Consider the following 576,716-nt stretch of genomic DNA (forward strand, 5'->3'; position numbering starts at 1 on the left):
GCAAATGTCTGTGTCGAGCCAATCTTAGCCGCCGGCCTTCCCTAATTTCATCTCCTTGGCTGCCCGTGCGCTCTCTCTCTCTCTCTCTCTCTCTCTCTCTCTCTCTCTCTCTCTCTCTCTCTCTCTCTCTCTCTCTCTCACTCATCCTTTATTTAGACCTCTGTCAGACACACACTCGATTAGCTGTGATTGGTTTCAGCGCACAGCCATGAAATGAACATACACAAATCGGAACAATTCACATTAACTGCAAAGTAAACCCCGCAAATCTGCAAATGCAAGCACAGGGTTGAGAAAAACAATTTTAAAACAGTTTTAGAAATAATATGCGTACAAGTAATGTGGTTTCAAGAATTATCCGCACAATCTCAAACCTGTCAGTCCCACTGCAAATAATAAACGTCATTGTGGATTATGTACGGTAATGCTTTTTTTAAAACTGCAAAATCTTTCTGTGTGGTCTGTTTGAGCAATTTGCGGTTTGTTTAGACTTATTTAATAGGAAAATGAACAGTGCAGATCATATTTGCTTAAATTTGTGCTTGGCTGAAACTGACACAAGTCTAACCTCAGTTGAGGCAATCAGACTAGAGAATGCCGGATTCCAAATAAATCTTCACCCTGCCAACTTTTCAGCGATATAAAAATATTATTAGAAGACAAAGTGATATTCAGCATATTTGACTGACTCGTGTGTGCTTTTGTGAAAGATTTGGACTTTTTGCAAAAGGAACTTTGCACATCAAAATGCATTTACTCCTGTAGCCTGTGTTTAAAATGAAAAAGCTACCAGGCATAAACAAATCACAATTTACCAGAAGTCTGCGATGACAAATATGTCGGAGAAAGGGATTCCGTAAATTTTCCACTGCCATCGTTATTTTGTCCTGCACCTCTCAGACTACTTTGCAGTTTGGTTTGCTGCTGTTTAACACCTGTAATAATCTGTCACTAGGCTAAATGACTTAACTGTAAGTGTTAGTTTTTACATGTTTTGCACTCTTATCTTAACTCATTCACTGCCATTGACGGCTATAAACGTCAAAAATTAATTTGAACTATTTCTATTAGTTTAACATTCCCCCCCCCCCCCACTTTTGTTAACAAGAGTATGAAAACCTAGATTTTTTTTATTGTACATTTAGAACAGATATGAAATTTGTGATTAATCGTGAGTTAACTCGTGAAATCATGCGATTAATTGCAATTAAAAAATCAATCGCCTCTTGACCCAAATTTTTAATAATCTTTAAATGAATTTATGGCAGTGAATGAGTTAACAGCTGCATTTTTTCAACTCAATTTTATGACAACTGTAACGAGAAAAAATAAATCATGGCCATGAATGGAAGCCCAGCGCCTTTGAAAGTTTTATTATATGCTGTCACAAGCTAATATTTAAACTAATGACACTGAATATTACAACTGAATGCTCTTCTGTTCTTGAAAAACGTCATATCCCAACTGCAACCCTAAACATCAGACTGAACTGTTTGCTTTCATACGACCGCCTTTTTACATAAGACTTCTGACCAAACTCTAATGTGTGTCAAGAGGAGAGGGGTCTGGCGCCATCAGCCTCCTCAACATGCCATTACCGAAACCACAACATCAGAATGACACATCATCTGGTTTTCAAGTACAGATCAACTGCCGCCATATAAAAGAGCATAAAAAAGGAAAAAGTCCAGAGCGCGGTTCCGTGCAATGCATTTGATAAAATGAGAGAGCGTATAAAATGAATATTACACTCGTAAATAAAAATATTTTAGAATGTTAAAGAGATTTCAGATTTTGTCTTTTTTTTTTTTTTCTTGTACACTATAGATGATAGATGGATGAAAAAAGTGGCACACATGAACCGGACTCACAACGGATGACTAGTTGTTGTTGTTGTGATGTTTAGCAGGGTGATTGAACCTCAGTTTTATGTGATTGTAAGAGCAGAGAGAAAAAGGTAGCAGCCCGCTATGAAGCTCAGTGCTGAAATGCTTAGCGGGCTCTGTGGTCTGGAAATCCCTGGAGTCTCATTGGGGCTTATTACCTCTCCTCGCTCCCCCTGTCCCCTTCACTATTTAACCTCTACTCCCACGCTTACACTGTCCGCTCTGACAGATTGGAGGAAATGAACGTCTGCAAATTGGCCCTCAGTGGTGAGGCCAGATCGCTCACGTAAGATCCGCTTTCAAACTAAAGTCTGGCGGTCCCCCATTCAATCTCCTCTGTCTTTTTTTAATGTTTTGAATTAGCATAAGAAAGCTTTTTTTTTTTTTTTTCATACAAAAGATACATTAAGTGCGGACTCCATTTGTGTTGAGCTTCAATGTATTTTACATCTTGAGCAAGGGGCTCCGTGGGATTGTTTGCGTCGCAGGGTGTACATTGGTCTTTAATTAGGTTTAGTAAGGGTTGAGGGTTATAATGCACTCTGAAGTGTGTAGGCAGTTTGTTGTGTAAATAAGGCACTCAAAGATTGAGCATTTAGCAAAACGCAAGTGTTGGAATCACTTTTATGCAAGTGTTCATTCATCTTTGATGAGCTCAGTTTTATTTGCAGGAAGCTCATTAAAGTCTGCTTCTGCATAATCATTTCCATAATGATAGACATTGTAGACTGCGCATAAAGATACGGAAAAATGCTACAAATAATAATGATGCTTTTTTTTTTTTTACTGCGTTCTCATTGTGCCTGTGTATTCATTTATAGAACTGTTTTGATTGCCCTGCGGAACGACACATACATTGTCTTAGCCAATAGCCCTTTAAACAGTATTACATTACATTGACTCTGTTATATAATCTCATCTGATATGGGCCAAGGTTTGGTTTGATGCTGGCATGAAATGATTCACAAAGAGCTTGGTTTGGCTCTGCAGACTGAATGTTATGCTATGTTGTTTTATTGAAGGGAGAAATTGTTTTCATCCTTTCGAGAAACCACCAACGGACAGAGCAAACCCTCTTTTAAATTCATTCTCAATCATTAAAACAGCTGTTTTTGTCATCTTTTAACAACATTGATATGCGTTTGCATGACAAATTTGTCGGATTGAGCATGTTATTTTTTATTTAATTTTTTTATAAAAGCTCAGTATTGTTCATTCGGTAATGTCATCATCATTGCTCTTTTTTAATTTTATTTTTATTTTTTTAATTTTAATTTTATTTTTTTAATTTTAATTTTATTTTTTAATTTTTTTTTGTTTTGTTGATCAATCTTATACCGAATGTATGAAAAGTACAGTTGTCTGTCATTTGCTTATCTTGTTCACCATTCTGTTCCACAAAATGCCAGTGATGATGGTAAGCTAGCTAGCTAGCTAGTGTTAGAGTAGACAATATTAAGTATTGTACTCTTTGCGTGTTCAATTAACTGAATGGTGAGATTCTGTTGAAGAAGTTCCTTTGCAAAGGTGTTAATTACCAGAAGCTTCTGATTCACATAAGACAAGTCACCCAAGCAGTGCTCTGTTCAAATGTGATGCTTTCTCTCCAGCCCACATCGTTATTTATTCACAAAGAGGGTTCATAAAAAGGTCAGCCCACAACACACCTGGTTACAACTGAATGAATACAAGAGAATCCGTTCCCATGGGTATAAATCAGATTGAAAAAATACAATAATAATAAGCCTGACTCCCTTCCGACATAGCAGAATTCCCGGGACCTCCCTTTAGATTACGAATGAATAGACAGACCCGTTGCTCTTTCTCATGAAAGTAACACAGATAAGAATATAGGTCTATTCATACAGCCATACTGAGTTAACTAAATCTAAAACGGCTAAAATATCATTTAAAACTGAAAAAACAATGTTAATAACTCATCACTAGCTAGATCGCTAGATAGAAGAGCTAGCTAGCATGAAGCTTTCCTACTACACAGACCTTTATAAAGTGGCAAAAAAACTCAGAAACTTACGAGAAATACACGGAGCGTACTACTAGGATTTTTGTGCCAATACTTTTCGTTTGGGTTTTCAAATAAGGAGATAGTAATTATTGTTGCAGAGATTAACCATATGATGTTTGAAGCGTTGGGTACTGCCAGCGACAAAGACGCCTCGCTTTGCGAAGGTCCACACCCAGAGGATCAAGCATTTAAGTTAACTTGTTAAAATGTATATTTATTTGTACATTCATGTTTCCGGATTTATTATTTACACATTCATACATTTATTTATTTTTTGTACAAGTAGCCAAGTTGATGTGTCAAATCTGCTGCTCTCCGCCATTCACGTGCATTTACCTCAAGTATGCTAGCTTCTGATTGGTTAGTGTTAGTCAGCTGATCAGGAAGTGTTGTCGCTCTAACTGCCGTGTATGACAAGCAAAGTTTAACTTAAGAATGAATCCGTCTCCATCTTGCCTTTTCATTTTATGTTGTGTCCCATTAACCACCAACAAATCCTTACATTAGACTATAGCTACGCTACGTGTATTTGTCGTAAGTTTCTGAGGTTTTTTGTCGCAATATAAATTTGCCTCTGGAATATATATATATATATATAAATAAATATATATATATATATATATATATAAAATATATATATATATATATATATATAAATAAATAAATAAATAAATAAATAAATAAATAATAAAAAAAAATATATATATATATATATATATATATATACGTGGCCCTAATACGCCGTCATAGTATAGAACATATGGTTGTTAAGAATTTTTTTAACTTGACTTCCCCTGTAAGTAGCCATGTAGAATAGCAGTGGTTGAGGAGTTAAAACATAATTACGTTTAAATAACAATATTGTGTAAATCTCTAGGTATCTCAAAACATTGAAATAAAATCCAAATATTCAAAGATGGCAAATAAAATCCAAGCAATTACCTATTCAGGAGAATTATATTTACAGTTTCCTCTCATAGCTGTTTGACTTATTCAATAATCTAAATTGTCTTTGGATTTGAATGTTTGTCCATCCCATCATATCAGTCCGGTGGATGATATCAATCAAGGGCGTGTCTCAAGCCAGCTGGGATAGATCGCAGCCTTTCGTTGAGCCTGCATGATAACAGTAAGTGACATGGACATGTGACAATACAAGCACAGGGAGAAAAAGCACACTTTGAGTGAGCGCCAGCCAGAGCCGAGATTGGAATATCGGGTTCACGTCCCAACGCTAAGCTACTTGTGGTGAGGCAGCTGTGCTACCGCACACACCACCACGCTGCCATCGTGATTCATTCGGTAACCTAAATTAAATGTCCGTGGAAAATGTTCAACGCTTGATCTGCATCGCGGAAAATACTTTATATATTTATTCTTACTCTTACATTTTGCCCTGTGGATGTGTCGGTATGGTGTCAAAATGTTAATAACATTTTTTTTTTTTTTCGTTACTACTTAGCTTTTAAACACTCTTCACTGTACTGTGCATGCACGGTTTGATTAAATAATGTCTCTTGGCAAATAGTGTGTAAATAGTCCCTTTTGATATGTTTTCCCACCTACACTTTGCTCAAGCTTAATGACTCAGATATATGAATGGTTCAAGAACAGGTGCTGTTTGTCACTCAACAGGTACACGCACACACACAATCACAGGTGTATGTTTTTTTTTTTTTTTTACAAAGAAAAAAGTGTAAATAGCCTTGCCTTATAGCCAGATGGCCAACATAAAAGAGAGTTTGCAGGATTTTGAGGCTGCTTTGGGTTTGCGTGGTAGTCTATTGACACAGCTGCAGGCCCTAACTTAGGCCCATATTACTTGGTGAAAAAGAAAAAAGAAAAAGATTCCATAGAAACTTGCAAACATCACAATCTGTTATTTCCAAGGTTAAAAGAAAATCCAAGCACACAAAAAAATTTCATAAGACAAAAACTCAAAAACCGTTTAGAAGCCGCAGAGAATAAGCTTTTCAAAGAGGAAATCGGGCTTCTGTGCACACGTTTCTGCCTTCATATACAATGCGTGATAAAGGTAGGATTTTAGAGGATTAAAAAAAAAAAAAATGCTGTCACACTTCAGCAATTGTAAGGAAAGTGCAGCTGCCGCAAAAACTGGCGGTGCAAAAGTAAATGTTTCACTAAGAAAGACAGCAAATGGATTGATAGATTTTCAATAGAACAGACATTTATTTTTTTGATTTTTTTATTGTAATGGAACATTGGAAGAGCCTACCCGAGCAACCAACATTTTGTAGCTCCTTTGTAAATGGACGGTGACTGGTCCAAGATGCATTTTTAACCTCTGACAATCATGTACAATATATATAAAAATGCAAAAACGTAGTACCTTGACTCACTGCTGAAAAATAAACGTCTTTTTTAGATGCAAGGTAGATTTGAAAACTTCAGCTATACAGAATTTAAAAACCTTTATCATTATAGTCAGACGATGGCCATCCGGTGAAATTGAAAGGGAAATCTAAATACTTGTGTATTAATCTGGTAACAATTTGCTCAACGTGCCCAAATCTTGGCACAAGCAAAATTGAAAATTCAAATCGCAATTCCTTTCGGACAGCAGATAAAAACAATTGTAATCATTTTAGTACTGTTGTTTTTACAGGTAGCATTGATTCCCCCCACAATCTATTTATTGTGTAAGCGTAAGCTGATAGAATGCCCTGTTTGTCTGGCCAGCGTTTATGTTCCATTTGGTTATGCACACTTCAAAGCTTTGGCCCCATTTTTAAATTTTTTTAAACAGAGAAAATTCCGGTCACACTGTTACTCCAGGCTGAAAAAGTCCAAACACTGCAGTCAGTCTGAAGGCAAGCTTTGTGCATTTATAGCATGAAAGTCACACTGTCGTGTTTATTTTAAGCATACAAGCAACATTTTTTCTCGTGAAATTCCTTGTTGGCAAGTTTGGTATGACACCACTGTAGTGAGAAGATGAACTGTGTTGCCGGGTGTCAACCAGCAGACAGGCCTCAACTGACGCAAGACCCTGTGGAGTAAATCACTAAATGACCTACAATAAATATGATGGCGCTCTGAGCACCCCCCCCCCCCAGCAATTTTTGTTGCCATTTCTTGTGGTCAATTGTGTATTGCATTCAGTCTGAGTTAAATTTGTGCTTCAGGCTGTTCTGCCAGACAGCAAAAAAAAAAAAAAAAGCTTTCATTAAGCAAATGTCCGTCCAAATACAAAACCTTCAAACACAAGGTTATGAAAAACGCTCTTGTTGCCTACTGCAACTTTGAAAGTCCCTTTTCACCCCACAACTTTTTCAAATCGGCTATTCAGCTACTAAATGAACTAAATAGAAAAGAATCGTTGCACATTTGTACTCCTAAAAAAGACGGAATTTTTCTTGCTCAGAATAGCATACAGCAAAATTATGAGTTTGATCAAGATACAGAATCCCACATCTTGGTGACATGTTCATGCCGATTCTCTATAAGAATATATACTGTATATATTAACTCATTCACTGCCATTGACGCCTATAGACGTCAAAAATTCATTTGAACTATTTCTATTAGTTTAACATTTTTTTCCCCAATTTTGTTAACAAGGTTATGAAATCCTAGAATTTTTTATTGCACATTTAGAACCGATATAAAATGTGTTATTAATCGTGAGTTAAATAGTGAAGTCATGCAATTAATTACGATTAAAAAATTTAATCACCTGACGGCCCTAATTTTATTAATGTTTTCTTCTTTAAAAAAAAGATTAAAAAAAGAAAAGATTATTAAAAATCAGGCAATTAAAATTGGTCATCGTAATTAATCCCATGACTCCACTAGTTAACTCACGATTTTATATATTTTCTAAATATACAATTAAAAAAATCTAGGTTTTCATACTCTTGTTAACAAAAGTGGAAAAAAATGTTAAACTAATAAAAATAGTTCAAATGAATTTTTGACGTCTATAGCCATCAATGGCAGTGAATATATGAGTTAATATTTAGTTCTTGCCCATTTTCTTTTGCACACAAAGCCATATGAAAGCAGCCTTAACAGACAGAATAAAAGTACTTTGCCCCCACCTAGAATCTCCAGAAATTCCCAACCCCGACCGACCTCTCTGTATGTTCGTTTCAGGTAAGAGCCACACGTAAAGCCTCAAAGATTGCGTCTCTTTGATAGCGGCAGTGCTGAGAGCGCGATACAAAGAATCATGAAAGATCAGATGGTTACCTAATGAGGTTTGAAGAACTGGTGCCAAGAGGCCGAGTTGTATCTCTGCAGATGGGAATTGTGAAGTGTGCAAGTGTATGCTGCGGTGGAATGCATGTGTTTACTTACATGCGAAGGCATTTCATGCTAAGTACACCTGCGGGATCAAGTATGTTTGTTTTTCTTCGGTGCTGAGCAAGTACATTTGGGTCTCCTTTGTGCAAGTTGGTACACTTCATATTGGACAGATGTCAACAGCACTCGCACTCCTTTATTTGTTGTATCTGATGATTTGATCAAAAGGCAACCGCAGGCACGAATAGACGACAAGTTGATCTAAAAGATGAAATGAAAGAGGCACTTTGACCTAATCGTGAGGCATGTTCAAAATGGCAGCACAAGAAATCCATCTGTCGAATTACTAATTTGTTTTATTGAATTTCATAACTTAGCTATTTTGAAGGGTTATGATTTATTATAAGACTGCTAGGTCATCATTTGTTTGTGTCCGATACAAAAAGAAAGAACTGAGTCATTTTATACGTTCATGCACGTGTAAAAAAAAAAAATTGAAATAAAATCCAAAGAAAGCACAGAGAGTTGAGCATCCTCAAAATAAATGTCACACAGAAAAAAAAGCCTTGTACTTAAACAGCCCACAGAACAGCGCATCCAGCTCCAAAGCCTGCACTGACGTGAACCAGAGGTTAGCTGAACACAGCTGTAAACTGAAATGAGCAAGTAATGAATACAAGTGGTAACAGGATGTAGGACAGAAAAAGCACCGGGTTGAGTGTCAGGGGAACATTTGAGCTCATCACTCTTAACTTATCCAATCCTCTAACTCTGCTGTTGTTGACTTAGATGTCAATATTTACATTATTTAACAACAGTATTCATGACCTCAATGGTGTCCCAGCAGCACCCGACTTGAAGGCCACTGGAGGGTGCCAAATGTGACAAATACAAATACTGAACTAGAGAGACCGTTGCTCACTGCGGACACATTAATCATAGATTTTAATTAAACGTCCGCATCTCTCCACTCAGCGACAGGATGGAAGTTGAAAAAAAAAGGCCACAGCTGCTCGTACGGCAGTCGCAGGTTGGACGCTCAAGATAACAGCCATGAGTCCAAATTCTGATCTGTGATCTGTTCCCATTCATTAAAACCAGCATAGCACTGAAAAGGAGTGCATTCAATTCATCCAATTTCTTCACCATGTCATTTAGCCTACTCAAGCTACAAACATGTGGCTTTAACTTTGACCACTCCCACACGTATATGAATATGTATATCGCACCTGCCCTCCTTGGGGTTGTGGAAACCACCAAGTATCAAGTAAAAGAAGTTCCTCCATCATGACCAAAATACACTGCACGGCGTATCAGGCCCAAGTTTTCAGTAAAAATGACCAAAACACACACAAAAGCAATATTTCACTGCAACTCTCAATGTGACATTCGCAAATCTATAAATACGAGTGCAATTGCCGTCATAATCATCCTTGAGAAACATTCTCAAACAATCGGGATAACAAAGGTTGCTGAGGAAATCCAGCCAAAAACAGATGAGAGATTTTTTTTTTTTTTTTTTTTTTTTTTTTTAGAAATGTCATTTATGAAAGCACAAAATTCTCCAGCCTTGGAAGACACACTGCTACCATGGCGACCTGCATTTGATGCAGTCACATCCACCACTTCCTTTCAGGTTGATCAGTGTGTACACACACTCCCCTGGTTCACATCACATATACCAATGTGACCATATTGCCTTGTTGTGAGACATGGTTGCCTGTGCCCTGTGATATACTAATGAGAGGTGAGCAGACCAGGGTGTAGCCTGCTTCTCCCCCAAATTCAACTGGGATTGGCTCCAATCCACCAGTAGTGATTCTGAAAGGGATGAGCGGTAGAAAATAGATGGGTGGGTAGATTCTGCTATGTTGGATTGATTGCAATGGTTACAGTGTAGCCATTATAGTACTTAAAATTAAAGCAGGCTAAAATATGAATACCTGTATGTGTATTGGTATCACCTTTATGACAAGAGCATTTTTTTAAAAAGTTAAATGTAGGTAATTTGACTGTTTATGTAGGCCTCCCGATCTTATTTTAACGTGCATGGTGCAGTGTGACTGTATAATGTCATTTCAGCGGTACCACTGAAGGAGAGCAGTCCATTTTGTATACATTACACATACACACACAGTTTACATATATCTGAAACATTTTTAAACAGGAAGGCACAAATAACTTGCTCGTGTATCATTATTCACTATTATTTAGTTTACATGCCACGGGTGTCGTTTCTTTTGGTTTTGCGATTTAAAATTTAAAAAAATAAAATAAAATAAAAAATCATCACCCGGAGCTCAGCATAGCGGGCCAGTAGGGAATAGTCCACTTCTTTTGGGAAAATGAAGTGAGTGGAGATACGCATATATAAAAACAAGGTACTCTGTATATTTAATTTTAAAAGTCATTTTAAGTATAACATTGTTTTTTATTTTTATTTCACCACATCACCGGCGTTTGAAGATTCAATCTTAAATGTAAAGGAAAGACTCAACCAGTCCCTCCCCCCGGCTCCTTTTTGGTACAGTCCAGAGCGCCCTTATGGTAACTCCAGCCTGAGTGAGTGGAACATAACATGCTAGAGACCGACTGGCTGAGAGGCAGTCATCGAAGTTAACTTTTAAATCCCATTTTTGTCTCGTCCCTGCTCACTAAAGACACAGGATCGGCTGAGAAAAGGAAGGGGGAGGGAGGGGAGGGCGACAACATCAGTCATGCTATAAGATTAATGTGAAATGCCGGAGCGTATTTTTTGTGTCACAAGCCCGCCGATTTGAGTGAAGAGCCAGAAGAAGAAGGCGCAAGAGAGGAAGCCCGGAGAAGAGCGAGACAAGCGGGGGGTTCAAGATGCAGCCGGCCGCCGTGCTGTGGGTTGCACTGACAACTTTGCTGCTCAGCCCGAGTGCAGGTAGGAAAATGCTTGCGTTTTAATCAAAGTGCACGCGAGCGTGTGAAAGATGAGTTGAGATCATTTTCTAGCGACGGTCATGCCGGGACATTGGAGGTCTTCTTCGACTTTATGGATCACATAAAGAGATGGCTCTCACCTGTAGACCACTCCTTAATCTACTAATTCAACTTGAATGATATACAGTAATCATAATCTTTAACTTTCGTCACTTTGGATTTTTTTTTGTGTGTGTAGTTGATGATTTTGTGTACAATTTTTAAATGTGCAGTTGCATTGCGTACCAGTCTATGCAAACATGGGCTCCTTATTTGATTTGACTTTTTTGCCTTCCACTTTAAATGAAGTTTAAGATTGGCTCATCTGAACCTTATGAGATGTGCAAGCATGTGCTTGAGGCAGTCTTAGATGGTGTGGGAATCTAACACTAAATCTTGAGTGACAATGGGATGTGAAATACAAACTGGATGATTTGTATTTTTCCGTATCATTGTTTAAAAATTTCAGGTAGTAAAAAGAAAAAAGAAAAAAAGCTTTTCTGATTTCTAATTTCAGGTGAATTAATTTATTAGCGATGATAACCTACTTGCTACCCCCTCCCCGCCCTCCACTGCTCTCGTAATAGTGATTTCCACCCCCCCCTCCCCCCTTCCTATGTTTTCTTTAACACCTTGTATTTACAACATGTCAGAACAGCCGCTGGAATGCACAGACCCTACGGAAGCCATTTCTAAGCTCCCACATCAGGCTTTGCGTCATGTATTGACACACGGACGCTCGTACGCGCTCGCAGATGCCGTGCCCTCTGACATGACCTTAAAAATATACCAGGCAGGAAGGCGAAAATCACACCTGTAATTGGCTACTTGGACTTCAAATGGAGGCTGCGGTGATTGTTTCTGCTGCTAAATGTCACCATAAGACTCTCTTCAAAATGTCAACCAGTGAGAAACCAATATCCAATTGAAAACAAAAGACCCCCCCGGTTGATCCACATCCTCCATCCTGCGTTGGTGTATTAGTCATCACCTCAGACCTCAGCTATCAATGTTTCCCTGCCTCTGCAACCTTTTTATTATCTGCTTGTTTTGATTATAGAGCTTCTCTGTCACAAAACAATTATCTCCGCTGGACCGTTTGTCTTGTTTTTGTCTGTGGTACATAAATGCACATTTATCAGCTCATGCATTTTCCTTTGTCAAATAACTGTAAATAATATTATTTAAAAAAAAGAAAACAAAAGTGAAAGCACTCAAATAAGTCATCCATTATAATGCGAACAAATATTGACATTTGACATTCCTTCTATTCATTGTCATCTATGAAAAGATAACTATTATTCATTCACAAAGAGGAGTGGAGGGTTTGGCATTATGAAGACGACCGGTTCCATCTTACTGGAAATGAGCCACCAATGTATAACTCAAATGTGCCATTGTTTGAGACTGTGTGTGTGTGTAATCGGTGTGAGGTCAATATGCCTTCCAAGATAAGTCTAGTGGCCTTGCGGTAATTGGCTGAGTTTGACTAATGGCATGTTGGAGAGTGTGGTATACACTTTAATAATGCGCTCTGGGACAGGATGATCATCTCAACCTCTGTAACTCACCGCCCAACCCCTTTTTTTTTTTTTTTTATACTTATCAAGTGTTAATTGGACTCACGGGCTTACCTGAAAGCTGTGTCTTTCTTCCTCTAAAGACTACTTTGCATTAAATCATACAAGTAAACTACAATGGAAAGATATACACACACACACACTTCAAATGTGCATAACCATACAGGCGTGGGTTGAAATGCACAAGATTTTTTTTTCGGGGGGGGGGGGGGGGGGAGCAGATTTTAACAAAGACAGCGCTTCAGTACCAATCTGACAACCAGGCAGCATTCCAACATTTCTCTGCTTGGGTGGATTTTGTTTGTTTTTATCTGCCAAGCAATGAAAAAGAAGAAGAAGAATACAAAGTCAATATGTGACTTGCAACAAAGCGGCCATCCATTTCCACACAAGCATATATTACTATATATAATATTATCTATTTCGATTTTTTTAAACACATTTACATAAAATACATAAAACCATTTCCATCTGTTCTTCTTTTGCGAATATTGAGAGGGGACTCCGCCGCTGTCGGTGGCGTTATGGGGTAGATGCCGCGGACTTTCGACTTCCGGGTTTCACACATCCGCGTTGTTTTCCCGGCCACTGATGGCCGCGTTCCAACTCTCTGAAATGCTTCGGACAACTGAGACAGACACACTCGCTCCTGTCGACGGGAATTGGCAACCGAGGGGGAAGCGCATTAACTGGGATGCCCACATGCCACAAACAGGAAAACGGAAACAAAGCTGATGTGTGAAAACCAGGAAGTCGGAAGTCCCGCCTCCTCCGTGGCATATACGTTATACGCCCAAGAGATGTGATCCACCAGTAATTTAAAAGAAGAAGAACGGGGAGTGGCTCAGCCGTGCAATGATGTCATATGAGTTTGCTTTTGTAATTCTTGTTAAATTGTAGCATTTCTTTGCTGTTTTCCATCTAAAACAGCATTAATATTCGCTTCGTTAATTAATTCCAAAAAGATTTCTGTTTCGTCGTCCCCCCCAAACATACCTTACTTTATTGTCTGCCATTGCTTTGTGACTACAAATGTTCGTGTGACGTAATATCCGGTCAAAACGTGCGACGTGTATCCGGTCTTGTCGGCGTTTATTTGCAAAACCTGTTTCCATACTGATAGCCAAAATTTGCATTTTCCTTTTTTCGATACGCTTCAAAATCCACCCCCTCCAAACGTAAAAAACTTTTTTTGCGAATTATGGGCCCTTTTTCGAATTTCTAGCGTTTCCATTCAGATTTATTTTTGCATTTATTGAAAATTCGAATACAAATTGAATGGAAACCCCACTACTGAATAGAAAAACTGGGAAACACAGATTTTTAGTTTTTTTTTTTCCGAACTGCTGAGACTAAGATGCTTTTTACGTCACCTACGCATGGGGCGTAGGCGGTCCAAGGTCAAGCCGAGCTCGGTGCTACTTATACCACAAAAAGCTATCTGGCAACAAGCTTCACTGGCTAGTAGAATTGCTAAACAAGTTGCGTACTCGCTCCTGAGACAGTAATCATCACCTCCATGGTGGCAAATAAAGCTACACATCTGACAAGTGTCGTTCTCTGGACGGAATGATGAGGAAAGACAAAGAAGCCATGCTAATTGCTAATCTTACCAAAGCATTTATCACCAAAATTATGTGGTTGGAGGGAAGGATTCCACTTTTCACAGCGTTCTGGCTGGAACCGTGTAAAATATCCCAAAAAAAAAAAAAAAAAAAAAAAGCAGTTCTGAACATGAATGAATGAATGACTAATATACAAGTTGTATAAAATATTTTCAAAAAAATGCAGATGGGAAGATTCACTCCCATTAACGTTCAACAACAATTTAATTCTTCATTCATTCATTATTATGATTGGTAAAATTATGTCACTGGCACTTCGACTAGTAGAAAGCGGATTGTGATGATTGGGTGGGATTATGTTTGTCCTCCAATTCTGTTCAGCATTTATCTGCTTGCCAAGTCCTATAATCACATTGATCAGCCCCTCACCATTGACCTCCCATCAGGACCGAGCACCACCACAGCCGCCTCACGAGTGGCGTTTTAAAGAACTTGCAGAGATGTAGCTTTGCCTACCTAGCAAAGCCTTAAATGTAGATTTATGACTTTGTTTTGCAAAATGGCACCGGCAACCCATTAGATTAAGTGCCCCAAAAGTTGTTTGGTTGGCATTAATGGACATTGCAATGTTGATACTATCTACTTATAAAAGACAGACAGATTTATTGCTAGCCACAAGTTGATTTTCGTCCAGATTCCACTCTGCAAGTCATATTTTCTTTGAGCAGGAAAAAAGTTATTTTGCAGGATGTGCCTCTCACTGATGTCTATAAATCACTAGTTCTTTTTCTGGCAGAAAATGCATATGTAAAACATATACCTTCCATTTCCTGACTTTCTCTGGTTGCCGCTTAACCTCTTCAGGGCTCGAGGAGCCGGAGGTGGGTAAATTCTTCATTAGTTTTGCAGCGCGGCAATTACGAAGACTTCGACTTATGCCGCTGAGCTAATAAACACTGAGCCTAAATGAAGACTGTGAAATGCCACCCCTGAGTAGTATATTAGAAATTGTGCTGCTGTGCAACAGAACAGAAGTTTCTCTTGTTGACTCTTCATCTTTTCACAGATCCAGATTTAGCACTGTGATGCTCCCATTTTTCTTTTTTTCTTTTTTTTTACTCACACGTTTGGAGTGGTCGTGGCGCAGCAGTCCTACCTTACTTGAACAAGTACTGCAAAAGAGTGTGTTATATTTTGAGATAATGTGTGTGTGTGTGTTCACCCCTGTGTGGTATTGCTGGTTGAGTTCGTGTCAGGCAGGCTTTTGCATTCACTGTGGGCCGTCAGAGTAAGCCACCTGATACCCCCACTGTGCTTTGTTTGGCCCAGCTCAAGGGATGCGATTGCACCTCCGAGGTAGCAATGGAAGTAACCTATGATTACTTGATCTCAACCACACACACACACACACGTACACTATTTTCTCATATGGATAAATGTCATGTTTCAAACAGCACCCCCCATCTACATTCCTGTGCTCATGTTCCTCCACCTTCCTATAAATCAGTGCTCGCTCACACTAGAAGGCCAAACTCCTTTTTTTGTAAGAGACCTCCGGGCTCTCTTTTTGGGGCCGTGTCTGATTTCAGAACATGATGCCGTAGCCTGGAGGCCAATTTCAATTATGTTCACTGTGATGATGTATGCCACAGACGTCAGATTTAAGAGCACACAAGCAAAAAATCAAAGTAAAGCCCTGGAAACTCACTGTTTCTACAAGTACAAACTGAACATAAGCAATTGTAGGTTTTCGACTGATTTACTTGATAGAAGACTGTTTAGATCAACTTCCTGGTAATGATTGTGCAATTGTGCATATAAAAAAAAAAGAAGCAAAAATAGCTTGGGTTACTATTGTGTGTCGTTGTCAGCTTGCTACGACATTTAACCAACGTTAAAACATTTTAATGCTTAATATAAAGCATAAATTGTTGCTTTGATCCAGGAATTTTACACAAAATTGGGCAAACCAAGTAGGTGGGCACAAAACACCGTGATGTCGTATCCTACGGCGATATTGCGGTTTGTCCTCTTCTAGTTTGGCAGACAACCACAGCAGTGTATGAAAGTTAAGATAGATTTTTTGTTTGTTTGTTGTTGTCCCAAAATAGTGTTCCAAAAAGTGTTCCAGTTTAAACATTGACAACCACATTCAACGGTGTTTTTAAGCAACCATGATGTCTAACACTCACGACTGCGGATATTGCTTTTTGACAAACCTTCCTGGACGCCGCAGTGCATGAAAGCATTAAATTAAAAGGATAAATAGATTCATTAAAAAAAAAAATAGATCCCAGAACTGAAAATGAAATGTATACTTGGATTACAAAGATTTGCCAAATCCGATATTGACATCGCTTCTATGAAGGTCAGGTGGGGATAAACTTACCCATAATGTTGCTCAGCAGCCTTCACTTTTATTTGACACTAATTATGAACACAGATTTTGACAAGACTAAAATACACATGCTGCACAATTATACAGTATTTTCTGATGAAATAACTGGAACATTCAAATTTTGTCTTCACCTATACCTTCATATCGGTGCTTGTAAGAGGACGCATACATCTGAAAGCCCTTTTTTTTTTAAATTGCTGCTCGGCGCTCTGAAGGAGGTTTCACAAGGATGATGCACGTCTGTGAATGGTATTTTAAGCCAGTCATGTTAACATTGTGTACAGAATAACACCATTTTTCAAAACCTGATTAGACCAAGCCGCTTTTTGTCAATTGCGGGAGATAGATTTTTTTTTCTGTGAGAGAATTGAATTGGTCCGTTTACGAGTGGCTAACAGCCAGAATTTTTGAATTATTGAATGGCGTCTAAATACACAACAAACTTCGGGTTCAAACTCGTTGCATTACATCATCAATACAATATGGGGTATTATATTGTTGTAAATGGTAAAGTTTTATTTTCCATTTAATTGTTTTAAGATATTCAGGATATAACATAAGTAGGGCAGATCCGAGTGTTGTTTTTGTATTGGAAGGGGCATTCATGGTGTATCGGCTATGTAGTGTGTAGTTGAGTTCCTAGAGGGGTGGCAGATTATTACAGGCTGTAATAAACTCTGCTTTTCTGTCTCGGCAGGGGGCTGCTGTAGAGGACAGAATGATAAGCAGTGCTGGAGACTCACTGTCTGAGCACAACCAGAGGAGGGGGGGGGCAGGGACGCAAAGGCATTTTGAAGGACACGCGCATGCACAAATCCATAGTAACTTGATTCTTAAAGCTTTGCTGGAAACGCATTTGTTGTGACTTCAGATGATAATTTGAAAGACTTGTTAAAGAGGCATGAAAAAAAAGATTAAACGCTCGGCAGATTGTTGCGTTACGAGAGTCTCGCCCTCCCCAGTGCATGTTCCACCATGCATTATAAAAAAGACATTATGTGGTGTGTCTTTGAGATCACATTGGAGTCTGGTGACAAATGTAGGACAGTTTTCCAATGCTATTTTGTCATTATGTTGGGAGTATCGTGTAGCCATATATATATATTTTTTTATTTCTAGAGTTCAACTACACAGTTGACTTCACACATACAATACATGTGATTTGGAAATGTCTTTGTTTTTTAGTGTAGCAAGTCAAATCAAATGTATTTCCAATTGAAACTTTTTTGGAATTGGTGACAGTTAATAGCATTTGAAGATGATTGTCTTGTGTTCGGCACGGTTTCGCTCAAGGTTCTAACGTTGAGTTAGCGTTCGCCAGACGTTCGTCTAATAATTCCCTTGCGACAAGAAAAAAACATTTTAAAACGGTTGGCAAATGTTAAGCAAACGTTGCGACCTTGAACGAACCCTGACGATAAAACATTTGCTAGCGTCGCAAACATTCGTCCCTCAGTGGGATACGCGCATACGAGTGGGGTTGAAGCTTGCTCAAAGACACATTTTCAGAAATATTCAGATAGCTAAAGAGTCGTTTGGTTGTTTATTTTCACACTTGATCGGTGGGCAGACATTCCAGAGAGTCAACCATTTGCATACAAACATTAAAAAAAACAATTATCCAATTGAATTACCCTTTAAGATCATGTCAAATGAGCACTGTCAAAAAAAACTATCATGAAGTTGTATGTTGTTCTCATGGCAATTCTGAACTTAAAAATAGTGAAACCAAACCAGTTTAATAAACTCACACGTGTATGTGTGAAATGTGACAGAATACAATATACCGTGTATACCCTCCTGCTGCCGTAAATGTTCACCAAATGTTTTTTGAAGCTCAAAATAGTCCCCAAGAAGTGTGCAATGTTGTTGTCCTGTTGTCCACCAGCCAGCTGCTTGAGCTTATTACTTCTCTCCTTTTGTAATGGATATATTTACATTTCCCCTAAGAACAAATGGGATTGTGGCACAGAGAGGGCTTGTCAGTGGGAGCCACAGAAGGCCTGTTACCTTACTGGCTTTTGTCTCTTTATAGGATTTGCAGACCATAGGAAAGTAAGCTGTATTTTTTTTAAAGAAGAGCACTGATTTTACAATCTAACCTAAATACATGTGATGCTAGAACAGTTAGCTTTGTCCTTCTACCTCATTGTAGACACAAATGGATTGGGTGAGAGTTCGGTGTATAAATAAACCTCGGAGACAGACGGGCTTCTTCACATGGCGGACATGCCCTCATTCGTGGACATTTGAAATTGACAAAGGTCCTTGAGCGAAGGCTTTCCCGTTGCCTTCAACTCCAGCATGCGCGTCAAGCATGTTGAGCATGTGTTCGGGTAGGCACACATCAGATCAGACCGGAATGAAATATGGTTTGGATTAGTGGTGGGTACTGTTACCAATCGTTTCAAAATGTATAGCAGGAGGAGCGATAGGAGTGAAGTGGCACAATATTATACTGAAATCAACATTTTGGCATCTTGTCAACACGAGTTTGGACTGATTAGAAATCCTTGGCGTTCTCACTAGAAGTGAACCAATTAGTGGAGATGAGATTAGTTTTTACTACCAAAGTTTGAATTTGTAAGATATTATGAAAGGTACAAGATCATATTATTAATCAATGAAAATCATATATTTAAAGTAAAAGTAGTGGAATTGCTTTTAAGCGAGTTCCAGTGTGTTTTTAAAAGGAAAAGCCCTTATTTCACAAATGATTCAAAGAGCTCGGTTATACTTTTTTGAATGACCAGATGACATTTGGCAAGCGATCATTTAGCTCAATGTTCGAACAGCTGATTGGATTTGCGGACTTTTTTCATCCTGCTTACAGTATGAGCGTGCCATGTGGTAGTATCACCTTTCCCTCCTGTACCTCCCTGAGACAAATGTAGGAAAGCACCTGCTAGATATCTGATGTCCCTCAAAGCTGTTGAAATCAGTAGACGGCTCGCTGAGGCATAAATGTAATCAGAAACGTGTTCAATAAAACTGCCTTTGCTGAAATCACATGAAACATTCTAACAACCTTTGTATGTTTTTAAAGTTTGTTGTTGTATATTAAGTTATTTTAGTGTAATCAATTACATCGGATTTGTTACAGTTTTAGCTGATTTACTACTGTCATATTTCACAAGATTTTGCATGTCCACAACAAACAACATTCCTTCTAAGTGAGAGTTAAAATTACCACAGTATGGTATGGGATTTTTATATATATATATATATATATATATATATATATATATAGTTATATATATATATATATATATTGTTATATATATATATATATATATTGTTATATATATATATATATATATATATATATATAGTTATATATATATATATATATATAGTTATATATATATATATATATATATTGTTATATATATATATATATATATATATATATATATATATATATATATATATATTGTTATATATTGTTATATATATATATATATATATATATTGTTATATATATATATATATATATATATATATATATATATTGTTATATATTGTTATATATATATTGTTATATATATTTATATATATATATATATATATATATATATATATATATATATATATATATATATATTGTTATATATATATATATATATATATATATATTGTTATATATATATATATATTGTTATATTGGGACTACTGAGGCTGCACTTTGTTATGGAATACAATTGGGTTTAAGCCGCCACAGGAAAGCACTGGCCAGCAAGTTTAATTGGGGGGGTCTCACTTTCCGAGCGGAACCTTGTGTGGAATTCGGACGCACATTGCAGCACACTTGCACAGAGGCAGCTCAAACATCCTCAGGGTCTGTATTGTATGTTCTGCGAGAGTGCCTTTGCCCTTCTAGAGTGACATTGTTCACTTTTGTCCCCTAGATACTGCTGCACAATGATGTCACCTGAAAGTGTGAGAGCAGAAACCTGACACTGGACACAACAACAAGCATGCAAACACTTACAAAAAAAAACACGCTTGACATGAAAGACCGCGGTTGTCTCACAGTTCGTAGGTGGTGCTTGCTAACTGGCTGCAGAAACTGTGTTGTACTTTATGGCGTACCTTTTGTGCGTTTTCCTTTCCAATTGAACCATACCTGATCGGCAATAGCTCAGCCAAGCTTGTGATGATGGAAATTGAGCTGCTTGTTGTGAAAGTGGTGGAGGACTTGCTTAAACAAACAGTGTAGGGCTCTGGGGGCCCCATTGAAGCCTAGAAACTGGAATGGGGACACAACTGAAAGCACTGCACTCCCTAATGAACTTGAGTGGCCCATAGAAGTGGGGCTTTTTCACAGAAGCTAAGGGGGACAAAGTGTCAAAACAAGCCCAGGCCCTTGCTGTTCACAGGGGCTAAACGCCGCCTTTTGACTCTTAGGAGTGTGGGTATCTGAAGGGGAGGGCACAAGGAGAAAGGAGAGGGAGGTAGAAAGTACTTGCTAAAACAATGGCCTCTTAAATCAAGCAACCCTTCTTGCCTCTTTCCCCCTCCAGTGCTCCTGGGCTACTGCCTCCCAAACCCCCTCCTTCTATTGCCTCGACTTCCAATTAGGGATACCCTTGCACAAGCGGCTGGAAGCCCCATATATTGCAGGGGCCTCAGAGGAGGAGGCTTAAAAGTTGGGTCTCTGTAGCAGTTCCTCTATCGCAGGCCTTAGTATTCAGAGGAGAGCCTTGTTTGGACGCCTCAAAGCTCTCAAATCTGCCACTGAGGGACACGTGCAATATCATGTCCTCTGTCTTCAGTACCTCGTCCTTTGTTCCTTCTCCTTCTCCACCATGCCATAATTTCATTAGTTGGCAACCCCTTCATTGCTTCTCCACGCTTGGGTGCTTGCATGGCCAGGACTCGGGTCCTTGTTGCCTCATTCCCTTCTCTTATTTATCCTGAGCAATTCCAGCAATTACAACAGCTGATTAAAGAGTTGGCCAGAGGAAGCCATGTATAAGACTACAGCTCCTACTTCTACTTCACAACGGCACATTAAAAATAGAATTTATTTTCAAGATACACTCTAAAAACACTTGGATCAAAAACAATCCAAATTGGGTCAAAAAGGGACTGACCCAACTTTTGGGTTGACCATTTAAATGAATTGGGTTGTATTGTAAAAAAATGACCCAAAATATTGGGTTGTTTTGTGGGTTATTCATTTGACCCAACCTTTTTGGGTTATTTACTTAACCATCATTGGGTAACCCAAAAAGTTGGGTCATATGAATAACCCACAAACAACCCGAGTTTGGGGTTATTTGTTTCACCAATAATAACCCAACAACGGTTAACAAAAAGCTGGGCCTATCCGCATGACAGGATGGCATGTGGATGGTTCATTTTTTTGGAGCAATATTTACATAGTATTTAAAAATGGATTCTGTACAGATGTTATTTTGTTTTGGAAAAGGAAATGTCTTAGATTTGGATATGTGCAACTTCCTCATTATGCAAAACAGGTGGAAGCAAAACATTTGTGGACTTCTTTTCTACAATTTTTCACACAAATTATTGACAGGTGCAGGGGCTCGTAATGCATCATCTATTTTCTATGCATTTGCTTTGTGATTTTCATGTGAGGCCATTTGCAAGACTGTCAAGTCAAGTAGCCCTGTACAATTGTAGCAGTCGGCTCAGAATAAAAAAAGGTTTAGCTGGTGCCACTCAGACACTCTGCCCAGACATGCTTTCTGTGACATTTTTCCTGTTTGCTTCCATGGCCAAAGCTGGCACACTAGGCTTTACTGTCACCCAGTAGGTTCAGGTAGACATTGTCATCAGACTGAGTGGTGCCAGCCTGTTTTATAATTGGATTTAGTGTTAGCACGGTTCCTTCCCCACCCTCAGCTGGATAGCACTGTTTATAAGGGACACCTAGGAAACTATGACCAAGTCCAAAGATCGCGCCACACTGCTGCAAGCTTTGTCATCTTTGCTAGATAGAGGTGCTTCGAATGTCTCGAAATATGAGTGATATCACATCTATTTAGCCAGAGTTCCTTACATTTGGTCTAGTCACATTATGTAGTTGGGAAGGAACACAACCACCATCCGACCCATTATCACACACAATCAAGATTTTTGGGGCTGATAAGCGAGAGTAAAAGAAAAAAGATAACTAATCAATCCGATCAAAAGATGAACATGGCATATATACTGTGTATCTTTGAAGGCAGTGAGAGAGTAATGAAGCGAGGTTGTCACATGAAAGATAAATAAAAAAAAACTCTGAAACTGTATAATTGTGGACAATAGGGAATGTGCATTGTGTCGTCATCATGGCGTTTACCAGGTTATTGTTTACAATGCAAGACTTACTCTGTCACGGTGTTCCGAAACGTGGTTTTTGTAGCGCAATGCAAAACTCAGAAGATCCTGATGACTGTATGGAGGCTTTGCCCAATATAAATTCTGTCTGGTTTTGTTAATTAATAAAATAATATTAATAATCAGGAGTTGGGCTTATTTATTTTCACATAAAATTTTTCGACACCTTGCATGCTAGCATGACTGTGCTGTTTGGTGTGTTTGCATGGATTTGGTGACCGATCTACACCCCATCAACTACATCAAACAGTTTTGGGATGAACTAGAGCAGAATAGAGATTGTGAGCCATGGTGTCGCTTCGAACATCAGTGACCTCTGACCTTGTAAATGTTCTTTGGGAATAATGGACTAAAATATTAACCTACTTAGAAACTTTCCTGAAACCAGAGTCAAGAGGAATCCATTAAAGAAGACCAACCATCTCGGTCCAGTTACTGGTTTAAGATAATGTGTCAGAGGGATCACACTTGTACACAGTGTACTGTCACCAGAGATTTTTGTTAAGGCTATTCTTGGAATTGGGGTGTAGTGGTTTTGAGGCACTCGCCACTCCCTACTGCTTACCCCACATAAGATGACCTTTTGCCCTTAGGGGAGGACGAGGAAAGTGTGTGCCTCCAAGACTCCAAAATGCTGACCTCTTGAGTAGCACTGAAGCAACCCGGAATGCAAACGAATGATCCCCTTACCCTTGAATTGCCTCTGACCTTTGAACTTATTTTTTTCCCCACATTGTTGGGACGTTTACCAGTAAGTAGGGGTTGGAAAAATAGAATCACTGATTTCTAGCGCATTTCATTCACAATAATAATGAATATGCTTCACATTTTGTGATAAAAGTACATTTAAAAGCAGTTAGTGTTAAAGAGATTTTAAAAGCAAAGTAATGACATAAAGCGTAGCTTACTAAAATTCTATAAAAAAGCGTACAGTGCAAGAAGAAGAATTCCCAAAACATGATTTTAAAAATAATTTGAAAGACCTTAATCAAAATCCAGTGGTAATTCACATGATTGGTAAAGCTGGGAAATAAAACAATGTCCAGTGAACATCAAGTGCTGACCTCGTGTTGTTGATCAAGCTTCTCAAGGCTTGCTAGGCTGCAACAGAGCCACCATTCACTGCAACAACTCTTGAACTCATGATGATACTCTGAACCATCCTAATGTATTTAGTGCCATTGCATTATCACACAAAGGCTAGTCACTTCTTCTGTCAATTACGTAATTTCCCATACTTGTCTTTACTTTTGCCTAATTTTGAATTGTGCAAAAACTGTACAATATTATGAGTCTGTCTGTCTCTCTGTCTCTCTCTCTCTCTCTCTCTCTCTCTCTCTCTCTCTCTCTCTCTCTCTCTCTCTCTCTCCCCCCCCGCCCCCTTTATGCTTTATAGTTCTGGTATGCTGCCCAAGATAATAAGCTTTATGAGACTTCTTTTGAAAAGTGTACATTTACTGGGAACAACAGTTACAGTTCTATTTCTCCCTAAACTCAAATCTTAAAGCAAAAATACAACAAATTACTAAAACCGTGACATTTCTTTTTAGCAGCTCAGTGTGAATATGGATGTTTTTAACTTTGTTGTCCTTGCGCAGAAGCAAAAATTCTCATGTGGACGAGTTCCTCTAAAATCCCCATTAAATAATCTATACGGTGTAATTGAAGATTGGTGGTGATTTATTAATTGATTGTGTTTTAAATTTATTGTGAATGCAGTAATCATGCTGATAGTTGAAATTGAGCGAGAAAGAAATTCAGGCTTGGGAGTAACTGGTGAAGAACGTCACAATCAAAGGATGCTAAATATACTCATCCCATATTTGGCTCTGCATGTGCCTCTATCTTGCTGTGTGGCCTACACAGAAACTCAGTTGTTACTCATTCACTGTGCTGTCATAGAGCTGACCACTCACTGAGATGTAACCCCCCCGGAATTGATTCATAATTTTGGGTGAGAAATTCTGAGAATGAAAGCATCAATGAGAATGAGAGATGCATCAATACAAGACCATGTTTCTTATACAGTACTTATTTGTAAGCATGGACAGTTGCTGATAGACATTTGTCTGTCGTTCTTGCCCCTCCCCCTCAGCTGCTAAGACTTGTAATGCTTCTTTTTGTTGAGCTCTCAAATGCAGATTCTTTGACTTCTCCGAAACACTGGGCTGGACTCAAACACAGTTGTGATCATTGTGCTGGTACTTAATAATTCTGCCCCTTCGTTTCCACCCTCAGTCTTCTTCAGTTCCGCTTTCTCTTTTTATAGAGTTTAGAAAATGGATGCCCCAAATGGACCTAACTTCCAGGTCAGTGGACGTGGGATGAGGGGGTCACACATGGGCTTAGCCAATCATCAGTTGGATGACCAGGCAACTGTGTGCTGCTTGATAAATCTACAAAACATCTGTGGTGGTGTTAGCATGTAGAGATGGAAGAGTTTCTGTTCTTCAACTAATCTTGTATGGTATTTGCTCCTCCACCATCTTCACTTCTTTGATCACTTTCTGTTCTTTTATTTGCTCCATTGCTAAGCAACGACTGCCGTGACAGATCTGTACTTTAGCTCAAATTGTGTCACAACTGACTTTCGGCGACCCCCCTCGCACATAAACGCGCATAAACACACGTACACATGCTATACTGCCAAGTATCCTGCTGATTTGCGGTTTAGGATGCTGAACCCCCTCCCCCAGCAGAAGAGCTCTCTGGTCAGCCCCCTTTTTCTGAGGTGACAAGAGGGAAGCGTCCAGCTGGATGGAGCTGTTGTGTTTCTCTCCTATGGGCTTTGATCCTTTGCCCCTTGGTGTCCCAAATCAGCTCCTATGCTTCCAGTCTGAAGAGGGGGGGGTTCATTTGCTTCTTGATTTACTTTGCTTGGCCGTTGGGAATGCAGGCAAGAGGAGAAGATGGATGATGCATTCTGGTGCGACTCCACATGACAGCTGGGGCAAGGTGGCGGCGCCTTCTCTGGATCAGCCACCCATGTGCCCCAACCGCCTTCTCCTGGCCATAACTTCTCCCTCGCCAACACTTGCCTCAAATCCACAACCTTGCGTTTTTTGTCTATAAGCCCCTGCTTGTCCTCAGGGAGTGGAGGAAGAAGGCTTGAGGCGCCCTCCCTCTCCTGTCCCACAGAACCCCCTGATCCTGGCCCCATTTTTTTTTTAGGCTTTAAGACTGACCTGTCAGCCTTGCTCTCTTCCCCAGAGTCAATGTGGGACGGCCCCCTCAAAGAGCAGTCTGCGTCAGCCTTCTGTTAGAACAGGCCCCACCAAAAGCCCTCTTGTGCTGCCCTTTGTGTAGTCACACATAAGATCAGAGTTAAATTCCCTTTCCACTTGCGTCCGTTGATGGGCCCTGTGGGCCAAGGGACCAATACCACTTGACAGTCCTATTGTTTTCATAGTTTCTCCCAGCATGTTTATCATCATTGCAAATACCAAAATGCTTTCATTTTGTTTGATATAATTTTTTTTTAATTTTCTCTAGGATTTAACCTCCAACCATCCATCAATTTTCTTAACTGCTTAGTCCTCACAAGGGTCGCTGGAGCCTATCCCAGCTGGCAGTAGGCGGGGTACACCCTGAACTGGTTGCCAGCCAATCACAGGGCACACAGAGACAAACAACCATCCACACTCACAATCACACCTATGGACAATTTGGAGTGTTCAATTAACCTGCCATGCATGTCTTTGGAATGTGGGAGGAAACCGGAGTACCTGGAGGAAACCCACGCAAGCACGGGGAGAACACGCAAGCCCCACCCAGCAAGGCCGAAGCCCGGACTCGATCTCACGTCCTCTGCACTGGGAGGCGGACGTGCTAGCCAGTCAGCCACCGTGCCGCCGGATTTTTAACCTAAACGAGTTAAATTTTGTTTGTGGAATCGAAATTTTCGTATTTTTTAAGTCATCTTTTCACCACATTGCGTAACAATGCAGTATTAATGATCACATATAACTTGTTCTTTGTCTGCCACAAGTGGTTTGACAGAAAAGTTTTAAGACTGAAAGATTACATTATATTTCAAATCCGAACTACAAACGAGTTTTGCCCTTTGTCGTAATTGGCATGCAGTACCTCAGCCTTTTCTCATGCCTTCATTCACTCCTGGTAAGACTCTTCTGCAATCCTCCGCTTTTCCGTCATCATCTTCAAAACTGGTCCTCTTGATGACCAACTTGAGTTTTGGAAAGAAGAAAAAAAAAAATTACAAAGTCATGTTAGTATTGGATGCTGGTGATTGGCTGCGCATCGTGAGCCGGGTAAAATGAATTAGAAGTAAGAAATATATGGTTCCGATTATAATATTTTAAAGGTCTGCAGGTGTTTGCAGCAAACATAACGAGTGGGAAGTGAACTGCGGTGCAAATAGGTTATCAAGACAAGCTGTTATGACAGGATTAATTGAGGGGAAAAGGTGATAGCAACAGACCAGATTACACAATATCACTGGCAGCTCTGTTAACTCTGTTTAAGTGCTTTAACCATAGTTTTTTTTTGTTGGCATATGTTTTATACTTCTGGAATATGTACAGTAATTGTTCATTTTTGTCATATGTATCTTTTGTTTTTGATATTCTGTTTACATTAGTAGTGGATGATAAAAATTTTTTTTTTTTTTACACTGCATTTCTTTCAGAAAGGTCTTGCTGGCCTCTGCCAGTTGTTTTCCAAGTTAACATAGCACACATTTTAATGTAATAAATGTCATTTTTGCTTTCCAGACATCAAAAGGCAAATGATTTATAGGATAGTGCACAAACATTATGCAGAGCCAATCTGCTATTTATGTTCATGCACATGTAGAGCACAGAAACAGTTGTTCCGCATAACGTCAGGAAGATCAAGCTCCCTGGGGCACGACACTACTGTACATGATCCAAAAGCCTCAGACATGGTGTCCATGTGTCCGGAGCCACTGGTCCACCTGTTGCGATTCCTTCCTCATCAAAAGCACACACATTGGCCTACCCCTGGGTCGGGGTAAGTCGGGATGTGAGGTCATCTTGGCCCGCTACACACGAGTGATGAGGCACAACTTGATTGAACTGTCGCAATGTGTGTTTTTTGTGTGTGGCAATTTTCATTTAACCTTTATTCAGCCAGGTTGGTCCCATTGATATAAAAAAAACATATTTTTTCAAGAGAGACCCTGACCAAGACAAGAACACAAAGTTACAGACATACAGTACAAAGTGAGACAAATAAAAAAATTCGCAAAGCACAACATTTTGGATTAAATGATCAATAAAATAGTTGAAACAGCCAAGCTTAAAAACATCGACATTGTATGGAAGCTGTTTCCATGCCTTTCAATTTAGATTTAAACATTTAAGGACACCAGTTCCTTGAGCTTGAAGTCATTCTGCAGAAGATTCCAGGACGAGGGGACGGAGTACCCCGAGCCAAGCAATATTCAAGTACAAGCATCTACTGCGAACCACCCACTATCAGACACACAATAGGTTTCTGGGTTATTAAGTAGCGGGGGGAAAAATGACGGTATCTTGTCTTTTTTTTATCGGCTAAATATCACGGCACCATACTGGTATACTGGTACCCGTACTTGATGCAGCACCAATATGTAACATATGTTTACACTAATCTTCAACCGTATTGATACTTCCACATGCACCTGTGACTAGGAACTAAGCACAGAGAGACACTGTCGTCTAAATGCACGGGTGCAGTCAGTGATTGGAGCGATCGATCATTGCCAACAAAAAATATACACAGTCTCCTTTTATAATCGCCCGTTTCCTCTCTTTGTGGCAATCCACTTCTTCCTTGACATCACTCCAAGCGAAAAGAAACAAAGAGTTGGGAAGAATGAGACATTGTAGACTGTTGCTCAATTTCATATATTGAAATACAGTATAAGCATGAATTTTGAATCTCATTATTACATTTTCATTGGAGTAGTCCTATTATTTACAAATTATAGTTGGTTCTAACAGTCTGTATTAAGAATTGGCTTGCAAGCATCAAATTGGCTGGATTTGTCCTTTTTCTGTGTGTCTCACAACACTTGTTTCACTCTTTCTGAGAGTGTCTTTAAGTGCAAGATTTACGCTTTTTCTATTTATGTGTGGAGCAAGCGCCTTTTTGGAAAGGGCTCTTTTAATGACTGTGAATAGAGTCATCTGTAACTGCTTCAGTGTTTCATGTGAGACGCCACCATTTTTCCCCTCTTGCCTCTAATCAATCACTGCGCCTCACACTCGCTGCCCTCGCTGTTTTTCTTTCTCCTCTGGTTTGTCTTGAAAAGAAGTCTCTTCTGCTCCCCCCTTCTGTCTCTCTTATGAAGACCGAGGAGGAAGGCGGCGGGGAGAAGTAAAGAACAGAAAATGGGGTTTAAAATCCAAGGCAAAAGTGTTCGTTCCTCCAGTATTTCTTTGACGTGTTACTTTAGCATTTAATCAGGAAAGTGAAACTACCATTTTTACCCGCCATTTTTATATCCTGACTAAATACAAAACATTCTTTATAACATTTCATTGTAGAAACTTGAAAAAAATTAATCGTACACTCTTCGTAACTGATATCATCACCTAGCTAACTTAATACACACAAAATGGCTGTTATGCTAGCAGCCATATTGTTCACAGTTTGTTTTGTGTGTGACTTAGTGTAAGTACAACCACATACAGTATCTTGTTATCAGTCCTGGCACAGGTGTGCTGCAGGTGACGCGGCTGTGCTCAGGCGATCTGATCGGAAGCTGCTGGTTTTGCCTCACTTCACTGCTGCATGTTGGCCTCCCGCACATTTGGAACGCTTTGATAGGAGGAGAAAAAGGGGGGGGGGGAAATGGTGGTACGCTGGGGGGGGGGGGGTGGCTGTTGGACTTGTGATCTATTACTTCCTTACTCGTTGCCTATATCTTTCTGTCACGCGCACATGCACACACTAAGAGACAGGCTCTGTGCAGTTAGCTCAAGTTCATTGCGTTCGAGTTCCGGGAGGTGCTTTTGGTTGCGAGGGTGTTGGGGCAAGAGGAGGAGCAGTAATTAAAGAGCTTTGAGAGGGGGGGGGGGGCCCAACTCTCTGTTAGATGCATTTCATCCCTCCTCCTCCTCCCCGTAATCCCCACAGGAATAAACAAATTGGGGTTTTCAGCTTGCTAGCTGGACTTGGTCGCTCCTGTAATGGTATTGAAAAGAGGTGCGTGCATGTGCATGTGCATGTGCATGTGTGTGTCCATCAGGCAGTTGTGTGTTTGAATAGGTGAATAAGAGGTACTATATGAGAGCGCGAGGCATATACTTTGATTGTGTCGTGCGTGTGCTTAACCACATGTGCAGCGTGTGGCTAATTGCTATCGCCTCCGCACTGAAGTACGCAGATGGACACACAGGCTACAGCCCACAGATTTATTTTATCAGTGGGTTTCATATCAAAACTATATTTCACTGGCAAACACTCAAGTTCATTTTTAAACTCTTAATTAATTACGTCAACATCTATTACCTTAAACAAGTACATTTTACAGCTACTTTTGTGCGATTGGTAGATGGATTTCAGTATATTTCCTATTGTTTTATTTGATGTTTTTTCACTTGTCCGGTTTGGGCACATTTTGTTACAGGCACTTTCCATGTGTTCTTCTGTCACGGGGGAAGTAAAAAATGTTCCAGTGAGAACGAGACAACGCATGATAGATTCAATTGAAGTTTGCCAGTGAGTCTAAGTTCCGTGGCTTGTGATTGGCTCACGTAAGATTTGGACTTGTGCCAGTCAACCAATCATGGTAACGTTTGTTGTTCAAAACTAGCTTTGCAGCTCCATAGCTGTGGCTGGTTTGCTAGCATGGCGGCTAATTAGCAGTCACTCCACTAAAGTCACCAATCATTCGATACAATTGTGACACATCAACACAAAAAGAGATTGACAATAGAAGACATGCTAAGCAACGCTAATTTAGCATGTTTAATTTAACCATTAGTAAATTTGATACATTAAAAAAAAAAACTTATAAAAAAACTTCCCAACTATCCCAATATAGCATTTTTTTTCTTAAAATTCAATAAATTACCGGCAATCTTCTGTTCTTATAATTTGTAGTTGCTGATCATAAAACAGCCACAAAAGGTAACGGCCGCCATCATGAGTAGCAATACCTTGATATAAGGCCTGGTATCGACCGACAAAATATCCAGAATATTCATGAGGTGATGATAGAGTTTGGTATCTCAACATATACTGTACGAGTCTGATCTACAAAAGTATTGGGACACCTGGACCTTGTCTGGGATTGCTGAGGTCAGAGATCACAGTTGTTGCATGAGTAGGCCTAGATTACAATATCTGGTCATTTTCTTAATGAATGTTATACATTTTAGTTCTCATCCTAGTAGTGTCATAAACATTATTTTCTCCATCTGTCACACTTGGAAAATACCTTCTGCTACTAGTGCTGTGCAGGACTGCACACATACTTGGTCCTTCTGCTGAATGAAAAGTAGTCAATGATTTACTAAAAGCACTTTTAATCATTACAGGTTTTAATCCACCTTCTGTCTGGAGGTCGGCAATCGTTTTTCTTCCTTTAGCATATAAACAGCTTTGTTATTCATCAGTTTGTTGACAGCCTAAGGAGGCGGGTGTTGAGAAGTTTCAGCTTGTCTTCCTCAAGCAAGTCTGATGTGGGTCACCAGGTTTTTCATTAAACATCTCTTGAAATCTTAAGGTACGTTCACACCTTAGGTCTTAATGCTCAGATTTTGTTGTGAAATCCGATTTTTTTTTTTTTTTTTTTTTTGTAAGCGTTCACATTACCTATTAATTGCGATCTCAGTCTGTCTGCTGTGGGGATGTAATGTGTCCCCAAAGTGACCCGCATGCGCAGAAGAGGATACAATGTCACTCACAACAACGCTGTGTTTGCGGAAGTAAATACGTATGGTCGAGTGCAGTGGCTCGTAGGACTTAATTTCCCATGATTCTTAGATGCTACAGCAGGAAGTAGTCCTAGTTACGGCCAATGTCTGCTACCAATTAGATGCGGAACGCAAACGTGAATTTGGAAGTAAATAGAAAGGAATTTCACAGTTAAATTCCCTTTTAATGGGTTCATCGTATGAATCGCAACAACTATGTGATTGACTTACACATGGCAAAAAAATAAACGGGACGCAGGGACGAGACCTGCGTTACTATCAGGACAAAACCATGAGGAATCGAAATCCGCCGTGATGTGGTGGCCAAGGCTCAATTTGGGACTGTCCCAGCCAAATCGTGATGTCTGGTCACCCTGAGTCGTGCACTTATAAATGTGGAACCCACATAATTTTCTAAATGTGTTTTTGACATGCAACTCTTAACAAAGCGCCGTCTCAAACGGTGCATTATCCAATAATAACAGTCATCACTAGATAATTGTCCAATGAATGTGGTGCCATGTTCATATGGAGGTAAAGAAGTTGTTTTTCTGCGACCGTGTGTGTGTTTTCGCAGTTGTGTATACAGGCCTAAAGGCATCCGAGCTTGCAGGCAAGCCAGTGCAGGCCCTACGCTCAGACGTCAGACGGCACCTCCACTGTCTTCTCTTTCGCGTCTGGGTCATCTGACACCGCTCTCATGGTTTGTGTGTTGAAGCGCCCTGGAGGGCTCATTGCTTTTAATCAACGCAGGCAGATGATCCTAGAAATAGTTTCAACCAAGGAAAGAGGCGTCAGTTTGGTACTGAAAACAGAGCCAACAAAGACGTAAAGGACAAAGCAGCAGTGGGATAGGTCGCCACATGGAATGCGAGATGAGAGGGCAGAGCAGAACAGATATTTAAGCTGTTTGTGTTTGTAGAGTAAGCAAAATATTGCTGTGTCATTACCTTTTTGTTTTGAGGCAGGTGGTCCCCTCAGCAACACTGTTTCTACAGATGAACCCAAAATACAATTATCTGAAAGAATGTTGCCCTCAGATGGTGAGACATGCTTGCGTATTAATGTCTCATTAAGGAAAATAATGACTTTCCTACCAAATAAAACATTTACAGAATGTGTCTATAGCTACTGCTTGCAGTGACAAGTATTTTTGCCACTAAATCCATCGAATGATGCATCGATTCTGCACCGACATTAGACGGAGAGCACGAAATGTTCTAGTGCTATAAAAACATGGAACCTACCAAAAGAAAGATTAGTCTTTTCTTTCATCAGGAAAAAAAAAAAGAGTATATTTCTGTGTTTAGTGTTAGAATATAGCTAAGTTTCATCATCATTCACAAATCTGTTTAAAACAGTGGGGAAAAGAGCCTTTTTGCAACATGGCCCTGGTTAATCTCTAATACTCTGCTGCCTCCTGCTGGTCATTTTTGTGATAACTACCATTGATTCAAGCGTTCTCTTCAGTTCAGAAGCTGCTTCAAAGCCTTCTGTATGCTCTATAAAAATAAAAACAAAAACGTATAGTTACGTTTTTTGGGACCATGGCAGTATTTAAAATATATATATTTTTATATGTTTTTGGCCGCAAATGAGTTAAGGACAAGCATAGAAATTGAGCTGTACATGTAGTTGCAAGTAGAGAAAAAAAATATTGTCTTCGTATTTCAATATTAATATCTTTATCTAGATTTTCATATAACGATATAGCGTTCAGCCCTTCTCTTATCAACCCCCCATTTGCAACCTCCCTTATGGGAGGTAATTGTTAATTTGGCACAACCTGAACCTTTTATTTGTTCTTCCTATCGCTGTCTTCCCTTAATTATATGGGTGCACTTAGTCTGCAGCTGTCACTTGCTAATCTTGGGTGCGGGCCATCAAAGATTGATGACTTGATATTGCAAAATGCCTTGGGGCACATTAACATTTATTGAAACACAACACACACAAAAGTCCTTTTATTAAAACCACTCCAGGCTTCCCAGGAAGACATTAAATCCCAAATATAATATATGCATAAAAAAAAAAGATCCACACACTCTTATGTAATTGGTGATCAAGATGGGGTACTCGCCCTGAATTATTGGATGATGTAATTGTTTCATTGCTGCAGCATTTTATAAAAATGATTAAAAAAGTAGGAGTTTTATATTCCCACTTTGATGTGACTGTTATCATAGCACTGAATATGACAAGGAGAGGTGCAACGATGAATCAATTCATCGACAAGTAATTCGATTAGATTCGATTAGCAAATGAATCATTATCTTTGATATTTGACTAATCATTTAGAGACCTTGTTTAATTAAAAAATGTCCATATCCTCTGAATTTCATCCTCTCAACAGTAAATATTTTCAGGACTTTGTAGTCCTGCATGAAAGCAGACTAATTATCATTGTATTGAATCAAAATTTTCAAACATCTGCTTTTACTTTTGAAAACAATGGTCAACATTTTGGCCTGTTTTCTGACATGTCACGGACCAAACCACTAACTGAAACATCATCTGTTTGTGCATTTTATTTGCACTGTCAATTTGAAACTGTGTCTTATTTTTTTCAATAAAGGGATGGAAATGATTATTTTTTTCCCAATTAAAATAGTTGCTGCCCTAATGAGTGCTATGTGATGATAGACCCGACAAAGCAAACACAACAAAGTAATTTGTTGTGCACCAGGGAGGTCTATTAAGGCAGGAAAGTGTAAAACATCATATTTAGTCACAACTTTCAATTGTTTCGCCAATATGAACAGAAGTTTCAAAACAACATAAATCCAAGCTTGTATTAGTTGTTTGGTGTTTACTTGAATTAATTTTTTTTTTTAGGAGAGTATATTTAACTTCCCTAATATAGCAAGTAGCAGATTGTGTGCACCATAGCAACAAAACCAGTTGGTGATGACTTATTATTAGACCCGGTGATGCTGTACTTCTCCATCCTACACACAGTGGAACACGGAAGTAGTAGGAGTTACATGGCCTCTTAAAATGAAATAATATTCTATAAATATATCAAGAAAAAAAGGTGATAGCTAATCATTTATTGGTTTTGTGTTGTGTAATAATAGACATTTTCACTTTTTTTGCCAAAGAGCCATGAGCAGTTTCTCTGAAACACTACAAGTTATTTCTTGATGTACGAAGTAACCTTCAAGAGGGCTCATCCTTGCTTAGAATTTGCGTATATCTGTATTAAGGTGAGCTCAGCATCATAATTTATGTCAACCAGGCCATGAAACATGATACAGACACGTCTGTTGCTTATTTCAGCCTACAAAACCGATTTTGTGTTTATCTTCTTTTTCAATGCATCACTCCTCCAAAGAGATTTTGTTTACCTTGTGTAAAGCTCGAGCAAGTAATTTGTCCTCAGAACTGTCTTTCTTCTGCTCAACTATTGGCACATCAACATCAACAGTGAAACGATCAATCAGTCAGACAAAGTTCTAATTCTGCAGGTTCCTCCTAATTTTCTACAATGGATTTCCTGCTCTGCCCTTTCTTTGCTTTTCCCCGTCTCCTTCCTCAAACATACAATTGGTTTTTATTGATTTCCCGAACATCGTTCTGAGATGACTCATTCTCTTGTTCTGGGATTCTAAGCGATAAGATGTCTTTAGGATTCTTGTCTCATTCGAGGTGAAGTTTGTTTTGGTGTAAGGTCTTTTTTGGCCTTTTTCGGCTCAAAACAGTCTCAAAATAGTAGGTGGGAAAAGATTGATAGTGTATTCTTTCTTCAAGAGGAATAATGTATTTAGTGGGGCAGAGGCTGGCAAGAGGTGTGCTGTGGCGCCCCCTGAGCAGCATTTGGCCCTCCTTGGGTGTTTTCCCATGATTCTTAGATGCTACAGCAGGAAGTAGTCCTAGTTACGGCCAATGTCTGCTACCAATTAGATGCGGAACGCAAACGTGAATTTGGAAGTAAATAGAAAGGAATTTCACAGTTAAATTCCCTTTTAATGGGTTCATCGTATGAATCGCGACAACTATGTGATTGACTTACACATGGCAAAAAAATAAACGGGACGCAGGGACGAGACCTGCGTACTATCGGGACAAAACCATGAGGAATCGAAATCCGGCGTGATGTGGTGGCCATGGCTCAATTTGGGACTGTCCCAGCCAAATCGTGCTGTCTGGTCACCCTAAGTCGTGCACTTATAAATGTGGAACCCACATAATTTTCTAAATGTGTTTTTGACATGCAACTCTTAACAAAGCGCCGTCTCAAACGGTGCATTATCCAATAATAATAATACTCATTCTCTTGTTCTGGGATTCTAAGCGATAAGATGTCTTTAGGATTCTTGTCTCATTCGAGGTGAAGTTTGTTTTGGTGTAAGGTCTTTTTGGGCCTTTTTTTCGGCTCAAAACAGTCTCAAAATAGTAGGTGGGAAAAGATTGATAGTGTATTCTTTCTTCAAGAGGAATAATGTATTTAGTGGGGCAGAGGCTGGCAAGAGGTGTGCTGTGGCGCCCCCTGAGCAGCATTTGGCCCTCCTTGGGTGTTTTGTAAGCATTTGACAGGTGAAATAGTGTGGGAACTGTGGGGGGTGTTGCTTTAAAATGCTTTTTGTTGAGCTTGTCGGCATGTGGAGGTGCCTAGTGAATGCTCAATAGCTCTGTAGGAGACGCTGGTGAATGGTTGTGTACTGGGAGTAAAAAACGGCTTCCGTAAGAGCTTGCGCAGATTGTCTCGGAGGCTCGTTCTGCGGGGAAATGCCTCCATAGATTCGTACTGGAGTCACGTACAGATGAGTCGGAGAAGAGCGTTTCAGTCCCTGATTGATCTGATTTTGAAATACTTTTCTGAGCTTGGACAAATGAGAGGTTTGCCGCACAATGTTTTGCTGAAGCACCGACATCATGCATGGAAGTTTTCCGTGAAGGCACAAAGCAATCTTTCTGTCTACTTTTATTTTCATTGTCGTGGTTGTGGTTCATGCATTGTGGAGATCTTGGACGGGGCATGATAAATTCAAGTCAGATGTTATGACTGGTATATCTCTTACAAATATGCTATTAATTTGTTTTTATAAGTTTGGTCCAAATCCCTCAAGGCAGTGCAGATCCAGCAGGGCTTCCTGGAAAAAAAGAGGAAGATGGTGGTTTTTGTTGAACTGGGGTCAGACTGTGAGGTTTTTGGATGTTTTAAGTAAAAGAAGGGTCAAATTGGTTCCTGACAAACCAGAGCAAGATTTCAGATTTGTGCTTTTAGTTTAAGCAAGGAAATATTGAGAAGGAAAATAAAAAATGTTTACGGAAAGGATGCCAGGGTAAGCAGCACATGAATCGGTGTAAACTAAATGAGAAGAAACCAAGCGTTATGATGTGCGGCATTGAACGGATGAAGGAATGCGGATTCTGAAGGAATACCTCATGGTTGCTTTTAGTGATGAAGAAAGTTCGGCCGAGAGCAAAGAAGAACGAGGGATTGTTCAGGGCCGGCGCCTGGCGTGGAGCATTGTTCATCCTTCTCTTTTGAGCTCAACGAGACAGGAGAGTTTCACACGCCACTTGCAGGCATCCTGCTGGGCAGCCCCGGAAGGGGGCCATTGCAGCCGGCAAACAAGGCTTGGCCATAGGGATAAATTACTCTGAATGAAGGGGTCTGTTTGCCGTTTTCTCGACGTATTCTGAAAGGAGCCAGAAAGGGAAAGAATTCAACCCCAACCACAGGTTGTCCGCTTCAGTTCTGGAAAATCTTTGCCTTCCAAGTCACCAATTTAACATCCCGACGCCCTGCAAAACTCTACACTCACCTCTGCCGGCATGCTCCTCGGTTGTTGTCCGTGAAAGACTTGGTGATTTCTTCAACTTGCGATGATTGTTTATTAATGGAGTACTCATTTTTGTATATTCCCATTTAAAACATCCTTGAAGCTCAAACAATTCTTGTGACAAATTGGTAGACTGTGGAAAACCGTGGCCTCCAGCTCCAATTTACAAGTTAAGTCTTTACCCCAAACGCCACAGTTTAACATCATGCAGATATCTGTGCCAACACAGTAGAGGTTAAATCTGCCAAGTGAATCCCCTGATGCTGTGCTCTTTTCTAACTGAATATTGATTGCGGAGCTGGAACCTCGGTTCCTGCTCTTCTCATCCAGGCAAAGCCCATAAAGCCAGTTACCGCTTGCCCACATGGAATAATCTCTTCTTATTACATTTATACCCTCATAGTGAGTTCACATTCACAGGCATGGACCAGAAGGAGACGGTAATACTTATCTGGGCTTCGCAGCTGCTTCGGGGTCTTTTAATGAAGAAAATTGCTCATGTGCAAAATCCATCCGTGCTTTGGAGCCGGCAGAAGAAACAACTTTTCAAATCGATCTCAAATGATTCCAACAGGCTAACCTGTGCGTTGTCACCGTTCAATTTAGGCCTGCAATCAGGCCTGTTTGTGGCAATCCTGACTCTTTTTAAAAATAACTACCATTCAATATAGACATCCAATTTTGGTCCATGTTTAGGTCATTGCAATCATTTGTGCTTGGATGTGAATTTTAAGCGAAATGTTTGCATCAAAGCTATTTCAAATATTTATGGGGAGTAGGCCTCAGCAAAGCCAAAGATATATATGAAAACTTGTGGAAATGAACAAAACTATGGTCAAGTCTGTTTTTCTGTCCCTCCATTCTGTTTGTCTAGTAAGTCTAGATTATTTCTTCACCAGATTGACTTTAATCTTTCATCATGCAGTCACAGAGCAAGAGCTTGATAAATTCCGAGGAGGAGAAGGGAAGACGTATGTTTTGGCACACGTAGCACTTACAGTTTGACTCTCTGGTCTGGATCTGATCCAGCCTACATTACTTACAGACACACAAATAATAAAAAGCCACAAATTAGCAGACCGTGTCCATTGTGGAGAAGTGCTGCTAGAAACAGTAACTCACACTCACAGAGGTTTAAATTCCTTCTGAAAATCTCACTTCTACCTGGACACCGGTTAGCATAGCGATGTTGACACTATTGAGCTAGGGAGGTCTGCTACTTTTGCAAACCAAAAACATGGGACTTTTTTTCTGGTCATTTAGTGTGGGTTTAATTGAGATATTTTTTTTTTTTAGGTTAGAAACTCATGTTGTTGAACTGAATACATTTTTCAATGCCAGTTTAAACTACCGGTAGCTACATGCAAACCTGGAGTGCTTCTTTTTGTTAGTTTTTTTTTTTTACTTAAAATGTGGTTGATTTCAATTAAGTGTTGGCCATATGCATAATAAATTTACTGGAATGTCTTGATTCAGGTCAGACTGTTGTATTGCAATTGCTTTCCTCTACGGTTTATTTATTAGTGGCTACCTAAGTCATTTGTTTGAAAGATTTTTGTTTCAGAGAGTCTTTGTAGACGAGAAAGAAAATATTGGAAAGAAAAGGGAACAACTGCAAGTAATGTGGGAAGTATAGTATGCAACCGCACCATTTGGTTATTGGATTGCCTTTTCACTATTATGTCATGCTAGTTGAGGGCAAAAAGAAAAGCATTTCAAGAAGAGATCGCTACTTGAGTGAACTCTGATGTTCTGGGCACATTGAAGTTCTGATACTTGAGAGAGGCCCCAGTTTGGGGGTAAAGTAGGTGTGTTTGTGTGTGTGTGTGTGTCAGTGGGGGTGTCATCTGTCTGACAATCTGCGGATTAGGGCGCGCTTTGACACCAAGTGCTCTCTCAGCACATTACCCACCAAGTATGGAGTTCACAGCCAGAGGCAAAATGCATTGCACTGCTGTGTTTTTACACTGCCAGGCCTTGCACGTACACACACGCACAAAAAAACATACTTTGGTGACTTATCTAGTAAGAAAATAACAAATATTAAGTATTATCGTCCTAGAACCACTGCAGCCTATAAAAATAGAAATAAATGGATAAGATGGTCAAAAATACAAGAAATCTGAGTACTTCGATATTTGGAGATTCTAAATTATGACATTTTTAACTGCTGTTGACGGTGTTTTTGGCTCAACCGTCATCCAGATGCTCTTTATAGTGCTTGATTAGTCCTTGATTCCATTACTATATTGTACAGTATAGTATGCCGAGCAAAAAAATATTTCCAGTAACTGTAGCGTGTCTACACCAATGCCCGAAAAAGCAAATAAAGGCCATGAAACGGGTAAACTCTAAAAATCCATCTCAAGTCCAAATATACACACGCTATCACACATTTCGTTCAGCTGGCTGATTAAACTAATCTGCATCTGCAACCCAGCATTATCATCTAGAAAGTTTGAATTAATGACAATATTTCACAAGGAATGTCAAAGTGCAAATATGAAGTGACCCCCCCAAAAACAACTGCGTCGCCCATCCCTAGCCACTGATAAACATTGCTTCAATTTCTGTAAAAAAAATAAAAAAAAATAATAATTAAAGGCTTACAACAAAATACAGCATGGCTATGTACTGATAACTACCTACACGTTACCTTATCTTTTTTTTTTTTTAAATACATTTCAGTCTGTGCCAAGTTTATTACATTTTGACACCCAATCTTGTCAAAACTGTCATTCTCTCCTACCAGATAGCCATTTATCTGACCAATATGACAGTCGGGATGCTGCCTCAGCAGGCCTTGAACAAATACACAAAATGTTCTCTCTCTTTCTCACTCTTTACCGTCTCCTCGCCTCCTCTCGGGCTCCATGCAGAGTGCTTGGTTTCTCACCCACACCTCATAAAAACACCACATGAGGCTTTCCTGTTCACGGTTATGACCACCAGACCCGCAGTTCTTTATCTACCCATTTTAGTGTTTGTGCTAGCGCGGCATCCATCTTTTCTAAGGGCTTCAACAGCAGCATCTGCATCTTCATTACCCTGTGTTGTCCCTTAAGCACGTTTGTTGCCATTGCAGCATCCACATCAAGCCGTTACGGTTCTGCTTGTGATATATTTCATGCGTTCTCTCTTTTGAAGTTAATAAAGGTTTTCCTCCACATAAGTGCACACACACACATACGTTAATGCACACACATTGAGTTCCAAAGCCGCATAAGTACTGTGTGCGAAAGCCTGAGTCATGACAAAAGGCTGACAGTCGTGGAAAAGGAAATGTAGTATGACAGGCTCGCTCTCTGTCCTTTAACCCCTTCTTGGTCCAGTGACCAGAACCAGCGCACACGCAAACGGTACAATTTACCTACAGACAGAGACGTCATTCACCATACATTGTTGATGTCACGATGATTCTACATGGATCAACAGACAAAGTAACAAATTGAAACCGTTGAAAATGAATGCCGGATCAAAATTTGCCCATTCGAGTTAGAACGCGTCGTAGCATATTGTCGTCGGAGAGGAATGTTTGGATAAGATGTCCCTTATCCCTTCTACTGTACGAGGGGATTGCACATGCATGGGAGCGACGTACGTGCTACATTTGAGCGCGTACGTAGCCGTCCTAGCAATGGGAATATTAGGCTGCAGCCTCGCTGTTGGCCAGCTGACAAACTAGCTTAGCACTAGCTAAAACGAGGCTACGCGACGGGGTTGGATTTTAAAATGATTTAGGATTTTAAAAATAATTTTTTTGGACTATGAAGTGTTTTTCAGGAAAAGTACAATAAGTAACGGTAACCGATTCGAGTGGGTTTGTGACTCGCTCGTTAACGTGAACAAGAATCGAGATTCTGATTTTTGCCGCGAGACCAGGCATTAATGTTTAGATTGGCATTACTGTGCTAAAATATACAGTTATGTCGTTCAAATTCATGAAGGGCTATGATTGGTGTTGGTTGAATACATTCAAATGTGGAACAAGAAGCTTTTGCTCATGCCACTTCTGGCATGTGACGTGGAATAAATGTGATATTAAATTCGGATAGCACAAAGAAATACACAAATGATGTGTCATCATTCGATATAATATAGAGTATTTGCTGACTATATAACCCATGAATAGAAACGATAACCTCTGCTTGCAACCGTCACACAACAACCCTGTTTGTTTTGAGATCCGGAAAACCATCCCCGTTCTTTCCGTGTTTGAATTACTTTGTAACTTTTTCTTTTCCATATTGGTCTCATTCTGTCTGGCTCTCCCCCTCCTCAACAAAGTGCCAGCCAGAATGACCGGCAGCCGTGCACTCATCCCCAGCCAAGTCAGTGTTCCGTTTGAACTGAATTCAGAGAAGGCTGGCCAGTTATGGATCGTTTGTGTGCGTGCTTTCAGTTGTATGCAGTTCAGTTGAGTAGTTTCCTTATTTCAACCAAACGGAGCGATATATCAGTGATGTTCTCGTTTCTCGAAGAAAGCATGTATCCTCCCGCCTTGCTTCTCACTTGCACTTAGTTAATTGCCACTAGCTTGGCTCAGTATATGTTTGTGTTCTTTCTGCTACGTGCTTGAACGAATCACTGCACATGACTATCGTGGCAGTGTATCTCTATATTTAAGTCCGCCTGGAGATTGTTTGGCATTAAAGGTCGAACCAACAGTAGTCAGAACAAAAACACGCCCTCTTCCTGAGCTGTACGAAAGTGATTGAACGCCACTGTGTGATAAGAGCTTTAATGAAAGCCTGAGATGAGCAGGTGTGAAAAGAAACCCATGTTGTGTGCGAGTGGGCAAGCCAGAAGGATGAGCTTGTGATGACGAGTCTGTCCAGAAAGATTTTTAGTTATGCTTTGAACATTTGGCATCAACTCAAAGCTTGTTTGCCAGTCCCAAGTTCCAAAACCAGATATTTTGGAGTGCATTTGAATTCCAGAACCCCCTGCTGCATCTCTTTCACCCAGCAAGGCCCAACTTTTGTGCTGCTGTGGTTAGCGGCTGGCTGCACTGATGCAGCCTGACCTATGATGGGCAAATTAGTAGGTGCAGATGAGCCAATGGAGCAAGAGGAACTGGCCTGTTTGGCATCTTGCAGTCATGTCAGCGTGGCCGAGCCCACACAACCACAGGGAATGTAGTGAATGTGTTCTTTGTGGGCTGGCGAAAGTTAAAAGTACCCATATGTTGTCATGGAGTGTAATATGGAGTTAGAACAAGAACAAAGACCCTGGGAAAATGGAATGTTTACGTATTTGAGTCAAATGTAATTAATATTATTTAATGTGAAAGGTTTAAGGGAATTGTGTTTGCACAGTTTTCCATACAGTTACAACACTGACAGCTCTGTTAGCATAAGCCCGTTTGTGTTTGCAAACGTAGCCATGAGCGAATGGTGATTTATCGTCAGGATTCGTTCAAGGTGACGACATTCGCCGGAGTTCTCCAACAGTTTTAAGTTTTTTCTTCTTTTTGTTAAAACAACTTGCGACAAGAAAAACCATTTGGCGAACATTGCGACTTTGAACGAACCCTGACGGGAAATCCACATTCGTTACCTTTGCGAACGTTCAGTGGGATACGGGCTTTGGTCCTTTGAGTTTTTACTGTATGAAGCATTTAGTTTTAACCCAGATTTGTCCAGGACCAGCCACAAAATTAGCAACAAGATGCAAGTTGTTTGAAGAGCTGCTCATGTTAGGAGTTCGGTTTTAAACAGATTTAGCTTCTTTCTCTGAGCATCTGTGTTGCATTTTTCAGTTTCATTCACTGAAATCTTAAATCATTTAGTAAATCCTATAGATGGCCAAAGTTGGTCTACAGTCACTTAAGTGAAATTCAAGAAATCAATCTTTTGCATTTGAATTAAAAACGCACCACAGCATTTTTGTAAAGATTCAAGAATAGTGATTAATTAGTTCCATTGCTGCAAAGAAATTCTTTGGCTTGATTCTGTTATTCCTGTGTGGAGATTTAATTTCCATTCCATATTTTTCAACTTTATACTACTAAACTGCGTTTAAAGTCTTGTCTGTCCTCCTTATAAATCATGGCATTAGTTGTTTAGAGGTTCAGTGTGATTATTACACATTGCTGTGTCAGCACTTCTTTGACAAAGCACATGAACACTGTTGGCGAACAGCGAGCTGGGACACCAGTTGGATCCATTGTGTTGGTGCAACACCGTTGGGAGGGACAACGTGGGGTGCAGCTGAATGCATCTACTTGAGGATGGTTCTGGCTCAACAGTTGCCGGGACACGGTTGGTCTGCTGCAGCTACGCCATTACTGCTGCTCTTCAGCAGCGGAAAGGTGACAGAGGATAGACAAAAAGGCATTACGCATTCCCATCTTACGCAGTTACTATGTCTGATGGCTCAAACAGCCCGCTCCTCTAGTTCTTGCTTATCAGTTTTCAAAGCATGGCACTCAAAGAAAGATGTCGTTCCGACCCTCCAGGTAGTCTCCTGGGCGGTCCATGGCTAATTATCTTGCAGCCTTTTTATGTAGCTCAAAGCCCGTGGCCACCTGCACTCCAGCCGGGGTTACTATTGTGTCTTTTGGCCCCACTATTCTCCCCTTCCATTCCTCACACGTCAATTATAACAACTGCAAATTATGTTAGCTCAAAGACTTGCATGCTGCAGCCACCTTTGGTTCACTGGGCTTATGTAGAGCTAGATTTTGAGACAGAGTAACTTTATGTGCGTCCGCAGAGGTGTGGTGTGCGGGTGAGTTTGCGGTATCATTTGTGTTTACTTGAGATGTAGGACCACCTGGGCTGTTCCACAGCAGGCCGGTTAAGACCGTTTGTGGCTGAGGCAGTGGTGGATCCTTGGTGGCCTTTATTTTCTTTTTCGTCTCTGGCCGTTTCCTGTTAAAACACACGGCACAGCTCCTGGCAGCAGCAGGTGAAGGGCGAGTTTAGCCGATGCTTGCCTTACTGTTGCCTGACGACCAAGTTCAACAATTCAGTTAGCAACATTTCTTATTGGATAGATAGAAGAAGCCTTTGTTTCCTCCACTTGTCGAGCTTGTGAAGTGATGGGGCGGCATTTGCAGAAATGAAACTCAAACAAGTCTGTGTGTATGCTGACTGTCCCACAATTCATAAGCTCCAAGGCAGATTTTAATCAAGGTGGGTGGTTGATTAGGAGGTGGAGGAGGGAAAACATGTTCTCTAAACAGTTTCTTAGTTGTTTTTATGTACTTCATTGGCAGGATGACATAGCGGTCTTGTCTTTAGTTGGTGTTGTAATTAGTCGTGTTTCCATCCAATTATTTCAAAAAAATTTAAGCGAATTTACTGAAAATGCACAAAACGGACATGCGACTGATGCCCGTTTCCATCTGTTCTTCTTTTGCGAATATTGAGAGGGGAGTCCGCTGCTGTTGCTGGCGGTATACACCATACAGATGTGATCCACCGGTAATTTAAAAGAAGACCAGGGATCGACTGCGCCATGCGATGACGTCGTATGAGTTTGCTTTTCTAATTCTTGATAATAAACCTTAGCGTTTCTTTGCTGTTTTCCATCTAAAATAGCATTAATATTTGCTTTTTAAATTAATTTCAAAAAGATTTCTGTTTCGGCGTCGCCCCCAAACACACCTTACTTTATTTTTATTTGCTTTGGGACTACAAATGTACGTGTGATGTAATATCTGGTCAAAACGTGTGACGGGTATCCGGTCTTGCGGGTTTCCATAGCCAAAATTCGTGTTTTCCTTTTTTCGATATGCTTCAAAATCCACCCCCTCTAAGCGTAAAAACTTTTTTTGCAAGTTTTGGGCCCTTTTTCGAATTTCTAGCGTTTCCATTCAGTTTTATTTTCGCATTTCTTGAAAATGCAAATAAAAATGGGTGGATGGAAAAACAACTATTGTAATTTGGCTACTCTACTCTACACAATTATTATTTTTTTAATTCTTTAGGAAAGTGTTGAAACAAAAGTTTTTGGTAGCAAAAGTCAAACGTGTACGTAGAAAAGTTTTTAGTTGCTTTAATCAGAATCCTTTAGATAAATGCTCTTAGTTTCAATATCAATTGAAGAAAACATCGGCAATTTAGGTCTTGATATGTCCTGAAATGACAGACAAAAAGCTCAAACACCCTCACTAAGCACTTCATTTTCAACGCTTTCAAAAGATATTAAACTCGATCAAATCTGACATTTCATTGTTTCCATCAACTAGAGAAAACAAAACACATTTTGTCTATAGGATAATTGACAGTATATAATTCCGTTAAAGCAACACAGCCCAAGCCTCTGCTATACGTTCACATATTTATATTCTTGACTGAATGGCAAATGAACAACTATTCACACACACACTTATAGCTCAGTCAGTGTCTCTTGAAAACAGGCCGGCATGTGATTTGCTATCTGTGGGATGCATCGGAGGTTAGTCATGGTCGTCTTCAAAGCGCCACGCTGCCATGGCTGGCAGCTGCATGCTGATTTTGATTACCCGTTCCAAATGTGGTCCTTAAACTAATAATCTGTTGGTCAGAATTCATAAAAATATCTTTTATATGTTTGATTTGATTTTGGACTCATCACATATCTGTGTTTATTGAATGAGTCACAGAATGTAGCTGTTAGTTTCAAATAGAATAAACCAGTAAGTATTTTTTTTTTTTTTCGGGCAGCTATGAGATGTTATTTATACTTTAAAAAAGTAAAACATAAAGCGCTTGTTAACGATGACTCGGGCTTCTATGTATTTTGCAGTTCAGGTATAAAATATGTCTAATTATGACCTTTCAGAACGGGTAAACTACATGCTGAGTGCCAAAGAACTGCAAAAATGACAAATTACTCAACATGGACAAATGATGAACCAGAAAACTCTGGAAATAGGGTGTTCCCGTTTCTCCATCATGCTAGCAGACGCATGGGGTCTGGAAATAAGGGTCAGGCAGAGAGAAGGTGGGGAAGGGGTTGAAAATAAGAGGGACAGCTTTAGGGGGAAGTGTGATGAAGGGATGGTGAAAAGAAAGGAATGAGAAGAAAGAATGGGGGACTAAAAAAGAAAGAGGCCATTAATTTAGTGCAGTGGGAGGGATCTGAAGGTTACTGAGCTCTCTCTGCCAGGCCCTCCTGGGTTGACTGATGCCTTTGTGAAGGGGCCAGAAACCACACACACACACACATGCGCGCGCGCACGCACACACACGCACATGCACGATGACACTGTCCAAAACCATCCATGAATTCTGAAGTATTCCGCTGAGTTTGTTGCAGAACAAGATCGAACAAGGTGGTCATTAATGTGCTTTTAGTAAACAAGAGCTTTATTTATTCCTTTCCCAAATGCCATGTGTATTATGGTATTAATGGAAATCACGTATTCCTTTAAACCTAATTAGGGTTGCATACTATACAGGATGCTTTTCTAGCCTACAGAGCATTTTAGCTAAACCTATGCAGTATATTCAGCTCGGGACCCTCAACTATACGTTATAGTCTGTTGAATTGTTTGAAAACAACATAACCAAAAATAGCTTGAATTGTACAATAAGTGGTGATTTATTTTCTTAACACTACAAGTCAGTATTCATGTCCGTCCCCCAAAATGTTTTCTTGTAAACTTGTAATTTGTTTGAAATATTTTTCCCCTCCAAAGAAAACATTTGCACTAGTGTATTTTCTTTGAACTGAAATGGGGGAAAAGTGAACAAATCAACGGTGTGCTGCTTTAGAAAGATGTGATCTCAAAGGCAATCTGAGTTGACATGACGGTGCTTGTTCAAACTGGCAGGCATATGCGGGATTCGATCTTTCTGAGGACACAAACTACCTGAAGCTGTGTTACACATGGATGTGATATGAAATCATTGCCATGCGTATTATGTTGATCGGTGTTTTTTTTTTATGTAATAATGCAATATGTTTTCAATACATATACTGTACAATACATGCTTTACTCTGAATTTGAATATTGCTTTATATTGTCTTTTTTCTTTTAAAAATGTATTAAAAAAAAAACATTTTTTCAAGCATAAAAGCACACTTACTGAAAAAAATATATAGCACAAAGACACACAGTTGAATTATTTTTAATTATCTTGTAACATTGAAAGCGTCTTGACTGTCATTAAATTAGTCTTGTTGTTTTTGTGCGTTTTTTTTTTTTTTTTTTTTTTATCAGGGGCAGACAAAACAAGTTTTACTTATTTCTGTTCCCTTTCATTCTTTTGCTTTACTTTGAATTTGAATATTGCTTTTTCAATGTCTTTTTTTCTTTTAAAAATGAATTAAATAAATTGATTGATAACACATTTAAAAACTCCTGGCTTAGATTTAAATACATAAAGTATTCAAATGCATCATACAAAGACTTGGATTGCCCACATTTACAGAGACTAAATTTAATCTTAACTCAAACCAAAAAACGTATAAATATGTTTTTAATACTTTGTCCTTCACTCCCCAAAACGTATTTCTGCGGTTTTTTTATGCTAGAGCATACAGAAGGCTTTGATGCAGCTTCTGACATAAGGAGGTCACTTAAAGCAATGGTAGTTATTACAAAAAACGGCCAGCAGTTGGCACCAGAGTATAAGAGATCAACCAGAGCCATGTTGCAACAAACTCTTTTCCCCAGTGTTTTGAACAGATTTGTGAATGATGATGAAACTTAGCTATATTGTAATGCTAATTGCTGCAAAACCGAAACAGTACAAATATCCATTTTTTCCTGATGAAAGAAGAGACTAATCTTTCTTTTGGTAGGTTCCATGTTTTTATAGCAATAGAACACAATATTCTGTGGGCCTTGCAAAATCTGCCAAAATCCAGTAAAACAGCCGGGAAAGATGGCGGTTGTTTCAGTGAAAATGTCTGGGAGGGAATGAGTTAATCACCATTAAATCAAATTTTTTAGTTGGTAAGATTATGAAGAAATGAAATATGATGACTTTTTGTTAATAATACAAGGGTATTTTTTTAAAGTTCTAAAGCAAAACCATATGTAATGTATGAAGTGGGGTTTGATGATTTTTTTTGCTGTTTTTTTCCTCTATGGATATTAATCCCTTTTTTTCTCTCTCTGTGTGTGTAGGAGTAGAGGGCAGTGCTGAGTGTTCCTGTGGGAGGAACCACTTCACGTGTGCGGTCAGTGCGTTTGGCGAGTGCACCTGTATACCGGCTCAGTGGCAGTGCGACGGAGACAACGACTGTGGGGACCACAGTGATGAAGATGGATGCAGTGAGTTTACACTACTGTTTTTTGATTTCTTATCATTTCCATTTTTGTTCCTTGACCATTATTCTCATGTTTCACTCAACGTTTTGTTTGACAAACACTCAGAAATAATTCATGCTCAGTATTAACAATTTCTTGACTTGTTGGGTTGCTCAATGTGCTGTTTGGAAGACGCCGTATTTTTTAAGTGGGTAAACGGAACCATCACTGCGCATTTACGTCAAGATAGCGTGCGCCGACAGAGTGTAGCCTTACAACATTCCGATTCACTGTCTACGTGGCGAAAAAGGACTTCTGATGGGTTTGGCGAAAGGAATGTTCCCTGAAATGACATTGTTTTGGTCCGTGTGTTCTGATTGAGTTGTCTATGTGGAGCATTTTCATTCTATTTGGGCTTCTAACTCAATTCTAATGGAAATACAAGGCTACTGAGTGATGTTAAGGATAAGTTCAACAACAATAATTTGGAGGTGGAAAAAAATGCTTTGCTAAATTGGAAATGTCATTATGGTCAACCCCCGCATACTGGTGGTCCACAAACTTTTGCAAATATTTTCCAATGGACTATATGCCACGGAGGAGGCGGGACTTCCGACTTCCGGGTTTTCAACCATCAACTTTGTTTCCGTTTCCGGTTTGCGACGTGTGGGCCACGTCCTAGTACTTGCGCTTCTGCCTTTGTGCCCCTCGGTTGCGCGTTCCCGTCAACGGGTGCGAGGCTGCGAGTGTGTAGCGTCTGTCTCAGTGTCCGAAGCATTCCAGATAGCCGAGACGCCCTCCCGCTGATGAGCGGGAGCGCGCGTTTTGGGGGCGCAGGGGTGGGGGTGCGAGTGTTGGAACGCGGCCAGCAGTGGCGGGAAACGGCGCTGATGTGTAAAAGTCGGACGTCCGTGGCAACTTCCCCCTGTTTTCGTGTTAAACATAGATTGAAAGTTTAGCATTTTTATTTTTGGAATGTTTTGGGTTTGTATAAAAAATAAATTAATTAATTCTGCAATGCATTTCAATGGGTATCACGGGCCGGCCTGCAATCAACTGTATAAAGGTCACCACTAAGTGGCTGCCGATTGTTTGCCAACCAGCAGAAAATCAAGTCATACACTTTACTGTACAATATATTAATTTCTTTGTGAAATCTGTTATTACTGTTAAGATGCGCAGTTACAAAAACAAAACATATTTTTTGGAATATTAATCTGAAAAAAGTGTATACGCGAATCAGCTAAAAACCCACATAACTGTACAGGATTTTTCCCTTTAAGCACTCAGCTAACATTACAGAAAATGATTATTTAGCACGTATCAACATAACATGTTTATACTTTTTTGCGGACACTTGCATTTTTAACACTGGGCCTCTCACTTCTTGTACATGAAGCAATAACAGAGTGACCTTGACTGATAAGCCTGCTCATCACAAACTTGCTTGCTTTCCTGCCTAGCTGACCCTCCCTTTTCCCTCCCAAAACCTAACCAGGCTACATAAAGAATTTTCCCATGATAATTTACTGTGCAATCTCTCACGGATCACTTCTTCTTGTAGATTGCTCTGTAAGACTTGTGTATTTTTTAAGCTTCAAATATGAAGAAAGCCAAAAGACAAATTGTTTTCCAGACTGCTTTATTGATCTCACCTCACTACTGAAAATTCCACAACACTACTAAAATCTCAAATCAAACTTTGTGATTGGTAGAAGGAATTTTCTTTTAGAAGCAAGAAACCTACAAACAAAGTGGTTCAAACTTCAAATACCCAATGATGTTTGTTATTGTTAACGTTAGCAAATGTGGAATGATAGATTTTGGTTTTCAACTATAAAACCCAATGTGGTTTGTGTTTCCACCACACAATATGTGGTTGGCATGGTAATAGCTACTTCCGCAACATAAATACCATGACATCATACCAGTGGGACGGTACACTGTATAACTGGCCATTGAAGTGAAACAACGCTGACATTATCCATAAACACCAGGTTTGGTTTGTGCTTTTTTCCCCATTCTGTTGTTACATTCCATTATTTACACAAAACGGGCACTTCTAAAACAATACTGAAAAATTTGACTGTTACATATTTTATACCCCTTTGCATTGAAAGCGTCTAAATGCTTACCGTTACCAAAGCATACTACTTGATGGAAATGCGGACTGCAGTTTCATAGTTCACCTTTTTGAGCAATAACGTAAACCTATTGAGCAGACGTTCCAACTTTTACAATTTAATTCATCCCTGCATGCCGCTAATTTATGTAATGACTGGACTTCGGAATGATGCCAAAAAAGGTACGCATGTGCTCGGGCTGCCATTCCCTGCATAAATAAGAAGAAAATAATAAAAAAGAAAGTATAATTGGACCCATATGGATCCCATCATCACCAAGGGAAACAGTGAGCGGTTGACTGGTCCAGGCAGGGTTGTATTTCTTGTGCAGAAGCAGGCAGAGGCGCTTTGCATTGCTCCATATGACCTTGCTTGAGTGACTTTCTGTACCGGGGGAGCTCTTGACTTTAGCGAGGGCTTTGAGACACTGATGGTTCTGAAGAACACGTCGCTATTGTCACTTGGCAGGAACAGGGTGTCTTCTCCACTTCTAAATGTTTGTGTCTGAATGTGAAATGTCAACGTGAGAGCTGAAAGAGAGGCTGCACGACGAGTTACCATTTTGGGAAATCTTTTAAGAGTCATGTTGGATTCTTTGGGTGTGATGATACTCTTTATTTCCATCAATTGTCTGCCACGTCAAACTAGTTAGAACCTGGCAGATAGGATGCTAATCGTTATTGATCAGTGGCCATTTAAATGTCTGATTGCGACGTATTGATCTGTTGTGTGATGCTTATTGAAAGGAGGCGCTTGGGAGCAGTTGACAGATATCAGAGCACAGAGGTGGACCTTTTGTAATCCGTTAGTACAGTTTGAGCTGTACAAATTACAACTGCCCATTTACTTTGCCCTCAGCCAAAGCCCACCGCCATTTAGTTCGAGTGGCCAGGCTTTGAATTGTATGCACTGCTACGGACACTCAGTGGTAAATGAGTAGCTGTAATCGTGTTGATTCCAATAATTCTGCTCACATTGTCCTGTCTTTTGACATGCATTACTTTTAGCTACTTCTTTGATAGTGCTGTGTTTTTGCAGAGGTGGCAATTTCAAGTCCAGAAAGTAAAAACCCTGCCAAAGTTTGGCTTTAGCCCCTGGTGCTAGCAGGCTAGCTAGCTAGCTTCCTAGCAGGTAAACAAGCACCTTAGGAGCTAGCTAGCTAGCTAGCACCTGGGGGCTAAAGCCAAACATTGGCAGGGTTTTTACTTTCTGGACCTGGATTTGCCACCTCTGTCTTTTGGTTCCTGTAATTGAGCTGCTTAGCATTCATTCAATATTGTAAAAAATAGGGTTGGGTATTGCCAGCAACCTTACGATACAATGCGTATCATGATACAATACTAATCGCGATACATGTGTATCAAGGCGATACACATCCTGATATTTTACTTACATTTTTATGGAAACTCTATGTATGTATACCCAAATGATATTGTTATTATTAGTGCTGTCACTATTAAATATTTTTAGAGTTGATTAATGTACTAATCAGATTCATTAAAATTTTTCATTATAGAGCATTTTTTCCCTGATTACTTTTTATCAACCAGTGATTGGTGGTTATTTTGTACTTTGTGTTCGTATAGTAATTAAAAAAAAAGGGGGGGGGGTGTTGATGATATACTATGTTGCCGGTTCAGTTATTGTTTTCCAAAGTAAAAACAGATGTTTGCAAATGTCTTATTTTGCTTAAAACACAGAAGATGATCAGTCGTCTTTCATGAAGGACTACAGAAATCAATGTACAATTACTGTTTGATTTGCTGAAATCAGAGGATTTGGACAATTTTCAATAAAAAAAATGGCACAAAACAATTTCTTTGCTTATTAAAATAGTTGTCGATTAATTTGATAATCGATTACTTGTCGATTAATTGATACATTTTGTTATTGTGTTGTATAGCAAAAATGTCTTCTTTATGTCTTCTTTGTTCTGGTTTACCATCAGCGCCGTGCCTGGTGGAAATGCGTGCACACTGCACAGCAAGGAGCAGCTTTCCGAGATGTGCCTGGAAAACTTTATGAATGAATGTGCAAAATTTATTCTGATGCTTCCGTATCACTACATCTATTGTAAAGAGGCCCGCAATAAAATATCGCCGTATCGATTTTTTTTTTTTAAGCACACTCATAGTAAAAATCTGAATGAACACTGATTTGAAGAAAATCTCAACTGAGAATGTGAATTGCAGAGGAAAAACATATTTTTTTTTTTATGTGTGTGTTAAATTAATGTTTTTTTTTTGTTTTTGTTTTTTACCCAACTCAGCAGGCACAATAGGCATGTATGGCCGTGGGAATGTAGACTCAAAATGACACGAAAAGACACACTCACACACAGACAAATCCTCTCAGCATATTTTGAACAGTGCAATTCTGTGGCTTCTGGACTTTCTTTTGAACTTGCACATTTATGTCAATTAATCAATTTTTTTTAGACAAAGCAGCTATTGTTCGGCATCACACTGGAGGAATGCGGAGAAACGAGACGTCTGTGAAGCTCCTCTTTGTAAACTTTGGATCTAATTACAATGTGGGAATCACATGGAAATTGTCTAGTGCAGATGTGCCTCTGTGTGCAAGTGAGGGTTTATGCGCTTGTTCCTCCAGATAAAGTTTCATCGCTGTACTGAGACCCCAAAGGCGAAAAGGAGAGTTGATGAGGGACTTTGAAGAACATTAAATTTCCTTTTTAGAGGCATGTGAGTCCGTTGAAGTAAAAGAGCGAGCAAATGACACTCAGGGAACACTAATATAGTTGATGGAGTTTCAAGGTGAGTAGAAAATGGGCTTTGCAGCTGGTAGTTTTCTTTCATCACCTTGTATATAGTATGGCGGCACATGACAGTCACAGTCAGTGGAAAGGAAGCATGTCTTGTAAATCTAATCAGCCTTCCTGTTTTAATAGTAATTATTTAGCCTCATATTTAAAAGTTTTAAAAAACTGCTCCAGTACAACGCACCGTCATCCCTGCGCCCTACCCATTGATTAAAAAAAAGAAAGAAGAAGAAGAAGCTAAGTGCAGTGTGAAAAGGCCTTAAGGCATCTATTCGTTATGCTGTAAAGTGCAGTGACTATAAAAATGAACAAAACATGCCCATGCCTAATAATTTGTAGAAAATCGAACTAAATCAGCTTATCACATAACTGTAGTGAAACTGGTCAAATTCACTGTTACGTTACGTTAGCCAACATTTCTGGGCTTTTAATCATACACTCATTTCCGCAAAGGATAATGGACGACCGTAGAAGTTATCGTATGTAAAATAAGACATACCACATCTCAAGGACAAAACAACGCTTCATAGAACGCTAAACACAGATGTTTCATAGGTTTAATAAATCTTCTGTTTTTATTAAACAGCCTAGTGGCATGTGGCCAGAATAACACTTATTGCTGTGTTTCAGAGCCTCTGACATGAATCACCGTTCCATTAGTGATCAATAATGTATGTTAATGCACTTACAGCCAACACGTTCATAAACCTTCAGGAGGTGATATTTAGAGTTGTGCATTTGTTTTGTTTCTAAGACATGAATCTTTGTGTTGTATTGTGTTAAAGGCTATGCAAACAGTATGCTATATTATAGTTTGCATTCGATTTACTTTCCTCTGTTAAAGTTATGTTTCCTGCACTCGCGACACTCAGGGTCCACTTCACAGATCTGTGTTGTCCCTTGCCAACTTTTTAAACCGTTTTAAAACTGCACCAAGATGCATGCATCTCGTGCCAGATTTGCGCAGATCACAGAAATAGAGCCTTCAGTTTTTATTTTTGAATGTTATTCATGGCTGTATTTCTGTGCGCCTCCAAGTGTGTTGTTAGAGCATAATGTATAATAATAAATGAGTAATAGTTCACCCCGGTTGTGTCCCTGTGAACCCTTGACATACCCTCATATTGTAATGGACACAAGCAAAACTAACTGAGGTTGATTAATGCGTCTGCCCCACCATCGCGTATCTGAATTCTCTTTCATGAACTCTTTTGAAAGTTCAAAGTAATAAAACATAACAACCCACCCTGATTCGGGACGTTCAAAACAGAATATGTGACGGAATAAAGATTTATTTATCTTCAGCAATTTTATAATTTGTACCCTGCTGCCAGCACCTCCCTGCGCGTCATTCACATTTATTTGGATTTATTTTGGTTGCGCTGCCCTGATATAAGCAGCAAGACATGAGCTGTGTTTGGATTCCTGCTGAGTTGAAAGTAGTTGAGCATGTTGAAGTGTGAATGCTTTCGGCGAGAGTGACATTAAAGCAAACGAAGATGGATGCCAAATTCAGTATGTAACCTCTTTCACATACAAATTGGGAAGCATCGCTATAAACACGAACGAGTCCACTACGATTGCAGATCTTATGAGCTGCAGCAATATACCACCCAAGTGTGTGCAAATGTACTGATCCAGCATTCTGTAATGCTGGCGTTTTAAATCACCGCTGGAGTAAAATCCCCGGCCTGGAACTCTTTTTATGGGGAGGTGGAGGCTGCGTTTAGTTTATTGTGTTCTGTTAGCACACACTGGTCTGCCAGGTTTGACTTGCAACATCAATTCACAAAGGACCGCTGATCAACTACTGTTGCGGACGACAAAATGGTAACTCATTTTTGGAAAGTCTACTTCATTCCTGACCACACAGTAAATTCTGTAGAGTAAATTTGACTCTATTTAGAGTGGGACTAAATAAACTCAGTTTTAATGTAATATTCACTACGCTTGGAAGTTGGCAAAATAAAGAATTGAAAAAAAATAAAAAATCACTCAAAGGTTGAGGAATGAACTAACGACCTTCAACTTGGGAGACAGACGATCATACTCCCTGAGCCACGCAGCTCGTGTCAGCTGGAATCTTCGTAACTCCAAGAGAGCAAAAATTATGTTTTTTGGTCTCCTCTTGGAGATAAGCAAACAGTAGGAGGGGCTTAGCTCAGGTGGTAGTGTGGCAGTCTTCCAAGCTGAAGGTCGAGAGTTTGTTCCTCAACCCTTGGTGACTTTTTATTTTTATTTATTTATTATTATTTATAAATAAAGTCAAGTTTACTCTCCAGAATTTACTGTGTACTGTTGAGTTTGCGTACCACTTATGACAACTCGTGTGTGTCATCTGTTTTTTTCCTCATCTTTTCAATCAAAACAGATTTTTGGATTCAAATCGTTTTGTTTTTTGTTGCACCTTGTATATTTGTGATTTCTGTCTCATTCAATGACAAACATATTCAAGCCCTCTGATGTTACTGTTTACACTTCAGCGAATAAATGAGTACAAATAATCTGTAACATTTAATAATAAAATGATAGCAGAAGACATTTAAAGATGTTTTTTTATTTATTTTTTTTGTTAGGAGTTTAACTCATTCACTCCCAGCCATTTTCACTGAAGCAACCACCTTCGCTCCCGGCTGTTTTACTGGATTTTGACTGATTTTGCAAGGCCCACAGAATATTGTGTTCCATTGCTATAAAAACATGGAACCTACCAAAAGAAAGATTAGTCTCTTTTTTCATCAGGAAGAAAAAGTATTTTTTATATCTGTTTCTTTTTTGCAGCAATTAGCATTAGAATATAGCAAAGTTTCATCATTATTCACAAATCTGTTTCTGTGGGTAAATGAGCTTGTTTGCAACATGGTCCTGCTTGATCTCTTATACTCTGCTGCCACCTTCTGGCAGTTGTTGTAACTACAACAATTGCTTCAACCATTCTCTTCTGTTTAGAAGCTGCATCAATGCTCTAGCACAAAAGAAACATAACGTATAAATACATTTCTGGGACCATGACTATATTCAAAATAGAACGTTTTTAATATACTGCACAAAAATATAAACCCAACACTTTCAGAAATGCTCACTAACACAGATTTAGACAGATTTGTGAATAATATTTGAGGGAAATGACTTTTTGTGTATGTAGAAAAAGTTTTATATCTTTGAGTCCAGCTGACGAAAAATGGGAGCGCAAAACAAAAGTTTTGCATTTGTTTTTGTCCAGTGTAAAATCCAAACTTGCTCTTTAGAAGTGTCTGCAAATGTCCAAAACTCAAAGTGGTTCTCCTGAAACTATTGCTACATGTACAAAAAAAAAAGACACCCAAGCACTTTTAACCCACCATTGAGCAGTTGTAGCCAATCAGAAAGCAGCTGGGACAGCAGGAACCCAACTGGCCCCAAAGCAGGAATGGAGAAGATTAGGACCCCATTCCCACCTTCTGTCATGTCAATTTCTCACTCCAGACCTCCATCAGGTCATCTCAGCATCCTGTCCGCCATCCCCTTATCATGCTTCTCACCTTATTTTAATCCAAGACTTTCGCATTCCTTCCTCACAAGGTTGAATTTTTCTTGCTTGGCTCAGCATGTTTGCCTTCGAGTCCATCTCCTCTTGCCTTGTATTATTCTTTTTTACGTCTTTCTGTCTCCGGCTTTGATCGAAGCTTTGGAAACATTAGCATAATCCTCCTCCCCCCCCCCCCCCTCCTTCTCCCTCTTCGTCCTCTACATGCCTCCGTTTTGCTCAAACCCTTTTCTCTCCTCCACTTCCTCCTTCAGTATTTACAGCCTCTTCACTAAATGAAGCTGGCACAGAAAATACATGTTTAGAAGCAGATAGGGGCTCAGAAAGGGATAGGTAGAATAAAAGAGCTTCGTTTAAACATCATCTCGACACTTGCTCTTTTACGAGAAAGTTTGAGGGAGTCCCCAATTTCCATGACAATTTTAAAACTATGCAATTTCTATGGATGATAAATGCATTTAAATAGCGCTTTATTTACACCGTACGCTGCCAAAAGCGCTTTCCAAGGCCTCACATTCACCCATTTATGCACACAATCGGACACCAATGAGTGGCTGCTGCCAGGCTCACTGGCAGAGAATTAAGGTTCTGTGTGTTGCCCAAGGACACAGTCAGAGCCGGTATTTGAACCGGCAACCTTTTGGTCGTTCGGCAATCTGCTCTAACAGCCACGTCACAGCTTCCCAAATCAAGGTTGATGATCGGCTCTGCAGAAGCCTGACAATGATCGCAATCGCTTGAACCAGGTGTGTTGGATGAGGGGAACAACAGTTGATTATGTCAGTTAATTTGTCTTTTGTGACAATTGTAGATGCATCATGTCATACATATATTAAATGTTGACACATGAAAATCAAATTTGCTCGTATGGAAACAATTTGATTGATTTAATTGATCTTTCAGGGGTTACAATGTATCCCAAACTACCAGAGGCAATTGTGATACAGCAATCGTTTGCAGTAAATATGATCCGGGTGGAGAAGACTGTTTTATTCTCGGCATCTTACAAGAGTCTTTTTTTTCTTTTCTTTTCTCTTTTTTTTTTTTTGGTACTCCTGCCATCAGCAGGACTAAGTCAGCACTAAGTTTGACAGCTTTGGATTTTTGCTCTCGAAGAGCAAGGCCTGCCGCTCGTTTCTGATGTTGGAGCACCAGCAAAACAAATGTAGGTCATATTCAGACTTCAGCCACAGTTTTTAGGGCTTGTGTTTATTTTGCACTTTCCCGCTCCAAAACTATAAATGATACATTCTCACATCTTTATATTAATCCAACAGTCTGATCATTTGGATTGTTTGCACAGTGTAATGGCATGTAGCTGTATCAAAATTAAAGGACTCATTAGAGTCTATGGATTTACACATTCACAAGTAATTTGTTATAAACTGCTTGGTTTGGAGCGTAGATGTTTTGTGTTTTGTCTCAGGGTTATTTCCATCTTCTCTTGAGCAGTAGTGTAGCAGTGAAGCAGTTTAGAAGCACTCCTGTCCTAATTCAACTACTTTTAGAGTGGAACGTTAGAAACCTTCTTGCCACAAAGTAGCCCTGACCTAAAGTGCACTCTATTGGCTTTAAAATGGAGCATATATAAAAACGATATTGGGTTGTATTCACAGAGACTACTAACTAGCATTTATGAGACCAATAAACTCATCGTCAAAATCTTGATTGAGGTCTGTCCACTTCTGTATAAAACAAGCCAGCTGACTTTCCTTCAATATGAGCTACTGGCAACTTTCGGTCTTTTTCTTCAGCTCTTTTATTTGAATATTGCTGCACTGCAAATTGAACATCACGTTCTTTATACTGCAGCATAAATTGACATTATGCATTCCAGTTTTTTTGAGTTCATGCCAAGAGTGACAGACGTTCAAAATCTTGAATCTTGCAGAAAGTTCTAAAATCCCAATAGTGCTGCTGTAGCTGCAAAGGGGACCAGCTCTCGATGTTGTCTTATAGTTTTTGTTTCTGCAATAGTAATGCTAATACTAATAAATATAGATGAAATCAAGATATGCATATCCGTCTGAGAGTTTCTAAACATATGTGTCTGGATTAATTTATGAATGATGTGTGGTTGGCTAGCACAAAGGTGGAGGATGTCCAATGAAAACCATCACGCAGACCGTTGCTGGATACTCTGCCAAGGAAAACCAAAACTCAGCCGGTAGTTTTACTCTGGCTGCTGGCGAGAGTTGTCTCGAATCAGATAAGCCCTCTGTGTCAAATAAGCCCAAGCACAGGAGAAGATCACATCGACAAAAGGAGAGAGGCATTTTTCAGGCCTCCCTGTCGAGCAGCATACGTTCCCATAGGAACATTTTCAGCCTTAAGTGACCTCAGTGTCATTTTTTCCATTTCAACTGAACTCTCTGTTTTTGTTGTTGTTTTTGCACACACACTATATTTACACCCCCACCAAAGAAAAACAGTGAAATAAAATAAACTATTTATATAGTATTTTGTGCTAAGCTAATATCCTGGAATTGGATAGCAAATATTGACTAGCTCCATGTTCTGAGCTTTGTTAGGGTTAACAATAAAAGTTATGTCAAAATGTTTTGAGGCTTTATTTTCTTTCTACTAAATATTTTTCATTCCACATGAACCAAATTAAGTTCTGTTTTTTATTTGCGAGTCAGTCTCTCCCTTCCAAAATGCCAATCAACAATTCTTGCGAAGATCACTTAAATTATATTTGTCACAATGTTGGATGTGCTTCTCCGTCTGTGTGTGGAATGACATAATTCCACTGTGATGAACTGTTTCCATGGGAGATGACAGTAATCTGGAAAGGAAATGAAATATGTTGGACACAAAAAGAAAACCTTTGACTGAGGATCCTCCTTAGTTGTACGCCTCTATCCTTCTCCGGCGTGCACATCTGTTTTTTTTAGACAGCCTTCTCTTTGTAAAGATGTTCATCCCCTTCATATGTTGAGCCACAGTGATAAGCAGCATTAAGACAGATATATTGGTCCCATTAGAGGCACTTGATTCCGCTGCTCTACAGGAAAGAGCGGGTCATTAACTTGCTGCTCAAGGCCACTTAAAGATGCACGCACATTTACTTGAGGCGCACACACATCTGCACGCAAAAATGCGGTTAGCATTTTATTTGACTTGTGGCAGAAGCCTCACTCGAGAAGCCTTCTTTTATAGAGAGCATTAGTTCGCGTAACTATGTAGAAAACTGTATCGGACTGATCTAAATATCATCCTCACAACACCGACATTTTAATTGTTACTAACTGTATTTTAAAAAGTACGTTTGTGAAGAACGGTCATTTTTGGTAACATGATCAAAGGGGACCGTCTTACTTAAAACTTCCTCCTTAAATAAAAGGTATAAAAGTCACCAACAAAAATCCACTCTGTTGGCGAGATGACAGATGAGAGATACAGTAGATGGATCTCACCCTTGTGTAGTAGTGACAAATAGTCGACGTCGACTCTCGCTATTGTTCTCAGATTTATGTGGCCAAAAGTGGTGAAAATGTCTTGATTTTATTTGGAACAGTGAGGCCAATTTCTTTGTTTTTGGCATTGGCATGAAAACATGAATATTTGAGAAGATATCAACATTTCAGCTTTTATTACCATTTTTTTTTTTTTTTTTTTTTTTTGCATTATCTTTGTTTGTAAGAAATTTCCAGGCTTTAAAATGTTTTGTTTTGGAAAGTACTCCTTTCGAGAGGAAGTCAACCCCAAATTTTCTTTACAATATGTTGTATGCGCCACCACTAGTCTAAACACAGCATTTAGATTAATACTGTATTTGTGGAATATGAATTAAGCAGTAAAATCCAACGGTTTTTATCCTTCTAAGGTGGTGGCCATTTTGCCCGCTTGGTGGCGACTGAAAAAAATGCTCAGAGCTCCGGTAACAGCTAATAACCAATCACGACTCAGCTTCAGAAAACTCTGAGCAACTGTGATGTCATTTTCAGTCGACAACAAGTGGCAAAATGGTCGTCACCCTCAGAAGGATAAAAGTGCTGCTTAACTCATATTTCACAAACACAACTAACTAACTAACTAAGCTATAGAACATATTGTAAATAAGATTTTTGGGTTGACTAATTGCTTCCAGAATGCTAACTAACTAACTAACCTATAGAACATATTGCAAATACGATTTTTGGGTTGACTTCCTCTTTGTGTCCTCTTTCGGAGGTGAAAAACATGTTGATGTTTTAAAAGTCCCCTTTTATCATTTTAATCTTTTGCATTCAATCTGCTTTTGCATCCAATCCACATGCCGCAGAGATGTCACGCTTAAAACCGGTCACAGACTCATTTTGACATATTGTACTACGTTATGCATGATAGAAGAGTAGGACAAAATTGGATTATGATGGAAGGTCACCTTTAAGTGTAGATATGGACTTGGCCGGTCTGAAAGCATCCACTTTTTGTCCCCTGATGATTTTGTTTGTTTTTTTGGCAGTGCGTTTTGGGTCATTATCTTGCAGCAAGATGAAGGATATCCCAATCAGTATGGTTGCAATTTGAACCCCAGAAATTCTCCAATTTAAAGCCCGTGGTGTAGAAGAGTTGTGCGTGGGTCTAACAAAAATGATCTTTTCTTTCTTTTGTCAGTTGCTTGTAGTGGTTTCATATTCATATGGCAGGTAGACAGTCATCTATTGTAGCGCAAAGAGATTTGAGGCAAAAGGTTAAAATACAGCCAGTTGATTCCTGGAATGCGTCAAAGCACCACATGAGGGAAACATTACATGTTATGAGGGTTTTATGAGTATGTGTGCGTGTGTGTGTGTGTTTGTTGGTCTCAGAAGAAGGAATGCATTGGTTGCAAATCTGAGTTAAGCATAATCTGTCTGATAAGCGGGATCAAAGAAGTAAGAGAGCTCATCAAACATCCCAGGATGCCCCTGCGGATCCTCCTAATATTGAGGGGGAAAAATAAATACCATGGAGTGCCTATATGCATTTTTGTACATTTTCACAAGTTAAAGAGAGCGAGAGTGCTAATGCGTTCATAACGTTTTTGTTTTTGCAGTCTCACAAACAAAAGCACCGTAATTTAGCTATTTGTCCAACGTTTGAAAGCTGTGCACATTCAGCCGTGATGTTGACTGATTTTTTAAGTATTTGTTTTTGCTTGACAGTAGGTGGGTTTCCATCGGGTTTTATTCGAATTTTCAAGAAATGCGAAAATAAAACTGGATGGAAACGCTAGAAATACCAAAAGGGGCCCAAAATTCGCAAAATAGTTTTTAACGCTTGGAGAGTGGATTTTGAAGTGTATCTAAAAAAAAGAAAATGCAAATTTTGGCCATAGAAACAGGTTTTGCGAATAAACGCTGACAAGACCGGATAAACTTCGCATGTTTTGACCGGATATTACGTCACGTACGTTTGTAGTCCCAAAGCAATGTCGGACGATAAATTAAGGTATGTTTGGGGGGACGGCGAAACTGAAATCTTTTTGGAATCAATTAAACAAGCAAATATTAATGCTATTTTAGATGGAAAACCGCAAAGAAACGCTACGGTTTATCGAGAATTACAAAAGCAAACTCATACTATGTCATCGCACGGCGCAGTCGCTTCCTCGTCTTCTTCTTCTTTTAAATTACTGGTGGATCACATCTCTATGGTGTATACCGCCACCTACAGCAGCGGAGTCCCCTCTCAATATTCGCAAAAGAAGAACAGATGGAAACGGGCATAAGTTGCATGTCCGTTTAGCTCATTTTCAGTAAATTCCCTTAAAGAATTCGAAACAATTGGATGGAAACCTGACTATTCACGGACAAGGAGTGACAAAGACATTAAATTGCATTCCTCATTTCATTACATGGACATTTTTCAATTGTTTTCGTGTTAGATCGACCACCTGAAGGCTAACTTTTGCAATTGCTGCATATCAGATACTATCTGGATCACATATACTGTTTTCTGATGGCAAATAAAAGTGCACTACTGTTGCCTATCTGCATAATAAATGAGCCAGATGATCACTCCGGTCGCCAAATTATTCCGAAACAGAATTCATCAGACGTGAAGAGAATGTAGAAGCAACTTCTGTATGATTATGTCTCGCTGTCTTTATCTTTGTCTTGAATAATGTAAAATCCAAGCAAGAGTATGTGGGTCAGTGGGGCTTTCCTTTACCCGGGAGACCTGCGCCACGCCCCAACACACACACTTAATTCACTCCCTAAGCCCCGAGTTGTCTGCCTGTCTGCCATAGTGGTTAACTCGCTGTGTGACGTCATGCATTTTTCATAAAGTCTGCAAAGCCCAGTCAATATTTAATATCTGGTATTGACAAGCCAGGCCGGTGGCAAGACGAGCTCCCTTCCTCCCACTTTCATCTATCTCTGGGCCGTAATTAAATTAGCTCTGTCTGCGCATGACAAAGAGCCAGTCATTAGACAGTGAGTGGCTGCACTTATTACGGATATGAAGTTAAGCAGGAATGCGCTGAGTTGAGCTTGGTTTGCATTGTGGCTTTCCGCATCTTGGGACAAGCTGGAACAAAAAGTGGACATCAGGCAAATAAAGACAATACCTATTCAATGTAACTGGATTTTAATCTTTCATTTTATTGATTTGTGGCATATTCCGTTTTCTCCCCCCAATGCATTTTAATGGACGTCAGTTTTACACAGATTTTTACTATTTGTGGGGTGGCTCGGCCCCTTTTCCCTACAAATAGCGGGGGTCAACTGTAAATATATTGTTAAAATAAATATTGTGTGACGTGATCATTTAAGTATCAACATTTAAGAATATTAATACAAATAAACACCGTAACAGGAACATTTGAGGCAACTTTTAACTTTTTTATTTATTATTGTGAGAGCTCAGTATTATTCATTCGTCAGCCTTCCCAAGTCAACATGTCATCATCATCACCACTCTTTTTTTGTGTTTTTTGTGTGTGTGTGGGGGGGGGGGGGGGGGGTTTGTGCTCTTTAATTCACCTGAAACCCAGACCGCCTATAAACCCCAGACCCTTAACCGGATACTTCAGAGTCCTGCCAGAGTCGTGAAGTTGTCAGGAGACCAGAGGAAGGATCAAAGGGAAGAAAGATAATAATAATAATAATAATAATAATGTGTCAGATTTATATAGCGCTAGACACTCAAAGATGCTTTACAATGGATACATTATTCATGCATTCACACTCTGGTGGCGTTAAGCTACTTAAGTAGCCACAGCTGCCCTGGGGCAGGCTGACGGAGCGTGGCTGCCAGTATGCGCTTACGGCCCCTCTGACCACCACCAAACATTCGCACCAGTAGCACTGGAGGCAATGAGTGTGAAGTGCCTTGCCCAAGGACACAACGACGCATGACTTTGGGAGAGCGAGGATCGAACCGCCAACCTTTTGGTTACTGAACGACCGTCTCTACACCCTGAGCCACGGCCACCACAAGATGAAACAAAGTAAAATCCAGTACCAACCAGACACCACCCTACCACCCACAGAGTTACAAAACCAGAATATTTCACTAACCCCAGAAACATCTAAATTCCAACAGGTTAGGGAGACCTCAGTGACCAGAGGAAAGACTAAAGGAAGGAAGGAAGGATAGATGAAGCAGAATGAGATCCACAAACGGCGACCATGATTCAGCGACCATTGGGAGAAGCAAATTCAGTTTGAGTTTCAGTAGATGCTGGTGCGGCTTTTCACTGTTAAAAAAACATGAGCTTTGTAGAGCTTTGGTTGTGTATTTTCTGGTTGGGGAGACCTCAGGTTTTTTTTTTTTCAATATCTTTGTCTGCCTGACACTTAAATAGATTTACGCATAAGTAAATTAAAGAAAAATAAGTTTGGCATGAAAAGGCAACATTGCTGGGGGCATGTGCAGGGTATAGTAGATAGTTTTTGCCTGTGACTCCCCCCCCCCACCCCCCCAAAAAACAACAACACAGACACAGCCCTTCCAGCAATCTGCACACCCTCATTTCCTCTCATTTCCGCTGCGTAAGCGCCTGTTTATCTTTCATGTCTTCACCCTGACAAACTTGTTTGGCCTTGTTTATTTGCAGTGCTTCCCACCTGCTCCCCACTGGACTTCCACTGCGACAATGGCAAATGTATACGACGTTCGTGGGTCTGTGACGGAGACAACGACTGCGAGGATGACTCCGATGAGCAGGACTGTCGTAAGTGCTCTTCGTCACGCTATGGAAGCGAATTACTCACTCAATCAGCAGGCAGGCACATACATAATCACACACTGATTGCAAAAATAATAATATTAAAATTGAGCAGAATTGGAATTATAAGGATGGGTTGGATTCAGAATCAGATTGAGAACATTTTATTTATTGCCATGGAGAAAATGTGTTTCGTGGTCGATGTGCTAACCTCTAATTGTGTGCACATGTGTGAGATTTTCAATCCAAAATATTTATAATCTGCTTGCATTAAAAAACTATGTGTGTGCTTTTTAGTACTTATATGGGCTCTCTTTTTAAATGCTTTTATTGGGATTAATTACAGAAGACTTAAAATAATTTTTTTTTTTTTGAAAACTCATTGCAATTGTCATCAAAATTATATACAGTAATTTTTTCCATCATCAACTATATTGGAAGAGCTTGTAACTTGGGATGGGAAAGATTTATTCACATCAATAAATTCCGTCTAATTTATGTATAAACTTTGTTGAAATATGTCAGCCACATGAATTATGTATCAACAACCCACCCAGAGTTGAAGTTGATTTGGGCCAACTGGTTTGTTGCTGAAGTAGGCTGCTGTAAAATCAAAAAAGACCCCAAAACAGAATTTGGTCCACCACTATTTCAAACGAAATTCTTTTTAATGACCCCTGAGAGTTTAAAGCTACGCAGCATGTACAGAATGGTGAGTCATGATTTTCAAATGAATTGCTTACATTGTTGAGTTCCCTTATTGGCAGAAAGGGTCACTAAGTGCCCTTTAAAAATCCAATTTCATTACATCACATACAGTACAGCACAGATCAATACGGTGTGCCTCACCACGCAGAGACTCCAATTCTATAGGCCCTTAAAGGTGAACTAATAAGTCAATAATTTTAAGAACCCATAATTAATTCAAACATATGAAATGTATTAATTTCAAAATATGAAAAAAAAATTCAATCATATCAACATACTTTTTTTTTTTTTTTTTTTTTTTTTTACTCATTCACTCCCAGACATTTTCACTGAAGCAACCCCGTTCACTCCCGGCTGTTTTACTGGATTTTGTCTGATTTTGCAAGGCCCACAAAATATTGTGTTCTATTGCTATGCAAGCATAACCTACCAAAAGAAAGATTAGTCTCCCCTTTCGTTCCCCATTTTTTTTCTTCTTAAAATCAAGGCATTGTTATTTATTGAACTCAATCGTAATATGCTATGTTGCATGTTTTACGGACTATCACTATTTGTGTGTGTGTGTGTAGAATATAACTGCACCTGCCACTTTGTATTTTCACTTTCTGTTGCACTTTGCAGCTCAATTATTTATTGAATAGAATTTTCAAGGAGGCAGACCATGAAATTTGTAAAGTCAAACGACAAGCCACTCATCAAAAATACTGGCGATGGACTGAGTTGCCTTTTTCTCTTTTTATCTTTTGTTACTCTGCTTTGAATTTTTCATCTGGCAGCATAAATTTTTGTTCTTCCTTCTCGACCCCAAAGTACTTACTATTTAATGCATTGTCCCTGTTTTTTTTTCCACCTTGTTTTTTCACCCTTTGGCACCATGGTTTTATTTAATTATTTAGAGACAGCGACCTAAAGAGTCTGTCACATCCCCACAAAAAAAACGGGATGCTATTGATATTTGTTGCATGGATGTGCGTTTGAGCGGGATATATTAGTGATTCTATGTATAAATTTTTTTTAAAAAAGAACCTCATAGGAAAAAAACCATGAAACCAAGCACACATTCAGGAAGCCTGGTAATGACTCTGAGCACCCTTTGCCCTTTGCCGTTTGGCAGCTGGGTGACTGATAAGGGTCTTGAGGGCTCGTCCACCTTTGACCTTCCTTTGTTTACCTCGCTGATGGCAGCAAATAACACAAGAAAGGGGCAGTGGGGGGGAGTGGCTTTTGTTTTAACACTGGTTCAAATATTTATTATGTACTTGTTAAATTGCGTTGTCTTGGAATTTACTTTAACACGTTTAATGGGTTGAAAAAAAATCTAGAAACACATTCTGGAATGAAGTATGAATGCAATCAGGTTTGTCAATAAATGTATGAGGTAGAATATGTTTATATCATTTCATTCACACTTTATATACACAACTCGGTGTAAGGTTTGGTCTCAAGTCATTCTTATTCATATATATTTCACATATTGTGTAGATGTCTTAAAAATTAATTCAGACTACTTTATTGAGGCTTAAAATGGCAATTCCTTCATTCACAAGCCGTCTGGGGGAGGGGAAAACGAGGCCCCTTTGGGGGGGGGGGCACAGTAATGAACCTGGAAAAAGCTCAGCACAGAATGGGAAGCCGGGCAGTTCACCTTTTAGCAACCCGAGTTTTGAATTTGTTGTTGTACCAAAAATGATGCACCGAAATTAGTGCCTTTTCTAATTTTGTATAGAAGCACATTTTATGGAAAATATCAGAGGTAGGCGCATCAACAAATTCGCGTTCGGCAATCGTCAACAGTCGAGACGCCTTTCCATCATCGTCAATCTGTAAATATTTCCAGCTGAACCAATGTGTTATTTTCAAACCGTCAATGTTATTTTAGTCAAGCTTCCGTCTTATTAAAGTACATTTTGTCATCACAAATTTTCCGCTTGACATTGTTTGTCGGACGGACTCAGTATGTCCCCTTTTTAGGACAACTTAGCTGTTCAATAACCTGCCTGATGTAAAATGGCGCACTGAAGGACACCTTAGCTAACATGTAATAAAAATGAACTGAGCACTAAGCTAATGCTCATAAACATAGCAATAATGAGGAATTTACAACAGGAGGAAAACCTCATCATCGCGGTCAGTCTGTTGTCACCCGAGCTTTACGACACGGCTATCAGCTAGCAGTCGTGGGATAGAGTCCGAAGACAGATGGCTTCGAGAATGGTGTGCGAGCAAGTTAGCATACCGGGTAAGTGTGTGTTTACTTGTTTACTGCAGGAGAAAAAGAGTGGCTCGGTCCGTCAGCGAAATGGCGGTCCGTCAATTGTTTCGAAATTTTTTTAAGTGAATTTACTGGAAATGCGCAAAACGGACATGCGAGTTTCCATCTGTTTTTGTTTTGCGAATATTGAGAGGGACTCCGCCGCTGTAGGTGGCGGTATACACCCTAGAGATGTGATCCACCAGTAATTTAAAAGAAGAAGAAGACCAGGAAGCGCCTGCGCCGTGCGATGGCGTCTATGAGTTTTGTTTTGTTTTGTAATTCTTGATAAGCGTAGCGTTTCTTTGCTGTTTTCCATCTAAAATAGCATTCATATTCGCTTCTTTAATTAATTGCAAAAATATTTCACTTTCGCCCCCCCCCCCCCCCAAACATACCTTACTTTATTGTCCGACATTGCTTTGGGACTACAAATGTACGTGTGACGTAATATCTGGTCAAAACGTGCATATATTCGCAAAACCTGTTTCCATAGCCAAAATTCTTGTTTTCCTTTTTTCGATACGCTTCAAAATCCACCCCCTCCAAGCCTTTTATTTCTGCATTTCTTGAACATTTTAATAAAAATGGGTGGATAGAAATCCAACTATTGACTGGCTGAGAAGGTCCATTGGTACTGATCAGGTTAGTGATGATTACATTTACGGACAAAAACCTACTTTGGGCAATGCGTAGTGCGTCAATTTTTCAAAGTTTCCCATCATTCGTTCATCGTCAACAAAACGGCCATCCGTCATTGACGGTCAATATTGACAGAATGCCCAGTTGCCCACCATTTTGTAGTCGTTCTCATAGAGTCAAGACTCCATATTGTGAATGCTGAAGTGTGCACTGCGTAAGGAGCTCGCATATCCACGGAACGAGTTAAACTGAATCACAGATTCAGAGAATTGTGCCACCTCCACAGGGTATAGCGCATATCATAGATCTGTGATCTATGATTCAGATGCACACATTCCAGAACTGGTCTGTATCATGTCACTCCAGTCCCCAGTTGACTCACACTTTGAAGCAGCAACAACATTGCCTTGAAAGAGTTGAAACATAAAACTGAAATCTCTGCTCCCCCCAACATCTCTGTGTTTTCTGTCTCTCTTTATCTCTTTGTGTTTGTCTCCGTTGTCTATCGCACAAAACACACACAACAATGATAAATTATAGATCGCCGTCTGCCTTGAGCCATCCGTCATTGGTTCCCCTTGACTAACGTGTTTACTCTGCCCCAGGCTAGTGAAGCCGGGATTTGCCATCGATTCAGGGCAGTAACTGTAGACTGTGTTTTTGAAAATCCATTCAGTACTTTAATCAATTGGGGTGTGATTAATTAAAGATGGAGGAATTTGGCTTAGTAAAAAAGGTGGAAAACAGAAACGATGTCAAAGTGGTGGTGCTGAAAATTGACTTGAGTCAGTGACTTCTCTCTAACTACCTCCATGTAGGCAGGGGCCATGGATGACAAATGTCTTTTATGTCCAGTCTCAAGGTTAACTGTCTTGTGAAATAGCATTTCCTTTTATAATGCAGCCAGGGCTCCCAATTAAGGCATAAATCAAGCTGTGGGGGCTTAGCAAGGGGCAGTTGTAAATTTCAACTGGCTTTGCATATAAATCAAATGGAATTTTATTCAGTTTATTGATTTTTCTTTTTTTTCTTTTAATGAATTCTCTGAGCAATACATTTCATCAAATGTCAACGTGGTTATAAACTCGATGGGATGGACTGTGTAGAATTTGCTCTGTAATGCACTTGGATGTGTTTCTAAATCCGTCTGTTATTCTTATTCATTGAGTTTTTTTCTTTTTCGGAGTTGGAAGGTAGAACTCTAACCGAGTTTTACAGAGAGCCTTGTCGTCCGATTAGATCCCAATCTGAACGGACGCACTTGAAAATGACGACTTCCAAATTCCAACCAGAGCTCGTCTTTAAAGGAGCGCTTGTTTTTAATCAGGCTGTTTCTTTAATGAAAGTCTCAACTACTGTGCTAAATACAAGACTGAACTCCATCTTGATAAATCATGCGATGTTTACATCGATCTGTGCTTGTGGCTGTAAAAACGATTGTTCTGATTAATGTAGTCGAGCATGTAAATGGAAGATCGGAATAGATTACGTGACACGTTGACCGAATGGGAATGGGAAAAAAAGTCTGAATGTAAACCTGGCTACCGTAACACACGCAATATAATATATAATGCACGTACTGTAAAATTCTATGTATAATATGCACCCAAGTATACTACGCCCCCCCAATGATCACTCTCAAAAAGGCGTTTCCTTTTTTTTTCAAACACGGTCCCCTGATTGGTGGCCAGCGTCGTTTATTCGCTAGTAAAAGTGAAACAAGCTTGTTTTTTACCGCTAATATTTATTTTATTTTATGAGATTATACTATAACTCATGTGGAAATATCTTTCTCTCCAGCACCTCGAGAATGCGAGGAAGATGAGTTCCAATGCCAAAACGGCTACTGCATCCGCAGCCTCTGGCACTGTGATGGAGACAACGACTGCGGGGACAATAGTGATGAGCAGTGTGGTGAGTGAAAACACACCAGCAAAGCTGCTGGGCTTATTTTAAAAAAAAAAAGAAAGAAAAAAAAGTGGTCTAAGACTTTTGATTTGGGTCCTTCCAGACATGCGCAAATGTTCAGACAAGGAGTTTCGCTGCACAGACGGCAGCTGCATTGCTGAGCACTGGTACTGTGATGGAGACACGGACTGCAAGGACGGGTCGGATGAAGAAAACTGCCGTAAGTTTGTGTGCCCAAGATTATCGTGCGTTCTTCTTGTCTTGTCTAGTCAAAAGCTAATCATCTTTTTTTTTAAATCTTTTTTTTAATTACCGCTAGGGCTGTCATTGTTGAATATTTTTTTTGAAATCGATTATTCCATCGATTAATTAAAGAAAATTGTATATTTCATTCATGTGTATTACAAAATTTAATGTTTAGTGTTTTAAAAATGAACGACAGAGTTTGATGTACTAGCCAAACTTTTGAAAGTGTTCCTCGTTTGGTCATTGTTTTCCAAAGTAAAAGCAGAAGTTTGCAATTTTCTTATTTTGATTCAACGCAAAAGATAATAAATATGCTTTCATGAAGGACTACTGAGATTATAGAAAATTACTGTTAAGAGGATGAAATCAGAGGAATTGGACAATTTTAAGTTAAAGAAGGGCTATTCGATTGTTAAAATGTTTGTTGATTAATTCGATAACCGATTAGTTGTCGATTAATCGATTATTTGTGACACCTCCAGTTACCTTTATAGTAACCCACTTCAGCCATGTAAATTATAAACCTGTCTACCAAGGTAGGAGATATTTATACAAATTAAAGGACACAACCGATACCAGGTATTGGTACCCGCGACCTCTTCTGGCCGTTTTATGATCACAAACTAGAAATTAGAAGAATAGAAAATTGCCTTTCTTGCAATTTCGCGGAAAAATTCTATTTTGGGGTATCTGTCATTTTTTGTGGGACATTTTTAGTATCAAAAGTATTAATGTTATTGGTACTACTGAAGAAATGAGTACTTGTACTGGTATCTGCCTGGGAAAAAAAGTGGTATCAAGGGTCCTTATAATCAAGATTTTAGAGGGAATTGCATTTGTGATTACACAACATCAATTCTGAAGGTAACTTAAACATCACGATAAATGACGGGACGAAAGAGTACATGAGGGGGTAAGGGGATGAAATCATCAGGAAGTGAATGCAGATGCGCATTCTGATCTTCAATCATCCTTCCCTTCATTTCATCTCTAACAGAACTTCAACTTCAAAACGTATTTTTGAACCCTGTCATCTGTTTACCGTATGTGTGCGTGCGTGCAGCCTCCGATGTGATGGCAGCCACCTGCAGCGTTGAGGAGTTCCAGTGCGCATATGGCCGCTGCATCCTGGACATCTACCACTGTGACGGAGACGACGACTGCGGAGACTGGTCCGACGAGTCCGATTGCTGTAAGATGTCCATTACTGGCCAGGGTTACTGTATTATAGTTTTGGATTTTTTATTATAGTTCGTTTTTGGAATTTAAATGTACTGTAAAAGTATGGGAGGCGAGCAATTGGAGCTAAAAGTCAAACACGCAAAATTCATCTTTTCATTCATCTGGTGGCGCTTTTCTATTGGTTGCACTTCTGTGTGACACACTTTCAGACGTCCTTATTCCAGTTAATATTGAAATAAATCCACTTAAGGTCACATTTAAAATCAACCTCACAGGTTATTAAAGTAACTACCAAACACTAAGAACGGACGTAACGGAAGCAAAGTTCCTCAAACAAATCTCGTCCACACAGAAGCATTTCAAGACTTGCGTGTGTCCAAAAGAAGACGCTAAGGACGTTTAATGGCTGTAATTTATATGCCAAGTTTGGAGTGGCGCTGTAGCGCAGCCACAAGGAGTTAACGGAAACCGTAGAAGAAGAATCACTTTTTTTTTTCTTCTTCTAACTTTATTGCAATCTACAGAACAAACATGGCTTCACATGTATCAAAACATGAAAAAGATGAACACAGGAGAAGTGACGATGGCGGGTGATTTAAGTACAACACCGCTTGTTGAACGTGGGAATAAAGGAGCAAAATAGTTTGCTGCAAAAGCATAAGCAAGCTAAGGAGGCTGCGCAAAACGACTATGACACGGCTATCCGATGAGAATTGCCGCATATGTCATCAATCTGCGACAATGCGTCGTCATCGAGCTGCGACCATTACGTCATCGCTGGAGGAGTATCCTGCATAAGGTGTCTAGACGGACGCGTATTGAAATCTTTCCACTCTAGAGCCCGGTTTTAAAAGTGGTCGGTTTCAAGCTCCGAAACAGCGCCGTCATGTGGACGAACGGCTTAAACGGTAAGAAACTTGTGAGGATACATTGAAACTGGCTTTTAAAAAAGCTTTTTTATTTTAATTTTATTTTAAATGTTTTTTGAAAGTTTGTTTTAGTTATTTCGATGGCTTGTTAGGGCCACATATAAAAAAATTTTTTTTTTAGAGGGCAGGGTCAATATTCAGAGGAAAAAAAACTCGCAAATTTGCCACTTTATAAAGTGGCAAATTTAAGAACTTGTAAATGTGCGACTTTATAAAGTGGCAAATTTGCGATATTTATACGTTGCCCTAATATGCCGTCGTAGTTATTTTGGCAGATATGCGAGAAGAAACACGTAAATTTGCGACTTTATGGCAAATTTGTGAGTTGTTTTTTTCTCGAAATATTGCTCCCGCCCCCTAAAAAAAAAAATATATATATATATTTATACGTGGCCCTAATACGCTGTCGTAGTTATTTTGGCAAATTTGCAAGAAGAAACTTGAAAAGAAAATTTGCGACTTTATAAAGTGGCAAATTTCTACATGATCTATAATTAAACTATTTAGAGGGTTGTTTGCAAATTATCTTGACGCATATCAACACTCACTCACTCACGCACACGCGCATACTGATTGGTTTTCCTTTTGAAGTTTTTATCTACCGTGTGATAAGCATGGCTTCAAGCTTTCCTGTCATCGTTCGCGCGTCACCAAGGTCACAGTAGCCTGCGCGGTTCTTTCTGTTCCTCCTTTTCTCCCATGTCCGGAGTTTTCAATGCAGCTTTACACTTTTGACTCGCTCATACAATGTGAATCCGTTTTTGAAACTTTTAACCATTCACTCAGCAGCGCGAGACGAAAAAAGAAGAGTTTGTTTCACACACACACACGAGGCATTCCTCTGACGTCCTCGTACAGCATTCCGTAGGATCTCCAGACACATGAAGGCTGCTTTGTTAGGGGAAAACTGTCTCTCACTCACTATCTTGCCACTTCTCATGTGAACACAATCGGTGGGAATCTTTGACTGTCTCATAATTCGATTCTATTCCGATTTTTGGGTCTGCGATTCGATTCAAAATGATTTGATTGACAATGATTTCTGCTTCAATTTATAGATGTGCAAAGAATCGTCATGATCTACTCCAGTCTGACTCGCTAATGCTAATTAGCGCGCTACTGGTGGCACTTTTATCACTTAAAAGAACGGCTATTAATGCGAAACACTTCAGGAATGTATACAGAGAAGTATCTTAACATTACTCACCGGCATATGCTCTTCCTACGCTGCAAAAAAAACAACTGTTATTGGAATAACTTGATCGTGACTTATTTCTTCTACTCTCTAATGTGGCTACAACTTAATAGTGTATCAGAATGCGCGGAACCACACAGTGGCCAAATTGTGTACAACATGAACAGTGCTCCCAATAAAGGCACTCACAAACAAGCGCAAGATGGTATAAAATAATTGAAATAAAATCGATTTTGGGACATTCAAAATCGATTCTGAATTGTACTAGATGAGAATCGATTTTTTGGGCACACCGCGAGTGAACACGCACACATAAGCACATGCAATAGATTCTAGTAAACACACAGGTTGAGATTCACATGCCTTGCTAGCTAGCGGCTACATGGCAAATTACATGAAAGTGCATTACTGTGTTTGGGATGAAACGGGTTGAATAGCGTACACGAGTACCGTATATGTCTGAAAGTAACTGCACCTCACACATATATTCTTGTTGCCTATACAATTCTCCCTCTTTTGAAAAACACCTGCTGTTTTGATCATCTCTGTCTTCTGTCAGCCAGCTGATAAGCCCGCAGCGGCAGGCTTGAAGCACCAACCGTGTCTCCCTTCTTCTTTTGCCTTCCCTCCCCGTCTTTCCGTTTGCGTTATCTCTGGCCCCCTTCTTCAAGGGGAACAGACGCGTGCTGTCAGGAGAAAACATGTCAGAGAAATGCGCGCACATGATTTAGGAAGCTTGTGTTTGATTCAGCTTTAATCTCCCTTTCCACCTCCGCCCTCATCTGCTGCCAGTTGGAGCCGCTCTTCCATCTTTCATTGCAAGGAGTGATATATGAGCTGTAAAAGTAAGACGGCTAGCTGTTGAGTCAATTACGCAAGATGGAGTCAAGTATTGAGACAGTCCTTAGTTTGCTGAATCTTAGTCCTTCGTTTTTACCAAGAAATTTTGGATTACATAATGATTCTGAGTTGCCTTTTTTTTTTCTTCCTGCATGACTGAGCCTCATTGCACAAAGCAAGAGCTTGGTGTTGGAAGCATTTTAGAGACAACCTTAAATCTATCAATCACCTTTGGGATGATCGAGAATTGGTATGGAACTATATTACATTCTGACGATATGATAACCACGAGCAAAAATATCTCAGTATCACAAGTTTCCGTTAAAAAGCATTCAAAGTTATTCAATGGATGTTGCTGAAATTAAGTCCTTGAATTGCATTAAATACAATGTCCAGTTGATGTAAAATGTTTTTACATCAACTGGACATTGTATTTAATGCAATTTAATTTAATTGTTCATGATTTATTTTACATACAAAATTGTGCAAAGGACTCACTATAACACAATTCAGCAGTAATAAATGTGATTAAATATATTTAAAAAATATATTATTCATTGTAAATAACTAGTCGCCAATCCCTACAAATACATAATTTTTATTTAAAAAAAAAAATTAATTGTAAGAACTGTTGACTACTGTAATTTCTGGACTATAAGGCGCACCTGACTATAAGTCGCGCTAACTAAATTTGGGGAGTACTCGAGTTTGTTACACGTAGAAGCCGCACCAGACTATATGTTGATGATGTTTTAATGTTACCACACCGGGTTTCCACTACTTTCTTTTCCATAATGAGGGTGCAAACTGTCTCGCTCTCGTTCTGTCTCTCGTTCGTACCTTTGTATTAGCTGCAGGGTCGAATGCAAGTGAAAAGAATAGCGGCTTATAGTCCAGAAATTACTGTAGTTGTAATTTACATTGACAATTTTTTTTTTCTATCACCATTGTCCACCATGAAACACAAATGCCATCTAGTGGTAGAGATTTACCTTTAACTATGAGAATCATGCCATTAATTACGATTAAAATTTGTAATTGACTGACAGCCCTAATGCATAATGAGTATCTGCATATAGGTGTGTGCGCGTGTGTGTATATGCAATATGACATGGCAATAATTAGTTTAAAGTTGCATTAAAAAAACATTAAATTAGATTTGCTGATACGTGCCTTTTTGTTTTTTTATATAAATATTTTGGTACATTAAAAACAGCATTGTTTTCCCCATTGAATCAATTTTATTTTAAACAAAATGTAGAATAATTAGTACATAAGATATGGGTTTCATATTATGTATAAAAATAAATAAATACATGTTAACATTCTTCTTGTATTTAATTATTAATAAGTCACAGTGGCCCATTATTGCCAACCTATTTTTTAGAACAGACCCGTGGGCTAACCATGTTGTCGTTGGGGCAAACCAGTACATCCTTTTTTCTTTTTCTTTTAGGACAATGCACAATAATCATAACAAAAAGGCATTTGTGTTTGTGGTATTTCGTCTCGCCCCCTCCCTCCTACTCCTTCCTTGTCTGCCCTGAGAAAGAGACAAACAAAATTTCATTGGAGGCAATAAACTTGAAGAAGACATTTACCGCTACTCAACTTTGCAAATATGCAAAACAGCCACAGAACAAAGACTGTAAAAAGAGTGTTTGCTGTTTTTAGCCGCTAAGGGGGGCATTTTTTTCATTTTCACTACATTTTTAATGGCCATGTGGTTCATAACCATTACCAATCTCTCTCGAGTATGATTAAGCTTGGGGAAGGGAAGGAATGAATTGCAAAGTAGTGAAATCAAATTGAATCGTTTTCCTCCGTGAAGTAAAATGACCTTCTCAGATCAGCTTCAAAGTTTCATAAGGCCCCAAAACGATGTATGTCCTTTGTTATGATCCGAATGGCAATACATGCGGATTTTTGTGTGCAGCGTCCCACCAGCCGTGCAGGTCTGTTGAGTTCATGTGCAGCAGCGGGATGTGCATCAATGCAGGCTGGAGGTGCGACGGCGAGTTCGACTGCGACGATCAGTCCGATGAGATGAATTGCAGTGAGTAGCCACTTTTGTCAGTTTAACCAAGAACGCATACTTGTGCTGTGGGCCGGGCATCTGCTGTATCTATGTCTGTGATTTCCAGTGACGCGTTCCTGTTATTTGAATTGTTCTGCAGCCACGTCCATGTGCACAGCTGACCAATTTCGGTGTGGAACAGGACGCTGCGTCCGGTTGTCATGGAGATGCGACGGCGAAGATGACTGTTCAGACCACAGTGACGAAGAGGGTTGTGAAAAAACTGGTGAGACTGCGCTTGTTATCATCTTTTCAGCAGCTAAATATAGTCCAAATGTAACTTGCAGTCATGGCAACGGGAACTCGCAACAAACTCAACTCTTGTTTTCAGTTGAGCCTCAGTGTCTCTTTTTAAACATTTGGTTTATAATATCACCATTTGTTGGACCGAGACATGCACAAATAAAATAAACTGGTCTGCACGTTGGACAGGCCATGATCATCTAACGAACATAGATGGAGAAAGTTTTGAGAGTTTTCTGCCCTCACTTCTTCCTGAAAATTGAGGCGTAAGAATACAACAGGCACAGAAAGAAAATGTCTCATCGCACTGCATGCATCTCGAACAACGCTGAGGAGTCTTGCTGTATTCAGTGGCGTGTTCTGTCAACACAAAATGAAATGAGCTTCCTGTTGGTGTCCCCGCAGAGACGTCACCTTGTGCTCCAGACCAGTTCCAATGTGGGAACGGGCGCTGTATTGGTCAGAGGAAGGTTTGCAATGAGGTCAACGACTGTGAAGACGGGACTGATGAACTTCCACACCATGAATGTCGTGAGTTTCTGCCGGTGATAAAAAAATAAAAAATAATTTAGAAAACAGCAAAGGCCCTGGAATTGAACCCTGTGGAACACCATGTTCCGTTATACATGTGCAGTCAAGCGGGCCGTATCATCATGAATCATATGAGTCGGGTGAATATCTTGACCACCGCTGAACCCTTGAGCCTGACTCACCCAACATGTGGCTCTTTAGTCCCTCTCCTTTGGATCTCTAGAAAAAAAAATAGTAGCAATTATTTTATTTTTTTTACATATTTGAATGCATTAATGTTTTTAAATTAAATATTTAAAAATTTTTAGTCATAAAGAGACAAAAGGTAGATGAAAACGTTTTTAAAAATACCTAAAAGTCCAAAAAGATCCCAAAAGAAAATTACCATAAAATTTATACAAAATTGCCCAAAATTATAAAAAAAAAAAAAAAGGGAGAACAAAAGTCGCTCAAAAAGTAACAATAAAATGAAGGCAGAAAATTAACATAAAATGTCTTTGGAATTGTCAAAAAGTCAGAAAATTCATTATAATAATAATTTTTTTAAAGTCCAAAAGAAAATGTTCCAAAACAAAAGAAGAAATCCCCCAAATTACCATAAAATGTCCCAAAAATGACAGAAAATTAATAGCAAAAAAGGCGGAAAAAATGTCAACAAAATAGCCATAAAGTGTCCCAAAATAAAGGAAGAAAAGAGGCCAAACATTACCATATGTCTATACTGTTTTGTTTGGTTGCTGACCCCCATTATAGGCACTATTAAATTCAACAACACCATCATAGCAGACTACAAAGAAGTGGGATATCGAAAAAGAACACAAATACTGTTGGGACATTCGTACACACTGAGCACACTAACTAAGTCAGTCTGCAATGTTTGTGATCCTTGAATGTTTCCATCCAGGTCCACGCTCCAGTGACGGCAACTGCAACCAGAATAACGGCGGGTGCTCCCAGAAGTGTCAGATGGTCCGAGGACTGGTCCAGTGCACCTGTCACACTGGATACCGACTGATGGATGACGGCAGATCCTGCCAGGGTATTTGTGTGTGTGTGTGTGTGTGTGTGTGTGTGTGTGTGTGTGTGTGCGCGCGTGTGTGTGTGTACACATTTGACATCGTTGACACACTAATGACTGGTCAGTTGTTTAGTTATGTTGTGTATCATTACACATTCCTGAAACCTGAGACATTGGGTGTTGAACAGCCAGATAAAAATAAATCGTGACTAATATATGTTAGTCAAAATGATAGTATGCACAGTTAAGGATTTAACAAGAAAAGAAAGTATGTCCAGAAACAATATAAGGAGTAATAAAAATAACTGGAGAGAACTATAAACATTGGGTTTAAGTTTTTTTTCTCTGTGTTTGGTCCTAAGATACGAGTTGGAATTAGGGTTGAACAATTACGGGAAAAAATAATAATCACGATTATTTTGGCAATAATGGAAATTATGTTTTGGTTCAAAACAAGAAAATGTTTGAGCATTTAAAAATATTAAGACCAATTTAAAAAAAGAAAAGAAAAAAAAAAAGAAACACTATAATGATGTAAATTCCTTTTGGACCAAACATAATTTAAAACAATATTTATTTGTTTATTTATTTATTTATATGTTGGCAAAAACCTGAAGTTGGAGTGCAGCTTGTGCACTGTGCAGTAGGACGATCATTTATTTTTTGGTACAAAACAAGAAAATGTTTAAACGTAAAAAACAAATAAATATTAATTTAAGACAAATACGATTCTTTGAAACACTAATTATGCAAGTTCCTTTTGGATGAAACAAAATGTATTCAGTTACTGTAGTTATTGAAAAAAATTTATAAAGGTGGCAAATGTATAAATTTAAACAACTCAAAAATTAATTTCAATAATGTCGTTTTTTTTACGATTATGTATATTATGTTTATTAATTGGAGTGTAATCATTGTAATTGTAATTGAATTTCGATAAAATGCACAGCCCTATTATTATATAGAAGTATTAAAAACATTGTTGATGAATGGCTTTTCATCATACTGAGGTATTTCTATTATTTTGTTTTCCTTATTTAGCTACATGTGCAGGACACAATATTTAAAACGCGTTAGTATGATGCCGTTCAGATTTTTTTTAAATTATAAAACTCTACTGCATGAAATCAAATGTTATGAAATGAAACAATGAAGAAAAAAATCCGTCTTTAACCACCGCACTATTCTTTAACATGACCCTTGATGAGAAGTTTTATTGTGACGTCTCATAGGCCCGCCACCTTTTCATTTTTTTTTTCATTTTTATTTATTTTTTTGCCTTTATGCCGTGTTCCAGATGTGGACGAGTGTGCCGAAGACGGCTACTGCAGCCAGGGCTGCACCAACGTAGAGGGCGGCTTCCAGTGCTGGTGCGTTCAGGGCTACGAGCTGCGGCCTGACAAGCGTAGCTGCAAGGCGCTGGGTAAAGATACACTTTACTCTCACTTTGACATGACACTGGCAAGTTTTGACCACAAGTTAAAAACTGTTGCACATTGTGGATATTTTCTTCGGTGGTAGTTATCCATTTGCTGGCTGCAGGGCCTGCAACATATTCCGAAGATTTAGTTTAGATGTTGGGAGGATTGAGCTGTTACGTCAGATGCTGCAGAACAGAGTTAAACCCACACTCTAAAAACAGTTTAGTCAAAAAATAACCCAACTATGGGTCAAAAATTGACCAATTCTCTACTTGGGTCAATTTGAACCAACTTTGAGTCAAGAAATGGGTCTTTAAGTGTAAAAGAACTCATAAATATTGGTCAGATCATTTACTTGGGTCAAAAAATTGTCATTTTGTATAAAACAACCCAGAAAGTTGGGTCAAATTGACCCATAAAGTGGATCGGTCCATTTTTTTATCCATAATTGGGTTACTTTTGACCCAACTGCTTTTAGAGTGCAAATCCTGACTGACTGCCAGTTATAATGAAGCTTCCACTTAAATGACAAAAATGATCAATGCGTTTCGCCCAAAATATTTCCATTCTCATGTATATTTCAGTCTTCTTTTTTTGTTTTGGATTTCCACAGGTCCAGAGCCGGTGCTGTTATTTGCCAATCGAATCGATATCCGTCAGGTTCTGCCACACCGCTCCGAGTACACGCTGCTGCTCAACAACCTTGAGAATGCCATCGCTCTCGACTTCCATCACAGCCAAGAGCTGGTTTTCTGGTCAGACGTGACCCTGGACCGCATCATGAAGGCCAACCTCAACGGGTCCAATGTGGAAGAGGTCGTCTCCACTGGCCTGGAGAGCCCAGGTGGGCGCCGCCGCTAACAAGATGGTGCCTCAGATACACGAGTCAATATCTTCATTTATCAAATATGTTCCGGCTGTCTTCTCCGCTAGTGTGTTTCTCGTTTTCTCTTTCTTTGCCACTTTACTAATACCTAGATATGGAACAAGTACTGTCGTTCGCTACTTGAGTAAAAGTACAATTACTTGTATAAAAAATAACTTTTACTCAACCAAAAGTAAAAAAAAGATGCTTTTTCTTCCAGGTCAAGTATTTTAATTGTTTTCATGCATTTAATTCACTCCCAGCCATTTTCACTGAAGCAACCCCCTTCACTCCCGGCTGTTTTACTAGATGTTGACTGATTTTGCAAGGCCCTCAGAATAATTGCTATAAAACCATGGAACCTACCAAAAGAAAGATTAGTCTCTTCTTTCATCAAGAAAAAAAGTATATTTCTATCTGTTTCAGTTTTGCAGTAATTAGTATTAGAATATAGCTAAGTTTCATCATTATTCACAAATCTGTTTAGAACTGTGGGGAAATGAGCCTTTTTCAACATGGCTCTGGTTGATCTCTTTTGCTCTGTTGCCACCTGCTGGCCGTTTTTGTAATAAACATAATTTCTTCAACCGTTTTTTTTTTTTTGCAGTTGAGAGGCTGCACCAAAGCCTTCTGTATGCTCTAGCATCAAAAAAAAAAAAAAGTATAAATATACGTCTTTGGGACAGAGGGAATGTATTTTTACAATTTTGGGAGCAAATTAGTTAAAAACAAAAGTGACAACCTTATTTTGAACATGTATGGGGTAGAAAGTACAGATAGTCACGTTAAAATGTAACTGAGAAAAGTAAAAAGTAGTCTAAAATACTCAAAAAAACGACTCAAGTAAAGTATTTGTACTTCGTTACTTCCCATCTCTGCCGATACCTGCTTTATACATTCAAACAGACCATTTTCTCTCAAACAGGCGGGCTTGCCATTGATTGGATCCATGACAAATTGTACTGGACAGACTCTGGGACGTCCCGCATTGAGGTGGCCAACCTGGATGGGACTCATCGCAAGGTGCTGCTGTGGCAGAACATGGAGAAGCCCCGGGCCATCGCGCTGCACCCTATAGAGGGGTAGGAGCTCAAACGCACACGCACACGCCAAGTGATTCGCAGCAGATGGTTTCACATGTGCACACTATCCTCTCTGGATGTGTCCCAGTTGTAGTGCAGTTCCAGAGCGAGGATTAAAGTTTGGCAGCACCGCAGTGCCCACAGGCAAGCGCCCTGTGTGGATGGAGAAAATATTTCATACAAGAAGCAGTGGCTAAGACTCCCTCCCTGACTTTGCTGTTTGTCGCAGTGGCAGGAAAAATGCCAAGCTAGAACTCTTGTCAGTCGTTAGGCAGTGATGCAAACATCTGAAAGTCGTCAACCGTCGACCCCGAGCACAGTTTCATTTTTGTCTATAGTGGCACAGAAATAGCATCTCCTCTCCCAGTGGTTTAAACAAGCTGTCTAATGTGGCATTGCTGTTTTTTCTGTTTTTTCATTCCTCAGTAAGATCTACTGGACCGACTGGGGCAACACGCCTCGCATCGAGTATGCCAATATGGATGGCTCGAATCGACGGGTAATTGCAGACACTCATTTGTTCTGGCCAAACGGCCTAACCATCGACTACGCTGGCCACCGCATGTACTGGGTGGACGCCAAGCACCATGTCATCGAAAGAGCCGACTTAGACGGACGCAATCGGAAAGCTGTCATCAACCAAGGTAAACAAATCAAATAGTGTTCCCATATGGGAGGGTCAAATATACTTTCACTGTAAAAAAATTAAAAATAAATTCAGCCGTTATGTGATTGTAGTTTAAGTGCGTAATACGTTTTCACACATCAGTACACGTTTTCAATTGTTAACGTATGTTCAAAGGTGAGTAACTCTGAGTTGTTCAAACAAAAAGATATCATTTGAATATGTGAACTTGACTTAATGTGCTATGTTTAAAAGTAAAATCAATACTTTAATAAACACTATCATCCTACAAGTTAAAAAAAAAAAAGAGGGCTATTGAGGATCCTTTATCTGAAAAAAACTATAAAAATATGGAACCTACAAAAGAAAGATTAGAGTCTCTTCTTTCAGGAAAAAAAGTATATTTGTATCTGATTTTGTTGTGCAGCAATTAGCATTAGAATATAGTTGAATTTCATCATTGTTCACAAACATGTTGAAAACACTGGCAAAAAGAGCTTGTTGCAACATGGCCCTTGTTGATCTCTTATACTCTGCTGCCACCTGCTGGCCGTTTTTTGTAATAAATACCATCGCTTTAAGCCACCTTTTCATGTCAGAAGCTGTATCAAAGCCTTCTGTATGCTCTAGCAAAACATAAAAATATACGTTTTGGGGAGTGAAGGACAAAGTATAAAAAAACGTATTTTCACGTTTTTGGGTTTGAATGAGTTAAGCATACGTTGGTGTATGCAAAGAGCTTAGTATCATGGTGAATGTTAATGGCCTAAAAAAAAATGTTTTTACAGTGTTGAGAAGCACATGCTGCCTGAAATTGCGCTTGAACTTTGAGACTTTTTTTTTTACACATTATACACACTCACACACACTTTATTGTACAACGTTAGACCATGTCATCAGCACAATATTTCCATGAAAATAAATATGAATGAGTCTTTTACTGACGTAAAAACACATGACACAAAGTACATGCACAATTTGTTGGTGACTAATAAATTAGGGATCCGGTAACAACAGATTAAAGGAAGCAGAATATCGATTCCTTGTTCACATGCCAAATTTCAAATTTAGTGCTGTGCAATGAAAGCAGTGTGATGCCAGGCCCCTGTACTTCTTTGCTATTTTGGTGGGGGCGGAAGTTAAGACACCTGAATGTGGACGTGTGGCTTAACACTAAATCTTACCGGAACAAAGATCAACAAACAAAAAAATGGTTGTGATCCAGTCATTCTTTGCAATCTTATCTTAACTCATTCATAAAGTCAAAAAAAAAAACAGTATTAAAAATTTGGGGCGACAGACAATTAAATTTTTTAATCGTAATTAATTGCATGACTTCACTCATGATTAATCACAAATTTTATATCTGTTCTAAATGTAAAATATTTCTTTTCTAGGTTTTCATACTTTTTTTTTTAAATAGAAATAGTTCAAATGAATTTTTGACGTTTATAGCCGTCAATGGCAGTGAATTAATTTGAAAGAAAAGATTATTAAAAATGAGGGGGGACAGGTGATTAAAATTGTAATCGTAATTAATCACATGACTTCACTTCTTAACTCCCGATTAATCACAAATTTTATATCTGTTCTAAAGTCTAGGTTTTCATACTCTTGTTAACAAAAGTGGGAAAAAATGTTAAATAGTAATAGTTCAAATGAATTTTTGACGTTTATAGCCGTCAATGGCAGTGAATGAGATAATTTGTGCCACCTGACAGGCCGAAAATGCATTTATAATTGGTAGTCTTCTTTTTTCTTTTTCAGTTTTTTTAAAGCACATCCATCAAGATTGTTCAAGTGTGTACTGTGAGGGGGTCAGCGTTTGTGTATGCGTGCGCGCGCCATTGTCCGTGTGAGCACTCCTTAATGATGTGTGCTCTGAGGATAAAAGGCTGTAATTGGCCCTGTCCGTTCTCCAGGGCTCCTGTTTGCTCAGACAACACACAGGACAAATGGGACGTGCGCGTGTGTGCGCGTGTCGGCTCATTTCTACTGGCCAGGCTGCAGTGCTAAGGAATGTTAATGAGTATCTACGTACACCTATAGTTGTGTTACATGTGTGTGTGTGTGTGTGTGTGCTTTATCTGGATGTGCACCAAGTTCCTGGAGCTGTACAGTGGGCGTGCGTGGCGGTTTAATCTTTTACCAGCGTACACACCTGTGGACCCCTCAGGTGGGGGCAAAGATGAGGGTTCTGTGGGGGCGTGTCAACTTGATCTCGCCTGAAGATATTCTGCACGGCAAAGACGCCTCTTTTACAATGAGTCGTCTCCGCCATGTGACACAATCTGTCCTCGGGGAAGTAGACAATAGAGAGCCCTCGACGAAAGGTCTTTGCAAAAAAAACAAAAAAGTCTTACTGTAGCCTTTGTGCTTTTACTAGTCAAGACCACACATCCCTTCCGCCTATGATCCAAGCAGATTTATGTCCATCTGGAAGCAATGCTCGCTACTATCAGTGATCAGTGGAGAGAGTGTGACAGATTCGCTCGTGGTGTGAGGTGCCACATGTAGGTTAAAGGGGACATTGCTGTGAAGGCTCGATGCGGCGGCGCTTGATGCCCCGTCGGCTCGCAGCTGCTCGTCCAGCTGTCCCGGGAAAGAACAAGAGCGGAGGGGATGACAAGTATGTGTTGATGACATGGAAGAAGGTGACCATGACAAAACGAGTTGCCTCTTTGGCTTTCAGTCATTACGTGGAGGGTAGAAGGGTGTATTATTCGGCGCCCTCATGTTATTAAGATAAGATCAGAAAAAATACAGGCAGCCACACACCTGGACCTCACAGAGTTGTCAAAAGAAGTTTTTTTTTCTTTCTTCTTCCCCCCCCCCCGGTTTGACACTGCTCATGCCTAAAATAAGATTGCCTACACTCAACATGCCAAAATATAAGAAAATGTTCACTTTACACACTAACTGAACATTCAGTTTGACATACTGAGCAGGAGCAGGGGCCACCATTTTTCATCAGTGCTACAGGGGGCCACATAGGACCACTCACTTCCTAACCAGGTGTATGATGAATATGCCATTTTAGATATGGGCAAAATATGTGCTGTTAATATATTCCCTTTTTCATTATGCATTTCTCAACGCATGTATAAAACAACAAATGGTTAAAAGAAGGTAAAAAAAAAGAAAAGAACTCCCCAGTGCAAAGAGCTCTCATGCATGGAAACAACAGGACGGCAAAAAACTGCTGAACAGCAAACCTTTGTTTGTCCTGCATTCAATATCAAATCTGACAAAAATTGTTAGGCCTACTCACATTGTAGTATAAAGAAACAAGGGCAGTATAATACCTGGTGTAAGTGCAACTAAGCCATGTCTGACATCTAGTGGTGAATGGTGATATTACAACTTAAAACTACAGTATTCTTAGATTGACTTTTTTAGATTTTAGTTTTTTATTTTATATTAATTTGTTTTAATATTTTGTGTTTTTTTCCGGTTATTCCAGGATTTCTTTCCCCATTTCTCCCACCATTTTACGTATAAAACATATGAAATCGTCATCACTGTTTTTTGAAGATTTTTATATATATATATATATAATTTTAAAAACCTAATAAAAAAAAGAAAATTTTCCTTTTTATTTATTTGTATTCTTATTTTTCTTTAATTAATGATCTGACTGCATATGGGCCCGCAGTTGCCCATCCTTGGTCTACAGAACTTGTTTTTGATACTGTCAGGACCAGAAATCCATGGAATACATTTACTTTGTCGCTCTGGCAACAACAGTTCTGATAGAGTACAATAACATCATCAGCAAACTGCAGTCCTTTAATTTTGCGTGTATTTTATGAAAGCGTCCGCTGCCCGTTCTCATTAAGGTCTGCGCTTTTCTGAGTATTCTGTCTTTTCCTCCTTAGGCCTGCCTCACCCGTTTGCCATCACTGTGTTTGAGGACAGCCTCTACTGGACCGACTGGCACACCAAGAGCATTAACAGTGCCAATAAATTTACTGGCAAAAACCAAGAGATTATCCGGAACAAACTGCACTTCCCCATGGATATCCACACCTTGCACCCCCAGAGGCAACCTGAAGGTCAGGACACAACTACTGGATGCTAGATTGAAGTTTGTTCATTATTGTCATCTTTGAGTATTATGAACTAGTTTCTCTATTGTGGGGCTAATTCCTCTAAATTAGCAACTTTTGTTTGTTATGCACAGTAATATTAATGTGTGAAATGTTTTCAGATTGGATTTAGAATATAACATGCGTTTTTCAAATAGGTATTTTTTTTTTTTTTAACTCTTTGTGTTTGATTCCCCTGTAGGAGGCAAGAACCGCTGCGGTGCCAACAATGGAGGTTGCAGCCACCTGTGTCTCCCTGGCAACAAGACATACACCTGTGCTTGTCCAACTGGTTTTAAGAAAGTGGACCACAACAACTGCGCAAACAGTGAGTTCTTCTCTTTGCCTTCCAATTAAATGGCTATTAAAGAGATTGTGTATTATGTATGTATTTAAGTAAATCAACCAGATTTTAAGTATTGTTGTACAGTAAATACAGTGATTTATGAGTTGTGTGCATTTGCAGTGTGTCAGTGTGTTGTTGTTTTTTTTATTGTTGACCCATTGTTAAAAATAGAAGACTGACAGAAGACCTTTGGTCTTTAATCAGGTCTTGACAAGTTCCTGCTTTTTGCCCGAAGGACGGACATCCGACGAATCAGCTTCGACACAGAAGATATGTCAGATGATGTCATCCCCGTGGCTGATGTGCGCAACGCCGTGGCACTGGACTGGGATGCCAGAGACGGCTACATCTACTGGACCGACGTCACCACCGACTCCATCAACAGAGCCCTGTGGAATGGCAGCAAGCAGGAAGTAAGCGGGAGTCGGTCAAGAATAGATGGATGACATTCTGCATGGTTCATTCAGTGCCAGGAAGAAGTGGCCTGGTGCAATACTGCCACCTAGAGATGGAGAAGTGATTTTGTATCTCGGTTGACTAATATTTTTGCCACTAACCAAAACTGCTGAAGAATACAGTTTATTTATTCATTTTATTTTAGATTTTATGGTTTTTATTCATTGCAATTTATTTTAACCCTCATCTGTAGCACTTTGAGATTTTTTTGAAATGTAAATTGCATTACAAATTAAATGTATTATTATTATTATTATTATTATAGCTCCATAACTTTAAAAAAAAATTACAACCAGAAATAACCCAATTCTAAATGAAGGAATGAGATTAAAAGTGTGGTTTATTCTGTTTTTGCAGGTGGTGGTGGACACCAGTCTGGAGAGTCCAGCAGGTTTGGCGATTGATTGGGTGACCAACAAACTCTACTGGACTGATGCTGGTAACCAACCCATTTCTAAAAATTTTATTGTAATTTAATTTTACACTATGAAAATTTTAATTTCATTTTTATTTAATTTTACACTATGACAATTTTAATATGTGACAGTGCTTTATCTAAAGTGTGGGTTTTTTTTTGTGTGTGTTACAGGTACAGATCGTATTGAAGTTTCTAATACAGATGGGAGCATGCGGACTGTACTCGTATGGGAGAACCTTGACCGACCCAGGGACATAGTTGTCGACCCTATTGGAGGGTGAGATGGTTGAAAAGAAATAATATTCATAATCATAATACTTTTTGTTCCAAGAGTTTCACAATTAGCCGCCTTTTCTCCATAGTTTCATGTACTGGACCGACTGGGGTGCCAACCCAAAGATTGAGCGTGCAGGGATGGACTCTTCGAGCCGCATAGTCATCATCTCGTCCAACTTGACGTGGCCCAACGGACTTGCCATCGACTACGAGACTAAACGTCTCTACTGGGCGGATGCTGGCATGAAGACAATTGAATATGGGAACTTTGATGGTTCTGACCGACAGGTAAGAGAGGCTTTTAATTCTACAGAAGTTGAAGCTAAATATGACTTGCGTTGTTTGGATAACTATTAATCTTACTTATTAATCTCATATTGTCCAGGTTCTAATTGGCAGTCAGCTGCCTCACCCCTTTGGCCTCACTGTACATGAAGACATGCTGTACTGGACAGACTGGCAGTCCAAGAGCATCCAGAGTGCTAACAAGCTCACGGGCTTGGGACGGCGCACACTTGCCGAAAACCTGGAGAACCTCATGGATATTCACATGTTCCAGAGACATCGGGAAACAGGTGTGTGTTTGTATGTGCGTGTGTGTGTATATGTGTCTAAGAGAGAGTGTGTTCACTTGTCCAATCAGAGCACTTCAGATTGGTGCATTGCATTTTTGACACGTTCAAAATAGAACTAAGCAAGCTTATAATTAGCGAGAGAGAAAAAGTATTCAATATTTACTTGTCAGCCACTGATTGAAACAACTTCTTTCATGTCCATGTCACTGTCACTCATCGCTTGCGCATTGAAAAATGTTGGCAAATCTGCTCTAAATTTGGAGTGCAGATCATTTCTTTTATGCTTTTGCTGTCAAGCAACAAATTTACCAGATTTAAAAATATATTTTTTATTTTTTATTTTCACATGGTATTATGTCAGGCCTGGACTACAGTCAGCTCTTTTCTACTTTATGTTGTAACTTTTGTCTCTTAAGCAGGGATGGATGGATCTTTTTCCTATTTTCTTTTTTTTTATATTATTATTATTAATTTATTCTAATATTTATATTATATTGCTTTCTTTTTATTTCTTTATTTTCTCTTGTTGTGTTATAATAGATGGCAGAGTAGATAAATAATCTTGTCATACATTTGAGATCTAATGTGCATTAAAACTAGTGCTGTCAAACAATTAATTTTTTTAATCGGATTAATCACATTTTAGAATTTTGATTATTAATGATTAATCACTAAATTTAAAAGGCTTGTGATCAACATTTTCTGCCCGCCAAATTTGAAGAGCACCTGTTATGCGTTAATTCTTTCGACACATTTTCAATCCACTGCACGCTGTCATCGTCCTGTTTTTTTCTAATCCGTTAATTAATTAAAATTAATAAAATGACCCTCATATTTTGACATGAACAAATATTCTGAACGTCATACACAAACATTTATTAAAATGCTTTACTTCAATGCATATAGTTATGTTTATTGTTCAAACACAACCTGCGCTACCTTAAAAGTAACCATTCGCTGTCAAGCTAAAGGATAATCTGCGGTCAAAATTAATAGTGTGATTAATCTGCATTAATACATGACTAATGTGATCATTTTTTGTGATTAATTAAAAAAATTATGTTTTAACTTTGACAGCCCTAATTAAAACATATTCTCATTTGTTTGTCGTACAGATATGGGTATGTACTAAATGTCCTGCTGAGCACTTAACAAAAGATAATAATAAAAATGAATATAGCCTAATTTAATGTTTGAGCTAATTCCAGGTAAACCTATAAAATTATATTCATCTATTTTCGACTACAAGTTTTGCTGTCTTTATCAACAAGCTTTTTCGCGTTGCCCCAAAACAAGCCACAACCTTCTTATTAATTTGTTTTTAAGATAACCTCAAAAGGTGCACTGTTTGTGGGCAGAGTCTGATTTTGTGTTTCTCCACTTAGTACACAACCCGTGTGCAGTGAATAATGGAGGCTGTAGTCACCTCTGTCTCTTGGCTCCTGCTCCCAAAGCCTACAGCTGTTCTTGTCCCACTGGCATCAACCTTCAAGGAGATGGAAAGACATGCACGCCTGGTACGAAAATCTTTTTACACACCACCCTCTTATTTGTGAGTTGTTGCAATATTTGAAAGAAAACAATCCCATTTTTCCATACCCAATTGTTGTACAGGGATGAGCAGCTTCCTGATCTTTGCGCGGAGGACGGACATTAGAATGGTGTCTTTGGACATTCCTTACTTCGCTGATGTGGTTCTTGCTGTCAACAGTTCCATGAAAAACACGATCGCTATTGGAGTGGACCCGCAAGATGGTTTGTGTGACTTCTCGAAGAAGTAAAATGTTGTGAGCTGAGCTCAGGTTTTAGACAAGTGGGTGATCAATTTTGACATCTTCTGTAGGAAAAGTGTACTGGTCAGACAGTACACTTAAAAGAATCAGCAGAGCCAACATCAATGGAACTGCTGATGAAGACCTCATTTCTACAGGTGAGGAGGACAGCTGTCCGTAACTCCTTTCAAGTCCAGCAAGCTTCAGTGTGACTTGATCCACCGACTTCTACATCTCTCTGCAGGACTGATGACAACTGATGGTCTGGCTGTGGATGCAGTAGGCCGAAAGCTTTACTGGACTGATACCGGTACCAACCGGATAGAAGTTGCTAATCTGGATGGCTCTATGAGAAAAGTTCTGGTGTGGCAAAACCTGGACAGCCCTCGTGCCATTGCCCTTTACAATGAGATGGGGTATGGATGCCATTGTTTTCAGTGATATTATATTTTTGGAGATAAATATGCTATGTTGACCTGATATTGGAATATCACAGTCTACTTCAGGACTGTAATCAAGCCTCTCAAGATGCACCTTGTTTTAAGGTTTTAACCTGTCTGTGGATCTCTTACAGTTATATGTACTGGTCTGACTGGGGCGAACATGCTAAATTGGAGCGCTCAGCAATGGACGGGTCTGATCGAGTGATCCTCATCAATAACAACCTGGGATGGCCCAATGGTCTTGCCATTGACATGGCTGGCGCACAGTTATTGTGGGCTGATGCTCATACTGAGGTGAGTGTATAATTTAGCGACAAAATCCAATTAATATGATATCTAAATCAAGTAAGAAATAAATAATGTCTTAACCAAGCCAGTTTGTATCAGGTTCAGTCAACCTAGAACTTTTAATGAACAACAGATAAGGAAGGAAGACAAAAGACGTAGATTATTTTGCTCACAAGGAGAACAGACAGAGATGTGCCCAGATTACAATCTCCTACCCGTTCTGAGCTCACTCTGGCGGGCCTCCTCTATTTATTGGGTATTTACTAGTTACATAGCCGTTGCTGCTCTAAAGGGAAGGTGGAATACACAGCAGCAACCATCATGGATACAAGAGTCATTGTGCAGATTATAATACAGACGTCTTTCTTCGGCGCTGAAGGTTTCAACAGTCAAAATTCAACAGTTCATCCGCAAAGTGTTTCAACCGCTATCTTGTGATAAGGCACATTTCCTGTCCTGCAGCTGCTGGAGCATCCCACGGGGCTCTGCTCTCCCCACAGACAACTCCAACTCACATGATTCAAAACAAGGCCACGCCGCTGAACAAATGCTTTGCAATACTATAAGAGCAAATATGGGATAACTTATGTACATTTATTATTTATTTAGTTTGCTTAGCCTTTACAAATAGTTTCAAAATATGGGATAGAAAGACTACATTGATTTTAAGTAAATATTGACATCTTAACTACCTTCTTACCTTCCTTAGCGCATCGAGGCTGCCGATCTGAATGGCCAAAACCGCCACACCCTTGTGACGCCAGTCCAGCATCCGTACGGTTTAACCCTCTTAGGGTCTCACATCTATTGGACTGACTGGCAGAGCCGCAGCATCCAGCGGGCAGACAAGTATTCTGGCGACAACACTATTACTGTTCGTGCCAACCTGCCGGGCCTGATGGACATTCAGGCTGTGGACAGACAGAGGGCTCTGGGTGAGACAGACACCTGGCATTTATACCTAGCATCTTTATATATGAATGCACCATGGGAAAAAAATTCTTACGGGAATTTGTTTTTTTTTACAAGATTTTGAGTGTGTCGGAATGTTTTTATCCATTCATCCATAAAAACATTGTTGAGGTAAAAGGTCACTTGTGGCGAGATGTCCTGGCTCACGATCTCTCTCATCATGAAAAATTTGAGAGCCTGTTATGATGTTGGTGTATGATGCTCATGCGGTTATTATGCTTATACCTATGTTTTGTTTATGCCGTTACTATGTCCTTTTTTATCATGACGGTAGATGATGATGTGTTAGCCACTCATAGTTTGTCGAGTTTTATACCTTATGATGAGAATGTTGAGAGTTGCTATTAGTCAGTATTAGTTTGCCTAGTCACTCGTATTTTATCATATAGGCTTTATTCTGTCATATAGAATTGTGTATTGCCCTGCTAAGAGTTTCTGAGTGACACCGATATATTATTATTTTATGTCCTTTATGATAACAATGTTAGATAATGATTTTGGCCACTCATCGTTTTTTGAGTCTTATGCAAATCTCCCTTATGATGAGAATGTTGTCAGTTGCTATGCTATTAATCACTATTAGTTTGCCTAGTCGTCACTTTATTTTATCATATAGGCTTTATTCCGTTAGAATTGTGCATTGCCCTAACAAGAGTTTCTGAATGACACGGTTATGTTATGGTTATGCAGTTACTATGCCTACTCATTACCTCCCGTGTCCTCCTCAGGATTCAATAAGTGTGGCAGAAAGAACGGTGGCTGCACTCACCTGTGCCTGCCTCGTCCCAATGGTACTTCCTGTGCTTGTCCCACCGGCATCCTGCTCAAGGGAGACGGCAGATCATGTGACGACTCCCCCGAAACCTTCCTTGTCTTCTCCAACCGCGTCAGTGTACGGAGAATCTCCTTGGACACGAACGATCACACAGACGTGCACGTACCTGTGCCGGAACTGCACAATGTCATTTCACTAGACTATGACAGTGTAGATGGAAAACTGTATTACACTGATGTCACCTTGGATGTAATAAGGTACGAGCCCAAAATTACGAATAAATAAATAAAAATAAAAATAAATAAAATACAATATATTTTATATGTTTAATTATTTTACTGGTGGTTTTAGGCGTTCAAACCTTGATGGCAGTGGCATGGAGACTGTAATCAGCCAGGGCCTGAAGACCACAGATGGGCTGGCTGTGGACTGGGTGGCCAGAAACATGTACTGGACCGACACCGGACGAAACACCATTGAAGTGGCGCGTATTGACGGAACCAGCCGCAAAGTCCTCGTCAACAACAGTTTGGATGAACCCAGAGCCATTGCAGTCTTCCCCAGCAAAGGGTGACAGAAGGACTCAATTCTATTTAGCACACTACGAATCCATCCAAATAAAATCTGAGACCAGTGGTTCTTAATCTTGTTGGAAGTACTGAACCCCACCAGTTTCCTGTGTCGATACAGCAAACCCTTATTTGTCGAAAAATAAAATGCTAGATAGCTAGATCACAAATGCTCAACTTAGCATTGGAAATCATGCAGCTAGGCCGCTGACTCCCATCACTCAACCCCCCCCTGCTGTTTTCTTAAGATGAAACCCAGGGGCAACAGATACAATAAAAACACTGAACCCAGGTTAAGAACCAACTGTCTTAGACTCTGTCTCACGGCAGATATGTAACATAAATAAAGAACATCCCGTGTCTGCACTTCTCATCACTTTTCTGTGCAGGTTCCTATTTTGGACCGATTGGGGTCATATCGCGAAGATCGAGCGATCTCATCTGGATGGCACAGACCGCAAAGTTCTAATTAATACTGACCTGGGCTGGCCCAACGGACTCACATTAGACTATGACACACGGAGGTCAGAGACTGCTTTTGTTATCAGAAAATGCTGTTTTTATATCTGCATGCCCTCAGAGAAATGTCAGGAGAAGCTCTTAATTTGTTGAAAGTGGAAATCCACCTTCAACATTTCTTGACAATAATATGTTATATGTGACCTCACTAGTCTAAACATGACATTCTGATTAATATTACATTTGTGGAATATGACTTATGAAGTAAAAATTTTTTATCCATTTTGCCACTTGCTGTCAATTGAAGATGACATTAATGTTGCTCAGGGCTCGGGCAACGACCAATCACAGCTCACCTGTTTTTTTTAAGCTGAACTGTGATTGGTTGTTACCTGAGACCTGAGCAAATATGATGCCATCTTCAGTCGACAGCTATATTTAGACTAATGGAGCTGCATAGAATATATTATTGTCAAGAAATATTTGGGGGGTTGGCTTGCCCTTTAACTAGAACAATTTTAATGTAAAAAATTAAATAAATTGTAGAACCCTTGTGGTTCATTCTACCCCATTAAAGTGCCTTCATGAATCTGTGATATTTCCTGCAGGATCTTTTGGGTTGATGCTCACTTGGACAGGATCGAGAGTTCTGACCTGAATGGGAAATTGCGTCAGATCCTCGTTAGCCCAGTGTCCCACCCTTTCGCGCTAACACAGGTACCCCTTCCCGCAACCTCTCTGCCCCGCCCCCACCGGCTAGCTATGACTGCCTCCGTCACTCACCTGCTCTGTCACGTTTCAGCTCACCGTGTAACTCTGGTCATCTGCTCGTCCTCCAGTTCATACTCGGCTCATTTGACTTGACCATTTCTTCTTCTTCTTCCCTTCCACTCTGACCCTCATTTTTCTTCCTCCTTCTTCTTTCTTCCCCCTCCCTTTATTCCTCCCATTCCCCCTCTCCTTGTCTGTGTTTTCCTTTCCTCTCTTTTTCTCCCTTCGTTTCCCCAGTTGAAGCCGGTGTCCTCCCCTCTAACCCCTTTCTCCCGACTCTCGCAGCAAGACCGTTGGATCTATTGGACGGATTGGCAGACTAAGTCCATCCAGCGGGTGGACAAACACACTGGCCGCAACAAGGAAACTGTGCTGGCCAATGTTGAGGGTCTCATGGACATTATAGTGGTATCACCTAACAGGCAGACAGGTAAGCGATGCGTTCACGTGGCAAAAGAGACTCACTGCAAAAAGGACAATAGAAAATTTAAGAAGAAAAAAAAAGTAAAATAAGAAAATTATTACTTTTAAATAAGCAACAGAACAAGAATTTGTTTTAACTTACATTTACCTGTAAGATTTGGAAAAATAATAAAATAATACTAGGCCCACAGCAGTCTTGAAAATAGTATTTTTAGACTAAAAACAAATAATGTTTTTTTTTGTTTTTTTTAAATGCATACATATTAATTTACTGTTGGCCAATTCGGCCTGAATGTCAAGCAAGGAGGTAACAGGTCCGATTTTTATTGTCTTTGGTATGACCCAGCCAGAGATTGAACCCACAACCTCTCAGTCTGAAGACTAGACCACTGAGCTGGTAGTGTATTTACTGGAGAGGGGGAAAATTATCTTATTAAATATAACGAAACAAACCATTTGAACTGATGATTTTTACACAAGAAAAAAATGATAACAATGAAGAGCTATAGTGCACTTTTCTCTGATTGTTTTTAGTTTTTACTAGATTATGCAAAATCTTAAAATAAGAAAATTCAATTTATGAAACCCCAGTTCAGGGCCTTTGATGCTGGTTAGTTGTCATCTTAAAATGTGTCAAATGCTCGTTTTAAGCCTCACAGTACTTAAAACGAAAGTTAACACTCAATGCCAAGACTGCTCGATCAAATAAGATAATTAAGTAATAAATATCTTAAAATAAGCAGAATGATTTTGTCTGACAAATTCATTTTAAGTAAAAAATAATTTGCCAAAGCAAAATAAGTAAATGTAGGTTAAATCTAAGAAATTATTTCTTACTAAAGAATTCAGTTTGTCCAAGTGTTGAAACGACCATGTTTCGTCTCTATTTGTCCCAAAAAGGGATTGCTTAGTGCTTGTCTAAAACATTCTCTTCCGCCAGGTACCAACCTCTGTGGGGTGAACAATGGAGGCTGCACTCACCTGTGTTTCGCCAAGACCAACAGTTTTGTCTGTGCGTGCCCAGACGAGCCTGGCGGACGAGCGTGCTCCACCAGTGAGTGTCTGATGATTCCACAGTGTTTAGTCAATTGTTTTATGCGCAATGTTTTGACTCCACACATCTTTGTCAGTTGCAGGCTACGTCCCCACTTCTCCCAGCAAAGAAAGCAGCAGCACCCCCGTCCCTAACAAGATCCCCAAAACCCCAACAGAAACCTCCCAAAGGGAACCTTCAGTGGTCAAGTATGTGCACACGTTTTTATATCTACGTCCTTTTGACTTTATTAGATCACATTGGATTATAAATATTTTGGGATTATAAAGACACAAAATGGTAAAATTCATAATTTTGTTTACAGCTGCACTGACAAGAACCTAAATGTGGAAGGGTGCTTGCAGAGTAATGTGGTCACTGCGCCCCATGGTCAGTATTCAGTATCTATATATTAGGGGTGTCAAAATTAGTGCATTCATTTTGAGTTAATTTAAAGTTCCTTTAACGCCACTCGTTTTTTTTAGCGCGCGATTAATGACCGGCCCTGATTTGGAAAGCCTGTACTGTTGGAATTCCACGCAGCAGACACGTCCGCGTCAAAATTTAGCAGTAATAAATGTAATAATAATGCATATATTTGTGGAGACTGCGGTCAAGTTGTATTTTATTAAGTTATTTCATTAACGATTAGGTTAGCTCTTAATATGAAAAAAAATGCACTGAGCGTCTTACAAATGCAATTATGCCATCTAGTGGAAGAAAAATGATCAACACAAATCCATATCACACTCGTTTTTACACTACAGTACATCTTTTTAGTTTTACCTAAATTTAAAATTAAATAAATTATTATTATTTCTTATTTTTATTTTATTTTATTTTTGATTTTATGTATTATTATTTATAAATTAAATAATAATAAGTAAATAAATACTAAATTAAAATTAAATGACTATCAATGACTACAAGATGCAACCGTATTTCTATTTATTTTTTTAATCCACTTTTATGTTAACGAGTATTTTATTGCACATTTTATTGTACACGCAGTTAATCGTGAGGTAACTATTGAAGGCATTTTAATCGCCTGACACCCCTATTATATATTGTTTGTAGACAAGTTTAGCATGTGCAATGCAAACCCGTTAACATTGGCTTCATGTTACAGGAGAAGGGCTTCATATCAGCTATGTGATTGGTGGAGTTTTGACCATTCTGGCTATTCTGATTCTCATTATTGCGCTTATTATTTACCGGTGAGTTCCCCCATTGGACAACTTACTGTACTACATTTTTTACCCTGAATGTAATAATGGCATCATATTTAACACACAACTTCCAGTTAAGATCTGCTTGCTCTATATTTGACCCAACAGACACAAAAAGTCAAAGTTTGCTGATCCGGGAGTTAGCAATCTGACCTACAGTAACCCTTCGTACCGGACTTCCACGCAAGAGGTCAAGCTCGAGGCCTCACAGAAGCCTCCGATATATAATCAACTTCGATATAAGAAAGAGGTAATAAAAACACACCGGCCACTAACGAGCGGACGTAAGGTTTTGAACCATTGTATTGTTGATCACCTCAAACAATTTTAACTTGACTTTAAATGACATCTCGAAAAGCGACACGCACACTCATATTTTGCTGCCTCTCTTGTACTCCCTGCAGCTGTCTCATCCCTACAACTCCCTCTCCCCATTTATCTTTTGAACCCTAAAGTGCTGTGGAGAGGTAGTTAAAATCGCATGAAGGAAGTGTGTCTTTTCCGCAGGTTTTCATTCGAGATAGTCAGAATGCTGTGTGAGAGGATTTTTTTCTTGGGCATGTTTGCGATTGAGTGTGACGACTAACAAGGTGGTTTGAGGTGGTTTTGCAATCTTACATCCCAAAACTTTAGCGAGACTGAGCGGTGTGTTATCATGTAAGGTAATCTTGTCTGTGGCAGCAGGTGAGACAAACTCCAGAGGTCCATTTGGTAGTTGGACAATGTATCAGGTTGACATCCATTGTGAACGATATCGCCCCCCCCCACCCCCCCCCCCCGAAAAATACCCTGATTTCATAATCTATTTCCATATGTGTGTTAAATTTCTGTACATTTTGTAATATTTGCTGTTGCTTCTGGTCTATCTCAAGTTGACATCTTGAACAGGAGGAGTAGTCTCAATTCTATACTGCCTTGCCCTTGTTTGTGTGTGCCTTTATTGGGAGCACTGTTCATGTTGTACACGATTTGGCCACTTAGGGGCAGTGTGGTTCCGCTCGCTCTGATACACTGTTAAGTTGTAGCCACATAGAAGCAAAAAGTCATGATCACGTTATTCCAATAAAAGTTTTTTTTTGCAGTGTAGGATGTTAAGATGCGTCTCTGTATACATTCCTGAAGCGTTTTGTATGAATAGTTGTTCTTTTGAGGGATAAAAGTGCCACGAGTAGCGCGCTAATTAGCATTAGTGAGTCAGACTGGAGTAGATCATGACAATTATTTGCATATCTATTAATTGAAGCAGACGTCATTGCCAATCAAATCATTTTTAATCTAAAATCGCTCTGAATCAATAATCGTTTCTGAATCGAATATTGAGACAGTCAAAGATTCCCAGCCGTAGTGTCCAAACTAGAAATTCTAGAAACTGAAAGAAATTCAGAAGGACGGAAGAGCCACATATGTTTTAAAGAGAAATTGTGTTTAGTCCTAAAAAATGTACAAATAAGTTATTTGAGCTTTTGCATGTCTAGAAAAATGCTACAGTATATAAACCAATTTATTTGTAAAGTTGACCATCTCCAAACATTACTTACTTTACTTATTATTTTAACTGTTTTAAATGCCACTTTAAGTTTGTCGCAAGCCACTGAAAAATGGCTGGTGGGCCGCAAATGGCCCCCCGGTCGTAGTTTGGACACCACTGGTGTAAAGCCTAGTCTCAGTAATTCTAGTCAGTTCAGATCAAAACATCAACACTGCACCAATATACCATAAAAAAACGTACAGACCATACATTCGAGAAGCTATTCATCACAGTTGGCATAAAACTGATCAGGATTGTGTGCGAGTTGTTTTGCTTGAAATGAAGAATTGCTCGTTGCCTAATGGGATTGAAAACAAAACTAGATCATGAAAAACAGTGTGAGCCTGCCTGGATCGGGATTGGTCCGTCGTACGTCGCGCACACAGCCTCTAACTAACTAACTGAATTCCACGTCTTGTCCAGGGTGTCGTGGATGGAGGCTACACAAAAGAGAAGATCCGCATTGTGGAGGGCGTGTGTCTTCTGTCCACTGAGGAGCTTTACTGGGATGATCTCAAACAAATCAAGCCGTCGCGAGGGGGCCTGCACACCTGCATGCGCACAGACACCGTTTCACTCCAGGCGAGCAGCGCTTCGCTGGACGACGGCGAGACGGAGCAACTCCTCCAGGAGGAGGCGTCGGAATGTTCCTCCATAACCACCCTCGCCCCTTCAGCCATCACCCCTCAGCGTCACGCCCAGCACAGCCTGCCCGACACCGGCTGGATGTCCATGCGCAAGCCGTCCACTGAGAGTGAAGTGTGAGGGGGACCACCTGCGCGCTTTCTATCAAAAACACGTCTTGTCTTTTCAGCTAGTCCGGGCGATTCACGGTGCGAACGCAGATGTAAATTTTAAGAGTCAAAACCAAACCAGTTCCCAAATGAACGGTTTAGATGAAACTGGGGCTCCGTCCTGTCCTACTTGTACACACATACTGTACATATACAGGCCCAATAGTAGTGCGCTCAAATGCCTTCAGGCAAAATTGTAAATTAATTAGTATGCTGGAATCTGAAAAAGCAAAGGACTCTTGGGAGGAATTGACCAGAGATGCAAACACTAAAGGATGCAGACTCTCATTTTGACAAATATCTCTCTCTGTGTACAACATCGCCATTTTTAGGAGATTTTTTTTTAATTTCCTCCTTGGAATCAACATCTTTCCAGGATTCTAATAACTATGGTGCCCTAAAACCACTCATCTCTTTATGAACTCTATTTATTAATGATTTTTTTTTTTTTCACTTTGGAGTGGGCTTTCAAACTTTCACAGGACAGTGAGTTGTTGTGTTGAGCTTCGTGCAGCAAGTGTTGTATTTATGACAGTGCCAAAGGGTGGGGCTTTACCATGTCCCCATGCTTCTTATTACATTTATAAATCAATAGGAAGGTGTCACAATTTAAGATTTGTTTCATTTCATGGCAGGAGAAGCCCTCTGGTAAATCAACCCCCCCCCCCCATCTTCACTTGATAGCAAGTGGCAAAATGGCCTCCCCCCCTGAAATGGATTAAAAACGGCTAGATTTTACTTCATAACTCATATTCCACATATATAATATTAACCGGAATGTCATGTTTACACTAGTGAGGTCAAATATATCATATAATGATCAAGAAATGTTGAAGGTTGGCTTACCTTTTAACAAGCCAATCAGTTTAAGCAATGATTTAGCTGGGGACTCTTGAGCTGATTGCAACAAGTATATTTCTGCAAACGCTGCCGAAAAGGTCCTTAACTCATTCACTGCCATTGACGGCTATAGAAGTCAAAAATTAATTTGAACTATTTCGTATTAGTTTCACATATTTTTTCCATTTTTGTTAACAAGAGCATGAAAACCTAGATATTTTTTTTTGTACATTTATAACAGATAATCGTGAGTTAACTGGTGAAGTCATGCGATTAATTACGATTACAAATTTTAATTTCCTGATGCCCCTAATTTTTAATAATCTTTTCTTTAAAAAAAAAAATATATATATATATATATTTTTTTTTTTATAATCTCGTCGGGCTTAATTAATCGCAAGACTTTACTAGTTAACTCACAATTAATCACAGATTTTATATCTGTTCTAATACAATTACAAAAAATCTAGGTTTTCATACTCTTGTTAACAGAAGTGGGGAAAAAATGTTAAACTAATAGAAATAGTTCAAAAGAATTTTTGACGTCTATAGCCGTCAATGGCATTGAATGAGTTGGTCATTCAACCATCGCTCGCTCATCCTTGGACTGAGCGAAGGAAGTTGCAGTGATGTAACAGCCGAAGTGACAGATATTTTATTATTCATATCCAAATGTTCCTGTATGTTGTTTTTAACTCATTTGATCAACCATATCACAAGAAATACGTTCACACGTGCCCGTGGTCATAGCTAGCCATGCAGGTAGTTGTGCTTTTATATATCTATACTGTATGTGTGACCAATTAAAGGACGGTAAGTCCGGTATAGATGCTGACAAAATAGAATTTTATCAGAACAATTGTTTCACTTGTCATGCACTTATGATTGTAATGTAAAGCTCCTTGGTTTTAACAATGTTACAAAATATCTTGACTCCGCTAATTACTTTTTTTTTTTTTTTTTACCAAGCATAAAAATGCATTCATTGTAATGGTGTCTTTTAGTGCACCGCCAAACCCAAGTTGAAACCATATCCTTTTTGTAAGGCTGCTACAGTATATATATCCCAAGTTGTTTTGGCATGGAAAAAAATTCTTACCTGACCCTGCAAATTGAATACACTTTTTTGGAAACGCTATGTCGAATAGATTTATATTAGCATATTTTATAACCTGTGCAATGTTCTTTTTAAGACAAAAAAAAAAACATATTGATGCATACGTCTGAAAAATCCCTGCTTTGCCAAGCTCTGGAGTGACTTTTTTTTTTTTTTTTTTTTTTAATAAACTCCAAGTCTGGGATGCGCTTGCAGTTTCTGCAACAGTAGTGTGTGTTTAGAAACACTGTGCAAGATGGGACACATCAGGCAGTGAGGGTTGTAGTTTAGCAACGTATCACTTTAAAACCTACGCACATCACATTGCTTTAAGAATGCCCCCCCCTCTGTTGTTGGCATGATTATATTGCTACTCGGACAACTATGTTTATAGAACAATGTATTTTGAAGAATCTGCTAAGAGCTCAGCAACTTGCTGTTTTGCTGCTAGACAAAGCACTGAAGCCATTGGAAAGGGGGTCTTGGCAGCTACAGAACTAGTCTGACGGTTCGGTCGACAGTCGGCCTACAGAGTATCATAGTGACCCAAGCTATCATCGTCATCCCGGCTCACAGTCCCTCCAACTCTGCTGCAGGAACGCTTAAACTGTACAAATTGTATTTTTCGGAGATATGACATTTCAGTTGAAGATACTGTTTTGATTGAGCTGTATAGTCTTTTGTACAAAGGGATTTCATGGCTGTAATTAAATTTGCATTAATTTTACTCACTGGAGAAGAACATTTTGTTTAAAATTTGCTGGATTATTTTAACCACTGTTTCCAAGACTTGTAAATGATAGGGAGTATGCCATTTATTTAATAGCCCCCTTTTATGTTACGAAATACTGGTTGCATATAGCTGTTGTAAAGTTAACAATAAGAGGTATTTATGATTTGTTTGGTTGTCATTTGATGTGTAAATATGAACAGACTGTATATGTATTTCCATGGCAGTACTAACAAGCTGTGTTGTGTGATATAGTGAATTATCCCTTTGCTATCTTTTAATATAAAACTGCATTTCAATGAAACTCTTGTTTGAATCATCTTTTGTAAATAATGTGCAACTTTTGACATATACGGCTAACAGATTAATATGAAAACTACCAAAATAAATATGATATAGATGGTTTACTGACTTATAACTTCTACCATTTTATTCGACTTTTACCCAAGTCCAACCGTTGAGTCACGTGACTTAATGTGACCAATAAACGTCGCCTTCGCGATTGAGCCTATCAGCGGCATTCAGCGAGTCAAGAGATGCGGAAGCGTGGTTTAAAAGAAGACCGCTTGAAAATGTGCTACGTTCGTTTCTGATGTTTGGGTAAGTTTTTAATTGTACGGTTTTAGATACAATTGTGTTTTTGAACAACAGATGGGCATAATAGTTTAGTTACCTTTTATGGTTCAGCTACTACCGCTAAAAGCTAGGATCGGCCACGTGCTAGTTATTTTGTCCCGAATGAGATTTAGAAGCGAACACGGACACGGACACGGACACGTATGAATTAACCTTGGCTAATTTTACAACCAAGCAGTTTATTTTATTTTATCGTCGACTTTCGCTTTAAGCTTCTTAATCGTTTTTTGTACTTGGGATATTTTGCCGTGACCGGCAACTCTCCTCTAACTAGCGCTATTTTTGCCGTGAATCTCGCGAGAACTTACAAGTACAAATTCTGCGCCATAATGCCGATACAGAGCCTATTTATTTTGGGTTGTGCAAATATATATATATATATTTTTTTTATATATATATGTAGTGAAAAGACACAAAAGGGAAGCGAGTCATGAACCACGCCCAGGGCCGTTCACGGCTAACAGTGCTAGCAGGAGAGTTGCCGGTCACGGCAAAAATATCCACTGCCATTTTATGGCCAAATCAACAAATTAGTGTAAAACATTGAGGTAGATATAGTGCCTTACTTGCATGATTCTAGTCTCTTTTTAAGATAATTGGCTTTCCCACTTTTAGCGTTAGTTTAGCAATACATGGCTTCAAATGGTCTACATAGCATTGAAAGACAGCCACGTGGTTTACAAACTATTGTTGGGTGCATTTGCATCAGTTCTGAAGTTGGCTCCATAAATGTTGGTCTGAACTCTGAAGTGAATCTTCAAATAGGTAAATGTCCCCGTGACTGAGTTTTCCTTTTTTTTTTTTTTTCAGGTTTAAATGTTACAGTCTGATGGCACGACGGGCACCACAACTTGATGAAGATCTGTAACTTTTTATTGCACGGTAAGGTTTCCTCTAGGCTCAATACTAAGGGCCACAAAATGAATGCATGGTCTTTTTAGGGACTGTGTTGTAAATGGCAAATGTAGCTTTTCTTGTTTAAAATCCCGGGGAGTGGATATGAGAGTGATGAGTTGCACTTAATCAGTTGGGGTGTGTTGCAGTGGCATCAACGCTCCAATCTGAATCTACCTGATGACGCACGCTGTGCACAGGGGCCATCTGACTCAAACCTCCCATTCTTAATCTGTCCCTTTTTTTCCCCCCATTCTAAAAAGGGTTTAATTATTTGTAGATGTATAGGAAATACGAATTACTGGTATTATTTTTGAGCTGTGACCTTTTATAGACTGAAGACGAGTGTGTGTGTGTATCTATTGTGTGTCTTTCTTTTAATAGGGTTTTGTATCGGGAGGTGGCGGATTTCTGCGTTTTGATTCGGTGCAAAAGTATCAGCCTGGTGGCCAACGTGGTTCGTGAGGTTTGTATTATTAGGTTCCTTTTCAATGTTTGCAAATAAGAATGTCATCCGACTCGGCAATGAACACATCCACATCAACTTTTAAATGCGCTGTGGTGACCTGACAAATACAGAACTTCTACTACTGGGTTGTGACTGTGAGGAGTTGCGCGTGGTTGTTGGGTCACTGATTGCAGTGGCGCGGTTGACCCATCCTGATGATCAGTGGTGACACCAACTGTGCACAGGGGCCATCTGAGTCACTCCCTCGCCCGACACAAGAGCATTTTCCAGGACATTCTCTAACGTACAGCCACGTCTTAAAAGGCAGCATTCCCCTCAGACGATCGAGCGGTTTTAAATATGACAATGGTGCATTCAAGAAATTCATACCAGCCTGCAAGAAGGTGAGGGAGGAAAAACTATTCACTCCAGCTTGTTGTAGACTGTTTATTTTATTTTTTTATATCCTATAAATGTGTACTGTCCAATACCCAATCATTACTCTCGGAATGTTCCATACAGTTGTTTTTTTAAAAAAAATTTTTTTATGAGCTTTACTCAATATTTCCTTAGAATGTGTTGCAGGCATTAAATTGAAATGAGTAAATAAATAAAATAAAAGGTATCTATTTGAACATTAGGTATTGCATTTATTTGTAAATCATAATGTTCTAACTTTGCTGGAATTAGGGTTTTTAAGTCTGTTTACTGCTTTGCGATTATCCGATACTGCTGCTCATCAATTTCTCTCTCTCTCTCTCTCTTTTTTTTTTTTTTTTATTCGAGGTGGTGAAGCTCAGGGCACACGGAGGGAAGCTCGGGTGAAAAAGTCAAGAGGACCAAGACCTTCTGTCATCCCCTGCTGCTAGCACAATTGCATCAGAAGCAAAGTCGGGTGTTTGAAGTAACAGAAGCTGGAATTATTACTGCCCTCGCTTTAGTAGTCTGTGAATAAATCTTTGGACAAACTACCGACTAGTTGTTGTCTTCAATAACCTTAGCCCAGTGAATTGCTCAGAATGCACCATTCTTTGTTGTAATTAAATGCTATACCACAAGGTGGCAGTAAAACACCAGCCGTCATGAACGGTTAGAAGAAGCCTGACTTCATAAAACACAGGTTCAAATAGTCAAAACATTGGGCCTTTCAAGTGACCCTTAATATTCACCAGGCCATGATTGAAATGCTAAAGTTGTATGACCTGTTCCTATTGGAGAATGTTATTCAAGCTTTAGTGAGAGTATGCTACTAACTAACTGGATGCGTTGGAGTGAAGTTTTTTTTTTTTTAAGTTTAATAATTCATTCATTTAATGAAAACGTTTCCTGTTGCTCATTTCAACCTCCCTTATTGTATTTCAAATTGTCGCTTTAATAAAGTTTGATTAAACAAAGAATTTTCTTAAAGGTTTCAAGGGTTCTAATGGACTTTGACCATGGGAGCCACTGAAACGTGGCTGATTTACCAGCGCATGTCGGTTGAGCTGTCATTCTTTCGCCGTCCAGTAATCACCGTGGCTGTCCGTCAAAATGTCACAGTTGGAGCAATGCAGCACTTTACCCGTCACACTGACCCAACTGTATGACGTTTGGCCGACCACAGTGTCGGGTTGCGTTCAAAGTGAGTGAAATATGGACGTGGTCTGGGTGGCGTGGCGTCTGTCCTGCTTTTCACACAAGAAGCTGCCTTCATGCAGCCCCCATTTGTTTTTGTTTCAAGGTTGACTTTTGGGGAGTTGTTTTTAATTGAATGAACATTTTCTCTACAATTTTATATTGAAAAAAAAAACACAAAACGTTTTATGTTAATTAAAATTGTGTGCATTATGTGATCATAATCTGGAAAAAGTTTTTATAGGTGAAATCTTTTTCATGAAATTGGTTTGGCTTTTACTTAACATGTTCCACTCAAAATCTGGACTGTGATAATACTATCACCTTCAAAGTGGCAATGAACCGGTGACCTGAAAAGCTATTGCGTACAGATGCTAGCAGGAACTTGTATGCTAGTGATGGGAAAATGAGGGACGAATGTGGATTTGACTTCAGGGTTTTTCGTTCAATAATTCAATTGTTTTGTAATTAGGACCGAGAAGTTGTTTTCATTTGAAGTGCAAGGGAACGTGATCACATTTCTACCGCATCTTTAAACCTAAAGTGCCATTGATGAGTCAAAAAATATCACAAGTGTTTCATGAAGCTTCATTTTACCATCACAAAATAGCTCTACCAAAGGACTATGGGGCAAGAGTGTACAGGTGTATACAAATATTTTTGGGGGTTCATCTTGTTTAATATGTTTATCAGATACAACTAGAAGTTGTTTTAATTAGTAGTTGGCTGCTATCAATATGAGAATCTACAGTTTTTGTTGTTCTGTGATTCATTATCAAGTTTGTAGCGGAAAGTTTTCCCTTCCACGTGGGCAGTGCATTGACGCATGTGGTTAGCATATCTGCCTTACAGCGCGAAAGAAAGTTCAGAATGGAATTCAGCCTTCCATCAGTTTGAGTATGTTTGGGGATGTAGCTTTTGCTTTTGTATTTGGCCTGTGCTTAAAATTAGGGCAGTGTGCATGAGTCAGTAAAGGTATATAGTTAGTTTCAGCTTTATTCTGGAATTTTGTCCTATAGTGTGACACATTTATTTATTTATTTATTTCCCTCCAAAGTACATACATACAGTACAGTATTGTACTTTTTCCCAGACTCAACTTGTTACATATCAGATGTTTTGCATTTCAACCGCGACATCACACTCTGCACTGCGCAAAAGGTTGGAGAAGGCATGACAGCCCGACTCCCAACGTGCTTTCTCAGAGATAGCACGGCGCCCGAGATGCTTTTCTGTGACAGTCTTGAGGAAAGGTACGGACGAGTGTCTGCCTTGTGAATTTTTGGATAAAATGTGTGTGTGTCTTGAATGCCCTCGCGGCATCCACCCACACCTCTGAGCGGGTGTAGTGTAATAGCCACAAACGAACAAAATAGGTTGTCTTCTTGAACCCTGGCTTTCCCATACATTTGCAGACTTTCACTGGACAGCAACATATACGTTTGTTTTCAGGAGCATCCCTATGCTGTATTATGAAAATTATGTAGTATGAAAAAAATGCAGGATTTTTTTTTTTTTTAAATAGCCTGCTTTTCACATTTTGTATACACTGCTTTTATTGTCATCAAACAAAGCTAGCCACGAGATGCTGTAATAAACGATAATAACACAGTTGGGTTATAAATAATAATAATAATCAGATGATATGATCCAGATGTTGCTAATGAAATTGCTTGATTCAGTAATTTCCCAATTTTGTGTCACGCGTCTCCCAGTTTGTGCATTTCTGTAAAGTACCCCACTCACATTACATGAATTCAAACATCTGTTCAGGAAATTACATAAACTATTTATGCAAATCGACCCCTCCCCCCCTCGCACTGTCATTGACTAACATTTCTATCGTACGGCCAATAGAGAGGACGCACACACACACACACACACACCATATGTCTGTCTGGATGCTCCTCAATGAACCCGTTTGAGGTTAAGTGGTATACAGCGTGTTTACCGTATAATAATCAGCAGCAGCAACTATTGCCTTTGGCGGATTTCTGCTCACCTAATAAAAGCAGCATGCGGCACATTTCTATCTGGCTCGGCGATGGTGTAGGTGTTCACGGATCCACAAAGGGAGCACACACATGAATCGTGAGCATGTGCTTATTTCTCCTCAGGAAAATTTGATGAATGTTGGCTGTGTGCGGCATTATGTTTATTTTCATACAGATTGTGTCAAATAGAAGCAATGAATACATTCTATAGAAAAGTGCCTCTTCATACTAACGCATGACCATTTCTAAATAAGAAGCTGCCATTGATTCATGTTGGTGCCTATAAACAGGTGATATCTTGCCTGTAACCCGCACATAACTGGAACGCTCCATGCTTGCTGGGTTAAGGTATTATTGCGTCACATTGGACACAGATTAGACCACAGATCGCAAATCCCGTCTGTAGTCTTGCTCCCCTTTTTTTTGACTGTCAGTGCTGTTTATCCACTCCTGAATAGGAGGATAAACTCCTTTCACGGGTTGAGGGAAGAGAGCTAAAACTTGTCGGATTAAATGCGATGGGCCGTACATGTGGGAGACGCATAGGAGGGGAAGGTATGGTGTGCCTCCAATGAAATGTGTCAGTGTGACTGCGAAGCCCACTCTGGTTTTTCCCACTTGAACGACAACGTAAAGGTTAAATGCAACAAGCTTCCTACGAGAAGCTCCGAGGCACTGCTTGAGCAATGGCATGCCAGAGTTTGCTGTGGATGCACTGATTTGTAAATTGCAGAAGATTATTGCTTCGGAAGCTGTTGGGGAAAACATACATTTTGGAACGAGAGCTACAGAAAGGCGAAAGACCAAAATGGAAATTAGGACTGGGTACGTAGAGACCAAACCACAGCTCAGTGCAAAGCCCCTTTTTCGATCACATCGCTCGCGTCTCAATTTGCATCTTCACAGGATCGTCTTTTTGGCAGCTGTGCTGTCATGGGTTCGAGTTAACATCACAACTCGGAAACCTGTCAATGTGAAAATTGGTCGCGCCAAAAAAAGATGCAATGAATACACGGATTTGGGCAAAGCAGACTGACACTGACACCAGGGTTATTATAGTTTGGGAATTTTCATTTTGGTTAGTTTTGATTTTGTTTTTAAATTGATTTAGTTTTAATTCGTTTTCAGGGTGGGTCTGTTAGTTTGTATTAGTTTTAGTTATTTAAAAAGGTTTAGTTTTAGTTTCCGTATTAGTTTTAGTTTTAGAAAAACGAGTGCATTACTTGTACACAATATTAAAAAAAAAAACACCATGATGAAATTAGAACAGTAACGCATTTCTTACCTCGTGTTGCATTTCGGCTGAGAAATGGAAAAAGCAGGCAAGCCGAGCCATTTGAGCCAAAATAAAAATGTGTTTTTCTATTCGCTGCTGCTATGACGTCACTTCTGCGTGACACACTTTCAAACGTCCTTATTCCGGTTAAGATAAAAATAAATCTACTTAAAATCACATTTAAAATCATCCCCAAAGGCTCATGCATTAAATTAATTACCAAAGACTAAAACGAAGGACATTTTCGCTATAATTATAGGTAGTTTTAGTTAGTTTTGTCAACATAAAATGTAGTTTCAGTTCATTTTCGTTTTTTAAAAAGCATTTTCGTTTGTATTTAATTTTGTTAGCAAAATAGTTTTTTGAATTTTAGTTTGAGTTATTTCATTAGTTTTCAATAGCTAAAATAACCTTGACTGACAAACATTAGGTCATTAAAAAAAAATGGTGCATTACAATACCATTCACAAGACTCAAGAAAAATCCATATTGATGGTTTTCAGAAAGCCTCCGTTGTCAATGACTCTCATGTTTCGTTTCCAAAATTATGAGCAGTGGGTATGTCAGAAGTCTGGACCGGGGAATACATGTCAATTAAAAGCAAACAAGTCCAGGCGCTTAATTGATGTAAAGTTGTCCTCTGTGATGTGAGCACTTGGAGACCGCCTTCTAGACCCGATCGTGTGTCTGATGTCATATTTATGACGATAATTGAGTGCTGCGCCTGGATTAAATTAAAATTGCATGATACTACCTGCGCCACAACTTAGACCTTGTTTCACCTGGTGTAATGTCGAGTCTACTTTCTGCCACCTAATTGTCAGGTGTGCAATAGAATACGCCCTTGGTCCGCGGGAGCACCCAGCGAGGCGCAGTGTGGTCTGCCAAATTCCCAACGCGGTAAACTTGACTTGCCCCGGCATGAAAATGAAGCTGCTCCAGATTTTATGGCGAGTGCATGTGCGCCTGTCTACAAAAATAGGGCCCCATGTGTAAAAGGCTCAGCTTGCATCATCGTTCTCTAACCAAAAGCACAAAGGAGAAACACACATTTAGATTTGAGAAATGACACAACCTGCTATGATGGAATAGCTGCTTGTTAATGCCCAATGTATCCTACATCTGTGAATTATTTTTATTTTTTTATGCTGCGGAGGTTTTGGCGTAAGTAATGCTGCCAAGAAGGAAATGACTTTCTCAGAAACCTGTGCTTACTTAAAGCATCAAATACATTCAGCATTAACCTGATTGGAATGCAACATTTTATTTCTCCTTGATTCTATACAAACAAAACTACCAAGGAAATATAAATTCCCAATAGCAAAGGTGGGCAATTTACAACATTTTGCTGGTCGGTCATTTGTCAGCACCCTTCAGTCATCGTCAGTCCGTTTTTTTTTTTTTTTTTTATCAAGCCAAGCCAAACTGTAATCGTTAGTCTGTCATTTTATTTTAACCATGCTTCCGCCATCACTTTGTTACCACTATATTAGGACCCACAGACAAATGTGGGCATTCCGTCATCATCATCCGTCCATCAACAAAACAGGCGTCCGTCAGTGACGGACTGAGAGGTCCGTCGGTACGGTACGGCTGTTGCCCCTATTTTCCTGTAGAGGGAAATAATGATCGGCAGTTCGGGACCGAATCTTAAGCTTTTGCGAGCCAGGCGCGTGCACGGCGGAAGTGTCCGGGAGTGTTTCTACGAGTCCGTGGTAAAAGACAAGATTGTGCCACAGCGGATATAAAAGTGTGTAGTAGTAGTAAGTGGAAAAACCTAAGAGGATGAAACAGGACCCAATTTTTTCTTTCTTCTTGCTAAAAAGGTAAGACCTCGTCACAAAAATGCGCTAGGGTCTATTTATGATAAGTAATGCAAAATTAAAACTACCACTAACTAACGTCTCGGCACTCTGCGCGCGTGCACGTCGCTGGCTTCCATTCCGCCTTTCGCCAGAGGGGGTCGCAAATCTGCAAAAACTCGGTAACTTGCGTCCGGCCCCTTTAAGTTTCTTCAGAAGAATGGATGTCCTTCAGTAACAGACTGACGGGGAAGTCTTGTCAGTTCTACCAAATAGCGAACGCTGACTGAATGGCGTAAAATGAAAACAAACAAAAACACGAACGGCAGTATTGTAAATAATGCCCTCTTTAAATGCTACATAGGAAGGCGTCACAGTTACCACCCGTATTTCCTGTTTTTTGTTCAACTGTTTGTAATTAGGGGCCCTGTTTTCATTTAATGTTTACTCTAGTTAGTACTTTACTACTGCAAAGCCTATCCTAAGCCTGTATCGCACTAAGGGGGCGAACATTCGCGATGGTAGCGAATGTTGATTTCACGTCAGGGTTTCGTTCTCGTCGCTTTCAAGGTCTTAACTATTCTCAAAACGTTCTCCAACAGTCTTAATGGCTACATTTGTTTGTCCAACAAATTTCCTTGCACAAAGAAGCGCCATCAAGATACTTTCCCTTTAGCGATCTCGCTTGATTCTCCGCTCCGTGTGTCACAGACGGCACAAAGAACAGAGGAAGGAAGCCGCTAAATCGCTTGTGCTTGCCACGGGGGAGATTTGGATGCGAATAGATGGCAGCTTCACTCGTCTCCCAGCTGACATGAACCTTCCCTTCTGCTCCCTTTACCTGCTCAGAGGGTCCTTCAGTGATGGATGACCTCTTTCTTGCTCACACACGTACACGATGCACACTTGCTCTCCATTCCAATGCCCATTAAGAGCACATCCTTATAAACAGATTAGGTGACTTAGTAATGGAAATCTGTAGAACTCGGTTCTATAATCTCCTGATTGATGCCCTTTGCTTCGATCAATCTTTGTTGAGGGGGGGGCTTCAGTGATAGTTACAAAATGTCATCGAATAGCGTTTGAGGCGCGTGTGTTCATTTGTCCAGTTGCAGGGTGCGCCGCTTTATGTATTGTGCACTTGGCTCGAGGTGTCGAGAAGTCGTTTACTGCTGTGCGTGAAGGGTGTTGCATTTATGATTTATTCTGCGCCCAAGCAGAGTCTGTTCTGGTGTATTATGTCACCAATGACCCGAATTTCTCACCGCTTCCTCCAGAAGAAGGATACATTCTCCTTCCACTGCAATGTCGGAAGGGAGAATATAGATTGTCATCAGTGTCCGTTGTGCAAACAAGAACTTGAACAATTGGATGATTTCACAGTCAGTTGTTGGGTCAAATTTTTTTGCGTAATCATGTATTTTCTAATTGGTGTTGCTTTTCTATTATTTTTTTTTTAACAGTTCTATGGGTTGACTGATGTCATGCACTGACGTGAGCAGAGATGAGGATTGCTGTAACTGGTAAGATATCATTAGTCATTACATCGGCAGGGTGAAATTAATACAACGCAAAGGATTTAATTTCAATTGCAATTTGATTTTGGATTTCGCAATCGAGGACAGTGAGTGATTATAAGAAAGTAGGAAATAAAATTGCTGGTGTCCCTGCTTGAAATCCTTTTTTGAGACCGCTGTTCTCGTTCCCATTTTTGAGTCTCCCCATTGAGATTAATCATCACGTTGAGGATTATATCTCTGAGTCAGCCATGTTGCCTTTTTGGCTCTCCAAGGACATTGCATGAAAGTGCACACCAAATGTTTCCCTTTGAAAATGAAGGATTTCAGGTGAAATGTCAGATTAAATTAAAGTACCCCCACTTTCATACATTTTCAAAAGCATAAATGGGAAGAATGGTGTGTATTTTCTGGCAAGATAAAGTCTCCCAAGACCCCTGAATAAAAGGTGAACTATTTTTTCTGTGTGGACAATTCAGGGGAAAAGAGCATTTTTTTCCGCTGAAATGCCATTTGAGACTTTAAAAGCGGCGAACAATGCGGCTCTGAGTACTTACATTGTTATTTCTGCTGACCATGTGCTGGTCTTAATCGTTAGAGAATTTAGTGGACTGAAGTTTGCGCTCAAAGAAAGACGGAGTGGGGGCATTCTTGGTCTTTACTAGCCCAGATTTAGAGAGCAGGACGCTGTGAGTCAGTGCAGCAGGGTGGCATCATGTCCTCCAGGCTGTCAAGGATTTGCACCATTCACCATGGAACAAAATCAGAGCTCCGTTAACACTGATAATCATCTCGAGGAAATCAAATTGCAATCATCCTTGACCCATAGTAACCTTTTATCTTGCATTTTCTGATTAGATAACAGATGAGTACGGGAGTTTATTTGCCAATTTTTCATCAGTTATTTTAATATGCATTTTTCGTTGACACCTGGCTTTTGAAATGGCAGAAAGTCAACACAATCTGACATTAGCTGAACATGTTGCTGTCTCTTTGCCTTTGATGCTTTCTTAAATAATTCAGCCTTCAGTTTGCGACAGCAGTTTTTTTTTTTTTTTTTTTTGCCTTTCGAATACAGATTCTCTCTTTACTGTGCAGGCCGAGAAGTAAATACAGGAGACCTCCTCCGTTCTCGTTTGTTTGTGTCCCGTTTTGATAGATACAGGTAATACAATATGGCATTATTTTAAAGTGGAAAACCGACCGCACCTAACTGAGATGAAACGGAGGCAGCGGCAATTGTTTGTGGCATTAATTAATTAAGGGGGGGGGGGGGGCAAACACACAAATTTGCCACTTTATTAAAAAAAACTCGCAAATTTTCAAGTTTAGAAAGTGGCAAATTTGCGACTTTATAGTGGCAAATTTGTGAGAAAAAAACTAAAAATTAAAATTGCTATAGTCTGATATGAGGATTTGTTGGTGGTTAATGGGACACTGTTTATAGTAAATTGAAAAGGCAGGATGGAGACGGATTCATTCTTAAATTAAACTTTACTCTTCGTACACGGCAGCTATTGTGACAGCACTTCCTGATCCCCTCTCAGCTGACTAACACTAATCGGAAACTAGCATACTTTAGGAAAATGCAAGTGAATGACGGAGAGCAGCAGATTCGACACATCAACTTAGATACTCGTATAAAAAAAATACTAAAATGTATGAACGTGTAAATAATAATTCTGGAAACGTAAATGTACAAGTAAATATTTATTTTAACAAATTAACTCAAATGCTTGATCCTCAGGGTGTGGACCTTCGCAAAACGAAGCGTCTTTGTCACTGGCCGTACCCAACGCTTCATATGGTCAATCTCCTTATTTGAAAACCCGAGCAAAAAGTATTGGCACATACACCCGAGTAATACGTTATGTATATTTCTAGTACGTTTCTGGGGGGAGGGGGTTTTCACGCAAATTTGCCACTTTATAAAGTGGCAAATTTGCAGCTTTATGAAGTGCAAAATTTGCTAGTTTTTTCCCTCCCTCTATAAATATATATATATATTTATATATATATGTGTGTGTGTGGCCCTAATACGGCGTTGTAATATAAAGCGTTTAAAATGAGTGTTAACAAATTTCTTAGCAATTTGAGGTTACCCTTATTGTAGCAATACAATATGAAATGAATGCCTTATGTAGGCCTATAAAAGAAAAAGCGAACCTCATTCTCTTAGCAGGGGCACGAAGACGGAGCAGTTGAAATGCAAATGAATTGAACTTGTACACGACCTCAATTTGAAAAGGCATGACTTGTATGATTTTTACATCATTCATTACACCTACCTAAATTAATCATCTGTCGCCCCTAGATGAGCAAAAAGGTATTGCAGTCTTCAACCTGTCTGAAGCTGCACAGTTACCGTAACCATCCTCTACCGCGTGCTTCATTTTAGCACGACCTTCAATGACCGACAAGACAACTTGTTAGTCAAGAACTTAAGCAGATATTTGACATTGCCCGTCGATCACCGTAGATCACAATTTCCTCTGAGAGCCTTGAAATTCCCAGAGACACTTTATTAAAAGGAGTGATTTATCTCATCTGGAGTGAGGAGAGATGATTAAACCTTCCATTGTCAGGGAGATTGACCGTGTCACATCAGGCTTCCCGTCAGAATTTAAGAACCCACTGCTTGATATGTTATCCTCTGAGCTCAGCAATGTTCACTCCTTTTATTTGCATGGCTCGCTTTGCTCTTTAAAATTGCAATGGCAGAAGTGAAAATGAATCACTATTATGCATCCTCCTTAAATGTGTTATCCATATTCTTAACATTCTACAAGGATTTCTGGTGAGGAAGGTACAGGGATACATCTGTGGTTAAATACAGTCTATTTTGGCACATATGAACAACCCCGATTTGGTCAAATTTGAAAATATGGTGGGAAATAATAATTACTTCTAATCAGAAACTGTAAATTTCCATAGAAAAAACATAAGGTTGATAGGACAGGTTTACGTGTTGCCCTTTCAGAACAGTTTTCCTGCAACAACAGCGACAAATTAAAAGACCATTAAAAACAATAAAATACAGACAGCATATTGACTCAAAATGTATAAAAAAAAAAAAAAAGAAGCATTTTACAACATTGTAATGATGACAATGTCGATAAAGAATGAAGACAAAAAAATACAATCTCAGACAATATTAAATCCAGATAGCAGTAAGAAAGGAGAACAGTTGAATGCATGAAGTGATTAGTCTGTCAGGAATTCTAATAGGATATTGAAGGTGAAAAGTTGAAATCCCCACTGAGGCAGGAGAAGAGTAATAGAGACAGCCAAAGCCAACATCTTCAGGGATCAATGTTTTGTAATCCAGGACACATTTAGGCATTAATGACATTGCAACCTCTTAAGACTTTTTTTTTTTGTGTGTGTTCAGAATGCCCCATTCTGGCTGGCTAATCACAGTGCTGTTGAGAATACAAGCCTCCCAACATTCTGGGGTGGGGGGGGGGGGGGTGAGGGGGGGGGAGGTGTCTTGATTGGGGGACATTGGTCTGGTTGGTCGCTGGCCTGACTGCTCTTTCCAGAATGCATTTTTTCACCGTTTATTGCAATCACATCGGATAACACTTTTCTCTTGGGGCATAAAAAGTGAAGTCTGAAGTCGGGCCAGAATTTAAATACTGACAAGTAGTGCTGTCACTATCAAATATTTTTTGAATCGATGAATCTATCGATTATTCAATTGATTCAACGACTAATCGTACTCATTTGAATTTTGCATCAAAGTGTATTACAAAAGCATTTTCCCCTAATTACTGTTTATTAACCAGTCGTTTGGGTTTATTTCGTACTTCGTATCTGTATAGTGATTGAAAAAAAAAAATGCGGATTGATGTACCTTGTTACAGGTTTGGCCATTGCTTTCCAAAGTAAAACAGATGTTTGCGAATGTCTTATTTTTATTAAACACAGACGATAATCATTCTCCTTTCATGAAGGACTACAAAAATCAGTGAACTGTTGATATGCTGAAATCAGAGGATTTGGACCTTTTAAAATAAAAAAAAATGGCTCCAAACGATTACTCGGTTATCAAAAAAGTTGTCGAATAATTCGACAATCGATTACGTGTCGATTAATCGATTAATTTTGACAGCTCTAACTGACAGTGATTGATGATGGAAAGCAGCTGTGTGAGGAGGAGCTCAGCACACCTGACCACACCCAGCCCTGAAAACACAGGAAACGGAACTGCAATGATTTCAAAATAAGAGAGCTAAAAAAAAAAAAAACGACTCACAACAGCAAATGTAGCAATGTAGATTGTACAACTTTACAAATAACTTTTTATTTAATAATATGTTAAATATAGTCCTCATACAGTACAGTAATCATCCTTTTCTGCATTCCCGTGCACACTCCTGACTAATAAGAGAAGAGCTGCGCAAAAGTAATCCCCATTTTGCTTTTACTGTAGAAAATGGCAAAAATAATAATAATTGACAAGTTTATTCATTATTTCATGAGAGACTTTGGCTGGTTGTCAGTCCTTTAATACAAAAAGGGTATAATTTGGCCGTCCATCTGAGTCACCTTGAAAGGGACAAAATATATTAAATAATGAAAATGAAATACGATAAAAAGACTAATACGTCTATACAAGTATTGATGAGTAAAATTGATTCATTTTCCTTCTGGCGTTGATTGCCTCATCTTGTCCCATCTTGCCTCCTCCTGCCGTGTGTTGTGCTGCTAAATTATTTGACTGCCCGTGTACGCTGACGATAGGATTACGGGTGAAATAAAAGTGCAGTTTGCCATTTTGAAATAAATAAGTAAATCAATAAAAAAAAGTAAATAAATAAATAAATAAGCAAGCGGGCTGCGTTCCAGATGGTTTCAGAAGAAGGTCTCAATTCATGACGCACCCAAAACACACAGAGGCAGCTCTTAATAATAAACACAGATCGCTTTGCCACGATTCAGCCCTGACAAATTGGAAACTAACCCAATGTCTGAGGATTGTTACAGCTTCAGCTAATAACGCTCCAGCTTATTAAGGGTATGTCCTAGTCAATGACTATTACTGTAAATTGAGATAAACTCATTTCATTTTTGGTTTGTCTTCGACAGGAGATAAGTCAGCGTCGATGACAATGCTTTGATGAAGTATAGTTTCGTCATTTGGGACCAAGGTCTTCCCTTGAATGTTTGAAATTCTTGGTTGAAAAAATCCAAAACAAACAAAGTAATTGTGACTTCTCTGACACCCCAGAAGCATTTTCCCTTCACAAATGGAGGTCCAATCTTCTGCCTGTGCTCGTGTGTCCAGTGCTGTTAAGGATCGCCGGGTATTAAGGGGGATTGAGCTCTCAGTCGGGGCCCGCGGTATTTACTGAATAAGTACTGAGGGCACTGATGGAAAGGGCTGGAATCTCGACCATGCGGCGAGAGCCGCAGCCTACAATGTCACATCAAAAGAAAAACTTTCTGAACTTACGGAACAGTGGCAGGTGACATAAATGGCAATTTTCCAGAGACATAATGTACTGTAAAAAGCGCAGTCTGCCACTTTTGATGGACGATAAAAGTAGACGGCGACGTTTGCAAGTGGGCTGATTGAGCTGCTTGTCAAGGTATCCTACCAGGAGCATAAAATCGTTGACATTCATTGCAAATTATTCTGCCTTGTCCATAACCTAAAGTGCTTTCTCTGTGGGGATGATATAGATATGGAACTATTCCGTTGTTTTTTTGGGGACTGAAAATTCAGTCAGATTGGTAAATCAGTAACATTTTGTTTTCAGGTTTAATTCATTCTGGCAGCGATCCTATTGATATTTATCAATTTTAATATGATCAGTGTCTTCTGATAAATGAATCGTTCATGATCAATAATGTTAGGAAAAGGTCATTTGAGCAATTTTGTCCTTTCAGAAGTGCGTATCAAACCGGTAGCCCTTTTGCATTAGCGCTCGCTTTCAAAAAGGTCGATGACCCCCGGTTCGAACATTTTCCCTGGAGAGAAAGTAAAAGCAGCCCTTTCTGTTGCACTGCCCCTTTACAAAGCATTGCAACACTTTCAATGAGATCCTTCTAAAGTCCCTTTCTGGACTTGTCATACGATATGTACTCAATAGCAATTAGATAGAAAAAAAGGATAGAAAAGATCCAATAAGGAGGCAAACAAATCCCAATGATCGCAACTGCAGCAGTGACTTTGGATTCAATTGCTTACGGTTTCAGGTGAAAATTCTAATTTGATAACTGGTAACTTTAATTAAATGGAGACTACAGTTGGCGTCCCCCGCTTACTGTACCGTCAATATGTCTTCTACCCAATAGCAGCCATGTCGCAAAATGGGGTAACCCTCGTGAGAGTGTACATTTTCGTTTTTAAGTAGTTTGTGCATTTACAGGTGCCAACATTAATTAAGTCATTCACTGCCATTGACAGCTATAGACGTCAAAAAATCATTTGAACTATTTCTATTAGTTTAACATATTTTCCACTTTTGTTAACAAGGGTATGAAAACCCCCCAAAAATGTTTTTTTACATTTAGAACAGATATAAAATTTGTGATTAATCATGAGTTGACTAGTGAAGTCATGCGATTAATTATGATTAAAAATTTCAATCGCCTGACGCCCCTAATTTTCTTCTAATTCTAATCTTTTGTTCTTTAAAAAAAAAAGTAATTACATTTTTAATTATCTTTTCTTTCTTTTTTTAAAAAAGAAAAGATTATTAAAAATTAGGGGCGTCAGGCGATAATTTTTTTTTAATCATAATTAATCGCATGACTTCACTAGTTAACTCACGATTAATCACACATTTTAGATCTGTTCTAAATGTACAATAAAAAAATTCTAGGTTTTCATACTCTTGCTAACAAAAGTGGGAAAAAATGTTAAACTAATAGAAATAGTTAAAATGAATTTTTGACGTCTATAGCCGTCAATGGCAGTGAATGAGTTAATAGCATCTTGCCACGCTCTTGACACGCTAACCAATAGAGTTTTAAAGCTCATAGAAACCGATTACATCTGAGGCAGTCGAACCCTTTCTGGTTTATTTTCGAGCTACGCTACAGTGCAAATAATTATTTATAATTGTCATGAGAGCAGACAAAAAAAAAACAACAACCTACAATTCCCACTTGGTCAGTCTCGAGAGTCTGTGCTGCTCAAATATTTCTGCTTGACTCCCACTGGGTGCCAGATTGCCTTTCAAGCAGGCCGCAGCCGTTTGGCAGCAGGTTTTAGGTCGTTTTAGGCTGGCAGCAACACTTTCCAATGGCGTAGGGTCTTCTTCTTCTTCTTCTTCTTCTTCTTCATGTGCCAGGTCTGCTACAGACATCGGCTATCACGGCTCTCCATACCTCTCTGTCGTCAGTTTTCCTAGTAAATTCGTTCCGTGCTGCAAAGTTAGATGAATTCTCGCCGTATTTGTTCACAGAATAAATCTTGTACTGCTCCCGCTGATACGTACAATCATTTTTTATTTATTTCACATTTTCCAATACAAAATATTGAATGCAGAATTCGACAAAACAAATACAAGTTCACTTGCAAAGGGTTATCCAAAAGTCAACAGTAAGACATAAATGTTTTCATACCGCTCAGACTTGATACATTTAAGGGATTTCAAATGGAACTCAAATTCTATTAGGAAAAATATTAAAGATGGGGGGAGGGGGGGGGGTGTTAAGAAGTCTTTGTTTTATGAATAAAGAATTTGCCTGAATATAAAATTTGCTCTAGCTGATACGTTCGCAACCAATCTTTTTTTTTAGGTCGGACCAATCAGGCGTTGTTTAGGGCGGGACAAAACCAGGAAGCGCCAACGCCGGGAGAAACAAACAAACCTAATTTGGACGAATTACTCACCGTTTCCTTATTGAATGTTTTTTTTTCCCCCTCTAAGAGAGACAGTATTGTTCATTCGGTAATTTTACCGATTTGACATGTCATCATCATTGCTCTCTTTTATTTTATTTTTATTTTTTTATTTTGTATGTGGGTGAGTGTGCGTGTGCATGCGTGTGAGTGTGTACTCATTAGTTCACCTAAAACCTATTAAAAATCCCATACCGTTCACCTAAACCGAATACTTCAGAATCCAGCGAGAGTCGTGAGGTTGTCAGGAGACCCGAGGAAGGATCAAAGAAAAGAAAGGAAAGTGAAATCCATTTACAAAATTTACATTTCTTAAGCGTAATGGAAGTCTCTCTTTCCATAATGGAATCAGCTTCAAGCGTCCTCGCGCGCTATCCGAAATTCAACAGCGCTGTCCAGAAATTTCATTGCAGCCCCCCCCGCCCGCCCGGTACGTCTCTGGGGTTAATTGACTCTTAGAATCAATTTCTACTCGTTGTACGTCTCTGTTGCCAAAGCCGTATCAATATCTCTTCATTATCCCAGCAAACAAAACAGTCGTTCCAAACATAACAAGCCCCATAATAATTTGTGTACCCGCGCTGCTGGTAAGAACTCCGTCTAGACTCCAGCGTACACTGAGGTGTCATCACTTTCCAGGGGCTGCTCTCCATCTGCTCGCAAAGATAACACCGTCAATTTCATTTATGCTGCGAGCTGAGCCAGCGTCCGCTTCTGCTCTCGTGCCTGTGTTAGACGTACACGGAAAAAGACAAGAGCGGGATGTCGCAAACAACATCTCAAAAGGCACTTCAGTCTGCTCACACACTCAGCAAATAATGAACTGCTTGTAAGATATGCAAACCACGATGTGGTGTTCAGTCGTATCCATCTGTCGGCTGTTTGGCATAACAAGAAGCACGTCCTCATCATTTGTAATGTATACTGTGCCGCCATTTTCAACATACCCGGGTGATTTTAGCAGAACTGAGAAAAGCACAGTTGTGATTATCAGCCACGGTTATCTTAAAAAGTAATGTAGTTACTTTTCTGATTACTTGCTTTAAAAAGTAACTAAGGTTAGATTACAAGTTACTTTAATAGGTAGTTCAGTAGATTCTGACACATGGGCAATGGGGTATATGCCACGGAGGAGGCGGGACTTCCACACATCAGCATTGTTTCCGTTTCCTGTTTGTGACGCGTGGGCCGCGTCCCAATTCTTGCGCTTCCGCCTTTGTGCCCCTCGGTTGCGCGTTCACGTCAACGAGTGCGAGTCTGCAGCGTGTCTGTCTCAGTTGTCCGAAGCATTTCAGAAAGTCGAGACACCCTCCGCGCCTCCGCCGATGGTCGGGAGCGCGCGGCTGTGGGGCGCAGGGGTGGGGTGCGAGTGTTGGAACGCAGCCATCAGTGGCCGGAAACGACGCTGATGTGTGGAAGTCGGAAGTCGGAAGTCCGTGGCATCTACCCCATAAAGGCAATCTTTTTTACTTGACATATTTAACTAGGGCTGTGTTAAAAAAAAAGAATAATCGATATTGAATCAATTTTCCTTTTCAAGCCCGATATCGATTCATAAAACCATGAATCGATTATTTTATACATCTCTTTTTCCCATAAATTTTTAAAAAATAGAATTTTAAAGGCCAATCTTACTGTTTTCTTGAAATATATTGCTCACATGAATTTACAAGTATTTTCTTACATTTATGAAATACCTGACTTATTACACTTAATTAAAGACAATAATCTTTTTAATTTATATATACATTATTGAATTAGAATTCTAAAAATATTTTCATATCATCCTTGTTGATGTCAATGTTTGTGCAACACTTAAGTGATTATAACACGTTGTTACTTTCATTAATGAACTAAATCATTTGACCAGTTACTGCCTTTGCAAAATGTACTTTCGGATTTATCATTTGTGGCTTTTTTTTTTTTTTTTAATGTATCATACTCTTGACATTTAACTCTTTGACTGCCATAAACGTTATAAAACGTTTAGCATAAACCTAGGGAAGGGCGCCGAGGACGTTAAAAGACGTCCCCTATGTTTTTTTTTTTTTTTTTCAAAAACGGGTGCAGGAAAGCCTTGGGCAGCTGTGCTGAAAGTATCAGGCTGATCTGATTAGTCAAAGACTCGTTTTGGCCCCTAGAGGGCAGCGATGACTCTCTTTGCACAAGGTTGGATGGGCCGCCCACCGTGGGCGTCAGTAGAAGACGTGAGGCGGAGATAGAGTGTTGAGGAGACAATGGCTGATCCAAGCCACAATGGCTTGACCAAGCAACCGGTTACAAGCAGCTCAGCTTGAGCATTTTTTTCAAAGACGGAAAGCATCAATCAATACTAAAAAGCGCATTGATGTCAACGATGATGATGACAACGAGCTCTACGCCAAAGTTGGAAGCTTTGGCGTGACTGTTATGAACACGTAGTAAGCCTCACGGCTAAGCGCGGCTAGCGCGGCTAGCGCTGCTAAGGCCGGAAAACGCGCACAATAGCCGGCCGGGTACTTCTACACAATCGGACATTCGATCGGGCGATGGAGAGTTGGCATCGACCAATGCAGATTGATGATGATGATGAAGATGACTCCGAGCTCTACGCCAACGTGACTGTTATGAACACGTAGTAAGCCCCACCGGCAAAGCGCGGCTAGCGCGGCTAGCGCTGCTAAGGCCGGAAAACGCGGAGCTGCACAAGCGGACATTCGATCGGACAATGAAGAGTACCCCGAGTCCAATGCATATTCATCGGAGGAGCGGGTACAGTCTGATCACGGAGAAGACACTGTTTCTGGACTACGATGCCACCATGAATGGAGTGGATGAAATGGATCAGAACATCTCCTACCAACCCGGTATAGCAACTGAAGGACACGGGGAAGCGAGACGTAACACCACCGTAACGTAACCGTAGCATGATCCTGATATTAGACTTGATGACACACTGCAGTATATACTTGCTATTCCCCGGAAAAAAACGGCCGGCAAGAAAGTGGCGCACGCGAAGAGGCAATCTTGTGCAAATGCTGTTGCGTCTCCTTGCACGCAGGAGAGTGTTACAAAAAGAAAAACTGTCGTTGAAACATCCACATATTTGTAAATAGCACCACAGTTGCACACATTTGTAAATAGTTTGCCAAATTGTTGTCAAATTGTTACACTGTTGAATGTAAATAAACGTATTTTGCTATCAAAAAACACTTTTTCATTCTTGGTGGTAGTGTTTTATAGAAGTAAAGCACTATTTAGGTGTTTGTGGCATCATTCATGGACAAAAAGAAGTGTCAAATTCACTAGAATGCATGAAATAATATCGTTTCACTAAAAGCTTGATTTCTCCGTATTTTGGTCCAACACAGGCGAAATTGGGTCAAACTAACCATTTTCTATTGTTGATTACTAAAGAACGGAATAAGGTAGAAACAAACTCTTTTTTTCTGATGAAAGATGAAAGTCCAATCTTTCATTTGGTAGTACGTGTGTTTCCATAGTCCAAACAGAACATTTTCTGTGGACCTTGAAAATCAGTCAAAATGCTTAAATCGGCTGGCACTGGCGGCATCCCTTTTCTGAAAACGTCTGGCAGTCAAAGAGTTAAGAAGAAATTATGTGCCATAATTAATCAATATCAGATTCAAATTCAGAATTGAATCGGGGGAAAAATTGAAATCCAATTGAACTGAACTCTTGTGAATCGAATCGATTGAGGAAATTAGAATCGATAACCAGCCTTCCTATAAATATTTTAACGTCTTGCAGTCACACAATGTGGTGTGACTTTAAATGTGTGCTGCACTGTAATCCGCAGTGTTGTCAATTGTAATTGCCTTAGCAACATTCATTTAATGACTTTTAATGTTTTTTAATGACTCGCGGTAAACCCTGTCGAATGTGTAGTTACCTGTTTAGTAACTTTAATCAGGACTATTGTGTTAAGAATCATGAATCCTCCTGGATTTTATTATTAACTATTTGTGCTACAATGCAATTTGTGTCAAATAGCCACATTGTTGGTACGTGTGTGTGTGTGTGTGTTGTAAAAAAATACAATAAAAATGATGTCACCACAAGATAAATTCTAAGCCCCCCCCCCCCCCCCCAAATAAATAAAAATAACGTCCATATTGACAAGTTTCGCCTGCAGCTCCAGTCGCACTGCTTGCGAAATGTTGCTTTTAATTAGTTCGACGCCGCAGGCCTTTGCAACAATGCGGCTGTTGAGGCGTACTGGATGACCACAAGGAGAAACAGTCTTCAGGTGTCCCCGTTGTTTTTCAGACCCGTTTTCCAGAACATCCATTCCTGTGTGATAGTGAGGATAGTGGAGTGCCCCCGCCCCCCCCCCTCCTCCCCCCTCCCATTTCTAAAGACTATTGTCCTCCATCAGGCGCTGCAGGATGTTATCAGCCTCAGCCAGGCCCTCCTACGAATTTGTGTGTGCGTGTGTGTGCGCGCCAAAGAGAGAGCAAAGATCTGCACTGTGAATATGACTGGCAAAGCTCCCAGTGGCTGGCAAAAGTGTTCGGGGCGACCTAGAAGAGACATGAATGAAGAATACTCGCACATCTTAGTACATGCACTCATTTTTATCTTCTTAAATAAGCAGCAATTTGTTCTTTCTTCCGCTGCTTCAAGTGTGATTTCAAATGCGAGCATGGTGAGGAGTCAATGAGCGAACAGTAAGTACTAAAAAACATATGCATTAGCTTCCATATGGCAGGTACATTGCCGGCTGTTGAAAGGGAAATCCAGTTGCTTTATATCAACCTCATTTGCATAACTGTCCACCTACAGTGCAAGTACAATACCTGAATTGCATAAGTGCCTTTTGCTTCGTCCAAATGCAAGTGCATGAAAAGATGTGGTGTCAAGCGCAAAAGTGAAAGCATGTCTCCCTTGTCAGCTGGGAAAAAAGAGAAATATTGTAATATATATTTTCTTCCTAAAACAAGGATAGCAGCAACTTGTGAAGAGACGCAGTTGGTGAAAATTCTCCAGCACTGGCAAAGGATTTGAGAGCAAAAAAAAAAGCATATTGTGTTATGTCACTCAAAACCATGCAAAAAGTTTGTAATGGATTGTATGGGATTGCAGATTTCGGCTCACATTTTTCCTCCGGCCTTCCTGTGCGGCGTTTGCATATTTTCTCCCGCATTTGTGTGGGTATTCTCCAGGTACTCCGGCTTCCTCGCAAGGTCCAAAAACAACCATGGAAGGCGCAGTCATGTGAGTGGGAATAGCTTGTTTGTTTGTTTATATGTGCCTTGTGATTGGCTGGCAGCCATCCAAGGTGTAACCCTGCCTCGCGCCCCTGATGATCCCTAATGAGGATAAAAGCTATAGAAATGGATGGATGGCTAGTTTACAAATATAAATATATATATTTTTTTTAGATCTTTAAAAAAGGAAACATAATGTATACAAAATACAACAAATTTCACCTTAATTCTTTGTCAATTAATTTACAATGATTTGCACAATATTTTTTTAAACACAATTGTACAGATGTAAATACAGATTACCCCCCCCCCCCCCCAAACGAAAAACTATTGTGCAAAAACTGCTGATAAACATTCAATATACATTTTGCATGAAGAATGGGGTGAAATGTTTTCAAATCTGCAGGTGCCGAATTGCGAATACGTACTGTAGGTTTAAGTTGTAATTTCACCCTTCACCACTAGATGGCATGCATGACCTAGTGGTGCTTACCTTCCCGTGCAGCGTTTGCATATTTTCTCCGTATTTGTGCGGGTATTCTTCTTATAGTGCCCTATTCTACAACTCGAGTAAGCCTAATAATTTTTTTCGTGTGGATTTGGATTCGGTTCTTTCTCCTTTCTAATGCCTTCAGCATGATGAGGTGACATTTGCAATATCATTGTCTCTTTGTAGCCATCGTGTCAGTCAGCAATTGGCGTTTGAGACAATGTGCTGTCACTCTGCCGCGTTCACATGCAAACTCTTCAAAGGCAAGTCAGCGTGAATGCAGATGGATGAATGACAGGGTTGGAGGCTGCGGCGCGTCATCTCTAATATGAATCTGTCAGTTTTATCACAGATTGTCTATTGATCAAGCAAACCTGGCCCACTTTCTGTCTTAGCTCCAGATTGAAGGTTTTACAGCAACTGGAACGTTGTGGGAAATGGGGAGTTGGCGGAATGCTTAACGAGCTTTCGTTCCACATCTACTAAGTGCTCTCATGTTTAGTAAATGAACATTAATTTGCTTTTTTTTTTTCTTCCGGGAGAGCTCAGTATTGTTCATTCGGTAATTTTACCGATTTGACATGTCATCATCATTGCTCTCTCTTTTTTTTTTTTTTTAAATATATATTTTATTTATTTTTATTTAATTAATTTTTATTTTGTATGTGGGTGAGTATGTGCATGTGCATATGTGTACTCATTAGTTCACCTAAAACCTGTTAAAAATCCCATACCGTTCACCGAAACCGAATACTTCAGAATCCAGCCAGAGTCGTGAGGTTGTCAGGAGACCCGAGGAAGGATCAAAGAAAAGAAAGGAAAGTGAACATTCATTTGCTCTGCAATGTTTCATGCTAAGCGAACGGACACGTGCAATCGGGGTGGACGGTGGTCTCAAAGTGCCCATTTCACAGGTCAAGGATTTCAACAAAATATGGTTCATGAATTAGCAGTAACCAACAGTATTATGTAAAAACCCTGTGCCTTGACTTGACTAATAAGTAACGTATACGGTGATGGTGGAGTTTGCATCTTTCTTGACTTGATATTCGCCAACAAACACTTTAAAGACAACTGCCGAAGCCTCCTGACATTCAAGGTCTTTTCAACAATTAATTATTGGCTATTTGCTCTCTCAATTTAAATCCTAGTTAATAAATGGTACCGCTTAATATGTTGTGACAGAGAAATGATGGTTCTGGCCTGACGGTGAAAGTCATGGTGGATCTTCAACATCGATGATGATTTAAATATATTTATTTTTTCTCAGCTGAGGTAACATCATTCTGAAATGGTCATTTCTGGCACATCTGAAGAATACGACTAAAGACCTGGAAATGTACATTTTATCAAAATATATACAAGTATATACAGTATAATGTCAGGATATATTTATTAGTTTTTTTCTTCTGCCTTGTGACCAAAAAGCATTCCACAAAACTTTTAAACATCCTTCCCAAGCAATATAAATCAATTTCACTCAATTTCTTGAGGGATTTGTTTGTTTGGTTTTAATGAAAAACAGGAAATGATATTTGGTGACTAGCACCTTACTGAGGCTCGAGAGATTGTTTTTTTGTGTGTGACGGAACCGAATGACTCGTGTCGGGTATGTGTTACACAGGAACAGGTTGGAGGGACACTTGAGTGTCATTCGTGAGCATTTCATTAGAGTTTAGATTTGAGATGTCATGCAGGTCTTCTCATCTCGTCATCTTATTCATTCTATCAGGAACTTCATGAAAAATTCATACGTTGGGGATGGTAAGTTGCCCACTCTTATTAAAAAAAAGATTCACTTTCAATTTGAATTCAGAATTTAGAACAAGAGAGGACGCGGGCAATTTGTATCTTAAGCACAGCTTAGAGCTGAACCTGATTCTTGTTCTCTTGTTTACTATGAAAATTATGACGGCGTATTAGGGCCACATATAAATATGACATTTTTTTTAGAGGGTGGGGGCAATATTCAGAGAAAAATTTGCGCAGATTTGCCACTTTATAAAGTCGCTAATTTGCGAGAAAAAAACGTGTAAATTTGCGACTTTATAAAGTGGCAGATTTGTGAGAAAAAAAACTCGGAAACTTACAAGAAATACACGTAGCGTACTACTCGGACGTTTATGCCAATACTTTTCGGTCGGGTTTTCAAATAAGGAGATAGTAAATAAGTGCTTTAGCGGAGATTAACCATATGATGTTAAGCATTCGCACTTTGAAGCGTTGGGTATTGCCGCCTCACTTTGCGAAGGTCCACACCCGGACGATTAAGCATTTAAGTTAATTTGTTAAAATGTATATTTACTTGTACATTTATGTTTCCAGAATTGTTATTTACACTTTCCTACATTTTTTTTTTTTTGTACAAGTAGCCAAGTTGATCTGCTGCTCACCCTCATTCACTTGCATTTAACTAAAGCATGCTAGCTTCTGATTGGTTAGTATTTAGTCAGCTGAGAGGGAATAAGGAAGTGTTGCCGCTCTAGCTGTCGCGTATGGCGAGTAAAGTTTAAATTAAGAGGGCGGAGTGGTACCGTCACTTGCCTACGATGCAGGTTGGCGTGGGTTCGCTTCCCCGCCTGGGAGACCATGTTTGTTTGTGTGAGTGCAAAAAAAAATCCAAATTAAGAATCCTGCCTTTTCATTTTAAAAACAGTGTCCCATTAACCACCAACGAATCCTCACATTAGACTATAGCTACGCTACGTGTTTTTGTCGCAAATTTACAACTTTATAGTCACAAATTTGCCATTTAACTCATTCGCTGCTATTAACGGCTATAGACGTAAAACATTTTTTAAAAACTATTTCTATTAGTTTAACATTTTTTCCCCACTTTTGTTAACAAGAGTGTGAAGACCTAGAAATTGTTTTATTGTACATTTAGAACACATATACAATTTGTGATTCATTGTGAGTTAACTAGTGAAGTAATGCGATTAATTATGATTACAAATTATAATCGCCTGACGCCCCTAATTTTTAATAGTCTTTTCTTTAAAAAAAAGAAAAAAAGAAAGGATTATTAAAAATGTAAAAATTAATTACTTAAAAAAACCTGAATAAAAGATAATTAAAAATTTGGAGCGTCAGGCGATTAAATTTCACTTCACTAGTTAACTCACGATTAATCACAAATTTTATATCTGTTCTAAATGTCCAATATTTTTTTCTAGGTTTTCATACTCTTGTTAACAAAAGTGGAAAAAATGTTAAACTAATAGAAATAGTTAAAACAAAATTTTGACATATATAGCCGTCAATGGCAGTGAAGGAGTTAATAAAGTGGCACATTTGCGACAAAACAACTCAGAAGCATACAACAAATACATAGCGTAAGATTTTTTGTTTTTTTCTTAATATTTCCCCCCGTCTGACAAAAATATCTAAACAGGGCAATTTGTTCGGCAAATTGAAAACACACAAACGGGATTAAAAGCCTTTTAGCAATACAAAACAATGACACGGATTTTTAAGCCATTGAACGCACGCATTTGAAGGACGCGCTTGACTGTAAACATTTATTCGCAAGGAAGCAGTCAGGCCCGGCAGGTCACACAAAGTACACGAGCAGAAATACTTACACAGGCTGCGCTCCGACGTGACACTGGGTTAAATAAACACTTAACTGCTCTGTCTGCCCTGCGGTCAACAGCAGCGGTGGGGCGGCCTTGTCACTAGCTCAGCTGCACTTTTTAATTATACTCCAATTGATTGCTCCAAACGTCGATAAGGCATTTAAGCTGCTTAATCCTCGTTGCGTTAACGTGAACAATGCACACTTTCTGGGCTGAAGCACTATTGGCCGCCTCTTGCATTTCTAACCGGCTGCCCTTTTTAAGGAATGCTGATTGAGAGACAACATTGATCGAGGACGGATGGGGGAAGGGGAGGCGCGTGACTTCAGGACTGCACAAACTTTCTATTTTGCTGAAATGATGCAAAACAAAGAGCCACTCTTGTAATGCGTCTCTTAATGTCAGTTAAAGGTCTTTTCAACCTTATTGAGTTGTTTTTAGTGCTAAAATAAATAAATAAATGAATACTTGATATCAAATCGAATTTCCTTTCCGAGCGTGATATCGATTCATAAAGCCATGAATCGATTATTGTTCCCATAAATTAACCAGAAAATATAAATTTAAAGGCCAATTCTGTTTTGATATCTTACTGTTTTCTTGAAATTAATTAATTAATTAATTTAAAAGTATTTACTTACATTTATGAAAGAACCTGACTTACTGCACTTCATGACAGTTCAGAATCTTTTAAATTTATATTTACAAATATTGAATTAAAGTGCAATTTCTGGAGAAATTGCATGGGAATGTTGAAAGATGAATGCTAATAGCTGAATGCTAAGATTGGAATGCATGCAAAATGCTTATGAATTTAAATTGAAAGATACATTATATGAAAATGACAAATTATTAATTGTAGTAAGTAAGAAAACTTGAACTGTAATCTGTCTAAGGTGGGATTCGAACCATTGCCATAAATTAAGAGGGAAATACAATCTAAAAATGAACATTGTTTGAACAGAATGTTCTGTGTATCATTCTGTGGGGTGAAATTGTGGAGCAGTCTATTCGAGAACTTAAAACAATGTACAAATATAAATCAATTTAAAACTAAATATAAAAGTGATGTATTTACGAGATACAGAGGGAATTGGAGGACAACCAATAGGTGATTAGGAGTGTTGATTTGTTGACTACATATTTATGTATGGTTCGTGTCTTGTGTTTTGTTATTGTTGGATTTTTGGATCTAGGTTGTACTTTACTATCTTTTCTGTGGATTTATAATGATGAGTTCTCTGAGTATTTATTTTATGTTATTATAATTATAGAGAGGTTCATTTTTAGTTAATTTTGTTATCCTCAGCAATATATTTTTTATTTATTTACAATTGATGTAAACTAAGAAAATATGGAGAAGGGAGGGGATTTAAGTCTTGCGGCTTCGACCGACTCCTTTTTGAACATGGATAATCATTGTTAGGTGCGCTTTGTTGAATTTTGCTTGTTTTGTAGCTATTTTATTTTATTTTATTGTTGAATGTTTATTACAGTTATTGTTTTTGCTTTGAGTTGATTTGAACATGAAAAAGAATAAAAACAAACTCAAAGACTACTTGCGGCAATATTTAGACGTGGTTCCAGCAGGCGTAAAGTTTTGTCTACTTTCAAGCCACCAAACTGTCATGAGAGAAATTCCCAAACAAGCGCATCAAGAAGGCTTGCGCTGAAATCGCAAGATTTTGATGCTTGAGCAAAGCTGCACTCTACAAAAATGGACATAAGGACAATTTCCCAGCAAATCCACAATCCGCAATTTCCTCGGGTACGTTGAAAATAGTTTTGGATTATAGAGGAAAACCTTGAAGGATTTTTTTATTTTTTTAAATTTAGGATTGTATGCTGCTGGTGTGGAACGGGATAGAAGAAGGGAAGAAAAAAAACGAAGCCGAACTTTGACTGACTGGCCATAATCAAGCCTTTAGAATCAAACAGACACGGCAAATAAAGTAAACAACTAAAATATTTATTAACTGGAGAATGTCTTACAGCAAACTCACAACACAGTCTTCAAGTCAAATGACACTTAACCCTTTGAGTACAAGAACAGTAAACGCACCGAGTGAATTTCTCCAGTGTGTTCGTCTATCAAAAACACAAAGAAGCATATCAGGAAGGTCCAAAGCTTCTTTTTTTTTCCATTTCTTTTTTAAGTTAGACATAATGGAGTAACACAGTGGCTTGTTTTTTTTGTGAAAACGAATCAAGAACAACATTTTTTTCCCTCAACGCTGAATTTAGATTTTTCTTCTTTTTTTTTTTTTCACGTGTACATAGGTCTATTTTGACAGATGATTTATTTCCCCCTTCAGGTTTGTCAGTGCAGTGAATAATCAGTCGACGCAGAATTCAGTGTACGAACATACCGACTAGTCTAATCCATACATAAGGTTGCCCTAAAACAGTGAAGAGAAAAACTATGGCAGTTACTAAAAGGGTTAAGGCAAACATAGAAAAATAAATAGCAAAAAAAAAAAAAAAAAAAAACAATATACAACTTGCTTCTCATACTGGACTCAAAACACTCCTAAGAAGCTGTCGTCAATGAGAATTATTCACATTAGTCTTATATACTTTACAGAACCCTTCACTTTACAATCTATTTACAGAGAAATGAGCATTCCTATAGAAATAAAAGTCGTCACTAAAAAGAACACATTATGCATGAACACCATATCATAGAAAACTGTATAATTTCATCATATCGTCAGTATGTAAAAACATTTACACACAGACTTGCAACGTGTTTACAGTAGTTTTTTTTTTTTCATTTCATTTCATAGTTTCATATCAAATAAATCAACGGCACGCGCAGAAAAACTGTTTTCAGTGAATTGTTGTTGTTTTTTTTTACAAATGAACAGACACCATCAACATCGCTTGTTTTTCATTTGTTTGCTGGCTCCGCACGGTTAACACGTTTGCTTTGACAAAAGTGAGGACGGGAAGGGACACAAATAGACGCCATGGCCAACAGACAAGGTCACCGTGGCTGAGAGCGAAAAAGCGGCGGCGGCGGCGGCGGCACTCCGCATGCCGCCGTCCCCCTCCGGAGTTACAATGACACAACCTATCACAAGATGACCCTTCAGGTTTCGCAAGACCAACACAGGAAGGTCAAAGGAAAGGAAATTGTGGCGCGCGTACAATGCACATGCACTTCCGTCTAGCTTGGTCTCTAATTTAAGTCTCTTCAGAGTGAAAAATAAACAAACGAATAAAATCTCGTAAGTTACACAATGCCAATATTTTTTTTCAATGCCAATGCAGATTTTTCCACAATTACATTTTTTTAACCAAATCTTATTGTCAGTGTTGTGGCTCCATATATCCAGCGATTATTTTTTTTCAAAATTGTAATTAATAGCATTACTTCAATAGTTAACTCGTGATTAATCGCAAATTTTATATCTGTTCTAAAAGTACAATAAAATACACAATAAAACAAAATTTCAGACTCTTGTTAACATAAAAGTGGGGGGAAAATGTTTAACTAATCGAAACATGGCTGCATCTTTTAGTCATTGCTACAGTAATTTCATAATTCATGAAATTTTGTTAAAATTAAAAAGATGTACAGTATTGTTAAAAAAGTGTGATATTGATTTGTGTTGAGGTCATTTTTCTGCCACGAGATGGCATAATTGCATTTGTTAGACATTGGTGACAGCTCAGTGCATTTTTCTTTTCATATTAAGAGCTATCTAATCTTTAACATAAAGTAACTTGTGAAAGTCTGCACATTTTTAATATTGTAAAATACAACTTGACCGCAGTCTCCACAATTTATTACTGCTAAATTTTGACGTGGACGTGTCTGCTGCATTGTGCCTGGAATTCCCCCATACATGCTTTCCAAATAAAGGGGCGGTCATTACTGTCATTTGGCCAAAAGTTGACCCGAGCAAAGCAGATGTTCCGCTGCGTGCGCCCAGAAAATCTGGCAATTATTTCATTTTGGTGTCTGTGCTTAGACATAAAACCGTGTCAGTGCCAGTGTTAGAAATCCATCTTACTTGTTGTTGGGGGGGGGGGGGGGACAAATATTACTGACAGGGACAGACTGGAAGTGTGATGAAAGGGACACTAAAGGGAAACAAGTCCTCACAAGACAAACATCAATATGATGGAGAACAGGACAGGAATGATTATGGGGTGAGAACACGTGTAGCGTTGCGAAAAGAGCACTGACGTTTTCCGTCTCAATGAGCCTGACCGTCTGTAAGCAGATTTGGCTCACGGTGACCTGCTGGCGTGCTCGAATCCAGACGACCGGCCCTTTAAATGATCTCTCTTTCCCCTTTTTAATGTCTTGCTGAGCTATGTGACCGACAACAACGTCCGGCAATTGAATCAATGTGCGCCGCCGCTGCGGGCCTACAGGCTTCTGCGGCACGCCGTCACACTACGGGATTATATTTTTTTGTCAGAGAGGAGCACTGATGCTTGTGAAAAGAATTAGAGAACAAAATGAGAGGAGTGGACTTCAGTCGTCACTGAGAGTGTCCGATACTCACGCTCATCAAAAGGCCTGCGTGCACGTCATTGTCAAGTATTGTGTGGAAAACAAAACTGAACAGACTATTCGGTTTTAGGTTCTGAAGGGTTAGGACTTTTCTTTTCTTTTTTTTCTTTTTACAAATATGTACACATTGCATTTCAAAGTGCTTCATGTAAGAAGTTGAGAGCGAAAAGAAAACAACGTGATGTCGACAAGATAATTTAATTTGAGCCCGGTGTTAACTTCCAAGTTGTCCCAATAATTTACATTTTTTTTCTATTTGCATAGCTTAGATTTAACTCGGATCATTTCTGCAGGAAAACGATGACGAAAAAAAAGATTTCAGTTATTTGTAATGATTGGATTTTTTTTTTTGTCTTTGCATACACCTTAAGGTTTTCCTAAATAAATTTGGGTTTCGTTTGCTTCTTGTTCTTGTTGAACTGAAGGACAACCTGGAAGCTACAGTAACTCACTATTGCCTCTTGAGGTCAGACCCAGTATTGCATGGAATAAATGTGTTAACCATTAGATATTGCTGTCAAATTTTTTAACTTTATTTGACAATTACCTTAAGCCACCTTATTCCTTCACATCCCATTAACCTCATTTTCCCAACATTGTTTGTGTGTTTTGTTGTTCCACGCGAGTTGATTGAAAACTTCACAACCAAACACAAGTGATGAAAATAATTAGACGTGATTGTGAATGATCCTTTTGAAAAAGACGCGTTCATAACAATTCTCATTGACCTCATTACCAGGCTCTTAAAACTCTTGATGACAGCTCGCAGCGTCTTGTGTCTGCTTGAGGGGCTGAAAAGATAAAAGCCCCAAAATATTTGTTGTGAAACACAAGAAGAGATGAAGACGTACAACAGGGATGCAAGTAGCTTCAGCCTTCGGCTCCTGCCGAGTTACTCGCGTTCACGTCCCGCCAACAGTTTCAGGCGGGGTGGGGGGAAAAACTCGACCGGCGTGTGTGTTTGTATTTTCGATGCACACAATTGCATACACAAGAATATGCAAGAGCTTGTCCAAGAAAAAACAAAAAACTCAGTTGTTTAACCGAGAGGGGGGCGTGGCGGCCCTGTGTCGAAAGGAGGAGTCAGGGAAAGGTCGTGAGAGAAAAGGTCACGAAGAAGCAGAGCCTCAGTTGTTCTGAAGACAGTCGAGATCCAGCAAACAGCACACGTTTCCATTCTGAGCACAAAGAAGAAGCTAGCATTGTTTACTTTGCCAGCAGCGATATCCCACAATGCAATGCAGAGGCAACAAAACTGTAAGTTACTTGCATGTACTGCTTGTATAGTTTAACCCTATAAAACCAAAAGTATCATATTAAATATAAGACACTTTGAGCCCTCAATTTCATGAGTATAATTATTTTTTTTTACGTATATGATCTGACACATGCATTGCACGGATACTCCACTAGAGAGCAGTATCACCTAGCTGACCTTGCAAGATCGCCCCAATTGAAAAAGGAGAGACACCTATACCTTTTAATAGTGAGGAATGTTCTTCTGATTTTTGGAAATACTAATTTGTTTGAAATGTGTGTTTAATATTATATTTTTGACAGTTATAAATGTACGAATTTAAAGCATTGTGACCGGCTGTATCAAATATGACACAAATCAAAAGTCATATGTAGAATTTTTTTTTTTTTTTTTATGTTTAAAAGGACCAATAGAATTAGAATTTTCTCATATGGTTCAGTCTTTATAGGGTGCTTATTGTTTACGTATTATATGCATCAAAGCATTCTGTATGCTCTAGCATTTTAAAAACACACACATTAAAAACGTATAATTATGTCTTTGGGACACCCAAATCGTTTAAATAGAACATATTTATACGTTTTTGGGATCAAATAAGTTGAGACCAAAACAAATACATTGCGAAAGTCCTCCTCACCATTAGATGGTGCTATACTAAGGCAGGTTGACTCATCAGCAAATGATTATTTGCACCAGAATAAAAAGTCTTCATTTTTTTTTTGGTCATGGTGTGAAATTAAATTTTAGAGATCGAAAGTACTACAGGTATCCATACTGTACTTATTACCGATAAAAGTGGTATTGCGCATCCCTATCAACAATATATTTACAATTAAAACATAAGTGCATTTATATAATAATAAAGTAAAATTTGGCATAATTTCAAGTGCACTTGAGTACGTTTAAATGTTTCAGTGAAGGAAACGGCAACAATGTTAAACAATGCACATAAACGAATCCTAATAAACAACACGTCACATGGCTTTGTCTTACTTTACACATGCAGTTGGTGCAGGGCGAGTTGGGCATCTGCCAGGCGTCCCCACTGAGGCGGGTGACGCCCGCGTGGTCCGAACACGTTTGCCGGACGTCGTAGGACAGACCGTCGGCCAGGCAGGGGTCGGTGACGCAGCGCGGGCAGCATTCGCCCTCCGCCACTGCCGTGTACTCGCACATCAGCACGGGACAAACCACCGGCCAGCAGTCCACTTCGCCCTCCTGCAAAACGCACGGGACAAAACGCAAGCCAGCGTTATGCGTCTCCCTTAACGACGAACGGCGCCGATGGCCGCTATAGAACAAAGCTTAAGTCTGAGCTCCGTATTGATGAGGAGATTCTGTTCCGACCCTCGGGGATTTGCCATGAAGGTCAGGTTTCATTTGTGTTGCCAATTTGCATTCCGCATATGTGTGTGCGTGTGCTGACCATGCAGCGGCACTGCTGGCAGCCGTACAGCCAGGACGCGCCGCTCCGGTAGAGTGTGCGGCCGCTCTGGTCCAAACACTGGCTGCTGGGTCTGTTATCACAACTGGGACAGCAGAACAGATCCTCCTCTGGGTCTCCGCAGTCACATGGTTTCCTTCTACAGTATGTCTGACCATCCTGCAAAATAGAGGTCACAGGTTCAAGAGCACTGGAGTGGTTTTGGGACAAAAAAGAAAAAAAAAAAGAAAAGAAAAAAAAGACAGAATGCATGTGGTCCTACAAATTGCTTTAGCCTCTGAGACGTTTAAATTGCATTCTTTCAGCCCAAGACAACAAGCAAAGTGTTACATACTTTTGCATATCGACGCATTCTTAAAATAATCATTTTTTTCAGATTTTTTGCAAAAAAATGACTGAGGCAATTATTTTAAGAGGGTAATGATATATGTATTTAAAAATAATATTTTGCTTTACTCTAGGAAAGAAAATAACATGACACATTGAACACATTGAGTTACTGTGTGTACTTCTATTTTGGTGACGTCATTGACATGAATTTATGTACTGTCAAAATAAACATAAACTGCTGGAACGAGGCAGTTACAGTATAAAGCTACACTCTAAAAACAGTTGGGTCAAAAATAACCCAACTATGGGTCAAAAATGGACTGAGCCTCTACTTTGACCCAACGTTGAGTCAAAAAATGGGTCTTTTAGCGTAAAACAACTCATAAATATTGGTTAGATCCTTTACTTGGGTCAGAAAGTTGGGTCAAATTGACCCATAAAGTGGATCGGTCCATTTTTTTATTTATTTTTATCCATCTACCCAAGTGTTTTTAGAGTGTATCGTATGGTGTTCCACAGGGTTCAATTCTGGGGCCCCTGCTGTTTGCATATTATTCAGTGCCCCTGGGTTCCATCTTAAAAAAAAAAACATGGTATTTCTTTTTACTGCTATGCAGATAACAGTCCGCTGAACAAAAAGGACGCTTTCTCATGCATGGCACAGATTGTCTTGAATTTCAATGAAAAGAAAACTGAAGTTTTGGTGTTTGGTCCCAGTGAGTGGTCCCAATGTACCTGCTGTACGTTTCTGCTTTTTGCCTTTCAGACAACATGCACGTATTATTAATTAATCTGTGAGTAAATAGTCTGTGGTAAAAATATGCGTGAATAAATTAATAAAGTGAAACTGACATTAACTAGCTGAACACATGATCCGTACTGCAAGTCAGGTGCGGGTTATACATTTTGTCAGAAGGATGCATGCACTCATCGTGGGCATGAATGTTTGGGGCTTTAATTGTTGTTGTTGACTCAAAACTATGCAAACCGAAAATGAAAATCCATCTTCAGCTCCAGACAGCCTAAAAGTTCTGAGGCAAAATTGCTTGCTATTTGGAACCAATAATTGCCTACCACAATGCTAAGGTCCTTCTGGCTATGCAGGTTTTTATGATTTATTTATTTATTTTTGCCCTAAACATACCTCTTCTTTCTTTCTTTCCTGTGTCAAATTCAAGGCCTGTGGGCCAGATTTGGCCCGTCACATCGTTTTATAAGGTCCAGCCAGCATACAGTAAATACAAGGCAACTCATGTGATTTGACTTCATGTTTCTCCAGTAAAATACCAAAATTGCACACTTTTAATAATGGTCAGATATTGTAAGCATTTTTATACCAAAACTCCCTTAAATGAAATAATATAAATAAATCATATCAATTCATCAAATAATAGTTGACAACTTTTTTTTTGGACTGGCTTCTGATTTCAGAATGAATTCTCCATCAAGTTGTTTTGCATGCTTTCAGAAAGAATGTCTTGATTTTGAAGCCTCATTCTCAGAGCTTTTTAATTCCTTCTAATTAACACTCTTCTCCACGGAGTGTCAAATTTACTACAAAATTGACTTTATTTTCACTTTTGCAGTTACTTGAATACAGTTACCCCTCGACGTACCGTATCGTGGTCATTTAATATGTTTCCCCTCAGTAAATGTTCAAATTGGTGCAGTATATAATGCATGCTTATCTGCAAGTCATGTTTTTTTTTTTCATGGGGCACTGCGGTTATTACAGTAATTACAGTAAAACCTTTTTTCCGGCGGGCGGGGGTGCGCCACATTTCGCACGGTGTCGCAGCGGCCCCCTTAACCCCGCGAATAGCGAGGGTTGACGATAATGACCGAATTTCTGGCCACTCTGTCCCTATATCTTCCACTTCACCTGCTAAAAACTTAATGGCTGGTTTTACACCGAACAGCGAGCGGGCAATGTCTGGCTCAGGGGCGGCAGGCAGGCGAGTGCGCATATAAAAATGTTACAAGAAAGGGCTGTTAGAAAATGTACGAGGGCCATAAAATCACTCTGCATACCATTAAAGGGTAACGCGGAGCCAATGTTTTATCTTTGCATATTGTCCCGCTTCAGTAAGCAGGAGGCCAATTCTTATGGCCTCGCTCTTTATATTTACGGTCTGGAGCCTGCTGGGGAATTACATCCAATTGTGGGACGCTCGCCGTGCCAGGAAGTCCACGCATGCGTTCCGGCACCGCGTTGGCATTTCTCAGCAAATCCACATCAGTGCTGCCTGCTTACTTTTTAACAACAGCTTCATAATGAATGTAATTACTGTGAATGACATGTTGCTCATGAATTATTCATGGCTGTGTTGGGAGATGTTTATTCCGCGGGTTATTTGATTTGGTCATTCTGGTGTTGCATCTGTGAAATATGTGCCAAAGGGGAAGTGTGTAGGATGGACTCTCTCTCTTTATCTTCGGATTGTGTTTGGCGCACATGAAAGCACAAGGATTGTCTTTGCATCATCGTCGATCAAACAATGTAAAACAAGCTCGACGCGGCCGTGCAGTCAGCCATTAAAAAGCGCATTTCCAAATTGACAGCAGGATTACGTGGCAGACGCAATTGCATGTATTAAATTGTGTCTTGAGTTTGCATCGCAGCGCTCTAACCTAGAATTGTCAAATATAATCATTATTTTATATTTCAAACCAACTGACTCATCACCCTCAGCTGTTAAATATGCACTTCCTTTCCACGCTCACATTTCCACAGACAACTCTGACGACATTGACACGGCCCGCCTAAAGCAAAAGCTGCGCTGTCCTTGCCCTTGAATTACGTGGCCGACGGGGACCACCAAAACTATGAGTGGTAAGTTTGTTTTTCTATATTGTAGAGCTTCTCTAGATATGCAAAGATGCATCATTTAGCTTGCCACATTTTACAACAGCAGGTTTTTCAAAAATAACTGGAATATGTAACTATACAATTAGTTGATTAGCTGATTTCGGTGTGTTAAATAAATTAAAGTGGAAACCTTGAGGTCTACCGATTTTTGTATATCTTGCCCACAGAGGAAAAATATGGACACCCCTGTCCCCAGTCTGCAACCTGCGGCTCTGGAGCTTCCTCTCTAAATTTTACATATTTATTTTTTAGATAAAATATTCTTTAAATGAATTAATGATTACATAAAAATGAATAAATCTTTATAAAAAAAAAAATCTAAGTCCAAATTTTTAAGTTTGAGAGACAAAGGAGAAGCAGAGAATTACTATAAAATGTCAACAAAATTGCCAAATAGTCAAAAAATTTATCACATAAAAGGCAGATTTTTTTTTTTAAAGCCATAAAATGTCCCAAAAAAGGAAGAAGAGAGGCAAACAATGTCAGAAATTTGACAGGGCAGAAAAGTAAAAAAAAAAAAAAGTATGAAAAATTACCCCCCAAAAATAAAAACGAAGGGTAGAAGAAAATGAATCACAAAAATGGGTACTGCATATTTTTCTGTTAAATATTTTACAACTGCATATTTTTCTGTTAAATATTTTGCAGCTCCAGACACATTTTTGGTTATTTTATTTGACCTTGAAAGGCTTTTTAGACAGGAAAGGCTGCGGACCTCTGATTTAAGTGGCAGTATATGAACCATTTGCATCCAATAACGCCGAGTGAGGAATTTGCCACATTTACGGTACGACAGCTCCAACAATGTAATCCAAACCTATGCAGGCACTTTGCTTTGGCCTTCATACCTTGCAGGAACAAATAGTGCAGATGTCATAGCTGGGTTTCCAGTCTTCTCTGTTCCTTCGGATGCCCTCTTCCTGCGGGCAGTCCCCGGTGCAGCCCGGGCCTGTCGTGCATATGCAGTCGTAGCTTCCGGGCAGATTCACGCACACGCTGTTGTTCCAGCAGGTGTGTTTCTGCAAACTGCACTCGTCGATGTCTAGGAGGCGGACACAAAGCAAGTCACAGGAGGCGAAAGCATAGATTTTGGCGTGCAAACATAAGAGAGGTACCAAGTCGATCGGTTCTGGCTGATTGTGGATGTGTGCCGCCGGTGTGTTATAATAAGGCACAAAAAAAAAACAGGTGGGACACATCATACCCTGCTAATGAGTCAATAGGAACCATGGCACGTAGCAAAAGCAACAATATTTTTTTCCACTTTGTGTTCCTATTACATTGTTGCTGTCTTAGGGAAAATAATGTTCTCTGTCGACCAATCAATGGGGGGAAATCGAGCTCTATTCTACCATGACGTTTGTGTCGGAAAAGTGTTCGAGTGCACGTTGCTTATTTTGTTACTTTTTCCAACATTTGACTATTAAAATCCATGTTTCACATCACATTGTGGACTTTAGTTTATTGGCGAGTAAGCTATCACAACAACAACACTTGGTTCAGTGCAGATTGTTGCGCCTGTATTAGCAGCCAGAGTGATTTTTCTCCGGAGCATGTCCGGACTTTCCCTAAGGATTGTAAAGACATTGAAAGCAGAACTTGTTAAATGGGCAGGTGGGAGCAACTATTAGCAAAACATGATGCTAAAATATTGACTCACGAGATTAAAATAACAAAATATATTTTCATCACTAACTCCACTACCACTACACCAACTATGATCATAAACAGACATTACACGCAATTGTTGAATTTAAGATTACAAGTTGAATTGTTGACCAACTTAAAAAAAAAAAAAATCGCTTCAACTGGTAACATACGATTAAATTAAATTAATCCAAAGTGAATATATTAAGTTTAATTAACTATGAGTTCATTAACTCATTCACTGCCATTGACGGCTATAGACGTCAAAAATTCATTTGAACTTTTTCTATTAGTTTAACATTTTTTTCCACTTTTGTTAACAACAGTATGAAAACCTCGATTTTTTTTATTGTACATTTAGAACAGATATAAAATTGGTGATTAATCGTGAGTTAACTAGTGAAGTCATGCAATTAATTACGATTAGAAATTTTAATTGCCTGACGCCCCTAATTTTTAATAGTCGTCTTTTTTTTTTAAATCGCGTCAGGCGATTACAATTTTTAATTGTAATTATTCGCATGACTTCAATTGTTAACACACGATTAATCATACAATTTATATCTGTTCTAAATGTAAAATAAAATAAAAAATTATAGTTTTTCATACTCTTGTTACCAAAAATGGAACAATTTTTAAATTACTAGAAATAGTTTAAATGAATTTTTTACGTCTATAGCCGTCAATGGCAGTGAATGAGTTCAACTTAATATATTCACCTGAATTCAATTAATCCAAAATTAATACAAAAATGTAAATTAAGTTAATTAAAGTAAAATTAATCCAAAGTGAATATATTAAGTTTAATGAACTAATAATGAATTAAACTTTGGATTAATTGAATTGAATTAAATGAATCCAAAGTTTAATTAATTATTCGTTCGTTCCAATTGAATATATATTTTTTTAAGTTGGTCAACAATTCAATTTGTAATCTTAAATTGGTTCAACAATTCTCTGTGTGATATTGAACGTTAAACGTGTACATCCGTGATTGTTATGATCATGTTTTGCTCTATATAACTATGCATGTCTTTATCAAATCCGGAGCATCGGAGCCTGTCGAGGCTCATCTGTAAAGTTACCCATTTTCATTTTCTTTTGCCAAACCAAATGTGACATCCCGGCCAAATGCCGGTTTTAGCTCCATCTGCCGTCAGATCTCCTGCCACTTTTTTCTCTCGTTAATTGCCACACTGGTGTCAGCCTCTCGAAGCAAACTAATGCTAAAGAATAATAAAACCCAAACAAAAACCAGAATGTGAGGCGACATGGCCCGAGTTATTCATATTCAGGATGCAGTCGCATTTGGCAGGCAAGCTGACATGACGCCCGGCTCATGTTGTAGCCACGACAATACACTGCGCCGCTGCCGAGCACATGCCGTGATTTGTTTGCAGAAGAAAGAAAAATCAGCCAGAGCACAACAGCTCAGTGGAGAACGTATTGTTCCTCCCGCAGACTATTTGCATACACTACATAAAATCCCCATTAGTCGGTAGGACATGCACCTTTGCCGCTGAAGGATTAATGCCCGTCATGCTACATTCGCCACATTCCGCCAGAAGCCGCCGCTCGCGGATGACACACACTCAAGACTGCGACACAAAAGTCATTAGGGGAACGCAGCTGAGCACAGCCCGCCGAATGGAAAAGTCAGAAAGGAGTGCACCGATGGCATGGAATACATATTGCATGTGCACTCAATACAAATCCATCTGACTGTGGGAGTACTTGCGGTCTCCTAAAGCAGTGTACAGTATTTGCAAATCTAAATGACGTTTGCGTTGTAGGTCCCCATATGGAAAGGGGGGGTGAGGGGGGGGGGGGGGGGGGGGGCAACATATTTTTTCCGAAAATGGAGTTCATCACTGCATGTAGTTCACAGGCCGTTTTGCAGTAGCGAGCTTAAGACAAGGGGTCAGCAACCTTTACTTTACTACCTTACAAAGGAGACATTTTAGGGCAAATAAATAACAAAAAGCCACAAAACCTTTGAACATTGTGATGAACAAAACAGTGTGGACATATTATGGTAATTTTTTGCCTCTCCATTTTTTTTAGACATTTTATGGCTATCTTTTTGTGACTTTTTCCCCCTGACTTTTTTGCTATCTATTTTCTGACATTTTTTGGCAATTTTGTGGACATTTTCTGGTAATTTAGGCGCTAATTTTTTTTGTTTTTGCATATTTTATAGTTACTTTGAGAAAGTTTTTATTTTGAAACTTTTCTTCTTTTTTTTTTTTTAAATGAATTTTCTGACATTTTATTTTAATTTTCAGCCTTGTTTTTTGAACATTTTATAGTTAATTTTTGAGCGTTTTCTGTTCTTGCCTTTAAAAATTGTTTTTTTTTAATTTTGACTTTTTGGGAGGGCAGGTAATTTTCTGCTCTTCTTGGATCTTTTTGGACATTTTTTTTTTGGTATTTTTATAAAAACCTTTTCATCTACCTTTTGGTCTCTTTTTCTGACAACCTGGACTTGGACTCATTTTTTGAACATTTAATCATTCATTGTTTATCTAAACCGTTAATTCATTTAAATAATATTAAAATAAATATGTAAAAAAAAGCATTTATATATATATATATATATATATATTATTATTATATATATTTTTGAGATTCCAAGGGAGCCCCAGGTTGCAAACCCCTGTACTAGACCGTCACCCGCTGTCCAAAATGTGTTGTCAAAATAATGCAGTTCAGATAATGGATGGATGGATGTTTCATGTTTCTGAAAAGCTATTAGACCTGTATGTGGAAGTTAAGTTAACGTCAATTATTATTTGGCACTAGTATTGTCATTATCAGCTGTTTAAAAAGGAAATGTCAGCTGGTCTTGGTGCACATTTTTAGATAGCGCCTACCAGAGCAGGAGGCGTGTTGGCAGATGTCAGAGGTGTGATGGAGGTTGGTGCCAGTGGGGATGATTGGGTGTGGAGTGTGAAAGTGTCCTTTGGAAATCCGCAGTGGAACAGATTTAGGTCAACAGTCAGGCCGTTGGTATCTCCTATTGTTGTGGTCTACTGTCGCTGAGGAAACGGTCTTTTCGGTTTATCTAGATAGTTTGTCTCGGCGACAAATTAAGCATTTTCAGGGGAAAGGTCAGTTGGCGCTGTTCGTATGTTTCAAGCTACCGCGACACCGTGTGATGGAAAAATGTAATCTTTTGCTCAATGGCTTCAAAAAACGTTTTAATTTTTAAAGACGAGGAAATAGCTCCTCCCACTAACAAATGTGGTGCGCTGCGCATTTTGGTCAGCGATTCAACTTGGCTTCGATTTTTAACCGCTTTCCTACTGACTACGTTTACGTCAATATTTGGGTCACGGTCAAAATTCTGGTTTCTGAAACATTCGGTTGAACCCGTTTACATGCAGGTACAGACTCCCGTATAGCATCCCCGATTTGAACCACGATGCACGGATAACGTCATAACGCAAAAAAGACGTCATTTGCGCTTTAACTTTCTACAGCCAATAAAATTTTTTATTCATTATCATATATTTATATTCACATCACTCACCGCTTATTCTACAGTCTTTATTGTCACACAGAGTTTCTGATCATTCTTTACGATTTATTTTTGTGTGTTCTTCTTTAATGTTCAATTGAGTTTGTTGCATACTTTTTACTGCAGTGGGGCAACACCAAACAACTCGAGACAATTCCTCTCGATCTTCTATGAAAGATCGAATAATGACATTCATCTTGTACTTCAGCACTTTCCAATTACAGGCGACTCAATAAATATAATTTCATTCATACATTTTGTTTTATGTTCACTGACCCAACATGTATGGTGGTTGTGTATCTGTATATCAAAGATGGCCGATTGTCCTCCCAACTGCCCAAATGGAGACTATTGGAAAGCCAATCAAGTTTCATTGATTGTTGCTTGCCGCAAAGGCACTGATTTATGAAAGTATTGAATTCTATAAAATGCAGGATTGCACTCAACTGCGGTTTCACAGAAAGACGGTTCTGTTTGAATTTCAACTTTGTACACGAGTAATGCATGGAAATGTGCTATGTAATTCGATTTTTTTTTTTGTTTACTGAATTTGACAACAGTTATATAAAAAAAAAAAATCCCACATCAGTGTTTATTAATGGTTGCCATATGTCAGCCCTTGTGCTTGACTGTTGATTGCTGAATGGTGAACCTTATTTCATTGCGAATATACTGTACAAAGTGTACACAGAACTTAAGTGCTGCACTTTGCTCTTCGTTTAATGAAGAAATATTGTGCTGTGCTGATAAAATTCTTCTAAGGAAGAACACTCATGTCTTTGGGGACCCCCATTGTTTACAAAATTGTCATCTCCTGCTTTTTTTTTGGTATAACCCAGTAATAACTGTATTTTTTTATTGGTTGCATCAGAATCACTAGATTAAATATTATATATATATATATATAGTAAATATTATTACAGTGCTGTGTTCCACCGTTACTGTTGTGACTGCAACATATTTACAAAACCCCCAGAAACAACACTTGAGCACCTTTCAAAGCGGAGATTTGTCATTGTTGTTCAAATCCAGTCACAAAGGTTGTGTTTTCAGTCTCAGTCTGAACACAAATGCATAAATGAGTGCCTTTCACGGTAAACAACCCTGAAACTAAACCTTCGATCCTCCGAAAATGGCATCCACAATCATTCCCAATTTAAAGCTTTAGAAAATACATTTTCATTAACATTTCACGTTCAAATTAACACTTGGCAAAATAATATTTCACCTGTACAGCTAAAAAAAAAAAAAAAGAAGAAGCTCCGGAACGCCCCCTAGAATGCTTTAACGCCACATCCCCAGTTATATACTTCACCAAGCTCTACAAGAAGTTTGAGGAATATGCAACAGCCTAACCTACAAAAAAAATGTCCCTTGGAGTGTTAGCTTTTTTCTTATATTTTTAGCGATGCGCTGTTTGCACACAAAAAAAAAAAGTCTCTCTCTTTTTTTTTTTATAAAGATTTTCCAACACTGTTGCCGTGGCGATGCGCTGTTTGCACAAACAAATTATCTTAGAGTGCTAGCTTTTTTCCCCTTTTCTTTTATTTACATTTTCCAATGCTGTTTCCGTGCCGATGCGATGTCTGCACAATAAAAATGTCTCGGAAAGATATAATTTTTTTTCTTTTTACATTTTCCAACATTGTTGCCGTGGCGATGCGGTTTGCACAAAAAAAATTATCTTCGAGTGGTAGCTTTTCCTTTTTTTTTCTTTACATTTTCTGCTGTTCATTCTGACTTATTTTTTCTTTTTTCTTTAAAGAGCTCAGTATTGTTCATTCGGAAATGTCATCATCATTGCTCTTTATTTTATTTTTTATTTTATTTTTTTCATTTTTATTTATATATATATACATATATATATATATATATACACATACATATTTATATATATATATATATTTTTTTTTGTATGTGGGTGAGTATGTGTATGTGCGTGCGTGCGTGTATTTGTTAGCTCACCAAAAACCTATTAGAAAAAATCCCATACCGTTCACCTAAACCGAACACCGCCGTCAGGAGACCCGAGGGGACCAAAGAAAACCAAGGAAGGTGAAATCCAGCACCGACCAGACACCGCCCACCGGGCCACCCACCAGAATTCTTCCCCAACCCAAGAAACATCTAAATTCCAACAAATCCCAAAAAAATAAAAAATCAGGGAGACCTCAAGAGACCATCATCATTCTGACTTTGACGGCCTAAACATGCGTGAAAAACTGCAATTTTGACAGAAAAAAAAAAAACATGCAAAAGTTATTGTTCCATTTTCTAAAAATTCTAATTCCAATTTGCCAGTACCCCAACGTGCAAGTACCCCCCCCCCCCCCCCCCCACCCCTCCCAATGTGGCCCGGGGCTGCGGGGTCCCATCATAGTTCTTGCTACTCCCTTTGTCAGTTGCAAGCGCCAAATTGGAAGCAGGACAAACATATCCCACTTCATTTCAAATGCAGCTCACAGCCACACGCGCCTCTTATCAAGTCGAACGTGCGAAAAGGATCACACACGAAAAGTGACAATGGAGGAAGGAAGGGAGTAAAAGTATTCAGAATTCTAATCAGCTCATGAAAGATATCACGCCATCTGCAGGGGTTGCTTAGCTGTTATTTTGAAGAGTGTTTTGAACTTCGGGCGTATACTCACCAATGCACGAGCTGCCATCAAGCAGATAGGAGCCATTGTCATGGAAACCGGTTCGACATTCACAGTGGTACCAGCCAGGGAGGTTGACACAGCGGGAATGGTTGTGACACTCAATCAGGCCCTCTGCACACTCGTTGATATCTGAGTAACACACACACACACACACGCGCACACACTTGATTATGAACATGAAACATCTGTGCTGCTTGGTTGTCTTGCCTTGCTCGCAAAAGCGGAGGCTAATCCCATCAAAAGTGGCAAATTCTGTCACAAGAGTGGCGGCGGGCCAGCGGGCTGCCCACATTAGACGCCGCCCATCTCTCCACCGCTTCCCCACAACGGCAGGGATGAAAGCGTGCACGCTTCCACTTTTTTTTTTTTACCCGCCTTGCTTTGTTTCACTCAAGTGGAGTAAATACTCGTGCCCAGCCCAGAGGCGCCGGGTTCTAAGCGCCTTCTCAGGAGAGTAAATCGCTCTCATCCATTATGTATCGTGCCAATTCTGCTGCTCATCTGCAGTTATTTCCCTTCTGGCGATAAAGCGCGACCTGCTCGCGCACACCTGGATAGTAAAAGCGCGACCTGCGGTCACACTTTCAATCGCCGATATGCAAACAGGAGCCAAAAGGGACGAGGAAGTCCTCATTAACTTCTGTATTTGTAAGGGTTGAAACCGAAGGGTGTAAAGTGGAGTTTAAGGTCAGACTGGTCTGTGATATACTCGGACAGTAAAATCGAGTGAATAACACGCACCCCCACACAAAAAAAAATCTGAGTGACTCATATGAATGATAAAAATTCTAAACATCCCAATAAAGTACATATTAAATCCAGGTTAAAAACGATGCTTTTCCCCCCCATACTTATGGTTACAAATCATGTTTTCGAGAATCTTGTTCTTGCACCATACGGTCTTTTAGTAATTGTGGCAATGCTGACATGTTTCTAACCTTTATTTTTTATTTCAGGTACTTTTTATTTTTTTTCACTTTTTTTGCCGTGCAAAAACTCCCACATAAAACATCCAATTTACACCGTTCAAAAATTCATGACTTCCTAGGGAATATATCGTCTGATTTCACATTACTTAAAGTTTTCTCATAATTTAATGTTAAATATCAACTTTTGCTCATTAATTTCCAATTGGACAGACTTTCAAATTTTTGACCGGTAAGCAGGAGGCAATGGTTCAAATCCCACCTTAGACACACGTCAGTTCAAGTTTTCTTTGTATTCATTTATCATTCAACTACAATTAATATTTTTTGTAACTTTCACATAATTTATCTTTCAATTTACTTCATAAGCATTTTGCATGCATTCAAATCTTAGCATTCAGCTTATTAGCGTTCAGCATTCCCACACAATTTCTCCCAAAATTGCACTTTGTCTACTTTTAGTAAGATATTGTTTTTTTATTTCTTTACTTTGCTTTTAAATCTATTTAATTCTGTTTGTAACTGATTTTAAACGTTGTACTTTCATAGTATGTGAAGCACAATGAATTATGTTTTGTATGAAATGTGCTATAAATTATTCATCCATGCATTTCATCATCAAACCGCATCTCCCCATAACAGTAAATCAGTGATTATATGTATATATTTTTTACAACCCCGAGGCACTGCCTAGATGTGGGTACGCAACCATTCATACAAAAGTATAATGCCTTTCCACAACTACTAATAAACACAATAAAATTCAAAGAAATGTCCGATTTTTGTGGCAGTTTTGCATACAGTAAGCGCACTGCATCACATCTCATTAAATGCTGCAGGCGTGTCTTAAGTTTGGTGCAGAAAGCGTAAGATCGGTTTCCAATCAGTGGTCAAAATGAGTGTGGAGTTGTCTCAATTTGTGCCGTGGGGTTGATTGTTGATCAGTCCAAGGTGAAGTCTGCCTTTTGCCCCCCCCAGTCAGCTGGGAGAGCTTCCAGCTCAACGGCACAATCGGCAGGACAAGCAGTATTGGAAATCAATACATGCATGGGTGGAGGGTTACTGATACGAGAGGAAGATGCTAGAAGTTTGTGTTCACAGCCAGACAACACATTTGTCAGCATGCTCCAGAAAAAAAAAGAAGAAAAAAAAACTAATCTGAAAAATCTATTTTCTACGCATACAAAAAATGGTGGGGTTTCCACCCATCCATTTTTATTCCAATTTTCAAAAAATGCGAAAATAAAACGGAATGGAAATGCTAGAAATTTGAAAAAGGGCCTAAAATTCGTCACACGTTTTAACCGGATATTACGTCACACGTACGTTTGTGGTCCCAAAGCAATGGCAGACGATAAAGTAAGGTATGTTTGAGGGGACGACGAAACAGAAATCTTTTTAGAATTAATTAAAGAAGCAAAAATTCATGCAATTTCAGCACACAAAAAAACGCTACGGTTTATCAAGAATTGTAAAAGCAAACTCATACGACGTTATCTCACGGCGCAGTCGCTTCCTGGTTTTCTTCTTCTTCTTTTAAATTACTGGTGGATCCCATCCCTATGGTGTATACCGCCACCTACAGCGGCGGAGTCCGCTCTCAATATTCACAAAAGAACGGGCATAAGTAGCATGTCCGTTTTCGCGCATTTTCAGTAAATTTGCTTACATTTTTTTTTTTAAACAATCGGATGAAAACCTGACTTATGTCATCGTGCGTACACGAAAATCAGAAAACACAAAGATAGATTTTTTTTTTATTTTGACGACAAACAAATTTAAATCAACAAATCTGGCACATTGCAAATTTTAAAGATCTTGTTATGCCTAACGGTAACTTCTTGACCGTATGACCCCAAAAAGTCTCAAGTGGATAACATGTTGAGCATGTAAACGCAGATGAAATGTAAAATAAAGACTTTATCCAATTTAGATATCAATTAAACAAAAGTTTACACACATTTGGAGGAGAAACTGGATTTGTTTCTCGCATCGATGAACGTTGCTAGCAAGCAAGCTACCATATGTTTAGCTAACCATTTCATTCTAAGCATCAGGACTCTGACTCACCCAATTGCTTTCCCATGACAGAAAAAAAAGTGACTCCGATGGCAGCTTTTACTTTAATATGTTTATAAATATGTGCATCATAATTTTGTATCTGAAACTAATGTGAAAGATCAGATGCCAAACGTGAGAGTCTGACAGCTCACATATTCGACACATTCGGAAAATTGGGGGGGGGGGCACGCCATCCCTGCCCCACAAGGCAACTACGCCCATGACCACGTCAAAGGAATCACTGCGTCTTATTTCCATATCTGATTGGATGCCCAAAGCATTGTCTTAACCCCGCATGTTCAAATGAAAATCATTTGCTGTCCAAGTTGACTACAACGGAAGAATGTTGATGCCTCTCTGAAGAACACTCACAGAGTTTATAAAAAGACACTCGGGTCAAGTTGTTTGGAAACCTCGACTTTTGTTTGTACTGTTGGTCTTACGCAGGGCAGTAATATGTGTCAGATGCCTGGGGTGAGGGAGGGAGGGGGGGGGGCGAGGGGGGGGCTGCCCACTATTGCTCCCCCAGGCCAGAGATGAATCGGTAGATTCCGTCTCCGTAGCTGAAGGCCACAAATAAACATCACCGCGTGGACTTGAGTGTGATTTTATGAAATTGTGTTAATGCCAGAGAAACATTATTGCGAACATTATTGCCAACGTAACACATCCTCACAAAACAATGAATTGTCTAAAACAAGTCTAATGAGGGCCTGCAAATTCTGCATATAAAAAGGTATGCTAAACATCATCACGTCACTGTTTTGTTTTCCAAAAAAAATACATAAATATATTGGATGTACCTGTGAGGGATCCTTCAGAAAAGCACAGCAACATCCACTTCACAGCGAGCTGCAAGGCAGCAGTGCCGTCCAAATAATAACAATAATCCGGCCGTACCCGCAAATATCTCTCTTTGTCGTTTATGCAAAGAAACTCAGCCAAAAATGGTTTTCACCTCCAAAACAACTGAGTGCTCTTGCTCTGCTATCTTGTGAGAAAAAAAAAAAAAAACCCCGTCAGCATTTATTTTCTCTTCTCCGTATTTTTATCCATTTTTTGTTGCACAATGCACATTCCTGAATGATATATTATATTTCGGAAACACGCAGTTCCACTCAAACAACTTGCACATTGTCACTGTCAGGCAGAAATGTGCAAACCATTTTGTCCAAATATGGTCAATGTCACCATTTTTGTTGTTGTTAAACTAATGCATTTTTTATTTTTTGGATGTGTTGTAAAACTGTGGCTCTTCCTGACTCTGCTAAAGCGGAAGTCAACCGTAAACATTTCTTGAACATAAAATGTCACAAGTGGCCTCATGAGTCTAAACATGACATTCTGATTAATATTACATTTGTGGAATACGAGTTAGGAAGCAAAATCCATCCGTTTTTTTATCCATTTCAGGGGACTTCAGAAAGCAGGTGAGCTGTGATTGGTCGTTGCCTGAGCCCTGAGCAACAGTGATGTCATCTTCAGTCCGCAGCAAGTGGCAAAATGGCCGCCCCCTGAGATGGATAAAAAAACGGCTAGATTTTGTTGCTTAACCTAATATTCCCCTATAACACAATATTAAACAGAATAACATACAGTATTTAGACTAGGTCTGCATAGAACATATTCAAATGTCAAAAAAATATAAATTTTTGGGTTGACTTCCCCTTTTGTCGCTCTAGAAATGCAGCTAGCTCACTTAGCACGACACACACTCAAATCCATCTTTGTCTCGGTCCGAGGATGGAAAATAATTAGCTTTACATTTATCTCTGTTTCCCACCATTAGAAACCGCTTAGTTCCTTCCGCAGGGCATCATTTCCGCCCCCCCCTCCCATCAGCAGGGGTTTCCCAAAGGGAGGGGGCGTGCGAAGACTTTATGACAGTTTAAACTGTGACGGGCTCTAAATTTGACTTTAGCTGGGATTTTATCCATGTACGGTAGTTAAAAATAATCACTGAGCTCTCAGGAGGCTCTCTTAGCTCGGGCAGTTTTACATTTTCTGTCCAAGTCCTACTAACCTACTACTGTAAAACACCATTAGGGAAATACCCCATGGATTTGCAGCAGTCAACTTGGGCAGATCTCAAGTTTGCTGCCCATAAAAAAAAGTTTGCTGTTTCTTCTTGCTAGCATTACTAGAAAAGAAGAAGAAATTGATAGTTGATATCAGTTTGTAGTTTAATTTCTGTGTCTGTGCTTCAAAGGAATTCTGCCCAAATCCAAAACTATAAGAACATTACCTTTAGGCTTTATCACTTTCACATGGGGGAATCTCACATTGTGTATTAATTGTACAACATAATATTCTATTCTCTTTAATTTATTCCTCGTTGGGTGTCTGCGTGCTGCATCTCGATCTGAGCTAATTGTCTTGTGAAATATTCAAAGCATCCCGAAGATTTTTCTGATAATGCCTTGCCGTTTCATATAATGGATGATTTACATAATTGGGCTGCACCGCGCATACCCTGGCACCGCGTGAGCAAAAGCGATCCCGTGCACATCATGCACAAATGTCAACAGCACTTCCAGTCTAAGTTGGTGTCTTGTGAAGAAAGTGACGTGAAGTGCAATGTTCTCCTTTTTTTTGTGTGAAACGTGTAATTAAAAGATATCACATTTTGAGACTTTCACTGACCAGCATGAGAGGGTGCGAGAGATGTCATTTCAAAAATGAATACGCCTGCTCCTTATTCACACCCGAGACCTTGCAATACTTACGAGTCATACAACACCGGGGAGGGAAAGTGTGCTCAATCTGGACAGTTTCATTTAGGGGTGCACTCACTTTTGTTGCCAGGGTTTAGGTAAAAAAAAAACGGCTGTATTTGAGCTATTTCGAGGGAACAATATACTTGGGGGTGCACTCACTTTTGTTGCCGGGGTTTAAGTAAAAAAATGGCTGTATTTGAGCTATTTCGAGGGAACAATATACTTGGGGGTGCACTCACTTTTGTTGCCGGGGTTTAAGTAAAAAAAACGGCTGTATTTGAGCTATTTCGAGGGAACAATATACTTGGGGGTTCACTCACTTTTGTTGCCGGGGTTTAAGTAAAAAAACGGCTGTATTTGAGCTATTTCGAGGGAACAATATACTAGTGATGGCAAAATGAAGCTTCATGAAGCACTTGTAATATTTTTTGACTCCCCTAGATGGTGCTCTTGATTTAAATATAAAGGCTAGTGCAAAGGAAATTGATTACATTTCCACTGCATCTTTCAACCAAGTGTGGCATCTAGAGGAGTCAAAAAATATTACAAGTGCTTCATGAAGCTTCATTTTGCCATCACTACAATATACTTGGGGGTTCACTCACTTTTGTTGCTGGGGTTTAGGATTTAACGGCTTACATTTACACCATTATACAAGTTGTACACTGACTCGTGTCATTTCTTCAGTGCTGTAGCCATGAAAAGATATAATTACGCATCTGCAAGAATGTGAGGGCTGCCCTCACTTTTGTAATACATTTTATGTGCCGTACTCCGTCTTACCTGTCTCACAATATCGCCCTGTGAATCCTGAAGGGCAAACACAGGTGTTGGGAGACACACACGTTCCGCCACTCCTGCACCCTTCTTCGCAGAAAGCTGGAAAGGCGGAGAGAAGAAAACACTTGTTTAAGAGCTAACACGTCACACTTGCGGCTGTCTCGGAAATTTACAGGGTTATTTTCAGGCAAGGTAAAGTGTGAATTAAATCATTTTCTTTCAAACCATTCACTCAATGAACGTTTGCTTTACAGTAGATTTTACAGAAATTTGTTACAGTGTAATAATGAATATAAGAACGTTTGTAGGTCATTTAACCAAGTTCAACGAATAAATATTGAAAGATCTTTTTACAAGCAGCCAGATGTCGAAACAGACAAGTGTGCAGTCGAGATTCTGACCTTGGATAAAACCTAATTGTTCACTTTCCTGTCTGACTCATTTTAACATGGTCAAGTTGGTGCAAATCGCTATTGAGCAATCCCACATCATTTGGCATTTCCTTTTTTCCTATATTGCAATCATCTGAAAGGCATGTGCACGATTTGTTTTTAGCGATGCCTCAATATAAGCAACAAACAGAGAAACAACAAAGCAGATGGTCTGTTTTTCCTTAGGAAGTCTGACACAAATGTCCCCCCCCCCCCCCCCCCCAAACAAGATGGGGAAGATATGTCAGCGCATCTAACAAGTGTAATTTAGCCTCTACCAAAAGAGAAAAAAATTAAGGATAATTGATTAAATGCATTCAAAACTTAAATAACAACACGAGAAGATGAGCCTTAGTGTCTCTTTAGCGTATGAGTGTTATAAAGGAAAACACATTTACATGTTGACATAAAAGTTTAATACCACATTTGAGAACGTCCCTCATTAAGTCTGTACTAATAAAGCTCCCATTGAAATATTAATCACTCTTATATTGACTCAATCTATCTCCAGCGCTAATTATCATTTCTCCACCATCAGCATTATGCTGCCTGTCTTTTCTAACTAATGACTTTCAAACATGGGGAGGGGAAACCACAATGGCCATCGTAATACTTGTGATTCATTATTAAGTGTATCTTATATGCATCTAATGAATTGGGCTGCAGCAAAATTAATGTTCAGGCTTCATTAAGTCTTGTGATTTTCAATACGTATGCTTTCTTGTGATGGAGTCTTAATTATAGCAATCTGTCTTCAGCCCGCCTCCTCATCTTTACCAGGGTATGGATATTCAGTATTACTTGTTGTCAATGTGATGGACAGACATGCGCTGAATTCAAATTAAACGCCAATGTGTAAAACTGCTTCATGTGCGTGTGTGGTTTCACAGCCGTTATTTACGTTTCCAGACAGATTCTGTCAAAAGTGTACCATTTTTAGTGTCATGTCCGTGCTGAGTGTCAAGCGGGGGGATGCTAATTGCTAATCTTAGCTATTAGCATCTCCCCGTTGAATGATTATGTTAAATTGAACAAGTTTCATGTCCGTTTTAGCTTAGCAATTAGCATCTCCCTGCTTGACACTCAGCATGGACATGACGCTAAAATGGACAAGTACACCTTGAACAGGATCTGTCTGGAAACGCGTTATAGCTGAGCGTTAACTTTTAACGTTTCATGTCCGCTTTAGCAATTAGCAGAGCTTTTCTCCTTCTTCTGTTTACTTTACATCCCATAATAGCCATCCCGTAAACCGAAGTGCAGGTTAATCGCTACCATGGAGGTGATGATTACTGAAAGAAGAGTGACTCCGTAATGTAAAGTAGCCGCATTAGCTAGTCAGCCGACGCTAGTTGTAAGCTAGCTGGTGTGGAGTAAGTGGCACAACAGAGAGCAGCACTATATTTCCATGTATATTTTTTCTATATATTTTTTAAATATATTTTAACACTACAATAGATTGATCAATAATTTGTAAAAAATAATAATAATAATAATAACACCCACGCCTTCCTCCATCATGTGGCTTTAATCAACTGTCGTTCCTGACATTAAAAAAAAAAAAACTTTCCTCTAACACTATTTCCTGAACTTCACTTCCATTTGACATGATCAGAAAGCCAAATAATAAATAATCTGCGCTGTGATACTGCCCCCCCCCTTCATTGTCGCTCCTGTGACCTCCAGTTAAACTATCTTGGCGCTTAAGTGAGCCTGTTGCTGACTCGTGACTTCCTCAAGGCATGCCTATACTCACAGATTTGCTATTTGAGTTTCCCATTATGGGCCGAGATTGCTTTCCAGTGGGTGGTGAGAAGGAAATCACTCCACTATGCGCCGTAGCTAACAGCCCCGTTCACGGTCATTGGGCATCTAAGGATCCATCTCAGAATTAGTGCTGAAGTGACGAGTGGAAGCCAATGGGTATCCCACCAATTGCGAGAAATATCAAAAGTGCATTTTAATTAGAACACGGAAGAGAACGCAGCTAATTATGGGCTTCCACGGCTGCACAGCTCAATGATGTGACGTGTTAATGCTTTGTTAGCCTTGTGATAATGACACTATCAAAGATTCTTTCTTTTTTTTAAATGGAGGACAGTACATATTTCCATTTCTTAGTACTGGTCATTAAAACCAAAGGGACATTTTGTAAATTCAACAGACCCCAAACTTTCTGGGATTAACATTTAAAGTGGAAGTCAAGTCCAAAACGTTCTTTGTATGTGCCCCCGCATAGTATTCTGATTACTATTGTGTTTGTGGAATAGTAATGCCGGGTCTTTTGCCCAAAGTGCTTCATTCTCATTTCACAATTCAACACAATATTAATAATCAGAATAAAGTGTTTATACTCATCATGGGTGAACACATGACTGCAGCAACACGTTTTCAAAATGTGTATACATCCAATAATAAACATACAGAAGGTGGTGCCATTCGTTGAGCATCCAGTCAGTCCCATTGCGTTTGAAGCGATGCTATATATCAGCACAGGACTTACATGTCACTGTGAGCCATTGAGTTTACAATGAGTGAATAAATCAATACTTGTAAAAGAAGCGCTTGGCCGCCAGTTGTTTGTACCGCCGGAGGGACAAACGGGCTGTGGGGAAACAACGACCGTTCTCGAGCTAAGGTCAGAGTCGGTGTAGATTGTACGGGCGGCTTGTAAACCTCACTGATGGCTTTGTTGGGGGGCGTAAAGCGCAGGTCAACTGCCTGCATCGGACATGACTCTTGCGGTTTGTTTACAAAAGAGTTCACCACAAAAAACACTTGAAATCATATGAGAGGGAAAACATTTTTCTAATCATTGAATAAAGAGAGACTGATTTAGTTCTGCAGCAGCACACAAGACGATCAACTTCACTGTTGAGTTTTTTTTTTCTTCTCCACCGTCACACACATAATGATTGAACTTACATGACAATAAAAAAAGCTGTGCCAGGCGGTCAGCACAAATTAAAGATGCATTAAGAATGATTTCTACCGTCATAATGCATCTGCAGACGGGTTGCGAGAGCGGATGATCAATATCGCTGACATGCCAATTTAGATTAATTTCTTCATCACTGTGAGGAAAAATGAGTTATACTAACTTATAAATGAATATGAACATCTGCAAATCAGCTGTTTCTTCTCCCTTTGCCTTTTAGTGCACTCCATCCATCCATTTTCTGTACCGCTTGTCCTCACAAGGGTCGCAGGGGTTGCTGGAGCCTATCCCAGCTGGCTTTGGGCAGTAGGCGGGGTACACCCTGAACTGGTTGCCAGCCAATCGCAGGGCACACAGAGACGAACAACCATTCTCACAATCACACCTATGGACAATTTGGAGTGTCCAATTCACCTGCCATGCATGTTTTTGGAATGTGGGAGGAAACCGGAGTACCCGGAGAAAACCCACGCAGGCACGGGGAGAACATGCAAACTCCACCCAGGAAGGCCGAAGCCCGGACTTGATCTCACAACCTTTGCACTGGGAGGCGGACGTGCTAACCAGTCAGACACCGCGCCGCCCTTTTAGTGCACTGCGATGTTTTATTTAATTCAACGGAAACATGAATGTAAATATTTATGAATTAAAAATGAATACAACAAAAATAATGTTTACATCTAATCAGCATGCCCAAGCTGATTCCAAATGGTCAGTCGGCTTGAGGTCAAGAGTCTCATGTTGTCATCTTGTTCGATTGTAGACTGTGGATGGATATGCAAAATGGCTTCTGGATATCTACAGTATGTATTGACATTTACTTCAGCAATAGCAAGCCTCCTCTTTCCACCAACGGAGATAAATACCAACCAAAAATGACAAATCGTACAAGCTTGTTGCTTAGTTTTCTAAAATCCACTACAGATGGTATGAAAGCTTGCCTCCATAAGCAGATGGGTGAAGAAGACAAATATGTCACAAAGAAGCCATTTGTTCATTTTCAATGGAAAACATGCAAGCAAGCTGACAACATGGTTTTTTTTTTCCCTTGATGAAAGTCTGCAGTATGGGAATGTTACTTTTTTTTTTTTTTTTTTTTTTAAAGAACCTATTGTTATGAAATGGAAATAAATCCTAAAAATTGATTTGTACAAATAAAGTTTGCAGAATTTGGTAAAAATGTTGACAAGTTAGTTAATAGCTTTGGCAATGATGGAAGTTATTTTTAGCCTATTATGCTTCGAAACTAGAAGGGGGGGGGGGGGGGATTTCACGACTCCATCAAAAAACTGCATGTGACTAAACATTGCCTGGGAAACTATCCATTCCCATCACGTATGGACGATTTTTATCTATTTTAATCTGTGGAGGAGTCACAGGGGCATGGCGCTATCAGAGGAGCACGAGGGAGGAACAGGGACGCCCTTGGCAGTCGGATGTGAGGAGCTTTCATAACTATGCGCTGAGCAGGGCCGGCGGATCCCCACGTCCAAATCCATTATTGAAACACGCGCGCACACACCGAAGTTCGCTGACGCCACTGCTTTCAACCAAGATCTGCTGTTTTACTGATAAGATGGCGTTTGCTGCTGAGATGGATGATGTCGTGCTGGAATTACGCGTGACACACGCGTTGCCAGCTTCCGGAGGAGGAACACAAAAAGCTGAGATGCATTTTGATCCCGTGAAGAGATTGTGATGACTCGTTTAGATTGCGTGTGTTTTTATGCCGGTGCTCAGCCAATCGAAGGACGTTCCAACATGCAGACGCGCATCATGTCAGCTGAAGATATGTTTAGTAAAAAGGTATCCAAAGGAAAAGGGAAAACCGTACACGCGTATTTGATCCGAATTGTGGACAAGCTTTTCTCCGTCTTGGAGCAGGAAAAAACGGAGTCTGTGAATGACACTGGAGTTGAAGATGAAGGACGGATCAAGCGCCGAGAGTGACAAACAATGATAGGTTGTAAAAAAATAGATGACAGGAAAGAAAATCCGCTTTGAGAGAGGCTAAGGATATAAAGACAGACATTTTGACATTTGTTTCACTTGCAAAGCAAAAGATTAGGGGTGTCAAAATTCATTTTGAGTTCATTTAAAGTTCCTTTAACGCCACAAAAATGAATGACCACCCTTTTTACGAGGACAACCTATACTGGTGGAATTCCAGTCGCAATGCAGCCACGTCAAAATTTTGCAGTTATAAATATAATATGAATGCATATATTTGTGGAGACTGAAGGTGAAGTTGTATTTTACAATGAAAAAAAAGTTATTTCATGTTAAAGATTAGATAGCTCTTAATATGAAAAGAAAAAGTCACCAACGTCTTACAAATGCAATTATGCTATCTAGTGGCAGAAAGATGACCTCAACACAAATCAATATCACGCTCGTTTTTTTACAGTACAGGACATCTTTTTAATTTCAACTCAATTTGGTGAATTATTATGAAATTACACTATCAATGAATAAAAGATCAGCCATATTTCTATTATTTTTTAACATTTTTCCCACTTTTATGTTAACAAGAGTATAAAAAAAGATTTTATCGTACATTTAGAGCAGATATAAAATTTGCGATTAATCACGAGTTAACTACTGAAGTCATGCGATTAATTACGATTAAAAATTGGAATCGCCTGACACCCTTACTAAAGATAAACTATACATTGTACAGTAATACACTAGCAGCTATGCGGAAAATTACTTGGAGCTTGGATTCAAACCCACGACCTCTGAACTGTGAAGCAGTTGTGCTAACCACTCAGCACCATGTTGCCCATTCATGATTGCCTCCCCTAAAAGTTGGGTGAAGAGTCGCGACTTGTGACAAGCAAAGGATTTATCCTTTTGTTACACAGCAGCTCCATCACAGTGCGGCGGAGCCAAAGCATAATTGCCTCAAATGATAATTGCCAGAAAGCATTCTTTTCTTCTTTTGCACTCGCAATTAATCACTGCGCTTGACTCAATTAAAATGCGACACAGCTGCCCTCTAGCGCAGACGACACAGCCGAGAAGCTGCGACATATTGTATTAAAACGAGATGAGGGGGAACGGCGATTATGTAAACATCAAATTAAATCCTTTCAGACTTGTACGGAAAATCGCGGCTCGACCCGACGACTCCCCCCCTTTTTCGTGCTTATCGCCTGCCACCTTCCGACCGAAAGCAAACATCCTCCCCCTTGACAATTACGACGACATTATCTTTCCTTTCTTGCTCGCTGTTACGAGTCGGGTGGAATTATTAGCTCCGGTAAGAACGACGAGAACAGAAAGAGATGGTGGAGAGAGAGAGAGCAATGATGATGACATGTCAGATCGGTAAAATTACCGAATGAACTGAGCTCTCCAGAGAGAAAATAAATAAATAAATAAATAAATAAAAAAAGAAAAAGAGACGGTGCTTTTGTCTCCAGATGCTTTATCGACTCGCTCCTGGTTTGTACAGACCAGCAGCCCTTGGAGATGAAATGGACCGTGAACACGACGAGCTCACTTATTCCACAAGTGACACGAGCTCTGCGATAGGCAGCTGATCATTAGGCTGACACTGAGACAATGTTGATCTACAATCGTTTGCTTTGTCCTGATTGAACTCGTGCGGCCCTATTTGTCGTGTTGCGACTCAATAAAATGGCAAGTGACACAGTGGCAACCCTTTTTTCTCCACATGAGAGCTGCACTACAGCAAAAAAAAAAAAAAAAGGAAAAAAAAAAGGACGGTGTGTTTTAACGCCTCATTTTGTCTCAATAGCCAGATAATCAATCAATCACTGTAAAATATTTCCTTTTCATGAACAGCATGTTTTGCTTTCATCCTTCCTGCCTGCCAGTCATTGCATTCGGATCCAACTGCTTTCTCAAATTGGACATTTTGCAAAACAAGGTGAAGAAGCTCTTTTGAGGTGGAAGAGCAACACAATGCCAAGAGCACGGGGAATCTATACGTCTCTATTGTTGAAGGGCCAAGTCATTACTGGAGCTGCGTAAATACAAAATAGATGTTAAGTGCAATCATCGTTCAAAAGTTCACGTGGGAACAAAACTGGGCTCGTCTGGAGTTATTGTGGCGAATGCATCTGGACCCCCTTGAGAATATGAGCCAAGGACTCAGACACAGACATTGAGAAGTGGAATTGGCCCATTGAGAGCCACATTACACATCCATTACAGAAGCATTTCTAAAAAAATATATATATATATATAAAGAAAAAATATATAATAGCTTTACTCTGCTTGAAAGCCTCAAACTGTCACATATATGAGCAAATGTACAGACTGCGATGCATTATCATCAAAACAACTATAGAACTTTTCTTTAGGGGATTTTGTGAACATTGTGGGCTGTTTGAATCTCAAGTCGTTCTGAAAACATGGAATGGGAAAGTTCGTTCATTGCACATATCACGAGTACAGAGCAGCGAAATTCACTCCACAGTCACACAAAAAAAAAAGAAGATAACCAAAGACCAATAGAGAGACAGCACTAAAAGCCTGGCAAGTCGTCAGCTGGTATCCCGATTGTTTTTTTTAAGATGAAAAACAAAACATAAGGAGGAGAGAGGAAAAAAAAAATCTAAGTTAATGCATTAACTAATTAATTAATCACAAAAATATTGCATTTATTATGTATTAACGCAGATTAATCCCACTATTAATTTTGACTGCAGATGATCCTTGAGCTGATTGGTTACGTTAAAGGTAGCACAGGTTGTGTTTGAGCAATAAACATAGCTACATGCATTAAAGTAAAGCATTTAATAAATTGTTTGCGTATGACATTTAGAATATTTGTTCATGTTGAACTACTGCGGTCATTTTTTTTTTCATTTTCAAATTATGCAAGTAAATAACTGATGCAGTGGATCCAAAATTTTGAAGACGTCCTCATAACATTAAATGTCGGGAAAAAAAGTACATAACAGGTTGTCTTTGAATTTGCAGAGCAAAAAAAATTCGATAAAAAAGCGATTAATCGTGATTAATCAAAATTCTAAAATGTGATTAATCTGATTTAAAATGTTATCGTTTGACAGCTTTAAAAAAAATAAAAAATAAAATAAAATACATTAAAAAAAAGCCCCAAACTGTGCTCGTTCGTATTAAGGAGGGCACAGTATGAGTTTGAAAAAAAAAAAAAACCTCAGCAAAACTAACAAACAAAACAGTCTCAAAGTGCATCTTAGATTTAAAAACTTTTAATTGTCAGTAGGCGTGAATGTTAATGGTTGTTTTGTATATGTAGGTGCCCAACAATTTGCTGGTGACGCGTGCACTAGCCAACTGAGAAAGGCTCCAGTTCATCCATAACCCTAATGAGGACAAATTGATGAATAGAGAGTGACCCATCTCCTTTTCCAAAAATACAATAAAAGCTGAATGATGAAATCATTCTTGGAAAATGTACGACCCCTTAGCATGCCATTCAGATAGCAACAGAGGCAAACATTTTTTTTTTTTTTAAAGGCATCACAAATGAAGGATGTGCATCACCTGTTCAGCTAATGACACATTTTTTTGCCTGTGACATCTGACTTAGCCTTGCTTGCTGTGCGGACTCAATTCTGGCTAAACACACTTCTTTGTCCTATTAATATTAACAGCGACAGACAGAGAAGCACTGGTCGCACTCAGACTAATTCCCTCAGTCCTACGGGGGATGTAGTGATGTATGAGGCCAATGAAATGGGAGGCACAGGTCGATTGGCCAACACTGTCGCCATCACACAGTAATGAGATCTCAGGGGGAGGGGAAAAAAAGAGAGGCCTCTTCCTACAACTCCTTGCTTGAATTATACTAATTGGCCAGAACACGATAGGAAGTCATAAGAAGTTTGGGGGGCATTAACATTACATAAAAAATGGTTTTGTCTGGCTTCAAAAATACACAAAATCCATGGATAGTTTTGTCAATGACATTTTCATTCCAGTTGTAGTCAATGGTTTTGCATTTTGTGGCAAACAGCACGTCGCCACGGCGACAGCAGTCGACAAAATAGGAATGTTTTGCTTTTATTTTTAATCCATCCATCCATATTTAGTCATATGCTTGTTTGGTATTTCAATATACAATAATGGCTTGGCATCAGGTTTGTTTCATGTCACAGATGCAGAATTAATTCTTTTTTTTTTATGTTTACAAAAACTATTTGCACTACACACATTTTGAAATCATTTATTACACATGTTTGTATATTGATTGATGATGTACTTGATGCGAAGATATATTGAATGTTATTTTGTGTTTATTTGTCTTTTTTGCACTCAGAAATATTTCAAGCCTAATTTATGATTTATGTAATTTTTTTACATGACTAATTAATTCCTATATACTTTTTTTTTTTAGATACTTTTAACACAAACCTACCAATTAAACCTTATATGACACATATTCATTAGTATAATAAAGCATATTTATTTGAAATTCATAATCCTCATGTTTATGTATTTAGTATTAATAAAGTATAACTACTCTAAATTAATAATAATGAGAGATTTAAAATGCATAAAGTATATTGTTTGAATTGCATAATAATCAGGTTATCTATACACGATAAATAAACTGCTACGTGAAAAACACTTATATCCATTTGCCTCCAATTTTATTAATTTTTTTTTACATTTTTATGTTTTTGGGTTGAAACTGAAAAAAAAAGAAGGAATTATACTTTATTAATACTAAATACATAAACCAGAGGATTATGCATTCAAATAAATAGGCTGTATTAGACTAATGAATATGTATCATATAAGTTGTATTTGGTAGGTTTGTATTAAAATTATCTAAAAGAAAAAAATGTTTTGTAAAAAAAAACAAAAAAAACACATAAATCTTAAGTTTGGCTTGAAATATTTCTGTGAGTGCAGTTGTAAAGTTGTAAAGGCCTCCTAGCACTTTATTTTCTCATAGCACCCCTCCCTCCCAAGTTTTTTTTTATTATTATTATCCATCCATCCATCCATCCATTTTCTGTACCGCTCGTCCTCACAAGGGTCGCGGGGTTGCTGGAGCCTATCCCAGCTGGCTTCGGGCAGTAGGCGGGGTACACCCTGAACTGGTTGCCAGCCAATCACAGGGCACACAGAGACAAACAACCATACTCACAATCACACCTATGGACAATTTGGAGTGTCCAATTCACCTGCCATGCATGTTTTTGGAATGTGGGAGGAAACCAGAGTAATTATTATTATTATTATTATTATTTTTACAATTGCACAATAATATACCATACTGTGGCCTTAATAACGTGAAGATATCGTACCATGAGATTTTGATATTGTTGCATCATGTAACTAAAGGAATGCAGATTTTCCATAATCCATAATAAGGCAATGGTGCATATCTAATTAATTCACCAAGCCTGCCAACATTACACTCTCGAGCTAGTAATAAACGAAGTGCAGTATTTTCCGATTTGTGTAGGATTAGGGTTAAGTATTGACTATGAACTGCACTGTTATACAAAACTATAAAGGCCACTATTCCACATGATACGTTTCCAAATAGTGTTTGTCACTAGCACACATTAGTAAGTTCCCACGTTTCATATTCTCAGCAGTAATTCTGAATATCCATCTTTTTAATCTTGTGTTCCCTCATTTGCACTTTGCCAATGACTCCCACGAATGAAAAACGCGCCGTTAGCGATGCAGACAGGCTGCATATTACCTTGACGTCGTTGGTGCGTGTGTATATGAGCTTGGAGACATTCCAGAGGCAGAAAATGGATGGGAAGCATTTTGCAAATTGCATTGATCTGTCCCAAGACCTTTTTTTTTTCTTTTTTTTTTGCAGCCCGCTTCCTCCCTGCTACACATCTTAATGCCTGCGTGACACCAGCGCGGAGGGCGAGTTTAGTCGGATAGACCAACTTCGACAGTCGTGTTTTGTCACTGACACCACCTTTGAATTGACTGTATGTCATATGCTTCGTCCATTTCATTTTTCTTCATTTCGTACCCGTTTGCATCTGTCATTCCCAAAAACACATTTTTATTATTTGTAATCCGCCGTATCTTACTTTTGAAAAGAGCTCATCAAATGTAAAGGGGGAAAAAAAGTGCACTGATTTGCACAGTAATTATCTTAGCTGTGTTTAAAAACCACGGTAAGAAGAATCTCACCTGGTGATTCATCATAACCGCTGTCCCGCGATGGAGCACATTTTTTTTGCGAAATCACACCCTAATTAATGATACTTTCGTCTTTGGATGACGGCCAATCGCGAATCGTGAAATTTTCATGAAAGGCTAATTATGAGACCGTGTTATTGCTTTACTTGCTAGTTAAACTCAGTACATTAAAAGGCGGTCAAAATCACTTTAAAGCCTCGCGAGTGCTTTTTATTCTTCAGTGTTATTTTTGTATTCCAATTTGACTGCAAACCAACTGGCTAACTTTGCTTACGTTAAAAAATCTTTTATGATAAGTATAATTCTCCCGGCGTACAGGAGGCATTTGAATATGTAACGGTATATAGGGAATGAGTTTCAGGGACACAATCACCATATTAAATAGATTCAGCCTTCCCAGGTTTCACTTGGATACTTTGTTTGCAAATAATGTGTGTTTTTTTTCCCCCCCTTTAGGAATTAAAGCTCAAAAGCCACTCAGAATGTTATATCCGACTTGTAAAATGTATCGTTTGAATCCGCCCATTCATTGTCTGTACCGCTTATCCTCACAAGGGTTGTGGGTGAGCTGCAGCCAATCCCGGCTGACTTTTCTCCCGTGAATCATTAGCATTTTAATCACTCTTCTGAATATACAGCGCACTAATGACTTCATTTTAATATCGTAACACGTTAAACTCCCGCAGTTAGAGCCATTTTGATAACCAGGGAACATTTAGCTACAAAACAATATATCAGAACACTCTCGGTCTTGCTGTCATAAGATAATGCGTCTCCGGTGTTAGAGATGTTATTTCTCAAGAGATTTCATGTTTTATATGGCGAGGACCGAGCTTTAGAGCACAAAAAAAAAAAAAAAAAAAAAAAAAAAAAAGTAGTATATTTTTCAACTTCCTGGCTCCGTAGACGGTGTTGTATACAATAGAATCAAGAGAGAGAGAGCGATGATGGACCTGTGTGATGTTCACTGTGCATCAGGGAGTTCAAACTGTGAGAGTTGCCTGCGTGGAGACGGCCGGCAAACCATTAATGACTCATCTCAGGCATCCAGAAGGGCGCTTTGCGGACGGCGAGATGAACCGCGGCTGTTTCATCCCTCATCGCTGTTTGTCAAACGTCAGCGCAAACACACTGGTAAATATAGAGGAGGGGAGGGGCGGGGCCTGCGGAGTGGAGGCGAGTCAACACAAATGTCGGAGGGCGTCTGGAGCTAAAACGCTGCTCGGATCAATGAGTTCTTTTGACGTGATATTATTCCATTAGAAACCAGTCGAAAAAATAAGACAATGTCAAATTTTAATCGAGTACCGGACTCCAAATCAGCAAAACAAAGGCTTCCCCAGAATGACACGAAGAATGATGTTTACCTATTAAGCTGCCTTTGAAAAGTAGTCAGACAGCTCTTGCTAACCTATATCGGGCACTCAGTTAGCGGCTAGCTAGTAGCCACTACCACATAGCGCCGCATTCTACAATGTCAGGGTAATTACTTTTTTTTTTCCCCCAGCACCCTTAATTAGTGATTGGACATGATTTCAAGATGACTTTTTGTTGATGTTGGTGGCAACAGTTTGTGATGGCAATTTAAACTCATGCTGGGCTCACACCTTAAGATTTTCACAGGCGCAGGCTAAAAACAAAGTCAGAAAGAAATTTAGGAGTTTTACTGGAGTAGTAGTGCACTCCCGTCATCTTGATTGTTTTGTGTAAGGTGATAATGTTAGCTATTTTTTTTATGCATCACTTCTTGTTGAAATTGGGTCACTTTCTGTTGATATTAGGCCACTTCCGGGTCACTTCCTGTTGATATCACGTCACTTCCTGTTGAAACAGGTCACTTCCTCTTTTTTTCTCTCTCTCTCTCTCTTGAGAGAGCTCAGTATTGTTCATTCGGTAATTTTACCGATTTGACATCATTGCTCTCTTTTTTTATTTTTATTTTTTATTTTTATTTTGTATGTGCGTGAGGATGTGCATGTGCGTGAGTGAGTGTGTACTCATTAATTCACCTAAAACCTATTAACAATCCCATACAGTTCACCTAAACCGAATACTTCAGAATCCAGCGAGAGTCGTGAGGTTGTCAGGAGACCCGAGGAAGGATCAAAGAAAAAGAAAAAAAGAAAAGAAAGGAAATCAGGTCGCTTCCTATTGATATTAGGCCATTTCTGGGTTATGTCCTGATGAAATCAGTTCACTTCCTGTTGAAATTGGGTCACTTCCTGTTGATATTAGGACACTTCCAGGTCACATCACGTCACCCCCTGTTGAAATCAGGTCACTTCCTGTTGATATCATGTCACTTCCTGTTTATATGAGGTCAATTTCTGTTGAAATCAGGTCGCTTCCTATTGATATTAGGCCATTTCTGGGTTATGTCCTGATGAAATCAGTTCACTTCCTGTTGAAATTGGGTCACTTCCTGTTGATATTAGGCCACTTCCTTGTCAGCTGTACAGTATGCATACATCATACAGACATTACTTAAAAAAAAAAAAAAGACCATTCATGCCTTTCCTTGCTCCATCTGTGTGATGATGAACTTCCAAACCAATTAGGCGCTTCAGTGGTGCTTAGATGGTCAACAGAAGGCAGCATGAGCGCTAAGGGGCATGAGGCACACCTGTGGAAAACGCTCTATTTTTCAATCATCAGTCTGGCCTCTGTGGCCTGGTACGGTGTCGAGTAGGAGGACTGAACCACACCGTCAAAAGATGTTACTACTGTGAGCGCGACATGTGATCCCTCCCAATTGGTGGTCTGTATTTACATGACCGAGGGGATGTTCCAGGCTAGGAACTTACCTCTGCAGATGGTGCCATTCCCAACATAGCCTGGCTTGCAGGTACACAGGTGTCCCCGAATGGTGTTGGTGCAGATGGCATTCTCATCGCATGAGTTCTGACTGCTGGCGCACTCATCATGCTCTGGAAAAGAAACAGATAAAGGAAGAGCCCTGCAGTCAGAGCGGTTGTGTGTGTGTGTGTGTGTGTGTGTGTGAATGTGGAGTGTGAAAGTTCCCATGCAGCAGTAAACAGTTTTGAATGGACTATGCCATTCGAACGTATTGAAAAAGTCATCAAGCTAAGTTGTTTGAACGGCTTAATAAAGTCGTTCGAACATATTGATGAAGTCGTTTGAATGTATTGGCAAAACTTGTTGTGTTGTTGTTTTTAGCATTTAGCATACATTTGACCAAATACGTTAATCAAAAACAAATTTATCAAAATGTTCAAACGCCTTCATCAAGATGCAATTGTGGCATAACCCTGCGGCATTATGGGAAAATAGTAAATACCCCATGCAACTATGGTGACAAAAAAAAATGCTGTTTCCAGCATTTGACTTACATTTTACCAGATACGTTCGAATGACTTTAGCAAAATGTTCAAACGACTTTAACACAATTTTCGACTGTCTTTATCAAGATGCAATTGACTACGTTTACATGCAGTCAATATTCGGGTTAGGGTCAGAATTCCGGTTTCTGAAACAATCGACGTAACACGTTTTTCATGCGTGGCGGAAAAGAGCTACTCCCGTTTACGTGCTTATTTGTGCTCGATTGGAGAAAACCCGTTCGGACCCGCGACGCGCGGACAACGTAATTACGTAAAAAAACGTCATTTCCGCTTTTAACTCACTATAAGTCCAATGAAAGACATCCTATTTATGTCGCACACCACGCTTAAATAAAGTAATCGGTTTCCTCCTCGCTCCAGAAGTGTGGTCCTTTGCTGCAAGCGTCATGTTTGTTTGTTGAGTATTCCCGGTGGGTGACACGCCAGAAGCACGGACTTGTATACTTGTATTTATTGTGTGTGAATATAGACGCAAACTGTGGCGTTTCTGCCGTAGAGACACAAAATAATGTGAACGCGCAGCAGAGAAATCAATGTATTCAAGGGAGGCTCCTTTAGCAAGTCGGACGGAGCTGCGCATACACGTCGTGACGACATAGACCGAGATTCCTCGCGAAGAAAAGAGCGAGCATGCGCACAGCGGAAAACATTGCCCCGATCGATCGAGGTATTCCGAACGCGTTTATATGAGCAAGAATTCCGGTTATGAAAGGAGTAACCCAAGGCTCTTATTCGGGTTTTTTTGCATATTCAGGTTATTGGGTTTGTTTACAAAACCCGAATATTTCCAATATTCTGGTTTTAAAAGGGTTGTTGCCTGCATGTAAGCGTCGTCAATGTGGCATTACCCTGCGGCATTATGGGAAAATAGTAAATACCCCATGGCATGTTTTTTAGCATTTGGCTTACATTTTACCAAACACATTCAAATGACTGAATCAATATGTTTGAACGACTTTACCAAAGCGTCACAAGCCTGACAAGGATTTTTCCAACTCAATTCTCGACAAAGCTGTTTCTTAACTACAAACCTACAGTGAGTCATAAATATGACTGATCAGTTTCTCCCCTGAATCATTCCCGCAGTAAAAACAGAATCCCACAAGCAAGTTTATACGATAAAGCGGATTCAACACCGCAACGTGACGTACCTGCAGTCAAGCTGCGTTTTTTTAAACATAGGCAGATAAAAGCAATTCATCCTTCATTAATTGTATCATCTAATCATTGAATTGGCCTGCTGTGCTGTTTCAAATTATGCTCCAACTCCGCTAACGAGATAACAGACTTGTCAAGTCATTGTTTGCAATACTGATTAGGGATCGAGTCCCCCATTGCGACACACATGGAGAGTGGGACTTTCTGCATGCACCCCGCTTTTATGTTCGCTGCAATCCACGGTCATGTTCGTGGTGCGCATCAACCACTGCATGTTCCACGAATGAGCCGTCCTGATGAGGCCGCCACATTGCTTAAGTAATGTGAAGAGTACGGGAAAAAAAAAAAATCCTTAATAACATAATTAAAACAGCATAAATAATTCTAATCAACCGATCTTGATTATAAATACGGCATTCATTCATTTTAGGTAACATGTTTAGTGCTTCAAGTCTTTCCACTGAGACTAATTTAGTAGCAGTTGACGATTTCCAATTAGAATATGAAGTCATTTCAGATTATTAGGCAAAACACACATAAAAAAAATAAAAAAAAGACGATTACTTGATAGCTGTAGCTGTGAATGGCATAAAAATGTGATGGTCCAAGAATATTGTCTTAAATCTGCACATTACGTCTTTCCATTGTTAGAGCTCCCTCCTAAGGCGGCCATCCTTTCTCTTCGGGCACGCGCTCCTCATGAATATGCAGTTTTGGTGAGATTCATGACTAATACATTTTCCTTAATTAATGAGTGGCATGCATAAAGCCCCGCAGCAACAAGCAGAAATAATTTAGCTTTTGTCTTCCCAATGAATGTTCTCTATATTGAGGGTAAAAAAAAAAAAAAAAGGGGGACAAATGCCAAGAGATGTGGAGGAATGTTTTAGTTTATATAATAGTACTGTATATTAAAAGTAGGCTGCATTAATGGTGACACATGAAGCGTTTTGTAACAACTTAGCATTTTTTTGTGCGAGACAAATTGGCGTTCGTACCCGCATGAATCCCAGCGGTTTTCACATGTAGTCTAACAAAGGAGTCAATGGATCCGTTTGTACGTGTACAGCATGTTTGTTTCACAGTATTACCAAGACGTGGCCAATTGATATTTACCCAATTTATGTTTCATAAGACTCGTCAGAAAAATTCCAGGATTTGCAGAAGATCAACAGAGAAAAGTTGTGGTTTAATTTGAAAAGTATCATAAAAGGCAAGAGTCCTGAAAGTACTCTGACACGCCTCGTGTTGGCCAACAAAAAAAAGTGAATACACTCCGGAGCTTTTAAAGTCAGTACAGAGAAAAATATGTTTGTGAAGTGCAACAATAAAGCATTATGAAAGAAAAATGGCTACAGTGATTTGCATTCCGGGCCGTCCAGTTAAAAAAAAAAAAAAAAAGTGATAGCATCTCTTATACCTGCAAATATGAGCCTCTGTTTATATAGATTAGCATTTTAACACGTTCTCTTCACATTGTGACTGTAAAATAAATGATGATTATTGTTAAAAAATACTTTGAAAGCAGCATAATGTGATATGCTAAGTGAAACATTCATAGGACAAATAAAACGATCCGTATAATACAGGAAAACAAACTGAAGTCTTAAGGAGGTCATAATGACCTTACTCAGCAATGTCATCAATGTTTTTGGCAATGACAAACAAAACGAGCGTATAAAATCCCAGCATGTTTTGCAAGTGGCTTGTGTTCGGGCTAATTAGCGATGATTGCACACCGATGAAATATCGGGCTCGGACATGTCGACGTGACCCTCGGGGGCTCTCAGCTAATGTGAAATGAAAGATCATCAAAATGTCATGCAGTTTTATTTTCCACTTCACAAACAATGAACAGTTTACAAATCAGAGGCGGGGGCACGCGTCCCCGATCGCAACAACCATTGCTCGTTTTCCTTGCATATTAATCACAAAGTGTAATCATAATAACTTTTCATAAGAGTATCGATCAAGGACGAGCAAATCTTCAATTAGCAAATGTACATGAGTCTACACGCTTCTTTTTTTTTTTTTTGGTGAAAGTCATGCACAGTGATATCTTGACTTACAAGTTGAATTTGCTCCAAAAAGTTTCTGTTTCCTTATATAATTGTAACGTTATCATCTCGAGGAGCTTCCCCCCCCCCCCCCAAAAAAAAACATTTACAGTATTTAATTTGCTACCGTACGATTTTGTACAGCTCGGGGCTATGAGAGAGTTTAACATTTGTTTCCACTTTTGTTAACAACAGTATGAAAACCTAGAATTGTTTTTATTGTACATTTAGAACAGATATAAAATGTGTGATTAATTGTGAGTTAACTAGTGAAATCATGCAATTAATTACGATTACAAATTTTAATTGCCTGACGCCCCTAATTCTTAATAATCTTTTCTATTAAAAAAAAAAGAAGTAAATATTAAATTGTTTTATAATCTTTTGTATTTTTTCACATTTTTTATCATTTCTAATTTGCTACCGTACGATTTTGTACAGCTCGGGGCTATGAGAGAGTTTAACATTTGTTTCCACTTTTGTTAACAAGAGTATGAAAACCTAGAATTGTTTTTATTGCACATTTAGAACAGATATAAAATGTGTGATTAATTGTGAGTTAACTCGTGAAATCATGCAATTAATTACGATTACAAATTTTAATTGCCTGACGCCCCTAATTTTTAATAATCTTTTCTATTTAAAAAAAAAGAAGTAAATATTAAATTGTTTTATAATCTTTTGTATTTTTTCACATTTTTTTATAATTTCTAATTTGCTACCGTACGATTTTGTACAGCTCGGGGGCTATGAGAGAGTTTAACATTTGTTTCCACTTTTGTTAACAAGAGTATGAAAACCTAGAATTGTTTTTATTGTACATTTAGAACAGATATAAAATGTGTGATTAATTGTGAGTTAACTAGTGAAATCATGCAATTAATTACGATTACAAATTTTAATTGCCTGACGCCCCTAATTTTTAATAATCTTTTCTGTTTCCACTTTTGTTAACAAGAGTATGAAAACCTAGAATTGTTTTTATTGTACATTTAGAACAGATATAAAATGTGTGATTAATTGTGAGTTAACTAGTGAAATCATGCAATTAATTACGATTACAAATTTTAATTGCCTGACGCCCCTAATTTTTAATAATCTTTTCTATTTAAAAAAAAAAGTAAATATTAAATTGTTTTATAATCTTTTGTATTTTTTCACATTTTTTATAATTTCTAATTTGCTACCGTACGATTTTGTACAGCTCGGGGCTATGAGAGAGTTTAACATTTGTTTCCACTTTTGTTAACAAGAGTATGAAAACCTAGAATTGTTTTTATTGTACATTTAGAACAGATATAAAATGTGTGATTAATTGTGAGTTAACTAGTGAAATCATGCAATTAATTTACGATTACAAATTTTAATTGCCTGACGCCCCTAATTTTTAATAATCTTTTCTATTTAAAAAAAAAAGTAAATATTAAATTGTTTTATAATCTTTTGTATTTTTTCACATTTTTTATAATTTCTAATTTGCTACCGTACGATTTTGTACAGCTCGGGGCTATGAGAGAGTTTAACATTTGTTTCCACTTTTGTTAACAACAGTATGAAAACCTAGAATTGTTTTTATTGTACATTTAGAACAGATATAAAATGTGTGATTAATTGTGAGTTAACTCGTGAAATCATGCAATTAATTACGATTACAAATTTTAATTGCCTGACGCCCCTAGTTTTTAATAATCTTTTCTATTTAAAAAAAAAAGTAAATATTAAATTGTTTTATAATCTTTTGTATTTTTTCACATTTTTTATAATTTCTAATTTGCTACCGTACGATTTTGTACAGCTCGGGGCTATGAGAGAGTTTAACATTTGTTTCCACTTTTGTTAACACGAGTATGAAAACCTAGAATTGTTTTTATTGTACATTTAGAACAGATATAAAATCTGTGATTAATTGTGAGTTAACTATTGAAATCATGCAATTAATTACGATTACAAATTTTAATTGCCTGACGCCCCTAATTTTTAATAATCTTTTCTATTTAAAAAAAAAAAGTAAATATTAAATTGTTTTATAATCTTTTGTATTTTTTCACATTTTTTATCATTTCTAATTTGCTACCGTACGATTTTGTACAGCTCGGGGCTATGAGAGAGTTTAACATTTGTTTCCACTTTTGTTAACAAGAGTATGAAAACCTAGAATTGTTTTTATTGTACATTTAGAACAGATATAAAATGTGTGATTAATTGTGAGTTAACTAGTGAAATCATGCAATTAATTACGATTACAAATTTTAATTGCCTGACGCCCCTAATTTTTAATAATCTTTTCTGTTTCCACTTTTGTTAACAAGAGTATGAAAACCTAGAATTGTTTTTATTGTACATTTAGAACAGATATAAAATGTGTGATTAATTGTGAGTTAACTAGTGAAATCATGCAATTAATTACGATTACAAATTTGAATTGCCTGACGCCCCTAATTTTTAATAATCTTTTCTATTTAAAAAAAAAAAGTAAATATTAAATTGTTTTATAATCTTTTGTATTTTTTCACATTTTTTATAATTTCTAATTTGCTACCGTACGACTTTGTACAGCTCGGGGGCTATGAGAGAGTTGCTTCAGCTGCTGCATTATGCATTAATGAAAGCATGTCACATTAATGTGTTCTGTCAGTAAACACGCGCCGTGCATTTTATTGCCGGTGTCTCAGTGTATTCACCCAGGGGGGGGAACGGAATCAATGCGTCTCTAGAGAGCGCAACATGAAGCTTTCTGCACAGCAGCGTCACACGGAGACAGAAATCACTGCGGACGGGTATACTGCCTTCCAGTAAGTGGAAAGGAATTCTTGCATCAAACCTTTATGAGGAGGCTAAATATAAACACTGGCCTCTACAGAGACAATTATAAATTGATGAAAACTTAGGTGACTCCTGCCCAAACCATGTTTGATGGGCTTATTAAAATGGCTGCTCCCTTGCTCGCTTTACAACGTGACCTCCGTCTTTGAAAAGTATACAGGGAAGGGGTTGCCAAGGTTACCGAGCTCGTCGCACCTGAGCTCAACATTCATTATGTGTATAATTGGAATTGGATTTGATTACATTTTCATTAAACCAATGTGTCTGCCGGGGGACTGCGGCCTTCCAATGTTGGAATTCCGAACAGTATACATACTAGCGCAGCCTGCACAAAATGATTGGCAGCTGCTTTGCATCATATGCTATAACCAAGCTTGAGCATGTTGCATAGGAACTACTGGTTAGGGAAAGAATTGGACTATTGATCAGCCCTGTGTAGACAAGGAGAGAGAGGCTACATACATGACTTGAGCAAAGGCAACCGTGTGCGACATACCGCAGGCTTCAAGCTGTCTAATTAAACGGTAATCCAAGAAAAAGCAAACACACCTAAATTTACCAAATTAAATTAAATACAATGCCACGCAAGCAAAAGCAAACAGGCTGTGTGCTGAAATTGATCTGGAATAAATATATAGATCAAGGAACAACTGTCTACCGATTAGGTTAAACTTTGGAGTTTTAGGGAATGCATTGATGACATTTTATTGAATGTTTTGTTTGTCCCCAAAGTCAGCAGGTCCGATTATTTTCATCTTATAATTTGTCGCCTCGCTGCTTTTTCGTCTTCCGCTTTGTGATTTCAGTTAGTCTGGACACTCTGTGGCACCATGCTGCCTCTCACAGGTCAGTCTTGGTACTACAACAGACATCTGCTTTTGGCAAGCGGACTTGCGATTGTCGATGGAAATGATGTCAGTGATCCCAAGTACCTCTGCACTGTAAAAGCAGTAAGCACATAAAGTACATGAAGAGGAAAACATATCACGTTTGCTATGAAATGTAAGACAGGTACAAAGCGATTTTATTATAAAGATCTAAATCATTAAATGTTGTTTCTATATATACAGCAATTATTTTCAAATGTTTTTAACTCATTCACTGCCATTGACGGTTATATACGTCAAAATTAATTTGAATTATTTCCATTAGCTTAACATTTGTTTCCACTTTTGTTAACAAGAGTATGAAAACCTAGAATTGTTTTTATTGTACATTTAGAACAGATATAAAATGTGTGATTAATCGTGAGTTAACTAGTGAAATCATGCAATTAATTACGATTACAAATTTTAATTGCCTGACGCCCCTAATTTTTAATAATATTTTCTATTTAAAAAAAAGTAAATATAATTTTTTTAAATAATATTTTGTATTTAACAAAATATTTTAATAATTTTTTCATTTTTTTTATAATTTATTTAAAAAACTAATTAAAATTTTAAATTATTAATCTTTTCTTTAAAACAATTTAATTATGTTTTATCTTTTTTTAATTATTTGAATTTTTGTAATCATCTTTTCTTTAAAAAAGTATTTAAATAATTATTTAAATTTTCAATAATATTTTCTATTTAAATTATTATTTTTTCTTTAAAAAAAATAAGTTAAATTATTAATTTTTTTATAATCTTTTCTTAAAAAAAAAGATTATTAAAAATTAGGGGCGTCCGGCAATTAAAATTGACTACTCTAGTTAACTCACGATTAATCACAAACTTTATATCTGTTTTAAATGTACAATAAAACGTTTTTTTCTGGGTTTTCATACTTTTGTTAACAAAAGTGGAAAAAAATGTTAAACTTATAGAAATAAAGTGAATTTTTGACATCAATAGCCGTCAATGGCAGTGAATGCGATAACAGTATACAATATTTTTCTTGGTAGTTGTGGAAAGTTTTTCAAAAGCAGTTAAATGCCATTTCATTTGTAAACTCATTAGCACGCATCTTAAAAAGCAAACCAGACAATAGTCTCTTAGTTATAACTGTAAATTTAAGCCTCGTCATCTGCATAATGCAGAACACAATTGTAAAAGCTATCATAAGATACAATGCACTGTGGGAGCTGGGCATTTTCCACAATCACAGATGGCACATCGCTATTATCCACCAACACACGAAGTCGGGGATCATAATGACCCTTCCACGGGGGAAATCACTTGTGTTCGGCCGGCACTGAATCATAAAAGTGAGCGTAAACACCATTCATTATCCCTACTTCTGCCAATTGGCCTGTACTGTATATTGCATACACAATTCAATATGAATCGTTACTTGAAAGATCTTTTTCTCTATATTTCTATGAATAACTAATCATTGAGAGTACTGACTCAAAAAAATGTGAGCTTTACAGTATCACAGAGACATTTTAGGCAGGTAATGCTCATCAAATAAATTAGGAGTTTGCAGATAATAGTAGGACTACATTTCCCATGATTTTGAGATGCAAAAGCAGGAAGTAATTCTAGTTCCGGTCAACACCTGCTAGGTAAGTCCGTCCGGCTACCGATTAAAAACGAGAACGCAACCATGAATTTGGTTTATCGTCTGAATCGCTATGACAACTGAATGATAGACATACACACGGCAAAAAATCGGGACGCCGGGACGGGACCTGCGTAATATCGGCACAAAACAATGAGGTTGGCAAAATCCGCTAGGACGCGGAAACGAAGGCTAAAAAATGAGACTGTCCCGGCCAAACAGGATGTCTGGTCATGGGTAACTTGCACATATGAGAAAGCACCAAACACAGGAATCGAAGTCAAAATATCAGGGCCGATTATTTGTGCCAGTCCTGCTTCATAGCAAAACAGTGTGAGCACTCGAATGGACTGCCGGCAATCCAGACCCGTCAAAACATTGCCAATGAGTGGCACATATGCAAAATATGACAACGGACACCCCGGACTGTTGAGCAACTCAAGTTGTGCATCGGGCAAGAATGGGAAAGAATGCCACCAACAAAGCTTCAACAATTAGTGTCTTAATTTCCCAAACGCTTTTTGTGTTGTTAAAAGGAAAGTGAAGTAACGTCAACGAGACATGCAAACCATAGGTCCCAAGTTCATTAGAATTTGGGTTTGTGTTGACTAACATTACAACAGTTATATTATTGCATTCCTAATGAATAAACAATGAACTGTGAACTATATAAATGCGCGTGAGAGAGACCACATCCTGACAATGCGCAGCCGAACCTCACCCTTCCTGCCACTGTGTTGATTTCTCTGTCCATTCCCTGTTTCCCCTGAGCCGCTTGCCTGCTTCCATAGAGGTGAAATCAAGTGGAACCACAATTACTGCGGCTTCCTATTGTTTACAGGGCACTGTCAGCACAAAGGACAGGCCCTTCAGCAAGGCAGATGATAAAAGAGAGAAATAGCAAGAGATAATGTCCAATGGCATTTTATACCCCAGAGGAACAAACTATGCACTGGATTTTGACCCACAGAATATTGTGTTATATTGCTATAAAAACATGGAACCTACCAAAAGCAAGATTAGAGTCTCTTCTTTCATCTGAAAAAAAAAATGTGTTTCTGTTTTGCAGCAATTAGCATTAGAATATAGCTAAGTTTCATCATTATTTACAAATCTGGTTAAATCTGTGGGAAAAACAGTTTTTTTTTTTTTTGCAACATGGCCCAGGTTGAGCTCTTATACACTGCTGCCACCTGCTGGCCGTTTTTGTAACAACTACCATTGCTTCAACTGTTCTCTTCAGTTCAGAGGCCTTCTGTATGCTCTAGCATAAATAAACTAATAAACATATAAATACGTCTTTTGGACACTGATAATATTTCAAATACAATTAATTTATACGTTGTTGTTTCTTGTGAGCAAATGAGTTAAAGACACTCACGTGGAGCACCGACGTGCAATATGTGTACCATGGCTCATTTTTGGTCCCCTGTAGCAAACGCGAAGGCCCTTTTTGCATATACAAGAGGATTTATCTTTAGGAGCGCATGTTGAGGGTTTGTGCTGCTCCGAGTCAGCAGCTCAAGACACTTTACAAGCTGTAAAATAGATTGATTGTCCACGGATCCTCATCTTTGCAAGCCTGCCAAGTCCAAGCTAATTAATGTACACTAAAGCGGAAAAAGGGGGGGGGGGGGCTGTGTATCGAAGAACTCTAAACTGACAAAGTAACCTAACTACGGGGCCATGCTCTCGATTATTACACGGCGTGACAATCATCAGGACAAAGAAAAACACAGCATTTGTTGATCAGGGCATGAGATTTTTAGTCTGCATAATAACTGCGGACAAGCTGAATGACTGCAATCATTTCTCTCTTATAGAATCCATGCGGGCTCAGGCAGCCTTCAACGGATGCATTCATCAAAATCAACGATTTCATTTCAGATAACAAATCATTCATAATCACAGTTGCAGAGCCATGATACGATATTATTCTGGCCCGGAGTCAACAATTTTCCTCACTGCAGGCGGTTTGCCCGTTTTTGTGACGACAGCTGTTACGCGTGGCCATGATAGTTGACCCGCTCTTCTCTGCCGGCCACTATTGAGACCTCCCCCTCCTTCCTCCTACCTGTTGCTGCAGCACCTGAGGGCAATCAGCACACAGGTGGAGAAGCGACAGAGGAGTGGCGAGGAAGCGTACGGGTACACTTTTCTTTTTCACAGACACAAAGCACATGGCAGGAAGTTGTAGGTGAGAAAAATAAAAGATTTTCCTGAGGAAGACAGTTCCTGAATAAATCTTTCGATTGTTTTTTTTGTTTTTTTAATCTATAGCGGACATAAAAAGTCTACACACCCCTGTGTTATATTTTTTTGCCATCAGTTGTATTTACATATATTATTAACAGTACATTTTTTTTCTTAATTTTATTTTTCATTTTCTCCATGTTTGGAAACAAATAAAATAAAATTGATCATGATTGTTCTGTGACTCAATCTCAAAGAACGATGCAACAAACCAGACCAGACTGAATTCAAGCAACAATTAAAGAACCAATCTGCAGGAAAAAGGGCTGCAACTTGACTCACACGATAACAAAAAAAAAATCCATCCTAAAATAAGAGTGAGTCACTGCGGCTCTAAAAAAAAAAAGCCAGAATCCCCAAACAAACCTACCGGTGCAGGAGTATTCGTCCACTCGGGTGAAGCCTGGCAAACAGTCACAGCGATGGCTGCCGGGCAGGTTGACACACGCCGTGTTGGACTGGCAGTAATGCATCTGGGTTGCACACTCATCAATATCTGACGACAAAAGACGGCAAATACAGTTGATTAAAAATGATATTAAACGTTGATTGCGCTCACTGAACAGCTTTCATAACACAGCGGCGTTCGGTCTCACATCCCCAAACTCTACTTGCGCGAAAATGTTTTCGATCATCAAGCTCAAGCACCAATTTCATCCCAATAACTCCCAAATAAGCACTGTTAGCTCATAAAAATATGATACTGATACTTAACTCATTTTCAGCAGTAAAAAGTTCATATTTTGTCCAGAACGAATTTGATAACTTTATTATTTTTCATGTACAATTACCGTAATACCTTTAAAAACCATTTTTTTCCACTTGCTGTCGACTGAAGATGACATCACCTGTGCTGAGGATGTAGCTAACGACCAATCATGGCTCACCCTGTTTTCTGGGTTTGGTCAGCCAACTGAACCCTGATTGGTTGTTACCTACTTTCTCAGCAAGGTGATGTCATCTTCAGTCGACAGCAAGTGGAAAAAAAAAATATTTTTAAAGGTATTCATTGTACATGAAAAATAATGAAATTGATTCTGGACAACATATTAACTTTTTACTGTTGAAAATGGCTCAATGAGTCAAGTATCCCTTTAAAGTCAAAATGATTCTTTGCAATATGTGCCCCTACTGGTCAAGACACGGTATTGTTATCCATATTGTGTTGGTGGCATAACAATTAAGCGGATTGACGCACACATTTTCATCCATCTCAAGAGGCAAGTCTTCTATAGACAACTGAAATCGATGTCCATGTGCCTTCGGGCTCGCATTGTGGACGTCACATCTCAGCTATTTTCTGTTTGGTTTATACGAAGCTACCCGTTTTTATCCATTGCCATCTTTTTTTTTGTGTGTGTGTCCACTGTGTGCTTCCCTTTTTTAAAAAAAATTTTAGGGCCACTGACAGAAATGGAACTGTCAATCCACAAAGGAGGATTCTATTTTTTATTTAGTTTTTACCCATCAGGGTGCGTCTGTTTCTTCCCTCCCCCCTTTTGCTCATTCTCACATCTCTGCTGCTATATTCGTGCCGTGATGTAGGTCAGGACTGGAGAACTGCTAAAAATAAGTCCTAATAGGCCTTGTGTGTGCGTGCGCGTGCGCGTGCGCGTGATGGTATCACCCCTGTGTGTGTGCGTGAGTGTCTGCGGGCAGGATGGGCCGCACGTATGATTGTGGCAATTTCGACGGATAAGTCGCCGTCTGATGTGAATGAGTGGCTGTGTTCACATCTGCGCCGCCAGTTAGCGCACAGAGGCTAATACAAACGAGTTCTTATCCGACTGGGACTCCTCCTCCTGATAACCTTTGAGAATCTGTAAAGATAGCGCGCAATTATCTGCCACCATGAGCAACATACATCGCAGTACTGTAAAGCAGCCTGGTTTGTTTTCATCTACTCGATGCTTCCAAACACTGTTTGCGTCAGCCTGCGAAGGAGGAACGAAGAACACATTACGTCGCTTACACAAACATAATTTCCCGTTTTTTCCCCCCCAGATTGTCTAAATTATTAACGTTTTGCAGTTTTGTTGTTTGTGTTCTTCATACACAGTGGAGGGGTTCGCCTCGGCAATTTGCGTTCCCCTTCTTTGACCTCTCCTTGTCGTCCTCTTTATTTTTTATTTACACTGAAATTAATCTCACTCAACTATTATGCAGTGTGATAATTGAAGCTGGCAGAGTGTGACACAGAAAACACACACACACACACACACACACACACACACACACACACACACACACACACACACACACACACACACACAGACTCGCACACAGATTTGATATTTCTTCCAGAACGTAGACATATAATCCCCTTTTCATTTCAATTAATACTCATAATGAATTAATAGAATCAAATAAGACACAATACTCCATAACAAAATGGCTTTGCAACAAAATAGAAATATACATCAATTAATTACCAATCAGCACAGCAATAATTGGCAGTTTTGAGTCGTTAGCGCCGCTACTGGCTTAGCTATCATTATTGTTTTCAATAACAAATAGCATTTCAGTCACACCCGTCGCCATGGGCGGGGCCATAGGGGGCCGTGCCCACCCACCAGGATGATTGTGGCCGCCTACCCGCCGCCAATTGAGGCATGGATCAGTAAAAATATACTTTTTTATTATTATATTTGATCAATTTTGTGCTTTAAAATACTAATGCAAAAACAACAACACATTTTTAAAACATTTTTTAGCGACACAGCTCGGCTGAAATCCTTAATCGATGAAAGACATTTCATCCATCATTGAAAGCAAATGCTTACCAAGATTACATTTTTATTGATTATTAGTGCATTCATTTTTGCAAGGTGTTTATTTAACTCATTCACTCCCAGCCATTGTCACTGAAGCAACCCCCCTTTGCTCTCCGGCTATTTTACTGGATTTTGACTGATTTTGCAAAGCCCACAGAATATTGTGTTAGCAATAAAAACATGGAACCTACCAAGAAAAAAAGATTAGGGCCTCTTCTTTCTTATCTGTTTCCGTTTTGCAGTAATTAACATAGCTAAGTTTCATCATTATTCACAAATCTGTTTAAAACTGTGGGCAAATCAGCTTGTTTGCAACATGGGCTTTGGTTGATCTCTTATACTCTGCTGCCACCTGCTGGCCGTTTTTTTGTAATAACTACCATTGCTTCAACCATTCTCTGCAGTTGAGAGGCTGCATCGAAGCCTGCTGTATGCTCTAGCATTAAAAAAAAAAAACTTTTAAAATAGAACATTCTTTTACGTTTTTGGGAGCAAATGAATTGTTAATATTAGTTTAAGTTGACTTTACTTTATCTGGTTCATGTATGAACGCATGTATCTTGACGTCATCTAATATTAAAAGCGCTTTTAACATTTTACCGGCGCAGCGAGTGTGGCACGTTCCACTGCATACAAACGGATCAAAGCAAGCCTGCGTTTCTTCTCACTCTTCTCATGCTTCAAACTCGAAAAGAACAGTAGCATTACATTTTTATATGGTTTGGGCCAGCTTGTTTTTATGGATGGGTCTCCATGGGGCAGTGTGTAAAGACATCAAATGTCTCAAACGAATGGGAGGACCCTGTTATCTTTCCACACATTCCGGCTAAAAACATGATCGACATGCTGCGCTTAACTGCAGCCGTCTCTGGCGCAGTGTGTCCCCCCCCCCCCCCTCTTGGAATTGGGAGACAAAGAACAAGATGAACAACAATAATGTATTTAATTATACCGCGCTTTCGGCATCGTTGTCCTTTCTGAGGTTGTGCATATGCTGCAGAGAAGGGAGAGTTCCAGACTGGCGGTTTGATCGAACCGCCAGTCTGCAACTCTGGCCGTCGTTTGCCATTCTGCACTCTGACAACTGAGAACTGAAAGTGTAACGGGGGGGAGAAGGGGGTGCGAGCAGAAATGTTCGCCAAGCTTGAGGGTGCTTTGGGCATGTGTATCGATGATAATTGCACAGCATGCTACAAAAACCATCTTAAAAGGTAAACCACAATGTGTTTGACACGCACGGGCTGAGGTGTTCAGTGGCGCTCGAACCACTCAGCTGTGCTAAAGATGGCCCAACAGCGTCTTCACTTTCTGAGGACCCTCAACTGCCGACTGTCTTTTACCGCTGCTCCACTGAGACACATACATGATGTTTTATATGCATTTTTTTTTTAAATTCTAAATTTAAAATCTGTCACTGTGCGTACTTTTCTTTTTTGAGTGTATGTCATTGTTAACCTCGTTTTAAATCCAAATAAGAGACACAAAAAATGTGTCCAGAAAGAACTAATTTCACAAATGACAGTTAATAAGTCTTTCGAGGGTAAACACATATTGTATCAATTTTTGACAAGGCAGAAATGGGAACACTTAATTCGCTTTATTGTTGGTCTCATCCAGTAGAAAATAATACACGAGTGAACGGTGTGATGATATTCTAGTGAGGATGCACAAGTAAATACAAATATCATGTCAAGTTTTATTTTGGTATCATTAATAAATGTGCTTCTCAGTTTGCATTTGGTGATCACGATTTCCAGTTATTATACTGTACACTTGGACACATTGCAATTATCAACCTGGGCCTGAAAAGGGAAGTCAACCTTAAACATTTCTTGACAATAATATATTTTATGTGACCTCGCAAGTCGAAACATGACATCTGACTAATTTACTATTTTTAGAATATGAGTTATGAAGCCAGATCCAGACGTTTTTATCCATCTCAGGGGGCGGCCATTTTGCCACTTGCGGTCAACTGAAGATGACATCACAGTTGCTCCGGACCAATCGCAGCTCACCTGTTTTCTGAAGCTGAGCTGTGATTGGTCGTTGCCTGAGGACCTGAGCAACTGTGATGTCATTTTCACTCGACAGCAAGTTCGCAAAATGTCAAATGTACCAACCGTCTAGAATGCTGAACCCCTGGCTCAGCGTGCTGCATGAACACTCGAGGAGGAAACGTGATCGGCGGTCCGCCTGAAACGACCTCGTGCCCTTGGATTGAGAACTATCTCCTTGGTCTGCCTCGCCGATTAGTCGTGCACGACTGCACAAATCTCTACTTCTGAGAGGTCAACTGTGAATCTGTGCAGTAAGCCGAGTATTGCTCTACCCTCCAAAAAAAATTGAGTTAACAACATAAGAAGATTTGCGGAAATTACGCAATCATGAGTTTTGGGATGGTGTGTGGTGATTGTCGACCCACACGGGGTGAAACAGAAACCCATCACCTGATAACATTAGCGCTATCTGTTCTTATTGTCCTTCATTTAGTTCGCATGGTAGGCTTTGTCTTTCTATAGGCTGCCACATTTTCTCATCAGAACATTAGTGCTATTTAACGCATTCACTCTGAGCCATTTTCACTGAAGCAACCCCCTACGCTCCTGGCTGTTTTACTGGATTTGGACTGATTTTGCAAGGCCCACAGAATAGTTTGTTCTATTGCTATAAAAATACGGAACCTACCAAAAGAAAGATTAGAGTCTCTTATTTAATTTCTATCTGTTTCCGTTTTGCAGAAATTAGCATTAGAATGCAGCTAAGTTTCATCATTATTCACAAATCTGTTTAAAACAGCTTGTTGCAACACGGCCCTGGTTGATCTCTTATACTCTGCTGCCACCTGCTGGCCGTTTTTGTAATAACTACCATTGCTTCATGCTCTCTCTTCAGTTCAGAGGCTGCATCAAAGCCTTCTGCATGCTCTAGCATAAACAAACAACGTATAAATACGTCTTTGGGAGCATGGCAATAATTAAAATAGAACATATTTATAAGTTTTTTTTGGAGCAAATGAGTTTATAACTGGAGCTTTATAACTGGTGAATATTTTTAAGGCAGTCTGTTTTGGACTGACATATTTAACTGTTAATAGTGTCATGGCAAAATTAACATTGTTTATAAATACAATGATTAATTTTGGGGACGTCATCCTGTCACACAGTCTTTCTCTTTAAGCTTCAACGTGCTTAATTGATATATTTTAGTTTTTTTATTCGACGCACAGGTGGTGTTTTGAAGCCAGATAATACTTTGTCAACAGCACAGTATGTTGTAATGAACTTTCGTATTTTATTGAGCTGAAACAAACTCATAATAGCGACTGTATTAGCAGCATTGCGAATCTGTCTGCGACCTCCATTTATATTTTTAACGTGGTCGAAAACATGACGTGGCACATATGTGACGTGTGACGTGTGACACTCCCCTATTTGCTGTGCGTTTTCTTATTTGTTAATTATTCGTTTTTTGCTCCATTTAACTGTAGTCAGATGACTTCACCGAGAAAAGTAACTCGTTAAGATTACTCGTTACCGTAGTGTTAAATGGATTTATTAAGGTAGTAAGTTACTTTTTGTACACATTGCAGGCCTCACTGATCACGAGTGCGAATTCAATGCCCACGTAGCGATCACACAAGTAAACCAGTTTGCCTAAGACACCATTTTGATTCAACGACGTGACCGAATCGCACGTCCTCGGCTCCGCCATCGCCGCCTCGACTCGGCAGAGTGCCATCAGCGTATGCGCTGCCCGCCCCGATACCATCATCTCCATACCGAATGAAGCATTCTCAACTTTATAATTGAGACAGCAACCTGATGCCCTGAGCAGCTGACATTCAGCGCGGTCTGAAGGACAGCTATGGGAAAGGAGGAGCGCGGAATTGGAATATGCCGCCGGCGCAAACAGCGGGGAGAGCCACTTGGAATGTGATTTCCTTCGGTGCTTAACACGTGAAGTGCAATTAAATGCCAGTGACAGCGAGACAAGAGATAAGCTGCGTCGATGGAAACGAAATCCTGGCAGTTGGCGGTGACATCTTTTATCTGGTCAGATATCATTTGCGCCACGTAAATTGACACAACCGGTCTGAGGTTTTCGCACGTGCTCATTTGTTTCTCCACAAGGTAATGACAACAGGGCCGTCGACATTTTGGATATCTTCTTTCACCTTACATCAACATAAGTCAACTCACAAATCCAACCTTAGCTATGGCAAAAATCTGCATAACTGTCGCCTTTATATTTTTACTATATCATGTGCAAACTTGATAATAACTGACAGTCTTTTTTTTTTTTTTATTAATTTTTTTTTTTCCTAAAGAGCTCAGTATTGTTCATTCGGAAATGTCATCATCATTGCTCTTTATTTTTTTTATTTTTATTTTATTTTATTATTTTTTTTGTGTGTGTGTGTGGGTGAGGATGTGTATGTGCGTGCGTGCGTGTGTGCGTGCGTGTATTTGTTAGCTCACCAAAAAACCTATTAGAAAGAATCTCATACCGTTCACCTAAACCGAACACCGCCGTCAGGAGACCCGAGTCTTTTTTTTTTTTGTATTCTCACCTAAAAGAAAATAATGACTAAATCAATATTATTAAAGAACGAGATTAAGTTTGAACATTGTGCCTTTTTCATTTTTGTTGTTACGAATGTCAGAAATCATATTGTAAACCGAGAACAGTAATTTCATTTTATTTTTTAATTACTTGTAAGTAAATCTTCTTTCTGCTCCTTTTCATTCAAGGATGAAGAATATTCTTTTACATTGTCTTATTTTTCTTTTACAAATGAATGAAAAAAATGGTTGAAATGAAATGAAAAGAGTTTTAATGAGGCATCCATGTATAATCTAATCTTCATTCCTCTTTACCCATATTGAGTCTGAAAAGTTTAGTCATTGGTGATCTCATATCCATCTTTGTTGCCAAAATGCTAATGCTCAATAAAGCTGTGAAAACAACTATATGCTAATCAGAGCTCGGCACTTCCGCTAATGGTCAATTCCCGTAGATGTTGTTGATGCCCATGATGTTTGCAGAGGCTTGCACAATATTATTAACTTTAAATTACTGTATCGCTGATTTATCGTTTCTCTTTGATTTGCTGTTAATCGTCTTTTTTCTTCTTTTTTTTTGTCACCCGGTCTTCAATTCAGGCACTAACCTTTTGTCATCCCCGAAGGGAGTCGCCTTCTCTGGGCATGACAGCGCAACACGAGGGTCTGCTTTCAGCCGGGCGTCTGCTCAGCCATTTTGCTCATCTCTTTTTCATGAGCCCGCAAGCTTTTCTCATGTATGACTTGACCAAGAAGTAAGAAACCGGTAGAGGAATTGCAAGGTAGCTTCGTAGAAGAGTCGTATGCAGTACGCGTGTGTGTGTGTGTGTACAACCTCCACAAGGACACGGTCGACAGGGGGCCGACAGAGATTAATAACTGGACAACTCTTAATTCAGATGAAAGATGAAAGAACCAAAGTTGAGTCATTTCACGGCATGCGTTGGAGAGAAAGTTTGAAATTTTCAGGAATTAACTGCAGTGAACTTTGTGTCACAAAATGATGTTATTTTTGTGTTTCTTTTCAACATGCCTCTGCCACACATTCTTATGACATCTAAAAATAAAACTGCCTAAATATTGCCATTGTCCATCAAAACCGAACTCATCTTTTTGACACGAGAGACATCACATCCCAGAAACTGAGAGAATAAAAAAATATATATACAAATTTCTGTCTATTGATTTCCAACTTAACACCGACCAGAGTAAAAATATAGACGCGGCTAACATGAATGACCTTGCGCCTTTGACCTCCGAACAATTCTATTTCGGTCCTCAATATTCCAGAGGCGCCACACAGGTTTGTTCCTCCTCAACTTCTCAAGGTCACCTGCCAGAGGTGTGCTGTGCGAGACAAATTTTTAACACTAAACTTAAACCTGATTTACTCGAGATGATTTCAGGTTCCACTTCATCTACTGTCTGTGTGTATGTGTCCTCCATCACTCCTATGTCATGATGAATGGTTGGCCGACGGAGCAGGAGACTTGGAGAGAGAGAGAGAGAGAGAGAGAGAGAGAGAGAGAGAGAGAGAGAGAGAGAGAGAGAGAGAGAGAGAGAGAGAGAGAGAGAGAGAGAGAGAGAGAGAGAGGAAATGCACTTTCTCCTGCGCCTTTTTATCGCTCTATTTCATCACGGAAATCACCTCGTTTATTGTGAGCACTTCACCATTCATCTCTTATACTCAGTGGCAAACCCCATTTTCTGTGTGTGTAAGTACGCGTGTGTGTGTGTGTGAGTGCGTGCATGCATGCATATGTTGAAAAGGAATGTAAAAAATGGCAAACTGTATGTACTCTGGAAACGTCACTGGGTGATTTTACAATGCTTACACCTATTTTTTATTCAAATTTGCAAAATTTGCAAAAATGAACGGAAAATGCTAGAAATTAAAATAAAAAAATTTGCACAAAAAGAAGATTTTATGCTTGGAAGCCATAGATTGTTTAGCGTACTGTAATAAAAATAAAGAAAATGTGAATTTTGGCGTTGCAAACGTTCATCACTAAGTGGGATACGAATTTTCCAAATCCCAAATTTACAAAAAAAACAATTAAAACTGTTTAGGGAATCATTAAGATAGTTTAGAGAATGCTTAGAAAACATTTAGGAAATGTTGCGAGCTTGAACAAACCAAAATTGTTAGCGTCGTAAACGTTTGCCCCTCAGTGGGATAAATGCTTATTAACTAATGTGCTCCCAAACACGTATTAATACGTTCTATTTTAAACATTTTAAGTGTCCCAAAGACGTATTTATAAGTTTTGGTTTATTTATGCTAGAGCATACTTTGATGCAGCCTCTGAACTGCAGAGAACGGGTGAAGCAATGGTAGTAAAAACATAAAATTGTGCCTGAACAAAACTTAACTCATTCACATCAGCCATTTTCACTGACGCAACCCCCTTCGCTCCCAGCAAGGCCCGCAGAATGTTGTGTTGTATTGCTATAAAAACGTACCAAAAGGAAGATTAGAGTGTCTTCTTTCATCAGGAAAAAAAAATATATTTCTATCTGTTTCCGTTTTGCAGGAACTAGCCTTAGAATATAGCTAAGTTTCAACATTATTCACAAATCTGTTTAGAATTCTGGGGGAAATCAGCTTGGCCCTGGTTGATCTCTTATACTCTGCTGCTACCTGCTGGCTATTTTTGTATTTACTACCAACACTTACATACAGTATAATCTGTTTGCATTTTATGGTATGGTCATAATGACTGAATTTGGTTTGGTCCAGACATTTTGTTTCATGGGTTCTGCAATTTAGCTAGCTGGTTACTGAATTCTATGTCGCTGGCATATTGTGGTAGGTATATGTACAGTGTGTAATACTTACGAATGTGAAACTCATTTTTGCTATAGCTATTACCATAGCTCCTCACAATCAGAGTCACACAATTAGTGATTTTGAGCTGCAATTAGCGACCACTGAGACACGCTTAGATCTTTTTTTCCCTTTGATACATTTATAAACAGAGAATTTTGCAAGTTTGTCATTTCTCTACCAATTTGCAGAGGAGTCTCACACCCATTTGCTGATAATGGTATCCGTACCTTGCAGCTTCCATTCCACAACGAGACTAGAGTTGCAAGTCCAGGCAGGATGTGCTTGCTGCTTAATTCTGTTAATAATTCACAACTAACTATCGCGGTCTAAAAAGGAGTGCGCCGCGTGCTTGGATCTCGCAGAGCAGGAGAACAGCAGCGGGATTCTTGGACTAATGTAACATGACAGCGTTCACCTCGGATGATAGAGAGTGGAAGAAAACTATCAAAATGCTTATAAATATCTTATGGAGCTGCTGAAGAGAAGCACGGCAGGGGGAGGGCACAGGACGCAGGGAGCAACTGTCAGATGTGCGCCTGCTCTGCAGCAGAGGAACATTTCACGCAAGGCACACGGCCGACTGAGACGATGTTACGTGTTTGTCAGCATGCGTGTGTCGCCCAGCGTGCGCTTACAAAAAATCACCGAGATAGATAGAATGGTAGTGAACGATCGGAAAACATTTCCGCATCATGGGGGTGTACAAGGTTGAAGCCCTCACAAAGACAAAGATCGATTGTAACTACAACGCAGAATGCACACTCACGCGTCAACACGCATGCCGCGGAACCCGTACGAGGATCACATATTTCCCGTGCACGCTGCAGAGCACACGCTTCACATTTGAGCAAAAATCTTAAAAAGAAGAAAGTCAGCTCAACCTCCAGTAAACGGAGGTGAGAGAGAAGGTAATGACATATTGTGGTGCAACAGCACAACCTCCTCAGAGGCCAACTCGGCTTTACTTGTTTTTCACTTTCCATGTTTCAGTCTTATCCAAGCTAACTGTTTGATCAGTCCACTAGTGTAAAGTATCGAATTTCCTTGACTGTAGTTTAAGTTGGCACGAGGATACTTTGCACCCAGTGTCATTCTGCTAATGCTAGTAATGATCGGAAATAGTTTCCGCCAGCCAATGACGAGGGTATATCTATCTATCCATCCATCTATCTATCTATCTAGATACTGTATGAGCAAGCTAGATACTGTATCAGCTAGCTAGTTTTGTGTGCTCAATTTGAAATGGATGTTGGCTTTTGAATTAATAAGGAAAGCAAAATAAATAAATAAATCTATCTATCTATCTATCTATCTATCTATCTATCTATCTATCTATCTATCTATCTATCTATCTATCTATCTATCTATCTATCTATCTATCTATCTATCTATCTATCTATCTATCTATCTATCTATCTATCTATCTATCTATCTATCTATCTATCTATCTATCTATCTATCTATCGCGCTAGCTAGATACTGTACGAGTTAGCTATATACTGTATCAGCTAGCAAGATACTGTATCTAGCTAGCTAGTTTTGTGTGTTCAGTTTGAATTGGATGTTGGCTTTTGAATTAATAAGGAAAGCAAAAAAAAAAAATCTATCGCTCTATTTATCTCAAGATAGCTAGCTAACTCCCTAGTTAGCTAACTAGCTATGGATGGATGGATGGATAGATGATCTATCCACATAATATGAAAACAGTGTGTTCCTTATGTCTCAATAGCATGAACAGTGCTGTAAAATGCTATAATTTCAAGAAAAATATTGGATGAGGACAACGTATAAGAGACCCCCTTTGTCAATTCCAGTCAACTTATAGGAACACCTGCATTGCGTGTTTTAAGCAGACATGTATGTATTAGATCACACATTAATTGACAATTTTTTGAAAAATTCTTTCAAACGTGAGGATAAGCACTTCAGAAAAAAAATGGATGGATGGTTGTTTCTTCCTACAGCAGAAGTGGGAAAAGTAATAACAGCCCAAGGCATTCACAAACCACAGTAGTCAATGAAAGCTTCTGCATCACTCTCCATCACTGTCACAATACCCCCCCCCCCCAAAAAAAATGTCATATACTTTTCTGATAGATATGTAGCCCCTCATTGGAATGTCTAATATCTGTTTTACATTTATGTGTTAAAAATGTGTCTTTCTTTCTTCTGCGAATAACTGGGATTTCAGATATTCACTGTATTCATTTGGGATGGTGCTGACATGACACATTCTCATTACTAAGCAATGGAAATTACAAAGCAGAGGAAACAGTGGCAGCAACACTTTAGAAGAGCAGCAGAGCAGAACTAGGACAAAAAGGCTGGCAAACAAACACAGCAAACGCTGCAACATGTCATTAATAACCCAACAGTCTCCCAACCAACTGGTGAAAAACATTAAATGCGGCAGCATTTAGAGAATGTGAAAGGAGCAAATTAATTGATATGTTGTCAAAATAAACCTCCCGTATCACTGTCAGTTATGCTGGCTTTAAAGTGAATTATTAACTGCAATGTGACTTTCACATTTATCCTAATGAAAACTCCTAACCATGTCTGCACAAGGTGAATGCTAAGTGCCAGAGCAAACAAGAGGAATCACAGTGAGTGATTACCTCCGTTGTTTTTCAGGACAGTCGTGTGCGCATGGAAGGAAATGTAGCAATTTAGCAAAAAGTTTTATTTTGATGTACAACTGTAGGAGGGTCGCTGCCTTTTATTTGTTTCATGTCTCACTGAATCTGGAGCGAGTGAGATTTATTATAGATTGAGCTGTATGTTATGGTGGCCCAGTGTAATCATGGTAAAATACATTAATTACATCCCGTCAATGTAAAAAATTAAAATTAAAAAAAAGCTCTGTATGACTTTACTATGTATCATACTTCCGCTGAGGATCATGACGATTAACACTGAAGTTGGTGTTGAAACCAATCAATGCATTTTTGATACCCTCCGCTAGTGATGGCAAAATGAAGCTTCATGAAGCACTTGTAATATTTTTGGACTCTAGATGGTGCTCTTGATTTAAATATAAAGGCTAGTGCAAAGGAAATTGATTCCATTTCCACTGCATCTTTCAACCAAGAGTGGCATCTAGAGGAGTCAAAAAATATTACAAGTGCTTCATGAAGCTTCATTTTGCCATCACTACCCTCCGCCAAGCTGTGGGTTAGCATAACAGGGAAGAATAACAATATAAACAGCTACTGTGTAACTAAACGTCACACCGAATTAATTTGCCATGTCATCTTTAAGCCAACAATCCCTTCACAACAAAATGCATGCAGTGTGCAAGTATGCAAATGACATGCAAAAAAACAGCACCACTTATGTAACGTGCTAAATGCAAATTCTAATTCATGAAGTAACAGTCGGCAGAAGTTGAAAGCGTTAAACGGTGTTCTTTTTTTAATGACCTTATTTAGCCTCTCATGCATGAATTTCTACAACCTAGGCTGGGATTTTTTTTTTCAAAAATATTTTTGATACTCTAGGAATTGACGTCATTTCCACTGCAATGTCGTCTCGCTGTTCGCATAACATTGTCCTCAGCCTCTCATCTTCCTTCACAGCCATTCATACTTCATACTGTTGAGCTCTTTTCAGTTAACATTTGCTACAAAATTATTATTATTGTATTACACACATATGTTGCACTTTTGTCTCATATAACAAAATCATTTCTCGCCCAACAAAACTGCATACTAAAATCCGACTGACTCCAAAAACATCAACATCCAACACTGCGACAAACATCCTCTTTCAAATGTACCAACTGCTGAATGGAAGGTTTTCTTGAGTACATCCAGCACTGGCCTGATTTTGAGGAGCTTATCAGCATTTTTTGTGGCTGCTGTGAATAACGATCAACAAAGAGAACGTACCTCAGAATCTGCTGAAATCTGTTCATTGGCATCATTTGCGATCACAACAGTATCCTCAGCTCAACTCTCGCTATTGCTAACATTTCACAATTTTTCTGACACTCATTCATCATCACTGCCACCAACATCATCACCCGCACTTGCCTGAGACTATCCTGGAAGCCTATCGCGCTCTGCAACTGACCTCTACAAACAAAGACGTCAATCGATAATCTTCTATGGATTTCTTTTTTTTTTTGAGGCGTTGTCCGACACCAAGTACATTTAAGAAAACTGTGTCTGTTAATGACGCGTGAATTCGTAAGAGAAACATGCAAGCAAATTGATAGTAATAAAGATGTACATATAGACTTTAGTGACACTATTATATGAGTAATGTGACCATATAATGATGTGTGAACTAAATGGTAGTGTTTGTTTACCTTAAATTGGAATCGCTAGTGCGCTAATGCTAATCGCGATTGCTAACCGTTTAGCATAGGCTAGTTTTGTTGAACCTCAGTGGAATAACTATAAATAAATACATACATAAATAAATAAATAGTACAATTAATTTATGAAAAAAAATATTATGATTATTCAATGGAATAATCAATAGGATAATTGATTTTAAAAAGGTTCAATAGTGACTAACCCACTCTCAGATGGGATATAGCCTACTCCACATCCCCGAAAACCTGCACCGGAACCGAATAGGTAATCTGGACGGATGAATCTATTTAGGGAGGCAGGGAGCAGTTTGTTGTCACGGATATGGTGCAGGTTATTTGTGACATCTGCTTGAGTAAGACATCCATCATACCAAATGACAATCACATTACTCAAAAACATGGCTGCCAGTGAGCAGAGACATGTTTCCGTATGTATCACAGCATACGCTTGAATATAAAAAAATACAAATGTAGCATTCTGGATCTTGATCCGTATTGCTAATATTTTCCTTGAGTCCAATCCGGTACACACCCTAATATAATAGTATCCCTACAGTATGCTAGGGACCAATGATCTAAAGTCAGACTGGACACAATGTCAAAGGAACAGTAAAATAAGATTACATTGTGAGTAGGAAGAAAGCAGAGATAGTAGGAGGTGACCGCTTTGGCTAAGAAGACGTGAGATGCATGAAAAATAAAATGTCAGAGATGTTGATTAGCAGAAGGTGAGGCTGCAGGGAGAGCAGAAATCTTGTTGAGCCCAGTGAGTAGCAGATGCCGCAGAGGTTGCTGCTGTGGTTTGAATGATTTATTTTCTTTTAGCTTCATCGCTCTCACCAAGCATTCTCTACTATGTCAAGTTTTTTCCCAAAACGTGGATGTTAATGACCCGTAACGATTCTCGCCTCTCGTCATCGCCGCATGTTTTTGTCAGTCACAGGCTCGCTATTAGGAAGTCATGCAAGTTTTAATAGTTGGCCGTTTCCTGTCACATATTTACACGTCAGTTGGATAACAGGACAAGACATGGACACTGTTTTATTCCATCATATAAATTTTTTCATTTGTGGAACCTGCAATGGAAGCTGCTTGCAGATATGAACTGCAATCTCGAAGAGAATCAAGTCGCTCTGGCTGCTGTTCTTCCAAGGTTTGATTCACTTATCCAGAACCATAAATACATTATATACTAAATAAACAATAGATACTGTAACTGACAGACAACACACGCGAAATGTAAGTTAATTTCTCCCCGGGTTGACATTTTAAATACCTAAAATGCAGCAAATAACAGAAATCTTCAAAAAGTGTGATTTACATGCAGTGCAGCAATTGTTGTATTTACTTTAAGGCAATGATTCATAACGTGAGCTTGATCGAACCCCAATGGGCTGAATGAGTCAATGTCAGGGGTTCAGCAGAGGTGAATATCATTCACCCCACTCGTACCAATTGACGTCACGCTCCATACCGCTTCCTACAATTGATCTTTGGCAGCAAACCTTTTTGAGGATGCTGGATGGAAAACAAAGGAAAGGAACAAACTGATGCAAAATAAGATGAGAGTTCCACTTGACAAGGCGACGCTGGCTTTTCTGAACTTGTCTGCTTGGGAACTACAAAAGTCACATTGAAGTAAATATACGTTGTTTTTGTTTTTTTGTTGAATAATGTTTTGTTGGTTTTATTTTTTAAACACAGTAATTTTGTGTGCGGCTCACGCATGGTTCGTTTTGTGTAATAATAAAATATATGCCCATGTTTTGAATTGGGGAAAAAAAACATTTAAATTTTCATGGTATGCATGCATGTGTACGGCGGCGTATTAGAGTCACATACAAATATATATATATATTTTTTTTTAGAGGGCGGGGGCAATATTCAGAGAAAAAAACTTTTTATAAAGTGGCAAATTTGCGACTTTTTGAAGTGGCAGATTTGAGAGAGAAAAACCCCCCGAACTTACAAGAAATACACATAGCGTACTACTCGGATGTTTGTGCCGATCATTTTTGGTCGGGTTTTCAAATAAGGAGATAGTAATTGCTTTAGCAGAGGTTAACCATATGATGTTAAGCATTCGCTCCTTGAAGCGTTGGGTACGCCTCGCTTTGCGAAGGTCCACACCCTGATATATAAGTTAATTTATTAAAATGTATATTTACTTCCAGAATTCCTATTTACACATTCACCTATTTATTTTTTGTACAAGTAGCTAAGTTGATGTGTCGAACCTGCTGCTCTCCACTTGCATTTACCTAAAGTATGCTAGCTTCTGATTGGTTAGTGTTTGTCAGCTGATAGGTGATCAGTGTTGTCGCTCTAGCTGCCGTGTAATCACAAGTTTAAATGAATAAAAATGAATCCATCTCCATCCTGCCTTCTCATTTTATAAACAGTGTCCCATTAACCACCAACGAATCGTCACATTAAAGCTACACTACGGGTATTTGTCATAAAGTTTCAGAGTCTTTTTTCTCAGAATATTGCCCCCACCATCTCAAAAAATATATTTGTACATGGCCCTGATACGCCTTTGTCTGTGTGACACTTGAAATTTGTAAAAAATAAAAAAAATAAAAATACATTACAATACGGGGAAAAATTAGTCAGCTAACTCACCTAGGTTGACCACAAAAATAGCTTGACAACGATTTCTGCCTCAAAATTATATAATTGATCAATTTAAAAACATATTTGACAGTCATGGCTTTATTTATTTATTTTAGTCCTCGCGTCCACTGCAGGCCATCGGAGTAGCCTAAACTTAAACGCCTATACTTGATCTGGCGAGAGAGCAAGCGCACAACACCAGAGCCTGGCTTTGACCAAAATTCATAATTAATATGAAAATAATACTTTTAAGTTAGTAAAGTGTTACGTACAAACGTAAAGTGTTGTTTTTGTAGATGCATGCTTATCACGGTCAAACATTTTACCAGAGGGGGGGGGGGGGGGTGAAAGTCAAATGGGCATAGGCAGCACGAAGCCCAAACGTGGCATGAGTTCTAAAACCGAAATATAAAACTAAAAGAGTCCTGAACCCGTTGCACTGTGGTCTTATTGAAGTTGTACATGAACGCACATTGTGACAGCCACGCCGATGCTTTGCTTTTGATTAATCGTCAGATAACGCCCCTTGTTGCAGCTTTGCCAAGCAAGCAGCCATTTTGGTTCGGTGATTATGTATCGTGTGTGAACAGATAAAAGACAGTTTACCTTTGTGTCAATCACAACTGCAGATGTTATTTACTGTTGCTCCAAACGTCACATTGGAAGCTTTTTTTTGATGGTACTGGCTGACATTTGCTGAAGTATTTATTGACTGCATCCGATTCTCTTTTGATTCTATAGCCACAATATGATATAGCCACAATTACAGTCTGCAGATCGCTGTACCGGTGCTGCCAAAATAGTGACAAAATGTGTTGTGATCCCGGATTAAAAGTATGCACTAATTTGGGCTTTCACCATGCAAACAAAATGAATGGTTATAAAAGTAGTATAATTAGGATTTATTTTTTTCCCCATGATTCCCAGATGAAATTTGGCTATGACTCACCCTTACTGCCTTCTACAAAGTCAAGAAATTCATATTTTAAGGCATTTTGTTTGGCAAGGTGAAAGGAAGTAAGACCAAGACAAGCTTGTTCCACTAAAGATGAGCTTTACATGACTTGTGAGTCCCTCTCTATACATCAGGTTAGTCATGTAATTACAAGTAATTCTTTTTTTTTTTTTAAATGCCGTTGTATTAAAAAACTGTGACACATTTTTACTGTACATGAAAGACTGCTATGTAAAAGTGAGACTAAGGTGTTCTAAAACTGTCTTTTTACAAGAATTTTCATAACACAAACTCAACTAAGTGTTTTGTGATAGAAAAATAAATTTCCATCGGAAGGCGATTTACCGTAATTAACACTTTTCATAATAAATGAATAAATTGTGCAGTATTTCCTTCACTGTGCTGGCAACGTGCACTGGCGCAGTAAAAGCTGAAATTCGATTCTCCAAATCCAGCCAGTTGGCATACTTGGGAGCGAGCCACAGGTGCAGCAAGCCGAGGCCCTTTTAACTTTGAGCATCTTGTATTTTAGCTGGCAGAGTTCGGCGGATATTTTGGGCAATCTCAAGTGCCTCTATATTAGTCATTGTAATGAAACCTTTTTACAGCAAGGACAAGTATTTTAACCCCTTGCTTATGGTGGAACATACACCAAATAGGACAAACTCTCACAGTGTTAAAATATTTTTTTTTAAAGGTAGAGAATCTTAAGGGAAAAAAAAAAGAAGAAGAGTAAAGTGTGATCAGATGTGCTTTCACTTTTTGACACTTTTACACAATTCAAAAGGAAAGACAATTAGATAAAGACAGCCCAAAAAACAGCGTATGTGTGGATCAAAAATAGTTATTTAATCTAAAAAAAAAAGAATTCCAAGATGAAACTTGTAGAAGCATTCATTAATGGTAATACTATGGAAACATGAAAAATATGCTGATTGCTGGAGGAATAGGCTGCGTCCAAAGTCACAGCGCATCTCAAACGCGCTAAAGCAATTAAAGCTATGACAACTAGCACGGAATGCTGCCGGCAGTTTTAATTGTCGGTAGTTAAATATGACATGAATATCGGATAGCCTGGAAGAATGTTTCGACCATAAACCGTTCGGATGCACATGAGCATAAAATCACGACTGCAAGGCAAAATTCTTGACATGCAGTCTGGCGGCCAAAAATAAATCCTTGAACAAAGCGGAACATTTTGCAGTCTTGGCTGACATTTCCCCGTCAAATGAACATCTGAGCTTGAATAGTCATTAAGGCGCCAGGGGATTTACTCTTTATTTGGTAGAAGTTGAATTTTGAAGCGTTGAAGCACAAGTTATACAAACAGGTGTCGTGTCTAGAAAAGGACTTCTCAGTGCGACGGCTCTTTGGGAAATAACTACGATCAATCACTATTACCAGAGAGAGAGAGAGAGAGAGAGAGAGAGAGAGAGAGAGTATAAGGCCGAGGGCGTTGTCTAAGCTAGTAAATGGTGATGACTGATGTCCACATAGTGATAAGTGTGTCATTATCACCCCGTGGACCATCATCATTAGCCCCTGCCGTTTACGCTGTAGTTAACATATGGGTATGGCTCAAGGGAAGACCGAGGAGGAGTTTCCATCTGGGTCCGAAGCCCAAGGCTTACAGTGAAAAAGTGCCTGAATCATTTTTGATTAGATCATATAGTCCTTAATTTTCTATATATATTCTATATTTCTCTCTCTCTCTCTCTCTCTCTCTCTCTCTCTCTCTCTCTCTCTCTCTCTCTCTCTCTCTATATCTATATATATATATATATATATATATATATATATATATATATGAAGTCACTGCTTTATCTGACTTTGATCTGTAGCTGCGCTAGGTATCTTAACATAAACATTATTGGTGACATAAGTGGGGACGCTCAACGCACATGTTGCATTTCTCTTCTTCCAGTAACACGCAAAATGATGTGGGGCAGGCGCATGCACCGAGTGTTGCTTTAGCATCAGCCCTTGGCAATGGATGAGAAAAGTGCTGTTTTTAAGCCCCCCCCCCCCCTCATTCATCATTGATTAAAAATAACAATAATAATAAAAAACGAAAAATAATTCTCATTGACTACCGATTACATGCAGTCAATAGTCGGTTAAGGTAAAAATTATTCCAGATAATCACTTTACATTGTGCTCAATTGGATGACCGTATCAAAACCGCGATGCACTGACCTCCTTACGCAAATAGACATCATTTCACTTTTTACTTTCTTTGGTCAATAAAAGACATTATATTCGTGTCAGTCACCACAATAAATAAAGTAGTTAGTTTCCTGGTGGTTCTGGTCCTGCCTCCTCATGTTTGTTTACCTCTGCTCGAGTATTTCCGATGAGTTGCACGGTAGAAGCTCAGACTATATATATACAATTATATATATATATATATATATATATATATATATATATATCAATGTATTTTGTACTTTGGCGAGTGTGATAGCACCGCCCATACAAGTCGTTCGTGTGCTGCAAGAAGGAAAACAAATGCCCCGTTCATTCGAGGTACTACAAATGCGTTCATGTGAACAATAGATTGGGTTAGAAAAGAGATAACCAAATTGGTCTTACTTGTGTTTTTAAACCCCGAATATTTGTCAATATTTGCGTTATGAAAGGGTTATTGACTGCATGGAAAGGTTACTACTTGTCATGAATTCTCCTCACCTAGACCCCCCCCCCCCCCCCAAAAAAACCCCTCCAACATCTTAAATTCCCACTGCGGCCCTGACTAACAATAATTAAAACATGTTGCCATTTTGTACTTTTGTATTTTGTGAAAGGTCAAACAGCTGAAAATAGGTATAATTTGGTGCCCTAATACAAATAGCTGGGAAGATATATATATTTTTTTGTGTATTAAAAAAAAACTAACATTTTTGCTAACAAAATAAAACAAAGTTGCAATCCTGCCGATTTGGCTACTTAGAACAAATTAATAGCTGCAAGCTGGCATGAGTGCTTTTAGGCTCCATTCCAGGGAAATGTGAGCATTTTATCCCAGCGACCATGCAGGGCAGCAAGCCCTCTGGTTAGGGATTAGCACAGCAATCCCCCGCAGCTCCAGAATGGATCGGAAATTGAACGGAAATAAGAAGGGATAAATAACCATATGAGGAATGAGGCAAGGCGCCGGGGGTGGCGCCAAGGACGGCATTGGAACGCATGCAGTCGCTGTCGTGCAGATGGCAGAGATGGATGCCACCCCAAAAGTGAGTTTGAAAAGTGGCTGCGTGTCGTGCGTGCTTCCGAGGAGCGACGGTGTACAAACAACATGCTGTTGTCGAGTGAAATCAACAACAACACCTGTCATTATTATAGGTGACCTTTTACCAAAGTCCTGTGACTGAGGTTCAGCAGACCTTGGCCAGCATTTCACAGGTGGCCCCAAACATTGCACCAACACACGCACTCTACTGTCTGTTTATGAGAAAGTAGATTATACTCTATCCGATGTGCAAACCAACCACATCAGGGCTTTTTGTTGTTGGCCCAGAAGAGTTTTTAATACAAATATTCACCTGGAAGATAGATTAGATATCATACGGGCCAATAAAACTTTCTGGGGAAATATTAATTTAAATAAGCGCTTCAAGCATCCCAGCCTATAAACGAATAAAGTTAACAACTACTGGCAACAATGGGCCTCGCTTAAAATGAGTTTGCAAGTTTGTTTGGTTTGAGTTATAATATATAATACAGACTCCAAAATGAAATTCCTTCGTCTTTGACAAGTTCTTAATGTACAGTTTGTGAGTTGTATGCTTATGCCAACTGCTCGACTTCACGAAATCTTAAGTGTCACAATGTGGGCACTTTGCAGTCAGTTGTTGAACTGCAAATCAGCAGGAACCATCAACCAGAGAAAAACATGTACAGTATAAATAACAATTAAAATCACACTTAATAATTATGCCTCCTAATTTCCCATAGCAGCACATGAGCTTACCCTGTCATTATGCACACACACTCCCTGTCGAGAGTAATTACTATGAGCAAAAAAAAAAAAAAGTCAGACACTGCTTGTAGGATTTAGCCGCTAAAAAACACATACAATGTGTTTCTAGCCCAAAAACATCTTGGGGGGAAAAAAATTTAAAAGTAGTATTTTGAAATAAACTAGGCCTTTACAACTGTGGTTAGGAAAAAAAAAAGCAATAGGAATAATGAATAAGGTTGGCTACAGAGAATCAACTAATCAATAATGTATCGTGTCTGGCGTTTTACAATTCATGGATATCGTGTAATGTATTTGAAAACACAAGAAATACTTTTTGGTGCAGTAAACAATAACCTACCAGTTTGTATTCAGGATGTCTTTAAATTAAGAGAAGGTAACTCAAATTTAAGGGGGTTTTCTATGTTTGAAACATGTAAAGTGAGGACCAACATAAAAGACAGATGTTTTTCAGTTATGGGTGCGAAATTGTGGAATGGAATTGATGATGTTTTGAAGCTGTGTACGTCTTTGTTGGGGTTTAAGAAAAATTGAAAATAATTCATGCTTATATTGACATTGATAAAATATCAAACATTTAGGAATTATAAAGGGAGTGTATTAGTTTTATGCGACTGTATAGGCAATAATAAGCCTTGGTACTTTACCATTTTCAGTTAAAAGGGATATTTGTGTTTTCTTTTCTGTGCTGTGTATGGCGCCAAAAATAAGCATTCATCCATTCAATGGTCAGTCCCCATTTTTAACAAATCATTGTCCAATCTAAACGTATTGAAAATGGATTGCTCTCTTTGACAATGCAATGTTAATGGATCAACAAACTTGACGTTTCGTTTTGTTTTTTTTCCTGAAAAATGGTGCTTTTGGACATGTAAGGCTTCCACCCGCTGGCAGCGACATATAACGCCAGGCGAAAACAACTATTAGATACAAAATAAGTTAAAGTGATGCATTACTTCAATAAAGTGTGTTGCCATCCGAAACTTTTTATTCAAATCCCTCCCAACCATCTAAAACAGCTCGAGAGCCCAGCCTGACTTGATATTCGGGTCCAGCTGTGACAATAAATGCATCGGAAACCTGAAAAGCTTCCCTTCTTGCACATTAACTTTCCTCTCCATTGCATAACTTGGAGGAGGAGCATATGCCATATGCGTTCCCTTGTCATTACATCCTTGTTTTAAAACCTCAGCGGCAGGATTCCCACCGAGAACCTGATTGATTTGCAGAATAACAAACAGCCAAATTACTCCGCGATGCCACCGAGTGAGCACAATTCAGTCGGTCGCCTTGGCCGGTCCCGCAGGAGGGAGATGCATAATGCCGCTCCCATCGCCGAGGCCGAATGAGGACAAATGAGGGTTATTACCCAACTGCTCCCAATCGATAGGCCACATTCTTTTGCATCAGGTTCCTCTTTCACAGCATCGGGAGCATTACCATTAATGACTCCACTCTGAGGGGGGGTCCGATATACTCGTAAAGATGAGCAAAACGTCCGCGATAGATGGCGGCAGTACAGATTATCCGTGTTTTTCGATGTTGTGGATCCAGTTATAGTGTGACTTGACCTCAGCGGCCGGTAAAAGCGGACTGTGCGCTTCATGCAGGGACGCCACGTTTAGCCGAGTTGATCTGCAATCCCACGGCATCTACGCGAGCTCGCAAACACGCTTTCATCCTCGCAAATAGAAGCTCTGCAGGCAGGCGCTGCCCTTGATTAGCTCATTCCAAATTGTGAGGATATGAATCTTGCCGCTTTGCACTCCCATGGATTTTGTCTCGCGCGTTTGATGCCGCTGCCGCCTCCCACCATCGGAAATATCACTGCTGTGATGATCTGTCAGTTCCTGTCCAGCTAAATGTTCCGGATAAATTCAGCTCTACTGGGTACAAAATTGTGAGCAATCTTTTACTAGTAACTTCCAAAAAGGAATGACACGTGTCAGTGTAGTTCAGTGATCGGTTAGCGATGAAGACTGCATTTGAATTAGAAATAAAACTAACCATATTGGACACCAGAAAGGAATTCAAAACTATTTAACAAAAGTATCCATCAAAGGCCATTCATTGAATACATTTCTGTTTGATGATCAACTCATTCACTCCCAGCCATTTTTACTGAAGCAACCCCCTTTGCACCCAGCTGTTTTACTGGATTTTGACTGATTTTGCAAAGGCCCACAGAATATTGTGTTCTATTGCTATAAAAACATGGAACCGTCCAAAAAAAAGTATTTTCTTTCATCAGAAAAACAAAAATATTTGTATCTTTCAATTTAGCAAATTAGCATTAGAATATAGCTACGTTTTATCATTATTCACAAAGCTGTTGAAAACACTGGGGAAAATAGCTTTTTGCAACATGGCCCTGGTTGAGCTCGAAAACTCTGCTGCCACCTGCTGGCCGTTTTTGTAATAACTCCCATTGCTTTAAGCGACCTCTTCTTCTTCTGTATGCTCTAGCATAAAAAAACATAAAAAACATAAATACGTTTTTGGGACCATGGCAATATTTAATCTAGAACGTTTTTGGCAGCAAATGGGTTAACATATCGTAAAATAACATTAATAACACTCACCCCCTTTTTTTCCCTCTCTACTTGTAATACAGTCCTCCAATTTGCTGATATTCTTTATCATCAGCATGAATAATATGATTGAACAAATACTCAAAACAAAGTGTAAAGTGCTTTTCAATCCACGTAAAAAAAATGACCGGTATGCTCTTTTCCCATATATGATTAATGTCTTTCAAGGTATTTTTTTTTTTAAATCTTGTGTTCCACAATCTGGTTGTTACGCTGTGCGCACTTTTAATAAGCTTTTTTTTTTTTTTCCTTTTCTTTACTTTGGCTTTGAATCTCTTTAGCTCGGTTTATAATTGCTTTTAAATGTTGTACTTTTCATTACAGTATGGAAACATATGGTTGGTAAATTGAACTTTACCTCACATATAGCATATGGATATACTTTACTATAGCTGTGTATTCATTAGTACAGGTAAAGTGTAAATACGAAACATTTTGACACAAAGGTCAGAAAAGTGAAGGGCAAAGAAGAGAAGAAATGCTGAAAGCAGCTGCATTGTCAGCTGAGATTGACTTGAGATCACCGGCATCATAAAGCGCTTCCCCACAGCCTGTTAGCTAAAGGGACACATCATACATTTGATGTCTGAGGCGAGTGAGTCCAGCTGCTCTGGAGGCTAAATGAAAGTGAGCTGAACAAACAGAAATTGCCCTGTTAGCTTTGATGTGTTGGCCTCGCAGTAGGTTCTAATCGTGTTACCCGCAGCTGAAAAAAAAAAAGGACAGTGGGCAAAATCAGGGTGCAAAGGATTACTGTCGAAGAATACAGCCCCCTTCCTGGAGCATGCGAAGTGGAGAGGACATCACGAAAGTTATGTTTCGGCATGTTAATTAGGTCAGCGTTTATTGAAAACGCAACTGGAGGAGCAATGGAACCAATGCCACGTGTACACAAACAAAAGTGCAGTTGTGTGGTTGAGTTAGAGCTGCCGGGGGATCGCAGGACAACAGAAAGCAAATGGCTTCATGAAAGTCACCCATGGTGGTTGTAAACAGCAGGAGCCTTCGACGAAACAAACCCTTAAAAAACACACACACACAAAAAAACACTATTTCCATATAATATATGTGCAGAATGGAGCATTTCGGTAGAACTGCCTCACAGTTCTTGCTTCTAATCTCTGCTTCAGTTTCTTTCATTTTATTTGGACTGTATTGTATGAATGTATCTTACAAATTTTAATTCAAGACTAATTCAGTTTACATTCTCAATCCATCCATCTTCTTTTTTTCTCTCTCTCTCTCTTCCTTTTCTTTTTTTTTAATTTATTTTTTCTTTTTTCTTTTTTCTTCTTTTTTTCAGCTCAGTATTGTTCATTCGGAAATGTCATCATCATTGCTCTTTATTTTTATTTTTTATTTTTATTTTTTTGTGTGTGGGTGAGAATGTGTATGTGCGTGCGTGCGTGCGTGCGTGCGTGTATTTGTTAGCTCACCAAAAAGAAAAAATAGAAAAAATCTCATACCGTTCACCTAAACCGAACACCGCCGTCATTTTTTTCCTTTTCTTTTGTATGTGCGTGAGTATGTGCATATGCGGGTGTGTGTGTGTGCATATGTGCGTGCGTGTGTGCTCATTAATTCACCTAAAATCTATTAAAAATCCCATACCGTTCACCTAAACCGAATACTTCAGAATCCAGCTAGAGTCGTGAGGTTGTCAGGAGAGCCGAGGAAGGATCAAAGAAAAGAAAGGAAAGTGACCATCCATCTTCTTAACCGCTTGTCCTCTGGCGCCTATCCCAGCTGGCTTCGGGCAGTTTACATTCTGTTGTAAAAATTTGTTTTACAAAGAACCTGACAACACCACGGTTATAATGTTTTTTGTAGACAGTTTTTGTTATATTTTGAGTTTTTATTTAATTAAATTTTTTACTTAATGTTAAGTATTTTTCAAAGCAGAATTGTTGCTCTTTATTATGTTTATTTTTTATTAGTTTCAGTATTCGTTTTATTTTTGTTTTTATAATGTGCATTTCTTGTGACTACATAAGATTTAAAAAACACATCACAATAGCGTGTATTTAAAGGTGTATTCAAGGATCTTTTGTCGTTGCGTCTTCCGGGTGGATCATCCTAACGATTGGTTCTCGGTCCCGTCAGCCGATCCAATCTGCCTTAACGATGTCGCGCGTGCTCGTTCCTAGCAGCGCGTGCGCACTTCGAGTTTTTGTGCAATGCCATTCATCGTTGCAGCTCCACCACCGCATACTTTGAAAAATGGCTGATAGCCGCAAGAGGACATCCGTCGATCAAGTGAGGCCGGCTGCAGAGACTGATGAAAATGATGATGATGAAGATGAGCTCACACTTGATAGCCGTATGTCCCGGACGAGCGGGAGAGCTGGTAGGATGGTCCACATGCGCATTCTTTAAAAAGTGACAAACAGACGTTTGGCTTTTAGTTTTTGAGAAGATCCTTGAATACAACTTTAAAAAATTAAGAATATTTATCATTTTCAAAATATTTTAAAAACAACCATCCACAAAATCAAATACATAGAAAATTGGTTTTAGTTAAAGTGTTTTTTTTTTGTTAGTTTTTTGGTGTCCTTGTTTTCCTTGGCAGTAGACAAGAAGCTATCTATCCCAAAACGTTTTTTTTTTTTAATTATTATTATTTTTTTAATTGGGACTCAAAGTGTGCCCTCTGCCTTCTGGAATGAGAAGGCAAACAGATCTCCCACAGCGTACGACTAAACAGCCTAACTGAACGGGTTCCCAAAAAAATATTTACAGTACATAAATAAACACAGTTTTAAAAGTCCTTCAGGATGAGCTACCGTTATGTACTCTCCTTGTTTGCGTGGGTTTTCTCTCCAGGGATTGCAGTTTCTTCTCAGATAAAAACAAAACAAAAAAAACATGCACTGTAACGTAAGACTTTAAATTACTAATATAAAAATGGGGCTGCTGGACACAAAGCAAAAGTCTAAAATGTTCTTATTTAGCTATCGTCTTTCCCATAATTTCCTCCCCCGTTATTTTCAAGTGTACAGTATGTTGTTTAATGGAGTCTTTAAATGACGGATATCGTGTTGTCTTCAGATTATCGTCTCAACAGATGATGCTGATTAGGTTTAAGAAATTGTGTTTGAACAGAAACATCATTGTTTTAGGCTGTAATTAGGGAACCGTCATCTCGACAACACCAGCGTTAATGTGTCTGCGTCCTGAGGCACTGAGCGAGGATTCAGATATGCTGGGAGACTCGCTGACAGGATAAACAAGAGCTGATGAGGATAATAAGATGATCATAAGCCCACATTAGTACAAATGTGGAAAAAAATACAACGAAATGGAGCAGCATCATGTATACGTGAAGACTGAAAAGACTAATCAGCGCTTCTCACCAACAGCGATGGGTAGCAACGCGCTACATATAAATGTAACCTTTGGGATCAAATCTACTCGTCACACTAATTTTAACTCAACACAGTTTTTACTTTTGAGTGTTTTTGTTAAGAAACATAGCTTTTAATCCAGTACATTCCGCTCGCTACTTGTATTTGTATCCATTTATGTCTTTGTTTTGGATTGTGGGAAATGTCAAGTATGACTACGTTTCGCCAAACCAATATAATAAACATGAGTGACGGTGGACTTCATTTCACCAATCAAAGCCAGGCGGACAGTCACATGACCACACCGTCTCCACGGCTCAACACACAACCAAAGTCTTCCAAGTGATGAATTGATATGAAGCAGACTACATCAAGAGCACCAATGTGTTTGCCTAAAAGTGTTCAACCACATTTCAGCGTACGGGAACTCCACTTTATTTTTAACATGTCCGTGCTGCAATTAAACTGTGAATAAATCTATATATATATATATATAAAATGATTTATATTTATTTATAATAATGTATATATTGCGCACTTAATTTATATTATTAATCATTATTTCATAAACGTTGCTATTTTTTTTAGCTACCTTGATATTGTTGAAAAACAAAAAGTAATCCGAAGTTACTCACCAGTTACTCTGCGCTAGAAAAATGTGGAAAAAATACAAAGAAAAGGAACAGCATCATGTAGAATTGTTGAATTTCTTACTTTTACACAAGCAACAATTTGAAGGAATAGTTTTTATTTTTTTCTTGAGTCATACTGATCTAAAGTAACAGTACTCGTACTTGAGTACAATTTTTGGCAACTCTATGTCAGAGTAACACCAATGCAGTTGGCCTGTCCTGTTGAACTAGATATTCTAATCAATATTATTGCGTTCATCTACATCACCCATGCAGTTATTTGTAGAGAAAAGATGATCTAGAATGTATGCAAAGTGATGTCACATTCACATATTTTTACTTTTTAATGCAATATATCATATACTGACCTCTGACTGAATGACTGCTCCTTCTACAGTATTGTTAGACCCCGTGCTGTAATACATAATTTAGGACCCAACCATTTATTAGCATGTGCCTATATATGTTTACCATTCCTCCTCCAGTACACACGCCTTTCAGTTTTCTGCCTTCTCTTCAAGATGGAACATAATATTGCCCATGCAGCGCCACAAATGGCGCCCTTTTCTTTTATTGCCATATAATTGGGTGAATACAAAGTCACAATGCTAGATTTTTTTGAGGGGGAGGATGCATAGGTATGGCAAAAGTTGAACATTATTTGAACGTTTGTGATTATTATTGTATATTTTATATGATCCCATTTTAAAAGTATATTGCGGTTGATGATCTGTTAATAAAAATACAAGAAAAATATTTACTAATTAAGAAGGGTTAAACACGTTTATATTTGGAGGCTATAAAGAAAACATGTCAAATGTATCTAAAGCGAACGGGGAAGAAGATTCCAGCTCATCCATTTACAACAGTAGCTTGAGCTATCCTTGGGGAAATCCCATAAAAGCGGGAAATGCTGTGGCTTGCCGATTTACATTGTTGATCCAACAATCAGCGTCTTCCCACCCTCACTCGTACGGCGTCGGACAATCTTGGATGGGAGTGGAGGCTTTGGGTAAACCTCTTTACCACGCAGATCAAGTAGAAGCAAACAGACTGAGAGGCTTGAGGCTCCCCAACTCTCAGCATGTTCAATCCAGGGTGGCTCCCAACCAAAGACAACAGCAATGAGAAAATCCTTCAATCTGGCCACTGGCATGTCCAAACGTCTTAATCAAATACGACCATTAGCCGCCGTCACAAGTAGGCCGAGCCGCCAGCACCCAGAGGCAAGGTTTTGCGCAGCCAAGCCCAACAATCAGTAAAACGGCCAGCACGCTGACACTCTTAGATAAAGCCGTTTCTGGTTCGGCTGGATAACTTCAATATGTTCCCACTTCAAGATGTTACGCTGTCTAATGTGGATGCTACGAAAGTAATAAAGGGGGTGGCCAGTCTAGCAGTTTAACCAGAAAACGGGATAGTTGAGAAATGAAGCTGGCAAAAACAGAGCTTGGATACGACAAAAATCCCTTGAGTTTCTAAATCTCATATTTGTTATGTATGTTCATTAGGGGTGTCAAAATTAGTGCATTCATTTTGAGTTCATTTAAAACTCCTTTAACGCCACTCATTTTTTTAAACGCGTGATTCATGACTGCCACCCGTACTTGGAAAGCCTGTACTGGGGGAATTTCACGTCAGAATTTAGCAGTAATAAATGTAATAATAATTCATATAATCGTGGAGACTGTTGTGTCAAGTTGTATTATTATTTTTTTTTTTTAAATGTGCAGAAATCCACAAGTTACTTCATGTTCAGGATTAGCTAGCTCTTAATATGAAAAGAAAAATGCACTTTGCTGTCATCAACGTCTTACAAATGCAATTATGCCATCTAGAGGCAGAAAAATTACCTCAACACAAATCAATATTACACTCTTTTTCTTTTCTTTTTTTACATTACATATTTTTAATTTTAACTAAATTTTATGAATTCTTATGAAATTACTGTATCAGTGACTAAAAGGTTGCAGCCATATTTATATTGGTTAACTTTTTTCCACTTTCATGTAAAAAAAGAGTATGAAAACTTAGGGATTTTTTTTTTATTGTATATTTTATTGTTCATTAAGAACAGATATAAAATTTGTGATTAATCGTGAGTTAAAGGTGGATCGAAGGGTTTTCTCGAAAAGAAGAAGCCTGTTTAAAAAATTGCATATGCGGAAGACCATCCTACCAGCTCTCCTGCTCGTCCGGGGGAAACACCTCTCAAATGTTGTTAACGTGAGAGCTCTTCTTCAGAGAAGCTTTAATCTCTGCAGCCGGGCTCTCGCTTCAAAGACGGGTGTCCTCTAGCGGCTCAGCTATTTTCAAAGTACGCGGTGAGCTCGGTGGAGCTACAACGACGAACGGCTGAATCCGAAGCTCAACGGCTACATGCTACATGCGCGACGTCGTTACGGCAGATTGATTGAAAGGATCGAGAAACAATCGTTAAGATGATCCACCCGGAAGGCGCAGTGACAAAAAATCCTTGAATACGCCTTTAACGATTGAAGTCATATGATTAATTCCGATTAAAATTTTTAATCGCCTGACACCCCCAATGTTTGTACAGTTGATGAATAAAAATCATTCTTATTCTGACTGTTGCTCATAGTTGGGAGTCATGTAGATGAACAATAATGCACATTTACCAGTAACGTGAACAAAAGTTGAAATGCTCTTCTTTTGCAAAAAGTCAACTTCAGTCTGCCCGGAGTTTGTGCTTGGCAAAAATAAATAAATAAATAAATAAATAAATACTGGCTACCTTCACAGTAAGTAGAATCCCCGTGAATGGAGGCATAACCGCTCTTGCATTCACACTCGGCTTTGGAATCTCTGTTTTTACACAAAGAGTTTTCTCCACAGATGACCCCCTCTGCACAGAAGTCATAACCTGAAGCATAAAAATAACACAAAGGCATACAGTCAAAACATTGAAGACCTGTAACCAACATTACGTTTCGTGTTATGATAAAATATTTGAAAAAACGGTCGACATCCAGCCGTCCCCTTTTCCACTTTGGTATTTTTTTTTTCCACAAATGGATACTATTCGTCACTTCATATGTTATTTATTTTTTACAAATTATTGTCCAGAAAATAAATGATTTTGGAGGTGTTCTTCTCCTCCTCCTTCTTCTCCTCCTACAAGGCATGAAGCACACCCAAAATAAAATGAAACCAAATCGAATCAGATGTTTACACACAATCAATTAGAGCCTGACAAATTGTTAAGCACGGAACCTCGGTCACGCAGGAGATTTAAAATTAAAGTACAAGTCACACTTTAGTGTGGAGACAACTTTAATCTGCCATCTCTTACCAAATAAATTCTCCTCTTGCCCACATTTATTCCCTACGCCAATTTCAATACGGTGAAGTAAATATGTCATCTTATATTGGTCCCAATTTTTAATCCCCGACCATCAATTGCTTTCTCGCTCAATTGCTTTTCTTTACTTTGCTCTGACAGCCAGTGTTAATCTTTTCGTTCCGTATCAACTTCTTGCACTCAACACTACATAACTTTCCCTTGTGCAGAATATACGCTCTTTCGCTGTGCATCTATAGCTGACAACCACTTTAGTTTGTTTACTCTGTATATTTACCAAATGACTGTTGGATTTTCCCGCCAGTAAGTAAGAATTTGGGAAAATTAGCCCAGCAATCTGCTCAGGTATCTCAGCCAAGAAACATTTATACTTGGTTACAATGAGAAGAAATATAGCAAGGGTGGATTGTGTATTCGTCTAAATCTGTCTCTAAATTGTTTACTCGCAGCGCAGGGTTTGTGTGTGTGTGTGTGTGTGTAAAAGGAAAAAAAGTCATCCCCGAAACAGACGGCCATGCTAAGGGACATACCTTGACAAACATTGCAGCATCTCCCATCCCTTAATATCTGTTCGCTGACAGAACAGTTGAGCTCCGGACAGGTTTCCGTAACTCTCACCATCAGGCCATTCTGGAAATACAGTGCAGCAAAAATATTTGCGCAAATTTCAAATTCTTTTAATTTCTGGGTTTTGTGGAATTTCTTTTTCTTATGTATTTCTCACTACAGCAAGCCAGGATTTTTGCCTTACCTGTTACCTCCACCCCCAATTTCTCATCAACTCTGCTCATGTGTGACTACTTGCACTTTGTTTTCATCTCATTTGTCAAGTTGTGTTTTACACCCACAAGCAGGTCGCAGAACCTCTCATTAAATATCAAAAGGCATTTACGCAATGTGATTTCATCTTTCTGAATCAGAAACCAGTCAAGATTATTATTATTATTATTTTTTAAAGAGCTCAGTATTGTTCATTCGGAAATGTCATCATCATTGCTCTTTATTTTTTTTTATTATTATTTTTTTATATATATATATATTTTTTGTATGTGGGTGAGTATGTGTATGTGCGTGCGTGCGTGCGTGCGTGTATTTGTTAGTTCACCAAAAACCTATTAGAAAAAATCCCATACCGTTCACCTAAACCGAACACCGCCGTCAGGAGACCCGAGAGGACCCGAGGGGACCAAAGAAAACCAAGGAAGGTAAAAAAAAAAGAAAAGAAAAAAAGAAACCAGTCAAGATACGTAGCATGTTTAAATGATCTTTTTGGCTAATTCCATCACAGGCTACCATAAAAAGTCATTTCATATATCAAATGTCCAACCTTCCCCTTGATCCAGGTTTAGGAAATGCATTCAAACTCTCCAGCGGCTGGGAATTAGGGCGTATATTGAGGACCGAAAGGCAGCAGCAACATGTAACCTACACTAGCAACTAGGGGTGTGAATTGCCTCGTACCTGGCGATTCGATTCGTATCACGATTCATAGGTCATGATTCGATTCGATTCATCCTGATGCGAATCTATAAATTGATTATTACAATTTTTTTTAAACTCCAATTTAGAAAATACTAATCAGTAAACTTGCACATGTACACTGTAAGATTTGTATGAAAATTGATTTATTTATCTGAAAATTCAGGCTTAGAACTAAGCCACTGCATTTAACAAACGGGTTGCAGTCTGTTTCTTGTTTGAACAGCACTGAAATAAAATATTAAGGCTTAATGTTCCATTAATATAACATGCTTCCATTTTGTTGAATATTCCCATAAAAAAATGGATGTTTAAAAATCAATTCGGCCGCATATCGAATCGATTCGAGAATTGTGCGCTGTAATATCGCGATATATTGCCGAATCGATTTTTTCTATCACCCCTACTAGCAACGATTATAGATTAAATATCATCCCGCTCAAAAATACGTCCACATTTACAATTGACATTTGGTAGAACCCTAGTGAAGCTGTGAAATGTGTGCCTACTGATTTGACCTTTTTTCTCAAATATAGGACAATCATTATCAAAAGAGCAGTTGGGTGCTAACAAAGAAGTTCAATGGATTATACAGAATACATCTTACTCATTAGCTCTCTTCACAGCGACTACACTACGTATATCAATTAATTCTACAAAGAAACCTCTGCCTGTTGAGCTTTATAATGGATCCACAGCCTGAAGGCTCAGTGAGAGATGTATAGTATACGCGTGGACTACAAAAGTGGGCTAAGGATAAAATCAGCAAGCTTCAGTCTCAATCAATGATTCGATGTTCTCAGTTGAATGGAGCTATATATTTTTTTTTTGTCACATGCACAATAAAAAGAAAAGTGGTAACCCGGAACAATGAAATTCTTACTTTGCTAGTTTCCCTCCACTTCCAGAAAATAAAAACTAGTATAGATTTGAATGAAAGAAATGGAAAAAATAAATAAATTATATATATATATATATATATTTATATATATATATATATATATATATATAAATATATATATATATATATATATATATATATATATATATATATATATATATATATATATATATATATATATATATATATATATATATATATATATATATATATTTATATATATATATATATATATATATATAGTTATTTCCTTTCTCGTATCAAATTTTTTAAATGACATCTTTTATATCCGTTTTTATTTTCACTTTACTTATTTATTCATTCATTTATTTATTTTAAATTTTGGTCTTCCATAGTCATTTATTCAGTTAAAAAAAAAGTGTAGGTAATGTACAAAAATGTAGGAATGCAGCTATTCAAGTATTATATCTCGCAAAGGTGTTGCACTGCGGAGACATTCAAGTATGTGAAGGGTTGCAAAAAAAATGAAAAATACGGCACAGCTGTCAAAAGTGCTATATGCCCTCGATAAGATGCTGTTGGCCTGTGTTTTGTAGTATTGTTGTCCTCACTGTTACACTCCTGTAGCCTCCCACCTGATGGGAGAATTGTGAAAAGTCCATTTTGTGGACGTGGCCTGTTCCTGATAAGGTTCAGTGTCCTCTTTTGTGCCGCAGCTGTCACAACTGCGATGTAGTGGTGTAAAGGCTACTCCACAGATATGTTTTAATGACACACTAGGGGGAGCCTGTCTGTCCAGCACGTTGCAGTTCCGATACCATTCTGCGGTCAGCATGCTCTGACCAGAAATGACGGATCAAGTTGGGTGAGAACTGTTTGTATGACCGTGCTGAAGATAGTGGAGTGGTTTTGGCCATAAGCGAAGTGGAGTGGGACCAGCGCGTCAGGAACTGCCTTGCTTATATGTGTCAAGACTACTTTCTCAAAAGCACTTCATCATAACTTGACGGGAGCGCAACGGGGAGATTTTCAGTCATTCAGTCACAGGTTATTGGTAGTGATGGCAAAAATGAAGCTTCATGAAGCACTTGTAATATTTTTTGACTCCTCTAGATGCCACTCTTGGTTGAAAGATGCAGTGGAAATGGAATCAATTTCCTTTGCACTAGCCTTTATATTTAAATCAAGAGCACCATCTAGGGGAGTCAAAAAATATTACAAGTGCTTCATGAAGCTTCATTTTGCCATCACTAGTTATTGGGCTTTTCTTGGGGAGGGAGGGGCGAGTTGGATTTGAAAACAGGTGGGCACGGGCAGAAGAATAAGGGTTGCGGACGGAAGACAGTATCCTGCTCACTCACAAAGAGGACAAAACCACCGTGTCATTTTCCCTGAGGCCCCCGATGCCAAACGACAAACCGTTGTATCGCTCAAGGTCCAACGTATCGGCCGATGCAACTTCTTTCGCTGTCATATTCTTCTGCACCGCATATGTAATCAGAAAGTCCCTGTTGCGGGGCTCATTGGTTTGCTGGACAAAGAAAATCCACACAGGATTTCCACCAAGGCCACTATTGTCCTGTGTAAGAATGAGTTCAGTAAGAGGCAGATTCTTTCTCTTGTGCTGATGTCAGTTTTTTTGGCTGCTCAGATTCTCCCAAAGACTTCGTCATTGTGTCACCTTGTCGTTTGTGTACGGCAAGATAGTTGCTGTGCAACGCCAAACGACGACTGGCGCACTCAAATGACATCCTTGGCATCTTCAAGGTTAAATCATGGATCCACGAATAGCGTATGTGGCGCCTTGTAAGCAAATGCGCGCCCCACAATGAACTGAAAAAATGTGTCTTTCCCAGATAAATGGCCTCCCCGTGAATAAACCTCACCTCTGACCTAACATGAAGAATGTCTTCAATTATAATCCATGCAGTGATAAAGCAGCGGTTCAAATGAGGTCTTTTGTATTTCTGCATTAATTAGTTTTTTTTTTTTTAATTACCTGGCTTTCTGATCGTTGGGGAAACAAAGAGAACCTGATTGAGTCCACCGCAAGTCAGACGGAGAACTAATAAGACATCCCGGCTTTATGAATATTATAACAAAGAGTCCGAGGCAGGCAGTCAACCCAAATGCAGCCTGTTGAGCGTATATTGCAAGTTAAAAACCTAAAAGAGCACCAAAAGTTAGAGTTACCTTGCATTCCCTGCAGCTCCTGGATAAAAAGCGTTGACCCTCGGAAAATACATGCCCCATGTAACTGCATTTTGCTGTGGGGGGGGGAAAAAACACTATCAAGGCAGGCGCAAACTGAAATGTATTAAAAAAAAAAAACATTGACATCATATGATATCTTCGTACTTTAAATAACAATGAACAACATACGATTGCACATAAACTTGGTTTCAAGGCAAACACAGCCAGTTAATTCTAAAATGTCCTTGACTAGCGAACCCAAGCAGGGGGGGGGGGGGGGGGGGATGTAAAAGTGCATTAAGAATACAACAGAAGAGACGCTTCTACATATTCCACTGGCAATAAAAGCAGAAATAGAAAATGAAGCCTATCATGTGAAGTCCTGCTTTGCTCCTCCCCCGGGTGCGGGGCCACGGAGCTCACACTCGCAACTCTGGAACATAATCCCTTGCTTGCCTGCGCTAGAGTTCTGATGTTCATGCGGGAGGAAAGGGAAAGGGAGAGTGAGCATGCAGAGCGACAAGAGAAAGGAAGCTGGAATTATTCAAAGGCAGACCGCGCATGAGGGATTGCCGGGTTTGCAGAACAGCAAGACTTCACCGCTGTCCATGAATTTTTGAGCATTTACCAAACACATATTCTTTATAATTGAATTACAGTTGGCCAGTACCCACCAACCAAGATGCTTGTGCCCCCCCCTCCCCCCGCCGCTTGAGGCATGGATCTCTAAAAAAATTACTTTAATTAGAATTTTAATGAGCTTTTTTTGTGTTAAGAAATAGTGATGAGGTTGTCACCACTACGACATAAAAACTATAAAGAAACAATGTTGTGATTTGGTTTGACTGATGGACATTTTTTTAAAGTGAATCTGTGAGTATTTTTTGTGTAACGATAGGACATATCTGTAAAATATGTAAATATTTGTAAATGACAAAAGTCACACGTGGACGCTGGGTAGACTGGCGCGCGTACAGTACGGCAAGTGAGGAGGGACAAACTACACATCCAAACCCATTTTATATGAGTGTGTTGGACAAGGATGGTATCTTGGCCATGTTGACAGTTTGCTAAACAAAGTTATTATAGTTACAAAAAGTAAAAAACATTTTTTTTTTTTTTTACTACAACTAGAATTGAGCCCACGCCGATCTTGAAGTCACCGCATTGGCTCCCTGTTGCTTTCAGAATACATTTTAAAATCCTGGTCTTGATTTTTAGAGCTCTGCATGGACAGGCTCCATATGTTACATTACTGGCCTAATCCAGCCATACACATCTGCACGGAGCCTGAGGTCTGCAAACCAGAACCTGCTCATGGTCCCTCGGACGCGTTCTAAAACGCTAGAGGACAGATCTTTTAAAGCAGGAGCTCCATGTCTCCCTGGATTATGTAGACTTTTAAAAAAAACATTTAAAAACATTATTTTCTAATCAGGCTTTCTAGAACTAATATCTTTTAATTGCATTTTACTAAATTGTATTGTATTTTATTCTGTTGGATGGGAGGGTTGCCTCACTGCTCTTATAATTATGCTGTATATACATATATTTTACACGTTTGTGTATATATATATATATATATATACAGTATGTTTTTGTTTTATGGCATGATATATTATATTGCTTTGTCCTCTTTTTGTGAAGCGCTTTGTGACTTCTGGCTGTGAAAAGCGCTAAAGAAATAAAGCTTACATACTTACTAGTTGGTATTCGGCACGCAGCTCAGTAGTATCAACTTTTATTTAGATGGATGTGGAGGCTCATGTGAACATATGGCATCTAAGTGCCCCCGTGTAACGCGACCGTGTGGAAATGGCAGTAAGGCGGAACCAAATATCTGCACCACAGGATCACATTCATCAAAATCTTCCCCTACAAGTGAGGGTGGCCAGTGTGGTGGCCCGTGATTGGCCCCACCAATCTCGCTACGCCACTTATTAAGCGTGAGCTTATGTTTGTGATCTGTACTCACGTCTGCATTTCTTGCAGCAAGTCCCATCCACATGTACCGGCAATGAGTCCTCGGAGCAATTGGCAGGAGGGCAGAAAATCCTGCGGCACTCTACTACACCATTCTGCAAGGGAAACAGAAATAAATGTACAAATCATGGTGGCAAAATGAGTAAAACTTGTTTGTTTTCTTGGAACATGCTACCCACCTTTAACCCATTTAGGCCGGGAGCGCGTGACCGCGCTTCTACCGTTAAACCCAAGAGAGCGGATATGTCATTTTGTTGTGTTTTTGACCAATTCTTGGTCTCTTAGCCATCAGAATATGCACGATAGGGTGACGTGGGTCTCATAGCATGTCCTGGAATTTTATTCAAGCGTTTATGGTTGACGCAGATTCGCGGGAGTTATTAAATAAATGACGCAATTGACGACGGCGCGGGAGGAATTCGAATCAGTGTAACGAGTTGACAGTGACATACTGTTAAGAAAGATGTTTGTTGACAATGAGGATGTTGAAAATGTTGATGGCTTTGTAACGGAACGGAATAATTACCCCGATCCCCCGAGATTGTTACAACTGCGCTCCAGTGTTGAAGGTAAATATATTTGGCGCTATACACCCGTAGATGTACGGAAGCGTATTGCATTCACTTGAAGAAAAAAAACATGCTGTTTTTCGGATTAATTTTTGGGGGGAGCTTTGTTTTTTGGAGTATTTTTTTTTTCATTTTCTGTTTTTCTGAATATTTTTTTCAGTTTTACTGAATTTTTTGTTTCTGTCAAAAAAATATTCCAAAAAACAGGCTGAAAAAAAGTATTCAGACAAACAGGAGTAAAAATTACTCCGAAAAACAGGGGAAAAAATTATTCCGAGAAACAGAGCTGGTGTTGTTTTTTGGAGCAATTTTTTTATTTTAAATTGTTTTACCTCTGAACTCCAAGTGACTTGTTGCAGACACTTTCCCGCATATCTCCATATGCAATAAGATGGTCATGTTTACTTACTGGCTCTCAATAAAGGAATGAATGTGTATACTGTATTGTGGTTTGTTCTCTAATCTCTGAGGGAAAACCCTTCAAAAAAAATATTCAGAAAAACAGAAGAAAATATATATATTTTTTAACAGAAAAAATTTACTCAAAAAATAGGGAAAAAAATATTCAATAAAAATAAAACTAAAAAAAACAAAGCTCCCCCAAAAATTAGTCAGAAAGACAGGACTTTTTTTTTTTTCAAGTGAATGCAATACTTCCGTACAGATGCGACATTTGTTTGTTGATTTAAAAATATATATATATATATATATATTGAAGGTTTATAATAATAAGAGGTCTAAGCTCTAAAATATTTTTGGAATTATATTTATATCTGCTTCAGGAGCTGAGATATCAATTATTTTTAATATTGTTGAATTTCCAGGAAAACTCCAGGTTTTTGGGGGTGACTCAAAAGTCACCCATAGGTTTTAGAGACATGTTTTGTCAGGCTCTTTAGGCCTTAATGGGTTAACTGCAAGCAACATTGCTACAGCACATACTAATTTTACAACCGTCTGATGCCCAATTTCCAATCATTAAAGGTTATCATTACTGCGACAAAGTTATTGCGACAAGGGATAAGGAACTTGGTTAAGTTTCTCAATATGGGGAAATGCACAATTTATTGCATTCAAGCAATTTAATTAGGGCTTGGAGTGTAACAAGTTATATTCTAATGACAAGTACAGAAAAAAAAATAATCCTTTCAAAAAACACAGTTAATCATACTTTTCCATTTTTGCACTCCAGGGGTAGGGTTATAAATTCATGAAAATGTCTGGTTTTCATTGCACGACCAATGAGAGGTGGAGTGTACTGTGTTGTTACCGCGACTTGTAGACCGCGGACTGCTCCCAAGTCTATAGGCCTAGATGCACCAATCCGACGTCGGGGGTCGGACAGCGTTGGGCCGACGGCATGCGCCGTCTGATCAGTGTATAAATTACTGTCGTAAAATCGGATCGAGTTGGAATACGTTGGGAGGGCGTTTCCAGCAAATTCTACATTCTACAAATCGGCGTCGGGCATCGGGGCATTTGATCACTGTGATTGGCTGTTAGCTAGCGAATCAGAGCACAGGGCAAGAAGAGGCTCATTTTGCGCATCGTCACCCTGCTGTACCCTCCGCATTTGAAGGTACAATGTCTGTCTGGACAGAAGATCGGGAAGATGACTTTGTCTCTTTGGCTCAAGAGAGACCGGCATTGTATGATATTACCGTTAAAGGGTATGCCGACAAAGGTATGAAAGCCAAACTATGGCATGACATGGGGACCCGAACTGGATATAGCAGGTAGGATTTACATTTATATTTAAGAAGTATAGCAACTGTTTGTAATTAGTAAAAGTAACCGGTATGCATGTTTACGTTTTTATATCCCGCCCCCGTAGAGGTTTCCGGTTATCTTTAGGAATAATGACTACCGCCGCCAATGGTATGGAGGGGAATTACTTCTCGCGCATGCGCTGAAGGTACGTAATAGTCGGGGTCGGTGTGGTGTGTATTTACGTCATTTTTCTACGCGACGTGCCGACGTCTGGGCTGACGCCACAGGGGGTAGGCGTCGGTCACATTTGGCCGACATCGGATTGGTGTATCTAGGCCTTATCACGAGGGGTCTGGTGGGGAAAAAATGGGGGATTTGTGTCTGTGTCGTGTTATTCTTGTCATATATTTTTGAAAATATTTTATTTTTCTAGAAGAAAACAAGTAGGTCAGCTTTTACATCTCTCTATTCCTGAGTGATCTAATAAGGTTCTTAGCTGGGTTGGCGGCCCAGAATTTTAGCTCACCGGTAGCGCTTTACGCTCCCAAATCGGAGACGTGCTCGCGGCGGGGATGCAATCCCTGCTTCTACCCCGTGTCTTTATTTATTCATTTGTCAAGTAAGACTTTTTTGTTTTATTTTCTACCCATACAAAATGCAATAGTTATAATGTATGAGTAAACTGAGTATCAATGAGTACAATTTCTAGTGTGCGGAGCCTTAATCGGATTGAATTACCACCTCCTAATGAATTGTCTATTCTGGTATAAATATACAATCTGTGAACTGATTTATAGTTGAGTGCTGGAGGATACATAATGACACCAAGTGGTCTGCTGATACGGAGGCCCTGGAGGACTGACACGAGTTTTGAAGCTCATCTCTCCTTGCAGATGCTTCTTAATTTCATGAGTCATTGGAAATAGTTCCCCAGGATAGCACCCATATCACTTAATGGCACATACAGAGGAGCAGAGCACACCAACTAAACTCTCTCCGGTGCTTGCTGTGTTGTGATACAGTAAGTCCAATTCCCGAGGGCTGTAGATGGCCTGATTCAACACATTTCAAAGTCTGGCTAGCATGTGTGCGCGCAGCTAATTAGGGAGTGATTATCAGGCTCGGAGGCAAGCAATGGTATCCGGTCTGGTAGAGAGGAAATACTAAAGGAAAGTACCTTTAGCAATACATTTTGAAATCACTTCCAGCAAGGTTTACAACACCTAACGCAGTGTTGTGTTAAATATGAATCAAGGGTTTGATCATTAATTAGGACAAGAGTAGCACTCACCTTACATGCACAGTTCCTGCAATTTTCCGGCTCCACCCACAGCTCCTTATCCCTGTAGACGAGGCCGTTGGCACTGCAGGTCTTCTCGCAGTGACATCCCTCAAGCTGGGTCAGCCTGGACTCGGCGTAATTTAACTGAGGATGACCATAAAATCACCAGTCACAAAACCCAATCAAAAGTCGGGACAGTGCTCCACCGGGAGCCGGCCATTAGAGGAAGAATAATAAGTGTTCTTCATTCAGCTCATGCTGCACACTGTAGGCTATAAGCTACAGTAAAAAAAAAATGGCAGACAGTCACGGACGCCGCATTTACTCCTACGCCCTCCTTTCCAGCTTGTTTCATTCTCAATTCTCTTGATGTTTGCCCTTCAACTGTGATGCCTCTTTGACATCTGGCAAAAAAGCCATTTGTACGTCTCACCGTGATACAAATGGCTCCTGACTTGAAAGGAAAGTGAAAGATGATCAGGTTGGATTCATTAATATTGTTGAATTTTATCAGATTTGGTCTGATCAAGATTAATTGTTAGTTTAATTTCTGTTGGTGTTGTTTTCTACAGAGCCTTCGCAGTTTTCAGAGGCACCACCACTTTTTTTCCCCCTTTAACATATTGACTTCTTTAGGATTCCTTGTAGGAAATCGGCTTGCCTTCATTGCTTCTTTTTCTTCAGTTGTTAATTATATGTTGTTAGGAGACTGGATTTGATACATCACCCTACAGAAGTCAATATTTTAAATTACATGGATGGAAGAAAAACGGGACTTACACAATCAAGAATAAATTGGCTTTCAACAGGAAATCCTGTTTGTCTTAATTCAACTTTTAAAATACCAAAAACGGTCAAATTAAGGTGTTAAAATGCTTTTTAATGGTCTGGTTTCCATGGATTTATTACAAAAGTTTGTTGTCAAAAACCAGCTACCGGACCATAAACTGACTAACATCTACAACTATTATTTTTTTTTTAATCTTTGAATGAATGGATCTGAGCAACTGAGCAACAAAATTGACTTAACAGGCTCAACCCGTCCAAGAAACATGAACAAAAAAAAATCCAACATAGGGAGAGAAGAGAGAAAGGGCTTGTCGGTAAACGCTTATCAGTGCACGAGATCTTAGATAAGAAGGGAAGACACGAGGAAGGAAAAAAAAAAAAACAAGGTTCAAGCCATGCTCTCAAAGGGTGAGCAGAGTGTAAGCCTGGGGGAGAAGAAAAAAAACTTGCACACACTGTATAGTAAACAGCACATACATTTATTTATTTAATTAATGTGTTGGATATCATTTGACTTTGACACCATTAACATGTACACCATGTACCAAATGTATATACTATTTAAATCTAACTTTAATTTTCATTGAATTTAATTTACATTTTATAACCTTTAAAGGGAAATTTTGCACTTTGATGCACACCACCAAACTACACACATGGAAGAAGAGATGCCAGAGTGATGGGATGTGCAGACGATGACTGTGCCTGGCGGGTTGCTTGCTCAAGGGCATCTTAACAGTTGTCAAGAAGCAGACAAGAATCTGTCCAACATCCCGTTGAAGCGTATTTTTGTCCGCAGCAGGACTTCAACTGTAATTTTCTGGTTCCCTTTCCCTTTCAGATGAGAGTTTTCAGCATGAAAGTGAAAGTCTGTACTGACCCTTGAAACACAACTACCCAGTTGTGAAGTCACCACTGTATCAAACAACCCACATTTCAATACCAAAAATGTACAATAATAATCTTCAATCTCCATCTTCAATTCGTGTGCTTGCGTGTGCACAACACTCCAGTTCCATGCCCTTGTATTGGCATTGACGCCCATTTACTTATACTAATTAGGACCAGCTGGCCCAAGCCTAATATTTATGAGAAAATTAAATTATGAACACAAATGTGAACAGTTGAATAGGTTAAGATTTATTAACCAGCATAAATAGGAACACATTGCTTGACCAATGTCATTATTCTGATGATTTCAAAGCAAGGTCCAGAAAGACATCGTAGGATGACTTTGGTGTGGAAGACTTTGAATGGCTCACATAGACGCATAACTTAGATGCCATGAACACGTTCAGGGTTTGGACTGGTGTCGTTGAATAAGAAAAAACGTGGACTGAACTGTGAAGGTCAACCAAGAAATTATGGGCTGGCTGGGCTGAGCACTCATTCAACCCCAGTCTCTCTAGTGAGACCCACTATTGCCACAGTGGCAAGAAAGTGGAGGAGAGAGAGAGAGAGAGAGAGAGAGAGAGAGAGAGAGAGAGAGAGAGAGAGAGAGAGAGAGAGAGAGAGAGAGAGAGAGAGAGAGAGAGAGAGAGAGAGGGATCAGGTGGGGGGAGAGACAGGGAGCGAGAGGGATCAGGTGGGGGGAGAGACAGGGAGCGAGAGGGATCAGGTGGGGGAGAGACAGGGAGCGAGGGGGAGAGGGGGAGTGAGAGAGAGTAAGAGAGAGAGAGAAAGAGAGAGAGAGAGAGAGAGAGGAAGGGAGAAAGAGAGACAGGGAGAGAGGGATCAGGTAGGGGAGAGAGAGCGGAAGAGAGTGAGAGAGAAAGGGAGAGAGGGAGCAAGGGAGAGAGAGAGGGAGAAAGAGAGAGAGAGGGATCAGGTGGGGGGGGGAGAGAGACAGGGAGCGAGGGGGAGAGGGGGAGGGAGAGAGAGTAAGAGAGAGAGAGAGGAAGGGAGAAAGAGAGACAGGGAGAGAGGGATCAGGTAGGGGAGAGAGAGCGGAAGAGAGTGAGAGAGAAAGGGAGAGAGGGAGCAAGGGAGAGAGAGGGAGAAAGAGAGAGAGAGAGAAAGGGAGAGAGGGAGCAAGGGAGAGAGAAAGAGAGGGAGAAAGAGAGACAGGGAGCGAGGGGGAGAGAGAGAAAAGGAGGCAGGGAGTGAGGGGAGAGAGAGAGAAAGAGAGAGAGGGATCAGGTGTGGGGGGGGAGCGAGTGAGATAGAAAGCGAGAGAGAGAGATTGGGAGAAAGAGACAGGGAGCGAGGGGGAGAGAAAGAAAGGGAGACAGGGAGCGAGGGGGAGAGAAAGAGAGGAATAGAGATAGATAGAGAAAGAGATAAAGAAAGTAAGAGAGTGAGGGAGAGAGAGAGAGACCATAGAAAGAGAGAGAAAGAGAAATTCCAGATGCTACTAAGTTATTCGCCATGATTTGGAGGCATTCCCAATGGCTACTGGAGGGCGATGTGAGCTGTGAGCTTTAAAAAAGCAGCCCTGCCGAAAAGCCTAAACAAAAGACACACATTTGAAAGGCAAAGCATCAGCCTCGAGGCACCGCAGAGGAACTGCTCTCCAGGATATCGTGAGCGGCACCTACAGGCAGTGCTATCACGCGAGTCAGAAGCTAATAGACGTGTGTCTCCCGTGGTTGATACATGAGGCGGAGAGACTCTGGCATAATAATGAAACCATAAGAGAAGATCTATCTCTTCAATCTCGGCTGTGACCGAGATTTTTTAATAATCCATTGCACATATAAGCTACATGCAAATGTCAAGGGAATCAACGTGCGATGGTTAGCGTCACCTCATCTCTCTCTCTCGCACAGCACATTCAAGTAAGAAAAGGATTCACCCCTTGGTGAACTCTTCTCGTCCCACCGCGGAGACATTAGGAGAGTGGAGATGACCGGATCCTACCTTGCTGTGACTTGTATGAACACATCAGGTGTCAAAGTGTTGTGCGCATGAACGCGAAAGGAGAATGTGTCGACACAGCGGGATGGTGATGTTCATGGGAAATGAGTTCTAACATTAGATTCGTTTGTTGTAATGTATGTGATTGTTTCTGAGACACCAAATTTTATTAGCATTTAAAATCCAAGATGGTTGCCCCAGACGGATGCGCTGGCTCACGATAATAGTGAAAACGATAACCAACCCCAGCTTTACTGTAGAGTGATTTATAATTCCGTAAATGTATTCTGGAACGGTGCAGAAATGTTCATCAATTCCTATTTCAATTTGAATCAATAAATAAACACACAACGATTAGTTAAAAATCCATATAAAATGCTTAGAAATTGTATCATAAATCTCAAAACCCGTTCTTGGGTTCTCAGGCCATCATTTTATATTCTAGATGCCAAAATAGAGACAAGAACTAAAAGCAAATAAGTCCAATCGAAAAACCATTCAAGTGTGCAATAATGACTCTGTGGAAATCCTTAGAGGGTGAGATAACCTGACTGGAGATGTTCTTCCAGAGAAACAAACTGCTTTACTCAATGACTCTATCTGCTTATATGTGTCATTTTGTGCTGGAAGTGTTTTGCCACAAAAACAGACCCCCAAAAAACAGCGCTAGAACTATTATTTTTTTTTTTACCTTTAAAATATAGACATTTTTTGATAGAGCTAAAAAATTGAGCTGAAACTCAAGACCAAACAGGCTAAGCTATGCTACAAGAACAAGATGGACGAACGGTTCACCAGAAGAAATGGCAAAGACTCAACATCATCCAAACGGGTTGAAAGGCTCCGTACACAGTCACGCTGGCCCACATTGTGATTTCAATTGTTGGCCTTCAGGTTTCTACCTATACAAGAAGGCAATTTTCCTGTCACCCAAACTCCTCGTTTCAAAGCCAAGAATGCCTCCAGATCCAGAGAAATTCCCTCCATTCTCTGCAAACGTGTGTGGAGAGAGTGCCTGTCGGGGAGCTGAGCACCATGGTGGGCAACAGCTTGGACCCCCTACAATTTGCTTAGGAGGAGGTTCGAGGAGGGGAGGACACTTGCCTTACCCTGCGGAACACACTAACAAGTGGCAACTAATTTGTTAGGATATCATCGAAATACTTTTCATCTCACTTATTACAGTAACCACAAGCGCATTTCTGCACAGGTTCCAAGAACTACGCCACAGCACTGCTTTTATGGACTTGAAATGTCTCCGCGTGCTGTTAACTGGCTTTAAATCAAACATTTGTACTCAAATGAAAGGACATGCAAGAACAATGGAGCGGCACTGCTAAAATACGCCGACGACATGGCCCTGGTGGCCTCTCTGACTGATGAACGTTCCCCGTCTACGTGCAAGTTGTACGTGGAAACTATGGCCCTTTAGTTTCATGAGAGCTCAGTGGAACTGAATGTTAATAAAACCAACGAGCCAAGCCGGACCCGTGACACACCACATCCTCTCTCCCGGACAGTATTTTTTAGCTACCTGGCTACGGAGCTCGACTATCTCCTGTCTTTTCGCGCAACAGACTCACGTAAAGGTACATGTTTCTTCTATAAATGCTAAGGTGTTTTAGCATCATGACAGGGCATCAAAAATGTGTAAAAGTGTACACCAGTCACTCACTGAGCCTGTTCTCCCATTCAACATCACATCCTTAAAGTAAAAAAAAAAAGAAGAAGCGTTGGGCCGACGGCATGCGCCGTCTGACCAGTGTATAAATTACTGTGGTAAAATCGGATCGAGTTGGAATACGTTGGGAGGGCGTTTCCAGCAAATTCTACATTCTACAAATCGGCGTCGGGCATCGGGGCATTTGATCACTGTGATTGGCTGTTAGAGGCTCATTTTGCGCATCGTCACCCTGCTGTACCCTCCGCCTTTGAAAGTACAATGTCTGTCTGGACAGAAGATCGGGAAGATGACTTTGTCTCTTTGGCTCAAGAGAGACCGGCATTGTATGATATTACCGTTAAAGGGTATGCCGACAAAGGTATGAAAGCCAAACTATGGCATGACACGGGGACCCGAACTGGATATAGCAGGTAGGATTTACATTTATATTTAAGAAGTATAGCAACTGTTTGTAATTAGTAAAAGTAACCGGTATGCATGTTTACGTTTTTATATCCCGCCCCCGTAGAGGTTTCCGGTTATCTTTAGGAATAATGACTACCGCCGCCAATGGTATGGAGGGGAATTACTTCTCGCGCATGCGCTGAAGGTACGTAATAGTCGGGGTCGGTGTGGTGTGTATTTACGTCATTTTTCTACGCGACGTGCCGAAGTCTGGGCTGACGCCACAGGGGGTAGGCGTCGGTCACATTTGGCCGACATCGGATTGGTGTATCTAGGCCTTATCACGAGGGGTCTGGTGGGGAAAAAATGGGGGATTTGTGTCTGTGTCGTGTTATTCTTGTCATATATTTTTGAAAATATTTTATTTTTCTAGAAGAAAACAAGTAGGTCAGCTTTTACATCTCTCTATTCCTGAGTGATCTAATAAGGTTCTTAGCTGGGTTGGCGGCCCAGAATTTTAGCTCACCGGTAGCGCTTTACGCTCCCAAATCTGAGACGTGCTCGCGGCAGGGATGCAATCCCTGATTCTACCCCATGAAAAAAACAACTGCTGTACCCTCCGCATTTGAAAGTACAATGTCTGTCTGGACAGAAGATCGGGAAGATGACTTTGTCTCTTTAGTTCAAGAGAGACCGGCATTGTATGATATTACCGTTAAAGGGTATGCCGACAAAGGTATGAAAGCCAAACTATGGCATAACATGGGGACCCGACTGGATATAGCAGCAGCAAAAAAGAATCTTGCCAGAATCCTCAAACAAGCAGCATTAATCGCTGGCACCTCTCTCTCTCTCTCTCTCTCTCTCTCTCTCTCTCTCTCTGACCTGTACGTTCCCGCAGTACAAAGGAAAGCAGCCTGCATCGCCAAAGTCTTGTCACATCCCTTCATCACTCTTTTAAGGTTCTCCCTCCAGGCAGCCGTTGCCGTGTGCATCTTGCCAAAAAGAAAACTCACGAAAACTCTTTTATTCCTACAGCAGTGTGCCTTTTAAATGAAATGTAATAATCACAAGTGTGTTTAACCTTTTTGTGTGGTCTCCAAGACTATTTAAGACTCCATGAAATTGAAAGTTTTTTAATTGAATTACATTTTTGTTTTGCTGTGTAGACTGTAATGGCACTAAAGTGAGAATATAGTACATTTTATGTACAGCCTGTTGAGATTTATTGGATATCTCCTTTTGTGGGAGGCAATTGATTGTTCTTACCTTTAGGGTCATCTTGGCGAGCAGGTCCTGAAGGTCCATAATGCCTTGCACGAGGCTCAAGAAATCACTACAGGTCGGACAGGCTGAAAGAAAGTGTGTGAACACATCCAAAAAGATAAAGTGTTCAACGGATGGCGGGCAATTTAGGCACAGATCAATAGTAAACAAAACCCAAGTCTCAGTCACATTGTTTTTGGTTTGTGGTAGGTATCGGTTTAAAAGACAGTGTATGATTAAGTGCCTCATTATATTGATCAGGCTATGGATCTTTATAAATAGAACAAAGGTTTTGAGAGTATCTTGGGGAAATTAACATTACGAATGACACCCTTTTCTGTTATACATTTTAATGGCGACCACCATCATATCACAGTTGAACTTCATAAAGGCAAATGAAAGTGAAAGACACACACGTAATGGTTGATGGTATTACTTACTGCGGTTAAGGTTTGGACACTGTGTGATGTAGCCATTGGGAGCGAAAACAAACTTCACATCCTGGATAATGCCCTGACAAGACGAAAGAGAGAGATACAGTGATCAGATTTTTTCCCCCCCACTTTTGATCCGTCAGGGCCTTTTTCCTTGATGTTTATCAGTAGGTGTCTGGACACATTCAAGGTTGAGTTTCATGTTTAGATGAAATCGTTTGCGGTATCTATCTAGAAATGAGACGTGACCCTCACCATTGGCTCAGCAGTATTTGGAACTTTTTTGCATGAAACAGGGCCACCACCATAAAACAAACTCAATTCAGCATGAAAAATGGATCAACATTTTGACAAAGATGAGACAAAATGGCAAAGGAAATGATACCATGCAGCAAATTGAGGAAAAAGTAAAGAACTACGCGGCGCTAAATCATCTACAACTGAAGATGCTGACCAGTCTTGCCAATCATTGTGAATGACAAGTCACATCCAAGGCTGCTAAGTAAAGGCCTTTATAGTCACCACAGGGAACAAACGCTTTGCAAAAAGAGAACAAAAAAAATCACCATCTCCAAGGAAAATCAATCTTGTAAAACCCCCTCATGCAGAGTCACACGATTTGTCCTAAAAATGGCTCGCTGGAAACATTCAAATGTGTCATTTCAAGTACATTTGCCACCAATCTTCCCTTGGCTTGGGGTGTGCGTAAAATCCATTCACAGTGCATTCGATGCAAGCAACACTTTGCCTTCGTATCTTGGAAGGAGAGCCATGAGATGAACAGGATTGCAGCACAGATTGAGAACACACTCACATAGCCACACACACACACACGCACACGGGATGAGCACTGGCTGTTTCAGAAGTGTCAGAATAAAAATGAAGGTGTAGATCTCACATGTCTGCCCTGGTGGTGTAATGTTGAAGCCCCGACCATACATCACTTTGTACGATCAGTACATCATCTAAGTGAAGCCTTGAAATATATTCTCTCTTGCATTTCCTCTCACAACAATGTACGATATACATGCAGTATATGCTGTAAATAATATGCATTTCCATTTTAGGACAGAAATTGATTGACAAGAACTACAAGAATGCCACAAAGAGCATTAATGCATTTCATAGAAGAAAAATAGTTACAAGATACACAGTACATTTCGTAGAGTAAATTATACTCTAAAAAAAAGATTATATTCGATCCCAGTCTAAACAGAGTAAACTTTAGGAAGATAGTAAAATATTATAAAAAATAAAAAAAAGCACAGGAGTCAGCCACTCTACCACTTGAGCTATGCCACGCTTACTATTTGTAAACGTATTGCTGATGTGTCCAAAAGTAGACCAAAAATGGTCTCGGAGGTACGAGAATTACACCTGACACCAGCAATATACTGACAAACAGCAGCGGGTAGATTGGCTTTCTCACAACCTCAAGGTTCTGCAATCATTCTTCAACTTTGCTTTTTTAAATATATTATGTCTTCCAAGTGTAAAGTTTACTCTGTTTAGACTGGGACCGAACATAGTCTTTTTTTTTAGAGTGAAATTTACTCTATGAAATTTACTGTGTATACTGTTTATATGTATATATATATATATATATATATATATATATATATATATATATATATATATGTGTGTGTATAATTAGTAAATTTACTGTTTTTTGTCAAGTATAATTACTGTACATTAGAACAAGTCAAAATTTTGGCTTGCAAAAAAAAAATATATATATTTTTTTAACTAAAAAAAATCTGAAACTACAGTGCTACCTTATATAATCCCTCATGATGTGATACATAATACAATTATCTAACCTGCTGATTTGTGAATATTTAATATGTGAAAACCCGTAGCAGTCCATTGAAACTTTTGACACTAGAGCGAAAAGCTGAATGTAGTTCTCCGCGAGTCCCGTGTCTGTGGTTGACTCTTATCGTGGCATGACAGCCCTTCCGACGCGCTGAGGAACAGGTTCAGGATTCAAGGTGTTACAAGCACACCTGTCAGCCAACATGCCAAGCCCAACCTGTGTAAAGCTGCAGGGGAAATTTCCGCTTTTCCTCCATCACTTCGCGCGAACCACTTTCACTTTCCACGCCATCTGTCTCTTTGCTGACAATCACGTTTAAGCAATCCTTGTTAAACGTTTTTCGGCACCCCAAGCACGAAAACCAACCGTGGGTAGAAAACCGCATGATTAAGCTGAATCTTTCAAGACCAGAGCTTTCCTCAAGAAGAAGGATCCCTTTTAAGGCTTACGCTACAAAGAGGTGAATAAGGAGCAGGCGGAGGGAGGCGAGACTGCAAAATAATTTACACTCCAGCACAGATTGGAGGATAATCGATATGTAAGAGGGAGCGGAAAAAATGTCCATTGATTGGGTGGGCGGGGATGTGGGTTAAGCAGAAACAAAATCATATCTTTGACAATCTGTCATGTCCTCCGCCTGCTCCGAGCACAGGCAGTGGGCTGGGAAAATGAGCAGTGATTAAAAATCGACATTGTAATGAGCTTGGGAATAAGAGTTTCAAAGCACACGCTGAGCTGTACGCAGCTATTCTCTAAGCCCCTCGGTACTTCTTCTAGTGTCTTCTACCGGGCTCCTTTCCACTTACAAGCCCAGTGCAAATCTGCCCAATTATCCCAGGCAACTTGAAATGTGAAGCGCGTTAAGGTACATGAGGGAATTGCGTGACGGCGTATGCGTCTTCCTCAGAGTCTCACCTTGAATAGGCCGTGCTTGTGGCTGTGCTGGCCCAGCCAAACTCCACTTCCTGGTGTGAGTTCCATCTGAGGAGGGTCTATAACTCGCTCATAAATCCTGTCAAGACACACACACACACAACATTTTACTGGGAATTCCCGTCAGTAACAACCAGCATTATACACCCTGATGTAAAATAATACAGTCCCCCTCGTTTTTCTGGCGTAATTTTAAACACTGAATTTCAAATTGCTACTGCCACCTGTGGCTGAAGAATGACACTGCACACACCCCTTCTTCACGTACACAATGCACACATGATGTCAGGTCCACAGACTTGAGGGTGGGAAATTCAAACCCGAATCTAGTCTGAAAACTATTTGCCCGAGATTCGCAGGAGTACCCATTGTGAACAGCTGAGGTGTTAATGTACTAATTAGAAGATGTTTCAGTCATAAATGGTCGAATAAAAAGGCTATTGTTAAATTACAATTTGGGGCAAATTGTTATATAAAGCAGCTTTAAAGGGATACTTGACTAATTGAGCCATTTTCAGCTGTAGAAAGTTTATATTTTGTCCAGAATGAATTTGATAACGTCATTAATTTTCATGTAGAATGAATACCTTTAGACAAGTTTTCCCACTCGCTGTCGACTGAAGAACACCCGTTTTCTGGGTTTGGTCAGCAAACTGAGCCATGATTGGTCGTTACCTACTTCCTCAGCACACAATAATGTCATCTTCAGTCGACGGCAAGTGGAAACCTAGTTTTTAAAGGTATTGATTGTATACAAAAAATAATGTAGTTATCAAATTATTTCTGGACAAAATACGAACTTTTTTTATTGCTGAAAATGGCTCATTGAGTCAAGTGTCCCCTTTAATGGTTCCTAGAAAAATTTGAGCCAAAAATGACATCAGTTTCTTTGAATTGGCTCTAGTTTTAGAGAAATCTGTTAATGAATTGAGAATTCATCAAATTGTATTTGATAATTCAGATTGTGACTTTGTTCGTGTTTCCCTCCTCTTGATTCACGGGAAGCAGAGAGTTGAGCGCTGCTACTGCTCTGCTCAAGCATGACAGCTGGGATTCGTCCCACAGTTTCCAAACGGCGTATTGATATCTGGACATGAGAAGGAGGCTGGATTAACCAAGATTACTGACAGATACAAACAGGCTTTGGTATTATCAAGACAAATACCCTCGACAACAACCCCTTTATATCCTGACTGAGTCGGTCGGGCTTTAAGAGGTAGGCTGGTGCGTTCCAATGGGCCTGGGACGGGATATCAAATAACCATTTGTCACAGAAAAAGCCCATGGTGAGACAGTCATAGTGTTACGGCATAACTTGGGCTGTTCACACTGCAGCTCAATTCCTTTTTTTTTTTTTTTTCGCCAAAATGTGACAAGCATCGGATTTTATTAATGCAGTGTGAAAAGGACAATTTAGATGTTTTCAAATCCAACCTGGCCCTCTTTTGTATGTAGATATAAATCACATAGAGTATGTATATATATCCGGTGTGTGGACCATGTAATGTTTGTCTTATAATGTATGCACATCACTTAATACTATATCGTTTTAAATTTCATGATTAGTGGTGTATGTATTTTTTTCTTCTGTTTAATTCTATTGGGAAAGATGGCTGCCACAATGAATAAATGCCAAGATGAATGATCACCTTAATACGCAACACATCCACATTCGGCACATGTGTGTTGCACCAGGGAGACTAAATACCTCCCTGCGGCCAACCAGGTTCTTGCAGTTCATTGATCATTTTTGTTTCGTATTCTTTTTACTGCTTATTTTTTTGGGGCAATGCCTAATTGCCTCTTCTCACAATTTTTAATCCACTATTCAACATATTTCTACTAAATACCCATTTAAATTGAACCAGTAAATGTTCGACTATGGATAAAACACCTATTGTGAATTTAGCTGCTTCAGCTTCTTGTTCGAGACAGCAAGATAGTAAAGTTGTGCATGGCCATTCAAATATTTCCCTGTAAAGGTTACAGCACATTTTAGGTTTATCCTCACATTTCATCTGAATGCCAAATACTTTGTGAGAATAGTTGTAGTAGTGTTACAGCGGCAATAAATGAAACAATAAGTTGAAGTTAATTCACTGCTTCTAACAGCAAACAAAGCAACACTACCCTTTACACCAACTTTTAATTCTTTACAATCTTAATCTTTAAAAAATAAACAATAAACTCAAGAACTTGTTTTAATCGCTTGTAAACAAATAGTCGGGTGTTTGGAATGCCTGCCTACCCAATAACCGGAAAACATTTTCTTTAAAAGTCCCTTTCAAAGCACAATTAAACACTACAATCAGGATAAAAACAAATTACAAACACAAAAAAGTCAGTTCCGTTGGTGGTAAATTCCAAATGAGAGAAGCAGCGCACCTGAATTTCCTGCTTTCCACGATGATAAGAAAATATTATTTTTGGAGAATTACGGACAGCCTTCAAAGTAAGCAGGAGGATTTTGGAATGCATAGCACTGGAAATGTAACTGTCAGCCTGTGGAACTGTTTTAAGACTGAGGTGATATGGTGGGAGTAGGAGGTTCTTGTTATGACTCAAGCAGATGAATTCAGGCCGATCGAGGAGTTAAGGGGGGATTTGTGTGCGAGACCAAAAAGATTTGACGTGCAATAAATGATCCCGGAGGTGACGAGGCTGCCAGCAAGGATGGTAACGGAAGAGCGGGTGAAGGAAGGATCAAGTTAGTCTATGCAGTACAGCAATGGAAGTATGATCGAAATAATAAGGTGTTGTCAAGGATGACACCCTTTGATGTAAAAAGGGGTGACTGCGGAGTTGGGATTGCTGGAGAGGTCGAACCTTACCATCCATTTAGCGGTGTAATTGGACGATGTATTTGAAGATGATATTTCTGATGGGAGTGAGAATGTGATGAAGAGGAAGGGGGCCTGGAGCTGTGCCCTGGGGCACACCTACAGTGACAGCGGACAGGTGTCAGGCGATTGGTTTAAGTTGAACTGAGCGGAGCTAAAAAGGTCAGATTTAAACCAGAACTATGAAATATATTTCAACTATGAGGGGAAAGATGCATGATTTGTCCCCTTAAAAAATAATTACAAGTAACACATCAACATGAAATAATGATGTGAAAGCCAGACGGGTTCACCAAATCCAAACAAAAGTTAGTTGTCTCCACAGCATACATTAGCCACTTTGCTAGGGGAAATTGATGCAGAGTGTATGCATTTAAATGAAAACATTCATATGCCTCTGGACATCGGTTAAAATGTTGCCCAGACTAGCACAAGCATGCGGCAAAGTTGCGTAGGCCGTTTTTTTTTTTCATCATCATAAAAACACTGATCCATGGAGGACTGTGGACATTACCTCCATCAGATAAATCACAAAAACCTCTTTCATTGCTGTGGGGGGTGTTTCAAAAACAGAATAGAGGACAAAAAGTACAAAGTGTAAGCCAGAAAGGTCAACAGTGCAGGTAATTGCCCATAATGGCGCCATAAAAGTTCCTCCGTATACAGTAAATCACAAGAACGTTTATGCTTTCACCTCAAGCGTGTTATTAAGCTCAGTTAAACTGTATTCTTGTTTAACATTGAGTAAAATCCTCACTGTCGAAAATCTGGGGGCTGCTAATCCCACGCTACGACACCAGCTCTGTCAGCTTTAAGTTCAATGTTGTGTGTGTGCGTGTGCGTGAGCGTGTGCGGTTGACTTGCAACAGTTCTCACAATCTCTCAAAATAAAACCGCAGGCAGCTTATGCAAGCTATCAGAATGTATGATAAATAGATTTAGTAAGTAAGTCAACAAAATTTGGAGTCGAGGAACCTGGCATGTGATACTTTAGTGCAATATGCATTTTAAAGCTTTAAATGCTTAAATGCATGATGCTTATCCTACAAAATTGGATTATTGGTGATGGATGAATAACGAAATAACGAACAATCACCTCAGAGATGATCACACTTGGTGCTATGAACCTGATAACAGTATAGCGGAGTTTGCAAATTGAAAAGTAAATTGAAATTCAATTATAGTGGTACCTGGGTGCTTCGACACCCAAAAGGTCAATTTGTACAATTTTGTACAATTTACAACTTGACCAAATTGTTGGAGCAAAAGAACCAGTAATCCATTTTCGATTCTGCTTGTTCCTTATTAGGGTTCGTGCGAGCAGTAGTCAATACCAGCTGACTTTCGGCAAGAGGCTAGCTAACGTCCGTGATTGGGCAAGGTCTGACAACTAACCATTCACACTCACATTCAAACCAAAATTTAGCTAGAGCAAGATTATTATTATTATTTTTTATGACCAAAGGACACTAATTAGGTGTCAGGCTTTGAGCGTTTTACTGTTTGTGATATTTGACAAAAGGGGCATTGGGTGTGGATATGCGGTGATACATTAGCTTCTTTGCTAGCCGCTAGCAAGCTGTAAAAAGAAACCATGCTACAGCATGCTAGCCGTTTGAGCATCAAAATAACTTATCTTTGCCATAATCTGAGCAACAGTCAAGTCAATTAATTGTTAATTACGTTTGAGTTTCCACCACGCCAATCAACTTATCTTTTGAAAAACAAATGACAGCTAGCATCTCCTTTTTAAGCAACTTACTCTTTTTTTCTTTTTTTTTACTAGCACATTGTTTTATTTAAACTACGGCGATAGACAAGGCTAAAATCATCATTCAAGCCACCTTACTCTGTTTTCTCAATTTCTCTACCATAGAAAAGTTTGTTTACTTGTGGTTCCATCAGAGCTAAATTGCCACTTGGAAATGCTGTGACATCATAGTGAAAATGTCTATTAACATTTTTTTGTTATGTGGCAAATACTTGATAACACACAACTGCCAATTTTCAATGACCCTGATTGTATCATCAATTACGTATCGTGTGGATGAGTACATTTATGTCATCGACGTATTTATGCCAGTTGTTTGCTTTGTGCTAGCGTCAAAGTCTCTAAATATTGCAGACTCAAAGTTGTTGTAGCTGTCTGGAAAAGCCGTCACTACGTAAAGAATGTAGAGGGTCAGGTGATTTTTATTCTATTTTGTCTCCCCCTAACCTTGCCGTCTTCACCCCCTTAACCCCCCCCCCCCTCCTGTCAGCAGCTAAGCTGCAGTGAAGGTTTTCACAGAGGAAACATTGGAGCACTGTGATGCCAATTAAAATAGCAAATGTGCTAAGGGGCATGTTTGCATTGTCTGACGTTACCAGCAGCACACTTCAACGGCTAATTACAGAGAATGTTCACCAGTCGACATACTGTACAGAGTGATTAACAATGCTCTTTTATCACCCTGGTGCAGGTTTCAGTGAGAAACAGATCATGCTGACAACCACAATACGGGAATGAGAAAACATTTTTACCAACAATGTTGCTGAAAAGTTTTCTTTCTCAGGTTTTTAGTACTTTGCCACAAATAATATATGACCATTTAATTACACTCCTCCCGTCGCTTTTAGCATTAGCGCTAGGCTAGCGATGTTTTAAAAACGAAGCATGTTTTGTATTTAAGTATACAGTGGATGTAATTCTTATCGTTGTGTGTCCAACTGAGGTGTCATTAAACAGCTTGAAGGACACTGAGGGACAACAGAATAATCAGAATAACACACGCTACACACTTGCTATTTGCTAATGCTACGCAAGCAAAATGGTGCACTCACGGTACTTCACAGCATCGGAAACTGCGTTTTTCTTCGATGATAATGTTCTAAGGGGAAAACAATCTGCCATTTAGCCCAATTGGCCGATTGTTTTGGCCGATGTTTGAAGGCCAATAATCGGCTGATTATAATCGGTGGCCGATTATAATCGGTGGCCGATTATAATCGGTGGCCGATTAATTACTCATTTCCCCGTGAGATTAGCTGTGCGGCCCAGGATTGCCCGCTCGGAAAATGTTGATCAATACTTGATTTCAAGAAATGCAACGTAACTGTGGAGCAGAAGCAGACATTAACACTCCAATCAACAAAATAGGGCAGCACTGTCCCACTTTTACACAGCTTCTCTTGACCTTTATCAGTGTGTGTTTGAAAGTGACCTACATCTCAATTTTAGACGGCAGAGGCAGGAAGGTGAACGTCTTGGTCATCATTCGTGAGACAGTTTGAGACAAGAGCAATGCAGAGATGCGATATGGTCAAGTGGAACAATGAATGCAGCAGTCTTCTTAAATTCATAGAAATGCGGGCATTGTGTTTATATTGCGGTGGTCAAATTTGATTGCATTAAGTCTTAAACCACAAAAATGTCATGAATACTGAGGCAGTAGTTCGATCACCAAGGACAGCTTTTACGTAAAGACTGCTGAAGTGGCGGCATAGTGACCCCATTCTCAAACAGCCTCGTCTCCCTGATCTTGAAAAACGGTATTAATTGCAGAGATTTTCCGTCGCCGTACGAGAATTGATATTGTGTCCGTCTCACTGACCTGGAAACCACTGCATCCTTCAAACGGATCTACTCAGTAACACCCTTTGTCAGTCTGCTTAATGTACAATTTTATATTTGACTTTTAAGTAGCGCAAGCTAACCGTTGCTCTTCCGCTTAATGCCAAAATGTGACATGTCAGATATGCCTTCCGCTGAACGGGACAGTCAAACACAAATAAAAAAAAAAGGTAGTTGTGGGTGTACAGTATGTTAATTATTTTAGTCGTCAGTTGCAGTGGACTGCGAGACATTTCTAGTAATGACTAAATCCTGGATCTTGGAAAAGCTAGCTGTAGCTCAGGGCGTGGCTGGCTACAGTGTCCAGCCATCGTTATTGTACAACAGGGCAGCAGATGCACTAAATATTGCCTGTGTTGTTTCAGGATATTATGTAGAAACACAAACAGCTGCCAGTAAAACCCGACTTGAAATATCTTACCAGCTGCCTGTTTTTATGCGTTACTCGTAACACAGTGAGTTTGTGAACATGCCCAAGGCCACCTGTGCCATTACCATCCGACGTCCATATGCTCTCTCGCGCTGAACCTTGGGCTATACTTAACATAAAAGCATCCACTTCAATTTCCACCTAAAGCAAGAGTGTTCCTTTTTTTTTCTCTTCGCTAATGACAAGATCCAATCACGTCCAGCAAAGACATTACAATTAATACAATTATTACAATACTACTATTGACACCTAGCATGAGGTTGGAGGAAGGGCCAAGCTCACAAACTCTGTTTTAGATCATACCAAAGGTTTTTATGGGTCGCGGTTTTAAGGTCATGCTTCAACATTAAAGTCACTTCCATAAATTGTTTGGTCAGACGAATGAATAATGCATCATTATGAAATACACACAAGTGAAGACATAATTATATCGTGAGAGACAATCGGCACATTAGATAAACCAACTCTTTTTTTCATAACGAAATGTAGAGGTAAACAAATTCTGCGAGGCAAAAAAAAAAACAAATCTCAGCACTATGCCAAAGCCTTGTGGGCTTCTGGTTTACACATCAACATGCACAAGGGTGCTCATTATTCTGCCTCTGGCTTCCAAACAGTTTGTGAAGTCATCCTCATTCACCCACTTCAGTAAGCGTAAAGAAAATGTGCACTTTCATCAACCCGAATAAAACCAACCCTGCACAGTGAAGCACGAGCATTCAAATGGAGAAAGTGAGAACAGAATAATATGACATGCAAATCCTTTTCAAGCCGCGTTCAATTCAATGCACTACAAAAGACAAAGTATTTAACGTTCAAACTGATCAACATTATGCAAATTGTTGTATTCTGTTTTTATTCGCATTTTATCGACGCAACGTCCCAACTTCAATGGGCTTTATACACTTAACCGTAAAAAATAAAAAATAAAAGCTCTATGGGTAACAAGGTCGACATTAATCGCTTAATACTGTACAACAAATATGTCTGACAAAGTATTATTCTTGTTGGGTTTTTTTCAGCCTTTGGCTCTGAATATGGAATGAAAACTTGAGCAAAGTTGTCAAACTTTTTAAATTAAATATGCGAGACCGCAAAGTTTTCATAGGAACTTCCTTATGTTGCGTTGCGGATAGAGAATGAGGTTGCAACTGGTGTACTTTTCTGTTTGCGTTAGGCTACATCTAAAGTATTGTAAATTCAGACTCTGTCATTGCAGCACTAAAAAAAATCGACAGCGTCGCAGATCTCAAAAGGGCATCTGTCAGTCTCTCTTATGCTTCCACTTCTAAAGTGTCGCGAAGAGAATGAACTCAACTGTGCCGTCACCACCCCAATTACAATTCTGTGGTAAAAAAACACAAGCACGGTGATCTGAGATTGAAGTCGCTGCTCACCAGTTACGTAAATCCACTACAAGGGAATTAAAACACCTACAATTCTCCAAGTGGATGATATTTTTTGTGAGGTTGTTGCAACAAATTAAAAGTATTTATAAAAAAAAAAAAAAAAAAAAAAGAAAGAGAGAAAAACAGGGCACAAAAGTAAGCCGCAAAGAAAAGGCAAGCGGAGTCTGAAAGTAGAGCAAATGCAATACGATAGCAGATGTATCATGTTTAATGGATAAAATGACCCAAATTCCGTGACTTGTTGCCGAGGACAAGATTGCTTTTACTTGCGCTATGCAGATGAAGATGGATCCCAATCGGCCAGTCGCACCCGGTCCCTGAAGGAACGGTGTGCTTTGCTTCCTATCTGTACTTACCTTATTATGACCTTATCTGCTATTAGATATTCGGTCCTTTTCTGGCAATACTCAAATGGGCTCGACACACGGGAGGCGGCAAACGTTAACGAAATACGTAATTCCAGTATGAAGATCCATCCATTTCCTATTATTATTATTATTATTATTATTATTATTATTATTATTATTATTATTATTAACTGTTACAAAAACTCTCACCGGCCTATTTGTTGACGTCACGGAAATGATTGTGTGAAGTATCGTACAAAATGATATTTTTTTTTCTTCAAAATTATAAACGCTGCTAAAATGATCGAATCCATTTTGCTGGATGTGTTGCATGCCCTGCGTTCATTGGCTCATCAATGAAACCTTCGCTGATTGGTTGAAGCCCCGGCGTCAGCGACAAAAGTTGAACATGTTAGCATCGCGTCACGGGCCTACGCGCGCACGTCTACGTGTACGCACGCCATTTTTCCACATGCACGGATGCCGCGGTGTCGCCGAGGGGGGGGGGGGGGGGGAAGACGATTTTCGCCTTGTCGCTCTGCTTCCATAGGAAATGAATTGAGAGCGAGCGACGTCGCCTCCCGTGTGCCGAGCCCATAACACTGGCATTATTTTTCTATTTGGATGAAAAAAAACAACAACAACAAGGATGGAAAGCCTTGTTGGGTTGTTTATTTATGTATCCACGTGTCCCCCGAGTCTCCTTGTCACACCTCTTTCTCCTATGCCTCATCACCAGCAGGAACCCCATGTTTGGGCGTCTGCCTGGAGTAGGTGGGTTGGCGCTCTTAATGACACACTCCATCACACCGAACACGAGGGAACAGCCAAACAACCCCCACACACACAAACTACAGTGGAGAAGCTTAGACCAACAAAGTAATTGGAGCAGCACGCGCTGATATAAGCTTAGCAACGCTAATGATAGCTGAAAGCTGACTGAGTGTCCGTCTCGTGGATTGCGAACCCGGGCATGAGCGGCCGCATTTGTCACACAACAACATCTTTGAGGGGGACTGAATCTGATGCCCGATCATTGGACATTAAATAACGATGAAATCAAGGTAGAGCTAATGCAAAAAAAAAGAAAGCAAACATATTTAAACCCCATTAAAAGTGGTTATAGAGTCAGGCAAATATTCACAATAGATTTAAGCAATGAAACAGAAGGAAGGAATATAGAGTCCATCCAAAAGTATCGGAACGGCAAGGTTAATATCGTTGTTTTTGTTGTGTATGAAAGACATTTGGGTTTTACATAAAAAAAATGAATATCAGACAAAAATTCTGAATTCCATCCAGGACAGAACATCATCTGTTTGAAGCCATCCAATTTTCAAGTGAGCAAAAGTGTTGGAACGGACATGATTCGATTACTTTAAAGTGAATAGTATTTAATACTTGGTGGCAAAACCCTTACTTGCAATAACTTAATCAAACCTGCGACTAATTGACCTCACCAGACTGTTACATTTTAAATTTGTCGCCTCTTCAAGAGGTCAAATGCACGCTCTATTTGCAGGGGGTGTCAAACTCATATTAGCTCAGGGGCCACATGGAGGAAAATATATTACCAAGTGGGCCAGATCGGTACAAAAATGGTATTTAACTTCAAAAACAATTGCCATCAATTATTCGCAGGCTTTCACTATTTGTGGGCCAGCCCTAAATTACGGAGCTCAACTGTAATTATATTGTTCCAAAAAATAACACAAATGCAAATGGCACGCGGCAACACATTGCCTGTATGAGTTCTCAGATGTGTTAAAAGTACCTGTTTTGCATATATATTGTTCCCAGAATGCATTGTGTGACGCAGTTAATGACGCTATAAGGACGTTAATCCTTGTTATATGTATTTGTGCTCCAAGTAATTGAATTTGTGTCATATTTAACACGTTTATGTCCGTCTATGATAAAAAAAAAAAACGTTTCAAACAATCTTCAGGTTGTGTGTAAAACAACGACATCCTGGACAATTCCGTGTACAAGTTGCATTGCTCATCTGAGGACTGCTTGTAAAATTGTGAATTTATATGTCTTGATTTTGGCGCGCTGATTAATTGGTCTGACATTACAAATTTTACTTTCTAAAATCGTCTCGCGGGCCGGATTAAACCCCTATGTGGGCCTGATCTGGCCCGCGGGCCGTATGTTTGACACCCTCTATTGTTTTTTTTTTTTCTTTTTTTTTTTTCTAAATTGCCACTCAAAAGGGTTTTGTAGACTTTAGAATTTGACGATGTTGCATCATCAACAAAGACCAGCGAGCCGATTCTAAAAAGAGCCATCCAAGTTCAAGTTCCAATACTTTTTTTGCTCAATTAATAAAGTGTGTGGCTTCAAATAAAAGATGCTCTGCCCTGACCTGAGTTATTTAACACATTTTGATGTAAATACCATAAAATAAAAGCTGGAATTCATCTTTTGATCTGACACCCAAGTGTCTTCAGTATACAACAAAAACAAAGGAATTGATTGCCGTTGCCGTGCTTTTGGAGGGTACGGAGCTAATATTTCAGCTTTCAACCTGAACATTCAACGTTAAGTACCAGATTTATTTGAAATCTTGATCATTTATTAGGTAGTTGCATTCTTCTAAATGCAGGGTGATTATTTAAAGTCATACCAAGTTGCACCATGATATATAAATATATATAAATATATATAAATAACAGCAGAACGGTAAAATACAATAATCAGAGATGAACCAAATGCATCCATTTTAAAATGCCCTTCATTTTGGTCGCCGGGCAGGGTGTTCAACTACTCTGCCATTTTTGCCTCAACTGCTAGTAAAGATGCAGCCGTAGATTCAAATGCTATAATTGCACAACATGTCGTTTAGAGCTGTAACAATACAATATATGTTCTAAGACATAGTTGACAGTGTGAAGAGGCCAAACAAGTTACATTATATCCAGAGATGTGCTAAAGTGAAGAACTTAAAACTTTTAAACATGTTGTTTTCTTGACACACGTCATTTTTCATTTATTGTTAAAATAACCCAATTCAAAAAGGAAGAAAAGCAATTCACGGCCATCAAAAAAGGTTTCATTTCATTGCAATTTTATCATTAGCCTAATGCGCCACAGCAATATAACATTTGCCAGGCTGATATGCGGGGTAGCAATGGAGAGAAAAAATATATATCTTTGAGCTCACTGGCAAAGTAAATGAGGAACGCGGAATGTCATTTTATGGCTGCTGGACACAAAGGTAATACAACATGCATCATTATAAGACTTTCAAGGTGGATCCCTTTCTGTTTCTCTCCTTCATTAGGCACTGACGCAATGAAGCTCACGTCCATAAACTGCCTGCAATTCAAGGTTTTCACTTTCGCGAGTCAGAAGTCAAAAAGGATCTCATTCATCCGACCACAAAGGCAAAGAATGTATTAGAAAATGTCAACCTCAATGATAAATAAATGAACACTACATTAATGCATAAACTGTGCCAAACCTACATCGACAATGGTGTTCTGTATATCTTGGTAGATTTGTGAAGAAAAGAAGAAAAAAAAAAAATATATATATATATATATATATATATTCTTTTAGTTTGTCTCAAAACTGGGAATGAGCAAAACAGATTGCAAATTTAATAATCAAATCAATAATCAAATACAAATACCACTGAGCATGATATTACTAAGAGTAATGGCCTGGCTATGATTTATATATTGAATTTATTTAATAGGACTTTACAGGTGAAATTCCAAGATATTAAAATTTGCCAGCGTTAAACTGAGGGCGAGCGCCTGGCTTTGATCATGTAGCATCTTAAACCTGCTGCTGGCAATACACACAAGGAGGTCAGCAGGATTTTTTTTTCTCTCTCTGCAGACCATTAAAAAAAAGAAAAAAAATCCCCATCACTGGCTGACATTTATACAGTAGGACCACCTCTAAGCCTGTCGTGGCTTCATTGACCAAGCCGTAGCAGGTGGGTCTCAAGATGATGTGCCTTCAGGGGGGAACTTTTTGTAGCCAGAACACGCGGAGCATTAGCCATGCTGGTGACTGCCACAAATATGAGAATCTGAAAATGACTTCAAATTACTGCTGCGCAGCGGGTAGAAGCAGACGTGTTTGTTTTTTTCATGGCAATCGACACATGGTTGTTGTGCCTTAAGCTAGTTTAGTGGGATGAGATTATGAGTTGATATGACAAGGGAAAACTATATGAGCCATGTCCAGTTCAAGATTTATCTTAACTTTTGGGGGGGAAATATCAATGACGAAAACTGATCCTAATCTTTATGATAGCTTATAAAATGCTGAACATTAAATATAAAGGGCTCTGTTCAATGATGTAATAATGTCAGTAGTGCAAAAACTGGCAATTCCAGCATTGTTTAGCGTGTCCGCGAAGTCATGCTGAGCATACTGAAGGCACTTATTTTGATGCGCCCCTAAAAAAAAATTCGACTTAACTTTTGCTGGAACCATGTCTAAGTATTGGCTCAGGTAGTGAATTTGATCAAGATTCTGAGCTCCGTGGAAATGTGTCTTGGATGTCATTGTATTTCCTTCATAAATACGACAAAAGGATTAAATCGGTGTGGAAGTAAATAAACACATTATAATCATCTTCAAAATAACTTTTAACCCCGCCCCCCCCCCCCCCACACACACACACACACACACACAACCACTCTCACTGTATGTGAGTGACATTAAAAACAAGCTTGAAACCAGCCTAGGAGGAAATTTAAAAAAAAGAGTGACAATACAAAAGAAAAAGAAAAAATATGTATTTTCTAACAGAAATATTGTCTGGTGATTTTTGCCTCAGAGCAGCCACAATTATTGAAACGACGACACAGGGACACTTTGAAATGGTTGGTACTGAAAAAATGACAGAAATTGCATTAAAATGTCGCTCAAGGTGTGCAATACATATCAGGAGATGATGCAAAGCAATTTGGAGTGCACTTGACCTTTTTGAGAGTGACCTTTTGATGAAAACGTCCCATTGCCAGCGACACGCGCCCACACAATGAAGACACATCTTATCTGTCACTACTTTTACTGATAGAGCATCGAGCAAGCGTAAGTGTGCCCCAGAGGCAAAGCTGTGAGCAAGACTGTTAAGATATTTTTTTTTTTTTTACCGACGAATGAAACATTCTCACTGGTGGAGTGTTAGGCATTTTCGACTTGGTGACAGGGGGAAGTGTTTTTGTATGATCCACTCTCGCAAAATGAAAAGAGAAGCAAAAAAAAAAATGATTGAGTAGGACTTTGGCTTTTTTGTTCCGAGCCGCATGTTGTACCCCAAGGAAGGAGCCTTCGAGGAGAAACCCAGCTTCCGCATTGACTCACTCGGCTGTTATCACATTTTTAGCAGAGCATTGTCTAAACGGTGTGCCAGATAAAAGGCTTGGAAAGGAACTGGCATCAGGAACTGAGCAGTAATGAGTCCAACAGCTGAGGCCCTTTGGGAAACACTCGCCAGCGTGCAACACAAGTGACCTCCTGCAAGTAGAGGACGATCGCACACAAGGTTGTAAGTGTCATTGCTATGATTAGCTATTCCAAAACAAAAACTCGACTTTGAGTGACAAGGATGTATGTGAATATATTTGGCGTGTGCCACTAATTCACTTTTCCAGAATATGGAGACACATTTGCATAATGCGACGGAGTGCTATGAACGCGTGACCTTGTCCATGCTCCCGAATAACACTTTTGGAGGGAACGCCGTGCAAATGTGTTTGTGTGATGAAAAAGGCCTACAGCAAAGCGCCATGATCCAATAAAAGCATTGTTTATCAGTTCATTCGGATATGGCCGCTCTTCCTGAGCAAGATGGATGTATTCATTTTCAGGCATATTGCGAGAGGACTTTCCATGGCCATAAATAAAACATCTCGTGGAGAGCCAACGTTTTCAGGTAAAACGGTGCACCGCGTTGTGTATTGAAAAACACTTTTGAATTGCTACTCATTTTTTACAAATAGGCACTGGTCGGCTACTACATGAGGAGCTAGTCACAGAATCGGAGGTTCAGTACGGCATAACTGACTGTAACAGGAATGATCTAGTACTGTAAAATAAACCAATGCGCACATTTAAAGTTACTGAATGCAACAAATTCTATTTTGAGTCGTTACTGCCACCTGTGGCCAAAACATGAAACTGCACATTCTTCTTCTTCAAATACAGTACACAATGCGTACATGATGTCACATTGGGCGGGAAATTCGAACCTGAATCCGGTCTGAAAACTATTGGCCGGTGGCTTGCAGGAGAACCCATTGTGAACAGAGGTGTTAATATACTAATTAGAATTTTAGAAAGTTATAAATGGTCAAATAAAAAGGCTATTGTAAAGATGTTTTGGGGCAAATTGTTACAAAGAGCAGATTTAAAGTGATTTAAAAAAGCAAAAGTTGAACTGAATGCGCATCTCAAATTGCTGTGGCTACCCTACTTCAGTACTGATAACCTGTAGTGAATAATTACGTGTGCTGTGAACAAATGTTGGGGCACACTAAAATGATCTGACATGACATGGCAGGCTTATATTTGAACACATGCTACGATGGAAACCACACATTTGAGCACAATCATTCCATGACGCTGACTGACATTTAATTATCCATTGCACATGATTACAATGTAGTAAACTGTAATTTTCCCAACACATTCTAATCACGATATGCAACCGATGTTCATGTTAAAATGAAGTACATTTAAAGGACTTCTTTTTTTTAGTTTATTAACCTGGCAAGATTATTTTTTCAAAGTAACATTTCACCATTATCGACTGTCAAACGAGTACAATCAGATGTTCACCAGACTAATGTTATACTCTTTTTTTTTCTGATGCAGTGCTGTATGGCATAGACATGTTTGCAAATGAGATTAACCGAGCTGATCCGATATGCATTAATCACACAGCAAAACAAAAGCAATTAGAGATAATCGACACTGTCAGACAGGGCAGTAATGGGCCTGAAAAAAAAAATTGAAGAGTGAAGTCTTTGTTGGAAAAATAAATACGTCCGCAAATAACAACATCGACTATAATTCGAGGCACATTTACGCGGTTGTAATCAGCGTGTGAAAACGAAAACAGATATAAAACCCTATGTTAACATTTAAAACCTTTGTGCCCGATGACTAACAAAATGTTGAGGTCTGCCCTCTCTGAAGTTAGAGTAAGCTACAGGGACAGCAAGTCAGTCAGGACATCGTAAGTGGAAACCCTTGTACGTGATGGAATGGAGGCAACCAGAGGCTTGTTTTGTTGATAAAGTGACACAGTAGAATCTGCTGTTGATGGCCAAGCAACAACAGCAGACCCAAAAATCCCATCGCACAAAAAAAAAAATCAATGCGCGGTACGATCAAATTGAATAATTATTCATAACCATTTTGTCAACTTCCTGGACTGTGCTCTTAATCGCATTTAGATTCTACAGGCCACACATAGAGGGCACACTGCCTTACTCACTACCCCCGAAAAGTTGTCCTCAGGGTCACATTAGACTAAAATGCTGAGATGATAATTTGGTTTGTTCCGATAGCTCTTTTAAAAAAGTGATTTGCCAGCAAGCGGTGTCACCAGCTGCTGCTGCTGGGTCATGGCGAAATGCAGATGAGTAACCGCGGGTCAGAGCAGAGAATGCGGCCAACCTTTCTGTCTTACACTGATACTGAGAGGGGCTTGGTAACCATGGAATGTTTTTAGTCTTGACTCACGGTACCGTGCCAAAAGTTAAGATTGTGTTATTTTAACAAATTCGTAACAAACGGTGTACTAGTTTGTGTTTTGTCAGTTCTTTGGTTAAGCGAGCTTCTTACCTGGTTCATGACAAATACAGTAGACCACAACTATGAACAGAAAACGCGGCACAAAATGGCAGCCATGTTGGCAGGGCCAACGTTGATGTCAAAGGAACTGCATGTATATTGAAAATGAATCAATCACTTGCTCTTTTCGCAACTGATTTTCATCTTCTTCTTTTTTTGTCTCCATCAAAGCATGAGTACAGAACATTTGTAAATAAATAAATACACAAAATAATAAACACATTACCTACAAACATGCATGTTTCGGAACCTACATATAATAATCCAATCCACTTTATTTCTATAGCACCTTTTATAAGCAAGTGTTTCCAAAGTGCTGTACATTGAGATCCGCACACTATCACTATAACTATATATATATTAAAAAAAAACAGTCAATAAAATACTAAAATACATTAACTCATTCACTGCCATTGACGGCTATAGACGTCATAAATTCATTTGAAGTATTTCTATTAGTTAAAATTTGTTTTCCACTTTTGTTAACAAGAGTGAGAAAACCTAGATTTTTTTTATTGTACATAGATATAAAATTTGTGATTAATCGTGAGTTAACTAGTGAAGTCATGCGATTAATTACAATTATCATTTTAATCGCCTGACGCCCCAAATTTTTTATAATCTTTTTTTTTTTATCACGTCAGGTGAATACAATTTTTCATTGTTAATTAATCACATGACTTCAATAATTAACTCACGATCAATCACAAATGTTATATCTGTTCTAAGTTTTCATACTCTTATTAACAAAAGTAGAAGACTAATAGAAATAGATCAAATGAATTTTTGCGTCTATAGCATCAATGGCAGTGAATGAGTTATGTAAAATTTAAAAAAAAACATTAAAAATATAATAATAATCATAATTAAAAAAAAAAAAATAGCTGTTTTAAAAAGTGATAACATGCAAACTCGTCCAGGAGCCGGAATTCGAACCAAAATCCTCAGAACTGTGAGGCAGACGTAGCCAAACCACTTTTGCCACCAGTGCTGAACAGCAACTGCATACGAACAGAAAAGCCGGAAACGACTTTAACCAGTCATGTTTTGATCGGTTCTTCTTAATAGCCCCCTTCACGCCGGTTTTTATCTGCTGAAGAGCGACGGCAGACATTGCGGCTATAATTAATCGACAAAGCTCTAGCCTGATGGGAGTAATGGGCGTCTGGGAAAGAAAAAAATCAATACTACAACACAACCCCCTGTGATTCACACAACTTTTCATCCTGGATGGGCGACAGAGGCATTAGCACTTCTCAAATTTGCACCGCTCGGTTGCAGCGAGTGCATTGGTCGCAGGGCAAGTGACGCCTTGCTGACTCGGGGGGGGGGGGGGGGGCGCTGAGAGGGATCATCACCTCTGAAGAGCATGTTTATAGATCAGCTGTGAGTCTGACGGAAAGCTCTTGCAGAAAAAAAAAATAGGCCTTGACCGCCCAATCGATGAGCGATTATATCATTGTTAACTTCCACTTTATTATGGGATGTGTGTTCTGGGTGCACCACCTCACAGCGGCGTTGAGAAGTACCATTGCCGTTAAGAGTGACGCGTGCGTGATTGCTTGTTAATATGTTCTTGGGTATTTTTCCACAGCCAACACAGTAAACAACCTGCCAATATCAGAGAGAGCAGCAGTCGAATACTGAGCTGAAAATACCCGCAACTCATGGAAAATGATTTCACACTGCCCGCAGTTATCGAGGTGTTAAGGGTGTGCGGTTTTGGCTGGTACCTGTTACAGTCGACGTGCAGCAGTAGGTGGGAGGAGCTTATAGTGAGGGCAATTTTGTGCCACTGGCCATCAGCAAGACGGTAGGGGAAGGACTCGGTGCGGGGCTTGCCCTTGTAGCGGTAGTGGTAACGGATCTCCTCTCGAACGCCGCTGCTCTCCAACTCAAAGTAGCTGAAGGGGAGGAGAGAAGGTGAAAAGTCAAACACGATTGGCTGATGACCCTTTTGGAGGACCAAGATTTATGACACGGGACAACACATTTCTCTCCAGAAATAAACCAGTGCCAGATGTAGCAAAGCAGCCCCAGAACATCCAGGGAGGTTGATTTCAGTCATGTGTACCTTAAACCCTTGAATAATTTGGGCAACTGTAATCACAGGAACAAAACATCTGCCTGTTTTTATAGCCTTAAAATTCAAGATGCTTGTCCATAGTTCATAGCTTTCTATGGTCCACGTTTAGTGCGGTTCAAACATACCAATGATACCGAAATGTACAGTGACTACCTTGAAATAGGCTGATTGAAGTTGGAAGATATTTGTGCTGCCAGTTACAGATACAATTAACATGTACATCTTTATGTGGAGGGTATTTTGTAGTTGTTTTTTTTTCTAACACTAAGGTACATTACTACAACCTGGACAAAAAATGGACACAATGTGTTGAATAGATTGTAAATGTGTTTTTGCTTTCATCCTTTTTGCTCTCACCTTGAAGGGCAGCATTTCAATTTATTAGCACTTCTAAATGTGCAATAATGAAAATGTACTATTCTCTTTGTCTGTTATATGCAATCGCAGTATTGATCGGATAATACTGTATGCTTAAGTAAAGTAAAACTACAGTGCGTCAAAATGTAAGCTCTAACAATTGGGTTATCTTTTGTAGGTACAAAATATTAAAAGAAAAAAAATAATCAGTGCAGTTCTTTACCTGAGGAAAACTACAACCACAATATTTTTCATTAAGCTATTGTCAATGATTTCCTGCCCAAATTGTTGCATTGAGTCAAACTGTAACATTAGCCTAGCACAAAAATAAAATCAGCAAATAAAAGTAATACTCCTCTCACCGTCTAAGCTACTGTTTCCTATTTTTTTCTCTCCCTATAACTCGAGGCATTTGACCTGTAACTTGCATTGTGTGCAGCCTCATCATCCGTGCTGAATTAGAAGGCAGGCAGCGGCAGCCGCAGCGGCAGCATCAGCATCAGCATCAGGGCTGCAGGCAACTAGTCATGGCATTTGAGCTTCCCTGTGGCAGCAGATGACCTGAACAGTGGCTCCTTTGGCACAACATGGACATGTCAAACTACAGAACCACTGTTGATACCGTACAAAACATTTCCCAAAGCTAGCAGCCTCATTGCCAATTGGAATGTACTGAGGTACACAAGAACCCGCACACAATGGTATTGGAATCAAGCCCATTCAATAGCAACAGCTCAAGAGTATCATGCATATTAATGGGGAGGGAGAGTGTGCCCTTCCCACAGAATATCAATGTGGGCTATGCTGTAGTAGACTTGTGCGGTTTTCTGTTTGGAATATTGAATGAGACATGCAGAAAGAACTAATATGTGATCAACCTTACTGGACTGAGAACAATTTAAAAGTTGTGGTTTACTTTCAAGCTCTTTGTGTTTAAAAAAAAATACTGTATAGATGTATTTTTCTGACCCAAGATCAATCAATTCATCGGGATGAAGAAAAAATAATTAATGGGAGGAGGCCAAGCCAATCATGTATAATCAAAAAAGCTCGACCTGTGTGACACAGCTAATGATAGCCCATCACGCACCCACCAAGGCCAGGCTCATAATTATACCACATTACCACTGCATTTATAGATCAAAACAGAATTCATTAAGTATCGCAAAGACATGCGTTATATATAACAGTAGTGTTAATTGTATCCGCCGTTTTTAAATTTAGTCCAGTTACAATCACACCTGTTAGTTTTTAACGTTAGTCAACCTCATCACGTTTTTATTTATTCCATTTTTAGTCGACTATGAATCTAGCATTATTTAAGTCCAAGAAAACATAATTTTATTTGTCTAGTTTCAGTCAACAAAAAGTGTCAACGTTTTAGTCAGGCAATCATTTTACCCCTGTATATATTTTTTGTCAGCAGATTATGTTGAACAATTCGGATCTAAACCTATTTCAAATCAAACTGTGCTGTGTAACAACTATGGCTCCATGCTATAAGCTAGCAAGTTAGCCAGCATTAGCCAGCGGTCGGATTAACATCATTGTTGGTTATAGCCGTTGGATTAATGTTACATTATAACTATAATTTACTTATTTTTAACCTTTCACTGTGAATTCACTTCCTGTCTGTCTCACGTGTTTGCGCATGTTGCACTTTGCTAGCTGCAGATTTGAAAGGGAGTTTGTCACATGACAGTGTCACAGTGACAGATTAGCAGAGACAAGAATTTCCAAAATCATATCATTTTCGTCTAGTTTTTTTTCATGAACTAAAATATCCATAGGTTTTACTCCAATTTTTATTAGGTGAAGTATATTTTCGTCTCGTCTTCATTAGTCAACGGAAATGCATACTGATTTCGTCCCATTTATTGTTCTTTAGTGACAATTTTAAATCTAGTCTTGTTTTAGTCCGGTGAAAAATGTTGCATTAACAAAATGATTTTTGTTTAGTTTTCGTTGACGAAATGAACACTATATAACAGGAAGTTGCATTCCCCCAGCATGGCGCAGTGATAGTGTTCCTACAGCATCGACGTGTGTGTTTGAGCATCCCCAAGATAAAGGGGATGTAAATAAAGTCACGGCAGGCCAGCTCCAGCGCCGTTCTTCAAGCACCATGTCATCACTCTGAAATGAAATGAATACATCACGGTGTGGCTGCGCCGGGGCGGGCACTGACCTGACAGCTCGTCTCCATCAATGATACTTGTCAGCTAGGGAAGATTCATTTGCATTGAGTGAAGAGTAAAGCGATAATAAAAGCTCTCCAGCATCAGCGTCCAAGTTGATGATGGAAGCTTTGTCAAAATTTGGAGAGGCTTCACATTGAATTTACTGAGCGTGCAGACACACCTTTATCTTGATTCGACTCATGAAATAATCACCTAAGCCATTAACTCCACTTCTCGGCCAGCATTTGTTTTATAGAACATTTAGTAGGAGCTGTTGTAATAGGGAATATTTAATGAGGGGGAATAATCTACTGGCAAGCTGCAGTAAACATGCGCTGACAGACAATGAAAAAAGAAAATCCCTTTAAGTGTCTCTGCACTGCACTAAATACAAACGAAGAGAGTCTATCCAAATTTTAAGAGGTAGGTTGTTGTTGTTTTTTTATGGAAAACGTATACAACCTGCATTTTACTTAAATTATAACTGGCAATGGGAACTAATGGCGCACGGAAATAAGCATCCGCAGACCACAGAAACAATTTTATGTAGGCCCATTTCGTATTCTGTGATAGAATAGAAATGCAAATTTGATGTTACTTTCTGAAGAAAATGTAATCGTACAAAATAAATTGAGCAAATCTCCAATCCATATGTTTACCTTAGAGAATACCACATTTTATGATTTAATTTGGCATTATGAGGAAAAATGTTAAGTTTTTAGCATTTAGCTTACAATGTTCAAACGTCCTTGCAAATACATTCGAACGTATTTGTCAATCAAAAATGTTTACTCCACTCTGGCAGTTTGGACATTTTTTCCCTGCAGATATCATTTTTTAGTCAAGAATTATGAATAGCAGCATTGAAGAGCCACACAACAGTCTCAGCTTCCACCACATGGTTCTGTCCTCTGCCTTTGTCTTCTTAATCAATAATCACATATGTGATTAAGCAAAAACCAGATTTTTTTTTCATAGAGCTTTTTGGTAATGAATAGTCTCATGAGTGTGACAGCGTTGGGGGGAAAAGTTTTTGCACTAACAAGTCGTCTTCATCAAAATGGATGCGCTTCATTTCTCATGGAAAAGTTTGGCCTCCTTGTGATTGCTGGGAGGGCCGTATATCATCTCTGCCCTTTCCCTTCAACCCCGGTGTCACACATCTGCTTTATGAGAGGAGATGACAACCAATTATCCATTCAGAAGGGAGACGCAAACCAGAAAATGCGATGGGGAGAATGTTCAGATGCTTTGAGTTTCTGATAACTGCACATATCAGGAGACACAAAAATTTTTTTTTTTTGTTTTTGGGGGGATTTGTTGGAATTTAGATGTTTCTTGGGTTGGGGAAGAATTCTGGTGGGTGGCCCGGTGGGTGGTGTCTGGTCGGTGCTGGATTTCACCTTCCTTGGTTTTCTTTGGTCCCCCTCGGGTCTCCTGACGGCGGTGTTCGGTTTAGGTGAACGGTATGGGATTTTTTTCGAATAGGTTTTTGGTGAGCTAACAAATACATGCACGCACTCACGCACGCACGTACGCACGCACATACACATACTCACCCACATACAAAAAAAAATAAATATATATATATATATATGTATATATATATATATATATATATATTAAAAATAAATAAATAAATAAATAAAAATAAAGAGCAATGATGATGACATTTCCGAATGAACAATACTGAGCTCTTTATAAAAAAGAAGAACAAAAAAAAAAAAAAATAATAATAAATTAAAAAAAGGAGACACGAAACTTTAGAAGAAGCAAATTTCCGGATCAAGATAACTCGATCACATCCTGCAGTGAGGACCGATAAGTGCACCTGTCAACACGGCGGTATATTGATTAGAAGACACTGATTGATTTCCCATTTTCAGTTTGATGTGATGTGTTGCAAAGTAGAGCACAAGACCAAGGCCCATTTACTGAAGGCTTAAAAAACAGAAAAATAAAGTTCATCATATGCAATCAAGATTTACAGAGAACACAATTACGACGTCGATAAAGGCTATTTACACGATAGCTGCTAAAATGCAGCAAGGAATCCAAAATGCATTCGAGTCATCACATCTCTCCATCCACGCCCGCTACTCAAAGTGACGTCGGCTATCTTTGAAAGATCCTCCCTTGTCCCTAAATTTTTTATGAAAAGAAAAAGACTAAGTTCTCTTAACTGACAAGTGATTTTTCCCCAGCGGAGGCGGGCCGAAGGAGATTTGGACCTACTCCTGCGAGCAGCCGCTTCAATTACTGCACATTGAATGAATGAACAAAAACAAAGTGCATTCAATGAGCTTTTCAGAAACCGTGATTGTGTTCGCTGGATCGGCACGACGTACACCTTGCTCCACTCGTACCTGTCACTCAACTATTACGTTCTCACAGCATGAATAATAATAAATAACAAAGTGATAAGAATAATGTATGCCGCTGTGTTTACTAAAAGGTTAGCATTCCCCTGAATTGTCCCCCGTTATGTGGACCCACATACCGACACAATTGGGCAACCCCGCCGCCGGGAGACGGTTTTCCCACGAGCTGGCCACCAACTAGTAAAATAATCCGTTTTTTAAAGTGTCTCAGTTGCGATGAACCCTGCGAAGGAGAAGGGCCAACTGTAAGTAACGATGATAATTAACTCGCAATTGCCACTGACAGCAACTGATGAAATAAGAGCGCTTAATATTTACACAGTGGGAGAGATCTGACTCTGAATTCTTCAGCCTGGTTTTTAGCCCCAGTCAAAAAATCTGGACAACTGAGAGTGTGAAAAATAACTTTACACAAATGTTCAGTACTAAATCGTTCTCAGCATGTTTTCAGTACTTCAAATATATTTAAAGTGGAAGTCAACCTTAAACATTAGTTGACAATAATATGTTATATGTGACCTCACTAGTCAAAACATGACATTCCGATTAATATGACATTTTTGGAATATGAGTTATGGAGCAAAATCCAGCCGTTTTGATCCATCTCAGGGGGCGGCCATTTTACCACTCGCTGTCGACTGAAAATAACATCACAGTTGCTTAGCTCTCAGATAACAACCAATCACAGCTCAGCTTCAGAAAACAGGTGAGGTGTGATTGGTCATTTATCTGAGACCTGACAACTGTGATGTCATCTTCAGTCGACAGCAAGTAGCAAAATGGCAGCCTTATATATATATATATATATTTTTTATATATATATATATATATATTAAAAACAAATCAAGAAAATTCATGTGACATGAGCCCCTTACGCCGAAGAACTGATGAATGGAAAATGCTCACACACCTTCGAGCTGCTCACTTTGCATCTTCTGTCATTGAGTACTCACATAAATGGAACAGTGGAGAACCAGAGCTTTGAGTTTGTTTACCACAGAGCTATCGCCGCTAAGTGACAATAAGTGTTACTGGGCTACTGAGGAGAAGTGCTGGCTCGACAGAAACGGTTTGATTGTAGTATTCAGCTGCAAAAAAAAATAAAAATCAGCACAAAGAAGCGAAGAAAGCGCCTTGTGATTTTGCAGCAGGGGACTAAGAAATGCTTGCATTCAAAAGCTGTTTTCACTTTGAGGATGAGCAAAGTGAAGGATGAGTGAAAATGGCTATTTCCTTGTAGTTGAGCTGGCTGAGGAGGCGGGAGGGAAAACCGAGGACGCTCGGACTGTACGGCGAGAAATATGACAAACAAGACGAAAGAGGGAATTATGGTGATAGAGCGAGCTGTCTATTAAGACAGTAGAATAGGAAGTCTGTGTCGTAATGGTAAAGAATAGTCACGGACTAAGGCCCTAATAGTGTCTTCAGAGAGGATTCGCAGGTTCACAGAGGAACACAAGTCAGCAGAGTCTTTGGCGCTTCTGTCCATCTCCTTGACTGTAATTAGTATCCGCTTGCAGTGTTGAGGTCTGACTCACCACAGCAGTTTTTTTCTCAAAACAGCCCTAGCCTGCTGCTGCCTATCTTGGTGAAATTTCCATTTTTCTTTAACTATATGCAGAGAGTGAAGGTTTTGAATGTCGGCAGCTGCGCCGCAACACAACATCCAACATTCTGTCATTGGCATTCACAAAGAGATGGAAGATTCTAGGTAAAGTATCTGTGCCGTCGTCTGTGTTTCCTGACCACGTGAGTCGCTGGTTACGTGATTAGCGAGTTCCATTAATCTACCACAAATGAGCTCATATGCAGACGACGTGATAATCATAAAATGCCTTATTGTCTGCAAGTATACAACATTTGTGCTTTTCCAGTTTTCTGCTGTTTTGACAGGTCGAATTTAATAAGAGTCTACGACATAATGAGTACAAAAAAGAACACACTTTTAACCTGTTCTGTAACTGATTGAAATTGCAATTGTGGAATGTGGATTATTTTTTTGTTGTTTGTTGTTTTTATTTGGCTTCGTTTCATTTCATGTCTTTTGTTTTTCACCCGTGCTCGTCAACCCGGGTCCCTTGTGTCGTCCAATCAGCTCCCTCAGCCACCAGTGTCATGTTCCTCATTTATCTCGTATTTATTTTCCTGGTTTCTTTCAGCCCTCGTCGGTTCATTTTCATTGTCTTGTTACGTTACCTGTTGTGGTTTGTTGCTTTGTATCTTGGACTTGTGTTAACTCATTCACTGCCATTGACGGCTATAGACGTAAAAAATTTATTTATTTAATTCTAAATTTTAACTATTTCTATTAGTTTAAAATGTTTTCCCACTTTTGTTAACAGGAGTATGAAAACCTAGATTTTTTTTTATTAGAACAGATGTAAAATCTGTGATTAATCATGAGTTAACTAGTAAAGTCATGCGATTAATTACGATTAAAAATTGTAATCGCCTGATGCCCCTAATTTTTAATAATCGTTTCCTTAAAAAAAAAAGATAAAAAATTAAAAAATATATATTTAAAAAATATATAAAAAAAATTGGGGGCATCAGGCAATTAAAATTTGCAATCGTAATTAATCGCATGACTTCACTAGTTAACTCATGATTAATCACAAATTTTATATGCTCTAAATGTACAAAAAAAAATCTAGGTTTTCATACTCTTGTTTACAAAAATGGAAAAATATGTTAAACTAATAAGAAATAGTTCAAATGAATTTTTTACGTCTATAGCTGTCAATGGCAGTCAATAAGTTAATTTAGTATTTCTGATTCCGCGTGCCTTGTAGCCTTTTCTTCTTTTTATTGTTTTGGAAAATAAATGCCTTTTGTTTTTGAATGCATCCTGCACTGCTTCCCTGCATTTTGGTCCACACTGCTCAAAGCTGCCACCAGCATGTGGCTTTAAAAAGACAGGACAGTCCTGTCTGGTCATCACTGTTTAACTGCACCCATGTCTGAATTATATTATGCCAGAGAAGAAAAGACTGAGATAATGAATGGAGATGGAAAGATAGTTTATAGTCCAATTGTTGCGCTCACCTTTATCAGTACTCATCGCAAATAATTAAACAACAACAGTGGTTATTTTCTCCCTGGGTGTGTCTTTTTACTTGAATTACAGTGCACACTATGTCAAATATTCACTTTGCCTTTGTGAGTTGCAGGGTTTTTTTTTTTTAACAGAGAGAAAATCAATTTAGTGTGCCCTTTAAAACAAGTTGTACAGTTTATCAGAGAGCTGCGGTGAACTCATTGCTGCCACTTGCACGTGTCCTACAGCCAACAAACATGAAACGACCAGTCAAAGACGTACATACAACAAGTGACAGGTCATTTCAGGCGTCATTTAGACAGACTTGAGGCCATCAGCATTTGAAAGAGGCTTTGTTGATTTTGTAAGGATATAATTTCTGGCCCATTGCTCGCCAGTTGACATTGGAGCAGTGTTGAAAAATTGCCTCCAGGCAAATAAATAAATGCCCCGACTGCTGTTTAGTACCAGTCTGAAACGCTTTATGGCCATCAGACTGCTCCAACACGTTTTACAAATCAAACCATCCATGGATAGTTTCTCAGAACTGAATCTCTACCTGACAAACCTACCACCACTGACGAAACCAACTAACTTCAAGAGCAGAGTACTCGTAAAGCTTCATCACTTTCCACCCACTGAAGACTGTACATTTTTTTTTTGTGGAAAGTGAGTTTTAGAGCAGGGGTGAATTTACCTGTTTTTGTGCAAATGCCAGCTGTAGGAGCATCTTATCGTTACAGTCATCTCAACTTGCTTACACAAAATGCAGCATTTGAGGGTCCAAGCTGCTTATTGCCACTCCGAGTTGAAGTTAACTAAGACTTACATATTTTCTATTTAAACAACCACATAGAAAAGTCTGCATGCAAAACACCATTGATGGGCTAATGAATAGCAATCATGTTGCGGCAGGAAATTCGTCTTTACTCACAGAAACATTACAGAAGCTGTGACAAGCCTTATGTATCAGCATGTTTGTACTCTACTGCTCCCAGTGGCCACGGCACACACACCAGAAGCAGCAGTACAATGTCCATTGAACTGAAGCAAAAATCTGATGAAAATTCTTTATTTTCAAGCTAATTATTTTATGTGTCTGTTTTTATCAAATCAATTAATGATGCTATTTTTTTAATTGAAAAAACACATTACAGTTTTTAATTTTAATTTTTTGAATTGGAGTAAAGATGATTTGGGAAACAAGTGTTTTGAGTCAGCATTTTTTTTTTTTAGCTCCAGTGACATTGAATTTTTGATCCGGTGTTAAACCTGCAACGTTGCAACAGCAATAACCAGCAAATCACATTTTCATTTGAATACCTTTTGAATCGCAACAGATCCATAAGTCATTGTTCAGCCACTCATAATTAGTAGCAGAACCCCGCACACAGCGCAAGCGTTCACTTTGGTTCGGTCGCATCGCATCGCGAGGCTGATCTGCGCACGTGTACTTGCGCAAGTTGATTGCAGCTCGAGTGCAAGCCTATTTCCTAGACCGCGTGCCCGCTTATGCAACATCCTGTGATAAGCATTATCAGCACGCTTCTCATTTTGACTCATCTTACAGACACAATACATGGAAGCTTATCTTTCTGCCTGAGCGGTGATGCATTATCACATCTACAGAATTCTCTCCCATCTACTACTCATACACAATGACAGCAGAATAAGTGATCTTTAACACCAGTCTTAAGTACACCTCGACAGCGACCACCTGCAAACAACTAGAGCATGAGAATTCATCTTATTACAAAAGGAAGAAGTCTAATCCGCTGCAGTGAAGTTGTGCCAGAAAGGAGCTGAAGACAAAATGCAGAGGATTACGGACGGATTACCTGTGTTCTGACTCATGGATGGAGAATATGACACCCGACGTTGAGGACTTCTGTTGGATGGAGGCCAGGAAGGTAAATTCACTTTTTCTCCTGAATAGCTGCATGACTTTCTCTGTGATGTGTGCCGGGGCTTGAACCGCTCTCCCAACATCTAAAGAAGGAAAAACGTAGACAAACCATGAGTTAGTATACACAGGTACACAGCCGTCTTGGTGAACATGACAGGAACATACATTAATCTCGCAAGGTGAAGCAAAGGAATACAACCTGAATCTGGCACTGTGTTTAAAAATTACAGACATACTGTATTTATTGATTGATTTATTTTATTTTTGTATTGATTTTTTAATAGATTTTTTAAATTATTTATTTATTATTATTTTTGTATTGATTTTTTTTACTTTATTTATTTTTTACTTTATTTATTTTTGTATTGATTTTTGTATTTATTTTTGTATTTATTTTTGTATTTATTTTTGCATTTATTTTTGCATTTATTTTTGCATTTATTTTTGTATTTATCATTATACTCAAAAGGCGACCACCAGGCAACATCTGGCTCTGACTTGCAACAAGGCTTGGTTAGGACTACAGATACAGAAATACAGAAATACAGCTAGGCATGCTGGGAACTGCAGCTTCGCCTCCTGCTGTAGCAATGGGGAAGTTGATGGCACCGGAGATCCCAGAATGCCTCGCGGCATTTGTACATATAGTAGCTAATTATCTGTTTTAATGTTGGTTGTGTTTTCCTTCCTCGTGTCATAAACGTTGTGTGTTCTACTTGCTTGTTGTGCATTATTTTTGTTGTACTCTTAGTTTTCTGTTTCGTGATTCCCCCTCATGTTTTACAATGTGACAAACTTAGAAAGAGTAAGCTGACAAAGACAAAGCCATTGAGAAATTCTACTCTAATTGCAGTAACTGAGCAATCACTCTTACCTTTAAGGACTTAATAACGCCACATGCTCCCGGTAACGGGATGGAGGGAAACGTACAGTATCTCGCAATTACTCTCAAGTGACAGAACGGTGATTTTGCATGTACAAAATTACATGAACAATCCAATTTTTAGCATTAGAAAATTAACATGCTGTGATGCAATTAGCATCTGTTGATTTTGTATTCATTTGTACTCTCAAAGACAATCTCAGCATCTTCAACAATTCCAGTCAGTTCACCAGAAAAAGTCTCTGTAGACCATTTAACTCGGTTACTCTCCCAAGTTCATCTTTTATTTTTGTAACTAATTCAGTGCCCTCTTGTAGATTATGTCTTAGTTCAAAACAGAAGTGTAATTGGCAAGCCAGCATGTGAAACAGACGAATATGTTACATGTTGAATATGTCGTGGCCACACCATTTCAAACAGATAAAACACAAAGCGCTGTTTTTTAATTAAGACAACATAAATATCTGTCTGTGCGTTCACATCTAAACATAAAGCAAAGATCACCCTAAGAGCAAAAAGGACGACAGGGATTAAAGTTGAGGCATTTCAAAGCTGAATACAAACCAATCATAAGTCTTTAATTAGACGTAGCCATTAAATTATTGCCACTGTGAATCACTTAAGGGACAAAACTAAAAGGAACTCCTACTTGTCATAAGACCTTGACATCCCTCTAATAATCTTGATCATGAAATCCAAGCAAAACTTTAAGCAGCACACCCACACAGTCTCAACTGTAGAAGGATGCAAATCTCATGGCCAAAAAATAAAAATAAATCACAGCCTCTCATGGGAACTGCTCCGAAAGACTTTGCTCGATGCCAATGAAGTAGTTAGCTTCTGTCTGACCAAAAATGAAGAGCCCAATGCAAAGTGTCACGGCCGAATAAAACCATTACTATCCCGGATGATTGTATTTGCTGAGGGCACAAAGTAAACTATGGGAAGTTTTGACCGGGTCATGTTTCCACAGAACATCTGGCAAGAAAATGCCTCGGGGCTTCTATTGCATCCTGCAGACTTCCGTCTGCCTGTTTACAGTGCTTACATCGATATTGCATGCAATACTCACTGGCGGTATGTAGGATTAAGATAAACAAACAAGTGAGACACACAGCAAACCCTTCATTTAAAGTAAATTATTCAACTTTGTTAAAACCCATATTTAGTACAGATGTAGTACACAAATTCAACATGTAAAATGTTTTTATTTATTTAAAGGGGATGTCAACCTTAAATATTTCTTGACAATAATACGTTATATGTGACCTCACTAGTCTAAACATGAAATTCTGATTGATATTACATTTGTGGAAAAAGAGTTAGTTATGCAGCAAAATCCAGCCGTTTTTATCCATCTCAGCGGGCGGCCATTTTGCCACGTGCTGTCGACTGAAGATGACATCACAGTTACTCGACCAATCACAGCTCACCTGTTTTCTGGAGCTGAGCTGTGATTGGTTGTTACCTGACACCTGAGCAACTGTGATGTAATTTTCACTTGACAGCAAGTGGCAAAATGGCCGCCTTCTGATATTGAGAAAAACTTCTGGATTTTGCTGCTTAACTCGTATTCCACTAACCCAGTATTAACTAGAATACCATATTTAGACTAGTGGGGCTCCGTAGAACATATTATTGTCAGGATTTTATTTTTATTTTTTTGGTTCAGTTGGAAGTTTTACATAACTTACTTTCAAGTTTCTTAATTATTTTCTACCGTAAACCTGATAACACCCAGAAATGCCAGGATGATTCCACCTCAAAGAATTAATTTCATGTGTATTTATATTCACTCATTCCTCCAACTAGTAAAAAATGTAAAATACCTTTTGTTCACATTTTTTTGTTAAAGGTATACTTGACTTATTTAGCCATTCTCAACAGTAAGAAGATAATATTTTGTCTAAAACGAATGTGATAACTTCATTATTTTTCAGGAACAATTAGTACTCATTTTGCCACTTGCTGTAAACTGAAGATGACATTGCACATGCTCAGGAAAGTGGAACCAGGTAAACCACCAATCATGGCTCAGTTTGCTGACCAAACCCAGAAAACAGGTGAGCCGTGATTGGTCGTCTTCAGTGGACAGCAAGTGGGAAAAGGAAGGACCAAAGAAAACAAAGGAAAGTGAAATCCAGCACCGACCAGACACCACCCACCGGGACACCAACCAGAGTTCTTCACCCACCCCAGAAACAGCTAATTTCCAACAAATCAGGGAGACCTCAAGAGACCAAAGGAGAGACTGAGGAAAGGAAGGAAGGACAAACGAAGCAGAGTGAGATCCACAGACACCAGCCTCCACCGATTCAACGACATGAGGAAGAAGCAGATTGTGTCTGAGTTTCGGTAGATGCTGGTGTGGTGGATCTGGCATGCATGAAAATCTCCGCCAAAGAGGGGAGCCGGGACAGAGCAAGCGCAACACCTCAGGGCCCCCCAGGCCGCGGCAGCGCCATAGGACGACCCCCGGGCCCCGCCAGGGCCACCGGCCGGAGAGCAAACCCAGGAGCAGGAGCGCCCCCCCACCCCAACACGGCCCGCGCCCCCAACCCAACCCAAGCCCGCCAGGTACCCCACCGGTCCACAGCCCCCCCCCCCCCCACGAACCCCCCCCCCCCCATCCACCCCAACCCAGCCCCAGCCACCCCCAGGCCCCCAAGCCCCCAGACCCCCCCTTCCCGACCCCACCCCAACCAACCAGCAGCCCCCCAGCCCCCGGGGACCCCCCGCACCCAGGCATTGGCGCCGAAGAGGGGCCGGACAGCGGAGCGGAGAGGGCGCCCCCACCCCCCGCCGCGCGGAGGGACGTATTCTCCTCATTTCTAACTAGCTCTAAATATTCAGGCAGCCCCAAATTAAAGATCTCCTTTGTGGATTCTAAAATATCGTAAAGCAGTCAGAAAGCGAAAAAAGGTTGAGCTTCCGAGCTCGTCTCCTGTGAAGCCATCCCTCCAGTTTCAATCCGGGAAACTCACATCCTCTCTTAAGAGCAGGCTTAGAAATATACTTTATGATCATTTAAAGTTTGGGGCTGCCTCGGGCTTTCCTTAAAATCTCCCCTGGATAACGGATGCGGGTGTAGTTTGCTAAGTAACTCTTCCACATGATAGACTGAGCTTTTCTCGCCCTCCCTCGTGATGCAATAGTTACCCCAACAACCCCAAGCTGCCTTTCTTTTTTGGCATTTTGCCTCCTGGAGCTGCTCGACACCAAATGATATAGTAGTGCAGTGATACTTTGACTTTATCAGTTCCGCAACCGAGGACTTTTCCACGGCGCAGCCCAGACGGAACCCGAGAAGAGCCATCCATGTTTGTGGAGAGTGAAGACCTTATGCACCGTCGCTCGTGCCCACACACAAAAAAAAAAAAAAAAAAAAACAACTCTGCGCAGCGCACCGAAGCAAGCAGGAAGCCGGGAATGACTTTTAAGCAGACTGACTGGAAACTCCTGACTATACCAAATAAGTCATCCCCCGTCAAAGACACATGAGCACACGAATCATATTCTTGGCAGACAAGATCTCTCTTTTGGTGGGGGGTGTCTGGTCGGTGCTGGATTTCGCCTTCCTTGGTTTTCTTCGGTCCCCTCGGGTCTCCTGGTGTTCGGTTTAGGTGAACAGTATGGGATTTTTTCTAATAGGTTTTCTGGTGAGCTAACAAATACACGCACGCACGCACGCACGCACGCACGCACGCACATACACATACTCACCCACACACACACACAAAAAAAAAAAAATAATAATAATATATATATATATATATATATATATATATATATATATATATATATATATATATATATATATATATTAAAAAAAGAAAAAAAAAAGAAAAAAAAAGAGCAATGATGATGACATTTCCGAATGAACAATACTGAGCTCTTAAAAAAAAAAAAAAAAAAAAAAAGATCTCTCTTTTTGTTAATAAGGTCATAACGCCACATCAGTTCATATATACGGTAGTTTTGATGCCTTCAGTGAGAATGTACAGAGTAACCAGCCATGAGAATAAAGCAAATGCATTGAATAAGAAAGTGTGTCCAAACTTTCGGCCTGTACTGTATGTGATATGTTTTTATCGAAATGTTTGAAGGATTAAGAATTATACACACCTCACATTGTACACACTTATTGAGTTTGGACTTCATCGCCAAACACATGGACAACTACTAGCTTAACGCGTGACTCCAGCAAAACTCAATGCAGCTCTCCTTACCTTTTGGGTTTGAGACAGTGGCAGTAGTGGTAACATGAAAGTGGTAGCTTTTTGACCAGCGTTTTAAGCCGAGTCAATAGGTGGAGAAACGATGTAATATTATGCAAATTAGCCCCGCTGTTACATCACAACGGTCCAAAAATCAGAACGCATCTCACAAAATATGTACTTGGTCATTTTCAAAATGTCAGTTTCAAAATTGAAACTGGAAGATGGCTAGGAAGCTCAATCTTTTTTGCTTTTTCTTCTTCAAGCTTCTTATTTTTCATATAAGATTTGGTGCTTTATTTGCGGCAAATGGAACACAGAATATTATCAGTGCATGTACCTTTTTGTGTACGTCATAATAGGTAAGGTTTTTACACTAGGTGAAAATATTTATTGACACGAATTGCACGCGGCCCCTCCCAAGTTTGCTATTTAAAAAAAAAAAAAGTGTGCGGTCCTTTGGCTTCTGAAACCAATTTTTCTCTTTGAGGGTTTTTGTGATCTCTCAATCTCATCTTGACCTTCACAGTTAACCTCAACTGCCATTTCTTAATTATACTGTACTCTGGGAAAGCTGCAAACTGAAAAAGACCCCGTGGGCATCGATAAAATTATTACACAGCTGCTTGAAGGAACCCGTGGTGTCAAATGTTTGATATGCTGGACCAAAATGCAGCAAAGAAGCCAGGCTGGACACGCCAAAAGTAGATTTGATTTTTAAATGAACCGAGCACTCATTTCGGTATGCATAGCTTTGAATTGAACACACATAATATGTTGTGGTGTATTGATACAAACCGTTAAACTAAGTTCTGCTTTTCTGGCCTATTTTTAGATGCCAGATTTGTTGGTGAGTTTGGGCCAACGGACTACTTTTTTTTTTTTTTCAGATCATTCAGAGAACTCTTTCTTGGCATCTGTGCTGTGCCAGAGTTGAACGGTCTATATGCCAAAGTATTTCTGCTTGAAATGTCATTTGGTGTTTACTCCCTTACTTGGGAACGCCAGCACACAAAAGCTAGCCAGCGTGTCAGCCATGCATCGAGTCCACAGCAGACTGTCCCTGAGGAGCTAGCCTGTTTTTGAGGAGCTCATCGGGGCTCTGAAGCAAAAGCGTTAAAAGTTTGGGCTGAAGAACAGGGCTGGAACTGGAACTAGAGACTGAGTGTGGCTTACAAAAAATAATATAAAAAAAAAAGAAGAGGGTAGCATATGGCAGTCGCATTGTAAAACTTTGCGAACGAAGCTGCATTGCAAATGTGGTTTTAAATTCCAGTAAGGTACAAAGTCACACACACACAAAAAAAATGCCAAGCGCAATTCGCATGTCACTGACGACAGCGGTGGAGATGTTTTGATGCAGCCCCCAAACAACAACTGAATAATGTAGTTTACTTCTGCGCATCATGCAGCAGAATGGCAAGAAATGTTCAACAAGGCTTTTAGAATGGCAAAGAAAGTTAACATTGTTCATGCAAAAAAAACAAAAGAGACAGAGAGCAAGCGCTTGAAGGAGTGCATATAAAGAAGCCTCCAACCACTGTCAAGCTCTCAGCACGCCTTCCCCTAAGTTGCCTCGGCTCACATTTGAAGAATCTCTCGGCTGATGAAAAATTCATAAATCTGAATTGATAAAACATTGATGATTCCGTTGACGATCCTTCCCCCCTTTTGCAAGTAAATAACCTGTATGTAAACACCAAAAACCCATCCACGTTGTATCTCGTAGGTAATTGGTGTCATGTTGCGTGTCACAGATCTAATGAGGTAAGCTCTCGACACTCTTGTCAACTCTTTATCAACAATCGTTCAGACTAAGCCACTGTTGCATTACTGTAAAAAAAAAAGGAGGAAGCTCAGAAAAATTAAGGCCATCCGTCTGTGAGAGTCACTGGCTGTCACTTAAAGAACAATCATGCAGAGCCTTGATGCAAAACCCAACCAAGGGAATAGAAGAAAGTTGGATTCATCTTCTTCTCTCCGGAGCTGCAAATGTTTGTATACTAAAACTTCCTCCTACGCTCCTCCTCCCTTTGAACATGTAAACTGCAACGCATACTATTGCTTTTTACCTTATTGTTGTTACATATGTAGCCTACTGCCTGTGCAACCGTGTGTGTACCTCTCTTAGCTATCCCTCGTGATTGTCTTCCCAATTAAGGAATTATCCAGAGGTGGTCAAATTACAGTAAGTCACCGCTATTTTATGGCCGTCACTAAAAAAATAATAATAATAATCTATGGTAGGGTAACAGCACACTATTTTATTCATTTAGAGTAGTTTGGACGAGTGCCACAACGGATCAAGAAACTCACTCGTTACTAGCGCATAGCGGCTAGCTGCTGGACAAAAAACGCCGGAGACTTGTGATGTATTGTACATTGACTAGCGGGTTTTTTTAGCGTCCTAAATTAGAGATTGAATATGATTTCGGGATGGCGTTATGTCGATGTTGATAGCAAGTACGTAATGGCAATAAAAGCTGCGATAATGCAGGCTGAAATGTTGAAAAGACAAGTCAAGCTAGCTGTTATGCCACCACACTGGCTAACTTCAAAATAAAAGCTCACTGAGGCTATTGCGTTGGCATTAATGTATTATTTGGTAGGCTTTTATTTTGAAATTTGCCTTTGCTTTGGCGGTGTGTTAGATTGTATTTTTGCAACTTTTTTTCTTCTTTTTTTTTTTGCACCAACCAATCCACGTTAGTCGTCAGTTCACCAGAAAAAATGAAGTCTGACAGTCAATGACGGAGTGCCGGACCTTCCGTTGGTACTGGTGGACTGCCCAAAACTGAATTTAAATTATTTACTTATTTTTTAAGTGATAAACGGCTTGGCCAGTCTTTTATTATTATTATTTTTTCACATCACTCCATTAGCATAGCCTATCTATTTCTGGCCCTTTTTTGCATTAAATGTTATTACATCTCAATATAAAAAATAACTAGTCAATGCAATATATTGAAGTATATAAATTCAAGCAACAAGAGTGCTCAAATTCCTTGTGTTGGCACTAACCTCTTCTCACATTGTACAGTTTTGCCTGTTTTAGTGTGTGAACAGCAACCATCTACAGGAGACAGAGATCCTGTCCATAATGCGTTCCATCCCCCACAGCTCGACGACATTCTCTCCCGCTCTGCTATGAGCAGGTTTTTAACGCCACAGCTGGCTCATTGTGCCTCCAACCAACCAAACTATTTACATTAGTGTGAATATACACACATGCACACGCTCACTGTAAACTACAAATCCTCTGAGTGAGAATTACAATCTTCGCTTTTTATCGATGCTGCTTTAGAGAGGTGGTGGTATCTTTTAATGGTCATTCTCAAGGAGGGAATATATTATGTATTTGAACTGAAGTGAATGCATACTAAAATCTGTTCTTAACACTTCCTCACCCCATTTTATTTTTTATTTTTTATATGGCTGACGTTGCGGTTGCACTACCTCTAAATTTGATCACCGAGATAAATAATTTAAAGCTCAAAAAGACCTTATTATCAATTGCTCACTCTGATTGGTCAGAACAAACCAGCATGTTCACCAAGCATCCTCAGAATTGCTGAACATTTATCTCAATTAGCCCTGATCTGCATATACTTGAAAAATACAATGCCGGGAGAAAGCTGGGAAAAGCAGCTCTCATCCCCTGAGAGCTGTAAACTACCACGTCATTAAATGTGGAATCAAACAACCAATCTTCAAATGAGCTAATCATCATGCAATCATGTTGATGGGCAGGCTGCTTCATCATGTACTCACAAAACTGCCGCATTGTTGATCACTCCAAGAGCTTTGCAACATTTTCCAGTCCAGAATGTTATAAAGCGGATGGGGATAAATGGTGGCAAAAAAAACAGGTGGTGCAGCATGTGGCAGCGCATGCAGAGCAGCGCTGGGAGATGCGATAAGGACAGGCCATGCAGGGAGAAGACACGCGGAGAGATAATACCTGCAAAGGTCACTCAGAGGAGTGTGTGTTTTTTTTTGTTTTTATCAGCGATCACCTCATAAGTTGTAGTCTGGCCAAAGACATAATAGCATGGCGTGCCCTACACATGTGAGCATGTCACATTCATATATCACTTAAAATGTTGGTGCTCAACATCTATGTTCGCTAATTCAAAGCCTCAGTGTGGAAAAAAAAAACATGAAAATATCACAAGAAGTTTGTCTTGCGGGCGGGAACATATACATATTGGTAATGAAGGCGACAGGACGAAATTGATTTTTATTTTAATACTAATAAATAGGGGTGTCGGAGGATTAAAATTTTAAAATCGTAATTAACCGAAATAACTTCAATAGTTAACTTACGATTAATCGCAATTTTTTTTTTTAAATCTGTTCTTGTACAATAAAATGTACAATAAGTTTTCATACTCTTGTTAACATAAAAGTGGGGAAATTATATGTGTCATTGATACAGTAATTTCAGAATAAATCATAAAATTGAGTTAAAATTAAAAGATGTACTGCACTGTAAAAAATGAGTGTGATATTGATTTGTGTTGGTCATTTTTCTGCCACTCGATGACAGCTCAGTGCATTTTTCTTTTCATATTAATAGCCATCTAATCTTTAACATTAAGTAACTTGTGAAATTCTGCACATTTCTAAAATTGTAAAATACAACTTGACCCTAGTCTCCACAAATATACGTATTATTATATTTATTACTGATACATTTTTACGTGGATGTGTCTGCTGCATTGCGACTGGAATTCTCCCAGTACAGTCGTTCTAAGTAAGGGCGTTAAAAAGGGAGCTTTAAATTAACTCAAAATGAAAGCACAAATTCTGACACCGCTACTAATAAAAAAATATATATATAAGATCCTCTCTTTATTTCTCCCACTTGCTGTGTCCTGTCTCACAGAAAGATTCAAAACCACCAGACCTGAACTTTCTCCTCTCAGACACTTATTAAAAGATTTCTAAATTGTTCTAATTTATAAAGTGCTTTGTTATCATCATGAGACCAACTGAAGTAACTGTTGATGCTGTTTGAAAAAAAAATAATGCATGACTGCAATAAATGACTTTTCAAATGTTTCTCTTGTTTGCTGAGACAAATATCCTCTCTTACCAAGAAGTTAAGTTGAACTAGCTTGAAAAATGTCTCCTCATTGTTGTGTGTGTGTGTGTGTGTGTGTGTGTGTGTGTGTGTGTGTGTGTGTGTGTGTGTGTGTGTGTGTGTGTGTGTGTGTGTGTGTGTGTGTGTGTGTGAGCCATAATTGGGTGGATTTCCGTTCCCGCAGGTGCAGTGTCACACTGACATATTAACAGTCCGTCATTTTGCATTGTCAAGCTAACACTTTAGCTTTTAATGAACTACAGATGAGATGTAGGTAATACTTCTCCTGTGTATTAATTATTCAGCTCTTCGTAGCCAGGGTTAAAATTCTGATCGGGTGGCTGACATTGCCGATAATTGTCTCGGTAGAAGTTAAAAGCATTTGTTTGCGCTCTTCTCTTGTTACTCGGACAACAAAACCGTTTTCATCTACAATACCCGTGCAAGCGCAACATTGTGTAACATCCCAGTGAATAGAGGAGGAACACAACAATGCAAATAAAGGACAGGATTAGAGTATTGTCTATTTGTGCTCAGTCATGCATTAAATGTAACCAAGACAAAAAAAAAAAAAAAAAAAGAGGCAAATGTCTTGTTGCACGGGGAATGTGTCACTTCTAAAATATTTCTAACTCTAGGTTTTCTGGTGAGCTAACAAATACACGCACGCACGCACAAAAAAATAAAAAAATAAAAAATAAAAAATAAAAAAAATAAAATAAAAGAGCAATGATGATGACATTTCCGAATGAACAATACTGAGCTCTTAAAAAAAAAAAAATATATATATATATATATATATATATATATATATTTCTAACTCCCTGTGGGATAAACAACTTAGTTCTATTGTAGTCGGTGGCACGGAGTCTGCTTCTTAAATCTAAAAAAAACAGAGGATGCAACTGTTCTTCCAAACAGTTCTAGGGCCTTGTGATCCATTCAGTGGCAGCGCCGCCTTTGCCTACCGATTTCTTTCATGATCGTAGTATACGCTCAATGTTTGGTCACATCACAGATTCCGTAATGTTGTTGCTCAGGCGCAGGAATGAAAAGACTAATGAGCAGCCTTTACTATTCATAACCTTTTTGTGCAAAAAGCCTTCAGCAACAAAAGCAAAAAGAAGCCTTCATCACTCATTCATTAAAACGACTCTCACTTTTCAGCCCCCGTGTCTTCCCCCCCAGAGACATGACAAGCCGGCGTAGCAGCGTCTCGACGCGTTTTCCGATGTCGCTTCTTCACAGGATGACTCTTAGTAAATGACGACTTGCCCTGACTTGTCGTCTGTTTCATCTGACATCGTTAGATGCTTCAGTGTTGAGGTTTGTGTTTGCATTTTCCCAAGGCGAAAAGCGTTGAAAACTTTTAATAGGCATAGTACACCAGCCTTGTTATAACCACTTTATTAGCTTTTATCTGATGGATGAGCAGTGCTTTAAGGTGGGACAAAATAAGTGCCCGTACGTCCCTTATGTGATAGTTGCCGGGTAAAATATGGCAGTGAGTAAAAATACATAAACAATATCCGTCCAACCATCTTCTACCGCTTATCCGAGGACGGGTCACTTTAAGAGGGAAGCCCAGACATCCCTCTCCCCAGCCACTTCAACCAGCTCCTCCAACGGGATCCCGAGGCATTCGCAGGCTAGCCGACAGACATGCCTCCTGGACGCCTCCCGCCCGCAACATGGGGGCATCCAGGAGGCATCCGAACCAGATGCCCGAGCCACCTCAGCTGGCTCCTCTCAACGTGGAGGAGCAGCGGCTCTACTCCGAGTCCCTCCCGGATGACGGAGCTTCTTACCCTACAGTATCTCTAAGGGAGAGCCCGGACACCCAAACTCATTTCGGCCTCTTGTTTCCGGGATCTTGTTGTTTCGGTCACGACCCGCAGCTCGTGACCATAAGTGAGGGCAGGAACTAGCAAATCGAGAGCTTCTTCTTTCGGCTCAGCTCTTTCTTTACTACAACATATCGATGCAGAGTCCGCATCATTGCAGCCGCTGCACTGATCCGTCTGTCGATCTCCGGCTCCATCCTGCCCTCAATCGTGAACACGACCCCAAGATACTTGAACTCCTCCACTTGGGGCAGGATCTCATCCCCGACCCAGAGAGGGCACGGCACCCTTTTCCGACTGAGGACCATGATCTCGGATTTAGAGGTGCTGATCTCCATCCCAACCGCTTCACACTCAGCTGCGAACCGCTCCAGTGAGAGTTGGAGATCACGGCTTGAAGAAGCCAACAGCACCGCATCATCTGCAAAAAAAGCAGAGATGCAATGCTGAGGCTACCAAACCGGACCTTGAAATTCTGTCCATAAAAGTTATGAACAGAATCTTGAACAGCCTTGGCGGAGAACAACCCTCACTGGAAACGAATCCGACTTACTGCCGGAAATGCGGACCAAACTCTGATACCGGTCGTACAGGGACCGAACAGCCTGTAACAAGGGGCTCGGTATTTCGTACTCCCGAGGCACCCCCCAGAGTACTCCCCGAGGGACCCGGTCGAACGCCTTCTCCAAATCCATAAAACACATGTAAACTGGTTGGGCGAACTCCCACGCACCCTCAAGGACCCCCGCTGAGGGTGCACTAATCGAAAACGAAAACCACACTGCTCCTCCTGAATCCGATATTCGACTTCCTGACGGACCCTCCTCTACAGCACCCCTGAATAGACCTTACCAGGGAGGCTGAGGAGTGTAAACCCTCTATAGTTGGAGCCCACCCTCCGGTCCCCCTTCTTAAAAAACGGGGACCACCAGGCGGTCTGCCAATCCAGAGGCTCTGTCTCCGATGACCACGCGATGTTGTAGAGGCGTGTCAAACCACGACAGCCCCACAACATCCAGAACCTTTAGGAACACCGATGAGCTTTCCAACCACCTCAGTGACCCGGAAGCCCGAGGTAGGAGAGCCAAACCTCAGAGTCCCCAGACTCGGCATCGTCCAAGAAAGACGCATTGTTAATGGTGCACTGCTTTCTTCTCCTGAGACGCCGGATGGTGGACCAGAATTTCCTCGAAGCCGGGCAGCTGATAAACATTACATAATTGCCCAAATGTCAAGCTAGCTGTCGTGGCGCCACGTGGCTGGGCCAACTTCAAAATAAAAGCCCCTAAGGCTATCTCACTTGAAATCACGCAGTTCTGACCTCAAAGCGTTCAAAGCGAATGTAAACAGCATCACATTTAAAATAAAATAAAAAGAAGTATAGGAATGTGTGTATACATACGCACAATTTAAAATACACAATTGAAAAACTGAGCTGTATCGGTTTTGTGATAATATGATACTAAATGATCAAAAATGAAGGTAAGCGTCAAATACTAATTGTAGCTGCAAACTGAGAAAATTAAAACAATTTTAGCCGGTGTTCCAGCATATATTATTTCCACCAAGATATTGACAGTATCTATTTGTGTATCGCATTCAAAAGCAGCCCTTAGTTTCAGTGTTGTGTATTACACATACTGTATCATTCCCTGTTCCTCTTTTTCACATTCAAGGATACGTGAGCTCCTGCAGACGTTTACTAACAGCACTTGAGGTCCTCAAGTGGAGGAAAAACTTTCTCAGCCTTGAAAGGAAAGTATTTCCACACTCCCAACATAAACACTTGCCAAAATGTTTCGCTAAGGTTAAGGCTAAGTAAGATGCTTCTTGGTTGTCTCAGTGTGATGTAGGTTGAATCCTGAGTGCAAAAGTTAGATATCACACCATCTGGTTTGAAGCTGCCACAGGTGCGACCTGTGAGATGATCAATTCACAGCAATAAATTTAAAAAAAGAAAAAAAAGAAACTGTGATAACGTTGTCTCTGGAAACAGTTTGTGTGTGTGTATATACAGTATATATATATATATATATTAGGGGTGTAAGAAAAAAAATATTTGGCAGTGTGTGTGTGTGCGTGTGTGTGCGCGCGTAGGTGTGTGTGCGCGTATGTGTGTGTGCGTGTATAAGTGAAACGATTAGATTCAGTGGATTACGATTTGCTTTAAGATGGTGCGGCTGAGTTTGAGAGGGTATGACGCCATGAGGTCCATGTAGATTACTGTAAATGTGGCCTTTCCTTCAAAATAAAATAAAATAAAAATAAAGTACAATTAAAAAATGAATAAATAAATAAAGTAAAACACCTCAAAATCTCCCCAGATTATTTCGATGCATATCTGGACATATCTTAAAGTGAAACAATTTGGTTTCATTCAATGCGCTCACATCTTTAAAATAAATAACACATTTCCATTTCCAGTTGTTTATTTATAATATAATATATATTATATTATATGTATATATTAGGGATGTTCGATAACACTTTTTACCACTAGTAATTTTGACACATACAATTTCCCCCCAAAACAATGGCAGATATTTTAAAGAAAACCCAATACAGCATTTTTTCCTTAAAGGTTATAAATTAAATAGTTCCTGATCATAAAATGGTATCGGCCACCATCACGAGTACAGATACCTTGAAATAAGGCCGGGAATCATCCTGATAACAACACCTGGAATTGGTAATCGGCCATTCCTAATTTACATACGTTTGAAAAATATTTCGATGATTGCCTTTTCAGTCATTACAAATGCCAGTAATTCAAATACGCATAACAGTCAAATGAATTCTAATTGTAATATAATGCTTTTCGTCCAAGCATATGGCACAGCCTGTTTAGTTTGGGGCGATCACTACACATTGCCTTCAATTTGACAGCAAGGACGTAATGGAGACACGTCTGTGCCTTTAAGAGCTATCCCCCCCCCTTCATGTGCGATGAATAATTCACATGCCGTGGAGGTCCCAGCGAGGTGGGACGGGGTGTCTCGCCTCCTCCTCCAGCAGCAGGACAGCCAGGAAGCTCATACATAAAAGATGAAAGGTTTGATAACCTTCATTGGTTTTGCTGGCACTGTAAGACTTTATCGTCGTAGCATTGCTTAGCTTACGCGCGGCCTGCCAATTGCGCACGGCCTGCCTGCATGAAGCTCGGGCGTGTCATGCCATGTGCATCCTGACTCCGCTCTGCAGACAACAAGGTATAAATAGAATCTACACTCTTCGAAAGGGGGGTCGTCTAAGACCTTCTTTAATGAAAACGAAATTTGTACACTATATTTTTAGTTCTCTGGGTTGTGACCGAAAATGTGTCATCCCGTATTACTCCTATTAACACCACGCGTCTAATTTTTACTGCAGTATCAGCAATGTGAGCTAAACTGAGCTCTTTAAAATTGCCGTCTTAAAAAAAAAAAAAAGAAGAAGAAGAAGAAGGAAAAAAAGAAAAGAACAAAGAATTAGTTTTTGCCGTTTTCCATTCTGTTTTAGGAAGCTTAGTTCCTGCTTCCTGTTGGACTACACAACACGCATCTGTTGAACGGAGCAAAACATTCCTCCGATCGTCTGACACAAATAGATAACAATTACTTCGAGCACATAAACCATTGGGATATTTAGTTGATTTATTTATTTTTGTATAGAGCAGATAGACTCCTATGAAAGGGCAACCGTAAAATGGGATTATAATCTACCAGTCCAATTTTGGGGGTTTTATGTTGAACTTGATCCGCCGTCTGTTTCATGTTGAGTTTTATTCTCTTCCTTTTTTTTTTCATCTTGACACCTTGGTTTGTCATTAGCTTCCTGTTCCGCCTTAAGAGTTGAGGGTTGAGGTGTCACTGACATACATTTGATCCCACCGGAAGACTGAAGAGAAGAAATGTGAGCAGGATAAAACAAAACCAAAAATATCTGTTGAAAACTGTCACTATTTTTGTGCACAATTTGAAATATATATATATTTTTTATCATCAACACTACTTATCAAATTAAAAGTATTGATGCATTGGTAATTATGATTAGCAAGCAATTTGCTATTCAAGTCCAACAGTGCACTTATTTCTTAAAAATCTGATAATTCCACAAAATGTCCCGAACCCACATATCGTGGAGAACCACATCTTACCATCCTACCTAGCAACATAAGCTTGAACAGGCTTTCTAAATTGTAGCATAACTTCCTTTAATGACACAGGCACAAATAACAACAATATATTTGTACGTATTAATCAATTAATATTACTTATTGAAACCTGTAGAAGAGTATCTTCAACCACAATGTCTAATAGAATTTCTGTGTTGATGGCGAGATTAAAAACACATGCACATGCATGAACGCAACCATGTGAAAGTCTTTCTCGCACACGCTGGAAAAGTGGTCGCATATGTAAACATTTTGGTCGCAGTTTCCAGCCCTGACTCAGCGTATTGATATCATTATTCGGATTTAAAGGTATTTAAAGGCTGGATTCTGAAGTGTTCGGCTTAGGTGAACGGTATGGGATTTTTTTTTTAATAGGTTTTAGGTGAACTAATGAATACACACCCACATACAAAATAAAAAAATTATAAAAAATAAATAAATAAATAAAAATAAAAAAAGAGAGCAATGATGATGACATCAAATCGGTAAAATTATCGAATGAACTGAGCTCTCCAGAAAAAGAAAAAAAAAAGATTTAAAGGTATAAGCCATTTTTTTGGCTACCTTTACTATCGACTACTTTTAAATTGAATGTCTACTGAAACTATTTTTTTTTTTAAAGCACGCTGATTTCTTATTTCACAACTCAAATAAGTATTTTTCCTAAAATATTCCGAACACAAACACGTGACGACGCCATCGCAGTTTATGAACTAACCCAGAAGAGCTGTTGCCGTGACATTTTTGTATTCCTATTCTGAGGTTTGCTTTCATTTACTTTTTGCTGGAATCCAGAATAGCTGTGCAGCCAACCAGGTTTCTATCCAGGTAATTATTTTTGCAGATAACGATAGTTGCCCCTTAAGCAACAAAGAATCGCAAGTTATGCGAGTAATTAAAAACACAAGCAGAGCTTGGAAGAGAGCGAGAAAAGGGTGCAAAGCTTCAGTTGTTTGCTAAATTCATAACAGCGCTGAATTCATTAGGGCTAATTGTACTTCTTACCTTGAGTTTATTCTCATTTTTCTTTGTTACTGTGTTCTAACTTTTCCCATCACTCAGCGTCATTAGCCAACCGTTATTGCATGATCTTTTAGTAAACACTTTGAAACGTGTCATTCACAAGAAGCAGATGACCATTATTCTGCTTACTCGGTAATTTATATTTGTTCCGCCTTATTCCGATCGCAACTTTTCGCATGCTCGCGTTACTTTTCGGCTCACTCGTCCTCTTTTCTCACGTAAAGAGGCGACCTCAGTAAAAAATATCTGCGGCAACTTTCTCCCTTTGTACCCATAGTAGCAAAAAGCTTCAAATGCATTTTTGAGAATTATTTTACTGTTGAAGGCCTGCTTCTTTTTAAACCACGGCAGAAAATTGTCAGTTAGAAACTCCCCATATTTTGCCGCTCGCTATGACAGTCAATGTGCCTCCCCCATCTTGCACCTGATTTTTTCCAGCCGAAAACTCTATCTGCTCCGTTTGGACATTGGTGAACCATCTATCAACCGTCCCAGAACTCCAGCCATCTGGACTGTTTCATAGTAGCTCGGCATTCATGATGGAATAAAATCATTTAAACATTTGTCTTCATGTATTCGATTGGTTAGCGGTGGCTCAAATCAAGCTTTACGAACTCCACGACAGCAAACACTTTGGAGGGATCCTGCGTCAAGAGCTTTCAAATTCTGCTAACTGCTCATCAGTGACATTTTAACAGCTGCTCTCTTAAAAAAAAAAAAAAAAAAACATTTGCCAGGCAAAACAAACCCTTTTTATTCTCGGAGTCACTCGCAAATTACTTAACAGTACAAATGGTTTCATTCCTTTTGCAAAGAATTAAAAAAATATATTTCATCGGCAAAAAGAACCCCCCCCTCCCTATGATGCATACATTTTATTTGCTTAGTAATATGGGAAATCCTATTTAAGTAATTTTATTGTATGAAAGCATTCACATGTTATTCTACCTTTTATTATTATTATTATTATTATTATTATTATTATTATTATTACATCTTTTTCTTCCGCCGTTTTTTGTCCTTCAATTACTTCTTCAATTCTCAACCGATTCAAACCATTCCAACTTCAACAAAAAAAATCATGCTTCGCAAGCTATTATTGATCTCATTCCTAACTTTCACCGTTTTCCCATAATTCAACATTGTCTCCCCATAAATCCCCACTCATTTCGAATGAGACATTCAGAAATTCACTCCTGTTCGAAATTCAAACTGTTCAGCTCAATTTACTTTGGGATCAATCTTCAGCACTTCCCCAACTCTCACATAGCAAAAATTCCACATTCTTCCGCTAAATATTGTATATTTTTCGCCAACAAACTTGAGGGGTAGGTTCATTGCGTTCCTATTCAAAATTCAAACGTTCGCCTCTTTCTATCTTTCCACGTTCCACATAATTCTGTTTTTGACCCACAAATTCATTCCCAATGACACGTTCAACAATTCCTTCCTATTCAACATTCAAAATGTTAAGCTCATTCAGTTTACCTTGGGAATGATTTTCAACATTCTCGCATACCAAAAATTCCACACTTTTCACTCCCATATTGCACATTTTCACCAATATAATTTCACCTAATTCAATATAATTAAATAATCAACAGCATTCCACATTATTCAATGCATGCATTTGCACCACGACCTTTCAACAAGATTCTACATTCTTCACTACCATTTAATTCATTCACTGCCATTGACGGCTATAGACGTCAAAAATTCATTTGAACTATTTCTATTAGTTTAAAATTTTTCCCACTTTTGTTAACAAGAGTATGAACACCTAGAAAAAAAATATTGTACATTTATAACAGATATAAAATTTGTGATTAATCGTGAGTTAACTAGTGAAGTCATGCGATTAATTACGATTAAAAAAAATACTCACAATTAATCACAAATGTAATATCTGTTTTAAGTGTACAATATAAAAAAAAATCTGGGTTTTCATACTCTTGTTAACAAAAGTGGAAAATATTTTAAACTAATAGAAATAATTCAAAGGATTTTTTTACGCCTATAGCCGTCAATGGCAGTGAATGAGTTAATATCATTCAAAATCAATCAATGAAATTTGACATAATTCCATCTTTCTTTTTTATTCCCTTTCTTTTTTTTAGGAGAACTCAGTGTTATTCTGAGTCAACGTCTCATCATCATCACTCTCAATTTGTTTGTGCTCTTTAGTTCACATCTTTGAAACCAGTTACAATTCCATATCTTTCAATAACATTCCACCTCATTCAGCATGATTCCACGTTTGTATATTTTCAATGTCATTCAGCATTTCAGCATTCACACGCAATCTTTCCAGAAATGGCTTCATCTCGTTCTAATTAGCAACCTTGTCCGTAATCTGAGGCAAGATAAACAGTTTAAGCAAAATCTAGGCCTAGGAAACTAAAACACAAATGCTCTTTTATGTATGCATATTGATTTGACCGACAGTGTCTAATCAACGATACAATGAATGTATGATGGATGCAATAAGGATGCATTTTTCTGTGTATCAAAACAACATTTTAAAATTGGCGTCAGTGCCGGTTCAGTACTGGTGCCGTTGCACAGTCTTCAGTCTCGTTCATCTTGCGCAACTCAGAGCCAAAAACGAGCTGTCATGACACGATCAGCCCAACGTCACTCTCTTAATGCGCGCATCTCTGTTGTCCAAGCAACACGCGACTCGAGTTCGCTGGCCTCTTCCTGTAAAATGCCAGTTGAATATTGGCAGCCGGGACCTGCAGTCGCCGCCCCCCAGCCCCGACTCACAGTTTTAAATGCAGTGTTTTTTTTTTTTTTAAATGGTGTCAGCACCATCTGGATGAGGCTGTGATTTCCTCTGTGGTGCTATTTGACATTGACACGTCATGCTGCGGAGATTTTCAACATATATTCTGTGCAAAGGGAGCAAACCGTGATGCCAATCATTATGATTTCAGTTCAGTAACGCAAGTTGTTTTTGCTATAAAGGGTTTCCAAACTTTTGAGCGGTTTTGTCAGCACATTTTCAGTCAGCACATTTATCTGTGACATTTATCCAAAGGAAAAAAAAACGGTTGTGTTGTTCCAACATTGAATTCTTCCATGGAGACCATTTGTCAGGTTCAAGTCTCTAATCTCATGTTTCAGTGTGGCCACAGCAGATATGCAAAGTTACAAATAAATAAATACATTTTGTACACAAGGACAGCGGTGACATACCGTGTATGGAGACATCCTGATAAGAGTGGACACCAAAAAGGCTAGCTAGAATTCAGTGAACAACCAGCTTGGGGTTGGGCGGGAAGGTACGTACACAATCATGTTAATAAAAAGTACAAGCTATACCACATATGCAATTATCTCGTTGTGTTTTGGTCCCGGTTATCAGCGCCCAGCGGGAGAGTATTCATGTTTTTTATCCCGCTTTGCTCATCAAAAGGTCGGATCACACATCGAGATAAAGACCTTTTAGTGGAAGCGTCGCTCAGCCGCCGACCCTAAACACGCTTTCATTTGATGCACTGGTGCAATAATCATGGGACGAGAGATGAAGTGATGAGAGATGAGATAAAGACGTGCTGGGATGATCACTTCTGCAAAGCGTCTGCTGTTGGTCTGGATGACCACTGCCCAGCCAAAGTCTCTCTCTCACTCTCTCACTCTCTCACACTCACTCTCTCACTCTGTCTCTCTCTCTCTCACTCGCTCCCACTCGTCTATCTCACTCTCTCTCACTGTCTATCACTCGCTTGCACTCTCTCTCAATGTCTCTCACTTTCTCTATCACTCTCTCACTCCCTCGCTATTTGACTCTCACACTCTCACTTTCTCTCGCACAATGTCTATCTCTCTCTATCTGTCTCACTCTCTCTCTCACTGTCTCTCACTCTCTTGCACTCACTCTCTCTCTTTCTCTCTCACTCTCTTTTTCTCTCTCGCTCTTTCACTCTCTCTCTCTCTCTCTGTCAGTCTCTCACTCTCTCTCTTTCTCTATTCCTGTCGCTATCTCACTCTCACACTCACTCTTTCTCACACTCTCTCGCTCTGTCTCTCTCTTTCTCTCTTGCTCATTCTCTCTCCCTCTCACTCTCTCTTTCTCGCTCTTTCTCTCTCCCTCTCTCTCACTGTCTCACTCTCTCTCACACTCGCACTCACTCTTTCTCACACTCTCACTCTTTCCCTCTCTCTCCTCTCTTTCTCCCTCTCTCTCTCCCTCTGCCCCTCCATCTCTCTCCGCCCGTGAGTACACAGGTAGAGAGACTTATTTTTCAAATATCGGAGCTAGCTACTATTTGTTTAACACAATGCTTCTCAATTATGTTCTGGTTTCTTTACAATTGCCTATAGTTACCACAGGATGGCAGCAAAGCACTACTATTTCTATTTACTATTTCTTGAGCACACAAAAAAAGCAAATAGGAGAGTTTTTCAGCAATTTTTTTTTAAACGTGCTCCTGGAATTAACGTGAATATGTCAACAGTCAGTAGAAGAACATTTCTTTGAGCTCTACGGTTGCCTCTTTGGTTTGTAGTGTATTCATTTAAACGGTCACGTAATACTATCAAAAAATTAAGCTTTCAGTAAAGTAAAAATGATTATGAACTTCACTGTACTGTTAGTTTTTCTTTTGCCTTTTACTGCAGAGAAATTCATCGTACAGTGTATGAAATAAAATCACGCCATACATGTTCGTAAAGAACGCCTTGAAAGTTTCTCACACCATCTATTGCACTTGTTGGCGCATCTCATCAATACTAGTAACCAGGAAGGAAAGCATAAGGAGAACACGTTGGGCAGCAATGTGCTAGCGTGTACATATCATAAGTAAAAAAATAAAAAAATAAAATAAAAAAGTGTGTGAATCCTGGGTGTCCTCCATTCCTCAAACCTGGGCAGCTATACATCATATTTGGCTAATTAGGTGTTCTGCATGCTGCATTCATTCCAAGATACTGGCACGCACGCACGCACTCTCTCATGACGTAATATTTGATTCAAGGTAGCGGTGTTTATGCCACCATCCTTAAACTAAAAATCCCTCTTCTTTCTTTCTACCCCCCCCCCCCCCCCCCCGTGTTATAGTTAAGTCTTAAGCAGCATTTTTAACAGTGGTTCTATCAATAAAAAAAAAATCACATTGAACCTGCATTCACTTAGAATTACCTCATCAATTAACAACAGATACTATGCGTTCATTTTTGGCTTTTGTGTAATGTAGACAATGAAGAAGGTCACAATGGAAAAACACAAGGCAAAACACTTTTTTGTTGTTAATCACACCCTTAAGATTTGTCTCACACACTTACTACAAAAAGTATTTCTTTGCACCTTTTTTCCCCCCATTCAACTACTTTTAACCATCTCTAACAATGCGCTTAAGGCCAAGGGCAACACTAGGACTACAGAGGGAGCTCAAAAAAAAAAAGCATCTGCAGCTCTTTTCAACAGTCTGCTCTGACATCACACTTACAACAACAGGTCAACCTTTTGACTAAGCTTTATTTCCTTTCACTTAATCGCATCCAAACTCTTAAAATCTCACGTCACACACTGCGTGGCAATTCCATATTTATTATTGTTTAATGCTCGGTCTCATCAAAGGTCGAAAGGAGCTCTGAGTATGTGCCATACAACAACAATAAAATATCTTAACCAGTTTAGCTCCCGATGTATTTTGTGACATTACATGTGCACAAACAATTTTCAAAAAGACATTTGTGTAATAGTGTACATTTGTGCGTCGTGGCATAATTCACAAGTTGTGATGTGTAACTTTACTCAAGCAATATTCATTTTTATTGACTCCCGGTCTGATTTTATTCACCTTTCCCTTGCTGCAGAAGGATTCTGGTGCCACTTGCTGATATGATACATGTGTGTGATTTGAGAAAAGATGCTCTCATGTGGATCTCAGCATCCCCACAATTACAAGGATTGGAGAGTGCACACAGCCATGAAGCATACTGACAAGATTTTCCAACTTTTATGGTGGTCTTACCTCGAAAAACGAAAGCTTTGCTGCTGTTGTGAAGCCCGGCCACTTGAGTAATTCCATAGGTAGCGTTTGCCAAATCCAGTTCATTGATTATGTCAATTTGGTAGTCTTGATCTGTACCAAAAGCCAAAACTGGCCAGGGGGGGGGGGGGGGGGTGTGGAAGAGACACATTCAGTCAGGGTACATTATTGCTGCTCATCTTAAATTGCAGTTGTGTTAAAAGTCGTTTTTAATGCATTGCGTTTAATTGATACCATTGAAAAGAAACGCCTGCAGCCCTGCACCTTGCGTTCCTCTTTTTAGCAGCAGCTGCGCGCAGATAAAACTCGTGCATTCTCTTAGTTTGCAAACGGCAAGTGAGTGAAACAAAACATGACACCATCTTTTCAACTGATCACTTTCGCGCAGGTGGGGGAGAGAAGAAGAAAAGAAAAAAAAAATCGAAACGGCAAGAATGTTGCGGCGCTCACAAAAAAACAACGAGGTTGTTCAGTCTTACCTGGTTTGGAAAAAAGCAAAAGGTATAAGAAAGCCACGGAAATATCCATTTGTGTTGCAATTGCGCTATTACAGAGAGTCCCGAGGCGTGCGTCTGGCGAAATCCACGACGGGCACCTTGTTGGTCCGTGCGCGCTGCTCCCACTCAGACTGTACGTGCACGAATTGAGGAATGGTCCACCACGACACACGAGCAGGGGGGGATGCTGCAAAGCACAAAAGCATCGCTCTTGTGTGTGTTCAAGAGCAGCCACACACTCACTCCTTGCGCCAAGAGGATAAGAGTTCTGTATTATATTTATTTTGTGAATTGCACTTGACCTCAGGGGGGGGAAACGTGGAAAAGAGTGAAATAATAATTGAGTGAAACCCCCGTCTTGCAAAGTTCCAGTTTTAGAGATGAAGAAAAAAGGGGTATTTAAAAGAAATACCAGTGAGTTGAGGAAAGCCAGATTTCCCACTGGTAATATGACATAATATCAGGCTAAAATGTAGTTTGAGTCATGAAGTGTATTGTACACATTATAGAGCCATTTTGATCATGTCTATTTTGAAAGTACAGTAAATGGTCCCCAAAAAATCTGTACACAAATTTTGCCTGATGAAAATGCATCCTCATGCTGTCATGTACATGCCTAAGCAACAGATGGCGCCGTCAATAGTTTTCATGAGTATCCAAACGTTAGGCAGTTTACAGTTTGCTGTAATTAACAATTTTAACGACACGTATGTGAATAGCCAACTAAATGCCACGTTGTGTCATATCGAAAGACCTTTCACGACAAAAATGTATAGACCGAGATGCTGCTGCCCGCTGCCAAGTTACACCAACAGTGGTGCCTTGAGATACAAGTTAAATTCATTCCATGACATCGCTCATAACTCAAAATTTAAAGTCCTCTTTCCCCAATGAAATAAATGGGAATAATGTGACTCCATTTATAGCCGTTCCTTCCCCACAAGAAAAATATATATATACAAAAATATGGAAAATAGCAGTTTATAATACGGTGCTTTTTAAAAGCATAGAGTAATTATTAACAAGGCTTTTACACTTTCAGGATTTTTCAGCCAATCAGCAATCAGCGAGATGGAAAAAAAAGATAACCAGTCACCAAATCAATCAAAAGATCTTTTTAAAACCCTCTTACATTTACTCTACAATCGACCGCCACCATTCACGCGGGATAGAGACTGGATTGGCACATGAATAGCAAAAAAACAATGGACACCAATTGAAATACATGGATTAAATAAATACAGAAATGAATAAATAAACAAACGGAAATACTGAATATTACATGTAATGTCTTCTTTTGAAGAATTAATCAAATGGCATCATTGAATGATTGGGCAAATTAAGACCGGGTACGATACCGATATTTCAAGGTATGGATCGGCCATCCTCTTTTATGATCAGGGACTACAAAATTAGAAATTTGAAGACAATTTTCTTTAAAAAAAAAAAAAGAAAAAAAGAAAAAAAAAGAAATTTGAAGACTAGAAAATTGTTATTAATTTCATGCAATTTGATGGAAAAATGGTAAATTGGGATACATAGGACTTTGACGTTTTTTGGGGTTGATGGAGTTGAATACTCGCTCTGTAGGCTATACAGTACAGTATATATACACATGTATAAGCCCCTCCCCCACCGCCCTGACTAAACTTCACCAGCCGTCATAGTGCTTAAAACAATTGTTTCTCCAGCATCCTTTCCTCGTGGGACTGCTCCACATTGAGAGCCATTAATCATATGTCTCTCCTGCCACCCTCTAATTTGTGTACGTTGTCAGGTTGTCTGGGTTACCTGTATCAGCCCCAATTGGCAAGACAAAGGCCAACACTGTCTGCTTTGTGATTATGGTGGTTACACAAAGTGATTCACCTGCTCCGCCCGTGAAAGTATGCTCGGCATCTGGGATGGGAATGCCTGCTTGGGGACGCTGTCAGCTCTTCTATCCCTTCAAATTAAACCGTAAGCAATAAGCAGTATCTGCGAGCCTATCCACTGATCTAAATTAAATAAGAGGGGTATGGATACAATATTTGAAATGACTGGTTACAGAGCAGCGAGGACACCAGAGACGAAAGGCAAACTTAAGATTTCTTGTGAAAAGATATCCATTCAAGATTTTTCATTAAACCAGCTTTTGTATCAACAATCCCCCCCTTAAGCGTCCAGTTTGGGGGGGATCAAAATCACTCACCCTTTTCTAAGAAATTAAAAATATTAATTAAATGAGGATTTATTTATTTTTTATCGATATATCTTGAACAAGTTTGTATGTTTAAGGAAAAAACAAAACATTTTGATCAACTCCCTTTAAGGATGCTAATTTAGCCATTACTTGTAAGGATGCCGAATCTAATTATTAGTTATTATTATCAGTTTGGGGGGATGAAAATCACTCACCCTTTTCTAAGAAATTAAAAATATTAATTAAATGACGATTTTTTTTTTTTAATCGATATATCTTGAACAAGTTTGTATGTTTAAGGAAAAAACAAAACATTTTGATCAACTCCCTTTAAGGATGCTAATTTAGCCATTACTTGTAAGGATGCCGAATCTAATTATTAGTTATTATTATCAGTTTGGGGGGATGAAAATCACTCACCCTTTTCTAAGAAATTAAAAATATTAATTAAATGACGATTTTTTTTTTGTTTTATCGATATATCTTGAACAAGTTTGTAGGTTTAAGGAAAAAACAAAACATTTTGATCAACTCCCTTTAAGGATGCTAATTTAGTCATTACTTGTAAGGATGCCGAATCTAATTATAACTTTCAAGCATTTTTCCTATACTATTCCAATACAGACATGTTGACGAGTGCAAATAAACCAGCGCTAATTTCTCAGTGCCTTGGGAAGGCATATCATTGTTTCATTGTCACAACCTGTCTGCAGACTGTCACAACTACTTAGCGCTCTTCACAGAAATATGGGACATATAATTGATCTTGAAGTATATCACAAAGTAATGTGCAATTCTGTAAATGCCAAGGAGCATTCATTCATTCATTACTCCGGGAAGGAATGTCTATCCTTTGACGCTAAGGCGGTGCATGTAAACCTAAGGGGCATTTGAGAGTGTAATTGCACATCCACTACAGTAGGTGGCAGTAGCGCGCTCATTGTCAAAGAGTGTGAAGGAGTATTATTTCCTATGCAGATGTGTACTTAAAAACAATTTTATAGGCAAATGATACTGTTTATAGAGTTGGCGGGGTGTAAAATAGTTTCTTTCACTTAGGGGGGGGGGGTCGGTTGTAGCAAAAATTGTGAAGCGCTGCGCTAAGGTGAAATTTGCACTGCCATTGATGACGCTAGACTGAAAACAGTTATGGCCGATTTCAAAGCCAATTAAGCAACCGAGGGGTAGCAAGGTTGGTGCAGCAGAAGGAATGTGGCAGGGTTTGTGATGTGGCTGTAAAACGAAGGGCGGGTTGTGCTGCCTTGTGGGCATGTGGTACGAGTTGCTTGAATCTGAATGCAGACATGGGCGGCGGCATAAACACCTTGGCTACGTTGCTGCCCGTGAGGTTTTTCGCTTGAAAAAAAAAGGTCGCTTCTCGACATTGAACTTGAAAGATCTATGTGGACGCGCAAAAAGCAATAATTAAGTATCAGCAGCTAATCAGTGATATCACATACAAAGAAAATTATTCAGAAATAAGACTACAATAGAATAATCATATTGTAATCAGAGGGAATTGTATCTCATCACATCATAACTGGAGTGAATTGTATTGGATCATATGACATCATAATTGCATTACATATATAATTTTTTATTTTTTTTAATGATCAGACTCCATCATTTAACACTGCTTACCTTCCACTCTGTCCGTCGTTGTCAGGGTTTGGCGTGGTTGAGGACCCAAATGCAGGGAAGCAGAGGTGAAGTTCAAACAAGGTATTTTTCTTTAAATACACAAAAACGGGAAGGTGAACAAGGTACTGGCAGGTAAACATGAAAACAACAAAGTCCATAATCAAAAAAATGATGGGCTAAGAAAAAAGCTAGACAACAATGGAAGCAAAAGTAAACAAGAAAACAAAAAAGCCAAATCCAAACCCAGCCCTAAACCCAAAACATGACAGTAGTACAGTTGGATCTTAAGATCACATGCGGGGTTCCACAAGGGTCCATTCTTGGACCACTTATTTTTAGTATCTACATGCTAGTTATTATCAGATTATGAAGCACCACAACATCTCTTATCATACTTATGCAGATTTGATTTGATTAATTAATTATTTATTTATTTATGTTTTCATTTTTTTCCCCCCAGCTCAATCTAGACAAAACAGAAGTGATTGTTCTTGTCCCCAAAAATGAAAGGTCCAATATCTCGACTCCACTAATTTATTGAGAGTGAAGCTTGGTTTTAATCATTTTAATCTAATTGGTTTGGATAGTTTTCTTATTATTATTATTTATTTATTTATTTTGTTACAAAATTTGTTTTTCTTCTATATGATGCTTTTAATATTTTATGTAAAGCACATTAAATGATCTTGTACCTTAAAGGGATACTTGACTCATTCAGCAATTTTCAGCAGTAAAAAGTTATTATTTTGTCCAGAATTAATTTGATAAACTCATTATTTTTCATGTACAATTAATACCTTTAAAAACACATTATTTCATTTGCTGTCGACTGAAGATGACATCACCTGCTAAGGAAACGGGTCACAGCCAATCAAGGCTTAAGTTTGCTGACCACACCCAGAAAACAGGTGAGCCGTGATTGGTCGTTACCTATTTCCTCAGCACAGGTGATGTCCCCTTCAGTTGATAGCAAGTGGAAAAATATGTTTCTAAATGCATTAATTGCGCATGAAAAATTCAAATGAATTCTGGACAAAATATTAACTTTTTACTGCTGAAAATAGCTCAATGAGTCAAGTATCCCTTTAAGTGTGCCATACAAACAAATTTGCCTTGCCTCAAGATTCTTTATTCAGATCACCATTAGCCACAGCTACATTGGCACGTAATGAGTCTTCTCTATCTCGAGGATTAGAAATCTGGGCCATCTCAAGTTGGCCATTTTACAACACTCAAGGGAAAGCATAACATTTATGCTGTCAGCCACAATTGATGTCTGACTGAATGTCAGCAGAGGTGGGAATAGGATGCAGTTTACTTTCCCCAACATTTCAAGCACAATTGGAAACGCCGCCATGGAAAACGTTTGGGATTGGGTTATTATCCAAAAATGCGGCCACAAGGCAATTACGGGGTCAAATAAATGTTTTTTTGGGGCCCGGTAGTGATGAACGTAAATTGCACCTGCAAGATGAGCTTTCAAAAAGTGCAACACTTATCGAAAGCTTGGACTATTTCCACTCATAATTTTCTTGAAAGCAGAAGGGAAAAGCTGTTAGTCTTTGGACTCTGTGGAAGATTGCAATTTTAAAACATAATCATAATAATAAGTGACCATCTGTTATTGTATATAAGTTTTGAGTATCTTACTGCACGTTTCCATTTTCATGTCATTTTATGTATGAAGCAGTCAACATGCAGCTCATTTTCATACAACTGCTAGCATTAAGGCTTGGATAATGAAAGCGAGCTGACATGTCGAGTGGCCTTAACTAGCTTATTGGCCTTTGAAATGATGAAATGATGAAATGACGAAATGATCTTGTGCATTCATCCATTCCTTGATCAGAAATAATACAAGTAAATGGGCAATGCTTTTCTCTAAATTGCTTTTATTAGAATCATTCAATCAGAACTTTTCATTAGATGGGGTCAGATGTTAACATTTTTGTATAATGCATATCATTTATACAATATAATAATATAATTTCCAGGAATATTATGACCAAAGAGAGTTGTTCTATTACAGTTAATTGAACATTGATGTTGAAATATCCTTTCAAGTGGAGTGAATACAATTTGCAGGTACTCAATATCATTTGATCCAGTAGGGTTAATATAATTCTTTATTTTAAAAAAAATAATAGATAAAGCAAATCACTTGAGATTTCAAAATGAGTCAGCGTTGTGTTGTAAATGCTTTTCAGACATGGGCGCGAATTCCTCTGGAGAACACTGAAAATATCTTGTGATTGGATTGCAAAGTAGTGTGGCCTTTTTGTCATTCTTACAAACAACCTCATGTAAATTTTGTTTTGCATTGCATTTTTTTTTCATGGTTAAAAAGGTTTCGCATATCATTATGTGCGGCTTAATGGCCATTGTGTGCCAAAAGAAGCTCTAGAAAATGAATGTTCAGCTCTGAATGATCATTCCAGTTCTATTCCATGCAATTTGTATTATTAACTCTTTGACTGCCATAAACGTTATAAAACGTTTAGCATAAACCTAGGGAAGGGCGCCGAGGACGTTAAAAGACGTCCCCTATGTTTTTTTTTTTTTTTTCAAAAACGGGTGCAGGAAAGCCTTGGGCAGCTGTGCTGAAAGAATCAGGCTGATCTGATTAGTCAAAGACTCGTTTTGGCCCCTAGAGGGCAGCGATGACTCTCTTTGCACAAGGTTGGATGGGCCGCCCACCGTGGGCGTCAGTAGAAGACGTGAGGCGGAGCTAGAGTGTTGAGGAGACAATGGCTGATCCAAGCCACAATGGCTTGACCAAGCAACCGGTTACAAGCAGCTCAGCTTGAGCATTTTTTTCAAAGACGGAAAGCATCAATCAATACTAAAAAGCGCATTGATGTCAACGATGATGATGACAACGAGCTCTACGCCAAAGTTGGAAGCTTTGGCCTGTTACTATCACGTAGTAAGCCTCACCGGCTACGCGCGGCTAGCGCGGCTAGCGCTGCTAAGGCCGGAAAACGCGCACAATAGCCGGCCGGGTACTTCTGCACAAGCGGACATTCGATCGGGCGATGGAGAGTTGGCATCGACCAATGCAGATTGATGTCAACGATGATGATGACAACGAGCTCTACGCCAAAGTTGGAAGCTTTGGCCTGTTACTATCACGTAGTAAGCCTCGCCGGCTACGCGCGGCTAGCGCGGCTAGCGCTGCTAAGGCCGGAAAACGCGCACAATAGCCGGCCGGGTACTTCTGCACAAGCGGACATTCGATCGGGCGATGGAGAGTTGGCATCGACCAATGCAGATTGATGTCAACGATGATGATGACAACGAGCTCTACGCCAAAGTTGGAAGCTTTGGCCTGTTACTATCACGTAGTAAGCCTCACCGGCTACGCGCGGCTAGCGCTGCTAAGGCCGGAAAACGCGCACAATAGCCGGCCGGGTACTTCTGCACAAGCGGACATTCGATCGGACAATGAAGAGTACCCCGAGTCCAATGCATATTCATCGGAGGAGCGGGTACAGTCTGATCACGGAGAAGACACTGTTTCTGGACTACGATGCCACCATGAATGGAGTGGATAAAATGGATCAGGACATCTCCTACCAACCCGGTATAGCAACTGAAGGACACGGGGAAGCGAGACGTAACACCACCGTAACGTAACCGTAGCATGATCCTGATATTAGACTTGATGACACACTGCAGTATATACTTGCTATTCCCCGGAAAAAAACGGCCGGCAAGAAAGTGGCGCACGCGAAGAGGCAATCTTGTGCAAATGCTGTTGCGTCTCCTTGCACGCAGGAGAGTGTTACAAAAAGAAAAACTGTCGTTGAAACATCCACATATTTGTAAATAGCACCACAGTTGCACACATTTGTAAATAGTTTGCCAAATTGTTGTCAAATTGTTACACTGTTGAATGTAAATAAACGTATTTTGCTATCAAAAAACACTTTTTCATTCTTGGTGGTAGTGTTTTATAGAAGTAAAGCACTATTTAGGTGTTTGTGGCATCATTCATGGACAAAAAGAAGTGTCAAATTCACTAGAATGCATGAAATAATATCGTTTCACTAAAAGCTTGATTTCTCCGTATTTTGGTCCAACACAGGCGAAATTGGGTCAAACTAACCATTTTCTATTGTTGATTACTAAAGAACGGAATAAGGTAGAAACAAACTCTTTTTTTCTGATGAAAGATGAAAGTCCAATCTTTCATTTGGTAGTACGTGTGTTTCCATAGTCCAAACAGAACATTTTCTGTGGACCTTGAAAATCAGTCAAAATGCTTAAATCGGCTAGCACTGGCGGCATCCCTTTTCTGAAAACGTCTGGCAGTCAAAGAGTTAATTATATTATGGCTATATGCTATTATGCTTTATTATTCTCAATTGCCACCAGTCTTACATTATAGCCTCTTTTTTTGAGTACAACAAATACTTGCAAAACGCAAGCCATAACACATCCGGTAAAGTCAAAGATGAATGACTTTTTTGCCAATTCTCACCATTAAAAAAATCCTCTACAATTAGCGCAGGTTTCGGATTTGAAAGAACAACTGCGGGAAAAAAAAAACAGGAACGCGATTACTACTTCAGAGAAAGCTATTATTATTCTAGCAGATATGATTCGAAGGCTTATCTGGGAAAATATGCAGGGTGGGTGAACTTGCTCTAATTGCTTTCCTGCAGTGGCTTGTCTTTGCTGACCTGTGTATTATTGCAACTCTCTCAACACAGCAGTCACAGTTTGACAGCTGATTTGTGATAACAAATGGATGTAAGCCACTGGCAGGCCCTGAGCAGCTCATTCATTCACACGAGACAGACCTGCTCATTTTCTCGTCGTCTGCGCTCTCAATTACAAAAGCATAAAACATGACCAGTCTAACAGTAGCAAGGGGAGTTTGTGTGGCAATTTCGAAAGCAACACGGCGTTAGAGAAGCCATCAATTCAGCACAAATCAATGGTTTAAAAAAAATGTGTGTTTCATCACGGGGTAATCCATTTTTTTTTTTTTAGACCAGCTCATCAGTTCGGTGATGTTCTTCTTGCTTAGACGAGCCTTGCCAATTGTTTCAACGTTTCTCTAACATCATTTTTACGGGCATCCATTTTTGCAACATTCTCCAAATATAAATCCGAAATAAGCATCACTATATGACTACCTGCATAACTGCCAAAGCACTGTAATAAATTTCAGGGATATTTGGAACGCTTTGCGTACGCTCATTCGGACTGACGTCGGTTTATCAATAACATTTCAAGATTTTTTCTAATAGGTTTTCTGGTGAGCTAACAAATGCACGCACGCACGCACGCACATACACATACTCACCCACACACACACACACACAAAAAAAAAAATATATATATATATATATATATATATGTATATATATATATGTATGTATATATATATATATATATTTAAAAAAAAAGAAAAAAAAAAGAAAAAAAAAAGAGCAATGATGATGACATTTCCGAATGAACAATACTGAGCTCTTAAGAAAAAAAAAGAAAAAAAAAAAAGAAAAAAAACATTTCAAGGCTGTAACTACGTGACTGCCCTGTTTGGACAGACGCAATTGATCGTCGTGATCACATTCGTTGTTATCAGAACGACCTGCTAAGTAATTGGCAAATTCACAACAGGGTGTTCATTATAGATATGTTATGTTACCCAACCACGCATGTGGACGCATGAATAATTAACTCTTTGAAAATTGCCGTATCGGAGGCATGATGGTAGAATGGCTTGTTTCTTTAATGAGGGACGTCACCGGTCTCGGTTACGTCTCAGTTCCAATCACAAGGGACGCATGCAAATGCAACATTGAAAAAACGTCACTTGAGATTCAAACCCAGAACTTTTTCTTGCTGTAAAGCAGGGGTGTCAAACATCCGCAAATGGGTTCAATCCGGCCCGTGAAAAGATTTTGTAAAATTTAATTAAAAAAAAAAAAAACATACAATACATGTCAGACCAATTAATCAGCCTGCCACAATCAAAACATCTCCATTTGCAATTTCAAAAGCAATCCTCAGATGAACAATGTAACTTGTACATGGAATTGCCCTGCATGTCATTATTTTACAAATAATCTAAAATTATGGTTTGTTTTGGAAAATTTTTTTTTTTAAATATAGACCAACATAAATCAAACGTAAACATGCTAAATACGACACATTCAACTACAACTAACACAAACACATATGACAAGGATTAACGTCCTTATAACTTCAGTAACTGTGCCACACAATGCATTCTGGGAACAATGCATATGCGAAACATAACATAACGTACCTGGAACTTGAAGAGAATCTTCTGTTTCAATTTAATTATAACTGTTTAGATTTAGTCATAACTGTTTTTAACTTACTCAGCAAAGATTGTTAAGTGTAATAATGTGACCAAACGTTTGAAGATTCTTCCTTCCACATTTTATCACTTAATTAGCCATCTGTTTCGGGGGAGAAAAAGTGTTATAATCAGTTCCTTTGTTAAGTTTTATGAGGTCTACAAAAAGTGCCAGGATGTCTTGCAAACTGTGTTTCCGCCTGCGGGGGGGGGGGGGGGGGGGTCGGATCGTGGCCGGGCAATGTTTACATAGCAATTGAGCATTTGTGATTGTCTTGTGACTCAAGAGGGCAGAGCAAGGGGAGGGGGCAGCGGGGCAGGAAGAGGAAGGGGAGGGGCTTTTTGGGATACTGAAATTATAATGGCGGCTGCAAGTGGGAGGAGCTTTACAGACGCATGGGGAGAGCATGGCGTTTGGCCACACATGTGTTTCTGTCCAGAAATTTCTGAATAAATAAAACCTTCGAAGGAAACCCGATTCACCGATCTCAACTCTGATTCTGAAAACAACTTTACGAACACGCGGAAAACTTAAAAGGATCGTTTTCCAACAAACTCATATGGGCAAAATGTTGCTGCGTTCCATTTTGCATTTGTGTTATTTTTTGGAACGATATATTTACAGTTGAGCCCCGCAAATAGCAAACATCTGCGTTTAATTGAGGCCAAAAGTTATATACCATGATTTTACCGATCCGGCCCACTTGGTAATATATTTTCCTCCATGTGGCCCCTGACCTAATATGAGTTTGACACCCCTGCTGTAAAGGAAAAACAGCTAAACCAAGTTTTTCCATTTCAAGTTGTTTGCTTTCAGTTGGTCCCACTGGATGCCCAACAGCCAAAACTCATGACAAATTAGCGATTGTAAATATACACAATATGACCATAACTTATACAAATCTATATGAATAATACTAATTAAATGAAGCTGCTTTCCTGAAACACATCAAAAGTATTCCCCTGAGAAAACTTGCTATCCAATTGATTTATGTCAGTTTCAATCTGTGACTGGACAAAATAGCACACCGGAAGGTCAAGGTGACACAACCCTGATATTCTCTTGGTTGTTTCCCTTTCAAAGATGTATGATGACTCAGAGCTATAAAAGCACGGCTGCAATAATAAACCAGAAACCGCCAATCTGGGAAGGTATGCGATACTTCTACAGTATATTCACTCCTCGATGACAGCCCATGAAAGAAACGACTGCTCTGCCAATGCACTGGGCCTTAGTAGAGAAGGATGTCCTCCATTTTTATAGCTAATCCTAATATACACTCATGGCTAAAAGTCATGTGTCATTTTTCTCCTTTCTCTCTCTGTGCCCAGTTTTCGTTTGCGTAGATCCTCCAACTGACTGTCACGTAAGCGACCCTTAAATTAACTCATTTGCTCCTAAAAATCGCAATACCTTCTATTTTAAATGTTTTAAGTTTCTCAAAGAAGTATTTTAATGTTTTTTTTTTATGATAGAGCATACAGAAGGCTTTGATGCAGCCTCTCAACTGCAGACAACAGTTGAGGAAATTGTAGTTATTATTAAAAAAAAGGCTATCAGGTGGCAGCAGAGAAAAAGAGATCAACCAGGGCCATGTTGAAAAAGAAAAGTTAATTTTACCCGCAGTTCTATACAGATTTGTGAATAATGATGACAATTCTAATGCTAATTGCTGCAAAACTGAAACAGATACAAATACTCTAGACTCTAATCTTTCTTTTGGTAGGTTCCATGTTTTTATAGCAATAGAACAAAATATTAATGCGCTTTGCAAAATCAGTCAAAATCCAGTAACAGTCAGGAGCGAAGGGGGTTGCTTCAGTGAAAATGGCTGTGAGTGAATGAGTTAAACGAGGGCGTACCACTGGCCTAAGGGCTCCAGCAACAACCGATCACGGGCTCGCCTAGTTTCTGGGTTTGGTCATGTGACATTCACAAACTTCCTTGTTGCTACTTTACAACACACCGGTCGGTATCATATACAACACAAGAGAATTAAATATTCTACCTACAACATACCAAAAATTCGAAGCATAGATTACAATATTCCTTACAGGCATATATTCTCTCTGCTCTGTGGGTTTAGTAGGAGACCTTCTCTGCCCCTTCTTCTCTTAATTACGCTACATCTACTAAATCCAGTAGAGCGCAGCGCTGTCTGGCATGTTGCCTTTCCACAACAATGCTTGCCTGTTGCATAAAAACGATCGCCTAAATATATGCGATATTGCGGGATCGCAAAAGACAAGACGAACCGCGCTAATGCGAGGAGTCTGTAATCAGTTCAGGTCCAGTCGAAAGGGTTTGAGACTTAACTGTTGACATTCAACACAACCAATCAGCAGACTCAATGTATTCAACGGCCAAGTAGAACCCACTGGGTCAGCTCCAACTCTGAAGGGGTCCACTTATGTCATATGGAAAAAACAGTTGTTGACCAATATCGACTAAAAGTCGTCACTCAACACAGAGAGGATATTGATTCCCATCAGAGCGGTAGGAGAATATTTAATTGCGGCAAAAATAATGTATGTGCTCTTCGAGAGGAAGGTCAATCGATGTGTGTGTTTGCATTTGTTACTTCGGATGTGAGAAAGGTGAGAAAGGTCAGGTTGTGTTTGTACATAATGAGTCACGTTTCGTTTGTATGCGCGGACAAATTAACCGTCCAAATACAACAGCTGAAGGGCATGAAGCTATATTTCACTTTAGCAACATTTGGTCAACATGTTATTGTTTGTGTGAGGGAATGCTCATAACCATATAAGCATGTATCAGCTGTATTTTTTGGATCCGTTATAGAGGATGTAATAATAAAAAGAAAACTTTTTGCGTGCGTTTTGAGTTACTCGAGTCAATGGTTGGCAGGACGAGGCTGCGTTAATCTGCCCCAGTCGAAGCAGACATCGCAGTGTGGCGCCCAACAGAGCAGCCTGGACAATTTACAATGACAAAATTGGATCTTCTCTACTGCCATCTCTGAACTAATGAAGGCTTCTTCTCCAGAGCACATTCCTCCGACTAACCTTTCACTCCCCACTTCTCTTGATAGTATGCAAATAAGAAGACAGAAACGGTGGCACGCTCACCAGAGGTGTTTGCATAATTGTCTGCTTCCCTTTAGTGATTAAAAAGCGCGCTTTGATATTTCTTGGGCTGTGCTAAGAGGCTGTGCCTGGTAATTACGCCCTGCCTTGTAAACAAATTGTCCTGAAAGACCATCTCCTGCCAGGAGCTGCGAAGCAGAGGACAGTTAAGTATGTTGCACTCATTAAACAAAACAGGTCGAGTCTTTGTAGCCTTAAAAACACAATTGAGACTACAAATGAGAATTTTTACGTTTGAATACAATTCAAGCTGAGCATTAGTTCCCCTTCAAGAAATATTTATATCATGCAGTCTGTTCCCGCTCTAATACAAAGGCAATTTGTTGAGTCGGGTAGTTTAAGCATTTCAGTTCCATAAAAATATTTCATGTCGTCTCCGCATGGTTTCGATGTGGGGTATGGCAGTGTCCTTCCTGAAAAAAGAACAGAGAACAACAAGAATGTTTGTTTTCCAACTCGCAAGGAAATTTGCGTGTGAAGGAGATTCAATGTTTGTGATTCAAGTGCTCACAATGTACCGACCAACTAAGAGCCACGCTGTGCACAGTAACTGTTCCGCTACAGTCTTGAAAATTGCAGTAATGTTGCATTTTTAACAGGAAAGGGTATATTAACTCTTTGACTGCCAAGCATTTTCAGAAAATAAAACATGAGGGTGCCAGCTGATTTAGAGCATTTTGACTGATCTTTCAAGGTCCACAGAACATTTTGTGTTTGGACTATGGAAACACAGATACTACCAAATGAAAGATTGAACTTTTGATCTTTCATCAAAAAAAAAAAGTTTGTTTCTACCTCATTCAGTTTTTCAGTAATCAACAATAGAAAATAGGTTAGTTTCACCCAAATGCTCTGTTTTGGACCAAAATACGGAGAAATCAAGCTTTTTGTGAAACGATATTATTTCATGCACTCTAGTGAATTTGACACTTTTTTTTCCCATGAATGATGCCACAAACACTTAAACAGTGCTTTACTTCAATAAAACACTACCACCAACAATGAAAAAAGTGTTTTTTTGATAGCAAAATAAGTTTATTTACATTCAACAGTGTAACAATTTGACAAAACAATTTGGCAAACTATGTACAAATGTGTACAACTGTGCATTTACAATTGTGTGGATGTTTCAACGACACCATTTTTCTTTTTGTGTGGTATATTGTGTAACACTGCCCTGCGTGCAAGGGGACGCAGCAGGATTTGCACCACAGATTAGTTTCACTGCGGTTGCCCCTTCGCGTGCACTTTCTTGCCGGCCTTTTTTTCCGGGGAGTAGCAGGTATGTACTGCAGTGTGTGTTTGGCCATGTTGCCATCAAGTCTCCTCTCAGGATCATGATACGGTGACCTGGTGTTGCGTCTGGCTTCCTCATGCCCTTCAGTTCCTATACCTGCAACAACTTCCTCCTCCTCCTCCTTGTCTTGTGGTAACAGCCACCCTCTCACCACCTAGCCGGATAAACTCCAAAAAGTGTTGGCACTTCCCAGGATTTTTTGTTTTGTGCAGGATATATACATTGAACATGCATATTTGAAATAGATAGGCAACATATTTTTTGTGTAATTTCAATGTTTTTTCCGCGTGAATGGGTGGTAAGAGATGTTCTGATCCATCTTATCCACTCCATTCATGGTGGCATCGTAGTCCAGAACCAGTGTCTTCTCCGTGATCAAACTGTACCCACTCCTCCGATGAATATGCATTGGACTCAGGGTACTCTTCATCGTCCGATTGAACGTCCGCCTGTGCAGAAGTGCTCGGTTGTGCACCACGTTTTCCGGCGCAAGCATCGCTCGCCGGTGAGGCTTTACGACGTGGTCGAAGCCGCCACGTCAACGCTTCAACTTCGCCGTAAACCTCGGAGTCACCATCATCATCATCAATGTGCTCTTTAGCACTGGTCGATGCTTTTCGTCTTTGAAAAAAATGCTTGCCATTTTCGCTTCCTCGGCCATTCTCCCCTCAACACTCCACCTCACGTCTTCTACTACTGACTCCTCCCCGATCTTGTCCAAAGAGTCATCGCTGCCATCTAGTGCCCATAAATAGTCATTATACTCACTTGATCTGCTTGATACTTTGAGCACAGCTGGCCAAGGCTTTCCTCCACCCGTTTCCATTAAAAAACATAGTTAACGTCTTTTAACGTTTTTGGCGGCACTCATTTGGATTTTACTAAACGTTATTAAACGTTTTTGGCGGTCAAAGAGTTAACTGTCAGAAATCATGAAGAATGCGTTTGGGCAATTTGAGCATTTAAATGTGTCAATGTTGACAAGCAATGTATTTACCATAAGTCTCTGATGAAAATTGAAATATGGATTTGGATATGGACACATACGGACATAACAATTTGCACCATGCGATTTGTGCAATCTGTGGAGCGAATAGGAGAGGGACGGTTTCTTGATGAAACTGCTTCAATTGGGTAATAGGATAACCTAATTTCTGATCTTCCTATAACTAGTCGGGAACTGCTGATTTCCCGCTCATCCCTCCTTGTACACTTTAAATGACCTTTATTATCACATGAGGTGCGGCATTAAGGACCCAAACTCAAAACTCAATTCTGTATGACAGAACAAAGGCCTATTTGACAAACTAAGAGTGGCTAATACAGGACCCTAGCAACTGCATAGCAACTGATATCATCATCATCATTACAAGGGACATAGCAACTGCAAATGTCATCACAAAAGACATAGCAACTGACAAAATCACACACAAACGCAGTTCCAACCTAGAAATTTCACAAACTCAAAGCACATCACAAGAAGACTTTAAACTCAGCACAAAAATAGTTTAATCAATCGGGTTTTTTTGTAAGAAATCCTACACCCTGCTCTTTACTTCAACAGAAAATTGTTGACCCTTGCTGATTACTTTTATTAGTAGTTGCTCCCTTGAGAAAACTGAGGAATATAAATATTTGAACCTTTGGCTTGACCCTCACACACATTGATTCAGTTGTATCCATTCCATCTATGGATGTTACGACACGTTAATGTATGACCTAAGTTTACACATCTTGCTCTTACAGTATTTTATATATAGTATACTGTATTCTGATTTGTGAGTAAATGGCTAGTGAAAATATGCCTGAATGAATTAATAAACTGAATTTAGATATCCTGTTCATGCAGTTCCATTTAGAAAGGACATATATTATGTGATTGGTTCTGGATATGGAGATATGTGTTTGTATGGATGTCTGAGTTGTATTATGTTTATTGGATTTATTGGCCCCTCTCTAAAATGAGATGACTCATCTCAAGGGGTAACTCTACAATTAAGGTTTCCAAGTATGTGTACTAGCATCTCCATACATTAGTTTTAAAATATTAATTTCAATTTCCTTCCTGAACTGCATCAGTATTTACTGGCGCTGCATTTAAAGTAAATTCCTCTTATCATATAATGACTAGACTCGAAGGCATACATACTTGGTGATAGACAATGTATAATATACTGGTCAGTGTTTGTAATGTGGGCAGGTCACCCACATGCACAGTTAAATCGGTGTTGCCATGGCATCCGCTGACAGAAGAGCAAAGTCCCATGTGCCACGCTTTGCGGCGAAGGGATACATCACAGACATTTATTAGATTCGGGATGCGCTGGCGTCCAAATGCAGATGTCAGCTGACAGTGGGCCATTTTCAGGTCAAGACAATTCGCACTGCACTGCACTGCTGGATGTGGCTAATAAGAATAAGAAATCAACTCGCGTGATTACACAGCTCCCAAAACAGCAAAAAAATATATATAATTTAAATGGTGATGTGGTTATTTTTGGGAAAAATACTTCTTGCCATCTTTCTTGCCAACCTACTTTTATATATATATATATATATATATATATATATATATATATATATATATATATATATACATATACATATATATATATATATATACATATACATATATACACACACATATATATATATATATATATATATACACATATATGTATATACATATACATATATGTATATATATACGTATATATATATATATACATGTATATACATATATATATATATATACGTATATATATATATATATATATACGTATATATATATATACATATATATATATACGTATATATATATACATATATATATATATGTATATACGTATGTATATATATACATATGTATATACATACATATATACGTATATATATATATACAATATACATATGTATATATATATATACATACGTATATACGTATATATATATACACATATGTATATACATACGTATATACGTATATACATATATATACATATGTATATTGTATATATATATATGTGTATATATATACATATATATATACTGATTCCAGAAACAACGCTATCACAGTTTATTTTTTATTTTTTTTATTTATTGCTGTGAATTGATCATCTCACAGGTCGCACCTGTGGCAGCTTCAAACCAGATGGTGTGATATCTAACTTTTGCACTCAGGATTCAACCTACACCACACAGACAACCAAGAAGCATCTTACTTAGCCTTAACCTTAGCGAAACATTTTGGCAAGTGTTCATGTTGGGAGTGTGGAAATACTTTCCTTTCAAGGCTGACAACGTTTTTCCTCCACTTACAGGAGCTCACATATCCTTGAATGTGAAAAAGAGATACAGGGAATAATACAGTATGTGTAATACACTACACTGAAACTGAGGGCTGCTTTTGAATGCGATAAAGTCTGTTCATGAAAAATGTACATTTTTGTACAGACACAAACCCTTAAATCTCTTGAAAATGCAAACTGTAAATCTCCTTGAAAATACAAACTGCAGCAGCGGTGAGGCGTTAATGACCTCATTAGATTCTCTCCTTCCTAATGACTAGCACGGGGAGATTTTGCACACAACTTTCTCGGGCTGCGCACACAGCATGTGATCCACATGTTCTTTGTGTCTATCTTTCAAATATTATAGCATTCAACACATCCCAAACCCTGAGGACAACCACAGAGTCCCGCATTTCTGTAATTAAGCCCTTTAAATGTACATTAAATGCCATCGATTAAGGGAATGGAGTTATTAACTCGTTAAAAGATCAGCCCGTATTGTTTGTATATCCAAAAAGGCATCCTTCACTTAAAGAACACATTGCTTTCAAATTAGCCAATAAAAAAAAAAAAGCACTTGCGAACAAGCAACCGATATCTGATTGCGTCAAGTTGGACCTTGACAAAGAATTCAATCAAATCTCAGTGGAAACGTCTTGGAACAAGCCTGCACATTTCAATTGTGTAGCGTTGTTGATCGAAGCTTGGAGGGCTTATCTGTCGATGCAGGCATGTCAGGCCTTGCCGGTACTTCCCATTCAGGACTGCAGCGCTGGGAGCACACGCGGGGCCGCCCGAGTGGGAGCTCTGGTCCCACAGCAAATGGAAGAAGAACACGATCCACTCTCATTTTCTACGCTTGTGCCAACACAAACACGCTGATATACTGCGGCGGCCCCAAATACAATACATGCAAGCAATGCCAATGAATAAGTGCACATTTCTGTGGTCAATAGTACAAGCGTGATTACTTTCAAATAATAATAATAATAATAGCACTAAACAACGGTTTCCTCCCACATTCCAAAAACATGCATGGCAGGTGAATTGGACACTCCAAATTGTCCATAGGTGTGATTGTGAGTATGGTTGTTCGTCTCTGTGTGCCCTGCGATTGGCTGGCAACCAGTTCAGGGTGTACCCCGCCTACTGCCCGAAGCCAGCTGGGATAGGCTCCAGCAACCCCGCGACCCTTGTGAGGACAAGCGGTACAGAAAATGGATGGATGGATGGAATAGTTTGTCCGTCTTTGGCTAGTCAGTCTTTGGCGCTATTTGTACTTTTTAGAGGAAAACAAAGCCACAGAAAAAGTAAAGGACTTGCTGTTGTTATCACAATTAAACATTTGTCATCATGCAGCTAAATGAGTCAGAGGCGTCGAGTACTCTCATCAAGCTAAAAAAAAAAAAAAACAAACACAAAAAAAACCGGCGGTGTGCTTTGTGGAACTTGTGGGTAATCATGCAAATCACTGTTTTCTAGGATAGCGCACTATTTAAATGAGCGTAAACGCCATTGCTTGTTTGCCTAAATAACTACAATTGTGTAAGTATAAGATAACCGTCATTTTAGCTAAGACTGCAAAAATGCCCTGCTAACCTATTCCAGTAAATGTTCTGCTCAGGGCGGAAAGCCCCAAAATTGGATCTAATCTGGTTTAATATGTCTACTTAGAAACATTTACCCATCATTTTGGTTGAAGTCTTTTAATAAAAATCTTTTTTTCCTTTGAGCTTTTCCCTTCAGGGGTCGCCACAGCGAATCAGTTGCCTCCATCTAACCCTGTCCTCCTCATCCTCTGCTCTCACACTAACTACCGTCATGTCCTCTTTAACGACATCCATAAACCTCCTCTTTGGTCTTCCTCTAGACCTCCTGCCTGGCATTTGGAAACTCTCTGACTTTATCTCCAAAGCCTCTAACATGTGCCGTCCCTCTGATGTACTCATTCCTGGTTCTATCCATCCTGGTCACTCCCAAAGAGAACCTCAAATACAGATGACCATTCATTATAATTTACGATTTTTGGATCTCATCTGTCCTTCCTTCCTTTCCTCAGTCTCTCCTTTGGTCTCTTGAGGTCTCCCTAATTTGTTGGAATTGAGATGTTTCTGGGGTTGGTGAAAGACTCTGGTTGGTAACCCGGTGGGTGCTGGATTTCACTTTCCTTTCTTTTCTTTGATCCTTCCTCGGTTCTCCTGACAACCTCACGACTCTAGCTGGATTCTGAAGTATTCGGTTTAGGTGAACGGTATGGGATTTTTAATAGGTTTTAGGTGAACTAATGAGTACACACTCACACGCACGCACACATACTCACCCACATACAAAATAAAAATTTATAAAAAATAAAAATGTATACAAAATACAAATTTATAAAAAATACAAATTTATAAAAAATACAAATTTATAAAAAATACAAATTTATAAAAAATAATTTATAAAAAATACAAATTTATAACAAATCATTTATAACAAATAATTTATAAAAAATAAATAAATAAATAAAAGAGCGCAATGATGATGACAGAACAATACTGAGCTCTCCAAGAAAAATATATAATAATAATAATAATAATAATAATTCACGATTTGTGTAATCACTGAAAACAGTCATGTGGCAGATTAATCATCTGGACAGCACAAAGCACACATGTAAATGACCACATATATGTCTAAGAAAATGTATAAAAGTTTGCCGGTACTGTATAATTGTTTTGCATTTTCATGCTGAAGATAACACCAGCACAACAACTTACAGTGCTTGGGATGTAGCTATATGCTAATCTGGCATCAATATAATTATATATGTGCGGCCTTGCTCGAGGGTTGCCTTTTCATGACTTGCTGCGTACGGAAACTGAGATAGAAGTGCCCTTGACTGCTCTCGTTTGGCAATTGCCAAATCCTCAGCAAAGACCATCTCTTGTGGTTGTCCTCAACGTCGCCAAATGACGCTTAATTTGTAGACATTTTTAATTGTTTAATCGTTTACGGGGTGTGTAGAAAGACGTGACTTAATATAGCAACAAATCAACTAAGGTTGCCAGCCACCTCACCATGATCTGTTCTCAAGAGTTTTGAGAATTCCCCGCAAAAATGTCACCGCAATTAGTTTGCTTTAATGCTAATCAATGGCGGTAGAAACAACACAAATTAACATTATTAGAACTCAGTCCTATTTAAGCAACACAATCAACGCCAGGCTCAGAATAAACACACCACCAGCAGCTCAATTTGAGAGCTCACCAACCTCCCTCTGTGAATCTTGGGAACAAGAACCATTGTACAAAATGGTGATTAACACAATTACTTGACTTACCCCAGTTTGGATGAGCTCTGGCAGGTAATTCCACTGAGCTTTTTTTGTTTGACGGACGCGCCCATACAAGTTCCTATCATAATCGTATGTGCACGGAACAACAAAAGCAAAGAAGAATGGCTTTGCAAACAATCGTGACAATAGAGGAAGAGAACATTAGCACTTGAAGAATGAAGATTGAAGAATCCACATCACTTAAGCACATTTTCCATCCCATAAACAAACACCTCGCATCTTAAATGCGAGTTTGAATAGGAATCAAGAAAAGGCCAAAACCCTTCATAAGGTCCCAATCTTTGATCAGTGCAGCCACCTCAACCCGTTTGTGTTCCTTTAGTGATTCAATAATCATCTTTCTTGATTTTCCCCTCCAGTCATTGTTTGGGCCGCTTGTTGTTGATTCTGACATTTTTCAGTGTGGGCCTCATCAAACAGAATACCCACCGTTTGTTGCAATCAACAGCGACAGAGGAATATAATCACAATAAACTTTGACTGATTGAGAAGGGCTTAAACAGCCCGAGTGTTCCAGGCGACTGATGACAAAAATGCACAAATTCATCACGTGGCTGAATCCATTACGGAATGAAACAAGATTTCGATAAATGCTTTCTGGGAAAAGCTTTTTGCTCAACAATGAACAACACGGCAGAGGTTTTAAACATTTGCTGATATGAGTAAACTCTTGGTTATCATAGTTCATACTTTTGTCACTTATATGATAAAAAGCAGTCGGCAGGGCAGTCATAAATTTAGAAGGGGGTCGTCAAACCCTCAAAAAATCTTTACAATAATATGTTCTATGCAGCCTCACTTGTCTTCTGATGAAGGTTGTGATTGTAGAATATAAATTAAATATCAAAATCCAACCATTTTTAGCCAGGTCAGTGGGCGGCCATTTTGTCACTGGCTGTCGGCTAAAAATGACATCGCAGTTGCTCAGGAACCAATCAGGGTCCATGATTGGACCCTGAGCAACTGTGATGTCATTTTCAGTCAACAGAAAGTGACAAAATGGCCGCCACCTTAGATCAATGAAAACAGGTAGATTTTGCTGCTTGATTCATATTCAAGCATAGACTAGTGGGGGCGCATAAAACATATTATAAAGAAAATTTTAGGGTTGGCTTCCCTTCAACTCAAATTTGCACACATACGAGTTCTTAAATGTGCAAGTGCTGATTTACAAAGTCATTTCCTCTTTGATTACAAAGGCCATTTTTGACACTAACTCATTCACTGCCATTGACGGCTATATACGTCGAAAATTCATTTGAACTATTTCTATTAGTTTAAAAAAATTTCCCCACTTTTGTTAACAAGAGTATGAAAACCTAGGGGGGAAAAATTGTACATTTAGATATCAAATTTTTGATTAATCGTGAGTTAACTAGTGAAGTCATGCGATTAATTCAGATTAGAACATTTTAATCGCCTGATGCCCCTAATTTTTAATAAACTTTTCTTCTTTTTTTTTGAGAAAAAAAGAAAAGATTATTACAAATAATAATAATAATAATAAAAATTACTTCTTTTTTTAAAAGAGAAGAAGAAATGATTATTAAAAATGAGGGGCAATTGTTCGTAATTAATCACATGACTTCACTAGTTAACTCATGATTAATCACAAATTGTATATCTGTTCTAAATGTACAATATTTGTTTCTAGGTTTTCAAACTCTTGTTAACAAAAGTGGAAAAAATGTGAAACGAATAGAAATAGCCGTCCGTGGCAGTGAACGAGTTCAAAGTGGTCACTCAATGCCATAAACGTGTGTGCTCATGAATATTACTCAAAACTCTACAAGACAAAGTTATCAAACTGCCATTTTACATATGTGGTCACCTGTTTTTTTCCCGTTTGTTTTGTTATATTTCTACTATATTATACAGTATGCGCACCTGGCTATAAATGTGAGACAATATATGCAATATGGAGATGAACAGGTTACAACTGAATATTTCCTTGTAAAAGCCCAAACATGCACTCCAAGTGCTTTCTCAGTGGTCCAAAACAAGCCTGACGATGGACAATCCATCATAATCACAAGTGTAGACTGTACGGTAGCTTAGCTGGCACAGCAGTCTTCTTCGAACCTCAGGTACAGACATCCAAACAAAGCAGCGGCTTCTCACCTCCTCTGCAGGATGCCAGAGAAAAACAACAAATGAACCACAGGCAGTAGCAGCCAAATTTACACCCTTCATCGAATATAAAATGTCAATGCACACAATTCCTTCCAGTGATGGATGGGCGAGAGCTGCTCTCCTCACGCTACCTTGCGGAAAAGCACACGTTTTGAGTTTTGTAAATGCCATTACAAGTTTTAACTAGAGTCTGTACTATTCTACAAAACTAAATGGCACTAAACGTCTGCATCTTATGCAACACAGTAGTGACCACTGAAAACACACTGTGAAGTAGAGGTGTGCCAAAAAATTATCTATTCCCATCAGAATCGCGATTCTCATTTAGTACGATTCAGAATCGATTTTAAATGTCCCAAAATGTATTTTATTTAAATTATTTTAAACTGTCTTGCCCTTGTTTTTGTGTGCTGTTCATGTTGTACCCGATTTGGCCACTTAGGGGCAGTGTGGTTCCGCATGTCCTGATACACTGTTAAGTTGTAGCCACATTAACTTATTCACTGCTATTGATGACTATAGACATCAAAAATTCATGTAAACTATTTCTATTAGTTTAACTTTTTTTTCAATTCATTTCATTTTTTTATGAAAACCTAGATTTTTTTTTACTGTACATTTAGAACAGATATAAAATTTGTGATTAATCGTGAGTCAACTATTGAAGTCATGCGATTAATTATGGTTAAAACATTTAATCATCTGACGCCCCTTATTTTTAATAATAATAAAAAAAAAATAGGATTGTCAGGCAATTAAAACATTTTTTATTGTAATTAATCACAATCATTTTTCTAGGTTTCATACTCTTGTTGGCAAAAGTGGAAACATTTGTAAACTAATAGAAATAGTTCAAATTAATTTTTGACGTCTATAGTCGTCAATGGCAGTGAATGAGTTAAAGAGTAGAAGGAAAAAGTCACGATCAAGTTATTCCAAAAAAGGTTGTTTTTTGCAGCATAGGAAGAGCATATGCTGGTGAGTACTTTTAAGAAGCGTTTTGTATGAATAGACGTTCTTTTGAGTGATAAAAGTGCCACAAGTAGCGCGCTAATTAGCATTAGCGAGTCAGACTGGAGTAGATGATGACTAATCTTTGCACATCTATATATTGAAGCAGAAATCATATTCAATCAAATCATTTTGAATCAAAAATCATTCCTTCTGAATCGAAAATCGCTTCCGAATCGAATCGCAGGCCCAAAAATCGGAATCGAATCAAATCGTGAGAAGTCAAAGATTCCCACCCCTACTGTTAAGTGCATTGTGAAACATACAGTATGCAAGATGTCTTGCTTAAGGACACCACAGTCGTGGGTCATATGCCGGTTTGAATGAAAGGCCGAACCAGACCAAGTCGTCAACTATCGCCCCCCCTCTGACTCGCGCTTCCTGACATCTGGATTTTGACCTGCCTCACTGCCGCTTCTTCTCTCATCCCTCTTCTCCCCCCGCGAGGATTGAAGTGAGGCCGTAGCTGTTGCTGTAGAAGATTCTGAATTGACCGACCAGGAAAGGACTCGAGGAGAAGCGAGCAAGCACTTACCCACAGGCGTCTGCCTGCGGTGCTTCAAACCATCAAATGGACTCTCATGTGGTTTCAACTAGCATTGAAGAGCATTTATTTATCATATCACAGAATACGATCAATGTTGCCCACTCGGTATCCAGAACATTCTGGTCATGCTGAAAGGCGGATCCCTGCATCTGTGATCTCTTCTTAAGGTTTTTTCTTTTCCCCCTGCCTGGATGGGAGATTTAGACCCATAGATGTTGTTGATCTCTGTGAACTCCAGACTTGTGAAACCCTTTGAAAATCCTTTTCGATTATACATTAGAAAATTCCCTTGATTTATGTTTGACCAAAATGTGCCCTAAACCTGAATCGTTGCAGACCATTCAACATATTATTTTATTAGCTGCATGCTAATAGCGCAATTATTATTATTATTATTTTTTTTTAAACATGCTGTTATACAACAAGGCGTGTCAACGCTTTCTCTTCAAGTGCACTATAAATTCAAAGAATTAAGCCAGCGGTGGCCTGACCTTTAGAAAGACTTTGGCCAGAGACGAGGGACATTTATCATTTTCTAATTAAGTTATGTGGCAAAAGCATATCCTGTGTGCCTAAAGTCTGTGGTAAAAAGGTACTCGATCAGTATGAAATTATTACAGAGGCATGTTTAATTAATAAAAATATGAACCAGGCGTCACAGCTAATTTATCAAAAACGGACATGCCATAACTCTCCGGCTGATTAAAATGCTGCTGTGGGTCCATTCATAAGTAATTGTGACATTTATTTGTATGTCATAGCTTGAGTGGTTGTGTCCAGCCAAGTGGTGCGAATCTTGTTTTCACTGCGACTCTCCAACTGCAGTCCCGCCATAACACCCATTACATCTTGTGTTCTCAGATATTACATTATCAAATAGAACATTGCCCCCACTGGTACTAGCATAGGTCTGAAGATTACAACCGCTATATTAAATACAGGAAATTAACTGAGGGAAAAGAAGTGACTGAGGCAGATAGAGATTCAATTCATATTATTTTCTCCAACATGAAGATAGGGCTGTGCAATGAATCGAAATTCAATTACAATTATTACACTCCACAATTACAAAACCAGCATAATCATAACAAATTATTATTAATACTATCAACCAGTTCAGGGTGTACCCCCCCTAGAAAATGGATGGCTATTAATACTATTTTCTTTAGTTGTTGGAGTTCTTTAAATTGATACATTTGCACCTTTTTTAAATTTTAAAATAACTAATTTCATAAATTTTGTTTCATCCAAAAGGAATTTCAAAGAAATGTATTTTTTATGTTTAACCATTTTCTTGTTTTGTACCAAAAAATAAATGATCGTCCTAATCGTGATTTCAATTATTACCAAAATAATTGTGATGAATATTTCCTTCATAATCGAGTAGCTCCATGAGATAACATGATAATTTAAATGGAACTTCGAAAATTGTACACCCCTAAAGGAAAGGTTGAAAAAGTCCAACAAAATTTGCGTTTCAAACAATCATTTAAAAAAAAAAATGACACATGCAAATCACATGAAGAATGAACTTACCTAAAATGATTTTACCATACAGATGGTGACCATATAAGTAGTGCATGAGAAGCAGCCACAAATGTTGCCAGTGATTTGACAGGTCGACATATCTCAGCAACTTATAAAAACAATCAAGTCCATCAAACATTCTGGAAATTTCCTAGCTTCGACAAACAGTATGACCGCTCTCGTGACTGTCCTTGCACTGCTACTGGCCGGGCAAGCCACACCCAGTTGGTTCAAAATGAACCAATCAAATTCGCTGCTTTGCCGTCACGTACCTTCGTGAGGAAGTTTTTTTTTTTCCGTCGGCGGAAGTTCACCCTCATATCAGTCAAAATGGCGCGCGGGAGTGACGGTTGTTTCATTCAGCAGTTTTAAATGATGAAAAACACATATAGTCATTTAAAACCCAGCAGCTGACGGCACTGGAAGTCATTGATGTCATTAGAAGACGTGTGCCAACACCTCAAGATGTTGTTACATGTTCGCCAACGTCAGAATATGTAAGTAGCACCCACAAACTATTTCATGACGTCACGTGTTGCTCTTCGCTGATTGGTTCATTCCACTGTCTTGCTTGCTCGTCTTTGAAATGTGTTTTCCACGCTATGTTGCTGCTCTATGTAAATGTATTCTGTCTTGGTTTGTTGAATGCAAACAGTTTTCAATGTTTTCATTCAAATGTATTCAAACTGTTATTAGCGCTGTACGGACAACACCTAAAAGACAAATTACATCCTAATACAGCATTTCCAAATAACCACAATCTTACACATAATTTTAAAATAATGAAATGTAATAATTTCCCTTTTCAATTTTTTTCCATCGCTTGTTTTTATTTCAAACAAGTCTCCTGATGATATCGCTCCAGACTAAATATGTAGATCAGAATGAAGTGATGTGTGTTCACAACTGCACGCCACTGTTTGTAGCCTGCCTCTCTGAGCTCTGTGTGATAATTTATGTATGAGCGTGCGCGCTAGCGGTGTGCATCTGTGTGTAGAGAATGTGCGCTTGGAGAAGAAATGAGAGATTCCTCCATCCCGGCCGCTCTGTTGAGTCACGTGGCGTCTGTGAATTATCTTCCTGAGCGATGCATCTCAGCTCTCAGCTTGGCCCTTGGCTTTGGAAAGCTGCACCCACGCCACGCCAATAACACTGTTAATCTCGCTGACATTTGTGTTCACTGCTGTGGGGCTCAACATCATCAAGAGTTCACCTGGGTGGGTTCAAGGTAGCGATATGGTATGGAGGCGCGGTTGTTCAAAATCCATATGGATGATTAAACTTGCAGTAATTATGTTTCACATTGTTTAGCATCTTTTGACTTTTTGATATGCACCAATGACGCAAGAAAAATATTAAGACTCTCTGAGGGTGATTTAGAGATGATGACAAGTTGAATTTCGAAGACGTAGGGCTCTTATTTGGTGCCGTCGTGGGAGTGAACACTTGCTACAGCCCATTCACAAATATGTTGGTCATTGTTTTTTTTTTATTTGACAGGTTAATCTAGCGAGAAGAGATTTTGGATGGAATTCAAGTGCAACACATGCATGTGTAAATTAACTCATTCACTGTCATTGATGGCTATAAACGTCATAAATTCTATTTCTATTGGTTTAACTTTTTTTTTCCACTTGTTAACAAGTGTATGAAAACCTAGATTTGTTTTTGTACATTTAGAACAGATATCAAATTTATGATTAATCGTGAGTTAACTAGTGAAGTTATGCGATTAATTACGATAAAAAATATGAATCACCTGACACCCCTAATTTTTAATAATATATATATTTTTTTAAATAAATTAAATAATTGTAATTATTTTTTTTCCAATTTTTTATCTTTAAAAAAAAATTAAGAAAAGATTATTAAAAATTAGGGCCGTGAGGCGATTACCATTTTTAATCGTAATTAATTGCATGACTTCACTAGTTAACTCACGATTAATCACAAATTGTATATCTGTTCTAATACAATAAAAAAAATCTAGGTTTTCATACTCTTGTTAACAAAAGTGGGAAAAAATGTTAAACTAATAGAAATAGTTCAAATGCATTTTTAACGTCTATAGCCGTCAATGGCAGTGAATGAGTTAATATTTGATTGATGTCTACATCCACAAGCACTTTGCCCCCCCCCCTCCTCCCCCCACAAAAGACTCCGTAAAATGCAATCATTGAGTCAATATGACATTGACAAAATTGGTTTCTGTCTTCCAGCCTTGTAGCTTGTTTAATTAGAATTACGCGAGTGTATCAGATGCGCAGCGTAGCCTGGAGTGCGCGGCGGTCCCAGACGCGCTTTTCTGAGTTTCTCCATACTTGAGCAGCTTCTCCGGGGCTTGTCCTGCGCGAGTCAGCAGCACGCTGTTAGTTGTAAGATGAACACAGCTGAAAATACAGCTGCGAGGCTACAGCAACGACCCGCTCTATAACAAGTGGTGCTGCAATTTGACAGAAATAACTATTGTAGTGAAGCACAGCTCAAGAGAGAGGTTTTTTTTTCCCTCCGTGAAGTTTCTCATTTTTCCAATAACTCTTCCCACCTTTGAAATGTGTTTTTTAGTTTTATTACAGTTCTATTGTGACAAGAACTATCTTTGGCCTTAAGCATGTGTCACTACATCATAGGTGTCAAACTCCGGCCCTGGAGGGTTTGGATGTTTCCCTTCTCCAACACATCTGATATATGATCAGTAGGGGTGTGCCCAAAAAATCGATTCTCACTTTTAAATGTCCCAAAATCGATTTTGTTTAAATTATTTTATACTGTCTTGCCTTTGTCTGTGCGTGCCTTTATTTGGAGCGCTGTTCATGTTGTACCCAATTTGGCCACTTAGGGGCAGTGTGGTTCCACGCGGTCTAATACGCTGTTAAGTTGTAGCCACATTAGAGAGTAGAAGGAAAAAGTCACGACCAAGTTATTCCAATAAAAGTTTTTTTTGTTTTTGCAGTGCGGTGCCGTTCTTTTGAGTGATAAAAGTGCCGCGAGTAGCGCGCTAATTAGCATTAGCGAGTCAGACTGGAGCAGATTATTACAATTCCTTGCACATCTATAGATTGAAGCAAAAATCATTGTCAATCAAATCATTTTGAATCAAAAATCGCCCTTAATCGAAAATGGATTCTGAATCGAATCGCAGGCCCAAAAATCGGAATCGAATCGTGATACATTCAAAGATTCCCACCCCTAATGATCAGCTCATCAGCAAGCTCTGCATGAACCTGATATAACGATCCTGCTGATTGGAATCAGCTTGTGTTGAAAGAGGGAAACCTCGGAAACCTGCAGTGGAGGACCGGAGTTTGACACCTCTGTCCTTCATGAAGCGACTCAGTCAATGAAATTGTTGATTCAAAGCAGCTTTATTGTGTGGGCTTGTGTAAGAGAGGCACAAGAAGCACGTTCAATGTGATATTGTGCTCTTAAACCTTCGTTGTTAACTCATTCACTGCCATTGACGGCTATAAACGTCAAAAATTCATTTGAGCTTTTTCTATTAGTTAAAAATGTTTTCCTACTTTTGTTAACTCTTTGACTGCCATAAACGTTATAAAACGTTTAGCATAAACCTAGGGAAGGGCGCCGAGGACGTTAAAAGACGTCCCCTATGTTTTTTTTTTTTTTTTTTTTCAAAAACGGGTGCAGGAAAGCCTTGGGCAGCTGTGCTGAAAGTATCAGGCTGATCTGATTAGTCAAAGACTCGTTTTTGCCCCTAGAGGGCAGCGATGACTCTCTTTGCACAAGGTTGGATGGGCCGCCCACCGTGGGCGTCAGTAGAAGACGTGAGGCGGAGCTAGAGTGTTGAGGAGACAATGGCTGATCCAAGCCACAATGGCTTGACCAAGCAACCGGTTACAAGCAGCTCAGCTTGAGCATTTTTTTCAAAGACGGAAAGCATCAATCAATACTAAAAAGCGCATTGATGTCAACGATGATGATGACAACGAGCTCTACGCCAAAGTTGGAAGCTTTGGCGTGACTGTTATGAACACGTAGTAAGCCTCACCGGTAAGCGCGGCTAGCGCGGCTAGCGCTGCTAAGGCCGGAAAACGCGCACAATAGCCGGCCGGGTACTTCTACACAATCGGACATTCGATCGGGCGATGGAGAGTTGGCATCGACCAATGCAGATTGATGATGATGATGAAGATGACTCCGAGCTCTACGCCAACGTGACTGTTATGAACACGTAGTAAGCCCCACCGGCAAAGCGCGGCTAGCGCGGCTAGCGCTGCTAAGGCCGGAAAACGCGGAGCTGCACAAGCGGACATTCGATCGGACAATGAAGAGTACCCCGAGTCCAATGCATATTCATCGGAGGAGCGGGTACAGTCTGATCACGGAGAAGACACTGTTTCTGGACTACGATGCCACCATGAATGGAGTGGATAAAATGGATCAGAACATCTCCTACCAACCCGGTATAGCAACTGAAGGACACGGGGAAGCGAGACGTAACACCACCGTAACGTAACCGTAGCATGATCCTGATATTAGACTTGATGACACACTGCAGTATATACTTGCTATTCCCCGGAAAAAAACGGCCGGCAAGAAAGTGGCGCACGCGAAGAGGCAATCTGTTGTGCAAATGCTGTTGCGTCTCTTTGCACGCAGGAGAGTGTTACAAAAAGAAAAACTGTCGTTGAAACATCCACATATTTGTAAATAGCACCACAGTTGCACACATTTGTAAATAGTTTGCCAAATTGTTGTCAAATTGTTACACTGTTGAATGTAAATAAACGTATTTTGCTATCAAAAAACACTTTTTCATTCTTGGTGGTAGTGTTTTATAGAAGTAAAGCACTATTTAGGTGTTTGTGGCATCATTCATGGACAAAAAGAAGTGTCAAATTCACTAGAATGCATGAAATAATATCGTTTCACTAAAAGCTTGATTTCTCCGTATTTTGGTCCAACACAGGCGAAATTGGGTCAAACTAACCATTTTCTATTGTTGATTACTAAAGAACGGAATAAGGTAGAAACAAACTCTTTTTTTCTGATGAAAGATGAAAGTCCAATCTTTCATTTGGTAGTACGTGTGTTTCCATAGTCCAAACAGAACATTTTCTGTGGACCTTGAAAATCAGTCAAAATGCTTAAATCGGCTGGCACTGGCGGCATCCCTTTTCTGAAAACGTCTGGCAGTCAAAGAGTTAACAAAAGTATGAAAACCTATATTTTTTTAATTGTACATTTAAAACAGATATGAAATGTGTGATCAATGGCAAGTTAACGAGTGAAGTTATGCGATTAATTAAGATTAAAAACTTTAATCGCCTGACGCCCCGAATTTTTTATATTTTCTTCTTTCTTTTTTTTATTCATTCACTGCCGTTGACGGCTATAAACGTCAATAATTCATTTAAACCATTTCTATTAGTTTAAAATTGTTTCCCGTTTTGTTAACAAGAGTATGAAAACCAAGATTTTTTTTATTGTACATTTCGAACAGAACAGAGACTACGTCTCACGGCTGGCCTGGGAACACCTTGGGATCCCATCGGAGGAGCTGGCTGAAGTGGCTAGGGAGAGGGAAGTCTGGGCTTCCCTGCTAAAGCTGCTGCCCCCGCGACCCGACCCCGGATAAGCGGAATTGAAGACGGAAAAAATTTCGAACAGATATAAAATGTGTGTTTAATCGTGAGTTAACTAGTGAAGTCATGCGATTAATTACAATTTAAAAAAAAATTAATCGTCTCTTGCCCCTAATTTTTAATAATCTTTTTTTAAATGAATTGATGGCAGTGAACGAGTTAATAGCAGCTCCAAATGCTCAAACTCAAACCTTTTTTATGGATCGTTGACGTTTTCCTCAAATAAGCTATAGCTGACAAGACAAACCCCATCCCATCCCCCCCCCCCCCCCCCCCACTGCTTTCTCTGGTGGTCTACGAAGTGCACTTCTAAGCCCCTGAATGAATTGCCTTAACCAACAATTGGGGCTGGTCCCCTCCGGACATTAGAAAGAATGCAAGTGCCGATACTTCCTAGGAAGTTACGTTTGTGCTTTGATGTGTCTTTGTCAGCACAATTTATGTTTTGGAGTTCCGGGAACAGTACAACAGGAGGCCGGACATTGTGCTGTTGCCGCAGATGTCCACTCATCGGGGCTCGAGTTTGTCCTCGTGAAAAATTCCTGTCACTGGCTCGGAAACCTAACGTCATTAGTTACTGTAGCGTTTGCCGTGTGAAACCATGAAAGCGTGATAGGCCATCTGGACTCGGGACAAATCAAAGAGCCATAATTCAGCGAGCAGATGTTGCCCTCTATTCGCTCGCACACTTTTGTGCTGACGCAGACATACAGTCGATTTGAGTTCATTAAAATGTTATCAGTGATGAGTGAAAAGAGATTATGTTCTTGACAGGATAACGCCGAACAATATCATGAAACATTTCACACACCGCCGCTACGATGTTGATTTTTTAACACTAAAGCTGGAAATAAGCGTTTTCGCTTTGCAACTTGTAGCCTGGCAAGCCACACCCACTTTCTTGGAAAAGAAAGTGGGTGTGGACAAGCGTCCATAAACAGAGATTTGGCGCCGGCCGAATAACAGGCCAGCCAATCAAATTCGTCTATTTGCGTGACGCCATCTTCATGAGCGAATATTAAAAGAGTGACTCATGACACCATGAATCCTCAAGTTTTTCCCGCAACAACGAAAATAGTAGCCATGTTGGATTTTTACCCTGTCGCTTTTCTGACGTTACGTCCGCTCTTCGCTCATTGGTTCATTCCACTGTCTGTTAGCTCAGGTTTGCCCCGCCTCAGAAACGCGACCGATAGACTCTTCGGCAAAGCCGCAAGTGAGTCTGGATTTCCAGGCTCGGTTGGGCCCACGTAGCAGCTAGCTAGCAACGGGCTTCGGCCGGCTACTAGTGCGCCGAAACACGTTGTGGAGTTAGTACTAAATCAGTAATCATCACCTCCATTTCTGACAAGTATCATTCTAATGAAGGGGATGATGCAAAAAGATGGAGAAGCCATGCTAATTGCTAAGCTAACATTGGCACGGTTAGCGTGTTTAACACCGGAATTAAGTGCACTTTTATAGAAAAACTGAATTTGAAAAATTATAATAAAGAAAACAAATTGTTTGGTCATTATATTATCATAATTTTAAAGCTCTTCGTACTCATCTGGGCATTGGTGGAGCATGCGTGATGTTGAAAAAGCTTTAATATTACCCTTTTAAATGGCATAATGCGTCTTTAACTCATTCACTGCCATTGACGGCTATAGACGTCAAAAATTCATTTGAGCTATTTCTATTAGTTTAACATTTTTTCCCCCACTTTTGTTAACAAGAGTATGAAAACCTAGAATTTTTTTATTGTACATTTAGAACAGATATCAAATTTGTGATTAATCTTGAGTTAACAATTGAAGTCATGCGATTAATTACAATAAAAAATTTGAATCATCTGACACCCCTAATTTTTAATAACCTTTTCTTCTTCTTTTTTATTAGGAGCATCAGGCGATTACATTTTTTAATTGTAATTAATCACATGACTTCACTAGTTAACTCATGATTAATCACTAATTTTATATCTGTTCTAAATGTACAGTAAACAAATGTTCTAGCTTTTCATACTGTTAACAAAACTGAGGGAAAAAAACGTGAAACTAATAAATAGTTTAAATGAATTTTTGACGTCTATAGCAGTGAATGAGTTAATAAAACACTTGCTTGCTACTTGCTGTAAAAAAAAAAAAAAGCTCCTCAAAATTAGAAAATTACACTTCACATGTCATTGATGTGCAAAATTGCTCCACAATTTTTTTTTATTTCAAGCATTGAACATTTCCTTCTGGGATAAATAAAGTCACATTGATGTCATACGCAATTGAAAGGGATTTAAAGTAAGTATGCGAGTCGCTGACTGTAAATCTAGAACCCGCAAAACATGAGAGAGGCGATTATTCTCCCATTGGTCGGGTGTCGTCGTTCCGATAACCAAGACAGATGATATCGAGAAGGTGTATGGAGAAGGATAGGAACGATAACCGAGACCTTGACTTTTGTGCATAGGATAGAAACAGGTTAAAAATTCAGCGGCGTCAATTACATCTATAAGCGTAAATCAAGTTGATCGAACAAGCCGTCGGATAAATGCCCTCGCTCACATCTATCGTTCTGGAAAGCAAGGTCATTGATTACTCCGGCTCTGTTGTTCCTGCTCATTGCCAGAGCACAATAAACAGGCACTAATTCTTTGGAACGGGACGCACACCTCAGTAAAGCCTCGGGCAGCGGGGAATTGGAAATGGGATGTTATCGCTCTCAGTCCTGGCACACAATGTGACAAAAGAGGGCTTTCGCTGCGCTCCGACCATAAAGCCAAGTGATAAAGCGCCCATTGAGATGTGTCGACATCCGATTAACTGGAATGAGTCCTCATTAATGTAATCTGCAACTATTTGCCCGTAAAAATAAAAATAAAGACAAGCCGCGCAATTTATTATGTACATAGAAGGGCTCATGTGTATACATGAGCTGTACAAACACAAAGCACTTTCACTCAGAAGAGATTTTGGATGGAATTTAAAGTGCAACACATGCATGCGTAAATTAACTCATTCACTGCCATTGACGCCTATAAACGTCAACAATTCATTTTAATTATTTATATTAGTTTAACATGTTTTTTCCACTTTTGTTAACAAGAGTATGAAAACCTAGACATTTAAAAAAAAAAAAAAAAAATTTCTTTAAAGAAAAAATTATTAAAAATTAGGAGCGTCAGGCAATAAAAATGTGTAATTGTAATTAATCGCATGACTTCAATAGTTAACTCACGATTAATCACAAATTTAATATCTGTTGTAAATGTAAACATTTTTTTTGAGGTTTTCATACTCTTGCTAACAAAAGTGGATTTTATTTTTTTTTAACTAATAGAAATGGTTAAAATGATTTTTGGACGTCTATAACCGTCAATGGCAGTGAATGAGTTAATAAAATGTGATTTTTTTTTAGTAAAATAAGACGCAAGTAAATGAATTAAGCTAAACGGGTCCTGAACGCTACTTTAACATATTTTCTGATTTACCCGATTAGTCAAGTGTTAACATTTCTGTTTCTATGATTCGGGCAAGGCACAAAATCTATATCAGGGGTCACCAACATGGTGCCCGCCCGCGACCTTTTGCCAATAGCAATAACTCACCAGTGATTATCTAGCTATGTTGTATCAATTATCATTTGCAAATGTGAACAATGGAAGAGATTTATTGTGAGAAATCGTTAACATTATCCGATCAGTGTATTCACGTAAATGTTTGTCAATTATTATTAATAATTAGGGCTGTCACCAAAAAATATTTTTAGACTTGACTATTCTATCTATTGTTCTATCAATTACTCAGTTAATCGCATTGCCCCTGTTTTGAGACTTTTTGGCGGGCAGTTTTTGTGGTCTCGACAATTTTCTTCCCATCCATCCGTATTGATTATTCTAATAATAATAATAATCATCATTCAGGAATCAGGTGGGGTTCTTAAACTTTTTGGGACCAGAGCCCTTGCAAAAAATACAGATATTTTAACTACCATTTTTACTCATTTAAACCAGAGGAATTCTCTCTATTTAATAAAACAAGAACTTAACCAAAAAATAAATAAAAATATCCATACTTTAAAAAAGTCATTTTTAATTAACACAGACTTATAAGCCTTTAGACTTCAATTCTTATCAAACCAATACAGTCACAAAATTGAAATTGAACACACACACACACAGGTTTGTTTTACTATCTTTGTGGGGCCATCTCATTGACATAATGCATTTCCTAGCCCCACCCCCTAACCCCAACCATCAAAAATTCCTTACCCTAACCTCAACCATAACCCAATTCCAACCTAAACTCTCTAACCATGTCTTGACCCTCAAAGAGAGGTCTAAACTTGTGGGGCCCAGCAAAATGGCCCCACATGGACGGGTGGGCCCCACAACTCTGTGAAATGTTGGCCCCACTATGTGAAAAAAAACAAGGCCACACACACACACACACACACGCACGCACACGCACACACACACGCACACACATCACTATTACCGAGAAGGGTGAGCTTGTCTCTCAAAACACAGTTTCCGTATTTTTTGACTGACAGACTCCAAAATGATCGTCGACTCTTTTCACATCCTTACAAAGGAGGAAAGTCCTGCTTTATTTCACCTTACTAGAAAGAGGGAACACAATGTTGTTTTTTTGTCTATTTTGTAGATGCCTCTTTAGCCAGCGAAAAATGGACACTGCTAACAACTGGAAGTTCTTTTCCAATTGAATGTGGCTTCTTCCACTGAGCTTATCTTTATTTTTAATAAAAAAACAAACTGGTGTCAAATGTTCTAATTTGACATCTCTTTAAGATGTCGCGGATATAAAAAGGTATTAAGCACGTGGGCAAGCTGCATTGGGATATGATATGTCGCAATAAATATGACGTTATGAAAAGATCGCGTACATTTGATTTATTAGAAAGGATTCAGTCCGCGTCTCTCCTACAAAAATAAGCAACATTAGTGATTTTTTTTCTTTTTTCTTTGGATAGAGTTTAGTCTACTTGGGTAGCATCAAAATACAGCACCTTGTTAAATAATTACAATTTAATCACTTTTGTCAAATTTGTAGAGCATGAGCTTTTTTTGGTTTGTTTACGAGACTCTTTCAAGGATATTATTTCATCAGTGCTGATTTTAACAAAGACCCAATAAATCAAACGGAAATTCAGCTGCTTCTTTTTTTTTTGTAATGCTCACAACCCTGCAAGGAGTGGTTATAAAGTATTGAAAATTGTCAATTGCCAGGTTAGTAATCAATTGATGAGCAGAAATGTCTGCAGATCATTTGTGGAATATTTTTCCCACTGCTCGTCACAAATGGGATTTTCGCCATGCCACGCTGGTTGATTAAATAAAGCCTCAAATCTCTTTGTTGCTCTCCAAACCTTTTGTTGTCCGCTTTGAAGGCAACTCAAAACACCACCGCAGCATTTGTTTATTAGTCAACTTGAACGCAGCGAGGAGCGCGTTCCAAACCGCTCCTTCATAACAAAAGAATTGCAAAATTAAATAAGGGAACACGCAGCAAGCTTATTTTACATTTAGATGTGTGTGTTTTTTTTTTTTGTTTGTTTTTTTACAGCTCATACTTCTTCACCAGCCTTGGTACCGATGCCTGTGTCGTTACCATAGCAACCCATGGAGATAGGGTCAGAGGGCTGACGTGTGAATGCACCAAATCCAATCTGAGCACTTGCAAATGACGCTATCGAGCTCCCAGATCTGATTTGATACAAACCATTTGTGTGAACAGGACCGCACGGTGGTACCGCGTACCGCTCGGTGCTGGCGAGTAGGACTCAAAACAAAACACGAATTGTTTCAACTTCTATTGTGGTTGCCACGTTGTTTTCAATACTTGTGATGTCATTCTGAGACTGTGAAATGTCGCTGATCTTTTGAAATATAAGATGGTAATCATTTTTACAGATTCTTCAGTTTCGAGATTTATACAGCATTGTGGCCACAAATTAAATAAATAAATGAATGAAATAAAATACCATGTCAAGTCTCGGGTACTGCATGTTTTTCCTTTTCAATGAAATTAAATCAAGTTACATTGCTCACGACATTACAATTTATTTTTTATTTTATTTTTTACGGATAGCTAGTAAATTTATCAGAATATATTTTTAAAGTAACCCTACCACCCTACTTGTTAATTTTTTAGTATTTGTACTAGTGATGCACCGAATATTCGGCCACCGGAAATTTTGGGCCGAAATAAAATTAAAGCCGAAAAGAATATGGCCGAAATAGGTTGTAGTGACGCAAGCAAAAAAATAAAAATAAAGAATTAAATTGAATTAAACAGCCAAGCATTTTTCATTTTCGGTTTCGGCCGACCATTTTCATTTCGGTGCATCCCTAATTTGTACTTCTACTTCGGTAAGGAGTCCGAGTACTCTTGCCACCGATAACATGAACATAACTTGCACCTTATTGACTATGGTGGCTTTTTTGTAGGAAATTCTGCGTTTCTTAGTGATAAAGAGCAAACAGTGATAAGACGACAAATCAAGTGCGACACGTTCTATCAGTTTCCTGGAGCATTTTGAGCATGTTCAAAATCCATTGCGTTCCTAAACCGCAAGATCAGTCGACTATTGTAGAGACCACTGAAAAGTAATCAATGTGCTGTTTATGATTCAAGTATATAGTTTCAATAATACTATTGGTCTGGGAACGCCAGTATTAATATTTAATGGAGGTGAAATCTAATCATCAGACTTCTTCAAACTGATGAGCAACAGAGAGATTTCAATTTAACAGCTCAAAGACGAGATAACACTCGTTTCCTGTATCAACGCTGACCCCTAGTGGTGACATTTATTTCCCCCTTAATCTCGCTCGCGCATTACATTTACTCGTGGTTTGGTCGCCTTGGATATTAATGCCAAAATGGTGCACACTGTTCGGCTATGTAAGCAATATAAATGGTGATCCAATATTTGACAAAACGGTAACTATTTGACTGCAGTTTACATGAATACCGACAGTGCCGGGGGGCGGCCATTTTGCCTCTTGCTGTCGACTGAAAATGACGTGACAGTTGCTCAGATAAAAAAACAATCATGGCTCAGTTCCAGGAAACAGGTGAGCCACGATTGGTCGTTTTTCATTTTTTTCCGCTGTAACCCAACTAAACCATTTCAATACGTTTTGGTATGACAAGCGCCGTTATTGGAATCGTTGGAGGGAGCAGCTCAGACTTGCTGTAAAGTCTGACATAAAAATGCAAGTATTGGGCAACAAGTCAAGCATGGAAGCGGCACAAATACTTACTAGCCTGCGGGAGTGTCGACACGTTTCATCTTTTGTCTTTGATCGGGATTGCCCAGAATGCTTTCTTTTCATCCCGTCGCGAAGAACTTCAGATGCGCCGTTAAGACGACAGCTCCGGATCAGGCCGCTCTTTATTCAAGTGGGCATAGTTCAAAACAAGCAAATAGGCAAGAAGGAAAATAACGTTTATTGATCATAGAGTATACATTTCATGGTATAATAGCGATATATTATTGGCAAAGATACTATTATCCAATTGCATTTTTATACATAAATACAAAATTGGAGGTAGGGCCTCAAAGATCGATGACGAGTGAAAATAAATGCATTTCACATATATATATTTTATAATTATATCTTTTTTTTTAATATCTTACACCAACTCTAAAACATATATCTTTATATTTTCATATATATCTACTCTATTCCTAAATCAAACGATGTCATGTCGGAGGCACATATCTATATCCGTAGGCAGCTGTGCCTCCACAGAGAACACACAAAAATGGATGACATTACTCAAGTAATTAGAAATTGTACCTATGCAGTCATAGGTCACACACAGTAAAGTGCCAAACGGACACGTAAATACATAACAATAGGAATACCGATACCATATGAGACGGACAATAAGCTTTTCTGTGGTGATTCTATCTGAAATACATACGATATTGGACTAGTAGAAGACATCTATAAGGCCAATGGTTACCTGAAGATGTTTTTGTAACGTATTGGCAAACACCAAGATATACTGCATGGAACATGTATGGCAGTAGCTAAACCTCCTAACACACAAATCACATGATCTTTTTTTTTTTTCTTCTTCTTCTTCTTCTTTACATTTCGATTTGTTCTTCTTTGGTTACTGCCAAAAAGTTGACTTGCAGGCAAAGTTATTTATGAGTTCAAATGATGAAATACGTTTTTGTTTCTTCATCCGCTGACAACTTCTGTCTCGCGTGAACAGGAAAGCTCACGCGTCATGCATTGACATTTACATACTGAGTGAGAAAGAAGTCACTAGAAATGGACACCGAGTTGAGCAACACAAACTGCGCATGCAAGCTTTTTAGTGCCGTATGGATTTAGCGCTTCCTCTCCCTCCTCGAAACAAAAAGCAGAGGACGTGAAACACAAGGACACGGTTATTATTGTTGTTGCCCTTTAACCCATTATAATACAGTTTAGGGCACACAAAGGTTTTTAAATCCACGACATCCCCAAGATCAACTTTGTGGGTTGGTTATCCTTAAACCCATTTTCGTTTAGAGTTGCAGGCTTTCGGGCATTTTGGGAAAGGGTTCGGGTATTCCTGCACATCTTTGCGGTCCTGCTAGGGTGACCAAACGTCCCACTTCGCGGCGGATTTTGCCAGGCCCTTTTTTTTCCTCTTTTTTTTTAGTTAGCAAGCCAAATTGTTTACTATATGTCTGTCACACCGTAAGAGTGATTCCTACGACTAATTTAACTAACTAAACCCTAATCGCTAACATGCACGTTTTCGTCATACCGGAACAAGAACCACTTCCCGAATCCATGCTCGCCGATCAGACCTGCTGAGCTTTCCTGGCAAGGTCAACAGCAGTCAGCTTCTCATATCTGCCGGGACGGAGCAAAAAAAGGTTCGATAATGGCGAGTGCATTGACGTGTTTAGCGCTGTTGAAACTGTCAACCAAGATAGCATTTAGCATTAGCTTAAGCAACCACTAGTGATTCAATGTTTCATAAAAAGTTCCTGGTGACAATTATTTCCTAGCAAAATTGTAGTGTCCCGTTTTTAATTTTGAAAATCTGGTCACCCTAAACTCCTACTGCCCTGCAAACATCTGATTAGAAAAAAAAACTAACACTAAGGCAAACACGCTCACACGGGGGATACACACGTCACATTTGCATGACTCAAGCTAAATACGCGAGCGCTCAATAAAAGCAACACTCTGGAGTAAGCAAGCTATTGTCTAGTAAGCTAGCTATTTACCAGTTAGCTAGCTTAGTTAGTCGGATTCACAATCTCAATAAAATGTGTTCTAAATTCACACAAGTAGGCATGGCTTTTGGGAATCAGGTACTTTCCCATCTCTGAGCAACAGTTATTGCTGAACACTCAACCACAAAAACGGCTAACAGCCTCTGAATTGCTTTTCGCCCACAGGGTGGCAAGCTAGCCCCGCCGTTTCAAACACGTTGCATTTAAAGAGACTGCAAAGTGAGCCTTATCAGCTACATTTACATCAACTCTGTATAGCTTATAATTTGTTCCCAGAAAAGAGAAACATGCCTACTTGCAATAATGCCGCCCGTGGCCCAAACACGCACGGCAACCAGACTGGATTTCGACGAGAGTCAACCGTGTGCTACGGCGACCGCGGCAAGAAATGTTTCCCATTGCTTTGGATCTGTCGAAATATTGAGGAAACGCTCCCGTGAGGCTGTTCCACTGCAGCCAATCTCGTCGTCCCTCCAACTCGCGGAGTCATTTGATGGCATTTTGAATACCTGAGACCCTGTTTTCGAGAGGACATACAGCGAAGCGGGACGCATTCGTCTGAGATGGCAAAAGAGGTCTCCGGAGCGATCTCATATAACAGACAAATTCACATCCAGGGAAGTGAGGAAGCCTTTTTCTGGCTTAACGCCGGGCCACACGTAACAGCTGCGCCAAGCGTGACGACGACAACGCGCGAAACCGACACTTTGCACGTCGCTAAACAAAAACACGCACACATCCAATCTGTCAAGCGAGCTTCACTCTTCTGCTGGAAGCTACAGATATGGCACATTTTATATATGTACTAACTATTTATATATTTTTTTTATTTTTATATCAGTGGTTCTTAACCTGGGTTCGATTGAACTCCAGGGGTTTGGTGAGCCGGTCTAAAATGTTCGGCGGAGGTCACACCTGACTCAAATGATTCGTGCTGATACTCCCCGCTTAGCCTATCTGTGGCGCCGACTCGTAGCTGTTGTGATGGTACGTTATGTGATGTAATCCCCTTTATACTAAGTCGACGGAATGTATGGCGTTCCACAGGTTTCAATTCTGGGGCCTTTACTGTTTTCATTGCATCTGCTGACCCCTGGGTTTCATTTTAAGATGAAGGATTCAGCGAATAGAGATCCTGTCGTCACGTGACTTCCTCTGAGCACGTGGAGGGCGAAAACTAGCATTTATCCGTCAACTTTCCGCCCAAGAATACTGAAAAGGACATGATATAAAAATGCGCGAGGTGGACGTGTTGGAAGGTTTGTTTGTTTGTTTTCAACTTGGCGGCGGCTGATAACGTGGAATTACCCCCCTGTTGCCGGTCATACAAAGGCTTTACAAGTTTGTACAATCCGGATTTATTTCTCCTTTATGTGTGGTCAAAATGCCATCGAAGTTAGCAGTGTTATTTAGGTACGCTAGCAACTTAGCAGCTGCGGCCGCCGTCATTTGTACCGTGAAAAGTCTTGTCGGTCGGTTATTATCAATCATTGCTCAAGTTGTGGCGTTTGTCGTTCAAAGTGGCAGACGCGAACGACCATTTTGAGCCGGTGGGGTTCAGTATCGCTAACAAGGTTAAGAACCACTAATCAATATATATCTTCATCCTCTTTTGTGAGTGAGCCTATTAATGCGATTCACGTTGTGATGTTTTCACAAATGGCTATTCAATTCACAACACATACAATAGCCTACTGCAATAAATACACTAAACAGATGCACAGAGTGACTATCAGGCTGAGTTGTCGAGCTTTAAAAAGGTTCAATGGCTTCTTTAACATTAACTAAAGGGCAGATTGGCATGACTTGTGTGTGTGTGTGTATATATAGAGATCAGATAAATACAGTATGTCGTCATCGACCCTCGCAAAGAGTCCCCGTGGTCACCGACAAACATCTAAAAACGGCGATCGCAATGGAGGCACAAATTCCTGATTTTCTAATCTCCACAAAGCAGCGGCTACTATGAATACGCGCTGCGGACGTACAAAGTCAACTTAAAGAAACGCATATTGTTGCTTTTGTAAATATTAAGGGGCAGCCGTGATAATTGTACTGCCAATATATTAGCATACATGGTGTTGGGGAGAGAAAAAATAAAAATAAAAAACACGGATCCTGGCCAATTTTTTCAAACCATTGTCTCTTGTCACTCATGATTTTTTTTCCTGTCCTGCTTGTGCTGAATTCATTATTTTTCCCACATAAATATGGTTGCAAGCGCACACGCACACACACGCACACACAGCCACAGACGTATGACTCCATAGGGAGCAGCTAAGGTATTGCAGATTGCAGCTCTGTCCGTTAATGACAATAGGTCACAAAGAATCCGAGTTCCCACGAAGGTTGTGGTGAAATCAGTCGTCGTCATGAGTGGGGTTGGTGGGGGTGGGGGTGGGGGGGGGGAGATAGACTTATCAGCTGAGAACAAAGCAGCAACAACGGAGATGATTCCACCTGGGCGGCCCTCCTCCCTGAGAGAAGAGTGAATAGGGAAAAAGAGAGGAAGACAAACGGAGAGGGTGATGAATCACAAAAGTGGGAGGGGGGGGGGGGGGTAAGGGTTCCTCTTTCTGACACCCCAGCCCAAGGTTAGAGCTCTCCAGAGGCTGCTGTTACTAAAAGGAACTGAGCTGGAAGTCCGTCGGGGGCAGTTTGAGGCCGAGCGAGTTGGTTCCCAGTGGGTCGATCATGTTCTTGTAACGTTCTCCGCGGTGCTTCATCAGGAAGGGACCCCAGTCGGGCTGAGGCGAACAAACCAGTTTCAGGCGCTGCAGGGGGGGGAGAGACACCAGGTTGCCTGCGTTATTCCGTCTCACAAAAGATGATGATGATGATGATGATGCCTGCTTGTGTTGGTGAGAACTTGCGTGCCAATTATCCTGATATATGTTCAATTATGGAGAAAAATTGAGCCACTCGGGTGTAGGGGGGGGGGGGGTTGCGGGGGGCTCTCTGCAAATATTCACCACCACCATCCCCCCAAATAATATCTGCAGAAATTTACAACTGGAGCTGCACACCCCCACCCGAGGGTGTCAGCCTCGTCCCTATTAGAGATGCAGCTCAGGCTTATGAGATGCACACGTTTTCCATTCTTACCATTTAATAATAATCGGAGGAGAGGAGAACGCAAATTAAAGGCAGCCCTCTTCCCAATACGAGGAGAGATTTGTCTCAAAAATCATTCACACAAATATAGCCGTGACTTTCAGATGTATTTCAGCTCCACAAACATATGCGCCACTGCAGCAGCCAAAGAGATAGCAGTAGAAGAAGAAGAACGAATTCCGTGTCGCGGCAATGCGAGCTCAAAGGAACCAAATCACGGTTGTATTGTTTCCCGACTTGTGTTAGATAAACACAATAGATCAGATTTCTGGTTTTCAATTTCCAATTTTTCCAGAAAAAAATGGGAGATGACTTGTTCTGTTCAATGGAGTCAGCTACACTGCCCCCTAGTGGTCGGAAGAGGGATGTGCTTTTAGGCACGTGGATGTCTAAAAACTATGCGCGCGATTATCTTGAAACTGCAACATCATAGCAAAAATAGATGCGCGTGACCGCTGATCCACAAATACATATTTAACTATTCACAAGCAATATTGAATATTTACAAATGATAAGTCATGACAAATGCACACATAACATTAACTCATTCGCTCACAGCCATTTTCACTGAAGCAACCCCCTTTGCTCTTGGCTGTTTTACTGGATTTTGACTGACCCACACAATATTGTGTTCTATTGCTATCAAAACATGGAACCTTCCAAGAGAAAGATTAGGGTCTCTTCTTTCATCAGGAAAAACGGTATATTTATATCTATTTCCGTTTTGCAGCAATTAGCATTAGAATATAGCTAAGTTTCATCATTATTCTCAAACCTTTTGAAAACACTGGGGGGCAAAAGAGCTTGTTGCAACATGACCTTGGCTGATCTCTTATACTCTGCTGCTCCCTGCTGGCCGTTTTTCATAATAACTACCAATGCTTTAAGCGACTTCTTCAGGTCAGAAGCTGCATCAAAGCCTTCTGTATGCTCTAGCATAATTTTTTTTTTTTTTAACAATAAGTTTTAGGGACTACATTTTTTTTTAAACAATAAGTTTTAGGGACTACTTTTTTTTTTTTTTTTACACGTTTTGGGTTTGAATGAGTATAAACAAGAAAATTACGGACATGTGTAAAATATATTTAGTGTGAATAATCTCTCCTATTCGTCGACAGAGGGTGACCGCGACCGACATCCACCGATTTACTACTTTCATCGCCGGGGGGGGGGGGGGGGGGGGGTACACGGTGACCGGTAATGAATATTTTTTGCCCTTGGGGTAGTCTGCCCTTGCTTACAGCAGTAGAGCATTGTAAATGAGAAAAGGCTCACAACTGACCTCCCTAATAAAATCCAATAAAAATTTAAAAAAATTGTTGTTGAAAATATTTAAAACCATATGTAAAGTTAATAAAGGTTTTATGATGTAACCGATTCACCCTTGAACAAGCTCTTCTGGTTGAGAAACAGAGGTTGTGAGAGAAAATCTAATTATATATTCAACAGTAATTAAACGGGACCTTTAGACAAAAGAAAGCGTACGTGAATACTCAGCTGGCAGCATGTTTTTCCCTGCTGATGAGCATCAGATTGCTGATTTGCCAACAGTGCCCGTCTCAATGATTACCTCAATTAAGGTGCCGGGAGCGAGGTACATCTTGATGACAAACATGATGGGGATCCAGATGACGGAGCAGATAACCATTAGCCAGCCCATCACCATCGACCAGGTGGGGTAGGTGTAGTCCTCGTATGTCATAACGCTCCACTGAGAAAGACTCAGAATCAAGATGCCCTGCATGGATCAACAAATGGCACATTTAACGACACGCGGTAGCTTACCATTGCAGCAAGAATGAAGAGTGTCTTTAAAAAATTAAGTAACACATTTTTTTTTGCATCACTGTTTTTTTTGCGAGCTATCAAACAAAACTGAGCTGCTTGAATTCTTGTAGCAGGAATAGCATAAAGTCACATAACAACAATATGAAAGACTGGTGGAGAGCAGACCATGACGCATAAAGCTGTTTATCTATTCAGGGTTCTTCCACCTAAGTTTTATACACAAGTTAAAATGAAAGCAATGTGTTGTTTGAATATTATTATTAAAAGTTAGTTAATCGGCTGATTATGGCTTTCTAACATCAGCCTTAAATGAATCAGCCATCGGCTGATATTTACTGATTGTTTTACAGCAGCTGCTACTAGCGTTCACGTTACCATTAGCATCTAGCTTCAGATAAAAGCATTCGATCGCTCCAAAAGAGATTCACAATGGCTGAGGGTCTGTCTGAGACTTTCACCGGACATTTGACTTGTATTTGTCTTGTATTTCTTTCTTTTTTTTAACTTAATTTACAGTTTAGCAAACAGTGCTACAATATCCAACGTGATGTCGGGCCTTCTTCTTCAGAAGTTTTCATTTGTCATGGCGTGGGTGCCACCCAGTGTTCAGATTGAGAAACTACAGTTGAATTAAATTAACTAAAGAACAAGACGACAAACTTGTGTTGCCTAAACTGAATAAATGGTAGCAATTTCTAAATGTTACTTGAAGTGCTGCTGTATTCAGTTGAATTCTTTTCACTTTACCGTATTCCTTGAAAAGAAGTTGTACAACTATGTATTTTGATCTGCCACTAGATATTTCATTGTCTTTAGTTACTTTTAGTATTGTGTATTTTATACAAAATATGTATTATATGAACAAATGGGAAAAAAGATTATAGAAAATTTCGATTGTTTTTATTCAATAGCAATGTTATGATTGGGAAACAAAAGAGACCAAAAAAGGAAATGTATTTTATGCATTTTTATTATTATTAATTGGCCGATAATCTGTAATTGGTATTTTTTTTCTGCCTGAAATCGTCATCGTCGTAAAAATATCCAATATCACTTGGGCTTTAATACATACAGTACATTTATCTATTTTTCATCAAGAGGGCAAGCGATGTGAGAGCTCAGCATTAAGCTACTGTCCTGCCTCTGTTACAATTGTGTTGGGCCAACTCCAGTTGAAGAAAAGGCACTGTAAAGTGTAATTAATGACTTGACTCACACTATCCCCGATATACTATAGAAACTGTGTGCAAAATAACTATAAAACTACACTAACTATAAACCTTTCGACTGGAAATGAAGAAGTTGGGGAAATGGGCAGTACGAACAAAGACAGAAATAAATTAGTGTGAATCGATGAGCTCCCCAAGAAAACGGCATCTCTCATGGGAACTGCATGACGACCAGCCAGCCGACTGTGGCGCCATTTGTCATCGTCAGCGCTGCTTTGGTGCTACAGCGAATTTCAGCACAATTACTAATATATATTCTGTCTGGTGGACCAACGTTGAAAGGAAGGCAAGCTGTGGCATTGGACACAATCTGCCAGGTCGCATGCAATTGAACACATTAAAATGGCATTTTCCCCACTGAGGTGAAATGGAGCTCGTACTCAAGTGCACTATACACATTTAATTAAAAAGGAAAAATAGTGGCTAGTTTCTAGCTCAGCCGTGACCTTGAAAAGCCCAAGTGGAACAACATGGGCAAATAAATGGATGGATTCGAGCTAGCTTATATAAAAGTGCTGCAAAATTAGCATTTTGACAAATTTGACAAAAATAACTGCGGCTATTTTAAACAATAACATAAAAATACACCACAGTGATGTCACCCTACTTTAAACCTGCTGTCAAAAAACAATTTAGACTTGTAAAATAAGTCGTTTTGCATCCTGGCGTTGCAGGGAAATTGGAACTTGAAAGGCAATAAAATGGACACTTTTAAGTCGTGTGTGAGTGTTTGTGTGTGTGCGCGCGAGCGTGCTTCACCGTCAGAATGGTTGGCGTCACAAAGGCCCAGCAAAGTCTCCAGAAGCGATTGGGCTGGAAACCAATCATCATTTCAATATCCTCGCAAAACCTTTGCAGCCCTGCATAGGGAGGAAAATGAATAAATGAAAAAAAAAAAAAGAGTAGAAATTGCACAAAGTCACCAAACGAGACGACAAATTCCAAGCCAGGGAGTATCATCATTGTCAGGATGGCGCAGGTGGCTTCATTCCTGTCTGACAAATGATGCTGAGTGGCATAAAGAGGCAGTCAATGTGACATCATGCTATCTGATGGCCAGGCAAAGTGCAGGTGAACAGTTTCCTATGCGCTGTGCGTGCATGGAAATGCTTGGCTTGACAACAGAGACATCTAGTGGCCAACATTAGAATAACACACTCCACAAGAATCAGGACCAGCCCAGTGCTGATTGTAAATAAACATTTAGTTTCACTTTATTTAACTACAACCTTCGATGAGAGACGCCCATACGCTAAAAGACAAAGATGTACACACATACAGAACATACAATTGGCCTCTTCCTCACTTAGGGTCAAAGGCCGTATCGTCAGATATCTCTTCATTATTATCCTGAACAATTAACTTGTGGTATGTGGTCTTCGTGTGATAACGAAGAACGGGCGGCGGAGAACAAAACGATAAACAACTCTGTCAACTTGAATTGAGAGACACGGGAACCGGGTTTTAAGAACAAAGACAGAAATCTATTTGTGTAAATCAATGCATGAAAACCCCGGCCAGCCGACTATAGACTACAGATGTGCTCGAAAAACGGGCCAGCATTGTTAAACCTGTTCAATATTTACAATCACAAAGCCTTGTGCATCGTCAACACATAGCTGGGCCAAGGCAGCGAATGCGTCATAATGGCTTAAAAGAGGTGTAAACCCCTCCCAAATAATAATAATAATAATAAGTCCACCTCTACTTTGCGCAAATTCAAATTATAAAAAAAAAATTTGGGGGGGGGGGGGGGGGGGGGTCCTTGGAACGCATCACCGGCGAAAATTGAAAAAACATTTTCACTAACAAAAATAAAAGAAAAAGCTTTAAAAAACAAACACTAACTGAAACTATGTTTTACATTTATAAAACTAATTAAAATTATCGCACAAATGTTTGATTTTCGTCTTCTTTTTTGGGGACAATGAAGAGTATTTGGGGGTTGACTCTAATTGCATTTATTTCAGTATAACAGCACGGCCGTCAGTCTGAAAAAGTAAGGTCAGCTCGTCTGGGAGTTTTACTGTGTGTCGTCAAGAAGCGATGGTCATCTGGCAGCAGCCAATTAAAAAAATAAAAAACACTACCAGATTGCATCACTCCTAGGTGACTGTAAAAAAAAAATATATATATATATATATATATATATACACACACAATAGGAATTCAGGCTACAAATCCACTTGGCAAAAGCAAGAAGGAATGCGAGATCATCCTAGTTTAGCCGTTTAGTACCCGGTTATTATTATTTTAATAGTTATTGTAATTTAAAGTATGCGGACTGTTATACGGTACCTGCATTTGGATTGTGGATGGTTGTTTTTACTACATTATAGTTACTGTCGTGTTCTTGCACACAAGAAATGCCAGAAAAACAAACTAAACAAAACAACACTAATACTAAAACTAATTTTTAAAAAACAGTAAGCATAAAAAAATATATATATATTAAACTAATACATACTAACAAAACAGCTCTGAAAACTAATTAAAATAAACCAAATTTAAAAATTCCAAAAACGTATAACCTCGAGTACACCACACAATACGAGCAATAACTTTCACCAATATTTTCTCGGTCATGTGGTCTGACCTTTTAGACATCAACTAAAAAGTAAAAAAATGCCCCCACTTCAGCATATCCTGCCAAATAAAACCGTTAGCTTCCTGCTCCAAGAAAGAAACCGAAAGACTGCAAATGTGTAGTGAAGTTACCGCTTGACACCCCCCCCCCCCCCCCCCCCCGCCCCCTCAAACTTGCCCACGTCAACTTTACTCACTTTTCTTAAACCCAATCATGACCTTTTAAAAAGCATGACCTTTCATGATGCCAGAAAACGTGAGGGAAAAACAAAATGTTCAGTGCCAGAATTACTGTACTACTCACCATAGAGGTAAGAAATCCCCACAAGTTCAAAGATGGCAATGATGACCAAAGAGTAGGAGGCTGCGTACGTGTCCACCAACTGCAGCATGTACATGCCATTCTATCACACACACACACACACACACAAATACATTATTAACACCGTCTCATACATGCGACAGGGCTCGCGTAAACACTTTTAGATCGGATGCGCATGATACCTCGGTGATCATGGGAAATCCCAGGATGAAGAAGGCGGCGCAGCACACCAACGTGAACACCGGCTTGTGCTTCCTCAAGTATTTGGGGAACTCGTCCGACACAGAAGTCACAATGGTCTCGATGGTTGCAAACTGAGAAAGGAAAGAGCAAAACGTGGCGGGCGATGGTTGGGAATGAAGCCTTAAAACGCCGAGGGCGACTTCTCAGTAAACGCGCGCTGCATCGCTGACAGCTTCTGAGATATTTTCACCGTGTTCGCATTTATCTGTTAAATGAAGCAAAAATATTTACTTATCCCAATCTTGAGCAGGAACAGATTAAATTTTTTTTTATGGGAAAAAAAATGCAAAGGGTTTATTTAGAGCCAGCAGGTGGATGCTATCAAGAGTTGAAAATATTACTGCAGGATGATAAAAAAAAAAGTATTTGGCGCCCAGGGAGAAAAGACGATGAATAGACAAACATGCAAACGACAGTGGGGGCTCTGTTAAAAAAAAAAAAAAAAATACAATTAAAATAAAAAGGAGCAACCCTTTGGCACCGATCTATCCACTTCCTGTGGCCTCTCCCCTCCTGAGCTCCCAAAACAAATTTCCTGTCAACGTCTAAAGTCGATTTGAGTCAAAACGCTTTCTCGGCTTCCTTCGAGCCGCCGCCGCCGTCTAAACAAAGAAACATCATTTGCTCTTCCTGTTGATTTGTGTGCTGCAATGTCCTCTTTTCTTCTTTGCGCAACATGTGAAGCTGTGAGAAATGTTGCCTTTAGTGATTTGACAGTGTGACGCAGATTAGCTCGAGGTGACTAAAAACAACCAACAAATGAAAACAATGTTTTTGTTACTGTAGTAAATAACTCAGACGTGTGTTTTACTAGCTTAAATTCTTCCCACAACATTAAGGCCAACTTGAGTTTCTTTCAGCCCAATCACACAAACAAACCCACCTCCTGCTATTTGGAGGACTGCAGAGCGCTTCATCCAAAATCGGTCCCTACGGGGCGGCATCAATGGCCAATTATGTTAATTGGGTCAACGCGTGCGGCAGTAATCACTTTGGCTCCAAGATGGTGACTGTTAAACATTCAGCTGGTAAAGACGGGTAGATGAAAGCACGCGCGCTCAAAACAAAACAAACAAAGGCGTTTGTATATCTGTTTTTCGGGTATATCTGTTTTTCGGGGGGCACGCTCAACAGACTCTTCTTCGGCTCCATGTGAGCATGACTGGCGTAAGTCAGATAGTTAGGCTAATAGAAAGAACGATAGGTAGAACCGTAGAATGATAGACCGACAGACAGAGACAGAAAGAAAAAAATTAGCTATCTTGCTAGTTCTCAGACAGGTAGACTGAAAGCTTGCTATGTAGCTAAATAGATGCTAACTGGTGCCATCAGACAGGCAGACACATAGATACAGTAAATAGATACTAATATGGCAAGCTAGCTAGCTCTCCAGACAGACAGCTCCCTCTGTAGCTATATAGATACTAGCTAGTGTACGATAGCTAGCTAAGCTAGTGTACAATAGCTAGCTAGCTAATATACGATAGATAGATAGATAGATAGATAGATAGATAGATAGATAGATAGATAGATAGATAGATAGATAGATAGATAGATAGATAGATAGATAGATAGATAGATAGATAGATAGATAGATAGATAGATAGATAGATGGAAATAATGTCACTAGCTAGCAGACAGGTAGACTGACAGCTTGCTATGTAGCCAAATAGATGCTAACTGGTGCAATAAGACAGACAGGCAGACACATAGACACAGTAAATAGATACTAATATGGCAAGCTAGCTAGCTCTCCAGACAGATAGACAGCTCCCTTTGTAGCTATATAGATGCAAGCTAGTGTATGAGATAGATAGATAGATAGATAGATAGATAGATAGATAGATAGATAGATAGATAGATAGATAGATAGATAGATAGATAGATAGATAGATAGATAGATAGATAGATAGATAGATAGATAGATAGATAGATAGATAGATAGATAGATAGATAAAAGGAGCCACTATGTTACATATCAGAAAGCCTGAAAAATGCTTTTGTTGGGGGAAATCTTCTCACCTCATCCATGTTATTATTGGCAGACTCAAACGCATGCATGGAAATAAACATACAGAAGAGCTAACGGTTACCATGGTATCCAGGCCGAGAGTCAGGAGCATAAGAAAGAAGATGATCGCCCAGAATGGAGACAGGGGGAGTCTGGTCAGAGCCTCTGGATACACCACAAATGCTATGCCTGGACCTACATTCACACGCACACACACATTTACAGTATGAAATTGTAAAACCCAGGTTTGTTGCAGTGAGTCGTGTCGGCCAAGGTGCTGCAATCACATGCTGGCTTGAGTTCGTACCTTCATCTGCCACCTTATCAATCGGCACGTCCAACTCATGTGCCATGAAACCAATGACGGAAAAGATGACGAAGCCAGCAAATATGCTGGTGGCACTGTTTGTACACGACACTATTATGGTGTCCCTGCAGGTCAAAGAAAGAAGAGAGAAACACATCTTTCAATTTGGCATGGTTCTGCTTCTCTGTCTGAAAAATATACAGTAAATAAAATCTATATTTGGAAAAAAAAAAAAAGGGAGGGGGGGAGAATTAGAAATGTGAAAATATTACAAGCAAGACAGCGCCGTATACACACATGCAGATACAAGAGCGCCCTCTAAAGGCAGACAAAAAGCAATGAACATCATCTGAACATTGAATATGGACTTTTGACACGAGACGCTTTTATTTGGTAAAAAAAAATCATGACATCATATATGAACACGTGCACAACTCAAGACACAAAAACACAAAAGTGCATCATCCTAACGAGGATATTTGTGCTTTTTCAACATGTTATCAAAATGAAGGCTTCGGCCATCCTAACAAATGCATCGGTGACAGTTTGAAGTCATTTGCCAGAAGCATGGTTTACCTTTTGTGTGTTTACCTGTAGCAGTTATTGTGGAACTTATTGTAGGAGGAGAGCGTGATCAGGCCTCCCCAAGCAGCAGACAGCGAGAAAAAGATCTGAGTGGCCGCGTCTTTCCAAACCTAATGGATGAGACACTCCACATTAGGAGCAGGAAGGAGAATCAAAGTTTGGAGAAAATGGCGGGTAAAAGATTTCATAAATAAAGGGAGGGAAGGGGGGGGGGGCGCCACCTTTCCATCCATGAGTTTCTCCCACTTTGGTGTGATGAAGTAGAGGATGCCGTCAGCGGCCCCAGGGAGGGTCACGCCTCGGATCAACAGGATCACCAGCACCACGTAGGGAAACGTGGCTGTGAAATACACCACCTTTCAAAAGAAGACACAGGAAGGGCGAGCCGGTCAGAAGATTCAGATACAGTTAAATACAGTATACTATGTATGGCTGCGGCAAAACAAATAATACTCCTAGCGCGATGTTAATTAACTCTTTCACTGCCGCTGACGGCTATAGACGTCAAAAATTCATTTGAACTATTTCTATTAGTTTCACATTTTTTTTCCATTTTTGTTAACAAGAGTATGAAAACATAGAATTTTTTTTTTATATTTAGAACAGATGTGTGATTAATCGTGAGTTAACTAGTGAAGTCATGCGATTAATTACGATTAAAAATGGTAATCGCCTCACGCCCCAAATTTTTAATAATCTTTTCTTTAAATAAAAATGATAGGCTTTATTAGACTAATGAATATGTATTATATAACTTTTATTTGGTAGGTTTGTGTTAAAATTATCAAAAAAAATTAAATTAAATAAAAGGGGGGGGACGTATCCCTAACTTTGAGTGAGTAAAGTATACACAGCAGAGCATATATTGAATTCTGCTTGAAGGAATTCAAATCAGATTTATTTATTTTTTAAATAGCAAAAAATATCTCAACTAAAAACCTGAATGTGCCAAGAATGACAGCAAACTGTGTCACAAGTTAGGACATTTATTCCTCTCAGGATAGTTTTGAGAGGATGCGAGGCATCATATTTTCCACAAGGGGGCAGTATGCTACAAGACTGATTGTAGGAACAGACTCCCAACTCCCGATTACAACTATTAACCCATTTAGATGAGGGATTCGTTTGCCTATTTAGACATTTTTAAAACGGTTCCCCACTTTTTAGCCCATAAAATCCTATATATTGTATTATGGGCGAATTTTAAATATGATGATCTCTTTTGCTAATTAGCCGGGAGAACTGTGTGGAATCTGTTTCAATTTTGGTTTAAGTGACCAGAGCTTTTTTTTTTTTATTTTTTTATTTTTTTTTAAGTTTTCATTTGAACCTTTATAACGACAGGCAACTTTCGTTTTAAACCTACCGACGTGTGATGTGATTGAGGCAAAGTTGGGGGACATGTTTTTTTTTTTTGTATGCTTTTCTTTCAAAACAGTTCCTCTGCGGAAGCTTATGTCGTTGTTTTTCTCTGTAAGTGCAAACAACAACGAGCAGTTACCTTTCCCGATGTCTTGATTCCCTTGGCCAGAGAGGCGTAGACAATGACCCAGGCCAGAAACAGGCAGCCTGCCAGAGGCCAGCGAATGTCTCCCGGAAATTCAATGCCTTTGGAGATGTGCAGCACGTTGTACCTGCGCGAGGAGTCATCAAACGGCAGCGCACAACAACACGGCACTGTCAACGCTGTTCACTCTTTGTCGCTATGCGTTAGCATTGATTTGCTCAAACAAAAACATCACACGTCAAAAGGTGACACCGTTGGCTTCATGTTCACAGATTACAAAATGAACCCGCCAGCCCCAACATTTGGATTTCGATTGATAAAACACAAGAAAGATAATGCTCCCAATTACATATAGCTAAATGAGATAACATAATTATTAAGTGAGTTCATAAAGGATACAAGAGCAAATAAATCTGGGCATCCAGTAGGACAGAAAAATGTGTGATATGTTCACATGAGAGCCTAAAAAAAGGACGCATGTGATAAAACATACATTTACGTAGATTATTTTTTCTCACCAGCTAGAAGCTTCACTCACTTGAAGTACTCCTCACTGGGGCTGACATACGTCTTTCCGCCGTCCACAGCCATGTTTAATAATTTGCTGAGGTTTCCAATCGTATTGGCAGACAGACAAAAAGACGAATTCTTGATCGTGGTGAAGTTCCGGTCTCGCAAGATGCAGGAGTCTGTTTGGAGAACAAAGCAAATGCTTCAGTTTGATGAATAGAAAGGAAGATTAACTCATTCACTGCCATTGACGGCGATAGATGTCAAAAATTCATTTGAATTATTTCTATTAGTTTCACATTTTTTCCCACTTTTGTTAACAAGAGTATGAAAACCTATATATTTTTTATTTTATTAGAACAGATATAATATTTGTGATTAATCGTGAGTTAGTCATGCAATTAATTACGATTTTAAAAAAATATCGCCTGACGCCCCTAATTTTTAATAATCTTTTCTTTAAAAACAAAAAAAAATATTAAACATTTAAAAAAATAAATTTTTCAAAATATATATATTTTTTTTAATAAAGGCATCAGGCGATTAAAATTTGTAATCGTAATTAATAACATGACTTCACTACTTAACTCACGATTAATCACAAATCTGTTCTAAATGTACAAAAAATAATAATTTCTAGGTTTTCATACTCTTGTTAACAAAAATGGGGGGGGGGATTAACTAATAAAAATAGTTCAAATTAATTTTTGACACCTATAGCTGTCAATGGCAGTGAATGAGTTAAGCAGATTACATCAATGTTTCCCAAACTTTACTGGACTTTTAAAAAAAAAAGTGCAAAAAAGACACAAAAAGTAGAAAACCCCAATTCCAATGAAGTTAGGATGTTGTGTACAATGTGATTAAACTAAAATGTTGAAAAGTGTGCTGTGGTCTGATGAGTCCACATTTTAAATCTTTTTATTTTTTTAATCATGGCCGCTGTGTCCTCCAAGCCAATGTGGAAGAGGACCATCCGGATTGTTATCAAGGCAAAGTTCCAAAGTCAGCATCTAATGGTTATGGCTCGTGATGGCGTCCATAAGATCGGTAACTTTAATGCTGAAAACGACATACAGGCTTTCAAGCAACATCTTTTTCAGTGAAGTCCCTGTTTATCTCAGCAAGACAATGCCAAGCCACGTACTTTTACTCCCGTTTGAAAACTGTGACAATCTGACAGATAAGGAGAGACCGGTATGTTTGTAACATTTTGTGCTGTATCGCCAAAAATTTAAAAACAGAGGCCACACCATGTGATATGCTTCAAAAAGAAGGTTCATTAAATAAAAGAAATACATTATTACGCTAATTCTTATTATTATATTATTGATTTATTTATTATTATTGATTAACTAAAATAAAGTGAAATTACATATCACACCTGTTAAAGTTGTATCTCTATCTCAACGACCCGGAAGACTTGTTGCATATTTGTCCGGTTAAAACTTGTGGCCCGTGTAACGCTGGTTGTGTCTCGTGACAAATACAGTACTGTACTTCCATCTAATAGGCAAACTTTCTGACTGAAGACAACGTTAAATATAAAAGCTGAGTACAGAGTCTGGCACCTGCGCTAGCATTCAAACATACTTTGGTCTTCTCTTCAGCGTCGTCAGTCAGTCAGTCTGCTACCTGAGTTCAATAAGCAGCTAATGTTTCCTCCTACACCTCAGAGAAACCTTACGCTGGGAAGATCATATATTGGCAAAAAAAAAAAACTTCTTAACCTCAAGATAATTTTTTCTCTGTCGAATCATGCACCGTGTGATCAGGAAGCTTTCGCAGTAAGTAGTTAAATTGAAATGGAAAATTGTTCAATAAAGTTATATGATTTTTTTTTAATACTAAATAATCACGTGACTCGCGTCTTTTTCCTGATTGGTGGAATTGGTGGCGTCACAACCATACCGTCTCTTTTTGTACTCGAATTTGTAAATATATATATATATATATATATATATATATATATACTAATAAAACGCATTTTTGTCCTCAATCTTAGAAGTTAAGGCTGATCAACAGGAACAGCAGCAACACTGAGAAGACGAAACAGGAGAATTAACGACGACACAACAGACAACAATGATGTTCAAAAGTTTACGCTGGAGGAAAAAAAAAAAAACAAGTAAAGCGGCCTTGTCATAATAATTAAAATTAATATTTTAGAAAGACGTTCTCGTCATAAAGGACATATATTAAGAACAACGTGTTAATGTTTAGGATCCCAGGTTTTAGAGAAAGGTTGCCAGAGCATGTAGTTCTGCTAACAACCAGAAGAGGTCAGTGCTGCGCACACTGCAGCACTACTGCAGCAGCAGCTCAGTACAGTAAATATGTCAAGCAAGCAGTTTTTTGTGCTGAACTCACACAATCTCAAGAGGCAAAAATCTCGAGAAATTCGTTAAATTTCGATACGAATTCGACGTGTAATGTTTTCAATCACATGCCTTCACATTTTACCACAGCCAAAACATATTTCACGTTTTTATTTGCATGCTTTTTTAAATATCAAAATAATGAAATTAGGAAAGCTCCAATTGCTATTATATTTATAAAACAAGTTAAAGTGGTCTAAAAAAAAGTATAAAACAATACATTAATATTACATCCATGCAAATGGTGACATTGAGGTTGTCTGCCTATTATAATTCAAACTCTACCGAGAATTCAAAGTACAGGCTAATGAGTTGTTGAATGGAAACCACCGCACAGGTCAGGATCCATTTTCTGCAGGACACCTCAACTGAGAATCGTGACGCATTGCGCATTGTGCACCGTGTGCGTGTATACGTGCGTGCGCGTGTACGCGTGCAGTGGATTGCGTGTACGCGTGTCTTACCTAATAGCAGCATGTCTTTGTCCTTACAATCCACCGTGTTCCACGCATTCCTACAGTTAGCCCATGGCAGTGAGCCCTTCAACGAAGCGAACAGGTAGTACAGTGTCCAGCACATAATAATATTATAGTATATGGCTATCAAGACAGATATTATCAACATGGCAATCCCGCAACCTAAAATAAATAAATGAGACGAAATATATCAATTACTCTTAAGGAAAGTGGAGACTTTAGTGAATGGCGTTCCAGTTGATTGCAAGGGCCAGTGTACCTTGAAGGGCCGGGATGCACTTCCACACCGACACGGGGCCCTGGCTGGCAAACTGGCCCAGGGACACTTCCATCAAAAAGATGGGGATGCCGGCAATCCCCAACATTGTCAGGTAAGGGATCAAAAATGCACCTGGAAGGGGGAATACAGACGCAGGCTGCAGAAAATTGCAATAAATAATAATAATAATAATAATGAAAATTGATATAGGTTACAAAAATGGTAATGAGAGATCTGCACCAAGGTACAGGAAATTGCAAATATTAATAAAAACAATAATACTACTATTATTATGAATAATAACAATAGTTTGCTAGGGAATATTTCTACAGTTTAAAATGTCATTTTCCACACATTGGTTTAAAAGTTAAGTAAAACTGGTTTCACAAAATGATATAGGCCGATATGCAGGCCTATGATAAAAATATCATATAAACATATATCATTATTATTATGTTGATTTTTTTTATTGATTTTTGACAAAACATTTGTGCAGTTTTGGGCCTGTGTAGAAGTTTCGTTTTGGGGTGGGAGAGAGCATGCAGGGAGCAATTTTATCACTTCTTCCACAGTGTCAAACTCGACAGCCCTCTTACCTCCACCGTTCTGGAAAGCGAGATAAGGAAACCTCCACACGTTCCCCAGTCCCACGGCATATCCAACCATGGAGAGAATAAAATCCATTTTATTGGACCAATTTCCCCTGGCCTTGTTCTCATCCCCTCCCTCGTCGTCATCGTCGTCCTCAGCCTGAGAGAGAGAAAACGACAAGATCATTTTCAAAAGTATCTTCATTGGGGGCAAAAAAGTCATTTTCTTTTCTTTTTTTAAACGAATGAACACATCTGCGGTTTATTGTAGTCCACAAATTTGTGCCAATACAGATTTTTTTTTAAAATCAAAACACAAAGAACATGAAAACTTTCACTTTAAACAATAAATATGCCGAGACGGTAGTAGGACGAGAAATATCGCGAGATCAACAATTCCCTCCCAAAAAAAAAAACGCCTTGCATATGACACAACCACGGGATGCAAGCAAACATTCTGCAGTCACAATTTAGTCTAACGAGAGATTAAAACTCGAGTTAGTTCGTTGAATAAGCAGGCCTGTATTTAGAACACATAGTTACAAGTTGCAATCCCAAAATAATTCAAATATCACAATAACGAAGCAAGAGTCAAGCGTTTTTTTTTTTTTCTTCCCCCCAGCGGACTTACTCGTGTGAGGGATCCGGCTTGAACAGACATGTTGCCATCGACGCCCATCACGACGGTGGTCTGACTCAAAGGCTTCCAGTTGGAAGCGGTGTTGTTCTGCTCCGCGTACTGCGCCCCGGCCCCGCATGGCGAAATCGGCGGCTCCTTCCCACCGAAGGCCGAATCGACCGTCATCGTCGGCGCCGGGTTGTTTTTGAACGTCCCGTATGCTTTATTGGCGTCCGGTATATTTTCCGCGGGACAAAAAGTTTGGCTCTCGTTGCACGGGGCCGGCGGCTGCGGCGCCGGGTGGTTGTGCTGAGGAGGAGTGGCCGGCTGGAGGGGGGTGACTTCGGGTTTGTTGGCTGTAAATCCCGCAGTTCCGTCCGGCTGCTGCGGGGGTGTGTGGACCACCGGTTGTTTCGTGGCCATGTTTCTCTGCTCGTCCTGGAACATTGCAAGTGAGGAGGGATGAGCACGAACAAAAGTGGGGCACAAGTGGAGGAAGTGTAAGACTTTGTTTTGGGGGTGGAAAAACGGGGGGCGAAAGGTGCCTTTCTGCCACGTTTTTGGGCTCGCATTCTCTACTCACAGCTCACGGCTGTGTGTTCGTGGGAGGGGGTTGCTTTGCTATACCCCCCCCTCTTCTGTCGTTCTGCAGGATTCTTTAATTTTACGGCCCATTTACCCCTCATGTCATTCACCCACACACGCGGGCGCATCCAAGATCTTTTTTTTTTTTTTTTTTTAATGGGCAATAGACAAGCTGCTGCGGGTCTCTGCGGCTTGGCTCTCCCGGGCAAGCGTGCACGACCACCGGCATTACTGCGGTTTGACCTGGGGCGCACAATTAAATGACTACCTGGAAATGAAACCCCTGAAGGGGTCTGGGGGGGGGGAAATGAGTTTGGTAAAAACATGGACTAAAACTGTTTTTGTATTCGGACCTTATGACTTCAACTAACAATGCCACGAAATTACGAATTATAAATGTGCGTGGAGCTGTGCAGTGAAGTCAAGTCCAAGTGCATGCTGCATTTCAGCACCACCGACAGCGCCAAAAAAAGAAAAAAAAAGAAAAGAGCACATATAGTCCAACAGCGATGTGACAAAAGTGTTGAGAAAGAATTTGAAACAGTACGCAAGCGGGTTCAAATGGGTGTTCGTAAGCACTTACCATTCCGCGGAGTTCTCCAAACAGGCTCAAAGTGTTGCGGGTGCAAATGACGACGGAGTGCTAAGAGCGAGCTGACTTGCTCGTGTGCGCGCCAAAGCAGCGCGCGCACCGATTTTCTTGCTCGGGTTCCGTGCGTCAGTGCAGAGCAAGGTGCCCTTGGCGGGACATTTTCTTGATAATAGCACTTTGATAAATCATTCGGCCTCGTGGATTGGAAGTTTTTTTTTTTTTTTTTAAGGAACACGCCGCGGTGAGAGGATGTGCGTGTACGCGCGTGGATTTGACGCGTTGGTGTTACGCACGCAGTTACGTTACATAGACGCCGGGCGCGTGCGTTTTAACACGTGTCACATGCACTCTACTATTGCACGTGCGAGCACGTGGAAATAGGATTTAAAAAAAAAACGTATAGGGACGCTTTATGAGGATCACTTGTGAACGTTGCAATGTTTTTAAACACACACTGCAGCCCCCCTTTCTGTGTGAACAGAAACGTTGGTCAACTTTGGGGGTCTCTATCAAGCTTGTAATGTGTACAAGTCTTGCACAAAAGGGGTGGGGTAGTTTCTTAAATCAATCTTGTAAAAAAAAAAAAGTGGAGCGTGCGCGTGAGGCTGTGACGAGGAAAAGTAGATGTTAGATCCTTGAATGCTGCATTGCGTATGGACTCTCCAAGGCTTCGTTTAAAAGGGGGGGAATACTTTTTTATGAATTGAATGATTTTTTTTCCCTCTGGATTTTTTTTTTTTAAATAAACGTCATACAACCTCCCTCAACACGTGACTTACTTATTCGTTCAATTTTAGCGCCTTGCGTCTCAGCTAAAATACACTCGCACCCGTGCACCGTTGCCTAGCGACCACATGAAGCAAACTAATGACGAGAGGGAAATAATCGCCATTTAATCTACACCGATAGTGACTTTAGTCATTTGCTTACAAAAGATGGTCAATTAGTCAACCAGGCTCATGCAAATAGTTCTGATTTTAAGTGAAATTAAACTATTTGAGTCATCCGGCACGGATGTTGACATTGATTAATAATCAATAATTCAATGCGCATCTAGAGAACAACAAAAATGGTGCCTTTTTGAAACAACTTCGACAAAACTTTTTTTTCTTTCTTTTTTTTTTTACACAGAAACTTCAACAGAGCACTCAAATTTCCACCCTGTCGCTTCATGAAACGAAAAATCAGTTCAGAAATTGCGACTTCTGCATGCGTTCATTTCCCTCCCATATACGTTTGGATGCAGTGGCCGCAAGACTTTTAATATGCACACGGCGCGCTCCCTCCAAATCTGCCTCCGTTCCAGATAAGAGACTGGAACCGCTGTATTAGCCTTGACTTTAATTACATTGTAAACTGGGAATAATTGTAATTGATTTGTGGCCTTAACACACTCATCCGCACATTTTACAAACGGTTCACGTCTCAATGCCCTATTTTCTTCTTCTTCTTTTTTTTTTATTGTTGCAAAACATTTCTTTAGGATTATTTATAAAATGTCCGTTTTTTTTTTTTTTTTAACGAGTCGATATCTTTGGTAGAATCACAGAGAAAACTACCTTTGCAGGGTTGGCGCATGTTAATTACGCATGCGTGTATAATTAATGATTCACTCCCACTGTCGCGTGGGTGATAAGCAGCCGCAGCCATCCGAGGCGCCTGCAAACTCGTGATTCAGTGGTGGAGGTCACCCAGAGGCCCGCGACATCATCATCATCATCATCATCATCATCATCATCATCACTCTTGGCTGACAGGCACCCTCACAATATTCCCTCAGAAAATATGGCTGACCTCATGAAATGACGAGTAGTCTTGAGATTCGACTTCCCGACGGATCTTCCTCTCCAGAACCCCTGAATCGACCTGAGGAGTGTGATCCCCTTTTTTTAAGAAGAGGGACCACCAACCTGGTCCGGTCCGAGGTCCAAGCGATGTTGCAGAAGTGTGTCCACTGAACCGGGGAACCGGCCCCACAACAACATCTCGAGCTGACTTCAAAGCCCAGAGAAACGAGAAGCTGGCTCAGAACCGCAAATCTCTTAACGGCGGTTGACATTTGCTGCAACTGAGACTACAGAAAAATTGTTGCAAATTGACACGTGATTTGATTGCCTCTCATTTTAGGCTGATGGAAACTCGCTTCACTGAGCTAACTTGGGCATGTTTACATTGTAAAATGTTGATAAATGTGCATTGTCCCAAACGCTCGCTGCTCCTCGGCGACGTATTAAATTCGATTAGGACTCTTAACTCATTGATGGCTATAGACGTCAAAAATTAATTTGAACTATTTCTATTAGTTTAACATTTTTGAGTGTGAAAACCTAGAATTTTTTTTAATTGTACATTTAGAACAGATAGAATAAAATGTGTGATTAATCGTGAGTTAACTATTGAAGTCATGCAATTAATTACAATTAAAAATTTGAATCGCCTGACACGATTAAAAAAAGAAAAAAGATTATAAAAAATTAGGGATGTCAGACAATAATTTTTTTTCATTGTAATTAATCGTATGACTTCACTAGTTAACTCACGATTAATCGCAAACTTGATATCTGTTCTAAATGAACAATTAAAAAAAATCTAGGTTTTCATACTCTTGTTAACAAAAGTGGAAACAAATGTTCAACTAATAGAAATAGTTCAAATGATTTTTTGACGTCTACAGCAGTCAATGAGTTAATAATTAGATCGGCATCTTTCTATCTATCTGCACTCAAGCACACATATCTAGTTGAAACCAGTATTTGGGCCACACATTGTCACATGGGTGAGGCAGAGCCGCCCCGCCCCATGTGAGTAGATGACCAAGGCGGTATAAGTGTAAAACCAATTTCGGACAGATTAGACCTTCTTCCGCATTTCTCAGGGAAGGGCTCCACGGCTGTGTCTCCATTTTACTGGCATTCATTAAATAGTTCAATTGAGATCATTCACGCTACTGGTAGTATTAGCATAGTGAGCATTAAAGATAACAGAACCTGGCAGAGGTTCCCTCAAATATATTGAGTGGCAAAAACGAATTGTGAAAAAAAAAATAACTAACCAAATGTGGACACAGCTTTCTTTCTATCAGACAATATTTACCTTTAGCTAAACGGGAGGAAAAATGCTGTGAATCAGACCCTCTTGTGCAGCAGCTGCAAAGGGGAGCAACACCGAAATGTTGTTCAACTTCCACGTCAGCTCTCAACATCCTGCCACCGTTAACGTCACACACTGACGGGGAGAATATTTTGGGCAAAGAGAATATTTAGAGAGATACATTGTGCTCTTTATTACAAATAAAAGCAATACAAAAATCCATGTTCAGTTTCCATACTAATAACAACAAACTATTTGTTGTTTTAAAGAGGAGGTAACCCCATCCAAAAAAAATCCTGACAATAATATGTTCTATGCAGACCCCACTAGTCTAAATGCGCTATTCTGGTTAATATTGTGTTAGTGGAATATGAGTTAAGCAGCAAAATCAGGCAGTTTTGATCAATATAAGAAGGATACGGCCAATACCAGCATACATACAACCAGATACCATATTTATAATGTTGCATAGAACATACTGTAAAAAAATAAATACAAATAAAATAATTTTGCTTCATAACTCATTCCACACAAAAAATTCTCAAACACTAGTCTAAAAGCAAAATACAGCCGTTTTTATCCATCTTAGGGGGCGGCCATTTTGCCACGTGCTGTCGACTGAAGATGACATCACAGTTGCTCAGGTTTCAGGTAACGACCAATCACAGCTCAGCTTCATAAAACAAGTGAGCTGTGATTGGTCGTAGCCAGAGCCCTGAGCAACTGTGATGTCATCTTCAGTCGACAGCAAGTGGCAAAATGGCCGCCCTCTGAGATGGACAAAAACGGCCGGATTTTGCTTCCTAGCTCATATTCCACAAATGTAATGTGAATCAGAATGTCATGTTTAGACTAGTGAGGTCACATATAACATATTCATGTCAAGAAATGTTTAATTTTCAACTTTCCTTTTAAGAATGGCAGTTACATGACATCACTGCACGTTGTAGGTGATCTTCCTGTCTCGGAGTTCAAAGGTGACCAACAGCGAGCGAGGGTCCTTTTTGTTTTTGCGCAACGTGATCTTGCCTCGAAGCTCCTCCCCTACAAAGCATGAAAAACATAGTGAGAAGGTTCCGTTTTTGTGTTTCGTCTCGAGAGGCAAAACGAAATTAGCCAGTCGGCTCGACATAAAACACGAACTATCCGCTGATGCTCAGAAATGTGAAGAGCCCCGCAGCAGTGCTGAGCTCAGACCTCCGCAGTGGCAGCCCAAATGCACCGCTGCTCACAGGAATGATGACGTGCGCGTCGAGCAAATGGGCTTTCGTATTATGTTAATAAGCACCGGTGCCTTGTGCCTATATTTGCGCATGGAGGCGCAGAGCCTCCGCTCGCTACGCTGCGCGCGTTTCCTGGCTGGAGGTTACAAGAGGACGCGGGGAGAAAATGCTGAGCGCGGAGCTTTGTGCCGCGTCCGCCATCATTTCTGTCACGTCTCAGCCGTTGCCATGCCGATGGCTTCTGTTGCACGGTCCTTGCTGCTGGCGCCGCACTCTGGGGCTGCCGCTCCACTGCAGAGAGTTTGAGCAGCTGGGGGAGTTTACATTGCGGGGAGAAAGAAAGAAAAAAAAAAGTGGCGGGGGAGGGGGGGTAAACATTGCCAGTACTGTAGATGGCCATTACGGATTTGGGAGGTAGGTGAGATGTTATACTTTTTACATCTTTATATATTTATTGGAATCAATACATTATATATAAACAAAATGTGGACCAGATTATCTTATTCACTTGCAGCCATTTTCAATGTAGCAACCCCCTTCGTTCCCGGCTGTCTTGCTGGATTTTGACTGATTTTGCAAGGCCCACAGAATATGGTGTTGTATTGCTATAAAAACATGGAACCTACGTACTTTGCAACAATTAGCATTAGAATATTGCTAAGTTCCATCATTATTAACAAATCTGTTTAAAACTGTGGGTAAAAGAGCTTTTTACAACATGGCCCTGGTTGATCTCTTATACTCCGCTGCCACCTGCTGGCCGTTTTTGTAATAACTACCATTGCTCCAACCATTCTCATCAGTTCAGATACTTAATCAAAGCCTTCTGTATGCTCTAGCATAAAACAAAACAAAACATAAAAAACGTATAAATACGTCTTTGGGAGCAAATGAGTTAAAGACAAAAGAAAAAAGAAAAGAAGAAAAATGTAGGAAAATGTGATTAATCGCAATTCATTATGGAAAATTGTGCGATGAATTAGTTAAAATATTTTAACCGCTTGACAGCACAACTTGAAAGTGAACACTGACGTTAGCCAAATACTTTTCTTTTTTTTTCCATTGATCTTGAAAATTTACCATAGTCATTTAGCAAACGTTAACATAAAACATTTCTTTGCATATGTGACAACAAACCCCAATATGACGAAGCCATTTTGGCTAATACCAGCTCTAGTTCAACGTTATCTTAAAACAGACTGAGGCATGCCAAGATGGCTGAATTTCGTCTGTAACTACTCCACATGATTTGTTGCTCGAATTTGTCGATGTACAACACCTGTTGCAAAATATATAAATCTCAAACGTTTTTCTTTGAGTTGCGTAAAATCATAGTTACTCATCTCCGCTCACACAACGTGTTATTCTCTTCTCAGACATGAACGACACAACCATTTATATGAAGAAAACGAGCAGGGGTAGAGAATCTTTGACTGTCTCATGATTTGATTCAATTCCGATTTTTGGGTCTGTGATTCGATTCAGAATCGATTTTCGATTCAAAATGATTTGATTGATTAGGATTTCTGCTTCAATTTATAGATGAGCAAAGAATCGTCATGATCTCCTCCAGTCTGACTCGCTAATGCTAATTAGCGGGCTACTCACGGCACTTTTATCAGTCAAAAGAACGGCTAGTCACACAAAACGCTTCAGGAATGTATACAGAGAAGCATCTTAACGTTGCTCACCGGCATATGCGTTCCCTACGCTGCAAAAAAAAAAAAAAATTATTGGCATGACTTGATCCTGACTTTTTCCTTTTTGACTCTCTAATGTGGCTACAACTTAACTGTGTATCAGAACGCGCAGAACCACACTGCCCCTAAGTGGCCAAATTGGGTACAACATGAACAGCACTCCCAATAAAGGCGCGCACAAACAAGGGCAAGGCAGTATAAAATAATTTAAGTAAAATCGATGGGTTTTCTCCGGGTACTCCGGTTTCCTCCCACATTCCAAAAACATGCATGGCAGGTGAATTGGACACTCCAAATTGTCCATAGGTGTGATTGTGAGTATGGTTGTTCGTACCCCGCCTACTGCCCGAAGCCAGCTGGGATAGGCTCCAGCAACCCCCGCGACCCTTGTGAGGACAAGCGGTACAGAAAATGGATGGATGGATGGATTTTTGGGACATTTAAAATAGATTCTGAATCGTACTAAATGAGAATCGATTTTTTTTTGGGCACACCCTTAAAAACTAGTATTCCGCTTGTTTGACTCCGACTACAGGAGCGTCACAGTTCAAATAGGAAACGCTTGGAGGACATGAAAGTGGTCTTCTTCAAAGAGCAGCTGAATAGTGTCTAAGCGGACAAGGACGGGAATGGAGTTCAAGTTTCCGCCTTCACACAAACATCCGGGACAAAAGCGCCGTCTTTCTCTGCTTAGTAGGTAAAAGCATGAAAAGGACGACCCTCCTCTTCAATAGCCGAGCCACACAAACACACCGGAGCATGACAAATGATTTGCTGTTTAATTTATTACGCCGCCAGCCAGGATGATTCGCACGGATGTTTTGTTCCGGCCTGCTGCGTGCGTGCGTGCGTGCGTGCGTGCGTGCGTGCGTGCACGCTCCCAAACAGCCCAAGAGTTAATTACTGTTGCACTCGTAGCAACGCATCAAAACGGATTCGCTTTCCGCCGTGATAAATCACCAGACAGTCGGCCAAACCGCCGGAATGTTTACGCCGGGTCGTTACGGCGGAGCTGAAGGCCATCTCGGCCAAAACACATCGGAGGTCACTATTGTGTTTTTGTGTTTTATCAACTTCAAGGTGACTTTTGTGACTTCTCTTTTTTTTCTTTTTTTTTTTTATTAATTTTTTTTTTATTGCCAAAGGATTGTTGAGTATAGCGCTATGCAAGAACTCTTGTTGTATTTGAGTGTAAAAAAAAGCATCAGTGTGTGAGTGTGTGCGTGTTACAAAGTACACCATAGACTTTATCAAGTGAACAGAGAATGCTGTTAAAAACTCAATTTCTGGTTTACGGCCCCTGGAGGAGGTTGAGGACCGTCTGGGTGGCGAGGTGGAGAGAACACATCAATAACCCGCTGCTCTCCCCCTCGCTCACCGACGACCTGGCTAATTCTCCTTCTTCTTGATGCATTGACGCAACAGACATTTCTTCGCTACGCCTGCACATTCATAATGTGGGGCGCTAAGCGACGGCCAACATTGAACTTACTTAGCGACACAAAAAGGGGGGGGGGGCAGCATATTGCATGGTGCAGTGCAGCTTTTTTAGCACCGTTAGCTAAAACCACGATGACTAGCATATACACAGCTGAATTGTAATTGTCTACTGACTGGAATCCCTCAAAAGCAGCTCGGGTTCTGACCAGAGCAACGACATCAGAGCATTGGCTCTCGGACTTGGAAATTCCCAAACTGGTCTATAAATCACTGAGTGGGTTATAAGGAAACGATAACTGGATATAAACCCAAGAGGGCTCTGAGGTCTGCAGACTTGGGCCAATTCGGTGAGCTCAGAGCGCAAAGCAAAGATGGTGAAGTGGCATTTTGTTGTTATGCTGCGCGCAAATGGAATAAGCTGCCAACAGAAGTGAAATCAGACCAGCGTAAATGCTTGTTTTGTTTTTTTGCGCTTTTCAGGTTAAAAACTTCGCCATACATTTGATTTTTAAAAACATTTTTAAAATACATTTTACAGTACTGTATTTTATTAATTTTAAACATTACTGTAAAATCCCATGAATAAGACTTCCCACCCATATAAAATGATCTCACCGAATACACAGATTCATTAAATAATAAGAATAATAATGATAATATTTTATAGATGTTTACTGGTACCTAGATACTATAGAAAAAGCCATACTTATACATATGATATTTATATATAGATATATTCATGGGCATTAATTCTTCTTAAATATCAAGGGCATGATTTAAAACTCCACAAACATTAAATTCCAAATAAAAATTATGCAGAGGCAGTAATTGCTCCAATGATTAGTGCTATAATTACTTAAGTGTTACACAAACATTGACATCAGCAAGGATAAGATGAAAATACTATTTTCGGAATTGCAATTCAATAATTTCTAAATATAAATTGTAAATATTCATATACTACTACTATACTTTCAAATTTATGTGAACAGTAAATTTCAAGAAAAATGCAAGATACAAAAAAATATACATACATTTAGGCCTTTTAAAATTATATATTTCTCATGAATTTATGTTGGGGAAATATATATTAAAATAACCGATTTATGGTTTTAAAAATTGATATCGGGCTCTGAAAAGGAAAATCGATTCGATATCGATTAACGGACATTTTTTTTAAACCCAGCCCTAATCACCACCTCAGAGAAATCCTCCCACAAAATGTAACAAGGGGCAGAAAAAAAAAAGGCACTAAAGGAGCGCGTCACGACTTCAGATCCCTCAGGCAGTGCAGCAGTAAAACCAAAAATGAATTCATACAGCATATTACTTACACAGGCTCGGTAAAGCTGTTGCCAATAATTGCAACATCTGCAAATACAATTTCAGACACCGCCATGTGAAGCCAAAGTCATATTTCAGCGAGCCCGTCTGAACATTAACGCGAACAAGATGACAAGCAAGTTAAAGGGTCGGTCTCATAAGTGCCAAGGGTTCCCACACCAAGTAGATCAAAGAGACAACAAACGCTCCGTGCTACGTAAGCATGCTAACCGTTCAATGTCGTCATAGTAAACAGTTAAAAAAAAACGTGCCGCATTTCTAAAACTGGTTTTATGCTAGCGCGAACATCCGATCAGGTTGTAAACTTTTCCATCTCTGATGCTTCCGCAGACCGTCAAGCACAACCCGCATTCATAGATCATCGTTTGACCAAATCGAATCAGTTCTGCTCTGCACATTCCCACTGCGGCATGGCGCCATCATATGCTCGTCCGCCGCTCCCACATTCAGCTGCGTTACACCTGGCCAATGAGAGCGCAGACTGGCCCAATAGCGCTTGAGCCGCTACAGAGGTTTTGGCGTTTTTTTATCGCGCCGCTTGCTGCCAGAGCGCAGCCAAGGGCCAACGGACATCGAGTGTATGTGTCCACACCCCTCCCCCCCCTTGCCGGCCGGTCATTTATTACAGTCGGCTCCATCAGATATCCAGTCAGTAAGCGGACAGTGCGCCCCCGCGCTCCATTCATCCCCGCATCAGCAGACGCATCCGTGATTCCCATTATGATACGGTGCGAGGAGCACGGGAGCTTGTAAAGAGGAGAAAAGAACATACAGTACACATGCAGACAAAATATCATCTTCAGTAGTTGGAAACAGGGTAAGCAGAGTGTGGGAAGATTTTTGCCTTTTGGTCTCGTAAATGTGCAGTCTATCATGATGTATGCCATGTTGGCATGAGATGGAGATTTTAACTCATTTGCTCCCAAAGACGTATTTATACGTTTATTTTTTATGTTAGAGCATACAGAAGGCTTTGATACAGCCTCAGAACTAAGAAGAATGCTTGAAGCAATAGTAGTTATTACAAAACGGCCAGCAGGTGGTAGCAGAGTATAAGAGATCAACCAGGGCCATGTTGCAAACAAGCTGATTTTCCCCACAATTTAAACAGATTTGTGAATAATTATGAAATTTAGCTATGTTAATTGCTGCAAAACGGAAACAGATAGAAATATACTTTTTTTTCCTGATGAAAGAAGAGACTCTAATCTTTCTTTTGGTAGGTGCCATGTTTTTATAGAACATACTATTCAGTGGGCCTTGCAAAATCAGTTAAAATCCAGTAAAACAACCAGAAGCGAAGGGGTTGCGGAGTGAATGAGTTAATCCCGAGTGGGGAACATTTTTTGACTAATCGAAAAGATTTACAAAGCCCAATATCGATTTATAAAAATATAAATCAATCATTTTAATACATTAACAATATCTAAATAAATTTATGTGAAAGTACAATTTTACATTAACATAAACGTTTCCTGTATCTTGCTGTTTTCTTAAATTTTCGGTTCACAGAAATTTTTAAGTATTTTCATACATTTAGAAAAGACCAAATTTATTGTACCTTTAGCCAATTTTTAAAAAAATTATATTTACAATTATTTAACAGTTGTGGTTCAATAACTGCAGTAATATACAAGTTATCCAAAGTTGGCATTTAGAAAAACAGAATCCAATTCAAAACAGTCTGTGCGTTTAATGATATGTAAATTACGTAAATTGATTGGAATTAAAAGGATTTAGAATGTTTTTCTTCAACATCCTTTCGAAGCCTTAGCATTTGTTTGTGGTGGGGCTTGCAGGCATTTCTAGTTATGCAGTACAGGAAACGGATGGATGGTGCAAAAGTTGTAAGGCTTGGTGGATAATTATATCAATAATCATATTGTTTTAATCATAATTATATCAATAATCATATTGTTTGCTCTTTGTAGCCAAACTAAACTGAAGACTTTCATCATACCAACGCACATTTATACATAAATTGACACAAAATATAGTTCCAGACTCAGCCCTATACAAGAAGTTTGTATAAAATTAATTTAAAAAATAATATAAAGAAAAAAATTAATCTAAATAATAATAATAATAAATAGACTTTTTTTTTTTGCTTCTAATATCTTGCACATCCCATTTCTAATGGATCAGTAACAAAGCTCTTTTCTCTCTCAACATGCCATGAATGAAGATGTGCGAGCGCTTATCGGATGACTTTCACATGCTGTCTGTGACAGCTGAATGTGATCCGTTTGGATCCCCTGCCGTCTCTCGCCATGACAGATAACAGGTGTCAAGCGGTCTGAGGACATCACCCGCCAGAGACGCATTACCTGACAGCCTGACGCCGAGCACCATTAAGGCACCAAATACAGTAAAGCACACACACAGTCCGACGCAAATCCGCAAAAAATGGTGGACAATGTTTCATACGAACCGGCCTGGACTGCGAAAGGTCTCTCCAGTTGGAAGACGGTCTGTTTCCAGTGGGTCTTTGTGACCTGAGGACCCGTGGAGAACATGACCTGGCCAAAACAGTTTTGTTGAGAATCAAGCTTTATATCATTTGCGGTATACATTTTTGATTGGATGAATACAGTTCCAAATCCAACATTAACACCACCATCCCAAATTGCATTGCGTAACCTTAGTCATGTTATGGGATCAACAACATTGGGGCCAGGCCCCCGAGTTTCAAGCATAACTAGGTTGCGTGTCGATTACCGACAAACGCCTCGAGGAGGAGAAATAAGCTAAAGCGTGAACGTAAGTGACTTTGCGTTAAATGGCTTTCCTGTCGCCAGCGCCGCTTACCTTGTTGCAGCAGCCTTTGTCAAAGAAAACGTCAAAATAGCCGACAAGTGCCTGCAATGAAATATGAGAGGCGAGTTAGAATGTGCGCAATAAACACTTGGATTTGTTTGGCTACATCATTGATATGAGTGACTTGACTGCAAAGGACAATTATTATTATTATTATTTTTAATGAAGAGTTTAACTCATTTGCTCCCAAAGACGTATTTATATAATTATTTTTTATGTTTTGATGTCGCAAAGCAATGGTAGTTCTTACAAAAACGGCCAGCGGGTGGCAGAAGAGTTCAAGAGATCAACTAAGGCCATGTTGCAAAAAAGCTCTTTTCCCCAACAGATTTGTGAATAATGATGACATTTAGCTATGTTCTAATGCTAATTGCTGCAAAACGGAAACAGATAGAAATATTTTTTCTCTAATCTTTCTTTTGGTCGGTTCTTAGTTTTTATAGCAATGGAACACAATATTCTGTGGGCTTTGCAAAAATCAGTCAAAATCCAGTTTAACAGATGGGAGCAAAGGGGGTTGCTTCAGTGAAAATGGCTGGAAGTTAATGAGTTAATGAGTGGCGTAAAGGGTCGTTGACTATAGTGTAGGTCAGTGGTTCTTAACCTTGTTGGAGGTACCAGTTTGTAGAGCCCTCTAAAACAACCACCAGTTTTCTTAAACTGGGGCCCAGGGGCAGCAGATAGAACGAAAACAGTAGAGGCTCCAGAATTGAACCCTGTGGAACACCATACGTTCCGTTACACGTAAATTCAAATCGCACATACCCGTCCGACCACATTATGAAAACCGCAGAGGCCCCAGAATTGAACCCTGTGGAACACCATACGTTCCCGTTACGTGTGAATTCATATTGCACGTCCGACCACATTCGTTTTTTATGCTCGACAGTTAGTATGAAGGGGGTGCTCCATCAAACCCAGAATGAGAACCACTGCTGTAGATAGAGGCACTTTGAATGTTTAAGGCTCAACATTTACATAATTTTACAGAGTGCAGTGTTTTTGTGTGACTGTAAAAGCTGCACTAGCAGTTTTTTTTTTTTTTAAATCTCCTTCCTTTTAAAATTAACTTGGCTTCTCATTTAGGCTGAGTCAACAACATGTTCCATGTGCTCCCTTAACCTCATCACAGTGGCTTGTCATGGCACAAAAGAAATACATTAAGAAGCAGCCACCAACACCATGCTGGAAATATTGCTGACCATTTATAAAATCCACCATCCAAACCATCTGGGAACATGAAATTAGTCAATGTTGCTCTATTGACTGTATTGCAGAAATAGATGGATTGCTACAGGAAAATACCAGCATGCCATCTAATTGAAATTGTTGTTCTACACTAATGTCGCACTTTTGACAAACTCAAGGTGAGACAGAAAAGCAGCCATTTAAATGAGCGCTGCATAGGACATGCATGTAAAGAACACAGAGGAGGGACGGTCCACGGCCAGTCTGCCTTTGGTCCACCAAAAACATCCCCCAGGATGATTTTGCTCCCATTTCACCCCCATTGGAGGAACAGAGGTACTCTATCAATCTCGGGAGCACACTTGTAGTGGCAATGATGCAGAACTAATAGCTTTTAATCCTGACACAGCTGACAACTTGGAGTCCAGCTTGCAGAGACAAAGAACTAAATCGATGCAGTAAAGAGAGGGGGGATTCCTATTTAAAGCTATTTTTTTTTGTTGGTGTACAATGAATAAAGTGGTGAAATATAGTAAACAGCATCTAGTGAGCGGTCCGTTTTTTTTATTTTATTCTGGCAGCAGACGAGGACACAGTAGAAAAAAAAAAAAAAAAGAGCATGTCACCCCAATACAATTATGGCTTTTAATGAACGCAGCAGAGATGCTGAGAGCTGCGCTAATCAGGAAATTTGCTGTAATTACTCGGCAGGCAGGAGCGGTTTTCACTTCTCTCAAAATGGAGATGATCGTCACTCTGGAGATGACAACCGCTCAGAAGCGAGATTGATTGTCCGCTTGTGTTGCGTAACTTTCAAACTGCAGCGAACACATCGGGGCTTCAATCTCGCCGCCTCATTGTCACACCTAAAAGCGGATTGTAGTACTCAACTGGGTTTCATGCCAGCCTTACGAAATACTGTAAAATCCTGTGAATAACATTCTCTTTTTTTTTGGGCCAGGGGGAATATATGAAAAATAAATAAATAAATAATAATAATAATAAAAAAATAAACATAAAAAATTAATTAATTACAAAAATTATTTAAAAAAATTAAATAAAAAATAAATAAATAAATATTCAAAATTGAGTTGGGGTATTATAAAGGGGGCTTAATAATAAGAAAAAAATTCACATTGTTTCTACCAGTGGTTCTTAACTCCTTCCCTCCCAGCAATTTTCTCTGAAGCAATCCCCTTCACTTTAAAGTAGGTCTTACCTATTTTCAAATGGTGATTACTAAAGAACGGAATAAGGTAGAAACATACTTTTTTTTCCTTATAAAATAATGGAACACGAGCTTTCATTTGGTCAGAGTACACGACATTCTGTTTGCCTTGAAAGATGAGTTAAAATGCTCAAAGTTGGCTGGGTTGTTTTTTGGATAACGTGTGGCAGTAAAAGAGTTAAAAGTGCTTTATAAATATAGAGTTGAGTTGTCGAGCAATTCTAGTCTAGCACAACTAGCTAAAGAATTGCAACACTCAGTTCTCGCGTGGACCTGACCTCCACATTTCCTAGATCTAAATCATCCAATCAAAAATCAGTTCATCCATTAAAGCTCAACTTCAAGCACTTAGCGGGACATGCTAGCACAAACTGTGAGCCAGAAACTGAAGTCCACCATCTATCCAAGTTGAAGGCAAGCAAGTATCGCATGATAAGTCACAAACACACACGCCCACCAAAAACAGGAAAATGCGAAATGACGGCATTTAATTTTCATCAGCATTTCGCCGTGGGGCCCCAAACGTGTCTGTGATAAGTGATGACAGTGGGCTTCCCGACGGCCCATGAGGAAAGCGCTGCTACATTGGCGAGCGCTCCGGCCAAGTCTCCAGGAAGAGGGGAGAGAAAATTAATAATTATCATCAAGGATAACACCAACAGGGAGCAATTCATCATCGCTCCCCCTTTCGCTCGGCTATGTGTCAGTTAGCCGAGTGGCCCGGCCAGATACTATTATACAACAGTGGGGGGACCGAGGGAGGGGGGCATGAAGAGGGAGGAGGAAACGGAGGATTGCTGACGGGGACCGGGGGGGGGGGGGGGGGGGGGGTGAGCGGAGAGGTCTAATGCGCTTTTGATAGGGTTTACCCGGGCGTGGAGGCTTCAAGCGTGACCACCTCGCCAGCGCTTTGGTGTCAATTCCCACCCGTGCAGCTTCTGCAGCCTCTGCCAGTTTGCCGTTATTTCGGCGAGCTGGAGCCGGAACCGTCCCCTTGCCTGCGGTTTACCTCCAACCACAGCTCTTCACATATGATTCCCTGAGACGACACACGACGACTAAGTGCAACTTAACAAGTGGAGATCATTTTTCAAACCAGACTGCACTAAACTGCGCCACTGCACTTTTTCTTCATTTTTTAAACACAACTAAAGTTTAAAAATCAAACCCACAGAATGTACATTAAATCTGAGCAACACATTTTTTTAAGCTCATGGTTCAAATTTGTCACTTTCAAAGTTGCGGTGTCCTACTTTTGATTTCACGTATAATGTTTGCTTCCTGCTTTTAACTTTTGATTAAACGGATAACCAGCGCAAGGACCATCTCATTCTGACAGACATTTCATATGCAGCACAATTTCTTCGTGACATTCGTTTTGTTCCCGCGCAGCAACTAATAACACAAACATTTTCAGCTTCTTGTGTGTGGCTTCAAACAAACAATAAGCTCAAGCATGTACATGTAAAGCGGTGTAAAGAAAGGGTGGCTGGAAAAAAAAAAAAAAAAAGAGAGAATGAGAGGATTTATCTTGCGTGTGAGCGGCACAGACGCAGGGGTTGTGCTGTTCATTTAATGCAAGGTTAGGCAGGCTGAGCTGATGAATGGACTGTCGACAGGAGAACAAAAGCAGGCGCTCCATCATAGGGCGAGAGGCGCAGCAGCTCTCCCTCACCAATCCCCGAGCACTGGTCCAGGAGCAGTTTACCCTTCACACATCCTAACCTTAACTACCACTCAAGATCTGCAGACAATACTGACTCCAGATCGGTATCTTTGGGACAGCAGAGCAACCCCTCGCGCAGGTCAATAATCATCTTGTAAATCCTGAGACAAGCAGCTTTGATGCTGAGGGACAATTTAGACCGACGAAACCGTCTTTGCAGACTACCTTGTGTTATATAAGCTTGGCTTTTTTTGATAGCATTAAGAAACGACACATCCCATTGTGCATAAAACATCCCGAGACACCGGCGCGCTTCGATAGCCGCGTACTAAATGAATGATTCGGCTTTGCAATAAAACCCCCAAAAGAAAAGCAGATTGTAACTGGAAAAAGGAGCATCAAGCCTCTCTATCTATTTTGTAGGCTTGAATAGGACTCTGAAGTAGAAGCTGAATTGCTTATAAACTTAACTGTATACATATACACATTAACAAACGAGTTTTGGATCAACTCTGTTGGGTTACTAATTGTACTTTTGCAGAAACAACAACAAAAAAATCTCATTGATACGAAATGGAGTAACTGGAGTTCACTTATTCAGCGCTTCATCTATTCGACACCATACATTCTCCCAAGCACCTTTATTTGAAAACGTCTACACCACTCATGTAGATGCATTTGCTACAACCAATGGACAAAAGTATCCTTTTTAGTTGAAAATAGCTTACTTGAACTATCAGGATCCCTCGCCGTACACCTAACAACAGTAAAAACAATTTTGTGTGTGTGTGGTCCAATTTTAAATCCATTCGTATCGTGTTGTACCAACGAGTTTGTGCGAAGCTAAACTGGGAGGGTTCATCTCAATTTGCAAATTATATATATATATACGCATATATATATTAATATATTACACACATATATATATTAATATATATATATATATTACACACATATATATATATTAATATATATATATATTACACACATATATATATATTAATATATATATTACACACATATATATATATTAATATATATATATATATATTACACACATATATATATATTAATATATATATATATATATATTACACACATATATATATATTAATATATATATTACACACATATATATATATTAATATATATATATATATATTACACACATATATATATATTAATATATATATATATATATATTACACACATATATATATATTAATATATATATATATATATATTACACACATATATATATATTAATATATATATATATATATATTACACACATATATATATATTAATATATATATTACACACATATATATATATTAATATATATATATATATATTACACACATATATATATATTAATATATATATATATATATATTACACACATATATATATATTAATATATATATATATATATTACACACATATATATATATTAATATATATATATATATATTACACACACATATATATATTAATATATATATATATATATTACACACATATATATATATTAATATATATATATATATTACACACATATATATATATTAATATATATATATATATTACACACATATATATATTAATATATATATATATATATTACACACATATATATATTAATATATATATATATATATTACACACATATATATATTAATATATATATATATATTACACACATGTATACACATTTACGCATCCTTTTAGCAAACATATGCACAATGTGCAGAGGCCAGACAATAACCACATATCGATTACCCATTAAACCATTACACAAAATTACGTAGCACTGCGCCACAACACAAAAAGGCTGCACCACTACACGCGTCACAATGCAGAGCATCAGGACAGGAGACATTAAAGTGAGGCGCTTCCGCCGCAGGCTGCTCACAACACAGTGAAATGTGGCTTAGTCATTGGAGGAAGTTCAGGTGAGGGATGTGGTGGCGGGGAAAATGGGCTCGTAAAGCATTTTATAACGCTTTTGTGTTTTTAGCGAACACCAACTGAGGACACAACTTAATTCATGTGTTGCAGTTGACCTACACCTCAGCTTAAGGCTTCAAACTTTTCTTTTCTGAAGTCTATTTTCTGTCTTTGGCTTGGAGAGTTAAAAACTTTGTTTTCAAAGCCCCTGATGTTTGTGTTCCGCCAACAAAACTACCAGAAAAGTATGCGATCTGAACATTTGATTGTCTTTGGTGCACCAACTGGCAAATGTTCAGGGGCGCGGCTATTCAGAAGGGAGAAATGGACCTGGAAAAATACGCGTCATCTGTCTTGGACGTCATCTCAAAATGTGCCGATGATGTCTCCGCCCACCAAGACCATCATTATCTACCTGAATAGGATATCATATTTGTCGAGTTATATAGTTACAAGTGCCACATCGTCTTGGACAGCGAAGTTCTTAAATTTAGAGTTAGAAAAAGAGCGCACAGTTTTTCAGTTGTAAAGGTTATAGTTTTAGTTTGTCAAATAGGCATTTTATAGCTGTAAAGAGGGAGACACAAAGAAAAGGAGGAATTAGGACGACTGTAAAAAAAAATATTGATCAATCATGAAAGAGTGAAAATGGGTTGTTAGTCAAGTCAAGCAAGCTGAGAATGTTCCTTGTTTTATGACAGGTAATTCAAAGTCCCATTAAGTTCAATGCTTGGATCGGAAACCCTGAGACATCCGATTGACTGATATACGGTAACGTGATCCATCAACACAAGCTGACTGATGTCTCTGACACTTGTACAGCAATGTCCTTTCTCTCCACAGCATGTTGGATATTTGATTGATGGCGAAAGTGCATTAGCAAACTTTAATTTGGACTGCAAAACTGTCCTGTTCTGTCAAAAGCGAAATCCAGGAAAATCAATTTGGCAAACAGAATATTTTTTTATTCACATTTTGGTCATTAATTGCGTTATATTTAGTTACTGTTTGATTAACCGTGTTTGCGCAAATTACGTTTGATGTCTCAGGGTTCTCAGGATTTTTTTCAGCCACTAGTTGACATTAGTATTTCATGTTGGACATTCATGACATGCTTCGAGCAAATTATATCATCAATGTGAGCTGATTGATGTTTCTGACACTTCCACTGCAAAGTCCTTTTGACCGCAAAATGCATTAGCAAACTTTACTTTAGAAATTGTTCTTTTTTGTCAAATTGCAAAAACATAGAATATATTTTTAATTCACATTTTACTCATTACTTGTGCTCTTAATTACTATTTGATTAACTGTGTTGGCACAAATTAAGTTGATAAGGAATGGCTTGAACAAGATATAAAGCCCAGAAAATCCCCCCCCCCCCAAATTATTTTTTTTCACCGTGCCCCCAAAAAAACAAAATACACCATAAAGATATAAATAATACAGTATAAAGACGTTAAATATAAAAATCACTGAAACTTATATTATATCATGAATATACACAGCCAGTGCCGGTTCAAAAGGCTAAATGTAGGACCCCGTGTCTTGTGAAATGTTCCACATTATTTGTCTTCTTATAAGAAATAAACCACACATTCTTCAGAAAACACAATAAATAACACTGGCAAGAAAAAGCAAATTTCAGATGCCTCACTGTCATAGTGTGCGTGTGTAGGTGTTAGTGTGCATTACTGTGCAATCCGTGGTTTTGGTCATCTTCAAGCAAAAGTCGGATGCAAACTCCAGCTCTGACAGACGCACTTTGTTGCAATCGATTGTCTGTTGAGTGAAAAAGAAAAAAAAAAAATAATATTAATGACTGTTTGTATATTCAAAAAAAATTTTTTTTGGGGGGGGGGGGGGGGTGAATCTAAATATTGGCTGTATTGTCTTGGCAAATATTTTGCTAGAAGTTTTAATGGCACCCTTACTGGTTTCAGACAGAATGGGGCACATGATAGTTTTGTTCTGTGCTAAAATATTTACTGATAGATCTGACGAGGAACATTAATTAAAAATATTAAATTAAATAAAAATATATTTAAAAAAAAAACAAAATAATAAAAAAAAAAATACAGTATTTAATTGGAGCTCAATGCCCACTGAAAAAAGTCCATCAAAAACATGGGTCCATATTATGCACTGCACCTTGATAGAAGCCTAAATCTAAATACTAGCCTCATAACATGAAAAGATTTACAGAGCAGGCACAGTGAAGCCTGAAATGGTTTCAGGTTTAACTTTCCTCGATTTGTCCTAGTTGTTCTCAGTGAGAAAAAAAAAGAAAAAAGTCATCAGGTTTGCAGAATGTGTAATTCCTTGAGCGGGCTCTCAATTTTACGGAGTAGCAGGCAGCCTTAATAGAATGTTATTGGATTGTATCAATGAGAGGCAATGGATGAGAGTCGTCGTAATTTGGGGAGGGGGGCTGTCTATTTGTCACTGGAGGGGAGAAACTATCGATTAGAGGATTCAAATTCCATTACGTCAAGTTGGCCTCTCGTTCATCACGTCCACACACGGGCGGAGGACGTGCTACTTAGCAAAACAGGCCAAGCGCAGATGAAACGCATGATGCTATTAGAGATTGGAAGAGGCGAGTGCGCTGCAACGCTAAAAGACGCTAAAGGAGGTAACGATGTTCAGATGTGGAACCGCTTTGACTTTCTTTAATCTCACTGCTCAACTCTCAGTTTCGTTTAAGTGTTTTGTTCACAGCATGCTCAGAGTAAAAGTTTCTTTAAGAGGAAGTTCAACTTTTCATAAAATTTGCTTCATTTGTAAACGTTTTCATTGTAGCCATTTAATACGTAATCTGGATATTCAACCAACCAAGTGACCACTCGTTCCTATCGATATTTTTAGTTCAAATTGTTTTCATCTTTTATAGGCCAGTCCTGTTGAAGTGAGCTAAACTTAAATGACCATAAGGGTTTATTTTTAGTCGCTTTCTTGATTTCTACTGTGCAAGGTGTAAGATATCATGAAAGACTGACGACATGAGCCATTACATTAATTATAGGACGCATAAATGAAAATAACGTTTGACTTTGTGACTTATATTCATTATCATGAATAACTGAAATGAATTACTTTTCCAGTAAAAAAAAAAAAAAAAGTATTAATTTATTGGTATTTATTTGTATTCATTCATCTCACTGATTTACAGTAAATAATGCACACATTAGTAAACAAAACTATTTAAAATATTCAGCCAACATTTTTCATTGTATAAAATAATCAGTTAATTCTAAATAAATGATCAATAACACATGATAATAGAATAATAAAATGAGTACAAAAATGAAACGAGGCATCCTTTCCTTTCTATTCGAAATCCCGAAGAACATTTACCTGTATGACTGTAGGCTCGGAGATGAGCGTGTCCGCGTTCAACACTTGCACCGCGGCCTCGGGCACGACAACCTTCCTCATGCATGACATGTTGAAGCCGTACACGTCGTCCCAGAATGCAATGCACTCCCGGTGCTTCTGTTCATCTCCCACTGCTGCCAGGCTGATGTTACAAAGGTCCGGGTAGACTGAGGAGGCCAGAGGAACAAATTGGCAGTTGCCATGCAGAGATGCGATCAATTACCAATGGAGAAATTCGTAACAGCTGCTTACGACTCTTCTATAATTACGCATATAAAAGAAAAGTATATGATACAAATGTTTATATTATATTATATTATATATTTTTTATACAATCAGATCAAAAACATTCATGAAGACTAAAAAGAAGAGCGGGGCGCGAACTTCTAGTCCAAGGCGAGCTTGGTGTCATCAATTTTGATGGTTTCCAAAGCATTAAACACAACTAATTGGAGAAACGCCTTGAAGTCCTGTGGGCGTGGCGTGCTCCATCAATTTCTTGAAGGGATAGCGATGACAAAAAAATGACGGCTTGGCCTGGTTTTTGCCCTACTTACAAAGTGCGTACTGCATTACACTACACTGCCTATTTAAAGAGCAACAGTTTCGATTAAATGTCTTTTAATGTGTTTTCACATATGATATATTTGTATGGCTACTCTGCTGGGTGATGATGTTACAGCTAATATGATGCCCCCCCCCCCCTACTGTGAACCCAACATTAGCCAAGAAAGAAGCCTAAGGCCAATCTTGCAGAACCCCCCCCCCTCCAAAAAAAAAAAAAACTCATGTATATCGTCGTTGCCCTGTGAAAAACACTTATGTCCATATTAGTCTCTCTTTTTTTTTTTTTAAATATATATATATTTTTACATTATGGAATTAAACTGAATGCAGACATCCCAAAAACATAAAAAATAAAAAAAAATAAACAAAACACATGGACACAGTGTTTCTCAAATGGCAGCAGGTGTACCCCTGGGGGGTACGTGGGAATTAATTATTATTATTTTTTTTAAACATAACATCCATGCAAAAATGCTTTAAAATGACTAAATGATGCAAATGCTTCCGTAAAATGTAAGTTTATACAATAAATGTTATTCAACTCAAAAAACCAGAGTCTCCCCATAGCCTGTCAATCATTTCAAAACTTTATTTAAAATTAAGATTTATTTTTGAGAACAGATCTTTACTATGACCCCAAAGGAGAACGGTTAATGGTGATCATTTTTGTGTGTACAAATCTATAATTAATTTAATCCTTTCTTTTTTAGTAATATCTTTTCATGTCCAAAAAGTTCAAGAGATGAATGAAATGAAGTTCCAAAATGTAATAAATCAGACAATGATGAAGTCTTTTTTTTGTTGTTGTTCTCAACAAAAAAAATGCTTTGCGCTGATTCGGGGGTACTTGTCGAGAAAAAATATTTCACAGGGGGTACATCATTGAAAAAAGGTTGAGATCTTCTTTTTTTTTTGCCATGCGCGATGTATGGCGCAAGGTCTATGTTTACGTTGAGTTTTGCATATGTTTACACCTTCATTTGTGGTCTCTTAATTCTTCTTTTTTCCCCAAAATGGAATTTCAGAGTGTGATTTAATTCCTCATAAAAATCAACCTTGAAACAAGTTACACTTAGAATTTGGTTCGAGGTACAGTACAAATAAGTAAAAAAAATAAAAAAAATAAAAAAAAAATATTGCCATTTTTGTTCTGTTGCATTTTATGTCTATTTTTATTTTCATTATATTGAAAATATCCTCTGGTAAGGATTATTATGCAGAAGTATTTGTCTAAAGCCTTCACTTCGGTAGCCCTGCAAAGGGTCTAATAAAGAGCTTTATGAGGAAAAAAATGATTGTGATGTGAAGGAAAATTTTGTGAAGGAATTTGGTTCGAGGTACAGTACAAATAAGTAAAAAAAAATAAAAAATAAAAAATAAAAAATAAATATTGCCATTTTTGTTCTGTTGCATTTTATGTCTATTTTTATTTTCATAATATTGAAAATATCCTCTGGTAAGGATTATTATGCAGAAGTATTTGTCTAAAGCCTTCACTTCCGTAGCCCTGCAAAGGGTCTAATAAAGAGCTATATGAGGAAAAAAATTATTGTGATGTGAAGGAAAATTTTGTGAAGGAATTTGGTTCGAGGTACAGTACAAATAAGTAAAAAAATAAAAAATAAAAAAAAAATATTGCCATTTTTGTTCTGTTGCATTTTATGTCTATTTTTATTTTCATAATATTGAAAATATCCTCTGGTAAGGATTATTATGCAGAAGTATTTGTCTAAAGCCTTCACTTCGGTAGCCCTGCAAAGGGTCTAATAAAGAGCTTTATGAGGAAAAAAATGATTGTGATGTGGAAAAAAAAAAGCAGTGCAGACAACCTTGGGCTGTAGGCTTCTATCGAGGAAAAAGAGCGAAAGTCCAATTTTCTATCATTGTAAAAATATATCCCTTCCAGTAGGCATGTTCTATTTATTTTTGCCCGACATATGGGTTGCCGGTTCAGCCTCACATAACCTTCAATACATCGGGCCATAAATTGTGAGAACGAATGGCGGCAGCTTAGCCGCGGGGCATCTCATGGTGTCTCATTATTAGCCGATGGCCGCCCGTGACCATGCGAGCGTCACCACACGCGATGGCGGCGTTTGCGCACTTGCAAAACGCAGAAACGTCCTTTTCATCTGACTCTTGATTACTCAAGCAAGATAGCGATCATCAAGAGCGGGTCGGGGCTTTTGCTGATTTGGCAAAAAATTTGCACGGGCTCGGTTGACAAATGCGCTGCACAAGCAATGGAGACCAAAAAAAAGTTGAGCAGGCGAAGGAGGGGTTACTGTACTGCAAATGGAAAAGGGGGGGAAAGACTAGGAGGAAGGGGCGCACTGGTGTCCCCAGATTCATGGCTTTGACATCTGCGTCCTTCTCGACTCGCTGCTCTCAGCCCGTTTGTCATGCCCCCCCCCCCCCCCAAACTACACTTGCTCTCTTGAGCCCCCTCATTGGTCGGCTGTGAAAGAGTAGATGGTGAGGGAGGGAGCGGGGGCAAAACCAGATCTCTTTTCCCAGGACAGTGTGCTGTGCAAAGCATGCTGAGACACACTTAAGGATGAAGGCAAGGTTAGTTATCTTGAGGAGAGGCAGACATGTATAAAAAGTGCATGCAATAATAATAATAATAATAATAATATTAATATAGAATGGAGGACCAAAGCTCACCTTACTAATACTTAGGGAGGGGGGGGGGGTATATTGTTTTGGGGATAGCACTCATTCAAAATACACAGATATTTAAATGCATCGTCAAACTTGCCAAGTTTCCGATTTTCTGTTTCTATATGATTACAGTCTCGGTGGGATTTTCTTTTTCCCATGTAGGCATGTAGCTTTTTTTTTTTTTTTTTTTTTTTTTTTGGGCCGTACTGAATGAAGCCTAATTGTACATCCACTACAGTAGGAGGCAGTAGCGCTCTCATTGTCAGCGTGTGCAACTAATCAAGCAAACTATGTTAATACATTTATTCAGCGCATATATATATATATATATAAAAAAAAAAAAAAATATATATATATATATATATATATATATATATATATATATATATAAAAAAAATATATATATATATATATATATAAAAATATATATTATATAAATTATTTATTTATATATTTTTTATTTATATATTATATAAATTAATTCATTGCATTATGTGTGATATTAGATAGATAAATAGATTTCTGTAGTCCTCTATGAAAGCAGATTGCTTGTGTTGAATCAAAACAAAACATTTGTGAACATCTGCTTTTACTTTGGAAAACAATGATCAACATTTTTGCCTTTTTCCTGATGGGACCAAGATAGGGGTGCACCGATCGATCGCCCGGCCGATTTATCGGCCCCGATTTCCTTTGTTTTGGGGGATCGGCGATCGGCCGATCCCTTAAATATAAAGCAATCTTTTCCACTGATCTCAATTCCCTCCTCAGAGGTCTGAAAAAGTCAGCCACTGCTCTCTTCTGCCGATATGACTAATAGGCTTTTCATTTTTATTTCCGAGAACTCCTTACTTTGCAGTTAAAACAACCCGTTTGTATCATTTCACAGATATTGTTCAATGTTTTCCAATTAAATACGATTGGAAGTCTGAAGGTGTATATGCTGCTTGTTATGAAAAAAATAATCGAAATCGGCAAAAGTTGGAATTGGCAGGTCAGACTTTTTAAAAGATCGGTAATCGGCCAGAAAATTGTGATCGGTGCACCCCTAGACCAAGCATCATGAATCATAATTCATTTTTGGGTGTGTTTTCTGCACTGTCAATTTGAAATCATGTACCGTTTTTGAATAAAGGGATGGAAATTAAAAAATCAAAATTTAGTTCATCTGAAAACGTGTTTGATGGGGTTAAAGTCAGGGGCCTCTAATTTCTCCACAAACGTGCTTGAGCTGAGGGTGAACGTTTGGATCGGTTGCCAACCTTAGATAGTCAACTTGAACTTCCGAGGTCGGGACGATCCGGACACGTCTCGCGTCTACTTCTAGCAGTAATGTTTGAAAAGCAGTGTCAGGGTTAAAGGTTTGTGTCACGCCATATGGCATCCTCCGAAAACCAAAAACCAAAAGACTTAACGCCAGACTGCGAGCATGTTTCTCTTCCTTCCACAGGAGACATTAATTAAATAGTCACGAGTGGATATAATGACGGCAGTTACAATGGATTCCCAGTGGACTGAATTGTTCCCCTTCAGCTGTTTGGTGCAACTCCGATTAGTCTCACCCCGATTAGTGGGCCGGCTCATTATTGTGTACAAGTCATGCACGAGTGCATTTTCTACAGACATGAATCAAATCTAGAATCAGTAATATGGCAACTTTTGTAGTGTGGAAATTTTGAACAAAAATGTTGGGGCAGGTTATTGTATTTGCTTTGAGCCTTTTAAACAAATTACTGTATTTTTCAGACGACTCACACGTTTTTTTTTTTCGACAAAAAATATATTTTTTTTAGTTTAAAATAGCTTAGCTTAACTTGACCCCCCTAAAAAGGAAACAGTTTAACGTGCTATGTGTCTTATCATGTGTCCGTCTTTCGGTGATGAAGAGAACGTGTAAGCGCTACCTGAACCACCGTCATCCAAATAGCGGTCTCGGGCCACCAAGACGGAATCCAACATGGACTCAAATAGCAAAAAGTAACCCTGTGAAAGGCAAAAGAAGAAAATAAATTAAATCCATGTCACATTTTGATATAACTAAACATTTTGTATATATATATATAAAAAAAGAAAGGCTTAAAGTTTTTGGGTATAAAGTTGTGCCGATGGATAGGCACATACCTATGATACACGTATGATGGAATTTAGACATGTAAATACTGGTTCGAATATTGAAAGGTTGAATTCACTCTGACCGTGAAAAGCGCAACATCTCTACACAGTCTTTAACAAAACATCCAAATTTGACCCTGAGACGATGTACTGTCCCGCTCCAGCAGATAAGACATTAAGCGTGCTATTATTTCAATAATGCTGAAATTGCGTTTTGTCTACATCATGTCGCTTTCTGCTGACAAACGCCCTTTTTCTACCCGTTACCACTCTCACCAGCAGATCGGCTCACCTGCCAAACAAATTAATTCATTGCATTATGTGTGATTTCAATATTTGAGGCACTCAGCGAAATGGAGATCGAGTGTCGGGGACTTTTAACCGATTTCAACCAATCTTTACAGTAAAAGATGAGACATCTTTCTCAGACGTGTAGCATCTACTATTATATGATTTGTTGGTACTTCTTATAACGATAACGCTTTCTTTCAGACTTGGGCCATCAATAATACGGAGAATTGCAAGCATTGGACTGTTCCTTTTTTTTTATTTTTTTTTTTATGAGGGCACAAATGGACAAGGTGAGGTGAGGGCCAGGATGTTAAGCAAGTATATGAGTGTGTGATGACAACACATTGTAGTAAGAGACGAGGAAGTCTGGACAAGGAGCGGAAGATTAGCAAAAGGTAGTTTGGGGAGAGTACTCAACCTTAGATAAACAACAGGAGTAGGGATGCACGGTAATATCGGTGGCCGATAATTATCGGCAATTATCGACTAATTTGGCGTCAAACAGATAAACCAGATAATGAAGAAATCCGCCGATATTTATCGGCAATTATCGACTAATTTGACGTCAAACAGATAAAGCAGATAAAGAAATGTTTTCTTTTTTTTTTTTTAAACATGGCTGTTTTGTTTTGGCAAGCTCAAAATGAGTTACTAGTTTTCTTTGAAGCAGACGTCTCAATACAATTTAGCTTCATGGTGCTTTGCACAATGTTTACATGTATTTGTCCATGTTAGCGTGATAGTAGGACCCAAAAGTATATTTGCATTCAAGTTAATTTTGCAAACAATTATCGGCTGACTTATCGGTTAACGACATCGGCACTTTCTAAATGATTGGTTTATCTGTATCGGTTGAAAAAAGCATTATCATGCATCCCTGAACAGGAGTCTTATTACCGGTATTTAAATTAAGGCAGCATTTCATTGAAAAGGATGAGCGAAGACAACTATTTTATTTTTATTTTTTTTATTGTCCAAATCCTCTGATTTCAGCATAACAGCAGTAATTGTTCACTGATTTCTTTAGTCCTTTTTTTAGTTTGGAAAACAATGACCGAATCGGTAAAATAGCCCCCCCCCCTTTTTTTTTAATGAATCCAATTAGTCGATTAATCAATTCAAAAAATAGTGACAGCATTAGTAGGGGGCAAACAAGGAAAGCAACAATGATTTCTATCTTTGACCTCATAATCATCTGATTTCTATCTTTGACCTCATAATCATCACCAACATCAATATTAAGAGCTGATAACTGCTGGCGACGATGCAGAAAAACCTGAACCGACCGGCATGTTACATTCCTTGTTTGTTGATGCTGGATTGGTCCGGATGCAAAGTCAGATGCGCTCATTGTTGCTGACTGCGGTCCAGCCAACGACCTTAACGCTGTACCGTTTTTAAAACCCTCACACAGCGTACACCGGCCTCATAATTTAGTGCCAATTTCACGGGACACTGCTTCACTTGAAGGAAAAGGGATATGAGGGAGAGGCCTGTGGGAAGAGGCACACCTTTATGGTCAAATGATGGTCCGGGATTACTGCCCGCGCTACCTTCACAAAAGGTCCACACCCAACCATTTTATACATTCAGATATTAATTACCGAGTGTTACAGCCACTTCATTATGGTATACCATGAGGAGTTGCGGTACTGCACGTTAATTTTATAATTAGATACGTATGACGACAGCGTCTGGTGTTTTGGACAGTGACTATTGCTTTCAGGACAACATAATGGTAATCAGGGTTAGGGTTAGGGTATCCCCCCCCCCAAAAATAGATTCTCATAAGAATCGCGATTCTCATTTAGTACGATTCAGAATAGATTTTAAATGTCCCAAAATCGATTTTATTTCATTGATTTTATACTGTCTTGCCTTTGTCTGTGTGTGCCTTTATTGGGAGTGCTGTTCATGTTGTACCCGGTTTGGCCACTGAGGGGCAGTGTGGTATAAATTGTAGCCACATTAGAGAGCAGAAGGGAAAAGTCACAATCAAGTTATTCCATTAAAAGTTGTTTTTTTGCAGTGCGGAGTTGTTCTTTTGAGTGATAAAAGTGCCGCGAGTAGCGCGCTAATTAGCATTAGCGAGTCAGACTGGAGTAGATCATTACAATTCTTTGCACATCTATAGATTGAAGCAAAAATCATTTTGAAGCAAAAATCGTTCTTAATCGAAAATCTATTCCGAATCGAATCGCAGACCCGAAAATCGGAATGGAATCGTCAGACATTCAAAGATTCCCACCGCTGGTAATCAGGTGACATCCCATCGCCGTTACAAATTTGCTGCGTGCAATCACACACCGAATCTTTCACAGGCGGTGTGAAAGCGGCTAATGCTCTGTGAAGCTAATATGACGAGATGTGAGACAAGAGCGAAGTTCAGAGAGCCAGGGTTGTGCGAGTGACATACTGCAGTATAGCCACTTTGCATTTACATAAGAGACTAATGAAAACCCTAATGAGAATGGGCTGAAACAGCTTCTACACATTAACAACATTTGCATATAAAACACATCTCCCTGTGGCCTCTCAGTTTGCATCGAGACAAAAAAAAAAAAAAAAAATAGCAAACACTTTTACAGCTTTGTTACATTTGTCACTTTGACCCAAAAAGCTTATACTGTTCTAGTCTTATTTTAAAACGCACCGGATAACAGTTTTCAACCAAGGTACTGTAGGTCAATGACCTTTACTGAGCCGGCAAAAAAAAAACTACCAGGCCGATTGTCATGTTGCATGATGGAGTGGAAGACTAAAAATTCAACTTGGGAGCCAAGAAACACCGTGAATCGTTTTTCCGTGGAATTTTCAATCATTGTTATACATTGGACAAAGAAAAAGGATTATCGGATTGTAATAATACCCGAATGAGACCGTATTGGAAATCGTGTATTTTGTTGTTTTTATTTTTAAGCATATTCCCACACGTTCCCTTTGGCTCAATTCTAAAATGTTGCTCATTTCATTTCAACTCATTTGAATGAATTTCACGGATGTAAATTCCAGGTTTACAAAAAGGTGACACAATAATGACAATGATGTGGTTACGAGAAAAAGAAAATCAATTCTACTTCTGTTAAAAGGCTAAATAGAAACATTGTTCCCTCGCTATAACGCGGTTCGGTTCACTTTTCAAGGCCTTACTGTTTCGCTGATTTTTATCAAATGTATCAAGGTTTGAATATTGAGAATGTTTAAACGAGAAAAAATGTGAGAACATGTAAATGCCTTGATGAGAAAAGTGTATAAACTATGTTTTAGATTTATTAGAAACGTTTTACGGCTCTATATCGTTGTTCAAGGTCTGCTAACAAGTACCCCCGAAGTGATAATGTCTTTTTTCAGGTCTGGACTGCTGGCAAGCCAGTCTAGTTGTTAGCAATCACGCTTCGACTACGACGCCACACTGTTGATTTTCAGTTTTGACATGCGGACCTTTCTCCAGATTCTCAGAATCTTTTTGATGATATTATGGACAAAAAAAAAAAAGATGCAGAAATTTGCCAAATGTATCTTTGTGACATGTCTTGTGACTTTTGGACACTCTTGGTTGTCGCTCGCAGGGTGTATTACAAGAGACAATCTGCATCAGCAGTTTGCACTGCACTCTCCCCTCCTGCATTCAAAACACATCTGCCTCAATTACTGCAGATCGTCATCACTCGCCGTCCCAGGAGTGCCACAAAAAAATACAAGGAGAAGGGCCTGTGTGCATGGATCTGTGTGTGTGTGTGTGTGTGTGTTGTGAAGTGTGTATGGCAGGGCCTGCACGCTTCACTGAATACAGAGGGCAGAGCTTCTATGTCGGCCAAGCTCTCCTATAGGAAATCTCTGGTCAGAAGACACCAACTGACCATAAACATATCATAGACATTGCTGTGATCGTTTGGTGACTGATCATTGAGCAGATTCCAATACAAAGCTCATTTCCATTTTGAACCAAGAAAATGAGACTCACACAAGAACGATGGCGCGAGATCAATTTCCAGTATAACTACCAGGAAATTAAAGAAGTACTGTGTTATGAAATCAATTCTATACGGTAAAATGTGAATAAAGTAGTGTTTGTTCGTTGAGGGAATTGCAGTTTTCTTTTACTTGAGTAATTTTAATTCAAGGTTTACCCCAATAGTATGAATATATTTTAACACAACAATTTTGCTTTAGGGAAATGCAAATATGACAGTAAAAGTGTCCAATACAAGTACAATTTTTATGCAGTGCTTTCTCATACATTCGTAATTCAGAGTTAACGAGAAGAGCAGCTATCCTATATTATAGATGCAGCCTTATTAGTGTGGCTTGTTAGCTTAGAGGGAAAAAAAAAGGAGGTTCTTCCTTCAGCAGGTCTTAGCCCCATTATTTTACACTGTCTTGCCTTTGTCTGTGTGTGCCTTTATTGGGAGCGCTGTTCATGTTGTACCCGGTTTGGCCACTGAGGGGCAGTGTGGTTCCACGCGGTCTAATACCCTGTTAAGTTGTAGCCACATGAGAGAGTAGAAGGAAAAAGTCACAATCAAGTTATTCCAATAAAAGTTTGGTTTTTTTTCAGCGTGGAGACGTTCTTTTGAGTGATAAAAGTGCTGCGAGTAGCGCGCTAATTAGCATTAGTGAGTCCGACTGGAGTAGATCATTACAATTCCTTGCACATCTATAGATTGAAGCAAAAATCATTGTCAATCAAATCATTTCGAATTGAAAATCGTCCCTAATAGAAAACCGATTCTGAATCGCATCGCAGACCCAAAAATCGGAATCGAATCGTGAGACAACAAAAGATTTCCACCCCTAATATATATATATATAATTATTTATATTTATGTATATATTGAGCACTTAATATGATTATTATTATTATTATTTCATAAACTAGTTAACATGATATTGTTGGAAAATAAAAAGTAATCCGAAGTTACTCACGAATTACTCTGTACTAGAAAAATGTGACTTAAATAAATAATTGATTCTTAGTCCAGAGAAAAAAGAAAAAAAATCATATAGCGCCACGGCGATGTTGGCCAGGAACTGTCGACATCATCTGTCCACAAGTGAAGGAGAAAACTATTTATATTAATTAGTAATTAGTAATATTTTGTGGTAAGACTCTTGAAACTTTTTGATAACACCTTTTACATCGGAAGCAACAAACCACCTTAAGTCTTAGAAGATGCAACCAATAAATCAACATTTTTACACAGGCACACGTGAACCTGTCAGATGAGTGCGTGCGACGTGACTGATTGACAGCGAGACAGACAAAAAAAGAAAAGAGGATGACTGATGACTTCCATTCTCTTTCCAGGCAGGTAATGCTCTCAGCGCCAAAAATGAGGCTAAAGTAGGGGCAGCTATTCATTTACCCGCTGACACGCGCGCACTCATCTGATTTGATCAATTGTGACGTGTTGGAATTTGTGCTTTTAGAGTTTTAGAGTTGCCCTGCAACATTTTATCAAGAAGGTACGACTAATCTTTTGGGAGAACTATGAACTTCCATTTTTGAATCAAGGGGGGTCTGTCCCTTCGATAATAGTCTAAAGTGCCTGCCCGGGAGTACGAGGGCGGGGTTAACTTGCATGAGACACAATCATTGTTACAAGGGTGATTACATTTTTTTTATCATTTGTGTATTTTGATTTAAAAATTACAGTGTTTTGACTCAGGTTAATTGCATTTACAGCAGCAGTTGAGTGCGATAGGCTCCAGCGCCCCCGCGACCCTTGTGAGGACAAGCGGTTAAGAAAATGGATGGATGGATTATATACACTTATATCAAGTCAAGTAAGATGCTCAAATATGCTTTTATAATTCTTATTATCAATAGTTAAAGCCCTAATTAAAATATAAATTAAAAAAATACAATAAATGATTAGAAATAGGCCAAAATATAAATCTCTTGTTGCCAAACTGATGTCTGATGAGTTTGCAGTACTGTTTTAAAATAAATGCATGAAAAAAAAAAGAAGAATCAATTGTTTGAAATGCGGATTTCTAATTACCGTAGATGACGATTATGAATTCGGACTTTCCCATTTAATGATTCTGTTGCTAAAAAAACAGTGCATCGTTCGAGTGCATCTGGACACATTTTGGGGGATTTTCTATTGCCTATCATAATCATGCAATTGAAATTTGATGGTTATTGTACTAAAAATAGTCCTTAAGCACTAAAGTGAATAGAAACACATAGTCACTGCTATGTGAAAAACACTTAAGTCCATATTTGTCCTTTAAAATTTTTTTTTTTTTTTTTGTAATATATTTTTGGGATGAAACTGAATGCTGACAGCCAAAAAACGTTTTTTTTTTTGTTTTGTTTTTAAATGGACATAAGTGTTTTTCACAAAGCAGCGACAACATGTTAGGGTACATAATCTGTACTGAATCACTTGACCAGCATCTTGAGACAGTTGTTCTTGTAAGAACCACAGTTCAATCTCCATCTCAATGTGTTTTAATGTTTACTGCACGGACAAAAAAACTAAAGAAACATTTAATTCTGTATCAGTATCTGAATGTGCAACGCTAAAGCAACACTCCAAAGCGAGCAGGCCCATCACTTGTGATTGATCTTGCTCAGAGTCTTTATTTAGTCTTTGGGGACCTCATGAACGCCAGCAGCCCTCTGGTCTCTTATCTGATCCTCAGTATTTGTTTTTCAGTGTGTTTCAAGAGAGAGAAGAGCGATCAATGGTGTGAGTTATGAAATGACAGCGGCGCTCCTAAAAACAGTCTTTCAAACACTACCAAGACAGACAGACGCTCATCTGCCTCCTCTCCCTCCATCACCATCACTGCTGACAACACATTCATCACGGACCTCTGTCCATTAGTCCTGTTAACGCTGTCCCCTGTGCGCATTAACGACACTGACAACTGGAAATTAACTGTATGATTCCCTTTGCGCCATAGCTGATCATAGTGACAAAAAAAAATACATTTCTTCACAACATGTGCCATTCAACTCTATAAAGCAACACGATCCTGTTTTTTTTTTTTTAAATAGCTAAATTATATATCAAGCTTTGAGAGACCTTAAAAGCATTTCTATAAGTAATGATGACAAGTTTTGTTTCAATAAATCACCAGATTCAATACATACTTTTGTTTGTGGCTGGTTACTTAATTTCCTCAATGCCGTGGAGCGAAGTTTGCTTTTAGATTGGGGTTTACGGGCATGCACTCTCCTGATCCCACTCTTTCTATCTATCTTTCTAACAGAGCCCAGAGTGTTGGTTGTTTGTCTAAATATTCTGCAGTCATCTCGGGTGTGCCACAGGGATGGGTCTTTGGCCCCCTGTAGTTTTGTATTAACACACTTGCCTTTGGGTAGGACTATTTCTGAATATAGTTTTAATTACCACCGTTATGTTGATGATAGACAACTTAACATGCTCTGCGGGAATGGATTGATTTTGCACTTTAAATAAACCGACTGAAATAGTGGTCCCACTCATTCCCTCCCACACAATCATTGGCAGATTTCATCGGACTTGAATGAAAAGAGCTGTATCTGAAAAGTTCTGGTCTGTGTGTTGCACATCTACAAAGAGATCCTGAATAGTGAACATCTGGTAGAGTTGTGAGACCTCCTTGAAAATAGTCTTGTAAAGTGTGACCCACTGATGTCAGTCAGTCGTGTAGCTTGGTGCTTATTTTGACTACCAATCATTTCTCACCCGGTGACAGCCAGCCATTGGTGTGCCGTTATCTGATGGCTTTGAATGTTGTGTGAACGCTGCATCATTTGTCAGGAGCAAAGTAAGAACACAATAAATGATGATGGCGTCAAGCCAGGGATGTTTGCCTTTTTCCAAAGAATTTTTAATTTCACAATGATTAATGCAAGAATTTTAATGACAAATTTTATGGGGAGTATCTACACTTTCTAGATGATCAGAATCGGCACTACAACATCATTGAAAGCTTAACTCGTTATTCACTAAGGTCGTCAAAATATTGTTCAAGCCTTTGCAGTGGACAGGAAGTCTATAAATGCGCAACTCATTAATTGCAATATTCTGCATTTTATAAAAGCAGATCAGAGGACAACCTTTTAAATCTTGTTGTCTGTGAGAAACGTCTGCCACTGCAGCCTTGATGAGAAGTGATGAGAAGATTCTTAGATATATTAGCGCTCTGTGAGCCAGTGTCATTAGATATTATGCCCCCTATCCCTCACCGTTCCACGAGCATGTCACTTGCCCAATTTCAATTTCCCCAGTGACGGGATAGGAAGGCTCTGGCTGACGACCCCTGTTCGTGACCCTGGGGTTTCACGATGGATGGTGGGGGGAGGTGGAGGGGACCGATACAGGAGGCTCATGAATTAGGGATGACTTCAGCGGTGCGTTCAACTTTGGCCGTCCCCGCCTGTATCGCCATACAGAATCTCGCTGATAAATGGGCATCAAGTCAAAATAAGACTGCTCTTGCTGGTTAGGTATTCAGAGAGCATTATGGTTTAAGTGCAGTCTGATTTAAGACATGTGTAAAAAAAAAAAAAAAAAAAGTAAAGCAGATGCTGAAATGTTTTTTTAATTTTTTTTTTTATGTAGGTGTGGTTGATAACAAAACAATCCAAAGCTGACTGGAATATCCTCAATTTTTTAATTACTAAATATGAGGTATTATGAGTGTCTCCCATATTTGATCAATCCATAGTCTGCCTTTTGTGTTCTGTGCGCTTGGGCAGTCATGCATGAAGACAAAAAAGCCTTTTCCAAAAAGTTCAGACAAAGCCGGAAACAAAGTAAGGTGACAAAGTAGGGGGTCAAGTTCTCGACTAAGTTATTGGTTCTTAACCTGTCACCGCTTCATACTAACTATATTGAGCAAAAAAAAGGAAGTGGTAGGACGAATATGTGCAATATGAATTCACAGTCATGTACAATGGGACGAATGGTGTTCCACAGGGTTCATTTCTGGGGCCTCTGCTGTTTTCATTGTCTCTGCTGACCCTGGGTTCCATTACGAAAACTGCGGTGGCTGTTGTCGAGTTGATTCGAGTGATGGAGTCAGCGTCCTAACGGCATGATTCGCAATTCCAAGTTGAGCAATTCTAGTCCCGCTCAATTAGCTATCGAGCAAAACTAAAGGAACACTTCCTAAGATGTATGGAGATGGGGAATACAAGACAACGCCAGATTGGATGAAAAGGCTACTCCCCCTGTTAATTATGTTCACCAGTTAACCTAAGTCTTGAATTTGAGAAAATAACAATAATATATTTTTAAATAAAGAAGGGCTTGATGAATGCGCATAGGAAACTGGTGGGGTTCATTACCTCCAGCAAGGTTAAGAACCACTGTCCGAAGTGATTTATTAATTTGATTGATTCAATTGATTGGTTTCTGTGTAAGGGGGATGTTTAAAGACTGACAATATGCTGGAGTGTTATATTTTTCAAGACTTGGAAAAAAAAGCTGTTTCCATTCCACATTACTTCAGTACTGACCATCCATTCCGAGATGATGACATCCACCTTCTCCACAGGGAGGCTGATGTCTTCTATGCGGCCTTTGAGTAAAGTGATCTTGTCCTCTAGCTTGTTGGACCTGCAGCAGAGAAAATATTGACGCGTTACAAAACTTCCAACCAACTCGGCAAACAGCTTTCGTTCTTCAAGTCGAGAGGGCTCTTGTGGTTTCAACCCAAATCTCAAATGCTGACATATTTCATTACAGGGCTGCTCGCTTCTTCTTCTCGAGGGAAAGACTTTCTGCCCTGTGTTTGAGTGCAATGGGATGGAATAGCAACGAGAAACAGAATAAGTTCTGCGGTTTATATTTCCCAAAACTTTTCCATGAAGAACAGAAAGCAAAACAATTCAGAAAAGATAAATGGATAGATGAGTGTTTGGATGTATAGCTTTGGTTTAATTATTTTATTTATTATATAAATTTGACTTAAACAAGAGTCAAGCTGCCAGAGTACAATGACTGAACCAATTCAGCCTGATTAGAGACCTACATATGAAAAAGTGAATAGAACTAAGTCAGGTTCTACCCAAATTTTTTTTTTTTCAATACCCCTTTCCACAGCTATATTATGGATGTACACTAGAAAAGCGTAATCGAGTGAACACAGAATGAGGTAGGAACTGTATGATCAGCTGTACCGTTTGAATGATCCCTTCCTTCAGTCCGGCCATTCCGGGTATCAATCTCTGTGAATATTCCATTATCATGACACCTAATGTTACAGAGGACAGACCAATTACTCACAGCGGCCCAGAGTGCATTTCTGTAGCAGCGATGCTTATCTTGAACCGTCTTCCCCCCTCTCTACAGCTCTGCTCGGGGCTGCTATCACATCCTTCCAGGTTCCGACATCCCCCGCGCGCCCCTCACCCACAATCCCGTCTTCATAACAGGGAAACACTGTAAACTCATTATTGCGGTAATTTAGAGGACAATGTCAGGCCTCAGAAAGAGTCAAGTGTTTGTGCCGCCTTACAGAAATGCATGCCAGGGTGACTGTAGCGGACAAAAGGTGTATTTAATCTCTTGGGAATGTGAAGGATGTTGGCTGAATGGGACTTTTACAGAAAACTGGACGTAAATAGGATTTTTTTTTTTATGTTTGGATTTCAGTAATGCTACACGTAGGAAAAAAAAACGTATTGTGCTGAGCAGTACAGCGGATCAATGCATTTCATGCAGTCAAATAACAAAATGCACAGCTTATATGGTGGATAGTCGAGCTATTGCTTTAGTCGGCACAAAAGCATATTGGTTCTGAAATTTGAACATTTTGTGCAAGATCAACAATTTATCAGGAATTTATTCATTCAGAGGAGTGGTTGTGTTTGGTTTGTTTGTATGCCTGACGATTATGGATTCCTCTCACAATTAAGTGATGACTTCTGTGTGATAAAAATAAATAAATAAATAAAAGGATATAAAAACTACCATGCAATCTACCATAATATCATCATTTTAGATTTCCTTTGCTCCTACTGAGGGATCCTGTAAATTATTTTCCTTCACTTAGCACTACTACTTGTTATACCGACCGCAGAAGGGCCACCGCTGCCTGGTCCACCAAAAGCCGCACCTGCGACACAAACTGCCCGAGCCGTGGTGCTGCAAGGCGCGTTCGAAGTATGGATGATTAATGTTTCCTATATTTTTCATTAGTTCTCACAATAATACAGACTACAGTATATTGTTTTAAATATTTAATAGAAATAATTAATTATGAGTGGCATAAAAGTCTTGAAATAAAAATAAAATAAAATTCTTACTTCATGATAATATATACACAGAATTTATGTTTCAATATTTCATATGTATATATGTAACATTTATTATTTTATAATATTTCATTAAATTAAATTATAAAAATATAATTAATTTACATTTATTGATTTTCATTAATATAAATAATAAATCATTATGAGTGGCATAATCATAATAAAAAGTCAAATAAAGGCTTTTTGGCCAATAAGGTACTATGGAAATATTATTTAATTGAACATATAAAATTACAAAATATATGACCAAAAAGAGCCCAGTGAGTGTTGATCCAAACAAAGGAACAGTTAACCATTTTAAAGATAAATAAATGAAGTAAAACTGGCACAGTTTATGTATTAGTCAGTTAGATGTAAAATATTTTAAATAGATTTGACTTAATCCTATTTATTATTATTATTATTTTTATCAGTGGGATTCGGTTGGTGTGATATTCTTAATAAACAGTCTTGTATTTACTGTTTGATTCATTTTTTGACAGCTATGCACTAAGAGGCAACATGACATGCTATCATGACATTACTTTATTTGCCTCTGCTCTACATACTCTTTTTAAATAGAGACCCTAGTGTTCAGACTGAGACATCACAGTCAGGTAAGCCAGGGCCGTCAGAACAAGCGGACAAAATTGCATTTTTAAATATAAAACTCTCAAACATACTTGAATGCTAGATTTAGTTTGCTTACAATATTCCTATACCATACTGCAACACTCTACTTTTTCAGCTTGGCAACAGCACCTAAAAACAATTTATATTTCATATTTGACACAAAAAGTGGGTTACACAATCCTATACCTTTATAACTAGTAAGGCTAAGTTTCAACCGTCCACAATCCAGAGCATTTTATTGGACAATCCATCAATTCCAGCCATTAAAAAACAACAACTATCTCGACATTAGCCATTAAGGAAGTGACTGTGAAGGAAGAAATTCAGCCTTTCATTTAAACTTCAGCTACGGAGAGGAGACAGGAGATGGATGCTCCTGTGCAACCAACAGAAGCCACTTTAATTACAATCCTGATATTAGCAGCAAGGGGAAGTGAGAGACGAGCGCAGAAATCAGAGCGATAAAGTCACAACCAAAGCAGAAGCTCTTTTTTGCCATGTGCGATTCCTTTGAGGGGCGGAGCTCAGTGTTCACCGCTGGCAAACCTGAGAAGCACCCTGCATGCCAACTCCTGCTCCCACAGCGAGCCAGTGGGCTGTAAAATTAAAATGTCCTTTTCCTTCAGCAAACCCTGTTGTTCTGCTTATAAGAAAGTCTTACATAACCGTGATAATGGCGGTCGTAAAGGCTTTTAAGTAAAAAATGTTATAAGATGCAGAGCTGTGAAGAGGAACTTCTGGTGGAGCTGAATGGATCGGAGAACCCAAGCATGCGCCGGACAACTGCAAATAACGAAGCACTTGAAATTGGGTCATATTAAAAAGATGCGTGCGTGCGTGCGTGCGTGCGTGCGTGCGTGCGTGCGTGCGTGCCAATATCAGACCCCAACTGTGGGGGCAAGCAAGGAAGAAAATCAGCCATGCCGCAGGTGCAAATGAACGAATGCATGAATAAAATAGGGCCAAACTAATGGCACTCAATAGGGAAGAAACATCAACTTTAGATAATGGAGACATTCTTGGAAGTTACATAACTGACAATGACAAAAAAGCGAGCAAGCTCATCTACATACTGCATAGAGCCACCACCTCTTACCTTACTATATCCATGGCCTGGTAGATAATTTCTGATTGGTCAACAGCTATGACCTGCTTGGCTCCAGCCTTAGCAGCAAACATCGATAAAATGCAAGTCCCGCAGCCGACATCCAAAACAACCTATTAAGAAGAAGAAGAAGAAGAAGACAAAAAAGCTGAACTAATAAAAGGCGTAAACGATTAAAAACAATCTTTTGTGTGTGAAAGGCATACGGACGTGCGTATTTGTGTGTCTGAAGTCAGACTGCATATTACCGCGGTTCAGTAGGACATATTTGATCAGCATTGTAAAACCTAAAGGTGGACAATGCATAAACCACAGCCTGCATTATCAGACGAAAGCTGGCAAACAGTCAGATAAGGCACGGCGGGAAGAACGATGCAACATGGTCAGAGGATGAGTGCTGGCCATCAATCCTTCAGCTTGCTTAGGATGAACAGGTGCACGTGTTGGTTGATATGAAGCGGATGGAGTGGTTGTAAGGTGAAAAATCATGACATTGTAATGAGATGACAAGCAAATATTTAAAAGGGTCACAAACTGCGTGTCTGTGTTCCTGTCGCTGGAGGACTAAAGCAGTGGTTCTTAACCTGGGTTCAATCGAACCCCAGGGGTTCGCCGAGTCAGTCTCAGGTGTTCGGCAGAGGTCAAGAGACACACCCAACTCATATGATTCATGATGATACGGCCTGCTTAGCCATTATTGGCTGCAGGTGATCACGCTACATTGCTTGGCCTATCTGTGCTGCAGGAAATTTGGTGCGCTCTGTCGACTTGTGACTGTTGTGATGGTAGGTCATGTGATTTATTTATTACTGTAATCCCTTCATAGTAACTATGTATAAAAAAAAAAAAAATTAATTAATAAAAAAAAAGGTGGTCGACAAATATATGCACAATATGAATTCACATGTATTACGGATGGTGTTCCACAGGGTTATATTCTGGGGCCTCTGCTGTTTTCATTGAATCTGCTGCCACTGAGTTCCATCTTTTACTCTTTTACCTCCAATAACGTCATTTGACGTCAGCTACGTTGTTTTTTTCTTTCTTAATGGGCAGTGCAACGTCTTGTGCAGCGCTGCTTTGTGAAAATCCCAAAACACACACTAACTATGGCCAGCAGACGGCAGCATTGTATCTCTTTTCAATGGGCTTCCGGGTATCAAATTACATGAAAACATGGCGGATCTTAGGAAATAGAACGTTTTCAAGGATGACGTGAATGATCAAAGCGTTTGTCACATTAAATCTAATTCACAGAGCGTCACTAAACTAAGAATATTAGTGTCAAAGTTACTGTTTGATGTCACTCAAATGACCTATTTTCAAATGATGATTACTGTGATAAAGAACGAAATAAGGTAGAAAGTAGCATACTTTTTTTTCCTAACGAAAGAATGGAATCCAATCTTTTATATGGTGTCTACCATGTTTATGTGGTCATAGCACACAATATTCTGTTTGCGTGAAAATGCTCAAAATCGGCTGGCACTGCAGTGGTTGTTTTTTGGATAACATTTGGCAGTAAAAGAGTAAAAAAAAAAAAGTGGTCGGACAAATACATGCACAATATGAATTCACATGTTTTACGGATGGTGTTGCACAGGGTTTAATTCTGGGGCCTCTGCTGTTTTCATTGAATCTGCTTCCCCTGAGTTCCATCTTAAAAAAAATTGCGATGGTTGTTGAAAAATATAGAGTTGAGTTGAGATTAATTTCTACATTATTCATGTTTGAAGATAATTGGGTAAAAAAAATAAATGCAAAGACTGAAATCAGAGTACCGGTAGTAGTCATTTGTAACGTGTAAAAGAACTGAGAGGCCCCGCGTGGTTTTCTCATCTTGCATGACATCACCCAGGACTGTCTTGTTTAATGCCCTCATGCTCAATGGGTTGCGTTTGTTTCAAACACCTTTACTGACCAAACTGTTTCAAATCAGATCCCAAAAGCCACCATTCCACTGCTGGTGTCTTCTTAATCACATCTATTTCGAGGCTTACGGGGGAACGACTGAATTGTTCACGTATGCCACCGCTGGTGTTAAATGCCCGACACCAGCTGCAGCGAGCATGCACTCATCTGTACGTAACACTTCCTATCTGTGTCTCTATTTGAGGCAGCTGTGCCTGCAGGTATCCCGCTGCCCTTATGGGCCTGCAGGCACAGCGCTGACACAACATAAACACCACCTCTGTGCTCACCAGCCACATTTATGTGCACTCTGCCAAACAATCTTTGCAGCGCTGAAAAAAGAAAATCCTCGAGTTTCCAACCTCCTTCCCTGCTCTGTGCCAAATGTTTGGCTCTGACAGGGATAATGTACATTCGCCATGAGCGCAACCTGCCTCTCACACTTGCACACACTCATCCCAGAGCGCACCAGCAGCCCCCCCACCCCCCTCTCCCCCCCCTATATAATGGATGGCCATGATATGGACCAGCGCTTCCTGGGACTAACGACGGCGGTCTTTGTTGGGAAGGGGTTATGTGTTTTGTTAGTTGAAGCCTGTGTTTGTTATCTGCGCTCTGCAGTCGACTTGAGTGCACCAATAAAGTCACCCAGAGGTTTAAATCAGACACTATCATTGTATTAATGCTTTACCTGGAAAAAAATGCACAGTGTTTGTGTTTAAGGCCTAGCTGTGCATTAAACAAGCTAATCTGCACATTAAACTCACAGGGACCTTGATGACTGCAATTAAAATTGCTGAGAGAATTGCACAATTTCTGAAGGGAATATTGTGCAAATATGTTTTCTCTGTATTGTGTTTTGGGCTGTATTTATGGAGAATAGGCTCACCTTGTCTCTGAACACTTCAGGGTTGCTGTATATGAAGTCACGGTAACTCTCTGTGCGTACTTTGTCCTGCGAAAACATGAAAAAGCCTCCATTTAAATTTGAGAGAAGAGTTGTTTGAATGGATGATTTTTTTTTTGATCTGCAGTTGATTACAAATCACTCAAGAAGTCTTTCCCCACTTGAGTAATCTTCAATTTCACTGGGTTAAAGATAGGTGTGAAATGTGAATGCGACAATTTGTATGTTCTTGTTTTAATGCTGCATTTACAGTGTTCCCTCACTACTTCGCGGTTCAGTTATTGCGGAGTCACGCATTCGCAGATTTTCATTTGTAACCTGGTTTCCGTTTCAGGTAAGTCATTTTAAGATTAAAAACAAAAATTTGAGCATAGTTATTCAGACGACTTTGTTGTTGTCGTCTTCATGTGCTGCCGCCGGGTTGCGGGCCGGCGCGCACCTCCGCTCACATAAATTTGTAAACACAAATTAAAATTAAAATATATAAATAAATAAAAATATTTGTTTTTAAATCAATCTCTACTTCGCGGAAATTCATGGCGCCCCGCGGGGACAATGCCATGGATGTCATATTGAAAATCCTAAAAAACAGACTTTCGTTACGGGCCGCATCGTACTTACGGTTTCCTTTGGAGGGCCGACTATGACTGTGAACCCAAATAAATGTACTGTATGATCGTTTCATATTACACATCGCAAACATTAAGCGGAATCCTCCTACCTCCAAAATCATCACTTTTCAGGAGACCCCAAAAACGTTTGTTTAATCATCAACATAGCATTCTCAAAGAGAGTAAGCCATTTTCAGCACTTTAGGTTGGTCAACAATTGATCAAATAACTCCCACACGTGTGGAGTGACCTATAGTATTGATTTGTACAAATAAAAATTGTGAGAAAAAAAGGTGATGCCAGTTATATCAGCAACAAACTCATGAACAACTAGTTTTGAAATCACAGGCCAATAAAAACTGTGTGTTCAAATATATTCTAAAATAGAAACCGATAATAAAAAATGCTTGCATATCTCAACTTTTTTTTTTTTTTTAAGTGGAAGACAATTTGCAATGAAAATATACCTCAGCGCTTGAATGGCGATTTCCCAAAACCGCTTCCAGAGATTAGTGGTGTCGTTTCATTTGCTCTTAACAAGTGTCTCTTTTTAACAGCGCACTTTACTGAAACCCTTCATCTGAAACCAACCTCTGCTATTTATTACTAATTGGCAAAATCTATAAAAGTGGGGGTAATTTAAAAGTTGTGGAAAGTAAGAAAAAGAATCGCACCTTGTTTTCCTTACTTTCCCCTCGTCCCTCTCACCACCGACACGCACAGTGCGTCAGAGGCGATTTACATCAGTGTGACGCGCGACGAGCACAAAACGTAAAGCTCTACAGTCCAATCAGGATCGCCGACGAGGATATGTACAAGTACTGCAGTAAGGCACACACGCACGCGACCGTGCGCACAGACACACATCTAGGCTGTCCACACTTTTGACACTTGAGTGCTTAAGCAGTGAAAAAATGCGTTTCAATGTTGGCGTCTCACATGACAGCTAATTGCCGACTTGCCACATTCGATAAAACGTCTCATCCAAAGTATACTGAATGATCACTTTAAAATTGTGCAGTCAAGTCACCCACTGCAGCGGCTCAAAAAAAAAAGGAAACGGCACCTGCAGAAATAGCTTGTGTTTGTATGCATTTACATTGTAAATTCACACCTTAAGCATCTCCTCATGAATGCCGTAATGGCCGTAGGAGCTGAAGTAAGCTTCGTCCTCATCATCGCGCAGCTCGGCAACGCTGCTCAGGTTTGCGGCCCTTCCCGTTTCCGCATTCAGCACCAAACCCTGGACGAGCAGCCTAAAGAGTATGCAAGATAAATGGAAGTTTTATATTTTCGTAAATTAGAACGCAGAGCAAAAGCAGCGAGCAGAAAGCACACTCAACCTTTATAGCATACAGGACATAGCGGTAAATGGAGCAGATGAGAGGCATTTATCTTCGGAGCTGACTTTTCAGTCACCCATCTTCTCCCTCCCCTTCCTCACTCTTTCGGTAATTTTCCCTTACAGCCCCCTCTTCCGACCCCCCTCCTCACTTTAACCTCTGCTGCAGTGGAATTTTCCCTTCCTTTAAAACTTCTACCACATGGACGCTACGGCTGTAGTGTTAAGGTATCAGAAACGTGTCCCCCTGCTGGCCGGTCCGTTGTATTGCAAATGTTAGTCACATGGTCCGTCAGACGTCAAACTCATGAGCGAAAGCAAAAGCTCTCAAGACAGAAAAGGTGACCGAAAAAAAGGCTATAAAAAGTCAACATAAAAACGACTGACTTTGATTTTTGCAGATCTTCGAGGGATCGAGCAAGAGCTTCCTCTGCAGAAGTTGCCCTCAGCAGCAGTGCATGATTGGACTCCGCCTCCAAAGGCCTGCATGTTGATGCGACCGTCCCCTGGCGACCGCACAGGTCCTCAGGGTCTACAAAGAACAAAATATAGTTCAAATGGATGTATAACAGTTTGTTTTAAGTCGTCATTTTACTTCAGTGCTGTCATTTGTGATCAGTCCAAGCCAATTAAGGTGACTTAAAATGTTTTTGTATTATATTTGGACATCCATAACATCTAGAGGAGGTGCTGAATAGTAAGATTACGAATTTAATAACTGAACTGTTAACTGAAGACTCTAAATTGCTGATTTGTATGAATGTCAGTGTGAATTGTGGACAAGTGCTGTAGAAAATAGACGGAGGGACAGAAACATATAAGCCGCCTTTTTTTTTTTTTTTTGTAACATATTGTAGCCATATTTCTGAAAAAGTACCGTTTTAATTACAAAAGAACCACAGGAAAGGATCAATAAAAAGTACCAGTTTGCAACAAGGGGTCATCCTGGATAACTGGCCGGAGGAAGTCTTCACTCTCCCACGGTAAGGGACCATCTGGCAGCCCCATGAGATGTGATGGCTCACATTTCTGACAATAAATGAATACAAATAAATAAGATGTCATCACAAAAAGCAAGTGTATCATATACTTAATTACAGCCGCGTGATTAAATACGACTTTCAGAGGGCGTGAATACTCACTGTTGAGCGTATGAAATTGATCAGCTTTATGTAACTGTAGTCGTCTAAATCTAAGAGAGTTTTCAGGGAAATAGAGAAATACGGTAATCATAACTTGGATTTATGTTATTTAGCTTCACGGTTTCGGCATTGTGCTTCTTTGTGTACTTACTGTGTTTCTTGATGACATCTATAAGATTCACTTGGTGCTCAGCTGTGCAGTGCTGCAGGGTGTCAGCCACCGAATTGAGTAATCTGTGGGGTGGGGGGGGGGGTACAAACTACTATTAGCAGACATTAACAGTCTAATAATAAAACACTGAATATCATTTTGATGGCTTAATGAAATTGGTTTATTTTTGAGTAAAACTCAAAGCTTTGCTTGGAAAATGAACAAAATGGGGATTTTCTGGCCACTATTGGTCTATCATCAGGTGCTCTAAGCTATCCTCAAGCTACTGTAGACAACAACAACAAAATCCCTAAAAAAAAAAGTGTTAAATTAACTGACGTAGGCTATCTACTCTTCTAAAACATCTGTGAGCTCACCTGTCACAAAACAAACAGGTAACCTGTTGAGTGTCCTCCTCCATCCACTGCCACTGTTCTTTGTCATCATCGGAGTCGCTGTCACCGTCCGATAGCTCAGGCATGTCTTCGAAATCAGCACAAGGATCTAGTCAAAAGTATAAATGGAACTTTAACTGTCAAGCACTGCTTTAGTGTGCCACTCGTGTTGCCAAATGTAACATTAGCTGGTAGCCGTGAACAATGGAGTGCAAAAATATTGGCTAGATACGCAGCAAATTTCATCCCGTGTGGCTTCATGGTAGGTCTATATATGTCTGTGTTTACTCTCATATTTGTATTCATACATAGCTTATAAGACTCACGTGTTTGTGTGGATTCTGCCATGATGCCGCTTTGGTTCTCCGACCACTTCCTGGTGACGTAAAAAGACGCGCCAGTAACACTTCCGGAAAAAAACTCCACAAGATGTCGCTGCATGCCCAAGTTCGAGTGAGCGGTAGAAAAACAAAGCAGTTTGTCTATTTGAGTCATATTAAGCATAGAAAAATACGGTTGAAGAAATTGTCCACTTTTTTTTTTAAATTCACAAATCACATTTTAAAATGTTCACTTAATTCACAAAGATATTTTTAATTTAAAAAAAGTTTTTATTCAGAAATGCAAAAGTAAGCGCCCCTCGTCGAGAAAAGGTGCAGTTAATTCACGTATTGAATAGTTCAGTGCGCATTACTAAATTTCATAATATAGAAAACATGCAAATTTACAAGTGACAACCTTTTTTTATTTTTTAAACATGTCATAGCCTATTCACATTATTTTAAACTCAGATATACGCTCAACAAAAGCATTAGTATAAACAGTGTCGTATTTCAGCCGTTTATTGGGAATGAGATTGCCCGGCTACTGCAGAAATGACCACCTCACGTTTCCATTAGCAGTAGCATTCACAGGTTTTAGTGTCCACCCTACATCAAGAGTGCGTTCACTCTCTGGTGGCTGGATTACAGGAGGTGAAAGTGTCTGAAAAGGTTTGAACCTGCCTTGGACTGTGGCCTTGGTAATGTCCATTAATTACCACCTTGCTGCCGAGTGGTTTGGACGGTTCCAGTTGGTCAACATCCTGATGAGACTCGGTACTTGGCTGTGGTTGCCCTTGTGAGTACGTAACTGATGAAGCAGTCTCCTTTTGGATATGTAAAAACTGGTCAGATGTAACAGTGTCAGCAAACCGAGCTGATGACATTCCCGAATCAGAACTTGCTTGAGTGGAATTTCCAGCCGGATGCAGGTACATAATATGTATAATTAGATGTAAATATTTGAAATGAAAAAAAAAGAAAAAGTAAATATATATTTTAGCTTTTACCAGCTGTTTAAGTGCATGCAATATGAGAACACTGGGTGAGTTTTTTCCCCATTATTATTCAGGAAAATATATTTCCTTGCACCCTATTGCAGAATGAAACAGATTAATTGCAATGCATGAATGCAAAAAAAAAGACAAACAGCATGCATGGAAAATTTAATAATTATAAAACATGCATGAACCGTTTTTATTACCTTCACTATTAATATTAAAATATGACATGGAAAACCCTTTAACTTTCAGAACCCTTACCACAGATAGATGTAACAAATTGGTCACAAGGGGGCGCTGCTACACAAGACAGTAGGGACAAAAAGATGATTCTCATACAAGGCAATTGACATTTATTCACAAATTGTTTTAAAGTGCAATACAATAAAAGAGAAACAATTTTCAATCAAAAATCATTGACCCAATTCAATTAGTTATATTTAAACTAACACCATCCCAAACATTCAACACAAATAAGTAAGCAACGTGTAAGGCAGTGGTTCTCACGATGCATAAAGAGTAGTCTGGGTTAAAATCCCGCCACTTAATATTTGACTGCAGGACATTCAAATATATTTCCAGTTGCTAATGTAAGACAAACACAAATAAAATAAAGGAGAAAAAAAAACAATAATGACACGCCCTTGACATGATGTGATGACCGAGCTGTATGTTGTTTGCGGCCAATGACATTGACCTGTAAATAGAAATCAGAAGTTGGGATAAATTGAATTGAATTTAATTTATTTCACAGCAGTACATGCAAAAGTAGCATTGACTGCTATCATTACAGAAATGCTGCAGTTATGTGTTGAGGAGCTGGGAATACATTTACAGGAAAATCTATTGTGAATAATATTTTAAGTAGGTACAGTACCCAAGTCAACAATTTGTTCCACTAAGATTTATTAAAAAAAAAAAAAATTTTTTTTTAAAAGTTTTAATTTGACAAAACTCACCCGAGAGTTACTTTGTGTCACTCTTTCCCAGAGTGCTGATGGCTTTGTTCTCCAGGATCTCAAACTTGTATTCAGGCTGAAGCACAGTGTTTGACACCATAGCCTTGGCCACTGTTTGGATGGGACTGGACATGGATGTGGAGCAAACGGCAGACACGGCACTAAAGAACTGCCTGGCCAGCCATTCGGCCGGACGAGACTCCTGTCGGTCCACCAGCAAAACCCTGTTGGAGAGCAGTACAAACATGAAACAGCCAACTTGGACGTGGAGCACCTTAGAAACAAACCGTATGGCCTCTTGAGTTTTTTATTCAACCTCAGGCTGTCAGAATATAATGCAATAAGCGTCTTTAGTGATAGTCAAGCAAGCAACGTTTTCTTGGGAAATTGCTTTAAGATTTGTGTTTAATGTTTATTATTATCATTTTGCGTGCATTTATATCATATTTTGATGTTACAGGAACACATACAATTAGCCTCGTGTAGTTAAAACAAAACAAAAAATACACGTAATTTGGGACTTAACCTGGAAATGTTTGGGATTCCTGCTCTGTAGTTGGTATTGACTGTTGTATTAGTAGTTTTAACACCAATGTGATTTCATGGCCCCGATTTCTCAAATCTCATTTCAAATCTGCTTTCCACACACGAATTACGCTTTCCTTGTCTTTGTTAAGTTTTCAATGTGTTTTGTAAGGTTTGAAATTCAAATTTAACTTACCCAGGTCTGTAAACAGAATATCTGTCAAAATCCAGTGCCTGTATATCTGCTTCCACTTGTCCCTGAAAGAAATCCATTGCTTTTAGTGACACTGGAGCATCGATTCTCAATCGTTTGTCACACGGGGACTCGCACTTTCCTTTTGCAACTTTTAAAGCTGTGCCCCACTAATAGATATTAAGAACTTTAAATACTTAAATGTATAATTTTTTGATTATACATGTTAAAAGTGCCTTTCAGAGCACCTTATTAAGAAACTAGTGATGAACATAACTAGGGGTGTGCCCAAAAAATCCATTCTCATAAGAATCGCGATTCTCATTTAGTACGATTCAGAATCGATTTTAAATGTCCCAAAATCGATTTCATTTAAATTATTTTATACCGTCTTCCCTTTGTTTGTGTATTTTTTTTATTAGGAGCGCTGTTCATGTTGTACCCAATTTGGCCACTTAGGGGCAGTGTCTGATACACCGTTAAGTTGTAGCCACATTAGAGAGTAGAAGGAAAAAGTCACGATCAAGTTATTCCAATAAAACGTGTTGTTTTTGCAGCGTGGAGCCCTTTTTTTGAGTGATAAGTGCCGCGAGTAGAGCACTAATTAGCATTAGCAAGTCAGACTGGAGTAGATCATTACGATTCCTTGTACATCTATAAATTGAAGCAAAAATCATTGGCAAGCAAATCGATTCTGAATCGAAAATCGATTCTGAATCGAATCGTAAGAAATTTAAAGATTCCCACCCCTAATAACAACTGTGAATACAAAATGTATCCTAAACATTGACATCTGTAGCAATGAAATGTCATATGTCTGTAATGTTGTACTGAGGAACCCCTGCAAATTTTTGCTCGCTGTCCACAACCCACCCAAAATGGCTCCACAAACCATCAGTTGAGAATCACTGCTCTAACATGACAATTGATTGGCTGAAATCATATTTGGGGTAAAAAAGAAAAGAAAAAAAAGTGCATTAAGGAGAAACACCTTGACTTTGAGGTAGAGGAAGTTGCTGCTTTTATCAGCTCCTCTTGAAGACTCGAGGTGGAATTGTGTGCAACCTCCAGCTTTGGCAAGCTCAGCAGATTTTAATACATAGTCGTGATCAATTCTGATGAATCCTTGCTGAAATGAGACAGAGGAATTAACAATAATAATTATAACTGTTAAGCAAAGAAAGGGTGCGCGATTTTAACAATTTTTGGGTGACTCGGCCAACCTCTGTGTTGACAACACGCATAAGGAAAGGTGTACATGATACGGGAGAGAACAATAGCATACAACTGTTAATATGTTAATTCATACTTATTAATGGGTTTTTGATTCCACTGATGATAGTGTTGCTGTTTGGATTAAAATACTCTCCACTTGGCTGTAAAACTGGAATTCCCCCATTGTGGGACTAATGGAAGGCATTTTATTGTATTCTGTTTGTTTACTCACGGTCCCTGCTTTTGCCCTGGTTGTTCCCAGGCAGCAGTAGCCAACGTCATGGCCCTGGAAGGCAGCAGCATAGTCTTCGAGTTTCTCAAAGTCCACCACCTCTTGAACCTGGGAGGCAGAAAAAAACGCAAAGTGAAGTAAATTAATCAATGCAACCTCATCGGGAGATGTCACGTGGCTTCACAGTCGGCCCACTGACCAGGTTTTCAAAGGCTTTGCCCTCAAAGTCGAGCTGCCGTCTCCCAATGAGCGTTATTTTGGAGAAGATGTTGCGCTGCAGTAACTCTTGAAGCAGCACCTTGCCAGTTTCCCCGGATGCCCCGAGAACGAAGCAGCTCTTGTTGTTCTGCCGGAAATTTGCCTCCAGCGTTTTCATGTCTGATGTCATTCTGTGTATCAGGAAAAACAAGGCTCTTACCATCGTGCATATCTTGTTGTTCACAAATCATCTCACACAGGCAAGCATAGACATTAAAGGAACATGTTTATGAGTTATTTCATTTGGATAATATCAGGACATAACAGGATAGTAATGTTTTTGCTTTAAATGGTTGTTGGGTTCATGATGGTATGCAATTTTACAGAATTAAAGACAATTAGGTCATCAGCACTATCAAATAACTATTTAATTATCATAGAGAACGTGGTTATGTTTGGCTAATGTCATGTACAGTTTTCTAAATTACCCAACTCCCCCATTACAATTTGAAAACGTTTCGACAGAACAGTGCTTTGCAATGAACCAATGCAACAGAAAAAAAGGAGGAACACTGCAGCTAGATAAGGTAACCTAAATATTGAAATTAGATTAAACGTCTTCGATTTGCTGTGCATCTTTGGTTGTCAATTTTGTTGGCTCACATATTCACACTAAGAGCCTCAAATGATTGTTTTTGTTTACATGAGCAGAATGCCGCTTACGTAAACTGGCCATTTAACAAACGCATTTAGCTTTAGCGCTAGTAATGCCTCCGGTGTCAAACGTCAAGCAGCAGCCTTTACCTGCCGAGGTGCTCTGGCTCAGGGTCGTCGAAACACTTGAGAACAACTCCGACGATGACGATGAAAATGGCGAACAAAGTTGTGGCTTTTCCTAATGCGCCGCCCAGTAGTTTGATAAGAGGCATCACTCGGAACAAGACGCCACTGACAGAACACTTCCTGTTTGCCTCGCGCGTTGTCTTCCTTCCTGCTGTTGTGATTGGTTGAGGAATGCGAAAGCACCCACTGTCACAGTCTTGCGTGGTGCTCTTTAAACGTTGCCGTCTTTAGTTCTTTTTTTTCTTTCTTTTTTTTTCTTTTTTTTACAGTGCAGTAATAAACTAAACACGAATTGTCCTTTTTTTTCTTGCACTTTGCAATGCTGAGCTGCGAGTGACACGTTAAATACAGTACACCCAAATCAAGACCTCATCATCATGACGTCACACGACCTCACGTCTGTCAATTCAACTAAACAAACAAGTCATTTAAAAACAGTGCAAATGACTTGAATGATACTTTTAGCTTTCTCAGGCGAATGTGTGATGTGTTAGTCGAAAAGAACATGCTATTTACATGCCCGTGCCTACCCGGCAAGATGCTTGTGCCCCGCTTGAGGCACGGATCTCTACAAAATAAACAGTTTTTAAAATGTAATATAAATTTTATTTGATGATAGTGTTAAGTTCTTTATCACTAAACATTAAAAATATAATTTAATCAGGCTACTACAGCCACAGGTAAAATAAGAAAAAGAAACATCTATAGTCGACGTTAGAGGATCCCTAACATGCATGTTTTGGAAGAAAACCTACAACAAGGATGGGGAGAACATACAAACTCCATATGATACAGGAAATTTAGAACTGAAATTAAAATCCCAAACCTCAGAACTGTGAGGCAGGTGTATTACCCACTAACCCACCATACTGCACCATGGAAAGCTGACTTTAGGCAAAAGCCAGACGGTATATTAAAAGCAAATTTCAATTTGAGTATTACTCATAAAAAATGGACTTCAATATAAAACGATGCAGGATAGGGTGTGAGATAAGACAGCATATTTATGAAAATGTTCTGTTACAAAAACACCGCCTGTGTGACACACAGCGTGTCACAACTATCCATCCCGCCGTTTTGCTATTCTGTATAACGCTTATCCTGTTCAGCGTCACGACGAGGTGGATCTTATCGCAGCCGACTTTGAGCAAAGGACGTTTTTAAAGTGTTGCGAGAACTATATCACAGTGCGTGACACGAAGTCTACAGAGCGCGAATCAAACCCTCAAAAGGCCTTTCACTTTCTTCAGACCGTCGGGGGGTTTCGTTAAGCAAAAGCCCCACACAAAGAAGGCAAGTCCAGTCACATGCAATGAATTCATCAACTCCCCATGTTTGGAACACCCCGACCATTTGGAACACAAGGCATCGACCCAATCTAATAGAATATGACGGCGCCAGGGATGATCCTTTAAAGATGTCAGCAGTAAGAGACAGAAAGAAAAGAGGCCTTAAACTGGCACTCTGCTCAAATGAAATGTCGCGTCTTTGTTCCTGAGCCGCAGGTGCTAATTGGGCCTAGCGGTGGGGAGGAAAGCTGCTGCTGGGCTCCTGTCTGTCGCACCTGTTGGGTCATTGTCTCAAGCATTGATCAGACAGGAAGTCGCAGTAAGAAGGCTTATGGCTCACCGGGTGCATGGCAGAAACGTGGTTCAATTTCCTTTTTAGAGCCTCGCTGTTGGAGGTGGAAATGCCAATGGTGGTCAGTGGTCAATCACGTTTGACCATTGTTGGCCTTTTACTAAAGGATGTATAGAATTCATGTTGCATCACGACATTCACTCTTTTTCAGGCTTTTCTTAGCTTTTCATGTAGTACATTAGGCGAAGTTTTAAGACTTTACTTTCACACATCAGACACTGGACAGTTGTACTGATGACAGCGATGTGGCTTTTTGTATTTAATCGTCAACATTTGTTCAATGCATGCTCTTCAATCATTCCCACATTATAATTTGTACCTTTGTGGAGTCAATTAAAAAGCTACGTTCTATGACAATGTATAAGGCCTGTGTCTGAGTAAAATGTATTCAAATAAAGTATATTAAATAATTTAATTTATTGTATTTTTTCTCAGACAAACCAGTGATCCGAAAGTTTCTTGTGCATTAGTACTAAATGTATATGTCAAACGTTTATACTAACACACAGAACAAATAAATTGCCTTCAATTGGATAGAATTAGCAGAAAGTATATAATTGACATGCGTATCCACTTTTTGTGACAGTTTTATTTAAAATACAGTTGGTGCCTTATCTCAATAAAGGTTGGGAATCACTCAAATAGTGTGTTTTACAGCTTTGTGCACCATTGTGGGATGGAACGCGGGCCGATTGAAGCGGCTCCCCCCCTCATTCCCGTTGAAATCAGGGAAGTGAAAGCACACATTGCGGAAGCAGAAATCGACTCGCTGGGGGTCCGCACGTTATTTGTTATAAATAAATAATTTTCTGACCAATTAAGCAAAATTTGGTTGGGAATCACTGCCGTAATCTAGTTGTGCTAGTCAAGCAAAATACCAAAAGAAGTTCAACTCCACCCATGCGCACAGTTCAACTGCGCTTTGTCCTAGACTTTTATATTGAGCACGAAAATAGGGCCCTTAGACTTGAATGGGTCATGTTGCGATTCTGACAATTCCAAGACGATACAGGATCGTGTACTTGAAAACCACAATTTTGGTTTTGATACAGAACGGTTAGTTCTAAGACGCCAGCCAGTTGCAACATCTAAAATATTCAGAGTGTAAATTTATTTGCTACATTAGTTGTACACGCCAAACTAAACAGTTAAACGCACAGTCACTGTCAAGTTGGTTAACATTCTGAAATAATAACGTTGCACAGTTGAGCATTTACACAACAATTCTATGGACAGTTTCTTTTGATTCCATTTCTATAGGCATAAAACAATCCCGCCTCCACGTGCGCACACATGAAGACGCGGGGACACAAAACGCAAAAGCTTAAGGTTGAGGAGTGCCGTTCACAGACTCTGAAGTGTGATGCTAATGATGGTAATTAATGGAGCCTGACAGCACAATCTGCTGCCCATTGTCTCCCAATAAACAGCCTTACAGTCCACATGAGCCACAGAGGGGACAGCGCTTTGAGAAGCAGACTGCGGCCTGGGTGGAGGGTCACACCTCAGGGGACAGTCCTGATCCTCAAGTGAGGATTAACTCAATTAGAGAGGCCCTGTTTGATCAAGATGCAGCGACGGATGCGGACCTATATGAGATGTGTGTGTGCGTGTGTGGTGTGTGTTACTGTTGCCATTATTTGTTGCCGTGTGTCCTGATGCAGCTGGTGTCAAGATTATGTCATTTTCTAGACTCTGACCTTCCGCATATATCCATTTATTGTCATGCATCGCAATAGTAATTAAGCTCCACCGCGGGTCATCATGCATTTGATACATGATCAATTAACATTCAATGCATGGAAACTTTTTGCCATCAAAAATAGACAGTGATCTTCTCTAATCGGTACACTCAGACGAGAAGAGTATAATTTGTGCTATAGACAAATAAATGTTCAGCTATAGTGAGCATTGAAACTAATTATTTGTTTCTTTCTGCATTATCTAATCATACCTTTCCAACAGAAAGCAATTTGTAACAGTCGATGGTGTTTAGTCCTGTTGGTGTTCCACAGGGCTCTGTTCTAGGACCGCTACCTTTTCTCTGTTGATTAATTGTTACCAAATTCCTGCTAGAACGTCCACACGGAAACGGATGCGGATGATGATGTGCTATTTACGCCAGCTAAAAACATCCAAGAAGCATCTGGTATGCTCACAAATGGCTGAGGTCCATGTTTGGCTTATTAAATCCTGTTGAACGCAATCAAATCTGTGTATGATGTTCAGTAAACGTGAACAAGAAATTAGATGCTCAAGTGTGTTTTTCCAAAGTTACAGAACTTGAATTAGTTACTGCCTTTAAATACTTGGGGTGATCCTTGACCCCACATAAAAAAATTATTTTTTTTAAATCTGTAAAATTCAATGTGCTGAATGTTAAACATATCAGAAATAGTATGTCAATATGTACAGTGAAAACGTTTCTTCATGCGGTGATCTTCACATATTGACGCCTTCTTAAAACAATCGGCGAGGTAATTTTTTCAGATTTTTCAGAAAACACAAAATATTGAACCATTTGCATCGTGTGGAGATGATTTAGGCAAAAAAATAATTTTAATGACAGGCAATTATTTTAAGAGGGTGACAATATAGATTATTGTGTGACTAGAACTTGAATAAATCAAATCCATCAATCTCTTATCCTACTGTAACTTTACAACACTCCAGGGTTGTTAGAAATAGAAAAGAAAAAGGAAAAAAAGAAAATATAATGTGGCTTGCGGGTGGGAACAACAACAACAACAACAACAACAACAAAGCAACAATAAGTAAGAGTAATGCGTCTTCCGCCATTTTGTTCTAGGCTCAGACCTCCAGCCAAACAGGGTATCCCGAGGTGCTCAGCGGAGCTTTCCCGCTCAAAAGGGCCACGGCTAAGCAGCGAGGAGACTTACTTTTCCTCCTCTGAGGAACAATAAGCTCATTAAAGGAGCAAACAGATTATAAGTACGTTTCAATAGGCCACCATAAAAAGAGTCTGGGGGACCTGGCAGCTCCCAGCTGGTTGAGCTAAGAAGACACTTGCACATCTGGCAGACCACCTGACTTCCAGGAATGCTGTCTGAGAATGTCCCTTTCAAAAGGAAGCTTTTGGATATGCAACTAAAAGAACTGTGACTAGTCTATAATAGGACATGTCCAAAGCATGAGTTCATGAATGTGGAACGGGTTTGTGAATTTAGGATTCAGAGTTGGACGGTTGTCTTTTATGATGTGTAAAGGAAGGACACGCACGCTTACAAAGGTTTGCTGTACAGGACCACACAGAATTGAAAAGAAGAAACATGCAAATACAGTCAGGCGTTGCTTTTTCAAGGCTTCATTCATGTTTGCGCAGGAAACGTGACAAGGTTCCAGTATTATTCATGAAGCCTGTGGTAATTGATTTTATGGAAATCCATCATGGGCACTTTTACCGGATTGAAATTAGCCATGTCCAAATATTTTTTCTACTTGAAGCATTAAATGTGTTCTCAATGGAATACATTTTGAGACCTCCGTGTGAAAGGATGTGTATTTGCCTCCGTTTCATCACAATGGCTTTAACTCATTTCAGCTAAACAAGTTGAGACTCCCTTTCCCTGTCAATGGATTTATTATACCGATTTTATTAAACAGGGGTTTCCATCCATATACTTTGTAGTTTCGAAGTGTGATTATGCACGACCACACACACACACACACACATATGCAATTTTAGGACCTCCGTGGTCACTCAAAGTGCCCAAATTTTGGATTTAGAGAGACGTAATGATCAGCTTCTCCATAGACAGCAAGAGAAAGGAGGATGAAATGATAAGTTACGACGGGACGTTCCCAGGAAGGCATCAGAGTTGAAACAGTTGAATCTGCATGTTCTTGTATGACGTAATAATAGCATAATGCAGCAAAGCCTCTTAGCGAAAACTCAAAGCCAAACAGAAATATCCATGATCAGATCTATTTGCAGTCTCAAATCTCCTCTTTGTGGAAGGAGCGGCGAGGCTTAATGACTCCTTTGAACCGGCGGCATCTTTAACAGAGTGGCTTTGGGAATGTCATCCAACTAACCTTTAGTCTCGTTCCCACATTGAGTAAGAGTGAGGATCATGTAATACACCATCTTTCAATTTTCGTCCACCTCTGGTATTTGCTTCTTTCTTTTGACCATCCGACATGCAAATATGGAGCTCTTATGGCAGAAATACAAACTAAGAAAAGACATCATGTTAAAATTAAAATTTCAGAGACTGAAAACAGCATAGTGGAAATTGTTGTTGTTTTTCTTCCAAATGTCAATGAAAAATACAGGTCTACGTTATAATGAAATTCATAACTCTAAAAATGTGGCGACTCGAATTGAGATGCGGCCGTTAAAAACAAATACCAAATCAGAATTTTCAGATTCGAGTGATTCACTGTTGGCCTCTGATGCCGTCCTAGCTCAGAGAGAGTTTGCAAACTTGGGACGCTGGATAAGAACCCTCCGAGGTTAGCTTAGCGCAAGCTAGCTAGCACAACAGACATGACACGTGTGGATTTAAAACTTGTGCCTTGTGGATTCAAAACATCTGCCGTTGGCCAGTGTACGGCAAAGGATCCTGGAGGTTATAAGTAAGTTATTTTAAAGTCAAAAGGAAAACCTTTCCATCGGTTTTTGCGGCTGCGTTAGCGCGTCGGCTGTACGCAGGCTTGGTATGGTACACACAATTAGTAACCCATTCGTATTGGTATATTTAGTAGTTAAAGATAAACAAATATGTAAAGTTGTAAAACGTGGATTTGAGCTATGAGTCCAGGCGCTACTCATCATCATCTGCTTGTGTGTGTATTAATGGCGGACAGAAATGCCATATACATCACACAGTCACCCCCCCCCCCCCACCCCCATCTCACTGTGACGCTGCTCTGTTTCGGCTGATCTGATCTGTGTCTGAGATGGAATGGGCAAGAAGGGAGATCATGCCAGATCATGACAGACCCACCACAGCACAGAGACCTCCCTGCTGATGAGCAAACATGACTACAAATGGCAGAGGCCGGCGGACAATCACTTGGTGAATGGCGGCTAATTAGCTGGAGGCTAATGCCAGTTTACTAACACCTGTATTAGCGCGCTTGCCCGGCAGGGAGTCGGAGAAGGCCAGTAAGCGCTAATCCCTCATAAACCCAAAGTGCTCCTCCCTAGCGCTGACATTAGCATATCATCCTGGTCGAGACAGCTGTTCCTGAAGCAAATGTGGAGTGAGACATTATACTGTAGCTACATGAAGTTGTTTTAGAATTCACCTGCAGAACTCTTTAACATTACTCGTTTACCTTTAAACACCCTTAAACTGACTTCATTCGTCTATTTGAGTCATCAACCGCAAATATAGCCACCGACTACATTTACGTCTACGTTTAGGTCCAAATTCAATTTCTGAAACAATCGGGATAACCCGTTTACATTTATGGGCGAACAGTTACTCCCGTAAGTATGTCCCAATCTAAACCGCAACGCACGGACAACATCATTACGCAAATATACATCATTTCCACTTTTAACTTTCTACGGTCAATAAAAGACAACATATTCATGTCACTCAGATGGCTTCCTCCTCGTTCCAAAAGTGTGGTTCTGTTCAGAGTCGTCCTCTCGTGTAATTTCTGGTGGGCTGTGTGCCAGATGCACATACCGTACAAGTGTGCATGTATACACACTGTGGCATCTTAGCTGTAGAGACAGAAAACATGAAAACGCTACGGAGAAATCAATGTCAAGCTTGTGTTGCGAATGGCAACGCAAAATGGCCGCCTCACATACAAGTAGTTCCTGTACTCAAAAAAACAAGATTCTTTGAGAATAGAGCATGCATAGAACACAAACAAATATTCCGTTCAATTGAGATACGGTTTAGAAAAGGGGTAGGAGTGATATTAGAGCACATTCAGGTTTTTAAAACCCAAATAAGAGCATATGTGGGGGTTTTTGCATTTATACTGCTTTTAAAAAAAACTTGAATATTTCCAATATTTAGATCTTTGAAAGGGTTACTGACTGCATGTAATGTAGTCAATAGTTTGGTTTCCATCCATCCATTTTAATTAGAATTTTCAATAAATGCACTAATAAAACTGAATGGAAACGCTAGTAATTCGAAGGGCCCAAAATTAGCAAAAATGTTTTTACGCTTAGGAGGGGGTGGATTTTGAAGCGTATTGAAAAACGGAAAATGTGAATTTTGGCTATGGAAACAAGTTTTGCGATTAACCGCTGGCAGGACCGAAAACACGTCACACATTTTGACCAGATATTACATCACATGTGCATTTGTAGTTCCGAAGCAATGTCGGACGATAAAGTAAGGTATGTTTGGGTGATGACGAAACAGAAATATTTTTGGAATTAATTAAAGAAGCGAACATTAATAAATTTTTAGATGCAAAACAGCAAAAAAAAACGCTACAGTTTATCAAGAATTACAAAAGCAAACTCTTTACGTCATTGCACGGCGCAGTCGCTTCTTGGTCTTCTTCTTTTAAATTACTGGTGGATCACATCTCTACGGTGTATAGCGCCACCTACAGCGGCGGAGTCCCCTCTCAATATTCGCAAAAAGAAGAACAGATGGAAACGGGCATAAGTCGCATGTGCGTTTTGCGCATTTACAGTAAATTTGCTTAAAAAAGGTGAAACAATTGGATGGAAACCTGACTAGTGTTTAAGGACGATCATGTCAAATCAAAACATCTACCTGAGCAAAACCTTCGTTACATCGACCCATCATTGACGGATGCCCACCTTCCGGCGAATGCTTCCGCATTTCCGGCGAGTGCTTTATGACACAAAGCATCGTAAAAATACACGGACTGAGCATCGACTGAAGCAGGTTTACGTCCGTCGATCTGGGTCAGTCCAGACGGTCCTTCTCAGTCCGTGTATTTTAACGAGGCTTCGCGTCATAAAGCACTCGCCGACAGGCGGGCATCCGGCAATGACGGGCAGATGTAACAATAGTTTTGCTCAGCTTCTGCTACCTGCTGTAATTCAATTTGAGACAGAGCCATTGGAGCTGCTTGCCGCGCCACACAAAAAGGCTCATGGGAACTTCTGCCTATGCGCCGTGAGTCTCATTTCTGTGCTCTCTCACATTCCCATCCTCTCCCAACGCACTGCCTGGGTGGTGGGGGAGATTACATGTTCCCCATGTGCGTATCAAGAAGAGTGCAAGGCCAATGTGTGTGTTAGGGATTAGCAAGCTTTAGCATTATCACCAGGACCGGACTGGCTACATTCCCTCGCTCCGGCAATAATTTGAAGGGAGGAGAAAGCGGCCGGTCCATTAGCTCGCAGTCTGTTTGCTTAGGCGCCGGCCCGCTCTGATCCTCTAATTTCTCTCCCCTGATTTCCAAGAGGATCTCTGGCTTTTGTGACAGAAGGATGGCGAAATAAAGGATGGTGCTGAGGGGCACATTGATTCAGAGATCACAGTCCTTGCTTGGGACATTCTTGTACACTTACCAAACTAATCAGTGTGTGTAAACAGAGTGGGACTTGTTTAAGGGCTGCGGGTTGAAAAGTGCGGGGCACTGGGGTTGATTAGGAAGAGTTGCTGACGGACCACACCTGGTGTCTGATTGACGCTACGTTACTCGCAACTGAGCAGAAATAATTTGGATGCTTGAGCATAATATGACAAAAAACTTGTATGAAGAACACCTCGAGACCATAAGAATAAACAAATCAAATGAAAAGCAGCGTGCCGTTCCTAACCCCAAAACATTGCAAGCTGAAGAACTCTTTCATTTGTTGCTACCTCATCGCAACGCACCCATATTTGGTGTTCGACTCGCTTTTGAGTCCTTACCCAACGGTTGGGAATGGAGGAGCAGTGATCAAAATTGAAGTATATATAAGAAGAATATAGCCCAACAGAAACGGACAATTTTGTTACTATTTCATGAAGAGCAATAACCCCCTAACAAGTCCATTCCCAAATTAAGCTTGGAAGGTAGCTTCAGCAAACTTCAGGCCTGTACCTCTTTGATGCAGGGCACGGAAACCTACACATTAAATTATGTAGAGTAAATTGTTTTTTTTTTTTTCTTTATCTCTTTTTTTTCTTTTCTTTTTTCTCTATAAAGAGCTCAGTATTGTTCATTCGGAAATGTCATCATCATTGCTCTTTATTTATTATTATTATTATTATTATTATTTTTTTTAATATATATATATATATATATATATATACACACATATATACATATATATATATACACATATATACATATATATATATATATACACATATATACATATATATATATATATACATACATATATATATATATAAATATATATATATATATATACACTTTTTTTTTTTTGTATGTGGGTGAGTATGTGTATGTGCGTGTGTGCGTGCGTGCGTGCGTACGTGTATTTGTTAGCTCACCAAAAACCTATTAGAAAAAATCCCATACCGTTCACCTAAACCGAACACCGCCATCAGGAGACCCAAGGGGACCCGAGGGGACCAAGGAAGGTGAAATCCAGCACCGACCAGTCAGTAAATTTGACTCTATTTAGAGTGGGACCAAATAGACTCAGTTTTAGAGTAGGGACGAGGAACAAACTTACAACCTTCAGCTTGGGAAACTGTCACACTACTACCTGAGCTGTGCCCCTCCTCCTGCTTGCTTATCTCCAAGAGGAGACCAAAAACTCCAAGGGACCAAAAACTTTTTGCTTGAGTTAGAAAGATTCCAGCTGACACGAGTGATATACTAACACACAGCAGGAGCTGCGTGGCTCAGGGAGTAGATCGCTTGTCTCCCAAGATGGTCGTGAGTTCGTTCCTCAACCATTGAGTGACTTTTTTTTCCTCAAATTCTTTATTTTAATCTCTTCCAAGTGTAAATATTACTCTAAAACTGAGTCTTGTTGGTCCCACTCTAAATGGAGTCAAATTTACTCTACATAAGGTAATGTGTATTTGGCTTCCAGACATGATGGTTTGATTAAATCCATTTTTATAGAAGCAATGTCAGTATTTGTATGTGGAAATAATGTTTAAACAAAATTTCAGTTAATGTGATTAGAATTTTATTTTCTAAGGATTAGGAATTAAATAAAGCTTTCTCACCTGCATTGCGATGAGTGACTTGTTGATAAATACTATCCAGGTTCTTCTGCTGTTGATGGGAGTTACTTATGACCTATAGAAGTCTGAAAGTGTCACTACTTTTAAAAAACTGAAAGCCACCTTCCCTTTTCGTCAGTTATTTCGTTTTTGAATGGAAACAAAAATGGCATTAGTGTGCTACATGTTGTTATGAGCTACAAGAAATCATGCTTGTAGAAGTTGATGACAATGAAACCGTGACAGTAAAAATTACACTTGCTTGACAGAAACGGGCCTTTACAAAATACATGCTAAAATGCCATACAGTGTTAAATGCAACATCAGCTTGGACAACAGGAAAGCGAATGTAAAATCCGTTTCCCCAAAGGGGCTTGTATTATAATAAGCCATCAATCATCAGATCTTAAGCCATACCCCAAAGGAAAACTCTTCTTTAAGCACTCAGTGACTCAATGACGTCCTTATTTTAAGTGGACATCCGATCAGATGTCACTATTAATTCCCCATACAAGGGACCTCTTCTAATACCCCTCACAGCCAATTAGGGGACATAATGGGAGCAAAGATACAATGACAGAGCACAGGAGTTAAGAGGAGCTACACATGCTACCCTGCTAGTTGTCAGTGGGGACAGGAGGGCTAGCTTGCAAATCAGTCCACATACGTACTTGGGACTCTACTGGGGATTCCTGTCCAGCTCGGTCTGAATGTGCAGCTTATGATCCAGTAATGACTGCTTTGGTGCTGATCTGAGGGGCACCTGAGGGAATTTGGTGTCGGGCAACCTCGGGCTAAAAGGAGCTTTGATAGGCAAAGTGGCTTGGTGCTTGCTACATGCAGGAACAGGTTCGAGCTAATGGGATATGTCACCACTAACTTGTAGACAAGCACCTGGCTAAAACCCCTGCTTCAACAAACTGAAAATAAGATTTATTTTTAAAATATATACACACAAAAGCTAACTGAGTCGAACCTTAAAATTCAAATGCCCAAATGGCGTACAGTTTAGGACGAGACCGCCGCATATAGGGAAAATATTGGCATCAAACATTTAAAAAATACAAACTCCAGCTTTTTTTTTTAAAGTATATGTACAAAGTTTAGGGCTAATAAAATATTGGAGTATAAAAAAGAAAATCTTAATCAATAGACATCTTCGTTTTACAAATCTAACAAAAAGTTCAGAAATCTTCCAGGGGCAGCAGCATGTCTTCAAAAGTAAAATAAAAACTTAAGTAAACAGCTCCCTGTTTGCTACAGTAAATAAAGTTTTTATTCATTGATCATCCCCCCAAAAAATATAACAAAGTATTACAATTTTACTTATCTTAGTTTTCATTCAAAGGTGCAGAGGGTTTCCAGGGTCAGAAGCATCTATGAAAATTTAAATAATAAATAATAAAAAGTTCCCTGCTTTTTTTCCCCCTGAACATTTTTTTTAAATGGATCAAATATCGGCCGTATGATTCTTCAAAATGGCCGATGCAGATATCCGTCAAAATGCTGAATGTCGGCGCCAATAATCGGTCTATCCCTAATATAGTGGGCGAGGGCCCAATCATGCCAAAAATTCCAAGTGCATAGTTTGGTTTGTTTTTAGCCTCACTCAAAAATCTGGACAAAAGAGTTTAACGTTTCACATCAAAGAGTTAGTATTAATTTGTTCTCTGTCTTTATTTTCAGCATTCATCTTCAAACATAATGGATTTACAAACAAAGCACATAACTTGCTTTCGAGGGTTTTTAAAGTAATGTAAGTTATAATAAAGTGCAAGCACAAACGTATCAGTATACTGCACTGTAATATACAGGGAGGTGTTTCTATTTTTTTGCCACAAAAATATTAATAAACACCTTTAGGCTTGATCTCATTAGATAATATACTGTTAATGCCCCTAATATTGCAGCAGGTGAGTATGGTCAATAAATCACTGACTGGATTAGGTCCTGAATACGTTAACGGAATGCTAAATGACTATCAACCAAGTCGGGCTCCGAAATCTGCAGACTCGCGTCAATTCGTCGAGCCCGTAGTTCAAAGTAAACATGGTGAAACAGCATTTAGCGGCCATGCAGCACAGAAAGTCAGCTCCAAGTGTGGGACTTCTGATTACGATCTTTTAAAGCATTTTTAAAATGAATTTTTCAAAATAATGGCTCTTGCACTTTATGTTCTTTTAGTAATTGAATACTTTTTATTTCTTTAATTTGCTTTTCAATGACTTTAACGTGCTTGTTTATGCATGCTTTTAAATGTACAGTACTTGTAATTATATGAGGCACATTGAGTTGTATGCGTAGGCAAAAAGTTCAACAAAGCCCTATATTTTATTCATTTAACCAACAACACATGCATCACTGCGCTCTGGTTAGCTGCTATATTGCTATAATGCTCTATTTGACCTTAATTTGAAAGAATATTTAATTAGAATTAAAACAATTTTTTTAATTCGTACAAGATTTTAGTAGAATTTCATACAAAGAGAAATGCACTATGAGTTTTATTTTTAAACTGTTTTTAGAGCAATTTGATATAAAAAAAAACAAAAAAACAAATTCTAATTATTTTTCAATTCAATTAAACTCCAATTTTTTAAAGAGTGAAATTGAATTGAATTGAATTTTTTTATAATTTATTTAAAAATATATATACCAAACAGCTTTAAAAACCGTTTAAAAATAAATGAAAAATCATATGGCATTTTCTTTGTATAAAATTCTACTAAAATCCTTTACGAATTAAAAAAGGCACTTTTTCTTTTAATGACGGATGAGTTTTTAATTTTATTGCCCCCTTTTTTAATGGCACGATGGTCAAGTAGTCACATTGTGTCTGCCCCTTAAGAGTGAGCCCAATAGTGACATGATGGAGAATTGGACTATGATCATCTCTCATTGCTCTTTATTGATCGCTATAATCCTATAAAAAGGGACACCAGCGCTGTCAGTGTGTGTGCGTGTGCGCATGTGTGTGTAAAGAGGGGCGTTGCGGCCGAGTTACGGGGGTTTATTCCGTCTGCTGGTCTTGTCAGCAAAGGGCTGGTTGTGAAGAATGATGAAGGCAGGTGGTGTGACTAAAGCGAGGACAGGACCAAATTGGGCGGATGCGAGTCTTTAGCATAGGGAGGAGGCGATGGGACAGGGGTGTCACCAGTCGACAGGGCCCGGTGGCAAACAGCGCCGCGCACCACACCCACCCAACTGTTCCTCTTTCAGCGCCCTTCTGCCCGTTTCTCCCTCTCTCCTTCCGTCTCTCTCTCTCTCTCTCTCTCTCTCTCCATGCCTCGCTTTATTTCTTTCCTCTCCTCCTCTTTTCTTCTCCAAATGCATTGTTAACAAAACGGTTTACAAACCCTGGCTGGTACATTATCCACGACCGCCTCCTGTGAGATTGATTTAGGCAAATGGATTCAGAAAGGGAAGGAGGTGGGGAATGGGTGGGGGGGGGGGGGGGGGTGCGTGGAAAGGATGGAAAAAGGAGAAAGCCAAAAAGGGGTGTGTGGTGGCTTTACAAATCCACCACATGGGCCACGTTGAATATTCCTTTTCACTTGCATTTTGAGCAGCCATACATTAAACGCTCATTATACAGCCTTTATGTGCAAAGAGGAGCCTCCGTCTTGGGGAGGGCAAAGCGGCTAAAGATGCACTATGATCTCCTTGCATATGCATGCATGGAGCATCTTTAGAGGCTTATCATCATGACGGAGGGACTTTCATGAGGCCTGCGTCTGCTGCTGCGCTCACGGCCTTCACTTGCCATCTAAGAATATACAAGATGAGTTTTCACACAACTTTCTGCTGATAAAAAAGCAGAATAGAAGAAGCATCCCGCGAGTAGCCGTAACATTGGTAGCACAGAGAGCAACTTATTTAAGCCTCCTTTTATGTTAGAAGTCAAAATGAACAATTTTAAAGTTTAGAAAATAGAAATATTGGTTTTTCGCAATAAATCTTCACATCAGCAGACAATAATAAATGCATATTTGCAATGAAAACAATTAGTAATGAGCTATAACAATTTTTCTCGGGAGGCTTTTGGAAGATTGAGCATAGCCTGGGTCAAATTGACCCGTTTTAAAGTAAAAAAAAACAACGATTTATTTAAAAATAAATTGCTATGAATATTCAACAACATCCAACAAACTATAAGAAATTGTTAATTTCTACATATGTGCAGTGACAATGGTTATTAATAAGCTATGTTTATTGGGATGTTTTTGGAATATTAAACATTCCGGGTCAAATTGACCCATTTTAAAATAAAATAAAAATAATAAAAATGTGTTGTTGCTATGAATCTTCATGTTGACAGACTATAAGAAATGGTTAATTTCAACATACTGTATGTGCAATTAAATGACAACGTTTATTGGGTTGCTTTTGGAATATTAAACATTCCAGGTCAAAGTGACCCATTAAGGGTGAAAAAGTACAAATATTTGTTTTGTTTTGTTTTAATATATGAAGCCTCTCATCAAGAGAAAATGAAAATAGTTAACATTGATATATTTGTATTGAAAACTGTTCAACATGGGTTATCATTCATTATCAGGACGCTTTTAGAAAATTAAACATAGCCCGGGTCAAACTGACCCATTTACTACAAATGGTAATATTTCATAATGAAACTTAAAAATGGTTCATTTGAAATATTTGCAACAAAAGCGGCTAATAATATTTATCATTATGTCTTTTCATCATTTAACATACATACATACATACAACATACATACGTCAAATTGACCCGAGAACATTACTGCTGTTCTAGAGAAACCAACCTAACAAGAATGAAACAACAACTCTTGCGCACTTACTCACAAACTCAATTTCACATTTCGTTTGACTTTTTAACTATATCATGTTACATTCAACACCACTTTCACAACACTCTCCCTTTTCCACGACAATAGAATCATTTTCTAGAGGTGTGTGTGTGTGTGTGTGTGTGTGTGTGTGTGTGTGTGTGTGTGTGTGTGTGTGTGTGTGTGTGTGTGTGTGTGTGTGTGTGTGTGTGTGTGTGTGCAAGGGGAGGGGGGGCAAAGGTTGACCTGGGCATCCCATCATGATAAATCACTGCTTAATGAGGAGTCTATTGTGTCTTCACATATTGTGTCGCCCTGCGCCGCCTCCCCTCCGCCGCCACCTCCTCCTTGTGTCCCTTAGAGCGCTACCTTTGGGTTGTTAAGCTGACACAGATAATGAACTGGCCGCTTTGAACTGTCCTCACAATATTGACTGGTTGCACACAGCAGATGTCTCCCTGGCAGAAAGCAACTGGTAAAAGCACATTAGGTTAACAAAGAGAGCTTTGCTTTGCGAGGGGTGGGGAGTTGAGAGGAGGTGGCAGCGGGTTCGTGTGGGTGTGTTGCGAGGGATGGTTTTGGGGGGGGGCAGAGGGCAAGCTTCAGAGTTGACAGATCTGGGGGATTATATCAAAACGACACATTTGCTAATTATATGATGGAGAAGTGACAAAGATTGGGGACGTTCTCAATGGGAATGCCGTTGCTTTTCTGGTGTTATGGACATGCGTGGCTTGAGCACAATTGGCTATATTATCGAAATGTATATAAAATGAAATTGGAGGTTTGAATTTTCAGAAAGAGAATAGTGTGTTTGCTAGTTTTAGCAGAGGAGCAACATTTGGCCACTTTCTGTGGGTGTTTAAATTGATGCCCACACGCAGTTGAATCATAGCTGAAAATGAAACAATATCAATACAAAATAGCGTTTAAAAAAAACCCAGAAATATCAATAATATCAAAAACTAGAGATGTTCAATACCACTTTTTTGTCAGGCCGATACCAGTAGAATAGAGTACTAATACCAATACCACTAGTACATTTGATACATAAAAAAAATAAAAAAAACTGACATAATTTTAAATATTCCAATATAGCATTTTTTTCCTTAAAATAGCATGAAATTAATGGAAATTGTCTTTTTTTTCCCATGTGTTCATAAAATAAGTATCTTGTATAGAACAATCAATCAAATGAATTTTCAGAAATAAAAAAATAAAATGAAACTAATAATCCAGTGGCCAGAATTAGTGCCAATCCAAATATGTGGTTGTACATCTTAAATGGGCATCTATCTGTCAGTATATATGCCTTTCGTTCCTGATCGTAAAACGGCCACAAGAGGGCGCCGGATACTGGTATCGGCTGTTGTTGCGATACCTTGAAATAAGCCCGGGAATCGGCCCGATACTTCGATGCCAAAAACACTTGTTAGAGGTCGATTTTCCAAAATTTTTCTACATGATTTTTTTAAGTGCTTATGTATACTTTACAAATGCTTATTTATATACATGCTATTTAAAACAAATCTAAGTTCTAATCATTGAAAAGAGTGCATTAACAAGACTGAAGAAATGTTTTCAATGAGGAGCACTGCAGTCATTCTTTTTTTTTTTTATCAATACTCCATATTTATACAGTTTTTCATTTCAGTATGATAAGAAGAGCGCTTATATAAGTGTATATCAAAGTAAACATTATAAGTGTAGCCTAATAGTCATATTTGTTAAAAGTTTAAGGCACATAATCAATTAAGTGTGTATAGTACATCATTTGCATAGTCTGAATTACAATTTAGGACCCATAACACGAATATACTAAAATGATCCCGTTTGTTTTCACTTTCATTTGGATGAGGGCGAGTGCAATGTGGCCTGTGAGGCGACAAGTTTCTTTCTGCCAGAGTGACGGCTGTCTAATGGGTCAATAATAAGCCGTGACTAAACGTCCCCCCGAGGGGCAGCTTGGCCAGACATACGCTCGCAGAAAGCAGCAGAAAGGTACGAGCCACCAACACTGATTACCATATAATTGCAGCCATTGTATTTGACATGGAGAATTAGCAGCCCGCTAGGTGGCTAACTGGCCTTTTCTTCTGCCTGTGACGGGACAAAAACACACAGACGTACGCAATTCTTACAGATTTATAAAATGAAGCACGACGTACATACACAAAGTTGTCTAAGCAAATCGTTTTCAAAGTAGCTTTTATGTCACCAAATTATGGTCACCTTTGATATTATAATATCAATATTTCAGCAAAGGTGTCTGATGTTTATGTATGGTAATATGGAAGGAAAAAAAAAGTAGGTTACTGAGCTCTAACCTAATGAATGAAAATCTCTCAGTAAACTTAAAAGTCACAAGCCTTTGACACCTGTTTCTATTGAAACAAGATGGAAGCTAAATGTAGAGGAACCATTGAACCATAATCTGCCGTGGTCAATTCAACCCTCGTCTTCCCTTCCACATTGAAAACGTGCACACGCTGCCGTGCGGTTGTGAGGTTGTGAGCTCTCCTCACAAGGAGTGACTCCTTGTCCTCTTGGGTTTGAAGGATGGAACAATTTGATTTGGTTTGCGGCACGGAGCTTGTGAAGTTGAACAAGACCCGCCGCCACGGAGTGGCTTCGCCCCACGTGTGGCTAAACGATCACTTCCCTGCGTGCCTCACGTTGCAACAAATCTCCTTTCATGATCACTTTTCACTCTTTGGGCTTTCTTGCCTGACTGGCTCTTTTCAAAACAAGAGAGGCAGAGGAGAGAGAATCCGAGGAAGAATTCCTTTCCCTCTGAAGGGGTTTTGTGTGATGACGGCTGAGTGAGCGTCCATTATGGAAGGACCCCAGACCACCACTGGATGACCCTGCTCGCAGTGACAAAACCCAATTGGTCACGGCCGCCAGCAGCTAATGGGCCAGAGAGGAATAGCCCTGGGTGGGTAATGACTGTATTCTGTGCTTTTCTCTTTTCGCCCTTCTGTTGCCCCCCGTACCCCCCACCTTACCCCTACGGCCACCAGCCCGTGCTCTGCCTGTACCTCTTTGCATTCACCCCGCATGCCTCCCTGGCCTTAGTGTCATTTACACTGCATGTTCACAAGGCTATTTGTCACAGCGCCTGAGTGGGCCACTCCACAACAGATGTCGTCGACAGATCAGGCGAAGGCAATCACAGGACCATATGCTTCAATGAGTCACGGCCCGACACAGTGCTGTCTCTGCCAACAGAAATTAGGACCTCACTTCAACTCAACTAAACAGCCGCGTGAATGGGAGCAGGGTGCGAGTCAACCACCGAGTGAAGTGAACCACTAAAAGATAGTAGGAGAAGAAGACCCACCGAGATGGTCCTAAAAACGCTTCGCTGGGCTGACCGACACAAACTAGTACCGCGTGTAGTTGGAAGCCGTTAGCAGTTAGCTAGCAACCAGCTTCGGCTGGCTACTAGTACGCCTAAACAAGTTGAGGAGTCACTTCTAAGTCAGTTATCATGGCCTCTGTGGGGCCATAAGGTATATTTCTGACAAGCATCACTCTCACAAAGGGAATGACGAGAAAAGACGAAGAAGCCATGCTAATTGCTAAGCTAGCCCAGAATATTGCCAATATTCGGGTTTTTTAAGGCCATGTGCAATAACCCGAATATGCTCTTATTCGGGAATAAGACCCCTGGGTTACTAATTTCATAACCGGAATTCTTGCTCTTATAAACGCAATCGGAATACCTCGATCAATCTTTTTCACTGTGCTTTTCTTCTTCGTTTATTTGATACACAAGGAATCTTGGTCTTGTATGCGCAACTCCGTCCTACTTGCTAAAGGAGCCTCCCTTGAATACATTGATTTCCGAGTCAAGTCGATATTTACATCAAAATACTTTGTACAGTAATTTAAAAATATATATTTACGTGACCCAGAAGAGCCGGAACCAATATTCCGTGAATCCGCACGGACATTCATTGCTGACGGACGGCAGACAGGAGCTTATTCAAACACGGAAATGTGACGCGTCTGATGGCGAGCCGACCTGCTTGATGAATGTCCCGTTGCTGGAGGTAACAACAACACAATTGTAAATAACTTTAAAATGGCCTGATTACTGTGGGAAATTAACGAAAAAGAAGGTGCTACGGACGAGGCACCGGCGCCGTGTATTGTCATATTTTTATTGTTTAATAAAAGCCTGCTTGGGGTCCCCTCAGATTCACCTGCAAAAGAAAGAATTTCTCCAAAAAGTATAAACTTGCTCCTCAAACAAATGCTATGAGAAATAAGTGTCATTTATTTTTATTTCGGGTAAACTGCTAGTATGCTTTGCGAAGATTTACATTTCACCAACTTTGATCACGATTTTCTCCATTCTCCAGTTGCTCAATTAACCAAATATTACCCAATTTCCAAAATATACATCATTGGAAAACGTTTTTAATGCCCTTTCAGAAAATGTATATACACATCTCAAATTCCTAAATGTAATCCAAGTGATCCGTATTGTGCTGGAAGGTCACATATATGGTGAGAGTAAAGACACAAAAAGCAAAAATTTGTCTGACTTTTGCTTGGCGATGTGTGGACAAGCTAACATCGAAAGTTATTTTGACACTCATAATACAATCTGTGAATATTAAAGAGTCACGCCTCCTCTTGAATTATAATTTACTAAAGGTACACTTTTTTGTTAAAGGGATCCAGACCAGAAGACAACATTTTCAATTGAAATGAAAGTTGATGATGATGGCCTGTATTGCGCCAAGAGTCGTTTGGGATGAGTTGGCAGCAGATAGAAGGGGTGGATGGAGCCAAAAGCAGAAGAGGAGAAGGAGGAGGAGGAGGAGGTGATGGTGGGGAGGTCACAGCAGCTCTATTGAAGGCCTAAGACAACACCACACAGAATGATAGACTCCTCAGGATTGTTTGTGCCTCACGGGCCATTCTCCCTCCTGTCTCCCTCAATGGCACCCTTAACCGCACATGAGAGACTTTCACAGGTACCAGTGTGAATGTGTGTGTGTGTGTGTGTGTGTGTGTGTGCGAGAAGGGTGGAGCTCAGCGGTGGCGTGGTTGTATTTTAGAGATAAAGCCTCCGAGTCCTATGCTTGATTGCCCCGCTATAGACACTCTCTCAGTGGCTCTGAATGGCTCCCTTAGACGCCAGTGAATAAACTCTTACTCTTACGCTTCCATACATCACCCTCCACTCGGCTCCTCTGGCAGATCCTCCCCCTCCTCCTCTCTCACTTTGAATTTTCCATAGAGTTGAGCACAAGCCTTCAAATCGTCTTCCCCAAAAAAACAAAACAAAAAAAAAAAAAAAAAACACAAAGTGCCCACACTTCTTTGAAAGTCCTTTTCATGGGTCCCAAATTCATGACTCACAAAATGCATAATGAAAATTTCCATTATTGCCACAGTTCGTGTCGTTGCTCTTGCTCCTGTGTGTATATTCATAAACAAGTCTAAAACATTCAGGTTCATTGAAAGAATTTCCTTCATAATCCATTCAGCCATGTAGCAAACATTTTACTCGGATGCAACTTTGAACACTAGTATATAAAGTTTGACAGTGTATCAGAGGGAAGAGGGACAGGAAAAAAAATCAGTGTTAGTTGACTTCCTTGGAGTTGACATCAGGCTTTTCTGACAGGCTAACCATTAGCCTTCTTTTGCAATGCTGTGCCTACTGTCAGCAGTTTCCTGATCTATTTAACAACTCTTGGCTCAACAGGCTCCAACTGAAAGTCATGAGGGATCTAGTTAATTAGTAGTTAAAGCACACCCATATCGTTTAAGGCTCTTTCTATTTCTTCTCTAACTGGAATGCATCACAAGTTACTTTTCAAACTTCGTAATTGACGAAATATTGGTATTGCATGATGAACCAATTACAGGATTTACGGAAGATCTTGCATAGAGCTGGGCACTCCGCAATCTCGCAAAGGAAGATTAAGGCTTTTGAGATGAAATGCTACCGTCGTTAACTGAGCATCCCGTAGTGTACATAACACACAGAAAACCAACAAATCCATCAAAAGTGAGATGCAGCCATTGAAACCCACAAGCACAAAACTCCTTCATCAAGCCATGATCTCCAACTCTCACTGGAGCGGTTCACAGCAGAGTGCGAAGCGGTCGGGATGAAGATCAACACCTCCAAATCTGAGACAATGGTCCTCAGTCGGAAAAGGGTGCCATGCCCCCTCTACGGGGTCAGGGATGAGATCCCGACCCAAGTGGAGGAGTTCAAGAATCTTGGGGTCTTGTGTAGGGTTGAGGGCAGGGTGGAGCGGGAGATTGACAGACGGATCGGTGCAGCGGCTGCAGTGTCACTGGTCGGCCATCTTAGGACAGGGGACTGCTCATGTGCGTTGTAATGTGGTGGGTGGTTAAGTGGATGATTTACACGCTAAAATACTCGTAACGCGCTGAATTTTTGACGGAATTACATATCGATTGGTTTATTACTAACCTTGTTCACGTGGCTATGTTTCAGGCTGAACTTTTAAAACTCTGAGGAGTTTTACCAACGTGGCATTGTTGTGTCATCTCTTGTGTCATATCTAACAAGAAAAATGAAAATCGATTGAGAATTTGTGGGAGTTGCACAATTTAAAGTTACAGCGAGTCCTCGAGTTATGGACGAGTTACGTTCCTATGCTGGTGATGCAACCCAAATTTCGACTTAGGTCGGATTTCACCATTAAAGTCGATATCTACATCAAAATATTTTGTACAGTAATTAAAAAAAAAAAACACACATTTGTGCGAGCCGGAAGATGCCGGAACCAATATTTTGTGTTTCTGCACGGACATTCATTCCTGACGGAAAGTGGAACTGATGGAACCTAAACACGGAGATGTGACGCGCCTGATTACTGTGGGAAATGAACGAAAAAGAAGGTGGTACGGAAAAGGCACGAGCGCCGTAAAGTCAAAAGGACTCCGTGTATTTCAAAGTCTGTGTTCCATTGACTGTAATGTTATGAGTAGTGGAGCAGCCCTTTCCCAAGATGGCCGCCCTGTGTCGACGTTACTTCTCATTGGTTGTCTAGTGTTTTTATAGATATCTATGCCTACGCTACGATCCTATACTAAGTCATAGGAACACTACAACTCGAATGGATATGTTTTCCAGGAACTTGGGAGAACGTAAGGTCAGAACAATTATTTTGAAGCTGACCTCTCGTGTCATTACACCACAAAACTGCAGAGTAAAAATTAGCATTAAGTCAAAACAAGGTCAAGGATGGGGCATTGTGGTTCTCCCCAACCATGATTTTATTGACAATTCATCTCATGAGCGCTGCTTTAATTTTCATCTTTTCCCTACCGACACCATGTGAGAGAACTTAAAACATGAATTACCCTTACGCTTTCCCAATAAGACACTATGCAAACTCGCATTTCCATTCTTAAACCGTTCCTCGGACAGCCCACCGCCATAAATCCGCATCGTCTAAGCTTTATATGTAAAACCAATTGGCAAAGGTTGGTGAACGTTGCCTCCTTATGGCGCAGCCCAGTTGAATCCATTCAAATTCAGCTTGCATAGTGGTGGCGCAAAGCTTTGCATTTTCCTCGGTCCTGTGGGACCTGAGCCCAGTCTGGCCTACCTTTGTGTGGCCCGCAGCCGCGTGGACCTTGGGGAGGTTTTGTTGCTGTGATCAGGCGAATGATACAAAAACAGCATTTACACCAACCTGGTTCTCCCCATCAGATTTACCTTCAAGCTGTTGCCCTTCTGCTCCTATTCTGAACGCTAATTCCTCAAGTCCTAACCTGACTTGGGTTTCCTGATTTACTAGATCACACCCAGAGTTTATACTTTCAAGAGAAATACGTACAGATGGTGGGGTATTGAAGTAGATTATTTTTCTGTTACAGTTCTATTGAGAGAAAGTAAGACGACTCAAAGATTATTTTCTTTTTAGTGGCGCATTTGGGCACTTCAAAATCTCCACAAACAAAAGATCCAATATAGGCTCCCCTAAAAAAAGACACTTTGAGCCCCTCCGACCCCCGCCCTCATCAGTGTTTCAATCATCTCATGCACTTGTGAGGAACTGTGGCGAAATTCGTCTGCTTAGAAACCCACAAGTGCCTTAATTAAAACTTCATCCTCTTTCCAAATCCTCCTCTGGTTTTTATTCTCTGCCACTCATCCTCCCTCCTCTGCCAGGGCTTCATCTCATCCAGCAGACAGAAGGGGGGGGGGGGGGGGGCATCGTTGACTTGCACTCCAACACTTTTACTTGATCATCGGCCTCAATAGAGAGTCCCGCTTAGATACAATGACAGTGCAAATTAAAAGGAATGACTGTCCAAATTAAATCAAGCAAGGCAAGCCCATACAGCTCGGCCCTCAGTCTGAGCTAAGATCGCTCCCCTGCTCGCCCCTCCCCGGTCCCCCGCAACTCTTCAAGACCTTCTCATAAGGGAGAAGTGAACAGAGAGAATGAATGGAGGTTTTCTTCGCAGTCCTCCTTGAGATGCTCCTTCTTGCTAATTAACTGGGCCTCTTTTGTCATCTCCTGTGAGGACGGAGAAGCTCGGTGCGCTCAATGGCGCTTTCTGAATCGGCAAAGCCTCGCCAACTGTCTTCTGCTCTCATGCTCGCTTCAATCTGCTCTTTTGTCACATGTTGCAATAGTGCATGAATTGATACCGCTTTTCATTAATTAGATCGTTGTGCTTGATCAGTGCCATTATTTCGGCTCGGTTCTATGAATTTTCATATGAAAGCGGAGTAAAAACATTGGTCTGACAGAGTGCATGTGAATGCAGCTGTGAGGTGTGGGCTGCGTTGCGCCGGCATTTGCAAATCCCTAAAATATTGCTGTCGTGATGAATGTATGTTTACTTCACACTCCGTGAATGCAGTACTGTACAGTATTTGCACAGATGCATTTTTTCCTGACCTTCACTTTCTCAGAGTGCACGAATGACTGCAGAGGATTTACATCAAAAGAGAATCCTCGATTAACCATGCATCCCCCCTCTTACAACAACTGGTCGCCATAATTTATATTCCATCTGTTGGCATTTGGGACTTTGTCTGAGATCTTGGACACATGTCGTAAAGCTAATCGGGTTGGACTTGGCGACTGTGACGATGAGATCTGCTTCTGTCATGATCAATTAGTCTCTCTTCATCGGCCAGGAAAGTCAAGCAGAACATTGGAAAGGCAAAACGATGGGAAAGGAAAAGTGTAGTTGGAATCATCCGAGTTTTCTGCAAAAGATTTAAAGCCAACCAAGTGGAACCCAAGTATTCATCTCTGTGAGTGGTTGCACAGGTACTATGCCTCAGTCCTAACATTGTATGTGCAAGGTGTAAGAGCTGGTAAAGATTCTTCCATCCTTCACCCGACTCGTATTTGACCACATGCAAGTGTTAATGGCTCCCCTCAAACTTTGAGTCAAATGTTCACATTCTGGCTATAGAGATGGAGTGGACTCTCTCTCAGACCATTGTTCTCTTCTTGACCTCAAACGTTCTCTCATTTTGGCCCTGCGGAGCAGAGGTCACACTGCAATCGGTGACCTTTAACCTGGCCTGATCTATTGGGATTTTGCACAAGTGCAAGAGCTTTGTAGGACTTGGTAGCTAAAAAATAATATACTCAAAAGTATTTTGGAATAAAAACCGCAGTACTGAATCACTGTGAATGGGGGACCAGAAGAAGGTGATTCCAAATTCCAGGACTATGATTTTGCCTAGCAGTTGTTTTTGGAAAAGAGGACTTTTTGCATTTTCGATAATGAATTCACATGCATGGTGTTCCACAGGGTTCGATTCTGGGGCCTCTGCTGTTTTCATTCTATCTATTTCACCTGGGTTCCATCTTAAGAAAACAGTGGTAGTGGGTTTTAAAGTGCTCTATAAATATAGAGTTGAGTTGAGTGACGGGAGTCAGCGTCCTAACTGCATGATTTGCAATGCCAGGCAATTCTAGTCTAGAACAACTATAGCTATCTAGCAAAACCAAAGGAACTCTTCCGGTAGATGGGGAATTCAAGAACAAAACACTTGAAGAGAGCCAGATTCGATGAAAAGAATACCCTCCTCCCTCTTCATTTTGTTCACCTATAAACCCTACGCCAATGTCTTGAATAAAAAAAATAATAATAATCACATTTGTTTTTCAATAAAGAGGGGTTCGGTGAATGTGCATAGGAAACTAGTGGGATTCAGTACCTCCAACAAGGTTAAAAACCACTGATGTAAAGTCATTTCTTGTCTGTTAGGTTCAAAGTGGTCTGAGATCAGCAAGCTGAGTCCGACAGAAACTTGATGGTTGGTGGAACTGACAAGCCGAAAGAAGGGTAGTTAAGACCTGTTAGAGCAGAGGGCACCTCACCTATGGCTTATCACAACCCCTATAAGCCAATGAGGGGATCACTTTCGGGCCACAATGAGACTAGTGATAATCAGCAAAGGCCACTGCTCCATTATGTGACATTCAAATGAAGTTTTGGACTGCTGCAGGATTCAGACCTGGGGGGTCTGCTGAGTGCAAAGTCAGTCACAACGCATTATTGCTGTTTGTCTGACCAAAGACCCTGACCGTCCCGATGGTCATCATGCCTCACAGACTTTCAACAGGTTCAATGGACCAGCTGATGGTCCACATCCGGGTTGAGGAAACCCAAAAATCGCTGTGTCGGACATACTGTGTCGACAAACTCGGTCCTCAAGGTCCGGCGTCCTGCAGGTTTTGGAGGTTTCCCTGCTGCAACACAGCTGATTCCAATCAACAGGATTGTTACCAAGCTTATGCAGAGCTTGCTGATGAGCTGATCATATATCAACTGTGTTGGAGAAGGGAAACATCCAAAACCTGCAGGACTCCGGCCCTCGAGGACCGAGTGTGGCCACCCCTGACGTAACGTGTACCGTACAACGTCACTGAAAGCCTCATCCTCACCCCAAGCATTAGTCTGTGACGGCGAATTGACATACATGTCAACACTAAAAAGCAACACTAAAATCATTACTGGACTGTTAGCTCAGTAAGTTAGACGTTAGTCTCCCGACCAGACGATCCGGGTTCGAGGCTCAGTTTTGTATTTTTTCGCTATTTAACATGGCCGATAGAGGTTGCTAAACTACAATACGTGACAGTAGGCCGTATTTTGCTGCATGATTTATGAATGCCTTACTTTGTGTTTGTTTTTGTTTTTTTAAATAAATACATCAGAATCATCTTTATTGGACAAGTATGTAAAAACTTGTCTCTGGTCGACTCGTATTGCAGTAACAAGCAACAATGACAAACAAAGATGTGACACGTAAGTACAGAAAGTCTTTACTTAATGCAAGGTTAACATTAGTGCTATACACTCTAAAAACCGTTGGGTCAAAAATAACCCAACTATGAGTAAAAAATGGACCGATCCTCTATTAATTTTGAAACAACTTTCTGGGTTGTTTTATACAGAATGACGCAATTTTTTTACCCAAATAAATAAATAAATGACGCAATTTATTTACCCAAATAAATAAATAAATGACCAATATTTATGAATTGTTTTACACTAAAAAAAAAGACCCATTTCTTGACTCAAAGTTGGGTCAAATTGACCCATAAAGTGGATCGGTCCATTTTTTACCCAACTGTTTTTAAGTGGAGCACCAACCAAGGACGACTATGCAAAAGTCGCGGAGAGTCATCAAGCAAATTGATAGCAAGAGGGAAGCGGCTACTGGAATGTCTACTGGGTTAGTGCACATAGTTTGATAGCGCCTACCTGAGGAAAGCAGCTGGAAGAGGTGGTGACCCGGATGATTATCTTCAGACGTGCATAGAAACAATCGGAGTTCACTTTACAAGGATTTTATAAAGGCTGTTTAGAGTGTGCATTTACTGTACTTAGCCCAAAAAGAGATCAAACTTTGCGGAAACTTGCCTTTTAAAGTTCCTGATTATGGACTCCACTGTTGGAACGGTTGTCCCGTCGGGTTGGAATGATTGTCCAGCCGTTTCATCCTGAACAGAACAAAAAACAGACACATCTTAAAGTTAGCCCTTTACCCTGCTTTGCTCATTTCCGTGACATCATGCCTGTTTATGTCGTTAATCTTACACTATGATGTACTATTGATTCATAACTGCCAAAATACTACATGGCAAGTTGCTTATTCATGACCACATAAATATTGTAGTTGTCCGACACGCCAAACAGAGCGGTCCAGGTTAGAGGTCACCTTCTGCAAACCTATACCAACACCACGGAAGAAAGTAGACATGGAAATAAGCCAAATGTTTTTGTTGCCGATCTTCGATTAAACACGAGAGGCCAAGTGCAAGAACTGCGCCCTTATTATGCTCAACTGGGACCCTTTCGAATGCGTGCACGCACACACACACACCCACACACGCGAGAGCGCACGCAAACAGACACTCGTGCAACAGGAGCAGCAGCCCTGAAAAGATCACTGCTTTCCTGCTGTTATGCAAATGCATCAAAACGCTTGAGTGAGAATTATATATGAATCCAATGAGGCTTTCTCTCTCTTTTAGGAATGCTTAGCCACAAGTGCTGAGAAGGCTCAATGGCAAGCGTCCGCTTCACTCCCTGGCCATGCGTATTATTCAGCTTGACGAGACGCAAACTGACATAAGCACCCGGGCTCACTTTCACCCACCGGCAATCCGATTATATGGCCAACGCGGCATCAATGCTGCAGGGCCAACAGGCAGTGAAGTCCGTCAAGCATCCCCTCCTCCACCCAAGCTCCTTCTTTTCCCCCATTCATACCTCCCTTCTTCAACAGTTAGCCATCCTATGGGCACACACACACACAATACACACACCTTCACGCCTCCAGACCCCAGTAAGCAAGAAACCACCATTTTATTTCTTCCTTTTTTTTTCCCCCGCTAAAAAGAATGCAGATTTTTAATGAATTTACCTCCCTTGACTTCACAATCAACATCTCGCTCACAAGCATATTAATACATCTTTCAAACATCTCCAGCTAACAAAGACAGTATTAGGCAGCTGCATGCGCTGGCCTCGTGAACCCCTGTTTCAGGCCTGCTCATTCCGTATTACTCTCATATATCTATATCAAATAGCAGGTTGGCCTGAGGAGAGTCATGGCTAATGTCACCAGGGCACTTCTTTCGCTAAACCGATGTTGACAACCACACAAGTCGGCCTTCTTTAACGTGCTGCGTAGTGACGCTTGGGTGCTCAGACGGGGCAGCGGGTGTTTACATGACGCCGTGGCCAGAAAGACTGCCCGCAGGTGCTGACTGAGGAGGGGGATGGGGGGGGGGGGGGTGCACCTCGCAAATCGCCCTGCGTCCGTGAAACTAATGTAGAGATGAGATTAAATTTGCGGTGGGGAACATTTGCATTTTGCAATTGATTCACACTGTGTCACTGTGACAAATTGTGAGCGTGTGTGTGTGTGTGTGTGTGTGTGTGTGTGTTGGGGGTGTGCAACGCTCATCCCGGGGCTCCTCACAAGGACGTAATGGAACATCACGACTGGATTAGTCAAACTAGAAGCTTTGCTTTCATAGCAGCACACCTGACTCAAGAGTACTCCTGAGCTGATGCTATTTGACATAAGGCACAAGAGAATTGAAATGTTGATATTGTATTCTACTCTCTAAAAACAGTTGGGTTAAAAAAAAAAAAGGGCCAATTTCACCCAACTTTCTGGGTTCTCTTGTAGAAAACGGCCCAATATTTTTGATTGTTTTATTTTTTTTTCTTCTTCTACAAACTAAACTAAAATCATGGGTCAAATTGATTGACCCAAGTAATGGTTTGATCCATTTATTTATTTATTTTTTTACACAAATTGGGTTATTTTTGGTACATTAAACCTTCAAATATTGCAATTTGTGCACTCAAAAAACATTTGGGTAAAAAAATAAGCCAATTTGGGTCAAAAAGGGACTGATACACTATTTAGGTCAATTTGACACAACTGTGTGTGTCCCCCGCCCCAATTTCAGGGTTTTGAACCAAGTGGCCCTTATGTCCCTTTTTTTTTACCAAACTGTTTTTAGAGTGCATGTTTGGGGGGGGGGGGGTCATTTGGGTTCAGAGCAAATAATCAGAGTGCACTTTTTTTTCTTTTTTCTTTTTACTTGCATACAGAAGTTGAATGAGTACTACTTTTTTTTTTTACACAACATTTGAGTAACCCAACTTTTGGGGTTATTAATCAAACTGGAAAAGATTAGTTCAATTTCTCAACCCACAAAAAGACCTGCAAAATGTAATTGTTTTGTATAAAAAAAGGGTTAAAAAATGTAGTTGCTTTGTGGGTTATAATCATTTGACCCAACTTTTGGGCTTCAATGAATAACCCAAAAAGCTGGGTCAGTCCATTTCGACCCAATATGGGTTATTTGTTTTTTACAGTGTACACTCTAAAACCGTCGGGTTAAGAATGAACCAAAAAAAAAAAACATACACTTTAGAAAACAGTTGCGTCAAAAAGAGACAGAACTGCAACTTGGGTCAATGTGACCCAATTTTTGTGAGTGGTTCAGAAGAAAACACCCCAAAATTGAAAAAAACCCAAAAACATAAGTTTTGTCAAGTTGACCGAAGTGGTGGATCGCTCCCGTTTTGACCCAAATTGGGTTGTTTTTTACCCAATTTTTAGAGTACACAAATTGCAATATTTGAAAATGGGGTTCATGTTCCACCTGCTTCTTACATCACAAGCAAGGATTTGGAGTCAGCGGACAACTATGTTTCCTCTGCACCCCTCTGTTTTGTCTGATATTAATGAGCAATTAACTCTGCATACATGGTCATGGACAATGCTTTTGGTTGTCAGATTATGCTAATGACGGTGGATGTGCCTGCAGCGTGTGAATAGGGATGGTTGCGGTCTCCCTCTGAGATAGGAAAATGATATGCAAACTGTAGCAACATGCGGATTAGGCCACCGCTCAACATCTATCCTGATGATGGATCTCTGATATACTTTAAGACAAGGAAGTATGGTCCCACTTTGCAATAATAAAATGAAAACAATTGAAAGAGTTTGACTTTGATTGTTTGAAAAACATTTTTTTTTTTAGATTGCATTGCAATATTGTGAGCTGGAAAAGTCCAACTGAAATCGTTGAAGTTGGATGAGAGGGAAAGAGAAAAAAAAACTAAGTTGAACTCCCCGGGCCAAGTCAGAGGGAACAGGTGCAGCGCGAGTTCATACAGAGCGCTTTGTGCACTGACATGGCACTCGTCCATTTGGTGAGAAGGGGAGGGGAGGGGGCATGTTTAATACAAAGTTAATATCAATTTAATGCTTGTCACTGCGCCTGTGAGTCTTGGGGCTTGGCTAATTCGCTCGTGTTGTGAGGGGCTTTTGCGCCGCCTGCGCCAGATGCTGCGAGACCTTGGCCGCTGCCCGTGAAGCGAGGTGAAGCCGCGGCCAAAAAAACCCCGAGTGGGAATTCATGTTAAGGTGATAACGAGGAGGACACATCGAAATGAACTGAAATAGAGATTTAGTAGTCATCACGTGGAAGCGGCAAAGTTGGGACAACTAATGTAGCGCCAATGTGAGCAAGCAAAGAGACAATTTAATTAGCGATAGACAGATTATTGGTTGGGACGGTTGTCAGTGCCAAATATTGGCAATGCATCAGCCATTTTTTTTTTGTGTGTGTGTGTTTTTGGGGTTGTTGTTTTTTTACTTTACAAATATGAAGTCCAATAAAGCTGCTATCTCACTGACCAGTGAAAACTTGCGAACTTAGCGAATTTTGTCTTTTCGTCAGGGTTTGTAAAATGTTACAAAAGGTTGCAAAGATGTTAACAGACCAGTTTTTTTTGTTACAAAGAAGATGTGAACACGTTCAGACAATTTTTCACTGCCTGTAAACATCTTTGGAAAACATTTACAAACCCTGACAAAAACCCAAAGTTCGCTAAATTTGCAGATGTTTGTCGAGATAGCATTTTAAAAAATCAATCTAAAACCGGGTTAACTTCAGGGAACATTTTATTTTTATTTTATATCTATTTTATTCAAAATTCCACTTAAACTTTATAAGAGGGGCTGCCGAGCAGTCTATTATCTACATTTTTAAAATTAAAAGAAAAAACTTTTACTTTTTAACAAACACGCTTAATAGCATTCAACAAAGCTCAGTTTTTGTTTTGTTTTTTACACTAATGTTTTACTACATATTGGCTCTTAATATGGGTTATCATCAGTCTCCTTGACGAATAACTAATAATAATCGTATCAGCCCTGGAAAAGACATATCGGTCTATCACTAAATTTAATGTTGAAAGTTGTTTGCAATTTTCATTAGCAATTGGCGTTTTGAAATGTATATAACTTATTATGATGTGTATATATATATTATTCTAAATGCAGTATTGTACACACAAAAAATATCTATAATGTTGCTCAGGGCTCCACGTACGACCAATCACGGATCAGCTTGCAAACGTCACCTAACCAAACCCAGAAAACAGGTGATCCATGATTGGTCGTTATCCAAGCCCTGAGGCAACTGTGGCAAAATGGCCGCCCCCTGAGATGGATACAAATAGCTAGATTGTGCAGTTTAATTCATATTCCACAAACAAAATATTAATCAGAATGCCGTGTTAAGGTCCAGTGCTGGTTCTGGCATGGCCGCCACAATTTGGCTCGAGTCGCCACCCAAAAAGGCTTAATGTCAGACCCTGTTAACATTAAGCTAGCAGACTTTCATTAGATGTAATTATATGGTTTGGGTGGACAGTTTGATGTTTGAATACAAAGTTGACCAATGAACTGCTTATTTAGCGTCTTATTTGGAGATCGGCGCAAGAATGAAGACAGGCATTAAGGGCTACTTTAAAATGTATTTTAGTGCATTTTAATACATTAAAGTGTGGGCGGGTGGGGTAAAACTACATGGTGACTGGTCGTGCGGTGTCACACGAGGCTCCAACCAGTCAGCACAATCTGTCGCTCCACGGCCTGCTGAAAAGACTGGGAGTTCCCTCGCCTAACTGCGCCCACGTCACCAATAAATAACGAGGGAATAATAAACAGTAACCACCTGCCGGACTCACGGCACAATGGGACGATCCATGGAGGGGCTCTCATGCATGCGTAACATACTCAGCCCCCCCTTTTCACTTAACGCAGCAGAAACACATACAGCACAATGGTGGAGTTCATCTATTTACTAAACTGGACGGTCGGCCTTTTCTGTTAAAGAATGCAGACGTGCGATCGAAAATATTGGCAAATATTTTCTTTTGTAATGCGTGTAAAATACAGTAGTAGGCTACAGTAGGCCAAACTCACCTGGCGCTGTCGTGGGGAAAAGTCGTCGTTGTGTGTCAAACATTTTCGGGTTTTTTTTTAGCCACAGGTCTTTGCTACATGCTAATCCAGGCATGATGACGTCAGCGCCATTTTGGGGGCGGTGGACCATACCACTTTCAATGCCACGCAATGGGGGTAGATGCCACGGACTTCCGACTTCCGGGTTTCATACGTCAGCGTCGTGTCCGGCCACTGATGGCCGCGTTCCAACACTCGCACCCCAACCCCTGCCTCTCAACTCTCTGAAATGTTTCGGACAACTGAGACAGACACGCTACAAACTCGCACGCGCCCACGGGAACGCGCAACCTCGTGTGAAAACCAGAATGTCGGAGGTCTCGTCTCCTCCGTGGCATGTGCCCCATAAAGCTACTATTTTTAAATATTGATTAGTGGACACCAAAATCTGTATAAATAGTATTTTTAAAATGCACTCGTGTTGGGAGAACTTACAATAAATTAATAATTATTATTATAATATTACTATTCCATATATCCATTTTCTGTATAGCCTATATTATCCTCGGGTCCTGGTTATTATTATTATTATTATTATTATCTCATTGCACTCTAATAAAGTCATTTAGGCAAAGAAGCACGTGACTGCGGGGTAACCTAACGCGTCATTGTCGTGCGAATTTGAATCTATATATGCATACGGTATCTTTCGGGTTCAAAACGCACGCACATTAGCAACGTCGGGGGGGCCATGTTTGCTAAAATGCTGTAACTTGCAGATGGAAGCTGATAGTGAGTGTGAGATTGTGGGTGTTAAGAGGAGTGGTCTTGGTGGGGACGAGGAGCTTTGGGTGTTGTTAATGTGTTCGCGATGTGCTTTTAATGGATCTAATTGAGCCTCGGGCAGCTGTTTTAAGAGGGTCGGTTTGGACGAGGCAAGCCAGCAAAGCTCATAGAAATTCGTCTCGGTCAGGCCGGGCCGCCCATGCTTCCTGCTAACCATCTGCTTAACTCGTACAAAAGGAGGATTTTGGGGAGCCAAGTAAAGGAATATAGGTTCATAATTTTAAAAAAAAAAAAAAAAAAAAAAAAGCTTTGAAAGCGTGCTCGCTTCTCGGGGGTGTCTGTGTTGTGGACGGAGGGTCGTGCGCGCGTGCACGCCGAGCCCCTGATAGGCGTTGAGTGATGTGCAAAGGTTCATTTCACGGGGGCGTTCCCTCGGAATTATTACACTATGGACGCTTTCAAAGTAACTGATGTTGGACCACTCATATTCCAGTGTATCGTTTATAAAAAATGCAAACCGTTCCAATCTGCTCGTAACTGTTTACAAAATTTCATTTATATATGAAAATGGCCTTTTACGCACACGAAAAATATTGATATTTTATATCTTAATTAAATTGTTATATAACCTAATAATATTTGTACTAAAATAACGCGTAGGCGATTATTTGAGATAATAGAATTTCTTTGGAGTTTTTTGGGTGAATTCATTCATTATAACTTTAGGCCTATATTGACGTTCCCATTTTTTTGTGAACTGAAATGTAATTAAAAATTCTAATTGTAAGATATTTGTTTTTTTTTTAGTTTTCATGGAAATTGCCATGCATTTTCTGTGCGCGCGGTGTATTTTTGTCCCGATGTTCTCCTTGAACGCGTCTGCGTTGTAAAGCTGACAGAACACAACGATCAGGATCCAAGTGGCATTAATAAGAGTTTTATTTGAGCGCTCAGCGTCCGCTCATATGAATGCGTTTTAAATCAAATCACAGATGCACTTTTATTCAGCCGGTTAAAATAGCAGAACAAAACCGTCTTTAGAAATAGCCCTATGCTTCTTTTGCCCCCCCCCCCCCACCCCTCCTCTACGTCTCTCTTGGAAGCGGGGAGAGGGAGGCAGAGAAAGGCCGTCCGAGGGGCGCCTCCTGCGCAGCTGAAGCTGACAGTTAAAGTTCATGCTCCTAACAGGATCAGGAGCGCACACTTCTCCTGTTGTGCGCGGCGAGCCGCGCCTGTGCACAAAGTGATATTTAACACATCTGTTAAAGCGTTTTGATAGCGGCAATCCCGTTAAGACATTATTCCATGACGAGGGCCAGATTGAGTGTTGAAAATCCCATGAAACCCTAAAAACTCATTTGCATTTTGGAAGCGTCTCGAGCGGGATGGGGAACTTTTTTTTTCCTTTTTTCGCGAACAAGTTATAGCATCTATGAGTGCAGAATCATACGTTATCTTTATTTTAATTTTATTATGATTATTTTTACAGTTGCAGGTTCCCCATTATACGCCCTGTGAAACATTTTCCATATACTTGTGAATGGGGGGGGGGGGGGAGTACTAAGCCCACACAAAATGAGACAATATGTAAAGATTGGTCTTTAATTAGGCAGCTTGCCTCGGCGCAACACAATACGGTGAAAGGAAAGTAGTCCATATGCAAAACTGATGAGTGGACCTCCTTTGTGGTGGCCACATTGTGTCTTGCTTGCTTATGAAGTCTAATGCAATCATAAATCGCGCCCCCCCAACCAATCGCGATGCACGAGAAGGGGGCTATGAAAGCGGCCCGTGAGGAGAACTTTGTTTGGTTCCATTGTTGAGCCTGTCAGACCCGAGAGGGGTGGGCGTCGGGGGGGAAGGGGGGGGTTGTGTGTGGGGGTCTCCTGCTATAAAGCCCCTGTGCCCACAGCGAGGAGAGCACAGAGGACTTTGCAGACACTCGACGACACAATCTCCCCTCGCTAAGACACGCGGAGTACTCCTGCAGGCACGAGTCGGGACCATGATGATCCCAAGCGTCATCGCGCCCCCCGCCCTCTACCCGGGCCTCTACCGGCCAGCGGCAGCCGCTCTCCCGCTTCACCACAGCTTTCCCGCCGCCTTGCCGACGCACTCCGGCTTCCTGGTGGAGGATCTACTGAGGATAAGCAGACCCGCAAGCTTCCTGAACCGGACGCCGCCGACAATTACCGCATCTTTCGCAGACGTGCGCGCCGATCGCGGTTCGAGCGCCGTGACGCGCGAGTCGTGCTTGCCCAAAACGTCAAGCGGCAAAGATGCCACTTTCCTCAAGTTTGGAGTGAGCGCCATCCTTGCGCCGTCGCCAAAGACACGTGAGTTGACCACGTTTTTTTTTTCTTCTTCCCCCCCCCCCCTGTCACGTCACCGTGCACCTGATTCTAACTTGTGTCACGTCCCTCCGCAGCACCCTCCCCCCCGACAGTCCACAGCATGCACGCCAAGAGCTTCCACGTGCCCTGCTTTGACGGAACATTCCAGCCCATGTTCAGGATGCCATATTTACACGCAGGTACGATCTCACCCCTCACCTCTCACCCAAAAAATAGGAAACACTGAAGAAGAAGCAAAAATGTGCTTCTCCAATGGCCTCTGGCCCAGACCCACCCACCTCCTAATTAACCAATTATCCCTAATCGTCACGCTCTAAATTAGAGGCGTGGTGGCCAGTTACAGCCCCCCAGCTTCCCATTGAGGGGCGTTTTTTTCGGTGGGTATTTTTTTCCCACAGAGCCCGGGGGGCCACCGGGCCGCAGTGGCTGCCAACAAAGCTTTTTTTCGGCACCGTGACCAATTTGGTCAGCCCCCACTGGGGCGAACCACCCACCCCGGAGAGTGACTTTTACCAGTCATGCACTAATTTCCCTATTAGGCGCCATTGAAAGATTTCTATATTCTCACAAGAGCACATAGAGCAGGGGTGTCAAAGTCATTTTTGTCCTGGGTCACCTTGTAGTTATGGTTTCCTCATTGTGAATTTGCAACAAATTGATGGATAACTACTTTTGAAAGTGGAGAAAGCATTTCTTCCACTGTTGCTATAGGAACACAACATTCTGATTAATACTGCGGCGCGTGTAGAATATGAATTAAGCAAGCAAATCCACCTGTTTTGATCGGTCTCCGGGGGCGGCCATTTTGTTGACTGTCACTCAGGTAACGACCAATCACGACTCACCTTTTTCTGGGTTCGGTCATGTGACGTTCGCAATCAGAATGCCCTGTTTTGCTAATATATATATTTATATATATATATATATTTTAAAACTTAAATGTCAAGTCAATTTATAATTTTGTTACAAAGTTTAGCAAGAAAATAAGTGAACACGTAGCCTATGACTTGTTGATGCAAAACTGTACCAAAAAAAAAAAAAAGGATGCCGGAAGTGGCCTCTGGCTTTAAATGTGACACCTGTGACAAAAGAGCGTCACGTAGGGACCGTTCCCGGTGTCCAATCAGAAACAACATGTCAAGGTACTTCTTGTTTCTAAAAAAGTTCATTAAAATGTCCCAGATGAGGATGTTTTTGCTTACAAGCTCCTCTCCTTTTTTTTCTCTTGCCTCTCCAGCGGGCCAATGGCGCGGTGAGATGAAGAATAATCTCTTAGAAAAGTCTATAAAAGTCTTTCATTCAGACTAATCATAATGGCGACGGAGTCCCTTTTATGGGCTCGCCTGAATGGGCCAACAAAGAAACTCAGCGTCTTCAATAGCTTTTCGTGTTCATTTAATGAAAATGATTTGAGGGCACCAATAAGAAGGAGAAGGGGGGCGAGGGGGGGGGGCGCCCCCCTTTTTGGGGGGCATCAGTATTCTGGTATGAGGTTGTGTTTAGTTTGAAAGTGTAAATCTCCTTTTGTGGTCGTAATATATGGCCTTCGCCGCCTGTCCAGAGTCTTTTCTGTGTTAGTTCATTACTACACAATTACCGTTCACGCTTTATTAACTCCTCTATCCGCCCACGCAGGCCTCCTTCAAGGAAAACGCTGCCTCGTTTACATACCAATGCTCTCAATGTGCTAATTAGTCACCTCGTGCCATTTCATAAAAAAAAAAAAAAAAACGAAAAAAAAAAAATACGGAGCAATAGTGCCAACACCCTCAATGATAACAATACATGCATGTGTCATTAAATTAGTGGCTTTGGTATTTACCCGTTTTTTTTTTTTTTTTTTTTTTGTATCGTTTTCTTGCAGCTTCTTCTGTCGTGCCAATCCCGGGAACCTTCTCGTGGCCCCTGGCCGCCCGAGGGAAGCCCCGCAGAGGGATGCTTCGGAGGGCCGTCTTCTCCGACGTGCAGCGCAAAGCTTTGGAGAAGATGTTCCAAAAACAGAAGTACATCAGCAAGCCGGACAGGAAGAAGCTGGCCTCCAAACTCGGCCTGAAAGACTCACAGGTAAAAACATCTCGATAGTATTGGACCTTTGTGGTCGTACTTAAATATTTACTGCAATTATAACTTGATAGTGTTAGTGATTAACAGCTTCGCCTTACAATTTTTCTTGCTACTATTATTAATTTAATGCAAATTTATATTTATTGCAAATTTTCAGACCAGCAACATTTTAAAAATAATAAGCCGATCGCAGAGTGATGACGTCACCACTTTGCGATACCTTTCTTTTAACGCTTACAATAATAAGAATAATACGAACATCGAACAACAAATTTAGACATTTTTAAATTTCTTGGGAACTTTTGAAAAGTTACTTCAATGCTAAAATACGTATACTCTAAACGACACCGTTTTCTGTTACTACCCTACATTGTAACTTGCTAAATTTATTTATGTTGAAATATTCCACCATACACGCATTGTTAAAATAAAAGGAATATAGAGATTAATAGTTTAAATAGCTATGATATAAATATGGGTACTGCAAACCTTAATTCAATGTGCAAATGAAACGTTTTGCCAAGCCAAGTACATAAATGAACAATGTTCTAAATATTTCGTTGTTGAATTCAGTCAATTGGAGTCACTGTGTAATAGCCTATGTAAAGATCTACGTTCTCAAACTTCAGTTTTCACATCATGAAAAAACAAAAAAACAAAAACAAAAAAAAAAACACTTAACTGTCATGTCAACACTATCATGACCAATATTAAAAGACAGTACAAACAATAATTGCTTAGATATATATGAGTGTTCATCTGAAATAAAACAAAACTGTACTTTATGATTCAATTAAAATGTAGAGTTTGCGCATAGACTATAAGTTAAATGAAAACTTTCCGAAATAAATCGATAAATTGCACATCAACTGAACTTTTGAACGGATCCTTTGACGCTATTTTGAGAACCACGGGTTGACGTAAATACGCGATGACGTCATCACACGCCGAAGCACCCCTTTCGCCAAAAACAAAACAAAAGCAAACAAAAATGCTTGTGTTGGCTCGCTCGTAACTTTTTTCCTCGTCTTCGACTACAGGTGAAGATTTGGTTCCAGAACCGACGGATGAAGTGGAGAAACTCGAAAGAGCGCGAGCTGCTCTCGTCCGGCGGCTGCCGCGAGCAGACGCTGCCCACCAAGGCCAACCCGCACCCGGACCTCAGCGACGTGGGCAAGAAGTCCGACGACGACGACGAGGACGACGAGGAGGCTTTCGGCAGGCAGACGACGGGCTCCTGCGGCGTGTCGTCTCCGTCGCTCTCCAGCAAGCACTCGGACTTCTCAGAGTCAGACGAAGAAGAGATCACAGTGTCGTAGAACTTTACACTCGCGAGACTTTTTCCCCTCAGAAAAACATTTGGAAGAAGATACCGTCCTGGCTCACGACCCCACCGACGCCATTTTGTTTCCAATATTAATGAAAAAGTTTCAAACGCGGCGATTGCGCTGCGCACGCGCACGCGCACTGGACGGGATCTGCTTCTGAGATACCATTTGCTGTTTTTGCACAGCTTCGTTCAAATGTACAGTGTTTTGTACAATTTTGTATGGAATTTTATGCCAATTGAGTTCATTTTACCTTCACCTTGAATAGAGTTGTTTATTGAAAAAGATGTAGCTATTTCATTAATAATTTATGTTGTATTATGTGGTGTATATATGTTCATTTTACTTTTTGTACAAATACCAAATAAACATGTTCACAATATATATTTGAGTGTGTCTTGTAAAAAAAAAAAAAAATGAGGTAAATGTGATACCAAATCCAATCATAAATAATCTTTTTTTTTTATTGAATCACAATAACTTAAGACTAAGACAGTGATATCAGAATCTCAGCAATGACAAAAAGCACCACAGTGCTCGGATTTTTAAGAGACTGTACACAAAATACTCATTTTTCAAGTACTGTAACAAATCCTCTAGAAAAGTGTAGTCCAAAAACCTGAAATATCATGAACTATTTACAAAGTTACAGTATTTTACATAGCAAAGAAGGCTAAACATTCATTGAGCTTGTAAGTAAAAAAAAAAAAAAACGGACAATAATTGTTAAATGCTTCAACATCAACACCTCTCCAGTCTCATTTGTGCTTACAAGGGCCCAGACAAACACACACACACGCACACACACAAACCATACAAATGGGCCACAAACGTGACGTGCTTCTCAGCAGTGGCATTCAGCTTTTGGCTTCCACTGACCATCCCGATGAATGTTGCATAGAATTGGTGACAAAAACATTGACATTGGATTGGAGCTCTGCTGGGCTACATGATTTTTTTTTTTTTTTTTTAACTGCTTGTCTGCCCAACCTAAAAGGCAGCTGTGAGGTTTCGAAAGAACGTTACAATAGTCTCTTACATGACCTTTAACCCCCATGCATTTAACCTCCAATCGGTTACATCCATCCATATAAACAAAAGCAGCATCTACTCCCCCTATAAATCGTGTAATAATCAAAACAGTATATGATCAAAGACTGTTACATGATGGGATGAGGTATAAAAGTAACAAACCAAGCATTCCACATTTGATTTGGAACAGCAAGCATATTCTAAATGTACCGTCGTGTTTCCCCCCCCCTCATTTCCAGTGGACCAAGTATGCAAATCCATGCAACTTTACTGCCCATTCACACAGCATTGGTGATGAATTGTCGACACTTCTCCTCAAAAACCTTGGAGAGAAATTCGACTCAGAGCCCTCGATGTTTACAGCCTTTGAGACCAAGAAAGAAAGAACCAAAACACGTTTGCTTTTTTTTTTTTTTTTGGAAAAACAAAAGAAAAGTAAGGCATTTTTGTTTGAACTGAGTACAGCACCGGTGGATTTTTGTGCAACAAATGACTATGATGATATGAAGAACTTGTGAGGAGGTAAAAGTACTAACTACAAAACACAACATGCAAAAGGATTTTAGCGCAAACATGGAATTAATGAAAATCTGTCCAATGACTTTAGGCCTATTTCACTTGTTTTTATTGTCTCATGACTCCCCCCCGCCCCCCCCCCCCCCTCCCTCGCGCTATAGTTTTTTTCTGTCTTCTTTGCTACACCATCATGCACATAAAAACAATCCTTGAAGTGGCTACTAAGTGTCGTGCAGTTGCAAACTGCCTTTCAGTAGAGGAGCATGTGTCGCCACCTGCAGGCCTGTTAGGTGCACTGCCGCCTTGATGATGTAACTCGGTGGTGTTTGCACGGTGAGGTGAGCTGACTGATGGCTGGTGCTGATCGCAATGATGCCTCAAACATTGGGCAGGCTGTGTGCTTTTATTCCGTCTGACGCTGATGTTAAGCTCCGTCACGGAGGAGCCATTGGCCACAGTGGTGAAAAAATAATAATAATACAAATAAAAAAAATCAAACTAAACAACACAGTGCAGCAAAAACTTGAGTTGCCTTTTTGTCCTCTGTCACCATTTGTGTGTTTTTTTTTTAAATATTTGGGTAGCCCGCACCCAAATTAAGGTGGCTGGATTTTGCGGCGTGGTAATCAAAGTTCTCACAGTGAGCGCAGTCTGTCGGCGTGGATCACGCGTCACAGGGTGGACTCCAGCGACGAGTCCAGGACGTCGTCCTGGTGGCTGTTGCTGTTGGAGTCGCTGTCGTAGCTTTGAGGGCTTGACGACGTCGCTGCCTCCTTCAAGCGCATCAGCATGTTCATCTAGTGGAACAGGTCAAAAGCGGCTTCCATTTAAGTAGTCGCGTATGCTTTTTTTTGGCAGATACGGTTCTTTCAGTACTTTTCGCTGTCCGCTAAACGAGTTTGCAACCTTACTCACCAGTGGGTCTGCGTCACTGTCGCTCTGAGGCGGCTCCTTCCGGACCCCTTCTCTTGGGGCCGAGTAGCCATCGAATCCCACGTCCTCCGGGCGTAGCTGCAGCAACGGGGGCCAATCGGATGGAGCGGGCGTAGCCGACCACGGGTAGGTGTCAATCACCCAGGCGGCCGGGTCCTCCCACGCAGCTCTCCGGCCGTACAACTGGAAAGGAAGAGCATAAAGGAGTGGTTTAAAAAAAAAAATAAAAAATCGACATTTTGATAAAAATGGTTCATTTACATTCAATTTGTTTTGGTTCTCTGACCAAGTTGTGGATGATGAGGGATTTATTGCAGGGTCAAGACAAAGTGGCAAACATGTGGCTCGGAATTAGTATCGGTACCATTAGTTTAGAAAATTTAATTAAAACAAAGTAAAAATAAAATTGAAAAAAAACAACAACACATTTTCGTTAACAAAGTAAAATAACGAAAATGCTAAAAAACAAAACAAAAAACTATAATTATAGCAAAACATTTTCTTTGTTTTCATCTTTGTCAATTTTTATCATACATGACATTTCAGGATTGATTTTAATTTAAATGTATAGTATTTAATTCAGTATTGATGTACATCCTTAGTCACAGAAGAAGGAAGGTCAGTTATTTGAGAATTGCAGTTTACTTAATCACGCAATACTTAGTGACTTTTTTTTTCAAATTTTGCACTCAAAAATATTTAATAAAAAAAAAAAATATTAACAACAGTACTAAACTAAAAAAGCATTTGAGATTTTTTTTTTTATACCTAACAAGCTTGCTCTAAAAATGAATAAAAACTAGCTGAACAAAAGTCAAAACAAAACAAAACAACTACTATAACTCCAGCAATGGTACCAATTATACTATTGTGTGTGTTAATGTGGTAATAATGTCAATTAGTTTGATAAAAAAAGAGCTATGACTGCATTTTGGGTTGCGTCGTGGGCTCTGTTAGAATAAATGTACATAAAAGTTATCCCATATTTACTCTTATAGTATTGCAACGCATTTATTCAGCAGTGTGACCTATGTTTGAACCATGTGGGTTGGGGGTCACCTGTCATTGTCAGTTGCTATGCAGTTTCTATGTCTGTCATAGAGGATTATGCATTGCCCGAGCGATGACACCTTAAGTCAGTACATCATGTGACGTCATACACCCTCAAAACTAACGCGTGTGTTACCTGCAATCCCTCTCGAACAGCCTCCAGCATGTAAGGGATGATGGAGTAATTCCAGAGATCAGTGAACCAAACCCTCGATCCCTCCACATCAATAGGACACGACAGGAAGAGACGAGGACCTGTCAAGACACCGACGCACGGACAATGAAGCAGCCCGGTCGTCCTCCGCGCGTCCTCCTTCCGGCAAACCAGGTCTGGCTCTCACCTATGGTCACGTCCGAGGAGCTGTGCGTCTCCAGGAAGCGGTTGAGATGGTGCCACGCCCTCGGGATCCAGTCAATGATCTTCACCAGCTCCACGTTGCGCGTCCGACTGCCGATTTCCACCTCAATCAGCTTCCTGCGCAGGAAGCGACCCAGGAAGCCTTTGACCGGCTCCGTGTGGTTGGCGCACAGCACCCACCTGATGATGGGACACGTTAAAGTCAAACGGGATAATTATTGACAGGTCGGCGCGGCAGCCAGGAGTGGAACGTGGACCTGAAGTTGTGGTGAAGCTGCAAGTTGGGTGCAGACGACGTCGCTTGACTCATGGTGCCGATGATGTAGGGGCTGAAGGGGGAGAATGAAAACATAACAAACATACACTATTATGTCGTTTTTCTGGACACTCGAAATGAGAAGATTTGTATCAAATTTTATTTACAAAGACAGAAATTGTCCCTTTCAATTCTCGGTTATTTTAATTACTGTTTAACCCCTAACCGCCGGTCAAATTCCTAACCCGCCGTTAACTAATCGATGGTTAAATATGCATTGTCCAAAACATGGTTAGTCACGCTGTTAATTAACTTATTCACTCCTCGCCATTTTCACTGAAGCAAGCCCCTTCGCTCCCGGCTGTTTTACTGGATTTTGACGGATTTTGCAAGGCCCACAGAATATTGTGTTCTATTGCTATAAAAACATGGAACCTACCAAAAGAAAGATGAGAGTCTCTTCTTTCATCAGGACAAAAATGTTTATTTGTGTCTAGCGTTTTGCCACATGGCAAAGAAAACGTTATTCAATCAATGGTTGAATCAATTTGTGTAATAATTTATTTTTTATTCATTATACAAACTTTTTTAGTGTATTTTCAGTGAATATTTTGTGTAATATTTTTTGCCAATATTTTTGTAGCATATAATACTGCATGTTTTTGTATGATTTTGTTTCTCATATTTTTGTCAAACATATTTGTATTTTTGACTGTTTTGTATTTTTGTGTGTAATATTTTGATTGAATATTTTTGAATTATTGGTCTTGTTTTTGTGTTTACATACTTCTAATATGTGTGTATTTTTAATCTAATATTTGCAATTATTAAAATAAATAAATTCATGTTTTAAAAGAAAACAAATGGAAAAAAATGATATTAAATTTAAATCTAATTAAATAATAGGCAATATTCACTAGGGGTGTGAATTGCCCAGTAGCTTGCGATTCGATCTGTATCACGACTCATAGGTCACAATTTGATTTGATACGGATTAATCCCGATACGAATCTATAAGACAAATATTGCAATTTTTTTTAAACTCAAATTTAGAAAATACTAATCAGTAAACTTGTACAAGTACACTGTAAGATTTGTATGAAAATCTACTTCAGGCTTATTTCTGAGGTCCACCGTATTTAACAAACAGGTCGCAATCTGTTTCATGTTTAAACAGCATTGAAATCAAATTTTAAAGCTTAATGTTCCATTAATATAACATTCGTCCATGCTTAAAATGTGAATCCTAATTCTAATTAAGACATTTTGTTGAATATTTCCATCAAAAATTGAGCTTTAAAAATCGATTCGGCTGCATATTGAATCGATACGAGAATTGTGCGCTGTAATATCGCGATATATTGCCGAATCGATTTTTTTTTAACACCCCTCCTATTCACAGTGTTGTCTGTTTGATTATTGACGTGAAAGCAAACAAGAAACATCACAGGTAACCCCCTCTTTGGAATTAACTCCCACTAAATGTTGGGCAAGCTCTGTCCATTCTTAAAAAAACAATTTGCATTCTTTCTCTTTTGACTCATTCGACTTGGCATTGCTCGCGTGTGCGTAACTCTTCATCAGAATAATCACCAATGTCAAAGCCAAGCCCCCGAACAGACTCTCTTTTTTCCTGCGCTCTACGGGCATCATGAAGGCAGCATTAGCCACAAAAGCGGAGTTAGCCACACTGTTAAAAAGTTAGCGTGCGTTAACTTTAAAAGCAAGTTAACAGCCGGTTAAAGTTAGCAGAGTTTTGAACAAGATAACAATGCCGTTAAAGGTTAACAGTCGGTTAAATCTACTTAACCAGTGGTTAAAGATAAAACCCGAGTTTTGAACAAGCGGGCCCAGATTATTATTGTGATCACAGTTAGAGTGCAATCATAGTTAGCAAAACGAGTAAAACTAGCAAAACAAGAAGGGCAACGTGCGAGTAACCAACCTGCGCTGGCGGCTGCTGTTGAAGAGGCCGTTGAAGATCTCGCTCAGGGAGCTGACATGATGCAGGTTGTCCAGGATGACCACTAGAGGGCTCTCCTCTCCCGCCACCCCGCTGCACCGCTCGGCTAATCCTGACAGATACTGCCGGAGCTCCTGCACGGAGGCCGGCCGGCATTTCATTCCATCGACATTTTGAAAACTGCAAATTTCACAACTTAATGTTCATGCATTCACCTTGCTGGATTTGTGGTCCACGTTGAATGTGACGACAGCGTGAGGGGTTAGAGGTCGGCCCTCCAGGAGCAGCAAGTGCTGAGAGAGCTGATTGGCCAGGTATGTTTTTCCCGTGCCGCTCGGTCCGGAGAGGATGACCCTGCGGTGCTCCCTCAGTAGGGAGACGTAGCGTTGCAGCATCGGCTTCGGGATGAGGGTGTCGAACACCAGCGAGTCCACGCTGTCATTGCTCACACCTGCAGCGATGGCGGACACAAAGTGGGTCAGCCACATCGGACACGTGTCAATTCAAAAGTACATGAATAAGGCCTCGACCTACGACATTTCGACGGCCGCGCCTCATCTGCCATTTTGTCTCTCCTCCGCTATTTTGTCCCAAATGGTTCTGCTTAGCTAGCACTCGTCTTTGTTTGCGCATCGGGAGTTTTTTTTTTTTTTACACTAAGTATTTTGATGTAAATTTTGACTTTAACTCATTCACTCCCAGCCGTTTTCACTGAAGCAACCCCCTTCGCTCTCGGCTGTTTTTCTGGATTTGGACTGATTTTGCAAGGCTCACAGAATATTGTTTTCTATTGCTATAAAACATGGAACCTACCAAAAGAAAGATTCGAGTCTCTTCTTTCATCAGGAAAAAAGTATACACACTGTCAAAAAGAGCTTTTTGCTACATGGCCCTGGCTGATCTCTTATACTCAGCTGTCACCTGCTGGCCGTTTTTTTTGTAATAACTACTATTGCTTTAAGCCACCTCTTCATGGCAGAAGCTGCATCAAACCCTTCTGTATGCTCTTGCAAAAAAAAAAAAAACATTAAAAAACATGTAAACGCATTTTTTTGGAGGGAAGGACAAAGTATTAAAAAATTTGCTTTTGTGGTGAATTCCGATTCACGCAGAAATTCGGGTTACATCGCCAGCATAGGAACGGAACTCGTTCGCAACTCAAGGACTCCTTGCACAGGCATGAGATCAAAATTGGGCCCTTGAACGCTTCGCGAAGCCCATTTTGTTGTTTTCGTACAGCAATTTTGATACCTTTGAGCTGGATGTTGATGGTGTTGCTGTCCCCCACCAGGTAGCCGCAAGGTAGCAGCTCGGGGGTATGTGCGGCGCTGGGGTTGCGGGGCCTGTGGATGTCTCCAATGTTGTACCCCTCCACGCTGTCTGAGCTTAGGCCCAGCTGGCTGACCGGGTCCACATGGGTGATATACTCCTAAGTAGGTAGAGGAGAGTCATTAAAGTGGGCAAGAAATAACAACAACCGTTGCTTTTAATGCCTCTTCCTTACTTTAAAAAGGCGCCGGACCACTCCATCCAAAACATCCCATTTGGTCTTCCCGCTGACTCCGATGCACCCAATTAGGAAGCTGGGAGAGCGAGCCGCCTCCTAGCATTGAGAAACACCCGTATTGATTGAAATACCAAAACGCCAGCAGCAGCAGCTCTTGCTATTGCATAAACAATCCCAAGTGGTTTTGTTTTGTTTTGCATCCATTTCTTACCTGCCCCCACAAAGCGTCCTTGTCGAGGCTGACGACGATCTTGACGTGGCGACCCTCCTTCCTCATGCCGCCCTCTCCACCCGTGTCATCCAGCAGCATGTCTGACAAGAACACAGCAGAGGCTCGATTACGATTGTGATCTCACATTTTATCTGGAGTGTTCAATCAACACTTTTGTTTCTTATATATGATCTTGTAGATGAGGATCTACAATTAAAGGGGTAAATCACTCCAAAGGCTGTTGAATCCGTCCGTCCATTTTCTGTACCTTTCATTTTATTAAAGGATTTGGGGGGGAGGGGTGGGGGGAGTGTTTTTTTTTTGGACCGATTATAGGCACCGATTTCAGCATTTTGATGAATATCTGACCTTTTTTTTTTTTAAATCTGAATTTTGAGTTAACTTCAGACAAGATTCTGCTGACCGTGGGAACGCTCAGCACCTTTTGCTTTTGTTTGAAATTAATTAGAGCTGTCAAACGATAACATTTTTAATCAGATTCATCACATCATAGAATTGTGATTAATCACGATTAATCACTCAATTAGAAAGGCTTTTTTTAACAAAAAACATTTTGTCAGCCAAATTTGAAAAGCACCTGTTATATGTAATTTTTTTTGACATTTAATGTTATGAGAACGTTTTTTTGATCCACTGCACACTCTCATCCTCCACTTTTTCTAATCAGTTTATTACTTGCATGATTTAAAATGGGGGGAAAAATGACCCCAGTAGTTCGACATGAACAAATATTTTGAATGTCATACACAAACCTTTTATTAAATGCGTTACTTTAATGCATGCAGTTATGTTGCTCAAATACAATCCGTGCTACCAAGGCTAAAGGATCATCTTTGGTCAAAATTAATAGTGCGATTAATCTGCGTTAATACATGATTAATGCGATATTTTTTTTGTGATGAATCAATAAGTTAACGCTTTGACAGCACTAAAATTAATACATACAGAAAGTGAAAGTTTGCCATCTACGGAAGCGTATTGCATTCACTTGAAAAAAAAAAAGTCCTGTTTTCCTGAGTTATTTTTTGGGGGAGCTTTGTTTTTTTGAGTATTTTTTTTCTGTTTTATTGAATTTCGCCCTGTTTTTTTAGTATTTTTTTTTCTGTTTAAATTATTATTTTTTCGCTGTTTTTCAGATTTTTTTTCCTGTTTTTTGGAGTAATTTTCTCCCGTTTTATAAAATAATTATTTTTCTGTTTGTCTGAATATTTTTTTTAAAGGGGTTTTCCCTCAGAGATGAGAGAACAAACCACAATACAGTATACACATTCATTCCTTTATTGAGAGCCAGTAAGTAAACATGACCATCTTATTGCATATGAAGGTATGCGGGAAAGTGTCTTAGCGAATCTGCAACAAGTCACGTAGAGTTTAAAGGTAAAAAATAAAAAATACTCAGAAAAACAGAACATCAGCTCTGTTTTTCGTAATAATTTTTTTTCAGTTTTTTTGAAAAAATAAATCCTGTTTTAAAATTGTTTTTTTCCTCTGTTTTTTAAAATAACCCCCCCCCCTGTTTTTCAGAGAAAAAAAAAATTCAGCCTGTTTTTTGGAAAAAAAATTTGACAGAAAAAAATATTCAGTGAAAAAAAATTTGTCACAAAAACAGGTTTTTTTTCAAGTGAATGCAATACGCTTCCGTAGCCATCAAACCTTTGCAAATCTGACAAATTGAAATTGAAATATGCTATTATAGACAGTAAAAAAAAAAAGCTAAGAGTTGGCGTTTGCAGTTATTTAAAATTGTATTTTTTATTTTTTTTTTACAAAAAATTTATATCAGCTCCAAGTATTGACTATCGGCCTCCTTGACTACTAATAATCGGTATCATATCCGCCCCGAAAAAAACATATTGGTCTCGCTATAGTTTTAAAATGTCCCTCCCTTTCACTTTCTGTAAATAATTCCCCGGCAGCCATGTCTTACCCAAACTGGTGGATTCGCTGGTGGCGAGGTTCAGACTGTGCTGTGAGATCCCCGTATTGGGTCCCAGGGCCTGTTGGCTGTGCGTATGCGAGGGAGGGGACGAGGAGATGGACGCTTGGGAGCCCGTCCTGCTGCCTTGATTCTCCAGCTTCAAGCGATCATTCTCCACCTTCAGTTTCTCAATCTCCAGCTGTGAACGCGCACCAACGGACACGTCGGACACGGATGCCTGGTGATGAGCGACGAGCGCGCGTCGGCGTCCTCAAACCTGCATGCGGTTCATGGCCTCTCGGAGCTGGTCGAGCTGATGGGCGGAGCTGAGCGCTTCCAAACGGATATCCGTCAGTTTCATCTCCTTCTCCCTCAGCTCGCTCCGCAGCTGCATCACCGTCTCCGCCTCGCTGTCCAAACATTCCGACAATCTGGGTGTGCGCAAGGCAAAACACTTCAGGGACATGAGTTGCAGTAGATCACTGATTCTCAAATCATGGTAAGTGGGACCTGGCTAAATTAAAAAAAATGAAAAATTAAAAACGATTCTATCAAAATATTACACAAAAACACAAATCAGTAAAAAATACAAATATGTTAGGCAAAAAAAAAAAAAACATTTGACAAAAATATGAGAAACAAAAATAATACAAAAACACGCAATGATATATGCTACAAAAATATTGGCAAAAATATTACAAAAAATATTCAGTGAAATTACAGAGTATAATTTTTTTTTATAATGAACTTTTTTTTTTTCACAAAAACTCTCAACCATTGATTGAATAACGAAAAAGTTCCTGTTTGGATAGTATCCATTTCTTTCGCTGACCCAGAAAAAAAGAAAAAGGAAGTGTGGGATATAACGGTGCTAACCAGTGATGGCACGGTTAACGTTGACGGTGTTGTTAACTCATTTGCTCCCAAAAACGTATAAATATGTTCTATTTTAAATATTACCATGCTCCCAAAGACGTATTTATACATTTTTTAAAAGTTTTTTTTATGCTAGAGCATACAGAAGGCTTTGATGCAGCCTCTGAACAAAAACGGCCAGCAGGTGGCAGCAGAGCATTAATTATTATAATTATATTAACTCATTTGCTCCCAAAAACGTATATATACGTTCTATTTTAAATATTACTATGCTACCAAAGACACATTTATACGTTTTTTTTAATGCTAGAATATACAGAAGGCTTTGATGCAGCCTCTCAACTGCACAAAAAACGATTGAAGCAATGTAGTTATTACAAAAACGGCCAGCAGGTGGCAGCATCGTATAAGAGATCAAGCAGGGTTATGTTGCAAACAAGCTGATTCACCCACAGTTCTAAACAGATTTGTGAATAATGATGAAACTTAGCTATATTCTAAGGCTAACTGCTGCAAAACCGAAACAGATAGAAATAACATTTTTTTCCTGATGAAAGAAGAGACTCTAATCTTTCTTTTAGTAGGTTCCATATTTTTTTATAGCACTAGAACATAATATTCTGTGGACCTTGCAAAATCCAGCAAAACAGCCGGGAGCGAAGGGGGTTGCTTCAGTGAAAACGGCTGGGAGTGACTGAGTTAAATACGTTTTGCCCATTAAACTACCGTATTTTAACATTAGTCCTTAATTTTAGTAGTTGTGAGTTCAGAATATATTTTTTAGGAGGTACTTAGTGTATAAAATACAAACGACATACAGCGAGTTGGAGTGTGTGTTCCTGAGCATGTGGTTGGTTGCGGTGGTGCCGTTGTGAGGCAGTTTAGGGGAGGAGGGCAGCGAATAATCGGTCATCTCCTCGATGTCCGAGTGGGATGAGGCGGATTTGAGAGATTTCTTCTTGCTGAACGCCTGCTTGAAGGAGCTGCGCAACTGCAGGTAAATAAAAAAAATAGGAAAAAAAAGAAAAGAGCGAGAGACATCAAAATGCCGTTCAAGGCTTGGAAAGACTCCAAAAACAAGAGCAGGGAGGAGGTGCAGGGTCATGCCAGGAGAAGCAGTGGAAATTGGCTGTGAAAAACAGCAAGTGAGTCAGAGAGAGAGACTGTCCTGACAAATGTTGTTTTTCTCCAAATATTATTCATTGGAAAGGGTTAGTCTGATATTCGGATGAGCTTAGTTTCATATCTTTCGAGCAGGTTTGCATTAAGTAGAAAATCACCCTGGAATACTCTCTTTACTCTCAATTACAGATGTCATTTGTTATCCAGTTCACTCTACTGTATTTTTTTTAAAGAGGAGTGATAGGAAAATGAAGCTGTCTGAACCACTTGTAATCATATTTTACTCCTCTAGATGGTGTTCTTGGTTTAAAGATGCAGTGGAAATTTAATCAATTTCACTTTAAAAATTCAGTGCAAATCTAATCAATTTATCTTTAAACCACGAGCACCATCGAGAGGAGGAAAAAATATCACAAGTGGTTCATGAAGCTTCATTTTCCCATCACGAGTAGTGTTAGGAAAATGAAGCTTCATGAACCACTTAGGATTTTTTTTTTTTTTACTCCTCGGGATGGTGCTCTTGGCAGTGGAAAGTTAATCAATTTCCATTGTACCATCCTTTATCTTGAAAACAAAAGCGAGGCGGAAAAAAATATCCGATAAATGTATCACTACTAGTGATGGGAAAAGGAAGCTTCATGAACCACTTGCAATCATATTTTACTCCTCTAGATGGTGCTCTTGGTTTAAAGGTGTAGTGTAAATTTAATCAATTTAAAAATGCAGTGGAAATTTAATCAACTTATCTTTAAACCAAGAGCACCATCTAGAGGAGGAAAAAATATCACAAGTGGTTCATGAAGCTTCATTTTCCCATCACTACTAGCGATAAAAAAAAAAAAATCTGATATTTTTTTCCTCCACTATATAGTGCTCAAGGTTTAAAGATGCAGTGGATATTTTACAATTTTAAATTGCAGTGCCATTTTTTATTTTTATTTTTTTAAACCAATAGCATTATCTAGAGGAGGAAAAATATCACAAGTGGTTCATGAAGCTTCATTTTTTCCATCACTACAAAAGATAACATCATTGTTTTTTTTAGAGTGGTAAAGTATTTCAGGGTGTTTTTTTATTTTCTTTAAAGGAGCTCCAAGTCCTACAAGAGGAGTGTGAGTAAGGGGAGGCGGTGCTGAGGAGAGGAAAATGCTCGAAGTAAGTAGCAGTTGGCAATGGGGGGAAAAAAAAGGAAAAAGGTTAGTAACCTATACAAACGGGTTATCTGCTGCGTTTAGTCTAATCTTACCTCATAGACCTGCCACATGAAGCGAAGCAAATGAAGACAGAGAGACAAAACAGCACAGGGTGTGCGAGTGTTAGCGTGTTATGACGAGACAACCATTCGAAAGCAGACTGGACGTTCCGCCGACTGCAACGCCGTCGTGACATTGGGGGTCTTTAAAGCAGCACCTCTCCAACATACACACACACACACACAAATGCAAGAGCACCTGCATGGCGGAGCCCCCAGCAAGGTCTCAGGTAAGCTTACTACATGGACATGGGAAAGGGGGGGGGGTGTTTATTATTACAGCCACCGAAAGCAGGAAACTTGACACAAGCTCTCATCTTTTAACACCAGCACAAAGCACCACGGACTCCACCTGAAGTTCTACTACAATATGATCGGGTTCTGACCACACGGGCAGCTAATAGCTAATAATGTGATGACAGAAAGTCGCATACGTCATCGTCTCTGACTTGTCCTCCGGTGCACAAGAGTGTCTTCAAGTAACAAAGAAGGGGGCCAATCATTGACTAAAGCCAATTTTGTCATAAAATCACTACTTACAAAGAATTGTGGAAACTACATGAGAAGCATTGTAATTTGTTAGTAGACATGCAGATTGTTACTTCAAAGATTTTTTCACGTCAGTTGATTTATCACTTGTCTCGTGTAAATAAAAGTAGCTCTGAATAGTTCTTTTTCAAACTGAAATATAGGCAATACAATCTACAATCTCGCGTATTAGGGCCACGTATACATATATATTTTTTAGAGGGCGGGGGCAATGTTTGGAGAAAAAAACTTTATAAAGTGGCAAATTTGCGAGAAAAAAACTCATAAATTTGTGACTTTATAAAGTGAAAAGTTAGCGAGAAAAAAACGTGTAAATTTGCGACTTTATAAAGTGGCAAATTTGCGAGAAAAATAACAATAAATTTGTGACTTTATAAAGTGAAAAATTAGCGAGAAAAAAACGTGTAAATTTACGACTTTATAAAGTGGCAAATTTGCGAGAAAAATAATAATAAATTTGCCACTTTATAAAGTTGCAACTTTGAGAGTTTATAAAGTGGCAAATTTGCAAGAAAAAAAACTCATAAATTTGCCACTTTATAAAGTTGTAAATTTGCGAGTTTATAAAGTGGCAAATTTGTGAGATAAAAATAATTAACGACTTTACAAAGTGGCAAATTTGAGAGAAAAACTCATAAATTTGCAACTTTATAAAGTTGCAAATTTGAGAGAAAAAACTTGCGATTTTATTAAGTGGCAGATTTGCGACAAAAACTTACGAGAAATACACGTAGCGTAGCTACAGTCTAATGTGAGGATTCGTTGGATAATAGGACACTGTTGGATAATAGGACACAAAATGAAAAGGCAGGATAGAGACCGATCCATTCTTAATTTAAACTTTACTCGTCATACACGGGCAGCTTGAGCGACGACAACACTTCCTGATCCCCTCTCAGCTGACTAAACACTAACCAATCAGAAGCTAGCATGCTTTAGGTAAATGCAAGTGAATGAGGGTGAGCAGCAGATCAACTTAGCTACTTGCACACAAAAAAAATAAAAATAATTATGAATGTGTAAATAATAATTGTGGAAACATAAATGCGCAAGTAAATATGTATTTTAACAAATTAACTTAAATGCTTGCTCTTCAGTGTGTGGACCTTCGCAAAGCGAGGCGTCTTTGTCGCTGGCAGTACCCAACGCTTCAAAGTGCGAATGCTTGACATGATAATAGTTAAAGCCATTTTCTCCTTATTTGAAAAAAACGGGCGAAAAGTATTGGCACAAAGTAGTACGCTTCGTGTATTTCTCGTAAGTTTCAGAGTTCACTTTATAAAGTCGCAAATTTTTCTCAGAATATTGCCCCCGCCCTCTAATAATAAATATATTTATACGTGGCCCTAATACGCCGTCATAATACAAACAATCATGTAGAAAGTAAGTCATATAAGCGAAATATTTCAATCAATTTTTTCTTAGATGAGTCACCTTTTCCCCAGTGAAAGATGTCTGAAGAGGAAAGCCAAACATGCAAAGGCCAACAAACACAAAGCAAACATTTTTTTTTAACGGAAAACAACAACAACAACAACAACAAAAACAACATGATATGTCGGGCCGCTAGGCTGCTTGTATAAATCCGACACTCGGGCTCTTTTTATGTATTCTCCCACTTTTGTCTTACCCAATTCTTCTTGTTTTTCTTCTTATTTTTAGCATCGGCGTCCATGTTGGAGCCCACGCTGGAATGGCTGGTGGCGCTGGCCACACTGCTGACACTGTCGGAGGAGTGTTGCCTCCTGATTCGCAGGTCTGGCTGCTGCTGCTGCTGCTGCTGGTGATGAAGGCTGCCGTTACTGCCAGCTGAAGGAGAACAAAAATATCAATAACTTCTCTTCATTGTTTTTTTTTTTTTTTTTTTTTTTTAAACCAAAATATAACATAAGCCAATGTGTACCTGTCCTGTCCATTTTAGTGGCGAGCTCAGGGGTGTTTATGACTCCATTGATGGCGTCCTGAGCGACAGCGTTCTGCTTTTTCAGCAGCTCGATTGTCTTCCTCAGCTCATTCAGCTCCGAGTCCTGTCGCATGAAACGGGAAATGTGGAGTAGAACAACAACTCGGCATCGTTGCATATCCACTTTTCCTCACCTTTTGCTCGGCGGTCAAGGTGAGACTCTTCAATCTGATGGTCATGCTGCCCAAACTCTGCTCAAACGCCGCCACCAGATGATCCTGCGGGAACGGTGACAGGTTACTAAACAATTCCGCTCAAACCTCTTGTCGGGGGTGGATTCAGCATTGAGCAGTAAAGTGCCCATTACATTGGGGTATGAAATTTGGATCAAAAATGTGTATGTTGAACTTGAATTCAATATTAAGGACAAATAGGTGTAAGAGTGTGAGAAGCATCATCAGAGGAAATTGAACTGACACCGTGCCAACTGTATGACTTTGCTAAAACAAAAAACTGCAATTCTCAAATTAGATAAAAAAAAAAAAAGCCCTTATTTCTCTCTGTTTTTGCACCGTTGTGGGATGGAATGCAGCCAACTACCAGCCAATTGAAGTGGCTCCCTTCATTCCCGTTAAAGGGCAAGGTAACCTTAAACATTTCTTGACAATGACAGTGACATTCATGACAGCCAGCTGGGATAGGCTCCAGCACCCCCGCGACCCTAGTGAGGAATAAGCGGTTAAGGAAATGGATGGGCTTATGCAACAAAATCTGTTTTTATCCATCTCAGGGGGCGGCCATTTTGCCACTTGCTGTCAAGAGAAGATGACATCGTGAGCTGTGATTAGTTGTTAGTGAGACCTGATAAACTGTGATGTCATATCTCACTCACTCACTCACTCACACTCTCTCTCTCTCTCTCTCTCTCTCTCTCTCTCTCTCTCTCTCTCTGCTTAACTCATTTCCCACTAAGGCAATATTAACTAGACTACTGTATTTAGACTAGTGGAGCTGCATAGAACATATTATAGTTCAATATTTTTAAAATCAGGGTGGTGGGAGTGCACACAGTGCTTGACATTGTGGAAGCATGTCACATGGGCAATTGGAGACCACCTTGCATGTGTCCTATCGTGCATCTGTATATGAAAATTATTCTTTGATTTCTTCAATGATTCAGAGGGATTGTCCCACGTTGTCATATTTACGAACGAAACAATGACATCCACCGCACACATCCGCGAAGTGCCAAATCTGTTTGCCTGCGCCACAAGGTAGACTTGGCTTTACCGAGTCTAAAATCCAGCCTACGTTCTGTCACCAAATTGCCAGGCGCAGCAAGGTTGGTTGAGGTGTATCAGTACATCGGGGTGGGAGTGTGCGCGCCTGCGGGGGAAACTGAAAGTGCGTGTGTGTGTGTGTGTGTGTCTGTGAGACTTGAGTAAGGTGCTGACTGACGTCTGATTCAAGATGAGACTGTTGGAAACAAAAGAGAAAGTTCTTGCAGTCTTGGCTTTGGGGCGTCAAGGCGCGTTGAGAAAATGTGTAATCTTGTCTATGGTGTGAAATCATACTTTGGAACAAAGACCCTCCCTGTCTCACAGCAGTGCGCTAAGACACGACTCCGCTGTAATCGAAGACCTTTGCCTCGGCTGCGTATCCCTCATGCACAGTTAAAAGCGGGCGACGTGCACGGACTCAGGCGGCAGATAAAGCGGTGAGGCATAGCGAGACTTGTGCAACATGGGCCGAATAAGGCGGCATCACAGATCGTGCCTGGAGATGTTCGAGGGTTTTCCGATGCATTCATCAGATGTCAAAAATTGCACGTGCTTGGGAGTCATGTTCATTTCTTCGGGATCTTAAAATTTAAACGGTAAAGACCGCTTTCACGCTATATTCAGGTACAAGGAAAGGTTAGCATTTCTGTCGTGTTTTTCCACAAACAACAAATACGATAATACGTTTCTTTCGCAGAAACGTGCTATTCGTGTTGTTTGCGGCTGTGGATACAGAGACCACACTAATCCATTATTTATACAACTAAAAACTTTAAAATTTAATGAATTGATGGGAGTTGAACCGCCTTAAAATATTGTATAAAGCCCATCATGAAATTTTACAAGTTAACATACAAACTACATTAATAAAAAGGGAAAGTGAGTGCAAATTAAGAGGAACAGACATTTTTTTTCCCAAACCTAAATATAGAACAAAACAAAAAGAAAGATGTATTTTAACTCAAGGTGTGAATCTGTGGAACAATCTGGATTGTAAAACAAAATATTTGCAGTCTATTTTTTGTAAAAGCACAATTACTGCAAAATTATATATAACACAAGGACACGCAATTATTTTATAGTATCGTTAACTGAAAGCATCTTGACCGCTCTCCGTCATTCATTTTGTGTGTGTTGATCAGGGGCAGACAAAACAAGTTTTTACTTCAATCTGTCCCCCTTTCATTTCTTTTACTTTGAATATAATTGAAGAAATGGCAATAAACAAATTGCGTGCTAACCAATAACATATTTGGTGTGACATATAAAACACGAGAGGGTGACGGATGGATCGCGCATTTGCACGTTCACTCACGTTGGCACTCAACTGTGTTGTTAGGGCGGAAACTTTCTCCTGGGAGGCATCCAGCTCCCGGCGCAACTTGCGAATCTGAGAACATGGAAAAAGAAATATAAAAATCCCAAACATAGAAGCGGACTCATAAAAACCTACAAATTGCACACGTGTAAAACGGCAGTAGTGATAAATGAAAAGGGGACCTCCCGAGTGGAGCTGTGATATGAGCAGAGATGAAATGCAGGATATAACAGTGAAAATGCCCCCAACAAGTCCAACTGGAAAAATAAAAACAGCTTTGCATACCTCTGACTGAAACTTCTCCTCGTTCTGTGAAATGAGACAATAAGAAAAAAAGAGAGAGACTGATTATGGGGATGTCCCTCCACTTGAAACCAAGCCAAGATCACGTGTCCTATAACTCATGTTCTAGATTTCAGGTTAAGACTTTTATAAACTCTAAGATTGTGTGGTGTACAATATCTGGAAAGCAGAGCTTTTTTCGTCCTGAAGGCATTTTGCGGACGTCTCTCTGTACTCGAGCGTGTCCTGTTGTTAGCGTGGTAACAATGCTAAGAAAGACTAAGCACCGTCGAGGCTCACACGAACACAACACGCCCTGCTGCTGCTGTGCACCAAAACAAAGAATCATGCAACACCCGTATTTATTGTATGAATACACGCGTCCAGAAGGAAAACTATTGAACATTTCATCTGCTTTGGTCAATTCTAATTGCTATAACATTCTCTGAATAACACACTAAGTGAATTTTTATTTGTATTTCATATGATACAATATCAATTCAATTATCAATTTAATCGACTATCTTAGGAATCTTTTAGAGCCAATTGTTAACTTAAAACTGATTTCAGTTTCTCAGCAGTAACGATTCATTGATTTTGGTAGTCCTTCATGAAAACAGACCGATTATCTTTTGTGTTTAATTCAGTGCTTCTCAAATAGTTTTTGTTACCCCCGCCCAGGAAGAAGAAAATATTTTGCACACTCCTCCCCCCAGCTTGACCATAAATAGTATTATTTGTGTCTAAAATAGTTTGAGTACTTCTGCAAATGAGCTAATGCTCCTTGCACACTGCTCCTTGCACACTGCCACCTACTGTAGTGCATGTGCAATTACATTTTATTATATTGAAGCCACAAAAAAAAAAAGAGATCTATTGTTCCTCCCCCGAGCCCCCCCCCCCCCCCCCCACACACACACACCCCAACGGGAGCCCGCCCACCTATTTGAGAAGCATTGGTTTAATTAAATATTTGTAAACATCTGCTTTTACTTTGGAAAACAAAGACCAAACCAGTAACTGAATCCGTTTCAAAAAGGTTGGTGAGTACAACATCAATCTCTCTCGTGTGATATTACGCAATTGTTGTTTTTATCGCTAAGCAATACCAAATAAACAACAATAATTGGTTCATAAACAGCAATCGGGAAAACAAAGGTTTTGTAATACACTTCTATGCAAAACGTTTTTTTCTCTCAAAATATTAAATTAATCAATGGAAAAATTGATAGAATAATTGATTCTAAAAATATGGTGGGTGCCATTTGTTAGATTTTACGGTAGATATACAGATTATAACATTCTTCAGAAATGTATGCAGAAAAAGACAGATTAAGTTGCATCAGGATTTAATTCAAACAAAGCCACAAAAAAAAAGAGCCAAACTGAATTGGCACATTGGAATTTACAACTCTTTCTTTAAAGTTAAATACAGATATGTGACCCAGTGAGGGATTGGTCAACATCCTGTATGCAAGAAGTCAATATTATCTAATATAATCTTAGCTGACAACACAGGACATTTCATCAAAAAGTAAATATAGATTTTGCAGGAAGCAAAATAACCGCACTGCAAATCCAATGCATGTAAACACACGTATTGTTTGAATTTTCATTGGTCATATTTTTCACAAGCCTTCAACGCTCAAAACAGCAAATTTGATTTCTGTGTTTTCACATTGCCCAAGTCTCTCAATCACATTGAAAAGCCTTAAAAACAATTGTCACGAGTAATGATTATTTTTTTTCTCTCCTCTGGCGGCAGCCACCGACTATGACATTTCAAAATTCCTGAGAGTCCGGTCATGTGAAGTTCAGCGTGAGCGCCCACGCACACACAAAGCGTACACACAAAGCTGTAACTCAAGCACACATGATGTGCTGCTCCTCAGTAAACAACACATTAGCCTGTCTGTCACGGCGCCGCACGCATGACGTGTGCTTCGCGAGTTGATGTGCCTCAGACAACCCAGAAGATGACATCAAAAATATCTCGACAGCCCTCTTTCCGTCTCAAGCCTACCGTTAGTTGAAAAGATATGCCAGTGCCAGCGAGGGATAAAGTTGTCATTATTATGCCTCCGGTCTGATTTCACTGCTCGGGCTCCAGCGAAAGAACCCAACTGGACTTTCTGGGAGTTTGTATGCTACACACCTGCTCAGGTGAGTAATCCAGTTCACAGGAGGAGGAGGGGCTAACTGGCGGAGCAGCTACAACTCGGATTGGCCATAGTGTAAACGTAGGCTGTCCCAAAGCGAGTGTGTGCGGTGCGTGTGCTTGAGTGTGGTTGGGCTAAGTGAATAACACACACACACACACACACACACACACACACACACACACACACACACACACACACACACACACACACACACACACACAATATTTCATCATTTTGCAAACAAAAGACAAAACATGTCAGTCTGGTTTTAACATTAACTGCACGCAACAGTTTAGAGTGACAGTGAGTCACTAGTTCCATAATTGATTGGAGAGGCCAAAAATATTCAACCGTTGAAAACATTCCCACATAAAAATTGAAATGAGCGCCAAGAATTGTGGTCAACTCTTTCAAGTCAGATTTATCAGCAAAGGTTCCTGTTTATAACCAAAAACTACAGTGACCTCTGGTGGCAAGAATCAGTAACGTAACCCATTTGGATACTCACCGTGGAGTACATGGAGGAGGTGCTGGAGACCAGAGAGAGGGACGAGCCATGAACTGGAGAGACATAAACGACAAATAAAAGTAAGATGTGACTCCAAGCAGACCCATTGAGCAAATGAGCCCCGCCCCACTTCAGAGGACCTCCTGCCTACCCCAGCACAAGTCCCCCCTCCCACGATCATGAAAGATTTAAGATAAAACTCCTACTCGGAGCAAGCAGTGGCACAGCCTTGGCACTAGTCCGCAAAATGACTCAGCTACTAATCACACTTCAAAGTGTCCAACCTCCTACTGCTCGGAAGCCGATTAGACGGAACCCGGGGGTGATGTCATCGCTCGTACCAAGACGCCAGGCCCCGCGGGGCCCTTTGGATTCAATCGTGAACCTTTCAGTCACAAACGCAATGTTAATTTTGATTTGCGACATGTAACGGGATGTACACAAAATAGCAGATGTGCTGCTCTGTATTTTGGGTTTCATCTTATCGGACCAGATGGTTATTGTTTATTGTCCTTGCACATTTTCTTCCTACGCGACAAGAGAACCCAAACAGACATGAGTTAATTCCAATAGTCAAGTGCTATAGTTTGATTGTATTTATTTTTTATTGTGCAACTGGATTTCTTATTAACAAAGTGCAGCCAAGTGGGCCTGTCAATATTGACCAAGCAAGGTTTGACTGAAAAATATTTTCCCCTCCAGTTTCAGATACAGATTTTAACCCATCAACCACTAACACGTATTATTTATTTAGTTACTTGGACAGCACTGGAGGAAACACGTATACTGTAATTCCAGTGGAAAATATGTAAAATCATTTCAACTAATACGACAGCGTATTAGGGCCATGTATAAATATATATTTTTTAGAGGGCGGGGCAAAATGACGAGAACGACACCCTGAAGATCATTTAAGCTAATTTGTTCAAATAAATATTTACTTGTACATTTATGTTTCCAGAATTATTATTTACACATTCATACATTTTTTTTTTTTTTTTTTGTACAAGTAGCTAAGTTGATCTGCTGCTCACCCTTCATTCACTTGCATTTACCTAAAGCATGCTAGCTTCTGATTGGTTAGTGTTTAGTCAGCTGATAGGGGATCAGGAAGTGTTGTCGTCGCTCTAGCTGCCGTGTATGACGAGTGAAGTTTAAATTATGAATAAATCCGTCTCCTTCCTGCCTTTTCGATTTATAAACAATGTCCTATTATCCAACGAATCCTCACATTAGACTGTAGCTACGCTACGTGTATTTCTCGTAAGTTTCTTTGTCGCAAATCTGCCACTTAATAAAATCGCAAGTTTTTTCTCTCAGATTTGCAACTTTATAAAGTTGCAAATTTATGAGTTTTTCTCTCAAATTTGCCACTTTGTAAAGTCGTTAATTATTTTTTTCTCGCAAATTTGCCTGCTTTCTAAAATTGCAAATTTACAAGTTTTTATCTCACAAATTTGCCACTTTATAAAGTGGCAAATTTATGATTTTTTTTTCTTGCAAATTTGCCACTTTATAAACTCTCAAAGTTGCAACTTTATAAAGTGGCAAATTTATTTATTTTTTCTCGCAAATTTGTCACTTTATAAAGTCGCAAATTGACACGTTTTTTTCTCGCTAATTTTTCACTTTATAAAGTCACAAATTGATACTTGATTGACTCGATTTACCGGTCGATCTACGTTCCTGCCCTCACCTATGGTGAATCCTCACATTAGACTATAGCTACGCTACGAGTTTTTTTGGCGCAAATTTGCCACTTTATAAAGTTGCAAATTAATGATTTTTTTTCTTGCAATTTATAAAGTGTCAAATTTGTGAGTTTTGTTCTCGGAATATTGCCCCCGCCCTCTAAAAAAAAAAAATATATTTATACTTAGCCCTAATACGCCGTCATATCAACCCGAGGGGCGTGTATTTGTGAGGGGATTTCGGTAACAGTGTGTGGCTGGGTTGCACACAAACTGGACGGGGGGGTGGGGGGGGGGGACTTTTGTCCTGTCAATCTCGGCAGCAAAAAAGTCCAGTAATTCTATACTGGCGACATGTATGTCTACAAACACAAGCACACATCCTAACACACAAAGAGGGAAAGTCACGCTTCTTGTATCTCTTCTGGTCTCTCACGCCTCTCACTGTGATCTGCAATTATAAAAGGAGCAGGAAACTACCGGTATACGGCCCCAGCAACAATAATAATATTTTTTTTTAAATCGAGGGGGTTAAATTGGGGGGTATTTTTTATTCTCACCCCCCACTAAATACATTTTTTTCCCCACTAAAAGCAATGCTCCCAGTCTCTGTACCTGTGTTTGTACCTCAGTCAGCCTGCTGGTAGACCTTGGCTGGATACTTTTCCCAATAAATAAGCTTATGAAAACAAAAACGGGAGCCGAGCAAAGCCGATTATGGCTTTTCTCAGGGCATAGAATGCTTCTTTCTTAGAGAAGTAGTCGTAATCCTTCCTGCGGTTCTCTTAACATATGTATTCATAATTGTTTTGGCACGGCTGCTGGGAAAATAAAATGAGACGGACGTGTTGCCATTTTTCACCTAATTACAGACTTGGTGCATGACAGTCATACAAGATTGCACATGGCACACTCTGTCCACTATTTTGAGTCTTCGTACCTTCCTCAAAGCCGTCGCGGAACGAGCCCGACCGGCTCATGGTGCGAGTCTTCTCATCGAGGGACATGCACGAGTTTCTCAGGCGGTTGTCGCCGGAAGGGTCAAAGGTGACATCCTGGTTGGTCAGGCTGTTGTTACGCAGGCCGGTCAGGTTGACCTGAGCTGTGGATGTCGGGCTTGACGCTGTGGGAATTCATTTGTAAACAAAAACTAAATGTTACCAGCCTTTAAATTGGCAGTCAATGATGACCTCCAACAGGTGAAGTCAAATACTACACAATTTGATTTTATATATATATATATATTTATATTAGGGGTGTGAATTGCCTAGTAGCTTGCAATTCGATCTGTATCATGATTCATAAATCACAATTCAATTCGATACCAATTAATCCCGATACGAATCTATAAGTCAATTATTATGATTTTTTTTTAAACTCAAATTTAGATTTTTTTTTTATCAACAAACGTGTACATGAACACTGTAAGATTTGTATAAAATGTACTTCAGGCTTATAAACTGTGGTCCACTGTATTTAACAAACAAACAAATAAAATGTTAAGGCTTAATGTTCAATTAATATTACCTTCTTCCATGCTTTAAGTGTGAACCCTAACTCTAATTAAGACATTTTGTTGAATATTTCCATCAAAAATCTATCTTTAAAAATCAATTCGGCTGCATATTGAATCGATACGAGATAGCGCTGTAATATCGTGATATATTGCCGAAGATTTTTTTTTAAACACCCCTAATATATATATATATATATAAAAAATATTATTATGAGGTGTAGTGTGTGGAGCGCACCAAGCTGTCCAAAATTGAAGCGGGTGCCGGAAGGTGAGGTGAGGCTGGAGCCAGGGGAAAAGGGGGAATTACTGGCTGATTCTTGCAGCCCACTGGTGGAGTAGGAACGCAGCCAATCACGGCCCTCCTCGTGACCTCGCAGCTGAGGGGGCGGGCCATACCTGCAACAAAAGCTTAATTAGTCCGTGAGGATACAACACAGGAAGACAGTGTGGATTATCTTGACGGATTTTTTTAAGCAGTTGGTTTGATTTGGAATGTTTTAGAACCCTTTTTTTTTCTTTTCTTTTCTTTTGCAGCCAAGTTAGTAGCTGGAATCATCAAAGCTGGAACAAAGCATTATAGCGAAATGAACATGGATTCTTAGCAACGGGCAATCGACTGTGTGGGGAAATAAGAGGTCAACCTTGTTAAATATGACAGTGAGATCTGTATGATGACAAAGTGGCATGCCTCTTTGCAGAAGCACAACACAACCATGTGGGTGCCAAGTGCCAAGTGCCAAACATAACATTTCGAAGCGCCGAAAACAAACAAAACTTGAGCACAAGCCCCGAGCAGTGAATGTAGACACAGGGAAACGGTACTGAAGACAAATTGGCGAACCGGAGTGAAAAAGTGGAACATGTCTAGCAAAGCAGGGGGTGTCAGTACCTGAGTCCCTTCTTAGGCAGAGTGTTTCTACCACAGAGTGGCCCACTGTAGGAGAGAAACACTTCAGATGGGGGAGGAAAAGAAACATGCAGCTGCTTCTGTCCAACTACTTCTACCATCATATTTTATTGGTATGGTTACCTAAAACTCTTTTATTTCATCACGTGACTGTCACATAAGGAATGCGTTCTTACCACAAGGTGGCAGCACAGACACAATAAAGACTAGAGAAGACCACCAGACAAAAGGCACAGACACAAACAGTGGCAAGATCTGACAAATGACCACACAGAGCTGCAGACTTTCCACTTCTACACTAGAAATCAACACAAATTCCTTCTTCTTGTTGCTTTGAGTGTTTGTGCCTCACAACAAGCCTAACACCGCACACAGGTGCATTTACCTGTCCTGTTTCCGAGGCAGAGTGTTTCGGCTGAATTTAGGGCTAGCGGAGGGGGAAGAGAGGGGGCTGAGGGAGATTGGGGAAGAAAACGCACAACACACACACACACACACACACACACACACACACACACACACACACACACACACACACAGAGAAAGAAAGTTTCAGACAATTAAGCCCAAAAAAGATAATCCCTTTAGAAAACAATTCAGTTGGACAGCGAACTTAATGAGAACGCTGTGGGGAGAGGCTGATGTCACAACCTCAAAGTTTTGTCTCCAGATGTTTTGCAAGTTCTCCACTGGCATACCTGACACGGAGCACATTCGACTTCCTCTTCAATGAGCACAATTACGTTACTGTATACACACCAAAGCACTTTGTCTCACAGCTGGAGTGCAGACAGAGGACAATATTTCTTGACTGGTTAAAAGGGTGGAAAACACATTTTGTTCCTTTACTTTAAGAAGTACACGAATGTATGGAAATATGATGTTTGTAACATAAATCAGAGTAGATAAAAATCATGTTTGTATCAAAAGTTAGTTTACTTTAATTGATACCATTTCATGTCATGACGGATTTGTGTATAACTATTGCATTACATTGAATGCTATTTTATTATTTTGGTAGCTATTTGAGAATGTCAATGCTAGTGTACTCGACAGCCCTTTTCACACTGCACTTGCTCAATGTGAAAGGGTCACACCGCAACTCAGAATGACCGGTTGCCAGCGTCCCCATATTTGGGAATGTTGACGTAACAGCCAACCAGGAAGTAAAAACGAAGATTTTGCTTTGACAAATAATTCCGGCAAAATAACACTAAATCATTCTGCCAGCTCCTCTTTAGTCTGACGTCAGGATTGCGCCGCTGTAAAGAAGAACATTTTCACTCCATTCCGTGACCCCCGTCCCTCACCACATATACAATTGAATTGGTTTGATGCAGTGTGAAAAGGGCTTAATGGTCAAGAATGAGTGAATCCTGTGTTCTTTGTGAGGACTTCAAATAATTGTGGTACTATAAAAAGCACAATAGTCTTTGTTTGGATGAACAAGTATTACTACATGAGACATTTTGTTACTTACACACTCTGAAAATTAAATGACATAATATCAATATAATAATAATAATAATGATAATAATAATAACGTAATATTAATAATGATAATAATAAATAATATTACATAATAAAGAAAAAATAATAAATTAATAATAAATTAATAATAAATTAATAATACATTAATAATACATTAATAATAAATTAATAATAATAATACATCATAAATTAAAATACATAAATAATATCATATATATCAACTGAAACACAAAAAGGTATGCTTTTGTAAATGCGCCCTAAAAATATATCACTCTCACCTTTCCGACATGCCCGTCTTGACGCTGCCAGTGCGGCCCAAGGCGGACAGCGTGTCCTCCCTGTGGGTCCCGTGGCCTCCTCCTCCTCCTCCTCCGGCACTGCCCAGGCTCATGTCAATGGACTCGCTGCTCGTGTGCATGCTGCTGACCGAGGGGTAACCCACGCTCCCTGTTCCGCCGTGCCCACCCAGCGTGCTCTCCCTGCTCTGGGCGGACGAGCTGCTGAATGTTGTGCCCCACGTCAGACTGTTGGACGGGCCAGTGGAGGAGTAGACTGAACCTGGACTGGAGGCCTGTGGCAGGACAAAGATTGTGTAAATTACTCTTAAGAAAATAGTAGGGCCTGATAAACGTGAATTTTTCAGTTATTTTTGGTTTTGATGATTTAGGGCTTTACTATTTGAAATGTAGGGGTTAAAAGTGTTCAACATTTAATGAATAAACAAAAGCCTACACACCCAAAACCAGACGCTTGCTTAATGTTGTCACTTTATGATTCATGCAACTTCTGATGAAGCCTTATGAATCATGTTAGAATATTACAAAAGACGCATGCACATACTTGTCTCTTGTACCTTCAGGCAGTCACATCAACGCCTACAATTTCATCTACAGTCATACGCAATGCACCTTTGGAGATCATGTGACCAAACCCGGAAAACAGGTTCACGGACTTCCTGTGTATACCGCAATAACTAGCATGATTGAAGAACTTAAAAAAATAAAAAAATACATTATTTATTTATTTATTATTTTAGAAAAAAATATTGAAGAACTTCCTTAAAAAAAAAAAAAAAGGAATCTTTTTTGTTGGTGTCTCACCTGTTCACTACCCAGCGTGCCTGTGCCAGACCCAAGCACTCTGCCGCCAAACATGGGGCTGATGGTCTCACTGTCCACGCCTCCCAGCCCGCCATCAGAGGACTCGACCATGTTGGTTACATGATTTATGGTAGCATGGGGGTTGGAAATAACGGTGGAGTTTTTCATGTTGTCTGCCGTGGTGACTGGAGCCGGTTTGCTGGTCTTCCCACCAAACAACCTGTGGTGAATCAAGTGTACATGTGTAGAGAGAAATGTCAGTTTGAATAGGGCTAATGGTCCTAGTCTATAAATACTGGAGTGGGCCACAATTTTTCATCAGTGCTACTGATAGTTTTCTTACTAAATAATTTTTTTCATAATATTGTACATTTCTCAATGCACGTATAAAAAGATCCACTATCATAACCCAACATTAATATTCTGAGAAAAAACTGGCACATTTTCCACTTTAATTTGCCATTGCAAATTCGTCAGTTTTTTCTCAAAATATTACCCCCCCTCTGGAATATTACCCCCGTCGTACTCTTGCACCAAATCTGCCATTCAAAGATGGCACAAAGATATCAAACAAGACACCAACATGAAAGTGCAAGAAATCATTTTGTACATTATTCCACAAAGGTAAACAACAGTCAAAATTTTTATATTATTGAGGTGCCATGTTTGTCCTGCATATTATTCCAAATCCACAAAAAATATTGTATAGAGTAGTATAAGACCTGGTGTAAGCCATGTCGGCCACCTAGTGGTGAATGGTATTCGGCACCACAGATGTGGATATTCACAGATTCACCCCCCCCCCCCCCCCCCCAATTATTATTATTATTTTTTCCCCATGATTTTCACTTGACTCTTGAATTTTTTGTGTGGAAAAAGTGTAATGAAAGTGTATCAGCATTTCTTAGGGGGGGTAAAAATAATTGAGGCAGAGAATTAATCAAGGCGACCCTGAGAGTGTGGCCGCAGGTCGCATGTGGCTCCGGGCCGCCGGTAGCCCTTCCCTATTCTAGTCAATATCAATGAGCTGAACCGGATTTGAAACCTTTCTTGTCCACTCGCTAGTAAGCCAATTAAATGAAGAAATCCTTCCTCAGAATCCCAGCCAACACGCGGCGTTATCACTCTCTCCTGTTTGTGCTAATCCTGGTTTAGAGTTAACCGCAGGCTACGAGGAGTGGATGTGTGACGGGAAAGAACAGAAGCACGCAGCCTCTTTGAAGAGTTATCACCTCCCGACATTAATGAGGGCACGGTGTTGAAAGTAAGACTCCCATTGGCCGGCACAACGCCCTCCTCGCACACGTCGCCAAGACTGTGTAGGTTTGGAAGCTGATCACTTGAGCTCAATTTGAGCCTCTGATTTACAATGACCTCATTTGACCTCAGTGGGAGAGTGTGAGGGTTTATAAAACATGCCCACATGTTTTGATTATTACTCAACGCTTCAATGGCGAGCACACAAGTAGAGCCCGCTTAGTGTGTAGGCAGGCAAGATGACTGGTTTTTGCGTATGCGCTAACCTGCGTAGTGTCGGTGAGGAAACCTGCTGTCTTCCTGTAAGAGGAACAGTTGCTGATCCTCCACTTCTGAAGTTGTCAACATCTGACACGCCCTTCTCCCGATCGGTCTGATTGGCCAGCAGATATGCGGAACCGTTGGCCTTGGCGATGCTGATGGCATTTTTCCCATGCAACGTGACTGACAGCACGGCGGCTTCAATGCTGCTGGTGGACGAGCGGTTTCCATTTCGGGCGGCCGACCCCGAGCGTCCGGGCCTCGGGAGGCTGCGGTACTGAAGGGTGGAGCGTGCGCTCGCAGCGAGGAAGCCATCATCGTGGTGCCCTAGCAGCATCCCCCCATCCTGCCCACCTGCCTTCAATCCAACCAGTGAGCGTACACCAGATTTTGGAATTTTCCCCAGAGTGGCTGAGCCACTGGTAACGGTGGCGCCGCTGGCGGTTACCATGGCTACCATGCCATGGCTCTGTTTCTTGAAGCCGAATGTGCTTGTTGGTGCGCGGGAGGCATGCGTCTGGGGCTCCGAAAGGGTGTGTGTGAGCGAGCTGGGAGTGGATGCGTGGCTGGTAGACAGTGATTGTTTCTTTGCTTCATCCGCCGCGTCAGAGGGCGAGCGGTTAAGGCCGTTAGAACGTGGAGAGAGACGCCCCTTTTCTGAAACCTTGACATCATCTGTTTTACCTGAAAGACATACAGTACAAAACGTAAGAGCATGGAGTCACACTCACATCCATCCATCCATCCATCCATCCATCCATCCAGCTAGCTAGATAGATAACTATCTAGCTAGCTATCTAGCTAGCTATCTAGCTAGCTATCTAGCTAGCTAGATAGATAACTATCTAGCTAGCTAGAGACTGTATCAGCTAGCTACTGTATCTAGCTAGCTAGATACTGTATCAGCTAGCTACTGTATCTAGCGAGCTAGTTTTGTGTGCTCAGATTGAATTGGATGTTGGCTTTTGAATTAATAAGGAAAGCAAAAAAAAAAAAATACTGTATCTAGCTAGTTAGCTATGGAGCTATCTATATCTCTTTCTGACTGTCTGTCGAGCTACCTATCAAGCTATCTACGATAGATAGATAGATGGATGGATGGATGGATGGATGGATAGATGGATAGATAGATAGATAGATAGATAGCAACACGACTACCACTTTAAAATCAAGTTACGTTACCTGTACTGTGGTTCTTGACAGTGACAGAGCTTGTGGAGCATGTGCTACTTGTGCTTTTGGTCCGGGGGGGTGTCACCCCCACTTGTGTGCTCATGCCTCTCCTCCAGGACCCGGTATGGGACACAGAGGCGGTCTTTCTCCCCGATCTGCCCTTATCTGACTCATCAGAGATGTCAGAGGGGTTTCGACGGCTCCACTTGGAGCCCGGCTCCATTTTGACCCCGCTGTCCGACCCTCCGTCTGGCCTCTTCGCCTCGTCTCCTGACCAGGCCTGGTGCACCGCTGCCGACACCGAGTGCTTCTCGGCATCTGTCACAGGCTGACAACACACACATATACAGCATGTCAGATTTAACACTGCTGAGCACTTCCTTAGGATGGAGGCGGGGAAAACAAAAAGACAAGGTTTTCTGAATTCAAGGTGAAGAGAGCCAGATTTGATGAAAAGGCTACTAATTTTAAATCTCAACTTTCCATCACAAGAGTAAAGAGTAGCCATGTGTAATATCAGCCAATCCTAATTTAAAAAGAAGACTAGAGAGGTCTTTTATAAATGATTTCAAAAAGGTACCATCAGAGACATAAAAGCTCAAAATTTGAATCTTTCAATTAGCAACACATGTCAAGCCAATTTGGTTTTCTGAGTGAGTCATTTAAAGTGGTCACCGGTGGCAATGATCAATGTACAGTAGTTGATTACGCTCATGTTTACAACATCACGTTTGTTTGGTTTTCAAAACCTACGAAAAGAAGGTGAGTCAGCGCTAGATTCGAAATGTCATCCAACTTGACCAAAGTTGGCCCCTTCGCCGCAGTCTTTAAGTCGGGCACTAAATTACTGCTGTTGGAATGACAGCTGCTTTCAAGCTGCTCCTGCAGTTGCCAAGGCAACGCTACGAAAAAGCAGTAGGCTGCTCCGTTAAAAGACTATTAAAAACACACCGTGCACGGCATGCAGCCAATGTGAAATACGTATTTCCAGATGATGCCGACTACATCAACCTGCCCCGAATACTTTGATGCTCCTTCTTGCTTTCACTTCAAAGCCTTGAGCTATGCAACAGTAAATGCACTTTGCGTGTCCATAGGGTCTTTTCTTCAATGTGTAAATATTACTCTAAAACTGAGTCTATTTGGTCCCACTCTAAATAGAGTCAAATTTACTCGACAACTTTGAAAATTGCTCTTAAAATAACCCCCCCAGTTTTATATATGATTGTATTTTGTTAGCGGCACCTCTGTTGTTGTGACACAACATCTAATGATTTTGACTTGCAGTGCTCACAGAATGCCAAAGAGATGATGCATTGTGGGTGCAAGGACTACTTCTATGACATAGAAATTGGATTTTGACACAGAGATAAGCCGTTTTGGCAGAGATAGGAGCTTTTGCAGATGATCCATGGTGTTGTGCAAAATCATCCAAGTTACTTTTGGCAAAAGCACTTAAGTGAATGCAGATGGGCCAAATCAATTGAGAAGGATCTTTGCGACTCTTTGTTTAGGAAAGGAACTTGCAATGAAGCATGTGTGACCAGTTTTGGGATAGATGTGCTCTTGCTAATAAACTGAACACTTGAAGTCTGTTTGTCCAAATGAGCTTGCAGTTTCGAAAATGTCATCTCAGTTTCAAGAAATGTGCCAAACCTATGGAGAAAAACTGAAAAGAAAAATGTCACCAATGTCTTACAAATGCAATTATGCCATCTAGTGGCAGAAAAAATGACCTCAACACAAATCAATATCAGTAGGCCTAGAATACATCTTTTTAATTATAACAAAATTTTATAAATTATTCTGAAAGTACTCTATCAATGAAATAAAGATGCAGCCATATTTCTATTAGTTTAACATTTTTTTCCCCATTTTTATGTTAACAAGAGTATGAAACTTAAAAAATATATATTTAACTGTACAGTTTGTAAAATTTGCAATTAATTGTGAGTTAACTATTGAAGTTATGCGATTAATTATGATTAACTCATTCACTGCCATTGACGACTATAGACGTAAAAAATTGCTTTTAACTATTTCTATTAGTTAAACATTTTTTCCCACTTTTGGTAACAAGAGTATGAAAACCTAGATTTTTTGTTTATTGTATTAGAACAAATATAACATTTGTGATTTATCGTGAAGTCATGCGATTTAATTATGTATTTATTTATTTAATAATTTTTAATAATATTTTCCTAAAAAAATGATTATTAAATAAAAACAAATAGTTATGTTAGTTATATAGAAAAGATGATTAAAAATTCATCAGGCATCAGGCAATTACAATTTGTAATCGTAATTAATCGCATGACTTCCCTAGTTAACTCACGATTAATCACACATTTTATATCTGTTCTAAATGTACAAAAACATATTTTTTTAGGTTTCCATACTCTTGTTAACAAAAAATGAAAAGAAAAAGTTAAACTAATAGAAATAGCTCAAATGATTTTTTTTACGTCTATGGCTGTCAATGGCAGTGAATGAGTTAAAAATGTTACTCGCCTGACACCCCTAGTTTTAAATGATTTATGTCAATAGTTCATCAATGGAATTAATTGAACAGGCGAATGCCCAGAACACTCGCAGTTGAAACTTTAAATCATTCATATCAAATATTTGTCTCATCTGAAGTTACCTGTGTGCTGAGGCCCTTGCGTTGTGCCGCAGGTGTGTTGGCGTAGGAGGAGATGGAGGAGCTGGTGTTGATGTCATCCGTGTCGATGTTGTCGCTGATGCCACTGCTCACCGAGCTGCTGTCATCCCAACTGGACAGAGCACACAACAGGAAATGGAAGTACAAACAAGAACCGTATTTCGAACGAATCCGACGAGCAAGGTTGGAAGACGATCCTCCTCTCAGATGTTGAAGGCAGATGTCAACATTACGCACCTGACCCGTTTTTAGAGAGCTATTTTAAAGAGCGGAGAAGAACCATTTGTGTATTCATGAATTCATAATCTAACATTTGCACCCATGCAACAATTGCAAATCAGGAGGGGGGAAAAGAATCTGCTCTGTCGGACTGCCCGGAGTTTCTTTCTTCTTTCTTTGTTTGCAATCTAAATGACCTCCGCTTGGGTGCGCACACACACACAAAATCATGCACAGTGGCTGAATAGGGTTGTCTATCACACGAACAAAGGCTCAGTGGAAGGGTGACATCATGGTGTGTGCGTGTTTGGGGGTGTGACAAACTCAAACAGACCCATCTGAACAGAGCAAACACGCAAGGAGTTGATGCAGAATAAATGCATACATTTGGAAGTGTGTGCGTGTGTTGGTATTAGCTGGGATTCAGTGGGGAACAGGAAGTCCGGGTGGGTGGCAAACATGACTTTGAAAGAATCAGAGGGAGGCCGATGATGATGGCCACTGAATAGTTGTCTGCTCCAGAAAACACACACACATGCGCGCATGCACATACAATTGCAATTTGCAATTCAAACCTCCACAGCAATGATTCATTTAAGGGTTTCAATGAATAGTTATGTTGTTGTTGTTGTTTAATTATTGGATGAATCGGATACAAAAAATCCATTCCTTTATTTGAAAACGCATTATTTCAAATTGACAGTGCAGAAAATCCACAAACTGATTATGAATTAGTTACCGATTTGATCTGTAACATGTCAGAAAATTTGCAAAAATGTTGATTGGTGTTAATTAAAAGTAAAATCAAATGTTTACAAATGTTTTATTTTGGATATTTGTTGGTTATTTTGTTTATAAAACACAAAAGAGAGGCTAAAATCTGAGGATTTGGACAAATTTAAGCTACCGTGATTATTGAAATAGTATATCATATAATCATATATATATATATATATATATATATATATATATATATATATATATATATATATACATATATATATATATATATATATATATATATATATATATATATATATATATATATATATATATATATATATATATATATACATACATATATATATATATATATATATATATATATATATATATATATATATATATACATATATATATATATATATATATATATATATATATATATATATATATATATATATATATATACATATATATATATATATATATTAGTGCTGTCAAAGTTAAAGCATTAACAAATTAATTAATCACAAAAAAATTATCACATTAATCATGTATTAATGCAGATTAATCGCACTATTAATTTTGTCCACAGATGATCCTTTAGCGTGACAGCGGATGGTTACTTTAAAGGTAGCACAAGTTGTGTTTGAGCAATAAACATAACTACTTGCATTAAAGTAAAGCATTTAATAAATTTTTTTGTAACAAACTTGTCTAACAAATTTAGCTAGCGCGGCTTATAGTCAGGTGCGCCTTATAGTCCAGACATTACTGTAATCGCTATTAATCGCTTAATTAAAAAGGCTTTTTTTTTAAATCAACATTTTTTTGCCCGCCAAATTTAAAGAGCACCTGTTATGTGTTAATTTGTTCGACATTTAATGTGATGAGGGCGTCATTAACTTATTTATTTTTTTATCTACTGCACATGCTCATCCTCCTCGTTTTCTTATCAGTTACTTGAAATTACTTGCATAATTTAAAATGGAAAAAAATGACAAATATTCTGAATGTCATACGCAAAAATTTACTTTAATATATATATATATATTTTTTTTTTAATGACTTTTATGACAAGTATGCTATGTAGCCAACGATATTATTTACCATTATTTTCAACATTGGCAGAGTGAAAGCATAGAAAATCACCAACACAACACAGCAAATCAACAAGCAGCAGAGCAGCAATTCAACAAGCTTTGGAGTTGCAGGCTCAAAGGTGCTTCGAGATTTCGAGCCACCACAGCAGCCACGGGGGGAAAGTCCCACACAGCAGAATGAAAGAAAGACATACACATAAAGAGCCATAAAGATCTAAAGACTTCCCGAACAAGCCCGAATCAAAGTCATGGCTAAAAAGACGTTTCGGCTACAAATGACTACAAGTCTTCCATTGAAGTGTACACACTCACACATCTACCTGTTTGGGGTGCCTTGGTTGCCGTGGGAACCAGAATGCTGCAGGAAAACGTCAAGCTGGACCGAATGCTTCATGACTCCATTGCCTCTGAGAGCCAAAAGTCTCACACGCTCTCCCTGAGCTCTCTCAGTGTCTCTCGCTCGCCCTCTCTCACCTTGGCTGCGTTCCTAGATGGCGCTCCTTTGTCACTTGCTGCACTGATGCTTCATCCCTCGGGTACTGTTTGTCTCTCTGGACTATCGGGGAGAGACTGAGGTTGGGGGGGGGGGGGGGGGGGGCAGAGAGAGGAAGGACCAGCCCTGCTGCTGGTAACACGAGCCTCCCCCGGGACTGTTAACCGGTTCACTGCTGAGGTCGCGCCACTAATAGAGAACCCCGACGCACGCACACAAACACAGCCCGAGCCCGGAATAAGCCGCTTCAGCCAAATTCAAATCAGACGGCAACACAAGTCAAAGCCGCATGATCACAGAGTGAAACTGAAGGACAATCCTCATCCCACTGTTGCCTCACTGCATTTTCCTGCTATGGTTTATGTGTGTGTGTTCAACTGTGCAATTTCCCAGACAGATCCACCCCTGACATCTCTAATTAGAGATGGGAGTAAACGGCGTGGCCCAGCCCACAGCCTCCTGCCGGCGACGCTCGCCGCCAGTTGACAACCAACCAAGCTCTTTACGGCCAATCGCGGGAGACCCGGGCATTAACTGCAAGCTGCTACTGGGAGCGACAACCACTGGGAAGAAGAGCACATGCTCTTATTGCTTTTCCATTTCATGTATTAAATGCACGTTTCCCCAAATACCAAAAAGTAATTATAATTCTGTGTAAAGGGAAAGTAGGAAAAAGCAAGTCTTTTTTTATTTATATTTTTGACAATATGTTTTATGCGCCCCACATTCTGATTAATATTGTGCTTGAGGAAATGACTTAATAGGGCTGGGTTGAAAAAAAAAAAAATCGAATAATTGATATCGAATACATTTTCCTTTTCGAGCGTGATATTGATTCATAAAACCATAAATAGATTATTTTAATATCTCTCTTTTCTTATAAATGAACAAGAAAATAGATTTTTTTTTAAGGCCGAATTGTTACTGTTTTCTTGAAATTTACTGTTACTGTTACTGAATTTAAAAGTATTTACTTACATTTATGAAAGACCTGTCTTATTGTACTTTTTTGACAATTCAGATTTTTTATTTATATTTACAATCATTGAATTAGAATTATGAATACATTTTCATTTCATCCATACTGATGTCAATGTTTGTGTAACACTAAGTGGTTATAACATGTTATTTTCATTAATCGATAAATCATTTAACCAGTTGCTGCCTCTACAAAATTTGATTGTGGAGGTTTTTTTTTTTGTAATTATCATGTCCTTGATATTTAAGAAGAATTGATGTTCCATAATTAATCAATAGATAGAGGAAATTTGAATCGCATCAAAATCCACCTGTTTTTATCCATTTCATTTTGCCACTGGTTGACGACAGAAAATGACAACACAGTACCTAATGTTGCATTCGAGGAAGGTCGGAAGTCAAATTTATCCGCGTTGGCTTTTCCAAATTCTGACCTGAAAGTGTCCGAGGTGAAAGTAAACAACCAAAATGGCGGATAGTAATAAATTGTTTTTTGTTTTCGTCCTCAAAACACATTTTGGCCTACAGCAAACTTGCTTTCTCGCCATTTTGCTTCATTTATGTATTTATTTTATTTCATAAGCATTCCATACAGTTCAGTTCACCGTATAATTTCATGCAGGGAAATAGCGGCATACTGTCACAGTTATGATGAATATTTATGAATGAAGAAAGCTAGCTAGTTAGGCTACATACATATTTCGAGGCAGAATGCCCAATTTGCATTTTTTGTAAAATCGTTTTAAGTAGTCGTTCATGTTATAAAAACAAATTTGACTTCAAATGTAAACGGAGAGTTGTCTAAGAAGTGACGAATACGTACAAAACGCAACATCATGTGGCGCAGTATTAAGTACTTGTAGCTTGTTTTTATCAAGATGTTGCTTTAATTAAAGTGTTACAACTATCACAACTACTGTGCTAAATAGACGAAAGAACTCCATCTTGATAAATCAAACACATTGTGTTGTTTACATCAATCTACACGTCACACAGCTGTAAGGCGGCTGATCTGATTTACTCATTCAAACCCAAAAACGTGTAAATACGTTTTTTTTTTTTTTTAAATACAGGGAGTCCTCAAGTTACGGCGGAGTTCCGTTCCTACGCTGGCGATGTAACCTGAATTTCGACTTAAGTCGGATTACATCAAAATACTTTGTACAGTAATTTAAAAAAACATATTTGCGCGACCCGGAAGACGCCGGAACCAATATTTCGTATTCACGCACGGACATTCATTGCTGACGGACGGAGGAGCGGAGCTAATATGCTATATGGACGTCCGTTCCTGCAGTTAACAATAACACAACTTTAAATAACTTTAAAATGGCGTGATTCATGTGGGAAATTAATAAAAAAAGAAGGTGCTATGGACGAGGCACTGGCGTCGTAAAGTCGAAACGACGTAGCTCGAGGACTCCCTGTACTTTGTCCTTCACTCTTTTTTTTTTTTTTTTTAAATACGTTTAGTATGTTTTTTTTATTTAATGCAAGTGCATACAGAAGGCTTTTAGAGAAGTGTCTTAAAGCAATGGTAGTTATTACAAAAAACGGCCAGCAGGTGGCAGAAGAGTATAAGAGATCAGCTAGGGCTATGTTGCAACAAGCTCTTTTCCTCAGTGTTTTGAACAGGAATGCGATAAATGATGAAACGTAGCTATATTCTAATGCGGAACGGAAACATATAGAAATATACTTTTCTCTCCTGATGAAAGAAGAGACTTTCCATGTTTTTATAGCAATACAATACAATATTGTGTGGATCGGGGATGAAGGGGGTTGCTTCAGTGAAAATGGCTGCGAGTGAATGAGTTAATGTAGTGGAGAATGTAAACGGCTGATCGGACGCCTTTGTGAATTAACTGCAATTTCTTAGTTGTAATTATTTAGATTGTTAAAACATAATTCAAATGTTTCTACCAGAATGACAGAAGTAAAAAAAATCTAATAGAAGCTTGTAAAAGAGCAAAGAATTGGAGGACGAGGAGTTTCAAATTACAAATCAATGTGTCTATTTAGAGAGCGTTGTTTTCCCCCATGGGTCAGAGTTCAGGGGACAAACCTTGAAGTGACGAGCAGAGTGGGGGAGGCCGAATGTCAGCCAATAGGAGTGCCATCGTGCGTTCTGAGAAAAAGACTGTTTGCTTAGCTTCTTTTGGTATGTTTGTGTCCCTACAGGCTGTGGCCGGTTGGTCAGCGCTGACGCATTGTAACCCCCCTCCTGAAAAACCTTGTCTGAGTCTGGCACATGCACACAGGAACTCTGCGGGCCCAAATATGCACGCGGCCACAACAGAGCTGCAGACCAGAAGTAAGGGGATTTCCTGTGTTGGAGAGGCATCTGCTGGTCCAAACCCTGCCGCTGGCCTGAACCACCCCAAAATCATCATCCCTTCTAACCCTTGGACGGAAGGACCGAGAGTACAAACCGAACGTCCACCAAAGCGTATTAGTCAGGTGAGACATGGGACGAGGGACTTTCAACCATTCATTTTTCTATCCTCATTATGGTTCATCTTAGCTGACGTTGGGCAAGAGACAGGGTACACACCTTGGACTGGTCGCCAGCCAATGGTCGGCAGTCTGTCAATCTGTCAATGACGGACGGCCGTTTGGTTGACGACGACGGGGAAACTACGAAAAATGGATGTACTTAGCATTGCCGGAAGTGGGTTTTCATCTGTCAATGTCATCATCAATAACCGGGTCAGTACCAAAGGACCTTCTCAGTCTGTCAATGAGTACCGGCTAAACAAGTACCAGGTATGCTAACTTCCTTGCACACCGTTCTCCAAGCCTTCCTTCTGTCTCAAAACCGAAAGCTAGCCATAGCCATGATGTAGCGTTCAGGTAACTACAGACGGAAGTGGGTTTACATCTGTTAATGTCATCATCAATAACCGGGTCAGTACCAAAGGACTTTCTCAGTCTGTCAATGAGTACCGGCTAAACAAGTACCAGGTATGCTAACTTCCTTGCACACCGTTCTCCAAGCCTTCCTTCTGTCTCAAAACCGAAAGCTAGCCATAGCCATGATGTAGCGTTCAGGTAACTACAGACGGCGATGATGTTTTCCTCCTGTTGTAAATTCCTCGTTATGCAAGCATTAGTTTACATCAGGCATGTTGTTAGACAGCTAAGGGGTTCTTCGGTGCACCATTTTACATCAGATAAAAAAAAAGCTAAGGAGTTCTAAAAAGGGGAAGCATTGAGTCCATTGGCTGATGACAGTAGCCCGGTTAAAATAAAGTTTACGGGTTGACAATGACGGAAGAGTATCCTGAAGGGTTGGGTTTAAAAAAATAAAATAATCAATTTACATTTCCGAGCCTGATATCTTTTTCCCATAAATTTATAAGAAAATATCATATAAAATATTGACGATTGCCGCAAAACGGATGGCGTCGGACGCTCAAAATTCCTTGACGCAGCCACCTCTGCTTATTAAATTTTTAATTTCTCACACTTGTGGACTTTGCACTTTGCAATTGCATATATACGGTCGGAGTCGCTTCAAGAGGCAAGAGCGGGGCGGCTGAGACGGGACCCGGCACATTCTGGGCCTGCGACCAGGAGGCGTGTGGAATGAAAATGGCACAGACGTCCCCTGCACTGACGAGAAATGACATGATTGGACTTCGCACTCAGGAATGTTTACTCCTATTGTCTCCCTGTCTCTGAGAAGAAAACATTTGCTATCTGCATTCATGAGATCGATCAAAGCCCCGAGACCCTCCCGGTCGCGTCCCTCTCAACGCAGACTTCCCTCCTGTGCCTTTTTGCGTTTGCTCTGTTTGATGTGTCAACACGCTCGCATTCAAACGACTCACCCGGATCCACACTATAAACAAACTCTTCACACGTGATGTGCAAAACGGAAAAAAACACGCACAACACAAAAGGCACAGAAGCCAACTGGTACTAATCAGGATTTTTTTTTTTTACTAGCACACATATTAATCGTGCACTCAAAACATTCAAATGTCACATCAGTGCTAGAATGGAGTCGCGTCCAGAGCCGCACATCTGTGATCCATAGTTTTGGCACTCCTGAGGGTCGAATAATAAATAAGCAGTTGCACTGCTGGGTAGCTACAAGATAAAAACAAACTTCCTTCTTTCATGCTCATCTGTTTTCCATGGGCCACCATTTTAAAAACTTTCCCCACTCTACTATGGATTCAAATGTCTTAACCATTGAAGTAATATGTAGAAATCCATTTAAATCCAAACTATTCTTTGCCTTTGCTCTCCTTCTTATTCTGCATTTACTTGGTTGGTGACCCGGTTCCGATTCTGGCCGGACCATACAACTTGGAAGCCAACCTCTAAACTCTGGGCTTGCCTTCAAATACTCAACTCTGTGTTTGCAACAGATGTTCCTATTAAAGAGGTAAGAGATATGCTCTTAACATACGGACAACCACAGCGACCATAAAGCAAATTTCAGTAAAGATTCTGTCTCATCTGATAATGAAAAGATAATGAAAATAAAGATGCAGATCATGCAAATCCTTTAGTCCTATGCTAAAACTCAAAGCAATGAAATGATAGCCTTGCGCTCAGTCTCAAGTCTTATTGTGGTTTGTGTGGGTGTTTGGGAGAACAACGTTTGACCTGGCAGCCTGCGCCGAAATCCATATCTCGAGGAAGACTGGGTCGTAGCGACTCAGACACACACATGAACGTGCAGCTTTTTAAAAAAAAAAAAAGCTTGTGTTTGTGTTGGTACAACGAACGCGAGCAAACAGCAAACAATGACAAGGGGTGGCCATTCATATCAGAGCAAATATTAACACTCAATGACGTAGAGTTGACCAATGTATAAATTTGAAAAAGGGCATTGATTTGCAATGACTTGAATAGTCATTGAAATATGTCACACTAGTGCGTCATCATCAATGTGAACACTTAGAGCAAATACTGCAACAACCCAGCAGATCCTTTTCACTGAGGAATATTACATTTGATTTATTCTAGTCTGATAGCGTGATACGAGCTTGCATTGAGACTTCAGGCAAATGGAAATCTATTGACCCAGATATGTACACAAGACAACATGTAAGACATTACCACAGTCACCTTGGGGCTATTTTTAATCAACAAGTAAGTAATCTGAGTTTTTAAAAATGTAAAGACCTAGTGGTAACCCAACAATGACTAACCCATCAAACATTATTAACCAAACATTCCTGGTATTTGAAAGTACACTAAAAACTGTTGGGACAAAAGCTACCCAATTATGGATCAAAAATGGACCGATCCACTTTAGGGTTCAATTTGACCCAACTTTCTGGGTTGTTTTATACGAAATGACCCAATTTATGACCCAATGTTGGATCGAATTAACCCAAGTAGTGGATCTGATCCAGCTTTATGGGTCGCTATATATAAAATGACTTCTTCTTTTTTTTTTAACCCAAAGTTGGGTCAAATTGATCCAAGTAGAGGATCGAACCCAATTTTCTGGGTATTTTATAGAAAATAACCCAATTGTTGATCCAAAGGTGGGTCAAACCGACCCAAATAGACGATATGACCAAACTTTCTGGGTTGTTTTTTATCCAACATGACCCAACTTGACCCAAGTAGAAGACCTGACCCAACCTTCTGGGTTTTATTAATAAATAAATAAAAATACCCCATTTTTGACCCATGATTGGGTCCAATTGACCCAAGTAGAGGATGTAACCAAACCTCTTGGGTTGTTTTATAGAAAATGACCCACTCGTTGACCCTAAGGTGGGTCAAACTGAACCAAATAGACGATCTGACCCAACTTTCTGGGTTGGTTTTATACAACATGACCCAATTTTGACCCAAAGTTGGGTCAAATTGACCCAAGTAGAAGACCTGACCCAACCTTTTGGGTTTTATTAATACATTTTAAAAAAGACCCCATTTTTGAGCCATGGTTGGGTCCAATTGGCCCAAGTAGAGGATGTAACCAAACCTCCTGGGTTGTTTTATAAAAAATTACCCAATCGTTGACCCTAAGGTGGGTCAAACTGAACCAAATAGACGATCTGACCCAACTTTCTGGGTTGGTTTTATACAACATGACCCAATTTTTGACCCAAAGTTGGGTCAAATTGACCTAAAACAGGGTTATTTTTGACCCAACTGTTTTTAGAGTGTAGGGAAACAACTGAGCACCTCACACACATAGATGGCTGGGACGCCCCCACACTACTGAACAGGGTTCGAGTGAGCAAGGCCTCCCGAAACAGCAGCTGGTGTGAGAGTATTGACAGGTTGTTGCTATTTCCAAGTGGGTCTGGAGGGAAAGTCATACATACTGTATCTATCGTTTGACCCCAGACTCCTGTTTCACGGGGAACGGGTTTGCTCGCTCATTAAAACAAGACTGGAGGGAAAATGGTATGAAGATAGATTTCAACCCAAGGTAAAAAACTAAATCTCTGGTGCACTACAAGGTATGGTGAAGGTGAGTTAGGAGAGGATAGACAGGAAGAAGGGGGTGGGGAGGGTTATTGAGATCCAGATGTTGTTGGTAGTGATAAAGAAAAAGGGCAACCTCTCTCTTCCTGTACTTGAGGCCAACAGGGGACCTACTCAAGTCCAGACTTGAGAGTCATCAACCTGAGGGAAGGGGAGTGTAGAATAGTGTGTGTGTGTGTGTGTGGGTGGGTGGGGGGGGGGGGGGGGGGTGTGTGTGTGTGTGTGTGTGTGTGTGTCGAATCAGACCTGAGGTGAAGACAATTTGGCCAGCTTAGCACCAATAATATTTTATGTTCAATGAGAAGCCACTTTGGAAAATAAAATATAGCATTTCTCTAAAAAACAAAAACAAATAAAAAAAAACAAGGCAAAATAACAAAATAAGGCAGGTTTTGGTCACGTTTGTATTGTATCAGTGGCGCCAGGACTTGTCTTTGTTTTTGGAGGGTGTTACTGCAGTGATACTCAGTTTGTTGGGAAATAGACAAGTTGGAACATCATCATATACTACATAAGATTTGATTTCCTGTTAAATACCACTGACATACAGCATATGAATATGAATCTAACAATGACTATAATGTGGTAACTGGGCTGCCATTTAGAGACCGAAAACAAGTAGCTCCGAGAGCACGCAGTAGCGGAAACTTCTGCCGAGGCCAAACATAACATATATAATCATAGCATATAGCATGAGATTGCTGTACCTCAAGGTAGAAGGCCGAATCAGCCAAGCGTATAAAAGCCGGTTTAGGAATTTGTAAACTTGCATTTTGTGGCTGAATGATGGATGATAATGTGATCCAGTCCTTTAGATGGAAATTATTAGCACTGTATAGTGGTAATCATCTGTCACACATGATGTTGAAGAAGCCATGTCTGCTATGGTCCAAATTCCTCCTTGTCCCATTAAAAGTCCTTTTAAACATATTGTAACAAACATACTATTATCTACGACTGCAAGCAAAACACACACAACAAAAAAAACCCATCTTCATCTACAGATGAAGTAATCAGATTATTGCAAGACATGTTTGAGAGTAAAAAAAAAAATTGAAGTTGTTTTGCAGGTGTTGCAGATAAAAGCTCCACTAGATGGTGAGAAAAAAACAAGCTACTGGCAGACAAGCTGCACTTCATGACAATGAACCATCATTCACGGATCAAGCAAAGAATTAGAAACAGCTGCCCCCCTCACAATAAAATGATTCTCCACGTCATGTGGGCAGACATAATAATGCTAACACGCCTCGCCCCAACGTTAGCTTGAATTGAAAATGGGCTTTTAACTTTGAGGCAGCCAATAAGGGACATTTGAGTTAGCTGTTAGCCTAAACATCCGTGAAGTGGATGATCTACAACTCAGAACCAAACTTTATATCACCGATCTGATTGGTTTGGCCGACATTTTCTATATTTTATAATTCGCCGCTCTGATCCATGACATCACCGAAAAGGCAAAATGCTCTAGAAAAATGGCTAGCAGCACTATTTACATACATACTGGACACAAAACAGGTACACCTGCATAATGTTGTCCAATACTGGAGTTGTATAAAAAATTCCGATAGCTCAGCTTTGATGTTTTCAAACTGCCAGAAACGCCGGTGCATCTGTTCGATATTAAAGTCACAACTAATGGAGAGACAAAGTTGACCCGGCAATTTTACAGTTTTTGATATAGTATCAGAGGCAGTCTGTGTGTGAGGACTTAATCTAGGACTGAAGAACCCCAAAGAAAGCATTTTATACGTCACCCCTAGCAGTAGCATCATCATAAATATGTATTTTCTGATTTTCTCTTTGCGGACTGAAACAATAAGCTGTGAGGTGTTCCTAATATTTTGCTAACTCCATCAGCCTTATTATTATTGTCATCAATGCAAAGGTAGACTTTTTGATACTTGCACCTGTCACATAATGTGGCCAGTAAACTCATAAAGCGAATGCTCAACAAAACCAGTTTCACACCACACAGACTTTCTTTTGACTGCGTCAGCAAAGAACATTCAAATCAGATGATAACGTTATAGATGACTTCCTTTCTCTACAGCAGTCTTTCTCCTGTCCCCGACTGACCGCGACACTGCCGAAGGTTCGGCGCCTCCATCGGGATGTGGCTCGCCTGATATATTAAGCGGGGATCTCACCGTTGTTTCTTCTGGCACACCTCACCTGAACCGTCTTACCATTTGTTCTTTACCGTTTAACCTGCCACTCTCTCACTTATCTCTGAATTCATCCACTTCATGGTCATGGTCATGGGGAGCAGTTTACCACTCGAGCCAAGATGCCTCTCCAATTCAACATTCTTTAAATCCATAATCTGTATATATATATATATATATTTAAAAAAAAAAAAAAAAAAAAGAGCAATGATGATGACATTTCCGAATGAACAATACTGAGCTCTAAAAAAGAAAAAAAAAAAAGAAAAAAAAGAAAAAAAAATCCATAATCTGTACGGACTGATTTGTCCGGTTTCTGAGATCAGCTCCGATAAAAATAACCAACCGTCTCGTCATGGCTGGAGACCCCAGGCTACTCTTCATCCATATCCCGCACAATTCTTCAACAGAGTAGCTTCAAATGGCATACCCCACTAGATCATACCTCTTCTTCAGTCTTTCACATTCCAGCCCCGTTACCACAGGTGTGCTCCAGGGGTCTGCCCTGGGGCCCCTTCAAGTTATGATTTAACTTCCTCTTGGCAATTATTTCCCAGAAAAAATTTATATATATATATATATATATATATATACAACGCTCTATCGTTAGGGTTTCACCATCCCACCTTTTTTATTGGAAATTTAAAAAAAAAAAAGGAAGAAAAAGAAAATAAGAAAAAAAGTTAAAAGGGAAAAAAGGAGAAAAAAGGGGAAAAAACTAACAAACCAAAAAACAATTTAATGGTTATCCTCACAATTCTTCATCTTTCTCATAAATCACTCAAGTGCCGACTGGTTCAATTACCAAAATGCCGTCCTTCCACCACACCTCCCTTTGAAATTTGCCCAGCATACATTTAAGGACATCAATTTATCACCTCTCCCCTCCATACCTGTCCAACTTGGTCCCCGTTGCCACCCCTTCCTTCCTTCCCTCAGATCCTCCTCCTCTCTTCATCTCGATTTCCCCTCCACCTCCCGCAACAGGGCTGTGTTTTAATGTACTTTATACATTTTGTTATTTGTCAAAAAATTTACAAGGTATTACAATGAGATTTCAACAAGGTGCACCATCAAAAGTTCCCTGCGCTGCTTCCTTTCCACTTTACGTGTGAAATTTGAAAGGTTTTTCAAACACTCCGCACTGTGACCGAATGCCCTTTGAAGCCCGTGCCCTCCTTGTTCAGGGGTCACAAGCCTTTTTGCCTCAATAGCGTAGCAACACCCGACACCTTTTCCCTGCCCTGCACGGCAGAGGACCACATAAAAAAATAAGCAGGTTTATATACACAAGTCAATACATATGGGACAGAAACGCAAAAGCGCAAACCGTCTTCAGCTGGACAACTACAAACATCGTCAGCATCTGTTCCTTGAAAACAGAAATACCGCCATCTTTATCTTTGCTAGTTTCAATGCATTCCCAAATCCTAAAAAATGAATCGCATCCCTGCAACCGGTCAGCACCTTCATGTATTCTCTCAAGAAAGGTAACCTATTTCATTCGCTGCCTGCCTCTCCCCCCCACCCCCCCTTTTTTTTAATGAACCAAAAAAGCTATTCGCAAAAACGATTAGCTTCTATGAAAACATACGATCAGGCTGCTTGGCCTCACAGCAGCAACATGAAAGCACAAATTCAACGGATTAAAAACGAAAAGTCTGCCACTTTTGTACCATAATTGCTTCCTACTCCTTCCTCTTGTTATCAGTTCTTAGTAAAAAAAAACAAGATGAAAAAGAGCTGAAGACAGAAAGATGAAGGCCGCACGGCAAGACGGAGAGAAGCGGGGGAGATGAAAGGTGAGCTGTGGGCCCACTTTTGTGTTACGGCTCAACTCGGGACCGGAGGAGTTTACTGTGAAGGTTTGTGCAAGTGTTTATGTGTGTGTGTGTTTGTGTGTATAAGGGTAAAAGGCAGCTCACGGGGCAGAGGTTAAAAGTCACAAAGACAGGAAATTAGCCACACCTGAGGATTTATAGAGGGGGGGGGGGGGGGGGGGGGGGAGGCAGATTGCAACACCTTAAACGACGACCAGAAAACATTGCCTCTGTTTGACCACAAAACATTTCTTGAGAAATGAACGTATGAAATGTGAGCAAGCTTAGCTGAAAACACAAACTGAAACCCAGGCCGGACTTTGGCCTGACAGTTTAAAAATAACAACTCCCCTTAGCAGCACCTTTAAAGTTTAACCAATTACCACCGAAGATGACTTTGTACTGTCTCGACATCCCATTTTTTGTGGTCAAAACAATCTTTTTTTTAAACGAATCAAATTTCGGTATCGGAATCACACGTGATATTAGATGAACGTTATGGGATGTTGTAGACCTACCTATCAGCATCTCCCTGGCCGGATGACGCTTTTCGATGCAACGTCTCTCGAACCGCGGACATGCTGTCAGGCAGCCGGTTCAAGCGCCGCGTGTACAAACCCAAACCTCCATCGGTCATGTAGCTGTAAAACAGACACAAAATCACATTCAGAAAGACTTTAAGGAATCCAATTCATCATGTTTTACTACTTTTTTTTTTTTTTTTTTTTTTTTTTACATTTGGGACTTCTGAGACAGTTTCCATTACCTTCAGTTTTGCGCAAAAGGCAAGTTGCGAAAAAACGGTCAAATATTGCAAAATACGTTTTTACGCTCTCATGAGGTGTTTTTTTTGAGACGTGTCCAAATAGAAGTATTTCGCAAAAGTGTAACGGAAACACTTTTTGCGCATTCCCTCTAGTCATGTGACCAGCCTCCCCACCCCCCCCCCCCCCCCCCCACCCGGTCACGGAGGAAAGGAAGCAGGAAGTACGGGGCCACTCGCTTTCGTGTCGAAGCTGCCTCCGGAAGGGATAACAAGTCTTTTTAAGCACAAAGCGAGTCAGTTATGAAGCTAATATGTCGCCGTTCAACGCACGTCCCATATCGTTTGCATGAGAAATGGCCGCAAACGAGCGACATACGGCGCACGTCAACTTGAAATCCATCCGTCCAGCATCATAAAACGTGTTATAAGCGCGCGCACACACACACACACCAACACCAAATGGCCGAACCCGCCCGATGAGGGGAGGGAGCTGTTTTTAAAGTAATATTAACAACTCCGGGCGTCTGTCTTCCGTAAACAAAATGAGCACCTCCTACAGAACTGCGAGATCCCGCGAGACATTACGAGAATTGCGCCTCAGAAGCGAAACGCTCTCGGGCAAATCGAAATTGTACTTGATCGAAAATGCACAATATCGCTTTTTATTTTTGCGAAAAACTGTAATGGAAAGACAGCGAGTGAAGACAACCGACTGAAGTGAAGGTAATATACATTTGTCAAGTGGCTGACAGAAAACCACAGTGGCCTGTCAACAACATCTACTCCATGTTGGATTATTTGGACGGACTGATTGGCTTAAACAGATTTTCAATGAAGCTTGGAAGAAGAAAAAAAAAAAAATACATATATGCGAGTACAGTCAGAGTATACTGTATAATCCGGGCATTCATTTCATGAGAAGGATCCAAATGCGATGATCGTCTGGTTGCAGAAGTTGGAGGGTGACCGTTAGCAGCACTTACACAAACATTCCCACTCAAACTAAAACAACACTGACCAAACCCCCAAATATTGACCCATTTAGAAAACTCCTAATGGAGCTAAATATTGACACATTTCTCCCAGGTGTAACCCAATCAAATGTTTGCTGACTTAAATTGAGGCTGGACCGTTGGGTGGGTGGCTGAATGCTTTCTGTGTGGCGCTCTGATGATCTTGTTTTTACAGTTAAGTGAGTCGAAAAGTAATCCCAACGAGATTTTCAACGCGACAACCTTTTCTGGTTCAACTCAGTGTGAGAGTTGTCAAAACGTACAGTATACGTTTACAGTGTTTCTCTTGTGTGGCTAAAATTTAAACACAGTCAGGCATCTGCCCTGTTGGACAGACAACCTAAAGATACAGAATTTTACAAGCGGGAACATCATAGTTTGACATTTGGGAGAATAATGTTGAGCTAAACGTTGTCATTTAACACACCAAGTTATTATGTTATATTGTAAATTCCCAACAGAAAGTGGTCGCACGAATATGTGCAATATGAATAACAGAAAGTATGGTGTTCCACAGGGTTCAATTCCGGGGCCTCTGCTGTTTTTCATCTTTAGCTCATTTGCTCCCTAAAAGTATAAAAACTTTCTATTTTAAATATCGCCATGGTCCCAAAAACATATTTATACATAAAAAAATAATAAAAAATAATTATATATATATATTTTATTTTTTATTTTATTTTATTTATGCTAGTGCATACAGAAGGCTTTGATGCAGCCTCCGGCCTGAAGAAGTCGCGTAAAGCAATGTGGGATTATTACAAAACACAACCAGTAGATGGCAGGAGAGTATAAGAGATCAACCAGGGCCATATTGCGACAAGCTCTTTTCCCCAGTGTTTTCAACAAGTTTGTGAATAATGATAGTAGTAGAACACAATATTCTGTGGACCTTGCAAAATCAGTCAACATCCAGTAAAAGGAGCGAAGGGGGTTGCTTCAGTACAAATGGCTGGGAGTGAATGAGTTAAAAAAAAAACCTTGGTTGTTTTAAAGTGCTCTAAAAACATATAGTTGAGTTGATGAGTCAGTGTCCTAACTGCATTGATGTTCAATGCTAGGTTGAGCAATTCTAGTCCAGCACAACTTAGCTAGCGAGCAAAAATAAAGGAACACTTAGGAAACTCTTACTGTTTACCAGTAAACCCTAAACTTATGTCTCGAATTTGAAGGAAAAAAAAAAAATCACATTTTATTTTTCAATAAAGAAGGGTTCAATTAATGTGCATAGGAAACTGGTGGAGTTCACCTCCAACAAGAGAACCACTGCTCTAAAAACAATAATAGCCCACCAGTACTAAAAACACTGAAAGATTGAGAAAGCTGTCAGCTACACAAACACCCTCTTCAAGGTCTCAGAAACCTGTTAACCTGTAACCGACGACAGCAGCAACGTGCCTAAACAAGACACTTTACGGGCTGACTCAGCAGTGCCACTCCAAAACAAAGCTGTTAATTCAACACAAAGTAACCCAAGTCGCCTTAATGATAATACGTACCTTTCAGCCTCAAACATGGTTCGTCCAAATCCAGGTTATGCAATCTCCAAATCAAAAGTATTTGTCTGTTATCAGTTCTGTCCTTCAGTTAGATGGATCACCCTTTGCATGGAATGATCAGGTGAGAGGCAGAGTGGATGAGGCTGATCATAAGTGAGCGCGCGGAGGATGTTTCAACTGCGTGTCCATGTGCAGTCTGAATGCGCGCCAGGCGAGCTCGCTGTTGGTATGCGGCTACACATGCGCTTGTGTCTGTCTACGAAAGGTGCAGGAGGAAGCGAGAGGGGGGGAGGGAAAGGGATCATAGAGGTTGATCGGGCAACTTAGCCCTGAGCTAAAAAATAAATACAAATGTTTCGGGGGCGGAGGGGGGGGCGTTCGTCAAAGGGCCAAAAGAAGAGGGGAGGGAGGGAGGGGGATGATTTAGTTGTAGTGCCATCAGTTAAGATCCGGACAATGCAAAATGAATTCAACTATTCATACAGTACATCTAAGCTGAGCAAATAACCTGCAGCCATTTTCACTGAAGCAACTCCCTTCGCTCCCGGCTGTTTTACTGGATTTTGACTGATTTTGCAAGGACCACAGAATATTGTGTTATATTGCTATAAGAACAAAAGAAAGATTAGAGTCTCTTCTTTCATCAGGAAAAAAATATTGATAATTTCTATCTGTTTCAGTTTTGCACCAGTTAGCATTAGAATATAGCAAAGTTTCCTCATCATTCACAAAGGTGTTTAAAACAGCTTGTTGCAACATGGCCCTGGTTGATCTCTTATACTCTGCTGCCACCTGCTGGACTACCATTCTTCAAGCGTTCCTCTTCAGTTTAGAGGCTGCATCAAAGCCTTCTGTATCCTCTAGTATAAAAAAAACATAAAAAACGTATAAATGTGTCTTTGGGAGCATGGTAATATTTAAAATCAAATGTATTTATACGTTTTTGGGAGCAAATGAGTTAAAATACTTTGTGTGGAAAGAAATTCTTGGTTCATCTCCCAGTGGTGCAATGATTACTCGATTAATTGTCAAGTCATCCATTACCAAATTAATTTAGATTTTTTTTAAATTGATTATTTGTTTAGAGACCTTGATTAACTTAAAATGTCCAAATCCTCGGAATCTCAGCCTATCAAGAGTAAATATTGGCAGATTTCTGTAGTCTTGTATCAATTAAGTATTTGCAAACAATTGCTTTTACAAATGCTTTTTAATTTCGCTTTAATGTCCAGGATCAACATTTTTGGCAATTCTCTGACATGTTACGGACCAAACCAGGAACTGAATCCGTTCGTACATTTTCTGCACTGTCAAAAGAAATTTAACACAAAGTAATTTAATCAGATTCATCAGTTAATATAATTAATTAATTCATTCATTCATTCATTAATAATCCTTAGTTGCATACATACGATGGGCTAAACTCTATGTTATGTTTCAAAGGTTATCAGGTATGTTATTGTGCTAATTTATTACTCCAAGCAGCACCATTGACTTTCCAAATGTGAATTTATGGCGAACGTTCAGAAATATATCCGATTGTCTACTTATTAAAAACGTATTTGATCAGTCCTTCAAATAATGAGGTTTATGAGTTATCATCACCGTCACCATCATCATCATCATTATTTACCTGTCCATACAAATATGTGGATTCTGATCAAACATTTATACAGGACTGGGATAGTCATAGTCTCGTCTGCTTCTTGATGAGTAAATAACGAGCAGCAGTTGGAAGTACATTATGAGGAAGGCGCGAGTTATGAAGAGATATACTGTATGGTGAGAGAATAATAATAATAAAGGATAGTTCCCCCTCCTTGCTGAGCAAACATGCCGCCTCACTGCAGAAGAACCAGTTAGCAGATGCTCCCATGCTTGTGAAATTGCTAACCGCTAAATAGCCTTCAGGCGTCAATCAGTCTGTGCCGATTAGAAATGTTTACCCCTCGGGGCAAATCCACCACACTCTGTCCCGTACACAAATACAGATTAGAACGCACACTTTCATGGTTTGGCAGTTTCTACGTCCAGTCAACCTGCTTGATTTGAATAAAAAGGCAGTTTTGTCAGTTATTGTCACACGCAGACATGTCATGGGGACGTGAGCATTTGATGGGCTCGGCTACTTATCCAGACAATTATTGATGAAATGTGCTGTTTTGAAGCACCTCTGCAAAATCTTTATTCTATTCGGCACACATTAATATTACAATAACTCATAGTAACTTTATAATTAGACAGTTTTAAATTGATCTATTATTGGCCGTATCAAAATAGGTCGATAACTTCCCTTTTTAAAATGAGCCCAAAGTTCAAAGCAAACATTGTGCATCCAACATGTCTGTCATGGAAGTTGGCCCAAAGTGTTAATGCTTTTAAATCCAGCTATGCTGCCTATATGATTGATGTCTGTTTGAAAATTTCAATAAGCGATTTTTCCCAGATCACGTTGTTGCACTGTATGTTATTTTAGGAATCTACCTTTTATTTCTATACTTTTACTGCTTCTCTTCTTTTTCTTTCAGTGTTTTGGGGTGTGCTCTCCTCAGTTCAAGGGGGGGCTAATACTTTCGCAAGGCACTGTATACCTGCTATCATGGTTGCAATATAACCACTGTTAAGAGCGAATAAAACTGGACCCCCCCCCCCCCTTCCAATACACATCCTGCATTTGAACTTTAATGAAACTGTATTTAATTCTGCAGTTAGTGTATATTGCTACAGATGTGCTAATAGTGGCCAAAATTTGTTCCAACATGGAAACTAGCCTACGGAAAGATAAACTGGCTATCTGTATGTCTGCCTTTGCATGAGATTGGATACTTGTGGGATCTCAGTAATATAGAATGAATGGATCCTATCAAGTAACATTTGGATCCCAGGCAGTAACAGCAAGCAAGGTACATCGCTGCCCCCTTCTGGCAGCTTTTATATCTTCCTCAAGTTTCCCCCCCCTGCTTTTTTAAATCTACTCACCCACTGGTGACATCATCCGTGCGCGTTGCATTCTTGCTGAGAACGTCTCCATCGCTCATGTATCCAGTGACCTCCATGGCGAGCCCATCAAGGTCCGCGTCGTCCCCGGGTCTGTCTCCAAGATCCCCGCCGCAGAGACCCCCGCTCCTGCCGGCCAGCTGCCGTCTCAGGTGGCCCGGGTACAAGTAGCGTCCTCCCTGGCCACCCGCCGCGCGGCCCGCGTATCCATTCCCCGTGGAAGGGGCATCGCCCGCTTGAAGGCGAGGGCTGGACTGACCCAATCGCCATGACGACAAGGAGGGTCTGGCAGAGGTGAGACTTAAGATGCTTCTCCCCCCCCCTCCACTGCTGTTGCTGCCGCTGCTGATATCTGTGGTGACGCTGCCGTCAAAAGTGGTTTCCAAAGTGCTGAGGAGACAGAAGTTGAACATGTTTGTGTAATTGAGAAATCAGCTCCAGTAACAATGTAACTGTTCCTGGGCTCAGTTTTGAAATTCTCCAAAAAAACACCGTAAATCGAAGCAGCACTAAACTAGATCTGGACAGCTGCGTCAACACAAAGATGTGAGGCCAGAGCGGAGGTCGAGATTCTGTGGCAGAAAATGAGATTAGAGCTAAACCTTGAATCAAAGAAGGCCTGAAAGGCAAGCGCGCCGATCAAAGGCAAAGCTTCCCTCAGAAAAAGAAGAGACAACAAAAGATAATACCTGGAAAACTAGACAGACACAGTCTGTTGACCGTGAAGCCAATCAGTCACGCCCTCTATCAAATTATTCTGATCAAATACACAAATATATATAATTTTGATTGGTTCAAAAACAATTATGAATACGAAAGTGAAAATGTTTCAACCAACCCTAATTATTATCATTACCGTTATCGTTATTATAAACATTTGTCACCTGCCAAATCAGAACGTCAACAAAGCCAACAAAGTTATGATTTTTTTTCCCAGCAAAACACAATGATGCATTATATAGAAGCATATTGTATTAATTTGAAAAAAAACCTCCTGTATTTCTGACAAATTTTTTGGGGGGCTTTGTTTTTTGTGGATTTTTTTTCTTCTGTTTTTCTGAATATTTTTTTCTGCACAGCATTCCGAAATACAAGGGAAAAAATATTATTATTTTTTTAATGAAAAAAAAAACTGAAAAAAATATGAATTGGCAACAAGTCAATTGGAGTTCAGAGGTAAAAAATAAAATAAAATAAAAAATCTCAGAAAAACACAAGCTGGTGCTCTTTTTTTCCAGAATATTTTTTTCCCTATTTAAAAAAAATACTTTTTCCTCTTGTTTTTCTGAATATTTCCCCCCCTGTTTTTGGGAATATTTTTTAATAACATAAAAAAATATTCAGTAAAAAAAATCAGAAAATAAAAAAATACACAAAAAAGCAAAGCCCCCCCCCCCCCCCCCCCAAATTGTCAGAATAACAGGAGGGTTTTTTTTCCAAGTGAATGCAATACGCTTCCGTAACATTAAACACAAAAGTTGGTGAGAATATAAACTGCAATAAAAAAATTAATAATCACATAAAAGCCTAATATTAAAGCAAATGATTCTCTATAAACCTTGTTTTGTCGCCTTCTTAACAACTCGCCATTGCGTACCTGTGTGTGACCTGAGTCCCTCGCAGGCTGGACATGGTCTCCTCCAAGTTCTGGCGCAGGTCTGCAATGTTTTTAACAGTCCGCAACCTCCTCGTCTCTGGGTCTTCACCTGGAGGGTAACCAGCAGAGCACATCTTGATTCCATGTTGACAATGAGGGAAACAAAACAAAACTGCTGGTGTGAAAGCGGTCAGCAACCTGAAAGGTCCTCGATGGAGGGCTGGTTGTTCTTGCTGAAGGTAACATCCCCACCTCTTCCTACTGAGCTGGACTCGCCGCTCTCAACTGCCTCACCGTCAGTTTGGGATCTACGGGGACATATGGAATCAAATGCACAAAATCCACGATTGGGAATTACTGCACATTTGGGGACCCGGTATTTCACAAAAGAGGGATAAACCCGATTAAGAATTAAATCTGCTGCGTTTCCCGTCTTGTGACCGGGGGTCTAATATGAGTGGCTTAGTCCCAAATGCCAGTAGAGCGTATCTCTTAAAGATGCATCAGACCTTTGATTTTCACCAGCAGCACTGGAGAGTTATTCCAATTGTGATTGACCAGAATTGTTCATTTGAAAATGTCAACACTGGCAGATATATAGAAATAATAAATAATAATAATAATAAATGTGGCTTAACATGATCGGTGTTTCTACATAAATGAATGCCATTAATTGGCAATTATAACATATAGCAGCTGTTGGATCAAAATATATATATTTTTTTACCTAAACCAAATTTGGCTAAATTCAATTTGGATAAGCAAGTCATTTTTTAATTAATAAAATAAAAACACACACACACACAAAAAAACAAAACAAATAAAACGTCATATTCTTTTGGTCCCTTAACATCAATAAAGATATGAAGTACAAACAGAACATTTGTCTGTTTTACAAGAATTTTTCCTTTAGTATTTATTTCACTTTACAACACAGATTTCCCAAATTTATATAGAATTTATTTATATAGAATATGTTATATAAATAAATAAACAAACAAATAAATCAGCCTTTCTTTTTTTTTCCTTTATTGATTTCTGATTACTTTAAAAGAGCTAATATCGGATGATTAAATAGGTCAGGCCCTACTAATGTCTTTATTAAAAGTCATTTGAACACATTTCTTATTTCCGAAATGCGTATCAAACTGCAGGATTACCATTAATTCGTGCCCAAAAATTCGCTTGTTAGTCAACCTCATCTCGTTTTTATTTAGTAAATTTTTAGTATTATCTAGAATTTTTGTTTTTATTTTCGTCCAGGAAAACATAATTTTATTCATCTAGTTTTAGTCAACAAAAACTATCAACGTTTTAGTCAGGACGATCATTTCAACCCTGTCAATTTTTTTGTCAGCAGATTATGTAGAACATTTCATATCTAAAACTATTTCACATAAAATTTTCTCTCATCTCTTTGATGATAAACAACTTCACACACAAATTTCAGTGGCTACTATCCATGCTACGAGCTAGCAAGTTAGCCAGCATTAGTTAGCAGTCAACATTATTGTTGGAATGTTTTTTTATTTTTATTTTTTTACTTTTCACCGTAAATCCACAATCCACCTCCCGTGTGGCCCATATGTTTATGCATGTTGCACTTTGCTAGCTGTAGATTTGAAAGGGGGCGTGTCACTGTGTGTCACATGACAGTGTCACAGACGTGACAGATTAGCAGAGACAAGATTTTTAAAAAATCATACAATATTCGTCTCGTTTTTGTTCATGAACTAAAATGCCCATAGAGTTTAGTCCAGTTTTTATTAAGTGAAGTACATTTTGGTCTCGCCTTCATTAGTTGACGAAAATGCATACTGATTTAGTCAGAGTTATTTATTTTTTCTTCCTGAGAGAGAACACAGTATTGTTCATTTGGTAATCTTACCGATTCGACATGTCATCATCATTGCTCTCTCGCTTTTTCTTTTTTTTGTATGTGCGTGGTGTGTGTGTGCCTGTGTGTGAGTGTGTACTAATTAATTTACCTAAAACCTATTAAAAATCCCATACCGTTCACCTAAAACGAATACTTCAGCTAGAGTCGTGAGGTTGTCAGGAGACCCGAGGAAGGATCAAAGAAAAGAAAGGAAAGGAAAAAAAAAGAGTTATTGTTTATTAATGAGGGTTTTAGTCTAGTCTAGTTTTAGTCTGGTGAAAAATGCGTGTTGACGAAATTATTTTTGTTTATTTTTTTCTGACGAAATTAACAGTAATAGCTAAGTAAGTAAATTTGTGACCACATTTAGACAAGATTATCAACATTTCAGTATTCATACTTTGTGATTTTTTTTTTTTATGTAAAATGGATGCCTTGACTCAATAAAGTTTGGTTACCATTGGGTGGGTTATAGTCAGGAGTGCACATAAGTGGTGCGCAGGTACACATGTGTAAATTGAAAAATGTGCTCCAGTTCGAGTCCGTCACCGCGCACTTGCTGGGCACGAATATAGCGCTGAAGAGTGTCTGAGCTCACCTGTACATGAAAGGTGCCACGGTGGCCATGTTGGGGTGGCTGTGATGCTGTTGAGTCTGAGGTAGCTGCACGCTGACCGTGTTGCTGGCCGTGCTCTGTGTATTGTTTCCTCCGGGCACAGGGGCCGAGGCGGTCTTGCCCTCTGTCGCGTGCAGGCTGGAGGTAGCGTTTTTGCCGTCCTTTTCCGAATGACCTCGATGCACGGCCGGACCGCCGCCGAGCCGGCTCCGTGGTCTCTCCCCGGCTTCTTTCGCACCCGCTGGAGAGGATTTCCCCCCGATTCCTGCCATTTTGCTTCCTGGCTTTGGTATTCCGCTGTGTGCAGAGGCGGCGCTCTCCTTTTTGGCAACTTTCCCCCCTTTAGGAATGAAGCTGGCAATTTTTGAGGTCTTTTTGTTTGAGTTGTCCATGTCTCCTGAAACAGGTGCTATTTCCTCCCTGGGCTCCTCCCCCCCGAGTTCTGTCCTGTCCTGCGCGGAGAGACGTTTCCCAACCTCCTTCCCTTTCTCCTTCTCCTTCCCCCGCTCCTTGTCTTTTTCCGGGCCTTTGGCGGAGCTCTTTTTGGCAGTCAGAGCCCTGCTGAAAGTGCGCTGGGCAATGCCTCGCAAGGCAATTTTGGGACTGCTGGCAGTAGCGGCGACATTAGCACCCGCTGAGGGAGCCGCTCCGTTAGTGGCTCCGTTCATTCCCGGGCGCAGGTTGCCGTCATCCGCCTCAAGGGGGTCGGTGTTTGAGCCAGTCTCGGCTCTCTCCACCTGCCCGGCCGCAAGCGGCATGCCGGGTGCAGCGTTGTCACCCTGAGCACTTACTCCATTGGACGACGAGGAGGAGGAGGAGGAGGATTTAGAGCCTCCCTTGCTGTTAAAGAGCTTAAGCTTCTCGAGCATTGACTTTTGCGTGACGACTTTAGGAGGAGCTTCGGATCCCAGAGTAGCCTTGCAGGAGGTCTCCTTCTCCTGCTTCGTTGATTGCACGGCAGGCGGGGGGCCGCTGGTGGAGGAGGCCTGCTTGGAGCTCATGGACTTGCTCCTCCAGGGCTTGCTGTTGCTGTTGCTGTTGGGGTGGGGAATGGCGGTGGAGGAAGCAGTGGGCGGAATCAGGGCGGAGGCGGCGGGGATGCTGGTGGAGGAGCTGACGCTCACTGAAGGCGATGTCACATTCTCATTTGTTGTCAGCGAAGGCTGTGAGGCCATTCCCTCTGAGGAATCTGCAAAAGCAAACAATAAACACTCATTAATACATAAAAATAAAAAAATCTCAGTACTCAACTCTTGAGTAGTCCGATATCAAGTACTTATACGACTAGTACTTTTGAGACATAAAAAAAAAAGACAGATCATTTCATAGCTCAATAAAGCATTTTTTTCCCTTAAAATTAGGGATAGACCAATTATCTGCGCCGATATTCAGCATTTTGTCAAATATCGGCATCGGCCATTTTGAAGAATCATACAGCCGATAATAGATTCATTAAAAAAGTGTTCAAAGAAAGAAAAATCAGAGAACTAATTAAATGCTGCTGATCCTGGGAACTCTGCACGTTCTATCTTCGTTTGAAATTAAAACTAGATAAGTAAAAATTTAATACTTCAGATATTTTGAAATAATAAAAAAAATACTGTAGCAAACAATTGGGAGCTATTGACTTTTTATTTAACTTTTGAAGACCTGCTGCTCCTGGAAGATTCCTGAACTTTTTGTTAGATTTGTAAAACAAATGATTTTTTTTAAACTCCAATATTTTACGATCCCTACATTTTGTTCAATAAACATATGTTCAAACAATAAAAAAAAGCTAGAGTTTGTATGTTTGATTTTTTTTATGTCAATATTTTACCTTTTAGTGAGAATGAATATCGGCTCCAATATCGGTTATCGGCGTCCTTGACTACTAATAATCGGTATCGGCTCTTTCTCTACTTAAAATTGCATGAAATTAACAGCAATTTTCTATTCTAATTTGTCATTTCTAGTTCCTGATCGTATAACACCCTCGCAAGTACCGATTCCTTGAAATAAGCAAGGTATCGGCCCGATACGGTAGCTGGTATCAGTACTTGCCCATTGGTACTGATTAATATAGAAAGACAGTGCTGTGGAGGATTTATATTGGAAGAATACGTGCGGATGGGATTCTCAGGAGACAAAACCAGAAGCTGAAGGACAGTTTTATTTCACCCCACTCATACTGGCCTTATATGGCCTGCAGGTGCCCTGAGCTGGTGCTGCCAAATATGCCATTATTTTCCTCGGAGCAAGCCACCAAAACTGTTAAAACTTCCTTGACACTAACAATGACAGGATCCCAACACAAACTGTTTAAAAAAAACAATGAAGAGCAGTCTCAAGTGCTTTCAAGTCTGGCCAAGCGCGAGGCTTGCACTTATATGGACTGCTTTTCTTCAGCATCTCTCAGCGCTCTCTTCTGTTTTCGCCCCATCGTTTCAAAAATCTTAAGAAGATTAAAGACTTTAGGAAGAATGGAAAACTTTGACATTACCAATGTTTCTAGCGTAAGCAACGACCAGTCAACGTTTTTTTTGTTGCAAACGTATCATCTAAGAAAGAAAGTTTGGACAGATCTGAATCGAGCGGGGAGGGCAACTCCGCCGCATCTCAACTTACCAGTCAGAAAATAGCTGCGATGTCTTTGGCGGAGAGAAATAAAGTGTCCCGAGGGCTTTGCACAAGTCGACTTGTGCGCGTGCGCAAAGCTGAGCTCGTAGTGGCAGCGACATTTGAATATTCAAACATCAACGGACATCATAACAGTAAGCTGTATGCTTTGTTTTGTTTTGTGCAAATACACACTAACCGCTTAACCTACTTGTTTACCTGCTATTCATCTTTTTCAGCTCTTTTTATTTGTATGCTACTTTTATTCATCCTAATTGGAAAATAGGCACCCCCGCTTGGTAGCTTTCCTCCCATCCTCTGTTTAGCATTTAGTGAGAGCAGCGTAAAACAATGCGGCCATTAGGAAGTGTTTAGGGCCCAATTAGCCATGCTAGCAGTTAGCGATAGCGAAAGTGGGTCAGGTTGCTAATCGGTGGCATCTCACTGGAAGCAGCTGAATGAGAAGAGCGCAAGCTGTGATTACAGAGCAGGCGGAGGGGAATAAAAGACACTGGGAAGTGTTCGGGTGAGTGAAACTTTGATGTGGGTCAAACGGCTCGGTCCCCGCTCTCCATGAATGGGCTGATCTCGGAGAGAGGAACTGTGGACATTGGGACAAAATGGCTGTTGTCATGACCCGAGCCAATGTCAAGAGCTGCTCCAGTTAAGCAGCCAAGTATAGAAAACACACACTTCGGCTTTTAACTTATTCACTCCCAGGCCTTTTCACTGAAGCAACCCCCATTGCTCCCGGCTGTTTTGCTGGATTTGGACTGATTTTGCAAGGCCCACAGAATATTGTGTTCTATTGCTATAAAAACAAACATGGAACCTACCAAAAGAAACACTAGAGTCTCTTCTTTCATCAGGGCAAAAAAGTAGATTTCTACCTGTTTCCGTTTTGAATCAATTAGCATTAGAATGTAGCTAAATTGTCATCATTATTCACAAATCTTGTTGCAACATGGCCCTGGTTGATCTCTTATACTCTGCTGCCACCTGCTGACCGTTTTTGTAATTGCTACCACCCATTCCCTGCTGTTCAGAGGCTGCATCAAATCCTTTTGTATGCTCTAGCATAAAAACAAACAAACATAAAAACATCTTCGTCAACGTCTTTGGGACACTTAAAACATTTAAAATAGAACGTATTTATACGTTTTTTGAGAACAAGTGATCTCTTTTACTCTTAATTTATTAAATGGATACTTGACTCATTCCGCCATTTTCAGCAGTAAGAATATAATATTTTGTCTATAATTAATGTGATATACCTTTAAAAACTCATGTAGCCACTTGCTGTCGAGTCGACTGAAGATGACATCACGCGTGCTGGGGGGATCATCCTGGAGGTTCTTTAGTTGCATTTCTTATGTAGGAAAAGTGCTAGATAAGTAAAATTTGATTGATTGATTGATGGTAAATTAAAGGTATAGTCCAACGGATTTGTTTTGGCCTATCCGGGATGTTTCTGGGTGGAGAGTCAACGTTTTCCCTGAAGCCAAGCCGCAGAGGAAAGCTACTGTCAGTAGCATATCGTCGCTGCTATGTGAAAAACACTTATGTCCATTTTTGTCATTTTTTTTATTTTATTATTTTATTTTATATTTTTGGGATGAAACTGAATGCAGACATCCCCCCCAAAATAAATCTAAAAATAAAATTAAAATATATATATTTTTTTGTGTGTTTTATTTTTTGATTTTACATTTTTGGACATCCCCCCCCCCCAAAAAGAATTCTAAAAATAAAATTTAAAAAAATTAAATAAAATGGATATAAGTGTTTTTCACATCGCAGCGACGATATGCAAATATCGCTGTGCGAACCCCCGCTCCTGATTGGTGGACTGGTTTCACACTTGTTCCTAGTTGGCTAATGTCTTCGGCTTCCTCGAGCGTCAGTTTTGAATGTTGTGCTTCCAAACAGAAACATAAATCTGTCGAATCATACCTTTAACATTTTTTGATTTAATAAAATAGTTGCTTGATGCATTTCTTTTTATCTGCGGCATTTTAGCAAACCAGCGTAAATAAGTGTGAGGAAGTAGAAAAAAAAAATAATGGCTGTAACATGCCCTTAGAATGGGTCAGTGACCTTATGACCTTTTGCAGCTTTGGGGCAAATACTTGAAATAAACATCTCACTGGCCTAAAACATGCTGAAACAATTACAACTCAACAGCTTAAATACAACAGTCATTAGAAATTCAAATAAAGAGTTGAAAATGAGAGCGGCGGTTTAGTTTGGGGCAAACCAGGAAACGCGTCTCAGAGTCCAGCAGTCCGTCGGGCCGGGCCGATCCTAACCATGACGTCCCGATAACATCACGTCATTTCAGGGAAACAGCCAAAGCGGGATTTTTCACAGCACTTTTCTCTCCGACCTCTTGTCTCACGCACTGCGTGTTAAAACCATGTAATTTCATTTGTGCACGCATGTGAATGCTAACCGTTGAGGTTTCATCCTGCTGTGGACAGCAACTTCAAACACTTGAAAGTGTATCATCTCCGAACCGTTACAAGGTTGGTGGCCAGACCAAGGGTTAGGGTTAGCCGTTAACCGCCGTTGCACACAAGCAATAAATGCATTCGAGTTAGCATCGGCTGACAGTGTTTAGACGTCAGAGGCGGCCCCGGCTCCTGTCGTGGTCGCGCTGGTCACGAGAGACTTCAAGCTACGACCTCAGTTCGTGACCAATGATGCTCACGTGCTACTTAGACATACTGCTGGCACACATGCAGGTCTAAAAGGACAAACAAGGTGGGTAGAAGGTTTTTCTGGTGTGGCAGGCAGAGAAGCGTGAGAACTGTTTTCAGCTGCGTTATTTTAACTTATAAGCACTTCTTTGAAATAGGAAAAAAAGTATAGAGACACCTCGACATAAAATGGCCGCATCTTCATTTTCATGCCGGAGCAAGTCTAGTTTAGCAGTTGTGAATGCCCCTGGCGTATCTGGCAATTTGCTGACAAGAAGAAGACGGGATTTTAGACTCACAAAAAGTATGTCTAAGTGGTGGCGCAGGTAGTGTAACGTGATTTTGGGTGGATTTGATCGACCCGCAGGCGGACAGTGTGGCAGAACTCAAATTTGTTCAACTAATTATGACACTGGGGAACTTTTTGAAAAAATAATTCTGTTAAATTACACCAAACACACACAAGCACGGCTTTATGAACCCTGCTTGAGTCATAGTCTCACTGCAACACAAAATACTCCGAGGTAAAGTAGCATATTGGTAAGATAAAGATTAACTCATTCACTGCCATTGACGGCTATAGACGTAAAAAATTCATTTGAATAATTAGTTTAACATTTTTTTCTACTTTTGCTAAAAAAAAGTATGAAAACCTAGAATTTTTAGAACAAATATAAAATTTGTGATTAATCGTTAGTTAACTACTGAAGTCATGTGATTCATTACAATTAAAAATTTAAATCGCCTGACGCCCCTAATTTAAAAAAATATATAAAAAATGAGGGGCATCAGACGATTAAAATTTGTAATCAAAATGAATCGCATGACTTCAATAGTTGACTCACGATTAATCACAAATTGTATGTCTGTTATAAATGTACAATAAACTTTTGTTTCTAGGTTTTCATAAAAAGTTAAATGATTAAAAAAAAAAAAGAAATAGTCCACATGAATTTTTGACGTCTATAGTCGTCAATGGCAGTGAATGAGTTAAAGACCAACTAAGTTATCCATCACCGCCCCAAATGATGAATTCCATTTGCAAGCACGACCGCATTTCGACACATACAAACACAAGGCTCGAGGTTGCAGGTGCTTGCTTACTCATCACGATTTTCAGATTCTCGCTCGCCCTTCCCCTCTCTCACTGCTCAGTTATTGTGGGCCCCAAAAGTGAGAGGGACAGGCAGCCTTTGTGCGAAGGCGGAACAACTTTGAAGCGTTCCTCCACATGAACAAACTCAAACAGTGATGTTAGAGCCCATCAAGAAGGCTATTCATTGCGCCAGGGGAGCAGCTTGACAAATGAAGACACACGCATGCACAAATGCACGGGCGCACATCAGTGTGCACTTCCACAAACACAACACAAACTGCTCTTTGTTCAGCCAGACTGTCACTTTGTGTGGAGAAGACTCCGGCCGGCCACTTTCGCTTGTGTATAGCCCACAAGGTAAGTGAGTCTATTCTGGTGTCACAGCCAATGTCACGGAGCCGAAACGGACACCCAAGCTGCAATACAAGCTGCAGGTGTCTCCTTTACACTTCATAACATGCATATGTGGAGAATAGACAGTTATATTCTTGAGTTTTTTTTTTTAAAAACAAATATTTTGTTCCAACCCCTATTACAATTCCCCCCCCCAAAAAATCAACAAACCAGTCAAACTGACTCAACCTGCTGCCAACTCTCAAACTTAAAGAACATCCGTCTACCTAACTTTTTAGTAAGAATTTGAACTTGCAAGTGCAAGTGAACCAACCTCATGAGTGCTGCAAGATGTCCAAGAAGAGCAGAGAGAAAAGAGAGAGAGAGAGAGAGAGCGAGAGAGTGAGGATGGGCAGCAGAGTGCCAAACCACGGCCAGACATCCTCAGGCTGAGAGGGCTGACGTGCTATGCGAAGGGGGAGGGGCTTGGCATCATGTCAAAGTGGAGGAGCAAAGGGAGGGGGCATCCTATGAGCTGCTAGTCAAACCTGCTGCTTTCACATAAACGCAGACCTAAGTTAATAGACGATCTTCCACAGGCTTTCTATTTTATAATGCTTTATTAAAAGTGTTTCATTAACATGTTCCAGCCTCACAGAAATTATATTACCCCCATATTAACCCATTCACTGCCATTGACGGCTATAAACGTCAAAAAATAATTTTAAATATTTCTATTAGTTTTCCACTTTTGTTAACAAGAGTATGAAAATGTACAATTAGAACATATATGAAATTTGTGATTAATTGTGAGTTAACAAGTCATGCGATTAATAACAATTAAAAAAATGTATTGCCTGACGAGATGATTATTAAAAATTACGGACGTCAGGCAATTTTTTTTTTTTACTCGTAATTAATCGCATGACTTCCATAGTTAACTCACGATTAATCACAAATTTTATATCTGTTCTAAATGTACAATATCTTTTCATACTCTTGTTAACAAAAGTAAAAAAAAAAAGTTCAACTAATATAAATAGTTAAAATGATTTTTTGACGTCAATATAACCGTCAATGGCAGTGAATGAGCTAATAACATTCATTGTTATTACACTGTAAAAAAAGACAGAAAAAAAGTTTCAAATTTTGTTGTAGTGAAAATTGGCTTAAGAGTTGACAGAATTGAACAACTTCGAGATACAAGTAGAAATAACTCAGCAAAATACTTGCTTTGTGCTAACAAACATCGTTGTCATAAATGTAAATAATTTATATTTTACAAAAGTGTGTAACTGCCAACGTGGAGTAAACATTTGTGACTGGCAAATACAAATACAATACATTTAGACGTACAGTACTTGCAAATACGTTTAAAAGTATTGGCAAGTACGTTCGAACGTACTCGTAGGCTAAATGCTTAAAACTGAGCATTTTGGGCAAAAAAAAAAAAAATCATAATCATAAATCATAAAAAAAATAAAATAAGCCTTTAAATACCTTCGAATGTACTTGTAAATACTTTGAATGTATTCAAATATGTTTACAAAGACGTTTAAATGTACAGTATTTGCCAGTCAAAAATGTTTACACCACATTGGAAGTTCGACGCTTCTGTAAAATTTTAAAGTTCACCCAATTTAAATGACTGTTTTAGCCCAAAAATGATTTATTTCCTTAATTTACAGTGTAACAACTCTGTATGCTGTCCCCATCATTTGTTCATAACCAGAATGCCTTCATTCACTAACATTTTTGAATCAGTCAATCTACTCCACAATATTACGCATGGACACTAGACACACCATATTCAACTCAAGTACAGCAGAATATACATCAAGTATATACACTTTGTTGGTCCAGTGTATAGTGAGAACCCCCCCGTCTAATGCAGGGTAATGAGTTTACAGTTTACAGTTAACACTAACAGAGTCTAAATAAAGCCTTGGCCGAGTGAGTGGCAATGCAACCTATTTAAAGACGAGTCCGGCTGAATATCCTCTCACTCTTTATGCAGCAACATCAATGTGCTGACTACCAAATAAGTAAAAAAAAAATATATATAAAAAAAAAAAAATATATATATATATATATATATGAATTTCAACTGTATTACTGTTACTGTATTATAGCTTGCACCTTTAATTAACTCGATATCTCAGTGTGATGATGCAACCAGAGCTTACTTAAACCAAAAAGCAGGCATGTCACTGCTTGTGGATGCACAGCACGTGACGCCTACCTTTGTTGGCTTTGGTCTTGTCGTTGAAGGCCTGGCTGCGTCTGTTCCCAGCAGCGCTGACCGAGCCTCGTGGAGTGATGTCCCCGCCTGCAGTGGACACCCTCGCCGAGGGGCCGGGAAGTCTGACGAGGACCCAATTAGGGATGAGGAAAAACGGAATTTATGGGGAAAATGAGTCAACAAGGTGGAAAATTCTGTTATTTGTTATGGCGGTGTTTAATGGCGATACGGGCAATGCAAAAAAACTAAATTCAATATAAAGGAAAATCAGCAGTAATCATTTTGTAATATTTTATATTTTATGTGATATGTGGAAAGAAATCATATTTGCCAAATATTTGCATAGTGCAGCGATTAATAAAAAAATCAGGGAGCAAAAAACAGTGTAAGCATGTGCCTGTTCATTCAGAACTAAACAAGGATTTTAAGTGATGTACTTTTTTATTAGCGCGGAATGGAAACATTTAAAGTTTATGACACATCCAAATCAAAAGGTAGGTGGCACTCTTGTCTTGTTGCCAATTTATCCAAGCCAGAGCACAAAAGGACATAATGAAATGCTAATTCATCATGGCAACATCATTCCGAGACCGTCAGGATGATGCTGATAAGCGTTTTATACATATGAATAAAACTCTCATTTCCGACTTGCCTTTCCCTTTTCACGGACAAAGATTCTACTTGCGAAGGTAATTTAGAAGGAGCAATCTAATGGAGCAATTGCTGGGTGCCGATGAAAAAAAACAAAACGCAATGCATTATGAATATAAAATAATGATTGTTAATTCTGATTACATGTCTAGCCATATTTTTTGAGAGCAAAAAATAATGATGACAAAAATACCCAATGTTCAACAGTGCATCAAAACATTCTCAACAGATACAAATGTGTTGATAAAAACGTCACTACATTTTATCCTGAAAAATATGCAGCAGTGAATTTATTTAGTACGCTTTTAACTCATTTACTGCCATTGACGGCTATAGACTTAAAAATTCATTTTAACTATTTCTATTAGTTTAACATTTTTTTTCCACTTTTGTTAACAAGAGTATGAAAACCTAAAGAAAAAAATTGTATTGTGCATTTAGAACAGATATAAAATTTGTGATTAATCGTGGGTTAACTAGTGAAGTCATGCGATTAATTACAATTATAAATTTTAATCGCCCCTAATTTTTAATAATCTTTTTTTTCATCTTTTCCTTTAAAAAAAGATTTTCTTTTTTTTCATCTTTTTTTTTTAAAGAAAGAAAGAAAGAAAAAGATTATTAAAAATTTGGGGGCGTCAGGCCATTAAATGTTTAATTGTAATTAATTGCATGACTTCGCTAGTTAACTCACCATTAATCACAAATTTTATATCTGTTTTAAATGTATAACACATTTTTTTCTAGGTTTTCATACTCTTGTTAACAAAAGTAGAAAACATTTTAAACTAATATAAATATTTCAAATGAATTTATGGCAGGAAATGAGTTAAGATGCCTCTAACACACAGAGCAACGTAATCAGATGTTATTATCTTAGTCTTGCAGTTCCACATATGTACCAGAAGGGGGAGTCATTGCATGACATGGGGGAGCCGTTTGTTCAGGGTGCAGGTGCAATGCAAACTGAATGAGGGCTGGGCAGCATGCAAAACCAAAACAAAACAATTCCATCATTCGGCCGAACATGCAGATTCGTTGGCAAATGTGAAAACCAGAATTTGCTTTTGAATGACACACCCCGTGGATGCACATTCCAAACACAACAGTCTCTCTGTTAATTATTAATGCTGCAATATATGAGAGGGGGATGCTTGTGACCCGCTCCCCCCCCACACACACTCACACACACAAGCACACACGCAGACGCACAATTATTCAAGGGTTATCTAAAGGTCTTCCACAGCCCATTTAGCAGGCTCGCCAAATGAGGCATGCTGCTAGACAGACAGAGGAATCCCAAAATGTCGCCCCAAGGTTTCCCTTCTACCATCTTAGCACCACTCGCGCTCATGCATTTTCAATGGCGCTCGTGTTAAAGACTATTACTATTATGATTATTTGTCCTTAATTAGGGTCAATGACCATGCGACTTTTCCCAGGGAAATGGGCTGAATAGGAAGTGAGGGAGAGGAAAGAGGTTGAGGCGAGAAAAAGAATGCAGTGGAGGCTAACCTAGAGGTCTTTTTCTGACCAAGGGAAAACTTGAGTAGTTTACTCTGAGAGGCAATCCTAGAGGAGAAGAAAAGAGATATGCGAAAGAGGAAGAGAGCATTGAAGAAGAATTGTGAGCAGGGAGAAAGATATGACAAAGTGATGGATTTGATGAAGGCAGATTACATCCATTCACACACTTTCAATACTCGTACTAATGCAGTGGTTCTTAACCTGGGTTCGATTGAGCCTCAGGGGTTCGGCGGAGGTTATGTGGTTTATTTCTTACTGTAATCCCTTCATGCTAACTATCTCGAGCAAAGATGGACGAATATATGCAATACGAATTGATTATGGTGTTCCACAGGGCTCAATTCTGGGGCCTCTGCTGTTTTTATTGCATCTTCTGTCGCTGGGTTCCATCCTTAGAAATCACCTGTGGCTGTTTTAAAGTAGTCTATAAATATAGAGACAACGGGCTATCTAGCAAAACTAAAGTAACACTTTCTTAAGCTGCATAGAGATGGGGAATAAAAGAAAAACAACGCTTTCTGAATTTGAGGTGAAGACAGACAGATTCCAGGAAAGGCTACAAGGGTTCGGTGAACGCCCGTGGGACACTGGTGGGGTTCAGTACCGCTAAGAAGGTTAAAAACCACTGCACTAATGAGACTTCTGACTTGACCCTCAAGCCTCACCTGGACTGCATCTCGGCCTGTGCTGCTTTCTGGGCTGTGGGGGCACTAGCACTCGTCCCATGCGTAGACTGGCTGAGCTGAGCCGGGGCGCTGCTCTGCTGGCTCAGGGGAGGGTGCGAGATCCGAAGCTGGGCTGCGGGGGCGAGGGCGAGGGCGGCCTGGGGGTTGTGCCTCTGGGACTGCTGCTGCTGCTGCTGCTGCTGCTTGAAGCGGGACAGGCTGAAGAAGAGGCCGAGGATGGCTTTTAGATTGCCATTGCGGATCTCTGAGGGTCAGAAGGCAGACGTTGCAAGGTTTCATTTCATTTTCATTATTCATGCCTTGCTTATTATGAGCGATTTGAAGTTTCTTTACAGATGACATGGCAGTATTCGACCATACCTCTGAGCAATAATCGAATGTTCATCTTACCTTCTGCAGACAATCCCTGAGTGTTGACTCCTTTGGCTGCCAGGAAACTGAGGCAGACGTCAATGTTCTCAATCTGTGTAAGGACAGACATTTTTTCAATGTGCAAATTTTCACATAGTTCCTTTTTGCAGATGTTTATTAAGACCTGTAAAAGGAACTCGTCTCGCATCCCATTCAATGGGCGGCATAGAAGAACACTTAGCAATTCTGCCAGTGGCAGTCGTCCCCAGAAACAATCATAAGTCACAAAATATGACTTTTAAACATAAACGTTTCCATAAACCACATTCAAACCACTCTAGCAAATCCCACAAAAAAATAGATAAAAAAAAACAGATTTTTTTGTTTCAAGATTTTTTTTAAATAAAATCATTTTTGGGGCGGGGGAGTCAACCCCCATTTTTCGTGGAATATGCTTATTGGTGTTTTTTTTTTCTCAATACAATTTATAATCGACATTTTATTTTCATTATTCACGATCCGGGGCTGGGCCGCTCCCACTAACACCCGCGGGGTCCGCTGTACAGTGACGAAGCAAGCAGTAAAACGACCGGAAGACAAACATTGCTGGCCTTTGTAATCACACACTGAACCAATAAAATAAATGTCACGGCAAGTGATCCTGGTGTGATCAAAGTTTACCAACTGTAGGCAAACATCACATGTACTCAAAGAAAGACACACAATCAACACCACTCCCAGTTACTTTCTGAGTGGAAGTTTATTTTTGTAATACAAGAAATGAAGGAGAACTGGGACATTTTGAAGTATGATCATTTTACAGATTACATATGTTATAGACTTGTGTCAAATGATGGTGAACTAATCTGTACTTGTATATAATTATAGATTAGAACAATGGTGACAGATTTACTGTAGTAAATGAGACTACCACATGACTTTAATCCACCATACATACTGTATTTGATTAAATTAGCTTAAAAGGCTACTTCATTGCACTATTATTATTACTACTGTATATGAGGCAAGTACTATAATCCCTCCACTTCCTACATAAAACATTGCAACTACTGCTTGATACACTTATAACAATTTTTTTTTATAAGAAGAGTATTTAAAGTTCCATGGTTCACCATGTGGTTAGCATGTCTGCCTTACAGATCTGAGGTTTGGGGGTCAAATGGGTCTTCCTGTGTGAAGAATGTTTTCTCTGTGCTAGTGCTAGTTGTCTCCGGGTACTCTTAATTTTTACTCCATTACAAAAAAAAAATGTGCAGGCAATGACAATGTTAATCAAAATGGCCTGTAGATGTGAACGTGAGGGTGAGTGTTAGCTCGTCCGCGCTTGGCTAATGACTAGCCCAAATTCAGATGAGATAAGCTTCAGCTCATCCACGACCCCGAAGAGGTCAAGTGGTACAGAAAATGGATGGTTCGGCATATCAATATTGGTGACATATAATGTAAATCAGGACAGCTTTTTTTTCTTTTTCTTTTTTTTGTAGTGTGTAGTCTTTGACCTATGCTTGGGAGTGGAAATGCTGGTGGGCTAGCTTGGGGCTCGCGAGTTGAAACAGTATCGTAACCCATGTCGTCAGTCTGTGACCTCTGACCCCAGAGCAGCTGTTTGAGGGGGCTGACATATGTTGCCTGTGGAAGTGACCCAGGTTGAAGCAAGAGGAATGCAGAGTATGAACCAACTGACTAAATACCGACTAAAATTGCAAAAAAAAATGCTTATTTGTAATGGCAAACGGTCAAACGATCTGATATGCTACACTGCATTCGCTACGGATAATAGTAATAGCAATAATAATGAACCCCAACATCAATCCGGCAACTCCCATCCACATTCATCACTTTACAACCACAGAAGACACCTGGTTGTTTTCCTTGTAGCCAAAAAATATTGCAGGTGGAGAATGAAAATGCACAGAAAGCTCAAGTCTGGTTCGTTGAACTCAGACGCATTCACCCTGACACAAAGCGAAACACATTTATCTTCATTGAACACACCTTGACGGGTGCTTGTGTCCGTCTCTGTGTTACATCAAGTCAGGCAAATCAACAATCGATCAATTACAGTACGCTCATTCCTCTTGTGTAGTTCTGTCCCAATACAACAACTTTTTTTTTTCTTCTTTTTCTCAAGGATAAGATTGTGGAAGGCCCTTTTATAAGTTTTACGCATTACATTTTCAGTTTGCCTTCATAGATTTTCATTTTTTTGTCATTTTAATATCAACACTGTTTTCAGGCGTAAGAATTACAGGCCTACTGTGGGCGGGCGGGAAAAGGAACGACCTGTTGATGGGGCAGTTGTAAAATTAGCCACTTCAGCTTGGCTAGCCGGGCTGACAATAATTTTAGAGATCAGAGTGAAAGCCGTTCATTCAATTGACTGAACATAATTCGGTGTTTATTCATTTCGAAACAGAGATTAAGCTAAGTGTTGCTAATTGGCAGCCCCCTTTCAAGCTTTCGAGAGCTCAAGCCCCGGAGCAATGACATCAAGTACAGCAATCGGGCGCCTTCTGCACGGCGCCAATTACAGCTGCCAACCAAGCCCTTAAGTTGACTCGCTTGTGTGCACGTGTTGTGTTTGTCTGCTCGGTTTTTTTCCGAGAGGATTATAACTAAACATTTGCTTACACATGCCCTCAACTTGCTTCGCATTATCACAAAACCCAAATCAAAAGATGACATACGGGCTGTTTACTGTTACAACCCTCACATAAAACATCCAATCAGAACACATTCCCAGACTGACATAAATACACATTTGCAACTAAAAGTATATTTCAATATTTTTGAAAATGATTGTTAGATGGATATTTAAAAGCCGGCAAGCAGTTTCTCAATTACCCTGGGGGGGGGGGGGGGGGGGGTCCTTTTGACGCCATATTTAACTCAAAAGAGTCTAGTCGCATTCATATCAAGATCCTGATCGAGATCCATGAGCCTGTGCGCCGCTGCTTTACAAAGTTTTGAAAATAATAATAATAATAAACTCAAGCTTCCAAATGACATTTCCACAGCAAAATAGCAGGTTTGACCATCATGAGAGAGACTTAATAACAATAATAATAATAAAATCGTGATCACTTTTTGTGCACCCAAGTCCGTCATTGCTTATTAAATATCTGCCGCTACCAAGTCTTATTAATCTGACACCTCAGCAATACATTACGAAGAGAAAACAACCACATTCAAATTGTCTTAATTATCTTTATTTATTTATTTCCCCCCCGAATGAAGATATCCCAACATGTCAACTTTTTATATGGCCCCGAGTCAGCAGCGATTCAAATAAAGTAAACAAATAAAATATTTTATTCTATTCTTGACTTTTGAAATTGAGAAAATTTTAAAAATCAGATAATTTTCAGACGACATTGATCAGCTGAAAATCACGCGATCAGCTCCGATTTCCGATCGCATGATCAGATCGGGACAACAAAAATAAAAATAATAATAAATATGAATAAAATAAATAAAAAAATAATATTAATAATAATAATAATAATAACAATAATAATCATAATCATAATAACATTTCAAGTTTAGCAAGTTGATCGTGTGATAACAAAAGGCTTCAAGGAGGTGATCGTAATGACGTTGATGTTAATTGCAATGACACAAAGGGCTGGAATTTGACCGTGACATACATAAATAGAACAACAAGAGAACGTGAGCGAAAAGGCACGGCGATAGGATAACTATAGCTCGGGTCGCGTATGCGTATGTGCGCATTTCAATGACAAAGAGGGCATAGGGATCAGCTGTGCTTGCTTTTTGCCCCCTTTTCAGTTGTTAACTATAGAGGTGTGTGTGTGTGTGTGCTTATGCTCGTCCCTCTCTGGTGCTTTGAGAGGCTTCGGCAGTCTGGCTGGTGGCCAAATATAGCCCCCCTCAGCTGGCACACTGGCCCAATTTATGACCCATCACATGGCACAAGGCAGGTCCGCCTCGGGACTCCCGTACCATTTCCCACAAAACTGCAAAAGTGCTGAAATCTGACTCGGAGCATCTTAAATGTCATCGCGCGCAGACTATAAAACTGTAGCCATGAGCATTCTTGCGAGGAGACAGGAGGAACGTTCCCTCCAAAAAAAGAACAAAACTCAAGTCAGCGACACCTTTTTGCCTTCCTTCCTTCAAGATCACATCAATCCCGACTACTGTCAGCCACTGTGCACTTTCCACACAAACGCAACCGGGTGACTTTTTAACCGCGCTCCGCCAAAACAAACGAAAAGATCACTTACCATCTGAGAGCGGCTCTTGGGGCAGCCATTGATGTCATCAATCTTCTCATTGGCTGAGGACAGACAGACAGAAAAAAAAGAAGAAGACAGAGACAGAAAAGTAGGAGAGAATGAAAGACGTGTTCAAGTGCTTGTAAATCCTCACTTTCATCCCCACTAAAGATGTCCACGTGTCCCCCCCCCTTGGACACTCTCAGGCTGAATGAGGGAGAGCAGAGGTGCTCCAGCTGATGACTCGGACCCCTCCTCGCCTGCCTCGCCTGCCTGCCTGCCTGCTGGGACTTGAAACTCTATCTGGTTCCAGCTAATGTGAAGGGGGCTGCCGAGGAGCCGGCAGAGAGACGGAACGGGAGTGCTGCACTGCTGCTTTCTTGGCGGGGGCGTGTGATGTCAGGGATTCCTCCTTTCCATTAAAGTCCCAGCCCACAGCAGCTGAGACAGGACCATCAGCTCAGCGTTGACAGCTGTGCCAACAGAGCTGCGTGCGTGCGTGCGTGCGTGCGTGCGTGCTCCTTATATATATAATATACTCCTTACAGTCTGGCATGTGAATACAGCAACTGTACACTGGCTGAAAATATCCAACCTATATAATTTATGACAATGAGATGCTCTACTTTGTTGCTCCCATTTTTGCACGAAGTCAGATGATATTTGAGTGACCTGGTATTTCTAAATATTTTTTTAATTAAATATTTAAATATAAACTCAAAATGAAATACAAAAAGTAACGACAGTATAAGGTAAACTCAAAAACTATAATAACCGTGTATCGGTGCTGATACCAGCCAGATAATTAACTCATTTGCTCCCAAAAATGTATAAATACATTCTAGTTTAAATATTGCTCCCAAAGACGTATTTAAACGTTTTTAATGTTTGTTTGTTTTTTATGCTAGAGCATACAGAAACCTTTGATGCAGCCTTAGAACTGAAGAGAATGCGTGAAGCAATGATAGTTATTAGAAAAACGACCATGTTGCAAAAAGGTTCTTTTCCCCAGTGTTTAAAACTGATTTGTGAATAATGATTCAAAAACATAAAATATCTCAACATAAGTTTACCGACGCGATATAAAGATAACTACTCGTTGGGCCTCATAGTTGAAGGTCCTAGAATCTGAGGCGGTAAGACAGAATTGGATTTGAGAGATTAAGTCAAAGGGATTCTTGGACAGCAAACGAATGCGAATTAACTGATAAGCAAAAATTTATGTCAGGAGGCAATATTTGGGCTAAAGCATTCAAGCCTTCTGAGCAGATAATAAAAAAATTCCTGCGTAAAATGACGTTTTTGAACAGTTTTCCAACTGCATGTGGCCGCAAAGGCAGCTATAGTATATACTTGGAATCATTGGGATTACTAAAACAAGAATAACAAATCGAAACTGCCAGATCCAAATGATTTGTCATGCAAACAGAGCAGCCCGAAGCAAGCCGCAAAAAAATGCATGACGCAAACAGCGTACCCAATTCTGCGCTCTGCTTAACTCTTAAAAGAAGAATCACATGCAAAGAATGACACTCTTTCTTTTCTGAGAGAAATTGAGCTCAATAAATCATATTAAAGATCCAATCAGTGTCATCGCTGTAAAATGCTGAGCCACGGTCAGCTGGTGCCGGCCGGCCGGCTTCAGACTGGATGCCGGCGGCAGACAAGATGGCTGTCGGGAGCGATGGATGAACTGTCAGGACTGATGATGACATCATGGATGGGGGTGAAGGTCATGAGAGGAATGCAACAACTCAGCAGCATGTAAACACATCTTGTTCAGTAAAACAGTTAGATTTATAATAAATTGGTGCCCTTTCGTCATGAAAAGGAAGGATTTTAACCTTTAAACAGTATCATTTCAAGGCTCTAAAAAAAAAAAATCCTCTTTGCTAATCAATAAATTTGTGATTTTAAAGCAAGGGTTTTATTAAACAAGAAAAGTACAATACATACAATGAACAATTGCTCTTTTTTTATGTAATCAAACATTTTTATTTCTTGTAAGCAATATTGTGTACAGCAGCAAACTGTATTTCTTGTATAGAAACATTTTGAGTGGGGCAATTTCAAACACAAATAAAAGATTCAGTTTAAACGAATATTTCTGAAAGGCTTGCATTGTCTTTTAGTGACGGTAAATTGATAAAAAAACAAAAAAACAAACAAAGATCCACTGTAATGTGAGGTCTGCGCAATAAATGTTCTCAAAATCTGAACTTATGACTCAAACAAATGACATTACTTTATCGGTATTATAAATATTTGAGCATTTAAGCATATAGGCCACTCCTCTTGGCTGACGTTCACCGTAACCAGTGTCTTAAGTGGGCCGAAACACACCGGTACGGAGCTACGGCACTTCTAAAAATATCCCTTGAGCGTTCAGGTACTTCTCAACGTGCAAAGAACGTACTGTCAGCGTTCCAGTACGCTTGACAAAGCATATTTCGATCCCAAAAAGCTGTTCTGCCGAGCGCCATCACATCACCAAGCGCACGATCACTCCAGTTGTCATAAAGATCTGTGCTTTCCAAGAAAATTGTGCCGGGTTAGCTTAGCAATTAGCATGGCTTCTCTTTCTTCACAGCCCCTTCGTAAGAACAATACTTGTCAGAAGTAGCCTATATCTTTTTCGCCACCGAAGGCGATGATTGCTGACTCAGGCGCGAGTCCGTAAAGTGTTTAGCCGCACGAGTAGCCAGCCAAAGCTTGTTGCTAGCTAGCCGGTGGGGCGTAAAAATAGCACCTAGCTTGCTCCGATCTCAGACTACTCCCGCGTAGGTGTCTTAAGCACAGTGAAACTTAGGTTCGCTTTAGCAATTAGCATGGCTTCTCCATCTTTCCTCATCGTCACTTTGTAAAAATGGTACTCGTCATTAGTAAGAAATCTTTTTTTTGCCACCAAGAAGGCGATAATTACTGACTCAGGCGCGAGTCCGTAAAGTGTTTAAGTAGCTAGCCAAAGCTTGTTGCTAGCCAGCCGGTGGGGCGTGAATAGCACGTGGCAGGTGGCTTTAGCACGTCCAGCCCAGTGAAACTTAGGTTAGCTTTAGCAATTAGCATGGCTTCTCCATCTTTCCTCATCGTCACTTTGTAAAAATGGTACTCGTCATTAGTAAGAAATCTTTTTTTTGCCACCAAGAAGGCGATAATTACTGACTCAGGCGCGAGTCCGTAAAGTGTTTAAGTAGCTAGCCAAAGCTTGTTGCTAGCTAGCCGGTGGGGCGTGAATAGCACGTGGCAGGTGGCAGGTGGCTTTAGCACATCCAGCCCAGTGAAACTTAGGTTAGCTTTAGCAATTAGCATGGCTTCTCCATCTTTCCTCATCGTCACTTTGTAAAAATGATACATTAGTAAGAAATCTTTTTTTTTGCCACCAAGAAGGCGATCATTTCTGACTCAGCTCCAAGTCTGCAAAGTGTCCAGCCGCACTAGTAGCCAGCTAAAGCTCATTGCTAGCTAGCTGCCTCGACTCCCGACTACTTCAGTGTATGTAATGTGACCGCAAGTCCAGTCGGTGGTTCAATGATCAGAAAAACTTAAAAATCTGTGATTCTCATTCAATGTGCTGTGATGAGGCACAAAAATGTAACTCACCACTTTCAAGCGTTGCATTTAATCATAGTTTACAAACAACAGCAGCCAAATAAATGACATTTCTTTCAGCAATTCAAAAGTTGTCTCTCTTACCTACGACCTGTATGATCTCAGAAAGGAGCACTCCGTCAGCGACATCCGTCTGAAGGTCCTTGATCAGACGCTTGTGTCCTGACTTGGCAAGGTAGTGATTGGCCCAGTCGGTGTAGATCTGCAGCCGGACACACAAGCGGCACAGCGGCTCAAACGCTTAGCGATGAACCAGCAAAAACAAACAAAAAGAAGCCATCCTGAGAGGGCCACGACACCGTCACATCCCGCATGTCTTTCAAACTCCATTAACACTTGAAAACGACATTAGGTATAAATGGTGGAAACAGTTTTATGACGCTATATAAAATGACAACACGGCCGAATTGAGGCGAGAGTAGCCTTCTCTCTTTTGTTTGGAGTCCGATCTGGCATATATCTGGCGTGGTATTCAAATTGGGGCCATTGTGCTTAGGCCGGGGCATTCATTCATCTTGGAGCACACGGCGGCTGCTTTCAATGGGCCACGCTGACATCACTCTCAGGGGACAAAAAGAGACCCTTCACTGCCTGGAGGGAGGAGGGGAGGGAGCAGAGCAAGCATCTGAATAATCTGAATAGCGCCCTTCATAATTAGTCGGCAAACTCACTTTTTACTTTATCGTTATTTTTCATCAATGGATGAAAGTTGTCATTTTGTTCCATAATTTGGAGGGAATTTGAAAAAGACGCAAAGCTTGCAGAAAAGTACTGAACACCAAAGTTAGAACTGATTATTTCAACAAAAATTTTCATTTGCGGATTACTAGTACAGCCTCACCCCACGTATCGCCCACAAGTGTATAATAACACTCTCGCCGTCTGTATCTAATGTGCAGCAATGCGTGAAATTGACATTATTTTTTAATGTAGAATCACATTCCATTGCTTGTTGAAAACAGGGCCTCTTTTATGAATGAGATGCTCTACTTTGTTGCTCCCATTTTTGCATGAAGTCAGATGATATTTGAGTGACCTGGTATTTCTAAATATTTTTTAAATTAAATATTTAAATATAAACTCAAGATGAAATAAAAAAGTAACGACAGTATAAGGTAAACTCAAAAACTATAATAACCGTGTATCGGTGCTGATACCAGCCAGATAATTAACTCATTTGCTCCCAAAAATGTATAAATACATTCTAGTTTAAATAATGCTCCCAAAGACGTATTTAAACGTTTTTAATGGTTTTTTTTATTTTTTTTTATGCAAGAGCATACAGAAACCTTTGATGCAGCCTTAGAACTGAAGAGAATGCGTGAAGCAATGATAGTTATTAGAAAAACGACCATGTTGCAAAAAGGTTATTTTCCCCAGTGTTTAAAACTGATTTGTGAATAATGATGAAACTTAGCTATATTCTAATGCTAATTGCTGCAAAACAGAAACATACAGAAATATTTATTTCTGTTAAAGATAGAGACTCTAATCTTTCTTTTGGTAGATTCCATGTTTTTATAGCAATAGAACACAATATTCTGTGGGCCTTGCAAAATCAGTCCAAATCCAGTAAAACAGCAGGGAGCGAAGGGGGTTGCTTCAGTGAAAATGGCTGGAAGTGAATGAGGCAAAAATAATAATAATAATAATAATCTGGTATTGAGTAACTCCTCCCAGCAGTAGTTGGCGCTATACGGCAGTTTGACACATCAGCAAACCATATTCAGCTTGAGAAAGAAAGATCTATTTTCATAATTTGTTGTCATTGTATTAAATGGAATTGTATATATCGAAAGTACTTGGAGGCATCGGTTCTCAGTGAGCATTGTACTGGAATCAGTCTGTAAAAAAAGTGAGCAGGTTATACAGAGCAGGTTTAACCTGATTCTTCCCATGAAATGCCCTCAGTGAACCTCAGTTCTAAACCTAGCATTTTGTGATGTCTTTCTTCCACCTGTAATCCAAGACTATAAAGCTGAATGAGTGTGCAGCAATTGAGAGAGTCATGTGGCCACAGAATAAGCACACTGGTGCATAGGACGCGATTTGTGAGCCTTATTTTTGCGGTGTTTACGCCGTAAACAGATCCTGGCTTTACCGTCGCGTTACTCATCAGATGAATCAGCGGCGTGCTGCGGTGCTGTTGTACAACAGGTGCGCGCACACACGATCAAAGCACCTCACGTTGCATCCACACACGCTCATCTTCCCGCTTTATTGCCGTACGAGGCCGCGCATTACACACGCCACCCGTCAGAAGCACGTTTCAATCACAACAGCTTGTCCAAAAAGACTTGAGTGGCATTGCAGGGTAAGATAAATCCTTCGCTGCAGGATTAAGCTCAGTGCTTTCAATTCACACACTCAGCTTCTCCTGGCGCAAAAAAAGGAAGTCCAGTGTTCGCCAGCCATTGTGTGCGAGTTGGCTTCCTTTGAAGTAGGTTCAGGCCGGTAAATGGAGGGGTTGAGTTGTAATTAAAAACAAGGTGAAATGGGTAGCTGTCAGTCAGAGGGTGAGTAAACACAGGAGGGTCACATAGCCTGGAGGGGAGGGGAGAGGGGGGGGGGGAAGCATGGCCTGGCCAAAGGGTTTCAAAAAGGGAGGGAAGTCACAACATTTGGTTTTGAAACCTCTGTCAAGTATTACTTTCTTTGAGAGAGGTATGAGGTCAAAGCAAACATGGTGAAGCAGCATTTAGTTGTTATGTTGTACACCAACAGAAGAGAAGTGACCAAATCAAGTTTTCTAAAATCTGCTTTTTAAATTTTTTTTATTTTAAATGTCCAGAGATGGCCCGGGCCACGTGTCCGTCATTGTCAGTCCGTCGCTCTGTCATTGTTATTTTAACGGCGCTTCCGTCATCGATAAATTAAAGTTTGTCACCATTATTTTACGACTGTCAGTAAAAAAAAAAAAGAACATGTCTTAAGTCTTTGCTTGTAAATGTTTTAAAAAGTTGTATTTTTAAATATGCGATGCACATCGAGTTACCTTGTGTGTGAAATGTGGATGTATAAATAAAGCTGCCTTTCCTTGTCTTGCCATCAGATGTTATTGCCGTCAGTTGCGAAGTGTAATTTACATTTAAGCTAATGGGATGAACGCAAATAAACCATGTAAAGAAAAACAGCCAGTTGTATTAATTTGTGTAGTGGCTGGAAAGCGTTGCTGGCCTCTTTGCCTACTCACTCCAAAAATTACAGCATTTTAGTTTACATATTAAAAAGCTTAGCTGAAAAAATTAAACCAAAAGTAAAATGTATGCTAAAATAAGACATTCGTTTTCTTAATTACTAATCAAATAAGCATGTCTAATGGTACACTCTTAGATGAATACAATTAGCTACTGTAAAAGTTTCTCAACATTCTTAGAGGAAACCTAAACCTCTCTTCACTTTTGGAGAATTGTTCTACTGTCCGGGATATTCCCATGATCCAAGTCGGTATGTATGCATGTATGTCGTAAATTTACAACTAGGACTTTTTCCTAATTATGAACAAAGCTTGTGACAAATTTTACACCAATGTATAATTGACATCTTTGTCATGTATGATCATTTTCAAAAAAACAAAGCAGGAAGAGACGAGACAATAATTCCAGGTCATACTTGTCAATGTCTAATTGAGTTCTTCAGAACTAGTGACAAGCGCTGATGATTCATTCATTCGGACGCAAACATGCAAATCCGCCTCACATCTAAGCACCCCCCCCTGCGAACCCTGTTTGCTGAGTCACCAGGCGGCGTGAGACACAGAAGACTCATGACGCACGCTTCGAGGCCCTGCACTGCGGGTCAGCCTGGCACGAGCCAGGAAAACGAGGCATCTCAGTTAAAGATTGCCCTTCGGTTGAAGGGCAGAGTGAGGCAAGAGGAAGAGGAAGCTGCTCGTTTTCCATCAAAATCACTGCGGCAAAATATAACTGCAAGCTACCACGCTTTCAAATCAAATGAATACCACTCTGAGAATGTATCAAAAGTTTCTAAAGCCGTCGTAGTCCGACAAATAAAAAATCTAATGGTAAATGGAGTAGCTAGTGCGTTAGCTTGTTTACAAAGCCATATTCACTTCTTATTTAAACGTATAAGAGTAATTAATGCCTCCTACTGAGCTGTTATCAACACACGGTTAGGTTAACCTTTTTAGTTTAAAAATAACTTTAACCTGGCCAAGGGCAGAGCAAAGGATGTTTTTCTCTTCCGGCCCATTTTAAATCCATCCACGTTGCTACAAGCCTCTTCTTAGCTAGTGTTAGAATTCAGCGTCGGGGTCACCATTCGTTAGAATTCAGCGTCGGGGATCACCATTTGTTAGAGTATATAATATTATTATATACTCTTTGCGTGTTCAATTAACTGAATGGTGAGAGTCCCTTTGCAAAGGTATAGTTATTCAGAAGCTTCTGACCACACAATCTGAACGGAACACGGCTTGAGTGTCTTCATTTTGTGTGATCAGAAGCTTCTGAATAATTATACCTTTGCATAGGGACTTCTTCACCAGAATCTCACCATTCAGTTAATTGAACACGCAAAGAGTACAATACAAATATTGTCTACTCTAACACTAGCTAGCGCTAAGCTAGTCTGGACATTCCCTTTTAGTTTATTGCTAGCATGGCCTCGCTAACGGCAAATATTCCTGTTGCTAGGATAGCGTTAGCCAGCCAAATATTGCCATCTGCTCGGACGAAGCGCGTACGTAGCTTTCACGAACGTTCTTTCCCCAGCGTAGAGTATACGGCAGACCGTGTTGTGAACGGACGTGGCATTCAAAACATCCACCACCGTTCGTTCGCGTGCCTCGACTGCAGACAGACAGTACGCTGTAGTTATCTCGTGGTTTCTTCCACTACTTCCTCACTGGATTATTGTGACTGTGTTCAAGCATTTAAAAATAAACATCAGTTCCATTTCTGTCATTTTCCCATGGTGAGAGCACAAAACACCACCTCTGCACTTTTCTCTCAAGTGTTAACAGCGCAGATCTACCAGAAAACCATTATGTAGATAAGTTTTGTGCCTAATAGTTTTACTAATTTCAAGGTCCAGTGGATTAGCTAAATCCTGCATTTAACACACCATTATGCAGTAATCGTCCAACATGAGAAGGAACGATACTGAACAAAGCGGTTACAAAAGGCTATATCTCTCACGAGAAGCTTTCTTTGTGAGCTGGGAAGTGTTCATTCAACAACGCTCATTTCTTCTACAGTTTCTCGGCAAACTGAAACACAGATGTCTGTTACCTGCCTCTGTCAGGGAGCTTCTATAAAAAAAAATTAAAAAAAATAAATTGGCTGCTCCTGGAGCTGTCTCCACCCTTGATATTTCTATTTCAAGCTGACCCTTTCTCTCTCTCTCTCTCTCTCTCTGCACTCCATAATTGCTGTGAAGGCAAGCCAGGCTATTGTGGAATAGTCTTAATTTATTTGGCTTATTCACCATTTTCAAAGTAATGATAAATCTTATGATAAATATCATCAATGATCGCTTACTGATAATACCCAAAAACCTTGAATCTTATCTTCCTTACCACTTTGTAGTTGTGGCAGGAGAAGCGACTGTAGGTCCTGGCCGGCACCCTGAGGTCACCGCACTCTGCCATGTGTCACCTGGACGAAGACAGGTTCGAGGCAAGAAACCACTGCGGCTCCAAGACACGTGAGTGCTTCCTCGTGAAAGTCAAGTGCAAAGAGTATATTTAGCACCTCCACACGGACTCTCCCTCAACGCTGCTGTGTATATATTTCGTCATGTCGACTCTTCACACTGCTTCATAGTTAACACTCACCACGCTCCAACACCCGCTAAATAAACCTTTCACTCCCTCTCTCTCTCTCTCCCTCTCTCTCTCTCTCAAAGTCACACGAAGGCGAGCCTCCCCAATAGCGATCACGATATTCACTAGATGGACGATAGGACTTCCATTATGAATGATGGTTTGACCTTATGTGCCCTATGATTGGCTGAGCAGGGATGGATGCATGGAAGTAAACTCGAACAGCTTGCATGGAAGAGCATCAATAAGAAACTTTGACGTTCTGAGAAAAAAAAAACGGACAAAACTAACACTAGTAACTCCTGCTGTGGCAAGGCACAATTCTATATGTCTAGAGTCATAAGGGACGTAGCAACGGCATAGCAACTGACAATATCATTATCAGAAGGGACATAGCAACTGCATAGCAACTGACAACCTCCCCATCACCAGATACATAGCAACTGGCATCATCATCATCACAACGGACATAGCAACTGACATCATCGACATCATCATCACAAGGGACATAGCAACTGACAACATCATCATCACAGGGGACATAGGGCCCAGCTCAGTCATCTAGTGGTAGAGTGTCTGCCCTGAGACTGGGTGGTCGTGGGTTCAATCCCTGGCCGGGTCATACCAAAGACTCTAAAATGGGACCCATTTGCCTCCCTGCTTGACACTCAGCATTAAAGGTTGGACTTGGGGGGTTAGATCACAAAATGATTCCCGAGCTACTGCTGCTCACCGCTCCCTCAGTGGATGGGTCAAATGCGGAGAATGAATTTCGCCCCCAACTTAGATGGGTGTGACAATCAGTGAATCTTAATAGCAACTGCATAGCAACTGACAAAATCATCAGCATATGGGACATAGCAACTGACGCCATCATCATGACAAGGGACATATCAACGGCATAGCAACTGACAGCATAATAATCACAAGGGACATATCAACTGACATCGTCATGACAAGGGACATAGTAACTGCATAGCAACTGCATAGCAATTGACAACATCCTCATCACAAGGGACATAACAACTGGCATCATCATTACAAGGGACATAGCAACTGACAAAATCATCGTCACAAGGGACATAGCAACTCTCACAATCATCACAAGGAAACAAATACAGGACCAAAACAACACAACAATGACCCCATGAACCAACCAAAACACAGTCATAAAGAGTAGTTTAATGATTAAACCTCGAAGTCATGTGTTTACAGCACATGCGACACACCTGTGTTAGCCACACAGTCTTGTGAAATTTGTCAATGCAACACTTGGGGATCAAGCGCACTAAATTGCTGGCAATCACCAATGAGCTGCTAACATCAAACACTGTTAAAGTTTACAATGTCACATACAGCAGCCAGTGGAACCTTCGACGCCGATTCTTCCCAAAGGAAATGAAGTTCGAGGGTCAAATTGTTGCCATAATCACTTTTCAATGTTTTTGCAACCATTTGAAACCCCCTCAAAAAAAACAAAAAAAATCTGTCCTGTATATGCTCAAGGGTGTTTGACTTCAGCTCCGCCATAGTCACATCATAAAGCAGGCAGCATCTCCGTTCTGTATACTCACAACGGCACCGTCGAAAGCGCTGTTTCTTCTCCGTCCCCAGCACGAAACTGCCTGTTTTTTTCTCTGTGTGGGGCTTCTGTTTTCTGTCGTACACACACACACGCACACCCCCCTGTGAAGTGGCTTCGGACCACAGAGCGCTCAAACTGTCATGTCACCGCTTGCACATGAAAGCGGCGGTGTGGCTTTGTGAGCCATGGCGGCCGTAGTGGGCACATGGGAGTCCCAACGACTTGGCAATTTGGAATATGGGAAGCATCTATCAGGAAAGCCGAAGAGACGAGGTTGAAAATAACTGCTGCGGTGTGGAAAAAAACGTATCCCTCAAAATAGATACACTTGCACCCGATACATAATTTCTTGATGGCTCCAAGTTTCTCAATTGAGAGTCTGACAAAATTTGTGAATGAATGTGACGTCCTCTGTTTTAGATGAGATACTTTTATAGTTATTTGTTTTTTTTCAAGATTCCGATTTTTTTGGGTACAGCTGCAAACAAGCTTCCTGTCTGGTCCCCGAGTCTAAACGCGAGACTATTGCCGAGACATGTTGCCTGAAGCTATGAGTCGTCGTCGTAGCAGCCTGTCAGTCGTGTTACGTCAACGCCGCCGCTCTTTCCATTTCCTCACAAAGCTTTAAAACCCTTAAATGAGCCGATGAATTTTATGCAACAGATTGCACGTGGGACACATTTTGATGACAACACCTGAAATTACTCTGACATCATTGAGTCTCCGACTCACTGTAGCGGAAAAAGTCTTCTTCCGATACATTTCCCTCGACTTGTGCCATCGGGGTACGCTCACAAACCAAAGATGTGCATTCATAGTCAATAATCAATAGGTCAGTATCGGAGCAGAAAGGATTATGGACATTGACTGCACTTCATAAGAAAAAAGGAAGGTCATTGTCATTTTTTGGAAGCGTGTCCACGGGTTCAAGTGTGTAGGCTCGTAATCACAAGCACACACACTGACCCCACGGCCCACCAACCCCCCTCGTCCGCCCCGCCGTGAGGAGGTTAGCGGCGTGTAATTAAAGCAGCATTCTTATCAACTGATCTTAAGACGCTGGTAATAACCTGCCCGGCTTCCATCTCCTCCTCTTCCTCTGTGGTCTCACAGCAGATCCAGATAAGGACCCGATGTCTGAGGAACACACGCGCAGGGAGATCGGGCCAGAAAAGAAACTCAATTGGATATACTCGATACCGTTCGACTTGCAATTGTGCCAATCACACAGCGCAGCTACTACAAAGCTATGCTTTCTCATCTCGTCGCACCACATGACTGCTTTGCACCTGCCCTGCCCTGTTTTTTTTTATCACCGTGTCCCAGATCCTGCTCAATATTTACCATCAATGTAGCAAAAAAGGAGAAGCAAACCAGTCCTTTTCTTAGAAATGCTTAGAAAGGAAAAAGCACAAACATCAAAATGACGCCAGTTTTGGACACAAAAAAAAAAACGCAACTTGTACGGTTCAGGCTGGTGAAGCAAGAAGTTTTAGCAACAAAAAATGTAATTCAATGCAAGTCTTCAAAGCTGGAAGTCACAATAGTCAGGTTTCCATTCAATTGTTTGGAATTTTTTAAGAGAATTGACTGAAAATGCGACTTATGCCCGTTTCACCTGTTCTTCTTTTGCTAATATTGAGAGGGGACTCCGCCGCTGTAGGTGGCGCTATACACCGTAGAGATGTGATCCACCAGTCATTTAAAAGAAGAAAAAGAAGACCAGGAAGTGACCGCGCCGTGCGATGATGTCGTATGTGTTTGATCTCTGTAATTCTTGATAAAGCCTCGCGTTTCTTTGCTGTTTTCCATCTAAAATTGCATTAATATTCGCTTCTTTAATTAATTCCAAAAAGATTTCTGTTTCGTCGTCCCCCCCCAAACATACCTTACTTTATCGTCCGCCATTGCTTTGTGACTACAAACATACGCGTGACGTAATATCCGGTCAAAACGTGCGACGTGTATCCGGCATTTTCCTTTTTCCGATACGCTTCAAAATCCACCGCCTTTCCTTACCGAATTTGAACTATTCCAATTCATTTGTAAAACAATATTATTTGATTAGTCTTTTAATATAACTTGCTAAGTTGTGTATTCATAGGTGTACATTTGTAAAGTCAAAAGCTATTTTTTTCCCGCTTTTGAAAGCGATAGAGGTATATTTACAGTCCATCTCTACTTCCAAAAATAAGAAGGCTGTCAAGATCTTGATATTGTGTTCTCATTTTGGTGTTTTTAATATTTCTTAGTTTAAGACCCATGGCAATTTATTTATATATTTATTTATATATTTTTTCCATTTCCTTTACTGTTATTGTGAGATTGTAAATATACTGTGATGATGATTATTGTTTGCTTAATGTTTGCCATGTTTTGGCTTTTGATTTCAATTTGTTAAATAAAGCAATTTAAAAAAAAAAAAGGCGTAAAAACGTTTTTTTTTTTGCAGATTTTGGGCCCTTTTTTGAATTTCTAGCGTTTCCATTCTGTTTTATTTTCACAATTCTTGAAAACTCGAATAAAAATGGGTGGATGGACACCCAACTCATGACATAAACATATGGACCCTCTAATGAATTCAATGTCAATCAAAATCACACCCCATAAAAATACTTTGCATTGAATTATTACACTGAGTGAAGCACGCAGCCTACCAGTTTCATCGTAAGTCTCTTCGGTTCCAAACCGCACAGCATCAAACTCATGTTTCTCTTCTTTTAGAGGAACGCAACACCTGCCTCACATGGAGGAGGACAGCAACGGGGCCAACCGGGGCCAAGCAGCAACCATCGCAGCTTGGCGCCGGTGCTTCATTCCCAAAAAAAGCTCCACAGTCCGCAAAACAGGAAGAGATGATAAGAATCCGCAGAGGGCAAAGAGATCCGGAAGAAGGTCTAACCAATGCACCTTGTGGAAATGACTTCAGTGCTGCTTGCTTGCTTGCTGGCTGGAGCCCCAGCAGGTCTCTATAAGCCTGTGTTGGGGGAGTGGCTAAGCACCTACAGCTTTCTCTCCACCCATTCCAAGTAGCCGACTGGAGGGGAAAATAAATAAGAAAGTGAAAGGCAAAGAGGAGCGATGTGGCCTCTGCTGCCACTCGCACGGGCGGCCAAAGCAAATTTGCTCAAACAGGAAGGAGGAGTGGATCCTCCGTTGGGCAGCAAAAGCCCCCCCCCCCCCCCCCCCCCCGCCTCCAAGGACACCCACGGCAACACATTGTGTTATCGCTCTTCAAAGGGCCATCGGTCATATGGGAGGAGAAAGAGAGAAAAAGGGACAGACCTCTGAACCTCGTACTACCCCTCCCCCGGTGGACAACCCCCCCCCCCCCTCCGGGGCCAAAAAGTGAGGACAAAAAAAAAAAAAGGGATCGGTGCACCCCTTGATAACAGTGAAGAAACTGCATCGCGCCCATCACAGAGGCCAAACCTCAAAAACCCCGGCCGTGTTTCCTTACTATTTATTATTTCTTAACCAGTCCCTTTGCTGTCGGTTGAAAAAGCGCCAAGATTTATTTTCTCTTCGCGGAGAACGCAGCGTCCCACGCTCTGATCAGCCGTCACCCGCAACACACTGCAGCTGCGCGTGTGCGTATTTACGCGTACGTGAACCCGAGTGCTCATAACCAAAAGTATTCTCTCTATGTGTGAGTGTGTGTGTGTGTGTGTGTGTAAAGCAGCGCGGGACGCCCTCCGTTTGAGCGCGTTCCAGCCCCCGTGTGCGTACACACACACACGCGCGCGCGCGCACACCCCGCACGCCGCCCAACCACAAATGACAAGCTGAATTTCGCATTTTGGGAAAGGCCCCAAGATTCACTCGAAGTTCCCACACTCGGGGGGACGCTTGATCACTTCCAGCAGGCTGGAGCAAAGTGCCATAAGCATCAGGAAGTCAACAATAATAGTCCAGCCGCGAATAAACGTTGATCATGAAATGTGGGATGTTGTGTAAAACTAAAATAGCAGACTGAAGAATTTTTTACGCTATTCATATTTAACGCACCGAAATTCACTTTTAACCGTTATGGATATAAGAAATCTAAAAAAGGCCGTAAATATAAAGCACGATGACCATTACGAAGAATTGAAAAAGCTAAAGATCTTATTGAAGGCCAGAGACTAAATTTCAACCATCTGGTAGTTACTAACAACACATTTTGACCTCGTTTCCTTGTAAGTGGGCCAACAAAGTCTTCATCACCACGGCACCGTAACTGTGCCAAATGTCATAGTAACCTCACAAACTGTAGAAAAAAACGAACGAGTCCAAATTAAAGCATTAACTCTGGAGATTAATTGAAAGTCTCTAAAGCGTAAAAAAAAAAAAAAAACTCAGTTAACGCAGTTTTATTTACTTCCTGTTATGGCCTAGAACCGCCAGTCAAACTTAGCCACTGGCACGAAGATGGACAAACGCGGAGTTTTACTTTCAGTTTTACTTGACGCTTCATTTCAAGTCATTTATGCATTTTATAAAGACAACTTCAAATAGCACATTAGGTGTACGTCTTTGTCACTATCATCTGAGCATAAAATACCCTCGCAAATAAACCCGGAAACAGGAAAAATTTTACAGACGTATTCTATTCAAGGGTCGAAAAAATCGGAACAATCTTTGATTGTAAATACACTTTCTATTTGATGATTTGACATTAATTCCAACATTTGGATCAAGTAAATATCTGTTACAAACTTTGAAGAAAATAGGAGCAAAAGTAGAAAAAAAATGGTGCGAATAATTTTTAAACATTTAGCGCTTGACAGCACTAAAATAAATATAAATGTTTTTGCTCGACCTTATTATGTACGCGCCAAAACTCATGAGTATACGCCTCGATTTAGACGCTCAAAAACAGCAGCAATTTCTTTGCAAGTGGTGCGAGGAAATAAAAAGTTTTCAATTAGGGTTGCTCGAATATGAAGACAATATTAATCCCAATTAATATGATAATAACTGAAATCACGATTAGACGATCATTTGTTTTTGGTACAAAACAAGAAAATGTTTAAACGTAAAAAAAATGTAAGACAAATTAATTTCTTTGAAACACTATAATTATTTTATTTAAGTTTTTTTTTGACTAAACAAGATTTATTACATTAGTTACTTTAAAATTTTAAAAAGGTGCAAATACATACATTTAAACAATTAAAAAGTAGTATCAACCATCTTTCATTTTTGTTTACGATTATGCAAATTTTGAAGCGTAATAATCGAAATTGTAAATTGAATTTCAATTAATTGTACAGCCCTATTTTCAATAACTCGTCATCTTAAACATATTTAGATGAAACACCCAAAGTTTGAAGATGATCGGAATAATTCTGTGGGTGGAGTTTGTTCAATTATGCACTCTAAAAACAGTGGGTTCAAAAGTAACCCAATTATGGATAACAAATGGACCGATCCACTTCATGGGTCAATTTGACCCAACTTTCCGGGTTGTTTTATCCAAAATGACCCAATTTTTTGACCAAACTAAACGATCTGACCAATATTTATGAGTTGTTTAACACTAAAAGACCCATTTTTTTTATTCAAAGTTGGGTCAAATTGACCCAAGTAGAGGATCACCCCATTTTTGACCCAACTGTTTTTAGAGTGTGCCCTCTACAAAGACCACTGCAAGGTGCTAACCGGGACATTTCACACATCCTGTGTTCAGTCCCCTATTGGCCCTAACCAGCATTGATTTAAAGGCTCCAGAAGCAGAAAACATGTCAGCATTTAAGGTTTGTGTTTAAGTGTTTTAACATAGACTTGAACAAGCTCATTAAGTAGATCCACAGTGAATGGGCCAGGATTGGTGCCTTTCACAGTCGCAGATAAATCTGTGCCTTCAGCAACAAAAGGGGGGGGATAACCCCAATGTGGAGGAGCCTTTGTCTTTTGGGGGGGGGGGGGGGTCCCCAGCACTGCTCTCCCAGGGAGGGTGGGCGTGTCGACAAGCGGGTTGGGGTGGCCCTGCTGCTGCCTGGCTGTTTGCTTCTTGTGCGAGACAGGGGGGGGGGGGGGGGGGGGGGGGGACATATGGACACGCTGAGGCCAAAGAGCAGAACACAAAAGCAAGGGGACAATATCGCTAGGCAAAGTGGACACTAACTGTGCTTTTTATTGACTTCCTCTTGCGTAGATCACGTTTATTTGCATATAATGGCGATAATGCATCACATAAAGTATTTCATTAACGAATGTATTTGTTTAAAAAAAACAAAAAAAAAACAGTACTTATAATTGCAGTAATATGTCGTCAAAATAAAGTTCGAATATTTTTTTAAGTAACATTTTGAATCCCTTCACATTGTAATACTGAACCCGCGGAAGAAGGTGCTTGCTATGAAATCTTTTTTCTTTTTTTCTTTTTTCCTTTTTTTTCTTTCTCTTCTTTTTTTTTTCTAAGAGCTCAGTATTCATTCGGAAATATCATCATCATTGCTCTTTTATTTTTATTTTTATTTTTATTTTTTTTAAATTGTGTGTGTGTGTGTGGGTGTGGCTTGCTATGAAATCTTAATGAACACATGAACATACCGCAGTACTTTCTCACGAATCACGATGATGCTCATTTACCGTAATTGGTCACATCCATCAACGCTGAGAATGACCTACCCCCCCCCCCCCAACCCAGAAACGCCAATAACGAACACATCATTTTGTATTATATGGACATCTGTGGGCCATGCCGGGCAGGAAACCCCGGGGCAATACATGTACATTAGTCCCATTGTAAAAGTTGCAGATGGAACATGTTGCGGGTTCGGTGCTCAGCGGACATCGTGGTAAGATCAGGTCGATAAAGCAAAGGTTCCAATTGCACTGCCCTAATTTATCATTGCTGCAATTAAACTAAAACCTAGCATATATGGTTTGCTTAAATCATTTTGATGTTGAATTCAAAATGCAAGGCACGTTTATTTCTATAGCACATTTCGTACACGGGGCAACTCAATGTGCTTAACACAAGACAAGACAACACCGATAAGTATAAACAAACACAGCGGTTAACGTTCACAAGCAGAGCAGAGAAAGCTAAAGTAACTTAGAATATTTATACAAAAAAAACGTACATTGACAAAGTTAAAACATTAGACAGAAAACTTTAAAAACATTTAGAAAAATCATGATTCAAAACGGTTTAAAAGACTTGAATCAAAGATGTTGGCAGTTTATTCCATTTGTGTGCAGCATAACATCTAAATGCAGCTTCACCATGTTTACATCAAACTCCGGGCTCCACTAGCTGACCCCGAGTCTGCAGATCTCAGAAACCTGCTGGGTTAGTATTCAATCAACATATTCAGGACCCAAACCAGTCAGTGATTTATAGACCAGTAGCAGAATTTTGAAATATATTCTACAGCTGACTGGGAACCAAATCTCAAGTCTGACTCGCTAATGTTAGCTAGCGCGCTACTCAAAAGAACGGCTATTCATACAAAATGTATACAGAGAAGCTGCAAAAAATACTAACAACTTTTGTTTGTGACTTTTTCCTTCTACTCTCTAATGTGGCTACAACTTAACTGTGTATCAGAACACGCGGAACCACACTGCCCCTATGTGGCCAAATCGTGTACAACAAGAACAGCACTCCCAATAAAGGCACGCACAAACAAGGGCAAGGCAGCATAAAATTATTTAAATAAAATCGATTTTGGGACATTTAAAATCAATTCTGAATCGTACTCAATGAGAATCGCGATTCTTATGAGAATTGATTTTTCACCCCCTACCGTATACGCTTTTGGCTATTTGTTGGTATTCCCAATGATGTCAAACACAAAATGTACTTTGTTGCATCAAATCTCGGAACAAACAGCTTGACATCGCTGCTTCTCCGCCCCCCTCCAAATGCAGAGGTCATATCGGTTTACAAGCAATCTCCTGGCCTGAGGTGACCTTGGCCACGGGACTCTGGGGAGGATGACTTCAGCCCCCTGCGACCGATCCCTAAGAGCCGCTACTCCTGCTTTTTCACCGCCTCTCGCTTCCATCATGAGATGGAGCTGATTGCGTTAGTTTAGGCGCCTCTCACAATGACCCTCCTGTCTGCACCGGGGGGAGCCCTGCGCCAACTTTAGTGCACGGAAAGCAGAGGGAGGGGGCGGTGGGGGGGGGGGGGGGGTTTGAAAGCGGGAAGGCACCTTGGAGGGGAGATCAATGAGAGGATGCTTGACTCAGGAGAAGCAGATGCCGAAGCTTAATTAATATGGTTACGCTCAGCAATGACTTCACACAGGAAGGCGAGGGACAACTATACAGGAAGTGGAATCCGATCGAGACGCATTAGGCGGAGATGAGGTCACGACCGGAGCCAAATGTTATTGGATTGTTTGCATCCTTCAAATAAAGTGTCAATGTGATTAGTGCCTTTTAAGAAGTCCACAGTTTTTAGATAAAAAAAAAATAAAAAAATCAATATGAAAAAAATTATGGATTGCAGCGAGAACAGTTCTCTCATGAAGTCATGGCACAATTATCCCAAAATAAATCCATGAGTACAAATCTGATTTATTCCCTTTGAGCTAAAACGGGAATGCAACCGGATGGAAGCACACATTTCCCAACAACTCAATGCGGGAGACTCTGGCCGGTCATTTCCCATAAAATTGGAGACGAAGCAGTCAATTCCTTCCTTGTCATTTACAATGTACACTAATACTAATATGGTGGTGCCTTCGCCTTCAAGTTGAGCATGTTCGCTAACGCAAAACACATCTCAAATCATCTTTTGCCATTGGAACGAATGTAAATGCCATTAATCTGTTCCGGCTTCGCACAAAACATTTTTATAACAGGAAAAATAGCACTCTATAGAATTGTAGTGTAAAAATATAATTTAATTAAAGACAATATAGTTTGATCATGATCAGGATTAATTCATTGCGTGGTTTCCTCTAGTGTGCAACCCTTGTCAACCGGAGACAGTAAAATGCAGTCAATACAGTTATACATAATAGAGACGGTCACAATTATTATTAAGATGAAGTCATATTTGCTGTAGAAAATAAATAATATATGTCTGTGAGCATTATAAAATTGTTGCATGCGTTGCAGCATTGTTTGCGTTCAAAAACGCATTGCTTGACTGTATGTAATCCCAAAACATCAATGCTAGGTGTTAGCCCACTTGAGGTATTTTAAGTTATGCGCTAGTTTAATTAAACAAATGACAAAAGTCCATTGAAGAGAATCCAATACAGGACTTTTGGACTCTTGCAGTCTATTATAATCACACTGCAACAATGTAATCTATATTTACTATCAACTTTTACCTTGCTGCACCTTCTAAGGAAACACAAGTGTGGTCTTTTGTCGTGTTAATGTCAATTTAAAAATAAAAGCGGCAGACCGCCCTCCCCAGTCAATCTGTCTTCCCTTGAGCAGGGAGGAGAACATTAGCAATCCAATGCCGCACAGCAGTCGCCGAGCTTTTCACTCTCAGACTTCAAGATGATCAGAGAAGCCATAAACAGTCCAGTGGCAATGTTCCAATGGTGACTGTTAGCTTTTGATGGTCGTCAGAGTTCATGTTTTGCATCATCCATTGATGGCTAAAAACGTCAAAAATTTATTTGAACTATTTCTGTTGGTTTAATTTTTTCATGTATGAAAAGCTAGAATTTTTTTTATTGTATATATGAAATTTGTGATTAATCGTGAGTTAACTGGTGAAGTCATGCGATTAATTACGAAATTTTAATCACCTGACGCCCAAAATTTTTAATAATCTTTTCTTTTTTTTATTCATTCACTCCCATTGACGGCAATAAACGTCGAAAAATCATTTGAACTATTACTATTAGTTAAACTTTTTTTTCCCCTCTTTTGTTAACAAGAGTATGAAAAGCTAGAATTTTTTTTATTGTACATTTAGAACAGATATGAAATTTGTGATTAATCGTGAGTTAACTGGTGAAGTCATGCGATTAATTACGATTAAAATTTTAATCACCTGACGCCCCAAATTTTTTATAATCTTTTTTCTTTTCTTTTTTATTCATTCACTGCCATTGACGGCTATAAACGTCGAAAATTCATTTGAACTATTTTTATTAGTTTAATACTTTTTTCCCACTTTTGTTAACAAGAGTATGAAAACCGAGAATTTTTTTTCATTGTACATTTAGAACAGATATCAAATTTGCGACTAATCGTGGGTTAACTAGTGAAGTCAAACGATTAATTACAATTAAAAAATGTAATTGCCTGTCGCCCCTAATTTTTAATAATCTTTTTTTAAATTAATTTATGGCAGTGAATGAGTAAAAAAAATTAAATACAGACACGGGAAACCCACAAATACTGATACTGAACTAAAGAGACAGAAATGAACAGATTAACGGATTATCTCAACGACTTACTTTGTGTTTATTGTTCTTTGGCCAGAATTTAACTGATTTTACGTGTGGCTAACTTCGGACAGATCATTATCACTGTGTTTCCAGCTGTTCAGTTTGAGTTTCTTTCTTTCTTTCTTTCAATTATAGGAGCACAGTGGCCCCAAACTTGAAATTTTAGGGGAGCAAGTATACAGTTTAGCGGCTGTAAATTTACTCTTTTATTTTTTATTTTTGCAAGATTAGTGATAAGTAGGCTGAAAGCGTGGAGGAGGATTTTATTTAAAAAAAACAAGAAAATTAGTACTATTTACTCTTTGCAGATGGGTAATATATATATATATATATATATATAGTCTGTACATATTGATGTGTTATGTTATATAATTCTCACACTTTGAAAATAACTCTATGAATAGAAATTAAATGATAGAGACTCTCAAAACATTTCGAATCCTATAAAAAAAAAAGAAGTTGTTAAATAAACATGAGAATGATGAGACATTAATATTTCAAGTTTCTTTGCCATGTTTTCACCAAACAATTCCAGTTATAATTGACTTTGTGTGGAGGATAATTAATCACAAGTCCTTTGTGATATCATGCTGAATTTAAATCATTTAAATGAGTAGAATGATAATACAAGGCAATTACACATCTTTAATAAGGAAGCATGTTTTATTGATGGACCTCCGTGTCACATACCAAAAATGGAAATGTAATATGTTAAAGCACAAAGGCCGTCAGTCCCGCTTCATTTATACAGCAATCACGTTTGTAAATACCAAACAATGACCCTCTTCGGCTCCCCAATATATTTTATTAATGTGATTTCGACATCGGTTCAGCTTCCATGCGGCGCCGAGCCTTCATTGTGATCCTAATAAAGAACATGTTTACACAGGGGATGGCCTTTTTTCTGAAAAGATACTTATCAAGAAAGGAGACGCTTATCAAGCTGTCACATGGACAAATCATTCCCGAGGGTGTGTGCGCGTGTGCACGTTAATAATGATGCGTATGCGTTTGTGAAGTGTTTGCAGGAGGTGCATTCTTTCTCACATAATTGCAAATATACAAATCTTTGTGTTGCAACTTATTTAAAAGTGTGATTGAAATCACATTTTATACTGAAAAAAAAAACTAAACAAAAGAACAAACAAGCAAAAAATAATAATATTTTTAAATGGTGGCCTTGTACCAACCGTGACCTGGTTTAATACTAAGGTGCATAGCAAAATAAACACTAGAGGGCAGCAAAGTCACAGTGCAGAATTCCGTGTGGTCCCAGAATGCAGATTAGTGACGTGTTCCTCTGGCTTGTAAACACTGAGGGAACCTCCTCACATGCTCTGGACCGGTGGCAACACGGACTAAGTGTTTCTTGCAGGTGTACACAACATGTTGATGTGTTCAGAGCCAAGTGTGCCGTCCAGATGGGTAGCAGAGAGCAGAGCACGAGACTCTTGAGACTACGCCACTAATCTCTCAGATGAGTACTGGCACGTTTCAAATAGAACACTTTCTATTGCGCATTTCTGTTTGGCCTTTAATATATCGCTAAACGTGAGCTATGTAGTACTGTTCAACAGCAAGTTCAATTATTTTGTTTTCATTGACATTTGGGCTTTAGATCAAAAGATGAATGTCATACAAAAGTTGAGAATTGCAGCTTGTATTTCATGGTAATTACATCAGGACAGAGCATCCTTTGTTTTGGAATAGACGTGATTAAATTAACACTTTTCAGTTCTTGCATGTTTCTGGGGGTTTCTCCCTTGAGTCTCCTGGTCAGGAGGGAAAATGCATGCTCTTTTGGATTAAGGTCTGGTGATTGACTTGGCCAATCTCAGACCTTCCACTTTTCCCCTTGAAGAAGTGCTTTGCTGTGTTGGCAGTGCGATTTTGGGTCATTGTCTTTTTTGCATGATGAAGCTGGTAATGTAAATTGGCAGACAAAATAGTTTTGTAGACTTCAGGATTCACTCTGCTGTTACTATCATGAGTTATACAAACAAAAAACAAAGGGCCGACCTAACCGTTCCAATATTTTTGGAGGGGATTATAAAACCTTCCAATGACGTCCTTTCAGATCAACTTGTTTGATTAGCTTTGTTTGTTTTGAATGTGCGCTTTCGTTTATTTGGACCGGTTCAGACTGGGCGAGAGGCGGTGTACACCCTGGACTGCTTGCCAGCCAAAGGCCCATATAGAGCATTCACACTCGCACAATTTAGGGTCTTCAATGAACCTAACGTGCATGATTTTGGTGAGGCTGCGTGCTAAAATCGAGTGCATTTAACCCTATAACGTCTATTTCATGAGTATAATATTTTTTTTGTCCCATTAAAACCCTGACATATATGATCTGACACATGCATTGCACAGATAATCCATTAGAGGGCAGTGTCACCCAGCTAATGGCTTTTCCAGCGACCTTGCAAGATCGCTCCAACACCGATACTTGTTAATACGTGGTACATTTTGGGAAATACTAACATGTTTGATATGTCTGTTTATTATATTTTTGACAGTTATAAATGTACGAAATTTAAAGCATTGTGACCGGATGTATCAAATATGACACAAATCAAAAGTCATATGTGGAAGTTAAATAAATAAAAAAAAGTTTGATCAAAAAGACCAATAAAAACTCTATTTACAAAGAATCAGAATTTCATGGTTAAGGCTTTTTAAGTTTTACCAAATCAAGAAATGATTCAATGCTCAGCCCACTTGCGATTGAGGTCCGCTCTATTTACCTCAACTGTGGGTGTTAAAAGTGGTTTCTGCTTCCTCTTCCACAGAATGACGCACGATGCACTCCCGAGCAGCTAAAAATGCACAACTGATTATTATCAAGCCATCTGTCCGTGCTCATATAGAAAGTGCATCATTTCCGCCCCGCGCTGCTCGGCAACAGTGATTAATACAAATCAAAGCTCTTCAAAAACAACAACACCGTATTGTGATTCTCTCGAGGGAAGGATGAACAAACGTTCACCGCACAAAACAGGAGCTTAGTGAGAGATGGATGCTAGCACAGTACGTGCAATGTCAAAGGCTAACCCAGCCGAGGGTGAAAACGGCTGCTTTATCAGCACCGTGGGGATGGAGAGAGGCAGTAAAGAGAGATAAAGACAAAGAGAGAGAGTCATTGAAAAATAGGTCAGCGAGAAAACGTGATTAGCCGTCAAAGAAGGGGCAGCGTCAGTGGACGCTGCTCTTCCCCTTTACACATGTTGCTCTCCTAAACAAAGCGCAGCCTCGCTTACTGTACGGACAGGTGGCCAAAGCGTGCGTTCCGCTGGCTCGGCGGTACGACACTCGCGCCATTCGCCTCCTCATTGCCTTACAAGGCTGCTGAGCCATCCCTCGGCCTTGAGGCCGTTTGCGCGGGGTTGCTAAGTGCAGCCAACATTGAACAAACACAGCAGAGTGGCCGTGCTGACACATGCTGCCACCCTGGACTGCGGAGGCAAAACGCTGATAGGAGCACGACCACGGGCACGCATGCTGGCGCTCACTTAAATTGGGTGTGATTTTTTTTTTTCTTTGGCAGTTATTCAAAGAAAACAACCAGCCGGTCCCGAACATGAAATGACGCAGCCTCCGATGTAAAAATTCAAAGCAAAAGCCATACACAGCCAATATTATTAATCTTGTATACGTATTGAGCAGTGGTGTCCAAACTGCGGCCCAGGGGCATCCATTTTTCATATACTAAAAATGGCTACTAAAAATAAAAAATAAAAAAGGAGAAAGGAGGGTGTCTAATATATTAATTTAGCACAGAGATTTTCTAGATATGCAAAAATAAAACAACAAATTATTTACAACAAAAATAACCCAATTACATTTTATAAGCAAAAATTGTTTCTTCCACTTTGTGCTTTGCGTCAAGTTCACATATATGAACGTTAACTCATTCACTGCCATTGACGGCTATAGATGTCAAAAATTAATTTGAATTTTTTCTATTAGTTTAACATTTTTTCCAACTTTTGTTAACACGAGTATGAAAACCTAGATTTTTTTTATTATACATTTAGAACAGATATAAAATGTGTGATTAATTGTGAGTTAACTAGGGAAGTCATGCGATTAATTATGATTACAAATTTTAATCGCCTGACGCCCTCAAATGTTTTCTCTTTTTTTTATTTTTATTAATTCATTGCCATTGACGGCTATAAACATTAGTTTAACATTTTTTCCAACTTTTGTTAACAAGAGTATGAAAGCCTCGATTTTTTTAAATTCTACATTTAGAACAGATCTAAAATTCGTGATTAATTGTGAGTTAACTAGTGAAGTCATGTGATTAATTACAATAAAAAAATAATAATCGCCTGTCGCCCCTAATTTTTTATAAAAAAAATTTAATTAATTTTTTATGGGCAGTGAATGAGTTTTAATGATGCTCAAGTAAGTGTTTGAAAAATGTTAATTTTATGATTTTGTTGTGGTTCTGAATGTGGTGATAGGATGTGGCCGTTCAGTGAAAGCGTGGAGGGCCAAGGTCACCCAAAAATCTTGAAAATGTGATATTATTTGCATTATCACATTTAGCTGTTATGTAACCGTTTTTTAAAATAACGAGGGAAATATCAACAATTCATCAATCAAATTCAAAGGATTTCAAAGCGGATTTTTCTGTATTTGGCCCTCAAATGAAAAATATGAGTACAGCCCTGATACAGTGGAATGTGTGTTAATAATTACATAAATGTGAAATTATACCAGACCGTCATTATCTTACGCACCCCTCGGAGGTACTCGGGTAAAACATTTTGATGCTCATCATACATTTTTAGGTTGGCAGAAGCCATTTTGCCCAACCCTTGTCTGCCTATAGACCACCACATGCACTGATCTCCCACCCCACAATGTTAGCCTCAGAGCATAATCATTTATTTATTATGTCATTTTGAACTTACTGTCACAACATCAGGTGCCTCAATAAAAATAATTGAGACCACTTGACACACGTATTCAAGATCAGTAATTCGCACCCACAGTGCTTATTGGGGCTGCCATAAGAAATTACTCAATTTCACTTAATCTGTCTGAAAATGATTATTTATTAACTCATTCGCTGCCATTGACAGCTATAGACTTTAAAAAATGCATTTGAACTATTTCTATTAGTTAAAAAAAAAAATCTCCCATTTTTGTTAAGAGTATGAAAACCTAGATTTTTTTTGTGTACATTTAGAACAGATATAAAATGTGTGATTAATCGTGAGTTAACTCGATAAGTCATGCGATTAATTCCGATTACAAATTTTAATCGCCCGATGCCCCTAATTTTTAATAATCTTTTCTTTTAAACAAAAAAAACCCAAAAAATCTTTAGGCGATTTAAAAAAAAATCGTAATTAATCACATGACTTCACTAGTTAAGTCACGATTAATCACACATTTTATATCTGTTCTAATACAATTTAAAAAAAAATCTAGGTTTTCATACTCTTGTTAACAAAAGTGGGAAAAAAATGTTAAACTAATAGAAATAGTTCAAATGCATTTTTGACGTCTATCGCCGTCAATAGCAGTGAATAAGTTAATTACACATGTATATTTGTATATCTGTCTATACCAGCGACTTATAGTGACAGGCGGAACAATGAAATGGCAAAAGCTACACTAAACCTGTGTATCTACCTGTTGCCATACAACAACATAAGTCATGACTTCCTGTAACTATTTTACATTTGTGACTAAAAAGTCTTAGTGAGTGAGTTATTTCATTTCTTCAGTATTCCTGTTTTTGTGTGATTTTTGTTTGGGGGTGCGTCATGAGATTTTTGTAGTGTAAAATGGGTGCCTTGGCGCAATAAAAGTTGGAAAACAACGCTGTAGATAGATGAACTTAACATTGTGATCATCATAAAGGAAACTGTTTGTTGCATTATACATCTAAAAGACCCCCCCCCCCCCCCCAAAAAAAAAAAAATGGGCCAGTGAAGGAATTGCGCTGAGGCTGATCTTATGTCATTTGCTGGGACACGTCTGAGTTTAAGCAAACAAATACATTTATAGAGAAAAGTGAACTTGTATCCACTTGAGAGGTTTTGTCCTGACCTTCGCATTTCGCCTGACCTCCGAGACGGCTGCAGGGCCCCGTGGACATCCCGAGCCCAACTGCTGGTTCAGAGAAGGAATTTGGGTCTTGAGCGGCAAAGTGAGAGCCGATGACCTGCCGGGGACTTGAGGGATGGGCAACGCGCTGTGTACCGGTTTGGGGAGTCCTGACTTCATGCTTGGGGCCACAAGGATGGCTGGCATCTTATTCCTGGATCCACTTTGTGATGAGGACCCTCACAGTCCCGTCAGTCCTCTTCGCTCTTAGGACTTGGGGGGGGGGGGGGGGGGAGTTGCCTTTGACAAGTCGCATGTGACCCATCCAGCAAATGATGTTAGCTCAAGTAGTCAGCTTTTTTGACAAAACATGCATCTGGATGTTGGCTCCTCTGGTCTGACCTCAGCAGGGGAGGCGAGCTAAGCTCCTCAAAAAGCAGTAACTATCTTAAAAGAAACAGAGTCCACCTGTTTCCTGGTGCCAAGTAGCTTTGTAGTTCCTTTATTTAAAAAAAAATAAAAATAAAATCTAACCTTCCTGAGTGGACGCAAAGAGGATGTTATTATACAGCAGAAAGTCCAGAAAGTCAAAATCAAAACTTCAAGCCTGGAGGAATCCAAAGTCGCCACAGTTGATCCTCCATTTCTCTCCAGTAACGAGCATCATACACGCGTTTGATTGCGGCGGGAAAAAAAAAGATGGCAGGCTTGGTATCGCAGAAACCAGTGAAGGGAGCAGAGGCGGCGTACGTTTGCTTGCTTGAGCGACTCGTCAGCCTCTCACAACACAGGCTGGAACACGCTCGAGTTGACTGGCTCGCTCGCTCGCTCTCTCTCTCTCTCTCTCTCTCTCTCTCTCTCTCTCTCTCTCTATCTCTCTCTCTCCCTGCCTGCTGCCACTTTAGAGCAGGTGTGGCTTACATGTGGACTGACATATGTGAGAAGAGGGGGAAAACACACACACACACACACACACACACACACACACACACACACACACACAAACACACACGCTACCTCATTTATTGTAAGCCTGCCCTTTGGCATATTTCTTTTGGATTTAATCAAACGTTGTGCATTCTTGTTCATAAAATATTTGACCGTGTAGCCATGTTAGTATTTTTTTGTAATGCCGTTATTTTATGACAACAAAATATTTTTGTTGGATTATTTTAAAGTTATACAGTTAAATGAACTTGCATGGCAGTTCATACAGTGTCCACTAAATAAATACTAGGGATGTTCGATATCACTTTTTTTTCTTCTAAAGCACACAACTTTTTTAGTAGTCACCGATGCGATATAAGTACCGACTGGAACCACAAGTATTTTTGATACATAAAATAAAATAACAAATAAAAAAATATTTTAACGAAAATCTGCATATACCAATATTACATTTTTTCCTTCAAATTGCATGAAATAAATGGCAATGTTCTACTCTTAATTTCTTTCTTAAATCGTAAAATCGTCGCAAGGGTACACAATTTGACCGATGTCATGGATATATATATTTTTTAATCCATATTTTGGATCAATCCACGCGTGTGGGTGTCATTTTCACAAATTATTGACCAATATGAAGTCTTGCTAAAATAGCCACAAGTAAAAGTACAACACTAAAAATACCTCCCCAACAATAACAACACAAAGCGCGCAATTCAGTGATCGTGCATGAAGTCCAAGCATTTCCAATTGGACTAATCATTGATGTCATAACAAATGCTTGATTGTTGTCATTTGTGTTTCCTCTTCTTGAAGATGAATTGCAAGTATACCCGCAAGACAAATTATCTTTGTGTTCCCTCTCTCTTGGACTCAATGGAGGTTTGCTTTTGTTAAAGAGCAGCCAATTAGCAGAGTGCGGTCAGACCACAGCAGGCTGCCGAGCGCGGGGAAAAATAAAATAAATCTTTGCAGTTCGTTTTTAGTCGAGCTGTAATAATATACACACACACACACACACACACATGAGATGTTAGCATTTACATAATTACGGATTATTGTAACTGGATTAGGATTAACATACTAAATGCATCATCTCCGAGATGATCCAAAATCTGTTGATCTGATTTCAAGATCCGTTTTTCTAATTGCTGATGGAGCGAAAAAAACATCGGTCACACTGGAGGATCGTGTCACTTTGTGTGTGTGTGTGTGTGTCACTGTCTGGATACTTTTGAGGGAAAGATTTACACCATAACCCTGATATAGTGTAAAGAGTAACCTCGTCATGAACTGATGGCTTCTCGCGGCTACAACGCACGCCCATATCCTGTGATCAAACCATGAACCGTCTGACGGAATCACATCGGAAAGTACGTTTGTCCCCCCCCCCCACCCGCCCCCCGCCCCCCTTCCACCTCGCCCCCGCCTCACATGTCACTCGGAAAATGGAAAGTGGGAAAAACATGCGCAGCTCATCGCAGCAAAGGGAAACTTCCATTATTTTCCCATGATCCGCTAGCAAATCACAACACAGCGCTCGGCGAGCAGGAAAACAAAAGCAGCTGAATGTAATTTATGCAAGGGATGGTCGAAGGTGCCCGATGACAGTTCACTGTAGTCTATTAATAGAGACGGTTTAGCTGTAAATGGGCCTGTTATTGACAGTAGGAACTAGGACGCCCTGCGAGCCGCCTCCTTCATGTTTATTCTGTATTCTTGCTTAGAATAATAAACATCTGTGTGGGGTGGACGGTGCGTGCCTGCGCTGCGCTACTGTAACTATGGAGATGTTGTCAACAGAGATTACACGGAGTAGCAAATAATCCTGTGTTAAAAGTTCTGAAAAGATCCTCCTTGTGAGTCATTGTAAGAGCCTCTTTCCTTTTTGGTGTATCCACATTTCAGGGATTTTAACATGAGTGGGAATGACACTGGAATAAAAGGTAACTGATGTCATGCACTATCTTTATAGTGTTGGAATTTTTCCTCTTAGTTTTTATTTTGAGTTTGTTTGTTTTAGCTTTAATTCGTTGTTGGCGGTTCTGTTAGTTTTTACGGAAGCGTATTTATTGCATTCACTTGAGAAAAAAACCCTCCTGTTTTTCTGACTAATTTTTGGGTGAGCTTTGTTTTTTTGAGTATTTTTTTTAATTGTCTGTTTTTCAGAATATTTTTGTCTGTTTTACTGAATATTTTGTTTCTGTCAAAAAAATATTCAGAAAAATAGGCTAAAAAAAATTATTCATGAAAAACAGGAGGAAAAAGTATTCAGAAAAACAGGGGGAAAAGAATATTCCAAAAAACAGAAAAAAAATACTCAAAAAAACTGAAAAAATATATATTTAAAAATTTGACTTGTTGCAGATTCGCACTTTCCCACATACCTCCATATGCAATAAGATGGTTATGTTTACTTACTGGCTCTCAATAAAGGAATGAATGTGTATACTGTATTGTGGTTTGTTCTCTAATCTCTGAGGGAAAACCCCCTTTTTTTTTCAGAAAAACAGAAAAAATATATTCAGAAAAACAGAAAAAATATATTCAGAAAAACAGAAAATAATTATTTTATAAAACAGGGAAAATGACTCAGAAAAACAGGGAAAAAAATTATTTAAAAAAAAACTGAATTTTTTTTATTTTTTAAACAGAAAAAATACCCCCCAAAAACAGGGGGAAAAATCAATAAAACTGAAAAAAAACTCCCCCCAAAAATTTGTCAGAAAAACAGGACTTTTTTTTCCAAGTGAATGCAATACGCTTCCGTAAGTTTCTTATTAGTTTTATTTTTATTTTTTTATGTTTAGATTTGGTTTAGTTTTAGTTAGTATCAGTATTAGTTTTCGTTTTAAAAAAAAGTGCATTACTTGTGTGCAATATTTAATAAACACCATGGTAAAATGAAAAAAGTAACGCATTTCTTACCTAGCGTCACATTTCAGATGAGTTCAATGAAAAAGCAGGCGAGCCGAGCCATTGGAGCCAAAAGTCAAGCATGCAAAATTGGCGGCTAGGAACGACATCATCTGAAGGTGCTTTTCTATTGGCTGCTGTTAGATGACATCACTTCTGAGTGACACACTTTCCAACGTCCTTATTCCGGTTAATATAAAAATAAATAGTATACTTCGAATCACATTGAAAATCAATCCCAATTGCTCATGTATTACATTAATTACACTTAGTTTTCATTTTTTAGAAAGCATTTTTGTTTTTATTTTATCTCGTTAACGAAAATGTTTTAGGGATTTTAGTTTGAGTTATTTTGTCAGTTTTCGTTAACTAAAATGACGTAAATGTACAACTGCACAAAATGCACAGACTTCTAAAGTTAAAAACTAGGACACCACAATTTCGCTGAAAATAAAAGATACAATAAATTCTCATCAGGAACTATTGAAAACAAATCTAATTGGCAGTTGTGTTATTACTTTCGCTAATGCTAAATGCTAAATGCTATATTGGTTGACAGTTCAACAGCACTAAACAATCAATGTACTCATTATCCCATCTTTTTTTTTTTTTGCTCAATCCTGGCAGTTCACCTTTGTAACATTGGAAATATGCCAACAGAACAGCTGAGCTTGCGATGGGACCGACCGGCGACCGCAGCATTAAGCTAGTAGGACTACATTCGCCATGATTCCTAGACACAGAAGCAGGAAGTCGTTCTCGGTCTGATATGACGAAAACATGCCTGCGAGTGATTCGATACAGACAAGAAAGAAAACGCCAAACGTGAATATGAAAGTAAATAGGAAGGAATTGAACAGTTCAATTCCTTATTAACATGTTTATAGTATGAATTGCTATGGCAACGGTGTGATTGACGTACAAATGCTGACTCCATTTGTAATTTTGCCGGGACTCGAGATCCAAGACTCAAATTCGGGACATCTGGTCACCTTATAATGAGGAACCTCATTCAGTGCCAGCACGGTAAAAAATGGCAAGGAATGAGCACCAAAAAATAAATATTGTTAAAGCAAAACCATCGTGACAATGTCGACCAATTTATACCCAATGAGTTATTTATGAAGTCATAATGGAATTCAACACACACACGACTCTCTCGTAGTTTTCACGATCCGATGAGAACAAGAGGCCTCTCACCAACGCGAGTTGAGTTAACTGGAGCAACTATCTGACATTTCCAGTATGACAGCAACAAATCTACCACTTGACCTACACACACACACACACACGCACACACTCTTCTCGTTGCACGCATTCTCGCTCGCACACGTGCACGATGATTCACGGTAATGAATTGTGGCGAGAGCTACAAGGCTGAAGAGCAAGTCCGCGAAGCCCGGTAGGCCCATCGACGTGGCTTGGGTGCAAGTGATGCTGCAGTCGTTAACGCATTTGCAAGGATCTCATGACTCACCCAAACAAAATGAACAACACGAGGCGAGAGAGGAAGGCCTCAGTCTGCTTTTGGAAAACATCAAAACAGGACAAGACATGAAAAGATCAACACAAAACTGTGACCTGACGGCAGATAATGAAGAAAGAAGCGGTATTTCAATTGTTGATTTGAGTTTTAAATAAATCAGATCATTTTGATTTATAAAAAAAAACAAAAAAAAAACAGTCTTTTTAAATCTCTCTTTTAATCTACAACTTGTACAGCTCTTAAATAAAAAATAAAAAAATGGAAATGGGGGAGAAATAAACAGGAAAATGAAATAACAAATAAGTGTCTGTTTTCAAAGTCAACCAATCACATTCAAGCTAATGCTAAACGAGAGTCAGTGTACACCTAACGCCATTTAAAGTGCCCGACGTTAACCCAAAAATAAACTTCAGATGCTTTCCCTGACATATTAGGCTTTACTAACAAGAGCCCGAGGGTTTTGACCACCATTTGGAACTGTTCATAATTCCCTCCACCTTTTCTAACACATGAAGAAAAACCGCCACTGCTCATGATGCTGCCACCGCCATACTTCGCGGTATAGATGACGGTATATTTATTTATTTATAGTTATTTTGATGGTGAGCAGTATAATGTTATAAGAGGGTGTGCACACTTGTGCAACCCCATCATTTCGATAAATATTACTTCCCCTCTAAAGATTTTTTTTTTTTATCATTAGAGTGATACAAAATGACATTGTAGTCTTATATTGGATACAAAAAAATAAACATATAATTGATTGAAATAACCATAATGACAACAATAATAATAATAATAATAAATAATCATTTCAACAGGGTTGTGTAAGCGTTTTTAATAGCCGCTGCTGTTGAAGATAAAGACAAACCTGACACAAAGAACCGCCCTTTTTCCAATATCGACAATTCAGTTGTGACGCAACCTTTTAAATACCCTTTTATCGTATGCCGTACATGATGATTCCTACTTACTTACCCCTGCAGCAAAATGCGCTAATGAATACACCACGAGAGCACATATTCAAGCCTGAAACTAACATCACTTCATCCAAGCCATTCAAAATATGTAAGCTTCCGATTGGCTAACATTATGACGGCGCCGTGGAAAGTAAACACATTTAATGATTTGTATTTGTTACATTAACAAAGTGACTCTTTGTTTGCTTTGCTTTGTTTTCTTCTGTTGAGAGACTCACGCAAAGCAGTGAAAACAACACGGGGCAAGGAAGCATAGAAAATAGGGGTGGGAATCTTTGAATGTCTCACGATTCGATTCCGATTTTTGGGTCTGGGATTCGATTCAGAAGCGATTTTCCATTCCATTAAATTTTTGATTCAAAATGATTTGATTGACAATGATTTTTGCTTCAATCTATAGATGTGCAAGGAATTGTAATGATCTACTCCAGTCTGACTTGCTAATGCTAATTAGCGCGCTACTGGTGGCACTTTTATCACTCAAAAGAACGGTTCCACACTGCAAAAAAAACAACTTTTATTGGAATAACTTGATCGTGACTTTTTCCTTCTACTCTCTAATGTGGCTACAACTTAACAGTGTATCAGACCGCGTGGAACCACACTGCCCCTCAGTGGCCAAATTGGGTACAACATGAACAGCGCTCCAAATAAAGGCAAGACAGTATAAAATAATTTAAATAAAATCGATGTTGGGACATTTAAAATCGATTCTGAATCGTACTAAATGAGAATAGATTTTTGGGCACAACCCTAATAGAAAACAAAAGCATGTCTTACCTGCACCACAAAAGGTCACATCATCCGGCATGGGGTATATCAAAGGGAACGGGAAAAAAGAGACAGACGGAAGAGAAAACGCTGTTAGCAAAACTGTACTTTGAATAATAATATGCAATTAATACACCAGGGATTCTTAAAGCGGAAGTCAACCTTAAACATTTCTTGACAATAATATGTTATATGTGACCTCACGAGTCTAAACATGACATTCTGATTAATAATACATTTGTGAAATATGAGTTATGAAGCAAAATCCAGTCGTTTTTATCCATCCAGCCGGCGGCCATTTTGCCACTTGCTGTCGACCGAGTTGCTCAGGTCACAGCTCACCTATTTTCTAAAGCTGAGCTGTGATTGGTTGTTATCGGAGACCTGAGCGACTGTGATGTCATTTCCAAATGGCCGCCTTCTGATGTGAATAAAAACTGCTGGATTTTGCCGCTTAACTCATATTCAAGACATTTTTGGGGTTGACTTAATAAATAATAACCAAGCTCTTTGGCCGTTTCATTGCAACTTGACAAAGAATGAGACGACCTCGATATTAAAGGTGATGTAAATGTTCAAAGATCAACAGGCAGGCGTGAGTTTGGCCCAAAATCCGGCGAAAACACCGAAGGGAGCCGCTGGTCAGGTTTTTACAGCCTGTTCATGCCTGCAGGGCACCCAAGAGGAAATTGCTGCCAAGCGCTGCCCACCCAGATTAGCACCACTTACTCACAGCTTCCATTCAAATAAATTCTCCTCCCTTGCACGATGACGTCAAGCCAATAAAACGCCGTTTTAGCAGAGGAAATAAAAAGAAATGAGATGTTACACACCTGCTGCAGGAAACCGTTCGAGAAAGAAGAACACCGTACATGTAAGAGTTTTAAAGGAAGCCAGTTGGCTAAAGATGGTTTCCTGTAGAACGGATTTTTATATTGAGTCGTTAAAAAAAAAAAAAAAAAAGTTTAAAAGTCTAACAGCAAGTCGTTTGGATGTTCAAAGCTTGGTAAAAGGGAAATAAATCAGCTAAGACGCAAAATGGACGAGCAATTAAAGCCGCTTATTTGGCAGATGTTGGGAAGACGTCTCTAATGTGCGTGCGTGCGGTATATAAAAAACAAACAAACCTGTGGAGGCGCTTGGAAACCGAGGCCAGACGTTTATGACTTTAATGGGGGAAATGCAAATTGGGTATGAACGTGAAGGGCCCGCACATATGTAGCGCAGACAAACCAACATGGAGACTCATAAAAGCCCATCGGAAGAAGCTATAGTCCATATTTCTGGAAATGAAAGCAGATGCTTGTTTGTATCATTTGAGAGTGGGCACGCGAGGGCACATCTCATATATGTGAATGCAGCCTGACACCAGGAACCATGTTACCTAGCAACAGTGCGATTGCAATCATTTGTTATGCTTTCAATGATGAGTTTTCTTTGGATTACATTTTTAAGATATAAGCGGAACTGCTACACTCCCAACACAAAAAAAAAAAAAATAATAATTATAATAAACTGGTTATAAAGAGTGTCACTAGTCAGGTTTCCATCCAATTGTTTAAAAACATTCGAGCGAAATTTAGTGAAAATGCGCAAAACGGACATGTGACTTACGTTCGTTTCCATCTGTTCTTCTTTTGAGACTATTGCACTCCGCCGCTGTAGGTGGCGGTGTACACCGTCGAGATGTGATCTACCAGTAATTTAAAAGAAGAAGAAGAAGAACCAGGAAGGGACTGCGGCCTGCGATGGCGTCGTATGAGTTTTCTTTTTCCATCTAAAATAGCATTAATATATAATAAAGATTTCTGTTTCGTCATCCCCCACAAACATACCTGACTTTATCGTCCGCCATTGCTTTGTGACAACAAACGTACGCGTGGCGTAATATCCGGTCAAAACGTGCGACGTGTATCCGGTCTTGCCAGCGGTTTCCATCGCCAAAATTAGCATTTTTCGATATGCTTCAAAATTGACAAAACTTTTTGGGGGGTGAATTTTGGGCCCTTTTTCGAATTTCTAGCATTTGCATTCCGTTTTATTTTCGCATTTCTTGAAAAATCCCCCAAAAAAATGCTGTAGGCAAAAAAATTCAAGAGCATCTTTTCATTAAATCCCCTTTTGCATTTTTAAAAGATTAGCTTTGATTAAATATCTCAGCGTGATCTCATTAATAAGAAAACATGATTATGAAAATTGAATCATCTGCATAATTTGATGATCTCCAATTGCTGCTCATATTTTAGTGACATTGTCCCCCCCCCCCCCCCCCCCCCCGGCTGCACACATAACCAAAGGCAATTCCAACGTATCCTTCTGGCTGAGTTCGTTTTAGTGGAGCAGATGCGCCTTGAAATGTACATGGACCGTTTCTGACAGCAGCAATCTGGAGATCAGATTAGAACGCGTGCTCTTTATCACGCTAAGCAATCCTTTAAAGAGCTTAGCGAGTGGGTCCAGTCTGCTTCTGAACCAGCAGTCAAGGAAAAGTACCCGCTCGACGTTGCCCACTCTCGTCACCGCGCTTAATCCTGTTTTTCTGCAGCGCATTCATGCCAACCCGGAGGAAAAAGAAAGCCTACAAAAGAACGAAGGTCTTTCTGTGCGGCAACACGGAGCGAAGGAAAAGGTTGAAGGGAGCAGCTCAAGGTTACAAGCATCACAGACTCTTTTTTTTTTTTCATACACTTTTTCCAAGGCTTCATTCTATTGCTTTACAAGCTCTTTTGACATCAAATAGAACTTTGGTGCCGTACGCACATTCAAGATTTTTTTGTCCAACTAACACAATCATCCACAATTGCATCCGTTTTCATTATAAATACAAAAGGAGAAAAAAAAATTATGAACAAGTTTATGCAAATTCATATCTATTTTGCGCTCGTTATCGCTTAACATAAATGTCTACTTTTTCTAAATGCAACCATTTTCCAAGAAACTGAAGCAAGCCAGAGGAGACTGGAAAAAATGCACTAGATGACAAATGTGCCGGGAAACTCAACTCGACTTCGCAATGAGCGGCAGTTTGGCGGATGGCGAACACAAATCTTCAAGAGGTTTCAAGTTGTTGACTTCAACTTCCTAAATCTAATCATAAAACAAAGAGAATCCACTTTTCCTTAGAAATGCCTCCGCTACCTTAACGCTAACGCATCATGGAAAACGAATAGCATCGATGCTGCCGCGTTAAAAAGCTCACATCTGCATTCGCTAGCATTTGCATTGTCATTAGCACAGAATGACCAAATCAACTCGAATGGGTTGCGCAATCTACTTTTATATACTTTGTAATTTGACAATATTTAAAAGGCATGCATTCTTATTCGACCAAATTCAACCTACTGAGGACTGACAGTTTTCTTATTGAAAATAGTTTTGAGAACCATAACAAATTTGATTCAGTGCAATATAATTGAGATAAAGGTGTTCACGTGCCATAAAATAAAACAAAGCTGTATAATGTATAGAAAAAAGGCCCAACCTGCACACGCGCACACACACACACACACACACCCGTGGCTGCGCCTGACAATGTCGGGCGATCGTCACCCAATGCGATTTCCCTGCCCAGGACCTCGCGGGTTGCTCAACATGTGTGTTCTGACCACAGGAAGCCACCCCTGGAATAGTTCTCTTTCAGGAAGAGAAATAAATATCTATTCACAGCGGGCCGCAATGGACACCAACTGGACTCAAGATCAGACATCATAAATTGATGATGTCAAATTTGGTTAATGTAAAGAGACAGCGCACCTAAATAATGACACGGCTTGCTCTACGGTGCCGTTGCTTTCGGGGGGGAACCCGGAACTTTTGTTGCCATCAAAGTGTTTTTTCCGTTTATTATGACAGCTTGAAAAAGCTTGCAATAAATTGGAAACATTAAAACTTGAAGGAACAATTACATGGACTCTGGAGTAAACATTCACACCAGTTTCTGGTTAAAGAAGACACGTTTGAGTGGGGGAGGAAAAGGACACACACGTAGAAGGTTCACCTAAAAACTAACCTTGCAAGATCATTGAAAGCAACAATTGTTAGAAAGTAATAAGGTTATAAGGTCTTAAAAAAAAAAGAAAAAAAGAAAAAAAGAAAAAAAGAAGAAAAAAAAAAGTAATAAGGTACAAATACTCTGTTACTGAAGTCAAGTACTGGGAGCTGTAAAGTCAAATATTGTTGAATCTTGATTAAGATCCAAGTCGAAAAACAGGGATCAAGAAGAATTAACAAGTACATGAACAAATTCAGAGGAGCTAACTATTCCCCATCCATTGTTTGAAGTTGTCATTTACCTCAGAACCTAAAACAACAAAACACATAAAAAACACGCTTCAGCTGTTTAAAAATTCTCTATTTAAAAAAAAAAAAATGCAGAAAGCATTTAAATGTTTTGGCTTTCACCAATGTAGCGCTTTTTGTTGCCCTGTTAGCACACCAAGTTAGCATAGCGACAAGAATGTTGCTTTGCTAGCATAAAAGTTGAGCCGACGCTAACTAGTCCTTGAATAACGTGACCTGTTAAAATGGTTACGGTATTTAATTGACAGAAAAATGTTTGTTTTGCTTTTGTAAATGAGCTCAATTAGCATTTCTACTTTTAGTCATCTTTTAATCGAAGTATTTGTACTGCAGTCTGTGAGTAATGTTTCCGTCACTTGAGAGAAGCGACATTTAAATGGAGCGAGGTAGTGATGGGAAAATGAAGCTTCATGAAGCACTTGTAATATTTTTTTTACTCCTCTAGATGCAACTCTTGGTTGAAAGATGCAGTGGAGCCCCATCTAGGGGAGTCAAAAAATATCACAAGTGCTTCACGAAGCTTCATTTTCCCATCACTAGAGCGAGGCTCTGAGAGGGGAGGAGAAGAGGATGGGAAGCGGGAGGGAGGAACACGCTGAGGAGGGGCTGAAGCTTGCTGGTTGCAACTCGGAGCCACCGAAGCTTGAAGCGTCCTTTTGCAAGCCGCGACCGTGTCAGATCACGTCAGCGCCGCTGCCAGCTCCTGCGCCACACGCGCAAACGTTGCAAAAACATCCCCGTCCAAGGCAATGCAGAAAAAGATGAAAAACCTTGACATGGGCCTACATGGTGGGATTCTTATCCCACGGCCCCTGTGGTCCAATTTGCCAGCGGCCACTTTGGAGAAGCTGCACACATGCACACGTACGCACGCACATGCTACCCTTGTGTTAAACAGGGATGAACTGCAGGTAAGCACGTTCGGTGGCTGATGCTCGGAATGACGGATGGGCCCAAAAACACTTTCTCACTGCTCCTGCATTGTTTTCACTTTTACTTTTTCTTCACTCATGATGGACCAATTTGCCTTTTCTCTGACTCCGATAATAAAGGCTTAACTTTGCTACTCAACGGTGACGTGGACAACATGATACAATTGTAAGGCAGCAGTAGAAAATGTGTCCATTTTATGTGAACAGCAACCTGACTTTTCGATCTTAAAGGACAGTACGATTGTGATGTTTAAACATCCAGATATGTAAAATACAGGTGGTTCTCTGTTTATTGATTGTCACGTGGCACAAAAGGTCAAGGTTGTTACGATGGGCGTGAGAGGTTGAGGGATGGTGGACCCAAAGGCGGGAAAACTCGGCAGGGAGACAGGAATGAAGAGCAATGTGAAGAACTTTATTGAAGCATCGAGAGAAAGCAAAGTAGACCATGACTGGACTGAACTGGGCGACTTGGCAGAACGTGGACGACTTGACAGTGACGAGGACGACTAGACTGTGATGAGGACGACTAGACTGTGACAAGGACGACTTGACAGTGACGAGGTTGATTTGACTGACGAGGATGACTTGACAGTGATGAGGATGACTTGAGTGTGACGAGGACGACTAGACTGTGACGAGGACGACTTGACAGTGACGAGGACGACTTGACTGACGAGGACGACTAGACTGTGACGAAGACAACTAGACTGTGACGAGGACGACTTGACAGTGACGAGGACGACTTGACTGTGACGAGGACGACTAGACTGTGATGAAGACAACTAGACTGTGACGAGAACGAGGACGACTTGACAGTGACGAGGACGACTCAACTGTGACAAGGACGACGAGACTGTGATGAGGACAGCTTGACTGAGATGAAGACAACTTAACTAGGACGAGGACGACATGACTGTGATGTGGACGACTTAACTGAAACGTGGACGACTTAACTGAGACAAAGACGACTTAACTGTGACGAAGGCTTAGCTTGATGCGAGAAACACAGACACCCACACATAACGTCGACAGTGCTTCCACACCGACCGGACAAACACAACAGACTAAGGCCCCGTCCACACAAAAGCCAGTTTCAATGTGTCCTCACAAGTTTCTTACCCTTTAGGCGGTTCGTCCACACGACGGCGCGGTTTCGGAGCTTGAAAGCGATCACTTTTGAAAGCGGGCTCTAGAGTGGAAAGATTTCAATACGCGTCCGTCTAGACACCTTATGCAGGATACTCCTCCAGCGATGACGTAATGGCCGCAGCTCGATGACGACGCATTGTCGCACTTTGATGACGTATGCGGCAATTCTCGCGGGACTGCGCGCGAACCGTCAACCTGTCAACAACAATGGCGGATAGCCGTGTCGTAGTCGTTTTTGCGCAAAATATTTTGCTTCTTTATTCCCACGTTCAACAAGCGCTGTTGTACTTTTTCATGTTGTTTCGATACACGCAAAGCCGTGTTTGCTCTGTAAAAAAAGTGTTTGTCTTCTTCGCCGATTCTTCTTCTACGCTTTCCGTTAACGCCTTGTGGCCGCGCTACAGCGCCACTCCAGACTTGGCATATACATTACAGCCGTTAAAACGTCCTCAGCGTCTTCTTTTGGACACGCGTCAAGTCGTCAGGCGGATTTTCCCCCAAAAAGCGGCTCTTCTGAAACTATTGTGCTGCCCTTCCGTGGCAGTCGCTGCAGGGAGCCGTGCAGCGATTTTAAATGAAGTCTTAGAAGAGCCAGTCCAGTCCACGCAGCTTGAATAAACGTATTTGGACAATAACATTCCTCTCTCTCAACATTGGGCTGAGTTTCGAATAGATTGGTTCATTCAGAGGGGAAGTCGGGGACACACACAATCTCCTTTCCCTCCTCTCCTCATTAATCAGCTCGGTTTGAAATCGTTGGATTCGTTGAACATGACAGAAGTATTTCAAATGGGTTTGAAGAGAGAGAAAAAGATTCAGACTTTGAACTTCACTGCTCGGAAAGTTGGTACATAATTCGAACCGAACTGAAGTTTATTATTCACCTTGAGGGAAGCTGGCTGTCCCCTTGGCTGAACCGTGCTTGCAAATGTTTGGAAACTTCGGAAAAGGCCAGAAAGCCACGTTGTATTCAGAGTGTTAACATCGGGAAGTATGAACCTGTCTGGTTGGCTTTGCTTCCTTTTTTTTTTTTTTTCTTCTTCTTTTTTTTTCTTAAAGAGCTCAGTATTGTTCATTCGGAAATGTCATCATCATTGCTCTTTATTAATTTTTTTTTATTTTTATTTTTTATTTTTTTTGTGTGTGGGTGAGTATGTGTATGTGCGTGCGTGCGTGCGTGTATTTGTTAGCTCACTAAAAAACCTATTAGAAAAAATCTCATACCGTTCACCTAAACCGAACACCGCCGTCAGGAGACCCGCTTTGCTTCCTAGGACAAGCTTCAGACCCCAGTCCTGTCTCTGACCCCAAATGGGATTAGGATTGCAGAAAGAAAAAAAAGAAAAAGAATAAACGTCAGCTTCAATGTGGTTGACTTCGACTTTAATTGGCTGGTTAACTGAGCCGGCTCAGCTGAACTTCTGCTCGTCGGGGTCACTGCGTTTACGTGAGGATTCAATGAAACACAACTGTGTTGTTATTGACAGTCTGTGGGAGGCCGCGGGGGACGCGGCCACAGGCAATAGAGTGTGGGAGAATGTCATCTCTGTTTACCTTGGTGTCCCACAGGCAAAGCAGTCTGGAATCAGGTGGATATGAAAGTGACACTGCTAACCTTAAGGTTATTGTTGTTTGTCTTGGAAAATTGTCACCTTTGCCTCTGAATTTGCTTTATCACAAGAAGGTCAATATTACCATGACCCCCAGCGGCTGCTGCCTTAAATTGCCCTTGAGTCAAGGACAGTTTTCCTTGTCGCAAAATGTCTTTTGTGACAAGCAAAACATCTTTGCTACTTTTTACAAACCCTTACGAAAACTCAAAATTTGCTACGTTCGCAAGCAGTGAGTTAGGCAAAATATCATGAACCAAGAAACCAGTGAAATAGGAAACAAGGATAAGGTAACTAAATGTTGTCTTTTGCAGTTTAGCATGTGTTGAATTATTGGACTGACACTTTGTGTGACAAACGTATGTGACCTACGACGTGTGTGATGTGCGCACGACCCTGGGAACGGAGGACCCTCAAAAGGTTGCCGTAGCGCTCTCGCCATATATCGACTGTTTTCTGGTTTGCTAACACTAGTGCTGTCATTATCAAATATTTTTAGAATCGATTAATCTATCGATTATTCAATTGATTAATTGACTAAGAGGTTCATTTTAATTTTGCATTAAAGTGTATTACAAAAGCAAATTTTTACCCGATTACTGTTTATTACCTCATTCACTTGCAGCCATTTTCACTGAAGCAACCCCCTTCGCTATTTTACTGGATATTGACTGATTTTGCAAGGCCCACAGAATATTGTGTCCTATTGCTATAAAAACATGGAATCAAGCAAAAGAAACATTAGAGTCTCTTCTTTCATCAGGAAAAAAAAGTATGTTTCTATCTGTTTCCATTTTGCATCAATTAGCATGAGAATATAGCTAAGTTTCATCATTATTCACAAATCTGTTTAGAACTGTGGGGAAATCAGCTTGTTTGCAACATGGCCCTGGTTGATCTCTTATGATCTGCTGCCACCTGCTGGCCGTTTTTGTAATTACTACCATTGCTTCACCCGTTCTCTGCGGTTCAGGCTGCAACAATGTATGCTCTAGCATTAAAAAATATATATATATATTTATAAATATGTCTTTGGTACACATAAAACATTTAAAATAGAACATATTTATATGTTTTGGGGAGGAAATGAGTTAACCAGTGATTGGTGTTTATTTCGTACTTCGTATTCATGTAGTGATTAAAAAATAGGGGGACTGATGTCTACGTTACCAGTTTGGTCAATCATGAAGGACTACAGAAATCAGTGAGCAATTATTGTTGATATGCTGAAATCAGAGGATTTGGACAATTTTCAACAAATTCAAAAAACGGCTCCAAACGATAAATCGATTATTAAAATAGTTGCCGATTAATTTGATAAACGATTACTTTGTCGATGAATCGATTCATTTTGACAGCTCCAGCTAACACCCTCAACAATGCTGTACTATTGTTTTAAATCACTTCCCTTTAACTGTTCCCTAACAATCCCCAAGAGACGATAAGCTGTCAGAAGGAATATCCACGACCGGACATCAGCACAGCAGCTCCTGCAGTGTATTCATGAAGCGGTTTCTCTATATTTAGAATCTGCAATACTTCAAGCATTCAAGCGCGGTGCATTAGACAACGGCAGATTGTCTCTGCAGTGGTCAACATGCCTAATTCAATTTATGAGTGCACTTCATTTTCCAGAATCCACAGATTCGCTTTTTGTCCTTGACTCAAGGCTTCTCATCAACATCGTATTCATCTTGGACAGCTTTTTCTGATTCATACATGAGAAAATTGAATTTGGCTAAGATTGAATCAAGAAGCGCTAACTGATAGAGGTTTTCATGCTGCATTCGGGATCACTGGTACAATGACATGGTAGCGCCTGAGAGGCGCCACTCCAATTTAACTCATTCACTGCCATTGACGACTATAGACGTCAAAAATTAATGTGAACTATTTCTATTAGTTTAACCATTTTTCATTTCATTTCATTTTTTATGAAAACCTATATTTTTGTATTGTACATTAATAACAGATATGCGATTATTATTATTATTATTATTATGCAATTTATTATTATGATTATTTTTATTTATTTTTTTAATTAGGCCCGTCAGGCGATTATTTTTTTTAATTGTAATTAATCACATGACTTCACTAGTTAACTAACGATTAATCACACATTTTATATCTGTTCTAAATTTACAATAAAAAAATTCTAGGTTTTCATACTCTTGTTAGCAAAAGTGGAATTTTTTTAAACTAATAAAAATAGTTCAAATGAATTATATATGTCTATAGCCGTCAATGGCAGTGAATGAGTTCATCAGCGTGGTTCTGTCCCTCAAGATATCTGAGAAAATAACCCAGTAATTACTGTTATCAACATGGACGCTGGATAAAATCACGGCGGAGCTTGTCCTTATGAATCTCAAATAAGAGAAACGTGCCAAGCGGCAAAAAATATAGATTTGCCATATTCATCGCCCGCTGATGTTTCCTCTTATTGGTTCTTCCCCTTTGACCTCATTTCATTCTACCAGTGTATGATGAGGCCATTTGTCAGTGTGCTGATAGGTGTGGGTGAGCGGGATCTCTCTCCAGTCTTGCCTCAGGCTGAATGAAACTTCCTCCAGAGAGACTCAACATGGGAACCAATCAGACAGCCCATTTTTCCCCAACATTATTTATACAGACAATCTTGCCGAGGTCAATGAGGTCAATCTGTGAATGTGTCAACTATCAGGAGAATTCAGATGCTTCTGTGTGTATGGGAGGGAATAAAATCGATCGCGGGAAAGGTCACCTAGCAACGAAGAACTCAACTATTGATGGCAGAGGGAAGCGATGCATCAACAATTGTGCACAGGTGAATCTAATTGAGTGATATCGAATAAAACCAATCTATCTCGTTTAAAAACACTATAAGGGGCTGCCTGTTGTACAGAACTCAAGAATCTTAATGCACGCACACACACCCTTGCTCGAGGGCGGACGATCTCCCGCTCGTCGTCTCTGTCTGCTGTTTCCATGACAACATGCCGGTATATCACTTCACAGCATCCCCCCCCAAAAAAGACAAGAAAATAGCTATTTGTGCTCATTAGGTGCTCAGTGTGGTGGCAATAGACAGAATCTGTTCACTGCCTGAACGTCTGTAAGCCTCTTCAGGCCCAAATCAGACCCGACGCTGCACTTGAGTCAGCAGCAAGGATCGCTATCATACGCGCAGCCTTTTACAATAGAATAAACATGCAATAGGGGAATATAAATGTGCCCATTATACCACAAATCTACATGAAAGTGGATTTTTTACAATATAGCGTCACTAAAATATGCACTATTAAACATGAATATGCACTTTGCGCCAGGCCTTTTCCATGACTTCATGCAGACGTTTCCATATTAGCGAAGCTATATTTCAAGTGTACATGACAAGAAGGCTTTATAGGCTGTGGTGTGAAATGAAAATAAAAATGTTAAAAACTGTCTTCAGGGGAAATTGCTTTACGATAAAACAGCGTATTTCTTTATGGTTCTCTGCAGGATCACAAACATCAGAAGGAAATCTCAAAAGCTCAACTGTACAGTTCAGTAAACATACATAATAAGGTTAATGCATTCTGGCATGAACAAAAATCCTAAAGATCTTTGTACTAAATAGTCTAATAACACTGGGGAACAATTTAAAAAATATATATGTTGAACTCGATTTTTATGCTGATGAAACCTCAAATTGGCACACTGATTCAAAAAAATAATAATTCTACACAGCTTGCCCTCCAGATAAGCAAAATTCCACTGATAAGCTGTAGAAAGACTGTAGTAAGACGAGCTGATTGCAATTAGACTCGTCTACAGCTCCATGGCAACTTATTTCCAACGCTTAGAACTATTCCATCTGTGTGTATTATTTACATACATCATTTGTTTCATATTTTTTAAGCAAACGGGGATCCTAAAAACAGCAGTCAGACCTCACTCAACAAAAATTGTGTTCCCCAGTGCAATGCGCTCAAAAGCAAACAAAACCAACAATTTGGCACACCGCGGGAATTTAATTCAGCTTTTTTTCCTCAAAGAGCAGAAACGTTACGTTGCATATAGATGAAAACAATAGATGCCAAGTTTGATGTGAACTCGGGGGTGTGAATTGCCTCGTAGCTGGCGATTCGATTCGTGTCACGATTCGATTCAATACCGATTAATCCCGAATCTATGAATTGGTTTTTGCGATTTTTTTTTTTTACTCAAATTTTGAAACTTGTACATGTACACTGTAAGATTTGTATAAAAATGTATTCATTTATCTGAAAATTCAGGTTGCAGTCTGTTTCAACAGCACTGAAATCGAATATTAAAGGCTTAATGTTGCATTAATATAACATTCTTCCATGCTTAATGTGTAAATCCTAACCCTAAGTAAGACGTTGTGTTGAATATTCCCATTAAAAATTGATGTTTGATGTTTTTCGGCCGCATATTGAATCGAGTCGAGAATTGCGCGCTGTAACATCGCGATATATTGCCAAATCGATTTTTTTCTAACACCCCTAATGTGAACTTGCTTGAGAAGTCTGAGGAGCACCAAAGGGTTCATACAAACTCATTTTTAGAGAAAAACAATGCTTAATAGACTCCCTTTTTTTCCCCCCCATATGAATAATTCTGCTATCTTAAACTTCACATTCCGTACCACTCAGCGCTTGAATTTGATGAAGCCTGACGGGTGAAATCAATTTGATATGTTAAAACTGCAGGACAAACAAATATCAGATGGTGCAAGTTGTTCCTTCTCGTGGACTTTTATTCCCCGCACTTAGACATGAACTATTTATTTTTTGCTCAAAAGCTGACGGCCTCTTTGTCAACATTTACTCCCCCCCCCATCACGCACCAGGAAGCGAGTTGCCTGCGCTGAAAATGAAACGCACCGGGCCGGGAGGACATATACTTTTTCAGAAGTGTTAAATGACACACGCAGACACCCAAAAGTCTCTATCGAGACCGCAACGAGTGCTCCACATGCACGTTGAGTCTGTTGACGTCAAACCGCGCGTTTGACGTCAACTCTTCCTAAATCATCAAGTAGAATCCGGCGAGCTACGACGGAAAGCAGCCCACATGAAGGGGAAAAACGACTGACGTCACAAAAGCCCTTCCACTCCAGCGACAGCACTTTCCATCAGAGCCGCGCGGCTAAACATCTGGCACTTTACACCCTCTCCACCTCCACTACTAATTAGCCAGTTCCCTTTCGACAATATTACAAAAAAGCACATCTTTCAAATTTGCTACTGCTGTTCATACATTGAATGTTGTGTTTGTTCCCTCGATTGGTCAGTGGCGTGCGTCCCCCCCGATATTCCTAAAGCTCTAATACCACCAATATTCTCCACTGTTTGTGTCACGAGAGTTTCACGCAGCGTTGCTATGACGACCAGCCACACCAGGGGAGTACTAAAAACTGCAGTGGAAAACGAAGTCCCTGGCACCAAAAGAGAGCCAAGATGGGACTAAACTAAACGGGTCAGAGTGATGGAAAAACAGGAATGAAAGGTGCTGGCAGAGTTTGAAACAAAATGGCTGAGAACAGAATTTAGGCCTTAATTGGTGATTCCAATTTGCTATCAGGTCGCGATTCTAGTACAAGTTGCTGAATTTTGAGCCACCGCTTATAAAACCAACATTTGGCAATCAGTGTGAGGATACGATTAGCTGTGGTGTCACACCGACAGGCTGCCTTTTCGACACGTCCAAGAGAACAAAAGTAGCTCCTTAAAATTACTAAAAGAATGTATATTTTTTTATTTTTTTATTTCAAACGAGGGCTGTGAAATTAATCCAAATTCAATTATAATTTCAATTATTACACTCCACAATTACATTTGGAATAATTGTAAAAAAAATAATAATAATTTTGAGTTGTTTAAATGTATACATTTGCACCTTTTTTAATTTTTAAAATAACAAATTTAATACATTTTGTTGCATCCAAAAATAACTTAAGTGTTTCAAAGAACAGTCGGAATAATTGTAAAAAAGAAAAGATTATTAATACAAATTTTGAGTTGTTTAAATTTATACATTTGCACCTTTTTTTATTTTTAAAATAACTAATTTAATACATTTTGTTACATCCAAAAATAACTTGAATAAGTGTTTCAAATAATTTTATTTGTCTTAATATTATTTTTACATTTAAACATTTTCTTGTTTTGTACCAAAAAATAAATGATCGTCCTAATTGTGATTTCAATTATTACCAAAATAACCGTGATGAATATTTTCTTTATAATCGAACAGCCCTAATTTAAGCATATTTACAAACAACATATTTACAGACATTTAGGAGCAAAGGAAATAAATAAATTAAAGACTGTAACGTGAAGTTGATTTAAAAAAATATATACTCGGAGCTGACTTCACTTCTGTTGGCAGCTTATTTCATTTTGCGTGCAGCATAACAGCTAAATGCTGCTTCACCATGTTTGCTTTGAACTCCGTCGGTTGCATAGCACTCTTTTCAAGAGTGAAATGGAATCATACCTTAAATGTAATTCCCAACAACTTTTTTTGGCAGTAGGCCGAGAAAAAAAATGAAATCAAAGAAAATCAACATATTTCTTTAACTACAGTTTTAAGCAAGCCCATAGCACAAATATCTGTTGACACCAACGCAAAAAAAAAATAAAAAAAATGCTGTATTAGCTCAGTGTTCATGTAACCTTGCTGACTGGGCAACAGAGAAGCATCCAAATGTGAATAAAAATGTGTAAACAGAAAGCAACACCTCTGTTTTCTTCAACCACAAATAGACGTCATTGCATTTGAAGGCATCTGACGCAGAGCGCTATTTTTTAATTAAATTAACTGTTGGCTCAGCAAATTCACAATAATTTAATCTTCTTTTTCCCCCTCGCATGCCTCCCCCATTTGCATAAATTTCCCGTTAATTAAGACATTAATTGGGATCTTCTACGGACACACTTGCATGCGCACACAGACATATTTAAGCCCCCCCCCCCCCCCTTGAGCGCGTGCCCCTCTGTAACGTGATTAAAGCGTGCCTGGAGTCATCCCACCATGGTGGCATTTCACAGTTATTGTTCTCAGTGACAAAACAAATTTACTGCTGCTCAACTGGTTTGTTTTCGTCATATTCCTTAGAGCAGAGGTGCAAAATTACATGATTTAATCTTTATTGTTACACATGCAAGGTCAATATTAAGTGTTGGCGCTTATGAGAGTTTTTTTTTTTTATTCCAGAAATCCACAAACTATTGCTGCATATGATCTTAGAATAAGATACATTGCCAGTAATAAAATATAAAGGTCAACATAATAGCTCTTGGATCTCATTAAATTTTCTTTAATTAAGATTTAACACAAGTGTAACCTTTATTTTCATAGTCTTGGCATGTTAAATAACAACACGCACGCTCCAATTTAATTTCCTCCTATTTCTTTCTAATTTGGGAGACAGCTTCCAACCATCTAGAGTCTGCAGTAACCACGAAGAGCCACTAGATGGGAGCAAATGTACTTCAAATAGGTTCAATGAATGCGCCATGAGCCTCATTTGCGTCTAAAATTGTGAATAATTTAACCTATTTTGGCACATTTTAAATGGTAAACAGCACATCATTTACCACGTTGACAAAATAAGACCAAAAAAAACAAACAATAGGGAATGTGCTGAGGAAAAATGTCAAGCCAAGTCCAACATATGCAACATGGACAAATGATTGTAGTAAAAAAAAAAAAAAAAAACGTATAAATAATGTAGCAAGCAGAAAGTCACAGAACCCACACCCACTCCCACGTCATCAGCTTCAACAGACAAGCAAGGGCATGGTAAAAAGGGAAGCATGGTTTGATCCAAACGGATTTCCTGGGAAGCGCAACAAACGAAGAGATCCACGCGTTCGTGCGGCCCATTACCTCGTTCAAACGCACGCACGCACGCGCGCACGCACGCGCGCGCACACACCACGTCAGGAACAAGTGCCTCTCTCGTGTCATGTTCTTCACGTTCGGGTCTTCTTCCGTGGGACACAGCCAATTAGAGCGCCCTAGTGATGTTTTAAGTCCTGCACGCTTGGATAAGCAGGAGACAGCAAGAAGTAAGAGAGGATGGGAGAGAGCAAGATGGAGGGGGGGGGGGGGGGGGGGTTAATGGGATGCCGGGGAGAGGAAGAAATGAGAAGGGGGGAATTCAAGGTAGTCTTGGAAACCTGAGGGGATGGCAGAGGGATTTTAGTCAGTTCTATAGACCCGGTCCTTGTTATCCTGCTTTTATAGGAGCTACTACTAATGGCAGCGTTACGTTTGAAGCTTTGATGTGGCACGGGTTTGAGAGCGAGTAGCCAAAAACATGCTATTGTGAAAACTGATATGGCGATACTGTCAACATGGCCAAGTTTTCATTCAAAATCAACCTTTCGTTTCAGTGATCGGGATGAACAGTGTCGGCAAACAAATACAGTGCGATAAAAATAGCAATGTGAACAAAACTTAAAAAAATTAAATAAAATGGCTCGTTGACCGTTTTTGTGCCATGCTTCTTGCAAGTGTTTTCATTTCCTGTGTATGTCTCATCCATCCATCCATCCATCCATCCATCCATCCATCCATCCATCCAAGTACCGACTTCGGTGCCAATCAAAAAGTGCCCGTAACACAAAATACGGCCAAATTATCTCTGAATTTGAACCTGATGAAACTGAAAATAAATCCTTCAACAGCACATCACTTCTTCCCTAAAAAAAAGGAACAATTATTTTCCTTGGTAACTAGTTACATTAATGAGCAAGTAATTCCACTACAGTGGTCCCTCGCAACTCTCCAGTTTATTTATTGCGGATATTGTTATTATGTTTTGTTATTTTGAGGGGTCCACAACTCATACATTGCGGGATTTACATTTCGCGAGTTATTCTGAGATTATATCCCGCTGGCCCCTAAACCCCCCCCCCCCCCTTTTTTTTTCCGAACGTGACACTACCCCATAAAATTCTTTATTTATGCTGCAATTATTATTTTTTTACTTTTTACAAAATATTTACGTAAATAAAAACAGCTCTTTCTTTCATTCAATACAATCCATTACATTTGTAAACAAAATATAGAATATTTGGTAAATTAAGAAAAACTTTTTTTTTTAATGTTGACATTTTTCCTCTTTTAATTCTTGTTAGCAAGTCAGTGCCCTTTAACTGGTGAGCTATTTTTAGAGCCCATTTCCTCGTACACGCTGGCATGCACGTACACAGCAAGGCCAATGACTGACGATGACAAAATTGTTCCCAGGGCGCTGATGAATGAGAAATGATGTACCAGCAAATATGTTGAAAATTGCCCACCTCTGGTAGCAATAACTAAGTCATTAGATTTTTTTTAAAGTAAGATATCCCAATTTTTCAAACCAGGACATTATCCGATTTTTTTTTTTATTAACTCGTTTTCAACCAATTACACTGCAAAGACTACTGTCACCCGTTATTCTACCGGAAATTTTTATGATTGTTGTATAAATGTCTGCTATACGGTCTTACTGTGCCAGTAGATGTCCATTAATGGCAGTCGTTACTGGCAGGTTAATGTGGGCTCTCGTCAAGATACAGGACAGGTTAACTGTTGGCGGCCCGAGCCTCCCCAGGGAATGAAAGGTCCGCTTAATGAGACAATTACAGGCCCCTCAAGGCCTTGGGGTATTCTGGGCACATAAACGCACACACACGCACACATATTTTATGACACCCCAGAATCAACAGTCAAACTGTTTGGAAAAGTGGGTAAGCTAAAATGTTGCTGAATGATTTTACTCATCTCCTCTCTTTCATTTATTCGATATTTCTTTTCCTTTGTCTGTCTTCGACATGGATTTAAAGTGAAGACAAATTGGCCTCTAAGCAGCCAAGATTTCAGACTTGCATCGATCCCGTCTTTGATTGCTCACACCACAGTCACCCGAAAGCACTGCAGGTCGCACAAACTTTAAGGATGAACAATTTCGGGCCACTCATTGTCATATGTTAACAGAATATGTAGCAGGATTTCAAAAAGCAAACCCAGATTTTTATTCATCTTTTTTTTTTTCCACTTTTTGGTCATAACCCACCAAAAAACACTTATTTTTTATTTTTTATTTTTTTCTATAAAGAGCTCAGTATTGTTCATTCGGAAATGTCATCATCATTGCTCTTTATTTATTTTTTATTTTATATATATATATATATATATATATATATATATTATTTTTTTATAATCCCAGTGATAAATGTATCCTCTTTTTTTTTTAAATATATATATAGTTAAATTGTTTAAACAGTAAATTCGAGGTGGTGAGTGCACAACTAAACCCATTCATGAATGCTGGTTTATTTACATGAACTGAAATATTAGCGACACGTGACCTACATAATAACCAAATAACTACAACTACGGCAGAGTGTGCGGGCAAGCATACCTAAGTAAATAATGAAGCATGTCAACGGCTTAAATGATTGAATAGATCAATTGATTGCTGTGCACGCAGTTACAGAGTGCATCTGTCTGAAAATCAATACGTTACTTGAAAACGTGCTTTGTTGCGTTTAGAGTGTGAGATTTCGCCAAAGTACGCGTTATCGACAGCCATTTGGAGGACGAAAGGGAGCGACGCCGCAAATAATTGTTCACTGTTAAACAAATGAAAACATCATTAATATTATTATAATGGGCAATAAAGTATAGTTAAATTAGCGATGATTATTTTAAGAAGGTGACGTACAACTCGAGAAGATTTTTTTTTTTAAACAATGAAAGTCACAACAGCATTTTTAAATAAGAATCGGAAATAAAATAAAACAAGGAAGAAGTTACCAACTACCGCTGACCTTTCACTGGACTGGAGTAAGAATCGACTTTCATCATTCATTCATCTCATCCTCGCGCTCGCTTTCAGATCTTGCTCTCGTTCTCCTTACACTTGACCTCAGTTGATTCTCATCTTACTTAATCCTCTACTTAACTGCCGTAGTGTGACGGGCAAGTACACATCAATATGAGCCATGAGGCGGCCAAGGAAAGGCAAAAAAATAAAAATAAAATAAAAAGTGACCACTAAACATTAAACAGGGGTGCCATTGGATTGTGATTTGAGATGCAAACGTGTGAAAAATCACTTGACGGAATACAATCATCTCTGCGCGGTTGCATCCGCAATAACAGCCCCTTTGAAACTATAAAACAAACCTCCGCTCATTTTATGTTTTTCATTTGAGCCCAGCATGTTTTAGCTTTTTTTTCCTGGATGTTTACAGCGACTTTATTCCCTCCATGCAGCCCATCTTCTTGTTTATTACCAGGGACTTTAGGTACTTCGCTGGGAGAATCCCCGCCATGCTGAATGGGATTACATAAAATTCCAAGAGCCAATTCGAAGTCGCCCATTTCTTTCCACACACCAAAAAAATATATACCCATTCGTCCTTGAATCCTATTTCCAGAAATGAAATAATCTAATTACTTGTGATAGTGCTTGTTAAAAGTCATATCAATTCATTACAGTCTTTTGGGATCTCAGCAGCCATAAACCTTAAACCGAGCATATCTCGCTAACATTTCCTGTCAATATTACCACCGCGGCGAACCGGGTTTTTTATTTTATTTCCTTGCTGAATGGTCAAATGATGCATCCAGGTAACATTCCATTTCTCCAGCTGACAGTGCAGCCACTTTCCAGACTCCTCACTGCCTCTTTTTTGTCCCCTTTGCCTTGCTGACAGCCAGCTGGACTGTAAAATGCCCACCATTGATTTGGCGGCCTCTCTGCACTGTAACAACACGAGGAGATAATAAATGGGGACACGGGGGAGGGGCTCAACATTGAGTCTCTGACCCCAGATGGCTGACCCCTTCCCAGATGACATACGTTACAGGCAGCAACGGCAAGGACGTGGAGGTGGGCGGCTGTTCTCGCGGTGGAGCGTGAAATTCAGAAAATAATGGCAGAAAGTCGAAGGACAAGATGTATTGAAAGACGTTTCTTACTCAAAGTCAAAACATTTGAGATTATGCTGTATTAGGATGAGAGCAGAAAAGGACGATGGCTAAATATGAAATGCAATTGAATAGCGAGTAGTCATGTGCAAACTGGCAAACAAAATTAAAAAACATTTTAAAAATCTGCTCTGTGAGACTTTCAAAATGACTTTTTTTCCTCACACCTTAAGATGGTGAATTTGGTTACATAAACTGTCTCCAGCATTCCTTTCTTAGCCCCAAAGTCAAAGATGACTTATTAATCACACTGATTTTGTGTCGGGTGTCAAGTCCTTCAGAAAGTGAAACCTAGAAACGTGAGGACTCCGAGGAAAGCACTGAAGCAAGAGACCATGTTGGATATTCCTTCCCTAACAGACCGAGGTGAAGGGTTTAGTTCCACCTTTGACAGAATTGCTTATTAAAAGTGACATGAGGGGGGAAAAGTTAGAACAAACGTGTTTTGGCAGTAGATTTATCGTGTTATTCTTTCCAATTTCACAAAAGGCACACACCCAGAAAACGTTTAATGTTGAGCTCATCCAAGGGGAAAGAAAATTGCTGAGTTCAGCATCACATCGTAAATAAACCACCTGGACTGATACATTTTGTCTCTTATTTGGGAATTTCTTTTTCTGGCTTTTTTTTTTTTTACATAATTAGTCAGTTCATCAAACATAATGTTCTCTTTCATCTCTTTTAAATTTTTAATGTATTAAAAAATTAGAATTATACTGTATGCTATATTCGCACCAAAACACTTGATAAAAAAGAAAGCAGTTAAGGTGTTAGCAATACAATTCACATTCACGTAAGTAAGACAAACACTATAGCGGGCATCATAAAATGCAGAGTATGGAGCACTGGACGATTGCAATAGTGACACAAGCAGAGTTGATTGATGATGTCATTAAGAAGGAGACAGTAAACTCCAAGGACGGTTTTATGTTCTACTTGTATGTGTTCTTTCTTATAGTGGCAGCTGTTTGATGATTTAAAAATGACCACAACAACAATGCTAACTTCTATGATGTTTCCTATTGTATATTAGCATAAAGCTAGTCAACATTATACCTAATGATAATTGCCGTGATGCCTTGTTCAAAAGACTTTGAAAGAACATTTATGGCGGCAAATAAGCACCTTGAACTCTTTCCGCCTCGTTTGAGGAGCTGCTAGCTAGCTATCCGCTAACCCTGCACATTCAGAGAAAGGCAGACTAAAGAGAAAACTAAACCTATTAAACATGGGGTATGTCCGGAAATAAGCTCTGGGCGAGTACTGGTTCACTCTGACCGTTTGGAAACTCCATTCCGTTGGGAAAGAGGCGCTCCGATTGGGGACACAATGCGTTGGGCAGTTAGAGAATGGAAACAACTAGCACGATGTGAGCATTGAGCATCATTCACTATTGTGTGCTGTGGATAATTCTGAAGTTGGTAAATAAGGATTACGAACTCTCCCCCCCGAAAGTTTGCGATATAGTGGGGGGCTTTTCTTAAGGTGGCGGTTGTTAGCCTGGCTAACGTTGACATTAGCCGCGTTGTGTGAGCTAGCTAGTTGATTATTACTACTGAGCCGAGTTTTATACAAAACATAAGTAGTAGTCATGCTAACACAACATTGACCAATTATAATTGATGGGATTAGCTGCTAAGGCAGGTAAACGCTAGCGAGCGCAGAGATGGAACTCGTACGGAGCCTTCATTATAGCGATTACACTCAAATGGAAGGCAACGCAGGCAGTACCTGGTGACAGCAGTCATGCTCTCCGGGGAGCCCAGAGCATGCATGTCAAAGGCATCGCGACTCCTCCATCACCGCTGCAGCCTTGCGGCTCAAGAAGGCAATTCTCACCCATGCCAGGAGCGGGTGCCCCCCAACCCCACCCCCCCCCCCCCACCCCCAAATTCCCCTCAAGTAGCTATAAATCACCTGGCTTGCTGACAGCTGTGGTGAGAAAGAGGTCACCTTGGAAAGATTCTGCCCTAGAAAACATTCACTTGGAAAAGCTTGTTTTTATTTTCAACCTGTATCACCTTCTCACACTCACAACTAGAAAGGGAAAAAAAAGGAGGCGGTAGAGGAAAGCACAATGTCACTGAATGCTCCTCTAGCTTGCTGACAGGATGCGAACACTTGCCCTGTCAGTCAAAAAAAAACGTCTCAACGCGGCCTCAGAAACTGTCACCTTCCTCACCCTATCGTGCTGCTGGAACCTAGCATGTCAGCCGGGGTGTGTTTTTCCGCTCACGGTACACTAATTGCATTTGTATGAGGGAACGACCTGAGAGTGCGTGTACGTGTTTGTGTCGGGATTTTCCCCTCGTGTTCATGCGCCACCAACCCAACTGTAACGGATTGGAATAAATGAGTGCTTCGAGTTAAAAACGCTGCTGCTCGTTCATTTACTACCTAATGGCCATTGACGTGTCAAGCCACATATATTATGCAGGACATTTTTTAGTCCTTCATTTCCTATCGTCTGACATTCTGTTAACGTTAATGGCACAATTCACCCCCGAGTCCCCTTTCATCTATAAGTGAAAGTACATTTGTGACCCAGAGCAACTACTGTTTTTTCTGATTGATTTTGATAACAGTGATTAAATATCACCCTGGCAAGAGTCAATTGCCTTACCTAGTTAAAAACTGAATAAATGAATATATTAAAGAACTATATAAGTGCAGCTAATTTTGTACTTTATATCATACAGCTAGACTGGTGCACGTTTAACATGGAATTTTCATGGACCGTATTTTAGGCGCTATGTTTTTGTCATACTGGAAGTAGAACTACTTCCTGTTTCCGTGTCTAAGAAACATGTGACACGTAGCCCTATTAGCCTGTCGTCAGGCTAATGCAAGCTGAGCATTTCTCGCTGTGGGACCAGCGCGAGCTAAACAATAGCTGCCAGGATTTAGCAAAAAAAAGTTGGATAGCATAGCATAGTAGCGCGCTAAAGCTAACAAACAATCACACGGTAGAAGTAGAATAAACGATTTAACATACAATGCGCCTTATAACCCGATACGTCTTATCTGTGAAATTGTTTTAAAATAGACCCGTTCATTGATATTGCGCCAAATAACATGGTGCGAATAATGGTCTGTAAAATACGGTAATAAAAGCTTGATTTCTATGAATGAAAATACAACACATGCATTAACCCAATTAGCACAAGCTTTTATGCCGCACATCGTCATTTTAACACAAACAATCAATTTATGTGGTCTAAATTATTTGTCGAGTTTTTATCAGGTGATAGTCAAAAGGAGTCTTCTTGAAAAATAATTCACACAGCCTGAAAAGTGCTCAAATATGGGTAAATATTCCATTGAAGCCGGAGCTTGACGTTTTTTCTTTTCAAGGTGGATGACAGGTTCTTTTTCATTCTGTGTGTGTGTGCGTGTGTGTATATGCCATCACATCGATAAAATAAATACTTTTGAACAAAGGTAAAAAATAAATAAATAAAACACAGCCCAAAAATGTTGAAAATAAAAATACATTTTCTGTACATACCTACACGCACTTAGATTCTGCTACCAGCTTAATAGTATCAGGTGAGTTGAAGTAAAGAGTCCGCATTCTGATAATTTGGAGAATGGAAACCAAAAACACATCTAAACATGTGACAAGCATCAAGAAAAGAAAGGCCGCATCAAGTTGAAAATACCTTTCTGAGGCTATTCTTAGATTCTGGGCCCCTTTGGGCCATTTGACTTCATTGGTAGGAAACTCACAATAACATTTCAAAGACAGTTCTAATGTTTTTGCAGTCTTGCGGATTACACAGCAATTGAGGAGTAAACTAATCGTTTACCTGTAAACATTGTATTTATTAGCGGGCCTTTAGGAAACTGATGACTCCCCGGCAGGGATCACAATACAATTAAGTCCTTTATTTGACAGGGCACGAGTTCTGCAACGCAATTAGACTTTTATTATCCCCGCTGCGACTTCCCTGACTAATTATATAAGCATTTGTGTGTGCATCGTCGACTTCTTTACCGTCGAAACTAATGACTTAAAATTAAACCACAGGCGCTGCCATGTCGGAGCTTATTGGCTTCTAATGACTTTGGCGCCGACCATCGGCGTTGCAACCAAGTGGCCGAACACTATCAAAGCACGGACCGACATACAATTACAACTGAGCTTACATATGGTAAGAATTCATTCCCAACCATTTTTTCTGTGTTTATTTCATCGTGTTTGTTTAGTCAGCGTCGCTTCCAGTTGTTTGTTTTAATATTTTTTTGTTGAAGTTACCACAGCCTCTGTCTCGTCTTCAATGTCTCACAGTTACATTTGTGTACATTATTTTACAAACGTGATGTTGTTAAACTGCTTCACTCCCCCCCCAGCCATTTTTGACTGAAGCAACCACCTTCGCTCCTGGCTGTTTTACTGGATTTTGACTGATTTGGCAAAGCCCACAGAATAATGTGTTCTATTGCTATTAAGACATACCAAAATAAAGATTAGAGTCTCTTCTTTTATCTGCTCCCGTTTTGCAGCAATTAGCATTAGAATATAGCTTAGTTTCATCATTATTCACAATTCTGTTTAGAACTGTGGGTAAATGAGCTTTTTTTTCAACAAGGCCCCGGTTGATCTCTTTTGCTCTGTTGCCACCTGCTGGCTGTTTTTGCAATTACTACCATTGCTTCACCCGTTCTCTGCAGTTGAGAGGCTGCATCAAAGCCTTCTGTATGCTTTAGAATATTAAAAAAACATTTTTTTTCTAAAAAAACGTATAAATACATCTTTGGGACACTTAAAACATTTAAAATAGAAAAAATGTATACGTTTTTGGGAGCAAAAGAGTTATGAGGTGGATTAGATCAATTTATTACCCACTGAAGGGCCAGGCCCGAAAGTCACCCTTCCCCACATTTTTATTTTATCTTTATTTTTTTTTTACAGAAGAGAAGAGATAGGACGGAAAACCAAATGTATAAAAAGGCAATTAAAAAAATGGTGGCAATTTTCATTGATTCATTGATTGCCCGCCAAGCTTTAATTTGATATCTCTCTCGGAGTTTGATTCCCTTTGAGAAAAGGAAAATTGAACAGAGGGCCCATCGACGCAAAGCGGGCAAGGCTACGTCGGTTTCACCGCAAAATACACCATGGAAGCCTCAGTTTCCATAGAGATGGGGCACTCTGGACATACGGAGGATTTATTCGAAAAGCCTCCCTGAAAGTATTATTTCACCCCCTACAGGCCGAAAGCAGAGATGCGGCCTGTCAATGCACACAAGTGCACAGATCTATGTTAGTACAATGTCAAAGAGTTGTTTCTCGTTTCTCTTTCCTGGCTTGTGCACTTGTCATGTTATTAATGAACAACAAGAAGTAGTGGGGGGGGGGGGGGGGGTCGGGGGGGGGGGCGTCTATACAGCATCTATGGCAGTAATGCAGGATGACAGATGCTGGTAGTGAAGCCACAGGGACCCAGTAATGGGTCTTCATCTGTGGACCACTGAGGATTCTTGAATAGAACTGGAGCCAACTGGAGTGGACTGGTAATTGTATGGTTTGCTCTCGAGGTAAACACTGGCCAACGTTTATGGGCGGGCATAGTGTGGTTCATCAACAAATATATCCAAAAGCCAAAGGCAATGCAGCACATCAGCTCTCGCGTAATAACAATAGAAGCCATGAAGAGAAATGGAAAAAAAAAAAGCATACACACAAAAAACGAGCGTGAAAACTAATAAGTATTTCTTTTTTTGTTTTTAGCTTTGACGTGTGAGCGGCTAAAGGCAGTTTTTTCCAAGATTTGACTCGGAGAGCAGTAAGGACTTATGAAGCATGAGGGTTGCAGGGCTCTGACAGGAGACGTGATACGTTCCTTGACGCTGACGATATTTGATTGAACGTTGAAACACTGAAAAGAACACAAGAAAAGCTCTGGATTTAGAACTCCATAAATACAATCAAAGGCTCCTCCAAAGGAGTGCAGTCTGGCGCTTGTTTCTCCTCTTCTCACTTTCCTCATGTTTTCCTCTTTTCATCGGAAAAACCGGCGCCGTGCAGGCGGACCGTCAGGCTTCGCCTTTCTGTCTGTTGGTCAGTTTTTGTGTCTTGAACAGATCGTAACTACATTCTGATATATTACTTGTGAATTGTGTGGCACGCGAATCCTTTATATTGGCGACTACAAATAAGCAATGTCGCCGACTGCAATGAGTCCACGGGCCAACTACAAATCCATTAAGCAATCCGGTTATTCAATTCCTTTGGGATTTTAGAGGTATTGTATTTTTAGCTGTGAATTGGTTGGGTTTGTTGAATGGCAGCTGAATCAAACGTGCGACTGCTGTGTTCATGCCAAATTAAAGTACCGCCGATTGTCACACCCACCCAGGTGGGGTGAAATTTGTTCTCCGCATTGGACCCATCCCCTGAGGGGGCGGTGAGCAGCAGCAGGGGCCGTGCTCGGGAATCATTTGGTGATGTAACCCCCCCCCCCCCCCCCAAAAAAAATTCCAACCCTTTAATGCCGAGTCTCAAGCAGGGCAGCAATTGGTCCCATTTTTTTTATAGTCTTTGGTATGACCCGGCCATGGATTGAACCCACGACCTCCCAGTCTCAGGGTGGACACTTCTCTTTTTAAAGAATGACTTGTCGACTTCGGCTGTCTCAAATACTTCTACTCTTCTTGCTATTTTTTTCTTTCCACAGATTGATCAGAGACAATTTCTTGGCATCTAAATTAAAGGTGGCACTTTTAAAATTAAACTATCATGCAAGTGGGGGACGCGGTGCCGGTTGGGCTAATAGAGATAAAACATGAAATGATAAAAATAGAGCTGATGGGGAGGATGGCGAGCGCATACAGTGTCAGGAGTCATCATGCCAGGAAGTAAAAACGGTTTCTTCCTCGTTTTCCCTGAGGCATTTCCACATGAGAGCTCTTAATTCTCTCGTCTCTCGCGGACACCCGAGCGCAGGAAGGCCAAGGCAGCAAATTGACACGCCTGTCCGTTGCATCCATTGCACAAAGGCCGTCTCCATCCCGGCAAGGGGCAGCAGTCGGGCTGACTTTGAAATGCACGTGGGTGACTGAACTCCAACAAGGGTGCGCAGGAAGGAAGTCGGTGCTCAAGATTGGCTGAGTTGAAAGAAACATCTCTTCAGTAAAATATCAGGACGAGTGAGCAATGATAAAGTACAAATGCTAACAAATACACGCACGCACGCACATACACATACTCACCCACATACAAAAAAAAAATATATATATATATATATATAAAAAAATATATATATATATAAATATATAAATATATATATATATATATATATATATATAAATATATATATATATATATAAATATATATATAAATATATATATATATATATATAAATATATATATATATATATAAATATATATATATATATATTTAAAAAAAATAATAATAAATAAAAATAAAATAAAGAGCAATGATGATGACATTTCCGAATGAACAATACTGAGCTCTTTATAGAAAGAAGAAAAAAAAAAGAAGAAAAAAAAGAAGAAAAAAAATAATAATAAAAAATAAATAAAAAATAAAAAAGATAAAGTACAAATGAAAAGACAATGCAAAACGGGAATGAAGAGGATGGCTGCAACCCATTTGCAAAGGCTTCCACTCACCTGAGCCTTTCATGCCGCCCCCAATTTCCCTTGCGCAGCCCTCCCCTGTCCGTCCTCACTTGCACTCGTCTTGTGGCACACTTTCACCTTTGAAGTCGCTTTGCATGCTGAATCTATTTATTAGCTTTGCCACAGGTCCCTGGCAGCCAGGGAAAATGTGAGGAATGGGGCATGCGGCGCTAGCAGGTTGGGGGAACTGATTTATATTCAAGATCGCACAAGACGATGCACCTCCAGCAAAACTAGAACGAAAGAGGAATCCCCAAAACAACGGGGAGAAGAAGAAATTAGCACAACCCAATCATTTTCGCCACCATGGGACCAGCATTGGGGCACAGGCGGCTTTCAAATAAAATGAGCTTTGATGTTCAACTAGTTTGAGCAGCAAACATCTGAAGACGAGCCCAGTCTCATAACCATGGCACACGGGAGACTTTGAAAAAGTTGGATTCTGTGTGGCAAAAAGTGAGGAAAAAAATGGCGGCGGCCATACAATGAGAATTTACTTGTATTCTATTGTAATTATCTTTCGCTAGTTTCACCGATTAGTGAATTGGTATTTTGGGAGTCCAATCTCACAATTCGATTTGATTCCGATTTTGGGGTCTGCGATTCGATTCAGAATCGATTTTCGATTGTCAATTATTTCTGCTACAATTTATAGATGTGCATAGAATCGTCCTGATCTACTCCAGTCTGATTCGCTAATGCTAATTAGCGCGCTACTCGCAGCATTTTTTTTCGCTCAAAAGAATGGCTGTTCATACAAAAACGCTTCAGGAATGTATACAGAGAAGCATCTTAACATTACTCACCGCCATACACTGCAAAAAAAAATCATTTTATTGGAATTACATCGATCGCCACTTTTTCCTTCTACTCTCTAATGTGGCTTAACAATGCATCAGAACGCGCAGAACCCCACTGCCCCTAAGTGGCCAAATCGTGTACAACATGAACAGCGCTCCCAATAAAGGCACACACAAACAAGGGCAAGACCGTATAAAATCATTTCAATAAAAATCGATTTTGGGACATTTTAAGTCGAATCTGAATCGTACTAAATGAGAACCGCGATACTTATGAGAATCTATTTTTTGGCACACCCCTAGAGTCCATCCAGTACATAGTATTTGGAAAATGTTGCAATCCTTTGGATAATTTAATAACAGGACTATCTAATACTAATAACTATCCATCTTTATTCTAAAAACATTTGATAGTGACAGCTCTTTTAAATTCCACCTTCACTTTTAGTGTCTTTTCTATGTCGCCATCCCAGCGACAATCGTGTTCTCAACATGGCCACTATCAGTCTCACATGAAGCCCTTTCGAAATCTCTGTGGACTGTTTCAAAAGGCAACTAAATAATGGCCATTGTTTTAGCTTTGCTTTGCTCTTTCCCACAAAGGCAATGACACTCCCACTACTGGGGTTTCGACTTTTCCCGAGGGTGACAACACTTCCCGGCCAGAGACACATCATTAAATCTTTGTAAAAGCACAAGGACCCTAACCCAGTGGAGCGAGGCCACTACATGTCGCAAATGGGTAACAAAACACAAATAAACACAAGTGCACACACGCCCTCTGTTATGAATTCAAACGCTTTAACCAATTAAACTCTTAAAGGTAGATTATTTTCTCAACAACAACAAAAAAAGACACGCTGTCAGGCATCAGTGGCACAAAAGCTTTGCTGGAATGAAACAAATCTGATTGCTTCAAGCCCACGCAGTAACCAGTGAAGTGGCAGGCAAACAAGAAAAAGCTAAGGAATAAAAATGCAAATTGTTGATTTACAAAAAGGTCTGCTTTCAGTCTTTGTGGAGGGTAAATAAATGCCAAGAAGAAAAGGGACAACGTGACCCAGATTCAAAACTTGACACTCTTTAACATCCCCCAAACCTTTCAAACTCTCTTTCCTGATGCATGGTCACATTGCGCTTGAATATCAACACAAAGCATGGGAAATAGCATTGTGCTAAGCTAACTAACCCCCTAAACCAGGGGTGCTCAAGTTCGGTCCTCGAGAGCCCCTATCCAGCCTGTTTTCCATGTTTCCCTCCTGCAGCACAGCTGAATCTAATGATTAGCTAATCAGCAAGCTTAGCAGAAGCCTGATAACGATCCTGATCATGAATCAGGTGTGTTAGTGGAGAGAAACACGGAAAACAGGCTGGATAGGGGCTCTCGAGGACCGAACTTGAGCACCCCTACCCTAAACCAATCGCACAAACCCATTCTTACGGGAACTCAATTGTCCTTATACAGTATTAAAATTTCTCTAAAGCACAGGTTTCAAAACTCTGGTCTTTGAGGAAGGATCAAGCGCTGCGGAAACCTGTTAGCGATCCTGATCATTTGACTCTGGTGCGTTGGAGAAGGGAAACCTCTAAAACATGCCGGACTGCGGATCCCTCGAGGACCAGAGTTCGAGACCCATGATCTAAAAAAGATTTCTAGAGTGAGCATGTCAGCACTTCAGAGCTAACCGCACTCGGCACCAGATAATTAAAGACATCATTTGTGTTATTTAATATCGATGTCTGATAATGAAGACATCACAGTTTTGTTTTTTTTCCACTTTAGCCACGAGCATGCACACCTGAGCATCTACAGTCGACGCTAAATGAAATATTACTGTTTAATGAGGACCCTGGTGCATACGCAGGGAGTGCAGGAATAGGACATTCGGGTAGAAAGGGGGGGGCGAGCAAGATCACTCGAGACTTCATTAACTACTAAATTGATCCCATTTGTGGTTTAAAGCACACACAAAAAAGCCTCTTAACACAATCGGACACAACAATTCATGACTCTCACCCCGTTGCAAAATAAATGGCGTTTTACAGTATGGAGTCGGGTCGGGATACAACCCAAGAAATGAAATTCTTTTTTTTTTATGTCACCATCAATTCACTGTCACGTCCCCTCTGAGCTAATTCGATTCGTGTTGCGTGATTAAGCTTATAAACAAAAGCGTACGAGTGACAGAACCCCCCCCCCCCCCCCCCAAATCGCATTGCAGCGATCGGTTTCTGATCGAGTGTTGCATGTAACAATTATTTAGTCCAGCGGCGAGACGACTCCGCAGGTTCCAGTGACTTCGGGAAAGATCCGAGAGAAGCTGCCGCAGTCATGGCCGTCCGTCCGTGGCTCTGATTAATTCATTTTTTGGGGGGAAGCGAGCGTAAAAGATCTGTCGCTATGGAAGGTCTTTGGAGGACTTGGAGTCGCTTGGCAGGAAAAGGTAGCAGAACTCCATCCACTCCTGATTTATTATGGTTGATTTTTCATGTATCGAGAAGAGGGGTTCAAGAGATTCAAATGATGTAGCGTTCCCACAAAATTAGACTGAGGGGGAAACCCCATCCTTTGAGTCTAATCTATAAATGAGTGGACCGCTTCGCAAAGAAAACCCAAAAGGACTGAGAAGGAAATTCGGAATTTCTTAGTCGATCAAATGAAATGACAACACATCTGTCTACAGACTTGAAGGAATTCTAAGAAGCAGTTACTGGATCTGTTTTAAGTACTATCGAGCATTGGCATGTCTGGGATCGAGTCTTTGCTGAGTGAGCGTGTTCTTCCTGTGCTAACTGGCTAAAACATGCATGTTGGGTAAATTGGGGACAAAATTGTCAATTGGTGTGAATGCGACTGGGAAAGTTTGTTTTTCTAAATCTGCCCTGCAAAATGGCCGGCAGCTCCGACAGGCCAAAGTCAG

General features: G+C 39.7%; 7 protein-coding genes, 2 long non-coding RNA genes and 2 other non-coding genes across 19 annotated transcripts; 5 read left to right on the forward strand and 6 right to left on the reverse strand.

Annotated features, from left to right (window-relative positions):
* Nucleotides 1-10,773: 10,773 nt before the first annotated feature.
* lrp4 (low density lipoprotein receptor-related protein 4) lies at nt 10,774-103,408 on the forward strand. 2 transcript variants are annotated; one of them, XM_086071314.1, is made up of 38 exons: nt 10,774-11,089; nt 48,767-48,913; nt 65,350-65,466; nt 70,862-70,975; nt 71,073-71,189; nt 72,279-72,407; nt 77,298-77,417; nt 77,539-77,664; nt 78,087-78,212; nt 79,117-79,251; nt 80,528-80,653; nt 81,265-81,495; nt 82,442-82,598; nt 83,025-83,242; nt 87,102-87,278; nt 87,514-87,639; nt 87,862-88,070; nt 88,471-88,552; nt 88,703-88,808; nt 88,894-89,095; nt 89,193-89,382; nt 90,768-90,899; nt 90,997-91,137; nt 91,226-91,312; nt 91,399-91,570; nt 91,729-91,891; nt 92,595-92,820; nt 93,586-93,889; nt 93,984-94,202; nt 94,591-94,725; nt 95,269-95,377; nt 95,669-95,861; nt 96,795-96,908; nt 96,985-97,096; nt 97,213-97,277; nt 98,017-98,104; nt 98,225-98,366; nt 100,068-103,408. In XM_086071314.1, exons 1-38 carry the CDS (start codon nt 11,029-11,031, stop codon nt 100,407-100,409), a joined length of 5,760 nt encoding a protein of 1,919 aa, XP_085927440.1. In that variant the 5' UTR covers nt 10,774-11,028; the 3' UTR covers nt 100,410-103,408. The 2 variants fall into 2 exon arrangements, with proteins under 2 accessions (XP_085927440.1, XP_085927441.1); XM_086071315.1 differs by having other exon boundaries at nt 95,717-95,861.
* Nucleotides 103,409-103,602: 194 nt separating this feature from the next.
* LOC147176681 (uncharacterized) lies at nt 103,603-106,051 on the forward strand. Of its 2 annotated transcripts, XR_015094375.1 has the most exons (4): nt 103,603-103,704; nt 104,551-104,622; nt 105,019-105,486; nt 105,869-106,051. It is a non-coding gene; the product is annotated as an uncharacterized LOC147176681 (long non-coding RNA). The 2 variants fall into 2 exon arrangements; XR_015094374.1 differs by lacking the exon at nt 105,869-106,051 and having other exon boundaries at nt 105,019-105,862.
* On the forward strand, nt 104,739-104,851 carry LOC147176682 (small nucleolar RNA SNORD67). The gene has a single exon (XR_015094487.1). It is a non-coding gene; the product is annotated as a small nucleolar RNA SNORD67 (small nucleolar RNA).
* Nucleotides 105,231-105,342, forward strand: LOC147176683 (small nucleolar RNA SNORD67). Its single transcript, XR_015094488.1, has one exon. It is a non-coding gene; the product is annotated as a small nucleolar RNA SNORD67 (small nucleolar RNA).
* Nucleotides 106,052-132,369: 26,318 nt separating the features above from the next.
* LOC147176684 (protein kinase C-binding protein NELL1-like) lies at nt 132,370-311,691 on the reverse strand. 3 transcript variants are annotated; one of them, XM_086071422.1, is made up of 23 exons: nt 311,516-311,691; nt 308,337-308,414; nt 288,920-289,008; nt 285,079-285,283; nt 284,582-284,710; nt 261,330-261,480; nt 251,184-251,354; nt 232,967-233,063; nt 230,242-230,314; nt 229,805-229,887; nt 222,832-222,966; nt 219,254-219,356; nt 217,279-217,352; nt 213,275-213,374; nt 212,175-212,306; nt 181,186-181,311; nt 169,480-169,602; nt 155,165-155,260; nt 148,666-148,806; nt 141,699-141,892; nt 137,634-137,810; nt 137,201-137,425; nt 132,370-136,127 (listed from the first exon to the last, which is right to left on the reverse strand). In XM_086071422.1, the coding sequence occupies exons 4-23, from the start codon at nt 285,125-285,127 to the stop codon at nt 136,077-136,079; spliced, it is 2,430 nt and encodes an 809-aa protein (XP_085927548.1). In that variant the 5' UTR covers nt 285,128-285,283; nt 288,920-289,008; nt 308,337-308,414; nt 311,516-311,691; the 3' UTR covers nt 132,370-136,076. The 3 variants fall into 3 exon arrangements, with proteins under 3 accessions (XP_085927548.1, XP_085927550.1, XP_085927547.1); XM_086071424.1 differs by lacking the exon at nt 308,337-308,414 and having other exon boundaries at nt 212,178-212,306; XM_086071421.1 differs by lacking the exon at nt 308,337-308,414.
* A 2,006-nt stretch (nt 311,692-313,697) lies between these two features.
* Nucleotides 313,698-346,244, reverse strand: slc6a5 (solute carrier family 6 member 5). 2 transcript variants are annotated; one of them, XM_086071425.1, is made up of 17 exons: nt 346,057-346,244; nt 344,901-345,326; nt 344,276-344,429; nt 343,680-343,811; nt 343,409-343,582; nt 340,595-340,745; nt 340,051-340,183; nt 338,771-338,905; nt 338,556-338,659; nt 337,965-338,089; nt 337,740-337,852; nt 335,586-335,717; nt 335,386-335,485; nt 333,255-333,355; nt 331,049-331,216; nt 324,377-324,505; nt 313,698-313,852 (listed from the first exon to the last, which is right to left on the reverse strand). In XM_086071425.1, exons 1-17 carry the CDS (start codon nt 346,057-346,059, stop codon nt 313,739-313,741), a joined length of 2,394 nt encoding a protein of 797 aa, XP_085927551.1. In that variant the 5' UTR covers nt 346,060-346,244; the 3' UTR covers nt 313,698-313,738. The 2 variants fall into 2 exon arrangements, with proteins under 2 accessions (XP_085927551.1, XP_085927552.1); XM_086071426.1 differs by lacking the exons at nt 313,698-313,852; nt 324,377-324,505; nt 346,057-346,244 and adding an exon at nt 325,768-329,138 and having other exon boundaries at nt 344,901-345,335.
* Nucleotides 346,245-349,879: 3,635 nt separating this feature from the next.
* On the reverse strand, nt 349,880-392,576 carry prmt3 (protein arginine methyltransferase 3). The gene is made up of 16 exons (XM_086071427.1): nt 392,489-392,576; nt 392,145-392,271; nt 391,768-391,850; nt 391,617-391,666; nt 391,398-391,503; nt 390,862-391,006; nt 390,247-390,388; nt 388,504-388,569; nt 385,695-385,816; nt 382,187-382,286; nt 372,225-372,303; nt 367,069-367,256; nt 365,407-365,493; nt 357,671-357,721; nt 357,294-357,381; nt 349,880-350,199 (listed from the first exon to the last, which is right to left on the reverse strand). The coding sequence occupies exons 1-16, from the start codon at nt 392,508-392,510 to the stop codon at nt 350,090-350,092; spliced, it is 1,566 nt and encodes a 521-aa protein (XP_085927553.1). The 5' UTR covers nt 392,511-392,576; the 3' UTR covers nt 349,880-350,089.
* A 1,237-nt stretch (nt 392,577-393,813) lies between these two features.
* Nucleotides 393,814-397,783, reverse strand: htatip2 (HIV-1 Tat interactive protein 2). Its single transcript, XM_086072279.1, has 7 exons — nt 397,610-397,783; nt 396,807-396,996; nt 396,608-396,715; nt 396,152-396,289; nt 395,164-395,225; nt 394,443-394,666; nt 393,814-394,180 (listed from the first exon to the last, which is right to left on the reverse strand). Exons 1-6 carry the CDS (start codon nt 397,732-397,734, stop codon nt 394,450-394,452), a joined length of 840 nt encoding a protein of 279 aa, XP_085928405.1. The 5' UTR covers nt 397,735-397,783; the 3' UTR covers nt 393,814-394,180; nt 394,443-394,449.
* Nucleotides 397,784-424,958: 27,175 nt separating this feature from the next.
* LOC147176688 (uncharacterized) lies at nt 424,959-430,690 on the reverse strand. 2 transcript variants are annotated; one of them, XR_015094453.1, is made up of 3 exons: nt 430,501-430,690; nt 425,118-425,197; nt 424,959-425,000 (listed from the first exon to the last, which is right to left on the reverse strand). It is a non-coding gene; the product is annotated as an uncharacterized LOC147176688 (long non-coding RNA). The 2 variants fall into 2 exon arrangements; XR_015094452.1 differs by having other exon boundaries at nt 424,959-425,032.
* Nucleotides 430,691-433,199: 2,509 nt separating this feature from the next.
* dbx1a (developing brain homeobox 1a) lies at nt 433,200-437,357 on the forward strand. Its single transcript, XM_086072278.1, has 4 exons — nt 433,200-433,601; nt 433,694-433,798; nt 435,484-435,683; nt 436,724-437,357. The coding sequence occupies exons 1-4, from the start codon at nt 433,271-433,273 to the stop codon at nt 437,000-437,002; spliced, it is 915 nt and encodes a 304-aa protein (XP_085928404.1). The 5' UTR covers nt 433,200-433,270; the 3' UTR covers nt 437,003-437,357.
* Nucleotides 437,358-438,715: 1,358 nt separating this feature from the next.
* nav2a (neuron navigator 2a) lies at nt 438,716-538,534 on the reverse strand. 3 transcript variants are annotated; one of them, XM_086072276.1, is made up of 40 exons: nt 538,277-538,534; nt 514,558-514,675; nt 510,874-510,926; nt 506,645-506,717; nt 506,234-506,498; nt 505,557-505,613; nt 503,391-503,512; nt 494,405-495,611; nt 492,126-492,235; nt 491,928-492,036; nt 490,313-490,720; nt 484,574-484,696; nt 470,069-470,198; nt 467,434-467,752; nt 466,257-466,935; nt 464,734-464,953; nt 463,912-464,204; nt 462,528-462,593; nt 462,125-462,169; nt 461,471-461,631; nt 460,660-460,842; nt 458,029-458,081; nt 455,362-455,385; nt 455,074-455,148; nt 452,673-452,756; nt 452,479-452,602; nt 452,206-452,384; nt 448,471-448,643; nt 447,054-447,207; nt 446,786-446,975; nt 444,838-444,938; nt 444,624-444,722; nt 444,371-444,548; nt 443,335-443,570; nt 443,102-443,253; nt 441,158-441,229; nt 440,884-441,080; nt 440,679-440,797; nt 439,475-439,675; nt 438,716-439,356 (listed from the first exon to the last, which is right to left on the reverse strand). In XM_086072276.1, the coding sequence occupies exons 1-40, from the start codon at nt 538,478-538,480 to the stop codon at nt 439,231-439,233; spliced, it is 7,482 nt and encodes a 2,493-aa protein (XP_085928402.1). In that variant the 5' UTR covers nt 538,481-538,534; the 3' UTR covers nt 438,716-439,230. The 3 variants fall into 3 exon arrangements, with proteins under 3 accessions (XP_085928402.1, XP_085928401.1, XP_085928403.1); XM_086072275.1 differs by lacking the exon at nt 505,557-505,613; XM_086072277.1 differs by lacking the exons at nt 462,125-462,169; nt 462,528-462,593; nt 505,557-505,613 and having other exon boundaries at nt 538,277-538,533.
* Nucleotides 538,535-576,716: the final 38,182 nt, after the last annotated feature.

This window comes from Leptonotus elevatus, chromosome 3 (assembly GCF_054856555.1).
Source record: "Leptonotus elevatus isolate MCC_2025b chromosome 3, RoL_Lele_1.0, whole genome shotgun sequence".
NCBI lineage: Eukaryota > Metazoa > Chordata > Actinopteri > Syngnathiformes > Syngnathidae > Leptonotus > Leptonotus elevatus.

Excerpts from the sequence above, each read along its gene's own strand:
- lrp4 (XM_086071314.1), top strand. The coding sequence starts at position 11,029 with ATGCAGCCGGCCGCCGTGCTGTGGGTTGCACTGACAACTTTGCTGCTC. Across the intron at positions 70,976-71,072 it reads CAATAGTGATGAGCAGTGTG|ACATGCGCAAATGTTCAGAC; the intron begins GTGAGTGAAAAC and ends GGGTCCTTCCAG. Across the intron at positions 97,097-97,212 it reads AGGGAACCTTCAGTGGTCAA|CTGCACTGACAAGAACCTAA; the intron begins GTATGTGCACAC and ends TTTTGTTTACAG.
- LOC147176684 (XM_086071421.1), bottom strand. The coding sequence starts at position 285,127 with ATGGATATTTCCGTGGCTTTCTTATACCTTTTGCTTTTTTCCAAACCA. Across the intron at positions 251,355-261,329 it reads ATCCATGAGTCAGAACACAG|CTACTTTGAGTTGGAGAGCA; the intron begins GTAATCCGTCCG and ends CCTCCCCTTCAG. Across the intron at positions 212,307-213,274 it reads ATGCTGCAATGTTTGTCAAG|GTTATGACTTCTGTGCAGAG; the intron begins GTATGTCCCTTA and ends TTTATGCTTCAG.
- slc6a5 (XM_086071425.1), bottom strand. Across the intron at positions 337,853-337,964 it reads TGATAAGGTGGCAGATGAAG|GTCCAGGCATAGCATTTGTG; the intron begins GTACGAACTCAA and ends GTGTGAATGTAG. Across the intron at positions 335,486-335,585 it reads GATTTCCCATGATCACCGAG|AATGGCATGTACATGCTGCA; the intron begins GTATCATGCGCA and ends TGTGTGTGATAG.
- prmt3 (XM_086071427.1), bottom strand. The coding sequence starts at position 392,510 with ATGGCAGAATCCACACAAACAC. Across the intron at positions 385,817-388,503 it reads CTGAAGTGTTCAGAGACAAG|GTTGTTTTGGATGTCGGCTG; the intron begins GTGAGCCTATTC and ends TCTTCTTAATAG. Across the intron at positions 350,200-357,293 it reads ACCTTTCGCAGTCCAGGCCG|GGGAGGAGCTTCGAGGCAAG; the intron begins GTTCGTATGAAA and ends CATGCTTTGTAG.
- htatip2 (XM_086072279.1), bottom strand. The coding sequence starts at position 397,734 with ATGCCTCTTATCAAACTACTGGGCGGCGCATTAGGAAAAGCCACAACT. Across the intron at positions 396,716-396,806 it reads GCAAAGCCTTTGAAAACCTG|GTTCAAGAGGTGGTGGACTT; the intron begins GTCAGTGGGCCG and ends TCTGCCTCCCAG. Across the intron at positions 394,667-395,163 it reads TATTCTGTTTACAGACCTGG|GGTTTTGCTGGTGGACCGAC; the intron begins GTAAGTTAAATT and ends GCTCTCCAACAG.
- dbx1a (XM_086072278.1), top strand. The coding sequence starts at position 433,271 with ATGATGATCCCAAGCGTCATCGCGCCCCCCGCCCTCTACCCGGGCCTC. Across the intron at positions 433,602-433,693 it reads TGCGCCGTCGCCAAAGACAC|CACCCTCCCCCCCGACAGTC; the intron begins GTGAGTTGACCA and ends GTCCCTCCGCAG. Across the intron at positions 435,684-436,723 it reads TCGGCCTGAAAGACTCACAG|GTGAAGATTTGGTTCCAGAA; the intron begins GTAAAAACATCT and ends CTTCGACTACAG.
- nav2a (XM_086072276.1), bottom strand. The coding sequence starts at position 538,480 with ATGCCAGCCATCCTTGTGGCCCCAAGCATGAAGTCAGGACTCCCCAAA. Across the intron at positions 464,954-466,256 it reads TCCTCACCGACACTACGCAG|GTTGTTTGGTGGGAAGACCA; the intron begins GTTAGCGCATAC and ends GATTCACCACAG. Across the intron at positions 464,205-464,733 it reads GCACGCTGGGTAGTGAACAG|GCCTCCAGTCCAGGTTCAGT; the intron begins GTGAGACACCAA and ends GTCCTGCCACAG.